At 45.6% G+C, this 481,220-nt stretch overlaps 11 protein-coding genes and 2 long non-coding RNA genes across 34 annotated transcripts; 9 read left to right on the plus strand and 4 right to left on the minus strand.

The window, feature by feature from the left end:
* Positions 1–77,990: 77,990 nt before the first annotated feature.
* GORAB (golgin, RAB6 interacting) lies at positions 77,991–87,243 on the plus strand. Its single transcript, XM_064664308.1, has 5 exons — positions 77,991–78,141; positions 78,881–79,232; positions 81,010–81,111; positions 82,832–82,972; positions 85,517–87,243. The coding sequence occupies exons 1-5, from the start codon at positions 78,078–78,080 to the stop codon at positions 85,977–85,979; spliced, it is 1,122 nt and encodes a 373-aa protein (XP_064520378.1). The 5' UTR covers positions 77,991–78,077; the 3' UTR covers positions 85,980–87,243.
* A 20,545-nt stretch (positions 87,244–107,788) lies between these two features.
* On the plus strand, positions 107,789–151,619 carry PRRX1 (paired related homeobox 1). The gene is made up of 4 exons (XM_064664314.1): positions 107,789–110,983; positions 142,321–142,496; positions 143,127–143,308; positions 147,923–151,619. The coding sequence occupies exons 1-4, from the start codon at positions 110,743–110,745 to the stop codon at positions 148,059–148,061; spliced, it is 738 nt and encodes a 245-aa protein (XP_064520384.1). The 5' UTR covers positions 107,789–110,742; the 3' UTR covers positions 148,062–151,619.
* A 25,644-nt stretch (positions 151,620–177,263) lies between these two features.
* On the plus strand, positions 177,264–184,221 carry FMO1 (flavin containing dimethylaniline monoxygenase 1). Its single transcript, XM_064664332.1, has 9 exons — positions 177,264–177,374; positions 178,747–178,917; positions 179,124–179,312; positions 179,397–179,559; positions 179,910–180,052; positions 180,372–180,571; positions 181,087–181,442; positions 182,051–182,123; positions 183,255–184,221. The coding sequence occupies exons 2-9, from the start codon at positions 178,792–178,794 to the stop codon at positions 183,595–183,597; spliced, it is 1,593 nt and encodes a 530-aa protein (XP_064520402.1). The 5' UTR covers positions 177,264–177,374; positions 178,747–178,791; the 3' UTR covers positions 183,598–184,221.
* Positions 184,222–184,688: 467 nt separating this feature from the next.
* LOC135418739 (dimethylaniline monooxygenase [N-oxide-forming] 4-like) lies at positions 184,689–191,154 on the plus strand. The gene is made up of 9 exons (XM_064664333.1): positions 184,689–184,799; positions 185,956–186,126; positions 186,435–186,623; positions 186,977–187,139; positions 187,538–187,683; positions 188,033–188,232; positions 188,407–188,759; positions 189,036–189,105; positions 190,359–191,154. Exons 2-9 carry the CDS (start codon positions 185,995–185,997, stop codon positions 190,744–190,746), a joined length of 1,641 nt encoding a protein of 546 aa, XP_064520403.1. The 5' UTR covers positions 184,689–184,799; positions 185,956–185,994; the 3' UTR covers positions 190,747–191,154.
* Positions 191,155–191,932: 778 nt separating this feature from the next.
* On the plus strand, positions 191,933–262,821 carry PRRC2C (proline rich coiled-coil 2C). Of its 15 annotated transcripts, XM_064664330.1 has the most exons (35): positions 191,933–192,058; positions 208,526–208,693; positions 209,910–210,087; positions 213,744–213,850; positions 216,872–217,009; positions 219,005–219,171; positions 219,536–219,615; positions 220,541–220,674; positions 220,756–220,843; positions 221,127–221,259; positions 221,996–222,070; positions 222,802–223,417; positions 224,223–224,392; positions 224,990–225,236; positions 226,304–226,517; positions 227,188–229,551; positions 230,173–230,381; positions 230,994–231,148; positions 231,575–231,917; positions 232,381–232,466; positions 233,371–233,559; positions 235,825–236,076; positions 241,117–241,206; positions 242,893–242,994; positions 247,022–247,235; positions 248,061–248,264; positions 248,940–249,052; positions 249,614–249,750; positions 251,632–251,866; positions 252,305–252,412; positions 253,910–254,128; positions 256,071–256,174; positions 257,387–257,513; positions 258,470–258,706; positions 260,929–262,389. In XM_064664330.1, the coding sequence occupies exons 2-35, from the start codon at positions 208,579–208,581 to the stop codon at positions 261,190–261,192; spliced, it is 8,214 nt and encodes a 2,737-aa protein (XP_064520400.1). In that variant the 5' UTR covers positions 191,933–192,058; positions 208,526–208,578; the 3' UTR covers positions 261,193–262,389. The 15 variants fall into 15 exon arrangements, with proteins under 15 accessions (XP_064520400.1, XP_064520385.1, XP_064520388.1 ...); XM_064664315.1 differs by lacking the exon at positions 258,470–258,706 and having other exon boundaries at positions 248,931–249,052; positions 252,305–252,427; positions 260,929–262,821; XM_064664318.1 differs by lacking the exon at positions 258,470–258,706 and having other exon boundaries at positions 248,931–249,052; positions 260,929–262,821.
* A 3,298-nt stretch (positions 262,822–266,119) lies between these two features.
* MYOC (myocilin) lies at positions 266,120–268,687 on the minus strand. Its single transcript, XM_064664331.1, has 3 exons — positions 267,730–268,687; positions 267,108–267,227; positions 266,120–267,019 (listed from the first exon to the last, which is right to left on the minus strand). Exons 1-3 carry the CDS (start codon positions 268,649–268,651, stop codon positions 266,235–266,237), a joined length of 1,827 nt encoding a protein of 608 aa, XP_064520401.1. The 5' UTR covers positions 268,652–268,687; the 3' UTR covers positions 266,120–266,234.
* A 103-nt stretch (positions 268,688–268,790) lies between these two features.
* On the plus strand, positions 268,791–279,771 carry VAMP4 (vesicle associated membrane protein 4). The gene is made up of 7 exons (XM_064664335.1): positions 268,791–268,990; positions 270,305–270,351; positions 270,670–270,720; positions 277,159–277,259; positions 277,771–277,850; positions 278,035–278,086; positions 279,091–279,771. Exons 1-7 carry the CDS (start codon positions 268,925–268,927, stop codon positions 279,117–279,119), a joined length of 426 nt encoding a protein of 141 aa, XP_064520405.1. The 5' UTR covers positions 268,791–268,924; the 3' UTR covers positions 279,120–279,771.
* A 2,942-nt stretch (positions 279,772–282,713) lies between these two features.
* Positions 282,714–286,872, plus strand: ITPA (inosine triphosphatase). Its single transcript, XM_064664334.1, has 8 exons — positions 282,714–282,865; positions 282,946–283,003; positions 283,087–283,151; positions 283,810–283,883; positions 284,853–284,884; positions 285,602–285,717; positions 286,229–286,305; positions 286,583–286,872. Exons 1-8 carry the CDS (start codon positions 282,803–282,805, stop codon positions 286,701–286,703), a joined length of 606 nt encoding a protein of 201 aa, XP_064520404.1. The 5' UTR covers positions 282,714–282,802; the 3' UTR covers positions 286,704–286,872.
* Positions 286,873–287,134: 262 nt separating this feature from the next.
* On the plus strand, positions 287,135–293,202 carry METTL13 (methyltransferase 13, eEF1A N-terminus and K55). 2 transcript variants are annotated; one of them, XR_010432640.1, is made up of 8 exons: positions 287,135–287,462; positions 288,273–289,020; positions 289,738–289,937; positions 290,491–290,686; positions 290,921–291,102; positions 291,250–291,462; positions 291,829–291,960; positions 292,439–292,549. XR_010432640.1 is itself a non-coding variant. In XM_064664342.1 (8 exons), the coding sequence occupies exons 1-8, from the start codon at positions 287,178–287,180 to the stop codon at positions 292,711–292,713; spliced, it is 2,193 nt and encodes a 730-aa protein (XP_064520412.1). In that variant the 5' UTR covers positions 287,136–287,177; the 3' UTR covers positions 292,714–293,202. The 2 variants fall into 2 exon arrangements, 1 of the variants encoding a protein (XP_064520412.1); XM_064664342.1 differs by having other exon boundaries at positions 287,136–287,462; positions 290,921–291,064; positions 292,439–293,202.
* A 1,711-nt stretch (positions 293,203–294,913) lies between these two features.
* On the minus strand, positions 294,914–300,774 carry LOC135418747 (uncharacterized). Its single transcript, XR_010432642.1, has 2 exons — positions 300,634–300,774; positions 294,914–295,049 (listed from the first exon to the last, which is right to left on the minus strand). It is a non-coding gene; the product is annotated as an uncharacterized LOC135418747 (long non-coding RNA).
* DNM3 (dynamin 3) lies at positions 300,557–472,877 on the plus strand. Of its 7 annotated transcripts, XR_010432638.1 has the most exons (22): positions 300,557–300,972; positions 317,403–317,476; positions 326,737–326,886; positions 328,470–328,673; positions 329,228–329,326; positions 330,184–330,344; positions 332,448–332,590; positions 334,532–334,667; positions 335,656–335,723; positions 336,554–336,692; positions 337,752–337,838; positions 339,769–339,839; positions 343,444–343,492; positions 345,132–345,161; positions 351,866–351,979; positions 405,359–405,468; positions 416,842–416,953; positions 448,021–448,185; positions 452,598–452,824; positions 453,423–453,659; positions 460,043–460,236; positions 470,920–471,295. XR_010432638.1 is itself a non-coding variant. In XM_064664341.1 (21 exons), exons 1-21 carry the CDS (start codon positions 300,572–300,574, stop codon positions 472,715–472,717), a joined length of 2,814 nt encoding a protein of 937 aa, XP_064520411.1. In that variant the 5' UTR covers positions 300,557–300,571; the 3' UTR covers positions 472,718–472,877. The 7 variants fall into 7 exon arrangements, 5 of the variants coding, with proteins under 5 accessions (XP_064520411.1, XP_064520407.1, XP_064520408.1 ...); XM_064664341.1 differs by lacking the exons at positions 460,043–460,236; positions 470,920–471,295 and adding an exon at positions 472,681–472,877; XM_064664337.1 differs by lacking the exon at positions 460,043–460,236 and having other exon boundaries at positions 466,810–471,295.
* Positions 360,274–362,556, minus strand: LOC135418742 (uncharacterized). The gene is made up of 2 exons (XR_010432636.1): positions 362,511–362,556; positions 360,274–362,210 (listed from the first exon to the last, which is right to left on the minus strand). It is a non-coding gene; the product is annotated as an uncharacterized LOC135418742 (long non-coding RNA).
* Positions 472,715–478,866, minus strand: PIGC (phosphatidylinositol glycan anchor biosynthesis class C). Its single transcript, XM_064664343.1, has one exon. It carries the CDS (start codon positions 478,780–478,782, stop codon positions 477,904–477,906), a length of 879 nt encoding a protein of 292 aa, XP_064520413.1. The 5' UTR covers positions 478,783–478,866; the 3' UTR covers positions 472,715–477,903.
* Positions 478,867–481,220: the final 2,354 nt, after the last annotated feature.

The raw sequence follows: 481,220 nt of genomic DNA on the forward strand, positions 1-481,220 counted from the left end.
TTAATTAACAGCTGTGCTAAACTGCAGAGGGTGTTAGTGCAACCAAAAGCTTCTATGATTTATACTCAAACAGCAGCTGTATAAGCCTGAATTTGAAAACACTAACGCACACCCCATCTCCTTAAGGCTCACAGAAATTATACATGAAACCTCTTGTCCTCTTCACTCAGGCACTGAAAATGCTGTAGGAGGACAGAGATTTATTTTGCAAACTAATTCAGAATTTGAAATTCCGTTTTCGTTCTGAATAGAGGCAGGAAGGGAGAATTTTGAAATTCTTTATGAAGGAAAACCACGAAACCACAGTTTTCCAAGTTGATTAATTTTTTTTATTAAGGCAAAATAAAATATTTCTTTTGAATTGAACATTTAAAATAAATTGCACTTAAAATGTTATTAAGGCTTGTTCAAAATTTTAGCAGTTAATGGTGATGTTAGAAAGAACTGTTCTGACTGTCAGAATTTTTAGCATGTCTTACTCCCCTAAAATGCAATTCTTGCAAAGCTTTTTAGACTTTATAAAGAGTTGCATAATGACAAACCTCTGTGTTCTGATGGAGAGGAGTTCTATAAAACATCCTTCACATGACTGTAGGCACAATTGGCTGTGTCAAATACTGTCAGCTGTGTTAGATTAACTAAAAAAGAAGCCTGAAGATATTGAGATCAGGGAACCTCTCAGCTGGATTTTAGTGCACATAGCCATCCTTTGATAACAAATCTCCAGTTTTGATTTTAATTGCATAACTCATCTTCTCTAGCAATATGGTTGCACATGCTGAGAATTTCCAGTTTATGGCAGAGGGCTTTCTGCCATCAAATCTTATCCTGTAACTCTGCTGTTTATGTTCCCTTGCTAATTGTAGCATTAAGGAAAACCACCCTGTGATTTGGTGAGTATTCTGGTGTGTCTTATAGCCTAGAAACCCATAACACAGATGCTTCTGGGATGTTTTGGCTAATTCTTCCATTCTGTTTAACTGGTAATGGACACAAATTTAGTATGTAACATTGTTAGAAACCTTAGGTGAACACTTGCATCCTGGAATTGTCCCCAGAACTCAGGGCTTCACATTCCCTTTGAGCCACTTACATTGCTTTCATTCTGCAATGAAGGCTGCTAAAAACTGGTGTGGACTTTGTGTGCATATGAGTACATGCAGATAGTTGAAGGAATCTTAGAATCATAGAATATCTTGAGTTGGAAGTGACCCACAAGGATCATCAAAGTCCAGCTCCTGGACACCCCAAGAATCCCACCGTGTACCTGAGAACATTGTCCAAACACTTCTTGAGCTCTGTCAGGCTTGGTCATTTGTTTTTTCAGGAAAAGGCATCAGTCCTAAAATTAGTAACACTGGTTAGCAGTAAGAGGAGAATATTTTAAAGGCCTCTACATGGATTACAAATTAATTTGTCCTTCACCCTTTTTTCTTCCAGCCAGAGACATCTGCCATGGTGCAGAATACTTGGACTGCAGGAGATCCTTGTGCAGTGTCTGTGCCAGGCATAAATTAGTGGTGCTGGTCACTGCAATGGTGAGAGAACAGCATTGTGGAAATAGGAAAGTAAAGAATTTTATACAAATCTAAACAGCTGCCACATCTCACAGGGCAGAATAAATCAGCTGGTCGTGTACACACCAGAGTGGGTGCAGCTCAGTAATGAGAGACGTGGTTCCAAGATGGATATAGAATGCAAAGTGGTTTAGGATGAAAAGCAGAATATAAATGACTGGTGTGGTTACCAGTGAAATACATTTTTCAGGGTAAAAATGTTCTTCCTATGTTTTGTGTATCTTTCCTATTTGAATTTCCAGATTGCATATACATAAACATATAATGAAAATTGGTTCCCTTAACTATGTGAGAAGAGAGAAAAGTAAAATCTTAATTTAGTAGAAAAACCCATATTTCATGGTTTCCACATTCCTGGAAATTAATGTTTCATGGCTATGTTGCTTCCACAGTAAAATAGTAAAGCTTTTCTGGTGACATAATGAACCTCAAGAGTAAAGAAACACAAGCCCTTCAGGAGCTTAAATGCATGAGATTGCTGCAGACTTAATAATATTTTGATTTCCTCTTTTTCCAAGGTATATTTTAATTCAAGAACTCCAAGTCAACTAGTTCAGGCCATCCTTAAATTTTCCTTAATTTGGGGAAGGGCCATTGTTGGCTTAAAAGTTCAGGCTCTCTGCACTTTACCATAGTATATAAAAATGATTCACAAATTTCAAAGAGAAGATCTTGCTTAGAAATCATCTATGTATCAGTTACTCTTTGATGCTCTGCCTCAACTTCCAGGTTATTTAAACCATTAATTTAAAGAACGATCATCTGATTGCAGAGGGAGTTTCAATCCCATTTGTTTGGTGCTCATTTAAGACTTGTTCCCGATCTTGATGTCACCAGAAATTTAATCCAAGATCAAGCCCCTGTCTGAGACAAGGTTCACAGAACACTGAGGGTCCTTCAAGCTCAAGTGCTCATCCATCACCGACAGGTGATGAGGGAAATGCCCAATCTCTCCTTCAATGAGACATTTCACCCAGGCAACCACTACTCAAGGAAAAGCTTGGCCAAAGCACAGTAAATCCTGATTCTGCCGTGCCACCACCACTATGCTGTCCGCAGGTCAGGTCCATTGCTCTTGCTTACCTTTGTTAATGACTACAAGCCTTCTTGCAAAAGAGATGTAGCCCCCAAATGCTACTGCAACCCAACAAAATGTAGGGGAGCAGTTGTTCCAGCTTTCTGAAGAGCCATCCCAGCCGTGCAGCTCCAGCAACCACCAGAGCTCAAGCTGTTTGTGCTCCTAAGGCAACTCAGGCATTCCAAATGGACTGAAACAAGAGCCTCCTCTCTCTCCAGTGGCTGTGCAATGACAGCCCATCCTTGTTACGACCAATTCAGCATCTTCACTGTTAAACAGGAATTCAGTGTGATCTGAGCAGATCAAAACTGGAAGAAGGCATGGACTTGGATAACCAAACACCCACTAAAAACCAAAGTCATAGTACCAGGACATTGCATTGATGGGAGCAATATATCCCTGCCTAATGCCAACTGGCAAAGGCTTTACCAGTTATTCCACTGAGTGCCTGAGTACCTTTGTGCCATCCACTCATTTTTCCCATTCTCTTAATCCAGACTCCCCAGAGCGTTTACAATGGCATATCAGCCAGTAGGGCTGTCCAGAGGAACTCAACTCTTACATGTAATTAAAACCAGTTGTGCTGCATCCCATCGTTCTTCTCTTCCTTTGATGCTTCTTCCTACTAGCCAAGAAAATCCTGCCTCCACTTGCCAAAAGTGATTTGTTCTCTGTGGACATCACCACATCTCACTGAAGTAAAGCAGAGTACCTTTGATTTTAAGAGGAGGTAATTCTGTTTATCTGAGAGCAGTAACAACATGCTGTATTTCAGACATAGTGGTTAATGCTTGTCTTTTCCAAATGATGTCAAGTAGGCACTCTCAGGCCATTGTACCAAACGAAGCTCACGTTCTCATCATCACCATAAATAACAATATTTATATGGCACTATACATCCCTAGGCCTTGAAACATGGCTTTTATTTCGTTCAGGATAAGGAAACTGAGGCACAGAAGGGTGATCTGGGCAGCATTACAGCTTTACCCAAGTGGTGGCTGTGAGTGATTAATACCTGTACAAACCAGGCCCCTAAAGGAACTACAGAATGTTTTTCAGGCAGACATAAACTGATTCTGGTTGTGCTTGGAGCAGATTAAAACAGCACAGTAATGGTTAGCCTCCTTACTAGGCCAGCCTGGAATGTTGTCCAGAGAAGGCTCAGGCTGAACATTGTGCTCATGAACATAAACAGCTTCTAGTCCTTTCAAAGCACTGGAAGAACAACCCAGTGTATGTCTGTGGAAAAAACAAAAACAAAAACAAAAACAAAAACAAAAAAAAAAAAAAAAAAAAAACCAAAAAAAAAAAAAACAAACCCCAGAAAACTGGTGAAAAGTCTCTCTTCCCTGTATCTCTCTTCCAAGAAATGTTGAGTTTGCAGGCATTTCAGGTTTTTAGAGGCATTTGAAGATGCAGAAGTCCTCTAAGTTCACTGTGGCTTAGCAGAAACCTTTTGGTGTCTTTGGATGCCTGTAAATCTCTGAAGATCTCACGTGCAGGAATCTCAGCTTCACACAAGACTACATTTTCAGAATTTTCCAGGAGACCAGATTTGAAGGCAGTTAAGTGCCTGCCAGTGGCAGTGGGCATCCAGAGGTATTTCTGAAGCATTTGGCCAATTCAATCAAAGTTTAGCACTAGAATGTCTTTGCAAACCCTTCAGGGGGATGCAGGCATCTTAGGTACAAATAATCTCACTTGATCTAGGACATGTAAATATAGATGGCTCACCTAAGGTAATTGTCTAGGCTCTCTTTGCAGTCAGTGGAGAAGAACACTCATTCATCCCATTCTAAACAGGTGTATTAAAGATCCAAGCAATAAAAAAGTCCTTCTGAAAGCTCCATTCAACTGTGCCACTTCACAGGGACTTGAACTGATTTGTGGGTACATTATGCCTGATTGTCCCCCTCTCCCTAACCTCTGACAATGCCCTGTGACCGTAAAATCCCCATTCAGAGGCTGCCACTTCCAGATCTGTAGCAGAGATTCACGGTGTCACTCATGCCACAGGTGCTGCCAAGCCTCTGCCAAGTGGTACCCAACTCTTTCTGAGCAGCCTTCCGTGTGCAGATGCAGCCTGACACTCCTGGGAGCAGCTTCAGTTCCTGCTGCCATAACTGCTGGGGCAATACTACAGAGGGGAAGTCCTCCCACACTCGTCCCATAACAGAAAAACACACAGCATCATCAAGTCAAAAATCACAGATCTTAGTCTGGAAGATTCCCCTCTGGATATACATACATGGTTAGCCATTTTACACATGGATACAGATATATGTGGAATATATGGAGTTTGTATTGGCCAAGGTGACCTGGGGGCCATGGAATATGTGTGGCTGGCCAGCTTTTCACAAGGCATCTGCTGCAGTGGAGCAGGGACAGCTGTGTAATCTGGATCCCCAGCCACACCAAGAAACTGTTTGCCAAGGGAACTGTTGCTGGATCAGCACTGGATGTCATCTGCTCAGCTGGCTCCAACCCAGGACTCCATGGCAAATCCCTTGGGTGACACCTGCCATGTCTCGCTTGTAAAACCCACTCAGATCTGTCCCAGCCTCTTTGAATTAATGCTGCTTGTATCTTAAGCCTCCAATCATGTGAGGATTTTGTAATGTGCTACACAGGATCATCTAAAATGCCCTAAGGACCTTGTGGCTGCCTTCTCTATGGCTGCACATGATCACAGGGCGCTCCAGGGGTGAGATGCTTCTCGCCTAATTTGGACATCTAAGAGATACTTGTATGAGCTTAAGGTAATTGTCAGGACTTCCCATGATTGTCAGTGGGGAGAGATCAGCTCCTCCCAGAAGGCTTCTTCCCTCCTGCAATGGTTATCCCATATACTCAACTGTAGAAGAAGCCTACAGGACTGTCTTAGGTCCAGACAAGTAATACTTGAGTGTTTAAAGGAGGTGAGATGAATTTCAGCTCCAGTGTATGGGGAATTCCTTGACCCTGCTGTGAGACCAGTCTTCAGTGCATTCTGTTCTTTCTCCCACAGATGCAGAACTCAGAACTGCAGCCCCAGCTGTAAAAATCTTACAACTCTGAAAGCCTCTTCAGAGGTCCAAAGTGATGGTTGTTGGCAGTGACTCCATCTTGGAGCCTTTAGCATTTTCCTTTCAGAAGGTACAGGGACCGAAACTCCTGAGAACTCTGTGGAGTACAAAATCACACTGATGTTTGGCTGATACCTCCCTCAGATAGACATGATGAGTTTCCCGAGGGGTGCTTTCTGCACTCTGGATTTATCAGTTTACCAATGAACCAGGGCTGACCTTCTGTTGGGTCTTATTAAATAACACTCCGGTTTTATTTATGGATCAGCATGTGAGTGCATTGCTAAATAAACAAGTGACTTCTCCTAAAATGAGGGTACCATTGACCAACTCTTAAAAATCCAACCCATAAAATAAACAGACTCCAGGAGTTACCTGTTACTCCTGGCACTGCAGTAACTTCAAGGTAACAAGAAGTCAATAAACCCCCATCAACAAAATCCCCACTGGGATCCTGGCAACTGAGACTCTGAAGCAGCAATCATCAAGAGAAACTAAGTGATTCAGTAAAACATTAAAGTTCCCAGAGGAACCATATTTGGGCTGCCTTGATTTGGTGAGAGAGGCAGCCCTGACCACTTAGCAAAGGCAAAATGAGGGCCATTGAGGAGGCTCCTGTTGGATGGTGTCTGTAGAGCCACTGATGTGGTCACAGCCTGTGATTAGGCTGTATTTCATCCCTGACTGTCTGGATGCCAAGGGAGAAGGACCCTGAGCAGAGAGTATTTTCTCACCCTAACCCAAGTCATTTCACTGCTTGGGTAGGATTCTCTATTCTCAGACTTGTAGATCCCCACTTGATGTCTGGTAGTGCCTTCAGTTTGCAGCATGCAGCAATTCTGATCTCCATAGGCAGAGAAAACCCTTGGCCCTCATGTAGACGAGACCAGGAACTAATAATCTCTTTTTTTGGGCTCTTTCAGCACAGGCAGCTTTATCCTGTCTCCATCAACAGACTGCAATCTCTACATCAGGGAGAGAAATATCGCCTGACAAAAGATGGCTGAGCACATCGTGGTGATCCAAACCAGCCATACAACAGCCAGGACAGGTGTGTGTACCAAACAGAAAGGATTTAGGAACAAGTGGACTGCTTTCCATCACTGCCTTCTCAGGTAGATATATCTGCTTACAGTCAGCCTTTTATGTCCTCCAGCATTTCAGCATCAGAGCAGGCTGTAATAATTAGTGTATACATGGATCCTTTCCACCCCACTGGCAGGTGGGGAAGGACTAGGTAGCTTCATTGCATCTATGGGAACCCCAAAAAGCAGAGTACATTCATCTTGTCTTACTTCAGCTGTTCAGTCCAGTGGGTTGTTACAGCTGCTTAATAATCAGGGAAGCAAGGCCAGTACCTCTGCAAGACACTTCCTTACATCCAATGCTATTGGACAAATCTGACATTAGGAATATCCTGTCTTCCACTTCTGATGAGTGACTTGGCCTTCAGCTGGGACCAATGTTAAATGAGTTGGATCTCATCTTGAGGGAAGAGGGGCCTTAGAGAGTTGTATGTGTTAGAGCCCAGCTCTCCTGAGCTCAGGCCACTGAGCCATTTTCTCTCTTATTTGTGTAAACCGAGGGGATTTGGGTTTCCAGCATGGTAAACAAGGATTTAACTACTTCCTCCCTCCTCCCAAATAACTTTCCCTGAAATTAACATGGCAAACAGAGCCCCTGCTCTCAAAAAAGCCTTTCTGCTGGGTGTTGGTTTTGTAACTGATCCTCTGCTGGAAAACAAACAACTCACATTTCTGCTGAAAACAACCCAAGGGAACATCTAAATAATAACATTACAAGCACTTTTATATCCTGCTCTACTGGGTCTTGTGACAAAAGAGTGGACACCCTCCCATGGATGGGTTTGTAATCCTGTGGGATAAAGAACCTGTGGGGCAGCTGGCAGCACACAGCAGCCCAGAGTGCCTTGCTCCCATCCAGCTTTGTACCCTGCCTGGCTGTCAAGAGTGGACAGAACAGCCTCTGGCTCCTGGGATCAGGAGCCAGAAAGAAGACATGGCCTCATGCTGGGCATGTGTGAAATGCAAATGTGGTGGTGTAGAAAGCAGGAGAGTTGACAGGCTGGACTATTTTCATCCTCACACACCCTATTGTAATAATGGTTTTCAAATAATGACATTTCAGGAAATAATCATCTTGTGTTTTTAGTTAACACTCTTTAAGGCTTAATTCCACTGTTTAGAGGAGGTTTAGAAAACTTTTCTTTCAAAATGAAAATTCTCACATAACTCAAGAATGCAGAAGTGGGTCTAACTGGCCTTTGCAGATTGTCCTTCCTTTCTGTCCCCTAACAAATAGTGCACACAAATAGCCTGATGTATCCATAGAAGCACAGGGGCAGAAAACAAAGATCAAGACAAAGGTGAGGAGGAGGCAGAGTCACAGACAAGAGAAAACCAGGGATTGTGCTATTCCTTTTGCCTGTAGAATAGCAAGAAGCCTGCTGCCTATCACATGGTCTAGGACTATGTCTTGGAACTGTGCCTTCTAAATGTCTTTACTTAAGGTTAGGCTTAAAAGCACAAAGTAGCTTACAGCACTTCCATTCATAGGTCTCAAAGGGTGCAGTGCAGAGAGAAGCAAAATAATCCGTCCTGAGGAAGGGAAAACAATGGTCCCAAGCATTGTATCACTGAGTAGCCAAGTTGGGAATCCCTCCTGAATCAGTCCTGCCTCTGGACAAAGCTGCTCCTTCCTTGTGTGTACAGCAGGTAAATTTTTCATAGGCTAGGGCTATGTTTTCTTTGGCATGCTGTGCACCTTTCCTTTACAAGGGAGCTGACAATGACAGCATGCAACCAGCCCTTGGGCAGGGCCTCACTGTTGCTGGAGGCAGAGCAGGGCTTGCAAGGTGAGTCTCTTGGTATGGTAGGACAGGAGTTGCAGCCAGGCCATCTGAGGTGAGTCTCTTGGTATGGTAGGACAGGAGTTGCAGCCAGGCCAGCTGAGGTGAAAATCCTGCACAAATCCGTATGAGACACCCTTGCAGCTCAAGACATCCATCAGCTAATCCTCCCTTTGGCAATCTCCCCACTTACCCCTTCCATCAAAGGAGCTTGGATTACAACGGCTGGTGTCCTAATGAGTGAGAGACTCTGAGGAGGATGGTTTCTCCAGGACAAAAATAAAGTGCTTTGCACTGTCTTGGTCACATTGCCTCTTAAGAGAACCAGGCATTAAAAAACTGTTACTGAGCCTCAGGAGGGAGGTGAGTACTCACCCAGGGTACACACACGAGTTGGGGCCGAGGGAAGCAACATGCCCTGTCTCATGCTGCAGAGCAATCCTGACCTGAACTGGGCACAGAATGTTCATGTCCCACTTTTCAGGTTTTTGAGCCGATTGTGAGAGCAAGGCCCTGGCCCTGGCCGTTCGCTGTCACTACAGACCTAGTGGTGTTCTTTGGCAGAGGGAACGTGTTAACTCACGTTTCCTGGCCACACTTCAATTTTTGCTTTCTTAAATTCCTGCCCCACCCAACCAACTAGTTGTGATGATTTCCTGATTCTCCACATTGCTCATTTCTCTTGGTTGTGGAATGGCCCCTCTTTCACCCTGGAGTTCACTGCACTGTGCTGCATAAATGGTCTCCGCTTGTAAGGTTGTCTACTTTGACATTCCCTGCTCTGGAGAAGCACATTTGCAAGATGGGTTTCACCCATTTTTTCCCAATCCTTAGAAGTGTGGCTGTCACAAGAAGGATGGTGGAGTAGGGCGGTCTCGTGTGCTGTCACAGAGCTGATGTGCTTAGAGAGGGATTTCCAGTTTCTCGGTTCTTCTCATTGCTTTTTCCCCTGTAACTATTGGAACAAACTGCCCATGCCCCTCTCATCAAAGAAACGTGAAGTTAGCAAGAGGCCCCAAATACATTTCCTGGCAACAAGACAAAAGTAGGTCTACTGAGAAGTTTATGCAAAGAGAATATTTCTGGTATATACAGTTGTGTCTTGTTCTCAGATGCCCACACCAAAGCAATTACCATATGGGAGATGCTGACTGGCTGGAAGAACCTGTTCATTCTGGGTCTGTAATGGAGTCTGTGAGGAGCTCAGCTTCCTGGTATGGAAGAAGGTAAGTGTGTGTGAGGAAGGGAGGCTGGGCTGTGTTTATTTGAGAGGGCAACCTTTCTGGGCTGGGAGCCTACTTTTTAATTTATTTGGTGGTCCAGGAAAATTCATCACATCACATTCTTCAGCTCCTATTTCCACTGAGGTGGTTACATCACCCCAGAGCCTTAGCTGACTTACAGGGATGCAGCTGTATAAAGTGCAGGCTGGCTGTCTCATGTTGGCAGAAATGTGGTTTGTCCCTAAGACAAACAGAGTTGCACAGGAGAGGTAAAAGTTTGGGTCCAGCCAGGGAAACGCAGATTCAAAGCCAACTCCAAACTTAGAGCCAGCTCACAGTTGGTTTTTCCCATGTCTGCTTTTACCCCACTCATGGGCTCCTCACAGCAGATCCAGAGACACATTGTGGCCTCTATGTCCCTGCAAGCACAATGGTGGCAGTTTTTGAGAGACGTGCTCAGAAGCAGTACCAGGGTTTTCCAATGATAACTCCAATGGTCTAAGAAACATTTTGATGGTCTGGAGCTGGAGGGAATCTTGACTGTCAACACTGTATTTCACAAAAGAAGAGTGAGAGATCAAGGCCTGCAGGAGCTGGGGCAAAAACTGAGACACAGAGTTGTGAAAAGTGCTGAGGCCTGAGGAGGGTAGAAAGGAAGAGCCTTAGAGGGGGAAATTCCATGGTAAAGAATCAGTGGCTCTCCCACTCACATACTCTCTTTTTGGTATCATCTCACATGCCAGTGTGAATACAGAACACTTGGTGTTCTTGGGTCACAAGCCCTTGCTCTGGCATGCCTGGGTTCAGACTCTCAGTGTGCAAAGGGATATTGGTGTATTTACTCCTGGAGTCTCACAGCACCTCTGAGAGGTGTCCAGGTGTTTCACCACCATTTCACTCAGGGCAGTGGAAAAGCAGTGCAGGGAATTGCCTTTCACAGCAGAGAGTGCAGCAGTGTAAAAGGAGAACACTTAGGGCTGCCTGGTGCTCATCTCACTGTGTTCTCCTCCAGATCCTGCTGCTTCCTCTGCAGAATGCTGCATCTGCTTCTGTCTCATGTTTCTAGTCCATCTTTACACCAAAATCTTAACAGCAGTGTAAACTGGCATAATTGGTTTTGATAAAATGCACCTCCAAGCTCCTGCAGGCATGGATTCTATTTCCAAGAGCTGAACTGCTCCTCCTGCCTTGCAAATCAACCATACTCTCAGAGAGTTCATAAATCCATGCGTGCTCTTTAAAAGAAGAAATCAGGAGGATTTTTTAGACATTTTTAGGCAAAAGTTCTCTATTTTTCCTTTTTTTTTCCATGCAGCCTCCTTGGTAACCAGTTAAAACAAATTCCTCCAGACTGTAAACTAGAGATAATGGAGTTCGCCTTTAATCTCAGTCCGCTGCAGATCAAGTTACCTCTTAGAAATTACTTATCCTGGCCAAGCAAATGAATTGGAATTGATGTTCTTAATTGTTTTCTAAATTGCTGTTCCCCACTCCCTTCCTCCCCTTCTCTCCACACAGCTGGTTTACATCAGAGTCTAGTCTAATGGGTACTGTCACTCACACAGGGGGTGAAGTCATGTGGTCATAAAAGAGAAAGATTGGGGGAAGAGAGGGAAATACCACCCAGTGCATTATCTGGCTGTGACACACACAAACTGAATAGAAATAATTCCTCCTAGGGGGCTAGTCCCAACAATGGACACAGTTCTGTCTTGGACTAGAAAAATGTAGAGACTCACTCTGCTCTCTGATACTTGTTTCTCTCTCACAGAGAGGGAAGATGGTTCAAGTGCTAGTTTGGGACACAGGAAACCTGAGTTGAAACTGCTGATTCTGCAGCAACCTCCTTTGTCTGGTTTTCTGCAAGTTGTTTTGTTTATGCCTCAGTGGCTGCATTTGTAATAATAATAATACAATTCCCTTCCTTTCTCCTCAGGGCACCAGTGGTGTTTCATTACAAAACAGCTTAACCTGCTCTGCATCTCCAAAAAGTGCCCCAGTACTCCCTGTGTTCACATATATTAGCCTCCAGCTCACTCAGAACTTTCATTGCAAAGTCTTTGGACTCTGGGAACATCAGACCAGGACTAACTCCAGAATCCCATCCCTCCACATCCTCTAAAGTGGGCACAGATCTCAAGTCTTAAGTAGGACCCATCCCCTGAAGAACTTTTGCTCATATAAAAATCATTCCTGCATGTGAAATGTGTGCAAACAAGCTGTTCTGCCAACTTCCTTGTCCTGCCACTGTGATCCTTTCCAGCCTATAAATGACCAATAATCCCAGTTTTGCTGCCAGCAGTTTTCCAGAACTCAGCTGTTCCCCTATAGACCTTATAATTCCATGGACTGGCAACTGTTTTTGGCTCATCAGTCCATTCAGAGTAGAACCTACAAGAGCAGAGGTTATCATCTTCTTAACCTCTCCCAGAAGGTCTTTCTTAACAAACAACAGTCTATCACTCTCATTACAATGTCGAGTCAGTTTTCTGAGAGAGACCAGGGATTCAGAGAATTTGCTGCTCACATGCAATTCTAAAGTGCATGCTGGAAGAGCAGCAGACTCTTGGATACCTGTTTGTAATATCTGAGAACACTGTGTAGAATAAGTCCAAGAAAAAATGGCAGGAAAGGAGGAGTTTCATACAGAATGAGTTAAAAAATCATGCTAACTGATGGTGATGATCAGGAAAGCTGACTGTTACAAGGGTGGGGATTTTTTTCCCTCCTTTTCAGTAAGGAAAATATAGATTGCTTGGGTTCATAGCAGCACTGCACACAACTATCAGGTACTAGACTATTGTTGACACTAGAAAAAATCACATGCCTTTATTCTGCACATGCTGGCCTGTGGGAGCTGCATGTTTAGTATTCTTCACAACTGGAAAGAGACTCTGACACTGGCTGGCCTGTCCTTACAGTCACAGCCACGCTGTTTAAGCAGCCTTGTTTCTCAGGAGGTGTAATGCAAATAGTTCTGGTGATCCATATTAGCATCACAGTGCAAATCTACCTGGGACAAACCTCAGTCACATGACCAGGAGGTGTCCTGCTGTGGTTATGGTGTTAGAATCCAGAGGGGATGGATTTTGCTTTGCTTTGCTGTCCTGTAATTAGTCATCTCTGAAACAGGCAGGGCCAAGAGCTGGTGACTGTCCTGGGAGGGAGAGAATGAAGGTGCAAGTGTTGGGTGTTGTCAGTGAGGTTTTCAAAAGTGTGAGTGTGAGTGAGGAGCACAACTTCCAAGTTGTGTGAATCAGGTGTACCTAATCAATTGTCTAAGTCTGGGATTCATTCAGCTTTCCAACAGCCTAAGTGTCCAGTTCAAAGCTGGTTTTCAGAGATGTCTCAGAGCTCAGGGTAGCGAGACATGAGGCTGATACATCCTGTCCATCGCAGGCACTACTCTGGAAGGTCATTTGCCTCTATCACCAGTCACAGGAGTTGTCCCTTATCTGGTTCTGTCAAAGTAATCCAAAAGAGCAGATGTGGTACTGGAAGTGACTGAGTATGACTGTGGCTCACAGGAGAATCACCTCTAGGAAGGGGTGGCCACAAAAAGGTGTTGGTAGGCAGTGGAGTCCTTCTTCTTCTTTCATGTGTGGGCACTATTTTGCAGTCTGGGAGGGAAAGCAGGCAAAAGGTGTTTAGAGAAATGCTCAGGAAGGAACTGACCTCATCACAGCTTCCTTTTGTCATGGGAGGATTTTTCTAGCTCTTGGACCTACAAGCTGAGAGCTCCTGTAATTTGCAGTAAGGAGCAATCTGCAACCAGCATTTTGCTGAAGAAGTGCCAGGAAGAAAGGAACCCAATGTGCTTTTTCCGTAGCAGTGTGTGCTAATAGCAGGAAGGAGAAAAAACTCATTTATGCCAATGAAGCAAACAGATGTGACCCTTAGATGGTGCTACCCTTGCTGACATGAGGTACTTGCTGACTCCTTGAATAGGCTCATTCAAATCAATGTAACTGCTCTTGGAGTGAGGCTCTGCTCAGTGTTAATGAAGATGTCAGAATCTGGCCCACAGGGAATAAATGTGTTGGGCAAGAAGGGGCTCTTTTATAACCTCCTTCCTAGAACATGTTTGGAGGCCTAAATTTGCAGCTGGTTCCTATCTCAAAACCAGGCCAAAACAAGCCCCCCCCCACACCAGAAAATGCAAGCGTGCCCAGACTTTTGGAAGTTCAGCTCCAGACCCAAAAGTAGGCCTGATCCAAGGTTGATAGACTCCCACTGACCTAAACAGACATTTGGCTTCAGTCTCCACGACTTGGGCCCATCCCGACACAAACGAATACACCACACACCAACACTACTGGCGTGTCTGGGCCCATGTCTGTATAAATATGATCCCTTTCCCCTTTTTTTCCTCTTGCTCTAACATTTTTTTTAGGGAAGGAATTGGTCTCAGGGAGGCATAAACTCCCTTCTTTTCCATCCCTGATTGAGTATCAAACTCCTCCGCTGAGATTTCTCCACGGAGACATTGGGTTTTCCTGGCAGGCAGGGTTGCAAACTACTCAGCGGAATGTCTACAGCTCTGCAGCTCAAGAGGAGCCAGGAGGCTGGGCATCCCAGCCAAGGGAAATACTGCTGTCGTCCCAAGAACACTTTCATGGAGACTGAGGTGCATACTGGATTAGAGGCGGCTAAGCTGGGTCCTTGTGTTTTTCTGTTGGTTTCCTTTTTCCCCTCGAAAATGTAAAGCACGGGGAAGAGAAATCCACAGACGAGAAATCTGGGGATCCTTGTGGATGTTGAAAAATGTGGTTTGCTAATGGTCTTTTTACTTCTGGTACTTCTGGCTTGTTCAACACATACACACACAAACACACATACAGAGAATAACTTGGCAAGCTCGTGTTTTCGTGGCACAGCACCAGGAAATGGGAGTTCCCCTCCCAACAGAGAAGATCAGGGCAATGAGGCAAAGGTGGGGAATCAGACCCAGCCTGAGTCTCAGTGGAGCGCTGGCCTGGACAACTCTTACACAAATAATCTCCAGGAGCTCTGAACCCATGTTTCATTGTGGACACAGACAGTGCTGTAGAAAAAACAGACTGAAATTGCTTCTCTTTCATGGCATCTGTAGCGTAAAGACGGTTTTCGTCCAAGACATTTGTGGTCGGAAAATCCTGACACCTCATAAATTATCTTAGAGGCGCAACAAAGCTTCAAAAAGATGAAACTCAATGCTGAGGTCAGCAGGAATTTTTTTGCATCTTTCTGCAGTGAAGGAGCGTTTTCAGTCTCAGGAAAACCACCACAAAAAGAAGCAGCGAGAAGCAAGAATATTTCTTGGCACGAGAGCCTCGGTGCTCAGGGGAGAAAGGCATCTTCTGTTATTTATTTCTGGCCACCTCTGTGTTCACACATCATCAGATCATGATCCAAGGGACCAGAGGCAGACTGATAGTGAGGTGGCTGCTGCACTTAGGTGACACTTCCAGGTCCACCCAAACACTCAGCCTAACTCCCTGTGCATAGTGCTGGGGGCTGCACGGGTTGAGCACCTTCCAGGATTGGTCTGACAGCACTTCATAGGTGAGGTGGGTGCGGGATAGGGCTGAAGTGCTGCAAAACCACAGTCGGCTTCAGCGTGAGGCTGCAGAGAGTGTGGAACCGTGTTGTGAGGAGTGGTTTATGGTCTCTAGCAGCTCATACCCACAAGAAGTCAGTTGGCATTTTTTAAAGCTGTTTTCCTATTCCTCCTGACTACAAATGCAAACCCACTGCTGGAGCTCTGGCTGCCCTGCTGTGTGAGGCTAAACAGGCTGCTTAATCTGTCACACCTCCCCAAACTATGGCTAGTCTGAATGAGGACAACTGCCTAGTAGTTCCCTTTGCTCCCTGCTTGAATATTTCTTCTTTGTTACACAGAGGAGAGTTTCCTTCTTCCAGTGGAGAAAGAGGACCCTGGGGGCAATGTCATACATGGCCTTTTTCAACACAAGAACCTCTGCAGATTTTTAGTCACCACTTGTGGTATTGGGGTGGCACCCAACTGTCCTCTGCAGCACCTTAAATCCCATGTTGCTCAAAACAGGAAAATCGAGGTGGTGTTGGAAAGGAGAACAGAAACTTGATGTCCAGGATGGCCTGTGGTTCCCCTGTTGTGGTGCCTGGCAGGAAGGATGTAGCCAAAGCCAGTTAGTTCAGGAAAGAAAGGCTTTTTTTGCAGGGTGAAAAGTGGAAAAGATGTTTCTAAGAAGGCAGAGACTCTTGTCTCTGTCAGGAAGAAATCATCTGTCCTATAGCAGTCCCTGTTGCTTCTCCTAACTGTGCCATCCACAGCTGGCCTTGCCCTTCCGTGCTCCTGGCTGGAGGTCTGGGGTGCTGCAGGGTGCTGGAGTTGTGCCTGTAGGCTCGTGAGGGCTGCCTGGGAAAGGCAATGCCCAGGATGTGACAGCCAGCCCTCCTGCAGGGCCCCAGAGCAAGGGGGGAGCTCCCAGTGTAAAGCCAGTTTTGCAGGCAGGGACAGTGCCCACTCTGGGACAGACAGTGAGTTTTTGGGTCGTTGTTTATCCCCTTTACTGACTAGTCATCAGAATGGCTCCATTTAATATGTAGAATTTTATGCATCTTATTTTGGAGAGCGAAGTTACAAGCTAAGATATGAACTGCTCTCCATTTCTGTGGGTTGACAAAACTTTCAGTTTTAAAACTTCTCTCCATATGTTGAGCTCTCCAAGTCTCTAGCAGGATCTGACCTCCCTGCCCACTTAGTAAATCAGTGTTTTCCAAGGCATGTAGAACTGATTTTATGGCAGCAAGATGCATTTCACTAGATTTATGTTATTAAACTGGAGGGGGGGAAGCCTCCTTTTATTTGGGGCAGTCCTCGAGTTTTATAGGCTTGTTTGAGTAAGTAATTATTTTGGTAATGCTGGGGCCTCCTTTATTGAATCGTAAATGCATCCTGAGGGCTCTCGGAATAACAAGCAGACCTTTCCCTGAAAGGCTATGGATTGCCCTGATTAGCAAATCTGAACATTAGTAGTTTACTTTGTGATTAGCTTTGCTGCTGGGAGCTGCCTTGGTTCAATTCTCTGGGACTACTCACAGGATTAAGCCTTGTGTGTAAATGTTTGCAGGATCAGTGTCACAAAGGGGGAAAAAAACCAACCCAAAAGCCGTTTCTTTGGAAACATCCTCTCTGACCATGTTAGGAAAAAGGATCAGATAATTGGGATCTTTATGATGCTTATTATAAAAAATGTTTTGGAACTAGTTCAAGCACCAATCAGAAACCACATTGTTCCACTAAATCACTTTCAGATGCCATTTCAGATACAGAATACAATTACTCCTAGTTTAAAAATATAAATGTTCCCTTCATAAAACACACACACACACACAACTATTTTAATTTCTTTTATTTTTATCTGTCTTGGCTGGAGTTCAGGCCTTCCACAGATGATCTATCAACAGATTTTGTGCCATTTCTTTCTGCCAGGCCTTGTGCAGAGCCCACCATATGCTACAGAAATGAACGTGGACATGAGGACTTTACATGCAAAAGAGCTCTTGCACAAGCCAGGGGGCTGGAGGCCCAGGCTTGGATGTCTATGTGCTTAAGAAATAAACTCCAGGCAAAACCTGGAACAAAGATTTTGCCTGGATGCTGCATTAAAAACCCACCCGAGATGCCTGGAGGGGTTCCTGCCCCGTCACTTTTTGTTATTGGATAGCTGTGGGGTTTTGGGAAGTAAACTCCCTTCCCTACGCCATGGCTGCCGCCCACGTGCTCTCCTTGCTGCTGGGGGAGCGTGGGGACCATCTGGGATGAGCTCAAACTGTGGGTCTGGCCCTGTTGATGGGGACCCACCCGCCCTCTGTGCCGTTGATGTGCCAGCACACACTGAGGCACCGGCACACGGGGAGGTGGGAAAAGCTGGAGAGGGAAAAGGCTGTTACACCATGGGCTGGAGGGGCCAGGCACCCTCTGATCACCTGGGGTCAGCACAGCCCCTGGATAAGACGTAACATTGGCAGACACAAGCATCTCCTTCCTTCTGAACCCACAGACAGGCACCTCCAGAGGGTTCCTCAGCCTCTCTGTAAGGTGTGACTCATTTCCTAGGAGGGAGCATTCCTGCTGAGAGGTATGGAGGGAGCCAGAATAACAAGAGCTGACCCCAGGCCTTGGGGAGGCAGAGGGTTGGAAAGGGTCCCAGTCGACCCAGCAACAGCCCTGGGGGAGGTTCCTGAGCCTTGAGCTCTGGTGGTGTAGCTGCTGGGCTGCGCCGAGGACTTTTCCACCTTGCCAGAACACCATGGGAACTCCAGGTTGGGACTGTCCGGGGCATTGCTAATGGAAATCTTTCCTTGTTGTCAGGAAGTCCTTCGTTGCTGCTGAAGTCCTCGGGAGTGGTTCTGTTTTGGTGAGTCCAGCCACGAGTCTGCGGGAGCGCAGCCTGTGCTCCTGCCAGCCGGCTGCCTGGTTTTCCAGGGCTCGGGGCCCCTGTGCCGTGTTCAGTCCTGCTGTGGGACTGGAAGCCCACAGACACTCTGAGTGTTGCCCCAGAATCCAGACAAAGCCCCCAGAGATGCCAGACCCCAACAACCTGGCAAGAAGCCCTGGGAACCTGGGATCAAAAAAGGGATAACAAGGCTTAGGGACGCTTGAGGATGCTGCCATCTTTCAAACACTCTGTGGGCCGTCCTTTTTCTTTTTCTGCGGAAAGCAAGGGGATTTCTCAGCATCAGGGCAACATGAGGATCCTGAGGGCTGCATTTTGGAAAAAATATATGGAAACATTATCATACTTTCCAAAACAAAAGATGCTGAGGGGTTTGTTACTAAGGGAAAATTCCTCCGCTGGTTTTGGAAAGGCTGAGATTTCTGGGTTTCCTTAGTGCCGCTCGTGGCTTCTTTGGGAGGGCTTTAGTCCTGACACTGAGAGGAATGGCATTTGAACTCAGTGGCAGCTCAAATCCAGTGTGTGAAATCCTGGCCCCACGGAAAGCAGTGGACTCCCAATGACTTGCACCAGCAAGTGAGATCAGGAATTCGGACATGCTGTGTTAGCTGACATTGCTGGGGCCTCATGGTGCAGCAAGGGGTCTGCTCTGAGCCAAACTCTTGGCAGGCATGACCAAAGACCACTTGGCTTCCATGTCTGCAATGGCTGGGAGGCAAAGTTTGAATGGAGAACAAAGCCATTTCTGAAGAAGGGATGTTTAGGCTGATGCACAAGTTGTGTGTGATTATGCAAAACCTCTCAGGTTTTCTATTTTTCAAGGTTATATTCCTTGCCCATCTGATTACAGAAAAGTTTCTAGCACAGTGAGTCAACCGCACCTGAAAGCTTAACAAAACCTAGAGAAACAGTAAAATTGTGTCAGGTTTCTTGTTCCTTTTTCTCTTTTCCTTTCTTTTCTTCTATTTTGTGCCTGCCTCCTGATTTCAATAGTGAGGTTTGGAGGCACAGAAAACTGCAGTGGGAAGAAAGCAAATACTGTTTGGGCAGATGGACTTAAGCTACGGTATCAAAGGTGCAGCCTTGGAACCATTTATGACCAGAATTCATTTTCCATTCACTCTGATGGTTGATCTTGAGCTCTTCTGCACAACAAAGAAAACTCAATTCACCTCTTTGGAGGTGTGGAAAACCAAGTGTCAGTAGTTATTAGCAGCAGCAGGACAAGTGCCATATTTCTAGGTGTGTGCCTCTTCTGGGGCTCACTCCTCATTCCACGGTAACATTGAAAATGCCAGAGGAAGCAGGAGCAGCAGGGGCAGAGCTAATGGGCTCCGAATGGAGCCAGAATGCCACGGGTGAGTTTCCTTGCAAGCTGCCCATGGAGAGGGCCCGTCAGCATGCACCAACAGAGCCATATTTCATCTGCACAGAAGAACCTGGGGTTGTCCTGGGAGGCTGCCTAAGAAATGAGGCTCCATGGTCGGTGCAAAACCAATAACAAATAACCACGTTCCCTCCTAGCAAGAGATCGGAGCTCGGGGGGGGGAGAGCTGGGACAGGCACAGAACAGCAAAGGATGTTTGTTAGTTCTTCATTGTGCCTCTTAACCAAGCGTAACCAACCTCACCACCATCAATAGGGACTGTGACCATGGAATGAACCCACCTCCGGGACCAACCGGGCATTTTTCGCTAGGAGATTTTTAAACAAGACATGTTATTTTTTTGTGCAAACATTCAAAAGTACCTGTTTTGAGTATTTTTTCTGGAGAAAAGAAAAGCAAAGAAAACCCAGTCTTTCCCCAAAATGAAACATTTTCATAACATGAGAAAGTCCTGTTTCCACGGTTTTCAAGTGTTCTGAAATTTTGTATTTTCCAATATATTTTTTTAATGTGCCAGAAAGTCAGTGTCAAAGTGGAACATGTGCTCATATATCTGTCAATACCGTTTGATTATGAGAAGTTTGTTTTTAAAATATTACCTTATCACCAATATGAAATGTTTTTATCCACTCTTTAAGAGCAAAGGAATTCAAAATCATAGAAAAAGCTCAGGATCTGGAGGACCAGAAAGAAGAGGAAGGCAGGTAGCAATGAAGAGAAACAGAGAAGACTTCAGGATGGAAACAGAGGATAAAAATGGAGGAAAGCAGGATGAAGCTGCTTGCAGAATAGATTCCCTGGTGTGGAGAGGTCCTGTCTAGGAGGAAGGCTCTGCATGGTTCACAGGCCTTAATCCAAGTTCAGAAGGCTGTGCAAGGATGGTGATGGCAAAGAGGACAGGGATGAGCTGGACACTGTGTTGCTTTTTTTGGATCTAAAAGTTTTACGCAACCATAAAAAGTAGCAGTGCTAAAGATTTTTTCAAAGCCTATGTGTCCTGGGCTTAGACTGTCATGTACCACTGAAGAGCTGATCCCTAACTGCTCCTACAGGGCTGCAGGAGTGGGGGATTTGTGTGCCTTCATTAGCAGCATGAGCAAGACATGGAGGCCTGGAGGTCTGGTTTCCATGGGGTGGTATCAGAGCCCCTGGGTTCAGGATGTGCAGGGAGGGCTCCCGGAGCAGGCAGCGCTGTAGGCTCAGGAAACCTAAGGATCACTGTTCCTGTGCACTGCTGGGAGCCTGGAGATCATCCAGAATAGGGGCAGAATCTATCTTGCAGCACAACGGCTTCTCCACAGCCAAATACCAGACAGAGAAGGAGGATGAAGATGACTTGCTTTACTCCCAGCACCCCTCCTACCCCATCAGGCAAACCTGTCCCCAAGGGCAAATTGTGCAGAGCCAGCTGCAGCCACCCCCTCTGCAAAACATCCACGGTGTGGGGTTTCAGGCGCTTGAAACCCACCTCTTGGGTGTGCTCCAGTCTTGAGTAAACACTTCAACAACACCGAGGAGGTCCCTGCCTCTCAGGCAGCACGAGCCAAAGTGATAAAAATTGAAATAAAACTCCCAAAACAAAGGCAGAGAAAAGAGGAGGAAAATGCTGTGATGCCCAAAGGGCTAAGGATGTGGGTACTGCTGTGCTTAGTTGTCTTCTTCCTTGCCCCGCAAGGAGGAATGTTGTTGGGACAGCATTGCTGTCTTTTGGATTGTTACTGGTTGGGTTTTTAAATAATAATACTTTTTTCTTCCCACAAAGCCAACAGGCAAGTAACATAAAGCAAGTGGAACTGCGGTTCTGAAGCCGGGAAAGTCGGAGATGATCCCTGGCTGCAAAATCCAGATCTGGGTTTTGAACTCCCAGTGTAGCACAAGGCCGTGGAGGCCTTCAGCTGGGATGGGTCTGCTGTGTGCACAGGGGGTGAGTGGCCAACTTCAGAGTCAGGTTCAGGTTTGGATTCTGAAACACACCTCCCTCACAGAAAGTTCAGGATCATTCCCAGTGGCTCAGGAGGGAAGAGCCAATTCCAGCCCTTCTCCTCTAACAATTCATCTGAGCACCTAATGAGGAAAGCCATCTTCTTTGTGATGACAGTTAAATATGGGCTCAGGCTCATTCCTCAGTCAAAGGTCTACATTATATTGGGTTTAAATTATTTTTGTACTGTGGTTGCACCCTGATTTCACAAACCTTGCAGGCTATTCTGGATTGGAACACGGGGAGAACTTCTTAAGACTTCTGAATTAAAGCAGGTAGATGTCTTCTCACAACCTGCAACCTTGTTTCCGTTTTCAGCCTTGAATCTGCACCATTGACTTGTCTACAGGGACATGAGAGGCTGGAAACATCTGGGAAGGACACATAAAACAAAAGCTTTGAGCTCCAATAATCACAGCAAATCTGTGATTTCCTTGTTTTGAAAGCTGGAATTCTCCCCAAACCCATGGGCTGAGTGGACCATCCATCAGGTTGTTGGAAAGGAAGCAGTTAGGATTTGATCAATATTTCAAGCAAATCAGGGAGGTCGATTAAAAGTGAACTCTTAGAGCGTGTTCACATCGTGGGTTCTCTGCAAAAGAGATTGCTCCAAGCTCTTGAGCCAGGAGAAAGCATTACAAGTCAGTCATTCCTTCTCATCCTCATGGCCACCATGGGCATAAATTTGAAGGGCATTTCAAGGAAATGGAGCTGGTACAGACAAAGGAACCCCAGAGTCTGTGATTGACTCAGGTCAGTGAAAGGAGTGCAGTTACTGGGTAGGAAATAGGGTCCATGAAGCATGTGGGGATTTCAGACACTGGGATTTTTTGCAACATTTATTGGAACAGACAGGCTAAGAGCACTGAGGGATAAAGGATCCCAAATCAAACAGCCTAATTGGTCTCAAATGGAGTGACTAAGGAACTCTCTCTGTTCCAAAATGGGTCAAGTTGCATTTTAGAAGGAGATCTCTGAAATTTGAGTGGGAGGCCTGGATAGGGAAACGAATGGATGAACTCATAATTGACATGGATTCCATTATGGCTAATACCTGTGTCAGAGCTGCCACCGAATACGGCCTGCAAATCCAGTCTGGGGGAATTCCCCTTAGAGATGTGACCCAGGTGAAGCAGACTATTTGCCATGAGCCTGTGAGGAACTGAGACTTTAATTGCAAACATATGGCTGGGTAACTTTACAGCAAGTGAAAACTGGGGGATAGATAGAGACCTGCTCTGAAACAGATGATCCAGGAAGGCTTTCACTGTCTCCAGTGATGGGTTTCTGTGCTCTCATATCACTTTATGCTGAACAGAAAACTGTAAAGAAAGGAAACATGATGCAAAATACAACGTTGGCACAAAGAGCCCTGTGAGTTTAGGAAGACTGACGGTGAAATTAAGTTCCCTGTGATTTTACTTTGGCACGTTTCCCTGTTTGTGTCTTTTAAAAGGCAGCAGTATGATCTCCAGCCTTCTCCTGTCCTGCAGATGTGTCATGAACAGTTGTGCTTAGGGCCAGTTCCAACCTGAGAAGGTGGCCTGAAGAACAAGATCATCACTCATTTGTGATAGGGACCAGTGTGCTTGAATTGCCTGTCCTGGTGTTGAGTAGGCAGGGGGAGTGCACTGCAGCAAGGGCGTGGACACCAGCTCCTGGATCTGATTGATTCCACGGACAACAGGGAACACCTCTCCCCCACATCCAGGATGAGGATCAGCAAGGTGGATGAGCATAGGTCATAGAGGACCAAGAGCCCAAGCTCAAAGCCAGCTCCCATGGGAAGTGGGGAAGGGCCCTGTAAAGGCTGCTCATCAGTATTTGCCATTGTTTTTTACAGCAGTGTGATCCCAGTAGCACTGTGTCAGAGCTGGCCTGTAGCACAGGCAGCCAAATCCCAAGGAAAGGGGAGAGGCTGCAGAGCTTTCAGTGCACTGAAGGCCTTGGGAATGCAGACTGAGTGTTTCATCTTGTCTGTCGCTCTCTCTCCTGACTGTCCTGAAGGTTTTCCATGCTTTGCAGAATGTCTTTAATACTAGGAAGTGCATGTGTGTTCATGCTTTCATCTGGCACCTGGAAGCTTGTCTTTATGCATAATGAGGGGTGAAGAACTATTGTCTGTGTGGCTGGGAAGGAGCTGAGGGGAACGTGGGCTGCCCTCCATCCCAAGAACAGAAGGGATGAGCTCAAGGGAGTTTTCTTCTCTGAAAGTGTTTTTGTTTGTCAGGTGACCTTGAGAGAAAAAGAACTTAGCAAGGCAAAGAGTTCCTTTGTGGCTAGAACAGGAACTAGCTGGGTCAGTGGAGTTGTGCTAGGTTGCACAGCATCTTCTGAGTCCTGGCTTGGGAGAAGCAGCCCCTTTGTGTTGCAGATGGACTGTCCATGGAGAACTTGGGCTTTTGCAGCACTGGAGGAGTTTGACTCCTGAGTTTTGGAGGCCTAAATTCTAGAGGGAATTGAGGAAGGCCTGTACTTGCAGTGGAGAAGGGATTTCTCCTTCGTTGAGCAGGCATCCAAGTAAGGTGAGCAACACCTCAAATGTCAGCTGGGAGGTTGGCTTTTGGAAGAGGACCAAAGATGAGTTTGAACAAATATGGCAACCTGGTTTTGTGTCCATAAGTGCACTTTTCCATGTGACCTAAACATTAAGGTTTGAGGAGGCAAAGATCTTAAGTAACTTACAGACTAATTGCTGCTTTGTGATGATGTTTAGCAGTTCACGTGGGCCAAAGCACCAATTTTGGTCAGGATAATTTTTTTAAAAGCAATGTCTGGACCATCTGTGGCAAAGGCTCTGGTTGTGCCGTGTAGTCCCGAGAATGAAACCAAGAAAAGTTGGGTCTGCAAAAACGGAGGCATTTCACAGTAAATATTCCCTAAACCAGTGACCACATGTCTGAAAAGGAAGATTTATGCAAAATTGGAAGGGAAGTTGCATAACAGCACTCTGTAATAAAATAAAAACAGTGATGTATGCACACATGGACACACACACTCGTTCCAGATAAGATCAAATATCCAACACTCCAAAGCTGAAACACTTCTATTTACTTTTCTCCTTATGACTATGATATATAATTTTTCTTGGACTGACAGTTCCAGGCAGAAGTGCTGTAGACAATTCTATTAGCCACTGCTGGGGGTGAGTTCTCTACTTTGCCTATACCAGTGGATGTATCCCAGGTCTTTCCTGCCTCTGACTCTTCTTGCATATCCCAGTCCTCCATTCCCTCAAGTCCTGCTCTCTTTGCTTGATGCATCCCTTTCCAGGACACTGGAATGCATCTCCACTTAAATGTTCTGTTGTCAGTGATTTTAGCAGATAACACAGAGGTAGAGATTGGAACAGAACAATGGTGGGATCTGTTGGAAGGGAGGAAATGCAGAAAGGAGAGAGAAAAGGAGACAAAAAGATAGAAGTGGAAGAGAGGAGAAGTGAAAACGGGGAGGTGAAGAAAGAAGAGAAAGGAGAGCAAGGATCCGAAAGAATGACAAATTACTCCTCTGAGCTGTGTTATATACTGCATCATTTACAGTAAATTGAAATATTGTTAATCTGTAAAGGCTGTATTGTTCTGTTTTTCTCTTGGCCAACTACTGCTGACGTAAGCAGCTCTGGGCTGAAGAAGTGGAGAGCCTTGAAGAGAGGCTGGTGCCGAGACTGGAGCTGGAAATGGGATTTGGCCTCTGCTACATAAAGACTTCGAGGACTCAGGCTTAGAGGAACCCAGGGAATGTGAGGTTGTTGGGCAAGCTTCTGGAGCTTTTAGCTAGTGCTTCTTCTACAAAAGCTAATAAAAATGCATCTTTAAATCTTGTCCAGGAAGATCTCAGAGCTCTCCTGCAGAGTTAATATGCCTAACAGAGACAGCTTAGTCATTATAGGATACGGCATAGTCGTGCCAGGAGTTCATATATCCTGCAGGCTTACTCCGTGATATGTATAAATGTATGTGTGTGGTTATATGTGTGTGTGTGAGTGTGTGACTGTGTATAAGCTTATGCAGGTATCTGTTTTCTCCCAATAATTCAGTAACTCTGCCTGCAGCTTTGCAGACTCCAGGATCCTGGCCAGCCGGAGCAGGAGAGGCTGCCAAGTCCGTCAGGTTGATGGAGCCAGCAGGCTGCTCCACCTGACTGTCTGGAAGCATTCTTTTGCTCTCTTGGGAGGTTCCCAGCACATCTCCATTTCCTCTGAAAGAAGGCTCACCCACGACTGCCAGCATCCATGTCAGGGCTTCTTTCTGTGGGTGCTGCGGCTGCAAAACCCAGAGATCTGTGCCCCTCCTTAGCACTGTTTTAGCCATCTCCCAGCTGCACAAGTCCTGAAAATCTCCAAAATGTAGCTCATGAAGCAGGTGAAAAGACACAGGCTCTTGGCTTGTTCACAGCTTCTTTATAGGGATAGAGGGGATGGTCTTATTAGGAATTCTGTATATCTCACAACCCGGTGAAGACAGTAACAAAACATATTTTTCTGTTCTTTTAAAGGAGAACTTCCTTGTCAACAACTGAGAAGATTCTGAAGAACTCAAAGGTATGTGAGGAGGTAACAAGGGGACAGCTAAAATGTGTATTATTGTTCCATTTCTGTGCTAATCTCAAGAGTGATCGTACTGAGAAGGTAAATTCTTTGCTCACAAGTCTCTGGTATTCAGGTGCCCTGCAGGAGCAATGCAAAGACACAGGAAAGATTTTCACCACTTGATCTCAGCATGTGGCTCTCATCTGGTGCTGTGCTCTGTCTGCTCCTTGCCTGGGACAATGTCAGAACAAGTGGGGTTTTCAAAAGTGATCTGTATAGGGGAGAGCAAACACATTCCCGTTTTCCTTCCTGCCCAAACTGAACAGATTTCTCCAGCTGCATCTCCCCTTCTGGGTCCTCATTCCAAGTAGAGGGGAGGGATGTTTTTTCACAAGACTTGGAAGCAGAGGCTTGCACAGCACAGGTCTGTAGCCCTGCCCTGCTGTTTCACTGCCTAATGGGTAGTGTTGTCTCTCCCTGTGTTTGAGGCTCGTTTTACACCTGGAAGTGCCATCCTAAGTGCGTGTACAGCAGTGAGGTGGAGCCCTGAAATGCGAGTGGGGGACAGCAGAGAGGTGGAAAAAAAGCACCAGCAACCAGCCCAGCATGTTCAGTGAATCCATGAGCAGGTACCCTCAGCGTGTGCTTGTGAAAAGGGCAGTGCAATAGCAGAGTAGCCTCAGTGGTTCTGGCTCACTCAGGTCTCTTCTATCTGTCTCTTCTACTTGACATTAATGTGTGAGGTGTTCACCCTGCTCGGGAAGTCCATCACTTTTTGTTCAGCTCACTGTAGCTTGTCACACAGAAAAAGATATGCAATCCATGCTCTTCTGCTCTGAGGCTCCCAAACCATGGCAAAGAACCTGACAACCTTCTTTATGCCTTTTGGAGCACTTACACTTGTATTGTTCAACTTTGAATAGAGAGTTTTTAAAAATAGTTGCTTCACCAGACCAACTACAGACTTTTATAACCTTGCCAGCCAGCCATGGATCAAGGGTGGGAAGTGCTGTTTTGACCAAAAAGGTGTCAACTTTTATTCTTTTCTCTTTGGGTTTCTTTTTTTTACTTATAACAAGAATTCAGGTAAAGAAGAGCTGCATGTAAAAAGGAGGTGAGGATCAGTGGAGAAGCAAATGGGAGATTTTTATGTGGAAAGGGAGAAAAATGAAACAGAAACATGGGAGGTCTTCAGTGTAATGAATAATAATAATTTCAAACATATTTTCTGAGACTTGAACAGTATTTATATGCAAATACTATCTCAGAAGGTAGTGGAAAAAACCCAGTTTTCCTAATATTGGCTAGGAAACAAAATTTGCAGTTCTGGAAGACTTGCCATTTCCATAGGAACCAGATGAGATGAAGTAGAAAGACTTAACAGAGGTGATTAAAAAGTATTTTATACTGAAAACAAACTTTCTAGCTGAATGACATAAATTACATTTAAGGGACCAAATGTCTTTCTAGCAAGTTTTAAAAAAACATGCCAGTATCTGCCCTGTGGTAACTGTGTGTTAGAAAGCCTTGGAGAGCAACGAGCTCAACTGCAGAGCACACCCTTGGAGGAACCCCATCTTTGGGTGGCACTCTGAGTTGATGTAAATCTAGTTTATGCTACCAGAATTCTGGGGTTCTGTAAATATTTAAATACATGCAAAAAACCCCTGCTGTGCTTCATAAATCAAGAAAAGATCTTCTCTAATTGACCCTGTTCTGAACAGAGGTTGGAGGTGAGTGATGTGGGCAGAATGCTTCATCCCACTGTTTGGTGTTTGGGAATTTTAACAAGAGAAATAATTATGGATGATATCCTACATTAAAGGCTTGCCTAATTGTGTGTTTTGTTTTAGTTATTTTAGCAGTAATAATTCTGTGGTTTCTGTACTCACCTTCCCAAAGAAGGGAGCCATCACAAACAAATGAGCTGCTTCCTCTGCAGTGCTATTTCTGTTTTGGTTTATTAGTGAGCTAAAAAACAGCTTTGATCTACCCTCCAGCTTGATGTGTTATGAGATATTTTCATCAAACTCTGCCCTCAATTGAACTCATATTAATCTCAGTAAAATTAATGCAGATATATGTTCTTAGAGGTTTCTGGACAGTCAGATGGGATCTTGCAGTCAGATCTCGCTGGTGTGAGTTCAGTGGACATCACTGCAGAGACAGAGACCTAGCTATAGAAAATCCACTGCAGAATTGGGGCATAAGAGCAAATGCATTTGGCTTGAAGCACAATTAATGCGTGGCTAAAGTCTGCCTGTATGTGTTGGTCCTTCTCCCATTGATGGCAAAACTCCCATGGAATTCAGCAAAGTGAGATGGAATCTATACAGAAATTATTTTTCCCAGAACAACTTTGCAATAACCAGTGGATTTGCAAACTCCTCACTCTGACACATTGAAATAATTTGGGACTTTCATTCCATTTTGCTTTAATTGGACTTACACTACATCTGACTCTTCCTAAGTGGGTTGCTATGCCTAAAATATGTGCAGGCATGTTTGCACTCTCCGAGGGAACATGGAGGTTAAACTGGAAGGCGAGGTTATGTTAGCAAGGATATTTTCTTTTTATACTGCTTCCAAAGGCAACCCTGTTTTGGGCTCACCACTCTGCCTTGACCGCTCTGTGCCTCTCCATACCAAATCATGCTGGGATTTGATGATAAAGCACATCCTCTTTCCAGGAGCCAAGCCAAGCCCTACATCCTAACTCACTGGTGTTCTGGTACCTTAGGCACTTTGTGGTTAGAAGGCAGACTGCAAGTGTGGGTATGTCCAAACCCTCTGGAGGAAGGGAAGAAATTTCTTACAGAGCTGCTGTTGCCCATTTGATTCCCAGTTCCTTTGTTTTAGTGTTTCTTGGGCTGTGCCAGCTGAGACAGCTCTTAGCTGGAGACCAGCACTTGCAGGGCCTGATTTGGTTCACGTCTTCTATAAAAGTTTTCCATCTCTGACCAAGGTATTTCACATCAGGGTAAAAATGTGAGTAAATCAGAGCTGGCATCTATCCCAGACATATCAATTCCCTTAATTCCCTTTTTCCTGTGGCTTTGGGACAATCAAAATAGGGAATGTTTCCATTGCTATACCTTTATGAAAGTACAATATGTGAAGGCCATATCCTGAGTGCATCCAGCCTGTTCCCTTCCCTTGGTCGTTACCAACTGCGCAGCTTTCCCTGGCAATTATGTGAAACGGAGCACTGCAGTGGAGTAAATCTTTTGGCAGGGCTTGGCTCCAGGGAAGATCAAAACCCCCAGCGTGACAGCTAATGAAACAAGGAGAAAGAAGATGGAAGCCATCAGTCCCAGGCGGCCAACACTAACACGGTCCGAAGGCAATGGGAGGTGCCAAGGTGTCTGCTTGCGAAATTTGGAGACAGCTGGGGGAGTTGGGAGAGAGGGCTGCACTGAGGCCAGTTTTCCTGGCAGGAAAAGCCGTTTACGACAACAGAGGAGCAGTGGAGACAACTCATCCTCTCTGAGAGGACACATACTGTCTTTTTTAAGATACAGGACAAACTGGCATTATTCTGCATCCCTGGGGCAGTGGTTCTTTGCCATGGAGCTGACCTGGGTGGAGTACACAGAGCATGGCCTGGATCCAGGGGTATACACTGAATGCACAAGAATTGCCAGGACAGGGTGGCATGAACGGAGCTGTGCAGAGCACCTGGTCCCCAGGGGTGGCAACTTCAGTGGGTAAAGGAGTTAAGTCAGAACTTCTGCTGCAGCTTGAGCCAGAAGGCAGAGCAGAGTCAGGGCTGCCTGTAATGAGCCTGTTTATCTCTAAAGTGTTTCTCAGACTCTGATCCACAGGCCTTTGGTGGTCAATAAAACATCCAGTGGTGGCTCATGAAACAATAGTAAACCCTCTCTCCTCCCCTCTGACAGCCACAGAAGCAAGGACGCAAACAAAATGGGAGGAAATAAGAGCTACCATAGATTAACTTTGATTCTGTGAACTTTCAAATATTAGTCTTTTGTTTATTTGATTTGATATATGAAAAATATACAAGTTGGTCTTTGGATTATTTTTTTTTTAATCTGAAAAAAAGGTTAATCCTTGGACTTGAGAAGTTTAAGAAATGTGGCTCTGAGGGTGCTATTTTTGGAGCCAATTACAACAGCATTGAAATGTTGAAAGATTCCTTTTGTTTGTTGAAAGATTAGGCTGAAGCCCTTCAGTCTATAAAAGAATAATAAACCCTAGCAGGATAAAATCCTTCATTGCAATGAGGATACAAAAGCCACCTCAGAGTGATACGTGGCCTGGGCAGAGGCACAGGGCTGAGAGGGCTGGCACTGATAATTACTAGAGCTATCAGGGCCCAGAAAGAAAGACTGAGCAGTTGCTTCATTCAGCTTATACAATCTCATCCTCCACCTCCTGCCATCATCTAGGGCTGGTTCAGTAGCGTTTGCAAAATGAGGTGCACTTACACAGTGTGCCCAGTCCCTGTTAGAATCCTGCAGTCTTGTATAATCTGCTCTGAAATGAGCTGTTAGAGTTAAAGGATTGGCAAATTCACGTTTCCTGAAATCCTGGAGTGGAAAGGAGCTCTAAGTGACCTTCTCTGCCTTGCCAGTATTGTCATCTGGGCTTTTTTGGGCTTGGGGACCAGGCAGTGTTCGTCTTGCACTGAGAGGAGTTTGCTTTTCAGATAATCCCACTATGGCAAGCATAGTTTCTGGATTATTAGTAAACCACCTTGTAAGTGTTATGTAGCTGTGCCTGCCTCTGATTTTGTGCATATCCTGCACGTGCAGGAGGGTGTGGCTGAGCCGAGGAGCTTTCCAAGGGAATGGTAGGATTGAGGAGAGGTAGGCAGTCCAAAGTGCAGAAACTAACTGGGAGAATAAAGCTGCAGGTAAAGACCAGGCATGCCTTCGTCTTGTCTGCCTGAGGCAACACAAATTCAGCAGTGGGAACGGCCAAAAGCACCTCCTGTCAAGGAGTAGGGGGTATGTGTGACACAAACAGCAGGTGACAACAGTGTCCTGGGTTATGGGCTGAGAGCCACTTGTCTCTGCAGTCACAAGGAGCAAGAACTTCTCAGCCAGTGAACCAGCCTGAGGCCTGATGGGCAGCAGTGGGTCACGTCCAACAATCTCAGTCATGCTGTTGCTTTTGGAAGTTTTGCCCAGCCCTTTCCCTCCCTAGCTGAGTACTGATCCTGTCATCCCAGCCCATTCTCCTGGGATGCTGCATTACCTGTCACACTGGAGTATGAGTGGAGCACTAACAGAGCCTGATAAAAATCACATGGTGCCTTTCACTGTTGTCTTAGCCAAGTTTCAGTGTGATTAATCACACTACTCCTGCCTAAAGTTCCCCTCATTCACCACGATTTTAACTCCTTTCATTTCTGGCTGGTGCGTTGCTGGAACAGCCCTGTTCTCATCTGTTAAATGCCTCAGTTTCGCCCCAAAAAGCGCCCCCTCTCCATAGCAAATGAGGTGATTCCCCTGTGTCTCTTATTTCTTCCCAGGACCGTGGTGAGGATTAATAAGCAGGCATTTGCAAAGCGCTCTGTGATCCTCTGAGTGAAGGGTTTATATGAGGGTGAGGAGTTGTCCTTAACAGAGCTGGGGTGTGTGACCAGGTCAGCCCACAGCTGTAGGAGCCTTTTGGGCTGTCAGCGAGCACGGCGTGTCACGGGCACAGAGAGGGGAAGCTGTCTTCATTCCCCAGCCACGGCCCGTGAATATCTCACATATCCTTGGCATCAAAGCTTGGCTTGGCATGCTGACAGGGATGAATATCCCTCAACACTCAGGCTGGGTGACGGACAGCTGGAGTCCATGGCACGTTCAGGCCTTATGAAATCAGCCTCACTGGGGTTTGTGAGGTGGAAGAAAATCCACCTGCCCTTGGGTCTGTGAATTCAGTGGCAGAGTGGAGGGGCTTTTGGACAATGGGGAAGAAAAAGAAACTCTATAAAGAAAATGATTTCTACCCCAGATAGCAATTCCAGCAGAAATGGAAAACAAGTCTAATTGGAAAGACCCCTCAAACTGAAAAACATGAAGCCATGACCAGCTCCTGCTCATGTGGTGTCTCTGCAAGGCTGTTTAGGGCAGCTGTTCCCACCTGATGTAGCCATCCTGCATCCCCTTCTCACCGCTGGGCTGGTGACAAACTCAAGCTAAGCAGGTGATGTTTGGATGGCTGCAGTTTTGTGGACAGATCCTGCTTTTATCAGGGTGTAGGGGTGGTGCTCCAGAAACACTGGAGTCACTTGTCTAACTGACCTTTCAGATTTAGAGGATCTGGGATTTCAAAGTGGTCTGATGAATCAGAGCAGACTGTAACTTCCTGCCACCTCTCCTCCTGGTGCCAGCTCAGCACATGGAATCACACACAGGAAGGCAGGGATGTAAGGCCAGGGCTGTCTGATCCACCCTCTTGAAGACAGCAAAGCACAGCCCTCCCTGGGTGACAGTCAATCACCTCAGCAAGGAGGAGCCACGGCCAGAGAGATGCGGGATGAGTCAGACACTTTGCCAGGGACTGGGAAATCAGAGCGGAAGGCAGGGGTTTCCAGGACTCAGATTAATTGCAGGGAGGGGGCTTTCATGGAAGAAGGAGAGGTCGGTTACACTGGATAATGCCTTGGCTTCAACTTCTCTAGGAAGCTGCAGCCCAGAAGATGTCTTTTCCCTGGCAAGCAAGGGCCAGTACAGTGACACCCTTCCCCCCGGCCTCCACCCTCTGTAATGCAATCATTAAAAAGGAAGATTATTTTTTCTATGCCACACATTAACACTGCAGCTGCCGGAGCGGTGTTCCCGTGCTGGATCCGTGCTGCCATGGCAGATCAGCAGTGCCATGGGGGAATGTGCCTGCAGCCTTGGCTCTGCTCCCAGCTATGGGAATGCAGGGTTGAGTGAATGGGGCAGCACCGAGTTGGACCCAAAAACTGCTGTTCTGGAGGCAGCAGCAAAGGGTGGGAGCTGCCTCTGCACAGCTCACATCCCTGTCCCCTTAGCTCATAGCTTTTGAGCTCTGCCTCTTCCACTGGGCTCTTTGCTCCCCTGTAGCCTTCCCTGTCCTTTTTATCACTGCAGTGTGTCCAGGCTACATGGATCAGACTGGGAATCTGCTCAGAGTTGACACCACCCCATGGACGCTGCCGCTCAACCCTTGGCAGAGTCAGGCTTGCAGAGCAGCGAGGTTTGAGTTTCTGTCTTATGGGGCTTCCAAAGGTGTGAACCAAGCCTAGCTACCAATAACCAGCCAAGGGAATCTTCCATCTTTTTCCTGGCAGAAGATGGAAGATTCACCCCCAAGGATTGAAGGCTGGCAGGGGACTCTTCGGAGAAGCCCACTCTCCTCCTGCCTGAGGGGAGCCAGGGGAGAAGGTACCTCTTGAAGCATCACTTGGTGACCCCATGTGTCTTGAATTTCTCCACTCTGTCCCAGCACTCTTTTTGTGGAGCCCAGAAGGGGTGTATGGCTGGGTGGATACTACTGTCCCCTAAAAGAGCAGCTGTGCATGCTGATCTCCATGTTTCATTTCAAGGCAAGCTCCTCTCCAGGGCACACGGAAATACCCTAAAACCTGTGGCTATGGCAAAGCACTACATGGCTGATGTGCAAGCCCTCCACAAAGAAATGAGATTCACCCCTGACCACTGGCCCTGCGGAGAGCTCCTGGAAACACTGCCAGCCTTGCACCAGTGCCTCTGAGGGGAAGCAGCTGCAATTGTTCACCCTGTGCCCAGAGCTCCCTGGGCAGCAGCTGCTCAGCCCAAGTGTTGCCCATTTTGTCATGTGCCATCCATCACGCTGGAGGGATGGGCAGTAATGTCATTGTGGATACCCCTGGTGTGTCACAACCACTGGGACTCCTTCCATGCGGTTTCTTGGGACTCACTGCAGGACGGGCAAGGGTGGGAGCTGACTCCACAGCTGCTTATGGCAAATGATGCCACTCTCATCATCAAAGCAGGACCACTGGCAGCGTGTGTGGGGATTAGCGACAGACCCTCTGCTTGGCCCAGCAGCTTCATGGCCTCCCACCTCCATCCCATTGCCTTCACCAGCCGTGTTTGCCTGAGCTGTGCTGCGCTTCCCCAGAATGAAGCAGGATCACTGCAGGCTTCCTGGGCACAGCCACTAGAACACACAAGGGGATGAGGACCCCGTTCCCCATCTCCAAGTGGGACAAGGCAGCGGTGCGAAAGGGTTAAGCCGTGTTGTTGATTGTCACATGGTGCTGGGAATGCAAAGGGAGCTAGAGAGGCAGCGGCACATCTTGACTGCACATGTGGCCTCTACCACAAACACTTCAAAGTGCTTCCCTCAGACTGACGGAACAGCCTGACGCCGACTGTAAATGCCCTTGACACGCAGAGTGGAAAATATCAAACGCTCCGGCGTTCCCCCCGAAACACGGCCTGTTTTCGCTGGGGAAGCCTTAATGAACCTGCGCGGGAGAGGAGGAGGGAGGACAGGAGGTGTTACGGGTGGTTCTCATTTAATCTGTGTATGGGTACATGCCAGCTCGGGCAACTGGACTTAATCTGAGGCAAATCCAAGTGCTCAAGGACATTTTAAAAGAGGCTGGGACATCAGCTTGAGGCGGCTCTATTGCAAGATCCCACCACACCTTCCCCCCGACCCTGCTGCCTGCCCCAAACTGTGCCAGGAGGAACAAAAGGGTTTCCAGGCTGGAAGTTTCTCCCTTTTCTCAAGGAATCCCCATCTCCTCCCATCCCTGTGATATGCCTCTGCTCCACCACCCCCAGTCCTGAAACGCCCACCCTGACCAAGTGCTTTTGCAGCACTGAAATCCTCCCCAACCTTGGCACAGAGCAAACATCAGAGGAAACCTCATTGCTGCCACATCCCTCTCCTGGGACTGTGAGATGGAGAAGACCTCTTTGTTCCAGCTGCTCTGAGCAGGACAGGCCTCTCCTGGGACACAGTCCTGCCCCGATGGGGAGGAAAAGCCTTGAGGATTTCAAGGGCAGATCTCAATCCCTGGTAGCATCATGGAGTCACTGGGGGCTGTCTGTTGTAACCCTGCCTGGGGCATCATCTTGTAGTCCTAGATCTAACTGGTGGCTCTGGCCACTGTGGCTGGGCAGATGACATCAGCCAGCAGTGCAAGGGAGCAAAGCCCCAGAGCTTTGAGGCCTTTTCTCCAGGATGGAGGCCAAGCAGGGACCCTGATCCAGGGAGAAATCACCAGGTTCCCCTTGCTGTATGGAAACCTGCAGGCAGAGGGCAAGGCACTGCCTGTGCTGGTAGAGATGACATGAGGGACTGAAGCATGGCCAAGATGACCAAGAGCTCTTGACCCTGAACCAGCAGCAGAAAGACCCAAACAGGCCCCTTCTGATGGCCCCTTCTGACTGTGATTCCCGCAGACTTAAGGGGAGTATGAGCACAAGTGATGGCAGTGGAGCAAATGTACTCAGACAGACAGAAAACTTCTGCCCAGCCAGATGCAGAAGAGGGGACAGAAAGACGACGGGCCTGTGTGCGGTCTCCTTGGCTCCAGCACAACACACATCACCAAGAGGCAGAGCAGGGCTCTGATGACTGTAGGCAGGGATCCATTGGTTATGACACATTTGGCATGAACGAAATTGCCTCATAAAATACTTCTCAGATCAGCAAGAACTTGAGGGATCTCAGGAGGGAGTTGAAGGAGAGGAAAGTTCAGACGATCGGAGGCAAGACCCCTCCTTGCATCTTGGAAGGAAAAGCAGACAGAGGAAGGAGACCACCAAGGGGCAAAAGGTGTAAAATGTAGGTAAAATGGAGGTGTTTCAGGTCATGGAGCATCAGGTCCGCTTCCTGAGGGACCGTGTGAGCTGGACCACCTCCATCTCTCTGGGAGAGCAACCAATTTTCTGGATAACAAACAAGGTAGAGCAGTTAAGAGGGTTTTAATGGAAAATCTTTGGGGAACAATATTAAGAGGATAAACAGAAGACGTAGGCGCCACCATAAAGTGCTGAGTCCTGGCAGCACAAATGTTAAAAAGCAAACCCAGAAGCCTGGGCAGTAAACAACAGGAGGTGGAAATCACCACCAATGGCACAACAAGTGAATGGCTTGGGATTTCTGAAACCTTCTGGGTGGGTTTACCCACCAGTAAGTTGTTGGGGTACCCTCCATTTGATAAAGATGCTATTGCCTTCTTTCATGTTGTTGGCTTTTTGGAAGGGCGGGAGGTGGAGTGCTCGCTCTCTGATGGATCACAGGAGGAGACCTTGGCTCAGCTGACTGCGGAACACGCCGGGGAGTGTGAGGGGATGGTGCCCGAGGCAGTGGGAACCTGCCCCAGGGGAGCAGGCAGCGAGGGGGATTGCGTCCGGCACTGGGGATCCTCCCGGTGCCGCCAGAGCCAGCGGGGCACGGCAGCCTGGCACAGCCGGGGTCCTCCTGGGGACGGCAGCCTGGCACAGCCGGGGTCCTCCTGGGGACGGCAGCCTGGCTCAGCCGGGGTCCTCCTGCGCCGGTCCCCGCTGACAGATAAAGACGGATTGATCGCTGAGTTGCAGATTGATGGCTGCTGTCAGCTGGTGGCCTGCCTCGCCAGCCAGGGAACGGAAGGAGACTCCATGCCCAGTCCCTTTAAAGGCTTTTTGCCTTAGGATATGATTTATTGTTAGAAAACAAAGGATGTTTAAGGGGAAAAAAAAGCCAACACAAAATAAAACATCTCAATTGATGAAAGCTGTCTTTGGTCCCCAGTGGCTCTTTCCCCTCTTGTGAGCCTGGGAGCAGAGGAGGGATTCATCCCCCTGCCAAGTAACCCCAAATCAGCTTCCTCTGCCTTTTAGGTATGCAACTTTCTGGTCTCGTGATGGGCAGGGACTCCATAACCTATTCCCAAGCTGTCCTCCTGCCAGTGAGCATGACACTATGTGCAAACACAGGAAAGCTCTGACCAGAGCTATTTATGTGATGAGGGACTGGCTTTTTAAAAGCACAGAGGTGCCCAGCTCTAGCCCCCGGTTCTGGAAAAAGAACAGCTTCCCTGGGCTGAAAATAATTAGGAGTACAATTAAGGAGTGGAAGGAATTATTTAAAGAAAATTGAACAGATGATAATCGGGGAGTGTTTGAGGCTGTTTTGTGAGATGCTGTAAAATCAGTGCTGTTCTGGAAGCCTCAATGCTGTTTTGCAGAAGCCAGCCCAGCTAAGAGGGAAGGTGGAAACAGGGGTGTTGTAGGTTTAGCATAAAATATGTACATAGATAAATAGCATTGTGGGCATAAATATGTGGCACTGATGTGCATGTTAATGTTAATGGTAAATAAAAAAGGAGGAATTCGGTAGTCGTGAGAACCTGGGAAGAGAAACTAAAGGTAGGAGTGAAAATCCTCTTGCCACTAAGGTTAATGATGATTATTTAAATGTATCAAGAAAAGCCAAATCCTATAATGACATCCCAGACAATAACGGGAAAATATTCATCCTGTGTGTAGGAGAGATGAAGTTACTTGTTCAACATTTATTTTTCTCTTTGGAAAGTAGAATGACACGTCCATACTTTATGGAGATAATGAAACGCTTTGTATTCTACCAGTGATGAAGCTGAATGTTGAACAGCAGTGATTAAAGTTAGACATTCTGCAGGATCAGATAACTTGCATCAAAGGATAAACAAATTGGCCCGAGAGCTCTATGAACCATTAGTGTCGATTTTTAAACAAATCTAGGAACTCTGGGGAAGTTCCAGAGGACTGGGGGAAAAATCTAACACCAGACTAATAAGGCAATAAATAAGATGGGCCATGAAAACAAGTGGTGTTTGGCAGGACATGGATCCAGAAAGACTGATCATAAGAAAAACCTTTATGGAGCACAGTCCATATGGACTCACAGTATGTTGCATAATTAACGTCAATCAGCTGCAGTTTGCAGAAAATAAAGACTTTTTACTGTTTGTGAGGGGGTAATAACCTCAATTGACAAGGTGGCATCATCCATGTAGGTTTTTTTGTGATGCTTGGCTTCCATCAGCATGGCATCTCAAGAAAAAAAAAAGGAAAAAAATGATCCCTGTACAAAACGAGTGCCATTGGGATTTGGTTTTATGGCTCTATAACTGAGTCAGTTGGAAATTTGGAGATAACTGCCTGGTGGGGTTGTTCCTTATGGGACCAGCCAGGGGTCTGATTAATAAGAGTGTTGCTCATTGCTGGAGGAGTGGGCAGACAGTCAGGAGAGGAGTGAAGCTCAACATGGGCAGGCAGGACCCTGAGCTCTGTCTGTGCTAACCAGTCCTTGTGTCCCGGTCCCCAGCCCCCGCAGGGGAGGGAGCTGTTGCAATGCGCCAGCATTCCCATCTGGGTTTCCTCTGTCTGCAGACTGAGGCTCTGGGGTTGCTGGTACATACCCAATCTGGAGCTGGGACACAGCCAAAGCATGCCTGTAGATCTGAGATTTGGGAAGCATTCTGGGATAACCTCATCTAGGCACAGCTTGGGTCCCTTGGCCAGGAGGACTCTCCTCAACAGGATGTGTCTTAACCCAGCTGCACTCGGGGTCTTCTGTAGCTGGAAGGTGTGACCAGCTGGAACCAACTCGGATCCTCAGAGCAGCACAGCTCCTGCAACCTCTTGTGCTCGTGAGCTACAGGATCTGTCATCCAGAGCAGAGGTGTGTGTGATAGCAAGCTCTGTCCATCCTTCCTGGAGCTGCCCTTGCAGTTCCAAACCAGCTGTTCCCAGTCATATCCTTTCAAGTTGCGATAACAATCGTCTCCCTTCCAGTGCCTGTGACAGTCTGTCTATTCCCTTCAGCCAAGTTTCCACAACAGTGGTGTTTACAATCAAGTGCTCACACCCAGAAACAGGCTAAAAGGCTGAGACAAACACTCATGGACGCTGATAGCCCAGTTATTCCAGCTCTGTTGTTTTCAACCTACTGTTTTTTGGAGTCCTGAATCTTTTTCTTGAGGGTTAAAGACCCCCTTTAGAAATTTCTAATCTGTATGTGATTGCTGAGCATATATAAACTCACATTCCTTATTCACTGTAGGAGTAGCTTGCAGTGTCTTGATTCAGTGATGGGGCACAGGTCATAGCCCCTGGTTTAAAACAGGGAACTGCTGACCCTGCAGGGCATGGAGAAGGTCAGGCTGGGAAACAGCTCAGGTTTTACCCTGAGCCTGGGAGCTTTCAGAGGTCTGATGTCGAGACAGCACTCTGTGCTCAGCTGGGGCACATCTGCCCACTCTGAGTTTCAAGTGCAAGGGGAAAGTTGGATCAGAAGGCAACTAACCCAGCACAGCATCTCCCTGGGGGTGACCTCCTTTCCCCAAGGAAGGGCCTGGCCCAGAGCAGTGTCATTTCTGGGGCTTGGTGGCAAAGACTCTGGCCCATTTGTGGGGTCAGCAGGACAGGAAAACAAATTCCATTTCCCTTGGCGAGCTGTGTGCTCCATAACTCAGGAATGTGAACCACCACATGTTTGGCTGAAAAATGATCATCTTTAGGAAGGGAACAGGTCTATCATGGTAAAGGAAGGGAACAACTCAAAGCATGACATGCAGAAATGACACCTCAGGGCTTCAGATTTGTTCCCTGTCAATGCAGAGGAAGAAAACTGACCTAGACACCGTTGAGGTTGACAGGTCTTAAATTTAATCTGCTTTAAAGGCAAGACATGACCCTGTTCTTTTGCGCTCCAAGGCTGCAGCTGTTTTACCCATTGGCTTTTCCTACTCTCTGGCCACCTCGCAGCCTCTCCATCAGAGCAGAGAAGTATTCCTGTCTGTGCACCAACAGTCAAATGTGGGCTTCAGCTGGGATCCTCTGGGCTGAAACCCAGCCCCAGGAGGGGGCTGTTGCCAGAGGATGCTGTTCCTTCCAGGACCTGGCTTCTCTCTGCTGCACAGAAGCCTGTCTCCAAGCACTGGGCTTTCCTGCCCAGCCATCACGGAGGTACAACAAGGCCCCTCCATTCACTACTGAGACCCCAAGAGGAAGTCTCGTTGAGCTGGGTTTTTTTCAGAGCCCTCCCTCACCCTTCCTCGAGGCAGGCACATTTCTTCCCGTTTCATTTTCCTAGAGCCCCAAGCTGGGGGTTTATGGGTTGGTTTGTCTGCTGTTGCTCCATTTGCCTTTTTCTCCCTGTTTGTTACACATCATGAGGCAATTCTAATTTCAGACCATGGCTCCTGCAGCCAAAGCTGTACTCTCAATCTGCTAGGAGCCATCCCAGGATTTACGACTCCCATGGTCCCGGGGGGATATTGCTGGAGGTCTGTACGATGCTTAGGGACCTGTGGGTGAAAGACCTGGATTATGGTCCCATGGGGCCCCCCAGTTACTGCAGGCATGAAGAGTACCTGGATCATACTGCAGCCACTGGAATAATGATGGGGTTTTTTAGTTTTACCGGTGGAGCCAAAGCCTTGAAGAAGAAAAGGCCCTGCCAAGCTAACAGAACACATCCATCTTCCTGGTGAAGTGAACAGAAAAGGGTTTCAGGTTAATCGATCTGCCCCAAACAAAGCATTTTGGTTTGGCCCTCCCCATCTCCTTCTCTGTTCCCCTATTGCAACTGTTTGGAGCTGGGATCTGCTGGATTCAACCCAAAGCCACAGAGGGGTCCAGTCCACTTGAATCAGTGCTTCCAAGCAGAAAAAAATCCCTATCTGAAAACTTTCGTGTGCTTTCAGGTTCAACTGCTTCCCCTATCATGAATTTCCTCCTTCGGCCTTGGTCCAAATACTTGAGCTCTGCAGGACCTTTGTTTATTTGCACAAGATGCTCTTCTCTTTCAGCGCCGATTGTTCATCAAGGCAAGGACTATATTTAATCCGTGCCCTGTGTTTACACAGTTGGCTGATGTGTTGTTGTGAAACCGTTGATTGAGGCCTGTTAGAAGACGGGGAACGCTCGGCGCAGACGGACTTTGTGCTTCATCCATCTGCCAAACACCAACCAGCCTCTGCTGTTTCAGAGACTCGTGATCCGACCGACTCCGGGTGCTGTCATGGGGATGGAGAAAGGCCCGTCTTCTCACTCAAGGGACACTTCTTGCCAAGCCTGGAGGCAGTGCTGCTTCCCAGTAAAATGGTTGTAATAATGTTTTAGCATGGGCAAAAGAAAAAATAAAGAAAGAAAAGACCTCCCTAAACCTTGTTCAAAGGGCTGGTGGAAATGGAGTCATGGAATTTTTTGACAAATACAAAACAAAACACAGCCCGAGGCAGAAACCCAGCATGGAAAATTGGAGCCCAGTTATAGTCTGGCAAAATTGTAAGTGAAGAAACTTCTATTTTCTTCTATTCTATTCCAGTCCTAAAAACCTGCCTGATGTCCCTTCTCATCTAGGAGGAGAGAGTAGGTATGTGATGGGTACTCACCTCGGAGCACAACTGAAATATGTTTGCATTCATCATGGGAATGAGGATACAAGAGCCCTGGAGAGCAGGAGAGCATGAGATGTTCTGCAGGGGTCAGAGGCCTCATGGAGGAAGCGGGAAATGAAGAAACACAAAGTCTCAGCTCTGGTTCAGCCACTGATCCCGTGGTACCAAGGGAAACATCAGAATTCCCCTTTCTGCCCTCCATCCTGACTGTCCTTTGGGCATGAACTAAGGAAAGGACCTTCCTACCTTCCTGGGCTGGTTTGCAGAGCCAGTGGGCAGGTGGGGTGAGAGGAGAGGTGGGGTGAGAGGGGGTTTCAAGCGTGGCCACAGCCCCGTGTGCCTCTGTGTCCTCATGCAAAATATGCACTCTGTCCCCCGGCACATCAGGAAGGGACGGTGGGGGCAAAATACTGTGTAAGGGTGATGCCAGAGGGGATCTGCTTAGTAAAGCCAGGAGGAAATGTGATTTATAACTATAGGGAGATTGAGGGACCAATAATTTTCCCTTCTGGGATCTCTGTCCGGGCATTGCCGTGTGCTCACGGTGAGTGGGGAGGACTGAGAGTTGTGCAGTGCTGACACTGGCAGGATCACCTACTTGCCTCAGGCCAGGCTGGCCACATCCTGCTTTCTCCATCTGGGACATCCCCAGCCAGTGACTCAGGCCCTCATGGATGCATGTCTGAGCCACTTCCCTTTGGCCATCTGGGGAGCATCCTCTCCCAACAAGTCATCCTCCTGAGGCCAAAGTATCCTGCTTCCTTTGCCATCAGTGGACCTTGGCAGCTCTGCTTCAGACACATCCAAACATGGTATCCTTGATGTCCCCATGGCTGTGTACAGAGCAGGGGGACCTCCAAAACTGCCTGGACTGGGGAAGGTGAGGCAGCAGAGAAGGCATGGCTCCTGTGGATGGATGCACAAATAGGTCAGAGGAGCTGGCCAACAGGGAAGTCTGTTGCTGCAAGGGGCCCAAGTGAACCCAGATGGGGCTCATATAAAACTTGGTGGAGGCCATTTCATACATTGCTTGGGTTTGTGTCTTGTGTTTGGATGAATCTGGACTGGAGCCAGCACACTGCCATTTGAGCTACTTCAAATGCTGCAGCACATGAAGATGAAAACGAGTTATCAGTCCCCTGGCTGTTCAGGCCCTGGGAATAGCAAGGTTTTGGAAAATAAAGGTGGGAGCCTTACTTGCAGTCTCGCCTTTTTTAGGTACCAATGTCCAGCTCCACAAACACATGTTAGAAGTCCATCTCCTGTGAGAGACTTTATGGACTCCCTTGATTCTGGAATGAGCTCTTCCTTCTTTTTTTGTTTGCTTTGGATATTTGTTCAGCATTGTCCCGTCCAGCCAGGAGGACTGGGCCATTTCTTGGTACATTCTTGACAAAACCATCATTTAGTCTCAGGTACCTCCACACCACTGGTATGAAGACAGTGGAGTCTGAGTGAAGGCATACCAGAAGTGATCTGATTCTACCTGGTCTGGATGGAAAGGGACAGACTGCCAGCTACAGGGCCTGGACAGACACACTGTGGTTAGAGTAGTCTTGATTTTTAGATGGCAACAGTACTAAATGTGTGTAAAGCAGACAGACTGGTGCTAAAGTACTTACTAGGAACATTAATACACCATGGACCACCCTTCCTCATCATATGATGTGGTTCTGTCTATAGGCAAGATATGTAAAAACAATTTAAAATTAATTTAGCTTTTAAACCTTTTAAAAACATATAAACCCCCAAAACCTTTTGATATAGGATTGGGCTGTTTTTCCAAGTGGGAAAATGTTCACATCAGGATTGATTTAATTTTTTTTTTCCCTTTTAAATCATAAACAGTCCTGGTACAAGAAACAGTAGCTGTTATTGATTAAAAGTTCATTTGCCTTGTCTTTGCTGATGATTGATATTTGGGAAGGAAGGATAGAGGAAGGGAAGGGTGTTGTACTTTGGAGAGAAAAAGAAAATGTGTCACATGTTACCTGCATCTTAGAATAATGTTAGTGTTGGAGGGCGTATTATCCTGAAGAATAATAGTTGTTTTAAGGTTCAGTAGATCCTGGTCCTTTTTACATGTGTGTGCTTTAATGTGTCGGACGCGCCCTCTTTAAATAGCAGTGGGATGCAGGAGGGGAGCGAGGCAACTGCAGTTCCAAATGGGATTTTTATGGCCCATTGAAGGAAAGCAGCTACCCACGGGATAACACCGCGCCGTTTCCAGTGGCAGATTGTAAAGGCTTCCTTTTGGGAGCACGTGTGCCGCGCTGCAGAGCAGGCGGAGAGCGCAGGAGGTGCCACAGCACCGCAGGATGCTCAGGAGCTGGGAGGGTTTGCCCAGACACCTCGGAATTTTTACTCAAACTCCCAAAACTGGTGTGACAAGCTGGGGGTGCAGGATACAGCTGGCAAGCTGCCCAGTCACAACCCGGGAAGGGATGGGGTGGGGGGATTGTGGCATTGGTTCCTTGTCCCAGGGAAGGTGGGCGTGGGCGCTCCCATTGCCCTGGATGCAGCTCTGCAGGTGATAAGTGGATATTCCACAGGTTTTATAAAATCTGTGATCTTCTGGGAATCTTTGGTTTCAGGCAATTTACATGGAAACCACACCAGGATGCTGGAGGTAGAAGACCCCTTTGCTCTGAGGCGTTCAGAGGACTTAGACTCAATGGGGCACGAAAGGCATTTCTCAGTTAAAACATTTTCCAGACAAAGGGGATTGTATTCAGAGAAGGTGAAATTCTGTGAATTCATCTCCATTCCCCAAATTGTTGAATTGGGGAAGAGGAGAAAAGGCAAATGTTTTACTGAGACGTTTTCAAAGCAGAATGTTTCTGAGGTTTTTTTGTCTTGGCCCAGTCCTTGATTCCAGGACCTCCTTCAGTTTCAGTAAAAAAATAAAATTCTTAAAAAAATATTTAAAACATCTGTCAAAACACCAACTTCTCAGTTGAACCGAAATCTGCTTTTTCCAAGACTTCATAATTTGCTGAAAATATTTGTGGCAAATTTTCTTCCCAGCTTGTTCCCAGTGCTAAATGCTTGTGAACTGGCAGGGCGTGAGCACACCGTGATTTGCAGAGCTCCTGGGCGGCTTTTCCCAGCACTTCTCTGAAGGTGCCTCAATGTGTGAAGAAACTGTGGCAAAAAAAAAAACACAACACAAACCAAAACCCAACAGACAACAAATTTTCCAGTAAAGGAGCGCTGAGGTTGCATCACATGTGCTTTCAGGCTGATCTAATGGAAATTTATTGATTACAAATAGATATGTGATATGATGGGAAAGTGGGACTTGTCTCTATCAGCTTGACTTGCTTAAACGTTACAGACTTCATGGAGATGTTGCTGTCTCAAGTGGTGGTCACATTTAAGCTGTTTGGGGTGACTTGCTGCTCTCTCCCATGGCAGCAGGGAGCAGATCCTGGATATGTGGGGAGACGGCTCTGTGATGACCCTGACATGCAATGCCCCCTCATTAGCACTGATTTACACTTCAGCACAATGCATGTTGACCCTGTTCTCATGACAAACAGTGAGTAGCCCAGAGGGAGGCTTTAACCTAAAAGGGCAGAGTTAGGGGTATTTATAGCATTAGGTCAAGGTAACTTTGACTCGAGCTGATTCATTACACCTTATGTCCATAATGCAGAGGCATCTGACTTTTTATTGCATTTTCCTACATTTTGAATTTATTTCAAATGAGAAGGGGAAGGCACTCCTCTGTCTGACATGTGTGGATGTCTTCTGGCCCTCTACCTGGTTTCTTTACATCCTTCTGATTTTACTGCTGGCTTTCCCATACACAATGGGCCCTGCTACTATTCCCTTGTCCTGGGAACCTATCCTGCTCTTCTGAAGCAGTTTACTGTGTCAAGAAGCAGAAACTCATCTGAGCCCCAGATCCAGAGCCAGGGTCCCTCCAGGGACCAGGTTTGCTTTCCCACCAGTGGCATCAGACGAGGGGGCAGATCCTCTGCTGCTAAAATTGATTATTGACAGCAACACAGCCATGCTCATTTGTGGGAGAAGGGGCTTGGCCACATCTGTTCACAGGCCTGAAACTCTCCCAGTTTATTTAGATGATGCAAAATCCCAGCCTGCAGGGGTCCAGGGTCTGGGATTTTTCAAGTAGGACAGGTTGGACCAGAAGAGCTTGGGAAGACCCCTCCCCTCCACCTCATTAATGACTTGTGTTGATTACCAATAACTCTTTGCTTGGCCTGGCATCATCCCCAGTGCCTTTCATCCCACAACACCGGGTCTGTGTTCACAGTGCAGTGTCCCTCTGCATCCTTTCCATCCACCTATCCAGCCACTCCCACAGAAACAAAGCAAAGCAAGGATGAGAGCTCCCACCTGGCAAAGCAGTCTCAGTCCTACAGGCAGGCACGGGATCTGGGCAGGAGTGACAGGGGACAAGTGACACAGGCAAGTCACCCCCTCTGCAAGGCATCACCCCATCCCTGCCCTGCACCCGAGGGGTTGGCACTAACCCTGACCTTCAGGGACATCACCCCCCAGCTCCCTCCCTCCTTCTTCTCCAAAGGAGATGGAGTTCCAGGCTCTGCAGCACACCCACTCTTGCCAAATCCCCTCGCTGATGCAGGCGTTCCTAATCATGCATAAATACGGCGGTGGATATAGCCGTCTGTGTTGCTCCAGAGAGAGCCTTTGATCCTGGATTGAGAGCTCATGTTTCAGGTGTTTGGGCAAATCAAAAGTACAAAATAGAAACTCCAAATTGCCTTGTAATTTTTAAGAGGCAGATCAGGAAGACACTGCTTGCTGGATGGGGAACAGATGTCTCCCTGACGACTTCACCGCTGTCCAGAGCTGGGAGGGAGCACAGCTCCCTTTCCATGGGTGCCTGAGAGCAGAGAGGGTGGGGGTTTGGGGAATGTGTCTCAAAGCCCAAACTCCTCTCTGGGGAGGGGGTGAGTCTGTCTCTCTCTGTTCAAACTCCAGCTTCCATCCAGTGCTAGCCCTGCCCTCCTCCTTTTCACTTATGGGATTTGGGACTGCAGCCTATCAGCAACATGGCAAGCCCCTTTCCCCAGGGGCTTCACCTGAGAATCAAGTCCCCCTAGGGAGTAAATCAACTCCCTGTGAAGCAGGTGGGGTTGGCAGCTGGATGGTCCCTGAGCCAGACAGCAGGGAGAGGCTGATGAAGCCACCTGAGGGATGCTATAAAAGGGGAGGGAAGAGGACCTGCTCTCCTTTAGCTGGAGCAGCAGTGGGAGCTGGGAGAAGGTGGGGTGAGGAGGGCTACAGCCAGCATCCCCAGGGAGGGGAGCATCACGTTTAGGGAGCTTATGGCTTATTTCCATAATGTGTCATATTGTGGGCTTTGCTGCTCTGGAAGAGGATACCATGTTTAGAGATGCTCTTGTTTGTAAGCTCCTTCCACCAGCCACAGGGGACACAGAAGGGGCACTGCCTTGAGGCTGCAGATATGTGAAGTGAGAGTGCACTAAGAAGGTAAGCTGGCTGGACTGGAGGCAGAAAGTGAATGAGGTGATGTACCTGGGCCCTATTACAGTTTGTTGACTGTCCCCCATGCCAGCAGGGGTGACACAAGCTGGTCTCTGGGCGGTGCCCAGGAGCTGAGCCTGCTGAGCCTCCTGGGGTGAGCCCAAGGCTGGCAGCCGGGCTGGATACTCCAGTGAGCATGGTGCCCAATGCCCTGTGCTTTGGTGCCTTGGCTGGATCTCCAAACCACTTGAAAGGCACCGGGGCTGGTGCTCGTTGCTGCCTGAGTCAGCGGAGCAGGCAAGCAGGAGCCTTGAGGTTGGGGCAGAGCCTGTGAGTCACAGCTGCTGGAGCCACTGGGGAAGCACCACGTGCCAAGAGGGCTTCTGACAGAAAAGAGCAAAAGCTGCATTTGACATTGAGAGTAAACCTGAGCAGGGCCAGGCCAAGAGGTTGCTTAGGAGATGGGACAGTTGTGTTCTTTCCTGAAGGCTGGTGACCAAGAGAGGTCTTGGTGCCTGGACAGTCCTGAGCTGCCTTAGTGTTGGTGTGGGGAAGGGCTTCCTCATCCTCTTCCTCCCCACTGAGTTATTGCTTTGGGCAGGTGGATGCTGCATCCATGGGCCTGGCCCTTCCCAGGCAGAGTAAACCAGTGTGTTTTGGAAAGAAATGGGATGTGGGGGAAGATTTTTCCAGCAGTAGTGGTTATTTTCCTCCCTTTGCCTGAGGCTCTTGGCTGTGCCATGAAAAGCCCAGGTAATTCCACAAGACATGAGATGCACTGAATAACCCAGCACAGAGCAATGGTGCCTGAAAGCTGGGACTGGCCCTGCTGGTGCCAGTGGGTGGCTATGAAGGTCTGTGGGGAGGCAGTTCAGGGCCAAGCAAGGGGCAAAGGTCTTCTATGCTGGGGTTGGATTGTGGACAGGAGGAAGGGGGAAACCAGGTCCTTGGATTGGTGTTGACTCTGGGAGAACTGGTGGCCATCAACACTGGGGTCCCTGGATGGCTTTTAAGGATGTGTTGGGAAGCCAGTGGTGGAGGCTGGTCCCAGAATATTCCTGATTATATCAAAAGGGTTTTGGGGGAGATTCCTAAGCCGGGCTGGAGAGGAGCACCATCAGCTGTGTCCCCAGTGTGGCACCCACTGCTTGGTGTGTTGGACAACTTGGGCCCATCTTGCCAGACCATGTCATGGTGAGGAGACCCTCTCTTCCTAGTGTCCTGCAACCCCCCAGCCAAGAGAAGTGTTGTGTTGTCTGGAACCCTTGGAGCACAGGATGGATCTGCTCATTCTTTGGCCTTCAGCATGTGTGATTTATGCGCCGGGCAGGAGGTCTGTCACCAAGAGCACAGCTTGGCCACGATCCCTGGGCTGGGAGCAGACAGAGCATCTCAGCCATGCCGAGTCTGACCTCAGGCTGATGGCTGCCAGCTCCAGCACCGTGTTTGAGACTTCAGGGCCATGTTCCCCTAAATCCTCCCAAGAGTGGGGAGGGGGGTGTGGGATGTGATGGGACAGCTGCTGTCAATTAGTCCCCTCTGCTAAATTGCCTCTGAGCCCACCCCCTCCCCGAAAGGCAAGCTGCAAACCCCTCTGAGTTTATGATCTGTGAGTTCATGCAGCCTCCATTAATTTTATGAGTAGATTTTCCTATATCTACTCTCATATATCAGCCCCAGGAGCAGGAGGTGGTGGCGGCGGGGGAGATGACGTAAGCCCACTCTGACACACAGCACTGCTGGGAGGGAGGTGTGTGAGCACCAGTCCTGCCTCTGTCAGTCTTCCCCCCTTGCCCCATGGCTGCAGGGAGGCTTTGGGTCTCCCCATGCAGAGGGGACACTTGTGAAGGCCCTGTGGAGGAAGAGCAGCTTGTTGCCTGAGGAGCACTGGGAAGGGGCGCTTGATGCTATGGGGGTGAGGGTGCTCCTCTCTGGTGTCCCCATCCTGCAGAAGGAGGAACTATGGAAAACTCTGTCCCTGTTAAAATCTGGATGAGAAATGGGAAAAGACCATAAATCACTCAGGAAAGCAATAGAATTGGGAACCCAGAAGGCACCAAGTCCCAGAGCACAGATCACTGAACTAAGCCCCCTCTGAGCAGGGCCAGATTTTGTTCAGCTAAAGGAGTGACTTGTCCACACTGCATCCATGTGGCTTTAAAAAGACTGAGGTATAGTGGGAAGCTGGGATGTTGTGTTGAGTCTGTGGTGTCTGCAGGAGGTGCAAGCTGAGGACTTGCCATGGGAGCCAGATGGGTAGCACAGGTTGATTTACCTTCCTTGGAAAACCTTGAGACCCTTCCCCAGTGGATAATGAGAAGGGGCTGGAAAATGCCCCTTTTCTGCTTTAATTTGCCTAGTCCGAGCATTGTAGGTGCCCCTGGCATGCAGGGAGTGTTAACCATGCCCAGAGCCCCCAAGGGCAATGGGCTGCCTGGGCAGAATGAAAGAGGGAGAAAACACCAAAGAGCTCCCTATAAATTTGTGGGGTAATTGGCAGCATTGCACTTGCAATGAAACCCAAGAAGGAGCTAAGCCCTCAAACAGGGGAGAGCTTTGGGAGGAGGGTGCAAGGGAGCCTGTTGGAAACCCTGGTTGTATTTCAAGCTTGAATTTTCTTTTGCTTTCCCCTGGGGACCAGCTGCTTGTGAGGCTCCAGCCCAGGTGGGATTTGTTTCCTGTCCTGGGGAGGAGCAGCTGGGGATGCAGGTGTGGGGACCCTTGATGTGGGTCCTATGCCCTGGGAACTGCCAAAAAAAGCCCTTGTCTGAAGCTTTGATTTCTCAAATCACTCCATGTCTGAGCAGGTTAATCCATTAGTGAACGCAGTTTAAAGTTTTGGGGCCGTAATTTGTGCTGGCCGAGGGACTGTCACACCCTAGGGCTGCCAGGAGCCTGGGCTGGGCAGTGGGGCATCTTATGGGGCTTTGCTCCATGGTCTTTGCCCAAGGCAGCTCCAAGGTGGTGTGGAGCTGCACACCACTGTGTGCAGCTGAAGTGAGTCTGGCTGTGTCCTGGGGCTGTCAGGCTTTTTCCAGCGGTTCTTTGTTTCCACTGATTACCAGGGTCACTTTCAGTGACATTTTTTGATGATCTGGTCATTCTCTTTGAACAAAACCTGACCATTTTTGTTCATCTCGCCAGTGCTTTGTGTCTGTTTCCCAGTTGGCAACACTTGGGAATTTTTTAGCAACTTTCTGTTGAAAGACTTCGGGGATTTTTTTTTTTTTTTCCCCAGGATCAATTTTGCAGTGGAAAAATCCCATTTTTCAGCTACCTCTGTGCATTGACTCTGACAGAGCACCCTCTCCCAAACCAACAGTAACCAGACCACAAAAATTGTTCTCAAAGAAGCAATTAAAAGGAAAGAAAAAAGGCACCGACCGGGACCTCTTTTTCTTTCTATATTCTGAGAAAGCATGTGAATTACCCTGCTTCCAATTCTTCCCAGAACATCGTAGTAATGTTACAAATTTAGCCATAAAGCTGCGGTTGAATTATAGTTATCATTGTAAAACAATAATAACTATGCAGATACTTATTATGGTGCATTAAGTTACAGTGATAGTAAATCTGTCATAATAACCATGGCAACTCTCTCAGCCGCGCAGTCGGGATCCGCGATGTGATTGATAAAATCTGCTGAACTCTGCTGTCTTACCCTCCGCAGAGCCGCTGCACCGTTTTATTGGGAACGGGGATTAAGTGATGCAAACCATATCTCCCCGGGCACTCGTTTGTTCCCTTCGTTTCCGTGAAGTCCCGGAGACGGGGCATTTAAATGCTCTGTCAGGGGGGACCGGCGATAACCGCGGGCCCCGGGTGAGACTCGCCGCTCCGGGAGAGCGGTTTGCAGGATGGGCTCAGGCTGAAAGGAATGGGACAGGGGGTGGGTTCGGTTTGCTGAGGGCTTTTTTGGGAATGGCTGGTGTTTGGCTGGGCTGCACGGGATCTCTGGTGTCTTGGCTGTTTTGGGTGCTGGCGTGGGCTCTGGGGCCGGCTGCCGGCCTAGGGGTGGCTTTGTTGGGGATCTGTACCTGAAAGCAGAGGGTGGACCCCAAACCAGCACAAGTGCAAGAGTTTTGTCTGAAAGATGGTAAGCCCTCCTTTGGGCTGGAATTGGTTAATGGCACTGGGCTGCCCAAGCCAGAGTTGGGAGTGTGCCTGAGGCAGGTCGGTGGCAATGGGCTGACTCAGGCTGTGGTCGGGCTGGAGCACCCAGCGCAGAGAACTTGCATAGTGTGGCTGCTGCTCTGACATGTTTTATGGCCCTGTGTCATCTTACTCCTGGTCCTGTCCAGCCCCATCACTGCCAGAATAGCCCACAAGAAAGGCTGTTCTCATGAATTTCCCTGACTTGTTTTGGGGCGAGGGAAGATCACACTTTGTTGGATGCCTCTGGGAGCCAAACCACAGCAGCTCCTTCCTAGTTTCCATCGACCTCATGCATGTGCAATCTTACACAAATGTATGGGGCAATGCCAGGCAGGGGCACCGGTTTGCCCAGGCAGGGATGTGTGTGCAGGCATCAACAGCTTCCAGCACATCCTGGTCCCATCTGTCCAGGCTGTGACAGCTTGGAGAGACCCACCTGCTGGCTCTCCCCCTCTGTTCCATGATAAAGTGAGGCATTTTATCCTAGAACAGACTTTGGGTTCATTAACCCGGTTCCCTAAGGACTGTGTGGACAGTTGCTCTTTGAGGCTTATTTCAGATAAGCTTGGCAGAGGCTGCAGTTGGCAGAGATGGGGGAGACAGCAAGTTTCTGGGGTGATGGGAGACTGCCTTCATGCAGGGTAAGGGGCTCCTGAGCCCAGCTCAGCTCTATCAGCCAGCAGAGAAGCCACACAACTGTGCTGGGCTCTGCTTGAGCCAGCAGTAGGCTCGGGGGAGCACTGGCATGTGCTGGTTGCTGTGGCCGTGGGTGACACAGCCTGCCTGGGGCTGAGGATCCAGGGCTGAGAGTACACTGGGGAAGAGTCACTCTGCCTGCTGGGCTGGTTCTTGCTCCCTCATCCCCTCCTCTTCCTTGCCAGTGCTGCCAAAAATGGGCATGTTTCTCCTTTTGTCATTTTTCCATTGTAAGGTTTCCTGCTGGGTTAGGAAAAAAGGCTCATAATTTGTCACTGCAGTACGGATTTTCTGGCCGAAGAAAAGCCCATTAAGGTCTTGCAGAGTATAGAAACCCAAGTTTTGTTGGGAGTGTTTATATTTTCTAATTACTCACAGATGACTCCGATTGTGCCAGTGTGCAGCTGGGTATTGGACTGTAAGTGCTGGCTGATTTCTGCCCCACTGGTTTACTGGCTACTCCATGCAAGTCTGCCATTGTCAGAGAGTCAAAAAGTTTATTTGGAAAGGGAGGAAGATGCTGCGAGGTGCCAGCCTTACCTGCACACTGATCCTGCAGGATGCTTTTGCTGTTTGCTCCTCTCCAGCCACCCTCTTTGTCCCAGGATGGGACTGCCCAGGATCTGCTGCTCTCTGAGTGCAGCTGTTGTAGGTCAGTGAAGTTGCACTGACTGATGTGAGGTAACCCCAGCTCTTGCCAGGGAGAGAGCTGGCCCTTTTGAGGAACATTTACTCTTTAAAATATAGCAATCAAAAATTCCTCAAGGAAAATGTTTTATTCATTTTTGCACCCCAAGTATTGGCCCAAACTCCCCTTAGACTTGCACATAGTGCTGGGGGGGGATTTTCCAGTGCTTCAGTGATTTTATTTAAATATCATTTTGGGAGAAATGTGTCTCAGTGTAAGACAGCCTTATCCATCCTTTTATTGAAAAATTTCCCAGCCCTATGGGAAATCCATCTGGATCCCCATATGTGTCAGCTTTCAGAATGAAGGGAATAGCTGGAATGTTCCCATCTGAGCATCACGCCTGCCTTTGCTCATGCAGGTGAGTGGATTCCAGAGGTTGGCAGAAGCCCTGTGGAGCAGAGGTAAGGGCTGGCAAAGGATGGTCCAGCAGGATGGATGTTGTTCCTGATCTGCAGCCAGTGACTAGCTTTTCTTCTGTGTCACACTGTGCTTTGCTCCCAAAGACCCTCTGCAAACATTCCTTGGGACTGCTGGGGTCTTTTCCGTTTCATGTAAGGATCCGTGGACATATTTTGTTTGCTGATTGGAAACTTATCAATATAATGACACAAACATATGTTTTATAGGTTGCATCTTAACACTGTTAAATGGAAATCTGGTATTTACTAAAGGTTATATTAACTGTTAGTGATGACTATTACAGCAAATGCTGACATAATTATTGAACAAGGGCCATTTTAAATTGCAGGCTCCCTATATATGCCACTGTGCAATACTTCTCTCTAGTACTGAACTGAGAAAAGGGACTTGAAGTATCCAGACCCCTTGATGTATTTATGTGGCCAAAGGCATGATGGATTTCATATGTTGCAAGATCTGGGCTTTCATTTAAACATAATAACTGGGCTCTCCAGGTTGCCAGCTCTGCTCAGTGCCCTCATTCCCCCTTACCTTGATCATCAGGAAACCCCCAGTAGCCAACACACCTTTCTCAGTGCCTGATCGCAACTTTTATTGAGTGATTTGGGGGGTTTTTGTTTGTTTTGCTTTGCCCAAGTGTGCAGACACTGTCACAAGGGCTTTCAGCTCTCAAGGCAGCTTTCCAGTGCAAGGGCACAGAGACATGTGCCATGGACAGGGGATATTGTCACAGAGTGGGATGGCCTCATTCTGCTGTCACCATGGGACTGTTTTAAGGTTGGGATCATCCTTGAGGTGAACTGTGTGAAAGTGGGGTTGCTGTGGCACTTCTCTGTCATGGTACCCTCAGAGCAGCCCCAGTGAGATGCTGGCTTTCCATTGGGTCTGATGGGGAGGGAGGTGAGGAAAGCTGTAAAGGTTTGGTATGTCAGGAGAGCAGACATTTGGGAGCTTGTTAAATTGGGGAAGGAGGGAAGAATATTGGTTTTATAAAAAGGAACTTTAAATGACTCAGGATGCAATAAAAGCTCCATTTCCAGCTGAGTAGATTGGGTTACACTTTGGATTGTGGAGTTGGGGGGAAAAATAATCCTATGCCTCTCCTTTGGGTGTGTGTGCTGGGATGTCTGTGCAAAGATGGGGCATGACCTCTTGGGCTCACAAGGGCTTAGGGGGAGATGAGATCTGGGGTTTGGAGCTGGTCTCGGGATCTGTCCTGCTCCATCCATGCCCAGGATGGCACAGAGCAGCCTCCGATGGCTGCTTATTAAGGAATGTGCCTTTGATGGTATAGGGCACCTGGGAGCACTAAATAATAACTTATAATGGGCCAGATAAAAGTAAAGACTCATTTTGTCCTGGCTGTGGCTCACAAATGGAAGTTATCATCTCTCCAGCTCTCCAGAGGGGCTGAGAAGCCTTTGCTGTCTTAGCAGTATGAAACCTTGGGTTGCAGGGTGGGAAATGAGGAAGGGGCTCAGGTCTTGTATGCTGGGGCTTCAAAGCCTTGAATCTCTGCTTTGAAAAACTTTCTCCCTTTGCGGCTCTCTTGGGGGAAGATGGATCTTGATGAAGATTCTGAACCCTGTGCTGAAGTTTCTCCTCAGGGACCTGTGGTGGGACAGCCATTGTGGGTACCTCAGTCAGAGCTGCAGCAGCTGTGTGGGGCTGCTCTGCTTGGGGAGATCAGGGAAAGCTGCTTATCCCCATGGTTTTTCTGGCTGTGGGATAGAGCAGACGACTGAGGCAAGCACCATCCACCCAAGCAGCCCACCATCCATTAGGACACCTTAAGGCTTTGCTGGTCTTGTGTACACACCTTCCTGTGGGGATGTCTTCTTCAGGTGGCCGTGACAACTGGCTGGGGTGTCCTTGGCCAGCCAGAGAGAAAAGGGCTGCATGGAGCAGCAGCTCAGGGTGGGGAGAGAGTAATGGAGCAGCCCTTGCCACCACAGGAAGCATTGTTGCTTCACTGGCTTGGGAAGTCCTCTCAGACCAAATGAACCATGAAGGGGAAAGGTCCAGCACAGCAGTGTCCTCACAGTGTCCTTATCCCAGCCCAGGGAAGGAGCATCCAGTTCCTGCTACCCCTAAGGTACCCTCAAGATGCATTTAAACCACAGCTCATTGTGTGCATGCCAGTGCTGTAAACTCATAACTCACTGTGCTTACTGTGCTTCCAGTCTGCTTTCCCAGGAAAATGAGTCCTGCCAACAGCCTGTTCTTCCCTTTTCCACCCCATAATTTGTTTCCAGATTTGACTCAGCTGACAGTAAGGCGACAAAGGTGACAAAAAATCATATTTGTGAGAAACAGGAGGCAGTGAGCAGGGTGGTGCTGGGGATGTCCCCACCAAGGACAGGCTGGTGTGGGAGCTTTGTGCCCATCAAATACCGAGCCCAGGAACCTGTGCCCTGTGATTTCAATCCCTGGGCGTTCTTGGGGCTGGGAAGGGATGCTGGGCTGCTCTGCTTCTGCAAAACACAGCCTGGGGCATCCACATAAGCACAGGCAGGTGCTGTTTGCTCTCAAGGTGGAAGTAATGTTAGTAAATCAAGGGGACTTTACTGCCTTTAAGTAAAGCTGCTTCCCTCCCTGCACCTTCCCCTCTGGAAAAGCATTAAGGGGTAGGGAGCAGAGCTGCAGGAGAAGAGGACCTGCTGGCTGGGCTGCAGGGTTAGGCACTGCCTGCCAGCCCTGAGGGCTTGCTGATTTAATATTTCTTGCATCTAATAGGAGCAAAGAAAGGCAAATAGTCCATGAGGAGAGTCCACAGCATAACCTATTGGAATAACAGATGGAAATATTATATTTTTTGAAACATTCTTGCTGCAGAGCCTCCTCTTTGAAGTGTGTTTGAGCAGAACACATCGTGCCAAGAACAGGGGGAAAAACTATTCATGTCAGCAGAGCTGGGAGCTCAGGTGTCCCAGATGCTGCAGAGCTCCAGCTCTCTGGACCACTCACCCATGCCAGGCAGGAGATGAGGCTCTGGCAGGACCTGTCCACTGCAGGCAAATCTGCCAGCTGTGCCCAGGTGAGATGGTGACTATGGGGTTTTCCAGAGCTGTTATTCCCCAAGAGTGGTGCTAATGCCCTGTGCTCACTTGCAGCACTGCCCAACTACATTTGCACTTACACTTTTTTCTCACGAATGATGAATGATTTTGGGGAAGGGAAGAGCATCAAAGGTTTATGGAATCTTTCTCCAAAAACATACAAGCATAGTTTTTCCTTCCACCTGATGCTCTTGTTCTTGGAATGAAAAATTTCATATTCATTCAATTTAGGGGGAGTTAAAGAGGGAGTGTGGCACCCCCAGGGCTCTCCCTGAGGATGTGACGTTAAGGCAGAGGCTGTGAGGAAGAGGTGAAGAAAATGGTGGTGGAGGAAGTTTGCAAGAATCCAGCAGCACTAAGGGAATGGGCAGAGAGCTCTTCAGCTGGGAAAGTGCCCCATTGCCTGGCTCCCACTGGGGTGGCTCTGCAGGGCTGGGGACACCCAGCACAAAGCACCCAGGCTCAGAGCAGAGGAGGCCCATCTCACTGGGCACCAAGGGCACAGCTCGGTCTCCCCAGTTAGCAGGGAGAGGTTTGGGTTGGAAGAATCTTCCCCCAAAACATGCAAGAAGGATAAAACAAGGTCAAGCAGTGTGACAAAGTTCTCAGGTCTGTTTAAGAGGTGCCCTTGGGTCAATAAGTACCATTGTGACCTGCAGAAGCTTTTTCTGAGCCCCGGCTGTGGAAGAAGGTGGTTCTTGGTGCTGGGCTGGTGGGTTTGCTCCTGAGATGCTGGTGGGGGGCTGCAGCACACCTGGGTGGCCCTGGCCTGGAAGCAGGTGTCCTGGGGGGACTGTGCTATGAACACAGCATCCTCCTGCTTACAGCTGTGTGCTTGCTGCCTGCTGTCCTGGGCATGGCTGGCAGAAGAGTGGCTGTGTCCCCTGCACCAAGTGAGTAGGAAAATGGGGGCCCTGGGTGGGAGAGGAACAGGGCAGTGCCTTTTCTTGGGCATCATGAGCGGGGAGGGTGATTGTGCTGGGTGTGGAGAAGCTGCATTGCTCTGGCTTGTCCCCAGCTCAGCCTGGCCAAGCAGGGCATTGGCACTCCCCAGGAATGTTTTTCTGCCTCTGAGCAGACAGATGTGACTGTTCTTAGAGCTGTTGTGTGCTATGGGTAAGTGGAAATGTGTAGATCCCAAAGGATGCTGTGCCTCCAAGGGATTAGCAGGAGAGGCTGGCTTTGCACTGGTGGATTTCCTGAGTTGGTCTGGCTGTACAACATCAGGATGAGCATATGTGGGTCCTCTCCGTCACGCAGCTTCAACATGTTTTCCCCTCACAGCACGGAGCAGCACTAGCTGCTGGGGGCTGTCCTGTGACAGCAGGCTGCAATGCCAGCCCGTACCTGTTTGATCTCGTAGTGCAAAGACGTGTGTGTTATGAGCTTGTGATAAAGTTCCTGTGATAAAGCAGTGAAGATGTGATAGCTCCAGACAGGCCCCCACCCCATCCGCACTCTGGGATACAGATGTTGGCTGTGCCACTCCACACGCTGCTGGTGGATGTTCTCGGCAGAGCTGCTCCAAGAAGAGCATTTAGGACTTGCAGGGGTATTTGGAAACTTGTTTCCATTCTGCTGGGAAGTGAAGTTCGGGGTGCTGTAGGGCTCTCACCGAAGGGAATCAGGGTGTGAGAGCTGCTTGCTGAGTTGTCCCAGCATGGCAGCCACACATCCTGGGTCCCCCTTGTCCTTCCAGGGGGTAGACAGGGGAGCCTGAGGAGTGTGGACAGATTTCCATTCCTGGCCTGGGCTATGGTGCTTGTGAGCAAAGGCTCTGCTACTTCAGCAAGGGAATTTGATCTGGATGAGGCTGCAGTGTGTGTGTTTACTCAGGGCTTTCCCTTCCACCTCTGACTCGCATTCTCTCTAAGGGATGGGGAAACTGAGGCACAGAGACTCACCAGTGTCCCTGCACTGCCATTGGGCATGGAGCACAGAGCCCATGGAGCAGTGTCCTGCCCTTGGTTCAGTGAAAAGAAGTGGCTGGACACAGCTCCATGAACTCTATGAGCTTCCCATGTGCTCCATGAGCTCTCGGGCAGCCGGAGCCATCTTTGCTTCTACCGGCCTGATGGCAGTTCCGCTCCTAATAAGTTAATCTGATGGGTTTTGTCATGAGCAAAACAAGAAATCACGTTTTTAATAATAAAAAAAGGGTCCTGCATCTTGTTAACATCTGGAGTTCAATCATTTCTGTGCTCAAAACTGTGGAATGCTTCAGCACAATATAAATCTTGCCACTTGCTGTACATGGGCTCCAGATGGGGAGGGAGAGTTCATGTTCACTTGTAATGCAGATGGGTGCTGGTGGCTCTGACTGGAGCTGCCACGGTGTGTGGATCTCCTGATCCTGTGCTGGGTGATGTTGGTGAACCCCCCAAATGGGATCTGACAGTGTTCAGTGCCAGGTGTTTGCATCTGGCATGGCAGGGTTGTGTTGTGGTGCTCTCGTGCCCATGGTGCCCATCTGGAGAGGGGTGAGGTCTCCCCATGACCCAAAAGCTTGTTATGCTGGAGGCTTCTCAGCACCACGGAGTGATGGAGCCACAGCCAGATGCTCCCATGGGACCAAAGCAAAGACCAGGCTGGGCATCTCCAGTGGGTGATGCACAAACTGCTCCCAGGACCCAGTGGCAAGGCAGGAGCTGTGTGTCCCCTGATGGGCCATGGCTGTGGTGATGGGACCCTGAGTCCCAGTGGGCTTGTCCTGTGCAAGCATTCCCACCTCGTGTTGCACCCAGATCACTGATAAATACATTAAATCCTGGAGCAGAGCTGTGGGATGCCTGGCTGTTAACCTAACATCAGGCTGAGAATGAAGCATTTATCCTTGCTCCACTCCTTTGCCAGGCTCTAATCCAGATCAGTTCCTTCCCTTTTGCACAGCAACTAATTTCCTTAATAATCTCTTGTTGTGGGGTTTTCTGAAAATCTGAGCATACCCATGACACCATGAACATTTTTAATGAAAGCAGAAAAATTTACTCTCTCTGGAAACTTAATTTTCACTAAAAAGAAACTTATATTGCATTTTTGTTCAAAACCAAGATTTTTGCAGCTTGAGACCAAAATTCAATGGTTTTTTTCTAGTTTTTTGATATTTCAGACAAGTCAGGCAAATTTCCACAAAAATGTTCAGGGTTTTTTGTTTTGTTTTTGTTTGTTTTTTTTAAAAAGCTGCCTTTGAAAAATGACCTGCTACAAACTGTTTAGATGGAAATTTTTCAAGCAGCCACAGTCAGGGTATTGATGTGAGAAAGGCAGTGGCAGAGCTGCAGGCAGGAATAGGAAATGTGTGCTTGGAGAGTTGGGGAAGTTCTGCTCTGCTTGTGGTTTTGTTGGTGTTATAGGTGAAGCGCAGCGGTTTGGCCTCTCCATGTTTTTAGGGGTTTTGGGGATGTCTAGAGTGGAGACATCCTGTTGTATCGCAGAGGTTGGTTTTCTGTGATAACATGAAGGTTTACAAACCCTGATACGTAACGTGTGTGTCCGAGTCTCTTCAGGAAAGCCACTGGCAATGTTTTTTTTAAGGCACGCGTGTACTTCGAGACCCTGCCCACAACAGTACATGAGCTCTTCATTTCCATTAAAAAATGTTTGCCTAAATACCTTCTGAGGGTCTGGGTTTTGCCAGCTGGTATCTAGGTCTTATCTGTTCCTTCAGGCATTTAGATATCTTTAAGCTGCCTGGCTCTCAGTTCCCAGTGGCTTCAGAGGAGAGTAGGGATGTGCCTGCTGGCTTTCCTAAATAGAGATGCTTTCCTGGACGAGGGCTAGACCAGTGTTCTTGGTGTGGCTTTGACGGATTACCTACAGCTCTGACAACCCCCTTCCCCCAATTTCCATCACTGTCTTATTTATGGGGAAATTGAGTCCAGGCATATGAAAATCATTTTTCATTTTTATCAGTTTGGCTGGAAAACTCAATCTGCTCCTATGCGAGGGCTGGTGCAAATTCAGTGCTGCTCGTAGGCAGCTCTTGGTCAAGAGGTGAAAGGAGGGGCTTGAGGCTGGATTACTGCATAGAATCTTAGAATATCTCATGTTGGAAGGGACCCACAAGGATCAACGAGCCCCACTCCCTGCTCCTCTCAGGACTAGCTAAAACTGGTGTGCTCCATCCTGCTGGACGGGACCTGCTGTGTTTTTCAGGTGGTCTGGAGAGTGTTTTGGGATCTACGTGAGCTGAGATCACCCATGGGCTTTTAAGCAATGTGTTTCCCTGTGTCAGGCTAAGTCTGCAGAGGAAGTTTTGGAGATCTGCTTTAACTAGTGTTGATTAATGCCAGGATGATGGTAAGGAGGGTATGTGTGTCCCTGCCACGTGGAGGGAGGGTGCCAGCACCTTGGTGTGGGCCTGGCAGAGGTGACTCTGGAGATGCATGAGGAGGCAGATGTTGCTTGCCAACACAACCAGACTGGTACACTGGTCAAACCTCACCCTTCAAAACTCCTTTTTCCACCCCAGAAGGCTTGACCTGTGGCAAAATGGATGCTTCCACATAAAATGCTTTTTGAAAAAAGCTCCAGTTTTAACTGAAAAACCCAAAAGAACCAAACCGGAAATGAAAATATTTGGGCTGGAAAACATTAGTTTCCCAGAAATTTAAAAAAAAAAAAAATCAGGCTGAATTGTTTTGCTTCCCAGGTTTGGTTTTTTTTTTTCCCCTGGGAAACCATCTATCCTTCATTAGACAGAGGAAGAAAGAGACAGGCAAAATAAATCCATGGCGATCTCAGCCAAGCTGATTTGGGGGGGATATTCCTTCCTGACCTTAAAATCAGACATCTGGTAGCCCCAAGTACTTACAGGATGCTCACCCAGCTACTGAGGTGGTTTTGCAGCACCCCAGGACTCCACCAAAGTCCTTTAACCACCTTAGCTGTGAGGGAGAAAGGAGAAGATGGATTGGAAGTCATCTCCTCAGGATCAAAGTCACTTCAGGCTTAAAATGCAGGGATTAAAGTTTTACCCATGGCTGTCCTGGTGTGGGTTTGTTGCTGACCACGCTGTGGCTCTTTCATGCTCTGATAACCCAGTGAGGAGGAAGGGTCCTGGTTTCTTCCTCAGCTCTTCTAGTGGAGATATAAAAGGCAACTCCCTTGGTTTGCTTCTCCCCTTGTCTATGGTTGAATAACTGTTGATGTTGTTTGCTAAACAAGAGCGCCGGTGGCAGAGGAATTAGAAGAAATCCCTTCTTAATTGGAAACAGTGAGTCTGTGTATTTTTTCAGTTGTCTATTTTGGGCCTTGTAAAATTAAAGTTATTAACTGTAATGCAGCGGTTTCCAGATTCCCACAGCCCTTTACAATAGCAGGGAAATTCATCCCAGGTCACTGGGAGCCTTTAATGAATACATTAAGGCTTATTATTAAAATAAAGTACTTGCAGCTTTATGGGAGACATCTGGCAAGGATGCTTGTCTCTCTGAAGGCTCCCTGAGTGTCCTCTCCCGGCGTGCACCACGTTTGTCCCGGCAGAGGCTTTCAGGAGCTGTTCCCCACACAAGGATTCCCACAGGAGGCTCTGGGAGACAGAGAGGGCCTTTGCTGTATGTGATGGAGGGTGGTTGGGCCAGACCTGCCCCTGTGATCGCTCCACTGATGTTTCTGGAGCCGACCAGCCCCTTGCTGGTGCTGCAGGTACCGGTGTGAGCCCCGCTGGGATGCTCCAGCTCAGCAGAGCAGATGCACCAGGGTAAAGCTGCTTCATTCACCAGGGTGATGTGCAGGCTGAGCCGAGTCTGGGCTAATCCCAGGCAGGGGACGAAGAGACTGGGCAGAACCAGCTGACCTGGCACAGGCAGGGTCAGCTTGGAGCCAGCTGCTGGCCAGCTGTGCTGGTGAAAGCACTGAGCCAGCAGGGTGCTGCAGCTGATAAGGGACTTCGTATCGCCTCCGGTGAGCTCACTGGTGTGGCTGCACCCATGCAGCGCTGTGTAGTTACATCATAAACCAACTCCTTGGTGCTGCACGGAAAGCTGGGAGCCAAATCCTTGGGGTTTAGGGCCAGGAAGCGTCCCAGGCTCCCTGGGCTGGCACCGATGGGAGCAGGTAACTTGCAGCCAGGGTGTTCGCGTGCCGATGAGAGCGAACCGCGGCCAGCGGGGCTGCGAAGGGGTCTGGAATGGCTGTGATCTTATCGCTGCTTTATCTCTATCCAGCCTTGATCTCGGCAGAAAGCGGGGCCACGTGGCAGTAATTGTGTTAGGAAAACAAACTAATCTCCAAAGGGACAGAGAGCAGCTGTTGGGCTCTTGGTGCTATCAGGGAAATGGATGTGGCCTGCCAGCTTGCAGCGCTGTTCTGCTGGAGCAGGGGCCAGGCAGGGGATGGAGGGGGCAAAAAAGGAATTAGAAGGAACTTTGGGCTGCCAGGCGAGACTGAAGGAGTGTTTGTTGTGGCGTAAGCTGCCCAGTGTTACCTGCCCTGCTTTGTCAAGAAGCCCTTTGCTTGCCAGAATGTTTGAGAGGCACGGTCTGGTGGCTCAGGTATGGGAGTAGGGAGAGCCAGGTTTAACCTTGGCAGATCCCTTATCACCGTCTGCCTGATGTCTCCTTTGTGCTCTGTGTCTAGTTGGGCAGCAGGTTTGCAGAGCTTTCTCTTAGTGTTCTCCATACAAGACTTGCCCTGTGCCCCAGGCACCCCAAACCCTGCTGCTGACTGTGGCTGAGCTGCTTGTCCTCCCTCCCTACCCCACTCCCACTTCTTCAGTCTGGTCTGGGAGTGCACAAGGTCTAGCTGGCAGGGCATCACTGCAGGCTTGAGGACCTGGAGAGATGGAAAAAACTCTTGGAGATGCCTCTGGAGATTGGGCTGCAGCAGGAGGAGCCCTCCTCTGCAGCCTTTGCCCAAATTTGCAGGGGAGAGGAAACACGCAGTGGTCAGTCTGGTTTGGAGCTGGTTATCTCCTGCAAAGCCATAGGCAAGAAATTAATTACAATGATCCTACAACTGCTGTGCTTGGCCCTCCCCACAACTCTCCTCTGTGACTGTGTCTCCAGCCCAGGAGCTCAGGCAGGAAAACACAATCTCCCCCCTAAATCCAGAGTGTGAGTATCTTTGGGGTGGTGGAAGACAGGGAGAAAAGCAAGTGGCAAAGGCAGATCAGCCCCACAGCTTACACATGACCCCCCCCCCCGCCCCCCCAAAAAAAAAGCTGAATCAAGCCCCTGGCATTGAATAACCCCAAATTTGGGGAAGGTTAAAATCCACCTCTGAAGTGTCTGGCTCCAACCCAACACAAACATTATTGTTGTTTCTGGATTATGTAGTTTAAAAGAAAAGAAAGTCCTATCATTAAGTAACACCAACAAGATACACACCTGTGTCTTGTATTTAGTCTGTCCTACATACTCTACTAAGGCTCCAATTGACTTGAAAAATCAAAAAAGCCCAGAATTACACAGCTCCCAAAAGTTTTCCTGAAAATAAATTTTTGCCATGTTCTGCCCTGCAGTTAATTAAGACTTCTATTAAATGTTGACAGGAGCTTGATAATGTAATATGTTGCAGCAGGCTCTGTTCGTGGTGTTATAATTATGGCAGTAAAACAGTTTCCATTATAGCCCTTCTTTTCATAAGCTCATAACTTTTGAAAACATTCACTTTTCAGGTTGAAATTTTTGCATGCCTGGCCCTTACCCAGTGGGGAATTTTTTTGGAAACTCTGAGGAGAAAAAAAAAAAAGCCATGTAGTCTTTTTTGAATTATGGGGGAGAAAATATGAGCTTTTTTCAGCTGGAATATAGGTGAAGGGGAAAAAGGTAATGACATATTTTTTCTAAATAGATGGATAGTAGAAGCATGTGATACCTGATGCTTGCTTTGGAAATGGATAGGCTAGGCTTTGCAGAGTGCCTGGGGCATGTCCCATCCAAAAAAAAAAATCCTATCTCTGACTTAAAAGCCTTGATGAAGCCAATGACAGAGCCTCAAGAGAATCCAGTTGTCACCCATGAGAAGTGACTCTTGGTTGCAGGTTAAAAATAGAGGTTGATAATTAATAACTCTTTCCTCCTGGCAGCATTTTTGAGGCACTGACAGTATTTCTCATCTCTCCTGGGGATGAGGAGTCAGTTCTGAAAAATTTTGTGAACTAGAAAACCAAAGGGTAAGATCTTTAAGGTCAATGAAAATATTTTTCTTTGATAATTTCAAGCTTCCTGTTTTGATAGTTTTTTTTTCCCTAGAAGCAGCTTAATTCTGAAGAGAGAAGACCTTTTCAACTAAAACCCTGGGATGTCACTGAAGGAAATGTAAAAGCCAAACATTTGGACAATTTGGAAACAGATTTGAAGGGTTTTTTCCAAGTTGAAATAACTGTCTGAACTACCCTTGCCTGCAAAACATTAAATGGGCATTTTCCCACCAGCCCCTTCCCAAGCCCACTGCACAGGGAGTTTCCCAGCTGGCCTGTGTTAGACAGTGGATAGATGCAGAGATGGGGCAGATGAGGTGGAGCCTCACTGGCAGGAGCAGCCTGAAACACTGTGAGGCTTCACTGGACTCGTGATTTTAATTCTCCCAGGGCACGAGCGCTGTTTGGCTCCAGGATTTCATCCTCCTCCTCAGCCACCACCACCATGGTCCCTCAGGAGGCGCTTCAAAGGCGTGTGGGTCCCGTGGGACATTGAAGATACAGCTGACCTTCTCTTACAGCCTTCAAAAGCATCTAGGATGATTAAGAGTCTACCTCCTGATGGGACCTTTAACCACATGGAAGGTGGGATTTCAAGCTCTTAAATTGTTTCTGTGCTTTTGAAATAGGCTTGTTGTCTTTGTTGGGGCTGGTTCTTCTTAGTTGCTGGCAGTGGTCAGGGAAGGACATGGGAGTGGGGTCAGGCAGGAGCACGGCTGGAGAGTGATGCCTTTGCAGCATCATGTCCCTTGGTGACCCTGGGCTGTTTTCAGGCAGAGCTAAGAGAAAAGGTGTCCTGGAGAAGCAGGACACCTGCTTCTGAGAGGTGGCAAATGCACTTTGGCAACACAAATGACTGATAAATCAGAAATAGACTGGCTACTCTCAACCCCCTTGTCTTCAGCAGTGGATCAAGGGATGTGTAGCACTAAACACAGTAGTTACGCTTTTTTCCTCCTCTCCAAAGCAGGGCACTGGCTGCTCAACTTGGTCCCGTGTTTATGTGTGGCTGCACATTCCCCACCCAGGGCTGCAGAGTTCCCAAAGGCCGGCTGGGTTTTCTGCAGCTCCTTTCCCAACCTGCCGCAGAAGAAACAACCGGGTAGGACTGTCTGCGTGGCACAGGGGTGGGTCTGCAGGCTGTGCTGCCCCACGTGAGAGGGGCCAATGTCCTCCCCACAGTGCTGTGCACAGCCCCTGGCCGGCCTGGCTGCTTTCTTTGGCGTGGCAGGAGCTCTGCTTGGCTCTGGCAAAAGCTGTCTTGACACTGATGTAATCGAAATCCAGATATCATTGGGGGAGGCTTATCTCCAAACATGCCCAGCCCTGGAGCCAGCACCCCCAGCACGAGCCCACTGCCCGAGGCAGCGCCAGGAGGGTTGTGTGGCTGGTGTTGAGTAAGTCAGCTCAAAATGATGGTGTGTAGGCATGCTGCCAAGACTTGGAAAGGAGATTAGGGCTGGAAAAATTTGCCTTGACTGTCAGACCCAAGGGTCTTTGCTGACCTGGAGCACTTGTCTTTAGACTTTGCTCCCTGGAGCGTTCCCAGAGGGCTTCCCTGTCAAGGTAGGGGTAGCAAGAGGGATGTGCGACCCAAGTCCTGCCCAAATACCCTCTCTGGGTTGGCTCCAGTGACTCCAAGGAGCCCCAAAGACAGAGGCAATGGAAAGCTTGTTCTAGGAAGCAGACCCAATTTGTATTCTTAATTGGAGCCAAGGGGGAATGTAGGCTTTCGAGTAGGATTGAGGCCAAATGTACATACCAGAAACAAAAGAGAAAAATTCTCCATTGATTTAAAAAAAAAAAAAACAAACCAAATAAAAACAACAAAAAACCCCTTAAATGCTCAAAACTTGCTCATATTGAGTTGGACAAAAATGGGATGAGCAAAGAGGGATCAGAAGGTAGGAAATTACACCAGTACTGCACATGTTGAGAAACAGGTTTAGTCCACAGAGTGAGATGTTTAAAAGTTTTGTGAACACTATGAACACCTTTGGTAAAAAATACTGCAGTCATGGTGTGGTAGAAAGGAGCTGCAAAAGGAAGAATGTCAGAGAGGTTACATTAGGTTCAATCTCTGGTGTCCATCCACAGGCAGCAGTGACTCCCTGGGGGTGGAGCATGTGGGATGGAGCGTGTATGCTGTGATCTTTAGAGCCAAGGGTTGCACCTGGCCTGTAGTTTCCAGATAGTTCCCAAAAGACCAGCCTTCTTTAAGCGTGAATCCGTTCCTCTTTCATCCCTCCATGCCATCCTCTGGTGTCAGATCCAGCAGGACCCTGTAGGAGGCAGTCTCTGGATTTGTGTCACTGGCAGTGGCATGGTGCTGATTTTCAGCTCCTTACCCCAAATTTCTAGCAGGAGTGGAAGAAACTTCAACCAGTGCTGTTCTCAGTGGGTCCATATCAGCAGTCTCTGCACTCCTGGGGGGTTTGTCACTGGGTGTTTCCCCTCATGGTGTCAGGCTGCTTGCAAGGAACTTGCTGGTTGAGTCTTGAGTATGTGCTGGTGCTGCACCTCGTGGTTGGGCTCAGACTTCCCTGCTCTCCCACTAACCTGCTCCCTCCCACCCCAATTGTTTTTGCAGACTGCGTCAATAATCGAATGTGCAGAGGTAGCGGGGCACGGATCTATGTCTGAGCCCTGCTCACATTCAGTACCCCGAGAGGGAAGAGAAGAAGTGGGGGGGGAAGGCTTTTATCCCCTTTTTAAAAGCAGGAACATGGGATGTGCATTAGGCTTTCTTCTTCAGAGAGTATTCCTGCCTTTCTCCTCTCGCAGCTGTCCCTGGACGCGCGCACCCCGCGCCCCTCCCCGCGCATTCCTGCACAAACCCCTTTTGTTCGCTGCCCTCAGCCAATATCCAGGCAGCAACAGCAGCCCAGATGTTCCCTATCAAACTCCGAGCCATGCCAACAAACTTTGGCACACATGAAAGTGCGCTGAGGAATGGGCCTCCGCAAATACCATTTCTTTTTTTCCCCCCACCCCTCCATTCCTGTAAGTATTTTTAAATGTTAATGGCTTCCACGCCGGGACAGCCGGCGGGGGGCTGCCAAGCCGGGCTCGGGGGCGTCTGGCAAATTAGTGGTTCAGGTATCCCCGGCGCCTCGGCGGGGCTGTGCTGACCTTGAGCCCCTGCTCTGTTTTCCCCAGTGGCTTTCCAAGGCCGGGGCTGAGCCGGTGCTGTGTTCCCGTGGGCGATGCTGTTTGGAGGCAGTGACCCGCAGCCCAGCCCGCGGTGGGGAATGCAGGCAATGCCTTGTGGGCGATTTGCTGTGAGTCTGTTTTCTCCTCGCACTGTCAGGGCTGGTTTGTGACGACCTAGAAAAGCACAGTTCAAGATGCTGCGGGGGCTGAGTGGCCCCTTTAGGCTTGGCTTTGCCACAATCCCAGTGCTTGGTGGGTGTGGAAGTGAGTTGGGTTTTTGGCTGGTGTGGGATGTAGTTTTTCCTCATCTCTTTTCCGGCATCTTCCCTGCAGGCAATTCCTGTGCTGTCATTCAGCATGTGAGCCCTGAGTCATGGTGCAGATGGGGCCACTGTGCTGACCAGGAGCACTGTGGGCACCACAAGCTGACAGAGATGACCAGGAGGAGCAGGAGCTGAAGAACAGCCTGGCCAGGACTCAGCTCCACAAACCAGAATCGAGCTGGCTTTGGCCACGGGCGGATGGGTGAGTGCACAGGTGAAAACCTTCCTCTGCCCACATGAGTAGAAAATCTACTGAGTAAAACACAACCCTGAGGCTGTGCATGGATATGCTTCAATGGAAGCACCCTAATGTTGCACCCTGATGTGTAGATGTGGTTACAAGCTGCTGCAGGTGGGAGCTGCCACCCCTTTATGCTCCTGTGCAGGCTCAGCTCTGCCCTTTGCTGCAGATGTTTCTCCTCCCATCTCAAACAGCAGAGCCATGTCCCACCTCTCCATCTCCACCACCGAATCCCAAGGGGTCAGTGCCAGATTTGGTGCCTACCACCCTAACTGTGGAGAGACAGCCTTGGAGAGGAGACAGCTGAACAAAGCAAAGGCCGTTTATGGCAGAAGATCCATTCTCATCTAATTTAAACATTTGTTTCAGCACCAAGGCTCTTCAAAGACTGCCTGAACTCCTTTTTACCCATCCACTATAATGGCAGCGATTTATTTTTTCACTCCTCTCTCACACTGAAAAGATTGAAGCATTTTTACTCAAATTAAAAACAAAAAAAGAAGAAAAAAAAAGAATTGCTATCTGGATGAAGACCAGGGCTTGCAAAGTTTCTAGGAAGAGTGGTGAACCTCTCCTCCTGGCAGTGTGCTTATCTGAGATCATCTCCTTGAGGAGTATGCCAAGATTGCCACAAGAAGGGATGGCACATTGTCTGCCTCCTCCTCTCAGCCAAATTCACTACAAGGTCCCAGGGGAGGGAGAACAGCTCAATTCCAGCCTGGAGTTGAATGGAGAGGAAGCAATGATTTTGGAGAGGTTCAGAGGAACAATTAGATGTGCACTCAATAGCCAGGAGTGCAGAAGGGAGAGGAAAGGGGTTTGCACAATCCAAGCACAGGAGACAGCTCTGGCTACAAGGACATGCTCTGAGGGGCAGCAGTGGGCTCCTGTGGAGGGGCCTGGCTGGGTGAACTGGACTGGATGAGGGCAGGAGCCATTTCCAGAGACATCCTCCCCATCCCCAGGCTTGTGCCTCTTGCACTGGTGACAGAGATCCTCAAAAGACAGTGTCAGCTGCACCCTCTGTGTCCTTGTCCTGGCCGTGGACCTCAGAAAATAAATGCAACCTTTGAGAAAGGGTTAAGATAAAGAGGTGGTGGAAGAAAAATGGTCTGAGCCGATGAAAACCCCCTCTCTGGAGGGAGAGAGAGAGAAAGAGGAAAAAGACTGTGGTTAGTTTTTTTACAAAGGATTTGCAGAGACTATTTCTAGAAAGTGGGAGAAATTGAGCTCCAGTCTCTGGTTCCCTTCATTAAGAAGGGAAGGCGGCACCACTGAATTTGCCATTAAAATAGTAGTAATAATTGTAATAAAAAACATAGCCCCTAGATTATCCTATTTTAAAATAAAATAAAATATAAAATCAAGAGGTAGCTGCCATTTCACATGTGGTCTGGTTTAAATCCTGGGAGCAACGTGGCCCCTGAGATCTAACCTGTTGGAGTAGATTCCCGCTGTGTTCAAAGGCAATGGCAAACCCTTGAATTTGCTTTCAAACTTGGGCTGGGGCTGCTAAGGTTTTTTTGAAGCCCTTAGCAAGTTGAGGAAGATCTTTTCACGATCAAGCAGTCTGTGGGAAAAATATATTGGTAGGCTTGCACGGAGGGAACAGTTTGGGATATGAGGCAAGTCTCTCTCCAGATGCTCTCTGGATTGTTTTGTGGCTTATGCAGAAAGTCTGCAATCTTTGGGGCTTCACATAAAACCTGGAGGACAAAGGTCTTTCCTGTAAGCACAGACAGAGTTAGATTCCCCAAATGAGGCCAATTTCAGCAGTTGATCTTCATTTAACACTCCCAAGCCAGATGAAAAATTGCAGACTGAATCTGACCATGTGTACTTCGGAAGGTTTTCTAGTTGCTGGTGCACAGGTGTTGCTCCAGGGAGGATGCAGATGTACCCTGACAGACACCAGCTCAATAATCCTGCTTTTCTGAGCTGGACAGTCCATATTGGATTCAAAGGCAATGCTGGCTTAGTCTCAAAACTCAGGATATCTGTTTGTCCTCCCCAGTTCATCTTCAGTTTCTCCGTTTGTGAGCGCATTGCTACACTGAGCACGTGGACAGGGATTGCAGAGCCTTTTCTCCTGCTAGGAGAGGGATCTGGAAACAATTACAAGCTGCTCATGCTTAATCACTCGGGTAAATCTTAAATGCCTGTCTTAATATTTTGCAGGACTGAAGATGGCATCTGAATTTTTGTGGTGTGCAGGTTACACAGCAGAGCGCACAGACTTTGACAGTTTTGCTCTGTGCATGTTTCAGGGGTCCTGAGGACTCCACAGCTTCTATGAAATTCAGGTACAATTTCAAAGGAAAACTAAAATACAAAGGGGGAAAAAAAGACCCCAAAGTATTTGCCTGATATTTGTACAAATTGTCAGCTCAGTCATGTTCTTATGAACCTTTGCTGAACCTGACCATTTGTATCTCAAACTGAACAAGAAGAGAGTACTAAAAGAATTTAAAATATAAAAATAAAAAATGAAATGCCCTGTGAAAATGAAGTCAACCAAAATAACTCACAAATCCAGGCTGAAGTCAGTCAGTGACAAGACAAAACAATAGAAGTCCTTCCTTCCTTCCTTAAATATTGAAATGTTTCACTTCGGCATTTTCAGGCTGAAGCAGATTACTTTATTGAACATCATTTAGTTCGAAGCTTTCTTTTTTGTTTTCATTTTCAATGGACTTAAATGTAAAAGGAAGTGAGTTGTGTGTTTTTGCTTGACTTTTAAAAAAGATTAGTCTCCAAGCAAACCAGAACATTTTGTTACTGGTCAAGCAAAATGTTTTTGGTTGACCCAAAATGAATTGAGATGTTCTCATTATATTAAGTCTTTCCTATTCAGCTCAGCTCCAAAACCAGAATTTTCCACCACCAGAAGAAACCAGTCATCCTTGTTTTCACCTTCCTGCTGCAGCAGTAAAGGTCTAATTTGGGTTGCTCCTGTTTTAATCAGAGCTTGCTTTATTAACCTCTCCATTTACTGCAGGCTGAGGTCTGTGATATCAGTGTTCGTAGCCAGGGTGTGGTACAGATCACTCTCCAGCTATCTCAGATACCTCACCAAGGAGCTGCTAAGCCTCCCTGGCCATCAGCCTGCTTAGTTACAGGCTTTATAGCTATGGTTCAAACCCTGCCAGTGACACCAACACTTGGAAATCATCATTAGTGTGTGGCCCTAGTAAGCCTGTGGGTGTCAGCTGTGTGTGCAGTCATGGTAGTATTCAAAAACTAAAGAAAACACTCTCCTCCCACAGAAACCGCTGAAAAACAACTTCTACACAAACATTGTGAAAGGCAGCAACTGACTGGTGGGGAGGACTTTCCAAAGCCATGGAAGGAAGTTACCTACTAAAGCCTCGGTAAGAGCCAAGCACTCTAACTCAGGGATCCTTTGAAAGCCTGCTCCCAGTCCAGCCTCAGCGAGGAACCCTTCACTGACATCATCCATAAACAGGTGGGGGTTTATATCTCTTTTGTGTGTGCTTGTTACAGGGAGAAAGCATGACATTTCGCGAACTTTCTTGCAGGAAAGACACAATGTTTCATCTTAAGGACTTCCAAATCGTTGCAGGCCTTGTCTGCGGGGCGGCCAGTGGCCAGGGCTGCAGGTGGGAGCAGGTCATCCCTCGGAGCTCTCTGGGTGCTCTCTGAAGCACAGGCCCTCCAGACATGGGGCACCACAGGTGCTGCTTGTTCAGGGTGACACTGGAGTGCTGTACCCAAAATTGGCCGTGCTGTCTCAGAGCTCCTGTTTATAATGTTGAGGATAACCTGGCTGAACTTGGGCTCCCTTCACCTCTCAGGCAGCTGAGGGGATGCTGAGGTCCTAACCCTGCACATCTGTCTGTTGTAGCTTAAATGTTTGCAGGATGGGAATTAAGATTATGTGTGTCCTACAGCTTGCTGGTCTCCAAATGGGTTCCTTGGTTGTTCTTTTTTATATTTCTTCTTTATATTTGTGTTACAGACACCTCCAAAGACCCTGAATGAGGAGGAGATGGCTGTGCTCTAGACAAGGCTCCATGGAGAAATATCTGATATCTTACTGCAAGGATACAGGAAAGGTGAGAGGATGGCTTGGTTTGCAAATAGGCAGGTGCTGTCACATATCCTTTTTTGGCACTGAACACGTGGCCTAACCTGGTGTCCCTTCAACCACCTGGGCTGAAAACGAGCCAAACCAGTGTGCACTGATTCCATGCTGTGCCTTCACACAAACAACAGCATTTCTGGGGTGCCCTGTGGGGATGCAGCAGGATGGGAGCAGTGTCCCACACCACTCCCTGAGGATCACCTGCATTTCACTTGCAGAAGGGAGTTGTCTCAGCCCAGTGTGCTGTGTTGCAGTAGTGCAGAGGTGGGAAAGAGGAGGGGACAACATCCTCCAGCATGTGGCTTGAGAAGCTGGAAGGAGAGACATGAACTGGCTGGGCTCAGCTGTCACATTGGTGCTGACTGGCACTTTATGGTAGGAAAGTGATTTTCACATCATGTAATGCTCTACTGCAAATACATATTACAAGCAGTGCTGGCTCTTGGGTTTGGCAACCATCTGTCCCTCTGTCTTGCCGTGAAAAGACAAAGATTTCCCACAGAGACTCTTGCAGGGGTGGCAGGACCTGCACACCTGATGGCACTGAAAGTGGTGCAGCTGGTGGTGCAGATGTGTGTGCCCAAGGGGAGGGTGATGAGGCTGTTACAGCAGCAGGAAGAAGTGGGAATGGTTTGGGAAGTACCACTGTCATGGGAACAAGGCTGGGAGAGGTGTCAGGATGTTGGTTGTCTCTAATGGGACAACATAAATGATGCAGCAGAGCAAGGTCAAAAATGTTGCTCAGCAGCCTGAACCCATGAGGGGTCTGGGAGCCTCCCTCTCTCCTCTGGAGCCTGTGTGGGGATCCACACACCCAGAATCTCCAAAACGTGCATCTTGCTGTCCCGGGGCTGCACTGACCTTTCCTCTGCCTTACCCAGCAGATGTTTGTTGTTAAAAATACCTGAATGGAGACTCTGTGGTGGTCTTGAGTCAATTCTCTCCACCTTTTGCTGCCCTGGCTCATCTCTAGCCTGAAGCTCGCTTTCTTCTTCACCTATCCACCACAGGCACTGAAAACACATTTCCCCTGTCTCTTTACAGCTGTGTTTTATATATTTAAAGGCTATTATCATGTCTTCTCCCCCACACTTCTCTCCCATCCAGACTAAACAACCTCAGCTCATTCTCTTGAGCGTGTAACAACAATAAGTTTGTTTGATGAAAACTCACTTTGTTTAGTGCAGTGGTTCTAATCACTCAAGTTATGCCAAAGATAACAAACATTTAGCAAATTTCTCTTCAAATCTTTAATTTTATCAACTGTTTTGACAGTTAGATTACAATTTTTACACAAAGAGTTAGAATGAAAGCAGTTGCTTTCTAGTTTTTCTGTACAAACATTTGAATTATGACTTTCACATTAGGCAATGCAATTAAAAGCATTATAGAACTGTCATGAAGTATTTAACTTGGGGTTATAAAAAGTATTATTTTAATGATGTTTAAAAACTATTTAGAAAGTATCTTTTTAAAGTAATTAGCTACAACAATATTTCTTTAGCTATACAAAAACATGTATCAATAATTACTCATTTCCACTTCTTTCACTGCTCAGCGCTGGTTTTCCCAGCCAAAATGGTAAATTTATAATCTTCAGGATATTTCTGGTAGTAATGAAGTTTTGGGTTTTTTTTAATTTTACCAGCTTTTTTTTTAAGGTGCTTTTAATTAGCGAGCTTTTAATCCTGTTTAAGATTTTTTTTTCATGCAAATAATTTAAGATGAGGAGTTACTACAGAATATTTTTGTCTATGTGGAAAAATGAGGTGAGAAAGACTCCAAAAATGCCAGTAGGAATGTTAATTGTTTGGGTTTTTTTTTTTTAAAGAAAACATTTATATTGCACGCTGAGCTTTCTGCCAGTTCAGATGTGATTTTCTGAAAGCCTAACCCATCTTAAGGGAAAAGCTCAAAAGCTGAAACAAGAAAACGTGAGGTGGGAACCTTAAAAGCCGAGATGTTTGTAGGCTCAGTTTCAAAGCAAACATATCACTGTACCCAGACGTGTCCTGGACAAACATGCTGCTCTCCCCACCCAGCTCTGCTGGTCACCAGCCCTGGGTGGTGTGGGGTCCCCGTGGGAACACCTCACCCCAGTTTGGCTGCTGACAGCCCCAGGTACCCTTGGGAAGGGAAAAGTGGTATCTGCAGGTCTGGATGGGGAATTTGCAGCCTGCTGGAGTCCATGGCAAAAATCAGACAATTTCTGCAGCCCTGTTCTATCTTCCTGTTCCATCCCTCTGGCTGCAGTGGGACTTCAGTCCAGCCCCACAGGTGCCATGGACAGCCCTGAGAGAGATCTGCTGGGAGCACTGCTAGGACATATCCCTACTTTCCCTGGGACCTGAGGAGCAAAATTTGGGCCTTTTAAAGTAAAACAGCTGTGAGTTCAAACCACAGCCTTAGACCAGGGGTCAGGACTTTACCCCTAAGGTCTCTGTGAAAGGTAACTCAGAGGAAGCAAAGCCACACACTTAAAGTTGCTGTGTAAGTCTGCCTCTTCACTAGAAAATGTGTACGGAGCCACAAATCAAAAGATGTTGAAAACCTTTGGTTTATATGGTTTAAAAAGCAGGTTTCTGATGTAGGTTTTTTCACTCAATACCTCTTTATGTAAGTGGATTTTTGTTTCCTTCTATGAAATTCTTACAAACCAAAAGACTGCCTTGGACCCAGAAATGACAGTGCTGACTTAATCCCACTTACCAGGCAGTGAAAGAGAACAGAAGCTGAGGAGAAGGAATAGTGCTGGGGTTTTTTTAATTCATTTTTTTCGCCTTACTCCAGAATGAAAATACTTCATTTTACAGCAGAAACGCTGCTCCCATTAGATGTACCTGCATTTCTGCATAACTCCTCAAGCCAGCCCATTGCAGTAGGGCCAGTAACTGCAGGATAACACTGGGGTTACATTCTTGAAGTGTTTCTGGGGTTTGAATCACTGGTACGGTGCTCACACAGTGCCATGGCTCATCTGGACGTGGTGGTTCTTCCCAAGCCAGCCTGTGTTATGATCTGGTAAAAGATGGGATAATATATTGGCACAAGATACAGTGGATGGATACAGTTTGGATGGATACAATGGATACAAGTTTAATAGTACAAGTTAGAAAGAGGACTAAATTGATTTAGGAATTTTTGGCTGTGTTATTTTCACAATGTTTTATCCTCATGTCTCTTCAGTTAAATATCAGAGTCCTTGGAAGCTCATGATAGGGTCTGAAACACAAGCAGAAAGGAAACTTCCCTATACTAGTCTCACATTAGGGCTCAATCCTCTCCTGGAAAAATGTTGCTTTGTGTGTTAGTGTGACGGCGTGCAGAGCAGTGCAAGAATCAAGTTAAAAATACATTATCTAAGTCGGGGAGCCCCTTGATGGAAGAGCTTATTTGGCTCTTAAAACCCTCCAAAATTTTCAGTATGAAACCGATGCAAATTGAAGTTATGTCCTGGTACAAATTGCATCTGTCCCAGGTTGAAATGTCATCTGAGGTCTGACCCTGAGGTCTGACCTGGGGAGCCCAATTTGCCAGCCTGTGATGACATTTCCACGCTGATTTGGGAACTGCAAGAGAAGAGATGTTTCTGTGATCTGTTGGTGCTCCCTGCTTCTGGAATCAGCAGACTCCAGGCCAATTAGACCATGAGAAAGTGGATGCAGCAGTCATGGAGGTCTCCAGGTCTGTTAGTGAGGGAGCAGCTCTTGTTGAAGCAGGACTCAAATCCAGATACAGGACTCAAATCTAGCCCCAGATGTAGCAGGAAAGTTTGTGTTGTTCCTGGGGATATTGGTCCAGGAGATGGGAAAGTTTTCTGTTTTCTCTTCTTGCCTTTTCAGCCTGCATTTTAGCAAAATTTGCTTGGAAAACACTTTATTCCTAGGTGGCAAATGTTCAGTGCTATGTTCTGCTCACAGGACTTTAGACAGCCAGAGAACATGGTCAGCCTGTGTTTTCTAAACCTGCTGTTGGTAAATGCTCCATGAAATGACTTCACTGGGCTGTAATTGTTCCTGGAGCAAGCTGGCCCAAAGGCCAGCAATTAAACCTTTGGCTGATGGAAGCTGTTAGCATGGATTGCTGCTTTGCCTATGGCATTCTAGTTAACAACTCTAAACTCTTTATACTTTTTCTATAAAACACGTGGGAGCTCTGTGCCTGGAATATCTGTGGCAGTAAAGTGAATATGGTGCTTCACTTCTGTTCATAGCACTAAAACTTGGAAGAGAAGAAAGAGTCAAAGTTCAAGAAGTATGTGTTTGTACTTCATGAAGCACATTCAGTTGATATCTGTGGGTTTGGTGCAGCCCCTTACTGTGATTTAGAGATCAGAACAGGTTTAGATTCATGACTCTTATAAGGGCATCTAAAAGGGAATTAGGTGCCCACACCTTGTTGTAAGTCAACCCTTGCTGGGCTGGCCAACACTGTTCCATTGTAAAATTCAAGCTGACACCTGGTTCTGCCATCTGGACTCCCTGGAGTCTGAGAGTGTTTGAGTCAAAGTTGGATCATGGCTCTCATTCAGATCTCTCCTGTGCTCAGTCAGGTTTCCCAGAGGAAACCATAATCCTGTCTGAAGGGCCATTCAGCATCCCTCTGCCCCAGGCTCATCCAGGAAGGACTTCCTGGATGAGATAACCGTGCTCTCCTCCTCTGCTGGATGCCTGCAATGCTTCTGCTCGGCATCAAGGCCTCCAGCTGAGCTGCAGGTGAACAAAGGTGGCACTTGTGTTCTCCAAAGGCACTCACTGGGCCAAATCCCATCAGAAACACTTAACCCCTGCCAGTTCAGCACCGTTTCCCCCCCTGTCCAGGGCTGGTATTTATGGGATGTGTTAGTCATGCAGGAGCTGCTGGAAGTGCTGCCGCGGTAAATTGCAGTGTCATCCATGGCCATCAAGTTATGGGCTTGCTTGGGGAGCTCCAGAGCTTGACTAATCCCTTACAGATTGGAGTCGAGGAGGGATGTGGCCAGGCACTGGAAATGTCCCTGTTTTACTGCTGATGATGTATTATTGAAGCCTGCAGGCCCCTGGGCTGCTGCAGCTAAGCTGGGGGCTCGTGCCTTTGTGCTCATGGTGGGAGGGGAGCTCATCCACAGGGCCTCTGGCAGGATTAAAGCAGCCACGGGAGTTTGGGATAGAAGGGAAAAGGCTTCTTTTCATGGATACTGAGGGATGCTGCTGTTCATTGTGGGATCTTTTCAGTTTATACCTAAGGGTGGGAGCGTGTATGTGCAACCTTGTGCATAATGGTCAGAGCAGACTTTCAGAAACATCAGCGTGGGCAAAATAATACTTTTCCCTGCTGGCCTTCCAGTACTTAAAGGCAGCTTATAAGAAAAGAGAGAGCGACTTTTTACATGGGCAGACTGTGACGGGGCAAGGGGGAATGGTTTTAAATGAAAAGAGATTTAGATTAGATATTAGGAAAAAATTCTTCCCTGTGAGGGTGGTGAGGCCCTGGCACAGGTTGCCCAGAGAAGCTGTGGATGCCCCATCCCTGGAAGTGTCCAAGGCCAGGTTGGACGGGGCTTGGAGCAACCTGGGCTAGTGGAAGGTGTCCCAGCCCATGGCAGGGGGTGGAATGAGATGAGCTTTAATTTCCCTTCCAGCCCCCAAAGCACTCTGGGATTCCATGATTTCCTCACAGTGGTGTCACTGGAACTTTAACTACACTCCCCGGACCAGGATCTCTCCTGCTCTTATTTACATTAATTACAGATTATAAGCGAGCGGGGCGGTGTGTCTGGAGACTGTAATGCTCCCTGAAGTTCGCTTTATTCGGGTGCGGCTTCCCCTCTCCATAAACCTCGTTAGCCTTGTTCGGTCACAGGTCGGATTCGATCATCTCAGAGGTCTTTTCCAACCTAGTTGATTCCGTGCTTCTTTACCGGCACTGTGTTCTCAGGAGCCCCGGGGCTGTGCCCAGGGCAGCTTTCCCCGGAGCAGGGACCATCCGCATCCCCTCGCGGACATCCCCTTCTCCTTCCCCCCCCTCACGCCGCCATCTTGCCCGCCCCGCCCCCGCGGCGAGGCCCCCGGCCGGGCTGTCCGCGGCGTTCGCCGGCGGCGGCGTCGGGGCAGCCCCGGCCCTCGCGGCGGGAGGAGGGAGCGCCATGGCCGAGGCCTGGGCCGGCTTCTCGCAGGAGGAGCTGCGGCGGCTGCGGGGGCAGCGCCCAGGTACGCACCGGGCACCGGGGGGCGGCGGCGCGGGGGAGCCCCCCGGGCCTCGGCACCCCCGCAGCTGTACCTGCCTCCCTCCGCCCCTCAGCGCCCCGTGCCCTCAGTCCCTCTATCTACACCTCCTTCCGACCCCGCAGTTCAGCCGGTCTATCCCCCCATCAAACGCCTGCGCAGCCCCCCGGCCCCTCCCGTTCAGCCCCATCTCTCACCCCTCCCCTCATCCTGCCCCTCTCTCTGGACCCCCACAACCCTTCGGTCGCGTTTCCAGACTCTCCAGGCTCTTGCCCTGCTTCCACATCCCTGCCCACTGCCCCATTCGTGTTCCCAGCCTCCTCCTTGCCTACGTGTCACCTTGTTCTTCCCCGTTCTCCGGTTTATGTCCGCGATTTGCCCACCAGGCTGCATGGGACCCTTCCTCAGCCCCAGATCTGCCTCTCCATGATTATCCCAAGAGTTGCCTCTCTCCTATCTTTCCTCCCTTAGTCCTGCAGCCCAGGCCCCTTATTCCTCCCTCTCCTCATTTAGGAATGCTCATATCCTTTAAAACTACAGATCCTTAACGCTAGCAAAACATTTCCAGCTTGCTGGGTTTTCCCCCACGTTGCCTTTCCATGGCACTCTATTCATCTCATCCTTATGTTGGTTGTGCAGCAGTTGCTTGTCCAGAAAAACTCATTCACAGATTCTCTGACAATGAGATTTGTTTTTAATCCCGTTTCTCCCTCTCCTCTGATAGAGCTGTTCGAGCCCTCGGAGCAACAGCAGCAGCAGCAGCCTCGCCCCCACACCGGGAACAAGCCTCGGAAGCAGTTGCAGCGGGAAAAAGCCCTCCAGCAGCAATGCCAGAGGCTGGGACTGCAGGGTGGGGCAGCCCCTGTCACTCCGGAGCAGTTGCTCTCTGCACCAAAGCACAAGCCCTGTCACCCTCAGCAGCCCGTGCCAACACCTCGTCCTCCTCCTGCTGGAGATCAAAGGCAAAGTGACAGCCAGGATCAGCAGGAGGAGGTGACACCTTGCAATGGCAGGGACAGTGCCCAGCCCCACCCTGCACAGCCCAGCACCCAAGTGGAGAGAAAGAAAGTGGAATTGTTAGTAAGTCAGTAAAATCTGGGGGTGGGGGCTGTTGCTCTGCGTTGATTCATTCTTTCATTGTGAAGTAAAGTGAACTTTTCTGTGTCTAATTGGAAGGTTTGAGAGATCAAATCATTCCCTCTCCTGTGAGGAAGGACTGAGAGAACTGGGATTGTTCAGCCTGGAAAAGAGAAGGCTTTGGGGTGACCTAATTGTGACCTGAAGGGAGCCCACAAGAAAGATGGAGAGACTATTTACAAGAGCATGTAGTGACAGGACAAGAGGGAAGGGCATCCCATTGACAGAGAGTAGGGGTAGATTAGATATTAGGAAAAAAATCTTCCCTATGAGGACAGTGAAGCACTGGCACAGGTTACCAGAGAAGCTGTGGATGCCCCATCCCTGGAAGTGTTCAAGGCCAGGTTGGTCGGGGCTTGGAGCAACCTGGGATAGTGGAAGGTGTCCCTGCTTGTGGCAGGGGGTGGAATGTGATGATCTTTAAGGTCCCTTCCAACCCAAACCATTCTGTGGTTCTATGACCATATTAGATTGCTCTGCATTGGAGCTTTGGTTTTAATCTCTAGTTGGGTTAAACCTGATTGAGGACCAAATTCTGCAGTGTACTCTGCAGAGATGCACTGTGCTGTTTTCAGATAATTTCTTGTGGCAGTGGCACTGCTCATCATAAAGTGCCTGAGATGTCTTAATGGTTTATGAAGGCTGGCCTCCATACTTCCATGCATCATTTGTATTCCCCAAGCAGGGATCAGCAGCTTTCTAGGTGTGGTGAGCCAGACACTGTTCAGCTCCTTTTTGGTGGGGAAAACACCTGGAGCTTTGCAGAGACGTTTTTCACGCTGTGGGAGCAAATGACATTTTGCTGCAACAGCCACCTCCTGGATCTGCTGGATTCATCTCAGCCTGGGCACTTGAATCTACATCTTACTGCAAATATTTCTCTACATGAGTTTTTAGGGGTAGGGTGATGAGAAATCTGAAGAGATGTTCTTGTGCAGAAGTGATTGTTAGTAGCTGAGTTACTTGAGTATTTTTAAGCTGAGGGTTCTTCAGAGAGGGCATGAAGAACACAATGGAATGGGAAAGCAGCAAAGCAGTTTTTTGTTTCTCCTGAATCCTCCCCAGCTGTGTTGTCCCCCCTCACCTGATCCTATCCTCTGGGGCTCCTTGTATCTCTTAGTAGACATAGCTAGGAAAGGGAATCAATATTCTTTCCCTGGTGTTAAAAGTGAATTCTTGTTCTTCCTTGTTGCTGATTTTCATTATGACTTTTATCAGCCTTTCATTTTTACCAGTTTAATTATTTGGGGGCTGTATTGTAAAGCAGGCCTGTGAAAGAATCTGTTTTATGCAAAAAAACATTTCCAAAAAAGAAGCTGTGTTGGCAGACTGAACAGATGGCAACTTGTAGCAGCCAGTAAGAAACTTGAAACTGCTTCTACCTAGCGGGGAAGCACATCCTTTAAATGAAAAATTCCATCCATTTCTGAAAAAGTGCTCCATGCTCTTTCTTCCAGCAAAGCTGAATTAACCAGCAGCTTATCTGGTTGTGCAGATTTTTGTTGTGATCAGCAGATTTCATCTGAAAATGTTTTTATTGCTCTGAACGACTTCTTGCAGGTGATGCTTCTTTCCTTAGAACCGAAACCTGTTTATTGTTCCTTTGACGTTTTTAGAGTTTACTCCAGGAAATATGATGATGAATATTTGTGTTATTTGGAGAACAGGAAGAGAAATGAACTTTCTGTTAATTTTGATCTTCTTTTCCATGAGCAGGCAGGAGAAATCCCGATGGGAAATCCTCCAGCAAGAGCAGCGGCTGATAGAGGAGAAGAATAAGCGCAAGAAGGCTCTGCTGGCCAGAGCTATTGCTGAGAGGTAACGGGCTGTGCTGCATGGGCTGAGCACGGGCAAGGGGTTACTTTTCATCTGCAGATCTTGGTTCAAATGTCACTTTTTCCTCCTCTCTGTGCTCAGTGTGTGCTGCTCCAGAAGTGAGCAGCTGTGAGCGACATCTCCCTTTGATGACAAGTGCTGGCTAAGAAGTTGTGACTAAGCTTTTCACACTTCCAAAGCTGCAGCTCTGTGTGCAGATGGAAAAGTTATTACACAGCTCGAGAATTAGCTGAAGTCCTTGAATTTGTTGGTGAGATCATGTTTGGAAGTTGGGATGCTCAGATGCGTATCCCTGTTCTGTTCCTGAATTGGTTTTGCTGGATTTAAGGAAAGTTCATTTGATTCCTAAATTATGATGAGAAACTGTTTGAGCTTTTGACTCTTATGAGCATGTGAAGAGTATTGAAAAGAGAAGATTATCAACTTTAATTTGAAGAAATTACCATTGTACCCCTGGCCGACTAGAAATTATAGCACATGGTCTCATTTGTTGGGTCTTGCTCTTCAGGGGACCAGACTTTAAGGCATTGTATAGTGATATAGTTTAAGACTACACAGAAGGCAAGGTTTGTAGGGAAGGATGTTGGAACAGCTCATGGCACTGGATCAAGGAAAGTGATGTGAAGCTTTCAGGCTTGCAGTGCTCTCCCAGACATGTTGTGTTCTGCCCATCAGAGCCCTTGGGTAGCACAAGTGAACACAGCCCATACTGTGTAGAAGGTTCTCTTTAAAGTTCTGAAAATGGTGTTTTCCTTTGCCAGGCATAAAGAAAACACGAGTGCATTTGTTCTGAGTCACTGTAGGACAGCAAACATGGGTGTGACCATCGGGCTGGGTTCTTCCTCCTGGAAACAAAGCCTGAGGAGAGAGAAGAGGACATGGAAAGTGATACCTAGGGAGTTACATCTGACATTCACAGTCCTCCCTCGGGCTTTCAGCAATACCACAGGTGTCTTTCCCCTCCATGTGCATCAGCTGGTCTAATGAGAGATGCTGTCACTGCCTGCACAACTAGTCTTGGTTTCAGATACCTACTTTGGGTGTAAAGCAGTGGCTGGGAAGTGTGAATTTGCTGGTGATGATGAGAGTCACTCAGCTTGCTTGGGAGTGAAATCCATCAAAGTTTGCTGCCCTTAGCAACGTTTAGCTTTCAGGACGAGGGAATGAATAGGCTGAGTTGAAAAAGGTTACATAAGGCTTGATTGAAACCCTTTGTGTTTGATGTAAAACTTTCCATTCACTTCACTGGGATTTGGCTGGGCCTTTTGGGAATAATTTTGCAAAATGGAAATCAAGCTTAGGTTGGTGACTTTTTGGCCCCTACTAACTGGGCTTCTTTGAAAGGGGATATTTGCAGGGCTAAATGCCCTTCCCCCTCTCACTTCCCCCCCAAGCCATTTCCTGTTTCCTTACACTGGGAACTACTTAGATACAGCAGCTTCTTGTGTGTTTCCACAGTGAAGAAACACAATCCATTTTAGGCACTTTGATTATAGTCATTACATAATTTTGCCGTAGTCCTTTAATAGCAGGCATTTTAGATCCCTGTGGATACTGAAAAAGATCAAAAGCCCTAAACCATAAAGGGGAAACCTTCTGAATAGATCCTAAAGTTGGTTGCTCTGCAAATGAAATGGGGCCTGGTGTGTCAAGAAGAGAGGCTTGAAAAGAGGGAGGAAAAAAGCATATCTTCCTTTTGCAGATCCAAAAGAACTCAAGCTGAAGCAGTGAAACTCAAAAGGATTCAGAAGGAGCTGCAAGCTCTGGATGACATGGTGTCTGCTGACATTGGCATCCTGAGGAACCGCATTGATCAGGCCAGCCTGGAATACTCCTATGCCCGGTAAGTGACAGGGAGGAGGGAACAGGGAATAGGGAATAGCTCTGTCTGAGAGCAGGGAGAAAAATGCTGTTTCCTGTCACCAAAGCAGTAATGAAGTTATGTCATTGTAATAACGTGTAGTTAAAGCAGTCACAGTCTGGGGGGCTTTCAAATCTTGAGGTAAAAGCATGCTTTTTATTTCCTAATTTTTCCCTTGGAGTCTGGAAACCGAAGCAGGTTTTCTGACTGCAGAGTGTGCTGTCACGAGACATAAGTAGTGCCTTAACTGTGCAGTTGTCCATAAGCCCTGCTTTATTGTTTCAAGGTTGTTTATTTCTTCTCAGGGGGAAAGAGGTTTTTTCTTGAAAAGTCCTAAAATGAAAGTCCTTTTCAGGCAAACTTGCTTGTTGATGACAGCTCTGGTCCTTTTGGAATCAATGGGACCAATTAAGCTTAAAACATATAATACTGCTGAAGTGCTTTTGGAACTAGGACCAAAAACTGAAGGAAAAAGCAAGCTTTCACCCTTCACAATGTGCCTTTAATCACTCTGGTTCTGATGAGTTCCTTAAATGCAAGAAATTAATTGGAACACCCCATTAGTTGTGGGTAAGCCACAACATCAGTAGATAAACATCGGGATGTTTGTGCAGCCGTTTCATAAAACAGAAATGTTTGGTTGCGGTTTCGAGTTCGCAATTCAATGTGTTAAATGTGCATTTCTCCTTTTGACTTTTGCTATACGTTGACCACAGGCCAATAAACATGATAATTAGTCTTTAAAAAATAGCAGTGGTAGCTAAAAAAAAAATGAAGATTTCTTTAGCGTAATTATAAGTTAAAATATCTAAGATTAACTGTAGTCAGAGTGGCTGATTGCATATGAATACAGAATTTAATATCCTGAAGTGGAAAAACATTTCAGTGTTTCTAAAACCATTACATGCTCCTGCAAATCTCATACCCAAGTTTTGTAATAATGTGTCTATTTGAAATGCTTACTGGCAAAAGAGCACAGAACACGAAGGGCTCTGACATTTGGAAAGCAGTTTTTGATGACAAGAACAAAAGGAGATGCTGGTAGGACAAGTGGATAAAATTTATCAAATTCTTAATGACTTTCATGACTTTAGTCTTTTTGTGAGGGAGGGACTTGGAAATGCAAGTTAGATACTTCCAGTGCTGTAGTTTTCATGTATTATAAGCCAAAGCTGATTTACTTCTAAATGGTGTCTTTTAAAGCAAATTTTTAGTTCTTGCCTTGTGTTTTAGGGCTAAAACAAAAATCGCTTCAGTGGGTCAAAAAGTGCAGTTTTAAATAGTCCTGAGCACATACAGAGTTAGGGACATTGGCCAATCGCTGTGGAATTGAATTTTCGTAAATATGATGTGAATAATATGTGTGAATTCAGCCCGAAGGTTTAACTGCGCAGATGTTTCCAGCATAGTATTATTAGTTTTTCCATTTCAGGTGCCTGACCTAAAGAAATCTTGACTTTCCTGAGAGGCAAATGTAAAAATGGGCATCTTCTGCCCACTGCAGACACAGCCTTTACATCTGAGTCAAAGTTTTGTGATGATTATATAAAAGAACATATTTGGGAATGCTTTTCTATGTCTTGTTTCCTTCTGTTTCGCTAAGCAAAGGATCCTGTCTTTCTGTTGCTTTATAAAACAGCTGGATGCTTTATTCAACCACCTTACTTACATTAGTTTTGTAAGTGCTCTGTAAGGTGCTTCATGTAGCAGTGCTGCAAAAACCTTTTCCTGATGAGCAAGATTGCACCTATCTGTCTGTTAATTAGAATGAATACACAGATTTACTGATGGAGTGGAAGAAGCATCACTAATGCAGACACCAACCATTAAAGTGCTGGATACTCTCTGTGTGTTAACCTCGATAAATATTTAGAATATTTCCTTTTTGCTATATTTGTCGTGACAGGAAGTGCAGATTGGCAGGAGGTGAGTGTCGGGGGGATGCTTGCAATAAAATTCTACATCTGTCGCCACGCAGAAATTGTGATCACTTTTGATGTCACGTGCTGTGTCAGTCTGTGCTGCTCCTGATTTTCTGAACATGTCTATGGGTGGCCAGAAGAGTACACTATCCAAATGTCCATATGTATCCATGCTGTGCTCCTTTGAGCATCTGTGTCTGTCGGGGCGTGGTTGGGTTAGAAGAACCCCAAACTGCTGTGCAGTGTTTCGGTTCACTGGGTGGGTGTTCATTACAAGTGTGAAAACTGCAATTTCTGATGGTTTCTTTCTGCTGCTAGTGATGCATCCCTTCAAACAGGCAGCAAAAATGTGTGTTTGTGATTCGGTCTATAGATTTCAGATGAGCAAGTTAACTCTTGGATTACACAGCAGCAGAGCCTGGAGTGTCCGGAGAAGTTTTGATCAATTCACACTTATTTTCTTCCCCTTTGCTAACGTAGCAGCACGTCGTGAACAGCTGGCATAACACACGTTGCATTTCAGGGATGTTTGAAGCGTCTGTCTGTGTGTCAGGTGTGGAGTGCTTTGAGAATTAACCCACTAGAAATGGTGATGATTTTGCAGGAAGCGGTACGAGAAGGCGGAGTCGGAGTACGTGGCAGCCAAGCTGGACCTCCAGCACAAGACGGAGCTTAAGGAGCACCTCACGGAGCACCTGTGCACCATCATCCAGCAGAACGAGCTCCGCAAGGCCAGGAAGCTGGAGGAGTTAATGCAGCAGCTGGATGTGGAGGCAGATGAGGAAAATCTGGAACTCGAGATCGAGGTGGAGCGGATGCTGCAGCAGCAGGAGGCAGAAGCAGGGAGACAAGGCAGCCAGTCACACAGTCACGCTGCGACAGCGAAGGAGAACCCCACTCCCAGTGGTGCAGGGCGGGAGGGCGAGCGTGCCAACCATACTGCTGCTTCTCCTGCTGTTTCTGAACAGTCTCAGAACTCCGGGACCAAATCCCTCTCCAGTACGGATAGACAAACTCAAGCAGTAGATGTGGCTTCGGAAAGCTCCCCAGCTTGTTCTGCTACATGACTGCTGGATGGAGATGAGCCAGTGGTCATGGATGATGTACTCTCTGCAGGCTTGTAGGTTATATCTGGGCTTTGGCAGTACCAGTCACATGCACTTCATTTCCCTTTTCCTTTAATATTGTTTTCAAGTTTTAAAGGTGCTTTTTTTTTTCACAAGACTCTCATTTGGGGTTCACCGTCTGTCATCGTCTTTCCTGGTTTGTGTTCATGTTCTGATGCCCAGCTCTTCACGGGCTTTTATACCTTCCTGAAACAGGACATTTGCATGTGGACACTAGGGTTTTTCCAAAGATTTTCAGCCTATTGGTGTCACAGATACCTGTTCTGAGCAGGGTGCAAGAGATAGATATTTGCAGAAGAAAACACCCCTTGATCTGCTTCAGAATGCATTCTGTCCCCTAACATCTGCAATAGGATGTTTTTCTTCCTTTGTATCCATAAGGGATTAGTTTTCAACGGTTTCTAATGCTGTGAAACCCAAGTGCTTACTTTAATTGCCTTTGTAGATGATACTCTTTCCTCATGGAAAGGAACTTTGCATACTGAGGCAAATTGCAAAGTCAGTTGTAATACCTCATATTTATCACTTTGCCTATTCCTTTCAGATAATGCTGAATCATTACCAAGCTGTACATGGATAGATCTGTTATCTATGAAATCACATCAGCTATGCTTTAACAAAAATGATGGGTACAGTTTAAGACCCTACAGAATGTAGAAGTAGAAACACACAAAAGAGAGTGTGTTACATTTAAAGCTTCCATTGCAAACATTTTCTCTGTTGTAGTTGCCTCGAAGTGCCAACAATTAGCCAGGGATCTTATAGTAAATAATCTCCACTGTATATTGGAAATGAGCCTATTTTTGTATGACATTCAATGCATTTTCTTGCCAGAAAAGCAGGTTTGTACCCCACAAGAAGTTCATCTGGTTCACTCTGTTGCTGTTGAAAGGCTTTAAAGAGCTATTCCAGGTGGAGAAAGTCTCAGGAATTAGAAGGGGACGTAGGAAAATCTCCCATAGACTGATTGCAGCTGCAAACCGTGGGGAGTTGAGCTCACAGTTATCCACTTTGTAGCATGGAAGTGTGGGAATGGTTCCTGGAATACCTGACCTGAACGTGTCGGTCAGAGTTTATGAATGAGTTGCTGAATGACGCCACCGAGTATATAAATGGGACACTGATTGTCTCTATGGCTTTAACAGTGGAAAAACATGTCACTACATTTCATTTTTATTCTATTAATAAATCAGTGCATCTCGTACGCGGTGTGTTTACTGTCGGTTGTGATATCTGAGACTAATACGTGTGTCCAAGACTGTTTTTCCACAGGAGGTGATAAATGGCAGAATCAGATACGTCCTTTGGCAACTCTCTGCTGTGTGAAAGTAAAACCTCAAAAAAGGCTGTTCCAAAACATGGAAATGCATGAAGCAAAGACATGGCAGGATACGGCTTGGCAGGAAGCTCTTCAGCTAACTGGCCCAGGGCAGCAGTGGAAAATCTCTCCTGGTGCCTCCCATACACAGGAGAAAGTGGAATAAGTATGTTTTCTAGAGAAGCCGCTCATAATTAGGGTTGATTAAAGTTAGAAAACTCCAAAGTAACATTTGAAATACGTATGAAGCATTGCTCTGTGGTTGCTGGTATACTGCATTCACTGTTATTTTGCTGGAAGACCTGAAGCAGAGGATTTGATTTTATTATGAGAAAATTGTGAGTGACTTTCTTTGCTCTGTCCGCAGTTGCAGGACAGCTTGTAGCAACCTGATGATGGTTTTCAGAACTGGATACCAGTAAGTGCAGTAATAATTTAATTGTACCATTCTCGTTTCCATCCTCTGCAGCTGTGTGCCCAGTTGTTCCTCAAGAGATTCAAAATCCTGTTCCTCATTACAGTTGTGTTAAGCTCGTTGGGGACACACAGCAGAGCTTCTGACAGAAGAGTTGAGTTGCAATGGTATTTACTGGAATCACACACACTCTGTTTTGCATATAATTTGTGGTTCTCTACTAGGCTAAAATGTGGTTAAATTAGTCCTACTCGTTGCACCTCGTTGTCACAGGTGAGATTATTGTTTGAACTCCGAAAATGGCAAAAAATTACAAGTCCAAAGATCTTTTTGACGACTGCTTAAGAATATGAGTTTCCTAGAATGGAGTAAGTTTATATCCAACAAAATTGCTTAAAAGCTGAAAAGTTCTTGTGTACCATCCTGATAGTGCTGGTGCTGTTTCTGCCTGAGAGGGAAGATGCTGTTAGAATCAGCAGGTTCTGTTCTCTGGCGAGTCCCTCGTTGAAGTTCTGGCCAGTTCTGTCTGCCCTTAACTTCTGAGCTTGCAAAATGGAGTGAACTGGCTGGGAGCCACATGAAACAGCCATGTGGGATAACAATAGCAGCCTAGCATTTGGTTGCTCTTGCTGGACAGGGAGCTCAGGAGTTAAATTGTTTGATCTAAGTTATGAAGCCTTTCTGTGACGTGTGATACAAACCACTACCGTTGGTGTCAGTTCCACTTTGGAAGTTCTCAAATGTTTTGATGGGTGCCAGTGTGCCGGTTTAACATTCCCCCTGTGCCGGAGCCAGGGAGTCCAGTCGTAATTGTAACAACATGTGTGCTGGTCAGAAATGCCAGGAGATGATTTTGGTGCAACAGAAGGGTTGGGTTTTTTAACTTGTTTTTCCTTGAAGGAAGGAGAACCGTTGGAATTGAGGCTCTCCAAGCAAAAGCCATTTCTCCCTTCGTAGTGGCTGCTGTGTCTTAAAGTGTTTGGGTTTGCTGTCCCTGGAGTGCGCTAAGGGCAGGTGTGCACTGAAGGCAGGTGTGCTCTCCACTCCACTGGTGTGTTATATCTCTTCAGAAGAACAGAAAAATAAGAAGTTTAGCACAGATCAAGAATGAATGGGCAGATCTTTCGTGAGAACCTCTTGCACAGGTAGGGGGAGAAGTCTGAGTGTGAAGCGCGCTGGGATTGAACACCCCCAGCAGGGAAAATAGAGCAGCATGTGATGTCTGACAGTAACTGCAGGGCTTGTCACAGGGGACTTGCATTCTGCTGTGGCACCGTGGCCATTTCTGTGTTGGACCAACACATTAGCATTATGGGATGAACTGGAAAACACCAACGTACACCCCTGTGAGAATGTTACAAAGCACAGTATAATTGTCCGTGTTGCATTTTGGCCAGGATGTCAGGATTAGCACTCCCTCCTCTGTCAAGGAATGTTTAAATGAGCACAGATGGTCATGACTCAGCCTGGGGTTCCCATGGATGTCTACTGCATGGTGTAAAACACTTGGACAACCCCCAATCTGATTGTATATCCAGCCAGATGAAGCTGGGCTCTCAAGAGGTTTGAGCTTGGGGTAGTTTTGTGGGGAGGGACTCAAGTTCTCCATCAGCCATTTGTCTTCCTAATACCTTTTGTGAAGCGTGGAGTCTTTCCTTTGAGCCTGGATCCCACCTGAACTGAGTGAGGAAAAACCAATAAGAAGGAAATGTAGTGACTGGTCTAGTGGTTGGGGGTACTGTGTTTCCTGACCAGCTGCATTAAGAACACGCTAGAGAGGATTGGTCATGGAGCAGTTAACCTTGGGCAAAGTTCAGGAGCCAAAGAAAGGGGCAGAGCTCCATAGAATTCCCTCCCTTGCTGGGATTCCCTCTGTTCTGTATTTTCTGCTTAGGACAGTAGGATCTATAGGCTTTCTGTTCCTAACACCCTTTTGTAAGGGTTCAAATTTGGATTAGGCCCTTGGGATATGGCTTGTCCCAGCCTGAGGACTGGAGCTTTACCCCACCTTATGTGGGATCTTTGAGCATCTGTGGGTCCTGGGCCAAGCTTGGTACTTTTGTGTGACTCTTTGTAGACACAGTGTCTTGGGTCTCTGTGCTCTGCTCTTGTACATGCCATAACTGTGTACAAGGGTTCATGCAGTTACTGAGAGATAGCTAAAATTTTTCTGCAGGCCTGATCCAACCCAGAAATCTATGCTCAACACTTTGGCATTATATCATGATCCCTTTTCTAATTCCATGGATACAAGCAGGTGTGGTGCATAAAGGGACAAAGGGTTTTGCCAGTGGCAGTGCAAACAGTGTGTAGATGTGGGCTGGTATTACAGAAACCACATGCTTGTTAAGTGCCCTATTTAGGCTTGCCTGCATGGTCCCATTAAAGCGAGTGTTGGCTCCTTTGATGGGGCACGAGACTGGTTTCCTTCATCATTTCCCCTGATTTATGTCCCAGCAGCAAACTTGGTACAGCAGTGGGGAAAGACCAAGTAACGAGAGACCTCAGCCAAACCTCACCCCCTCGGCATGATAGGACATCAGATCCTTCAAATCCTTGCCTTTGGCAGCCTGTTAGTTACAGGGTTTAAATCATGCCTTTTAAGATGCAGGTAGAGACACTAAAAAGCTTTGGCCTTTCTGAATTAGGGCCTGGATTGTGTAGTTAGAGTCATTTTCTCAATTAGCTAAACATAAATCAGTATAACGAGGCACTTGGGAGCACTGGGCAGGTTTAGTACCTTGTCTCTCCTGCCTCTGTCTGTACCACTCCCACCTGCTTGTTTGGCTGATCAGCCAGTGATTTTATTTTTCCGTGCTGCTAGAGCTGAGCAGTGGGTTTTAATGTCTGAACTGGTTTTCACACCTGGCACATGTGTGCGAGAGGGGAGAACTGGGAGGAGTTGCTCTTAGGCAGTAAGCAAAGCAGCCCTCACGTGTGGCAGAGGTTGAACAGCCTCAGCACTCCGTGGCACACCTCCAGGGGATGGGGACAGTGTCCTGTTGAATAGGCAGTGTTGGGTGGTGGCATGAGTGTGGAAAGTCCAGCAGCAGCAGGGATGCTGTTGGATGTGATATCTGGGAGTGGAAAGCACGTGTGGGGGCCAGGCACTGCGTTTGTCCTCTAGAGCTGGGTAGTGAACATGTGACTCCCTTTTCCAGGGCTCCGCCGTGTAAGGGCTGTGCTGTGTTTTGGAGACTGCTGGATAGTGAGTATGGGATAGCTTGCCCTGTACCCAGGTCAGCCCTGTGCTCTAGTGGAGCACTGGGATCCATTTCAGCAGACAGCAAGAAAAAAGCTTGGAGGTTCCTCACAGTAAAGAATGAAACCCTGAGAAATGGAAGAACTCATTTTATGCCTTGTGATGCCATTGAAGTGCATATAAATCATCCAAGGGGAAAGCTGCAGTGTTAGGGACATCCCTTCACTGTTGCATGTTTTAGAATGGGGGAGGATGTGGCAAGATGGCAGAATGAAGGAACAGTCACTGTTCCCCCAGACCATGCTCGGGCTGAAGCTGTGGCCCTCCCTAAGTCAGCTTTCAAGGCTTGGAGCTAAGTAAGACACCCAAAAACCACCCAAAACGACCTTAAATGCTCTGGGGGTGATAAAAGTGAAACATGAGCCATAAATACATCCCTGAATAATGGGCCTCTTTAACTTCCCCATGCAAGGTTTCTTGCTTTTCTTTAGCTGTTGGTAGTGCTGTCAGTGTATCTGAACACACGACTCTCTGCTGTGATCCTCTCATGTTCGTGTGATCAGGACTCCTCCACAGGTATGGAGCTCGGTATCCTGCGGATGGTGTGTCAGCAAGCCATGTTATCTTGCTTCCTTCCTTTTTCCATGTGAAAGAGACACCCTGTGCACTACCACAGCCTTAGAAGACCATGAGTCCTTGGGCCAGCAAGGATATCCCACTAGAAGTGTTTGTTGACTGCATGTGGTTTGTCTAAAGAGTCACAAACTGGCTGTTTCTCAGTTGTTGGTTTGGGCAACAAACCCCCTGGAGACCTGTGCTGTGAGCCTGTGCCAAAATCTGTACTGTGTATCCTGCCTTGGGAACATGAGCTAGGTAGAGTGAAACAGCTCTGTCTTTGCAGGCTCCAGTCACTGTCCCCATTCCAGTGCAGACAGATCCTATGTCCCAAGGAGGGGTTAATGCAATTCAAACATCATTGTCTTCAAAGTTTCTCCATTTGCATCTGGAGTAGGTTTCTGAGTATCACCCCAAACCCTCCATCATGTCTTGAATAGTTCTGTAGCTGTTTAGGTGATGACTGCTTGCTGATGGTGCATATTCCATTGTCTGTGGTGCTGATGGTCTCCCAGAGGTTGTGTCTCTGGCTTGGCTGTCGTGTGAGCTGCAGCTGGTCCCACGTTTTGGTGGTTTGCTTCATGGCAGAGAAGTTGATAGTACTTGACGTGAGGATGTGCTCATAAAGGACCAGGTCCATTCCAGCATTTTCCTAACGTGCTTCCCTGATCCTCCAAGAAGAACATCTTGCAGCTGTTGTAAAAAATCATGCCTCGTTCTCTGCAGGATTTTCTTCTTGCTTCCAGATCTTTTTTTCCCCCATCTGCTAAAATGCCAATTGTTTTCTTTTCTTTGCTCCTCAAATCAAAATATTTAGCGATGGACTTTTCTCCATGACATCCCACTGCATCCCCTAAGTACTGTGGAGTGTTCATCAGTCTCATTGACACTAAACAGTTCTGCAAACAGCACTGCCAAGCAGGCAGGCTCCTGCTCCTGGACTTGCTCAGCATATCTGCTACTGTCAGTGACAGTCCCTCTGTGAGTCTCTTGGGGATGATGCTCTTGCTGGCAGAACTTATGAAGCTATTGGAAAATACTTTCCTTGGCCTGGCAAGTTGGACTTGGGCACTCATGATGCTCTTTCTGGCCTTGACATTCGCAAAGCTCTATCTGCTTTACATAGAGGGGAGGCACGATGTGCTTTTCAAGGACTACTGAGTCTCCTCTGCCCCAGCTGCCTGCCACACTGGAGCCTTTCATTACTCAAACCCTTCCAAGCCACCAGTAAGATTTCTCCTTCTGTCCTTCAGAGAGTTTCCCTTCCTCCTTCCAACAGCTGCTGAGAAACTTCATGGACCCATCTGTCCTCCAGGCCAGGCAAATAACCAGGGCTCCCCAGAGCCACCAGCTGAGCAGAAGGTGGGTGAGCACAGGGTGGTACTGGAAGGGCTTTGATTCACAGAATTAAAACTCAGTAAGATTAAACTCACAGCCAGTTTCAGAAGCCCATTCCTTGCCATTCTACCCACCTCTCGCAGGCTCCAGGGTTATCCATGTTCACCATTCCACTTGCACTCAGAAATCTTTGCTTTCACCTACTGTGTCTGTAACCCCAGAGCGGCTGTTCTGAGTTGGTCACCTCTGGGGAGGTGACAGATGACAACCCATCTGGGCATTCCTGGACAGAGCCAGAGGGAGACTTCCTGATGGGGGCGAGGCCTGGGGAAGGCATTTGGGATGGCTGCCATCCACAAACACATCAAAGGTGCGAATGGCTTTTATCAAGAGGCAGTAAAACTTTAATCCAAAACCCACTTTAATGTATTTGCCACATATTTAAAAGGGAACTGGTTTCAGAAATGCTTTCGAGAGTTTTAAAAATTCTTCTGGACCTGTCTCTTACAACTCTTTCCACTCTGGAAACCCGATGCTTTTGTTTTTTGGGATCCCAGATGTTCGGGACTCATGAGTGAGGGAAGAATAAGAACTAAAAGTATTTCTAAGCCTCTTCTGAAACATGGGCACAAATAGGGACTTTTTTCCTAGCTCTAAACCTCTGTTAAACTCTTGAGGGTTTTTTTTTAATCCCAGGCCATGCTTACAGTAAATACCACCTCCTCAGTCAGCAAGTGAGACATCTTCCCATTCAGTTGTCAAAAATCCCTCATTTCCACCTCACTAAGCCTGCAAGACACTGGCCTTTTGACCTCCTGGGGTGCTTGCCCCTCGTCTGGAGCTTTAGGCTGGTCCTGTTTTGCTGGAAAAAGTCAACCTTTGGTGTGGAAAACAGGAGCAATTCCTTGGCAAGATCAGAGGAACTGTAGCCTTTCTCATTTCTTTCTTTTTTTTTTCTTCTGCGGGAGAGTTTAAACATCGCCGCTTTCGTTTGGAGAGGGCGAGTGACTTTCCCATGCCGTAATACCCAGCAAGTGTTGAGAGAATGTGGTTACATAAAACCATATTTTTAATACAACCGACAGACTGTCTTGAGAGCTAAGTGTTTTTTGACAGTTTTTATGCACCTGTTAATTCAAAGCTCTTAACATGTGCCAGTTAAAAAGAGCCAGGCACTAAAACATCCACTCTGTGGACGGCAGGGGCTCAGCTGCACGCCAGAGCACGGGGAATCCGTGCAAGGTAGAAACTTGGCTTCTCTTACAGGGCCCACTGGTACACAACTAATTCAACTCAGAGCTTTTTTTTTCCCAGTCCTGCTTGAAGATTCCTGCTTCTGCTTTGGACCTGAGGAACAGCTGATGTTTCTTTGTGTTTCTTCTCTTTGCTTTTCCCAGCCATAAGAAAAGAGCCTAAACTTCCTGTCAGGGCCATGTCCTTAGAAGAGACGCACTGACAATACCTCCCCAGGCTCCTCTGCTAATTTTGTGTCCTCTAGTTTTCCCAATAGTGGGCTTGCTTCTTCTAATCAGTGTTGAGGCAGGCACTGGTGTAGCCCAGATGGAAACCTGACACACAATCCTCCAGCGTGTCTGCTCGGGTATCACCTCCACCATGCTCAGGTGCTCTGTTCACACACAGCCTTGCTATCAGTAACATAAAGTAAGACTGGGAAGTTCTCCTACTCTTCCCTAAAATTTTCCTTACTCTCCACCCCTTCAGTATTACCAAACTCTCAATTTAGAGATTCTATCAGGGTCATTTGAAACCTCTCAGAAGACAGATCTTCCCTCTTCCTTCTAAGGCTTCCTCCCCACACCCTGCTCACATCACATCTCCACAGAGCTTTGTCTGGCTGTGCACACTGGGGCCCCCCTGGTGGCCTCATCCCTGTGGAGGAAAGCTTGAAAACTCAGCACCATCTAACAGAAAGGCTCAAAAAAGAAAACCCAGAAGGCAGATACAACAATAGAAGAAACCCTGAGAATTTTAAATACTTGCAGATGCCGACACAGTAGTTTCTGTGGTAGAAATGACCAGCTAACCCTAAAGTGAGCGGCCACTCCCTTTTTGTGCTAGTGCCTGTGCATTTGGGATGTGTTTCTGTGTAAGGAAGGGTCAGCATGGCACTGCCACCCTCCTGCTGTAGAAATTTAGTCAAGCTTAATCAAGCCCTCAGCTGATAATTGCACAGCCTTCAGGAGATGGGGCCGTGACAGCTCGAGACCCTTCCTCGATCTCAGGGCCAGGAGGTGTGAGGACAGTCTCTAGTGTTAAGTCCAAAGTTTTGGACTCAGAAGAATCAGGACTGTCAGAAAACACAAGAGAATGTATTTGGAGGACAGGGATGCCTTGGTACATCCTGCAGGTTGAGCCCTAGCTGAGAAGATCACTGCTAGGTGGGCGGTGGAACTGATGGGACATGGAGGGCTTGTGTGACGTCTGTAGCCGAGGGTGGGAGAAACCCTGGGCACAGGTGTGCTGGATTTGTGTGCTACATGATGTAGAGCCCCAGGTTAGTGGGGATCTGCCTCAAATTACAGCTCCACTAGCCTGGACAGTTTACTATGAGCAGGCTCTGTTGCCAAGAGCAGATCAAGGGCTGCTTCAGAGCTGATGGCTGGGACTCCTCTGCTGGGTGGTTTTTTGCAGTGGGGCTGAACACCAGCGTTCCTTCTTGCATCTCTGCTAAGAGACATAAATCCCTTTCCTTACAGGCTGTGTTTGTAGCCTTGATTGCTTGAGAGTGGGAAAACTCACCGTGAATATCCTGCCAGGATGGTGTTAGTGTCTCTGGATGCTGCACATGAGCTTGAACTGACATGAGGGTTTAAGTAGGAAACACGAGGTGAGGGCTTGTCAGGGCAATAGACGGGGCTAGGATTCCACCTCATTAACACTCAGGCTGTGTATTGCAAAATCACCTGGCAGGACAAATCTGATCCAGGTCAGGTGTGTGCACACTGTTGCTTTGTATTGAATTAGCTAGAACATGGTATATAGTGTTTATATTGGCTTCACATTTTACACTGGCTGCAGGAAGACATATGATACCCCATCTGGCATGAATTCTGTTGGACTATAACAATTGAGAGGATAAATTTGACTAGGCTGAGTGGTATACATTGCCTCAGTGTTTTGCTGCATGGGGTCACAGCAGTTTTAATTGTGTCCTGGGTACAAAACTTTCTGTCTCAGTACTGCTTAACTGTGCAGGTCTGTGTGATGTTCACCAGGGATGTTTCCCTGAAGAAATGTGACTCTGCTCCTGCTGAAAGGTTGTATTAGTGTTATTCTTTACATTGCTACACTGCTGTTCATGGACTGTAGACAATGTCCTTTTGGGGTGCACCTTCCAAGCAAGATTAAGGTACAGCTGGGATGACCTCCCATTCTGGAATGACAGAATTGGAAAGGATCTCAACATGTCCTCTGCCTCGTAGCCACAGCCAAGTCCACCCTGCGTGTCCCGACATAAAATTGTCTCGTAGTTTCTGCACCCTGCAGTGATGGAGAACCTGTCTCTCAGCAGCAGAAGTTTAGCCCAGGGTCTAACTGGAAACTCCACTGGTACAGTCAAAGCTGGGTCCTCTCGCCCCATCAACTGTGTTCCAGGAGAATGGTTTTTCCTCTTCCCAAGGCACAGCCCTTTCTCTGTGTTCCCCTTGGAAGCATTTGCACAGCAGGCTCTGCAGTGAGGCAGGGAGTGAAGAATGCGTGGTGGGAAGCATCCAAAACTTGTTCAGATCTGCGTTGAGTTTCCAGTCGAGCCATCTGTGACTCATCTTCATGCTTGTGCATCAACTCATGGAGAGATCCTCAGAGCAGGCAAAGCACTGGATCCCTGCATGCTCGCACGGACACCAGCTCCAGGTTTTGTGGTGCTTGTCCTCATGAGGGGACAGGGCTATGATGTAAGGTAATGGTGGTTGTTTACTGCTGCATTTGAGCTCTGAAACACGCTCAGTTTGCAACTGCAAGAAAATTATGAGAGTCATAATCCTTGCTGAGAGCTGAACTACTTTTCCAAACAAGTTGACTCCATTTCCATCTGATTTAAATTTGAGAGAACTGCTCATGTCCCAAAGCTGAATGATTTTATCACCTCTTCACCAGCCCCAGTACGTGATGACAGATTTTTTTGATCAAACCAGAGAATAACTTTGCTGAGAGATCTCCCAGTTTTCACTCATCTGAGATGTTTCCTTGATGTTTCCTTAGCATCCCTTCGCCCTTTCTCTGCAAAGGTGTCCTGCTCTGAGAGCAAAATCGCTCTCTAGGGCTGAAGAGCAAAGGGAGGCTGCAACACAGCCTCCAGATCAAGCTTGCAAGTTTCTTTCTTTAAGCTCAAAGAATATATGCAATTTTTATTCTTTTATTAAAGTATATGTTAACTGCATTCAGTTAGAAGAATTGTTCATGGGGTAAAACGTGCAAGCCTCATTTAGGATGCTAAAAGTTATTTTAATTATATTGCTTAGAAATGTGCAGAGTAAAATCTAAGGGGCCTTTTTTCTGGCATGCTCTTTCTTCTTTGGAGATCTTCCTGAAAAACCCTTCCTTGGGCTGGTGATGGTGCAGCCAAAAAGCACTTGGCAGAAAGGTAACGTGAATGCAACCTGAAACATCAGCGAAGCACTTGAATGCTGCTGCAGTTTTCCCAGCTGCTGCTGACAAATTAATTTCCAGGACAGATGCAATAGCTGATCTATCTTGGACAAAGGTTTTCCTTTCCACAGCCACGTGCAGTAATGGAAACAGCAATTTCCACTGGTACTTTCTGCCCAAGAATAGATCTGTTGCAGACTTCACATCCCCTCGCTTAAGGTATCTCTGAGTCCAAACGGGACAGCTCGGTTCCCTCTAAAATCAAGTGGCATGTTCTGAGTGTGGCTGCTCCTAAGGATCCTGGGCTGGAATTTCTCACTGTCAGCCATAGAGGGAGCCGTGATGAGTGAACCGGATCTGGAAGGAACTTCAGCACAATAGGAACTGCCCCGTTAAGAAGGGAATTGTGTAGCCAGAGCTGAAGGGAGAGCTGTGCTGATGTACTCCTCATGGTTTGTGGCCAGCCCTGTCCTGGGGGGAATGACTGCGACCTGGGTGGATAAAGGATGCTTTGTACTGCGGCCACATTCAGATACCTGGGGGAGGGGACCAGGGAATGAAGCAATTCTGTTTGTTTTCAACCAAAACAGTCTTAAAAAAAAAAAAAAAAAAAAAAAAGATAAAATAAACGAGAAATATTGAGTCAACTTAGGACATAGTGTTTGATCCGAAACACAATGTTCCATTTTACAGTTTAATTTCATTTTTTTTCTAAGGTCGGGTTTTTCAATAAAACCTCCAAAAGGCTCATTTCAGAAACACCTACGTGAAGTCAACCCCCTTTGCTTTGAAAACACTTTGGAATGAAATGTTTTGAAGTTTAAAAAAGAGCCTCCTGTATTAGGCTTGTTGGTTTTGTTTGGGTTTTTGGCAAAAGGTACTTGTCAAATTCAGCCCAACTTTGTGAACGGTTTATGTCCCTCTGAAATTAAACTCTGGTCAAAATTGCTGTTTGCTGCACAAATTCACCCACTGTATCTGTGGATCTGCCGAGGGCAAAACGGAGCCTGTGATTCAGCCCGGAGCTGTCCCACCTCCTTGGAACCATGTTTGCATGAAGGAAGCAATTCAGCTCTCAGTAATCAAAACCCAGGTCTTGCTTCCTTTCCAAGGGCATTTGGAGTCCCCTTGCTTCCCCTGGCCAAAATTCCCATTGTCTCCGTGAGGAGTTAAAACATACGCTGCCACCGAACGAAGAAAATAGAAGAGCACGGGAAAAAATGGCCCCAACCTATTTTATTTATCTGCTTCCAGGAGAAAAATACGAGCACAAGACATGAGGTTTCTTTTCAGGCACTTTCTAATGACTGGGATGATCCAAGGAAACAAAGGAGAGCAGCCAGGAGAGCGCTGCTCTTCGGAAGGGCAGGGAAATATTTGCCAATGCAGCAGCTCTGCAAATGTGTGAGGCTGTTAAGCTCCTAATCCCATGTCTTATTTTTATGAATTTTCACACTAGTGGGATATAATGAACGTTGAGCCCAAAGACATTAATTACTCGGGTCCTTTTTTTGAGAGGAATTTCGATGGAGTGTAACGTTTTAAATTACAAGGTGTGAAATAAACTCTACAAAACTTACAGCTTTAGTGGAGGAACTCCAAAATCAAATAAAAATGCAAAACCGCTGATGAAGTCCAATTTACTGTAAAATGCCCTGGATCATGGTGTTCCAGTAATTTTTTTTTCCCTACATACTTTGGTTAAAATAATTTATATCCGCTGCAGTGTTTATGTACCTTAAGCTTTATTTATTAAAGGATATGTATATTGCAAGCCCAGTTTTAATGAGACATGCTGAAATCTGTAAGGTACAGTGCAACTTTTGTTCTAATCAGCACTAAATCTCTTCTCTTTACTTTTTCTGTGTTGAAAACATTCACCTTGGACGGAAAGGACCGTGTGTGTATATGAATTTCAGGTACATATAAATATATATGTAAAGTAATAAGCAAAATTTATTTCTTTTTTTCTTCTATCATCAGGGCAAATACTCCATCATTGTTCAGTCTGAGCACTTAAAATCATGGATGGATTTTATCCTTATTCTTAGAATGGGACAATTACTTCTTTTTTTAGGCAAACTATGTATTTGCCAAAGACTGTGCTTTAGGTTGGCTGAAAATGTTTGTGAATTCACATCAGTTTGACGAACTGTTCTGGCAAAGGAAGAAAAAGAAATCCAAGTGTTTTGGCTTTGTTTTCTAATGAAATGTTTTGAGATTTCATTTTGAACCAACACCCTTAAAGTAAAGTTAACATCAACTAAAAAATACTTTGGAAACTTAGAAACTTCTTAAAATTATGAATTAAATGGGGCCTTAGGGATGTTTGTTGGGGGAGTTGCTTTGAAACTTTCTTCCTGTGTTCTCATTCTTGCGAGGAAACAGAAAATAGATAATAGAAAATATATGGCCATTTCTGTGTAGCATTAGGAGTAAGTTCTAAAAATTCTCTTAGGTTTTAGGAACTTAATCAAACTTAAGCTGTATTTTCAAGACATTGTAGAAAGCCTGGTTTTCACTGACACCTCAGCGCAAGATAAACGTCTTTAGCTGCTTAACCTTTACTGATAGCACTCAAAAATGGATATGATCATGCAAATGTCCCTTGTAGTCCCTAAACCACTGTTGAAAGCGGTACAGTGGTTCCTAAATTCCTTTAGATGTAGTACAGAGCATGGATATCACGGGCAGGAAAGTGACTCTCTGTCCATACAAAACAGTTTTTGATGAAAATGGAAAAGTCCACTTCTGCCAATTTTTGTTCCAAGTTAATGAAAGAAAGAAATAGAAAAATCTTTAGTTTAAAGATTCCTGCCACAAAGAGGGCAAAATCTCTTCTCTTTCTAGAGATGTGGTAAATGGAAAATTTTTGGTAAAAATCAGCTTTGCTCTGTGTTTCAGAGGCAATCTGTAAAGTAGAGAAGGTCCGGTGAACTTTATTTCCTCCTTGTGCTTTCCTCTGCATCTATTTTTCTGATGAACCTGAAGACACAGGTTCCCAGCAAAGCAAAGTGAAGTGTGGGGGCAGAAGGGGGAGACTCTGCCTGTTCCACAGAAAATGTTGGCTTTAGAAATGACTGCGTTTCTCAGAAGCGAACCCCAAAGCCCAGAAATGGCTGACCAAGGAATTTAAAGGGAGAAACACTCGGAATCAGGGAGCAGAGTAATAAAGTACAGGTTTGTTCTGTAACAAATTCCAGCACTTGCAAGAGTTTTTTAGACATATGGAAGTCCATTTAGGAGGAAAATTGGTTGCAGCCGCTGACTCAGAACCTATTGGAATCAGTGGAAACATTTCCATTGTCTTCTGTCCTGAAGAAATGCTGTTCCTGTCCTTCCTTCCATCCCTAGACTGCGCTCACTCTCTGGGCCATATGGATTTCATCTCCCTCAAAGACATGTAAGAGAAGAAGGTTTGGCTGTTCAAGGGTGTGATGTAGTTTTGTGGAGAGGAATGGCTGATTTCTACCTGATTTGCTACAAATCAGGTAACCAACACCTCGGTTTCAAGCCATTGGCTTCGGAGGAGTTACCTGGGTGCATCTGGCTCTCCTGACATGGCTTTAATCACATCATCTAATTGTGCCCCCTCAAGAAGAGCTTGGAGGAACGAGGGCCTGTGTTTCGACAGCCGTCAGATTTCTTTATTGCTGACCATAATTGCTGGGCTGTCCCTGGGAAAGAGCACTGGGTAATTGCTTATCTGGATGGTTCCCCCCTTCAGCTATTTCAGCTTGGAGACTTTTCTGGTATTAATCCCAAGGCCAGGGTGCCCCAAATGGAGGGCGTGGGCAAACCAAACCCACCAAGAATCAGTTGTAAGGGATCAACTCCTGTTTCTCTTTCTGCACGGCAGGCTCCCAAAAATGGGGGCACAGAAGGGGATGGATGCTCACAAGCACACTCTGTCCTCACAAGGTGTCTCCTCCAGATACTCTTGTGATCACTGCCATTATCTGCCTCCTGCCACTGAGGCCAGGACAAGTTCCTCACGGAAGAGGTGATGACCTGCAGAGCAAGAAATGTTGAAGTATTTCAGCCTCTAGAAGAAAACATTGATATTTTCAGACTGAAGTTGGGTTGAGGGAAAACAGATGGATCAGCTCAGTCGCCGCTGCCACCCCGGACCTGCTGTGTGGCCCAGACAAGTCCCTTCCCTTCCCTGTCCCTCATTCCCTTTCATCCAGTCTTCCTTTCCCCTCCAATGCTCCAGTAAGACCTGCCTTACACAGAGGCACCCATCTCCTCCTCCTGTTTGTGATGACAATCCCAGTGCTACCATCAGCTCCAGCCTGAGTGGCGGTGCCATTACAGAAATCTTCCCTGAAACCATTCTGGGTATCAGCTGGCTCTACACTGAACTGCAAGTGTCGTGGCAATCTTCTCTGGGTACTCTGGACAATGAATGTGTTTCTTGCCATGTAATTAAATTATCCACTTGAGAAAGAAAAAGATGTGGTTTTGTTCCCATTACAAAAACAAACAAACAAGGACTGATGTTTATTATGGGCCGAGGCTACTCAACAAGTGTTTTCTGGAACTCTAATAAATTGCTGAAGAAAGTTTACAGCTGAGCCCTAAAGATGGTTTAGTTTTCCAAGGGGCTGGGACGTATTTATTTCCCATTTTCTTAACCCGCAGTATGGTGAACAGTTTAACGTGCTCCTTCCAGGGTTCAGACGGTGTCAACCCAAACCCACGCTCCTCACCCCGAAACAGTTAACCGCTTTTTAATTAAAAACACACCAATTATTCATTTTCAAGTTTTGCATTTATTTTTCTCCCATTTGCTCAGCCTGCTGTTTGGTTTTGCTTCCGCTTCATTAAAACAGCTTCCAAAAAAAAAAAAAATCAAAAAAATCTAAAAGCAAACCTAAAATCCCCAGCCCCACACACCAAACCCAAACAACAGAAGTAGCCCAGCAAGGAGCCTTTCAACCAAGCGATGTTTTGGGTGTCAGGGGCGTATCTGTGAGGCACAGGGCTGTGCAGGCTGGTGATGGTCTTGTTCTGTGGCATCTGGAGAAAGCCTTGTCCCCTGAGGACACCAGTCTAAGGATTGCAGAAGGACAGGGAGCACCAGTGACCATCAGTGAGTGGGTCAGGGCACCCACGTGCAGCTGCTGTGGGGCCTGTGTCACAATGTGTTACCAATGCAGTGAGCATTTCAACAGCTCAGCAGCCAGACCCAGGGACTCCCATCCTGCCACAGTTTAAACACGCTCCTCACTTGAAGCACATCATTTGTGCACGAAGATGAGTGTGGACAGATGTGGGAGCAAGGCACTTAAATACGAGTTGGTTGTTAAGCTGGATTAGGAGACTGCTATTGAAGGGTTTGCTTTTAGAGAGAGACCCCAAAACATCAGAAAGTTGATTTTTTTTTTTTTTTCATGTTCATTACTGGGCCTGCCAATGACATCATTCGTTTGCAAGATGAGAAAAAGTGTTTAAACGAGATTAAAAAAAAAAAATTAAACAAGACGCGATTTTAATGGCCACTTACAAAGGAGATTTATGGACGTGCATAAAGCTGCTTTCCATGGGAGAGGGACTAAGCTTTTAACAGTTACCTTCCTTTGGATTTTTTTTTCCCTCCTGCAATATAATACCCACAAATATTTGTGAGTTGTGACTGTGCTCCGAAGGGTTAGTCCTCTTCCAGAAAGGGGGGGTGGAGGGAGCAAAGACGAAAACAGTGGTGCCAATTTGTCTGCCCAGACTCTGATTATGGGAGGTGGTGTTTTTTTTTTTCCTTTCCTGCAGGGGAGAGAAGCTGGTGGGACGCTTTTTCTCTCCGGGGTTAGGGATATCTGATACCCAGCCCAAGAGCAGTCCAGCAGACTGAACTTTCATCTCCAGCAGTGAGGGATTTAAAATAAAAAACCCGACCAAACCTTGTGGATAAACTTCTTAGTTAAATTTGCAGGAGATCTTGGAGTTTCTGCTGGGGAAATTAGGGCCACTTGAATGTCTGATTGTAAGGAGCAGAGTGTGTGCCTGGAGAAGGGGAGAGAGAGAGGAGATCACTTGGAGGAACAGAGGTGGTTTCAATACATCTATTTATTTATTTGCATGCCCTGGGCCCTGCCCTCCTCCCTCCTATCCTGCTATCCAGTGACCCTCGGTGCTGATTAAAGTTCCCGGGTGACCTCTGAGTGCTTTTGTTACCCTGCCTGGTAATAAAACCCCGGTTAAACGGCTGGCTTATCCAAACCCACGGCTCCTTACGCAGCCGGCTCTGGAGCCAGCTCAAGTCTGAGCCCTCGGGAACATGCGGCTTAGCCCTCATTTAACTCGGCCTGCCCGGGGCAGGGGGAGAGTGGGTGGAGATCCTGGTGGCCGTCTCAGTGCCACGAGGTAGCCATTGCAGGCAGCCTGACGGGGCACAGGCTGGTTTTTTACCAGGCAGGCAGCTCCCCTGAAATCCTCCCAGGTGATGGAGCAGCTCAGTGCAATGAAGACAAGCATCATCCACCTGCAGGACTGTGCCCTGTCACCCCTTTGTGCTCACGGGCTCGTGGCCACTGGCACAAAGCCATGGAAAGGAGGTGTTTTTGCTCCTTGCACCTCAGACGTGGTGCTGATCTGGGGGGCCAGAGGCAGAGCTGATGGCCATAAGGCATCCCTGGCAAGAGCAAAACCAGGGAAAGGGCTAGCTGGACTCTAGTTCAGATTCACAGACCGTCTAGGCTGAAGATTAGGATAGCCCCTTCTTCATAGCCCCTCTTCCACTTGGCAGAAAGCTCATGGAAAAAGAAAATAGGAAACTTGTTCCTGCCATTGGCAGCTGGTGAATGTGCTTGTCATCTCTGTTGGAAGCTAGGTGGCAACTGTTGAAATCTAAAAATTGGGACGTGTACAGACAAACTGATGAACAAATTTCCACTCCCCCAGCCCTCTCCCCCACTTGTGTTTTATAAATGACAAGGCAAAGGAAGGGCTCCAGCCCTGACTGGGTAGGGGTAGGTCTGGGCAAGGCAGATTGGAAAAGGTAGGAGTCCTGCTAGTGAAAACTCCAACCCAGGCACTGCACAGTAGCTGCCCCTACCCTGAAAATCAAACCTCTGAGATTTTGGGGTACTCCCAGGGTCATGCAGATGGGACTTTGCAGAAATACCACTCAGGAGGAGTTGTCCCTGGCTGCATTTGGCCCAGAACTCCTTCCCCAGCTGTTGGCTGAGCATGTCACCAAGCCTCAGCTGGTGTCAGTTCCCAGTGGATGGTTCTGTTGCTGTGGGGCAGCTTTATCCCCACCTTGAGTAGCTCATACCTTTCCATCCTTCCTCACCCACACAAGGCCAGAGGAGATGGCAAACAGAACCCCTCAGCTGGTATCCTGGGGCACCTCCCTTATTAAACCTGGTACACATCAAAAAAAAAACCAGTGCAAATGTGTGGCTTTGCCCCACCATTCACGTGGGCTGGGGCAAAGTTGGGCATGTGTGCAACCAGCCTCAGATTCTAAATCTTGTACAGTGAATTCTGCAATATTCCTAAATAAGCTCCCCAAGTCTAGTATTTATCACCTCCATGAACCAGTAACAAGCCACCTTGCTCTGGCTGGAGATGTGATAGCACTTCCAGGAATGACTGTGTGTGATGTGAACTCAGCCCCTGGTTCAAAATATTATGCAGTGGAATAATAAATCTCAGTACTAAATTGCTGCCCCATTTAAGCTTTGATTAGACTCTGATGGTCTGTTCACCCTGGAGCTGCTGGTATTAATCTGCATGCTAAACCCTAATTATAAACTGCTCGTGGCATTTCCAGATGATATCAAGATGTTTGGGACTAAAAGAAACCCTGATGTTGAGTTTACAGCTTGGAATGACTGTGGACTACCTGATCCCCCACAGATGTAATAATGCACCTCTAGTGGGGAAGAAAGAAGAGAAAGGGATTTGGGCCAAGTGTGTAGCAGGAGTTTGTGGGGGGAGGTTTGGCTCCAGACCCGAATTTGGGCACACACCCCCAAAGGCTCACCCACACGGGTAAGGTCATACACCCTCGTGCACACACATGTTCCTGCAGGTGCTCTCTGTCTCCAGCTCTGTGGAGTTCAGCCCTGGCTGGAGCAAGTGCAGAAGGGCTTGAGACCAGACATTAAAGGGAACCAGCAAGATGAAATGACTGGAGGAGAACTTTTCGGGGTAAAAGGATTCTGATTTGGATCCCCAGCACCTGGGCATCAGCAGCAGAGTCCAGCAGTGGGGATATCACTGGACAGGACAGTGTGGCATCCTAAGAGCCAGAGACAGAGAGATGCTCTGAATCGATGCCTCTCATCAGCTTTGCCCTCAGGAGCTGTGGCAGAGTTTCAGGGTGCAAAGCAGTGAAGGTCTGCATTGGAGCACTCACTCTCTAACATAGGTGCTGCTCTGGGCCTGGGAGAGGAGTAAGCATCACTTGTGCCCTCCTGCCCTCTGAGTCACCCATCTAAACTGCTCACACCTACCCAGGTCATCAAGAGAGCAGAGTTAGAGGGTGCCCAGCATGTCATAGAATAGCTGAGCACCTGGTACAGAGCAGGAATAAATGATATGTGCATTTTGGTCAGGTTTCCTAAAGGTACAAGCTTGTGCAGTGGTTCTGGCTAGCAGCTCCTGTTCCTCACTGTCCTCCTGCATTGTTTTTTTTTTTTAATTGCTAGGATGAAACAAATTTGGCAGATCAAAAAAGGGCTCTAAGACTTTACATGCTGACAAGTTTCATGAAAATAAGGTAGGGAAGAGAGAGGCCCAAAGTACTTTTCTTCACTGAGCAAAATGCTTCACCTGAGTGCCATGACACGATTAGACAGCTGAGGACCCACACCTGGGTGTCACAGGTTCTTCTGCCTGGTTTCTTTTATTTAAACTCCCGTGGAATAGAAGATATTTAGGGCAGCTGAAAGAAGAAGGTCATCTATGCTGGGAAAGGCGTGTGATGTGGTGGTCAGTGCAGGAGAGCTGAATGTAGGAGCAGAGCAGGTCAAGGCTTGGCTTATTCAGTTCTTGGTGCCTTCCTGCATCCCAGTAATGCCAACCACATGGAGTGTGAGCTGCCCTGAGGATATTACTGCTGCTCATCTGCCCCGAGTGTTTCTTGTTGGCTACAAGACTCCTGGGAAGGTTGTCAGGTCCTGTCTGTTGTATCTGAAAACTGTCACCAAGACTGTGGTACTATAAAGTTCCTGTTCAGACAGATGTGAAGATGAGGGGAATGTTTCTGAGGGCTTATGACGTACTTGGGCAGCCCATATATGGGGGGTGGGAACCACAGGAGCTGCCAGTGCTGGGTTTCTTGGGAAATTTCAAGAATAAAAAAAAAATACCCAAGTTAGGGACTTTCTCACTGACACTGCAGGCTGAGCTTGTAATTTTCCAAGCGAAAAGAAAGCAAAGCGAAATGTGCTGGTCAACTGCAGAGATGCAGATCTTTGGTTTTCCCCTTCTTGATAGGCAACTAGGGAGAGTTTGTGGTTTCTGCCTCCTCACCTTCTCTGAGGGTCAGATATGGTCAGAGCATAGGGGATGGGTTTTGAGGCAGGGCTCCAGCTGGTGAGTCTCACTGATATCCTTCAAAACATTAACCACTTCTGGGACCAGGAAGGGCCACACTGGGGTCTGGCTGCTGTCTGTGGTGTGAGGCTTGACCTTTCAGCTGTGGGTGCTTTACCTGGCAGATTTCTGGCTGTCTCAGGACATTTGGGCTTTCTCCTATTCTCCCCTGGCAGAAGAGGCTCAGAGGTTCCTGCCTTGCTGGGAGTGTGAGCAGGAGGCAACCATTTGCTGGACAGCTGGGAAGGGGAGGAATGGGGCTGTAAGCAGCTGCCAGGCAGGTGCACATTGGAGAGGAAAGGTGGGATGGGAGGATGGTGGGGAAGGGGAGCTGCCTGTTCAGCTTGACACCAGACCAGTGGTGAGGTGGGAAATGTCTAACCAACTCCTTGAGGGCCTGTGGGATGTTGAAATGGTGCCTTTGCTGTCATGGGCCATCTGTGGCATGGGAGCCCTTCCCAGCCTCAGGGTCATGAGAACTGGGGTATCCCATGACTTCTGCTTTTTTGGGTTCGATCCTGGGGACAAGTTGCCTCTGCACGAGTTTCCCCATCTGAAAAACAGAAGTGTGTTGAGATCCTTGGGTTGCAGCAGACCACGGTGTGGCTCATTCATGCTTTGTGACTGTTCATTCTGCAGGAACTCCTGGAGGCCCCGGAGTGAGCACATGGGCTGGCTGCTGTACAGGGAGAACTGCTGCATCTGAGATGGGTGACAAGTGTCCCATCCTTATCTGCCATTGCCAATGGAGGGGGAGACACTGAACACTAGAAGGCAATACCCTTGAGCATTCAGGTAAGGTGATAATATCTGCCTGTACTCCAACCTGAAGTTTTCTACAACTTTGAAGCAAGCTCGGGGAAATTGCTAATGAAGGGATCTTCCATGCTTGTCTTGTTAAGATGCCACTACTTCTGGTTTAGTGGCAGACTGAGATGTGCAGCTCTGTAGGGCCCTGGGACCCCTTGACCTCATCCCCTCTGTCTCCTCATCTTTCTGTTTATATTTTGCTTATGAACTTTGTGGACCACTTAAGTCACATGAGAAAAAAGCATTTAACCAAGTATGCACCTCCCTATACCTGTCAGAGCCCAGGAGGTTCCTGCCACACTCATTTCCACATTGCAGGTGTCCCTTGGCATTGGGCCTGTCTGGTCACAACAAGTTGAAAGATGAACAGCCCTGCAGTGTTCTGCGTGGTCTTGGAGGCCTCCCACTGTTCCCAGTCTTCTTTTTTCTGAGACAGAGATGGAAGATTTTCCCTTGAGTTCAACTTGTCCCTCCCACCCAGTCACAGAAATCCAATAGTGTTGCAGGAGGCACCCAGGAAAGGAGGTGTTTAGGTCACTCTCAGGATGTGATTCTGGCATCCCATGTTGGTGTTCGGCCTGTGGGTGCTGTGTGGGTGGGCAGCACCCAGGACTCACTTCAGGGTAAAGCCACAGCAGCTGGTCTTGGAGCTGAGCCCCTTTATTGCCCTGCAGGTGAGACTCTCCCTCTGTAGCAGATGCACACATTGATGTGGTCACCCTCAGCACCAACATGCCTCCACCCACCATCTTTCCAGGCTGTCTGCTGGTACTGGGCTGCATTCCCAAAGTCAAGGCTGGAAGGGAGGATTGTCTGAAGGATGCCCTTAGACATAAGGAGCTCTTATCAGGGATGTCAGTGAGGATAGTGGTGAAGGTGGCACAGAGACCTCTTGCTCTGGTTTCTGTGGCTCCTGCTGTCACCCCCATGGCAGAGGTTGTCTGGGGTAAGAGCAGACCCTGCTGCCTGTGGAAAGGGATGTTTGTGGCTGGGGCTCTGCAGCACCCTCTCGAAACAGCCAGGTCAGCTGTAACATCCATTTGAAGCAGATCAGGGGAAAAGAGGGTAAAAGCCAGCTGACCAAGAAGGTGGCAGCCAAGTATCTGGGTGACAGAAAAGGGCATCTCATGCTCTGGGCAGCCCACAGGGGTGTGTAGAGGTAACCACCCACCCTACCTTGCCTAAAGCTGGAGTCCCTGAGAGCCAGGGTACAAGATGCCAGCACACCAAAGCCCGCCAGATACAGCTTCACACACCCATGTGAAAACACAGCTCCTTCCCCACCCAACACGTGGACACATATCACAGGACTTCACACAAAAATGCTCCCTCAGATGCAGAAAAAGGGCCACACCAGTATGCAATAAGGCACACACAGAGCAAGTCACTGCTGCTTACATAGATGCACACACAGCATTTTGGGTCTATTTAGACCCACACAGTTCTATGCACTCACACAACCTTGCCCCAATGCTTTTTCTGGCCTTTCCACACGGTGCCCAGCAGCTTTGTTCACCCCCCAAGCTGGGGACAGCAGAGCCCTGCAGCCCTGCCACACTCATTTGGGTCTTCGAGACTGCAAAGGGTAAACTGGGACCAGAGGGGGGGGGGGCCTGAAAGCAAACTAATGATGAAAATGTCTCCTCCATGCCTGTGCCTTAATTAAATGCACGGAGAGGCTCAGGGAAGCACATCTGTTTTCAATCTGGAGCCCTTTGATGGCATCAAATGTTCTTTCCCCAGATCAGGGGGGATGGAAATTCTGGGCTGGCTGTGGCAGCTCGGAGCCCAGGCTCCAGCCACCGAGAAGCAGCGGCCTTTCCTGGCCGGCGGGACCCTGCCCCTCTGTGCCGCCAGCCCTGCTGCCCTGGGGCCCTTCTGCGGCGAGGTCCGGGGGTACCTCCCAGCACCTCTACCTGTGCGTGGCCACGGGGGCCAGCCGGGCGAGGGCAGGCTGCTGGGACCTCTTTGCTTGCTGCCCTCCGAGTGAATCCTCTTTTTCTTTCTGCTGTTTCTCTTTTTGCCCTTTTTTTTTTTTTCTTTTTACCCTTCTGCTCTCTTCATTTTGTTCTCCTTTTGGTCTGTTTCTCTTAGCTCTCTGTTGCACTTTTTCTTCCTCTTTTGCTATTTTTCCTCTTCCTTTCCTCTCCTCTCTCCTGTTCACACTTTCTCTTCCAGTTACCCTTGGTCACCTTTTCATCTGCATTTCTCATTTTCGCTATTTCCCTCCTCCCGGCTCCTCTCCCCGGTCCCGGGAGCCTCCCCAGGGGCGCGTCCACCCTCCCCTCCAGGTGCAGCTCCGGCTGACTAGGGGGAAGAACCCTCACACCCCCTTGCGCGCCCCCCTACCCGGGGGGCTCCCCCAGCCGCCCCCCACGAGGAGCTGCCGAGCGCGGCGGGGCCCGCGCTGCCACCCCCGTCCCGGTGCCACGTCCCGGCGGGGCCCCGCGGGTGCCCGGAGCGGAGCCGCCCCCGCCGTTTGAAGTGCGGGGCGGAGGGGAGGGGAGGGCAGCGCAGGGGCGGAGGGAGCGGAGCCGCCGGCAGCGGGGGCGGAGGGACGGGGCGCACCCGCCCCAGCGGCCCCACAGCCACCCTGCGCCTCCCGGCCGGCGGCAGCTCCCCGCGCCGCCGCCCCGGCGCCCCGAGCCGGCCGCCGCCTCTCCCCTCCGGCATGTTTTAAGCCCGGCCCTGCCCGCTCCCCTTCGGGCTTCCCTACCCGCCGCCGTCGGGTCCCGTCCCGTTCCCCCCGCTCCGGTCCGTGCGCATCCCCCTCGAAGGGCCGGCGGCTGGGGGGGCGCGGGGGCGGTGGGCGCCCGCGGGGGGCGAGGGCAGAAAAGCCCCGCTCGGCACGATGGCGTCCAGCTATGCCCACGCCATGGAGAGGCAGGCCCTGCTGCCCGCCCGCCTCGACGGCCCCGCCGGCCTGGACAATTTACAAGCCAAGAAGAACTTCTCCGTGAGTCACCTGCTGGACCTGGAGGAGGCGGGCGACATGGTGGCCGCCCAGGCGGAGGAGGGCGGCGGCGAGCCCGGCCGGAGCTTGTTGGAGTCCCCCGGGCTGACCAGCGGCAGCGACACCCCGCAGCAGGACAGTAAGTGCGGGGTCATCCCCCCCTTCCATCTCTCCCCGGGGCGAGGGGCCGGGGGAGCCGCGGTGGCCGGTTCCGGTCCCGGCCCCGAGGGGGCTCCCGCGGGGAGGTGGCCGGAGGAGCCCCTGGCCGGTGCCTGGTCCGGTTCCTCCCGCTCCCCGAGTCGCTTTCCCAGGCGTGCAGGGAGCCCTTGGCAGGGCCGGCACCGGTCGGCTGCAAAAACGCTTGTTTTCCCCCAGCCGCGTCCCGGGAAAGGGGCGGTCTGCCCTTCGCCGCCGCGCCGCGCTCGTCGGATCCTGTGCCGTGGCTCCCGCACCCTCGGGAGCCGGAGGAGAACATCCCGGGGAGCCGAGGCGGGCAGGATCGGGCCCGCGGGCGCAGCCCCCTCGCCCGTTCCTTGCCGGGGTGGTCTGAGAACGGGGCTTGGCTGGACGGGAGGAGGCACGGTGGGCGGCTGAGCCACCCTCCATTCATCCAGCCGTATATCCCATCCATCCGCCCGGCCCGTCCGAGCGGTGACCGCCGTCGTGGTGTGCGGGACACCGGGAGGCTGCGTGGAGATTGGCTGGAGTCCGGACGATTGTCCGACGCCCTGCCCGGAGCATCGCGGCTCGCAAACAGCCCGAGGGTGCGTGCGGGGCTCCAGAGTGGAGCCGACAATTCCCTCCCCGCCAAGCCCCGGTTCTCCCTGATCCAGGCCCGGCGGGCAGTGCAGGACAGAGTGGCCGACCTGCCTCTGAACTGCCCGTCCCGAGTCCGAGCTTGGGAACTGAAGTAGCTGTGAACTGGCAGCCCAGCGGCTGCGGGGCAGCGGGATGGGCGCCGGCATGCGCGGCGTTTTCCAAGGGCAGCGCTGTCATAAAGGGTGATGGGGTCGTGCAGGGCCAGTAACTCCCCCTTACCCTCCCTCTGCTTTCTCTTAAAAAAAAATTGCATCCCCGGGCGCGGGGACTGGCCCCGTTTTCGTTGCGGGTGCGGGCCGGCTGCGGCCGCTCCGCCGGGACTCCCGTGGGCTGCGAACACGCTCTCGCTTCCGAGGAATCCCCGTCCCGCGCCCGGGGCTGCCCCGCGGCTCCCGGAGAAAAGTGGGGAAAAGATTCCTGCAAAACGAAACGAAAATCGAACGAAAACGCCAATTGCGATTTTCGTTCGCTTTTCGTTTTCATAATTTTTTTGTTTGTTTTATTTTTTCGCTGGGAGCCGCCTCCGACCCTGTTTTCCCCTCGGATCCGCCGTGGTTTTCCCGGTATCCTGAAGGAAACCAGGCAGGGGAGGCGGAGAGCTTTCCAAAAAGGAGCCGCTCCTTGCAGCAGCGCCCATGGGATCCCCGAGCTCGTCCCGGACGGAGCCGTTCCCGGCGGGAGCATCCTCCCGGAGCGGGAGAGCGGTCGGGAAGGGAGCGAGCGGTGCGCGGCCGCTGGAGCGGCTCCTGTCTCCCCGAGAGCCGGACCGACCGCCGCTGGGGTATGGCTTAAAAAAATTTCCCTTCCAAAAACCCAGAAAAATGCAATTTCTGGCTCTAAAGGTGTATATATTAGTGGGGAAGGCAGTGATTGCGGCTCATCCCGGTTCAGCTCCCTGAACCGCAGGACAGTCCCCAAGATATTAACCAACAAGTTACGTAGGCAACTTTTTCTTTTTCTTCCATTTCCCCATCCAGTTTCGCTTATCATATTTTATTTGGATTTATTCCTGATTTACTCCGATTTAGTCCTGGTATTACCCCTTGCCTACTGCTGAGCTTTATGGAGCCAGCTCGGTCAGTGTGGAAAAGAAGGGCTGTGTTTCTCCAATACCGACCTTGCTCTTAAAGAACCAAAAAAAACCCAGCCCAAGGGCTTGTTTTCTAGCTAGCATTGCCAAGTCGGCACCAAACTGCAGCTTCAAATAATTTAGAAGTTCTCTGAGTGCTGTAAAAGTTTTAAATGCCGCTGTGGTGAATTAGAAAGTTTTGAAAGTATTCTAAAGTAAGCAACTAAATAAAAAAAAGAAAAAAAAGGAGGGGGATAAATTTGCCCAGGTTTGTTGGGCAGAGCTGTCATCTGGGCTTTCTGGCTCTCTCACTGATGTGTTTAGCACATCCCGAGAGTCTCCGTGCCTCAGTTTCCCCACCTATTGCATCTGCTCTGTGAAGTATTTTGCAATCCATGTAGGAAAAGGACTGTGCCAGAGCTAGGAAGTGCAACAGGGATACGAACTTTTCTCGATGAAAAATGAGAGCTGGTTCAGTGGAAAAGCTAACACAGGGCTCGGTTATTCTCCGTGTTTCTAAGGGAGAGAAGGTAAAAGCCGTTTGGAGAAATTGTGGAATGTCTCAAGAATATTAAAAATGTTCTTTCAGCCTGGGGGAAAATCAGCTGGTCTGCCACTGATTTCTGTCCCAAACTGAAGTGAAAAGCCAGATTATTGGCGCTGTTTTTGTAATCAGAAATTAAGGGAAGAAGTTTGAGGCAGAAATGACAGAAGGCTTTATTTGGGCATTTGAGATCGAAGGAAACATTTCGCCGCTGTTTTGTTTGAAAGAGGCTCAGGAGAAAACATTTCTCTTTTTAATAAGAGAAAAACAGCATTCGTGTGAGAACCTCTGCTTGTGACATTTACAGGGAGAACTGTCAACGTATTACGGAGCTAAGTTTTCGGTGGTGCTGTGAAGCTGTCACTCTTTCTGACTCCAGTTCAACTTGCAGCTCTGAAAACCTTGCTTTGAAAACCTCACCCTAAAAGCTGATACAATTCACGGCGAACCTCCCCGCCTCTGCTGCTTAGCTGGAAGGACTTTGCAATCTGAGTTCCAGTTTGTCACAAAACCACCTGTTAAGATACAACCAACTCTTCCTTTGGTTGCAGGGCTTTCACTAACTCCGGCTAAAACTGGGATGAAAATGCAGGTCCCAGCTCAGCTGAGGGGATTCCCAGAGCTTCCCAGCAAAGGCTGGGAGCTCTTACTGCTCCTGTGCCACCTCTGAGGGTGGCAGAAACCTGTCAGTGGCCTGTGGGTTCCCAGAGCTTGTGTCTCTGAGCGGGGTTAATTCACCAGTTGCTCTTTTTTAAAAAAGATGGGATTTTTGATCTCTGCTTTTTTTTTTTTTTTTTTTTTGGTTGGTTGGTTTGAGTCTTGCTGGTGATGGCTTGTAAAATAATGTGGAGAAAGAGTGACCATCAAAAGAAAAATTGTTATGCTGGAGTGAATAAGCCCTGCTTCGGTCCAGTATGTGCTTGAGTTCTGCATGTTGGAGTTATCACTGTCCTTTAATTTCTCTTCAGTATAAAAGCGATGGCAGTCTGGGGGCTGGCAGATCACATCAGGCTGGGTCACAACTAAAGCTGGGGCACAGGCTGCCTGAGTCCCCCCGTGACTTCTTCTGTCTCAGCAGGCATCGTGACCCCTCGGCACTGCTGCTCCTTCCCAAGGAAGCAGAATCCCTGCCGGGATTCACAGGAGGAGGTGAGTTTCTCTGCTCAGGCTGGGTCAAGCAGAGCATCTCTGTGGCTTCAGGCCCCCTCTCCTCTGGTGGCAGGTTGAGAGCACGAGGAAGGGCCTTTTCAGCCGGCGCGTTGTTTGGTGACGGGGCAGATGTTGCAGAGATCAGAACTAGACATTATTTCAAGCAAGGACGTGACAAAGTCAGGGAGGGCTGAGGATGGCTCCTCACGGCAGCGGTGCCTGGAGGCAGCGACCGGCTCGGGGAGCCGCAAGGCACAGAGACTAGAAGAAGGGATGAGCTGGGGCAGAGAACTCTCCATTGATGCCTGGGTTTATACCCTCTGACTCCACTGGTACTGGCCATCTGAAACAGGATCTGGAGCTGAAGGACCTCTGCTCCCACATGGCTATTCTTTACATGGCTATTCTTTTTGCTTTAGTTGCCTCTTTTTAATCAGAACCAAGTGAGGTTGCTGCAGGAGTAAAAGAGTGTGTGTAAATATAGAATTGTTTCTCTTTTTCTTTTTTTGTTTTCCTTTTTTTTTGCTGATCCTGAGGTCGTCTGTGCTCCTGTGCCTCCCCATCCTTCACCAAAAAATACGCCTTCGTATAAAGAGGTAGAAAAGCTCTGCCATCGCTTTGAAATGTGAAAGAAAAGTTATTCCTTGGATTGCTGAGTTCCCGAGGATGAACGTGAGAGGAAGCGCCTGGGACAACTGCGGGGTTTTCTTTGCTTTATCTCGAAGTACTAAGTGGCTCTTTTGTTAGTAAATCACAGCCCTTATTCCCAGAAGATGCTGAGGAGGGGCAAAATGTGGGGTACATGAATTCAGTCTATAGGAGCTATTTTCTTTCTCCCTTGTCCTGCAGGGCTGATGGGCAAAGGGAGAGTCTGCAGGCAGCAAGTGGCTGCTGGTGCCCACAGGTTGCACCCGGGTGAGCCGGGGAAACCAGCGGGTGCCTCGATCCCCACGGACAGAGGGGAGCATCCTCAGAGGATGCTGCCACGAAAGATTTTCCGGAATTCTCCTCTTCCAGAAACGGACGTGGGAAAAGTGAGGATCAGATCAATACTAAGACGCTTGTTTATGTTGTCTGCGTGAAAAATACAACAGCTTTTTCTTGCCAGAGTAGCCTTCGTGTGTGCCAGTTGTACTGCCCATATCCTGGGGGCTTTGTGGAGTGTTCACCTGAGTAAAGGTTGAGTAACAGGAATTAACGCCAAGCAGTCCTTAGAAGTTTGATTAACTTCTTTCCTTTCATGTTCTTTGGGCATCTCTCTCTAATTTCGGTCTCAGGATGGCTGGTGCACGGTTATTTCGTTGAGTATCAGAGCGTCAGGTATTTTCCTTGCATCCCTGAATCCCATAGTTTGAGGTGGGAAAACGTTTTGTGTTTTTCCCGTAAATTTCTGCGGCTTCTGGATGAAGACAGGAGATGGAAATGCGACTGCCACATACCTGGATTCTTAAAAAGAAGAAAAAGAAGACACTAAAAAGTGAACAAAAATGGTCAGTGTAGTGTTATTAACAAAGAAAAAGAGCCATGTCAATTTGGAGGAGGGAGCTGACTCGGTTTATGAGTGCTGGCCATGCTGCTTTCCTTTTGACGGGTGAAAAGAGACTTGTATTTGTTTGGGAATTTCGCTTTTTTTTGATCATAATCAGTTTTGCTTCCTGGTTCTCATGGTCTCATAATTTGCTGATGGTATTTGTGTTTTCAATCCATCCACACAGAGCTTCCAACTTTTTAATTTGAAAAAGATTTTGCTGAAGGTTCTTACTTTCCCTCTTTCCCCCCTTAATGTAATGAAAACATTTCCATGAAAATTAGATTTTGAAATCTCTCATAAAACTTAAAGGTTTGGTCTAAACTGCTAGAACGCTTTTAATGAACATCAGCTTTCTGTCATCTGCACCGAGTTTCCAGTGCTAGCCGGTCTATTTTCCATCTTTTTGATGATGTATAAAGCAGTGATTGCATGGGAAAATATTATCTCAAGGTTAATTTGTGCAGGCCTTACTCACACGAGTCATTGCATGCGACTCAATGGGCCGTTTATGTGTGTGCCAATTGATGAGTATTAGCGTTTAAAGACTTGACCAGCAGCCTTTGAGTCATGCAAAAAACTTAGTTTTTTTCGGCTGGTGGAATATTTTTGCGCAGGCATGAAACGGTTTTGCTGTCAGCAGTCAGGGGCACGATCCTTTTGCCCCTCGGCAGAGGCGCAGCACGCACCAAAACATGTGGTGTGAGGAAGCCTGGGAGCAAAGAGCAAGAGCACGGACAGAGTATAAAGCAGGAGAGACTGGGAGAGTTCAGTGTTTGACCAGGCAGGCACAGAATTACAGGATCGTAATTCCTTCAAGGATATATTTTATTTTTTCCCCCTGGTAACTGGGTTCACTCCCATGGTTTTTGACATCACCAGAATGACTCGATGGGATTATAGGTGTTTATTCCTGGTTGCAAGTTGTTTATGATACATTTAATCGTTTTTGAAACCCATATTAAGTAGCCCTGAGGGAGCTGTGTTCCTGCTGGGCCTCTGTTGCATAATGAAGTACATCACGAATATTTACCAAGTGTCACAGTATTCCAGACTTGGGCCTCTGTTTCTGGGGAAGATGAATCACTGCACTGCTGGTTCCCCACCCTACTCGCCTTTCCTAAAGGAGGCTTGGATTTTGGGGTGGATTATGGAGATTTGAAGTGAGAATCATTGCAGTCCGTCTGGAGGAGCTGTTGTCCAAGGCTCTGATGTGACTTTCTGTTTGAACTGTCCTTGCAGCTTTATGCACAGGGTACAGAAAGGTGTCAACTTGTACTTGGATGGCGGAGCAGGTTTTTGGTCTGGTTCCTCCAAGAAAAACCTGTTGTATGGTCACCACACATGGGAAATGTCTTCAGAACCCACTGACTGCTCTGGTGGGAGAGCAGACAGCTTGAAGTGGCGGTGAAATCCCAGCGAGTTTTGTGGCAGTTTGGTGGGGTGTGGAGAAGGATGGTAGCAGTGCCTCCTCCTGAGGGGGAGATGCGGCATAAATTCAACTTCTTCCTGGCCACTGGAGAGTCTCCACAGAGGCTGTGTTGTACACTCTGTCAGTGGCAGCTCACACATGTAGACACAGGTGCCACCAGCCCTGTGGCACAGGCACGGAGGGATTCGTCCTTTGTCATCCCATGTTGTGACTGCAGCAGTCCTACAGCCAGGGGGCAAGGGTCCCCCAGGGCAATCCTGCAGTTCTTGCTCCTACATTGCTGGCCCTGCTCACCTCTGTCATTCCTGCACTGACCTGTAAATGTGTGGTATGTACCTGACCTGTTCTTTCCTCTCCTACACTCTTTCTGCTGGACCTGGCTGGTCTCTGCTGTGTAGCCCTGGAAGATGCTGTGAGGTGGGAATGGGAGCTCAGCAGAGCTGTGCTGTGTGTCTGCTGGGACTGTGGAGGCATAACTGAACTTAAAGAGAAGTTTCTTTCAAATGAGAACATCTGGAGGACGCTGGTTGGGAAGGGAGCAAGTGGTGCCAAAGCTGAGGGCCACCTCCTGCAGTGGAAAGCCTGGCATCTGCAAAGATGAGTCTGCGAAGGCCAAGAGGGAAGAGAGGCCTGATGAGCAAGCCAGAGAGCATCTATTTCAGCTTACATTGCTTTCTGGGCTCCTCTCTCACCTCCAGAGGCTGAGAAAAGGCTGTGCCAGTGTTTAAAGCACTATACCAGACAGTCTGGATTTCATACGTGCCCATATGAAGTGAACATTTGCCTTGGGGTGGCAGCCCAGGACATCCTGGTGCCTTGTGTTCCTGGAAGGGAAGGTTAGAAGAGAGGTAAAGGGAGCCAGCTGTGCTCTTAACAATTCACTACATCCTATTGCTGCAACCAGTTCATATTCCACCCAAATTTTCCCCCATTCTGGCTAGAGAAATTTTCCTATAGGAGAAACTCAGCCAGTCAGCGAGACCGCTGGGCAGGGCAAACATCCAAAGAGACGCTCAGGATCTGGCTGGGACCCTCTCCACTTCTTGATGAGCTGCTCAGGCAGCAAAACTGCCTTTGCACTGAGGGCTGGAACTCGTCAGGAGCCTGGTGACACTGCTTCCTGCTTGGAAGCCACCAGTGGATGAACTTCTCCTGCGGCCTCCTTGACCAAAGAAAAATCAAAGTTATCTGTGGTCCTGCACGACTGGGGCAAGATGCAATTGCCAGCAGCAGCTGCTGAGGGGGCAGACTTGGAAAAGGACGATGGCATCCAGCTCTGAAGGGGTCGGCAGTTGCAGACACTGGGATCAAAGCAGGGTGCCTGGTGGTGATGGAGCAGAGTGGGTGGCTTCAGAAGGCAGCATCCAAGTAGCTTCCAGCCCTCTCTTGTAGCCAGTGTAGGTGCTGGACCAGTCAAAGTTGGGTAGGTTTTGAACCCATGGGGATCTTTAGTAGACTAAAGTTTAGTTTGCTCTTGGTTTTATTGTGCTTGTGGCTGCTGAATGAGCGGTGGGTGAGCTGGGCTGAGCTGCAGCCATGTGTCAGTGAGGCTGTGAAGATCTGCTCAGTGCTTCTGGAAATCATCCTCTCTTTTTGGAAGTGTCACTAATACGACCCACATTTGAAAGAAAAAAAAAAAGCAGCTTTCAAAGAGCCGTCACTTCTCTGTGTCAGCTCAGCAGAGTCGGGGCTCTGCGGGGATGGATTGGACTTTAAAAGGGAAAAGTGCCTGAGCCATAACAGTGAAAACAGACTGTTAATGCTCTGGCCTGGTGCTGCAAAGGGCTGCCCTTGCTGGTGGCTCTGCAGGCGGCTCCTGTCCCCATGAAGTCTGAGCTGGTTTCCCATAAAGCTTTACACTGCTTTCCCTACCTTGTGGCCTGAAATGCTGGTAGCACTTCATGCCAGTTGTCCTTCCTTGTCCTGTGCAGCATCACATTTACCCCTGGATGGAAGGTACAGAGCAGAGGTTTGGGAATCCAGCACAGGTTGGGGTGGATGACTCTCATGCTGATGGTACTTGAGAAAGCTGGTGACCAGTCTGTGTCTCTTTCCTGAGCGTGTTTGTCTCTGGATACGAGCTGGTAGCGCTGCCTGTCCCGTCTTGAGTGCTTGAGGTTGTCAGAGCAAATGTACCGGTGATCTTGCAGTGAGGGAGAGAAAAAATCTTTCAAGACCAGTCCGGGCCCAAGCCCTGCATCCTGCTGCTGTCATTCTGAATGTTGATGGCAGCCTGTCTGTTCCTCTCCAGGGATCGGGGATGGGGAGCTGAGGTGGCGGTGGAAACACAGGTCTGGATGTTATGCACACACACAAGGCAGCTGAGGAGGGTGTTTGTTCTGTGTGCTCCCCAGGCAGGGAGGGCCACTCTGCTTCAGGGGAACTGCAGGGCAGTTTGTAGGGCGCAGTGTGTGGATGCTGGGAGCACCCTGCTCAGGAAAGGCTTGCACCCAAAATCTCAATTGAGACGGTCAGGCTTTTTTTCCTCCAAACATCAGTTGAGATGGCCCAGTCTGATGACCTGGCCTGTCTTTTACTGCTCCAAAATGCCTTTGTGCCTTGGCTGCAGTCTTGAAGTCTTTTTTTCTGTATACTCACTGCCATGACTTGACCAAGTTCACCTCACCATGCCTCAGTTTTCCTGCTGGGTACGATCCTGGCCCCTAATTAGGAGCTTTGGAGTTTCCTGGGTATATGTGTTATATTAGAGCTTGGCTTAAACAGGGATTTGGAAAGATTGTCCTCCCTCTGCATCACCCCCAGTAAATTACTATTTCATCTGCTTCTGCCTCTGGAATTGACCACTTTCCATGTTAGTTAACTGGAAGAGATGCCCTTCCATGAACTGGAGCAACTTCCAGCAAGTTTGTTGCTGCAGGGAGCCCAGCTGATATTCAGATGCACCTAAGTGCACGCCATGCCCTTGGGGAGGGTTGTGTTTGCTGTGTGAACCCGTCCACGGGGTGAAACAGTTTTCAGTGGCAGATTTTTGCATGTGGACTTGAACCTCCTGAACATCTTGAGGTGCCTGGGCTCTCCACAAGCCCAAAGGATACAAAGAGCAGCACGTGCTGGTCAGCTGGAAGGTCCCTGGAGCGTTTGGCAGCAGGCAGTGAAATTCCCAATGACTGGTTGGGACAGTCACACTCTTTTTCTTGGCCAAACCTTCAATACCAGGCTATAGCCAAAAAGATTGTTACTTGCAGTTTGTTTCATTTGGAAAACTTCTGATACGTGTCATGGAAACTCAGAGAACTGCTCAGGAATAAGTGCTTGCGGCACATTGCTTGTTTGTGATTTGGTTTTCATTGTTTTTCCTTAAAAAAATTTGAAAACTCAGCTAATCAGTAAAAAGAAACAATCACCTGTGATTTAGGAGAGAGATCTCTCATTGTAAATAATAAATTAGTGTCAGGAGACCGGGCAGACAGAATGGTTGATGAATATCCTGCAGGCTGAAAGTTGTTTATCAAGCCTGTTTGAAGACTTATGACTAACAAGCTCATTTACAGAGTTTGGAGTCTGTTCATGAACCGTTCTCCAGCTGGGAGGATGTGGGAATCATCAGAAAATGCATTCACAAGTTACTCGATCATTTAAAAAAACGATCAAACAAACAAAGGCTGGTTTTTGGAAGGGAACTGTAAATTCCTCTTCCCCCCCACTGGGTTTTCTGAGGCATTCCCGTTAGGAAAATGCAGGGCCCGGAGAAGAATGAAGAACCCCACGTCGCTTGCTAATGACCTATTTTGGTGCTAACCCTTCTGCTCAATGCCCTGCCACCAGCCAAGCCCTCCAGCTGTGGCAGAGCTGGTCCCTCAGGGGACAGCACTGTGAGGATTGTGGGGGCCTGATGGGATGGATCCATCTCGTCTCCACTGGTGATTCCCAGTGGAGAAACTTGGCTTACTGGGGGAAGGGGCTGCTCTCGCTCCTCTGATGAGGTGACAGAGATTTCCCCCACGTCACGTTGCAGTGTTTTTCCACACAGTGCCCTGTAAAGGAGGGCGGCACGGGATCTGCTGCTGTCAAGTGCCAAGGGGGATGAATTCAGAGAAAGGAGTGCACTGGAGTGCTGTGGCTCCATGCCTTTTGCAAATCTGCTTGCCTGGCCTGGGATCAAGTCTCCTGCCCAATGCAAAACTGCGTCAAAGAAAGTCCAGAGAAAAAAAGCAGCAAGGAGAGCTCCAGTTCAGGAGGACAGAAGAGGTGCTAATAGGTGCTCAGGCTCAAATATGAACTGATCTCCAAGCCCACCTACTTGCTGTTGCTGCAAGGGAGATGTAAGTGAGGCAGTAGGGAAATCCTCCCAGGTCTAGAAAGCATAGGGAAACCTTGGAAGGGATTGGTGTGAGAATTTGTTGAGACCCCAAGCACAAATCTGATGAAGATAAACATGTGAAGGAATAAACAGCGCAGAGTTCATCCTGCCTTGGAAATGGTGGTCTTCCCTCAAGTTTCAGTGGTAGTGTGACTTTAGTGGGAATGTGCCTGTTTGTTTAACCCTGACTTTCATCTGTCCTGGCCAGCACAGTGGTGCTGCCTCCAATTTTCCCCCACGTTCCAGGCGAGTTGCTGTGTTTTGTTCAGACCTGTTCAGCTGAGGGAAAGCACATGGATGGGTGAGGGATGTGATTAGCAGGAAAACTGCCACAGAAAGCTGCCCTTCATCAATCTAGGCAGGTTCATGTCAGCCTGTGAAAGTGCTGTGTCTATCCCCTGGCCAGAGACAACCTGTGTCTGGAGGTTACAGCAAGGAAGTGAAGGGAATGCCTTGTTCTCAGAGGCTTGAATTCGGCTGGGTGGCAAATCCTGGTTTTCTTTCTGGCAGCGGTTGCCAGGCTCCCCATTCCCTCAGCTTCTCTTGCTACACCCATGGCACTGCTCTCCAGGAATCCTCAGGACTTTGCTCTCTGCTGTGCTCCAAGTGGGAGCACTTTTGATTTGGTGATGTATCGCTGTCCCTCTCAGGCCGTGCAATGGCGAGAGTTGTTCCAGGCACTCGTGATGATGGATTTGAATCCCTGTTTCTGTGACTCTCCAGAAAGAAATCGTTTTCTTTCCCTCCCCCCCTCCCCCTTTAATCTATCAGAGAAAAGTAAGAATGGGAGCCAGTGGCTGGGAGCAAAAGCCAGACATGCATTCAAAGGAGGTAGAAAACATGCATTTTTTAACTGTGAGATGCTGTGTAATCACTAGAAATAACTCTGAAGGAGAGTGTTGGCTTCTCCATCCGTGAATGTCTGGAAGCCCTTTTGGAAAAGCTGCTTTTGTCAGAATTAAACTGAATTATTGGTCTCCCTAGTGGGGTAACTGGGTGAAATGCTATGGCTGGGTCTCACACAGAAACCGGCAAACTGAAGGGCTCAGCTCTGGGCCTGGGACGGATGGATATGCTGCAGCATTCCTGAGCAATCCAATGTCAGGGATATTCCTACCAGGAAGTTGGATCACAGGACCAGATGGAGGACACAGATCCACTTGGTGTGAGTCTGTTTACAGGTTTAAACCAAAACATAGCAAGAAACACAAAAGGAAAGCAGTGTCCTCATCTCTGATCATAACTCAGGCCCGTATGTGAACCAGCTGCCACACATTTATAGGACAATCCCCTTTCTCAAATCCCGCTGTTAGGAATAGCAGAGACGGGGAAGCCTCCACAGAGCTGTGAAGGGCAGACATCAAACATGGAAATAACCCAGCCTTCTCTTGTGTTTCAGGACCTCTTCTGAGTTTACTGTAGCTCTGAAGGAAACAGGCTGTTATGTGAGACTTCTGATATTGCTGGCCAGGTTGAGAGTCTGTGTGAACGGTATCTCCTGTAGTCACAACCCCGTTGGCTTTGGGTAAAATGAGGAAAACAGGGAAAGCTGCAAATCTAATCAGTGGTGGGGAGGGTGGTAAACATGCTCAGCACCCTCGTGGGACAGAGCGTCTCTGAATCGGACGGGTGAGCTCCCTGGGAAGGTCAGAGGTTTGCAGGATTGGGATGATCAGAGCTGTCATTCATCTGCTTGTGTCTGCACTCCACTGCACATTCAGTTGTTGCCAGCCAGGGAAGAGCCTGCAAAACTAGCCATGTCCAAAGAGCCAGAGAAGGGCAGCTCCCCCGGGAATGTTCATAGCACGAAACCCCGGTGGCTGATCCTCTTCTCCACCACTGAGCCCGGGGGGATGGGACCCTTCCTCCACCCCACCAGGATGGTCATTTTCCAGCACCAATGCTCAGCATTCGTGGCAGTGTGATCATGGATGTTGGCCACGGAGTATGGAGTTGCGGAGGCTTCCAGATTTGCTCCTAGAAGGGACATTGAGTAAAAAAATGTGCTGAGAAATGGTTTGGCAAACAGTTTGGTTTGAAGGAATTATGCTTTCCTTCAGTATGTTTAGTAATGGGGATGTGGGGAAAAGATCAAAATAATCAAACTCCTTCTAAGACTTTGCTGGGCCGATCCACATTCAAAACTCAGTCCAGGTGTGAAAAATCAGAAGGTCTCTGAATTTGTCCCAGATTGACTCCAGGCATGATTCAAGCTTCTGAAAAAATCCTGGTGCCTCCATGAGTATGTTAAAGCTCCACCAGGCAGAGCTGTGGCCGTGGCTCTGAGGTGTTTGGTGTCACTGTGCAGTGCTCAGGTACATCTTGTTCACAGCTGAGATGGGAACTGGAGGAGTCCTGTCTCTGCTGCAGAGAACATCCCTCGAGACCACCATCATCTTTGCCAAGGTCCTTCTGAAAACGTGGCTGTCAGGAGATACCAGAGGGTGGGAATAGGGTCATTTTAAACTGGCCATGACGTGGCTGGATTTTGCTGCAGGGTGTGCACTGGCTGTTAATCCTGTTTTAGGGCAGCCTCTTCGTAAAGAGAAAAATCCTTGCACACCCAGTGTGCAAGAGAGAGGCAGGTACCTCCTGGGGGAAATGGCCACCCTGACTCGAGCTGGTCCTGTCACTTGTTTGGAGAGAGTTGAGAGGATGCTCAGCCTGCTGGGGTCACGGGTGTTGTCTTTAGTGTAGAGCAGAAGCTGCTGGGGAGGGAGCGCTGGTCTTTCCTTCAACCATGTCGATGGTCCCAACAGCCAAAGACGGGGACCTTCCTACCTAAAAAAGGTAGCCAGGCACTTCTCGAGTGAATTGCTTCTACATCAAGAAATGCAGGTTCTGTTCAAATGCAGCAGGCAGGGAACTTCTGTTGGTTCCAGCTGGACAGGGGAAACCTCCTCCAAATTAAAGCAATTATGGAGAAAGCAGATGCTTTGGGTAAATACTTTATGGTTTTTATTTAAAAGTAGCATCTATGTTGGAGGGGGGGGGAAGAAGTGATTTTATAAGCCTCAAAAAGGAAAGAAATCGCTTAATTTGACATTCCTTTTTTTTTTTTCTTCCGTGAATTTGTTTGGTAAAACTTTTAGCAGTCTCGGTAGAGGTCAGCTCCAAACAGGCGTTAAAAATAGAGGGACAAAAGCCCTCAGTTGCTGTCAGTGTCCGGTGCCCGGTCCTGTTCGGAGGGTGATACTGCGGGAAGATTTGGGGAGGTACCGAGGGGCTTTTCTGTTATTCTGGTGCCATCTACTGGTCCGAGCCCACAGGAAGGTCTGTGACAGCGGGAAACAGCAGCAGAACACGGGTGGACGGTGTGGTGTGGCCGGGGTCCCCCAGAGCGTGGGCTCTGTGCCCTCTCTGCACAGGGCACACGGATGCAGTTGGTGCTGCGCTCCCCCTTGTCTCTGTTGCTGCTTCATCCGGGTTTAGTAGTTAAAGAGACCAAAATGTGGGGCTTGGTCTGCTCAGTCGCAGTTCTGGCCTCACTGGGGAAGGTGAGGGGGTGTGATGTGAAGGTGGCAGCTGTCGGCAGTGATGCTCCTGATGCTGTGCCCCGCCAGGGATGTCTGTGGAGCAATCCAGTTTGAGCTCTGCTGGGATGTTCCTTCCAGCAATGTCCTGCTTTGGGTTCTGGGGGGTTTTGTAAAAGCTTGGTCTCGCTCAGCTGCTTGGTCTTTTGCTGCTGGCATTAGTAATCCTCTCTTCTTTTACTGAGCCATCAAATTTTCAAGAAAATTTTAAAAGCTGAACTATCTTCACAGTTCCTGTTCAAATCCTCAAAATGTGGTTGAAATTGGCCAACTACTCAAAGAGAGAGATCAGAGGCAAAGAGCATGTTGCATTGTAAGCGTTTTCTCTGGAAAGCCAGTTGAAAACAGCTGGGAAAGCTGGGCTGCCCTTCTGGAAGGCACCTGCAAGGGATTTGGTGCCCAGAGCAGCCCGTTTGAGGACACAGTCTCCTCTCCAGATGCACAGCTACTGCTGGAGGCTGATGTGAGCTCTGCCCCATGGTTCCTCCTCCTCTCTCTCCTGCCACACATTCCATGTTGGCTTTGCTCTCCCGGTGGCTGGGCCAGCCCCGTGTGGCACATCCCTGAGGAGAGGATGTCCTCTCTGTTGTGGCTGCTTCAAAGGGCCAGGGCCATCCTCGACTTGCTTCGCTCCAGTGTGGCAAGTCGTGCTTTGAGCAAGACACAGCCTGCCTTGAACTCAGCCAGCACAGGGAGCAGGGAGGAGGGAAAACCGGGAGAGGGGAAGAGATCTTTGATGGGGTTTTCCGACAACCTTTCCCACTTTTTTTATTTTACAGTTTAAAGCAAACCCTCAGCAGGAGACCTGATGGCTCAGTAGCAGGATCTGTGCCATGCAAACATATTCTCTGCTCTAGCAAACACAGGAGGTGTTACCCGTTTGCTTACTATCGGTAGTAACTTTTTCAAGAGCTTGGTTTTCAAGCCTTGACACTTCTCAGGATTATTTTCTCCAGTGATTTGAGAGAAGTCAAAGCCCTTTCTGTGTGAAAAGTAGAAGCCATGGGGAGTTTTTGGACACAGGCTGTAGGTGAAGGCAGGAGAGGCTGATGCTCAGGTACTGGGGACTGCCAGATGGGAGAGGATGACCCAGAGCTGCCTGGGCAGTTGCAGAGATTTGGTGCTGTTTTAGGGCAGCCTGGCCTGTTTCAGCCAGTGCTGGTGGAAATACAGGATAGATGTGTGTTCAGGTGGATGTGGGCACCCTTCTCTCTGGACATGGCTCTGGGTGAGTGCAGCAGCAGGTCTCCCAAGGCAGGCAGTGAGGATGGAACTCTTGAGTTTGGCCATAGGCTGGCAGGTAATCAGGAAAGGATACAATGTGTGCCCAGGACTGAGAATTTTACTATTTTATAAGCTCTGTGCCCAGGTAACAGATTCAATTAAACTGCCAAAGCAACTGCAAAACAAACATCTGAGCAACAGAAGGGGTTTATGAGAGAAACCTACGTGTTGTGTCACAGCCTGGGCTCAGCAAGCAAGAGGACTTGAAATCATCTATATGTAAGTGATAATCCTTGGGAGCACTTTTGCTCCCCTGTTCATATGAGGCAGGACCAGATTCCTGTTATCCACAATGAAATGTAATATTTGTTTTAGTAACTCGTCCATCCTTCACTGGGGATGAGTTCTCCAGCTTGAAAGGGGTTTTTCATCTCCATCTCCGGCAATCCTTCTAATGCTGGGAACTGATTTGGTCGAAATGTTGGTTGGGTTTAATTTATGTGGAGACTTGGGTTTTTCTTCCTATTGCTTTTGATTCAGGAAAGTATCTTTATTCACCAGGGGCACTTAAACTATCTGCTGAGTAAAAGCAGTGTCTAAGCTGGGAGTGGTCCCTGCATCCGCTGTGAGTTCAGCCGGCGCTGGTTCAGGAATGAGCCCATGGCAGCAGATGACATGTGGTTTGATACACTCCTTCCCGTCAGATGTTGGGAAATAAAACATGATTCCGGTACAATCATTTGACAATGTTGGCTCGGTCTCCCTATGAGCCTCTGTGTAAGGAGAGTAAATTTAAAGGGCCGTATTTTCCCTGACAGACAGCTAGGAGAGGACTCCAGGGCCTGCCTTCCAGGCTCTGCCCTATCAAACATGCTGTCTGACTGCTGGAGCGGGAAATGGCTGAAACTTTCCCCTGCAGTTGCCTCAAGTTGGGCATTTCAGCCTGTAATTAGTTATCTGACTGCAAGTGGCTTGAGCATCAAAGCACTCTGCAGGTGAGTTTAGCTGTCACTATTCAGCTTTTAAATTGGGATGACGGGCCAATTACAGACCATTACCACCAGCTTTTGCCTGGCTCCCTAACAGAGGGCCCAGAAAATGTCCCTTACTGCCTGAATGTGCCGTGCCAGTATAGCAGGACCAAAGTCCAGTTTCACTATTGCTGTGACTCATTGAAGGACTGTGGCTCTCCATTTCTTAATTTATTCTTTTTTTTTTTTCTATTTTTATTTTGGACTTCAGATTCTGGGGTTGTGTTAAAACCTGGGATTAAAAAAGACACCACGTATCTGGCAGCGCGTATAAGGCAGAAGGATGAGACCTGGCCAGCTTTGAGGTTTAAAAAGAAGCAGAGGGTGCACTGAGGGAAGGCCCAGCGTGTCTGGAGCCTGTCTCAGTGCCGTTTTCTTAAGGAGACAACTGTGTGATTCTCAGAGGATCCTGCTTATAGTCCATGAACGTTTGGGTTGGTCCCATTCTGTCTGCTCTGGCTGTGCGTGAGCAGTGCCGGGGTCACAGCCACAGCAAAGCTGTCCCACCTCCCCAGCCCAGTAAAGACTCGCAGACACACCTAATTTCAAGCCAGGTGACAATTCCTGGGCTTGCAGGAGCAGGAGTTAAAGGCTGCAGACACCGTCCAGAGGCTCTGGGTTTTACAAGTGTGTGGCTCACATGGGCAGGCTGCCGGCCGCGGGCTGAGCTGGCTGCAAAGAGTCTCCTTTTCCCCCTTTATTTTTTGTTGTTGCTGCACAGGTCCTCTGAATAGTTAAATATCCACCTAGGGAAAGGTAAACAGAGGATCTCTGCCCAGTAAACCCCTGTTTGTGTAGGTCTGCTGCAGCTGTGTGCCCCTGACTCGGGCTGGGGAAGGAAACAGTAAAGTTTCTGAGCGGAGGGACGGGAGCATTTTACAGCTCACCGAGCGGGCTCTGGGTTTGCAGCAGGAACACATAGCTCAGGCTGACCTCTCTGGAGCCACCTCCAAGAGCTGAGGTGGAGATTGTTTCTGGACTGAGAATCCCTGTCGCTTTTTCCAGGTTAACTCAAGATAGCGCTGGCCCAGCTGAGGGACAGCCTTTCCCTTCCCCACATGCATACGCTCTCTGCAGAGCACTCCTGTGTTCATCCTGAGCAAACACCAGGAGGGGGTTTTGACTCTGAGGTTTCCTTTCCTGGAGCACTCTGCAAAGCCAGAGGGGAAAAATGTTTGAGGGGAGTTTGGTGACAGAGTTCTTTCTTCCTCTGGGGAGGTGGGAATAATCCTGTTGGACAGGGACAGTGAGGCTGTCTCTTTTCCTGGCATGCAGCTGAGCTGTGCAGGATCAGGATGTGATGGAGCTCCCAAACCTCCACATTGGAAGCAGAGCCAGGTAACTCACTCTCCATGCTTGACCTTAGTCTGTCCCAGCTGACTATCCAACCTGGAGGAATGGGATGCTTTCCTCAAATTCCTCCTTAGCAGTAATGAGCTGTAGGGTTAACGAGCTCGGGGTATCTTGCTCAGGTGGAGCAATGTGCTGCTGTGTGGCCAGAAGGTTCTTTGCAGCCTGGTTAGAGCCAGCACAAGCCTGGCTCAGCAAAGCCTCTGCAGAAATCAGCTTGCTTTGTCCCAAGCCCAATGGCTGAACTTGGCAGGCACGTGAGCTGGAGAGCTGGGGAGAGGGATGTCACCAGTCCTAAAGCAAGCAGCAGCCTTCTGAGAAGGGGCAGGAAGCACTGAATTCCCAATCCCCCCGCTGAACTGGCAGCTTGTGCTGAGCATTGTAGCTGAGCGCGTTTGCAGCGTTTTATGGGGCATAATCTGTTGTCATCGAAGCCGATGGCAAATTCTGTACTTTCTGCAGCTGACGCTAAATAGGTCTTTTGAAGGTTGTAATTTCTCGCTTAACCAGTGCCAGTTGCGAATACTTTGTGCTGAGGAATAACCCCTTAGTGCCAAATAAAATACAGGGGAAGTCTGTGGCATGTTTTTCAGCGTATTGTTAGTTACAGCCCTCCTGACAGAGCACATTCTATGCTGAAGATAAATGCTTGGGAGTCTCTTGCCAATTTATGTCCGAAAGGGCTTTTCTTGGATGTCCTCCTCTCAGTGGAAAATGCTTTTCTGTTTTTCCAGCAAACATTTAATGAGCTGTGCTTTAAAGAAAAAGAGGGCCTGTTTCAGGACCAGACTGTTCTGCTTTAGTTCTCTCCAAGCTGGTTTGGGGTTCAGAGCACTGGTCTCTGTTACACCACGTTGCATGGCAGTGGTCACTGCATAGCAATTTGCATGATCCAGGACCTGCATGGAGGATGTTTCAGTTCACCCAACACCACTCTGTAGCATCCCTCACTGTGGACGTGTGTTTGCAGCTGACCCATCCCAGAAAATCCAGGCTCTGCCCAGGCTGCAGGTACAGTTTTTGTCACGTTAGGACACTGGATTCCCATGCTGGGATCTCGGTCTTCCTGTCTGAATTCAATTTTTGTGACTGCATGGGAGCCTGGAGAGCTGGTGTGAGTGGGCTGGCATGTGGGGCTGGTTGGAGGATGTGTCCACAGGGATGCAGGCTGGGGGTGGCCCGTGGCCAGGAGCTTTGTGTCTGGTTGCTCACAGCTGCTCACCAGTCCCAGTTCAGCATGTCCAGCACCTGGCTGGGACCTGGGACTGGCAGGAGAGGGGGTTCAGCCTGAGCCATGCTGTCCATCCCTGGTACCTCTTTCTGGGAGATGTATGAAAAGCTGCACGAGGAGGAAGGAAGCCACCTCTGACAGGGAGTCACCTGCACACTTACCCCTGTGACCAGAGAGATTGGCAGAGATTTCCTGGGTGAATGTGAGGGCTCTCGAGGTTTCTGTGAGCGGCCAGAAGCAGTTGAGCTTTCTTTCCTAGGGAGGAGGTGATTTCAGAAGTCCCCTTGAGGGATGCTATTGGTGAAGCAGAGAGGAAGCCCATCCCATTCCTGCTTCTTTCTAAATCAACCCAGACATTCAGGGCCTGAGATGAGAGTTCAGTCAGTGAGGTTGAGAGTGATCTGGGGCCCTGTGCTCTGTGCCCTGTTAGCCCAGGCAAGGCTAGGAAATGGGATCTGCAGTGCTCACAAATACACCAGCTACCATTTGTAACTGAAATGAAGTAGCTGCTATGTACCTTTATACCATACACTGAAAGTGTTTTAATTACTTGCTGTTAATTTATTTTCTGTGCTGTGAAAGCCAGCAGCATGAATGATGGGATTGTAATGCCAGTGCATCTCACTTGTGATTTATCCTGAAGTGATTTGCTTTTTGTCTGCCAGATGTGTTATGAACAAAGAGAGTGGCAGAGCACATCCTCCCAGAGTGGGAGTCTAAACAGATGGGTGAGGCAAAGCAAGGAAGGAAATGAAGGCACAGAGGAGCAGGCTGTCTTGCCCACAGTCTTTTAGCAAGCTGGAGCCAGGGAGTTTCCCAGGCTGCCAAATCCTACCCTGCCTGCCGTCCCCAGCTTTGATTTTTTGCTGGCTTTGTTGCCATCTCCTCAAGTAATCAAGCTGGGAAAGTGGTGAGGGCTCCAGAGATGTGAGTCTGGCAGAGAACTGACAAAGTTGTGTCGTCAGTCCACCTTTACCCCAGGGCCAGGTGGAATTTGCACATGCTGTTCAACCTACCTTAGCCCTGACACAAGTTCCTCTAGCTTGTCTTAAGGATCTCTGATGATGGGGAAATCTGTATAACACACATTAATCAGCCCTGCAATCTTGAATCTGTTGGAAGGTCATTTACTTATTTCAGGAGGTCTTTGATCTGGACTGTTTTAAATCTGCACATGCATACTGTATTGAATGTGGCCCTGAGGCTAGGCATGTTCTCTCTAAATGTTCTCAAACATTGTATTTCTAGTGAAAAGCATCACCTAACTCCTATAGGTTACCTTGAGTAGTCTTTTTATTATTTGGAGACCATTTTTTTTCTACATTTACGTTGCAATTCATATTCACATACCAGTGTTTCTTGGCTTAAAATTTTTTTGTACTTTGTACTCAACTTACTTTATTTTTACTTTAATTGTTAGTAAAAACACAGATAATGAAATAACCATCCAGTGATTTTGCCAGAGGGTTGATTAAAAAGAAAAATAAAAAATCACAAGATGTTTTCCTAGGGGAAGAAAAAATAATCTGTTTAAAAATTTCTCATTAAACATAATTGGCATTTCTGGGCATGAGTGACACTAGGAAGTTTGAAAAAATGCCCATGCTAACAGGCTGGGGGACAGGAATTTGCTGTATTTGACAGGGTGTATATGAGAAGGATGCAGCCCTGCAAACTCGGCAGCGCAGCCTTGCCAATGTGTCTAGACAGCCCATCTCTACGGGGGAGAGGGAAGCTTATTTCTTGGACCTGCTCCATCTGTGGCTGCTCCAGTGAGACCAGACCACTTACGGTCTCCTTTACCCATGGAGACTTTCCAATCCAAGGTTGCTCAGCCCTCGTTGCCTGGTGGCTGATGATCGACGTGAACCAATTCAGGTGAGACATCGAACCTTTTGCTGGTTTTGAGGTACTCCTGTGTTAGGTGAGGATGTGGCTGGTGGGGCAGTGGGTGTGATTCATTAGCTAGAGCCTTTAAAAAAGGCTTAAATTCTATTAAATTGTGCTAGAACAGCAGCATTTGTTTGCTAACCCTGCACCAGACCGAAAGCAGTGTTTTGTGGCCGAGATATCCCACATTTCTGTACAGGTCCTTTAAATTGTTTGATCCTCCAGGTTAGAGTATCTGACATTTATTTCAGACAGATTAGGGGCAGGAATAAGCAGATATTCTGTAATATATTCATCACCTGGAGGCAAAAATTCTTACTCTGTGTTAAGGATCGTCGTTTCCCACGTATCCCTTGTTTGCCTCAATTCACAAGAGCTCTGACAATTGTTATTCTGCCTCCTCTGCTGGGAGTTGTGCTTTTCAGACTGCGGTGAACCCCGTGGAAATACAGACGTTTCCATTTTTCAGCCTTTTGATTTAAAATTTCTAGATGATTGTTCGACCCTGGCAAGGAACCATTCAAAATACATTCCAAAATATTCATCATTCCTGCAGGGTAAGGAACATAAGATGTAGCAGTTTATTAGCTAATGTGAAATGCATTCGCCGTCCAGAAGAGGCGAAAGGATGGAGGTGGGTCTGAGCCTGATTTCCCTTTGCATCCCACAGAGCTGGGGTGTGGAGCAAGCTGGTCTCTCCCATCTGCCTTCCTGTTTGGCTGAATGTCCCTGTGTCCAGCAAAAATCCCCCAGAGATCTGCAGTAGGCTTGTCCCACCTCCATGTCCCCAGGCCTTAGAAGAGCAGGTTTTCTCCGTGGACCTGGGAAGGAGAAGGTTGTTTTCAAATGACCCCGCATGCTCTGATCCTTTTCCTCCCTTAAGCAATGCAGGATGTCAAGGTCCTTTATCCCCCACCTGGTCAGATGCTCGGCCCTTGGAAAAGGCAGGTGGGCTCTATGCTGAGAGCTGGGCTCAAGTTCTGTTATTTCTGGATCGTGGGTGCCGTCGTTCTTCCAGCTGTGATTAAGAGGGACCCAAAAAATGCATTAGCAGTCAAAAGCTGGATTTCTGAGCGAAGCTTTGCGGCGGCTCCAGTCCAGTTTGCTTGGTAGAGGCGATGGTGGTGGTGGTCTGATTTCACTGAAACACATTTGTTCTTGGATGCTCATGAAAGGGGAGCTCAGCCTTTGCAGAGCTGGTTTCCATGTTCTCGCCATCGTTTGCGCTTCCCCTTCTCCTGGCCCGCGGCACCCTGTGGGTCCCGGCACAGTCATTCCGTGCCATGCAGCTTTCAGTCCTGGATATTTCAACAGCAAACAGATGCAATATCCATTGAGAACAGTGTTCCTGCCTGCCGGTGATCCAGCTGGCGCTCGCATCCCGCAGGTCGTTGTCAGTCTGTTTGTGTGGGTCCCACGGACCAAAAAAACACGTCCGAGTGAATTTCCAGATCCAGTCGGGAAGGCTTTTTAATAATGGCACTTCCCAGCAGCACAGTGGGCCTCCATGGGGACCTGGGCAAGTGGAGACGTTCATGAAGCCGGTCAGCTTGAGTCAGTCTTTGCCGGGGCCGACGGGAGGTCGCTGGGGAACGTTTGCAGACTCTTGTGGTTGCCACAGTGCTTGGAAATGAGCCCACTGAAAGGCCCGAAATGCCAAGTGGTTCATCTGCAATGTATATATGGACTGAAAAAAAGTCCTTCCCAAAGCACCCCTTTTCTATCTTGGCATATCCCCCCCCCCTTTTTTTTTTTCTTGGTACTTGTCAGCTTTTTGCAAAAGTATCTAATTTTCCTTATTAGAAAGTTTGTCTAGGTGAAGTTCCTGAGGATTTTTTGCCACTTTTTCTAAGTACACAAGGAAGTTTAATAAAAGCAGTGTTGCCCAGAGTTCAGGTGGGTGTGCAGTGGGAGGGGGCGTGCCAGGTCCCCACTTCATGGCTTCTGGCTGGTGCATCGTTCTACCTGAGTGCTAACAAGGAGGTTTAACCTGCTGAATCTGTGGCCCTTGGAAGAGGATGGAAGTGGTTTCTACCTGTGTTGGTCGCAGGGAGCATTCTGTGAGCTGGATAAGACTGAAATATGCCATCCCAAAGGGCTGGAGCAACCCTAGTTGCTCCCTAGCAACATCATCTTTGCTGACTCCTAAGAACTCCTAAGGAATCCAAATCCACCCCACACCTGGTCCCTGCAGTGGGGGAGTCTCCCTAACGTGTTCTGTGCTTTGTTGTTAAAGTCTTGTCCCAGCAGCTTGTCATCAAAGGGCACATTGATCCTCAGGTCCTGGGGCATAGGTGACACCTGTTTGTGGTTCGTGTCCAGCTGTAGGTCTGGGAGTCACCTCTGCATGTAAAGACAAGGGGACATCAGGAGAATCCAATAGGGAAGCAGGTGGGAAATAATATGTGTGCCTTTTGCATAATGTGTATCCTCTGGAGCTCACTGCAGGGGGATATGATTGTGGAAAACAGACGAGTAACCTTTCTGTGCCTGACTGCAATGATGGTTTGTTGCCATTGTCTTTGGGGCAGCTGGTGGTGTGTATCCAGGTGGACGTGGATACTGGCCTTCCTGGTGCATCAGTCTGCTCCTGCATGGGAAGTTTTAATTCCAGGGTCAAGCTTAAGAGCAGTGGTGACTCTGCAGAAGAACACTGAGCTGATGTGCTGGTTTGGATATATATGTTAAATTTAAAGGGGGCAGCGTTGCACAGCTCAGCTTTTCTAAGGGGAAGGGAAGGGAAGGGAAGGGAAAGGGTGCTGGAAAGGAGAGGAGAAAGATGTTTTCTGGAATGAACTAGGGCAGGGAGAGGGCCAAGAGCACTGAGAGGCGGCTTTGGAAATGAGAAGATACCAGTGGAGCAGGGCGGAGGTTAGGAAGTTTGATCTGGGCTGCATGAATGCCATTCCTGAGATGAAACATCAGGACACATGGCACAGGAAGGGGAGCTGATGGGAAGAGGACGTGGGGGTTGGAAGTCTTGCCCCTGACCTTGCAAAGCCATGAGTTCACACGTGTTCAGCCCTGCCAAACGGACCGATCCAGGGTTTTAACCAGGAGTGAGGAAGGGGCTGTGAAGGCTGAGGGGCTCCAGCCCTCCAGGAAGGTGTGGTGGTCGTACTGGCACCATCGCAGCGAGTGGTTTGGGGTGTGATACCTTGGGGTGTGGTGCTGGGGTTTGGTGGGGTTTGGCTGTGTGATTGCATTTCTGCTCCTCTGTCACGGGTCCAGTGCTTTTGCGGCGTCGGGCTGATGTAACGAGGGGCTCGGGGGGAACAGAGCCCCCTTGGATCCTGTCCCCTCCCGAGCCTGGTAAATCCACGCCGCTGGATCACCGCCACGGTCTGGTGGTTTGCTCTCTTTGTCAGTTACAAAGTGCAGTCTCACAGAACACGATTTGCCGCTGGCGGAGTTTTAAAATATGTGTTTGCTTTTGATTATGTATCTTTTTTTTTTTTTTTTAAATTAATTTTCCGAGGATCAATGTGGTAATGCATATAAAAATTACAATATGTAAAACAAAGTATAAAAGCATACGAGGAATTCCAAACACATAACATACTGTGCCTTTGAGCTTATGAGATCCATACAGTGCTTATTGTATTATGGGAACACTCTGACCCCAAGACCCGGAGGAAAGGCTTGTTAGAAGAGCAGGACTAAACCGTGTGCCTTATGAGCTGTAGGATGCCCAGAAGGAAAACCCTAGTGAATATAAAAGTAGAGCTGTTACAGCAGAACTCAGACCGGTCTGTGGGATCTAGGGGGACTTTCAGTGGCTTGGTACCAATTTCTGGAGAAGGATGTATACTTATGCCCCCACAAATGTTGTTCTTCCAATAATTAACACTTAACATTGTGTCTTTCCAGGGAGACTCTCTGGATTTCCAGTGGATCATGATTACTTTTTTTTTATTCCCCTGGACATCATTTCTTCTGTCAGCTCCAGCAAGTGGTAACGTTGACGTGGTTAGGGAGGATGCACATCTCAGCTGCTGTAACTGCCCATGTGCTCTACAGGTTGCCACCAGATGAGGGGCAGAGCACCAGAGCTGAAACCACCCTGAAAAGGAGTTCAGGTTTACATTTGCCTTAGGATAGGGCTCTTGGCTGCTCACGCTGCCCTGTCTGGGTGTCAGGAGCAGGGCAGATGGGGGTTGCAGTGGGACCTGATCTCTGCAGACCCACAAAAGTGCAGAGCAGAGCACAGGGAAAGGTCCCTGCAGTGTCCAGTAAGTCCAGGTGAAGGCTGTTTGCATGCTGGAGACTCTCCACCAGGAAGGTGACAACCCCAGAACCTCATTCCTGGTGGGTGAGAGTCACTGGCTGGAGCTGTGCCTCGAATCCCACATGAAAATCTCCCTTTTGGTCACGGTGCAGGCGGGAGGTCCCTCTGCTCGAGCGCTTGTCCTGCTGGAGGACAGCGAGGGTAACACCGCTGGCGCTGGGGAAGCCGTGGTTGTGCAGGACCTCAGTGAGCTCCCCTGGTCTGGCAGGCAGAGCCAAGTGCAACAGGAGACCGTAGGCATGTTATCCATGCTATCCATGCAAAAGCTATTCACAGCTCTGTAATGATATGTAATTGTTTGTATGCGGTCAGCCAAAAATTACCCTGATAGGTTCCACATTGCAGACACTTCGGAGAGGAGCTGCCAGAGTCCCACGGGTAATGCTGAAAATACACACACTTTTCCATTTAATATTCAGACTCAGGTTTTGTATGAAAAATTCAGTATCCCCTTGCTGAAGCTTCATGCTCTTGCACAAAACAACTTATTATTTGTGTGACAAATTGAACCTAATTACGAGGTAATCACAAGTGAAGTCTTTTAAAAGAAATAAAACATCTGTTTCTTTATTATCTTTTTCTGTGTTCTTGGTGATGTTAACAAGACTGGAACTTTGGATACTTGAATTTTCTGTATAATTGAAATAATTTGAGCATTGAGAAAAAAACCAAACAGCAAAGGTTAGGAAAAAAGCTCAGCCGGTGTTGCACAATGAGAGGCAAATGATAGTTCAGAAATCTCTCTAGTCTGACCTGTAATCACAAATATAACCCTGCTGTTATCAGGGCTTGGTATTGCTGGTCACCAGGGCCAGCTTCAGAATGTGATTTAACAGGCATCTCCTACCTTAACACATTTAGTTTTCTTTTAAGTGTCATCTTCGTTTCGTATTTCCTGCATTTGTGATGGCTGCTGCAGGGACTTAGCAACTGGTCCGTGTAGCTTTTGTGTACCCTGCGGTTAACTCTTATTTTCATTTGAAAATACTTTTTGTGCGTGGAAATACGTATGAACTGGAGTTTGTTCTCTCCTGGGAGGCTTAAGAAAGATACTTCGGGCATGAAATATTATCCCTGTATTTCCCTGTGTCCTTCTTCTGTCCCTGCTCATGTCTGGCAAAGACAACGGACCTGTCTCAGATTGGCTGGAGCAGGGCTTTGGCATCAGGTGGATTTTGTATGTCCCCATCCCTGCTTCCCACTCCCCTGCCTAGTGCCTTGGTTTAGCTTGGATTAAACCTTTTGTGTCTGGGGGGGTTTTTTCTGATTTTTTTACGATGCAAGTTGACAAAGCTGCCCTGCACCCAAAGAGTTGCAGTGTTTTGGAGCATTGCAGTGAATCGAAAGCAAAGCAGAGTCTGCAAAGGGCTGTAACTGTTTGGAGGTCTGATGTTGGGGAGAGAAGTCTGCCCGGAGCCTGGGGTGACCCGTGGAAATACTTCCACTCAAACTTCATAAAACTTAACTTTAAACCCAATAAAAACCTCTGTTCCTTTCCTTTCTGTTATCCCATTTCCTTTCTTTCTCTACCGCTCTGAATAAAACTTCTTTGTTTTTTGGCTTGCAGTATTTTTTTTATTTTAAAAGAGGTTTTACTTGCTACCTTTATAGATTATTATTCTTTTTCGCTGTGAAATAATTTCTCTTGTTTTTTCTTAGATCTGTGCTCAAACTTTAGTGGTAACCTCTCATTTTGAAGGCTGTGATTAAAGTGTGATTCCTTATTTTCTTCCTGGAATCCTTTCTCAGTTTACAGTTTATATAACTGGTGTGACAAATCTTTCCTGCCTCACCGTATATGACACTGTGGTTAAATGTCTCCGTCCCTCACTTAATTAAATCCAATTGTTTACTTTCAATTGGGATCCAATTAATGTACTGCAATAGCTGGTTCTGGGCTTAATGGAACCGGTCAAAACTTTTCAAAACTGCCCACACAATGTAAATCTCATCTGGAAATTAGTTTTTGTTCTGACCTGGAATGAAAGCAAGTATGCACAAGCATTCCTGCAAACTGGAAATCCAAAATATGTTGTGGTTGCAAGTATTGGTGCAAAAAACACCAGTCCTGTAACTTGCACATAGGCATTTAGTTCTCAGTTCTGTTTTGTTTATAGTGCATTGTATTTTCAGTGTGGCATCCCAGGAGGAACTGTCTGATGGTGCCCCAGTGATAGTCATAGGCACTGGGACAGTAAGGAGCATAGATTGGAGTGTAGGCAAGGGGATCTGCCTCGCTGCAGGAGGAGAAAAGAACAGGATATTTCCTAATATATCTTTTAGGAGAACTTAAAAATGCTTCAGTGCACTTGTGTAGGACACCAGGATTTGCTTGTTATGGACGAATGTAGAGGTAGTGCAGGAAAACACAAATGCAGAAACAGGAAACAAAGTCCCCCAGCCCAGCATGATAGATTGGAATTTTGAAATGAAATTCCCAGATTTTCCAGCATTGGGTTCCTGATCTCTCTGGGGGACACATTTGCAAGCAGCTTTTGAGAACACTGTTTGTAATAAAATTTTTGTGATTAAAAGAATGTTGATGAAAGACTTCTGACCTATCTAAAAACCTTTAGAGCTGTTTTCCTCTCCGTTTCTGCTGACTCCAGTCACTAGCGCTGTCAACAGTGTTTAGGAATACCATTATTCAGTGTTCAGTGTTGTTTCCTGATAAAGAAATAATGTCAGGGAAAAAAAAATCCCCTGCTGACATGTTGAAGGCAGGCGGTGTGTGCTTGTGAGCAAGGTGACATTTGCAGGCATCTGGGGTTTAGGTGTCTGCAGTCCCTCGTTAGCAGTTTGTAATCAGCATATGGCATGTCTGCATGGCAAGATGCAAGGAGTGATCAGCTCAGCCATGCTTTGGGCTAATACTGTTATGTTTTTTCCCCTGCTACCCAAGTCACTGCTGTAGACATTTGGATCTAGCTGTGTTGTGCTGTTGCAGAGGAGGTGCTGTGAAAGGAGAACCCAAGAATGCCAACCCCCCTGTCACAGGTTGTGCTTCACTCTCAGTCCCCTCCATCCATCTATGTCCTGGAAAAAGGGGGTGACTCACATCCCTGCTCCGTGCCAGCCGCTGCTGGAGGTGTGTTAGTGACCCGACCGTGAGTCACTGCAGCACGGACACTGCCTTTCCTTGGACAACTTTCCACTCCTTGGCCCTGCTGTTTTCGGGCCCAGCAGTTACGAGGTGAGCTGTGAATCACCGGCGTCTCGCTTTACGCCGGGAGGAAACCAGGCAAATTGTGTTAACGTGCTTGGCAGGAGGAATTCTTGTTCTCCAGTGTTTTACAGACTTTGGCCCTTCTTCTTGCTCCCCAGAGTGATGTGCTCACCCTTCCTCATGTGTAGCTGTCACGCAGGATTGAGCAACGGCCAGACGGCCTCGGGCTCGGGTTCCCTCCAGCCGGGTGTAGTTTTCTGGGCAGAAACTGATGCTTCAGAGGCCTGGAAGGGATTCCCAAGGGGTCCCAAAGGCCTTTATTGATTTGTTCATACGGTTCTCATAGGCAGGGTTTAGATTAGAAAATAGTATTAAATGGATAACTCTGGAGGAGGCCAGACACACATGTTGACATTGGCCTCTACGGCAGCTGGTCTTGTGATGTTTGTGCCATTCTGAGGGACGTTGGTGCCCTGAGGCTTGTTCTTCGCTGTCTGGTGTGTTGGGAGGTGCAGAGCAGCACAACTATGTCAGAGCTCCCCAGCAGAACCGGGGAAATAGCTGACCCTTTTTGTGAAGGCTTTGATGGTGAGTCAAGAGAGGGACATGTGGGACTTTCTTCCTTCTTTATAAGGGACAGACCTAGTGACAGCATTGCCCCCTGAGCAGGTAGCAGTGTGTGCAGGGTGTTCTGCACAAGCAGTGGTTAAATTCCATCCCTCTGCTTCTCCACCTTGCTTCCCACCACCTAAGCAGGATAGATTCACCTGTAGCCTTGTTTTAATTCCCTGGCATTCCTACACATTTGTCTTACACATTCCTGCCTCTGCCAGTCCCCTCCCAGCTCAGCTTTAGGATTCAACGTGCCTGTTAAAAACTGGTCTCCAAACGCTTCCTCTCAGATACAAGAGAACCAAGGGCGTGTTTTTGCACCCAGGAATCCCTGGGCTGGAAAGGAGTCTGCTGGGGATTGTCAGGCTGTTGGAGGAAGACTGGGAATGGAGGCACAGAAAACCTGCAGGAATTTGAAAAACCTACTTTAATTTAAGAGGAATGTCCTTTTGTTCCCAAATGGATGGGCCTTGCTCCAGAGGCATTCAGGTGCAGTAACTGGTACCAGATGGGCTGTGAAAAGCAACACAAACAGGTGGTGAGGACAACAACCATAGACTTCAATTTCCTTGTCAGCTTCTCCCTGTACCTTACATACCCCCTGGAGAACAGGAGGATGAGGGGACCTGTCATATCTGTATATGGCAAAAGGAATGACTGTCGAGAGGATGTTCTGCCATTGAATATAGCAGGTCAAGCCCTTTGACTCTCAGTGGTGAGGCTGACTGTCATCTGGGCCAAGGTGTGTAGTAATGAACTTAAAATATAATTAACTCACATGTGTATTTTTATAGATACAGTGATCAGTGTATTTTAATGTATGCTGACAGGAATATTGCCTCAGATCCCCCAGGTGTAGCTGCTGCTCTGCCACGCAGGAGAGTGGGACCACACTCACATTGTCCCGCTGTGCTTGGGGGAATTGAAGGCTGGGGCTGCAGGAGCATGGGAAGCCTTGATGTTTCTGGAGGGATTCCACACATACTGGAGCACTTGAAGAGGGATGAGTACAAGGCAATGACATGCCAGTCCTGCAGCCTGCACGGGACTGTTTTATGGCTGCAGCAGTGGCCTCCTGCCTTCCCAGGCTGGTGCCTTGCTCTCCACTTCCTTCAGTGTGGCATCCCACAGTAACTGAAGTGTTTGCTGGGCTGTGACTGTTGTGATGAGTGAGCATACTCTGGTACAGGACATGTTGCTCTGCAGCAGCCCTGGAAAAAGGAGAGATGGTGCAGAGCAGATATTTGCTAAGAGAAGCCATTTCATAGCTATGTCAGCTCTGTTGTTGCTCCAGTGACCGTCGGCACAGACAGCAGTGATAAGTGTGACTCCAGATGTATTGATTTATTGCTGAGTAAGTGCAAACCAGGTACAGAACAATACACGCTCTTATGGGACACACAGATTGTTGCTCAACACCTTGCTGGGCTGGGCAAGGCACAGAGGATGCTGGAGAGGGCACAACTGTTCCAAACTCAGCAGTATGCAATGTGCTTATGCTCAGTCTCTCTCTTACTGGGTTTTTGCTTCCCAATTGCAATGCTATCCCTGCCTATCTGACTGTATTTCTATGTCCTTGGCTTGCCAGCATACAAGTGAAACTGGCTTTTGTCCTTGTCTCACGTTCAGGCCCGTATCAGTCACGCTTCATTTCCACTGTCTGACACCTCTTTGTTCACAGCTCCCCCGTTTCTGCCCGAAATGACGCCTCCCGCTCTGGATGTGCAGAGGATAAGAGAATTTAAACCAAACAGAGCTGCAGGGGACAGCATTACCTTGGCTATAGTCAAACCTAGAGTAAAGCCATTTCCTTGTGCTTTCCTTTTGCAGAGACAGGCTCACCTTCTGACAGTCAGTAGGAGCTGATGCAGGACTTGTGCTACCCCAGAGATCTGTATTATATCCCAGTCAGGGCAATCCTTGGAAATTTGAAGCCAAGAGAACAGGGCTTCATGATTCTTTACAGTCAGAAAAGGCTTCCAGGACTGTCAGGAATAGGGAGGTGCATTTTGGACTTCTTTTTTTCTTTATTTTGAAGATAAGGAAGCTGAGGAATGGGGTAACTTTAGAGAGCTGGTACAAATCTTAATGCAGTTGAGTTGGAAAATAAATGCTTGGGGTCAGTGGACTTTCCACCTCCTATTTAAATGGAGGCTAACACAATGTGGTTAATGTGTGGTGTTGAAATTGTGCAAGCCCCTTTCTATCTTGAAACCACTGAGATTATCCACCCCATGGCTGTGGGCTCTTGCCTTTTTAGCATTTCACATCTCCAATCATCTCTCCTAGATGATCAGCTGAACTCAGAAGAGAAGAAGAAAAGAAAGCAGAGAAGGAACAGGACTACCTTCAACAGCAGCCAGCTCCAGGCATTAGAGAGAGTCTTTGAGAGGACACACTACCCCGATGCCTTTGTACGGGAAGACCTTGCACGCAGAGTCAACCTCACTGAAGCCAGAGTTCAGGTAATCGCCTTGTATCCAGTCACACCTCACCTGGGGGATCATCATCATTATTCCAGTAAGGCAGCAAAAATCCTTGAGGCCTGTGGGGCACACAAGGGTCACCAAGCTTCTGGGTCCTGCTGTATTGCAGCCCCAAGTGCGACATGCCTTGAGGAGGACTGGGAAGCCTGCTGTGCTGCCACAAGTGCCACCTGCCCTGAGGAGGACTGGGAAGCCTGCTGTGCTGCCACAAGTGCCACCTGCCCAGTCACACGTGTTCATGTGGCTCTCTCAAGGCCAAGATGGTGAATGCTCAGGCTGCTCATGTTATTTTGAGCTGTTCAGCCCTTAGCTTGCAAGCCTGTGCCTTTGGAAGGTCAGAGCAGACCGTGGAACATGGTGTGTTGTACGGCACTCCCAGGCCTTGCTGCCATCAGCACAAGGCAGACCTGGTCCCACAGGGACCTCACTGAGCCAGTCCCTCATGTGAGGGCTTTATAAGGATTGTGTTGTCACTGGAGTTCCCAGGGACAGGCACGCCAAAGCAGCCAGCTTTTACAGAGTCCCGAGGGCACAGGTGGTGTGGGGAAGGAGTGTGTCACAGCAGAGCTGGTTGTGATGGCTGGTGGGTCTGTGTGCTTCCCGCCCCAGGTGTGGTTCCAGAACCGGAGAGCCAAGTTCCGCCGGAACGAGAGGGCGATGCTGGCCAGCAAGAATGCCTCTCTGCTCAAATCCTACTCAGGGGACGTGACCGCCGTGGAGCAGCCCATAGTACCTCGCCCAGCTCCGAGACCCACTGATTATCTCTCCTGGGGCACCGCCTCGCCTTACAGGTGAGTGAACAACCCCTCTGGGCTGGCCGGTTTTTGGCATAGTATAGAGCAGCCTGAGAGTGGCCCCCAGACAGCTCTCATGGGCTGTTTATATTCACATGGAACAACTGGAGGGTACAGCAGTTTGACCACCCCACTGGTTTTCCTTACCTGTTCCCATCCCACCCCATCTCACTGCCAGGTTTGCAAGGTGGGCTCAGCTCAGCATCATCATGGCTTTCTGGCAGCTTCTTTTTTGGTGGTCCCTTTCTCTGCAGCTCAGGAAGTTTCAAAAGAGGATCAGGTAGAGATACATAGAAACAGAAGGGGTTGTACTTGCTTCCCACGTGCATCCAGTTTAAAGCAATGAAGAAACCTTTCCATGGGGCACAGATCCAGGGGAGGTGAGGGCAGAGCACTTGGGGAGGCTCAGCCACACACAGTGGCCAGAAGAGGGAGTTCTGTGGCTGTCCCATGGCAGTCGCTGGTTGGGATGCAAGGAAGGGCTGGAAACTCCTTGCATGTTGCTCCCATTCCTTCCCTCAGTGTGAGCAGTTTCTTTCTAGTTGCCTGAGCACAAGTGTGTGTGTGAACGTTGTGCTGTGCTGTGGTTTGCCCGCAGCAAGGACCAGGTGACAAATTGGTGTTCAGTGCCCATCTCCTGTGGTCATTGCTGCTTAAGGGCTGACAGGAAAGAAGTGTAGATGTGGCAACCCCAGTCTCAAAGGATCTGGGATGTCCATGCACATCACAGGCCCCCCTGTCCTCCTTCGTGCCATTCACAGCCCAGCAGGAACTGGGTGTGGACGTAAGATCCACAGGATGTGTTGGTTTGTGGGGAGCCAGCTGGCTCATAGGCAGTTAAAAATGAGGTTGGTGGGTGTTTTTTAGCACAGTGCCTTCATTGTTGGTAAGGACCTTGAAGCATTTGGCTGGGTTTCTTCCTGTTCCTCCGGCCTGGTCACAGCCACCCTCCTGCTGGCTTCCAGGAGCCATACCATGCACTGGACCTCTCTTGCTTGGTCATCTTGACCCCCTTTTTGCTCCCAAACATTGTTTGCACAGTAAGGCCTGTGAACACGTGGCCTTCCTGATAGTTTGTTTGCTTCAGTGCCACGGGGTCATCCCCATCCCCCCTGTAGCTCCAGAAGGACAAATCAGGCACTGAAAAGGATGCATTTGACAGCATAGTTTGGTCTTAGAGATAGCCCTTATCCTTTGGATTTTATCCAAGGACTGCTGTCTGGCAAAACCCCCCTTTTGTGGTTAAGGCTTTCTGTGAAGTACTACGTAGTGTAGCACCCTAGGGAAGCATCTAGATGGTGAGATCAGGGAAGAGAAGCAAGTTCCTTCCCCACCCTGCTGAGACTGTGCTGGTCACAGTACCACATCCTGCTGAATACTCATGACTTATTTCTACGTCTCACATTTTTAAAAGTAGATCAACCCTCCCAAGATGTCTACACAGAGGGCTTCATAAGGGCTTCTAGGAGAAGACTCTAAAAAGTTAGCTTCCAGGGGTACACTGAGAAGGGCTGTCTGGGGCCACTCTGGGCAATGAGAAGCCCAAGGTGCCTGGGATATGAGAACAAGGAGAGCAAGGCAGGAGGGAAAGTCTTAGGGTTGGGTTTTTTCCCCCCCCCCGAGGTCCAGACCAGGCTATGCCTCTCCACAGTGCAGAGACACATCCTCACTGTTCTGATATCTTCCCCTTGTCTTAAGCCAGTATGTTTCAGCAGAGATATGTGCAGCTTACAGTTGTCACCACCGGTGACATGTCCAACTAGGATGGACTGTCACCCTCCCACTGCCCAGCATTGGCAGAGGACAGAGCAGCTGATTTCTGCAGTGTGGTCAGGACTCTCAGACACTCCGTGCTCCTCAGGCTTTCTGTCCCTACTCATCATCTCTTAGCAATAGCGTTCATCTTAAAGGGCACCCGGGCCGGGTTGTCACAGCCTCATTAAAGCTTTGAACTGAGTAAGGTTATTAAAATTCTGGACGCTTGGTGAAATAATATTGAAACACTCCAGCCATGTGGAGTGTTTGCATGGCCCTCTGCCCCCTCCCCATCTCCCTGGACCAGCCCCTGATTTACGGCTACTCCAGGAGGGGGTTGAGAGCAGGGCCCGGAGCTGCGCCGCCGGTGCTGGTTTTACTCTTAGATCTGGGGAGAGTTTTCAATCAGCGTGTTTATTCTCCAAATACACTCAGCCACAGGTCAACCAAAGCTATTTGCAGATCTGTGTCACACAGACAGCCAAGCAGATACTATTATTTTTTTGAAGTCGAAATGTTTTGCTTAGACATTTTTTAGCATAGGTTCCTAAGAAAACAAGACTTGCAGTCGCGCTGTCAGCCCGCACTTCCCACTCCAACAACCTTTGACTCCACGGGCCATTGAAAACCATATTTGAAAGGAGGATTTTAGGACTCAGAAACATGATGTTCCTCTGTGTTTCATGAAAACAGACAGCTGAATGGAGGAAGGAGAGTCTTCTCTCTGCCTGAATGGGGCAGAGGAAGGGGCCAACAGGGTAAATTCAGACCTTATTAGACCCTGAAGAGTCTCTGGAGCAACCCTCAAACTATTCTGATGTTTGGAGACAGCCTTCTTGGGTACTGCTCCTGGTAGAATAATTTGCTAAAAGAGGGTGTTTCTGAAGATTTTTGGTTTAGCAGAGGTTTCACTTGGCACCAGTAATTTCCCCCATACCCCTGGGGACTTGGGAGCCAGAGACTCATGGGAGTTTCAGTCCAGACTTGGGCAGCAGCCTGGTTTTGAATGGGGACACCCAAGACTGAAAATTCCGCTTTTATCTAATCTAGTATATCCTTGAGGCTCTTCTTCCAGCACAAAAACATGGGAGAGATGCACACTATGAAAACAGGTGGGAATGAGAGCTTAAGTAGCCACCAGCTTTAGGCCTTGTGAGGCTTTGCACACTTCTGCAGGCAACACTCAGCTTCTGACATGGTGCTGACTTACAGGTGAGGAGAGTGACCAGCCCAGCCATTGAGAGGGAGCTGAGGGGGTGCAGCCAGCTGGGGAGAACTCCAGGCACACCGATCCATCGCATCCTGGATCCTGCTGAAGTGCAGCTGTTGCAGCCCCAGTTGGGCAGAGTCTCTTTTATTGTCCATCCTCCGTGTTCTTCCAGTAGCTGTCAGAGACTCTGAGAGTCCTGAATGTTTGCTCTCCTGGGGAGAGTATTCAGTGCTTTTCTCTGGGTGGGTGTGCAAGCAGCTTTATATCCTATGGATCTCAGCTGCCCTTTCCATGTGTGTAAGCTGTGGTGTTTCCACCGGTCCTGATGCAAAGATGACAGTCCTTCACTGAAGAAGTTATTTTCTTTGATTTTAAAGTGAGAAATGGGAGTCATATGGCCTGGGATGGGACCTACTAGTGTTCCCTGGTTTGGATCTCCTGGAGGCTGAGGATTCAGGCAGCACTGGATGGCATTTAAACTCCTGACAGGTCAGCTCTACTCTACAAGGTCAGAGATCCGACCAGTGCTTTGGGATGAGCAGGCATTCCTCCAGCCTGGATCTGTGCAGCAAATGCCCCTGTCCCTCAAGGGAGATTTGCTGTTGCAGAGACTCCTCCAGTCATGGAGCTCAGTGCTGGGAGAAATAAAAAAAAAAAAGAATAAAGAAAAAAAGGAAAAAGCCAAGCCATCTTCTTTCTTGGGCTGTGGATGGAGGGGAGCATTTTCCAGAGCCTCAGCCATGAGCCACCTGGGCAGGCAGATGGAAAAGGTCAGCACCAGACCTGAGCTTACCTCCAGCAGAGCATTTGTGGTTTCCTCTGTGTTAAATGGGCATCTCTAGTTCATGTGGTGATGGTCAACTGGTTTTGATCTGTGGATACATGTATAGGAAATGCAGCAGGTCAGACAGTGTGCTGGTTTGGAGGAGGAGGGGGGTTGCTTTTTGCAGAAATCCCTGGGACACATGGGTTAAACAAGTTTTCAAGTAGTCTGGAAAACAGATTTGCAGTTTTTTTGGTAGGATAAGAAAAGAGTCAGAGGTTTTGGTTTAGCCTCTGCTGTCAGAAGTGATGGTTTTTATGAATAAAGTCATTATTTGAAGGGAGAAAAAGTATTTCATGGTTGGATTTTTTTTCCCTTAACCTTTAGGGCATCCTCTTTATGATCAGCTGAAGTTTTGAGGGGAAAAAAAAAAATGTGGAAATTTTCATTCCAAAAGGCTGAAACCAGAAAACATCAGAATTGTTGAAATGGGTTTTTCCCGGAGTGTTTCTTTAATGTAACATGTGTTTCAGAAGTGACGTGATTTCACAACCAATAAAACCAAAAATTGCTCTCATCAAAAAGGCACTGCTTCCAGTGGGAATACTTTTAAGGACAATGGTCTAACTGGCAGGCTGACCTCATTGTAAACCTTTTTTGTAGGGGGGTTAGAAAATAGGAAGTGGAAATTTTCCTGTTGACTTCAAGCGGCTTTGGGGCCGTCTGTCCCTGGGTTGAGCGAACTGCAGCGGAAAGATTTACAGGGGTGTTAAATAAAGAGGAGTGGTAATTCCCTGCTGGCATCAGGAATTCATCCCGCAGGTGTGGAAATCCCAGGGTTTGAGGCCACGTCTGATGTGGTGTTTCTCTTTCCATCCCACAGTGCCATGGCCACCTACTCCGCTACGTGTACCAACGCCAGCCCGGCGCAGGGCATGAACATGGCCAACAGTATTGCCAACCTGAGACTGAAGGCAAAGGAATATAGTTTACAGAGGAATCAGGTGCCCACAGTCAATTAACGACTGGAGGCAGCTGCCTTGCAGAAGGAGAAAATGCAACAGCACCCGTCCTGCTTCGCAACTTGTCTGTGCTGAACTAAAAAAAAAAAAAAAAGAAAAAGAAAAAGAAAAAAAAAAAGCATAAAAAGAAAAGAAAAGAAGAAAAAAAAAAAAAAAGAAGAAGAAGAAAAACAGCCAACCCTCGCCCAGAACTGAACGTGGGGAGCAAACTGAACCGCTCGTGAGTGACAAGGTTCCTCCTTCCTTTTGGGATAATGCCACCATTTTTTTTTTCTTGTTATTGTTGGGTTTATTGCTTCTGCTCAATATACTACGAGCTTCTTCAGTAAAGGACAGTCTCACCCTTGTTGGTTTCCATTTTTGTATGGGACTGCAAAAAGAAACCTCTGCCAGTCTCAGCCCAGGGACAAGTCCCACCACCACCGTGCTGAGATGCAAAGCTTGCTCCTCTCCCTGCTGCCCCAGCTCACCCATGGAGAAGTTGCTTGGTCACCGCTTTCCATTGCATCCACCTGGCCCTCATCCCTCCATCCCTTGTACCACAGAGGCAGCACCATTAGTGGTAGTCTGCAAGAAGCCTGTTAGTGCAGCGAGATGGATTCATCCTGTCTGGGTTGCCTGGACCACTCCAAGGTGTGAGGAAGACCTCCTTGGGCTTCAGAGCACTTCGTTGCTTTGCTGGGTATTGCCAGCACTGCTGCCTCAAAAAGCCAAAGAGAGAAAAGCCAACGTGGGTGTGTGAACAGGGGGAGGGCAGCGGAGGGATCGCTCTGTAGTGCCAAGAATAGGACTGTTAGGACACTCCTTTCTATGCCTTACAGTTTGTGCCACAGGGAAAGGCGTTGTCCGGATGCATTTGTTTTATATATACTGTATATATTTATATATATAAGATAATACATGCAAGCTTGGTTGGTGTTTTTTATTAAACGAAATAAAATCCATTGAAAATGTTTGGGATGTTTGTGCTGCATCCAGGTCCCTGGAGCCAGGCATTGAAATTCCAGCCACAGCCTCTCTCACCCTTGTCAGAGCTCTGCCCGGCAGCCTTGGGCAGCCCTGGAAGTGGCAGCTCACGTCCTCCCGTGACAGCCCCACAGAAGTGGTGCTGGAGGGAGCCACACTCCTTTGCAGATTTTCCCCACAGGCATTTGCAGCTTCCTAGAATACAACAAGGAACTCCTCTCCAATCAGACGGGTTCACGTGGTTCCTGAGAGCACAGAAGGACATCCCTATGGAAAGTCTCTGCCGGCCCCTCTGACGACAGGTGATGTCTCAGCATCCCACCAAAGACCTTATCACCCCCCACTTCCCATAACACTGCCCAGTGAGGCTTGTCCTGTAGCCTTAACCACTCTCCTTTGCTCTCCCTGCCTGCTGTCCTCCCTCTGGGCTCTGATTAGGACCTAATTTTTTTCTCTCAATGAGGAGTAGAGGAGGTGCAGGACAGAAGAGGTTTCTTCCATACAAACATCCTGAGGAAACTAGGATCTTTTATGTTGCTGGTGATGTCTGCCTCTTTGAGGGAGGCAGGGGGCTTATTTATGACCAACAGCACTTGTGTCCAAACTTTGCCATGGAATAGTCTGACTGAAAGTAGAAGAGCTACTCTGTGGTCCAGACTGGACCATAAGGGAAGGAGAAGGAAACTCAGTTATGAGAGAGAGTTCTGGTACAGGGGCTTAGGTCTCCACCCTGGTTTGCTGCAGACACGTTGGGCATATGTAGATGTCTGACAGTGGGCTTTGATAGACTAAAACATCATGTTCAGGAAATGAGAAAGAAATCTCTTCAAAGTGAAGGTGAAAATTAAACTGGCAGAAGATGAATGGAAATCCAGCCAGAGTATTTGAGCTAACACTAGGAAAAAAGCCCCAAATCCAAACTTGAGTAAGTTGTGCCTGTGATTGTATGTGTTGCTGCTGGAAATTTTTTTTCTCCCTGTATGGGTATTTTTGAGGGGGGAAAAAAAAGAAGTTAAATTGTGATCAGGACAAAAAGCTGAAAGTCACAATCAGAACATCAGCAGAGACAGAGAGGCTGGGCAAGCACTGCATTTTAAGAAATCCATCATGTTCTATTTGATCCCTTTTTTTGGTTTTCTGCAGTCTGGAGAACCTAACATCTCTAAATATTTCTATCATGAGTAGTGTGGTTCCAGCTCCTAGAGCCAAGTGATCATGTTGAAAATCTCAGCGTGCACTTAGAAACTACTCACTCCTGATTGCTGTGCCTGCACAAACAGAGGAACTATTAAAGAACATGTCCTGCATAAGCAGAAAGGACACAGTGCCTTGCAATGTTACTCAGAGGTTGACCTGGTTGTTGAGTGCCTTAAACTGGTGCTCTCCCCTCTCCTTGCCTTGCTGCCCTTCTCCACAATCCACTGACATCCCAGCAGTGACAGTGGCCTGGATGAGCTCCCCTGGCCTTCCCCGAGTGTTCACCCTGGAGCTCTTTCCTTCAGCGAGTTTCAGCTCTTTCCTTCAGTGTCTTGGTGGCCTTTTGGCTTTCCCCTTGTCTTTGCCCACCTTTTCTGCAGTAGGAAAATCACCTTGAGCAGCTTTTTTTTTGTTGCCTGTATACAGACACCTCTTTCTGAAGTTAGCAAGGAGACAGTTCAGAGAGCATGAAGCTCCTGGTACCCCATCACCCATCCATGGACCAAGACACCCATCCCCACACTGTGATGTTCACATGAAGGGGCCACATAAACATCTGTGCAAACCCACCTTCAGCCTCCTCACTATATTTGTGTGAGGAATGGAATTGTCTGGCACAAGCTGCTCCTGTGGGAAGGTTGTGCAAGCTTTTGAGTTCCAGTTTGAGTTGGGTCTTGCCTCGTTTCGGGCTGGTTGGTCAGGGATGTCCTCAGGTGACTGGGCTGTTCTCAGTTCAGATGAGACCTTTTACATCACCTTTGGGCTGGGTGATGGGTGACCCAATAATTAGGTTTTTTACATGGATTTACTAAACAGAGTCTAGCCGGATGAAGGGGGAGGTTTTGGTGTTTGTTTCTTAATTGCTGGTGATCTCAGCCAACAGGCAGCGTCTTGTTGTCTATCAAGCCAAAGCCAAATTTTATTATTCTGTATGTTTAATCTGTATTTTATTAAAACATGTAAATATATGTGCAAATCAAGGGCCTTATCCTCAAAGCATGGAGTTCTCCAGGGTTTTAGTAGACTTTTGGTTGCAGCTCTAGGAGGTTGCCGTGGTTACCACAGTTATCACTAGTTTTGGGTACCATTCGGGGAGAAAACGGTCTTGAGACACATTTCTCTCACCAGCTCTGTACAAATGCTGTTTTCTCAGGCTCCCCCTTTCTCAATAGGTGGCTGATTCTCTCTAAGTGGGATTTTTGAGCATGACAGGGATGGATGATTGATGAGGCTGTTGGAGCTTGACGTGTGAAGCCACGGGATTCCCAGATGGAAGTGTATCCTGTAAATTATCTCTTGCTTTGTGATGTAAAATGTACAGTGTTTACACTAGAATAGAAATGATCATTTTCAATAAAAGGGGGAAAAGACTCCCCAGTCCTTTCTATAAGCTGCCACATCTGTGTCCTGTGTTGCTGCCCTGAGGTGTCCTACAGTGTTCACTGGGGTTGGGAATATGCAGGAGCCTAGTGTGGGGAAACGGGGGGACTGGGGCTGCCTGCCCAGCAGGTTTGTCCTGGGGACACCGTGCAACCCATCAGGGGACCACAGTGGAGATGGGGAAGGATGGGAGGAGGGAAAGCAACAAATGAGAGGAAAAGGATTGAGTCCCTTCATCTGTGCAGGGAGCAGTCAGGGGTGGGCTCATTAGGGAAATCCCTCCACTGCAAAGCAAGAGAGGTGGTCAGAAGGAGCTCAGAGGGTAATGAGGGCTAATTAGTGCAGGCTATTAAAGTAGGGATGGGGCAGGTGCTGAAGAGGAGGGTTTTTTGCCTGAAGACACTAAGCTGGGCTGGAGCTGGTGAGCTGTGCTTCAGCACTTGGGTCTCTGCTGGGAGCTGCAGTTGGGTGGGGGAAGGATGCTGGGTGTCTGGGGCTGGTGGCCTTCTGTGACTTCCCTTCTTGGTCACTAATTGATTCATTTGAATTTCAGCCAAATGTTGGGAATCAGGAGTGTATCTAGGCTGGCCTCCTGTTTCCCTGCTGATCTGGCTTCTGACCCTCCATGGGCAGTCAAATTTCAGCAGCCCAGTCCACAGAGAGACCCCCTTAAGAGGAGATGGGTATCTCTGCAAAGCCCTCAGCAGCGAGCCAAGCTTGCATTCCTTGCAAAGCTGATCATTCACTCTGCTGAAGCTGAAATAATAATAATATCACTCACTTACTATTTCTTGGTTGCCAAAATAAGTAGGCTTGTAAACAGCATTGCTTCCAAGCTGATTTTGAGACTGGAGTGGCTTGGACTGAGTTGAAACAAGCCTTGGATGTCCATCCAGACCTCCAGCTGGCTCACCTGAGCTCCCTTTGGGTAGGTGTCCATCTCCCCACCTGGCACTGCTGGGCTGTAGCTCCTCACCTGATGGCTCCAGCTCTCAGTTTGGCTTGGATTTTCCAGCAGGACCAATAAAAACCGTGGCAGAAGCAGGGTATGGTGGGCTCCCCACACGCAGCTGCTGCAGGATCTCCTGAACACGCATTACACGTGTGTAGTATTCCCACCATGGAAGGAGATACCTAATTCACTTGGGCTTCTTCTTTATAGGAAAGTCCTATCTCCTGCTTACAGCTGAGTGTCAAGGAAAGCCCCTGGGTGGTTCTGTGCCCGAGGGTTTACCCGTGGGGGCTTTACTGTTCACCTTTCCCCACTTCTGCCCCTCCAGAGAGATCCCAGGTGAGCAGGAGCAGCTGCCCAGTGGCTTGGTTGGGTCTCTGCAGCCTCAGTTTGAGGCTTAGCACTGCTCTTGGGCTCACCACCTTCTCTCTTGTGGCTTCCCCACCAGTTCTTTTTCTGCCCTTGGCTGCCTAATACACTTTTTCCTGCCTCTCAGTGAAGTGTGGCTCAAGTCGGGTGTTTTGTGTGTTTCTGCCTGAGGAAATAACATGAAGCAGCAAAATTCAGGAGAACAGGAGTGGGGAAACCCCAGTTCCTTTCACAAGCCAGCAGCACCTGTGCTTCCTACCAGCAGGTGGTTGGCACATGCAGTGTGCGCTCAAGGGTGTTCAGAAATTGGGTCTAACCAAAAAAAAGTCTCTTTCTCTAAGGAAAGGCAGGCCAGCAGTCTCTTTTTGAGGGCTGGAGAGGACCATATGCTATGGCCAAACCTTCCTCCATACCCCTGATATCTGCTTTTGGGCAGGAGGGTGTCTCTGAGGCTGCTGGGATTGTCCCAGTTGGGGAACCCTGCCAAGGTTGTCACGTCATCCAAGAGCCAGGTGTTGGTTTTAAAATGAAGTTGAAAGGTAAGGGACTGTCCCCTCTTAAGATGGGGTTAGGAAATGGTGGGTCTGTGCCCTGTGCTCTCCTGCAGCCTCCCAGTTCACATGGTGGAGTCCTGAGGGTGATGCTGGGATAGAGCCTCAGGGTCTCCAACTCTAAAGATAAAGCTGGAATGGCTTTGGTGGGGCAGGGGGATCAACATCTCCATGTCATGGCAGGGAAAGGTGCTGTGGGAGTTAACAGTAGGCTGAAGGGTGACAAATGGCAATCAGCATCTTATAATGTCTCATCCTCTTTGTCTTTTTTAATAACTCTCAAGATTAGAGTTACTCTTTCCAGCATCTTGGCCAGATTTTGCTCTCTGTCTAGCTGGAGTCCCTCAGCAGTCTCGGACAGAGGCTGTTTTCCTTTGCTTCCTGCCTCTGCCTGTCCGAGTGATGCCAGATGTTGTCTCACAGCTGCTCTTTTCCAGCCCAGAGGTGGTTTCAGAGTGGGGCCAGGTGGAGCACTCCTTGTAAATGGGAGGGTACTAAAATTAGCCAGGCTATAAAGCCATCTTGGGACACCACAAAGCCCCCCATCTCAGTGGCCAGGTGATGAGGTCAGTCCCACTTTCCCAAAAAGCAGCCATGTGTGAAGGAGATGAGCGCTCCTCCCCCAAGGAGCAGGGGAGGCAGTGAGCTTTCCTCAAGGGAAGTGGGATGTGAGGTTACACCACTGCTCCCTCTTCCCGTCGTGGGGCTGGCACTGTGGATGCTCTCAGGAAAAACCTGTCCCCAGCTGGGAAAAGTCACACCGTGCTTCTGAGGTGGGTCCTCATAACGCTGCTGAGCTGACACAGTGGCTTTCCATCCATCCCACGGGCAGGTTTGGGACTGGCTTGGTGACACGTGTGGACTATGGGCCAATAAAAAGTGAAGGCAGGATTAAAGCAGCTCCAGAGTGTTCTTCATCCCCAACTGTGAGGGGTGTGAGACAGCTAAGGGTCTCTTCTCCTTCCTCCCCAGGACAGTCAGCTCAGGTGGGAGCTGTCCTGCCTGGGAAGCACCACTCAGCACAAACCAGAAAGGTGTGTGTTCGCCCAGGGGGGTGAGCCAGGTCCATCCCACAGTGGAATGAGGTGACTCCCACAGCTGGTGCTTTGCCTGTGGATTTGCACCCCACAAAACTGCCTGACTGTTGTAGCAGTGCTGTTAGAAATGGTTTCTAGAGGAGCTGTGATGGAGAGTCTTCAGCGGACACGTGGGTGGATGTGACTGAGCTGAGGCTGGTCCTTTTGTGGAACTGGGAACTGAGCTTCTTCCAAGTCAGCCCCACCATTTCCTCCCTTGCCTCAGCAAGGAGATGTGAGTCTTGTAGATATGGGACCCTCAGGGAACAGGGGTATCTGGAGAAAAGTTGAGCTCTTTGCTCAACTGGCTCGTGAGGGCTGGGTGGGACAGGGAGCCAGGGAGCTCTGCCACTTGCCCTCTCTTGCTGCTGCCTCCTGTCAGCAAAGCAGTGTCTTGTGGGAATCTTCAGCCCATCTCAGAGGGGTGGGACAGCAGCACCTCCCTGAACTGGCTGCAGGACAAAGACCTTCTGGACCCTGTTAAGTCCTGATCTAAAAGGCAAGTACAGCTCCCCAGGCTGGCAGAAGATTTATCGCCGTGGCTGAAGGCTGTATCTAAAGCTGGTTGAAAAATGGAGTTTCTTTTCCTGTGGCAGCTTCCAAGATTTCACATATTTGACTTCATCCCAAATCAGGCCATGGAGTGGAAATCTCTAAATATACTGCCAGGAAAATGCAAGTATGTGCAGGCATGGCAGGAGAGCTGACACGATAGATTTTCCAGCCTTACTGAAGTGGAACATGTTGAGCTTTTGGAAAACCCGCTCCAAGAAAACTGTTGCATTTTGGCAATGCCTGTCTTTGTGCCCTAAATGAAATGTCCAAGTGGGACGCTCCACATCCTGAGCTTGGCAGGACATGGGCTGTTTCCTCCAGCATCTCTGTCATGGGCCAGTTCTAGGTGTCTCCTCAGACTGCCAGTGAGCCCTGTGGTCAGCCCAGGGGGATGGATCTTGCCTGTCATGTCCACAATAAATGTGTGCACAGACAAAACTGCCTTGCAGATTCAAAGGATAATCCATGTGCCTTCTCCCTCCCCATCATCTGCTTCTTTTAAGGCCATGAGGACCCCACAGTGCCATCCAGATTGAGACCTGGGGCACGAAGGCCGGAAACCCAGGAGAATGGACTTCCCAAAATCACAGAAATCAGGGCTGGGAGTTACAGTGGTGTGGTTACTGCTTATTTTTGGCAATGCATGATACTTGATTTTTTTTTTCCCCCCTTTGCAAACCATTTGTCAAGGTGGGATTTCACTGATGGAATGCAAATGTCCAAGAAGGTTTTCAGAGGCAAATGGGGGATTCCTTTCAATACAGTGACTTACCTCTCACATGAAACCAGAGGTGAAGGTCCTAGGGGCACTGAGCACGTGCAGCAGTGATGCATCCCCTACACCGTAGGGTGACTTCTCCCTCCCCAGTCAGCATCTGCTGTGCCCAACCTTGCTGTACCAAGGAGAGCTTGCTGGCCAAAAATGGCATCTTTGAATAATAAATAATAATAATCTGTCTTTAATTCCCCCCCCCTTTTTTTCAGTGATGAATGGCTTCCATCACAGTGTGTGGAGGAGAAGCAGCTGTTGACGGGGGGCAGGGTGGCTTCTCTGGGGTTTATTGTTTTAATCATGGCCTGAGTGAAAGTGACAGCCTGAAGATTAAATGTCTGCTGAAAGGAAATCATAACTCTGGGTGACTCCACTTAGCTCCACGCCTATTAAGGATGTATTTTTGTTGGACATGGAGGAACGTGGTTTCAACCAACTATGCACTTAAACGCCACTTCTGTCTGCGTTGATGCTGTTGGGTTTGCAAAATCTCTGGTGCCCTGATTGGGAGTCCTTAGACCCACCTGGAGCCTTGTGTCAGAGTCTCTCCAGCCTCATCAGGTCTGTTTTTTCAGTGGATCTGTGCTGCACTTAGGAATGGAAGCCATGACACTGGATTGGGCTTTATAATCCCAAAGGAGACAAGGTAGGAAAGATGGTGAGCATGAGTTGTTCTCCCTGTTCGAGGGGAAGGGCCCTCCCAGTGGGGGCAGAAGGATGCCAACAAATGGGGGGATGCATTGGGTGACACCTGGGCAGCTTGCACCCACCGTGTGACCATCCTCACTGGACACCTCTTGCTCTTCCCAGGCTCTCATGTCCATCTCTGGATGTCTGCAGCACTCTGCACAAACAAACCCTGCTCTCACCCACTGCTGGCCCAGGGCTGGCACCAAAAGGTGTGTTTTGGGGCTGTGTGTCAGTGCACAGAATGCCATGTCATGTCCTGATGATGATGGCCTTGGTGCTGGGTGCTGTAAAGCTGCAGGAGGTTGTCAGCCTACAGTGAGCATGGTCATCCCACTGCCCCCCACCAGACCCCTGCACATCCTCTCTCCACAGCACAGATGGAGTTAAATGCTGCACGTTGCTGCAATGTGTTTCAACTGGCGCATCTTTTATCCAAGCACCAGAAATACGGGGGAGAACAGTTAAAAATAGCAGCTCCCATGTTCCTGCAAAAAAAAAAAAATGTTCTCGTGCTTTGCTGGCTGCAGCCGCTGTTATGAAACGAAATATTTCCCATCAACAGTCACGAGCCTTCAAGCCCAGGCTGCAATCCTGTTTATTACAATAAGAGCCCTTACCCAGAATAGAACAGGATTGGAATAGAAAAACCAGCAAAGTTATTACTTTTCTAATTAAAAAAACCCCACACCATAGGCCGCTAATGGTGCCAGAAGGTTTGCTCTCCTCCTGCTGGATGGGAGCCCTGGCAGCACCTTCACACCGTGGTCAATCTCCAGCCCCTGATGCTGCAGTGCAGGAGGCCAAGGTGGGGATGAGCAGGAATGTGTTGACCCCTGCACACAGCCCAAGGAAGCTGTTTGTGCAGGGTGAGTCCCATTGAACAGCTTTCCCTTCGAGGAGGTGGCGTTGCTGCGTGTGTGCAACCTCAGGTGAATTTTGCTGCATGTATTGGCTTTATTGAAACTAACAGGGGGGAAGGTGTTGAGCAATTGTTTAGAAAAGAAGGAAAAAAAAAAGCTTTTCCTGGCTGAAAAATACACTTAGTAAACAAATCCAAACTCTTTCAGAGAAGACTGAACATGTGACATTCCCCTCCAAAACCCTTATGTATTCAAATGTCACTTTTTCAATGGATTCTAATCCTCATGATTTCTTTGATGCTGTGTGACTCTGCCTGTGCTTGTTTTTGCTGGGATAATATTCAGGTATGGATCACGAAAAAAGCAAAGCTTGAAGACGGTGGTGTGCTGGTCAGGATGGCAGCAGGGCTGTCCATGTCTTGTTATGAGTGAGTAACAGGGATTGGTGATTAATGGCAATTCCCATGTTAACAATGAGTTGGAAGGAGCCAGGTGTCAAAACGTGGTTGTGCCACTTGTGAACCCTGCTGCCAGGGCCTGCTCAGAGCAGTTATTCCAAGAACTGAACAGCAAAGAGGGGATTTTTTGACTTTTTTATTCTCTTTCACTTCCTCTTGGTCATTTATAGGAGGTGACAGATGCTCTACTCCATCTCTCATCATCTCAGCATTGCATGTATCCATCCTGATGTTGTATGAATGTGTCCAACCATATAACAGGGGTTTCTCCTCCCAGCTGAGTGAAGGATATGTGGACAATTCTGCCACCAATAAATACTACCCTCAAAAAAAAGGGCTGTTGAATGGAGTAACCAGAGCATGTCCTGGTCTCTGGATGAGACTGAATCAGTCATGGTGCTGCTTCCTTACAGGAAAATTGGTATTATTATTTGCAGCAGTAAAGACCAAACTCATCCTGATAACTGACAGGAGTGAAACATCTAAAGCTGGCTTAATTCTCATCAAACCTGCCCTGTTTTGTTCTACCACCATGGAAGCTGGAAAGCAAAGGTGATGTAGCTCCCAGCACCGTGGTCCTTCAGGTCAGCAGCTCCAATGCTCTGCTCCCAAGCCTTGTTTCTCCCTCCACCACCTGCTTCTTGCAAAGTCAATCACTTTAATACGGTTATTTTAGTAATATGAATCTTGTCAATGATGTATGTCTAGGCTTGGACCCAGGAGGGAACAATTTCAACCCAAAGAAATTTGTCTTAGGAAGTATGTTTTCAGCTGGAACTTAAGGAAAAGCAATGCTCCAGGGCTGTCCCAGCGGAGAAAAGATCTCCTGAACTTGCTGGACATGAGGATTTGTTCCTAGCCAGCATCCCCTGGGAAAGCCCAGGCACAGAGGACCTGTCATAGCAGGACTGCTCTGAAAAGCCACCTGCAACACTGAACTCAAGATTGATTGTGATGCAGCTTGTCCCAAACTCTCACTGTTTGCACTTAAATGGCAGAGTTGCGAAATGTTTGGGGTGCGACTGGGAGACATGGTCCTTCTCCATCCTTTGGAAGTGGGTGTCCTGTATCTCCACTGCTGCCTCCTGGGTTTCATCCCTGCTCCAGGCATTGTGCTGCTGCCTCCAGGCTGGTTGGGAACCTTTGCAAGGAAGCAGCCCCCCGGAGAGTGCACGAGGTAGGTGATGGGGATGGTCTCCCTCCTGGGAGCTGGGCCATGGTGAGTCCCAGACCACCCTTCCTTGCCTGTCACAGAGCTGGAAGAAGGGAAGCACGTTACAAAACGTTTTCCATCACCAGGCAGCTGCCTTAGCCCTGGTGCTTAGTCATATTAACGAAAAATATTAGCAGGGCAATGTGTCAGCAGGTTACAACACTCCTGAACTTGGCCTCTCCAGGGCATTGTCCTTGAGCAGGAAGATGCAGTGATCTCTACGGCCCTGCTGGCACTTCCCGTAACCCTACCTCTGACAGGCCCCATAAATCCCTCTCAGATTGCTGATGGGACATAAATCTACCCAAAACCACAGTGCTTACCTAACATTATTGCATTATTGAGACATAAATCCCACATCAGCTCAGTGAAATGTCTGTGGCTATCGAGTTAAACAAGTCAAGGCAGCTACTTAACTATTCCCAAGCATCAGCTTATTAAAATGCAGGCATGGAGCATATGAGGAGCAGCAGAGATGTTTTCTGAGCAGTCGTTTATCACACTTGTACAACAAGTCCTGAACAGGTCTATGGCTCATGGCTGTGCCTTTAATTTCCAGGAATGGAAACATGGCCAGGAAGAGCAGATATGGGAGTGTCTGTTCAGGTGCAGGGTGGGGAGTTGGGGCATCAGACTAATTGCTGCAGAAAGGACCATTTTCCTGCTGCAGCCAGATGGTGCTATGGCATTTGCAGCTTCCACTTCTCATTGAAGAGAAGGGAGCTTCCCAGGAGGGGAGTAGAGATATATATACTTGGGAAGGAGGGTGGGATTGTGAGAAGCAGGCAGCTCGGAAAACCCGGTGAGGTACAAGATGAAACACCATGTACTGTTATGGTGAAGTAACAAATAATGGAGCTTTTTGACAGCTTCAGTGGGAAAAAAAGAAAAAAAAAATTCTCTCTGTGCTGTATTTTAGCATCCCTGTCTTGAGCTGGAATAGTCATGAATCTGCCCACATAGAGCCAAGAGCAAGGATTTACAGCATTTCCTTCCTGTTACTCTCTCATTCGACCCACCATTACCCGTGACAGTGTCCTGGGTGTCGGTGGTGCCTGGTGGGTGCTCACAGGCTGTGATCAGGTTTCCCAGGAGCTGTTCCTTCTGCACGCCCTGGAAGCTGAGCCAGGACTGCAGAGCCTCTTTGTGCAACCATCCGGAGAGGTCTCCGTTCAGGAAAATTAATCAAGCCCGTCGCCAACTGGGACAACCCAATTACATTGTGTTTGCTCAAGGTCAGGGGCTGGGGAGGAGAAGATTTAAAGCCCCTTCCCTCCAGGATGTGAAGCTCCATGATTTGGCTGCTCCAGCGACTGTTACACTCTGTGAATGCGTGAAATGTCAGCACGGCTGCTCCGTATGGTCCATGTGATCCAGTGACGTGGGGGCGTCCATGGGCGGGTGCCTGAGTCAGCACCCAGAGCTGGGCCCATGCCCAGCGTTTATGTAAACTCTGAACTGCCTTTGGCCGCCCAGCTGAGCTATAAATCTCCCAAGTAGCTCTTCCAAGGATGCGGATCTTTCCAGAGTAAGCTGGAGCTGGAAGCAGAGGGAGAACAAACCCGCCTGCCCATCGGTGCTGCGTGGACCTGGATGGAGCGACCTCCAGGGGGATGGACAAGGAGGTGCTGTCTTTGGAGAGTCTCCAGGGGGAGACTGGATTCAGGAGTGGTCCAAATACCTGCTTGGGATGTCTCAGGTGGAAAGCAGCATCCTATTAGGAGTCAACCCATCCCATCCCCAAAAGGCCACAATTTCAAAGTGAGCACTCGCACGTGTAAGCTGTCAAACCCAATAAATACTTCTCTTTCATCTCCAGCGATGCCATGCTCCTCTCAAAAAATATTTGCAACATTATTGGAAGATCTCAAGAGGTCAACCCACCAGTTAACCTGCTCAGTAGCATATCCAAAATATGCAGAGCCAGGTAATCAAAACGTTTTGTGACCTCAGTTGGTGCAAGCAGCCACTCTCAGCGCTTGAAAGTGAAAAAGGACTTTTCTTCCAAAGAAGAAAAAATAAACACAAGGATTGCTGCTAACTTAATGTGTTCATGGGGTCCTATCCATTGCCTTATGTTCTCCTTAAAAGGCTCTTTAAAGGTTATGGTATAAAAGTGAAACATCTTGCAAGTGCCCCAAGGGCTCTGGGACACTGTTTTCAAAAGGAAGTTTCTCTTGGGAGATAAAGTCCCTTTGAGACAACCAAAAATCAATTGCTTATGAAAGTGGAAGTTGGGCATCTGCAGAAAGCTGTCAAATAGCAGTCAGAAGACCACTCCACAAGCCTGAAAACAAGTGTTAAAAGGAGATTCATGTTCATACTCCCAGTTGCTCAGAGCAGACCCTCTCTCCCATCTCCTGGGCTGGACCATGCTGTTAATGCCCAACCTGTTTGCATTTTGTGGGCAAGAAGCTCTTGTGCCCTGTCTAGTAAAACCATCTGACAGTGCTGCAGCTGGGGGGCAAAAATCTGTGCCCAAAATATAAGCATCGCACGCAGGCATGAGCTGCCTGGGGTTGGCAGGAGAGGCACTGCTGGCCCCACTGAGCAGGGTCCAGCACTGGGTCCAGAGCTGTTATCCCAAGCAGTTTCTCCTCCAAAAAACTCTGCTGGCTTCCTCCCATCCAGCTGGGCTTTTACCCTGTGGGCTTGACCCCTTTCCTCAGGGCTGGAGTTCAAGTGACCTCTATTTAATTTCTCACCGCCTTCTGATGAGTGTTTTCATAACACTTTTCTGCTTCCCAGATTTGGGGACCTGCCAGAGGTCAGCCAGAGCTGAAATCCTCCTGGTCTTTGACATCTCATTTTGTTCTCCACAGGATATTTCCTGGAGAGCTCACAGGAGTTTTGAGAGAGACCCGCCTGACCCTGTGGCAGGAGGAATTGGTGCTGGCAGGGGTCATGGTGATGCTCTGTGATCCTGTAAATGCCTGGGAAGCACTTGGGAGGAAGCCATCAGCCCTGGGAAACAGGGACCAGGAGATGCACCTTCTGCTGTAAGCTCAGAGCAAAAGCATAGCTAACAGAGACATGCAAAAATAATGAGGGTGTATGTCTGCAAAGCTGGGGGAAAAAATGGGTAGCTCAAAAAGAGCAGCATGGGCAGAAGGCTGAGAAATACCTCCTTTCCACATGCAGTATTCCAGTCCCTGTAAAATCCAAAGGGATTTAATTGTTAGTCCAATCAATTCTCCTGTAGGTTATTCAGCATATTTTCATGGAGACCCTGATGACATTTCCAGGGACTTCAGGTCAGCCCTGTGCCCCCACCAGCAGGCAGTGCATCCCAAGTCCTTTTAGCCCAGGAGCCACCCAAGAGCTGCCAACAGTGTGAAATCTCTGTGCATCTAGGCTTGTTTGCCCCAGTCTGGATTGGTGTGCCCTTTTCTCATTTTCACCAGTTCTTGCAGTGTGTTTGGAGGCTTTGTGGATGAGACGGAGCCCCCTGAGCCTCTTGGGCTGCCAGAAGCCTGCAGCTCTGGGGATGTGAAGCAGTTTGGGTACCCCTTTGGGTTATTTAGCCCCATTGGCATTGCAGGAAGCCCACCTCTTCCAGCCTTTTCATTGCCCATCTGCTTCTTTATGTGCCAGTGAAGCTGTCGTGTGTGCTCTGGACCCAGTGCCCATGTGTTTGGAAATGCCCCTGGAGACGATCCATCCTTTGGTGCCTCTGCTCCTCAGACATCTCAGCGGTCTGTTGACACTCCTCTCGCACACAAGAGCCTGAGCTGGTGCCAGCAGCCCTGCACTCTGACATGGAAGTGGCCAAATTCCCTTTTTGGTGTCCCTGGCTCTCTTTGATGTGTTGCCTCACTGCCCCAAGCCTACACACCCCAGCCCATGCTATTCCCCAAGGTGAACCCCTCTTTCTCAACAGCCATGAGAAACATCCTCCTTGTGGTGTTTTCAGATGGAAAAATATGTCCTTGGTTGCTGTAAATAGCGCAGAGGAATGATTTCTCATGATCCTGCTCGGACCAGTGTTTCTGCTGCTTGAGCCTCATGAGCTCCCTGGGCAAATGTCAGCAGAGAGCCCTTCTCACCACGCTGTGGCCAGGCCCTTCCCATGCTGTTGACTTCACACAGGCCCTTAGGAGCCCCCGGGGAGCCAGAAACCCGACTGGCCCAGGTGCTGTGAGAAACAGCCCTTTGCTCTGGGAAGGCAAGCCCTGCAGGGAGAACATGCCTGCTCTGCACATGCCAGACTAAGCTTGGAGACCTTCACTGAACTGCCTGATAATTAAGGGTTGAACCTTCTGGACTGTATGACCATGGGATCCTTTCATATGGATAGCAGCTGACTCCTCCTGATTGTCTGTCCTGTGACAGGTGTCTCAGAAGGTGTTCAGCAACTGCTGGCACCAAGATGTGTGTGGTGGGGTGAGGTAGCCCCTGTCCTACCTAGGAACATGACAGTGCTTACGGTGTGACTGCCTCTCTCTTCAGCTCCACATGATCACAGGTTTCACACACCCAGGCATGTGTCTTGTCAGGAAAAGAGGGGAGGGAAAGCAGAGCAAACATATCTTAGCCTTTCTGGCTCTACTTCCAGCCCTGTGCAGAGCTCTACACCTGCACCCAGAGAAGGGCTCCCAGCAAGGGTCAGGGGTGCTGCTCCACTCCTGGGATTAGTTCCAGTTTCCTCCCCTTGCTGAAGGTATAGCCTGAGCTGGGAGAGGCAGAGATGGAGGGAGGCCGGGCTGCACTACTATTTGTGACAGTGGCAGCATCTTCCAGGCCACCTGTGTGGCCACTGGCAAAACAGGCCAGCCCAAATTCACACCCATGAGCTCATGCTGTGCAGAGATACAGCAGCAAATCGCCAGGGTCAGAGGTACAGCCAGCCTGGCCAAGGAAAGCACATGGACCAATGAAGCCACCACTCCCTCTGTGGGAGGAGAACATTCCCATCCAAGGGCAGTGGCAATGTGTCCCCAGAACACCCCAAGTGCAGTTCTCGTAGCTAAATAAGTCCTTTGCAGCGTTCTCTCACTTCTGAGGCTGCCCCGTGCATCACTTCCAGGCTGGCACAGATAAAAAACTGGCCAAAGGGAAAAAGGAGGCTATTTCCCATATGGAAATAGGGCCGTACAAAGGGACCTTTGCTCCCAGCTCCCATGCTGCTGTGAATCACCCTCCTCCCAGCCCCCAGGGAAAGTGCCGCCAGAGGCAGACCTGGCACATGGAAATTTCAGCCCTAAAGTCAAATATTATTTCAAAGCTAATGACAAACAAAATCTATTTTTGCAGTGGTCTTGTTTAAAATATTTCCCCTTAATCCTCTTGAAATAGCAGTAATTGAAAACGGTTCCCTGCCATGCCAGTGCATACTTCTTTAATTATATCCTGCACTGCCTGTTTCCAATGACAGGCCCTCCCTATCTGTTTGCACTTACTGGCCTTATGAAAACCAGGCTTGGGCCCAAGTCGGCAGGAACCCAAAATAAGAAACATTTCCCTTCGGAGGCATCATTTGAGCTAATTAACTTTAATCAGCCCAGAAACATCTCTTTGAGATTTCTTCCCCCACCTTGGAGCTGGGGCGCTTCCAAGAAGCTCAGAGGGTGATGCTGATGAGCCTTGACTTCCCAGAGATGGTGGGTGATGATGTCACCCAGGGGGAAATGGGATTGTCCCACAGTTTATGGGGTGATGGCTTCAGGTGTTCAGCCAGTGTGGGGGTGGGACACCCCATTCCTCCCACCCTGGCACAAGCCCAGGGATGGCAGCTCTGTGCTGGACCACAGGCAGCTCAGTAAAACCTCAGCCCCTGGAGCAAGGGGCAGGGGCTGAAGAGCAAATTGGGCTGAGTTAGGTGCCATGACATCTCCCCAGGTGGGTTGTGGGGTGTTGAGATACTGACGTGGGTCTGGTGGCACTGCTGGAGAAACTGGTACCCAGACAGTGCCTGGAGCTTGGAGCCTGCAGGTGAAGGAAGGAGGGGAATGGTGTGTGTCTGCTCCAGTGCTTTCCATCCACCCGTGTTTGGTGCCTGGGCTGTGCATGGGGTGGGATTTGGGGCAGAGCTGCCAGGTTTCCCCCCAGTCTGGACCCCACAGCTCTGGGCTCACTCAAAATCACGGCTGTGGGCACTGAGAAGCCTGGATGTGCCCTGGATCACTGTGCCCTTTGAGCCTGGAGCTGGTGGCTGCATCCATGCTGTAGTGAGTCTGGGGCTGTTCATCCTTCCTGCCATATGCATCCCTTGCTGCATCTGGGCCATTTTGGAGAGGGGATGGATTTTTTTACCAAAATATTTCTCACTTGCTCTTTAACCTGCACCAGCTTAAGGGAAGAACTGACCTCATCACTTGGAGTGATGAGACCCTGAAGGTACTGATGGGCTTTAATTGCCCCAAGCAGACTCACCTGGGACCCCCCCACCCACATCCACTGCCAAGGCCCGGGAGCCCATTTAAGCTGAGACTCAGACCTTCACTTTTTCCTTGAGCATTGTCTCAAGCCAGAATTCAATTCTGTACTTAATTTTGAGTAGAAAGGTCCACTTTGACACTCTTTCTACTGAGTTTGGTGTTTGTTTCTTCTCAGGGATGGGATGTCTCCCTAAGCCAGGGTAAGTGAGCTAGGATTTTTGAGTAAATTCCAGCTGGATGGCTCCTGCTAGAGTGGGCTGTGTGCTGCAGTGCTTTTCTGGCCAAGTCTGAATGCCTGCAGACCCGGCAGCTGTACTAACCTGGAAAGGCACCAGCAGACCTCACTGTCCTGTTACATGACCCTTGACTTACCCATGCAGAGGTGGTGTGAGAAGAGCAACCCATAAAGGACAACTTCTGCATCTCTCGTGGAGTGCTCCAGGCTCTTTCTGAGTCCAGAGGCAGACTTAAAAATTCCACAGGTGAGTTAATTGATACCTCCATGCAAATTAACTCAAACCTGGAGGCAACATCTTCCACCAACTCCTTAAAATCCCTGCAGAGGACAAACCCATCACCATGTGGGAGCAGGTAGTGGTGCTGCGCTGCCTGGTGCTGCCTGCAGGGCTGGGAGTTGCAGGCTCCGTGGGAGAGCCAAGCACTCGGAGCAAGCAGTGTGAGCAAACTCCTGTACAGCCATGATAGGCTTTAGAAGGAGGGGGTTAAATCGTGGGGGTTTTTTGGATGGCTGCTGAGTAGCCAGAGATGTAAAGGATGTGCTGGGAAGGGAGCAGCCTCAGTAGCAGACGATGCTGGAGCAGCCCCACGGGTCCCAGCACAAACTGGATCCCAGACACGGTGTTACACACACCCAGCAGCCTGGGTCTGGGTCAGGAGCATTCCACTCTGGGACTGGGGGCTTTTCTACCTTAGGTACCCAAATATTTTAGGGCTGCATCTGTCAAGGCTCCCAAAGTGTCTGGCTCTTAGCCTCCCAGGCTTGTGATCCGGGGAAATCCAACAGCAGGAGATGTTGGCTGTGAACAGAAAGGGCTGGTACAGGGAACTGGGGAAAATATTCTTGCAAGCTTGTTGGCAGGGCATTTAAAAGTAGTTACAGGAGCAGAAATGAGTGATTGCTCACTTTGCTGTCTGCTCCCTGTGCACTTGGAGAGATTTATTGACTGGGAGCAGAAAATCAGATCCCCCATTCCAGACTGTGTGTGCAACTGAGCACTAATTATTGTTAATGGTTGTACTGAAGTGGATAATTTTTTTTCTAGCATGACAGCAAGAATAATATGATTTAGCAATATCCCTACAGCAAAAAGGCCAGGAACTGTTCTGAGGTTATTTCTGCAAGCTTTGCACAACAGGCAGAGCAATGGCAAGAAGACAATGGGGAAGGGCATTGGCATGGATGGAAATCAGTCCCACTGATCTGGGGCTTGGGATGGGCTCAGCCAACAGAATTGCTCATCCATCTGGGAACAGGGTAGCTCTTGGAGCAACAAACCACAGGGGAACGGCCCCAGTGGTGGTTTGCTATGCAGAGATGTTTTTTTTCCATCTTCCTGGGTTGCAAGGGACTTCTGAGTTCATGGAGCTGAGGTCTGCTTGTGGGGAGGCACAGGGGGAGAAGTGACAGCCCCAGGTCCTCTCCAGCCAAAAGCTCCCAGCTCCTACTCATTAGATGTGCAGTGGAGGAAAAAGGGCAGATGTAGCTGTGTTTAAGTGCAGGTCCCAAAACCAAGGGGGGCTGGGTTGCACCCATTGCTGGTCAAAGGGTTGTGCTTTGTACCGTGAGGAATTCAGTGCTTTTGCTTCACAACCCATCTGATCGTTAGGACTGTCTGGGAGTGAGGAGTGGGAATTCTGGACTAGCTGTGGCTGTAGAGGTGAGTGGAATAAATAATAAAAGCCTAAAGGAACCCTGGCAGTAGGGATGTTGCTTTTGAATATGTGATATGGGGGAGTTATAAAGTACAGAAATACATAAACCAGCCCACACAGTTATGGGGTGTGTGACCAAACAGAACCTGGGGAAAGCAATCTACAGGGCACATAAATTGTAGGCTAGTGGGGGAAGCTCCTTTGGGCTGCTTTCCCTCAGGCAGCAGTGATTTAGCATCCTGAAAGGGCAGAGTCAGCTGGAATGAGAGCGTGGATATGAAAACCCGAATGCAAGGTGTACTCTTGTGTGATAAGATCTGGGCTTTGAATGGAAAAGGTGGTAGTATTTCACCTGTTGATTCAGAGTTTCTCCCAGGTTTCCTGGCACAGAAACAGGACAAACTGGATCATGTGTGTGATGCCAATGCCCGTTTAAACATCTGGATACATTTTGCTTTATATGTGTGCTAAGTAATTCTAATATATGACTGGGAGCTATAAATATTCCCATAATGACAGTAGGATACCTCTTAGCAAAGCTTTGTCCAAGCCAGGCTTAGAGCAGCCTGAATACAGGAGTCACAAGAGGGAGCTCGAGTTGAACTTTAGGATTTTCTCTAAGGTGTAAGAGGGTCGATTTTTTTCCATTTTTTTTTTTACCTTCACGATAGGCATAAAGGATAGAAACCTCCACTGCAAAGAAAGTTGATGCCCCTTTTTTAACAGCTTTTCCCCTGAAGCTGGGGCTTGAGCAGCAGGACCATCTCTCCCCAGAGCTGTTTTCCATGGTTGGAAGCTTTTTCTCCCTTCTGTTTCAAAAATCATCTGCAAACAAAGCTCTGAGTATCTGCCTGGCCAGGATTATGACTTGTGGGTTGGTTTTTAAGGGAGCCTGCTTTCCCTGGCTCCTGCTCCCAAGGAGCTCTTGTGGCCACCAAAGCCTTCTCACCAGCTTGGTCAGGAGCTCTTGGTGTGGGGAGCACCTCTCTAACCTTCCCAAAAGGGAGCAGACTGAGACTTTGGAATTTGGTCTGTCCCCAGGCTGGGGAGAACTGGGGAATGATCCCACCCACATCCTTCTGCCTTGGTGTGCCTCACAAATGACCATGTCCATGACCAATCTGTGCTCAGGGAGGAGAAATCATTACAAACACCCTGCCTGCAGCTTGGGTGGGTGCTGGGGAGTCAGGTTGCTGCACCCAGAGACCATCCACCGAGAAGGTCCTGGGGCTGGAGCAGCCTTTGAGAGAGCAGAAGGGACGTTGTCTTCTTCAGATGGGTTTCTTGTAAACTGACAATTAGCTGCCCTAAAACCATAATGAGGCAACTTGACTCTCTGCTGCTGGGGAGTGGTGGCCTGCAAAGGGAAAAGGGAGCTTGTGCTGTGCCCTGGGGAGGCCAAGCATGAGGACCTGGCTGGGACATTCTGCTCCTTCTCTGCCTTGGAGGAAGCAGCCAGGCAAGCACTGAAGATGTCCAGCTTGCAAGGGTCCATCTCCTCTGGCTCCTGAGAGTGCCCTCATCCTGCCAGCCCTCGGTAATCACGGTGTCATGTGGAGGGCTTGGAAATGTTGGGTTTGCACCAACCTGCACCCTGGGTCTCATCTGCACTGGAGGAGATGGGACAAGAGCTGCCCACATGGAAATACAGTACTGAAGGTGCTGGGCTTGATCAGCCTTCCTTCTTTTGCAGCCTTCATCCCACTGAACTTTCTGAGCCTCTGGAAAATTTGCCTTACCATAAGGCACATGAGCAAAACACAGCGGTTGAACCCATGGATGGCAACTTGGAACTCATCCGTGCCCCCAGGGCTGGAAGGCAAGAGGTGAGGATGAGTGTGTGCACCTGGAGGTTTGCTCTGGGGTTAGTCACTGCCCCCATAACTAGGGGGGTTAAACCAGATGCCTTCTGCCTCTCTCCCAAGGACAAAAGAGAAAGCACAGTTAATTAGCAGGAAATATGTAATTGTTAAATCCACAAAACCTGTTTCAGGCAGGTGTGGTCACAAAGCACCCTGGAGCAGTTTTGTGTTAAGACTTGAGCTGCTGGTGTCCTATTGCTGAACAAAGGCTGTGTTTCTTCCTTATGCAGAAAAAAAACCAGCTCAAACCTTGAAATCCCAGTCTGGGACCTCACCACGGCTTGGGGCTCCAAGGAAGGCTTGCATGTTGGTGTCAGAGGACAGCTCTTTCCCTAGGGAGGTCCCTGACAAAATACTGTCAGGGCATGGGTAGGAGAAGCAGCCCAGGGGAAGGGGTTTTCCTGAGGGAGGAGTAACCCTGGGGACAATTTCCTGCATTTGTAAACAGATCCCGTGGGTTCTCCATGTCTGTGACCCATCTGGGCCCAGAAGAGCTGCAGCAATAGCTGCAAGCACAGCAACCACCCTGTGCATGGCACGTGTATTGCTGACCAGGGCTGTGCTTCACTGGGGGTGCAGTGAAGGCATTTCACCCATGTGTCCTTGTGGTCTCTGCTCCTCCCTGCTGCGTTGTGTAAGGCTTGGAGCAGAGCAAAAGCCAGGTCAACATGGGGTGCCTTTACACCTGGTGTTTGCCCAAGGAAAGGGTGATCTTGTCCTGAAAACCAGGCACCTTGGAGCAGCTTATGCTGGAATGGGATGGCTGTGGCTTCCCATGAGGCTTTATCTGATGCTCTCAGCAGTTTCTGGGGCTCTAAGGGTCTTGCCTGCATCCAGGCAGCACCTCTAGGGAACAACATGTGGAGGAAAAAAGAGGGAGGACAGACAGAGGCTCTGCCTGAAGGAGGAATCCCAGAGAGCGCATGGAGATGGACTGGAGGTCTGCAGGACACCGAGCTCCAAGACTGGGTGGCAGTGTAGGGGGAAAGGGTGGAGAGATGCCTTTGAGATAGGTGCAGTGAGATGTGGTATCCTGTTGCAAATGCTGTGCCTAAAAAACGTTTCATGGGAAGCATGGTTGATTTGTCCTTGTCTGGGAAGATGACTTGTGAGCTGTGAAGCTGAGGGTGAGTGATGCTCTCAGAGCTCCCACTTCCACTGAGAGGCTGTGGATCAGAACAGATCCCTAGGGAATGGCAAAACCAACTTTCAGGTCTGATGGAGGGTTAAGGAGAGTGAAGAGATATTGTTACATTTGCTCCTCATCAAAAGGTGTTAACTTCCCCTTGGGGTGCTCCATTCATCAGCCCAAAACCTAATGGGGAACGGTCCTGCAGCCCTTTCCTGAAAGGATTTTGCTCACAAACAGAAATGGGGAAGAAGGGTGTGGAAAAGCAAATGAAAAATGGACCTTTAGCTGCTCCAAAAAAAACAAGGGCCGGGAAAGCTCTTCAATGCAATTAGTGCCGAGCCAATGCGAGGTGACCGTTCTTGTGCACGGCCCCGCTTTGTGCCGCTCCAGCTGCGGATTTATTGTCCCCCCGATCAGCCGTGGCTGCTGTGGCGCTGCCGGCAACTCAGGAGGGCTCTGCCCAGCCTCCACACAGGGTGTTTCTCATTTCAGACTTCAAAGATGGTTGAACAATGTAGCTGCACATCAAAGGGCTGAGCGGAGTCCGGGGGATGCGGGAGGAGAGGATGAGCGCTGGCCCCACGGGAGTCGTGGGCGTCTGTGGGGCGCGGGGCCCCACCGCTCCCTAGCTGGGCCAGCGGCGCCTCCGGCAAGTTTGGCTCATCCCTGGCTGCCAGCGGAGTCGGGAGCCCAGCTGCAGCGCTATGGTCAAGGCGCTGTGCTGAGGTTTATTCCTTTCGGGTACAGTGAGGAATCCGTCTCTTTCCAGCTGTTTCGGCTGGAACGCTTCCCTGGGGAAGCATCTGGCTTAGGCTGTGGGTGTTGTGCTGCACCCATGGTCTGGCAGAGCCTGGTCCAGCCAAAGCATGAGCAGCCTGGCACATGGGCAAGCCCCTGCCCAGCCTTCCAGACAGGTTGTGTGCCGAGCATCACTCTGGCTCCTGCCTCGGAGAGCCTGTGCAGGCAGGGAAGGGATCAAAAATGGATTTGTCACTCTCTGCTTTGCTGCTGCTGCCAGCAGGAGCTTTGACATGGCTGCACAGGGACAGGCTGTGGTGGCCAATGCCCCTATCCACCAGCTGCCCTCCGTTAAGGAATGCACACGTGCCGGCGCAGCAGCCCCGACGGCACCCAGGACACACAGAGCTGCAAAGGAGCTGTGCACGGACCTGGGGTCACGGCACACACCGAGGCAAACTGTGCCATCGACCTCTTGTGGCTCCTGTCACTGCAGGTGGTCCCCGGCAGGATCCCTGTTGTCATGCTGTGACCCTCTCTGAGCGTCTCGGGGAACCAGCCTCAGCCGTGCCACTGCTGCGAGGCAGCTTCGGGCTGGAAAAAGGCAGGATTTTGTAGGTGAGACTGCTTTTTCCCAGCTGTTCGTGCTCTTTTGGATGTTGTGCACACTCTTTTCTTGCTTTCCTGTAGCATATGATAAGAAGTCCATCAAGAGGTTGTAGATGTTGAGCATTAAAAGTGTTGAAGCTTTTGGGTTTTTTTTCCTTACAGGGATTTTTGACCACCTTAACTTTTCTCCTTTTTGCTGCCTTTCCACACCTGCAGTTCTTGTCCTTTGTTTTCCATTTTCAGAGAGGAGAGAGGAACGCCAAAAGATATGGGTTTTTTCTCTTTTGAGGAAAATGGCAGGTGGGAAATGATGAGTCAAGAAGTCCATGGTATTTTCCTCTTTCGGTTGCTTGATATCTATGTCACTCCAGGTAAATTATTAACTCTTCCTCCACCTTTATTCCCCTTCTTCTGCCCTGGGTTGACCTTTTCTATCCCCATGCCAGGGCCAGGGGCTGGTGTGCTATCATGCTGTGTATCACTCCTGGTGTTGTTTTTTGACAAATGTTTGAACTCACAGAAGTCCTCCTCCAGGCTATAAATAGGAAATACCAGTCAGAGGGGCTAATCTGCAGTGGTGTTGACATCCCCCAGGATCACCTGTGAGTGCTCAGCAGCTTCTCAGAGCAATCAGCAAACCAAGGTATGAGCCAGTCAGAGCTCCTCTGTCACACTGATCAGATCCCGTTTAAATGGAGGGAGAGGTGGTGCTGCAAAGTCTTCCTAATTATCCCCAAATGTCAGCTAACAGCTTGTCTCTGGTGTGGGGAGAAAAGAAAACTTGGTGGTCCCACCAAAAGCAAGTGTGAGGTTGTGTGGGAGGTGCTGGTGTCTCCATAACCAGAGGTTTTTAAAAGAGGAAGGAAACAAGGTTGTACAGGTCAGTTAGAGCTGCTTTTGAAGGAGAGGATGGGTCAGATGTTCCTGAGGTTCCTTCCCATCCTGCCTCCTAGGGACCAGTGAAGCCACTGGAGGTGAAAGAAGGTCTGTCAGCTGATGGGATCTAACAGACCCCCACATTGCCTGTGCTGGAAATTTGGAACCTCTGAGGGTCTGACAGTAGAGCCTTGCTTAGCATTGGGGGTTTTGTCATCTGAAAACCCCTGATTTCTGGGAATAAATGCACAAAAGTGCTCCTAGGTAGGAGGTTGAGATGGTACAGGGGCACATCTCTTCCTGAATTAGGCTTGCTACCGTGTCCCCATGCTGAGGGATGGGGGATGCCAGCCACAGTCACACATCTGCTGGAGAGGTGGCAGGAATTGGAAGCATTCAAAGTGCCTGGACTGGGAGCTCAGTCAATATTTGTGGACAGGGGTCACCTGCACTGAGTGATTTTTGAAAGCACTTGAAGGCTGATGGATGACTTCACCTGGTGGTGGTAGGAAGGTGGCTTCTGGTCGGGCTGTATATGACTTAACCATGTGCTCTCCAGACAGCTTTTCCTTAGGATTATTTTGCTTACAAGTTACCTTATCCATAAGTCCTATTTGCTCTGACAGTCTCTGCAGCAGTTATGTTTTATTACCTGTGAAATGACAGACACAGATCTCTTAACAATGAGGTTTGGCACAGATGAGCTGAGGAGGGTCTGAAGTCCTTCCTAGTGCTGCATGTTATTTGGGTGCATCTCCCATGGCACTTGGGGACCATATATGTTTATCCACTTTGAGTCCTGGCACAAGATGTGGTGACCAGTGGAGGGTGTATATGTCCATCAGGGTTGTTCTTGCGAAGGTTTTGAGCAGCTGTCTGGGGAAGCTCTTAAATCTAGGTTTTAAAACCTCCAAACCTAAGAAGTTGAAAACCACAGCTCTCTAGGGCAGCAGTCTTCTCTTGACAAATTCCAAGGTTACATTCCTAGGAAACATGGTGACTTATTAAATCAGGTTAAGCTTTGCCAAGTATGTTGGAGCAAAACACTTGCACCCTCCATGCAGAGACCTCCTTGCTTAGCAAGTAAATCCCTCTCCCATAGTCAGTGTTACAGCCCATGTCTGCTCCAACACATCCTTGGGTCTCCTTAACAATGGTGTTTCTGGGAGGTTTCAGGAGTAGTTCAAGATACTGAACATACCTAGCCCTGATTAAAACAGCAATGTAAGTGTCTGACCAGTGTTTGTCACTGGGATTATCCTCTATGTTCTGGGAACAGTAAATATGAATCAACAGCCCCTGCTGCTTTGGGTTTGTCTTTGTTTTTAAGGAGGAAATTGTCTTTTGCCTTGGAGGCGAAACAAGAGCCTTTTTACGGCCAAAATCCAGGCTCTAAGTGGGGGAAACGTTTTTTCACCAGCAGCTACTTGCAGCCCCCCCTCACCTCACGGATGGCTGTATCCCACAGCCTTGCAGGAAGCAGTGGGAGGCAGTAGCCACCTTTGGGGCAGCCTCACCTCCACCTGCAGTGAAGAAAAGTCAGTTAAAGCCTCTGGTCAGTAAGGGGAGGCAGTGATAATATTGGAGAGGGGAAGATTGAGTGTTTCACTGACGAGCCCGATGCCACATTCCCTCAGTTCTGAGTGTGTGGCAGCAGCAGCTCTCGGTGGAGAGCACCCCACTTTGCTTGGAGACTGGCTTAACAAGAAACTCCACTGTTTTTTCCTTGTTCTTTTCCCCCTTCACTATGACACATGCCAAAAGCAGCTGACACAAGCCTAGAAAAGAGCAAAGCAGGCCGTGCTAAGACTTGTTTCTACATAGTTTTGCCCTTCCTTGGCTTAAAGTGTTATTTTAAAAAGCGATTGTAAGAGTGGTGCCAGAGTTTTTCAGAGAAGGTGAGTTTTCCCATCTGATTAAGAGTTAATAGACATATTTAGTTTCTCCTTCCCTCTGCTTTAAGGATAAAAGCCTGTCATAGAGCCCAGGCTCGTGCCACAGGGCTGGGCAGCTTTGCTCCTCAAGGGGAGAAGGGGCTTCTCAGTAGACAAGTGTGAATATCCCATTCCCAGTTCTCATACTGAGCCACCACTGGATACTTACTGCTCCTAGCATTCCCTCTGATCCCCCATGATGGATACACCCCTGGAAGCTAATGGGGCTTGTGCCCCCAGCATGTGAGGATGTGGACAAACCCAGCTGTTTGGTGTCCCAGGCTGGCTTGAGGGAAGGTGGTAAAACAGTTCCTTGAATTTTGTGCCTTCACCTGGCCTCACTCCAACCCTTGGAGAAAGCCCATTTTCCTCAGCAGTTTCTCTGGGCAATGGTAGTGGCAGAGTCCCTCTTCTGTCCCCAGTGGGGTGGCAGCAGATCTCCCCTCCCATCAGAAATGGGCACAGGGATCTCTATGGCTCTGTCTGGGTATCCCAGAATACTATTCCCTGCTATACCAGCAGCAGAGGTGAGTAAAGCAACAAGAATTTTCCTATGTCTCCCTGCCAAGGGCTTTTCAGTGCCCTGGGCAAGCACGTGCATAATTACAGTAATTGCCTCCCTGCTATCGAGTGTCCATCTCCATTAATGCTTTGTTCTACACACCTGGGCCAGACCATTGCCAGAGGTATTTACAGAGGGGAACATCACAGTCCTGAAGCAGATCACTGAGGCTTTGGAGGTATTTCTACCCTTGACTCCTGGTATCACTCACTGCATCTCATCCTGCACCTCTGAACTGGATTCCTCATTAGAGCCACCCCCATTGTAAGCAGCTGCAGCAAAGCCATCTGTCCCCTTTTCTGTGCCAGTAGCTTATCTTCTCCAAAACACAACTTGTTCTTTTAGCAAACTTCCCTGAACTGCCCTCCTAAAAGCAGTAACACCGCTTCTGGGATGCTGCCACAGTGTCCTTCTAACTGCGAGTCACCTGAATGCCTCCTGGCAAACTCAGAAAAGCAGGATTATATACAGAACAAAATATCTGCCTATGTGGGTTCCCTACTCTTTTTTGCTGAGTGCTGGCAAGCATCTTTGCAGGTGCAAGGTTTTGTGCATCTGGAGAAGGGTCCAGTGTGACAGAGAGCTGAGGGACAGAACCTGTACAAATTCACAGAATATCAAAGATGTGCAAGACTTCTTGCCCATTTGCCCCAGTAACCATGTCCCATTAGCCTGGGAGAGCAAATCTGGATGTTTCTTCATGCTGCTGAGAAGGGTCTGAAAACTGAACTCCAATGAATGAGTTTGATTTCTTGGGCTCCAGCCCCTGCAAGCGCATAACTGTTGGATACCACTCTGAGCTGTGCTGGAGCGTGGCTGGCACAGCCAACCCAGAATGGGCACGTGCTCTGAACCTGATGCGCTCCCAAGGGCAAACCCTGGAGCAAGGCACTGTGTGGAAACAGAGATCCTGGGGTAGGGAAGCCTGAGAAGGCTGATGTGTCTGTGGATGCAGCAGATGGATGGCAGCCCAGGCAGCTGCACTCCTGACAGTGCCCTGACACAGGAGTGGTAAATCCTGTTCCTCCAGGAACCAAACAGTTTTTCTTCAAGTGCCTGGGTCTGCCACAGAGCTTAGCAGACTTTTCCTATGGCTAATTACCTTCCTTCTTACCAATGTGCATCTTACTTCCACTTATCATTTCAGCTCCCGGCTCTGAGCCCATCTCACATCTCTGCAGATCGAAACGTGGGGTCAGAGCAGACATCTGTGTTGGATACTTTACTTACCACCCTCTGTTCTGCAGTCCTTGGATGGGATTTCCTCCCTCCCCCTTGCAGAATCCTTGGTTATTCAAACTGCTTAAAGAGCTGATATCAAATCTGGAGCCAGAGCTCTGGGAGTGCCTTTATCAGTGACAAGGTGATGCCTTGATGGGGCTGGCAGCTTTCGCTGTCCCCCGTGCTCACCCAGTGAGCTGCCTGCTGTCACCCCCATGGCACAAACAGCATTGTCCTTTTATAATCACTGGTTTTCCTAAAGACCCACTCCTCTCTCAGCTGTCTCTCCATGGTCTCTGTGCCTAGCTGTATTCATTTGCAGAGGTTTCATACTTTCTTGCCAGTCACCCCTAAATGTACTGAGTAGCTGGGAGAACAGCCCTATTCAAAGCCATCCTTATCCCTCTCATCTGCAAGATCATTTACCCTGGGAGACACCTGGATGGGCTCTATGTCCTGCATTGATATTTAGGCCAATGTTTCCCCTTTCTTTGTGCTTAGGACCTTGGTACACTGATGTTTGTGGCCATTCCACACTCTCCCAGTTGGCGTAGGGAGTCTCTTGCAGTTGCACATCTGGCTGATGGCACGATGCAGCCTCTGTGTCCTGTGAGCAGTGACCACAAAACCAGCTCTTTGTTTTTTTAACTCGATGGTGCCCTGGGTGCAAAGTCCTGCCTAAACCCTGCTGTTTGTCAGCCTCTTCAGCTCCCTTTTGGAAGGGAGGTGGTGCGAGTGAAAACATCCCACAGCTGGAGCCGCCCCTGCACACATCCTCCTGGCACGACTGCGGGACACATCTGGACTGCTTCGCTGCCTCCCACCCACTCAATCCCCGTTAGGGCTCATCAGCTGGGCTCTCCAGCTCGCTCCACAGGGCAGCAGGAGAGTCCAGCCACTCCTCCCGCTGCAAACCCTGGTTGTGCAACTGCCGTGGGAGTGGGGTGGGCGCCTGACTTCCCTCCCCTGCCTCTGCCAAAGCGCCAAGTCCCGCCTATAAATCAGGACCAGGAGGGGCTCTCTCCCTGCGGCAGAGGTGAGACAGCAGCACAGGTGGCTGAGGCTGAGAGGTAAGTGTCCCTGGGGGGCTGAGAAGCCTTCCCTTTCCTCCTTACCCGACTTCTGAGGTTGGCTGCTATGGGCATTTGCAGGGAGAGTGTGGCAGAAACGGGCACAGGGGAGCAGAGAAGGTGTTTCCTGGGTGTTATTTCCACCTTCTGTGCAGGAAGGCAGAGAATCAAATAGGATATGTAGCTGGGAGGTATTTGTGATATAAGATAACTCCCACCGTGCAAAAAAAACCTTCCCCAAAAACAGTTAACAGCGAGCAACTCGTGCTAGTGCTTTCTTCATTTACACAGGAACAAATCCAGTTTTTATTCCAGCCTTAGAAGCACAGTATTCATTAGGTGTTGCTTTCTGACTGAAAGTTGAAATTGTTCTGGGGAATATGGTGTTTTTTAGAAAACACTGTGCCTAACCCCATTTTTTAATGATTTTTTTAAATGATTTTTTTTTTTATGAATACCCCATCCTCTGTGTCTTGTGGAAGCTGAAAGTGCTTCTCTGTGCAGAGGAGCCAATGCCATCCATAATGACATCCTGGTGTGCTGAATTAATAACTCAGTGGAGCAGGGTGCTCCCTGCCAGCACTGGGGTTAAACCAGAGGCTGCAGCAGCACCCCTGAGGCACCTGTGTGGGGGTCCCTGCTCTGGCAACATCCAGCCCAAGCCATGGAGCCTGGCCATCGTCCCTTGTCTTATTGCCTGGGACTATCAGAAGGATTTGGATCCATCGTCCCCATTGCAGTTCTAGGAGCCTTGTAGGGCTGGATGTCTATTCAGGGGCTGCTGCCTTTCAAGCCCTGGGGTGGAGCTGCTTGGAGCCCTGCAGCAGGCACAAAAGCATCCTAAATCCAAGGTGTGCTACATCTGCAGCCCGTCCATCAGCCTTGGTGGCTGTGTCAAAGTCAGCAGCATCTTCTCTGGTGATGGGGGACGGGACCCTGCCAGAGATGCAGAGACTGAATAGTCTCACTGGACTTTTTTTTTTTTTATCCTGAGAAAGGCAGGGCAGGTATCCAAAGATAAAAGTATTTGCAAGACTGATAAGGCAGGATAGTTTAAACACAGCTTGTAAAAAAAAATTGGCAGCGAATTGTGGCTTGACTACATACTTTCAAAGCCAGTTTCCAGGAAAACTGCAGGAGTTTGGAATCAGCCTCGTGAGTACACTGTAAAAGTAGATGAATTTATTAAATTAAAAAAAAAAAGGAGAAAATGACGATTTAAAGATATTTAATCTCACTTGTAAATGAAGAGCCCAGAATGCTGGTAAAGGGAATGAAGATTTGGGGGTGGCATATAGAGAAATCCCCTACAGAGGATATGCCAGGAGCTGCTCCCTGAGAGTGTGATGACTGTCTGTGGGGTTTCTTCCAGGTTAAGCCCTGTTCACAGCCTGGAATCCCGTTAGAGGCAGCAGGGATGAGAGTGGCCGTGGTGGGCGCTGGTGTCAGTGGGCTGGCAGCCACCAAATGCTGCCTGGACGAGGGGCTGGAGCCCACCTGCTTCGAGCAGAGCCAGGACATCGGGGGGCTCTGGCGCTACACGGTGAGCCATCGGTGCCTGTCCTCCTTCCCTTGGGAGCTGCAGCTTTGCAGGTGGGGAGCAGGTGGGCTCCAGTGGATGGGGAGGGGGTGTTAGAGCTTGCTGGGTGCTGGCCTCTCCTGCCTGCACTCCCTGAGACCAGAGGAAGGGCAGTGGGGGACAGTCCCCACCGCGGGCGCAGGGCTGACGCCCCCGGGGTGCCGTGCCAGGAGCACATCGAGGCCGGCCGGCCAAGCCTCTACCCGTCAGTCATCAGCAACACCTCCAAGGAGATGTCAGCATTCTCTGACTTCCCCTACCCCGAGGACTTCCCGGTGTTCCTGCCCAACGCCCGGCTCCTGGATTACCTCCGGTGCTATGCCGAGCACTTCGGCCTCCGGGAGCACATCAAATTCGGGGTGAGTGACGGGTGCCCCAGCACTGTCCCGCTCCCCACACACTCTGGGTGCAAGTGGTGACTTTGCTTCACTCCCATGTTTCAGACCACTGTTGTCAGCATCCGGAAACACCCCGACTTTGCCACCACGGGCCAGTGGAATGTTGTCACGGAGGCAGATGGGAAGCAGGCATCCCATGTCTTTGATGCTGTTATGGTTTGCAGTGGCAATTTGTCCGAGCCATCCCTCCCCCTGCACTGTTTTCCTGGTACAGTATAAGGCTGCCTGTGGTTACCTGCTTCCAGGGGCTGGGGGGACGTTTAGAGGTTCCTCGGGGAAAATACTTGCTTTCTTCCTTTACTTGATTCTGCTTTCCAAACCTCCTGGCACAAACAGCAATACATCCTTGTGCTTCAGCAGCTTTGTCTGTGAGGCCCTGTTTTGGAGAGGAAGCACCAATTCTGTGTGCGTGGGATGGAGGGCTGGACCTCCCCTAGTCCCGGGTGGCCAGTGACTGCACTTCCTTACTCCTGCCATCTGGATTGTTTCTACGCCAGTTCTCCCAAAAAAACCCACAAATGCTCAAATACTTGAGAGCTTCGTTTCTTTTTCCCCAAGGCATCGAGAAGTTTCGAGGCCAGTACTTTCACAGCCGCCAGTACAAGCATCCCGACGTGTTTCAGGGGAAGCGTGTCCTCGTGGTGGGCATGGGCAATTCCGGAGTGGACATTGCAGTGGAGGCCAGTCATGTAGCTTCCAAGGTACCACTACCCAGCCACCCCAGGAATGTGGGGAGGGAGGTGCAGGGGGCAGTAGCTCAGTGTGCTGTCACCGCAGGGACGTGGTGTATAAACAGTCCTTTTGAACCTGAAGTTCTTGTTCAAAAACCTACCCTGAAAGAAAGCTGGTTTTCCTCTTTGCTCCTGTTCTACCTCCATTATCAGCAGCCAAGAGGTCTTAAAGATGCTGTTGCTGCTTTTCCATTGTGCAGCTGTCTGAGCCACGCCCCTCTGAGTTACTTTGCAGCACGAATTTCAGCAAACTCATCAGCCAAATCATTGATTCCCTGCTCTCTCCCAGGTGACCATTAGCACCCGTCGGGGTGCCTGGCTGATCAGCCGTGTGTTTGACCATGGCTACCCATGGGATATGGTTTACAACACTCGCCTCATGAGCCTGATCAGAAACAACCTCCCTGGGCCGCTTTCATGGGGATGGGTTAATTACAGTATTAACCAGCGGTTCAACCATGAAAACTATGGCCTTCAGCCAGAGAAGAGGTACTTGGTGGTTGCCAAGCCATGCAGATGGGTGGTGTGGGCAGGGGGAGATCTCCAGAAACCCACATCAACCAGTGCCCAGACTGTGGTGATCTCCAACCAGGAGTTCACAGCCCAGCAGGAGAAGATAAGCTGTACCCCCTTAGGTGGTGAGAGATGGAGCACGCTGGAAAAGCCCAGGAAGGACCAGAGGAGTTTTCCTCATGAGGCTCCCTGATGAAAGAGGAGAAGAAAGGCTTAAAGTGTGGATCAGCTCTGAAAAGAGGTGGTTAAAGAGCAATTGAGTGGAGGAAGAAGGCAGGAAGTGTCCAGGAATCACTCACACTGTGGGACAGGGTGACACTGGTGCGGGGGTTGAACGTATCAGTGTTTGGAGAGGGGGAGGAAGGGCTGTTTGCTTAGAGCAAATGACACTGGGAGGTCGTGAGCTGGTGGGCCCAAGGGAAGGAGGAGCAAGGGCACTGGCAGGGCTTGTTCATGGTCTCCTGTTCTCAGAGCCCCTCTGCTCTCCACAGCTGCCTGGTGCGAGAGCCTTTGCTGAACGACGACCTTCCGAGCTACATCCTGACAGGGAGGGTCACCATCAAGCCGGGCGTGAAGGAGTTCAAGGCCAACTCTGTTGTTTTCCACAACTGCCCTGAAGAGGAGCCGGTTGATATCGTTGTCTTCTGCACAGGCTACAACGCCTCCTTCCCGTTCCTAGAAGAATCAGTCGTCAAGGTGGAAAACAAGCACGCATCCCTCTACAAATACGTGTTCCCAACCCAGCTGCAGAAGCACACCCTGGCTGTCATTGGGGTGATTAGGCCCTTTGGAGCCATCATGCCTGTGACAGAGATGCAAGCACGCTGGGTGACCCGTGTCTTCAAAGGTAGGAGAGCTAAAGGGAGCTCTCCTGGGTACCAAAATACAGTTCAGATTGGACGCGTCTCGTCCATCTACCAAGATGGATTTCTGTCCTTGGAGATCTCAGAGCTAAGAAGCTCATTTCAGAGTGGACAGGGGAGTATTTTCAGGGGTCAGACTTCCCAAGTTATTTCACTTCTGCTAAGCTGCAGCAACACGAGTGAGGAAAGAAACCTACTGGGGGTTTGTTTGGTTTTTTTAATAAAAATAATAACAACCACCTCCCACTGGGCTCACGGGGAGGGCTATGTCAAGGCTTCTCCACAGAGCCAGGGGAAGCTCTGTGGTTTCTCTTTGGGATGATCCTCTCTGGGGCTTGCACAGCCCATCTCACTCCATGTCACCTGCCTGTGCCCTGACAGCACAAATCTGTAAGAGCAGGAGAAAGTAAGGGTGAATTTGCACCACTGTGGAGGACTGGTCTCTGGCAGAATTGCCAATGACAACCTAAACCTGAGCAATGGGGTTTTCCTGCCCTCCAGAGGTAGGGATTCTCATGTTTTGCATCAGTGAATGAGTTCACAAGTCCCCCCAGGAGCTAAACTCTGGAGGATGTTCTCCTCTCTCTCCTAGGCTTGTGTCAGTTGCCTCCTCAGTCTGTCATGGAGAAGGAAGTAAATGAGAAGAAGAAAAACCAAGTTAAATGGTAAGTCATTCCCTGGAGCCTCAAAGGGGTTTTATTGTGGATTGAAAAATCCCTGGAGTTTTGGGGGCAGCAACACACAGGCTCACACTCTGCAGCTGCTCCCTGTGTGTACGGCAGAGGCAAGGGGGAATGTCCAGATCCAGCCTCCCCTTTGCTCACTTGAGCCAGTATAACCTTTGATTTGATGCTGGTATTTTGCCTGTTGGTGGCAGGAAGAAATGAATTTAGGGTACTTAAGCCTAAAGCTTGCTTAGGAGTTGGGGAAGTGTCCCCAGGAACGGAGAGAGAAAATGGCAGAGAAATTAATGGTAATAAATGCAAGGTAATTCAACTGGGAAGGGGAAAAAAATCCAGCCCGAGGTGTCCACACAAATTGTCTCATCTCTCAGCATGGAGACCTGCCTCACTGTGAACAGGTATCTAAACACACCAGTGTGTGGTTCCCAGGCAGGCAAAAGGCTAAGAAATATTAGGGTATGAATGAGATAAACCCAGGAAACTGGGCAGTGTATTAATCTACATCACTGCAGGAGAAAAGGGACAGAAAAGTGAATTACAGAATTGCTCCAAAGAATTGCTCTACAATACGAGGTTAAACTCACATGGCCTTTTTTCAGCCCACCAAAGGTGGGACATAAAACTCTGAATTCTACTGAGAAAATTAACTGGAAGCAATTCTCCAATTCACCATGTGTTCTTGCAGTACCTGATGGAAATGAATGTGAGGGAAACTAAAGGGCGCCGCCTTTCTCATGCTGCACATGACTTCCCTGCAGAGAGCAAAGGGAAAACTAGATTCCAAAAAAATCCCCAAACTGGTTTGACAAAGTCTTTTAACAGAGATCCACCAAGATGAAGGGGGGGAACAGGTGCAACTTGTGGCCAATGAAGTGAAAGACTGATTGATTGACATGAGCCAGCATCCCTTTACATGTGCTGTATAAGGGACAGGATTTGGGGCCAGACAGGCCAAGGTTCCCACTCTGTGTATGCCCAGTCCTTTCCTAAACAGAACCTGCTTGCATTCAAATGCAATAACAACAGGGATGCAGAGGGCTTGCACTCAAGTTCCTCTCAGCCCTGTTGACAGCAATCTTTCTCCTGCCTCTTTTTCTTCTCTGATTTATTAAGGTTTGGTCTGTCCTTTGACGAAGTCCTCAAAACCGAGTGGCTGGTCTACCTGGACACGCTCGCCTCCTTCATCGGTGCCAAGCCCAGCGTGCTGGGGCTGCTCTGCAGAGATCCCTGGCTGGCCCTCACCATTTTCTTTGGCCCCTGCTCCCCCTACCAGTACCGACTGCAGGGTCCTGGGCACTGGGAGGGGGCACGCCAGGCCATCTTCACCCAGTGGGACCGGACTCTGAAGCCCACAAGAACACGAGTCCCTGCTGGCTCCTCCAGCTCTTTCCCCTCTCTCCTGGTTGTGGTGGGGTTCCTCCTGCTCCTGGCTGCCATAATTTTTGGTTTACAATAGCTTTTAGAGCCTGTTAATTTTTTGTTCTTGTCATGGGGGATGTTATCTCAGGTCAGACATCTCCACAGTGTGCCATGGGATGGGAGGAAAAGGATTTCAGGAGATGGAACAAATTTTATGCTTCAACCTGCCGCACAAACCTTTCTCTGCCCCAGCTCGCCCCCAAGCACAGCTTTGCAGACCCCATTAGCTGGGGATGGCAGCTTTTCCCCAGTGTCTATTGCTCCTCTCCTCTCCTGCCCACTGCTGGGAGCAGAGCATGGCTTTATGGCATAACTGTGTATGGATCATGCCAGCCAGGATGCAGCAAGGATAAGACTAGCCCTGCCCCAACTCACCTGAGAACCAGGGTCTTTAGTCCAGCAAGGGGTTATCTGGGCTGGGTACGCAGGTCAGGCTGTCTCTTTTCCAAAACTTAAAACCTGTGACCTGAAAATCCCAGTTTGGGTTGAATTGGTGCATGTTTCCAATGAAAGGGCCCTGGTTGTGGTTTGTCACCACTGAAATTGGGACTGAGCACTCCCGGCTTTGTTTTCCTTCATTCCTCACCCCTGGATAATCCTAGGGCTTTTTTCACGTGTGTGGAGACTTTAAATGAATAAAACTTTATCAGCTGTGTCAGGAGCCTGCTGCAGGTGCCTCCATGTCGTCTGCCTGGGTGCAGGGAAAGAGCTGGGAGGGTCCATGTCTGAGCTGGGGCTGTGCCACCTGGTGCCATGGGCAACTCACAAGGCTGGGGCTGTGAGGGCTTTCACTGACCCCCCCAAAATTATTCTGCACTGTGCTCTGTGTCCCCCATCCATGCCGTCAGTGGCAAAGAGAGTGTGTTTTGCTGATTTCCTGGGCGTGCCAAGTGAACGCCTGCCAGGCACAGGCACTGCAGGAGGGGATGAATCAGGACAACCCCAGGCTGCTGCCCGGGCTGGGCCAGTGGCCAGCTGCGGCGTGGGAGCCCTTGCAAGCACGTTCCCTTTGGGATTATAGTCTGGATTTTCACCCAGCACCGCCGCGGGGGTGTTGAGAGCTTTCTTCCAGTGCGTTTAAGCACACGGGGTGGGGCAATGCAGGCGTAAAGGTCAGTGGTGCAAGAGCCGTGGCGACCTGCCTGGACTTCAGCCTTCCCTTCGAATCTGCGGCAGGAGAAACTTGAAGCAAAGTTCGGCCGAAGCCTGAGCAGCGAAGGCACGGCACTGTCCTGCAAGGTTTGCTCCTCACTTCTCTCCAGATGGGTGTTGCAGGCTTCCAAAAGGGGCAGACAGCTCTCCAGGGTTTTGGCATTTGCCACCGGCTTTGCCTCCCTGCTGGCGGGGGGTGAGGGGTCTTACGGGGACTCTCTGGAGTAGAACTGTCTGTATCCAGCACTGGAAAAGAAGGCTGATTTTAGCATGTCTCTACCCTTTTCCAAAACCAAAGGAGGCTCCAGAGACAGAGGGCAGGCAACTGTTGGCAAGTCCTGCCCTGTTCGTGCAGATCAGGGAGTGGCTCAGTCTGGGCTTTTGGATTCTGAGGGGGTATTTTTGCACCTCCTTCATTTTTCCCTGTCTTTCTTCAGTTTCCTCCAGTTCCTGTTTATGTTAACTTACTTTTTGGCACAAAACTGATAGTAAAAAGTTGTAAATTACTGTTTCTGCAGATTCTGCAGTGGGAGTGTTTGTTATCTAATCAAAGTTCACGTGGGTTCATTTTTCCTAGTTTCTTTGCTTTCCAGTCAAGCTCGGTGCAGCTAGTTTACACACCCCGGGGGCCTTGAGTTCCTCGCCTTTATTACCCGCGTTTCCCGGGTTTCTTACCTTTTGTGTGCTCTGTAATCCCAGCCGGCGCTTTCACGGTGCTGTCTAACTTGTGAATGGCTGTGCCGCGCTCCTGCTCAGTCAGGCATCACTTTTTTTTTTTCTTTTTTAAACCCTTTTTGTTTTCAAGAGATTGCTCTTTAATGGGAAAGTAAAAAGGAAAGCATGAAAACGAGCCATCTTAGCTGAAATTGTTTCTTGCAAACCTTTCAGGAGGATCACTTTGTGCAGGCAGAAGCTGCAAGCCCCTTCCCCTTCTTTGCATGCCCTGGTTTGGGCTTGGAAATGGAATAAAAAATGAAGCAGCAGCACAGTGAGGTTTAAAAGTGTCTCCCTTTTCCCTGCATGAAGGAGGGGAATTGCTGGACCCTCGGTGTGGGCTCAGCACAGCAGGAAGGGTAACAAGCAGCATCTGTCCATAGTGCTTGAGCCAAGAGCTGGCCATGGCTTTCTCCAAGAATAGTTTTCCTTGTGGGCACCTGCAGCCAGAGGAGACCAGGGGTATTTTTCTAGGGACGGGAAGAAGGGATTGGTGTTTCTGCTAATTCCTGGGCTGTTTGGTTTGCAGCTGCCCGCCCACGGGCCCGTTCCCTGCTGCAGGACAGCAATGGTGCGGCGCGTGGCCGTCATCGGGGCCGGGGTCGGTGGCTTGGCCTCTGTCAAGTGCTGCCTGGATGAGGGGCTGGAGCCCACCTGCTTCGAGAGGAGCGAGGACATCGGGGGGGTCTGGCGGTACACGGTCAGTGAGCTCTGCCTGCGCGGGGAGGATTGTCCCTGGGTTTGTCCCCTCCCTCCTCGGATGCGCTTTGCCTGCAGCAAAGAGAAAAGAGTGGCCATGCCCTCAGAGACTGTCCCTGTCCTAGGCACAGGTCTCCCCCTGACTCCAAGTTGGAGAAGGAAAGGGAGGGAGCAGAAACCATGGTCACCAGATGCTTGTCCTGGTTAATTCTTTATAATCAAGTACAAGGGAGGAAAAACACTCAAATGCTTTGGGGAGAGAAAGTATTTCTCTGCACACCTTCAAACAGCACCACTGGCTTCACACAGGACTCCGTGGATGGTACGAGAGTCAGTGTGTACCGCTCTGTCATTACCAACACCTCTAAGGAGATGTCCTGCTTCAGTGACTTCCCCTTCCCGGAGGATTTTCCCAATTACCTACCCCACAGCCTCCTCCTGGAGTATTTTCGGATGTACGCCCGCCACTTCGATCTCCTGAGGCATATACGCTTCAAGGTGAGCAGGGACCCCAAACACCATGGGCAGAAGACCCACCAGTAGCTGCAGATACCAGGGTATCACCCAGGTGGGACAGGACAATGCCAGGTGCCATCCCATGAGGACTACATGCCTTCTGTATCCCAAATGCAGCCTTTAGCTTCGTGTTTTAAAGGCTTCTTAAACATGGGCTGCATCTCCCCCCTCAATGCCATCACCAGGGGAAAGGTGCAGGGTGGGATTTGATGGTGTTGGGTGACATGCAGCTCCCCAGGGACCCAGCCTGCCCCCAGCAGCCCCAGCCCTTCACAGGCATATCTCCAAAACACAGCGTGCTCTCTGACTGCTGGTTTTTTTGGCTTTGGTGCAAGACAACAGCTCTCAGTGTGAGAAGGCGCCCAGACTTTGCCACCTCTGGCCAGTGGGAGGTGGTCACCGAGACCGACGGTGTCCGTGAGTCCCACGTCTTCGATGCCGTCATGGTTTGCACCGGCCATTACCAGGAGCCTTACTTACCACTGGATTCTTTCCCAGGTAAGCCCTGTCCCAGCAGTGGGGTGGGCTGCAGCTGCCCCCTGAGGTTTTCCCCAGCACCCATGGGTTCCTCGGCTGCATTTTCCTCTTAGAGCCTGTCTGCTCCACAAAGCCCTTACACTGGGAAAAGTGGGACCCTCACCCTGTTGGAATGGTGAGGGCCATTCACGGGAATGGCAAAAACACCTAGTAAAGATGCAGCCAGGCTTTTGAACGAGGATTTGCAGAGCAAGACAGAGCAGAGGAGGTGCAGGGGGGTGGCACCATCCAGGCAGCCAAGATTTCCATGGGCTTTTCAGCTGCAATCAGAGGTGGGGGGTAGCAGGTGGGGGACTCCAGAGGGTCTGGGACAGTTAAATGTATCTGACAGTAGGAGAAGCTCCCCCCTCTCTGCCTAGGCATTGGCACTCGCTTCAAAGGCCAGTACCTCCACAGCCAGGAATACAGAGATGTGGAGCCTTTCCGGGGAAAGCGGGTCCTTGTGGTCGGCATTGGCAACACTGGTGGTGACATCTCCGTGGAGCTGAGCCACGTGGCTGCCAAGGTACAACTCTGCAGCGATGCAGAGCTCAGCCAGGGACCAGGAGAGCCAGGGGCTTAGGTTACCCCAGGAAGCTTTGCTCCGGGGTTTTTAAATAAATTCCACTTTCAATTGAAGGTGACTGAAAAAGCTTTGCGATTCCTGGAGAGTTTGGGCCACCTGAGGAGTGGCCATTCAGCAGCTGTGGGAACTTTGTAGAAGCTGCCACAAGCTGTTTGGTTGATCTGGATGCCATCTCCTTCCCTCAGGATAACCCTCTCAGCTCCCAGGTGCTGAGATGAGATTTGCCATTAAGAGCAAAACGAACAACAAGATGCCTGGACAGGAGGCTGAGACCTGCCTTCTCTCCCAGGTGTTCCTCAGTGCCAGGAGCCACACGTGGGTGATGAGCCGGGTCTCAAACCATGGCTTCCCCTGTGACATGGTCGGCACCACCCGCTTCAACCACTTTCTTGATTGGCTTCTCCCATCAGCCTTCACAAGGAGGATCCGGTTTCGGAAGTTCAATTCATGGTTTAACCACACAAATTATGGGTTGGCTTCCACCAAAAGGTATTTCTTTCTGATTGTTTTGTTGGTTGGTCAGGGGGTCTTTATACCATGAAATGCTCAATTTTTAATTTTGGGGTATATTTGTGGAATAGCAAACAATTGGAGGGGAACTCTGACTACAAAAACTGTCTCAGATCCCACCCGGGTGCTAACACCTTCTTTTCCCCCTGCAAGCTCCAAATTTAAGGTGATTATCAATGAAGAGCTGCCGTTCTGCCTCCTCTCTGGGACTGTTGTGTTGAAGCCATGTGTGAAAGAGTTCACGGAAAGCTCTGCCGTTTTTGAAGATGGGACAACAGAAGAAAACATCGACGTGGTGCTCTTTGCCACGGGCTACATCTTTCCATTTCCGTTCCTTGAAGAGTCAGTTCGCAGCCTCATTGACGACAACCGTTCCCTCTACAGACGCATCTTCCCTCCCCAGCTGGAAAAGCCGACGCTGGCCATCATTGGCTTGGTCCAGCTGACCGGCTCAGTTATGGTGGGATCAGAAATGCAGGCTCGCTGGGTGACAGGGATCTTTGCAGGTAGGAAACGGGGGGGTCTGCTGGGGTGGGAGGTTTGGGGCAGCCTGACCTGCTGTCCACAGAGCCTGGGGCACATTTCAGCTCCGCGGTGGCCATGAGCATCGGTGGCATTGTAGCCTCTGTCCGCCAACTGCATCCCTGTATCCCTGCTGCTCCAGACATGCTGCTGTAACCAGCAGGCATGAGCACTCCTGGTAAGGGTGCTGGGAGCTTGGGAAGGAGGTGAACCTTTCAGCTTGAAGTGCTTCTGAAGGTCTCTGGTTTCTCTGTTCTCAGGCTGGAACAAGCTCCCTCCTGCCAGCAGGATGATGGCTGATGTTTTGAAGAAGAAGCCTCCAGTCAAAAGGTGTGTGATGCTCCTGTGCTCCAGATGTGATGGGTTCTGTGTGCAGAACCTGGGGATAACCCCAGGGAAAGGGGGGCTCTGTGGCAGTTGTGGGAGCGACCTGCCTTGGACACATCTGGAGCTCTTGCAGCTCCTTTATGGGTAATGGACCAAGACCCCATAAGCTGCTCTGGAGCAGTTTATGACAAGACCCAGGACCTGCAGGTCCCCTCTGCCAGGCCTCCAAGCCATGTCCTTATTCCTAGCATATCAAGATGGAAGTTTGGTTTCCTCCAGACTGAGGGTGCCATCTCGTGGCTCTTTCCTCCCAAATCCAAGCAGTGGAGAGCACTGGGTTCAGGCCCAAGCCCCACCCAGAAACCCCACTGAAGCCAGGCAATGTAGGTGAGGGACGGTTTGTGTCAGTTTTTAACAGGTCAAGATGAATATTACACGAGGCTGTTGTGCATGTGGGAGCTAACATCCTGCCTTGTTGGCACTGGGATTTTACAGGAGGTTGAGATGTGCCCTCAAGGATGTGGGATGGGTGGTGATGGAGGTGCTGCCTGCCTTGCAGCAGCTTTTGGGAGCAAGGAGAGTATTTCAGGGTGCAGGGTGGGTTGGGTCTGCCAGCAGGGCAGGGCCGGCTCATGGGACACTTATGGAAAGCTGGGACAAAACACAACCACAGGGATTATGACCAGGAACCCCAGTGACTGCACCACAACAATGTTACACAGAAATATGGGAGCCTGAGGTACAAGGGAGACAACCTTCAGGGTGTCCCAAATTTGCTGAAGCAGATTCAGCACGTCCTCCCTCCTGCGAGGGACGTGAGGCCTCAAGCAGAAAAATCCTGGACATCCCTTCTGGAATGGGAATCTTTGTGCATCTCCCAGATTTTCCCAGTCTCCTTGGCATTCTTATCTCTGAAAGTCTGCATTTCTGCTTCTCAAAATCAGCCAAATCCACACCTGTGAACCTTAAGGAAGAACATAGCATCACAAAGTAAAGGCAGTATTCAGCTAGAACTGGTTTTGAGGCCACAACTGAAGACAAAACAAGCTTCTGCCTATTCTCTGCCCCAGGTAACTGCTGGGACCAACTCCATGGAGGCTCTTTCAGTGCCTTTAGGTTTATTTGGGGCCGAGGGAGCTCGACCCCAGAGACTGGGGCTTGAATGCTGCCTGAGCCCAAAGCTTTTATTTTCTGTGGAGCTTGGAACTGAGGTGGGATGATGCTATTTGATTTTTGTTTTTTATGTCCCACTGAAGGAATCCATCCGAGAGGGAGAACCTGAAGATGAGTTTTATTGGCTACACGGATGAAATCGCTGCCTGTGCTGGTGTGAAGCCCAGCGTGCTGAGGCTGCTCCTGACGGACCCCAGGCTGGCCCTGGCCATCTTCTTCGGGCCCTGCACGCCCTACCAGTACCGGCTGGTGGGACGAGGGGCATGGAGTGGGGCCAGAGATGCCATCCTGACGCAGTGGCAGCGGGCACTGAAGCCCTTGAGGACTCGCGTGGTGGATGAAGATTGCGACCGCTCGTCCGGCTGGTGCTGGATGTGCCTCCTGGCCCTGCCTGTGGCTCTCACAGCGGGTTTCCTCCTTTCTAAACACCCCCAGCTGGGCTGTAGGCCCTGGGCAGGTCCCCAGCTGTAGGAGAAACCCAGTGAGCCCCAGCCCCAGGTGAGCTGGGGACAGTGCGAAGCCGTGTTGCTGCCAGGTGGTGGCCTGGCACTGATGGCAGCCTGGATGCCAGGAATGTCTGGTATCCATCTACTTCCTGCTGATGTTTCACACCCACCAAGGGCCATATGGAACATTCACCCCAAACCTGCTGTGCTCCAGCACCAGGCTGGATCTCCAGAGGGCTTTTTAAAGAGCCATTTTGGGATGAACTGGTGGGCACAGGGCCAGGCTTCCTCCCTCCCCCTGCTCACCCAGAGCTTCCTCCATAAAATTTCAGCAAGACCCACAACGCCTTGAGATTTTCTGAAACATGAACTGTAGATAGCTTTTTATTTGTCTGGTAACTTTTGGGACACAAAGAGGGGAGCCACAAACAAACCTCCCAGATTTGGGTCTTCTCTGCTGGTTTCATTAACAGTTTATTACTGGGCAGAAGGCAGAGCCTTCCCACACACCCACGAGTGCCTCCATCAGGGGATTTTGCTGCACACTTGCCCTCAGGCTGCAGCCACTGCCCTGGGGGAAAGCATGTCCCGAGCCATTTGTCCCCCATCCCACCGCAATGGAGCTCCTGTGGGGTGCTGCTGGTCCCACCTGTGGGGCCGGGGATGGGGAAAGGGATAGGGACTGGGATGGGGACCCAAAGGGGAACAGGGGTGGGGACCGGGATGGGGACTGGGATGGGAACCAAAAGGGGAAGGCGACGGGCGACCAGGATGGGGACAGGGAGGGGGTCCCAAAGGAGGACCGGGATGAGGCTGGGCATGGGAATGAGGACGGGGATGGCGATGGGGACCAGGATGAGGACTGAGCTGGGGCTGGGGACTGGGATGAGAACGGGGACGGAGACCGAAACGGAGACCAGGATGGCGAGCGGAAAGGGGACGGGACAAGGGATAGGGACGGGCATGGAGACGGGAATGGGGACCCAAAAGGGGACCGGGATGAGGACCAGGATGAGAACAGGGACGGGGACCCAAACTGGTCCCGCCGGTACCGGCAGAGCCCGGCCCCGCCCTCAGCCCCGCTCCGCCAGGGGGCGCCCCCGTCCCCGCGCTCCCGCCCGACTGCGGCACGGCGCGGCCACGTGACCCGGCGGCGCGGGGGGCGGGGCCGGGCGGTGCGCGCCGTGCGCGGTGACGTCAGACGTCGTTGGCGCCCGGCTTGGCCGCCCGCCATCTTGGCCCCTGTGTGCAAGCGGCCGAGGCGGCGGCGCCGGGAGCGGCAGCGGCCCCGCCGACACCGGCACCCGCGGGCAGCCGAGCGCCGCGCTGCGCGCCCGGTAAGCGCCCGCGCCCCTCCGCACCCCCGCCGTGGGGCCGCGGGGCCGTGGCGCGGCACGGCTCCGGCAGGAGCAGGCGGGCGGCCTGCGCCGCATGGCCCCGGGCGGGGGCGGCTTCCGCCCGGGCGGGCCCGCGGCCCGCGGGTGAGGGGCGGCCGCGGGTGAGGGGCGCCCCGGGACCGCACCGCGGGCGGGCGGAGCGGGGCGGGCGGCCGGGTCGGGGGTTGCTGGGCCGCTGGACAACCCCGCATCGGCGCCCGGGGCGGCCGCGCCCCGCCGGACACAGCCCGGGCCGCGCCCGGGAGGGGCGGCTGCGGTGGGGCCGCTGCTGCCTTCTCCCGCCTCCTGCGCCCCCCTTTTTTTAACGGCTCCGGGTCTCTCTCCCTCCCCATCTCTCTCTTCCTCTCTCTTTCTTTCTCCCCCGCTGGGCATTCCTCGAGGAAGGCGCCGGCCCCTCCGTGCGTCCGCGTTCGCTCTGTGGCCGTGATTCTTCCTGCAGGACCGCGGGGCAGAGCAGCCCTTTCTCGCAGGGCGCTGGAGGCACATGCACGGCGCGGCGCTTGGGTTTTCCCACTCGGAAATACGCATCCACGCTTCTTTCACTGCTCGCCCCCAGTAAAAGGCGGTTCCTGGGGTGTTTGATGTAGGGCTGAGCGGAGCGGCGCTCGGGGGAGGTATTGTTTGTGCTCCCAGGGGCAGGATTTGTAGGGATGGGATGGTCAGAGTCTTGCTGGTAGAGCTTAAGGGATGGTGAGAGCGGGAGGAGATGACACGGCTGAAATTCAGGCAGCTGGTCTGCAGTGGCCATAATGCAGTGGGTGGTAGGAGCCATCACCGGGGGATGCAGGGATTGAACATTTTGGGGCTAAAAATGGCCCAAATAGTTTCCAGTTCACGACCTCTTTATGGGGAAGGGGAGCGTGCATGAGAACGTGGTGCTGCGTGTTGAATGGAACAGTGTGGGTTTTCTACCCTTTTTGTGTCTCACACGTGTGTTTTGTAAATTTACTCTTCTGTGAGAGGTCTTGAACTCTGTCACCGGCGAAGGACCATTTTTCCTCGTTGATCTGCTTACTGGAGTCAGATGTGTACATTAGAGGAAATTAGCTTTATTTCCAAAGAAGGAACAGGGCTCTAATTTTTCATAGCTCTGCCTCTTCTGCAGTGAGGCACCAGGCCTTCCCAGTGTCTAGTCTTAAAAGAGCTTTGCTCAGGCAAGAAACTGCTTTTGGAGGGGGAGGAAACAGGACATGATGTCATTTGTCCATGGATGGGAAGCAAAAGGATTACCCTTAAATACTGACTGTGAGGAGCTGGATATGGCTCTCGGTTTTCTTTGAATTATGTGGTCTAGAGAATTTTTCTCCTACGTTAATTTTTGTGGTGTCCTGTTGCAACTCTGCAAGAGTCTCCTTGGGTCTGAAGAATAAGTTTTGGGAGTTGTTTTGAGTTGGTGAATGTTCAGTGGAAAGGCAGTTTGGTGGAGGTGTGTGCTTGAGAAGTGGCTGTTTGAACTGAAGTGAGAATTTGGTTCCCTCATAGGTCAGTCCCAGTGTGTGGAGACCAGGATTGTGATCTCTGTGTCTGTCACCTAAAACACTGCCTTGGTGTCTGTATATGTTTCTCCTGTGAAGTTCTTTCCTTTTGTAAATAATAGCTTATGAAATATGTGTAAATCAATATACAGTTGCCTCTGTGAGCTTTGCTAATATAAATATTCTGTGTCTTGGCCGGTTAGTAGCAATTTATAATTTCTTTACTCTCATTTAGCCTTCCCATGATGGGAACCCTGGTTTTTTGTAGAGCAGAATAGTTAGATCAGTGTCCAGTTTTAACTTGGGCTCCTTGTTCGGTGGTACAGATTTACAGGACTTGTCTTCCTTAGGCTCTGTTTCCCCACATCCTGGAGTCCACTAGGGAAAGTGAAACAGGCCACAATGAGCAAGGGAAGGATGATGCAATTCAGAAGGGAGCTCTCTTTGGTCTGTCTGAATGAATGTTGTGTGTCAGTTAAGGGAAAGAATGTGAGTCAAAGCAGCAATTACACTGGATGGAGTTGACTTCAGCCAGGTGTCCTGCCTGGCTGGAAGTGCAAGCCCTTTGTTCCAGGCTGTTTTCCAGGCTGAGTAACGGGAGCGATGTGAAAGTGGAGAGAGGGTGGAAAGTGTAGACTGAATACCATATAAGGGTGCTGTGGATAAAATGTGGAGATAAAAATCTTGCAGAAGAATTAAACCCTTGCACAGTGTGCTCTTGCAGAGGAATAAACCCTTGTGTGGTGGACTGGGGATGTGAGTGAAGGAAAAACACTCTTCTTCGTTGCGCTGGAGAAGGAGCTGGACACTTTCAGAGGTACTTTGCAGTAGTGGAGGGTTTGAGGGGAAAAAAAACTCCGCCCTGAAAATGCACCACCTTTCCACTAGTGAGGATGGATGTTGGGCTTGTGATGACGGGACTGCCAGTGGTGTTTTACTGGTAGAACCAGTTCATCTTCTCCAGGAAATTTTTTTCTTTGCTCAGCCTCATGCCCTCATTGTTTTTTTGGGTCTGGGTTTCCCAAACCTGCTGGAAGCTTATGGGTGAAAGCAGATGTAAAAATAAAGGCTGAAATTTATGTGGGGAGGTGGGAGAAAATAATGCTGTGTGAGTACTGGTGAAATGAAAATGGAGTGCACAGGAGTCTTTAAAAATGCATAAAGAACAGAGGAAGATGAAGTCCTAATAAAAATCAGATGAAGAAAGCTTTTATGTCTATGAGGAGCAGGCTAACAGAAATAGACTGTTTTTATTACAAATACCTCAGCCATTACATAACATTCTAAGTAAATGCTAACGAGCTAGTCTGTTACAGATTGCAAACACATACTGAAGGGAGAAGCTGTTTAACATTCACATTGTTCATGTTTTAAATTATCTGACACTGTCTTGATTAACAGTAAAATTATAGTGCGGATTCAACATTACATGTCTTCAATCTGAAGTGTGGTGGGGATAATTTTAACTGATGTGTACTTGAAAATAACGTGGGGGATGTTTTCAGAGGCTCAGAGCATCAGAGACAGGAATTACTGCACTTTACATTCAGGTGCATCAAGTGCACAAGTACTGCTGAAGAACTGTGGCATCACCCGGGGCTGGGTAACTGAGAGAAGAGGGGTCATTAAATATCTATTTAAATCAATGTACAGCTCATTCCTAAGTGGAATGGCAGCCTTACTCGATTTTGGGTTAGTTGGGCTGTAACTTGTATTCCAGCAATGACTGGCCTGCCTGTTTTTTGCTGCAGTGCTTGCTTAAGCTGGCGAATCAAACTTGCTCTGCTTAGAAGAGCAGCCCTTTTCAGTCTGTCCTCCTGAAAGCAACTCAACTGCTACACCTTGGTTTAAAATTAATATTTTGTAAGCATATGACCATTCCTAGGTTTTATTGTTTGTAAATTTTTACTTGCAATTTAAGTCTACAGTCGCAATTTTAAAAGAGTGTTTGCAGGAGCAAGGGTGTAAGTTATGCTTAAACTGTTTTGAATCTTCTAAGGTGGAAGTGCAGGAACATCTTCATTTTGTTTGAGAAGCCAGTGATTTTCTCCCAGTTGAAGACTTGCTATGCTTTAGGACTTAATATTTCTTCTGTTTCAAAGTAACCAGATAACCATGGAAGGACCTCATGGGCTTAATATCAGTACATTGATGCTTTCATTTTGCAAAAAAAAAAAATATTGTATTTACAGGACTTGTTTTATAGTAGTGTTTAGGGCAGTGTGTGCTTCCCACACAAGATACTAGGTCCAGGTGCACAACAGAAGTCCTCTAATGATGGAGAACAAAAAGATTTTCTCTTTGCAGTGGGTGTGAATAGTCTGTAGGAAAGATGTATCTGGTAAGAAAAATTTGCCTTTGACCTGTGCCATATCTGTGTGGTTCACTGGCTGGAGTCACTGGAGTTAGGAGATGTTCTTCATGCCACAGCTGAAGGTCTGAGCTTTGTAGTGCACATACAGCTTTGGATAAGGAGAAGTTTCTTGGTAAGTATTTTAATAATGTGTTGAGCCTGAATTATTTACTGCATCTTGAAAGCAAAGTGTCAAGGGACACGTGGGTTTTTTTTTTCCCTAAGCAGAATAAACAGAGAACCAAGAGCAAGTGAAGATGTTAAACTTCATCTGCAGCCATTTGGCAGATGCAAGTTAACTTCCATGGAAAATGGGTTCTGTAATGCTGAAAGGCAGATACTTAAAGCTGGGTGTGCTGATAAGGCTTTTCTAATTTAGCCTCTCATCTTTTTTTTCCTCTTTTTCCAACAAGACACGATTGAATCCAGTGTAAAGCAGAGGGCAGAAGTTGACCCTCAGTGTAATTAACCAGTGCTGTTCAGAACTGTTGTCTGTGTGGTGTTGGCAGCTGCATCTTTTACATACTGAGCATTCTTCATGAACAAGAAGCTGTTCCAAGACACTCATGAGTCACAGGGAAGAGCATGTAGCCAGAGATCCAGAGGATAACAGGCAGCAGGTAGAAGAGGCTGTGAGCAGCTCTGAGCTCTCCAGGCTGGACCAGACCAAGGAGCAGATTCCACCACCTCTGTGTGCTCTAGAGTGGCAGTTTTTAAGTGATGCTGTCAGTGGTTTGTTAAAAGTGGTACATTTGGCAGCCATGGATTTCACTGGCACAGTGGGAGCATCTTAAAAGCCTTAAAAATATGCTGAGAAATACAGAGGAGAAATTATGTTTATTTTTGATGTACGTGAGTCTGGTTAGGAATATGGCAGGAGTTACAGGCAGCAGAGGATTTGAGCAAAGTGGTGACAAATAGCTGAAGTTGTTACATAAATGATTAGAGTAACTATTTGGAACATTTTTTTTGTCACCTTAAGGCTGTACAGGACTTTGTATAAAACTGTTTATTCTGTAGATTCCTACTGCTGATGAATACTTCCATCAGGTTGGACCCTTCAACACCAAAAATATCTTGAAAAGATGAACAGAAAAAAAAATGGAGAAAAAAGCTAGAGAAGAGGGAATTAATTTTGGCACATCTGTCCTAAAGAGGAATGAGAATTCTTATTGATGTAGCCTTAGAGTGGTTCTTGTGCACTTCCAAAATATTCTGAAAGAGCTCATGAACAGAGCAGCTTGCCTGAACGTTATTTCAAAGCAACTTCAAACAAATTTCTGAAGTAAAAAACTTAGATGTAATTATTTATGTTATTTAAGGGCTAACGTATGAATAGGGGCTTTGGAAGAACAAGTTCTGTATAAAAGTTTTATTTATTTGCAGCTGAGGTCAGGGATACTTTAAAGGTTCAGAAAGGTATGATGTGGAGAGAAATCCACTGCTCAAAATTCATTGGGAAGAACACTGAAAAAAGGTGTCACTTCCTCTGTCAAGAAATGTTGATTATTTCAGTGGGACTTGGAAATCATGGTAAAGGAGCAGGAAATGGAAGCCTTGAAAGAGATTCCTCGAGTTGTTCACAGCAAGGAATGATTTCAGGTTTGTCTCTTTAATCTGTCCTGCCCTCCTTCACTGTCCACGTCAACATGGGGTGGGTGGGGAGGGTTGAAAATAGTCCACCAGTCCAGATGGCATTGTTTGAGTTTGTAGAGAAGTGCAAGGGCTTTCACTGTAAGAGAGCTAAAGTGAAAGGGGAAAATGGAACAGTGGAGAGATGGGCATTGGCTGTAAGTGGCTACAACTTCTGCTGCTCATCTGTCGGGAATCTGGTCTGCTTTCATTGATTTTCTTTCATCAGCTTCCTAAAAGGAAGTGTTTTGCACCGACTCAACACTGAGACCGACTTGAGGAGTCAGCTCTTGTTCACCTCAGCTGTTGTTTCTGGTAACTTATTCCAGGCAGCAGAGGAGCAGATTCCGAGCACTGCTCAGCCTGCACTGGAGTCAGATGTGTCATCAGATGTGAAGCTGCTGTGGACTTCTCTTCTGCTCCCCTGTGCTCAGCCTGACACAACAACCCCTGCTCAGGGTGCCATGAGGAGGGGACTCCCACCCCACTTGCTGTGTGTAGGGACAGTGGTTTGCTAATGCTTTTGCCTTTCCAGGCTTCTGCTGCATGGGGTGGTGCAGATGAGGGAGAAACAAAGTGGTTCTTGTCACAGCATGCTAAGTGTGTAATTTTTTTAAGGGATTGTTTGTGATCTTAATCATTAACAGATGCCTTTACAGGGAGCTGCTGAGGTCTCGATAAACTGACCTGAATTAATTATTAAGAAGCCTTGTGGATAGTTGTAATTTTTTTCAGTTAAAAAAGGACTTCTCATAGGTAAGACAGGTCACATTAGTCTTCTATATTCAGAGAAAAGTGCTGCCTGCCAACCTACTATTTGAATCCTATACTTAGATAGCAGGTACATGGCTTGTTTCTGCAAGAATTTGCCTTAATTTATTCCCTTATCTTTTGCTCAAATAGGCAGCAATTCAGTTTCGTGAGCTTTGAAGTTTTCTCATTCTTCCAAATAATGGAAGTTTCTTTAATAAATGGTTTTGCAAATCTTGAAAATAAGTCTCATTTGGCATCTGCAAGTTGAAAAGCTAATTGGATGAAAGCACTTACATTGTTCTGTTCCCAGAAGTAATGAGAATGCATATCATTAGGATGCTCTCTTTAATTTTATAGAAACTGTTCTTTTTTTTTCTTTTTTGGCCCTGGCTTCCTTCCAGAACTTCAAAACTCCTGCCTCAATTAAAAATTTACAATTTTAAAAAGTTTCTTAATCAACTGCATGAAACTGGAAAATAAAAATCTGTCTTTGAAAACATCTGCTAAATGCTTAGTGACAAAGAAGTCAAAAATTACTTGTAAAGACATTGTCAGGCTAAGAAGGAAGAAAATAGCCTCCCTTAAAAGTGACCTGCAAAGAAGTTTTGGATCTTATGTTTGCAGAAAAGGATACATTTTTCTTTGAAACACATTCAGTACTGTAGCAAAACATCTAAATAGTGATTTATGTTTGAGGATTCTCAGCACACGGCCAGAGTAGTTGTGTTGGGTTAGTGCACGAGCTTTGTGGTGTGCTGGTTCTGCCTTAGGTGTGACACACACTGCCAGTCTCTGCTGGAATATCTTGAAAAACCCTTTCTGGCAGAGAAGCTGTACTTTGATAACTTGAAAATGGGCTGGGACTTGAAGGAAAGCTCCTAGTACAGTTATTGGTGGTTATTCATATTTGTTGTTTTCACTTGAGCTGTGGTTGTGGCATTAAGTTCCTTTCCACTAGTTTGGTTCATGTAGAACAAATGAATAAATGAACTGGACACTTGCAGTACCAGGGAAGGCTGTGGTGTATTTGCCTGGTCTCTCTGCCCCACTGGTGAGATTTTAGTGTAGTGACTGTGGTGTTCTCATGTCATACAGATTGTAGTCTTTTCAGCTTCTAGAAGCTTTTTATTCATGTATCAGTGAGAAATAAGATCTGTTTTGCATTGCTGCCTTGTGGTGCCTCAGCCTGAACTGGGAATTGCTCTGGAGAGCACCGTGAGCTCACTCCACCAGCCTGTCAGTTGTTGCTCTGTGAGTTTGCAGGCAGACACATGTGGAGAAGCTTTTCTTCAAGCGTGACTCCACGTTCACTGCCATCAGCAGTGGGAAGCTATCTGGGACAAATGCAACCTTCCAAAAGCAAGGCAGAGTAAGATGCACTGAATCAGTGTTGAGGCTGCTCTGTTTGTACTGAGATCATTCTGGACCCTTCCAAGAGGGGGAAATCCTGAACCCAGGGAGCCTTTGGTTTAGTGGCACACGGTGGGTTTGTGGTTCTCATCATTTTATGGTGCCTGTGGTGCATGCAACTGGTGCAGAGCTTCAGCCTTTGAGTCCGTTCTCTTTAGTATTTGTATGCAAATCCAGCATGTTAGCCTAAGGAACTGTCCCTTGTGTTGCAAAGCAGTTTGGAAAAATGATCAATTTTCTGAAATCTGGGCACGGCAGATGTTGGATATTCAATTCAGAATTGTTATGTAAATATTCCAAGCCATTCCAAGAATGGCTTCTGGGGAACTGGTGTATTTATTTTAATCACAAGCTGTATAGTTCCTAATTTTAATTAACTGTAGTTTAGGTGTTCAGGGGGAAACTGTGTGTGGCTTTGCTTTGCACAAATGGTGGAACATGGAGGTGATGTCTCATGATATTCCAGACCAGGAACTTGTAGGCAGTAGTAGAGGAGCTTATGTTAAAACTGTCTGATGATATTTGTACTATTTTTCATTATAACCTCTGGGGATTCAAAGAATTACCAGACACAAAATACATTGAAGGGAGTTTCTTAATTTGAACTTGTTTGATACTCGACTTTGATAATTGATACTTTTAAAAATCTATTTCTATTTTAATTGTAAAGTTATCATTAAAGTACAAAGAAAAATACTGAAAGTGTAATTATAAAGCTAAAGCAGACAGAGGTATTATATCCTCTGCATGTGCAGTAGTTGAGAAGTGAATACAGTTTTTGGGGAGCTGGTTACTAATTTCAGGATTTGCTTCATAAGAATGGCTGTATTTATGCTTGAGTGCCCCTCTGCATTGTCTCTTTCTTTCCTTGTAAAAGACAAAAGTAAATCCAAGAGTTGTGTTGATGAAAAGCTTCCCTTATCCAGTAGAAAGGTGGAGACCAAAATTGGGCCACTGGTGTAAAACATGGAAGAAAATGACATACATAAACATTGAAAGCATTGAATGCCTGGGTAGTTGTATTGCTGTAGGTAATATTTAGATAGTATTTGTCAAAAAATTGGACAGCTTTATTTGATACTCTGAATATAAAAATGAAAAACAATTTTACTCAAACTAGATGAAATGAAAACTGTCCTTTTCCCCCCTTGAATTCTTGAATAGCTGCACTGGCATCATTCTGCCAGTGAGGGGGGGATCCATAATCTCTCATTTACCTGGGGTCACTTCAGAAGGAGATTATTTCATAGACAGTACAGATATCAGAAATGATCTTAGCTGAAAGGAAGCAGCTGTGTAACACATGAAAATATTTAGTCCATTTTTTGGCAGTTTTGTTACCAGTGTGAGTTTATCCTGTCTGTGGCTTTTTAATCCCTTGCTGTATGGGCACATCTGAAAAGTCACACTGATTGTGATTGGTGCTGCAGATGAAGCTGCTTTTGGCAGGGCTGTTCCACAGGAATGTGATTTCTGTGCACGTTAATGAAATATTCACACACATAGAGTTAAATATATATTAAAATCTGTGGACAGAAGCAAATTAGAAGTTTGCTGTCCTCGGGTCTGTGGGGTTTTACAATTTATTCTTTAGTTCAAGAATGCAGTGGAAAGAAACAAGTAGAACTCATAGAAACTCATTTTTTTCTACAATATGTGTCCTAAAAGTTTGTTTAAAAAGTGTTGCTACTATTAGTGCTGTGTTAGACTTCAAACACTCCTCTCAGAAATTCCTTGAGCTGTCATGGTTTGTTGCTGGTTGTCCTGCTGGAAGGCCAGATTTTAGGTGACTGGTCTTTCTCCCAAAAAGTTGGTTCAACAAGCTGCCTCCCGGTCTAAGGCAGCAGCAGATTTCCTTGCTCCATAGATGGCTCATTCAGATTAACATATGCTTTGTGGTGAAGTTAGTTTCTGTGTAGACTTTTTTGTGGGTGGCTAATTTGGGTTGGTTTTCGTTGCTTAGCTTAGTAGTTCTATTTAAGCTGTTGCTGGATGTCTGTTAGAAGTGACGCAGACCTATTTGTGGATGCTCATTTCTGGCATCCACAAACTCCATTTTAATAAGATGCATCCGTGGGATAATTCCCTAAAATGGCTCTCTTGTATCATGACCCGTTTTCCACCTGACACACTTGGTTTTGGTCGTGTTTTGGAAAGACTTTCTTAGGCTTTAAAGGGGAGTAATTTGAAGAATAATCGAACTGGCAAAGCCTTTGTCTCGCGATGGAGCGTCTTCGTTCTAAGGAGCAGAAATTAATTTTGATTTTTCCATTTGGTGGCCATTAACAGTATTCCTCTCTAGGTTGTCTAGTGCCTCAGGGAGCACCTTGTGCTGCAGTTTTCCCACTGAGGTGATGGGTGCAGGAGAGATGGTGATTTAAAGGGTTTTCTTTTCCTACTCAGCCACCTATCTTCACAGATTGTATGGAACCAATGTAATCTGTGCATTGTGTACCCTATTCCAAGCTCTGCTGAAAACCAGTCAGCCCAAAATCTAGAGGTGGAAAAGTGTGTTAGCAAGGCTTTCTAAGGAAATTAAAACTTAGTGTAGCTCTCGTTCAAGAATGAGTTGTAGTGAGATCTACCGAGAGCTTCTAGTCTTGTAGGTCATCGAGCCATGTCTGAGGTACATGAAATAAAAGCTCAGGAGTCCTCAAAGTTTTACTGCAATTTTCAACCTGCTTAGCAGCAAATCTCCTTGTCAATGAACCTTGGTGCAGATTAGTCTTGAGAGGGAGGGAAATCCTGACGTTGGAGACTTTATTAAGTACTTTGATTTGACAGAGATTTTTGCTGCTGAAGCGTTACTGGAGGTTGTTGAAGCCTGTGTTCATGTTGTATTAAGCTGACCAGTGCTGAAGTTCTAAAGAACTCTTAATAATGGGATAAATGGCCAAATTTTTTGTTTATTTGTCTTGTTGTTATGTTCCTAAATAAAAAATTGACCTGAAAATCTTGGTCCCAGAGTGATACTTTGGGCAATAGAAAGTTATGAAATCATCAATAAAAGATTGTTGTTGTGTACAGTTTATAAACATCCACATCAGAAAAGTGAAGTCAGTGTGTTTAATTGGAATTCCATTTGTTATTTGTGTGCAGCCTTCTCTGTACAAAACCACGTACAAAAAAAGTGTATTCAATAATTGCACAGTATTTTTGAGTGTTCATTTAAAATAATTGGCTCCCTTGATAATGGGTTACAAAAAGCATGAAGAAAGCTTTCTTGGTTTCCAAGTATGTTGAATCCAGTTTTCTGTTTTTCTGTGTTTTAACGTGGCACTGTGTTTTTGTAATTGATTTAAATTAGTCTGTTTTCTGAAGATCCACAGTTGGTTTTCAAAATTTAATATCTAGCTGCAGCTTATCCTTGGGTTTTGCAGTTAGGAGGCAACTTCTTCAGTTCTAGAATTTAAATAAGCCAGACTTACAGTTGAAATGAAATCTTTCAGGCTGAAATTTTTCATGCCACGTTTTTGTGTGCAATGAAGTTTTTTTGATATTACTAACTGATTTGGGAGCATCTGCCTCTAACACCAATTGAATATGTGGTAAAAAAGTTTCTTTTTTTTTTTTTTTTTAGTTGTTGTATTTAATTTCAGAATTTACCAGAACCACATTCTTCAGTGTCCCAGAAACAAAGCTATTCTTAGAAAAGTGAAGTTATGGCTGGATGCAAATAACAGATTTGTATATGATGGTTTTTGCCCCTTAGCCACTTTTACTGTGCTTAAAATAGAGTCGGTCTGGATTTGTTTCTTGGTTTCTGTTTTGAGAGAGGTGCTAATGTGTCCCAGTTATGAATAAACTTTCATGTAGTGTTTTTGATGATGTTTCCCACTTCACAGATGGGCATTTGAGGCTCTGAGAGTTGAAGGTTCTAGGAAATCTTTAGCAGGTTTGAGTCTTGAATGGTGTTCTTTGCCTTGTCATTCTGGTTCATCCTTCTCCAATTTTAGCCCAAATACAACCTTTGGAGTGGAGGTGACAGGTACTAGATGTCCTCCTGTGCTTGCATAGGGATTGTGGGAATTATTCCAGTGTTTGCTTAGTGTTTTTAAGACTAAAATTCTGGGAAGCTCATGTACAGGTTGCCTGTCCTAACTGATTGTGTCCTTGTAGGCTCAGCAGGTGTGGGATGGGGGGTTCAAGGTGATAGGACTGCATTAAAAGCCACTGTAATATTGCTGAAGAGGTGTCTTCACATGTTACACTTGTGTTAAAAATACATATTTTTTTTGGCTAGAGGCTTAAAAATGCAGTGTATAAAATATGGATTGAGAGAGTTTGTCATCTGGTTGTCTGTGCTCCCACCAGCTACGATGGGGTATCTGAAAAATGCAGAATGTAGTAATCCTTTTCCCAAAGTTGAGGAGGAATGGTGGATGCTGTGTCTCAGACATAGGCAGAAATGTATAAATTGGAAGACTGTAACAAAGAGAATATAGTTATTTCCCATGGCAATAGTGAGAGTTGATCTGTCCCTGCCAAAAAAACCCCCTGGATAAAGTAGACTTTCTACCTGAGTCTTTTCACAGCTTTCTTCCCCTTTTCATGTCTGTCTGTACTACTACACCAAGAAAAATATACTGTAGCTTACACAGAACGCTGTTCTGCTCTGCATATGTGTAAAACTGGTTTCATGTACAACTGAAAATACTGAAATGAGTGTGGTGGCAGAGAAGGACTGAAAGCAGACAAGAATTGCTGAGTGAAATTGTTAGATATTTTAAACTTCTCATCGCTCCAGTCCTCAAAAGTGACCTCAAAAACAAGTCATTTTGAGGAATTTTGAAGCGATCAGGAGAGCCAGTGGAAAAAGTCTGTTAAATGTGTGTGGGGGGGTTGTTTGATGGGGTTTTATGGTATTTTGAAAATGTGATTGTGCAATGTGAATTATACCACATTCAGTTTCCTCTGTGCCAGCTCTCAGTATCTAAGAGGGTACAAGTAAATATCCCTTAGTTGAGACCAGGATATCTAGAATTTGTGGCAGCTACTTAGTGTGCTATTTTCTGTACACAAGCTTCCAAGTTCAGTGTGGGATCTGAATAAGCCAGCCAGTTGGAGTCTGAAAAAATAGTCTGGTACAGAAATTACAGTAACAATTTTAACTTTAAAATCTTAAGGCCACAGGGAAGGTCAGTTAACTTATTTGATAACGTGGCAGAGCAGCTGAAAGGTAATCTTTGCTCTAGAATTTTGGGAGCATTGTGCCTTCTGTAATTATGCCTAATAGTAACTGTAGTCATTCAGAGTGAACAGCTGACTTGCTTGGATTTCTTAACAGTGCAGCGAGCCCTGCCAACTGCCATTATTGCTTGTGCTGCTCCCTGTCCTTCTGTTCCCTGCCGTGGGGGTTATTTAACTTTGCTAAGTAGCTCTGACATCTTTCCTGTGTCGCTGCTGTTAGAGATGTGTGCAGCTGCCTCCTGTTCTTGCTCCCAGCACAGCCAGTCCAAACCTAGTGCACAGCAGCACTTTAAGGACCGGACTGAGAGAGTCCGGACTAACAGCTGCCTCACTGATAGAGTGTGTCAGGGTTAGGGCAAATTAACAGTCACTTGGTGAGCCTGGGACTTGCCAATGTGTTCTGTGCACAGGTTAAACGTGTCCTGTGTTAAAACACCTGGTAGGTTGTTCTACAGGAGTGGTTCCAGTGCTCTGGCATGGGAATGTAGCATGTACAGCTAAAGTTTGGATGAAAAGGCGGAGCTCTTGGAGCTGGAGAGTTTCATGTGGCTCAAAACCTTGCAATTATCTCTTTATAACTGTTGTTGGATGGCACTGGGTGCTTGTTTAATGTGTGACTTGGCAGGGATGTTTGTAGAGGGACACATGGGCTCTTCAGAGGGAGGATTTGTCATCCCTGGCTTGGGTACCTGGTCTAAAGTCTAATTTTGTGAGATTATCTTCTTTGGCAACCAGTATCAGGTCTAAATTTAGTTAAATATGAATATATTGACCTGCCTAATTGAAAAGAGCACTGTGTGATGCTTGATTTATTTCTGCAAGTCATATTACTGAGGAATGTGTAATCATTATAAATGTTTTAATCATGAAATATTCAGTTTATTTTTCTCTATAGTATAAGTTTGGAAAAACTTGTCAAACAGTATGAATTTCAGTAATATCAAAGGCATAGAGCTCAGCTGTAATGAGCAGACTAATTTTTGTAAATTTAACATAAAAAGGTGTTATTGGGGAACGTGGTTACTGTCTCCTGTTCTTTAAGCTCTCAAATGTAGAAAGAGCAGTTATTACAATTAAGGTCTGCCCAACTATGAAGTGTGTCTTGCTCTGTAAAGAAGAGTTATGATTAAGATTTTCCATGTTTCGTCTCTACCAGAGGTGCAGGCTTTGGAAAATATGACAAAACATTATCTTAAACCATTCTCAGACTTCTTTCTGCTCTGTCTGCATCTTGTTAGGGCTTTGTAAATTTGAGGGGTAAGAAATTACCTGATTTGTCTTTTTATTTCCTCTTTTTTCTTTAGTTTGGTTGGTTGATTGGTTTTGTTTGCCAGCTTCCAGATTATTCACAGTTGTGAAGCTACTTCATGTGTACAAAATCCTTGACTAGGATGAGTCTTTTGCTGCAGATGAAAGCTGTGTATGAGTTGTTTGCACTTGAAAGGCTGTGTGAGCACAGTGATTATAGCATAGGACTCCATACCTTCTATGCTCACCTGGTAGCTTGTTTGCCACCCTGTGTTCCTGGTAATTATCTGCCCAATGCCTGCTCTGATGCTCCAGGATGATTGTGGTGGACTCTTTATCACAAATACAAGTCTGGGAGCAGAAGGTAACAGGAGAATTGATGGGATGAATGTGCCAGCTTCATTCACAGACCTTTTACTGAAGACCTTATGATAAACTGATTTTCCTCGTGGAAGAGTAGCCTAATGTCTGATCTAGACTCCAGCCTGATAAACTAGTCTTCCTGGATTCAGGTCTCCAGACTGTCTGAAAGCAGTTGTGTGGCCATGAATAATCCTGATGGGCAAAGCTTGACATGTTGTTGAATTGCAAATAAGTGTTGAGGCAGCCTGCAGAGTGAATGGGTGCTTGAAATATGCTGGACTGATAACTCCAAAGATAAGCTTGTCAGAATTCATGTGTCAGGCTGGGTGGGTTTTCCCTTCCCTGCACTTATAGTTTGAGTAGTGAGCTGTGGCTTCCAGTGAAACCTTGCAGTGTCAAAGTGTAGTTTTTTTGGATAGATGAGGGATGGCCTAACAGCCAAATTGAGGTCTGTGATCTGCTTGGTGGGCTGGGTTCTCCCTGCTTCCATCCTGTGTTTCATGGGTTTGGATGACGTGAGGAATGACTGGTGGTGTAACACTTGCTGTTGAAATAGCCAAATGCTGACTAATCTGGAAAAAAAATCTGGGAGTTACTGGCTTCATATTTCTTAGCCATGTATGTGGCCCCATAGAAGGCTGAAGACTGTCCCCTTGGCAACAGCCTGCATGGGTTGTAGTAGAGAAGCATCTGGCCCAAGTTATGCTGAAGCTGAACCACCCCAAGGTTATTGGCCATCTTAATTTTTTCATCTTTTCAATCATGGCTTGTAAATTGAAGTAGAAGGCAGAGGAGGATGGGAATGTTATCATTCCTATATAAAAAATTTCCACCGTCTTTTGACATTGCTTAATATTTCCATGGTCTTTTGACATTATTTAATGTCCATCATGACTAAGTAAGGGCTTTGTTCTTTAGACTGCTTGTCCTTGCAGACTCTCCTTAATCCATAAGCACCTTGAATGTGAATCAAGTTCCTCTTGAAGATTTTCTGCAGCTCTGAGTTTGACATTGGAGCTTGTTGATCACCAGAGGATTTGAGATTTGAGCAGGATGTCTTGCTTCTTGCTGCCTGCTTTAGAACAAAACACGGGGGTATTTGAGCATACATAGCTATTCTGGAATTCAGATGGAAATATATAAAAAATTGCTGTTGCAAAGAGACTAGCAGGATTTTTGGAGTGTTAAAATCAATGTTCTGGTTAAGTGAATGCTCCTTGTGTTCCTGCCTGGTGATGAACAGCAACTCTGGCAAGTTCCTTCTGAGAACTTGTAGTGAAGTATCAGTGCTAATTACTGGGTTCTTTCTCTCAAGGCCTTCTATTCCAGAGGAAGGAAGGAGGAAAGAGATGACCTGCTCTAACAGCCCTGTAATTTACTGCTGCAGGAAGAACAGTGTAACTCTTGGTTTTAGGAATTCTCACCCTCCCTGTCTGATCATACCGTGTTCCTAGTTTTGATAAACAAAAAAGTCTTACTCTGTGTATTTAGTTTCTCTGGCTGCTGTGTTTGTGATGATTTTAATTGGAAAAAAAGCAAATTCCAGAAATACTGTACTGCAGTTAATGGTGTCTCAGCACTTGGCTTCGGGAGTGGGTGAAGTCATTGAGCTTCCCCAGTGGAGAAATAGCTGCTGGTGGAAACTTTGCATGTTTGTGGGGATTGGGATTGGGTTTTAATTATTTGTTTTGTAGTGAAATCATGGATGCTATTTATCACTTCTGCAGTGTTTGATGTTAATTAAATGCTGACACTCGGGATTTTGTGATGTTCAAATTGTAGAGATGGAAATACTTCAGAATTCCTAGTGTTACGTAAGGATGGAGGTTTCTGGAGTTAATGCATTCTTTGGCATCTCCAGTATGCTGAAATGAAACAGCATTAGTGGTGTTAAATATGCTGTCCACTTCTGCCCTGTGAGCTCTGACTTAAATGCTGGCTTATATTCAGACTGTTTTACTTTTCTGTTGTTTTTCTTTACAGGCAAATTTTGAGGAGTGAACAGGAGGTACCAGACTAGATGAGTTTCCAGCGAAATGTCGGAAAAGTCAGGCCAGAGTACAAAAGCAAAGGATGGAAAAACAAAGTATGCAACACTCAGTCTGTTTAATACTTACAAGGGAAAGTCACTGGAAACTCAGAAAACCACAGGTGAGTGAACTGTCTGCAGTGGTGCATTCCTTCGGTTCCATCATCACTGCAGTGCTAATTAAGGGTGCAAAGTATATGAGCACTTAACCACAGCAAGATTTTTTTTCTTACCTGCTTGGTCCAGCAGTGAAGTGGGAGGGTTGTGGAAAGCAGCATTCATCATAGTTTTTGGTTAACTGTAAACAAGAGTGTCGGTTCAGAGGCAGCATTTGCAGTCTAGTAGGAAGTAGAATGTAGGTAAATAAAAACTGGTTTATAGCCGTGGCTCCATTTGTTATCAGCAGATGAGATGCCATTCCCCAGCTGTGCTTTTCACTGCAGGGAGGTTTGAGGTACTGCAAGTGTTTGATTAAGGAGAAGGCAATGCTTGTTTTCAGGTTGGGTGCTTTGTCTGTTTTGTGGACAAACACTGGGTGAAACTTGCACTGACACCTCAAATAAGGTGACTGTGAGCCTGCTTTTTCCTGACTGATGGGATTGAGAACCAGAGGAGAATGACATTCTGCAGGTTTTGAATTTGATTTGACATAGTAGCCTAAGCTGAGGGTGAAAGAGGGAAAGCAAATTCAAACTTGGTTAAAGTTTGCCACAATATTATTTTTAAAGGTTGAAACTGAGTTGTTTGTGATGACACAGCTTACCCAGGGCAGGAACTTGTACTTGTTCACCTGAGTTGATTACTTGGTAGGTTAAGTGTCCTGTGTGGTGCATTAGCTTTGTACTGCTTTTTTATGCTCACGGTCTGGAGTTGATGCACTTTATAGGAATGTTTTTGTGAGGGCAACATCTGCCAACTGAAATTGGCAGCAAAAAAGAACTGGGCTGGACCCATGTGGGTATTCCTGGACTCATCAATGTACACTAAGTTCCAAAAGGAGCAAGAGAATTATGCTTGATGAAGTATTGAAGGATATTAAGGCATCAACATCGTATTTTAAGGGACTTCTCTAGCTTTCTGTCACCATTGTGTGTAAAGGTGGGGCCACATATCCTTTTTAATCTGGAATAATGGCTGTTCAAAAAATACTCAGGTTCTCCCAAACCAAGTATTTCCAATTGCCTTTTAAAAAAAATTCAGTCATGAAGCATTTTGAATTTCTATTTCTTGTACTCTGAAACTTTTCTGACTTCCTGGCAGGACGTTTCTGTGTAGCTTTGCACAAGCCCTGTCTGCTGAACAGCCCCACTGACTTGCCCTCTCTGCTTTGCCCTGCAGTTGCCGCACGCCATGGATTACAGAGCCTTGGAAAAGTTGCTATTTCCAGGAGGATGCCTCCCCCAGCCAACCTGCCCAGTCTCAAAGCAGAGAACAAAGGCAATGACCCCAATGTGAACATTGTGCCTAAAGACGGCACAGGATGGGCTTCGAAACAAGAGCAGCACGAAGAGGAAAAGTAAGCGACCAATGAGCTCTGCCTTGATTTGCTGTGCCAGTTCTCTCCAGTTTCCCCAAAACTAGGGATGGGCAGGGCCTAGGGGAGGAATTGGCTAGACTTAAAATCATAGCATCAGCTGGGTTGGAAAAGAGCTCTGAGACCATCAAGTCCAACCCTTGATCCACTACCACCGTGGTTACCAGACCATGGCACCAAGTGCCACATCCAGTCTCAGCTTAAAAACCTCCAGGGATGGAGAATCCACCACTTCCCTGGGCAGCCCATTCCAATGTCTGATTACCACCTCTGTAAAGAATTTCTTCCTAATATCCAACCTAAACTTCCCCTGGTAGAACTTGAGACCGTGCCCTCTTGTCTTACTGCTGGTTACCTGGGAGAAGAGACCAACCCCCACCTGGCTACAACCTCCTTTCAGGGAGTTGTAGAGAGTGATGAGGTCTCCCCTGAGCCTCCTCTTCTCCAGGCTTAACAGCCCCAGCTCCCTCAGCCTCTCCTCACAGCACTTGTGCTCCAGTCCCTTCACCAGCCTTGTTGCTCTTCTCTGGACCTGCTCCAGCACCTCGACATCCTTCCTGAACTGAGGGGCCCAGAACTTGATAAAGTCCTCAGAGTAGCTGCCAGAGAGGAAATAGCACCACTACTAATTTTTGTGAGGAAGAATCTTGCTGTTAGGGGGATAGCTAAAAAAAAACACACAAAAAACACACATACAAAAGAACCCCTCACACTTAAAATGGAAGTGGTCTGCCTAAAAATTCCACATGAGGGAAGAGTATTTCCTTTAGTCACATGGTGGCTACCTGTGTGTAAGTTTTGATGTCTGCTTAAAGGAAATATTTTTGTAAGATCAGTGTAACCACCTTTAATAAAATTCTCTTGAAACTCTAGGAGGAGGAACCCTGAGATGCACAGCAGCTAAGCTAAATAATAATATTCAAATTCATGAAAGTATGCAAAAATCTGTTTAATTGTGATTATGCTGAGCTATGGCACAGAAAACGCAGAAACTCTTGATTTATATACATTTATTTGAATCTCTGCTTTATTTTTCTAATGGTTCTTGATATTTGCACTTCAGGATTTTTTTGCTGGAATGCCATAAATTCTACAGCCTTAAAAAATTTTCTGTCTTAAACTACACTATTGTTTCAAACTCCTCCAATATGTCATAAAACCAAAACAGAAGTGATGGCAATGTTGATGCACTTTATGCTGTGTATAATATAACTTTCCCATGCTCAATGCAGTTTCATCTGCTAAATTTGTTTCACATTTGTACAGCTGAAGAAAATAGAAACTACAACTTTTCAGTTTCTACTTGGAAAGTATTACAAAGCAGATATTTTGCCACGTAAGCTTAAAATAGGATGTGATTCTCACTACAAAACTAGAAGCAAGGTTTAAATGTTAATTCTTTATCATACAGATTGTTCTGAAAAACAGTTGAAGCTAGAGGCACTGACTGGATGTTTTTAGCACTTGTGAAAGCAAAAGATGAGGTTTAAAGCTTTTCTTCCCCATCTTGCCATCCCTTTATTTATTTGTGTACTTTTTCACATTTAAATGTCAATTTTTGCCATCTCTTTGAAAAGCTATTAGACTTCAGGAATATGGTGTTGTGTTCAGTCTTTTATTTTAAGCTTTTGAAACTGCAAATTTACAGTTTTCTGCCCCGTGTTTTGCTTGATACTTTAACAACATCTTCCTCTACTGCAAGGTCACTTGCACTTGGTCCTGTTAAATCTGCAGCTTGTTTGACTAAAACACATTTTTTTTCCTGCATCTTTGCTTTTCCATGGCCTCCTGCATGTGTTATATTCCAGTAGTTGATGTTATGTTTAAAAATAAGTGGCTGTCCTTTATCTGCAATTGGAAGTGTTTTGCCTTTGTGTTTGCATATGTATTATTCTGATAAAGGCCTTGAAGACCCCATACAAGTAAAACAAGGAGGGGGAGGGATTTGCTCCCAGGAACAGGTGTGTATGCCCAGGCCATGAGCAGATTCTCCTAATTTGGACCATCTGAAGTGTTTGCTCAAGTCTTCAGGCCATTTGTGTAACTACTCCTGTATTTCTGTGATATTTCAACATGCTTGAAGTGCTGCAGTTTACATGTGGAGTGTTTTATTATTCCTCTCACAAGCCTTGTGGGTAATGGGAACATCTTGATAAGAGTTTGCTTTAGTCTCTTGTATCACTGCATTGGAGTTCACGTGAGTGAGCTGTTCCCTGTAATTTAGGTTTTTTACTACTTTCCTGAGCTGTGGGTCACAGTCCCTTGTTCCTGGACAGTGCAGCCTGTTGTGTATTGATTTGATTAATTTAGCTGAGTTCTTTCCCTCATCCCACACCTATAGGACAGTGCTTAGATAAATAAAATTCTAAGTGGCTTGGCTTTGAAACAGGGTATGAATGCAAGGAATAGTTTCTTCAACAGTTTTGTTCCTTGTTTCCCTTGTGTGTGACAAAGTATAGCCATGGAAGTTAAAACTTCCCCAAAATCTGCTTAGAAAATGTGCAGCTGTAAGAAAGTACAAGTGGCAACAGGAAAAAAAAAGATAAATTTTTTTTTTTAATCACAGTAATCTCTGGAAACAAATGAAAATTGCATTCAGTTGTCCTTGTGAGAAGCCTGTTTCTCCCCAGTAATGATTTTTTTTAATGATGTTTACTTCTGTGTCAGTTCTCAGACTACTGTGTAGGGCGTGGGTGGATCACTGCAGAACCCAAATGGAACTGACTTCTCAGCCCTCAGAAATTTAGGATTACTGTAGGATCTGCTTAAAACACAATTGCTTCCTGTGAGTTACTTGGCTTGATACTGCACTAGTTATCTCTTTAGTGGTATGGTAAAGTGATTTTAGACTACAGGATTTGCCCCAGAGTTCCTCTTTTATCAAAAGTCACTGCTAATGAGCTGGAGGTCTTGACTTGTAGACACAAATGCTGTGGGTCTTCTGTTATCTGAATATGCAGATTTCAGAAATAGCTTTTATGGAACCAAGTTAAACAATATCACTGACTCTGCAGACTAGGAAAGTCTTATGTGTCTAGTTTTTTTACACTGGACAAAAAGAGTGCTTATGTCTCTTCATTGTTAAGGTGGTGAGACTGAGACCATTTCTTAAGCCTTCAGCTTCTCAGCTCCAGTTCCTGGTACCCATGCAGTTTTTCATGTCTTTAGCTTTCCTTATCAGTTCTTTTACTTCTAGTTTCTGATGTGTTTGCCCTCTTTCTCTCAGTTCATGGTGGTTTTGTAGTGGTTTCCTCTAGTAATTCCTGAGGCAAGGGAACATTATTCCAAATAATTTCCTTCGATGGTTGTAGATGGATGGTTTTTTGATTGTCCAATACACTACTCTAAAAGTTATAATTCAGTTCATGCCTGACTGTATTTTCTGCCCAGCCATTTTCATTCATTCCTCTCCACTTTGGGAAGTGGCCTCTTGAAAGAATTAGCTAATTAATTCAAATTTTTTTTGACTGTTACTATAACAACTTCTTTTCTGTAAGAAAATGCTTTTTCTGCAGAAAAGTAGTTATTGGTTCTTCAGCTGCACAGCTCCCTCATTTCATTCACTTGTTTGCAATCCTGAGGAGCTTATCCTGTGCTCACCCTCTTGTATTCACAAGTGCTTTTCCTCTTCATTGCAGACAGCCAGACGTGCCGCAGACACAGCCAAAACCTGCTGTTCCTGCTCCTCCAGAAGCAGCTCCTGTTGCCAAATCCTGGGCCAACACCAAGCCAGGTGGACAGGACGGTAAGTGCTGGTCAGGTGGAGGGTTCTTGCCTGGCCCAGCAGGCTGGGAATGCTGCTGGGAGAGACCTCCACACCCAGCAGTCCTTTGAGTCCTGACCTGGCCAGTTGGGACTGGGGAAAGTTGTGGAAGCACTTTTCCAGGCTGGAAGGTGAGACAGTGGCTGGTCACTGCAGCTGCAGGAGGATTTATCAGCAGGTCTGACTGCTTTGTAAAGGGTTGGGGTAGTCACCTCTTCTGAACTGATGGGGAAATGGTGGTGGCAGTGTAAAACCTCAGAAATCACTGTGGTGGGGAGAGAGAATCACAGTCAGTTCCTGCAACATCTGCAGTTCTTGGCATGAGAAGGAGAGTCATAAACACTTGGTGGTCATAATCCTGATCATAATTATGGATCATTTTGTGTGAAGTGCGTGTAGTTGTGTTTCTGTTTTAACACATGCTACAGCAATACTTTTCCCTTTATTTTATAGATTCCTTGGTTATTTTAGTATCAAAGTGATAGTGTTCAAGTAGTTTTTTTCTGGGGAAAAGTTAAAGGTTTGTCTAACATAATTGTATGAAAGGATGGAGAACTGTTTCCATTGGTGTGAATCTTGACTTAATCTTACATTATAAATTTTGAGATCAGAACTGAATCTTCAGCAGATTTTTTAAGTGCTTGTAGAGTGAGAGGTTACTTAGAATTCCTGTGTCTCCATTGTGAAAAATACCCTGCAATGTGTTTTGTTCCTTAAATTTGAGTATTGCAGACTTTCTGTGGCTGTAAAATGGAGTTTAGGCTTTCAAGTTGAAGAAGTGAATTCTCTTCTGAATAGAGATTTTAAAATAGTAAAATCTAAATTGCGTGGAGGTCACTTCTTAGACATTATATAGTTTGTTAACATCACATATCCAATGATTTGGGATTTTTTCACACTAAATATTAGAAGTGACAATCCTACATTCTCCATTTCTTGCTCTCCTCTCTGATGTTCAGTGTTTCTTTCATTGTCAAATATAGGAACTTTTCTCCTATAAGCTTTTACAAGATTTCTGTGGAATAAAAAAAAGGAATTCACACTGCTGCAAAGTGATCTGCACAGCAGCCTTTCTGCATAAGCTGATAAGATCATCTCCATGACACAGGAAATACTGATTCGGCTCAGTGGCTTCAAAATGCATTTAGCTAATTATTTCATAGTTACCATGGCAGCTTGTGTGCCAAGCCCAGATGGCACCCTCAGTTCATTCAATTAATGCAGGAGCGGGTTTGCTGTTTCCAGAAGAAATACTGGATGTGAGTTGGGATCAGCTGCTTGCTGTCCTCTGGTTTGAAACTCAGGATACACCTGTTGTGCTCATGCTTTCCTGAGCTGCAGTTGGCTCTTAGAACCTGTACTGTTTCCAGATGCCTTGTGAGTGTTCCAGCAGTCACTCAGCCACTGCCTCATGCTCTCATAAAACTTGAGTGAGGCAAGACTAAACCCTTTTCTGATCCTGTCTGTGGCCATGTAGAAAGGAAAGCCTTCTGAAATGTAACAGCAGCATGAATTTTTCAGCTCAGGCGTTGGCTGACATTTGGGGTTAAATGCTGCCAAAATATCTTTGAATTCTTTAAGTTCTGTCTGAACTACTGGCTGACATTCTGGCTATTTCAGATTAAGAGCTTAAACACAATCAGGGAGATCGCTGATGCTGTTACTTTGCCTTTAAAACATTGTTGCTGTTCACAGTGTAGACTTGAGCAGAAAACATTGTTGAAGATTCATCAAACTCATGGATGTTGCATGGCCTGGGATGGGAAGGGGCTCCCTTGCCTGGCAGGTCATCTGGTTAGTGTGAGTGGTTTTCAGTCCTGTTAAGAGCAAGTCTTTGGATGCAGCTGCATGGGAACATGAACAGTCAGTGTCCATTAACAAAAGACAAGTTAATGTGATCTGTAGTATGTGAATTCAATGAAAATGGAAAGATTTCAAGGCAATTTGTAGGCACCAGGACAAACAGTGGCATTTACTGTCATGCCTTTACAAAGTACAGAGTAAGGAGTTTATCCTGTGCTTGACTCCTTATCGTGGAAAAAACCCAACCAAAGTCCACTGAAATCCTTGCATTTTATTGTTAGGAATGATTCCTTCAGAGAGTGGAGGGAAAAAAGCTTTTCTAGTTGTTAAAAAAAGCACGGCTTGGGGAATGGGGGCTTTTGGATGGCGTGTGTTCAGATCCCTTTTTGTGAGTTTGCCCAGTAATCTCTTAGGCTAACACCATGTCTCTTTTAGCAGCCAGTAGTAAAGACAGGTATAGGAACAGGGTGTTATTCAGGCTGTTGGAACAGAAATTTCCCCTCAGCAAGATAATCAGTGATTGGGCACTACAGTGCTGCTGATATAGGTCTATCCATTATGTGAATGGGGAGGTGAAGAAATTGGTGCAAAGTAGATGCCAACAAAACCTTCTGAAGAGGAAGACAACCTGTATATTTGACTTCTATACCAGGTACAACAGAAGTCTTAAATTCCAATCTTGAGTTATAATGTCAAAGGTTTTTAGAAATCAAGAAGGCTACAATTCTGATACTTCTCTCATAAGGTAAAAGCTGTGGCCTTTTAAAGTCCTGAAGATTTATTATTAGAACAGTAATTAATCTTAAAGGCATTGCAGTAACATAGTTGCCCATTCTTGGGTGCACTATAGTTATAGAATGAAAAGGAGGAAACCTTTGCCTAGAAGGAGTGGGGGAAAGTGTTTACAGAGCTGAGGAACTTCAGGTACTCCCTGTGTTCCTTGTTCCATTGTCCATTATTCCTCTCTGGTGCTTCTGGATTTTTCTCAGCCCCAACTGTGATAATTGGTCTAATAAATTTAACAACTCTGAGAGCAAACATGAACACTTTACAAGGATTGCTCTTTACTTATGTGAATTACATTACCAGTAAATGAATGTGGCTTTAACATTCACTTTTGAAGGATGAACAGGCTTCTGTTGCTCTCTGAACTATTTTGACTACAGGAAGTTGTGACTTTGTGAATATCTTGCTGTGTAGGTCCACCTCTTCCAGTAAATAGTTATTTCCAGCAAGAATTTCCCAGTCTGCCGGCAGCTGGGGATCAGGAAAAGTCAGGTAAAGATAAAGATGCACCCGAAGAGCTCCATGGATCAGGACCCAGCCTGCGACCACAGAGTAAGTGTGTGCTGCAAATTTTTGTGTAACTGCATGGATGGGTGTGGAACAGATTAGAGGATTAATTGGGCCCTGTACAAAATTGATGAATATATTGTTTTAATCAGCACGCTCCTGCACTGAAGAAATGGATATTTCAGGCTTTACTCTGCTTTACTGTGTTCCTGAGGTGTGGAAGGTAGTGTTTGATCCTTTCACTTCCCATTTTCCCTGTCTGGTCAGTACTCCAGTTGTGCTCTGAGGAACACTTGTTAGTTGCACAATATTGGCCTTTTTCTTACTTCCAGCTGGTAGATGTCACAACAGCTAAAATATGTATTTAAAGAATTCTTGTAATATTAACTGATTATATAAGTTGTCATTAGGGTTGTCCCCAAATGGTTAGTACTCATAAGAGAGGAGCCTGAAAAATCCTGAAATGAAAGCTTAATCTGCAAGATACCCAAAGAGTGGATTGTGCTTTGAAAGGCATTGGCATCTTTGGTTCTTGACTGCAGTGCTCTGACCAGCTGGATCTGTTCAGGCTGTGGGGCATTAGATGTACTGAAAACAACCATTAAAAGTGTTGGGTTTGCAGCTCTCAGGGAAGAAGCGTGGATTGCTTCCCCAGATCCTTGTAACAGGGAGGCATTTGGGATTGTGCTTGTTACCAGTGGAAAACAAGATTCCTTTCTCCCTCAGAAGTTTGCTTTTGATGAGGTTTGATGGACTGAGGGTCCTGTCCTGCACTGTGGGCAGGACTGTCTTGTACCAGTACAAGGCACAAGGTGAACTGCTTTTACAGGGTTTGGGCTCTCAGGGAACCCTTAACTCCTTTCCATGTTACATGCCCTGGCTTTCCTTCATTTGTTTGTCAGGTCCTGTAGACTGGGGCCTTGTGCCTATTCAGGTCCTTGCTGGATTTTGGTATAAAGAATAAATTGTCAGGAAATTTGAGATCTGTCCAACACCAACTGAGGAGAACAGCTCTGCATGTCAGTCTCAGCCTCCTGCAGGCAGTTACAGTTTTGGGCAGCACTGTACATGCTATATTAAGCCCTTCTTTCGTGTCTGACAGCAGAAAGCTAAATGACTTGGCTAGTACTGCCCCTTTAGCAGCTGTGCTCCCCAGCAAAGATAAGTGCAGGAACTGTAATGGATACTTAGGAGCACAGTTTATCACTCCTTAAAGGGTTTGTTTCTCTAAAGGAATACTATTTACAGTGTGTGTCTGAATTTCTTTTGGTTCTCATGGATCTGAGAACTGCTGCTGAGTACTCTGTTTGGGTTTTTTTTTGTCCTGACCCTCTTAGTCTGTAGGCAGAAACTCCTAAAAGAATGGACTGCCTGGCACAAGTGATAGGTCATTAAAATCCCTTACTTTTCCTGGACTTTTTGCTAGACATTCACACGGAGAAGTACAGCCCTAATCACTTCTATTCCATTCTTATCAGGCAGAGATAGAAGCCAGACTCTGGATATCTGGTTTCACTTTGGCATATACTTGTGTGTTATCTTTCTTTTTGAGCTTCCCGAGAGTTTCCTGTAGGCCTTTGCTGCTTAGGAAGCTTAATCTTTCCTTTGACAGCATCTTCACACTGAGTCAACAGTGGCCCACTTAGCACAGCTAAATCTGGTTTCCCTCTTGTGCTATAATCAAATCCTTCCTAAATGGCACTGTGTTTTGGAAGGTAGAGTAGGACAACTAGAGCAGTCCATGAATTTAGAGCTGATCCTTCAGGAACACAGCTGGACATAGGGCTGAAGAGGATTAGGAGCAGCTTCTGTTTCCTCAAGTGGCCATTGCTTGTTTCAGTACCAGGTATGAAGGTGTGTCTGCACAGATCTCTGTGCCACTGAGAACTGGACGGGAACAGTGTGTTTCTCATCACCCCTGTCTGTAAATCTGTAATATGAAGTCTGCTCTGGGTTTTTCTGGTACTGATTCTGCCCATGCAGATGCTACTGCTTGGAGAGAAGGGGGTACTAAGAACAACTCTCCTGGTTCTCCAACAGATCAAGAAGCTAAGGAAGATGGCAGTGCTACACCAGCAGAACAAAACGATGGCCAGAAGGCAGGAGACAAGAGGGATGTGCGGTTGCCACAGGTCCCTCAGCCCAAGCTGAATGGGCAGCAGCAGCCACCCCTCTCATCTCAGTACAGAGCAATGATGCCACCTTATGTAAGTGATGGCTGCATGAACAGTTTTAAGCAGCAGGAATTGATTATTGGCTGGTGTGATTTCCTTATGCCCCTTTCTCTTCCCTCCTTGGAACACTCAGCAGTTCTGCTGGAAGGGTGGGATTGAAACCAGCACCTCAGAGGATGTGGCTACCTGTTGCTGCTCCTGCTATGCCAAGTTTGAACTTGTCAGGACTTGATTAACACTTGTGTCCTGATGTCACACACCTCTGATATTAAGCAAAATGTCTTTTGAGTGAAAAGTCACGCTTTACTTCCATTGTGATTCTTTTTATGCTCTCAGTATGCTTAATGCAATTACACTTTTTTTTAATGAATGACTCCTATTTTTAAAACTTTTTTAGATGTTTAATCAGTATCCTAGAATGGCATATCCTCCTTCCATGCAAGGTCCAACAAGATTCCCCAATTCTGAGCCTAGCAGGTAAGAAACCTTATAAGTGTTTGTTGTGTGGGTATGAACTCGGGGACTTAGTTTAAAAAAAAATGAAGAAATTTGCACTCTCTCGATGATGATTATACACTGCATAAGAACTGCCACTGGTTAGTCTCCCAAGTTTGGCTTGTGTGGAGCAGTGGCATGGAGTGATTTGTGTTTGACAACTCAACTGCAAAACTTAAGGAAATTCTGCACATTACAGGGTTTTTGATTTGTAAGAGCAAAAGTCACTTTGGGGATACGTTTGAAACTTCAACCAGTATTTTGCCTGTAAAAGGACTCTTCCATTGTTACAGTGAAAGGAGTTAATTCCTAGTTCTCAAATCTAATGTGCTACAAAATCAGTTTTCCTCCTTTTTGTGCATTTTTCCATAGTTGAGGAGGACTGTGCACATGCATGAGGAAATAGGGGATCTGGTGGGCAGTAGGGTACAAACTGACAGTTGATCTGTCATTGGGATCAGGAGGAGGATAGGAGGGTTGAGAGGGATGACTGGGAGAACTTGAGTATAGGAGTAGGAAGATGGTACAGAATCTTTGACAGTGGGAAAGCATGAAAAGTATAAAGAAATATCTCCAGGGTGGATAAATGGGTGTTGAGAAGGATGCCAGATCTGTGCAGTGTGTTGTGTGAAAGCTACAAGGCATGTGGTTTTCTGCTGTCAGCCCATGTCTGAGCTGTTTGTGAAGTGTGCAAGCAAGGCTGTAACATCCAGCGTTCCTCTGTCACAAAGAACCCTCTGGTGGTGTAGCAGTAGTTTGAATTGTGGTAATGACACATGTAGAGGAGAGTTCACATCTATACTGTGTTTGAGAGAACAGTATATTTCAAATAGCTGTCGTACAAGTTGACCTTTTATCTAGTCATTTGTGGATAAATAATGGCTTTTGTTTCTTTCTCCTTTTTTAGAGGCCCAAGGGGAAGAGGCCCACCTTCCTGGTGTTCAGAACCCATTGAGCGCCCATCCATTCTTAGTGCTAGTGAACTCAAAGAACTTGATAAATTTGATAATCTGGATGCTGAGGCTGATGAAGGTTGGGCAGGTAAGAACATCAGATGAATGGTCTGCTGTTTGTTCATGGAATGTTTCCGAAAGATTAATTGAGCATTTGTTTACGCATCAGGTGCTCAGAGCGAGGTGGATTACACCGAGCAGTTGAACTTCAGTGATGATGACGAGCAAGGAAGTAGTCAAAAAGAGAAGGAAAGTGGGTGAGTTGGTGTTGCCAGCTGGGTGTGAAATGTCACTTAACTAGCCTAGCTTTTGGAAAGACTGAATGAAACTAGTGCAGGTACTCATTGCAATAACATTTATTCCAGTAATTTAATACTGTATTAAATTGCATGACTGCCTGCAGACTCCAGTCAGCTGGGTGTGTAGTGGGAATTATCCTTGCTCTGGGCAACCTTTGCTAAGAACCATTGAGGCTAGAAGATAATCACTAAATACCTGTGTGGAGTACACGTTCCATTTTTGTTATTTCTTTGCACATAGTGATGAACAAACACCATCAAAAGATTCCAAGAGTCCCGATGACCAGAAGGAAGCAGAAGAACAGACAAGTGCTAAGTCTGCCCCCCAGGTTTCCACAGCAGCAGCCAAAGGGTCTTATGGCAAGCTTGATCAGGTTTGTGTGCTCTTCTCTTCAGCTCTTCTGGCAGCAGCCTCGTCAGGAGAGTCTGACTCAGGTGTCTTTCCAAACTGTCAGGTCAGTTAAGGTTATGAACATGAGTGAGGGCAACTTTGCTGTAATGTGAGCTCGCTTCTCACGTCTCAGGCCAATAGATTTTATACAGATCATGTAGAATTCATCAGCTCAGCCATTTCTGCTTTCCTCTGTTAGGGGAAGGTTGGCAACCACCTCAGTTTATGCCTGCTACAGCCCTATTTTAAATTTTTTCCCCAGGTGTCATGAAATGAGTGTTTAAAGGTCTCTCAAAACACCTTAAAACACTCATTTCACAATACCAGGAAAAGCTACTGTTGGCTTTGAAAATTTCCTAGAAATATTTCTTCTTGACGCCGGGAATAATGATGATGGAGGAACTGGGATTGGTTTTACTTGCATTTTCTCTGTATATAAAGATCACATTGTTTTTTAAGGGTTGATGCTACATTGAATCTGAGGAAAAACGGTGCACTAACATAAACTGACATTTGGATATGTGAATTCTTAAGTTGTTTAGCCCTCAGTACAAAAAGTGAAAGTGGTTTTGCCTTTGTTTTGCATGCAGATTTCTATTGAATGCAGATACCTTATTAGGTGTAGTATCTTAAAGCAGTAGAAAATAATAAATGTAAAATTTGTCAGTGTGGCTGTGGTTATGAGCTTGCTTAATCCTGGTACCTGTTTGATCCAACAGGATCGAGGTCCACCACAGCCTTCTATACATGAAAGAGGTGGCCCTGCTCTTCCTCCAAAATCTATTCTACCACCGGTAAGGAAGGTTGAAATTGTCCTTATTTCCTTGAGTTAAATTCTTTAATGCTTTCTTTAAAGCTGTGGCAGAGAGATTTAGACTAAGAAATGTAAAAATATGCCTCAAATAACAGTAAACCTTTCCTTTAACAAGTAAAATGATCATAGTGCCTGGGGACAGTAGGAGTGGTACCCTAGCACATCCATGATGCTAATTGTGTAAAACAGCCCCATCTTGTAAGTAGCATGTGAATGGACAAGAATTTCAAAAGCTTTTAATTATCCAGCCCCAGTTGGGAACTAGAGAGGACAGGAGTATGGGAACATTGCTGAGGGCTGACTGCCAAGACAGATGGGGAGATGAAGTCCCAAATGAAATGTGAACTAAAATCTCTGTTATCCTGAGCTACCTTGAAATTCTTTGGCTCCTTGGGGGATTTTTGTCTGAGATTTGCCCTGAGTCTCTGAGATTTAAAGCAGCCTGTAACCGAATCTAAAAGTTGTTTGTCATCTTTGCTGCCACTTTGCCTTGAGGATGGTGAGGAGGGGTGACATGAGCCCAGCTGAATCTTTACATCTCCTTTCTGAGCTCAGGTTGTGAGAGTCTGAACTGCATCAGGAAGATGGGGGCTTACTTTTTCTTCCAAGTCTGTGCTGTGCAGATACATGTGCTGACAGATAGTTAAATGCAATATTTCAGCTGGCTGTTGATGTAACACGTGTTCAACTTCACTGGTTTTCATATTGCAGCACCCTCCTCCCCCTGATCGCCAGATGGGAAGGCAGGGACCCTTTCCCCCTAAACCAGTCCCAGATGAAGATGAGATTTGGAAGCAGAGGAGAAGGCAGCAGTCAGAGATCTCGGCTGCGGTCGAGCGGGCCCGTAAGCGGAGAGAAGAGGAAGAAAGGAGAATGGAAGAGCAGCGGAAAGCAGCTTGTGCTGAAAAGCTGAAACGGTTAAATGAGAAATTCGGCTGCGTGACAAAACCCTCCCGGGAAGACCCTCTGAAGGAGAGAGAAAGGGAGCGCGAGAGGGAGAGGGAAAGGGAGCGGGAGAGGGAAAGAGAGAGGGAGAGGGAAAAGGAGAGGGAGCGGGAGAGAGAGCGAGAAAAAGAGAGGGAGAAGGAAAAGGAAAAAGAGAGGGAAAGGGAGAAAGAAAAAGAAGAAAAAGAGAAACTGGATAAGGCAAAAGAACAAGAAGTGGAGAAAGAGAAAGAAAAAGAGGCGGAGAAAGAAGAGAAGGAGAATGAGAAAGAGAAAGAAGAGGAGAAACCAGCACACGAGGTTCCTGAGCCTGTAGAACCGGTGGCAACACCTGTAGCAGAAAAACAAGAAAGTGAAACCAAGAATAACAAGGAAGAAAAAGGTATCCTTGCACACAAGTAGGAGTTATCCTTCTTAAAGCTGAGTCACAGAGTGTAGCTGTAGTCTAGAAGTCTAATTTGCATACCTAATTAACCTAGTGCATCTAGACCATTTATTTTCCCGACACATTACATCTGATAACTGTCCTTTGAGCTAGGCCTGTTTGCCCAGCTCATCAAAAGATTAGGGAATAAAATAGGTTCTGTGATTTGGGCTGGACTTTGAGGAGTACAGATAGAAATGTAGGCGTTCTTCTCTTCCTGAAGAAGAGTGAGCCACCCGTGTTGCTTAAAAAGCATTGCAAATTATTTCAGCTATTTTGTTCTTTCAGCAAGCTGAGAGAAGTAGACACAAAGGGCAGCTATTTAAATGTGGTACGTTTTTTGTAGTGGAACTTGAATGCCACAACAGATCCGTTAGACTGTGCTTAGTAAGGTTGTGTTATCCTTTATGTTATTCTAAACCATATTCTAATTCTAAAAAAAAGTTGATTCAAATGCACTGTGGTATCATTGATGCACCACTTCTTAAATCACATTATAGGTACAGCCTAAATGTCAGTGGTTGATTACCCAGTGTATTTGAGTTTAAAAGGGACACTGAGAGATCTGTTAACAATAGTGGTCTCTTTGAGGGCTTGTTCTTGACTTTTTTATTTTGCTTTTATTGGTTTTGGAAACTGAGCCTGTGACGTTAGAGAAGGCAGACATTTTAGGACAACATTCTTTATCTGACGTTGTGGTGAAATTGTCTAGTTTTGAGATTCACTCTTGTCTCCCTCGTGTGGGGTTTTTGTTGTTTTTCAGAAGATCAAGCAGTCTTTACTCGACAAGACAGTGGTCGGAATGAGAAAGAGGTTTCACAGGTGACTCATGAGAGTGAGCCGGATTCGGGATCTCAGCCTCGTCCTGCTGTTTCCTCAGGCTATTCTAAACAGTTCCAGAAATCACTGCCACCAAGATTTCAGAGGCAGCAGGTAATGAACCAGTTCATTAAAAGAAGGAAGCTCATTTAAAGAATGTCTTCTGCTTCATTCTGAGTAAGAACATGACCATAGGAGTTTCAAAAAGCTTAAGTTGTTGGTTTCCAGCTTCTATAACATCCATGGTATTGGCAGGAATTCCATGAAACACTTCTTGAACCTTCAAGGTACAAAAGTGAGCAGAAGGCAAGAGAGGTTTTAAAACTGGCTCACACTGGCATTGTGCTGTGGTTGCCTGTGGAACCAGGGGTCTGATGACTGATCATTGCTTCTGCAGCTTTTCCTAAAAGGGTTTGACACTCACGAATGTGAGTTGAACTTGGGTCCTGTGATCTGAAGAGCTCTTTGCATTAATGACATGTGTGAAGTATAGGTTGTTCTGTGTCTCAGCTGGACACCAGTAAAGCTGTAGCTATTTTAAATCGTCCAGTCTGGTTTACTCCTGGTTCATCCTGATGAATGTTTACAGTTAACTCAGAAATGCTTAGTGTCCTAGAGATAATTGTACTACTTGTTTACAAGGGTTATCTGAGTTCTGCTCAAGTCTTCATCTTAGCAGAAAGTCCTGTAATACTGTTTTCTGTTGTGCAGGAGCAAATGAAGCAGCAGCAGTGGCAGCAGCAGCAGCAAAGTGTCCTTCCACAGTCTGCTCCCTCCCAGCCTTCGAGTGGCCCTGTCCCACCCCCCCAGCACAGACCCCTTTACCAGCCCATGCAGCCACATCCTCAGCATTTGGCTTCCATGGGCTTTGATCCACGGTGGCTCATGATGCAATCCTACATGGACCCACGGATGATGTCAGGAAGACCTGCAATGGACATGCCTCCTATTCATCCTGGTAAATCTGGAAGCATTTCTTTGCCTGTTGAATTTACTTGGTTTTGAGATAGAAGTCTTTCCCTGGCCACACTTTGTTTGGTGAATGGGTGGGTTTCTAAGAAGAAAAGGACATTATTTTATTGTTTGAGACAAAATAGATTTTAATCATATGTGACTAAAATTATAGATGTATGAGAATGTATCCCTTTGACTATAAAGTAAAATCACAGCTATCACACTGCGACCATGTTAGTGACAGTTAAGATGATTCAGAATGTCAGCTTAAACCTCTACTTTGTTACAGATAGTACAGCTGGCATGAGTTAGGTCGAACTGAGAGAAAGAGTGTATTTACCATTTGTGTTTCATTACATGTTAGCACTTGGCAGTACATTGCTTTCTCAAAAACCCATGAAATTTTGTTACTTTTGTATGACATACTAGCAACTCCATAGTCTTAATAAATTCGTGGTTTCAGATTCCTGGCACTAAAAAGTCCTTTTTAATTTGTGGAATGGCCATCTGATTTGCAGTTAGGAAAGCTGTTTGGCATAAATAATAGAAATCTGTCATGTAATGTAACAGAGATACCTGCCCAACTAATGAGCAAGGGAATGGATATCCTCAGTGAGTGCAGGGAATGATCAGAGAAAATGGCAGGCTAAGCAAAGTCAGTCAAAACTACAGGATGTCTTTAAAATGTTACAAAAGAAAGAGAGCTGGAGTCCTTAAGGGAGTACAAAAGATCACCTCTGTGTACACTCATCTTGCCTTTTGCCATTGAGATCTTACAGCAGAAACTTCATCCATGAAGGTCTGCAGCCTGGTTCTCCCCATTATAATGAAAGCAGACAGATTTTTCCTTTTGTTGGTGCATGGGGTATGAGTGTTGAGTATGATTTAGTCATTCCGAGGTCAGCGGGCCCTGAATAGACGTTTGGTTTTGACAGTGGAGGGTCAGGAAAGGAGAGTGGAGGGGAGAGAACAGCATTGCTTTGTACCTCCTGATAGGCTTTGTTTGTATTGAGGTGGGTTTCTTTGCTGTTGTTAAACTTGTTTCAATTGTTGAACTTAACTCTGCCTCAGGAATTATGCCTCCCAAGCCACTGATGAGAAGAGACCAGATGGAGGGATCAGCAGCTGGCTCGGATTCGTTTGAACACATGGCTCGCTCGGCAAGGGAGCACACTGTGCCTCTGTCAGAGCCCCGCATGATGTGGGGGTCAGACCCCTACCCCCACACAGAGTCTCAGCAATCTACTTCTCCTCCCAAAGTGCTGGAAGAGCCTGACGACTTGAGGTAAAGCCTGAGTTCTGTGCCACTGCACGTCACCTCTCCGAGTCACACGGGCTCACACACTTGGCTGTGTAACTTGTTGCAAAACACAGTTTCAACTGACTGGGTTGTGGCTGCTCTTCACACACAGCTTGAAAGGGGAGTTGTGACGGGGGGATGCAGTGTACTTAGTACTGTTGTATGGAACAGAAGGCACCCCTGCTCTCTAGTCCAGTGTAGAAAGACAATTTACCCCTTGGTTTAGGACCCTTAGCTTAATCTGATGAATGGTGATTGCCATATTTTGAATTTTCAGTTTTGTAGAACACTCCTGCAGTGTTGTCCTTTTCTCCATCTGCTCTCAGTTCTTCCCATATTAGAGAACTTCTATCTGATGTATATTTGTTTCAAAAATAGTGTGTTAAGTACAAGTGGTATAAAGCAGGACAGTCACTTCTGACGTTTCCTGCTTGATGGATGGTCAGGAAAACTTTTCGTCTGTGTCTTAAAAGTATTCAGAAATTCTTTTTGCTCTGTTGCTGTCTGGGCAATACTTGGGGGCTTCATTTAGAATTATTGCCTGTTACTTCCTAGAACTGACACAAATCCTTAATAGAAAATTATTTGATTTGTGAGTATATGTACGAGTAAATTTTTTCCCCCACACTAACATTCTTAATTGCTTTTTGTTTAGGTCTGAAGCACACTTGGAGCAAGAACGAGTTGCTGTCCCTGCCAGTGCTTATCCTGTAGAACACAACCAGTTGGACTCTCATCCAAAGACAGAATTTTTCAGAGAATCAGGAGAGGTAGAGGTACAGAAATTCCCAAGCAGGCCTTTGGAAGATGTACAACCTCTCCAAACTGACACACCTAACACAGCAGTTAATTTTGAAGGAGTGAATGAGAAAGTTACACGTAGCTCTCCAGAAGAATTGGTGCCTGTGGGGGAAAGTCACTCTTCACTAAAGAGAAGCATTTCCCATGGTTCAAGTCACTCTCTAAAATCAGAAGACCAGAGGAATGAAACAGCAGCAAATATCCCTAAATTAAACAACAGGCCTATCGAGGCAAAGGAGACAATTGAGAGACTTGAGATCAAGCCGAAAAAAGAAATTTTGATCAATAATAGAACATCAGAAGGACCAAAACCTGAGAAAACTTTCAAACCTAAGTCTGAAACAAGATGGGGTCCTAGGCCAGGTTATGGCAGGAGAGATGAGGGCGGTGATAGACCAGTCAGAAGATCAGGTCCTATTAAAAAACCTGTGCTTAGAGATATGAAGGAAGAGCGTGAGCAGAGAGAAGAGCGTGAGCAGAGAAAAGAAAAAGAAGGAGAAAAGACAGCTAGTGAAAAAACAAGCAAACCTGAAAAAAGTGACAAAAAGGAAGCACCTCAAGTGCCACTGCCTCAGGCTGAGCCGGAGAGATCCGCCTCCAGCAGCGCTCCTCTGGCTAAGAAGATAACCCAGGATGCTGCTCCGACCCCGGCGAGCCAGGAGGGCAGCCAGCCTGAGCCTGCAGCTAAGGCTGTGGTGCAACCCCCCACACCCCCAGTCCAGCAGCAGCTCCCAGCTGCCCAGCCGGCCACTCCCCAGCTTCCCCCAGCCATCCCTGCACCACCGCCCGCTCCGCTGGCGGCGCAGCCACAGCCCCACACGCAGCCCCCCGCTCCCGCCGCGAAGGAGGAGAAGCAGCCTGAGAAGGTGGTCAGCAAGGAGGTTGTGGAGAAACCACGCTTAGAAACCAGGCCAGTAAAGAGAGAGCCTGGCTTACCACCTAGGACATACTGGAAGGAGGCCAGAGATAGAGACTGGTTCCCAGATCAGGGATACAGAGGCAGAGGTCGCGGCGAGTATTATTCCAGAGGCCGTAGCTACAGGGGTTCTTATGGAGGGCGTGGTCGGGGCAGCAGAGGCCATAATAGAGAGTACCCACACTACAGAGATCCTAAGCCTAGAACAGACCATGTGCCTTCAGGGCCTGTTAGGCAAAGAGAAGAGAGTGAAACTCGTAGTGAGAGCTCTGACTTTGAGGTAATCCCGAAGCGGCGGCGCCAGCACGGTTCAGAGACGGACTCTGACAGCGAAGTGCACGAGAGCGCAAGTGACACGCTGCTGTCAGACAAAGACAGTGTCATCAAGGGCAAGCACCCGAAAAGAGAAGAAAGAGCTGATGGCAAGAAGCCTCCAAAGCCCCTGTCATTCAAACCCGAGAACAATATCAGGGTAGACAACAGATCTCTAGAGAAAACGTACATAAGAGATGATGACAACAAACCCAAACCAGGATTTCTCCCTAAAGGAGAGCCTTCTAGACGAGGCAGAGGGGGAATGTACAGACGTGGTGGCCGGGATCCTGGTGGGCGTCCTCCACGTCCATCCACAATCAGGAGACCAGCCTACAGAGACAATCAGTGGAACCCAAGGCAAACAGAGATCATTAAACCAGAAGATGGGGAGCCTCCAAGACGGAATGAGCATTACGGTCCTATACCAGTTGATAAAAGACCTCCAAAATTTGAGAGAAAGTTTGATCCAAATAGAGAGAGGCCACGAAGACAAAGGCCTGCTCGGCCTCCAAGGCAAGATAAACCACCACGCTTCAGGCGCCTAAAGGAGAGAGAGGCCGCATCCAAGATAAGTGAGGTGGTAACCAGCTCATCAACAAGTGCCACAGTTACTAGTGCAGTTAATGAGCCCTCCAACCCTGCTCTGGATGTGTCAGGAAGTAAGACACCAGACTTGTCCAACCAGAATTCTTCGGATCAGGCAAATGAAGAGTGGGAAACAGCCTCGGAAAGCAGCGACTTCAATGAGAGGCGGGAGAGGGATGAGAAGAAAACAGCAGATGCGGCAGCACAGGTGGCTGCAAAGGCAGGAGAAAACGCCGGAGCTCCAAAAAGGGAAATAGCCAAGAGAAGCTTCTCTAGTCAGCGGCCGGGGATAGACCGTCAAAACAGACGTGGCAACAATGGGCCAGCTAAACCAGGGAGGAATTTCTCTGGGCCCAGGAGTGAAAGGCGGAGTGGTCCTCCTCCCAGAAGTGGGAAAAGAGGGTGAGTACCACCTCCTGTGAGGAACCAGATGTGGTCATGGCCTTCTGTTGACCTCTCGTGGTTTAAAAGCATAAGCAGTTAATTTAGATTTGTAGACTGATAGAAAAGAGAGTAAGACTAACACATGCACCCATGGCTCTGTACTTTCTATTTTTTCTGTTTGTATATGGACACTTGGAACCCGAAGCTAAGAGCAGAGTGTTCTTGTATGCACAGTGCTAAAAATGCCTAATTAAAAAAATGGCAGTGCTCTTTCTGACTTGAGCTATGATTCTCAAGATTTGGATGAAAGCAGAAATGTTCGTGTGAGCAGTTTTGCAGTTAATACATAAATTGCTGCATTGCACTTTAGTTCAGTCACCTAACACAGACAAGCATGTTGAGAAATGCTTGTCATTTAGATTAAACTTTATTTTCCTGTATTCTAAGTTTGCTGGGAAGTTTGACAGGGCATTTGGTATTTCCCCAAAACAGCTTTCACTGTTGAGCTTCTCATTGAGGAGCTGAAAGTAACAGTCTGGATCCTACTAAGAAGTTGCACAGTAGACTCTTACAGCCCTACAGAAGGATGATATGAATGTTCTCTGTGGCTTAATTTTTGAATTTCTTTTTCTAATACAGGCCATTTGAAGAGCAGGCAGCACCTGTGCCTGGTGTTGACCCCGCCAATGGCAGCTCTGTACATCAGGAGGACGGAGGTGCTGCTGCTGCAGGACAAAAGAGCACCAAGGATGCAAGTGGCAAAAAGAGAGAAGAACCAAAGGCTGGTCCAAAGAAGCCTAAGGAAAAAGTGGATGCCTTGTCTCAATTTGATCTTAATAATTACGCAAGTATGTATTGCTAATATGCTGATAATTTTCGGTAGTTCTGCTAGTTTTGTTGCATATAGAGCTAGAAGTTTGAAAACTTACAAAAAAGGATGATTTTTTTTAGAACACCAAAGTAATTGTACACTTGAGCATTGCTACCTTTGTCATGTCTAATTAATGTATGTGCCTCTGAAAGTTGGCAAATGTCATTGTATGTTATTATGTACAGATAAAAACAATTTTCTACAATCATCTAATCTTGACTTTGTCATTCATACCGTTCTCCACCACATTCCATGATTTAGTTAACCTTCATAGGTGAAGGCAGGGGGATGTCACTGATAAGCTTAGAGCTAAAATCCAGGAAGGTTTTTCATTATTCGTTATTATGTTTTAGTTCATATTTCCTGGGGAATCTAGTACTGGAACCTCTAGTTTTCAAGTTCTTAAATATTAACTCCTTGTCTTCAAGCTCAGCAGCAAAGGACTTGGCAAGCAGAAGTTTGCCATTGATCAGGGCTCCCATCTGTGTCTGTGGGGCAGTAGCTTCCACTCTAAAGCCAATTTTGGCTTGGTGCATTGCACCTGAAGCTGTTAAAAACAGCAGCATCTATACCTTTCCTTTTCCTATAGGTGTTGTGATCATTGATGATCACCCTGAAGTGACAGTAGTTGAAGACTCCCAATCTAACTTGAATGATGATGGTTTCACAGAAGTGGTGTCTAAGAAGCAGCAAAAACGCTTGCAAGATGAAGAGCGCAGAAAGAAGGAAGAACAAACAGTGCAGGTACAAGACCAGCATTTATAGTGGGGAAAATGCTACTTGCAGTACTGGGAATGTTGTTAAAAGTGTGCAGAATCTTCCTTCCAAAGAAGCTGTATTATAGTTACATTTAATATTAAAATTGTTCAGATTTAATAAAATTAATGTTCATTTAGCCATCTTGAGATTCTGTACTTTTTGATGGGGCACTATCGGGCAGGTGGAATTGGCAAACTGAAAACACCATTTTTCATACTGTGATAAAGATTTATCCTGTTGCTTGTATATTTCCAAAAGGAAAATGGATGAGAAATCGTTGTTACTGTGATCAAATACTCCTTAAAAAATAAACTTCTTTAAGATTGGGTTAATCAGTTTGCTTTTTGCAATGAACAGTTGGTGTCTGTACAGACTGTCAGCTGTAAGAATAAAATGGGCTTCTGCTTGCAGGTTTGGACCAAAAAAGGATCAAGCGAAAAAGGCCGAGGTCAGAATTCCAAGCTCCCACCCAGATTTGCCAAAAAGCAGCAGCAACAGGCAGCAGCTGCAGCTGCACAGCAGGCACAAGCTCAGGCTCAAGCCCAGGCACAGCCCCCGTGTCCGGCACAGTCTCCAGCTCAGCCCCAAGCTCCCGTTCCGACACAAAGCCAGGCTGCAGGAGGCACAGCCAGCACGGAATACACCGTGTCAGGCAAAGTCCTGCAGAACACCCAGGCTCACAACGGTCTGGGAGCTGAACTGTGGGACAGCAAAGTGCCTCCTACAGCAGTTCTGAATGACATCTCTAAAAAATGTAAGTGGTGTCTTCTGGATTTGGGGGTGGGGGGGGAGGGCAAACATTGTAGTTAGAGGAAGATGATTGCCAGCTGTCTCTCTGGATGTCTTTTTACCTGCAGATGTATTTTGCACAGGGAGTAGAGGGCAGCATTCTTTTCAGCTTAGTAACAGCTGAAAAGAGGTTTCTGCAGTATAATATTACTCAATATATTATATTATCATGTTCTTCATTCACAAGTAATGAGCAAACTGTCACTCCCTTCAGGAGTCTGTTTTGTCAGGCTTGGTCATGCTTCCAGACATGATGATTGCCCCACTGGAAAGCAGCTAAATTGGTAGCATATAGTTAACTACTGAATAGGTTAATTAAAGCTTATTTAATCAGGACATCTATAATTTAATTCTCAGTCAGTTGATACCTTTAGTTGCATGCATCTAGCAACACTGAGGGTTTTTTTAACTCTTTTCTTAATTGTCAGTGGGACCCATTAGCCCACCTCAACCACCTTCAGTCAGTGCCTGGAACAAACCTCTGACATCTTTTGGTTCAGCTACATCTCCAGAGGTAAGGGAAGAAGAGTAACTGTGTGTGAAGCTTACCCAAGTTAGATCTCATTGGAATTGGGTACAGATTATCAATTTATCCAGGTATGCCTAATATGTGTAAAATTCCATGCAGTCAGGAGATAGCAAAGAAACACGGGATACAGGCCTAGTGCATGGAAAAAAGTGTTCTGTTGGTAAAAATTCAGCCTTTCCCAGATTTTATTGATAACTGTTATTCAGTACCTTTTTTGAGGAAAAATATTGCGAGGTTTGCATGTGAACACTTGTGTATTCAGTAGTGTAGACAGACAGGATGTCTCCAGGGAACTAAATGGGTTTTTTGTGTTCCATAAATCGGAGATGCAAAAAGCAGTAGGTGCTTTATAACTGTATTATCTCTGCTTATCCCATGGAATTTGCATAGTCTTAAATTTTACATTTAAAGTGCTGTGGTTTTACTTTCTTGGTCTTAATTGTTTTAAACTGCAGGAATGTGAGACAACTGTCTTAGGAGACCATTTTAACTGCGTAACAGATCTGGAAATATTTTTAAAGTTATTACTGTTCCTCTGGAATTGAACATTAAGTGTTGAAGTTTCAGGAGAATGTTGTGAACCTGACTCTGGACATTTTGATACTGTATTTGTGCCTCTTGATCTTGATTGTGTTTACATATTTCTTCACTGCTTTTTTCTTGAGCTTGTATAAACAGTACAGTACTTGAGGAGGAGGAAGTGTACATTCAGACATTGTTTATTCTTGCAAATCTGTTGCAGTCACAAATAATACTTTTGCTGGCAGAAGATAAAAGTACCCATTTAGTGGTTTTCAGCTGAGCATTCTTTGTGCTCTTTTCTGAACCGTAGTCATTGTATTGATACAGAAATTTTTCATAATGAATTAAATGTTTGCCTTTTAACTAGGGGACAAAGCCTGGACAAGAAGGTGGAGTCGATCTTGGTATAGAAACTATTCAGTTTGGAGCCCCAGCTTCCAGTGGCAGTGACAATGAAATTGGCCCTGTACTTTCTGAGAAGTCCACAGACAAGTTACCAGAACCAAAAGAGCAAAGACAGAAACAGCCTCGGGCTGGACCCATCAAAGCACAAAAGGTAAAAGGTCATAATTTCAGTACAAACTTCTAAACTTAGAGAAGTTCAGCCAAAAGAAGGTTACAAAGAATAGTCATTCAGTCAGGACTAGACCCATAAAAACTGCATTCCCTTTTTATATTTCATAAAACTGAGTAATACTAATTAGGTAATCAAGCTTATCTCAGTTTAAGAAAATAATTGTTGCTTGCCTTCCATAGGTTTAGGGCCACAATAGGTTTAGGGGCTCTGTTTGATCATCACCATCTTGTATTTCTATTATTACCACTCATAAGGAGGAATACCTTCTCCTTTTGTGATTTAGATTACACTTGGGGATCTTTCACATTCATGAAACCTACATTTCTGTTATTTCCACCTCCAGTGCACAGTAATCTGTGCATCACTACCACTCAGCACCAGCTTCTACCTCCCAGAAAGAGACAGTTCCAGCAAATAAACGTGGCTGGTGACTTTTAGAATCGGCTATTTCAGTCCTCTTGATGTCTGAGATTTGGCAGCAGTCCTGGTGTAATTAAAGCCCTTTTGTCTTTCAAGAAGACTGGGTGTTTCTTTGTGTTGCTTGGTTGGCTTTTGGTGGTTGGTTATTTTTTTTCCCTCCTCCCAGAAAAAAAGAGCTGAAATCTGCAAGTGTGGTCACAGACATAAAATGAATTTAACTTCTTCTGTATGAGACCCTGAGTGGGATGTTGCAGTTAATGGCTTTTATTGCAAACTGTAAAACCTCATACAGCAGACAATCTGCAGTAGTTAAAACTGCTGGTGAATTGCAGTAACCCATATCTCAGATATACTGCAGCATGCTTAAAACTGCCCACATAAAATCACTTACAGATGCCGAACTCCAAAGTTAAATAAGGAGTCTGCATGGTGTAGAAAGTTCCTTTTTTCTGCTTGGTTATAGCTATCAAGAACCCTGCAGGCTTTATTGAAAGACATGTGTGACTAAATAATAAATTAATTGGAGGTTAACATTTTTTTTGCACTTTTGGATGAGGGGGCTGTAATCCTTTAACTGTCTTGATGGCAAAAAAAAAAATCCTAACAAACAAACATTTCCTACACACCCATCACCCCCGTGGTGATATTGTTTGCTGTGAAGCCTAAATACAAGCTTGTGTTCAGGATTTGAGGTTGGTATTGAATTAATATGGGCAACGTAAGAGGATCATACTTGAAACAAAGCAATTTGCCTTTCTAAGTGTGACCTTAAAGTCCCTGGAAGTATTTCAGCCTCTCTAAACTATTAGGGCAAAAATTATTTGGGTGAGGTGGGCCTGATGTTCCTGATTGCAGCGTTTCAGAGCTCAGGCATTGGCTCCTGCTTTGTTTCCTTCCCCCCCCCAAAAGCCAGTCTCTGCTGGCCTCCTGAGGGTACCAAATGCCTTTGGGAAACTCCACCCTTCCAAAGCCATCATATTGTAGAGGGCCTTCATCTACTGCTGAGACAGCTGGTTTGTATTTATAGGGACAATACCAGCAGCTTCTGTCTTTCCACTATCAAAGCTTAAGGAATAGGATTTTAAGGACTGCCTTTAAGGAATTCTTGTTCTGCTCAGTAGTGAAGCCAGAAAGGACATGGCTATTGAAAGAGCAGAGCATTCAGGCTCCCTAAGGCCCTTCATTCTGCTTTAGTTTAGCTGCACATAAAGGAACTATTGAATTGCAGCAGTTATTCCAACCGTGGTGTCTGCAATGGAAGGCAACACTTGTGCGTAGGTGTTTTATTTTTTCTGGATATTCCCTTAGTGATCAGTTCCCAGGGAAAAATGCTGCCAACATCCATATGTCAAGATAACTTTAAATGAAGGTAGGGTCTTCTGTTCTAGTTTCCTGGGGCCCTGTAAATTCCTGATTCTCTGAGATGAAAATAACCTGTGTGTATACGCAGTCATGTGGCTTCTGTATGTTTTTCTGCTTTTCTGTATTTTCTGCTTTTCTGTATTTTTTTCTGCTTTTCTTGTAAGGACAGTCAAGCTGACTTTCCTGTGTAGATTTTAACTAGATCTTATTTTAGTTGAACTCTACCACTTCACATTAAAAATGTATTGCTCAAAAACAATGGTTTAAATAACTAATGTTCGAAATTAATGCATTTCGTGGATGAATTGCGAACGTAGCGTAAAATGATTTTTCTGTTAGGAAATGCTTACTCTTCAGGAAAGCTTTGTTATATTTAAACAGTTACTTTAAGCATGTCAGAGTATTCTTTGTTGGATAGGACATAGCAGGGAAGACATCACTGACAAGTTAACACTAACTTAGCTTCCAGACTTGAGTCCGGTAGAAAACAAAGAGTATAAGCCTGGTCCTATTGGGAAAGAGCGTTCTTTAAAGAACAGAAAGGTGAAGGATGCCCAGCAGGGAGAGCCTGAAGGACAGGAGAAGCCATCTCCCACCTCTGTCAGAAGTCCAGAACCTGTCACTACAAAGGAAACCAAAGCAACGAGTGAACTGAGCACGGAAATAGGAACGATGATATCTGTATCTGCTCCAGAGTTTGGAACAAACACAAAGGTAAGAAAACCATTGACAAATAACTGAGCACTGTATGTAAAATATGATTGCAGTGAGGTAATTGCCACTTGGTGGTAGTTACCTGGACAGCAGAGCCTACTGAACAGCAGATATAAAACATTAGTACTGCTTGAATAACAGCTCTGCAGGAGTGGTAGGAGACATGCTGTTTGTCACACCCTGTGCAGAGACCAGCTGGCGAGATTTTAAACTGTCCTGCTGCCGTATGGATGGGAGCACTCAGTCCTGAGTGTTGCTGTGGAGAGTGGCACTGGAGCCTGGCGTAGGCAGAGCCTGTAAATTCAGATAAATGTGATGGATGCAAGATGACTTCCAGCAGAGAACTGGAGTGCAGTAGTGTGTATGATTGCTGGCTGAGTGCATGGATGACCTGTAGCTGTGAAATAAGTGCTGTTCTGTGAAAAGAGAAACCTCTAAACTAGGAATGTGCTAAGGCATTGGCTGGTTAAGGCTTGTTCTGTTTACCTAAAGGGTCTGTTCATCAGGTCCTCTGGGCTTAGACACTGTCAAGATATCCCTGGCAGAACTCCTTCAGGATACTGAGGACTCATCATAGTAGTTTGCACAGAACTATCCTGACTTCTTTATAACTGTTCAACAGTGAGATGGAGACTTTCAGTATTCATTGTTCTACAGCCCAGTTCTGAGCTGTGGTGCATTGATAGCACTGGCTGAAAAACATCCCCAGAGATGCTCTCCTTTTTGCCTAAGGGCCTGTGTGGGGAATGCAGCATTGTGTCTTGAGCAAGAGCTATGGTTGTCATCTCTCAAATGTAAAAGAGCCAGAGTTTGAGTAGCTACTAGTTAATAGTTACACCTTCTTTGGTAAGGGAAAAATGCTTCTTGTATGTTTGAGAAGCAGTTTTGTTTGTTGTGTGCTGTTTCAGTCATCCTAGTCTTAATCAGGAGTCATCTGATGCCGTTAAGGAAAACTGATTCTCTGCTAAAGTTCCATTACGAGTTGAAGAATCTGAAATGTGGACCACTCACAGTTGATCCTTGTCACCTGCAGTTGGAAAAAACCAAAGCACAGGACAGCTTTGGCAGCTTTTTGCCAAGGTGCCGTGCAAGCAGAAGATGGTGTGTTCTCTCAATGAAGTGTTGTTGTAGTGTTAGGGAGGATATTTGTGTCCAACCATGGTAGCTGTAAACTTGATTTTTGAGTGGAATGGCAAATACTTGAGAAAATTCAGTGCTGGGATTTCTCATCCTTCCTGCCTGTTTCCATCTTGTAAGTAGCAGTGAGTGGTTTATGTTCATCCCAGAAAAGGACAAAATGCCCTTCTTGTGTGAGAATCAGAGGTGTAGAGCAGTAAACACCAGCTTGCTCGGGTATTTGGTAAGAAGGCTGTTTGTCTCTCTCCTGTGCTTTCTCACTGTCTTACCAGCTCCTGTGACCAGAGCCCAACATGGGAGGAGATGCTTTTTCTAAGCCACACACAGAATAGGAAACATATCTCTGTTATGCAGGCTAACTCAGTATAATCAAGTAGCTCTACTAAAATCAGCAGAATTTACTCTCTACAAATTGTATTTTTAAAGGATGAGTTCTTCAAAAGGAGAGTCTGGATTTTGTGCCTGTCTAGTCTTAGTTAAACATGGATTGCCAGGGTTCTTTGAACTACCTCAGAATTAAAGCACCAAGATTCTGTCTTCTGGAAGGAGGACCAGAGTGGAAGGAAACTTTCCAGTTTGTGTTGCATATAATTTTTCCTCATTAAGTGTTTGCTAAAAGAAGCCTTTAATAATAGGCCTAAATAGTCCAGTCTTAACAGCACCAGGTTTGTTTGCTTTTGAATTCCTCTGTCATGAGTAGTTTCTGGAGCATCAGTAAGTTGATTTTTTTCTAGGAAAGAAGTGGGTATATTTTATATTTAATTCTCTGGAAGTTGATCCAACAACCTGCAACTTTATTGGATAAGATAACTTTGATCTAGATTATGCAGGAATAAACCTGCAATAAACCTTGCTACTTTTTTAAGTGGCTTTTAAAAGGTGTTCAAATACTGCTCTGACCTTGGAGTTCTTGTGTATTGCAGCTGCTCTTTCTTGTCTTTGTACTCTTTCTGTCTCTCATTAATGATGGAAGAAGTTTTGACATCTTAAATCTGTTGTTTTAGTGTCAGGTGTTGAAGTTTTAGCAAACCTTCTCTTTTGATGCTCTTTAACATCCTTCTCAAAGATTACTGCTCAGCTTCTAGGAAGGCACACTTGGTGTATTTGATGATTTAAATGTCTGTAAAAGCCAGCTGTCCTCCTTCAGAAGCTTTGTAAGAGTACCCCATCCATTCCAAAACAAACATCTTGATAAGAGCATGTGCATTTAATCATGCAAGACTGTTTTACCTTAGAAACTGTATAAATGTAAATCAACTCCTACTGGTGGGATGTTTATTTAGAACATGAGCGTGATGCTCCAGAGCAATTGCAACTGTTTCTCTTGGATTTTGCAGTGTTTTTGTAGTAAAGGCAATCTGATGTGTCCATTTCTGAATTGGGAAACACACCTCACCCCTTGCCTTTCCCCACCTATCCCTGTCTAAAGCTTTGAAGTTTTCAGACCACAGGAACGATCAGTACCTGGCTGTGGGCACCAACTATTTGCACAGGTAGTTGTGTCTTACAGAAATCAGGTCTAAAAGGACACAGGCTGTTTTTCAGAATATCTTGAATCAAGCTCTAGTTTGGGTGATTTATGCAAATCAGGAGCAAATCAAATAGCTAATTAATCCTGTAGAATACTCTGATCCTTTACAGCAAGGTCAGCTCTGAGGTCTACCTTGTCCTTTGTTCATCAAGTCACTTGAGGTTTTGTGATCTTCTTAAGAGAAAAGTAGGTAGTTATAAAAGGTTTGCCTGTTCTTTTCCTTCAGATATAAATAACTTGTGGATAACTCCAAAAAAAGCATGAACAGCTTTTTGCTCTAGCTGTTACTAGTTTATAATGAACTAATCAGTTGGGTTTTTCAGTCAAACAGTTGTACAAGAGAATCACTTTAATTGAATTACAAAACATTATGGTGTTAAGCCATATCTAACAGATTCCTGGACTTAATGTACCAGGAAATGAAGGATGGTTATTAACCTACAGGTTATGGAGTGGTGTTCTTACAGCTAAAGCCTTGTCTGGTCTGCATGTTCAGCACATAAAACACCCTTATAGGATGGTTCAGCATTGCACATACACTTCTGAGGGCACCAGAGCTGGTACAGTGCTTTGGTTTTAATTCTAGTAAAAAAGGGTTTCTTGTGCTGTGAGTTTGCAAAGTGAGAAAGTTGCCATTAGTCTTGATCTGATTTCTTTTGTAAGGAATTTTAGTGCTGAGCCCCTGTAAAAACTGCATCCAAACCTTGAAGGATTTTTAATAATGTTACAGTAAAAACTTCCTTTTTCTTACTGAGGAACACATCCTAAAAAAACCAAGAAGCCAGTTCATTAGAAGGCCCTTGTGATTAAAGCAGCCTTGTGTGCTTGCTTTGTTTTATCCAGTCTAAAGTTGCCTGTTGGAATTCAGTACAAATGTGCAACTTGCAGTTTGGTAGTTGGGATTGTGGGAAGCACCATATATCTTGTATTTCACCAGTTTAACAAGGAAAGGAAGTAACTAAATGGAGAAAATAGTTCTCTCTTTTCTTCAGCAATATAAAAGTAAGTTGATGTGCAAATTGTGTCCTCTCACCCCTTATGGTTTAGCTTGTCCTAGTCATTTACCAAAATGAGCTCCTCCTTTTAAGGAAGATTCTTTGTTATTTGTCAGCATCTCAGTGCTTTAATTGCTTTTTAAGAGACATTGCCGTAGGCTTGAGGAGTAAATTGAGTGTGCACTATTTTAATAACTTATTGTCATACTGGTTGGATGCAATTAAACAAGCATTTTATAGGTTTTGCCTTCAAAATCGTTATGTATTGACAAGTCCAGGCACTCAATAATAGTTCTGCTGCTAATTTGTCCTTCAGTTCCTTTGCAGTGTTTGGTTCTGAATGGACGATGGAGCCTTTCCTGAGCTTCAGACATGTAAAACTTTGGAGTTTGCAGTGCTTGCTGGAGAGTGGATCTTGGCTAGTCCAGGATCACACCATTTCTCTGGCAAAGTCTCTGGGTCAGGTTCTGCTAACACCTGTTTGCCTGTCCAGAACATGCTCAGGAGATGACAGTGGTGAGAACTGCAAACCAGCACTGAACAGGGCTCACAGAAGTACCAGTGCCACTGTAGGTCATTCTCTGAGGGCTGACAGTGTTCAAGGAGGCACTTTCCTCAGGCCTTTTATATCTTCAACTAGTCACTGCTTACAGCAAGGGTCATGGCAGTGGACCTTGTTTTTTGAGCACAGTAGGGTCCACTTCACTGTGACAGACCAGCTTCAAGGAAAACCTCCGGGTAGACTGGAAACCTCAGTGCTTTTCTTCTTTGAAGTCACTACCCAGTGCAGAAATGAGGAGGTAGCCTGCGCCATCCAGAGAATCTTGTGACTCTCTGAGACAAGACTTTCAGGAAAAAGAAAATTGTTTTGCAAATTGCAACCATCCCTTTGTGTTCTTTTTAATCTGGAGCGTTGCTTGTCATAGTAAGAAATTTCTGTATTTATTTAAAGCTACAGAAAGCTTTCAGCCAATATATTTTACTTTTAAAGTAGGCTAAAAGTGCCCACAGATGGCTGAAGCATCTTGGGTGTCAGGTGATCGTTGGTTGCACCATCACAGTTCAGTATTAAAGTGCCCAGGCAGTACATTGCTCTGAGTGTTCCTGCTTTACAGACTGTGTTTTGACTTGTCTCCAGATGTACATTGTGAGGTCATGAGGCAAACTGTAATCTCCCAAGAATTCTTCTGACCTCAGTAGCAAGTCAGCAATAAGGATTGCCAGACATGCCTTCTAAGAAAAAAAAAAAATGGTTTGAAGTTCTAATCTTCTGTTGCTTGGTGAACAGCTCCTGTAGGAAGGCTGACACCTGTCCAAGAAATTTGAATCTTAATTTAGGTAAGGGAGATATTTTAATGGAATTGTTTTTCTTCACAGGAGTCTGTAACAGACTACACTACACCTTCTTCTCATCCTAACACAGTGGCTACTAGCAGTACAAAAATGGAGGAGACTTTGGTGACGAACGTAAGTCTATTGCAGTGATCATCTTGACTTTGAAGACAGGAAAATATTTTCACACTTCTTTAAAGCACCAAAAAGTGCCTTCAGTAAACAAGTCAACAGGTTCCTTTCATGTGAACTAGCTCTGTGTTACCCAGTAATCTTACTCTGAAGGACATTTGGTTTGATTAGTACCTGCTCATGAACTCTTCGGGTATTTTCTTGTCTTTTGAACTATCACAGTGAGCTAAAGAGCACAGAAAGTGGAGATGTTCATAGGGACAATTCTAAAAAAGCAAAGACAGGCGTAATAAGGGAGTGTGTTCTTGGCAGCAGTTGGGACTTGACCCCTGGTACCAGTAGCAAAGTTCTGTACCTGAGGCTGAAAAAAGGCTTTTGCAAAGAAAGCAGTTTTGAACTGTAGCCTGAAATCACAACAACTGCATAGAATGGGAGCAGCTGAATGGTTTGTGAAAGCAGACAGGAGGCTTTCAGGTGTTCAGTTGCCGTGAGGTGAGATGTTTGCAGTCCTCAAAGCCAGTGATCCTGACTATGTGAGTGTGGCACAGTGATTGAGAGAACCAGCTGGGTTGTGACTTGAGTGTGCTGGGACATCAGGGAGCTTGGATCTTGTGATTTTTGCTGTTAGAGTAGCAGAAATAGAATTAGCTGAGAGTCACATTGATTGGGGAAAGAAGAATCATACAGTAGGATCTTAGTTTTTTATGAGGATGTCTTGTGAATTCCATCTAAAAATGCTTTTCAGCTTACTGCAGCATCATTTTGAAGCATTACTGGTTGAACTTCTTATTCTTCTGCTGGCTTTTGTGGTAGTGTTGTGGTTTATGCCTTTGGTGGTTAGTTTGGAAGACCGAATTCTTTTGTGTTAATGATATCCTATCCCTGTGGATGTGGGAGTTGAATTTCTGACACAGGAATTAGGGGCTCCTGGCCACAAAGGATCTGTGCCATCCCCTGCTTCAAAGCTTCAGTATCTGTCTTTTGGATTAGCCTTATCTCATCCAGTAGAAGTCCATTAGCTGTGCTATGAATGGAGAAAGGAATGGCTAGAAGTAAGAGACTGGCCACTGCAGTATTTTTGATGCATTTCCTTTGAACCTTCTAGGAAATGCATTGGTGTTTTCATAGGCAAAGATAGCAATAGCATTATGTCGAGTTTATTTCCCCAAGTATCACATCTTTCATCTTTTGAAAGAGAAAATAACTGAGTTCAGTTATTGGATGGCAAATCTGGTTTAGTTTGTTTCATGGTCCTATGACTTTGCAGGTCTATAAAAGCTTCCTCTTTTCACAAACTACATCTCAGAATTCAAGGTCCTGAAGCCCCACATACTGTATTGGTACAAAAAAGGACAGATTTGGCTTGGGGAGAATTTTTTGCATATCAGTAAACTGAAATGGTACTGGAAGTTAAATCCCAAAACAGACAATTGGTGATTGTTTATGCAGAGGACATGGACACCTTAGAACCTTAGTTTTCAGCCTCTTAAAAGAGATGAGAAGCATCTTGGCACCTACTGAATGGCCTTTCCCTGCCTACCAAATTTTCACCTTATTTTATCAGAATCTCCCTGCCAAATGCTCAAGCCTTGAAGAAATTGTAGCTCACTTGATAAAGCTTGAGCTTTGCTTTCTGGGGCTTTTCTAGTAGACGTAGTTAGAATGTGATGTGTGTTGCCTGCCTTTCAGGTGCCCCTGCCCCACACCCTTCCCCTCCCTAGGAGGGAGACTTTACAACAGAGCTCCAGCCTAACTCCAGTTTCTCCCGCTACCGTCGACCTCACCCTCAAGGTATGTACCACATCCCTCTAAGGGTCGTTTTCTTGCATGCAGGGGAAAAAGTTAATGGAGAACTTGCTGGTGAACCTTTTTTTAGAGCCTTCCTTTGTTTCCTCTGCTGAACTGCTTTTGCATATAAATGGATGGCTGAAACACGAGACTCTATCAAAAGATGCATTTAAATTATAAATTTCTAACCCCGTTTTGCATTAACACTTGGCATCTCAACCAGTCTTGGCTCCCACTGCCCTGAAAACCAAGATCCCAGTGTTTTAGCATTGTACCATGGTGCTCATGGCAAACCATCAGAATCCAATGAGGATTTTTGAGAGTTTAGCTTAAAATAAGTTACCTGGTTTGGTATTAAAGGCGTTAAGGAGTTGCTTGGTAAGCCGAGCTTGATTTCTTCTTAGCTGTAAGCTTTTGGAGCAGTGATAATGTGGTTTGGAGTTGGATGGCTGAAGTTCCAAATGGTGAAATGTAGGTGGTGTGTTGGTGTCTCTGAAGGGCAGTTAGATCAGCGAGTCAGAACGTGTTTGGTTGTGTTATAAATGTTCTGTTGTTTTCTGCTCTCCAGGGTAGAGCAAGTGTGTAGAATATTTTGAATGGTATTTTCCTATTTTGTTAGATTTTGGACTGCATTGTATAACTCACTAACACAGAGTTGGGCTCTAGCTTTGCTACTGTATTTTTAGAAGTTGTTGGCCTTTTTCATTTTTTTGGTGTCCTAGATCTGCTTTGTGATTGTGACTGCAGGTGACTGAACCAGTAGAAGCATTGTTGCTGCTTCTAGTATTGAGGAAGAGTGATGCTTGAACTGAGTTTCTCTAAATTTTTTGAAGAAATTAAGCTAGAGATTGGATGCAGAACTAACACTTTGGAGAAACTTGCCTGTCAATCCCAGTGAGACTTGTCTCATTGGTGTCATTTGACAGCTGCTTGCTTGTGTTCTCTACAGATGATAGATATTAATGTCCTCTTGTTGAATCTTTGCTTTTCTTTTGTTAACACTTTATTTCCTAAAAAGTATAACATCTTTCTAAAACAATAGACCAGCAGAAGTGGGGAGAGGACTGGAGAGGGACAACTAGTTTAACAAAAACCTAGTTTTCTGTTGCATTCTTGTGTAACCAGTTAGCATAATCTGACTTTCTGGCGTCTGAAAGCATTGTCTGCAATAGTGGTCTGACTGCTTAGCAGCTGGAGATCTGAATCACATGGAATACAGGTGGGAATGTTACTGCAAAGAGTGTGACAGCACAACACACCATTGTGGAGCAAACTATGGTGTTCATGTCATTCATCCTGCAGTTTCCTTTTTCTGCTGTTCTGGTTTTGGTCGTTTCTCAGTGGATGATAGATTTTGGATGTGCGGTAACAAAATATGTCAAAGATTCATGTTTTGAGGCTGCCTTGAAGAACCTTCTGACGAAAATCTGAACAGAAAAGCATTTGGAAACTGCTTCTCCCTAATTTCTTTATTCCAGCCGCTGGAGCTCTACCTTCTGTTTACAAATGCTGAAGGCAACAAGCTTGTTTGGAAGCACACATTGAAACTGTCACCTTCACAACAGGCCTTCTGGTCCAGGCAGAGCAGAGCCACTCTTTTGGCATCCTCTTCAGTATAATCCTTGCTTTTTTTGAAAGATACTTTTGGAGCAGGAGAGAGTAAAGCATTTCCTTCCTTCTCTTAAAAGAACATGATCTCCAGGTTCTGCCTCCGTAAAGGATTAGTTCCTTGCACCTCCTCTTACCTCCATCCCTTGTCACAGAGAGCTGTCTGTGAAGAGACTCAGTGGGGAACTCAGCCATAATCAGTCCCACTACTTGGCATCATTCTCCCATGGTGTAGGTGTAAGGTGCTCCTATGGGAAGGCTTGTTGAGGTCTCATTTCCTTGGAGTAACTTTGCTAAAGACACCTTCACTAAGACAGACATCCTCTTAAGGGCTTGGCTGATAGGGCTGTTGGTAGGTGAGGAACTGAACAAAAGAAAAGTCCAAAGCCCTCTTAAACTGAGCTGCCTGACCTTCCACGTTCTGAGGTTTCGTCTAAGATTCCTGTGTAAGCATCTGGTCTGGAATCTGACACATTTTGACTTTCTGATCACTTAGACTTCGGTGCACTGAAGGACATGCACACTGGGATTTATCTCCAGCGAAGGTTTTGGGTACTGGACCATTATTGCAGTGGGAAGGCACCAGTGGGTCAACAATAAATAGAAGCCTCAAGCAACCACAATCTCCTCCTTTCCCCATAACTGAGTGAGCAGTGAAATTACAGCACTAACCCCAGCCTCACTTAATTTAGAGCCTCTTACTCCTTCATGTCTGGTCTGTAGGTGGTGCTGCATAGACATTCCAAGTGTACCAGTCTCTCTTGCATCTTTCTTTTCGGCTTAAGAAGTTAGGGATTGTTCAGAAGCTCTCTGAAAGCAAAGCTGTTAGAAAACTCAGGACTCTGTTACATGCCCTGGGTATAACAAAATGCATTGTGTAGCTTTTGCTATCAGTGGTTTCTCCAGGACATCATGAAATCACTGAACATTGCAGAAGCTTCTGTACCTCTGTTCACACATTCACAGGTACTTACTTCCTCTTAATGCCAATGCAATACACTTAAGCAAAATAATTTACAGTAGGTTAGTAATAAATTTTGAAGTTTGCCCTGTCTGTAAGAATCAAAATCAGTTTGGAGGAGAATGTGTAGGAGAAACAGAGAATGATTGCTGGGGAAGATGATCTCAACAATGAAATTAGGTGACTTGCCTCTGAAGGATTCAGTGTGTAACTAAGTTTTCCTCCTCACCCTTTACTCCCTTGAGGAGTACAGAACTCCCATTTTCCACGTGGGTGTGTGTTGATACCTGTTACCCACTTCTTTTGATATTTCTCTGATACTTTGTCACTTCTGAAGCATCCAGACAAATAACCTCAGCCACGTTTGGGCTGTCTAGACTGTGCCTAACTCATGTAAAGCAGGGTGGGTTAACAGGAGGACTTTCAGAGAGTGCAGGTCCCAGTTAGGGGGGACTTTCTTGATCCAGGCAGTGAGGTCAGACATGTTGGTGAGTATTTGCCCCTTTATATACACCATTAAAGACACCACCTGGCCTTGAGAAACTTAAAGTGAGCAATTCCAGCCTGTGGCATCCAGCTCTGCTGGCACATTTTTGGTTTCAACTGGAGACAGCTGAATATTGTACAGAAATCCCTGGACCGTGTTTGAGCCTTTAAATTAGGGAGTGTAGTCTGAAACATTAATATTTCCCTTTCAGTAGTCCCTCAGAAGTGTCTTAATTTAGATTTTGTATTGTGTGTCTAATGTAGCAATAATTAGATTTTGTTGGCTGCAGTAAAACCATAGTTCTTTCCGCTTTGGTTGGAACATAATTGTGTATAGAATATTTTGAGTTTCATCTCCCTTGCTGTGCAGACATAAGCTCGTAATTATTATAGAAGTAGAGGAGCACGAAGCATTTTTAGCTTTAATATAAAGCAGCGTGCACAGGCTGTGCCAGCTCGTGATTGCTTCTTGAGCAGCAGTTGCTTTGGAAATCTAAACTTGACTACTGTCATGTTTACTGAAGTGTGCATTAGATATTTTTGGTGGTCACTCAAAAGCAATTGATTTACCCAGAAAGCAAGGGGCCGTTTCATTTAAATGGCCCAAGCAACTTGTAAGTAAAGGACTTGATGGAAATATTTGGAGTAATTTCTTACCTTTCTTTTGCTCACTGTGTCTTTGCTCTTCATGTCAAACAAAACCAAGCCAAGTTAGTGTGAGTGAACTCTCTTTTGAGCATTGAGTGTTAAGATGATGATGAACTGTGCACGTGTGCAGTTGGAACAGATGATAAGCTCCAACCTCAGGCTGAATGCTTTTTGCATGAACAGAGTTGCACGATTACGGTGCCTATTCAGAAAGAGGCTCGCATGAAGCCCAAGTTGCCTTTAGACTGACAAGAACTGTGAAGAGGAAGACTGTTTGACTAGTTGACACTTCTTAATAAATGAGGACATTTATTTTCTTTTAAACAGATGGAGTCTGCACGCAAAGCATGGGAGAATTCCCCGAACATGGGGGAGAAGAGTTCTCCGGTGACCTCGGCAGCGTCTCCTATCGCAGGTGGCAGTGGCAGCAGCAGCAGTGGCAGCAACACTGGGCCAAGCAGTGGCACCTACAGCTCCTTCTCTAGTGCATCAATGCCTCCTATTCCTGTGGCCTCAGTTACACCCACAACTTCGCTCTCAGGTACCGCCTGCCAAGGTCATAGTATCCTGTTGTATTGCTCCTTGTTCTTCAAGAGATTGGATTTCCTTTGGAGTTGTTAAATGCAAAGCTCACAAGTTTTACGTTAGTATAGAGTGTCAGATCTGAACAGCAGCTTCCCAAATACCTTTTAACTAACAGGGAAATACTGTTTCACTTCAGTCAGCTGAAAATTATACTAAGATGTCTCTCTGCCTAAGCTACTTATATGGACTTGAAAGAGGAGGTAAACTTTTCTTGGCTGCCTTATTGGTTTCATTCTGTTCGGCTGAATGAAGGAAAGAGCGAAGTAGATTTTGGGGCAGAGGATAGTTCTGATATCCAGCTAATTGCAACTTTCCTTTGTGCTCTTGCTTTTTGAGTTAAAGCCTCAAGAACTCATAATAAACCCCCTTCACGAAAGGCAGAGCAAATGTCCAGCTGCTCTTCACAAACAGTGCTGGTTGCCACCTTCATTCTTGGCACCAAACAAAAGATGCTGTAGATGGTTAAGTCTTCATGCCTTGGAATATTAGAATATATTCCCAAATCTCAGCTGAAGCCTTTGAGAAAAAGCTTTTGTAGGCTCCTGTAGCTGAGAAGGAGATGTATTATTCCTGAGAAGGGAGTGTATTGCAGTACTTCCTATAGTGAACTTAACAGAATTGTCTCGTGGTTTTGTCATGTTGATGGAAACAGCTGCATTGGGTTTCAGTGGTTTTTACCAGTTGTTGCTGTGCTTGCATAGCTATCCCAAAACTTGGACCACTGAATGATGAGGCTTTGAAGTATCTTTGATTGATGTGTCCCTTGCTTCTCCCCTCCAAGGAGCCGGAACATACACCACCTCTTCACTGAGCACGAAGACTGCGAGCACCTCTGACCCTCCTAATATCTGCAAAGTGAAGCCCCAGCAGCTGCAGACAAGCAGCCTGGCTTCTGCCAGTCACTTCTCCCAGCTGAGCTGCATGCCATCCCTCATTGCCCAGCAGCAGCAAAGTCCCCAGGTCTACGTGTCCCAGTCTGCAGCAGGTAATGGTGTTTGTGCCCGAGAAGCCACGTGTCTGCTTTTTTGGAGTTCTGAAGCTGCAGAGTTGAATTTCGTTCTGGTTTTCTCTGCAGTAAAGACAGAATGATGTAGAGCATTCTGTAGCAAATATTCACTAATTGTGTCTTGCTCTAAATCTGCAAGTTTCTGTCAGTAAGTACAAAGATAGTACTGTGTTAGTTCTTTGAGGAAAGTAAATTTGAGTCTCTTAATGCACCGTTTTTCTGTTGCAGAATTGTACATCACTATTTAAGAGCAAGAATGATTGTCTTGATTTCTTTCTTAAAATGCTACAGTTTAGAATTGTGACATATTTTCTTTAAAGAAAATCCTACATTGAGTTAACCTAAATTACATGACTCTATAACATGTTCTTCCCCTTCCTTCACCCGAGCACCTTTTTTTGGCCAGAATCTGTTGCTCATCCCACCAAAATTGTGTGGGATTTAAGATGCCTGTGTGAGATGGATAGACTCTGAGGGAGAGTTGGAAAAGATACCAAAGCTGGTTGGACACCAGCTCTCCAGTTCTGTGTCTTCTCCCAGGCTCTCTGGTAGCAGTCACGCTGGGAAGTAATGACAGTGGCTGCATGTCTAACTCTAGCAGGGAGATGTCTGGAATCAGGTACTAATTGTATTGCTCTTCCTGAGGTACTACAGCTCAAATCCCAGCATTTTATATGGATACAAGTCATCTGTTCAACACCCAACATGCGCGTTTGGCACCACCTTCTCTGGCCCAACAGCAAGGCTTTCAACCAGGGCTTTCTCAGGTACTTGGGCATTTCTTATTCTCTGTTTTCCCCTCCCTGTCCATATTACCTTTAAAGTTCTACTCATGATCCAATGGGGAGAGTGGGACTAAAGACTTGACAAAAAAACAGGTCATGCCTGCCCTTGCCGTTTCATTTTGGTACACACAGGGGGTGTTTGATCTCTGCTGTTGCTGAGAATTAAAGCATTTGTCGTGAAAGTTGAGAAAAGTTTTCATTCACAACTATATGTGAAAGCACATATTCACAGGAGGTGTTTGTGGTCATGTTAGTGCAGGCTTGCTCAGCTTTGGTAGTACAAAATTATATGCAATCTTGTGCAGTTCTTTTGTACACAAATCTAAATGATTAATCTAGTTTCGGCTGGTTATTTGCAAGGAAAAGTGCAAAATTCAACTAGAAAGTAATTTTCTTAGTGGCAGCAATACTATCTCTGCATGCAGCCTTGGGATTTGACATTCTCTGTTTACTTTTCATAATGCTACACAAACCACACATCAAACTGTAGCTTTTCTACGTGGCTTTTGTCCTTGGATATTTAATGTTTTCTTTTTTATGCAGCCCGCTTCAGTTCAGCAGATCCCCATCCCCATCTATGCACCTCTGCAAGGACAGCACCAGGCTCAGCTGAGTTTAGGAGCAGCACCAGCTGTTTCCCAAGCCCAAGAGTTGTTCAATTCCTCCTTACAACCTTATAGGTAGGTAGCATATGCAAATTTCTTTGGGTTTTGAGTGGCAGAATTTATTGAACTTGATTCCCTGCAGACTCGTGTTCTGTGCTCCACAGCTGCCTCATCTTCCTGTCTTCTCCAAAATCTCTTCTGTTTGTCTGAGAACTCTGTATGCAGATTGTGTGTCTAGTCTCCTTGTACAGATTATGCATGATAGTTGTATCTTTAGAAATCCAGGCTAAAAAGCTGAAAACATCAGTATTTCATACTAAGAGAACAGAGAAGGTCTGTCCCTTTAATTCAGCAGTTTTCTAACCAAACCAACACTGGAGTCATGAAACACTTTGAAATCCTAGTTTGAACTCCTTAGATGGTAAAAACTTAACTTCAGATGTGTGGGGGTAGCTGGCTATGTTTTAGAATGTTTTCTGTTTGCTACAAAAGATAATAGTAAGACCAATTGGCATTGGTAGCCAGACAAACTTCCACTGTAAGCCTTTCCAAAGCTTCCTTGCACTTCCTATCAAAACTGACTCACAGCGGTATAATTCTGACCAGTGCTGTTGGTTTCACTTTGAGGAAGTTTCTTTGGAAGTTTAATTGGAGGGTTTTGCCTGGGCTGTAGAAAAACCTGCTTGTTGCAATGTAGAAGACTGAAGCCACAGAAAGTTTAATTAACTACATTTGTATCCTGACTTTGTGCTTGGCTGACTTTGTGGGACCAAGTATTGCTTGTCCTGCCACAGCTGACAAAAGCTGTTGCAAACAGTTGGCTAACTGCAGAAACACAATCAGTTTGGCATGTGCTCCAGATTAAATAAATGCTTCTGGCAGAGGAGGATAAGCTTTGAGAGGTACAAGTTGCTGGTTGAAAAAAAAATGCAACCAAAAGTGAAAAATAAACAACAACAAAAAAAAAACTAGTAAAAAATTTTGTCTGCATTGAAGAAAATCCTCTGCATACAATGTGGAAAGGTTTCTCCAGTGCTCAGAGTAGGACTGTAAGAGTGTTTTGCAGTTAAGGAAAGGTACAAAACAAAGCCAGTCCAGGTGGTGTAACCCAGGTGTTGTGTCAGACCTGCACATGGCCACCACAGCAGTCAATCAATGGGTCCAGTGCTGTACTCACACATAGCCACCATATGATGAACTAAAAAATGTTTGTACATAGAAACACTCTCCTCTGAGCTCCAGAGCTTTGAGAGGGGCATTTGGTTAAAAAAATCTTAATTCTTCAGTCTCAAGGTGGCTCTTAATGGAAATGTTTGGATAGGTGTTTCAGATGGACTTAAGACAACCTGTCTGTGGTGCTTTTGCTGTACTGGCTTTGGTCTTTGTTATTTAACCAAACTGCAGCTTCCTCATGCTGATGACAAAGGCATTGGATATCTGGCTAAAATTAAAGACTGTGTGTGGTCTCTTTTGAAACTAAAACATTCATTTGGAAGCTACAATTGTCAGTATCCAGTGATTTAACCTGTAAGTATTGGAAGTTGGACTGTGGAGTCAAGAGAACAAAGCAGTTTATTTGTGACTAAGTGGAGCTATTCACATGTGCTTCCCTGCCATCCTACCTTATAGCACATGAACTAAGAACTGACAGCTTCTGTATTTTACAGTTAAGTTATCCAAGAACTGTTTTAGCTTGACATGCAAATAGATAAATGTAATTTAAGATTTTTAGTAAAAAGCCTAATCCTTTCTTTTCCTGTGGCCTTTAGTAGCATCTATTATATTGTGTACAGGGTAAATAGAAAAAAAACCCCTTCCTTTCTCACGTGAAAATGTGTTCAGTAGAGCTAAGCATTCTATTTCTATTTAAAGAATATAAACTGTGCTCCTAATTTTTGGTGGCTCGTTGTTGAGCTCTGTCAGCATTTTTATGTATGGTGCTTCAATCCCTTGCAGATCTCAGCAAGCTTTTATGCAGAGTGGTTTGTCTCAGCCGTCGCCAGTGGTTCTGTCTGGTACAGCCTTACACAACTTCCCAGCAGTCCAGCACCAGGAGCTTGCTAAGGCACAGTCCAGCCTGGCATTCCAACAGACTTCTAACACACAGCCTATCCCCATCTTATATGAGCATCAGCTTGGTCAGGCTTCAGGACTGGGAGGCTCTCAGCTCATTGATACCCACATTCTGCAGGTAGGAAATGCTCCAAATGAAAAACTTCTGCAGTGGTTTGATACAGGACATCAAATCTTGCTCAGCTCGGGATAAGCCCACCTATGTGGTAACAGTCAAGGTGACAGGAAGATTAAGACACTTGGAAGAGAATGTTCTTTTAATTTCATTAAGGTACATTAGCATAATCTCTGAATTGAGCCTTGTTCCCCAAATTACAGGGCTCCTCACACTTCTGTCGTTAATTAGAGTTTCAGGTTGAATTTCTGTTATGGTCGGTGATAAAGGGCTGTTGTACCACCTGCAAATGAGAGCTTTGTCACAAACTGAAACCCTCAGGTTGTCAGCTCCCCGTGCTGTGGTTTCTGCTGCACTGGTTGATGTCCAGAGGGATGTCCCACACTGCCTTGGAACTCTCCTGAGTGCTCTTAAGGTAATGGTGTCTCTTGCTGTCCCTAGGCCAGAGCTACGCTCACTCAGGCTTCAAATCTCTACTCTGGGCAAGTTCAACAGCCTGGCCAGAGCAATTTCTACAACACTGCACAGTCTCCCAGTGCTCTCCAGCAGGTAAACTATGGCATGGTAAATTCCCTAAATTGTATTCTTCTTAAAAGCATGTTGTGTTGATGGTGTCTGTGGGGTGGGGGTAGAGGTGGGGGCTCAGAATTTTTAATTCTTCCAAAATGCAAGAATTTCAAGTTAATAGCAAAGGAGAGCTACAGCAGCAGCCCTGAACCAGCTAATTGCTGATAAGGTATATGGCCCTGGCATCCTTCTCTTAAATAGTTCATTTTCCAGTGATGGACAAAGGTTTAATTGGCACAGTGGTGTTGCTAATTGATTGAGGCACATGCTGCTTTTATGGGGGGAATGTATCAGGGATGGTGGAAGGAAACTCCAGGTGCTTTGTGCAGCCTAATGGTTGACCACCAGATCTCACTGAGATGAAACCCAGTGATAACAAATGTGTAGAAAATAACTGAGAAGTCAGCAAATAGGTGATGATACAGGGAAACAAGACAGCCAAGGCAGTAACCAGGAATCTGTATCAGGAGGTTTGTAAAACACCTCCAGTGATTTTAAGGCTTTTTAATTCCTTTGTGAAAGAACTGTTTATTAGCTGTGTGCAAGCATTGTCATATTCACAGGATGCTGTCTAGAGGTTTCTATCTTCTGGTTCAGTTTTTTTATTTAAGTGGCCTTAAAAAAAAAACCAAACTTCTGATGGACTGATTTATTATAGTAGCCTACCTCATACACATGAAAAGTTGCCAAGACAAGAAATGTAGAAGAGTCATGAAAAAATTGGATCTCATCTATTGGAAATCTAGCATGAAGTTTTAAGGACCTTTTAGAAGGGTTAGTGATTATAATGTGTTCAGTCCTGGCTGTCTCTATACTTTTAATCTGTTATCCTGCAGAGCAGAATCCTAGTAAGCCTTTTTTCTAGCCACACTCAGAATATAATTTTGCAGGTTGTGGATCGTCAGAGTAGGACGTGCAGTGACTTCTGCCAGTCAGGTCACTGCTGTGGTATTTTCACACTTACCACTCTGTGGTGTTTTCAGCCCATAGCACTCTCTGTAAGTGCAAGCAAGGGACAGGCTGCAGTTTGTTGGGGTTGTTTTTAACTTCAGACTGCTAGTTGTTGGAACTTCTGGAAAGTTAAATCTAGTTTTCATCCCAAACAGTGTCCTTTGATGACTAAAATTGTCTAAGTAAACAACTAAGCCAATCCAGTCCCCTCCCCAACTCGCTATTTTGTTCTGCTTTTGTTTGAGTTAAATTTACTTCTTCATACAGTGAAATCATGTTGAAGGATGTTGAGGTTGGGAGATGCCATGCAACTTTGTTTCTGAAAAGCAAAGACCCAAATGCCATTAGAATTGATTATAAAGGCAGACTGAACAATAAATTAACTTGTTTGCTTGCAGCTCTCTGGGTAAATGTATGAACTCATTAAGCCATTTGCCTTGAATAAAGCTGAAGTTGTAGAACTACTAATGAAAATTAAATAATGGCCTTAGTGTCTCTGTTACTGGTGATTCTGCACTTTCTTTCCAGGTGACGGTACCTCTGCCAGGATCCCAGATTTCTTTGCCCAACTTTGGATCCACAGCACAGCCACTGATTGCCCTGCCCCAGTCTTTACAACCACCACTACAGCACACACCACCACAAGCCCAGGCTCAGAATCTGAGCAGGCCTGCACAAGTAACCCAGCCTTTCCGAGGACTGATCCCAGCAGGAACTCAGCACAGCATGATCGCTGCCACTGGAAAGGTAACAGCTCTGGTACATCTGCAGGACTGAAATTATTGGGTTATACAACCAACATGTTGACTTACACCTAAAAATCTGCCTCAGCTCTAAAAGGTAGGGAGGGGAGAACAGGAAAGGCAGTCAGTGTTAGTGCCTGAGTGCCTGGGTCTGTGTGTTTTGTGAAGGTTTAGCTAGGGGTCTGTAGCTACTGGTCCATTTGCACTGTAGGAATACCTGGTTTGATAGTGACTTTGTGGACCACTAGGGCATTTCGTGTAGAAGCCATGTAGAAAATGGTACTGAACCATTGTTAGAGCAGCTGGCAAACAACTGTCAGGGCTGGTGTCTGATTCTGGTCATGCTTGCATTTGTTGCCTTGTTTCTGGACTCACACCCAGAGCAAGTTGTGTGGGTTCAAGAGCTTCCAGTGCAACAAAGTGGAGTTTTAGGGGCTTCAATGGACTCTGATCAGCTCTGACCTTAAACTGGAATTAAACTCAGCAAGCTGCATATTAAGAATGTAGCATTTTATGCAAGACAGAACCTTTGATGTGTAATTAAAAAAGAAAGCTGATCTGGCAGCCGAGGAAAACTCCCTGAGTGACTGCTCCAGTAAGGAAATAACACTGAAATAGTGTAAGAAACTTGAATGTCTAGAGGGGAATTCTCTCCTTTATCTGAAGCTGCTAAGGTAGTTGCCAATGAGTACATGCATGAAGCTGGCTTGCAATCACAAGGTCTCTTGTCTTAGATGGAATCCCAGATTTACAGGCACCTGGGATTTTTGGATAGTGTGCAGCACAAGACATCTGGAGTAAACTTACAGGTGAGCAGTGGCTGATAACACTGGACATGAACTCAGCTAAGGTTTCTGTCAGGTACAGCAAGGTCTTTCCCCACCTCAGGGAGTAATCTGCCTCTGGAGCTGCACCTGAAATCCCTACAGCCTGTGGCCTAGATTTTAGGGTGCTTTGGAGTATAAAATGACCCCGCTGTTCCAGAGAATTACAGCTGTGATAAGAAAAATCTCTCTCGAGCGTTAATTCCATGTCTTGGGCAGTGGTGGCACCCAGAGTTCGAGACCACCCAGATGGAAGTGTTCAGCCTGTCACCCCCAGAGTGTATGTGATGATTTTGGCACTGGGCACTTTTCCAGCTTGATGAGATCTGGCCAAATCTTTCCACCTTTATAGTTGTTATGAGCCCACCTTGCAAGCAGCATGTTTCCTGCCACAGTTGTCGTTGGAAAATGATCACTCATTTCAGCAAAAAATGAGGATGCAGTGGGTTGATGTCCTTAGATGACTCTCCAACCCTGCTCTAAGGATTCCATCATGTTCCTGTTAGAGAAAGCTTAAAACAGCCTCTCATTTTTAACTGATTTATTGTTGCTGTTATGCTTCATGGGCCTGTGTGGAAATACACTGTTGCAGAGACTTAATTTATTCTGTTCAGTGTATCTGCAATATAGCATGCAAGATTCATTGCTCCAGTTAGTCTGCAGATCTTTTTTCCTTGAGTGACAGCTCCATTTTGCTGTGCTTTAAGTTTTTTTTTTTATAAAACTGGACTATTTTATGTCATTTTTCTTTTCAGCATTTTTTGGGATTATTTCTAAATATTTTCATGTGGTACCTGAGATGGGAATCTCAGATAAAGAGATTTGAACTTCAAAACATATCTTTTTTTTTTTTAGGGCCAAATAGATGAAATTACTCTCAAATCCCCTTTCCTTGTGCAGGAGGATCAAGTTAGAAAGCCACTACCAAGTGCCAGATAGTGCAGGAAAATTGTACAGAGAGGTGCTTGTGGTGCTGGGCTTATCCTAATTATAAGAGTCCATTCTCCAGTGAGGCTTTCATCTCCACTTAAATTACCTGTTTTCATTGAGGTAAGCTAACAGCTGCTTAGCAAATCTAATTTTTTTAATTAGAATTAACATGTCAGTTGCTGTGTTTTTCAGATATCAGAAATGGACCTGAAGGCCTTTGGAGGTGGCATTGATGTTAAACCTGGAACACCACCAGTTACTGGCAGAAGTACTACTCCAACCTCCAGTCCCTTCCGGTAAATCTGCCTTAAGCTCAGAATTCCTTGAAATCAGAGCTAGAAAATGTACCTAGTCATGCATGAGCAGCCAGTTCTGAAGGGTATGAGGTGAGGGGCCACTGATGTAAAATACGGTGCTTAAATCTTAGCTTACAAGCAGCATTCCAGTAGATCATCACATCTGTTGTAGTTAAACACAAGTACATAGCTCTGAAGTAAAATGTGAAAAATATTTTTTGATTACATGAAACTAAACACGTCACGTGAAATGACCTGGGATTGTACCAGTGGGGCACTGAAGTGGCAGGGAAGAGGTACTTTGGGATAAACTCTGTGACAGTTTATCTTAATTGTGGTGTTCTAAGTAAAATCACTTAAAGGCTTAGACAGCAGTTGTGGCAGCAGTTCTGTTTAAAGGGGTAGGGGTTGTTGCAAGATCCACAAGCTTCTCACCAGTGAAATTAGTAAGCTAGGCAGCCTCCTTCAAGTTCACACAATGCTGGTGTGTGTGGAGCTTAGTTGGTGGCCCTGCCACTGGTGCCCTGCTGCTGGTTTCACCTTGAGTAACTGCATCACCCACAGTCTGCATGTGAGAGCTCTCTGCCAGTCAAGCCCTGTTTCCTAAAGCAGGCTGTTTGGTCTTTATTTTCTCTGAGGGTTGTTTGCTGCCCTGCCCCCAGATAATCTTTCAAGCTTCATGTAATTCATGGTGATTCAACACCTTGAAAGTTTTAATGGAGGGTCACGTTCTTGGCTAAGTAAAACAGGGGGAGTAGTGTTTTCTGTGAATTCTTGAAATCTGTTCAAGTGCATTTTGGAAGGTTTGTCAACAGGTCAGAGTTGAAGCAGCTGCAAATGTTCACTGCCTGTTGTGACAAGCTCTGAACTTGCCACAATAGAGCAAACAGTGTGAAGGGGCAGGACTGGGCAGGGATGGGAAGGAGAACACACTTCTTACATTAGTATTTGTGTCCTGAATACTTTAAGGAAAGGTCTCTTTCACACAGACATACCCTGGAATCTTTCTATATCCTAAATATTTCTGATTATGGTTTCTCCTTGTATTCTAAAGTTCTGAGTTTGTTTGCATGTAGATGAAGCTTCACACCAGCTTCTCGAAGAGCTTTATTTTTTTTACCCCTCCAATGCTAAATTTCTAGTTGTAACTAAAGGCAGAAACATCCTCTGAATGAAAGCAGTGTGATTTTTAACTGGAGTTCTTTCCCTTAGGGCCAGTTCTACAAGTCCTAACAATCAGTCCAATAAAATGAACAGCATTGTCTACCAGAAGCAGTTCCAGTCAGCAGCTGCTGCTGTAAGAATGACACAGCCATTTCCTGCACAATTTGCACCCCAGGTAGGTGATTGGTGGCTTCCTACAAACAGATTTTTTTTCTCTGTATGACCTGGTGACTACCTTGACTGTGTCTCCTCAGGCTTTATCATGGGGAGATACAAAATGGCATCCTTAAAATGAAATGGCGTAAGAAAGCTGATTTCAAAGCAAAAAAGTACCTCTCTGATCTTGCTAACTAGTAGTGCTGATTTTGTGGTGTTGTGCACACTCAGGAATGTAATACAAGTTGTGAATGATGTAGAACAGACAGTGTTCTGGCTTCCCCAGGCAGCTGTAATGCACCTCGTCCTGCAAAAACGGGTCACTTGGTTGGGGAAGGGGAGGAGCTTTGTGTCTCAGAAGGGTCCCAGTGCATATTTTAAATGCTCAAAGACAAAGCAGATTTGCAGCTCTGAAGTACTGAAGGAGCAGTTCAGGTTGGAAAAGATCTCTGAGGTCAAATAGTCCATACAAGGCAGGGCTGATGGCAAAGGGTTTGATTTGCTTTGGCATTCCAGGGAGCACAGCTTACAAGGGTGGTGCATCCCTGTTACAGGTGTCTCTAACCAGGCTGCTAGGGAAATGTAGCCTCTCTAAAAATGTAGGATATTTCTGTCTTTTAGCATTTGGAGTGTTGGACTGCAGGACTTGTGGATTTGATTTCTGGATTGCCACTAGCAGAAACTACATCACCTTTCCAGGGCTGCCTTTCTCTAGTGGCTCCTCCACTGCCTTGCGAGGGTTTTCTCCCTTTTTACATGCTGGGTTGAAGTTGTTGGTGCTGCTTTCAGCCACAGCAGCACTGTAGGGCTGGCTTTTTCTTGGAGTTCAGGCGTGGCTTTTCCTAGCAAAAAAGCCTGTTTTCTTGACATAGCAGAGTAGCAGCTTTTCCCCCTTTAAGATAATGCCAACGTGCAATCTAGTTGGCGATTTTCTAATTGAGAACTGTCTCTTCTTGTTGTTTTTCCCCCACTTAGATCCTCTCTCAGCCTAACCTGCTCCCTCCATTGATAAGAGCCCCATTTACTAACACCTTCCCAGCGCCTGTTCAGAGGCTGCCAGTAGCACTGCATAGTCAGATGCCGTCTCAGATGACCACAGGCCTTATGAGCCACCCTCAGTTACCACGTGTGGCCAGAGGTCCTTGTGGATCAGTACCTGGAGCCAGAGGCAGTCAGGCCCAGGCTGCGCTGAAGGCTGAACGAGACATGAAGGTTAGTATGTGAACAGCAGAGCTGCTGCTGCCACCAGTTCAGTCTGACAGCTCTAGGGCAGGGATGTGTCTGCAAATCAGGGCTTCAGGAAAAGGCCTCTGGACCCAAAGCTGGTAGCTGGGTTTTTAACAGCTGAAAACAGACCTTCTCTAAGCCCTGTTGTTTTTTAACAAGAATTTTAAAATATTTGTAGGGAGCTTCCTTTCTCAGGTGGTCCCGTGGTCAGCAGCTGTAGAGCTGCCACTGCTGTCCAAGGCAATGTGACAACGAGGTGTCAAGAGCCTGGATTTTTATTGAATGAGTGATAAAGCTTCACACCTGGCTGTCACCTCTCATTTCACACCCCAGCTCTGAGCAGCACTGTGGACCCTCCTGTTCCAGCCAGCCTCGCTCCTTGGGGACTCTGAAGAGTCATTTCCCGGTGGTTTGAAATGCCTCTGGTTAATTCTCTGTGGAAGAATGCAGTACATGGTGCACTGCACAGAACAGGGGGCTGCATTTCAGTAGCAGGGGATGAAAGTCATCAAACTTGTTACAGCACTTTGGGACCCTTCAGGTCGAGGCAAACTCTTCTTCCCACGGCAGGACTGCAGTGTGGGATGTCTGTAGGGGCACCATTGGACACTCAGCCTATTTGCTACAGAGTGAGTTGCTTGAATAGATGGTACTTAGGAGTACTTAGGAGCTCCTTCATCTACTGCCATTCAATGTAACACATGCACTGTTGTATAAAAGCAAGAGAATGTGGTGGTCCTGGTTTTGCATGGCTGTAGGAGAATTAGTTACCCCTTAAATTGTAGGTAGTTGGTCCATTTAGTTTCTACCACCAATTCATGCAAAGACTTACCAGGTGATGCTTCGTGTATTGTCCTGACTCTGTATTGTGCATTGAATCTGGCCAGTCATAGCAAATACTAATACACAGTTCTGGTTTCCTGAACCTCCCTGCAAACACTGTGGAAAGGAATGAGAGTTACTCTGTCACACTTGGTTACTTGGGATCAAGTCATCCAGCCTTAACCTCAGGGGATGGCTGAAATCTGGGCTAAAGATTTCAGGTGTCCACCTGGCTCCAGTAAAATCAGGCTGTTGCTGCAGTCTTGCACACCAGAGTTCACAGGTTTGTTTTCTGTTCTGTTGCTGCTTGAGTTACTTGGAGCAACTACACAGTGTGAGAGCCAAGGCCTCTTGTTCCAGGCATTTGCTGTTTTGTCCCCCACCCCTGTTGTTGTGTCTGTGTTTCCCAGCTCCATTTTCTGAAAAAAAAACCCCACAAACAAAAAAAACAAACATAAAATACTTGGAGAGGTACATGGCTTAGTGCCTGTATTGCAGTTGGGGCTCCTTCTGTTAAGATACACCTTTTTAATTTAAAAAAAAGATTTTTGACTGCATTGGGCTTAATTGTGCAGTTTCCAAAAGATTGAACTCTGATGGAACTCCTGCTTTGCCTGAGTGTGGGCAGGAAAGCCAAGTGCTTGGTGTGAAGTGTCTGGTCTGCACAGTGGAACTGGAACATGTGGCAGGGCAGGGTTACTGGTAGGATTCAGAGGAGGGATTTGAAGGAAGCCAGGCAGTAGTTTGTGCTGCCTGAGACGAGTGCTTGCTTGGAGTGGGAAAAGATAAGGCTTCAGCTTACATATAGCACAATCTTGAATCTGGTTCACTTGCATCCCCATTGCAGGTTCTGAAGTCTGTGTTCAGAGCCACGGGGGGGGGAAATCTGTGTGCTCAGAGTAGGCTGTGGTGCTGTGAGAGCCCCTGCACTCCGAGGTGCAGCGCACACGGCAGGAGCAGGGACAGCTGGAGTGCCCTGGGTGCCCACGGGAGTGTCCTGCACACACCCTCTGGCCACGTCTGACCTGTGCTGAGGGGGGAGCTGCAGCTTGAGCCTGCTGTCAGCAGTGTTTATACTTCTAAAGCTCTGCAACAGTAGTGGCATAAAAAGATGTTAGATAGTGCTTCAGACTGTTGTCCTTGATCCTCTTTTCCTGGGGGCAGGATTAGGAAGAGGAAGGGAAGCCTAGGCATGAAGTTAAGCTACTGCTGAGGAGCCAAGCACCCATGGTGACATCTGGAAAGCAACTGGATGGACACTGCCTTTCTAGGAAAGTCTGGCCACTGCGGTCAGTCCTTTCCCCTTTGTTGAGGAAATACTTTTGTGAAGTCACTCTTATTCCAATGCCCTCTCTTCAGTAAACTTATTTTCTCCCTCTCTTAAGGCAAAGCAGAGAGCAGAGGTACTTCAGTCCACCCAGAGATTCTTTTCTGAGCAGCAGCAGCAGCAGAGCAAACCCATAGGAGGCAAAGCCCAGAAAGTGGAGGAGAATGGAAGCAAACCCCCCGAGGCAATTGCTGATTCCTCAGGAGTCTGCCAGGACAAAACGGAGGAGAAGCCCGCGCCTGCACCCGCTGCCACACCGAAACCTGTCAGAACTGGACCAATCAAACCTCAGGCAATCAAAACCGAGGAAACTAAATCTTAGAGGCTGTGTTCCCGTGGAGGGGGGCAGAGGGGAGGGTGGGCGAGGTGTCAGCAGCATGAGTTTGTGGCCTGAAGGCCGAGGCAGCAGCCTGCTCTCCCTGCAGGGCTCCGAGCAGCCTGAAGGGGCACAGGAGCCATCAGCAGTTACAGGTGCAAACTGCTGGGTGTCCAGCTGAGCTCCTGGGCTCTGGGGGTTCGTGTCTCCTCTGACAGCATGAAGGCTGCTCTCGGTGCGTGCACGTTTCACACGTGTGCACGTTTTGGCTTACACACCTTCTGCTTCCCACGGTGAGAAACATGGAGAAGTGGCCATGGCAGGGAAGAAGGTGGTGGGGAGGCATGTTCCTGGCTGACACGATGACTTCTCTTATTTTCTTCAGGCTCTGATCTTCAGCTGCTATTTATCTTTTTATAAACCCATGAGTATGACAACATGCAGTTCTGAAGATGGTGCTGGGCCAAGTAATGTGTGTTAAGTTTTTAGTGACTTAAGAAGCTTCTATCTTGTAACAAACAGAGGGATCCATAGCTGGCAAAATTGCCTTTGCCACGCGAGGTCTAACCTAACGTGACACAGTGATGCTGGTGGTGTTGGATTTCCCTCTGGAAGCAGTGCTTTGCTGGCTGCTGCTGCTTGGATGACAATACTCTGCATTTAGATCACCACATGAAAACGCTACTTGGCCACCTGTGTCCTCTCCACCCGCTGCCCCCTCAGTGGCTCTCACCCCTGGAGTTGAAAGGTTCGTTGCATCAATAGTCAGGTTTGTTCCGTTCACCCCTGTCCAGGTGTCTTTATATGATGCGAGTGGTCTCTAAACGGTTCCAGTTTCTGTCTGTGATACAGCAACGAGCACTTAAACTGTGCCACGAGAACTACAGAAACCTTACTGATTAATGAGAGTTTATCTCAAAGGTGCATTTTCATATCAGAGCTGAGTCGCACCACCTCCTTGCCCACAGTGTGCTGGAAAGTAGAATCAAGTCAAATAAATGCCTTTTTAATTGTATCCTCTAGTATTCTAGCTGTAGGACAGTACTGTATGATACTTCTGTGAATGTAAGATATCCTGTACCTGCTTATGATATGTAGTAGTGACTGTGCTATACTGGAGCTGTTTTTAATAATGTTATTCTAGAGGTTTTTTTTCCAGACAATGATTGAAAAAGCTAATAAAAAGCACCAGGTACCACATCAGTAGCAGAATTTGCTGGTTTTTTCTTGGATTTTTTTTTTCCTTTTCTTTTTTTTTTTTTTTCTTTTTTTTTTACATTTTTTGGAAGGAAGAGTTGAAAGTCTAATGTGTATAATTTTGTTCAAATGACTGCAGAAGCTGGAAAGGCTGTTGCTGCTATTGATGCCTAGTGAATCGCTATTGGTTATCTTTTTATATAAATATATATATAATTTGAATTTTTGGAAACTCTAGCTGTGATGTCAACTTTGGAAAAAAGTATCCCACTTGTAGTGTGAGTTGGCATTGTACAGAAATTAACAGCCATATTGGTCTAGAAATGTTAAACTTAATTTTTTTTCCATTTGTACAGGGGTAACGCACTGTATGAAATATGTACGGTCTTATTTACATGGGTTTGATTACAGAAACTAATAAAGTATTCTCTAAATAAAGCCCCCGGGTGCTCTGGTGATTGGTGCAGCGATGGGAGCGGTGCCAAGGGAAAGCAGGCTGCTGAGGAAAACACTGGAACAGCTCATTGCTGTACCCCCAGCACTGTCACGCTCCCTCTGCAGTGAAGGTCTCCCAGGATGTGGCTTCCATCTCTCCATGGAAGGAGCCTGATGGGTGTGGTTGCCACATGTTCCATCTCCAGCCCGTGGGAGCTGCCTGGTGCTGGTGGTTCCCCAGGGAGGAGCCGCTCAGCAGAGGAGGCTGGGATATCCCCAGCTGGTGAGTGACAACACCCTGGCAGCACCAGGGGTAAAGGCAAGAGGTTTCCTGCCAGAGAGAGCTTGGCCTGAGCCTTCCCAGCCCCCCCGGGCCCAGCCCTGGGATGTGGGGTTCAGGAGAGGCAGGACACTGTCAGCTGCCACCAGGGGAAACTTGCTTCCCAACCTTCTCATGTTTGGTCTCCGAGAAGTAATTCCTGCCTTGGGAGAAGGTGCTGGTTGGCAAAGCCAGGCAGGGATGTTGGGGGGCAGCTGGGCAGGTTGACCTTTGGTCAGGGGTGTTGCTGCCCGGCCCCGCAGTGGGTCAGGAAGCAGCAGACTGGGGCCACCAGGAGAGCTGGAGCCCTGCCCGGGTTGGTGCTGTTTGGGGGTAGAACTGCAGCAATATGGAGTAAATAAAAGATTCTGTAATCCACAAACAAGCAGTGGGCAGGGGAGTAACCTCCAAGCAGGTAACACTGCAGGTAAATCACCTTTTTCATAAGGATACCTCTGAGCACAACTGCAGTAAACACTCGGGAAAAGGAGGAGGTGGGGAACTGAGTGAATGTAGACACTGATTTGATCTATAAATGTGCTATAAAGTTAATTGAGCTCTGCTGATGTTTCCCTGGTTTGAGGTTGTCTTCTGCCTGTTTCACCCCAAAAATGGGAACTCATTCACCAGAGTATTCTATTTTTAAGGAAATGCTGTTAAAAGGATTAATGTTAAATTCTGTGGTAATAAAGGAAGTAAATTCTGTGGTAACTAGGAAGTCAGACAAATTTTCCACAGCTGGCTTTGGGAATGTACCAGGCTTTGGGCTGTTTCTTGCACAGAACTGAATGAGGGTAATATTTCTGCAGAAACTTAATTAAAAGCAAATTCTTGGGCATTTTATGCCTCCAAATAACCCAGTTTTGATGTGTGTCTCTCCAAAACCCCAAACCACCCTGGCTGCCTTTGAGGCCAGGTGGAGCTTTCAGTCACTGACCCCAGTTCATCAAATATTTTTATGACATTTAATCAGATAACTTGCCCCTGGCTATTTACGCTGGTGTAGCTCTTGCTTTTTTAATTTGTGTGGGATTTGGTGTGTAATCTCTTTTCTAGGACCCTGGTCATCAGAAAGAATTGTGCCGAACCTCCCAGAAATTAGGGAACTATTTTGTTGGGGTAATTAATTTTTTTTCCCTTTAATAATGTTCAGGCTGTGAAAAGACTGTAACTTTTCTCAAGGGCAGGAGCCAGAAGGGGGTTAAGTGTGACTGGGCCCAGACCCAGCAACCCCCCTGGGCTCAGGCTGGCTTCTTGCTGGGATGCAGGAGGGGAGGGCTTGTTTTCCCAAAGCCTGTTAAGTAAAGCTGTGTATTCAGCACTGTTCAGCTCCAGCCCAGCTTTCTGGAAATCCTGTGTACACTGGCTTGTCTTCATTTATTTTCGTAGTCAATTAAAAGATGGACTTCCCAGCCTGAAAAGGCCCCGGGGCGGGGTGGGCTGGGGCTGTCTGCCCTCGGTGTCTGGGCTCAGCGAGGTGCTGCTGCTCCCCGGGGCTTTGCACAAACCCTGCCTTTCATCCTGGGGCTCGGCTCACGCCCCCAGGGAGCTGCGGGGTGAAGGGAGGCTCCAGCCTCGCCTCCCATCCTGTTCTGGGACAGAAATGCCTTTCTCCCATCCTCACTGCCTGGCTGTCTGTGCACTGGGTGGGCAGGTCCCAGCTGGGGTGGCTCAGCACTGTGTCAGCAGGATCTGGCTGCTGCTGCCTCGCTCTTCCTGGGTCCAGAGGGTCCCTGACAGCCCCTGCCTGCTCCTGGGTGAGCCCCAGCTTTACTGCCCCAGATCTTGCCCTGCCCACCTCTGGCTCACCAAACCCCTTATGCACAGAGTGAGTCTCACTTTTTACAGCCATCACATATTTTTCCAAAATAAAGCGTGGGAATGATACAAAAGCCAAGTTCTTCATTATGTTGTATATGTAAATACACAGTGCTACACTTAAGACAACAATGTGTTAGGAGGACAGCAGTGGGGTGAAGCGCATTGCTGACAATTCCTGTAGGTGACCATCTGAAAAGTGTCCCACTGTGTTCTCTGTCCTTTCTTTTTCCAACATGTAGTGTATTTCTGTCAGAAGCTGCTTCTCAAATGTGGCATTTTCCTACCCAAGGCTTTACGGTTTCCCCCTAGGAAAAGAGGCTTGGAAAGATAAGGTGCAAGGCAGCAGTGGTGCTGGGCAGTGTTTATTGGGCCAGGACCCTACACAGCCCCTGGGGGACGTGGTTGCTGCTGCCCTGAATGCCAGGGCGGGGGGAAAGAAAAAGCCTCCTAGAAAATTTCTACAATAAATAGATAAAGCAGCATGGTTTGGACTGCTGTGGGCAGAGCTGCTGGCCCAGCACGGCCTGCAAAGCCGAAGCACGTGGCCGGGAGGGGCTGGGTGCACCAAGAGGCCACCCGGCTGCAGGATGCTCTGCCAGCACTCCTCACCCCTGCTCTCTTGGCTGCTTTCTCTTCCCCAATAAAACAAGGCTTGTGCAATGAGTGTCTGTATTCCCTGCTGCTTCTGATCCTGCTGGATGATTTTTGGAGGTGGCTGAGCTCCAGGATGCCACTGGGCACTGGTGGTGTGGGATGCAGTGGGTTTGTGGGCTCTGCACGGGAGCTCTGCAGGGCTGGAGCCTGGAGACAGGATTCCCGACCTTGCAAGAGGGGATCGCTGCTCACAACCAGGGAAAGTGTGTATTTTTAGGCTGACCCTCCTGGACAGCCCCTACCACACACCCTGCCCAGCCTTCACCCTGCCTTGTCCCTCCCTGCTCCAAATTTGGGGTGGCCAGGCTGGGTACTCCCGGAGGACGCTGGAGCAGCTCAGGGCTGGGTGCTGCAGTGACCCAACTGAAACCCACCGAGGCTGGGGGGCAGTTTCTGACTCCCCCAGGCTCTGGAGAAGCACTTCATTTCTCTCTGCTGCGCTTGAGTGCAGGGGATGTTGCTGGAGGTGCCAGCAGAGACACAGGCGGCCCCTCCCTCACTCGGGGCTGTCCAAGGCCGGTGCTCCCGGCCGTGCCGGGGGGGGAGCTGGGGAGCAAAGCAAGATGCCAAGGCACACATGGGGGGGTCACAGGGGCTGAGCCGGTGCATTCCCAGCCCCGGCTCACGCCCGGGAGAGGCGCACGGGGTAGGTGACCATGTTGAAGCTGTCCCAGGCAAAGAGCTGCCGCTCGGAGGGGTTGTAGTCCAGCATGCTGAGGTAGCGGAAGCGGTTCTCGAAGGGAATGCTCAGGGCCCGGCTGGCGCCCGTGGCCGTGTCGTAGGCGAAGTTGATGGTGGCATTGGGGGCCGAGTAGCTGCTGACGGTGTAGAGGGTGCCGCAGATGAGGAAGGAGTTGGCCACCCCTCGCTTGCGGATATTGGTCTCCCAGGTCCGGCGGATCTCCAGCGTCTCGGGGTCCAGCTTGGAGAGGACGATGGCCCCCCGGGCGCTCTCGGTGCTGTAGATCACCCAGAGCCCCGTCTCATCCACCGCCAGGTCGATGTCGGTGTAGCCGCCCCAGGCGTAGGGGTACTGCCCGTGGTAGCCGGCGCCGGGGATCTCCCTCTCGGCCGTCACGGTCTCTCCCCGCAGGTCGTAGCGGGCCACGGAGCGGGAGTGGCGGGGCTGGAAGAAGAGCCCGCCGCGGTAGACGACGGCCCCCGTGCTCTCCAGGGGCCGCGGCAGGATGTGCACCTTGGCGGGGTAGCCCCGGGCCAGCTGCTCGGCCTCCTCGTACTGGAAGAGCTGCCGCACCTCGGTGCCCACCGCGTCCACGCGCCACGTGGTGTCCCGCGTGAAGGGGGGCACGGGCTCGGGATCCTTCATCCACACGCCGTACTTCCCGGCGATGGAGTCCGCCCGGCCGAACACCACGGGCTCCCCCACCCACACGAGCTCTCCGCAGCCTGCTCAGGACAGGACGGGAGAGAGGGGGGTCACCGCGGGCCCCTCGGCGGGGCCGGGCGGTACCCGGAGCTGGGGGGTGGGGGGTACCTGAGTCCGCGCCCCCCGGGCGGCCGAGCGCCGTCTCCTCCAGCAGCCGGGACACGGGAACCTCCGTCCGCTCCGACTGCAGCTCCTGGAAGGTGAGAGGCTGCGGATCCCAGCGGGGCGCTGCAGTTTGATCAGCACAGTGTGAGCAGGGGCTGGGCCAGCCCCCGGCACTGCCCTGCCTGCCCCCGCCGCCCTCGGGGCTCCCTGCCCGACCGCTGCCTCCCGGAATGCCGGTGTCTCCTCGGTCAGGAGCCTGGTGCCCCATCCCACTGCAGCAGGGCACATCTGTTGCCCCCCCTCCCCTCCCCTCCAAGAGTATGGTTTAATTTTCCTTCGGGGAAACTCCTAAACCTCCCTAGACTAGCGCCCCGTGTCCCCGCTCTGCTCCAGGGCAGGTGATGGGATGAGGAAGTCTCTGGCTGACAGCGCTGCTTTAGTGAGGGGGTGTGGTACGGTGGCTGCGACCCCCGGTAGGGCTGAGCCCACCAGGGTCCCCAAGAGTGGAGAGCAGCAGTGGGTACCCCACATGGGGGGCTGCAAAGGGACTTGCCCAGCGTCCTGGGGAGGCCCTGGAGCAGAGCCAGTGGCACGGCCGCCCGGGGGTCCCGGCCCCGGCACTTACCCTTGCCGGGGGCGCGCAGGGTGTCACGGCCGGGCCCGTCCCTGCCGGGGGGGCAGCGGGCGGCCCTCAGCCGGGTGATCTCCTGGGCGCTGCTCTCCAGCCGCCTGCCCAGCTCCTCTTTCTCCCGCTCCAGCCGCCCCTTCTCCTCCTCCAGCCGGGCTTTGGCCCGCAGCAGCTCCCCGTACGCAGTCTCCAGCCGGGCGGCCGCGGCCACTTGCTGGGGCTCCCGAGCCCCCCCGGGCCCCGAGCCCCCCATTGCCCGCTCCCGGCTCTCCAGCCGGCTCAGGCGGGCGGCGAGCGCGACCAGCTCTGCCCGCAGCTCGGGCACGCCGCCGGCAGCCTCAGGGCAGGCGGCATCGACGGGGCTGGCCACCGTGAAGGAGTAGGTGCAGTGCCCGGCGCCGTCGGGGGCGCGGTGCAGGAACGCGGTGTCGGCGCGGCCGCGCAGGGCCAGGGACCCCCAGATCAGCATCCACAACCCCAGCATGGCCCCGCCACTCTGCGCTCGCCGGGCACCGCCGCCCGCATTTATAGGGGAGAGGGTCGGGGCGGCGGGGGGCGGGCGAGCAGGAACCTTCCAGATGCCTGCGGCGGCACCGGCACTGCCCCCGCCGCCTACCCGGGGCGGCTGGCCGGGCTCGGCGGCCGCGGGGCCGTGTGCCAGGGGTGACGGCGGGGGCGAGGCGGGCGGACCTGCCCCCGCCGCGGGCGGGGAGGATCCGCCGGGCCCGGATCCGAAGCCCGCGGGGGCCGCGCGGGGATGGGAACGGGAACGGGGCCGAAGGAGCCGGGCACGGCCCCGCCCCCTTCGATCACAGCCCCGCCTCCTCCCGGCGCGGCCCCGCCCCGTTCCAGCAAGCTCCGCCCCGGAGCGCGGGCCCGCCCCCTCTGCAGACCCCGCCTCTTCCCTCGCCCCGCCCATACATCAGTAGCTCGGCGCTCAGTGCGGCGGGTGGAGTGTCGAGCTGGTCGATGTGACAGTGGACCCTCCGCCGCACCGGCCATTTCCCGCCGGCCCGGCCCGGAGCTGAGCGCGGTCACTGCTCCGCTCCTGTCTTGTCTTGTCCTGTCCTGTCTGCTTCCCTCCTGTCCTGTCTGCTTCCCTGCTGTCCCTTCCTCTCCACCCCTCCGGGCCCGCCGGTGCGGGTGACCCGGCCGCTCCCCGCTGCCTCCTCCAAGCATCCCCAGCCCGGCCATGCCGCCCAAATTCAAGCGGCACCTGAACGACGACGAGGTGACGGGCTCGGTGAAGAGCGAGCGGGTGAGTGCCGCCCCTGCGCGGTCGCGGCGGGCGGGTGCTGCCCGCGGGGTGCCCCGGTGCGGGTCCCTGGGCCGGGGTCCCTGTGCTGCCGCAGCCCTTCGGGGCCCGGAGCCCGAACCGCTGTGACAGCGGCGTTCGGTCAGTGAGGGGCTGTGCGAGCATCACAGCCGACCTGCGGGTTGTGAAACCAGCCACTTCAGGGGGAAAGGCTGCCCTGAGAACCTGTTGTAGTTCCTTTGCTCCATGTCTGTGGCTGTGAGACCTCGCTGTGCTCCGTTCTCCTGCCGCCCTGCAGGGCTTGGCATGGGCATGTCCTGGCTCTTGTGTCTCGCAGCTGGCCAGGGAACTCGTGTGAAGTCGCCCTGTGCTTTACAGCTGAGTTCTTCCCCTGGTGCCAAGGTCCTCTGACGTTTCAGGCAGTGGATACAGGTCACAGTGGTGCAGTTGCCTGTGTTAGTCAAAGCGGGTTTAACCTGATGTGTTTGTCCTGGGGTCACACTGTGCTAAAACTCAGCTTAGACCGTGGTCTTAAGTGCTGCTGCAGCTCACAACAGCTGTCAGTGAGACGAGGATCCCGAGTTCCAAGAGCACTTTGCTCATCCTTGCGGGAAGCAATGGCTGGAACTATTGTGTGGTCTCACGGGTTGCTTAAGTTGATTGAGGAAATGTGGCAAGGATGGAAATGTAGGGGAGCTTTGAAATAAGATCATCAGGCTTGCGGGTGGGGGCCTGAATTTGTGCACAGGGGAAGCAGCAGCTGTTGGTACCTCAAGGACCACTGCTGTGTCCCTGGGCCCATGCCTTCAGTGTGTCATTTCCCCCTATCGACTATTTTTGACCCTGAGCAGATGTTTCAGGGAGCCCTGAGCTCAGTTTGTAAACCCTGTGCTGCCCTGATAGGAGAAACAAATTCTAGTAAACGTCTTTTTCCGAAACTGTCAGGCTTCTGTGGGATTGCTCTTAAAAATCAGCCTTTGGACCATCTAGTGGGATCAGCAAATCTGAGCAGAGCAGAGCTGTCAGACCACTCTGCTTCCCTGCCCGGGGAGCCCAATGTGTTTCCTTGTGCTTACACCTGCTCCTGTCAGATGGCTGGAGAAACCATGTCCTCCAAAGCCAGCGTGGATCTGACTTCCCGCATGGATGGGATGGCGCAAGGTGGCTGTGGGCGACACTGATGTGTTTGCTGGCAGGGCTGGGGACTGTCCCTTGAGCAGAGAGGGCCTTCCTGCAGGCAGAGGCTGCTGATTGCATCCTGAGAGCTGGAAATGTGTGTGACATGGTGGTTGCTTATTGTTTTTAATGTGTTTGCAGAGGAACCTGTTGGAGGAAGACTCAGATGAAGAGGAAGACTTTTTCTTGTGAGTTCCTGAACGGCTGCTGTAGGGAATGCAATGTCCTGCCTGCCTGCAGCTCTGGGACTGGGAATCAAAACCTTTGATTCCTTTGGGATGATCTCCCAGAGCCTTGGCATTGAGTATGAATTAAGTCTTAATAGGTGTGACCTTTTGTAAGGTGGGGTGTCCCACCTATCCTCAGACATGGGAGGGACTCATGGGAGCTATGAAAACAATCCTTCATCCACAAGGCGTTGATTCTCTCTTTTGTATCTTTTGAGTCTCGTTTAAAAACATGTTTTCATTGTATCCTCCATCCTGACTGATCTTTTCTGCCTGCAGGAGGGGGCCTTCTGGACCCAGGTTTGGACCCAGGAATGACAAGATCAGGCAGTAAGTTGTTGTTCCTCAGTGTCACCCAGATAGTAATTTATTTTAGTGCTGTGAGCCCCTGCTGCTGTCTTACCAAAGTATTTCTGTGTAGTTCTTAGCAGGAATGTTCCTTGCACCTGCTTTCTTCTAATTGTTATGTCCTACCCTATGTGCCCACAGCTGAAGGAAATCTGAGATTTGATGCAAGGTGTCAAGAAGTTGAGTGCTGACAGAGAAAAAGGGATAAGATTATATCACAGTAGTTTAGTGGAGTTTCTGAAGCCCTTGCTGGGTTGTGGTGGTGAGCTGTTCCATGCTTTTGTGAGGCTCTTTTTCTAGAGCCCTGAACTTTAGCCTTCACTAGCACAACATTTTATTGTTTTGTGGCTTTTTTCCTTCATCCTGTAACACACTCCTCAACATTTCAGGAAAGCAGTTGGGCAGGAACACACCAGCACTGGGTTTTTTGGGCAGCAGCTGGTCCTCTGGCCTCTTCCCCAGATAAAAACCTGATAGAGGTGACCTGGAGATGAGCAGTGACTCAGTGGAGTCAAGGCAGCTGGAAAACAGGAAACCATTACAGGAGGAGGATTAGGGCAAGAAGGAAGGAGTGAACACTCTGGATCCTCCTCCCACGGAGTCATTTCATGGATGATGCTTGTTCAGGGCTCCAGTTTTCCCTGCCCTTTCCTGTGAGGGATGTGGTGATGGTACTTAATTAAAAGTGGGAGGATTCTCTCATCCCCCTGGTTTGTGTTGCCCTGTTTCCTTTGCTGGTCTCTGTGGAGCCAGAACAGAGCTCTGTGTGGGGCCTTATGACTGGGCTGTTCAGACTGGGTCTTGTTTGCAGCCTGAGTGTGGCTCTTCGTGAGGGATGTTTTCCATGCCAGGAAGATGCCAGTGCAGCTCTGGGATGACTCACTGCCAGTGTCAGCATCAGGCAGTGCCTGTCTGTGTGCCTGCTCGCCACGTTACCTGCAGGGGCAAAGGGCACTCGAGATACATGACAGGCAGTGGGAAGGTCACTGTGCCCTGAGTTTTCAGGGCTCTGTCTTCCCTCCTGCGTGGGAGGAGACTGTTGGTAGAGGTGAAGTGATCCTTGGAATAAGCCAGAGTGCATAAAACCTGCCTTCTAGGGCACAGCCAGGCTGATTGGGAGTAAATGAAGTAGAGAGGGGATAATGTTTGCCCCTTCATCCTCCTCTGCTGGACAGGAATTGCAGTATCTTCTGCCTTCCCTGTGTGGTGGGGAAAAACAGGAGCTCTTCTCTTCCCACGATCTTGGCCTGGCAGGCAGGAGTGTGGGCTTAGGTAGAGGATGGCACTGCACCTGTGGAGGGGAAGGAAAACGAAAGAGGTGTTCAGCCAGGAACTGGTGGGTCCAGAGGTGTGATGTGACTCATGCCCAACACCCCTGAGATTTGCCCGCTGCCAGAGATTGCTTGGATAGTGGAATGAAATATGTCCCTTGGGGTAGCAAGTGGCTACATCTGTCCAGTATCTAGAACATCTGTTATAGAACAGTGTTTATTTTCTGCTCTCATCAACGCTGACTGCTTTGTTTAATAAGCACTTGTGCCATGCACTCATCACTTCTCGTCGTGGAGCTCATTATTACGTTTCTGATCTTGTGCCGATGAATCGATGCCTGGTCTCTTAGTGAGCCAGTTTTCTCTGGTTTCAACAGAGAAAGGGTTGGGCAGCTGCTGAAAAACTAAAAGCAAAAGACATTTTAAGGAGGAATTTGAGCATTCGGAGAGCTGAGGCATAGCTGGGCAAAGCTAGAGAGGCTGTAGCTGTACAGGGCTGGAGGATCAAGGTGTGAAGACAGGCATAAAAGGAAACTGGATGGAGGACTGGGGAGAGGAAGAAGTGATGGGAGCAAAGGTGTGGAACATGCTGAATGTGAGGGTCAAGGCTGGAAATTTTTTCTAGTTGGCAGTAAAGGGTCTTGAGTCAGGGTGGAGTTTGGTGGCAGAGACCCTCGAGGCTGGCTCAGCTGTGGGGAACACTGCAAACTTCGGAGGGGAAAGTGGTGAATTACAGTCGGCAACAGTGGCAGGAGGAAGTGTCAGTCCCCTCCATGCTGTGTTTCCTCCTGATGTGTCTGGAAACTGCTTGGTTAGGGTGGACTCTCCTCTGGTAACTGAGAGGCCACATGGGGTCCCTTGGGCTCCCTCTGAGACCTCCCATCCCCGGGGTGGGCCAGAACTGAAAGGCAGCTTTTAATAGGCTTTTATCCTTTTCCCCAAAGTTACCAAGAACAGGTTAGGGAAAGCTGAACTCCTTTCTTTGCCTTTCCTGAATATGTGTGTGTGAGAGCTCTTAGTGCCTTTTCAGGGGAAAGTGGGGTGTTCATCTTCCACCTGCATTTCTTTTATTTAGAACAATAGCATCTAATCACAGGCCATCTTTTCAAAAGCACCACTAAAATCACCCCCTTTTCTGCACTGCTTGACCTGTTTCATTGCTGATGTTTGTGCTCTCTGGAGACTGTGCTGTTGGATTCAGGTTCAGCACACTGCTGAGGTATCCCAGGAGCCAGGTCTTGGTCCCTGTGATTCCCTTGTTGTTCTGCTGGGGGTGACCAGCATCCCTGGCCCCAGGCCTCGGCTTTGGTGGCTCTGTCTTTCTGCAGGCCCTGAGGAAGGGGAGAGTTTGAGGAATGGTTTGAAGGCAAGAGTTGACAGCAGCTTCCCAGGGCCTGGCTGTTCATGGGAGGTGGCTGGTTGTGCAGTGGGCCCCAGCCACAGTGGAGGCTTTCATCTGGAGGTGATACCGAGACCATGTTTACGGGAATCATTGTTGGAAATAATCCTTTCCATGACTGAAAGGCTTCAGGGAAGCACAGACTGCTGTTTTCCTCACAGCTGGGACGAAGCAGCAACTTAAAGCCAGGGATTTGTGGAATAGTTGTGCTGATAGATACACTGTTGCTGAGCTGTGGCTCAGGCAGTTCTGTGCAGTGCTGGCCTCCTGCCTTTGTACCTTCCATCTGCCCTGGCTCTCCATCCTGTTCCCTCTTCCCTGGGTTACTGCCACAACGAGGGCTGTTTGGGAGTCATTTGCACCAAAACACACAGCACTGTTAATATGGCTGAGGTGGAAAACAGAAGTGTGTCATGCTGGCTGTAAACAGCCAGCCTGGAGACAAGCAGCAGCCTTGGGCAGCACATCCTGTGGCGTGTGTGCATGGCCTGTTCATGGCATCTGGAGAATGCAGTAGCACTGTTGTCAGCCCAACACCCTGACCAGCCCAGGGAGTTTTCAGTACCTAACCAGTATGGCCAAAATGGAAAGGCATATTCCTCCCACTCTGGTTCAGCAAAGCACAAGAAAAGAGGAGTCTAAACCAAGCTGAGCACTGTTGGGTCTCCTGTTGCTCTTACAGTGTCTGCCTGCTGTCCTTGTTAAAAGCATCATGTTTGCAGTTACTAGTAAGAAGGAGGGTCGTGGGAGACATTTTATGCTTTTGTCTTTCTCCCTTTCCTGGCAGGTATTTATTCTATTTTATTTCTCTTGGAAATCTGCCTGGAGTGAAGCACATGAAGTGTATGTGTCAAAAGCCAGTAGCTCCCCGACAGGAAATACGTTTTGAATTAGAGGATTCATTCCCTCTTGCCAAATAAAGCAAGAAAATATTTTCTTCTTGATTCTTCTTGAGTTTCCAGCCTCAAGCATGCCAAACTAGTGGGAATTTTTGAATTTGTTCTGATACTGCTGGGCTCGTGCATAGGCTGGGCATCTTTCAGCTCCCTCCTGTTTTTTGTTTTGTTGTTTTTTCCCAGGGTTCTCTTTTACATCAGATGCCAAAAGGTATTGATTGGGCTGCTCAAATGCATCTGTGTTCCATGGAAGGTCAAGACCTCAACATTTGTGGGAGTTTATAAGCCTTGATTTCTCTGTGCCTCCATTCTCCACTTGTGAAATGTTTTGTTGTCTTGGGGACAGTTAACAGCCAGCCTAGGGTTTGGGAAGGTAGCAAAGGCTCTTGGTGTTTTGCCAGCAGCTCAAGTGAGAAGGGAGGGGATGCTGAGGTGCAGCTTGGGCAGTAAGGGTCTGTGCTCCATAGGTCTCTCCCAAATGCTGGTATGCACCACAGCAGCTTGAAGTCAGCTTTGCCTCCAACACTTTGGGGTGTCCCAGGACTGCATCTCTCCAGGCTCTGACCTGTACTGGCAAGGATACAGGTGGTGTTGCATTGCTCTGCATGTTCCTGGATGCACCATGACCTTGTGTGCTCCCACTTGTTAGTTGTACCAGGATAACTTGGTTACAAATCCGCTGTAGGAGGAAATCTCTACTTTCAAGCCAGTAAATGATTTTAGAAACATTTACATACTGCAAATGTAGACTTCTGCCTGTGAAGCCGATGTTTAAGGCGTCAGAGGTTTTGCCAAGTTGGCTCATCTGGGGTAGCAGATGCTTCTGCTTTTCCTCTCTCACCCCAAGCTGGAGCTGCGTTGCTGGCGACTCCGAGCTGGGACTTGTGCCGAGGTAAGGAAACTCCTTTGCAGAACATGCCTCCTCCTCACCTGCTGTCCCAAGGATGGGCCAGGGGGCTTCGTGGGGTGGACCCTTTGCTCCACAGGGCACTGCCACGTGTTTCCCAGACAGCATCAGGCTGTGTCCTCAGCGCTACCTCCCGTGTTTTCCCAACGGTGGCAGCTGTGCCACTCACCTCATACCTTGTAAAACAAATCGTGGCTCAGAACAGGCTCCTGGGCAGGTTCCTCCTGAGAGGTGTTTAGGGATTATCCATGCCTTTCCCCTCCAGATAAGGAACTCCATCACTGTGGAAGGCGGGAACTGCTGCAACACGGTGTAGGTGGGTTCAAGAGAGATGCTGCTCCCACGGACTCTGTGATGCAGCACATGGAGGGCAGGTTCCTTTCTGGTGCTGTCCTAAACAAAGCAATTTTTTATGTGTGCTGCTGGAGTCCAGCATGTGCCATAATAAGCCTGTTGACTCAGAAACTGGCTTCAGAGGGGTTGCCTGGGCCGCAGTGCAGTGGTGCTACAGAGCTCGACCTGAAAGGCTAAGATGGGAAACCCCATCATATTCAAAAATCTGGAGCTCTTCCTAGAGCTTTCTGGGGAGAAAACAGCCTTTTAATGATTCTTCTTGCCTGCTTTTGGAACAGTAGATAAATGTGAGCAAGGCATGTGCTTTTCCATTGTGACCACTATTGCTTGTTGCAGCTGCTCCTCGTGGGCACAAGTGTGTGCTCAGTAAGAGGCAGGCAGCTGGGGGGGAGGCAGGAGAAATGGGTCAGTGTGAACCTATGCCTCTAATTATTTAATTAGAAGCATGGGGTCTAGGACAGAGCTCTGTTCCTGGTTCTGCAGTGCCCCATTGACTGGCCTTGAGCCAGTTGCTCCCAGTCTGTCTTGGCCGCAGTTTCCCAGGCCATGGGGGAGGATCTGCTGTTCCTGTCATTCCAAGTGCTCTGAGCTTAGGGTAAGGTGGAGAGCTGCTGAAGTGGCCCATTTGTGCTGCATATTTAGGTACTGCTGGATGCATTTCAGTATGTTTAAAGTGCTTAAATGTTTTTAATCCAGGCAACCTAAGCCATCAAACCTAAGATTGCTGCAGAGTGAGTGACCTGGAGCTATTTCTGTTTTGTTGCCCTGTGTGTAGTGTTGCCTCCAAGATCCTGCTGTTGCCATTGACTTTTTGGGAACAGTATGTCTCAAACAATGTCTTGTATCCCCAGGGCCTCAAGGAAATTCTTATTTCTATCTCCAGGAAAATAAAAGTGTATTAGCTCCAAAATACAAACCAGAATGTAGCAGTATTTTTCCACCAGGAAAATTCTTCTCTCTTGCCAGTGTGTTTTTGTTTTTTTTTTTCCTGGAGTGAATAAATACATTTTTAATAACCCTCCGGGTGTGATTTAGGCTACTGTTCACTGAAGTGACTACCCACAGAGTTGCATAACCTGTGAGAAGATGAATTATAGCTTGGTTTAGTTCATGTCAGCCATTCCTTTGCTGTCCACTTGATGCCCCTGGCAGAGTGGGTTTAATTTAGTAATTCATTTTCCAGAGAGGGGAGTGCACCTTGATTTGATTTCACCCCAAGGTATCGAGCAAAGGTGTGGTGTGAGGTTCTGTGAAATGTAGAAAGATAATGTGGGGGGTTTATACTTTTTTCCCCCTTTGTGAGCTCTTCTGCAGCAGAGGTGCCCACCAACAGCAATTAGTGCCTTTTCATACTGTGTGTTACAGAGGGTTACCCCTTCTGCTGACTTCCTAGCGTTCTCTCTGAGCCCCTTGTGTTCCCTGGCCCTTCCTGAGATTGCTGGAGACTCACCCCATGCCTCTGGCTTCCTCAGCATCCCACTGACCTCTCTCCACTGTTGTGCCCTTTGGTTTTTGTGGGTGAGCTCTGGGCAGCTCTGAGCTGTGATGCTCAGCCTGTGGTGCTCAGTTCTGCCCCTCTGTGCTCTGCCCCAGTGTCCAGAACCAGGTGGACGAGGTCATCGATGTCATGCAGGAGAACATCACAAAGGTGATCGAGAGAGGCGAGCGGCTGGATGACCTGCAGGATAAATCAGGTGCGATCCCAAATGCAGCTCTGCTGGCCTCTTCCCCACCTCTTTGCCTGGTTGCTGGGCCAGGTTACCTGGTTCAGTTCAGAAAGCACCTAATGACAGACCTGGGCTTGTATTGCTGTCCCTTTTGGGAGTGGTGTTTCCCAGCCTTGGGCTGCAGATCAGACTTTCTGCCAACATTCTTTCCACCTTCACCTTCTGCTGCCCTGTGCAGAGGTGTTAGTTTGGGGGCATCTGTGTGCTGTGATCTAGTAGGTCCTTCAAGCAAAGGCAGATTGGTCTGTCTCCTGGCACTGTCCACTGGCTTGCAGAGCAAATTCAGTATGACTTGTCTTGTGTGTGCTCTGGTGAAGGGCATCACACTGGCACCTGCTGGGGCTTTGGTGAATCACGCTGTGGTTGGGTCTCTTCCCCTAACACCGAGTTTATTACATAAAACTCAGTGGAGTTAGAAGGAGTGGGTGCTCTGACTGTGTGTGCACCACTGAATCACCTCTTTCCTTTCCTTTACTAGACAGTTTATCAGACAATGCAGCAGCTTTTAGCAAAAGAGCCAAGCACCTCCGGAGACAGATGTGGTGGCGAGACTGTAAGGTGAGCAAGAACGGGAACAGGCAGGGGTGGGCTTGTGGAAGGGTGGTTACCTGCCTGCTCCTGGGAGGGGATGGAGAAGCTCTGCTTTTCAGCTGAAAAGATGCTGGAAGGCAAAAGCACCCTTTTGGGTCAAAGCAGGTGCCCCAGGCACCCTGTGTAACATGCCTGTGTGCTCCCCTTGCAGATGAAGGCGATCATAGCGATGGTGGTGGTTATTCTCCTGCTCGTGATCATTGGTGAGTAGCTCCAGATCACCCCAGACATGTCTGAAATATTCATGGTGCTCCATGCTGGGCCACCATGGTGCTCTTGTCCCTGGGGGAGTGCACCTGAGCCACTCCATCAGGCCCCACTCACTCTGCCTTAAGCCATCCTAAGTGGTGCCTGTAGGCCACTCTGTGCCCCTTCTCTGCAAGGCTCAAACCGAGTCCTGCTGACTCTGACCAGAGAAAGCCAGCACTGCCCTGCCAACCTTGTATTGATCCAGGGTTGGCACTGACTGATGCCAAGGCTGGTGGGAGGAAATGGAAAAGTTTCAGACCAAAGCAATGTCTTCCAAAGGCATCTCCACATGTATCAGCCGTCTTGCAATGAGCCTGCTGTCTACAAACACTCTTCCCCTAAGCTGCTTAATTTTCATTAAGTAGCTGTTTTGGCTTTGCCATTGGTCCCTTCCTCTGCCCTTCCTGGAGCTCCCCAGAGCCGAGATGTCACTGGTTTTCCTACCAAACAGCTAATAATGACCAGAGTGTGTTTCTTCCAGCAGAAGTAATTCATCCCTCTGCAGAATGATGTGCTCCAGGGATCCAGGCAGCCCAGCATGGCAGCTCAGCCCTTCTGAGCCACTGGGTCTGGAGGGATTTCCTGCCACTGAAGTGGCCGGGGGCAGCTCTGCAACTGTCCATGTTCCTTCAGCAAAGCCCTCACGGCCTGTTGTCCTTCTGACACACAGCCTGCAGCAAGAGAGAGGCAGAGCTGGCAGCAGGGTGGAGAGAGAGAGAGACTGATGGAAAATCCCATCTGGTTTAATTTTGGGAAGCTGGAAGGAGATGAAGGTGGCAGGATATGTTGTCTAGTATGTGTGCAGGCAGCAGATTGCTTTAGCTTGAGGTTGGGAACACACTTCTGCTCGCAGCTGCTCAGTGTTTGTCTCTACAGAAACAGGGAGGGGGCTCCCTGGCAGGGCTGGGTGTTGCACAGGACGGTGTGTGGTGAGAGCTTGTTCCTTTGTGTTTTCCAGTACCCATAGTCCTGAAGTACCGTTCCTGACGGGGCAGCTGGAGGCTTCGCTGGAGCAGCCTCTGGGATGTCCCAACTGCCGTGTAATTTAAGTGAGATATCTGTATATAGCTTTGAAGTTGTTTTTCTCCCGGGAGCAAGGAGCAGGAGGAGGTGGCAAGAGGCCAGTTCTAAAGGAGTGTTTTAGGAACTGCCAAACAGCCCCTTTCCGGTCGAGTACCTGTTCCTCCCGTCAGACTTATTTTTTATAACAGAAGATTCGGATCCCAAATCGCCTGTTTTGGGGAACTCTGGGTCTCTGGTTTGGAGCTGGCTACTTGCCACTACAATCTATCTGTATATATGGTTGAGTTGTAATATTAATAATAATACTGTTCAAGAAGCTCCCTGCTGTGGAAGGCAGAGGGGACTCTGTCCTTTAATCAGAGAAAAAGAGGGGATAAATGTCTGAAGAGAAACATAGCAATATATTACAGGAAACTGGCTCTTCTGTGGAGAACTGCAAGGGTGTTGTTTCTCTTGTGTTAAAAAAAAAAAAAGAAAAGGAGAAAAAAAAGAAATTCTGTTTCACGATCCAGAAGACTTTCTGGTCCTGCCATGGGAATGCACAAGCTCAGTGTTTTCAGTATTGCTGCTTACAGCTGTGACTAAAGACATTCCAGTAAACCTATTTTTGACTGTACATGTGGAGTTTCTGCACGTCTGATAAAGTTTTTGGAGGACATTCAGGGCTCTCCACGGCCGGGAGTCCCTGGGAATGGGCCATTTCTGTGTTTTCTTAACCAAAAGCAAGAAGTGTGTGTAGAGCCCAGCAATAAGCACCATTATATACAGACACAGCAGGAGAAGAGCAACTCTCCTGAAACCAGTGCACAGGCAATGAGCTTACTTCATATTCAGAGCCCTTCCCTTGATGTTGTGGTCCCAGTCCCAATGCCAGCCCATTTTGCTTCCTTGTGATCCAGTGGGATTGGGGTTGTTCTCAGACATGTGCTGGGATGCTTTGGGAGCTGTAGGGGTCCCTGTGCTGGGATAAAAAGGAGCTGAACTCCTCCATCCATGGGTGGGACTGTGGGGTTTTGGCTGTCTCCAGCCTTGGTCTCAGGTGTTGGTGGCATTTCTGTCGGCCCTTTATTTTTGGGACCCTTGTTCTTTCAAGCCCTGAGCCTGTGACTGTAGCTGAGCTAAGATCAAGCTCTCCTGGTTCTCTCTTTGCTCTTTTTTGATGAAAGAAGAGTTGTCCTGCTTAGCACATGTTTGAAATCATACTGGAAAGGGGAAATGGTGCCCCAGAGAATTCCCAGTGCCGTGTCCTGGCTCCCCTTCTGAACCTGCCCCCAGGACCTTGTACACAGTTTCCACCTGAGTCGTGGTGCTGCCCCATGCAGGGAAGGGGATTAAGAGTGAGCACAGCAGGCTGGAGGGCTGGATGTGATTACAAGCTCTGTTTGCCCAGCTGGAATATAAACAGGGCTTTTCCCCTCTGTGAGCCCTGATCTCTCCAGGTGGGAACCAGAAAGCCAAGCTGGGTTTTTCCTCCTAAAGTACAGGCTGGTTTTAAGATCATGCACCCAGTGGAAGAGACAAAAATCATCCTGCCTGTGCCTTTGGCTACTCTCTGAGTGCAAGGGATCAAGAACGTGGATGAAGAAGGGACTGTGTCTGTCTGCAGGGGGCTGCAGATCTTGCTGAACTGTTGAGTACCATGTCCTGCCAACTGGGAAGCGAGTTAATTTACTCTTGCTGCTGGAGAGTCCTGCCAGTGCCTCTGCCTTTCTCTCTCGGCCTTTGCTGCTGCCACTGCCACCCATATCAGGACCTTGGTGCCTCAGGAGTGTGTGAGGACTTCAGATCCCTGCTGGCACCAGGTCTGGGCAAGAGAAAGGGTTTTGAAGTTCCTTGCTGAAGGCAAAGCATGGCTTTAATACTGGGTTGAGGGTCTTGGAAAGTGGGTGCTGATGGGATGAAGTCTGGGCCAAGCCCACTCCAGGCAGCCAAGTGCAGGCAGCAGGCTCTTGCTCAGGGAAAGATGGAATTCCTCGACTCTTTGCTAGAGAGATTTTACAGCATTCAGCATTCCCAGGAGGCTGGGGTGCAAACAGTTGTACCTGAGATGCAGGGCAGGGAACGCTGCCACAACCAAGGCCATCATTGCACCTCCTTGAGTTGCCAGAACTGTGTTTTAGTTTCAAGTCACTCCATGAGTGACTTGTCCTTAGCACAGACCTTCCCAAGGGACCAGCTCTGGCTGGGAGAGGCAGCCCCAGCAGCAAACCAATGGTCCTGGTCAGAAGCTTCACAGTAACAGAACTTACTAAACAACTTTTATAGATTTTTTTTTTTTCCCAAGGCTGGAAAGACCATTGGAAATGTCTGGTCTCGGAGTGGTACTGAGCAGTCCTCCTTGTGCTCCTCTGACACTGTGGTCTCTATATTGCAGCCTGTGCTGTCCCACGCTGGACTGGTGTCAGGGAGAACTGCAGTGAGCAGAGAGAGTTGTTGTTTCCAGCAGTGTCTGCAAGCTTGGGGGTTGGTTTTCACTTGGAAGACGTTATGAAGGAGATTCTACAACAAAAACAACTCCTTCACCCAAGCATCGGGTGTGTTTTATCCATTCCCTCATAGTGCAGAAGGCAGACTGTCAGCTGCTGTTTTCCACATGATTGCTTTTGTACAGGGAATGGCATCTTCTGGCTGTAGGTGTGCATTCCTCCTCCCGGGCTTGCAGGTGTGACCTGTGTGGTGAGACCCTGGGCTGCCCGTGCCTGAGGGCAGGGGGGCTGCAGGGATGTGACACAGGTGGGGAGAGATCTTCTGTCTCTGGCAGCTGGGCAGCCCAGGGGGAAAGAAGTCCCTCCTGTGGAGTCCCCTTGCAAAGCAGGGGCTTTTGGGGGGCTGCTGGTGAGAAGGGGCCTGGGTACCACGGTGGGAGAGCTCGCAGGACCCGGCTGCTGCTTGCCAGGGCACTGCTCCCCACCAGTGCTGGACTGCACTGACCTGTCCTCTGGGGCTCCATACCGGCCCCACGGACACCTCTTGCCTCCCCAGTCCAGGTGGCGCTGCAGTTACCAGAGATGCAGGGCAGGGAAAGCCGCCTCAGCCAAAGCCATCACTGCACTGCCATGAGGTGCCAGTGTCGGGTGTGGTTTGAGGCTCGAGTCCCTCCGTACTGAGGTTGTCCTGAGCACAGACCTTCCCAAGGGACCCGCTCTGGCTGTGAGAGGCACCACCAGCAGCAAACGCAACAGCGACGGAACTTGATCGCTCCGACACACGAAACCAGATGTCAGCGCAGAGACGCGCCAGAGGTCGTGGGGGTGAACAGCAGCAGCGCTTGGCGCACAACGCACTGCCCGATTCCTCCAACGAACATGTGGTTCTACTTTAGGGAAAACAGGCACGGGGATCCTCCGGCCGCGGCTGCCAAACGCCGGGGCTGTAAACAAGGACCGGGACCTTGAGGGGGAAGGTCGCCATGGCGACCCGCTCCGCCCTCCGCGCGCCTCTCGCGAGACCCTCCGTCCCGACCCCGTGCCCGCCTTCGGAGGGCTGGCAGTTCCCGCCTCGCACAGGTGAGCGCCGTTCCCATTGGCTGAGCGCTGCGGGGACGCGGGGCAGACGCCTTTCCCATTGGCTGGGCGCTGAGGGGCGCGGCGCGGCCGCGGGCGCTGATTGGCGGCCGGGCGCGCGCGGCGGCCGCGCGCGGGGTCAGCATGGCGGCGCCCGCCCGGCGGAGCGTCGTGTTCGTGACCGGCAACGCCAAGAAGCTGGAGGAGGTGCGGGGGCAGCGGGACTGGGGCTGCGGGCGGGTTCACCCCTCTTCTCCCTCCCTGATCCTTCTCTTCTCCCTCTGCAGGTCACTCAGATCCTCGGGGACTCCTCTCCCTACACGCTGGTGGCGAAGAAGATTGACCGTGAGTTGTTGGCGGGGCCGGGCGGGACGCGGAGGTTCGTCTCGTCCCGGCCGTCTCCTCATCACCGCTCCCTGTGTCCGCAGTGCCCGAGTACCAGGGGGAGCCAGACGAGATCTCCGTGCAGAAGTGCCGTGAAGCCGCCCGGCAGGTCGCTCCTTTGCTCTCTCCCTTTTCCCGGAGGGACCCCAGACAGGGACGCTGGGGCATCCAAACCGACCCCGAGGGAAGCCAAAGGCATATCCAGCCTCGCCTGGCCTGGCCTGACCGCACTCCCATCGCCCCGGTTTGGGCCGGGTGCTGGTGAATTCTCACTGGTGACACGGTGTTTTGGCAGCCCCACTGCAGCTCCTCTGGTCTCCTGTGTCCCTGGAGCAGCAGGAGGACATGGCAGCTCCTTCAGTCCAGCCCCTGTGGCTGCAGGACACAACATTTGCTGTCAGCTTGAGCTTCCAGAGCTGTCTCTGGGATGGGTGTCTTAAAAGAACCAAGTGAGAGCTGGGATTCCAGAGAAATGCAGGCTTTCCCTTTCCTTGTCCTGCCATTCCCATCCCTCAGGAGGGTAGGGGTTGTTCACCTCAGCTTGTTTTCCTCCATGTGAAACCTTCCCTACTGTTCCTCAGCCACTCTGGCCTGCCTGGGGAGAGCTTGGGTTGGATTATGTCTGTCTGGTGTGTGTTGCCTTTAAGGTCAAGGTTGCATTTGAGGCCAAGTGGAAATGTGAGGATAGGACAGAGCAAGGAAATAGGTTTGGAAGCAGTGACTTTCCTCTAGGGCTAATGTTTCCTCCTCTTGGGCTTTTGCTGTAGGTTCAGGGACCTGTTATAGTAGAGGACACCTGCCTGTGCTTCAATGCCCTGGGGGGCCTTCCAGGACCCTACATGTAAGTAGGAGGGAAGTTGCTTTCTCTTTTGTGTGCCAGAGTTAGGAGCACAGGCTGGCAGGGTGGGCTCAGTGGAGGATTCTCTGTGTGCCAGGAGCAGTAGGGTCATGGAGGTGATTCCTGGTCTGTGTCCTGACACAGGGGCTGGGCTTAACTCCTTGAGCCCTGCTGTAAGTCACGGAGGGGGATGAGACAGACACACATGGATTGTTGGCTCTGGCTCCCAACCTACGGTACCTACACTGGCAGTGAGCTTGGGAACCTGTCCACACAGTGGGGTCTGTGTAATGAAGGCACCAAGCCTTTCAGCAGGATTCTGGGATGAGTGTCTGTAGGTTCTCATAGGAACTGCTTAAATCCAGCAGATAAAAAAATTATTGCATTACAGTGGAACTTCTGCAATGAAATACTGCCTCATCTCCTGGAATTAACTGTTTGTGTGGTTAATTCTTCCAAACTATCTCTGCTATGCTAAGCATACATAAAAGCTTTAGGTTATAGAATAGAATCATACAATATCCTGAGTTGGAAGGACCCACAAGGATCCTCAAGTCCAACTCTGCACAGGACAACTCCAGGAATCCCACCATGTGTCTGAGAGCCTTGTTCAAATACTTCTTGAACTCTGGCAGGCTTGAGACTGTGACCAAGTCAGCACTACAGCTGGGTGTAAAATGTGAACAATTTGTGTTGAGAAATGTATTTTGGCATGGCTCAGGAGTGAGCACTGGGTTATTTACATAGACCCCAGGACTACTTCAAATTAAATACTCCACTGCTGTTTTCACTGTGTCACATTCACTTTAAGAGCTAAGTCTGCCATTACTTAGGTAAGTAGTCCTGAGGTGATCTGAGCACATTGAAGAGGGATTCAAGGGACTATGAAAATGTAGGCAAATGTCTCAAGGATACATGTATTTCTGAGAGATAATAGCAAAAATTAATCTTCCCTCTCTCCTTCTTCTTCAGAAAATGGTTCCTGGAGAAACTCAAGCCAGAAGGTACTGCTCTTGTGTTACTGCTCTGCCTGTAACTTGCTCCTTTTCCCCTGAAGTGAATCCCTGTCCATGCAGGGGTCTGCCCAGCCTGCCTGCCCACCACACTGCCTGTTTCATAGCTGGTTCCCTTTCCTGCCTGTCCAGCTCTGTCTCTTCACACATTCTCTCCTCAAGCCTGTTCTCTGCCCTCCTTCCTGGGATGCTGTTTTCCGCAGCAGCTTTATCCCTGGATTCCCAGATTCCTACCTCTGCAGGCTGGTGGCAGGGCTTGTAGGAACTTCTTGGTTGTCATCAGTGTGACCTGACAGACCTGCTGCTCCCTGTGGCCTCAGTGCAGGCCTCTCTCCACTAATGCTCCCCTCCCCTCCCCTGGTGTGCAGTGACTGCCTTGATCCCACAGTTCAGTGTTCATTAACATGAGCATTAATCACTCTAATCCAGAGTGGGCTTAGTCCTCTCTGGTGCTGCATTTTGGCTTCATCTCCCAAAATCGTAACAGGGCCCTGCGGCTCACACAGTGAGGTCTGAGGCTCTGGCTTCAGTCATAGGAGGGATCCCGCCACGAGCATCCCTGTGCCTGAGCTTCGTCACCTCTTGTAGTTCTTCCTCTCGGCGGTGGCCGGGAATGCGGCGCGGAATGCTCCCTCGATCCGTCCCTAGGGGGTGTGTTGCGCTCCGAGGGAGCGGCAGTAACGCCGGCATCCTCTCTGTCTCTCTCAGGCTTGTACAAGCTGCTGGCTGGCTTTGAAGACAAGTCTGCCTACGCCCTCTGTACCTTCGCCTTCAGCAGTGGGAACCCCGAGGAGCCCGTCAGGCTGTTCAAGGGCCAGACCCATGTAGGTGGTGTGGCTGGGAAAGGGAACATGCTGGGGGAGGAGGGCTGGGATGTGATGTGTGACAGCACTGGCTCTGCTGAGGACGATTTTAGTGGCCCCTGGGTCACTGTACAGCCTCGGAGCTTCTCAGTGTTGGGAACAGGCTGAGGGAGAGAGCGGGTGGGAGTGCTGCAGCCCTTTTCCCAGTGGTACTTGCTGAGATCTGCATGTTACCTTGGTCTCTTCAGCCCCTCATCTCCCTCTGACAGGGCTGTATTCTAGTGCAGTTGTTAGCTCTGTTATTTGGAGGGGTAAAGGCCCTGCCAACGTAGGGCAGTGTGAGTTTGGGGCTGCTGATTTTGTCGCACCCCGGGGAGGTGCTGAGAAGGAGCACAGCACTGTGCAGAGCCCGTGGGGGCTGCAGTGGGGTCTGTGGCTCTGTGCAGCCCCTCAGCCTGTGTTTGAAATGTGGCTGCAAGTGAATTGCTGTGAAACCACAGCTTAAGGGGCCTTTTTTGCTTTCTTGTGGCAGGGGCTGATCGTGGAGCCCAGAGGCACTCGGGATTTTGGCTGGGATCCCTGCTTTCAGCCAGATGGCTACAACCAGACGTAAGTGGTGTTTACCTACAGCTCTTTGTGTAGGGCAAGCCAGGGGTGAGGGTGTCAAGAGGAATTGGCTTGCAAGGAAGGGCACCAGGGAGAAAATTCCTCCTGGATCTGAACGTGGTGCGTTACAGTGAACCCCTGGATCGGGATAGGGGTTGTTGGCTCTGCCAGTGTGTCACTGCAGATGCCTGCTGAGCCAAGCAGGGGGAGCTCTTGGTGACTAGGGGGCACATCCTGAAGTGTCTCTGCTGCTGAGACTTGTGTTTTCTGTGCCCTGCAGCTACGCTGAGCTGCCCAAGGCAGTGAAGAACTCCATCTCACACCGATACAGAGCACTGAGTGAGCTCTCTGCCTTCTTTCTCCAGAGCAACTCGACAGAGCGCCACTCCGGTCCCAGCTAGTGCCCCGGGCTGCGGGCACCCCGTGTCCACAGATCACAGAATTGTTAGGGCTGGAAGGGACCTCTGGAGATCATCCCCTCCAGCCCCCCTGCATGTCCATGTCACACACAGCCCCGGGAGAGCTTTGTTCTGCTGCGGGCTGCCATTAAAGCTGCTCCTTCAGAACCCATCGGTCCTTCTTTCCGCCCCGTTTCTGTCGCTGCGGCAGCCGCGGGGCCCGGCGGGTCCGGGCTGTTGGAGCCGCACGTTTGTGCCTCGGGGGCGGCGCCGGCCCGCTCAGTCCCTGTCACCCTTTCTGCCAGGAGATTTTGAGCAGAGTGTCGCGACCGGGCCGGCCCGTGCGCCCCAGGGAACCGGGATTGGGATTGGGAACAGGAACGGGGGCGCGCCGGGGCCGCGCCGGGGCCGCGCCGGGGCCGCGCCGGGGCCGCGCCGGGGCCGCTGCGCGCTCCCGCAGCGCGCTCCCGCTGGCCAATGGGAAGCGGCCGGGGGAGAGGCAGCCAATGGGCGGCGAGTCCATCGCGCGCGCGCGCGCCGCGGACCCGGAAGCGGTCAGAGCGGGGCCACGTGGGGCCGGAGCGGGGCCGAACCCGCACCCGCTCGGCCATGGAGCTGCTGCCCCGCAGCCCCGCGGAGTTCGGCTCCGCACGGTACTGGGACCGCTTCTTCCGGCAGCGCGGGCAGCGCGCCTTCGAGTGGTACGGGGCCTTCCCGGAGCTCTGCCCCGTCCTGCACAAGTATGTGCGGCCCCGCGACAAGGTGAGCCCCCGTGTGTACCCAGCACCCTGTGCCCGGGCCGAGTCTCCCCGGGGCTCCTTCTGGGGATGTTTAGCATGGAGAAGAGGACGCTCATGGGTGACCTTATCACTCTACAGCTCCCTGAAATGAGACTGTAGCCAGATGAGGATTGGGCTCTTCTCCCAAGCAAGCAGCGACAGGATGAGAGGACGCAGTCTCAAGCTGCACCAGGGGAGGTTTAGGTTGAACATTAGGAAGAATTTCTTCACACAAAGGGTGCTTAGACATTGGAATGGACTGCCCAGAGAGGTGGTGGAGTCACTGTCCCAGGAGGTGTTTAAGGAAGGACTGGATGTGGCCATTGGTGCCATGGTTTAGTTGATATGGTGGTGTTGGGTCTCAGGTTGGAGTCGATGATCTCAGATATCTTTTCCAATGTAATTGATTCTGTGTGATTCGATGTATGAGTTCTGTGCCTCTGTGTCCCACCGTAAACTGCCATTGTGTGTTGACACAGACGATGTGAAGCCCCCAGTTTGCTACAGCAAGAGCACAGGAGAGACTCCTGGGTTGCTTTGGTCTGGGGAGCTCTGGGGGGTAAAACACACAGATTGTTCCCAGAGGAGACCCAGCAGATCCTTTGCTTCTGTGCCCATGTGACTTTTCTCTATGGAAATGTTGTCTTAGGGCCCAGAGAGTGGTTTTGCAGGTGCTGTGGGTGTGGTTTTCACAGAGGGCTCGTAGCTGCGGCTGATATTTGCTCATGAAGTGCTTTGGGGGCACGTTTCCAGGGGTTTCTCACCATCCCACTGCTCTTGTGCCTTGCCCCAGGTTCTCGTGGTGGGCTGTGGGAACTCGGAGCTGAGCGAGCAGATGTATGACACGGGAATGTGTGAGGACATCGTGAACATCGACATCAGCGACGCCGTGATCCGCCAGATGCAGGAGCGGAGCGGGAGCAGGAGGCCAAAGATGAGCTACCTGCTTATGGACATGCTTCAGATGGACTTCCCTGACGCCCACTTCCAGGTGGTCCTGGACAAAGGCACGCTGGATGCCCTCCTTACTGATGAGGAGGAGGCCACTCTGGCCAAGGTGGACCAGATGTTTGCCGAGATCAGCCGGGTCCTGCAGGTGGGAGGGCGCTACCTCTGCGTGTCCTTGGCTCAGGCCCATGTGCTGAAGAAAGCAGTGGAATACTTCTCCCGGGAAGGCTGGGTCGTGCGTGTCCATCAGGTGGCCGGCAGCGGGGACGACCAGCAGTTTGTCCTACCAGTCTTTGTCTATGTCATGACAAAATTCAGGAAGATCCCTGGCTCGGCACCACAGATCCTGGAGATCTGCCCCGAGGAGCAGGACAAGCCGATGCGGGTGGAGAGCGTGGAGCGGCTGGTGGCAGCGGTGAAGGACAGGCAGCATTACGCCCTGCTCTGCAACCAGCTGAGCAAAACCCCCTGCAGGGAACAGCTTTCCCTGGATCTGTGTGACAAGGAGAGCGGGAAGCCTCGCTACACACTGCATGTGGTTGACAGCCCCTCGGTGAAACCTTCCCGGGAAAATCGCTTTGCCATCTTCATCAGTGAGTACAGCCTGTCCTGCCTGCAACGAGATGGTGCTCTGGCCAGGAGATGCAAATGGCCAGCCCTTCAGGCCTGGTTGAGTTTGGGACTGGAGAGGGAAATAACCCACCTGTGAGGGGTTCAGTTGTTGTTTTAGTCCTCGTTTTGTGGTGGGATGTGTTTGCCTGGTGGTGCAAGCAGGGACCTGACACAGAGCTTGCTGGCTGCATCTCACAGCAGAGGGACACTGCCTGTCCTGCCTCCAAGGGGGCGATTCCTGCCTTGATGCAGGTGACAGCCACCACAGCACATTGCTGCATGAAGCCAGGGTGCAGTGATGCAGCTGGGAAGGCGCCTCTGGTCTGTGTGGGTGTCCTGACTTGCAGGGCTGGGCTGCTGGGGCTGCACTTGGCTTTTCTGCTTGCACCTCACAGAGACGTGTCAGGCTCTGCCAGTGGCGCTGTTCCCCCCCTGCACACCTGCAAAGCTGGGGCTTAGCACAGCCTGGAGACAGGTCATGAGGCTGTTGGACACCCCTTCTAATGAGACATGGCTTTTCCAGCCTCCTGCATGAGCTTGCTCAAAACAGGGGAGCTCCTGGCTCTCTTGACGGTTGTGGTGCACGGCTCTAGTCTTGCCATGATGTCTTACCATTCCCTGTGGCTCCTCCCTTGGAGGTTGGGGTGGTTGCCCCTGGGACCAGGAGCAGCCCAGGCTGATGGCATCCCCTTCTGCAGTTCCACAGGGCAGAGAAACTGAGTGGCTCTTTGGCACGGAGGAGGGACGGAGGCAGCTGGCCACCAGTGCGGGCTTTGGGCGCCTGGTCACCGTGGCCCTTCACAGGGAGCAGCACTACGAGGGCATGGCTGGCATCCAGGCAGAGCTGTCAGGGAAGGTGATGGAGCTGGCCCCACCAGGCCTCCCTGCCCGGCAGCAGGTGAGCCCCCACTGCCCAATCCCCTGGATTGGCTTCCCCAAAACCGGGAACAGGCTGGTTCTTTTCCAGCAGTGAATCTCTCTTCTCCAAGGGAGACCAAGCTGCAAAGTGTGAGCTGGCTGCCTTGGTGGGCAGGAGTCTGGCTTCAGGTGCAGCTCTTCCCAGTTTTCCTTCCAGCTGTCTACCTTTGCTTGGAGGCAGATTTAGTGTGAAATCCTTCCCCTTAAAAACCCAGCATCCCAAGAAAACCGGGCATCCCGAAACCCTGAGAGCAGCCTCTTCTTAATCCTGGCTTTAACTTCTGCTCATCCTGTCTCCTTCCTTCCCCAACTCCCCAAACCTGAGCTCTTGCAAGAAGTCATGAGGTGTTTGCTCCCTGTATCCCCAACACACGGATGGGAGTGAAGCCAGTGCAGGTCCTGTGGCATCCCACTGCTCCTGCCTTGTGTCCGCTTCATCCAATGGCTCCGTAGCCATTGTCAGGACAGCGGGAACGCCAGGCTCTGTTTTTGTAGTCTTTCCTTCCTCACACCAGTCACTGTCCTTCCTGCAGGTGCCCTTCCTGTCCGTGGGAGGGGACATTGGGGTGCGGGCGGTGCGGCACCAGGACACCAGCCCCCTGAGCGGGGAGTACGTGGTGGAGGACGTGAAGGGAGACGGCACCTGCTACTTCCGCCGCCTCATCTTCCTCCGCAACAGGAACGTGGTGCAGTCGGAGGCCCGGCTCCTGGCTCCCACACCTCTCCCAGGTACCTGGGGCAGCCAGGAAGGGGCAGGGGCCAAGGCTGATTTTTTTTTGGGGGGTGACAGAGATGAGACTTAGGAGGAAGGTAAAAGTCCTGCTGGGACCTGCCTGCCTTGTCCCAGAGCAGCTCTGGGAGCGGTTTTGCGCTGTGGGTGGGGCAGGGCTGGGGGTGGCTAGTCCCCAGAAGGCACCTCTGTCTCCCACCTTGCCTTACCAGCTGGTGTCTCCTGTCATTCAGGCCAGAAGAAACGGAGAAAAGACAAGAAGAAACCCAGCCCTGCTGAGCCACCTGCAGCCATCGACAAGAGCTACCTGTGCTGTGAGCACCACAAGGCCATGGTCGCAGGGCTCTGCCTGCTGGGGGGCCCCGACCCCCTCCCAGGTGACAAGGCCAGCAGTGAGAGGCTGTGCTGGGGGCAGGTGCGCCTGTATCCCCACACCCCAGTTCCTTGGGGAATGGCTTTTCTGGCCCCATGCACCCTTCCCAAAGTGGTCTGTGGATAGTGGGTGGGATGAGCCGTGGGAGCCAGGCATCCTGGTGGCTCACTGGGTGTTCTCCATTGGCAGGAGCCTCGCTGGCAGTGCTGGTGGTGGGGCTTGGTGGTGGCAGCCTGCCCCTCTTCATCCATGACTACTTCTCACAGGCCCATGTGGCCGTGGTGGAGATTGACCCCTCCATGCTGGAGGTGGCGACGCGCTGGTTCGGCTTCTCCCAGGGTGACCGGATGCAAGTGCACCTCTCCGATGGCCTGGACTACGTGGCCAAGCTGGCAGCTGAAGGTACCTCCTTGGGGAGCATTCTGGGTACCCCATCAAGTCTGGCGGGTGACATGTTGAGGATTGAGGTCCTGGGCTGTTTTCATTCCCTGCCCATCTCCTGCCATGTGTCACAGTCTCCAGCCTCACCAGATCTGTGCAGCTCACAGCCTGTCCTTGCCTAGTGTGCAGGGGACCTTAGATTTGCTGCCTCCCTCAGCACCAAGGGCTGCTGCTGTGGGTTTCATTTGGAAAGAGAAACCCCAGGAGAGAGAAGAGACCCATAACATGGCAGAGGAGATGTCTGGACCATCCCATTTGTTGCCTCCCAATCGTGTGTGGTTCACCTCTGTCCCATGGGATAACAACTCTCTGTGCTTCCTCCTGCAGCCCCAGCCCAGTATGATGCCATCATGTTCGACGTGGACAGCAAAGACCTCACGGTGGGGATGAGCTGCCCACCTCCAGCCTTTGTGGAAAAGCCCTTCCTGCAGAAAGTTAAAACCATCCTCAAGCCAGAAGGTAGGAGGGGAGATCTGGCTGTGTCCCTGTGGCCAGGCTGGCTGGCTCTGTGTGGAGCTGGGGCTGTGCCACCATTTCTCATCCTGGAGAATAGTGGCCACAGACAGCATTGCTGTGTGGCATCTGCTTCTCCTGGTGGGTCCTGGATCTGAGTGTTTTGCTGGGTCTTGTGCCAGCAGGGTGGAGCAGGTGACCTGCAGCACTGCTGGGTCAGGCAGGCTGAGACATCCTGGGGGGCCAGGAAGGGTTGCTGGAAGCGGAGAGTGTAGGCGGTACCTGAGAACAGATCGTGGCCACCCACGACCCATGTGGCAGCAGGGACATGGAGCTGGGCCATGGGTACCAGGGGGATGCTGGTACTCCTCGTGCTGCCGTGGGGGAGACATTTGCACTGTGGTGGCACCGATTCAGCTGTGTTCCCACAGGGAGCAGGGTGCCGTACACAGGCTGAACTCCCACCCCTCTCCTCCCGCTGCAGGAATCTTTGTGCTCAACCTGGTGTGCCGTGATGCCCGGCTGAAGGACTCTGTCCTGGCCACCCTCAGGGATGTCTTCCCGCTGCTCTACACGCGTCGCATCGAAGGGGAGGTCAACGAGATCCTGTTCTGCCAGCCCAGCCCCGAGGGCCGGCGGGACCCTGCGGAGCTGGGGGCGCGTGCCCGGGCGCTGGAGGGGGCCCTGCGGGAGCCAGGGCGCCCCTGGGACAGCTCATACGTGCTGGCAGACATGCTGCAGGCTGTCAGGATCCTCTGAGAGGGGCTCCTCAGGACAGGCTGAGACGCTGCTCAAGAGAGTGCTCCTCATGTGGGTGCCTTGGCCCCACAGCAGAGGGGTGCCCGTGGCTGGGACTGCCACCCCTGGGGGGCATGTGCTGGCCTGGGTCTGCCTGAGGGATGAACTGGCATGGGAAGGTGCTTCCTGCAGCGTGGCTCCCCAGGAAGGGGTCCGGGACTGAGGAGGGCTGTGCAGCCCAAGGGACAGCGTTGAGCTGGTGAGGGGAGGAAGGTGCTGTGGGACTGGCAGGACTGTGGGTTTGGGTCTGTCCCCATTGTTTCCCCACTGTGGGAAAAACATCCCTCCAACCACCTCTTTCCCCTCCAGCACAGTGCCTTCCCTCTGATGCTGCCTCTCTCTGCCTCTCCAGCATCCCTGGTGTCTCTGCAGAGCCCTGGTGCTGCCCCAAGCCTGGTTGTGGATATGTGTGGGTGGGCTGTGAGAATAAAGTGCTCAGGGCTGCTCTGAGGCCTGCAGTGCTTTGCTAGGGCTAATTTCTGAAGCACCCACACCCTGGAAAAGCTACAGTCACCTCTGCACCTCAAGGACATGTCCTGGGGACAGGCAGCTGCCCCTTAAGCACCGCTGCCCTCTCCAAACTGGACCCCACTGTGTTTTCACTCTTCTGCATCTCTCCAGCTATCACCACTGGACTGAGACCTGTAAAACCCTGAGCCCCCAGACCTTCTCTCCCCTGGGCCAGCAGGGACCCAGTCCTGGGCTTGGGCCCCTGGCCACTCCAAACTGCTCACCCAGCTGCTGCTGGTCAGCCTTCCTGCAAGATGAAAAGGCAGCAGGAAAATACCCATTGGGGTGTTCCCACAGCACCCCATTCCAGCCTAGACACCTCATTTTGTCTCTCCCTGAGAAGTTTAGTTGAAGACCTGACCTGGTGTATCCTGGCTGGTTACAGAGCAGGAGACCTGCTGGTGTTCATACATTCATCAGAAGCTATTTTTTGAAGGCTTGTCCCCTGCAACAGCTGGTACCAAAATGACTCTGAGACATGGTACAATGGATCAGCTTGCAGACAGCAAGTTGAAAACCTGCTCAGGCACTCTGATGCTTTGCCACTGATCCTGTACCCTCACTCCATGCTCCCTTCTGCCGCTGGCCACCTGAGCCAGGACATCTTTCTGGCAGCTGCTTCCCAAAGCAAACCTTCCACAGGCACCTTTCCACAGCCCAGGGAGATAACAACACATCAGAAGTAGGCTCCGGGAGGGATCTCACCTAGCCCTTAGTATGGAGGCAATAGCAGCCGTGTCTTGGAGCCATCTCCCAGCTTTGCAGCCCATGCACCCTGTCCCACAGGGATATGGGGTGATGTCGTGCCCCTCCTCAGCCTCTCCTTCCTCCACAGAAGGACCCAGCTCTCCTCCATCTGGGAAATCCTCCTTCACTTAGAAAGCAAAGCGAGAGGGTGCACGAGCCTGAGAGTTTGCAGTTCACCAGCTCCACGGGGCCATGGAAAGCACATCCCAAGGGCTCCCACCCTGGGGAGGACCCTAAACCAGTGGGTACCATGGCCACTCCACTGATGCAGGAGATGGGGCTGTTAGTGCCCAGGAGACCCTATGTCAACCATGCTGACAGTGAGCATGTCCCTCTGACAGGCCCCTCTGTGCCTGTATTTTAATTTTAATTTTCCAGCAGGTTCTACTTCGGGAACCACTCTTCAGATCCCTTCTCCCATGCCACCTGCTTTACTCCCCTTCACACAGAGGGACAAATCTCTGCCCTACTTTCTCCCTGGGCTGGCCTGCTTCTATGCAGAGGGAGCAGATGCTTTTCTTAATAAGTGCTTTTGATGGTTCCCAGGCACGGGAGAGCAGGGCTGGCCTGCTCCCTGCCTCAGATAAAGGCTGCCACTGTGGGTAGGTGCCCTCTGTTACTCAGCACCCTGTCACTCCTGTAGTGTGTTTTCCTCCTCCTGTAGTGTGTTTGAGGCAGCACATGGGCAATGGGAGGGACAAGGCTTGAGCTCGAGCTGGGTGGAAGTCTGCCTGCCCCCACACAGTTAAGTTTCTAAAGCTTCTCTGTGATGAGCACTGTTTTGAAAGATATCTATTATCCACCCAGCTTAGCAATGGCAAATTTCTCAACTGGATCAGCAGTGCTGCATTTAGGCTATTTTTAACTTAGTATGCAATTCTCAACATAATTCCAACGACATAGGTTTGTGTGTATGCCCTTTATTTTACCAAAACCATCTCCTTTCTTCCCCAGGAGCTCATACAAAGGCTGCCTTCATCCCTCCCTTGTCCAGTCCTGCCTTTCTGTTGTGCTTCCCAAATGCTGCGTAACGCCACATCCTGGTGGGAAAACAAAAGCCATCTATTAGAAACAATGTAAGGATGAAATCTCAGTTCGTTGCAGCTGTCCTTGCAGCTACAAGTTTGGTCTGGAAATAAATTTCAGCTGGAAAACTGGCAAATTCACGAACGCTGCAAATACACAAAATCTTCCTCTGCAGGTAAAATGCTCCAAGGCTGGAAAATTGACACGTAGTAAATATTTCTCTGCTGGCAGCCAAAATGTGCAGCTAATGTATATGTTTGGCAACTGTGTGTTCTGTGGAGTGTTTTGGCAATATACTCATGTTTACATCCCTTACTCCTCACTTACTTCCTTTGCAGCGTAGCCACGCTGTAAGTGGTGAGATAGAAACAAGCTCTGCTGTCACTTAGCAACCTCCACTGGCTCCGAGATGTTGACTTTTTCCTTTCTGGATTTCCCAGCACAAAAACAGACCGGTGCATAACTCATCCCATGGCTCAGGTGTGAGGCTGTAGCCAGCTGGGGATGATTTGGTCTGGTGTGGTCCCAATCCTTCTCAAAGCATCACATCCCAGTCCTGCTGCCACTCCAGTGAATGAGACACAGGGAGTTGATGGGTCAGCCCTGGGATTCCTGATCTCAGGTGGAGGGATGCAGCCAGCCATGCCCAGCCATGGAGGCTCTTTGGCACCGAGGTGACTGTGTGGGCAGGCAGCTGGCAGGACAGTGACACTGTGAGGCAGGCAGAGGTGGGGTGCCACATAGACACCCCAGATGGTATAACCTCCTCAGGTGTCACAACACAGGTCCCTGCTCTGCAGAAGGACTGGAGGTGGCTGGGCTCTAGGGAAGAGGTTGGAGGTGGACAGGCGACATACCGTCACCAGCTGAAAGTACATCAAGCAGCTGGGAGAGATTTTGCAGTAATAAAAGCTGCAGGGACTAAGTGCTGAGGCTGATTCCCTTCACCTGGGAAGAGCCTGGCTGCCTGGGATGCTGCTGCTGTCCAGGCATGGCAGGGTCACAGCACAGCAAGGGCTGCACCAGCCACTTCCCGGAGGGTGGAAGCATATGGGGAGTGTTTTGGACATGAAATCTTCCCTTAGGGAAGCACTTGGCTTGCCTGGCTTTGTGACCAAGGAAGCAGGCATGCTGCCAGGCTGCAGTGAGGGAGTACAGCTCTTTCCTGGGGTGCTCAGGGCAGCTGGGAAACGTCTCTGCAGGCTGCAATGCAGCACGGTGCCCTTTTTCTACCCTGGAACTGGATGCACCCGACTAAAGAATGCAGCTGGAGGTCACAGGGCAGGAGGGAGGAGAGATAGGACAGAGACTGGGTTGTCACTGTCCCACGATCAGTGAGTCAGCAGTGCCCCAGGCCGTGGGGGGAAGGCAGAAAGCACATCCTCTTTACAGGGAGAAATGCTGCAGCCACTACTTCTAATCACAGCTCTGGGGCCGCTCTGACTTTCTTTCACTGGCTTGAATTCTATCTTTTGCAGCTTCAAGGTCTGAGCTCTGCTCCTGGCAGATACACAGGCACAGTGCTGGCTGGGACCTTCGTGCAGCTCCACTGCAGAGCCAGGTGCTGCTGAGAACCTGGGAGCTCCCCCTGCACGGGCTCCTTGCCTACACCTCCCCCTGCTCTGTGCTGATCAGCTGCCTGAAAAGCTCTGCAAGACTCTGGGTTTGTATCTGAAGCAAGAAGGAGGTGAGGAAAGTCCCCGGGGAGAAGAGCAAGTGTGGAGGAACCCGCCTCTTCTTAATTCTTCCTGGGGAGAGGATGCAGCCTCCTCTGTGCTCTGCTCCCCACAGGGTCCTGCCTGCTTTGCCGGCAGGGGGATCCTGCCTGGCTCTTCACTGCAGGCATCTGCAAGTCTGCTCTGATATTTTATATACAACCCATTTTTCATGAAGGGAATTGCACTGGTGTGTGTTTATAAAGCAGCCTGAGGACCTGATCCAAATGTCCTCAGCTTTAACGTCACGCTGCCTGCTTAGGGAGAATTGTCTGTGGGTAAGTTTGTGGCCTTGAATGCTACAGCTGCACCCTGAAGCCAGGCTATTTTTGCCATATATTTTTCTGAAAGTCATGGAGGACAAACTTGCTGTCTGTAGGCTTGATCTGAAATGCACTGGAGGCTTCAACAGGGCTAGGAGCCCCTGGCCAGGCTGCTGGAGGTGGTGACATCTGACATCAGACCACGCTGATGGAGTTGGCATGTCACTCTGGGGAGCAGGGCAGCCTTCCTGCTGTGCCAGGAGAGGTGGTCAGAAAAGGTTTTCTCTGCTTGCTGAGCCTGGCACATGGCAAAATGAAATGATAAATATTGTGGGGCACAACTGGGCAGAGGGTAAAAGTAGATTGTGTTTAGCTGGTTAACCAGTGAGCAGCTCTGTGCTCCTGAGGATCACACTCAGCGCTTCCCCAGAAAACAGTTTCTTGCATGGCCTCCTGACACTGCTTTGTGTCTTATATTTCATGGTTATTCATTACATGAAGCTTTGCAATGGTCTCTCATAGCAGTACCCCTGTTTCCTTTAATTTAGCCACTATGAATCTTGGCAAATTCAGAAAGCCAGGCTGGGCTCCACACGGGGGTTTGGAACAAGCCGTCCAGAGAAGTCATTTAGAAAAAGCAGAGACCTGAAGATACACTTGGGTGCCCTTCCTCTCTCCTCCACTGCTCTCTTGGAATTGTTGGAAAAATGAGCACCCTCATGGTAATAGGGGCATGTATAAAGAAAATGTCTGTGCTTTTTCCAGAAGATGGGAAATCTATCCTTGGCTGCTTGTAGCTTTTTTTTCTGAGGGGAGTGTGGATTTTTGTAAGTGATGGAGTGGTGGGGTGAGTGTGGTGACTTGGCAGCTTTAACTCTGCTTCGCCGGACAAAAAGTTTGATTTGTGAACTTCCCAGACTTGGGGGAATAACTCAGACTTTTCCTAGTCTAAGGTGTTTTCTTAATTTATGTTATCTTAATCACGGAAGCAAACAAAGATGTAATCTAAAGACTGGAAGGGAAAGGACAGGTTATCCTTAGGTTATCAGGTGCACATAGTGTTACTCCTCAGGCATCGTGCCTTTTCCAATCTTCATTTGTCTCCTGTGGAGATCCAATTCCATTGCCAGGCTGCTCTTCTACGGATCTTAATTATTTCATGGGGGCAGCACACAGTGCTCTGATGCTCAGACGAGGCGGATTTGGCCAGAATGTGATCCTGTTCTTCCCGGCTTCCAGCCTCCGTGGAAACCCATGAACTGGAGGAAGGCCAGGCAGCTACTCTAGTGCCTCCTGGCATAGCCTGCTTTCTCAGGAGTGGGGAAAGAAATAAGCATGCTGCTAATTGGCATAATTATGTCAATAACTCCCAGGCCCCATCTAGATAGGCATGATGGCAAGGCTTTTCCCAGATGCTGTGGTCTAACTGCAGTGGCAAAGCCTGCATTATGCCGATTAAAAACTGTTCATTTGTTTCCAGAGTTATAAGTTAGTCTGTTGTAGGGAGTAATTTTTCACACTTATTGGGAGCTCTGGCCAAGAAGTTTTGATAATCCTCCAGATCATTAGTCTCCGTCAGCCTGCGGGATGTTCACAGTTCCCTTTTGTTTTGCTTTTCACGCTGAGTGAGGCCGGTGTCTGGTTTAATACAGAGGATAACTTTTATCGCTGCAGGACTCCAAAGCCTGCGTATTGGATATTTTCATGTTGTGACTGCTGCCAGTAATCACAGATAAACCTCTTAGCTCAGCCTCGGTGTGCATTTTTAAATTGAACCCACTGCAGCGACATGGCTTGGATCTTGTTGTTGCTTCCCAGCCCGTTCCTGAGCCATCCACCTGCTGCCAGCTCGGCCAGACCCACCTCCTTGGGCCTGCCCTGCCACGGCTCTGGTGAAGGTGTCTGACCTGCCAGCACTCCACCCATGGCTGAGTGTCTGTGAGGTTTGCCAGGGACACTCACGTGCTGCAGGGACGGATCGTGGTCCCTTCTGCTTCTGTTCCCATTGCAGGCAGGAGCTGGGAGGAATTCAGCCACTGGGACTGCTCCAAAATTCCCCGCTCCGCAGATCGGGAATTGCTGAAGCCAGCTGTCTGCCAGGTCCCATGCCGGCCAGCGGAACCTGGCTCCTCCATGGGCTCCCAGTTTGGCCCTCTTCCCAGTCTGGTGACAAAAGTCATTGAGGAAGAGGGCATGGAAACCTCTCCTGGGTGCTGGAGGGTGCCGCAGTCCTGTGTTCAGGGGCTCTCAAGGGACACTGCAGCCCTTTCCACCAGCAGGAGGGGGTGGCCAGCTGGGATCAGGGGGCAGCCTGATGGCCTCATGGTCAGTGTGCTGACCTGGGCAAACTGTGCATCTTGTGCCTGAGGGTCCCAGCACCAAGGCTGACTTCCTCGGGCAGGGATAGAATCACAGAATGGGTCAGGTTGGAAGGGACCACAGTGGGTCATCTGGTCCAACCTCCTTGCATACGAAGGGTCATCCTAGAGCACATGGCAGAGGACTGAGCTCAGATGGTTCTGGAATGTCTCCAGTGAGGGAGACTCCATGCCCTCTAGGCATCTCTTCCAGTGTGTGGTCACCCACACAGTAAAGAATTTCTTCCTTGTATTCAGGTGGAACTTCCTGTGCATCAGTTTCTGCCCATTGTGTCTCATCCTAGTGGTTGGCACCACAGAGAAGAGCCTGGCTCCATCTCCTTGGCACCCCCCCTTTAGATATTTATAAATATCTAAAGCTGGGTGTACTTAAAGTGCTGGTATCTAAAGCTGGGATGAGCCCACCCAGCCACTCGAGTTGTCAGTGGGGGCTTCAGAATGCCAGGAGGACCCCATGGATGCTCCCTGTGAGCGGCTCTGCTGGTGTCCCCACAGAAAGAGCAGAGAGGACCCCACCACCACCTCGGGCTCCTGTGGCTCAGCCCTTCTTGGTGGTGTTGCAAAATGTGGAACATGTAAAATTCTCTTAAGAAAAGACGTTCTTTGATGTTTAATCTCTGTTTACTTTCAAGCCTAATCAGCAAGAAAGGAGATTTAATCCGTGAAACAAATAGCAAGCTCTAAGTGATGTCCTGATGTTAGAAAGATAAATTACTTGTCAGTAGAATTGCTTTGTTAAGGTTTGGGGCTTGATATGTTTCAATGAGCTCAGACCTAAGGGGGGGTTACCGAAGCTTGGGAAGAAGGATGTACCACTGACAGTGGACATAAAGAATTCCAAATGCATGGTTTACAAGGACATTTGGCAGAACCACCAAGATAAGGAAGAAACCAATAAAGTCAACTCAGCAACTGTGCTGAAATCATCTCTGACTGGGTAACAGGCAATTCTGGCAGGGGCAGATCACAACCACCGACTCACAGACCACCAATCCAGGAAACCCACCAGCTCAGAAGAAGAGAAAGATGGAGCATGTGGACTAATTAGCATGAGAAACGAGAGAATCATTAACCCATGGAAGATAGAGTACTAATTAACAGGACAACCAGGCAACTTGCAGCCGATGAACACTAATGCCGTGGTTTGCTAAAATGTGAAAACTTTTGGTAGTCGCCGTGAATGGCAAAAGGACTTGCCACCCAGCCCCCCTTTCTGCACAGAACTGTAAATAAATCACACACCTCGACTCTGTGTGCGGACCAGCCTCGTAAACACCGGGAAAAAGCACCTATTTTGGGACAACAGCGGGACCCGCACCGGGAGAGGGCGTGTCCTCCCCGCGGAGGCCCCGCCCCCAAGCCCGAGGGAGGGGCGCATGCGCAGTGCGCCGCCCGTTACCTGTCAGCGGCGGCGGGTGGAGGAGGCGGCGGCGGGATGGAGGGGCTCATCCCGCTCGTCAACCGGCTGCAGGACGCCTTCGCGGCGCTGGGCCAGAACTGCCTGCTCGACCTGCCGCAGATCGCGGTGGTGGGCGGGCAGAGCGCCGGCAAGAGCTCCGTGCTGGAGAACTGCGTCTCCAGGTGAGTGGCGGCGGGCGCGGACATCCCCCCGCGCGCCGTACACACATACACGCGCACACGCGCGCGCACCTGACCCCGGGGCTCGCGCCCTTCCCAACGGTCGCGGCGCGCGCCCCCCCCGTCACAGCGGCGGGGTTGGGGGGGGAGCGGTCACGGGCGGGGACGGACCAGGAGGGGTTTTCTGGGGGGGTTTCGCGGGGGCCCGTTCGCGGCTTCGACACCCCCTCCCCAGGTGTGCTCGGTGCCCTCCCGGGGTGGCCGCGGGGGTGGCGAGGCGGGCCCTGGCCCGGCGGTGCCCGCTGTGCGATGTGCGCGCTGCGGGGAAGGCGCCGCGGCTCCGCTGCGAGCGCGTTCGTGTGCCCAGTGTGTGTGTGTATGTATGTTATGTATGTATGTATGTACGTATGTATGTATGTGTTGACCGCTGTCCGAGGGACACGCGGCGTTTAAAGCCCCAAACCGTAATTTCGGTGGGGTGATGGCGCTGGGCTGCTCATCCCGCCCGTCCCATCGCTTTACGATTCGCACCGTCCTGACGCGATGAATACCCTGACACCGTCCTGGGTATTCGAATCACAGGGGCGTTAAGGTTGGAAAAGACCTTCAGGATCGCCAAGTGCGACATTAGCATCGTTCCTGACAACGAAAATAGGGGAGCCTGGCGGTTCAGGTGCTGCTTTTCGACGGGCAGGCAGTGCCTCTGGAGATGGCCCGAGGTAAACACGGGCTTCACGTGCTGATAAAGTTCCTGCTGCGTTTGCCGCAAATAGCTGCGGGCTCCCGATGGGAGGGAGGGAAATGGTGCTCCCGGAGCGGAGCTGCGAGCTCAGCCCGGATTATAAGGTCAAAATACTGGTGTGTGTCGGTGCTTGAGGAACTTTCATGTGTGGAGGTCTTCACTGAAGGTAATATTAAACTCTGTGTCGCTCCACAACCTGGCCATGTGTCAGGCTGCAGCAGCTCTTGATATACAGTATAAAAATTCTATACAGTTGTTCCTCAGCTCTGCTTCAGAATTTACTGTGTTAAATGTCAGTTCTTCCTCTTCGTTCTTCTTGAAGACTGTAGTTAGCTACTGGTGTTGACAGTACTGCTAATCTCTCGAGTACTGAAAGCATAAATGGGAGCCCCAGAAAGCCCAATTGGCCGTCAAATTATTACCTTTTTCTTTAAACAAGTCCTTAAAAAGTAATTTGGTAACCCTTTCACTTTTTGATCTATGTGTCCACGAAGCTGTGCAAAGCATGCGTGCTGAGGAGAAAAGGCAACTTCATCTTTCTTGTCAGTGAGGATATTTTGGTCCCCGTGGAAAAGCCTTGTCTGGGGTGGCACGCATCTGGGAGAGGGGCTGTGCTGTGTAATGGGCTGTGCGCTGATGTCGGTCTTTGGATCCAGCTGGGCTGATCTTACTGCTCCCAGATGCTTGTTATTGCTCCGCTGCCGGAGGGATCTGCTCCATCTGATCCGCAGGTGGAGCTGTTCCTTTGAGCGCAGCGCACCCCCGCCCAGCCGCCTGGGTGCGCCTGGCTGGAGCAGAAGGTGGAAATGAGCAGTTTGTGCTGATCTGGCCCGTTTGGACAAGAGGTTGGAACCAGCTGCACAAGTGAGGCGTGGGCATTTCTGGGAAGAACTGTGAAGGAAAGCGAAAGGCAATGCCTTTTTCACTTACGTAGCCATTCCCCGTGTAGCCTGCAGACACTGCAAGGGAGTCTCTTCAGAGAAAAGCTTACAGGCTTATGCTCTGGCTGCACCAGAGTGTCTCTATCACATGGGATCTGGAATTTGGATTCTTTCAACCTGGTTTCAGAGTTCCAAGTTGTGGTAACTTTTTGAGATTTAGCATGAGCTGATATGTAGTACCTCCCTACTTGCAACCTTAGAGGCTGTTGCAAAAATGACATTAGAATGCATTGCTTCAAACCTATTCCACGTGCCTTTCCTCTAGATTGAGTGAGTACATGTGGTTGGCAGATGTGCACTTGCTAAGCTGTGAGAACTTGGTTGTGAACCCTCAGAACCAGATTAATAAATATCCATGAGATCGGAAGAGGATTTCGCTTGTCAGATCAGCAGGCAAATGATCTGTGTCTCTTTTTAGTAAGCCATAGGATCTGTTTTTATGGGATAATGCAGCTGCTTTCTGCAAACGAGTTTGTTTAATCCACATATGTCTTATAGAGGTAGTAAGTCTCCTTGTGGAGACATGCTGTGCTCGTTTCTCTTTGTTGGTGGTATGTTGTGTGCTCTGGGATTACCCACACAGGCAACTTCGACTAACAATGCCACAGCTTTGAACCTGACAGCAAAATAAAAGAGTCCTTGCATTGCTCTCAAGCATGAGCATTAATTCTCATGGGTTTTTTGGGGATTTTTGGAGTTTGTTTTCTTGGTGGTTGTGAGTTTGGTTTTTTTACCACGTGAATCATTACCGTTGGTAGATTTTGAGCTCTCAGCCTTCAGGGAGAGATTCAAGAGCTCCTCTCTTCAGGAATAGCTGTAATTGGTATGAGGAAGTCATGATATCCCCATGTGGAGGGCAAGGTCTTGCTACAAACATGCTGCTGGTTGATAACCTCAGTGTTTGTTAGTGGAGCTTTAGTGAGGCTGGTAAGGTGGTTCTGAACTCTAGGATCAGGTTGTTATTCCCTGCTGCCTGTAGCCATTAGACTGTTGGGCCTGTTTCAGTCTTCCGTAGGGACTTTGATTGTGCAAAGATTACTTTTCTCCACTTGGACAGTGGAAACCTATTTTCTAGCTTGCAGGTGGTATCAGAGTTGGAATTTCTTTATGGAGCCCAGTAAGCATGGGAGATATTGCATTACCCACCATCCAGTTTATGCACTACCATAATTTTTCAGAGGGGTTCTGAGGAATCCTGCTCTGGCACAGTTCTGTGGGCTGGCAGATGGTCTGGAAGTGGGATCGAGGTCCTGTTCTTTCTCAAGCTGCTGAGTGACATGCATCCATCACTGTCCTCAGTATAGCACCAAGGCTTGTTTAGGTGCACACAGCATCCTTAATAACTAACAACAGTTAGGGAGTATTTTGGGATTAGTTTACTTGGGATCTGTGTTGGTGTCAAATGAGGATGAATTCTGCACGTTTGCCTGCTCCAGGAATTGTGTGACACCCAGAACTACTTATGTGGTTGTAGGCTGGCTTTGAGCACAGCAGGAATGGGGCAGTGTCAAATCTCCCAATGTGTCTATTATTGTTGCTATTTGGATTAGCATCCTCTACGATATTTGGAGAGTTTCCTCTTTACTTTTTTGCTCCTCTGTAAGGAGACAGTGTCTTTTGGTAATCAAGGATTGTGTTTGAAGGTTTTCCTCTCAGAATTCTGGTTATATTTAGATGGAAACAGAGATTCCAGAGAGCGCCTGAGGACAGCAGTCATTTCCATTTATGGGTTAGACCTTCATGTGTTCATAACTGGAGCTCATGGCACTTGTTTGAGGAAATGGGATTGTGTGAAGAGCAAATGTTCTTCCTACCTGCTTCTCTTCGTAAGAGAAGTAAATGTGCCTGTAAAATGCTAGGCACCAATGTTTGAAGCAAACGATCCAGTGCAGTCTTGTGGTGGAATTTGGTGGGAGAGAGAGATTCAAAATGCAAAGGGGAGTCAAACAACAAATCCCAACAGATGCCAGTGGGAGACGGGTACTTGGCCCGGGCATACTGCTGTGCTACCGAGCAGTGCAGAGCCATGAACTTATATGTTGTTTGTGCTTTTTAAACATCTTGCTTTTGATAATAATAGGGTTACTTAAAGAAAACTAATGGCAGGAAACAATCCCTGAAAACTGCATTTGGAGAGAAAGCACTTTCTATTATTTCCTGTATCCAAAGGGGGTTTTAAGATAACTGAAGGCACAGACTGCAGGCTACCTTGTCAGGGCCTCCTTCTTCAGAAATTAGAACCTTGTTTTATTCTTAAAAATAGCGAGAAATTAATAATTAGGTTTCCAACCTGAAAGCTCTTCACTTCCTTCCCTGCTTGATATAATATGAACTGCATGTGGCCAAATAATTGTTTTATAAGAGATGTGAACTCCTGATTGTAAGCCTGTCAGTCATAATCAAACAAGCACTTTCGTTTTAAGAGCCTGAGGTCTGATTGTATAATTCAGCTTTACAGCTTTTTGATCTGAGACACTTTTGATAATCTTAGGGCCATTGCATGTCTTATAGCTATTTATTATGACATATGTACTGATTATTTCTTTTTCAAATTACGATTCCTTGTGTGCTCAGCTCGTTCTTTTCTCACTTGAGATGGCGGTTGTGAAAAGACTGCGTTGAGTCATTAGGAGAAGAGACAGGACTTTAAATCTGGCTGCTAAAGCAGAGGATTTCTCCAAAGAATGTAGGCACATACTTAGATATGTCCTGGGGGAGAGATAGTTAAAATTGGTGCAGATATTTTATTCTTTTAGCTACTAGGTATTGACAGAAAAACTTTTTTACAGAAAATTCTCCTCTTTTGTGAAACAGGCGTGAAAAGCTAAGCAGTTGGAGATACAAACTGAAGTCTGGTGCTGTGTATCCTTTTTTAATCTTAAGGATCTTCTGGAAATGAGAATCAGCCACTCCTTTTCCTGACCAATTAAGCCATTGTGCAGCTTTGAGTACAGTATTGAGTGTATTAGCCTAGTTATCAAAATACTCTGGTGCAACAAAAGCAGGAATTGTTTCTGGGTATTTCATTAATTAGAAACAGTAGCAAATGAGACAGTGGCTCATTTGGGTTTCTTCCCTGAATAAGTTGTTACATTTACATATTGCAGAACAAACTGGCTGTTTAGATGGGATACAGATGGCCTAGTTTTGTCCTTACATTGTGGACTTAAAGTTAATTTTTTTTCAAGTGTTGAGAATTGATATATACAAAGTAAAGCAAATGAGTAGTTAAAAACAGACATGCAAACAAATCTGCTGATTTCCCCCCCACACACACACACGTAAAGTAACTTTTTTTCCTCTAAAACTACTTAGAGGATCTGTTTCTCTTGTTTTTTTGCATTTAAATTTTGCCAGTTGAAATATTTCTTCTATTTTAAGAAAAGCTGTACTCTATAATGAGGCATAGTGTAGGGAGCTCTGACCTATATTCTGGCATTTAAGTTCAGTGTATCAAGCAGTTTACAGGGATTCTACATCAGTAAGTAACACTTAACTCTTGTGTAAAGTATACCTGTGAGAATACACAGTCTTACTATAAGTTCAGCACACTCTGTATGATTAGGGTATTGCAGTATTTAGTGAACATAAGCAAAGTATTTGAAGTCTGAGACCTAGACTTCAGAAAAACCTCAAAACCCTGCAAAAAGCTAAGTTCAGAAAAAGCTCAGTCTGGTCTCGACTGCCTTATGAGAAATCAGTGCTATGAATTCAGTGGCAGCTGTCACTGGGAGTTCATTCCATCAAGGTACTGAAGGTGACTGCACTCCTCTGATAGTTTTTCAAGGAGAACAGTCATCTTGTGAGAGGTTTGTGGTTTTTTTCCTTATTTTTTTTTTCCCAGACCATAGGTATCCACTTAACATTTCCTGGTTCTTTTTACAGAGACACTTCTGAAAGTTCAATAGATTGTCTAACTCCCTAGGCTCTTGCATAATGTTCTAAATCCTGATATTTGCTGCCTTCAGGAAGGAGCCCACGCTTGGGAATTTGTAGTGTTGAAATGGACAAATAACCAACACCTTTGTTGTCTTGCTGTGTCTTGATGGACATTGTTGCTGCTGCTTCAAGCTCAAGTCACTTTCCTTTGTAGATGAAAGAGCAAACAAAGCTTTACAGTTTAGATAAATAGATGTTAGCAATGTGATGGTTTGGGCATTCACCAGTAAACATGGGGAGTGATACTGCTGTGGTTGGCAGCAGAAACACACAAGTGTGTACACTGTTCTCTGCCACTCGTTTACTGTATGACCTCAGACTGGTTTTTAAACATTACCTGCCTATGTATCCACATGTGCCTTGAGTCTTCACTTGGTCTTAAGTTGCTTCTATCTGCAAAGAAGATGTTAGCATATAATCTTAAAATCAGCATGGATAACTGTGATTGTAGTCTAAAACTTGCTGTTATGCATTTCTCTGCTTTGTGTGATGGCTGATTTAGATTCCTCTATGGCACCAAAACCGAATCTTGGATTCTGCTTTGAACAGCTGAGATGTAGCAGTGTTTCCTCATCCCAAAAAGGGACCCTTGCTGGTGTTTAGTTTGTGCCTCTAACAGCTTAGTCATTGAGAGAGATCGTGTTTGTGGTTTGCCATCCATCAGTTGATCACTGAGCAAATTGATGATAGTCCTCTAAGTATTTATGGGTTTCTTAAGCAATGTCTACCTAGATTGCAAGCACAGAGGGGCAGAGGCCTTTTTTGCTTTTTCTGATTTTGTTTGTTGGGTTGCTTTTTGTTTGTTTATTGTGTGGTTGTTTTTTTTTTAAACAGTGCATTTTGTAATAAGGCCTTCCAGTAAATAGAAGCCTGTGAACTCACCTTGTTTGCTGTGCTTATGTGTAAGGGCTTACTGGGAATCCTTTTAATGCTCTGTGTCTGCAGTGCAAAGCCTGTAGTGTAAATATGCTGAGAACGGGAAATGAGCATTATTTAACTGTGACCTTGCATCTTTTTCTTCAGCAAGTTGCACCGTGATGAACAAGGCAGCATTATTGAACTAGAGAGGAGCAAAATCCCATTTAACTGCATGCTGGGCTTTGATGTACTGCCAGACACTCTTGTCTGTGATAGCCTCTGGGATGTAAAGGAGAACTGTAGTAGTAGATAAGAGAGGTTTTCAACCCAAGTGTCTAGTGATAATGTCAGCTTTTATAATTTGTGTGTGGAAGTTAAGCTTTTATTCAGTACCTAGCATGGTATTCCCGCATCACAGCTCCTGTGCAAAATCACCACGGCTTCATTCTTCGGATATGCAGGAGGTTTCCTATTTGCTGTAATACAGATAGATTTCTACCCTCATAGATGGCATCATCAAAGCCAGATTAACCTTAGGCACTCACTGCGTTGTTTACTATGTGCACTGCAGATGCCTAAAACTGCACGAATGTCCGGGGGTGCTCTGAAGCTGTCAGTGTGTGACTCACCTGCAGAGAACAGCCCGGGCTCTGCCTGGTGAGCATGGGAACAACGGAGAGACATCCCTGGGCTCTGCTGCGTGACAGTGAGGAGACGGGCTCTGATCCAGGGCTGTTCGGCAGCCAAGCTGGAAGCTGCTGGAGAAATTTTAGCCGAATCCATCAGAGGCAGTGTTGTGCCCTTGTGTGCTCACCTGTTAGTTTGTTCAGGTGCTAAACAAATGTTGACAGAAGATCCTCAGTGTCTGTCAGATCTGGGAAATAGGCTGGAAAGCCTCAGGAGTCTGGGCTGAGACTCCAGCATTATGACTTTGTTAGTGTTCTGAGAAATAGCAGCACAAACCACTGTTTTGGTCAGAATTCTAGTATAAATTTTTCTTGTGGTAATAATTCAGTTTCTGGTGAGCAGAGAGATGGGAGATCATGGCTGATATTTAATTTCACTATTGAGCTGAACAGACTTTTCACTGCCATGGACAATATATTAATTCTCATATTTTACAGGCTCAAAGCAGGATAAATGGACAGGTAAAAAAGGATAAAATAGCTAGAGAAGTTGAGAAATTTGAACCACTTGTTTTGGAAACAGCTCCTTTCCCCCCTTCCTTCTGTAGTTGTCTTCCTGTCTACATCTGGAGGGAGTGCAAGAATTGAATCCAGTTACATTCCAGCTCTGCAAAATTACCTGAAATGTCTTGTCTTGTACCAAGAAAGTTAATTGTTCAGCTTAACACTTTGTCCACCACAAAAGAGAGAAATGTGTTTTCACAGTGCTTCTGAAGGGGCAAAGTTTTTTGGCCTTTACTAGGATGTGTCACAGCTGATGTGCCACGGTTTAAATAGCCTGTGTTGATGGATGTGAGTTCAGGACAGTGGGATTTGGGAGGAAGAGCAGCAGCTTATTTTGTCAAGGTTTTTGAGGAAAGCACTGAAATTCACAACACCTAAATGATTTGTCTTGACAGTGCATCCAGAGGTGAATTATTTGCTAAATGCTATTTATATAGTAGTTAGCTTCATGTAGGTGATATACCTGCAGTGTTGGGTTATGTTGTTTTCTTTCTGATCCTTGCAGTCAGATTTTTGTTTATCTCTGATATATCTGATTGTATTATGAAGGAAAACTTTTTATTCAAATCTTTTCTAAAAAAACATTGTTAATAGTATTTGGCAGCTGGGAGTGATTTTAAAAAACCCAAACAGCCAAGGTCTATTTAGAGAACTGACAGAAATTTAAAGTGAGTAAAGAATTATTGTAGTTTGTTTCTTGTGTTGAGATACTGAGTCTTGCTGCATTAGTATTCATCCTGAGGATGGATGGGCTTTTATGCACCAACATCCTATGCAAATTAGTCCTTTCCTAAAAGCAAACATATCTGATTAGGGAGAATACAGTTGTCCTGCAAAGTCTGCTTTATTCTTTTTGACACAAAAATTCTGAGAATTGTTGGGGTCTCTTTGTATTTTGTGCTTCCTTTCTCCCCCTTCCACCCCCGCTTGGAATTGATGGAGAGCACCGTTGAGCAGGAAATAGCAGAAGCTTTTGTAAAATCTTAAAAGAGAAAGAGAGGAAAAAGGGCATTTTCACAAATGGAATTAGGATGATGCAGCAAAGTGCTGGCTGCCTGCCAGGGAGGACAGATGCACCGTGCATACAGTGCCTTGCCGACGAGGCTGCACATTGGCAGCTCCCCGCTCTGTTAGTACAGCGAGCCCACAGCCCGGCATAATCACTGCAAACAGAGCACTGTTCATCTCACCACTCCTGGGGCTTTGCCTGGCAGGTTTTCGGAGCTGGGTATGGCAGTTCTCAGTCCTGTAAGCGTTACTGAGACTTTAAAACTTTCTATCATATAAAAGACAATTTTTTAGTGCTAAGAAGTGCATTTTCTCTCCTTCAGTCAGTGAACAGACTTGCCTGTTCCTGTGCAGAACTGTGATATGGGGTGCTGTCACCGCTGTCAAAATACAGCATTAGACTTGCTCCAAGAAGGTCTGTGCCTTCTGAGACTTCTGTTCAAATGTCCCATACTTTGGAGAACCTGTTGACTCCCATCATGTTTAATGGAAGGCTTTACCATTGGGACTAGAGCAGTTTTTGGCCCTGATTTTCTCCATAGCCCTGTAATGTTTAATGGGGGAGATTTAATAATTTCTGGCTGATGCTGTTGAGCAGAAAGGCCACTGCTTCTTACAGAAAGCATCTTCCAGATCCAGTAGAAACATAATGGCAGTGATTTCTAAGCCTGCTTTCTCTCCAGTCTTCTGCATGAAGAGGAAATCTCAAGTTTTGCTTTCTCACCTTAGCCGTGCCTAAGCATTGTCACTGAACACAGGAACACATTTGTTATGGAGGTGCCCAGCTAGTGTGACTGAAATCCCTTGCCATTTTATTTGAAGTTCTTAAAGAGCCTTTCAAAAATACCTTTTTTTCTTATGTTTAGAATTAATGCTCACATATTCCCATAGTTAGGTCTGTTTGGGTAGATTTATTTTTTTTACTATTGCCCTCTGGATTTTTGTATAGTCGGTCTCAACTTCATTAAGGGGTCGGGGAAAGGAGAACCAAAGAGACATTTTAAGCTGCTAGGTTGTAGTGCTGTGTAAGACTTCAAAGATTTTATTTTTTATGTTTCTTTATTCAACTTGTGTGCTTACCTGAAAGTGATGGATAGGATAATTGGGGTGTCCTTGCTTTGCTGTTCAGATCCAGTAGTTCAGCAATGGTGATGAAGGACAGTGATGAGTTGGAAAGCGGCTTCTCAAAGACACCAAGTTTATCTATCCTGCTTGAGAGGAAAAGGTAGATAGATAACATCCCTAGAGTGTCTGGATACTCAGTTTCTCCCCTCTAAAGACATGCCCAGTGTGTAGTTACTGCCCAGTGTGTAGTTGAGGGAAGATTTACCTTGAAAGAATGGTTGCTGCAAACTGAGACCAAACGTGAACTAAGCACCAAAGTGTCACGCTGAGGATGCCAAGCATCTATGCTGTGTGGTTTCCAAAAAAACCACTGGAAAGATGGGTATAGAGCTTTGGGAGCCAGTATATCTGAGATCACTAAAAATCCACAGCCTCCTAATGCATTTAACTTGCCTAGTAGGCATAATTAAGATAGATATCATTGGTCTTCAATAAAAAGAACTACTTGACTTGTATATCTTCATGTAAGGCCCTTAATGTTAGGCTGAGGTTTTGCAGCCATTGAACAAAGCTGTGGGAGGCACTTGATGGACAGACATTGTGCCGAAACAAAAAACATTTACTCTTCTGTGACTAATTGAAAGGAGGTGAGGGATCAAGTGGTGACTGATAATAAGAGCTGGTCTCTGTACTTGGAGCTAAAGAGGAACAGCACATATAGCCAAATATCAGTGTGATGTAGAAAGGGATGTACACTACTGTACTACTGAAGAAAGAAAAGGTACATGGTTAAGAACATCAAAGCACAACAGGGATAGTGCCTGAAGGCTTTTGAGACTTCCTAAAAAATGTGTCCTGGTGTTATCTTTGTACCGTCACTTGGAGGGGGGAGGAATTGTGCTTCCAAAGCCACTAAGAATAAATACAGTGGTGTCTTGTGTCAGTGATAAATCTTCTCAGAGAAAGTACTTAATTCCTAAACAGGCCTCTGCACAAAAGGAAAATTACATTTCCCATCCCATTGATGTACCTTGCTTTGTAATGAACAAAAGGGAGTGAAGGATCTGCTCCTGAGTCCTTTGTGGGGTTGCTGAGCACAGGAACAGGTGAGATAGAATGAGCACATCTGCAAAACAGGTCTTCAGATGTATATTTTTATAATGGAGAGTCCTCCAGTTATAAATTGACTGGGTTTGGTTTATGGGTTTTAAAAAGTGAACCTGAGGAAAGAAGTTAGATATTATTCATGTCTCTCTTCCTCAGGCTTACACTGGACTGCGCTTTTTCCTGTTTTTTGGTTTGTTTTTTTTTTTTTAGCACTTTGCTTTGAGGCTAAATATGATAAGAAAAATATCATAAAAATGCAAGAAAAATGAAAGCCTTTTGAGTGGTTCTGTATGCTTTCCAGAAACTGAGAGATGCTTGGCTCTACAGGCCCATGTAAGTGTTCCTGTGAAGGTGTGTGGTCTCTTGCACAAGATAGGGCCGTTCAGCTGCCAGGCTGAGCCACAAGTGCTCCCAGTGTGCCAGGCTGGAGTTGTATGAAACAATAAACACTGTTGGAAAAAGGCCCAGGAAAACTGTTGACTTTGGGCATAATTGCTTCCTATTGCAATTAAAGCTGTGTTGCATTCCTTGGCAAATCTTGGGAATAAAAGGCTATGGGGAATGCTACCGCAGCACGGTTGTTCATATCAGTTGCTGATGGATTATGGGCTTTCTGCATTTGAGGGGTGGTTAGGGTCTTGGAATGGGCTTGGGGTTAGTGGAAAAACTTTTATAAGGAATGTTATGGATGTTGGTTGGCAAAATGAAGTAGCATTTGTGCTCTTCTATAAGAAAACTATGGCTCTTGTCCTGAGCCTGACTTGTTTCTACCCTTTGTGAAAAACGTGGAGGCTTTTTCTTTGGAGGAAGTTCTGATTTTATTTTTTTTTTTTTTACAGTTAATCTCTATCAATTTTAATTGTTCATAGCTCTTTAGTTAATGCAGTTGCTGTGTAATCATTGACATTTTCCTCCATTATTTGATTTCCTGGATGCCCCCTATGTTTTGTATGAATTACTTATATCGGTATTGATGTAAATTAGTTGGCATTTATCCTCTGTGATATGGACCATGTAACTGATCAAAGTACAGAACATTTCTCAGTCCTACACTGGCAAAGTAAAGCAAATTTAAATTATGTTTTGAAAACACAAGTAACTTTTTAGTAGTGATGCATCATCACTCTTCACACAAATTGGGGATTCTTCTGTTTTGTCCTCTTTTCTTTTTCTTTTCTTTTTTTAACATAATAAATACTGTTACTGTGCTAGAGATCTCCTACGTGGAAGCTCTTACCCTACCTGGAAATCCCTCTGGAACATATTATGTTTATTTGTTTGATCTGTGTTCTTTTCTTTGTAAGCTTAGTCCTGCATTATAATGAGACAACCTCACTGAAGGAGCCTGTGTCTAGTTTGCTTTTCAGCATTTCACTGTGCTTTTTACCCTTCCTGAAAATTGAAAGGGCATTCCCATCTCTTCCATGAGACTCTTCTTAAAGCCCAGACTGGCTTGTTATTGTAAACTGCTAAAGTGTTGCTGTGGCCATTGATAACTTGTTTCATCATCCTTTGACATCAGTTAATGAGACCTTTAGCTAGTCAAAATCAAACTATTATTTGTTACCTTTATGCATTAAACAAAGGTGTTAGTAGATGCACTTCTCCACATCTCTGATACTGGAAATGAGCTGTGGTAGAGAGCGAAGACAGCACAGTTTCCATTGTGCAGTAAGACATGAGTCATTTCATACCTTTTAGAGTAAAAATTATTTTGCCCTGAAAATACCTTGCTCTTGAAAGTATTTAATGGTATTCTAACAGATGAGTGCATTCTAAGACTGAAGAGTTATTGAGGTGATGTTCTGGCAGACCTGGCTGCCGGCTTCTTATTTGCATTTGATACCTTCAGCACTGGCCAGGCCTTGCTGAAGGTCTCCAAACTGTCCTGTCACTGTGGTGTTGCTGCTGAGCTGGTACAGCTGCTGTCAGCAGAGTGCTTTGTGCTCAGAATGCTCTGAGAATAAAGATGCAAAAGTAGTTTGATTCTTAATGCAGGATGAATGTCTTTTAAAGGTGTACAGCTTTCATTCCCAGCTTTATTCTTGCACAGTGTGTTTCTTCCTTGTTTCCTGCACCTCATCATTGTGAAGTGTTCCTGCAGTTGTGCTCACAGGTGCTCACTCCCCCCACAGCAGGCAGCCTTTTCTCTCCCTTTTCAGTGTCTTTGAACACAAATTCCCAGGCATGTACCTTTTCCTAGATGGATTTATTTGCAGCTGCTTCCACTCTGATGTGATTTTTTTCTCCCAGCTCTCACTAAGCATACCTGTACACGCTGACCAAAAGGTGTGGAAAAGCAGCTCTCTCAGACCTGTCAGAAGAATATTAAGTGTGTCACCAGAGCATGGAGGGGCATCGTCCGTTTGGTCACAAGGAACCTTTGAGACTTGGCTGAATATTTCTTCTTGTATTTCTTGCTGCCCTTACTTCTAAAAGATATGGGGGTTTATTTTCAGGACCACTAACAAACCCTGTGTACAAAGCTTTCTGTTCCAAGTGGAGCAGGAGAGGACCTGCATCCTGTCTTGTGGATGTCAGCGTAGGCATTTCTGCAGAAGCAGTTATACAGGATTTAATCTGATTCCCCTGCTGCCAGAATTGTAATGTGGTACTGTGTTGCTTTTCCTGAAGAAATACAAGTTATGTTTCAGGTTTGATTTACATTTCTGTGTATGTTTAAAGAATTACTTTTTTCTAGAGTTAGGCTTTATGTATCTCACTGGAGCTGTGCAGAGAATGCACACAGGTGCTGTTGCCTTGTGGCTGAAGCTGAAATTTCAAATGTTTAAAAAGAAGTAAAATGTCCTGTGGACAGATTTACGAATTGAGGTCGAAGTCTCTTTCATAGGGCTAAAATACCCATTAAGGGGAGGGGAAATTTTCTCCCTGCAAACCCCTTTTAACCCTCATTCTTTGACTTTTTTCCACTTCAAACTCTGCATTTGAAGCAGAAACCTTATGTCCTGCTGCTGCACACTTAGTTGGTTATGGGATCAGTACAGTTCTCCCTCTCACCAAGCAGGAACCTCTGCTCATGCTTTCTTGAAGAGGCAGTAGTTCAACTGATTAGAGAGGGTTAAAGAATGCCATCATCTTTGGACATGTTAAGAGGATGTTCTGAAGGAAAATTGTTGTCTTACCTTTCTCTGTAATTTTGCTGTTGAGGAAAGGTCAGTGTTGTATCCAGCTGGGGTTGCATTAATACAGTGTTCTTTATCGCTGAGTGTGCTTAGTCTGAAGCAGAAAATCAATAAGTCTTTTCAGCCTTTGACTCCCTGAAGGATTTTTCTGCCTCAGGTGGGGCTGTAGAGGACATTGTTTTGGGTGATCAGTTTGTCCTGAATGGCAATTAATTTTAGCTTCTTGATGGGAAAATAATTTAAAAAAAAAAAAGTAGATCAGATATGAAATGCTTGAAAATCAATGTGTGAAACTGCAGCCTCAATGAGTTTACTCCATCCTGGGCTGCTGTCACTCCAGTGCACACAGAAGTATGAGTATGTTCCTATTACTATTGTCTCTGTTTCTCCATGAGAAAATATCAGGAGATGGCACTTCACTGAGAGTCAGGTTTCTCTCCATTAGTAGGTACTGAAATTATGATAGACCTATTTGAAGGCCTCTGGCATCTCTTTAAGGTAATTCCTGTATCCTGTTGCTGTCTCAAGTGTTGTAAAGCATCGCAGCAGATTTAAATCAGTACGCCTGATGTTTTTGCAGTATCACTGTTTTAGAGATTACTTAAATTCCTAATTAATTGTACTTTTGCCTGCAGGTCTGTGTTAGAGAAGGTAATGAGCTAGCTGGTGTTTGAACAGCCTCCCCTTTCCTGGTGTGCTTTGGTTTGCAGAGCAATCCCACTGTAAGCGCACATTAACAGGTACTGAGAAAGGGAAACACTTCATTTAGCTGGAAATAACATCATTTCATTCAAACTAAGGTGGTGAGGGGCAGAGCTGACAGCCGGTCTTGCTCCTCAGAGCCTTAGAATTGCTTGCATATGTGATATTTTTTAGGTTTTTTTGATATCTTAATGTTATGTTAGGAAGGAAGTCTTCAGAGCCCATATCACAGGTAGAGTTGTCCTGTTTCTCTTCTGCAGGCTGCCAGAGCTTTTACCTTGTTGGTGCTTGTGGAAAGAAGGTTCACCGTTGTTGCATTCCCGAGCCTGTCCTGACCTGGGACTCCTCAGTCCCAATATCCTCTGATTGGCACAAATAATATCCTGAATATTTGTGTGATTTATTTTTCATAGATCTACTCTCTAGGCTGGTTTTAAACCTTGTGGGTTTGTGTGCTGTCGTTAAAGGAACTGCTAAAATCAGGCATCCATTAAGTAGCACAAGTTGTGAACAATAGTTATAGGCAGGAGGTCAGTGGCTTGAGCAGACACATCTAAGCAGTTCTGACTGAAGGGCTGACAGGGCTGTATCTTTCTTCCTTTGACTCTTGTCCTTCTCCCTACCTCTCCCAAAGCCACTGCACATTCCTGCCTCACCCTTCATCCAGGCACTTACACATATGACAGACCAGCTCTGCCATTTGACTGAAAATTCATGCCCTCCCCACTTGCTGCATTGCTTTTCACCTCAGCTGGAGAGGTGAGTTAGCAGTGCTGCCAAGGCACCAAGAGAGTAATTCATCATCCCTGGGAAGGCAGGAAGAACGAGGGGATTTTGATGAGTTTACACTGATTGTGCAACTGTCTGTTTACCCCTCAATTTTATTCCTCTGGAGATGCTATTTTGAAGGGAACACTCTTCAAAACCTCTCACTTAACCTTATCTCATCGTTTTTAAGAGTTTAACACTTATGGCAGCTGGGGAAGACCCTGAGAAAAATATCTTTTATTTTGCTTTGGATTTCTAATCATTAGTTTTGCAACTAATAATTGGTTCAAAGTTTTTCTAGGGTTTCAGTTGCATGAGGAGTCTCCCTATCTTTGGAAGCATGGAAGGATCATAGGAGGCATGATCAGACAGAGTTGTTGTCTTTGCTTCGTTGTTTGCTTTCTGGTCCAAGGACAATCCCTCCTGCTGCCCCACAGAGTTCAGCTTTCACTCAAACACTTCTGGGCAGATGTGTTGCTGGAAAGGTTATTTGGGGATTTGAACTGGCAGGAGTGAAGTGTGTGAAAGAGTAGGTCTGAAGTGCTGGCAGTTTGGTTTGGCCAGAGCTTTGGTGTGGGCTGTGTGTGTATTCATATGTGCAAATCCTCTGCAAATCAAGTGTAGATCGATGACAATTATTTTAGAGAGCCTGATAAATTTGGGCTTGGCTTTGGGTACTCTTGCTAAGCAATGTGAATTTTGAGGCATTATATATAATGGCCTTGAAGAGGCTTGGTAATGCCCTGAGACAGTAATTTAGTTTTAATTCATATTTGTCTAATGACCTACTGCTATCTCAAACCAAAATTAACAGCCCTATTTTATAGGAGTGTTTAATATAAATCTGTCCCCATGAACTTTCCATTTTCACTGCAGCTCAAGGTATAGAGGAGGTTCCAAATTAGTCCAATATCTTATGTAAGTGGCCAGTACTTTCTGGGTAGTAAGTATTTTTTTTTAATGTTTCCAGGGATTTTCTTCCACGAGGTTCTGGAATTATGACAAGACGACCATTGGTCCTGCAACTCATCACTGCCAAAACAGGTAATTTCTTTCTCTTTTTGGGTCAATGCCTGGACAAAGTGCTGCTGTATTTCAACAGGAGGAAAAACTTTTCTGGGAAGTTGTGAAGAAAGGTGCCACCAGACTGTCAGGAACAAGGGCCTGCTGCTTTAAAGCTGTATGCTCAGGACCAGCTAATTTCATTGTCCTGTCTGGGAAAACAGTAACATCTAAATCCTAGAGCACGTAGCGAATTAGTCCAAGATCACACTCAAAGCAGCAGAGAAGCATCATTACATACAGTGTGTTTTAGGAATTAGCTTTGATTTATTCATTTCTTGATGAGCTTTGCATCTGTATTAGTTAACACACCAAAATTGCTGCACTTCTGCCTTTAACTCTTGCTCCAGTGCACACAGATTTGATTCCACACAGCTTGTTTTTGTAACTTGTCTTTTTTGGTTGGGCTCACTGCACTAAATAGAGCAGAAGGTAGATTGGGGGAAAACAAGGCTTTGTGTATTTGTCTGGTCAAAAATATAAATATTTTTGTATGTACCACTAAGCTGCCTGTGAAACTTCATTCTGTCCTTATGTATGAGGTGTAATTGAGCTTCTGTGAGTGTTTTTTCCTAAAAGATCTTTGCATTGTTCATCAGGAAGGTAGACTGCTGTCTGTCTAGGCTTCAGGTTTTTTTCTGGATTATTGCTTTTAAAACACGTTCATACTTTCAATGCCTCTGTGAAATTTTCCATAGTGTTTATGCTGTGGAAGAGAAAGAAAAAACAGTTAAATTCAGTGTTTCATTATGCTCAGTTTAGAAACTTCAGGATTTCCAAGTGTGTAATATGCTTATAGTGTTCTCTATATATTAAATATGAAGTTCTAGTTGGAGATATACACACCTGCCATTTCTGCATATGTGGCATTTGATCTCTGACAGAGCATGCAGAAATAAATGCAAGAATAAGGCCCAGCTATGGAGGGTCTCAATCTAATTTTCCCAGGACCATGTAAGAGTAGAAGAAAAAAATGCACTGGGCTCTGTGCTGGTGTTCCTAACAAAATTACTGAACTCTGGGGACAGAGAGTAAAGTAAAAACTCACCCTCTGACCTCAGGTGGTTACATACTTATTCGTTGACATCCATCCTAAACTGGTCCACGTTGTCCTATTCTGTAAAGTCACCATTGTCCCTTGGTTGAGGGGACACTGAAATGGCTTCTCTCTTTATGCTATTTTCCTCATTAATATGTTCACAATGTATTACTAGCTTTAGGTAGGCCTACAGGCTTTGTTTAGGTACCTTCTCTGCTGAAAATTCATTCTTCATTATGACTTAAATAACACAACAGGAACTTTAAAAATTCTGGAGAACTGAAGTTCGGCCTAATTTTGTGTTTCCTGGATGTCAAGGCATATTTCTCCCTTTGGGAAATGCTGTGTATTTCTTGTTTGAGATTAGATGCCAGAACCTTTAAAATGCAAACTTTAATTATTTTGTTACTTTCTTTAAACTTTGATCCCTGTTGTTGTTTTGAGTGTTGAAATTCCAAATAACTTTATCTTTTAAGCCACCTTTATCTTTGTGAACTAATTTTAAGAAAAGAAAATAAAGCAAACTGCTTAGAGAAGCACAGTGTTCTTTTACAGGAAGCTGATGCTGGACTGATTTCTATCAAGGCCATAAATATCTAAAATGTTATAGAATAATTGGAGGGCTGTATCAGGTTCTTGGTGCTGTAGTAAGAACTTAGTTCTGATCCAAGGATCTTTCTAGACTCTCTTAAAAGTAGCTATTCCTAATCTTATAGTAATCCTGGGGAGAGAGGGGGGCACTTTCTATACAGACATTCAGAGATGACTACAAGATAGTTTATCAGCATTTTGGAACTGGCTGAGAATGGTTTGGAATGTGAATTTGATTGACAGAGGAGATTAAAGCTTCATTTAGCTTTGAGCCATTGCAGTAAGGGATGAAGCAGCAGAGGAATCTGTGCTCATCACAGTAAGAGGGAACTGTGACCATCCATTATGAGGGTTGGACATGTCATGGAAAGGTGCAACAGGAATTGGTTGTGAGGAATTACCAGGGGCCCCCCAACATGTGAAAGATCTGACACACCTGGGTAAAGAGCTGTTACCTCTGCAAGGGGTAACATGAAACAAATCAATACTAAGAAACTTATTTCATGAGAGGAGTGGAGTATTTTTAATTTGCTTTTTTTTAGAAATTTGTTTGCTTCCTCTTTTTTAGAAATTCTGTGCAGTTAATGCAAAGCTATTTTGCAGTGACCTTTTGACCTCTTTTAGCCACTAGCATATTTTGGTGATCCTAGTACAATTTCTAAATGGCTTTATGACATTTTCACTCCACATCCATGCAAATACTGTACTCAGCTGAAATACTGGAGGCAAATAGAAAGGTTTTAATTAAATATTGCAACTGACAAGATAGTCTTAATTAGTTTTGAGTATTTTTCTCTGAGTTTGATCATGTGAGAAATACCTAATAGCATCGAAAAAGTCAAAATATGGATGTTAAAAAATTTATAGTCCTCTGAAAGATGATGGCTTGTTCTCTGTTGTTGCCAGCCTCTGAAGGAGCTCAGGTTAGATTAATGGGTTTGAAGAAAACAGTCCCACCTGGGAAGGTGCAGTTAAGTGAGTTTTAGAAGGCACAGGTGCTCTTAGCTGGGAGCCTGTCTGCTGGCCAGCTTGAGGTTTTACAAGGTGGGCAAGACAGCTCTCATAAATTAGCCATTCAGAGGATGCACGTGAGAGGGGTTCTACCTGCCTTTTTTTTGAGTGAGAAGTTGGATGTGAGGGCAGCTTATTTTGTGAGAGTCTGATTTCTAAATTCAGGTAAAAGACACAGTGGTTCTTTCTGTATTTGAGTGCTGCAGTGTTAGATCCAGGGAGCTCCTGCTTTCTCACCAAGGCAGCATTTGTTTGAAATGTGGTGTGTTGTGGTATTTCAGCAGTTCCCAGGGAGTGCAGAGTGCTGGTCTGTCACTCTCTTACTCCTGCTTTTCAGGGGCAGGAATGCTGAATGTATGCCTGTAGTTGGGCTTTTAGGTGGATTTCTCTCCGTGTGTCTTTAAGATATAAGAGTTGGCACACAGCTGACCTGGGAGGAGAATTTTAAGGCTGTATGAGCGTTCAGTTGTCTTGGAGCAACAAACATACCATATGCCCAACCCAGTTAGTTCCATTTCAACTCCTAATCTTCTCTCTGCAAGTTTAGCCAGTGTTAGCATAACTTTTATATGGTGCTGCTGAGGAGGCTTTGAGAAGGTAATGACTTGAAATGCCTGAGAAAGGTCTTGAGCGATGTTGGCTTTTTGTTTCATGGTTTTTTTCGGTTGCCACATATTCTGTATAACCTTAAGCAATCTATTTTTCCTCTTGCTGTGCTTTCTCCTACTTCTGCAGGTGAAATAATGACTACATTTCTTGAGACTTGGTAGTATGTTTTTTAAACAGCAGAGGCAACAAAAAGTGCTCTTGGGTTTTGGGTGAAGCCTTTGTTGTAGGTCTTCTGTTTGTTAAAAGCACATTGCCTGGTATATAAACCTGTTATTTGTATGTTAAATATCTTGGCTTTGGGAGAGTTATTTTCATCATTTTGTCAACTGTTTGTGGAGGAATTTCAGATTTTCTTCTTGCTTCAGCAAATTAACAGATTTTGAAAATCATTATTGAGGTGGGCAGTTTTACGTGAATGAGTCCTACATGCAATACCCACATTTGTTTGAGTTTTGTTAATTAAATACTAAGTGGAAAGCAAACATAAGGTTTAAAAGACATCCTATTTTTTTCTGAAGTCATGCAGATGCTCTCTTCTATTGAAGTTGCTGAGCTTTAATCCAAATTTTGTTTGTTGCAAGACTATTCCTCGAGGATAGCCATCTTCTGTTGCCCTCTGGTGGCAAAAGCAATTCTCTAACAGAATATGAAAAACTTATAAAAATAATTTAGATTGGTTATTTCAGCTAACACAAATGATCTTAGAGGCTTCATCAGCAGGAAGGCATGTGGAGCTCCTAAAGGACAAAAACTAGAAAAATGGCACAGTGCCAATAGTAGGGAAGAGACTGGGCACTTTGCAAGGAGAAAAGAAAGACAGTGGCTGTGGTCTTCTGGATGCCACTCTCTGGCAGTTCCTCATTCAGGTGATGAACAAGGATGCTGTAGAGACCAAAAAAATTATTGAGGTGCGTAGCCCAAAAGCTAAAAAGTGACACCACCATGGGGAAAAGGAGGTAGGGACTGGTGACCCATTCCTGAGCCAATGCAAGGCTCATCACCCACACAGGACCGATATCCTGGAAAAGGGATAACGCTGCCGATCTGGAGCCTGAGTTTAAGCTCAGTGTGAGGTTGTAGGGACTGCAAATGTTCCTTTACACCTGCCAGTGTCCCTGGCTGTGCTGACAAGCTGAGCTGATCCACAGGGACTGCTGAGGTCTGGCAGAGTGGCTTGGAGGGCTCGGCCAGATCTCCTGTGAGCACCGTCAAAGGGGCTTCAGCTCACGTTGGACCAGATTAATTGTACCCACAAATACAATACAAGTGGTTTTGCCTGGAAGCTTTTGTTTCCTTGATCCCAGATTGATGCTCAGTGACACCAGGAAAGATGGAATCCCCTCACTGAAAGAATGGAAAATGTCTCTGTAATTGTCCATCCTCAGAAAGATATATATGTATATATAAAAAAGTGATAGAAGAATCAAAGTTTACTTTCAAGAAAAAGAAATCTGTAATTAGTTATTAACTAACAATCTGAAAGATATTTTGAGATGAACAGCAGCCAACACAAATCATCAAGGAAGATAACCCTGTCATATCAGTGCAATATACTTTTTTATTACAGGGTGTCAGGCTTGTCAATTAAGCCGTGGTGGTGTCTTATCTTGGGTACAGTAAGGGTTCTTAAATTATCTTGGTTTTTTTTTTTTAAATATAATAAGCAATCTTGGGAAACATGATTTAGAAAGGACTCCTGTAGATGGATGCACAGTTGTTTACAGAGTGGAAGGGACATCCCTCCAGGTCATGTTCAGTATTTGGTATTATTGGTAGGATGACAGAATAAAGTATGCTCATTAAGTTTGTGTTTGGGAAATACAAATGAGAATATAAAAGATACTGGAGGGCAGAATTTGAATTTAGATTGCTTGCAAAAGAAGAGAAATGCCCCCAAAGTGGGAAGGAATTCAGTTGGGATAAGACAATTTCTGTACTGAAAGGCTGGTACTTGATGTTTTCAGAGAAGGACCTGGTGCTCACAGTGAATCTTTAACAGAACGTAACTCACTGATGTGCTGTGGTAAAATACAGACATGGATACTGTACAGGATGCATCACAGAAATGCAGTCCTACAAGTACTAGTTCTGCTTTTTCTCAGTCCTGGGAAGGAGAGAGAGCTCTGGTGAGAGCTCTGCCTCCGTGACTTTAGGAAAAATTCCTGGAGGATGGCTGTGGGAGTGATCGGAAGTTTGGAAAGCATGATCAATAGGGGAAGGTTGAAAGAACAGAGATACATTTCTTCTACAAATGAAAAGTTTCAAAGATGTGGAAGATTATTGCATTCTCTGCTACGAGTATCTGCCTTTATAATTAACCATTTCATTGGTTCCTAGGAGCGTGACCTGGTATTTTATGCCAGTTATTTTCATCAGATCTACACTATTTTCAATACTTTTCTGTCTTATATTATGATATTCTTGGAATCCTCTGCATTGACAGGATTTTCTGGTTTGTCTTCTGGAAACACCAGGGTACTTCTATTTCTTGTAGCCTTTCTGCTTGAAGGTTAGCAGGGGAATACCTCAGTTTGAATATTTCATCTTCAGCTTATTAGCAAAGCTTCAGAAATGGTGAAGTGGAAGACAGATTATAGATTAAGACAACAAGGACTTTTGATACTGTGCCTCTCTTTTCAATGAAACACTATTGAATGATTTGCTGCGGTCCAGATTCACTTAACTGCATTTGCTTTGCTCAGGAAAAGCTGGTCCATCATCAAAGAAGAGGTGATGTACTTTTGCTGATGGTGTTTATTTGCCTGTTTTTAGAACACTCTCTTGAAATCACCCTTGAAAAGCGTTCTGAGGCTTTGTGAGGTGCTTTGTTGGAGTCAACAAGACTGTTGTTGCTTGGGTGACATCTCTCTAAGGGGCTGGGAGTAGAAGATGCAATAATAGCAGGTATTCCCCCTTTACTCTATGTGTTTACAATGGTTGGTAGAGGCCTACAATTTAATGAGCCACCCTTTTGGAAAACTCACAAGCTCTTTTGAGTGTTCTAGACTGGATACTATTACCAACTTGGAGCAACTCTTTGAAATCAGGTTGAGAGGAGTTGAGTCCTGGTCTCTCATCTTGGTGAATTCCTGACCTCTAGTAACAGGTTATTCTGTACAGGGTAAAGTCTTTGAGCTTTGGAAGGTCTTGGGCTCAGTCTGATGTGGATCAAGGATGTTTTCCAAAACACCTCTTGTGTATTTCTAAGGGCTGATCCATGTCTTGTCACTCAGCTCTCTTTGGCTTAGAGACAAATCTACGGAACATCTCAAGTGTGGATGTAATTTAAGTGGTTTGAGAACAGCAGTGGCTGTTTATTGGTAATAACAATATAAAATCATAAACAAGATTAAATCATAAAAGCATAGGGAGATATAACTGACTGGAAAAATTAGGAACATTTAAAAGATTTTGTCCCATAACACTTCTCTGTATTATTTCTCTAATTTAGTAAAAATTGAAGAAATAAATAATCACTTGTGGATGCACTCAAGGAACTATGCTATGGTGGCCTTTTCATTCTACATCATCCAAGGTGCTTTTAATGAATCAGGGGGGGAGGCAGGAAAGGAAGCATTTTACATGCAAAGACTGTTTTAATTTTGTATCTAATTGTTCCTTGTAATGTATCTTCCTTTCTATACAAAAAAAATACATGTTTGAAAGCTGGACATCAGGCAGGATCATTTTTTCTTGTCTGGCTTTGTGTCCATTCCCACAAAAATGTAAGTGAAATGTTTCCTTAGTATTCTTCTGTGTATGAAAGCTGGAAAGTGAAGATTGCATTAAAGCATGTGCTTCTCCAGTCTGGCTGAAGGCATCATTGCCAGGGACAGGCTGAGGGCTGAAAGGAGCCAAACAAAGCGCCACTTGTCCGTTTGAATTTTCATTCCGTGGGCTGTGTGTGGCACCACAGGTTAAGAACCTCAGTGAAATTTATTCCTGCAGCTCTGGTGGGACTGCAGATGCCACTGGGAGGGATGAGTTGTTGACAAGCATTAACACAGCTAAAAAGTAACAAACATTTTTTTTTTTTATTACCTTGAAGCCATTTCAGAGAGCAACTCTTTCTGTTCCTGAGTGTGAAGTGGAACAAAAAGAAAAGCTTCCTTGGCAATCAGCTGAATCAGCCAACTGATTCCAGCTCGGCACCAAGTATTGCTCACTGAATTTAGAAAGATTTTTCTGAGAAAATCTGATGAAAACCTAAGAAGAATACATTGTTTTATGCCAGGAGCAGTGCATGAAGAACTGGGAAAAAGTATGTCAGCTCTTTTTTTAATGAGGTAGATGTTTTCCAACTTTAAGATGACAAATTTGACAAATGTAAATTCTCAAATGTGCTAGAGCAACAGAGCTCTTTTATTTTGTGCACAATATTATTTTTCATTTTGAAATATTTGAATATTCCTTGACTTTTTAAATAAACAGTTGGCAGTGAAACAAACTCCACATTCATTGTAATTTTGCTGCTGGAGCTAAAAAAAGAATCTAAGATATTCTGGAATGTTTAAATTGTCAAAAGTGAGGCAGAGGGGTTTTGGTGGGTGGTCTCATTTTTAAAATAAGTGATGTATTTTTGTCTTAACAAAGGTGAGTTTCCCTGTTCCTCACAGTTTGAATCTGGAGGGATTATGGTATTGTAGCACAGAAAGGTTGGTATTTGTTATTTTCCCCTCCTCTATGTCTTTTTTTTTTTTTTTTTGGTCTCTCAGTTTGCTTTAACTATTGTTGTAGGGGTTTTTTTACATTTAATTTTATTTTATTTAAAAAACTCTGTTGATAATAGTAAGAAAGTGACTTTTGGGTAACAGGCTTCAGTACTGACTCATAAGGTCCTCTATTAATCCCTGTTCTCAGATTAGTTCTCCTGAGCTGCTGTTCTTTCTCTGAGTACCAAGCAAGCTCCTTCCCCTGGTGTTTGAGGGCTTGTTACCAAGAAACATTTTCTGGGGAAGAAACATCTAAACAGAACTTTGAAGTCAGGCCTTAATTGCAGGATGAAATGAAGTGGAACACACACTCCTCTTTTCAGCCCTTCTCCAGTCCTAGTGCTTAGACCCCGTGGGGACAGGATGGGAGCTGGACCTGTGATTACCACTCATGTCATTGGTTCTGATTGCAGCCTTGCTATGTGACATCAACTTCTGTGTTCTTTTTTGAGGGAAGAAAGTCCAGTTTTAAAATCCTGGAACATGGTAATGCAGGCAACCCAAAGGTTGCGGTGATTAGTATCAATATTGGGATTCAAAAGTCAAAACAGGGACCTAGTGTCAAGTTTGGGTCTAACAAATTAGGCTGTATCTACCCTGATTCCTGGTCAATGCCCTTTTAAGGTAACAGGACAAGTTGTATGATAAGGAAAACTTAGGAATTAATTGTGTTCTCCCCCTTCAGCAAAATGACAGCTATTTCTATAGACACTTAAACTTGTGTGATTTGGATTTAGACAACTGGAAGATTTAGGGAATGAGGAGTTGTGTTGAAAACATTACAGTGTTTTTAACTGATCTTATTTTCATTATGAACTTGTAAAAACTTACAGAATTCCTTTGCTAAATTTGTGCATGACATGGACTGTTAGTGTTTGAAACAAATGCTAATAATCTTTCATAATACAGAACTTGAATTACTTTTCAATTTGGTGATGTATTACAGGCAAATGTAATCAGATGAAAACTCAGAATCTGATTCACAATCTGTTCCTTATTCTATTACTGTAAATGGCATCTAATTGAATCTTTCAGGTTGTTCCAGAAGATGATGTGCTAAAGATAAGAGCAGTAAATCATTTCCAGACAACTTGACTCTTTAACTAAGCCTTTCTCGTTGCAGGCTGGTTTTCACATGTGTAATCACAATAATGCTTTCCTGATAGCCATGATGGTGTGCTTCTGTGCACACACATCTGAAGACCACTAGGGCCTTGAAAGTGGGTGTCCAAGTCGATAAGCCTGTGAAATAACAGAGTTATTATTGACATTTTTCACAGAGTATGCTGAATTTCTACACTGCAAAGGGAAGAAATTTACTGATTTTGATGAAGTTCGTCAGGAAATCGAAGCAGAAACAGATAGAGTAACAGGAATGAACAAAGGCATTTCTTCAATTCCTATTAATTTAAGAGTATATTCTCCACACGGTAGGTAAAATCATTCTCCTCTACACTTCTGTCATAAAATGTATTATGTAGCTCTGTCTGTCTATCCATTGCCCTTTTGTTTTTACTGCTCGCTCTTCTGGGATAAAAAAGCTCCTGAGGCTAAGTTGAACCAAAACTGGGTATGTGTCTGGAAGAATCCTCAAATTCTCCTGTTTTAAGAAACCACTCTACAGTGGAGAGCTGTTGGCCATGAGAGATGGGCAGAACACAGACTCTCTGCCCCATTTAATATTCTCTTTATTTAAAAATGTTCTCACTCTGCCTCAGGATGGAAGCAGTCTCTCCCCCAGTACATTCATGAGATGGTAGCTCATTAGTAAAGACAAATAATAGGAGATGAGAGACTTAATGGCAAAACTTTTTTGCACCCTCCAGAGGGATTCCCTGATCAGTGATCTAGAAAGTCACTGTGTCTCCCTGCCTTACTGGAAGTTTATTGTTCCCTGTCACTAAAAACATGTTCAGACAATAATGGTGTTTGAAGCTGCTTTCTGTTTTAGACCCCAGTATAGATCAAAGTTAGTTCCTCTGGTTACCATCTGCCCAATTTAATGAAGGCAGTCTAGGGAAAATGTTTCCCATTGAGTCTGTCTTTGATACAGGAGAAAAGTGGTATGTTTGGCTGAAGCACTTTATTTTTCTAACTGGAGAGGGGCTGAACTAAATCCACTGCCTCAAAGCTTGTTGGTCGAACATGCTGACTCCAGGAGAAAGTGAAAATTTCCTACCTATTGCTCTTACTTTGTTTTAGTAAAATCAGTCTTTAGTTCAGCAACTCCTGTCTGTATTAACTGGACTCAAAATATACTTCTGGTGTTTCCTTTCTACCAATAGCATTTTTCTCATTTGTCTAAAGGATGCCCTATTGCCCCAGTACTGGCTGAACAAGCTGGGATGCTTCTAGTTGGCACTGTGACCTGTACTGGGGAAATCATGCCAGAGCAAATCAGGTTTTCTTAGTGGATTAACTTCTTCATATTTATTACTTTTCTCTAGAAGTTGCAGAGTAAAAATTACCCCCAAACCTTCAGAACAACAATATACCCCCCCACCTCTTAACAACAATTTTGCTATATCAGTTAGGCCTGCTATTGACTTTTTTTGGAATTTCTTAATTGGAGACATTGTTCAAAGCATGGTCAGAGAAAGACTATATTTTAAAAAAAAACCCAACCACCCAAACAACTGTTTTGCATTGGTTTGAAGGATGCAATGGGAATGGTCTGTTATTTGTGCTCTTGTTGTGGGACAAAGCTCAGAAGGCCATGTTCATTTGTCTAAGAACCCTCAAGGATATTTGGTATAAGATGATACTTATACCAGTTGTAACATTTAAAATATTAAGTAACACTAATAAATTCAGAGATGAAGGACCAACAGGGAAACAAATATACCTCTGAGATTGGCAGGCATTTTGTTTGAACTGCTGACAATGTTTGTATACCTGTAAAGGTCATAAAGGGCTTTTATGTGACTAAAATTTGCCTGCAGCTATGGATGTGTAGACCTCTTCGACATGTCTGGTGTGCTAACCACTTTGTGATCCTGTGTTTTCTGTACAGTCTTAAGCCTGACTCTTATTGATTTGCCGGGAATCACTAAAGTGCCAGTAGGGGATCAGCCTCCAGATATCGAGCAACAGATCAGAGACATGATAATGCAGTTCATATCCCGGGAAAACTGTCTCATCCTGGCTGTGACTCCAGCCAACACTGATCTGGCCAACTCTGATGCCCTGAAGCTGGCCAAGGAAGTGGACCCTCAGGGTAAGCACTGATGGATTACCACTTTGTGTTCTTTATGTTCTCAGTGTAAGAACATAATTGGAAGTAATAGATCAACTCTTGTGTGAAATTTTATAATGGAAAGTATGTTAAATAGATGTGTATATACATTCTCATGCAGCCTTCAACATCAATGGTGGGTTAGCTCAGTATCATTCTGGTAATGTTGCTGTAAATGTATTTTAAAAATTTTGTCACTGTCTCTTATAAGCAAGTGCAACAGTGCCTATCTAGGAATTTTTGTAGTATCAGGCAAAATGGGCCATGGTCCTGATGGGATTTCTGGGTACTTGCATTATGAATTTTATACAATCATACTGTAGGGATGCTGAGCCGTGTTAAAGAGATTTGAGGAACATGTTTCAGCAATTCTGTTCCTTTCTTTTCCAGACATACCATAACTTGAGTTGTAGCTTGGTAGGGTGTGATACAAGCTTTGAGAAGGCTACATGTCTGTTATTATATAATTGTAATTGTTCTTCCTGAATCAAAATGATTCTTCAGTAACTTTTTCCTCCTGTCTCCACCCTGGTCAGGCCTTAGGACCATTGGTGTGATCACAAAATTGGATCTGATGGATGAAGGAACAGATGCGAGAGAAGTTCTAGAAAACAAACTACTCCCTCTTCGTAGAGGTGAGAATGTTCAGTTGCCTGTATTCTTTGCAATCCAGAAAGTGGTTTGGATAAGGGGAGTGTTTGGGAGTCCTGGAGATGAATCAAAGGTTGTGCTGGACTTGATGAGTTCTTTGCTTTTACAGATATATCTATTCACCAAACCTAAAAGATGGCTGTGCTAAAAATATCCTGCAAGTAAAATAAGGGTTTTTTCTGGACCTGGAAAACAAACTGCATATTCCAGAGGAAGCAAGAAATGTCAGCACAAGCTTTTAGCCAGTTTTTTTCTTCTCTGCCAGATTGGTGTCACTTGTAACACATGAATCTTTTTTTCTTTGCATGTGACAGCAACAAGCACCAGAGCTTTGGTAATTTCACTATAAAACAATTTATGATACCTTCCAGAAATCTTCCATGTGATTGTTCTGGCAGCTACTGCCACAGTGCTCATGCTGTTAATAATAGTAATAATTTTGATTCTAGTTATAATTTATGGATGAAACTACCATATCCTCTCATTGATCCAGCAAATGAGAAATTTTTTCTGTATTTTGTTAATATTATGTCATTTATCTGTGTGGACCTGTGTGTGTGTTTTGATTTTTGGTTTGGATTTTTTGTTGGTTTATTTTTGAAATGGTTTCTTTGGGATTTGCCAGAATTTCATATATTTCTCTTTTGCACTGGTGATTTAAAAGTAAGTGTATCTGTTATATCTAAACAGAATGAACAATTTAGACAGCATTAAGGGCACTTGAGTACTTGTAAACAGTATCTGAAATGCCTAAATTTGGAAGTTTAGTTCTAGTCAAGGTGAATTCAGCAGTTCAGGCAATAGCTGCATTGATTTACCTGTTGGTTTTGTGTTGTTTTAGGTTATATTGGTGTTGTAAACAGAAGCCAGAAAGACATTGATGGGAAGAAGGACATAAAAGCAGCTCTTCTAGCAGAAAGGAAATTCTTTCTGTCCCACCCATCCTACAGGCACATGGCAGATCGGATGGGAACACCCTATCTCCAGAAAGTTCTAAACCAGGTAAAACCTGAAGCCTTGGTGGTGAAAGGCAGCTTTATAACAGTAGGGCCAACACAAAAGCTTTATTAAAATGAATGTTGGTCACTGAACCTCAGTTATTCTTTCCTGCTTTTAATGGTTTTAATTTGCACAAGGTAAAAACAAAGCTGTATATTGTAGCATACAAAAGCTTGCTGTGAGATGTGGTTTCTGACTTTTATTGACAGTTCTGCACCTCCCTGTTCTCTTGAATACTGAATATGAACATCAAAAATAAGATTTGTCTCCCTTCCTGGGAATACACCATCCTATTCCTTTCTTATCACATTTCTCTTAACAGGATTCTTAGTACTCAAATTTAGAAATTAGGGATAAAAAAAGACATTTTTAGAAGTCATGTATCCTGAGGATGCACTGTGTGTCTGTGCTTTAACCTCAAAATGTACACTTTATTGTAGTTGTTACTATAAACATATACTGTGTACTAATGATATAAATGACAAATACAGTAATCAGAACACTTTGCCACCCTACTTTTATTTTTGCCAAAAGCTCTGGTTTAGATCTATAAGTTTGTGCCAAACTGTGTTGGATCCCAGCTTCCTTCAGCTGGAAGTAGAGCTATTTCCCAGTTACCTGGAGGAGAAAGCCATAGCTTACTGTCCTAATGAAGGCCCTGCCTACAGCAGGCTTGGAGTTCTCTTCACCATTTTGGGTCTCTGGGTATTGCTCTTTTTGTAGAGCCCTTTCTTAGCTTGACCAGCCTGTGACCCTAATGAGGATGCAATTTTGCCTGTGTTTAGAATGTTTTGCCTCTTTTTATATATTGAAAGTTTAATTCACATGTCCTAGTTTTGAGACTGAAGCACAAGCTACATATACCTTTGGACAGTCTTATCTGTCCTGATTTTCATTACTTTATATACTATTAAATTTTTTGTGAGCTGTTTTGAAAATTTACCTGCTTCAGTAGGAATTTTTGATCTTTTGTTGCTTTTGCTGTGTGTAGAATATTATATGTGGGAAGATCTGCATAAGTTTTGTCCTTAAGATACTGGGGACCTGTTAGTGTTTGTGGTTTCAGGAAATAATTGAGTTTCTCAGCATCCACAAGGTGGTGCTCCAGGGAAACTCCAGCTTTCGATTTTTGTGCCTGTCAGTCTGGTGAACGACTTTAAATTTGAGTTTATTTTGGTATATGACATTCTGAATTTATAGCTTGTTTGATTGGGGTTGGGAAAAGGGTTTGGGGTGTAGTGCAAGAAGCCCAGTTTAGTTTTAATTAAAGAATGGGTACAATGCATGAGAAATTTATGGCACAGGTAAGACATTGATAGTGCTGTCCAACAGAGTAAAACATATATACGCAAAAACAAGTGAGGTAAATTAAGCACAGATCTGTAAGTCCTTTTCTACTCTTGTTCAATTTATTTTCCAGCACATTTAGGTATATTTTCAGAAACAAAACCTGAAACTAATGAGTAGTGGTAGAACCTTTTTCAGCCAAAAATCAAGTGTTTAAAAAAAGGGGAAGTTATAAAATCATTAATATGAGGGATAGATCTCTTCCCTTAGTATGCTTTGCACAAGGGAGCAAAAATCACTTGGGAAAGTGCCAAGAAGCTACTCTGGTGTCTGTACTTTCCTCCACCTCTGGAGTAATGCCCATCAATGGGATGTGGATGCTCAGAATCTCTTTCTTGTCCCACATTGCCTTGTGGCTGCAAAGGAGTCATCGCGCTGAACAAGCACGTACGGAATTGGGAAACACCTTTAGGAAAACCAGCAAAACAGGAGTGATGGCATCAGCACTGAGTGATGAGAGGTCATCTCAAATTACACATGTAATGTGTGTAACTTTTTCATTAGTAACTAGGTAGGTATGTAGTAACAGGGCTCAGTGAGTGAGAGGACAAAGGAATTTTTGGAGCCTCTTTACAATGTGTATGCACAAAGAATATTGTATTGTTCTTTAACAGCTTCCATTACTTCAGAGATCAAAGGGAACTGCCCTGGTAAACTAGCACAGGTCATGGCTGATAAGCTTGGCAGTCAGAAGGAAATGGTTGTGCTCCTGCTTTCATCTTTATTTACAATATAAAAGGACTTTTATTTGCTTTTTAGCAACTTACCAATCATATTCGGGATACTCTGCCAGCCTTCAGAAGCAAACTCCAGAGCCAGCTGCTTTCTATAGAACATGAAGTAGAGGTATACAAAAACTTCAGACCAGAAGATCCAACCAGAAAAACAAAAGCCCTGTTGCAGTGAGTGTCTTTTGTCTGCTTTTCTGTTCTGTATAGGTTTGTTTTACTTCTTTTTTTTCTTCTTTCTAATGAGTTTAAATCTAAAGATCAGGATATGATTAAGGATTCTATATGTGAACTCCAAAGAATTCTGTGTTTGATGTTCCCAAGCACTTTATATACTCTACAATTTCAGCAGTTTTCCCTAAATTAATTTTAGTAATCCTAGGAAAGAGAGAAAGCAGAGCAAGGAAAAGGTATAAAGATGGGCATCAGAGATGATCAAAGGTAAGAAACTGCTTCTGATTGTATAGACACATTCTTCTGTCTGCCAGAAAGATGACCTCAAGCAAGGGAAGGACATTGTGTTAGAAGTCTGTAAGATGAGGAAGGTGGAAGGAGAGTAGGGAATGCTTCTTTTTCTGATATAAAAACTTGTCTTTCCAAAAGAGCTCAAAGATGGCAAGATCAGAATTAATCATAGATGGTAGTCCTTCATGTGTTGTGCACCTAAGACCTAGAGATCTTTGATAACACCATTGTAAAGGAATGGAACAGAGATAATGTTCATCTGACTTTGAATCATGTGGAATTGGAACAGAGCCCTTTCTTGATTGTGGATTTAGCACTGTGGAAAAAGGCCAATACTGATGTTTCAGGTTGAACACCACTTGGCACCTGTTGCTTTGCTTCGTGCTGCTTCCTTACCTGCTCTGTTTCCAGAGATGCCCAGTACTGGTCTGCCATTTTTGTTCTCCCATTTTTTTTTAAGATTGTAACCCTCTGCAGCCCCTCTTGTGTTCATATGCAATTCAAATGTACCTCTTAGGAGAGGAAGCATGCAAAGGGAGAAAGAGAGGTGTAAAATGTACCTAGCTCTTGTCTCTTATGTGACTGTTGTCATTCCTGCTCTGACTGATTTCAAAGGTTTTTGGCATTCTGAGTTCTCTGAGATAGATGGTAATACCACTGGATTGTGATAATGCATGAGTTTTGTGCAAGATTCATTCTGTAGTTAGAAGTCTGAAATTCAGAAGGGAAAATAATCAGCTGAACTAGAGAGACTTTCTTGAGTCAGCTGAAGACTCCAATTTACTCCTTATTTTTGTAACAACTGTGTCCAACAGAGTAGACATAAGTCAGTTCTTCATGACTTTGCTCCAGATGTTTTAGTTGCACAAACAGAGGGCCGTCACCTTTGACTTTTCCATGACTGGAAGAATTCTCCTGTGTGTTTTTCTGAATGCTCCTGCTGCAGAAGTCTAAGCACAACCAAGTGAGCTGAAGCTTGTGGTTCTGACAGCTGCCACATGGCCATGTTAGGAAGATCCAAGGGTCATTGTGGAGAAATAAACTCTGCAAATTGTACCAATTGCCATAAAATTTGGGATATTTTTTTGTGGTGGTCTGCCTTGTCTGCAGTTTCTGTAGCAGCATCTGAATATGAATGTGCTTTTCTATTCAAATACATTATGTATTATAACTTAAATGTCAGGACTCTTTATTTTCTTATCCTACTAAAAAGACTGCTATCACTTTTTCTTCATTAAAAAAATAATTAAACATCTATTTAATAAGTAATAGCATCATTTAAAATTGTGTTATCATTGATAAAAAATGAATGTAGCCTGGTACCCTGCTGTATTTTTAGCTGACTTTATAATAAAGTTTAATAAACAGTGCTTCCCCCACCCACAACATTTATGAAGAAAGAAAAAAATATACTGTGCACTGTCCTGCAAGAGAGAAGAGATGCAGGGGAATGTGTGTAGGTATGGATTTTATGAATTGACAGCTTGGCTGAATCAACTGTTGTTCAAAGATACTTTTGTCAATTCCTTAACATGTTTTCTCAGGCACTAGTGGTCAGTAGTACTGAAGTAAGAGTTAGTACTTGACATACTTAAGTGGTTGTGGTTGTTGTTTGTTTTTTTTTTTTTTCTCACCCCCTTTAAAATTTAGGATGGTACAACAGTTTTCAGTGGACTTTGAAAAAAGAATTGAAGGATCAGGAGATCAAGTTGATACACTAGAACTTTCAGGAGGTGCCAAAATCAACCGAATTTTCCATGAACGTTTTCCTTTTGAACTAGTGAAGGTATTTATCCATCTTGCTGATGTGCTTTGTGCTTTATTTATGTATTCTTATGTTCATACTGATAATAGTATAGCCAAGAAAAGGTCTGATTGGAAGAAATTACATGATGTTATACTTTAGATATTTGGTTTAATTTCTAGGATTGGATACTGAGACATGCTAAGAATTCTAAAGTATATGAATTAGAATATAATTATAGTCCCAGTTCATACTAGTTCCTGTGCTTCTCTATTGTTTTATCACAAATGGCATCTTTCTTCTGGTTAATGGGGCACGCAGACCACTCCAGTTGGTAAATTTAAGCTGTGTTCAAGGACCTAGTATCTATTAAAATTAGAGTTATGGAAAATAACCATTTTCTGTGTGTTCTACTTCCCATATTCAGTACATTTAACCAAAGCCAGCTTTCAGTCCTATGCTTTCATAGTGAGAGGTGGAGCAGGGTAGGTCCCTTGCAACCCAAATTATTCTATAATTCTATGATAGTTGGGCTGAGGTAATGACCCCTTCATTTGTGACAGCACTAACTTCTCTTCCAGCTAGCTGACTTTCAAAAGAAACGTAAAGAAAAGCTTTATAACTTCATAATTGAAACAACTCCTCTTTTAAATTTGGTTGAATAACAGTAGAGTGGGAAGGAGAGGATAAACAGACCATAATCACAGAAGATGCACCTCTTCAAGAAACCAGGTCTAAAAAAAAAAAAATAGCATCTTCTGAATCCTGTTTCTGGCTTACTCTGTCGACTCTACAAAATCATTCCAGCTGTTTGTATATCGGGGTGTGTGATTTTCAACAATCCTTACTGCTGCCTGCAGCCTTAGTGTTAAAATGTTCTAAAATACTTAATGCTTTGTTTAGTGTTATTAGAAATTACTGTTTTGACAGTTGAACTTGCCTGTCTTCTGCTCATACTGGGAGAGGTAATATTTTCTGTTTTTATTGAGAACTTGCCCTAATATGCTCTCACGTGCTTTTGTTCCTCCAGATGGAATTCAATGAGAAGGAACTGCGGAGAGAAATAAGTTATGCCATCAAGAACATACATGGTATCAGGCAAGTGCTCCCATGTTTTCAAGCCCAGTCTCGTTATACAGGTGTAATATCTTTGGAAAGCACTGCTTGCAAGCTTTGTTGTTCTTTGTGTTTTGGAAACTGTTCCTTATGTTCCTTGGTTAGTAAGTTCTCAGAAGGTTGACATTAGTAGCTGTGGTGTGGTATTTGAGCTTTCCTTGCCTAGTTGATGAGGAGGTCTTGATTTATGGTAGTGAACTGATAGTTTTGGGCATGTTTTTATGGTTTGATTTTTTTTTTCTTTAAATATAATTTATTTGCCAAGATAGACCTTGGTGAGCAGTGTTTGAAAGAGAAGTAAGGCCCATTTGTTTAGGACTGGCTCTGTGGGGTATCTGTTATATAGCTTCATATACCCTGCAGTGAACTGTGAAATTCTCCATGTTGGACCCTGAATAACAGAACGACATTTCCTGGTGTGAGTGAAAAGTGCAGATATAGGATTCTTATGGATTTGCTGTGCAGGTGATTGTGCACAGAGTGCTGCAGCTGCCATTCATCCCTCCTGGAAGGTTTGATGCAGTGCTGATGAGGCTTTACTGCATTATATCAGTACTCTTTAGAGTTCTTGCAGACATCTGGAAGTAGTTTCTACTTGTATATCTTTCAAGCATATTTCTACTTGTATATTGTTACTCAGAATGACACTTGCTTGAGAAAGAAGCAAATTTAGTTGTGTGGAAGTCTCTTTGTGTAGAGATTGTTATCACTCAGCTCTGAAAATGAAGATTTGAGCAATTCAGTAAAAAAAAAAATAATCTTCCTTGCATGATGTTTTTGTTACTGTCTTACATATTTTTTTATGTCCACAGAACAGGTTTGTTTACTCCAGATATGGCCTTTGAAGCCATTGTTAAAAAACAGATAGTTAAGCTGAAAGGACCTTGCTTAAAAAGTGTGGATCTGGTGATGCAAGAGTTAATCAACACTGTCAAGAAGTGCACTAAAAAGGTAGCTTGCACATAGATTTGGTAACGTAAGTAAAATGTAATGGTGTGGTAGATAATGTAAAGCCTGTCTTGCATTTTGTAGTATTACAAGAGATTTCTGATCCAGTCACTTGATGTACAGAGTAAGACTTTCTAAAATAATTACGTCTGCAAAGCTCTCAAAACAGTGTAATGATAGCAAAGTTCTTTTTTTTTTTTTACTCCTTTCTTTTAAATCTTATGATAGAAGGTGTTTTTGAGTCAAGTGATGCCCCCAGCTTCCTCTTCAGAACCAGGTTTACACTTCTTAGCTAACTGGCTACTTTCACTGTCTCACCTGTCCATCTGTCTGTCCCACCAGCTCAGTGCAGGGCACAGAGCAGCAAGTACAGGAGCTGTTCTGGGATGTGGGCGCAATTATGATGAAGCTGTTGAGAAGTATCCTGCCACATCCTCTGCATTTTTCTGAATAAAGCAAATTTTTTTATACTGATGAGCTGGTAAAGCAGATATTTCTTAAAACAGGAAAGGCAAAGATGATAGGAAGCAGATTCACTGCTATATTTTGAAGGGAGTTTCCAGATTTTTTTCACTTTTGTCAAAGTTTGGAAGATACATCACTTGAATTAATTGTGCAGATGCTTTTCCTGAGAGTATTGGGCAAATTTACCATTGTATTTTGCTGTTTATATTTAAGTATTGTTATGTAAAGATGTTACCACAAGGTGGAGCCTTTAAAGAACAAGAAATTTAGAAATTGTTTGAAATGCCACTTTGGAATTAGGCACAGTAGAAGAGAGAGAAACCTCACCCCAAGGCTGATAGGGTGTGTTTTCATATGTCTGAAGTGTCTTTTCATTTATGTCCCATGGAACAAAAGCATAGAAACAAGCTAAGGGTTTGGGCCTCTCCAGTTTCTCTGAAGAAAAGCAAATAAGGCTTGCTTTGCAGCATGGGTAACTTTGAGCCCAAGAATTCATAGTATTTGCTTTCTTCCAAAGGGGAAAACTGGAGGCTCCCCAGTTTGTATTCCACTGGAGCCACACTGCAGGGCTAAATGTCTGTTAACTCTGTGTTTCAGTTGGCAACATATCCAAGGTTGTGTGAGGAAACAGAAAGAATTGTTGCGGGTTACATTCGTGAAAGAGAAGAGAAGACCAAGGATCAGGTGAGAATAAACAGGAGATCTGACAGTTTGGAGAACTGTGTAAGGGAGGAAAGTTCTTACATACAAAGTGCAGTAAGACAATGAAAGTTTTTTTGGTTTTTTGGTTTTTTTTAATAGGCTTCACGTTTTAGAGAGGGAGAAAAATTGCTTCTTTACCATTGAGCTTTGACAGAGGAGACTAAAATTGTTACAGAAAGGTTAAGTAGTGGCTTAAAGTAGGGTTGGCTTGTTCCTGTGCCAGTGTGCCCATTAGTGATTAAACAACTGCACACAGAAATAGCCAGCCTTTTTTCCACTTTGTTTCCAGGTGTTATTAATGTACCCATCCCAACCTCTAATTACAGCAGTGCTCACAACTAATGGTAGTGATACTCTTGCAGGAGTGACAAGCTTCCCTTCAAGGTCAAAAAATGTAAAAAACCCCCAAAAATTCAGAGAAACTTGTTTAGAGCATTCATCACCCAGCTAAGCACTCCAAATCCAGGAAACTGCAAAGCTTAGATTACATGTTAGAAAATCCACTGGAAGTGGGAACAGGAATTATTGTCTGGAGAGTGCAGTGTGACAACAGAAATATTTGGGGAAGAAGAGCTAGGCAGACCTCCTAAGTTGTTCTGGACTCCTGGCTCTGTAATCCAGTCCCTGTACAAACTAGAGAGCTGTGCAGCACATCCTGCTTATTTTCCCTTATTCTGTGCTGCAAATATAGTTCTTAAAAATGATTAAATTTATTTGCCGGGCTTGTACTTGCAGGAGTTCTAGTTAGAACACTCAGTTATCTCAAAATTTGGGAGAAGATACAAGTTACTTTGAATAATTAAGTCTTGTTTTCCCATTCTTCGTTGTGTGCACATGCCTGACTATTTCCCAGAACCAAGCACAAAGTACCAGCTTTCTGTAAATACCAAAAACTGGCCAAATGGGTTATTGTCACTTATTTATAACATTATTTATGCTGTTATCAGTTATCATTAATAAAACAATTCTGAGGATATTTTCAGAGGTAAGAGATAGATCCAAATCCTCGTTATTTTTTGCTCCAAGTGAGGCACCCTAATGTCTTCTGGAAATTGTAAAGCATTTGGGAGTGATCCTCTATCTGAGGAGTACAAAAATAATTCTATACACTTTGAAGAGATTAAGTGCTACCATTTGGTAGCAATAGGTTCCTTCCTTTCTCCCTGCTGATACATGGAAGTCTGAAAAGACAGGGGGGAGGTGCAGTCTTTTGTTTCAGGAGCTGTTGAAGGGTGGCAGTGAGCTTTTATTAATATTTTAGCAAGTTTTTTTCTTGAGTTAGATTATAAAGTTTGAATCAAATTCTGTCTCTGGGCTGTTGAAGGACTGGCAAGTGATAAGTACACAAACCATTCTGTTGTTTCTTTGATATCCCATCCCTCAATCCAGATGTGCACACCAGAATTGCTGTCTAGTACCTGGGCTGTACATTTTCTGGGCCAGGGCTTAGCTTACCCATCACTTTTTTGTGTGGCACATAAAGAAAATGGAGGTACCTGGATTTTAGGTTTAAAGTTCAGGTTCTTTGCTGGCTTGGCTGGGATGCTACAGATAGACAGAGTTTTGCTTGACTTACAAAACGTAGAGCTAGAATCTGTTATATAATTAATAAACTGTCTCTGCCTGTGTATGATTGATCTTAATGGAGTGGGCAAGGGCCAAAAGAGTGAAAAATGAGGTCTGTCAGGAAAAAAAATAGGAAGACGGAATAGCTCTTCTGTAGTCTAACTTATTAAACAAACACAGAAACAGAAGCAGTGGAATTTAGAAAATATTACTTTTGGCTTGAACAATTGTTAAAGCAATATTAAATAATGCAGAAAACACTAAAGTTCTGTTTTTTATTCCCTTGCTTTTCTTCAGTCTTTCTCTTCCACTTTACCCATAATTTTTTCTCTCCTGTCTCTAACAGATGCTGCTGCTGATTGATATCCAGGTTTCTTACATCAACACCAACCATGAAGATTTTATAGGCTTTGCAAAGTAAGTGTATAGAGACTTTGTTGTAAAGACACTGTAAGGTTTTTTTGTTTGTTTGCCTTTTTTTTTTTTTTTTTAATTAAATTCAGAACACAAGTCCTGAAGTGTGGCAGTGAAGATGCAAGCTGCAGAGTCCCAGACATGCCAGGAGCACGTTCTTTCTCAATACACAGAGTGTTGAACTCCGTCCCACTTGCAAGGGAGTCTTTACCCAGTTCACGAGCCTGGTTTCACTGAAGCTGAAGCTTATGTCTGGGTCTGGAATTACACATATCTCTGGAAGCAGCTTTGGCACATCCATTTCAGGACCACAGAAATGCATAATATTGGTGGTCTTTCCACGTTGTTGCTAATGCATATTTTGGGAGCTGTGATTCCGTGTGAAACAGTTTTGCTCAGAATAATGGATGTCACTGAATTTTAAGTGTGCCTGCTGTTTGGCTGTAGAGAATAATAGTAGCAGAATGCCCTGCAGGGCCTGGTTTGACGTTCTCCTCGCTTAATTGAAAAGGCTGTGAGAATATTCTCCAGAATGTTCTCCCTCAGTTTCCAGCAATTTGTGCCTCAGGGACTTCATACCAGCGTTTTGACATTAGTAAAAACATTAAAGATGTCTTCACTCTTTGAAGAATAAATATTCCTTCAGTCACATTCGTTTTATGAATTGTGTTATTTGCCATAACAGCATTTGGAATCACAACAGGTTTCAGCCATGTGGGATCCTGGCAACAGTTTGGCACCAGCGTATGTATTTTACTCTGGCCTATTCTAGTTAGCACTGTGAAGGAAGATCCACATATTTGGCCATATGCCTTGAGGGTTTAAAACGTGGAGTTCAGTAAGCTGGGAAGGGAGAAGGCAAAACCAGGCACTATTTATGTGTTCGATTTGAGCAACTTTCTCTAGAGTTGTTTGCAGGTCCTAGATATCTTTATCAGTTCTCTTGACAAATGACAGGATGTTGTAGGAATGGTAGGTGGCCTTCTAGAGGTCAAGATAACAACCTGCCTGCTATTTACTTCTCTTCATCCTTTTCTGACAGGAAAAAGCCTGCTAAAAACACTCCATATGTATTCATGGTGTGTGCTGTGACCTTGAGAAGTCACATAGTCCAACCTCCTGCTCAGAGGAGGGTCGATGTTGAGTTCAGATCAGGTTACTCAGGGTTTTGTCGAATCAGATCTGGAAAAATCACAAAATGGGAGATCCTCTAGCCTATCTCTGTAGCCTGTTCCAGTGCTTGCCTCTTCTCACTGTGAAAAGACTTTTCCTTGTGTTAAGTTGGAACTTTCCATATTTTATAGTATGGGATTCTGGAGTGCCAGGTGTATCTGAAGCTATTTCAGCATGTTTTTCCCCTGGAAAAATTCCCCTCCTGGGTGCTGCTGCTGTGGCCCGTAGTTCAGTCCATGGTCCTCACTGCTATGTCTTTTCCAAGGTGTTGCAGTGCCCGAGTTCAGTTTTTTGGGAAAATTGCTTCCTCTTTTGCCAGCTGAGACCTAGAAATCCCCAGCCACTGTGCACGGGGTATAAGCAGTTAACAAGTGACTCTTCACTGAAGTTCACTTGTGAGTTTAAGCAAGGTTGCTCTAGGTTGGAACAGGTGGAAAGCAAAGTATCCTTGTTGACTTCTGCTCAGCTGAAAGAAAAAATTTGGATAGCGAAGAACAATTTAAAATATATTCACTTATGAGCTAAACAGAAGAAAATAATAGTTTGAAACTATAAGCATGTTATTGTTATCTCAGTTATTTTAGAACTTGAAAATGAATGATTTTTGGGTAGCATGTGGTCTTCTCCAGCATCTGAACATCCTGGACTATAGACTCACCAGATTCCCTGGTCTTTTCTTTCCTTTGCTGAGGCTTCTAGGCCCTCGTCTCTTGTGCCTGCAGTGTTTTAATAGTGTGAGTCCTGTGAACCTTGATCATAAAAATGAAAGCACAAGACATCTCAAACTACCTTGCAGCATTGCAGAGCCCGAGGCAGGTACAGTGTGATGTGAACTGTCTTCAGAGGGATTTAAGAATGCCAGTATTTAGGACAAATTTGTATATTCATGCAATTATGAAATCTTGGAATATTAATGTTTGTCTCATTTAGCAGTATAAGTGGTAAAATTTTGGGTTTGGATTTGTTTCCAGTCAGTGTAACTCAGGCATAGCTGTGTGCTTCAATTTACAAAAAGAGTAATTTGTATTTAGAACAGTAAATAGAGGACCAATTGGTGGGCTATTTCTAAAAGGCATGAGTTTCTTAGTATGGTGTTCAAGGTTTAATTAGCTTTCCTAAGATGACAGAATTTTTAAAAAAAATCAAACCAAAAGAATAGCAATTAAGTTTCCTAAAGCCATCTCAGGTGTGATTCAGAATTGTTGATGGGTTAGTGCTGTGTTTTCTGTGTGCACATTATTTAATCATAATTTATGCCCCAAAGCTTGTGCAACTCAGACGATGCACCAGGGACGTGCAGTGTCACTTGGGCAAAAGGATCAGGATGATGGGGAGTTAAATGCAGAGTAGGCATATAGAATAAATATCCTTTTGGATCTTCTCACAAACAGCATGTGGACTGCTGGTTTAATAGAGTGTGGCCCAAGGGGCAAGGTCAGAATTTGGATGGGGTTGAGTTTGGTGCTTCAGCAGTTGTTTGGAGCGGTAGATGTGCACAAAACAGTGGCAGGATTGGCCTGTAGGCTCTGATCCAAGCACATCTTTCTGCCTTTCTTTTTCAGAGCAGCATTTGTAGCTGATCTAATATATGGATGGTTTTTTCTTCAGTTAATCAATGCCTGGTGAAATGGTATAATCTAATCCAAACGAAACTTCCTGTTGCCAGTGCCCGCTCTGGTGGTTGAGCAGCCAAAGCTTTCTCTCTGGATGCTTTTCTGCCTCTTTCCAGAAATACTTTAACGTTGTGGCCTAACACAAACCAACACATAATGCAAATGCTTTTAGAATTAATGGCAACTTGTTTGGTTTTGAGACAGGAGTGTGTTTTGTTTCAGGAACTGGGATTACCAAAGTTGGAGAATTGAGCAAAATAAATATGCTTTAATTTCAAGTGTGCTCTATTCTTATACGATTTCAGCTTTGAACCAGCTTTGGGACGGCTTCATCCATTGGTTATATTTACACCCTCAAAGTGCATATAAATATTAGAATAATATCCAAAACAAACTGTCAAGACAAAGCTATTAAGAAGCCTCCAGCAGGGGAGGATTTTGTTGTACTGTGCTAAATAACAGAAATGGCTCTTTGTCTCCTCTGAATATTTATAGAGGCCAATGTTTCCAAAGTTACCCACATGAGCCATAATTTCTCTGTGCTTTTTAGTAACCTTTACCAATCCAAGTTGGATGTTGTTGCAAAGGATATGATTAGTAGGAACTGCCTCCTGTGCAGTTCTAAGCAGACAAATATAAGCAGGTAGAAAAGCAGTTGAAATATGCACATGTATGCAATGATTTTGCTGTGTTTCTTTTGCTGTGTTAATCTAGCTTTCTCTGCTGGAATCCAAAGTAACTATTGCTGCTAAAATCTATTCCTCAGGAACTGACTTAGTTCAAGTTTCTTCAGTGTAACTTTTTTCCTCTGCTTCCCTCAGTGCCCAACAAAGAAGCAGTCAGGTTAACAAAAGTGCAGTGGGAAATCAGGTAGGCACCTAACAGAGAATGGATAATGGCGTGTGCAAGTTAACCCAAGCTGTTTGGTTTTCTTGGCTGTATTTTCCTGTTGTGTGTCATTTACCATTTCTGCTTCAAACATACATAAAACTCGTCATCATCGCCTTGTTTTGCTGAACTTTTCAGAGCCACCTGACTCCCATTGTTACCATCATTTAATGTTTAGAATTTCTGCTCCTGCTTGCACTGCTGGTCAGTGCCTCCCCTCCCATGGCATTCATGAATCTCTCATGTTGCACGTCAATGTGTTTTGTTATTAACTGCAAACTTGTGACTTTCAGAATCCAAAATGCTGGTGAGTACTTGCTTGTGTGTGCTTTGTCATAGTGTTTTTCTACTTCTCATGTGTTCTCTGCTTAACAGCAGTGAAGGGCAATTCAGCAAGCAAAAGTGGATTTGCCTTTCCCTCTGCTGAAACCTTCACAAAGGTGTTGACTATGTACCATAGGCCTTTCTCGAAGTAAACAAAGAATAACTGGTTGATGGCCTCAGATTAATTAGCATTTTCACTGAGATTCATTAGTTGTTTGTTTCTTTTTGTCACATAAGAATATGAGATTGATTCTGCAAGATTCTTGGGGCTCCTGAGCTTTGTTTCTTTCTTTGCTTTTATGTGGGCCAGGAACTCTCAGAACTTCGCAGGATCAGTCCTCTTCTTAATATGAGATAAAAATAATAAAAATACTACAACCTTGGAGAGTTTATGCTCACTTTGAGGGTTTTGCAAAGTCTTAAACAGAGAAAAAAAAGCATTATGGAACTAGTACATACTTTAGAAGGAAATAAAAAATTCTAGTAAAAATAAGACAATGAAATTTTCTATAAATAATTACCAGTACTGAACATCTTCCTGATGTTTTCGCACGCAGTTTGATCAAACAGTACTCAGGAGGAGAAAGGTCAACATTTTCAAATGTGACCACTGAGTTTAGATCCCTCAGGTCATAAACCCGAGGTTTCGGAAAATCTCCTGTTCTGCTGCTCTCATAGGACAAGAGTTGTTGGCATTTTCTGAAAACTCAGTTATCTTTTTGGGGATAGAAATTCAATCTCTTCCTCCCACCAAGAAATTGCTAGTTATTTTTGAGACATTACTTAAAATAATCCAGTAACTTCTTGGATGGAATGGTCCCCTACAGCCTGACCAGCATGAGTGGCATTTTTGATGTAATATATGGTTTGGATTAAAATGAAAAAGAACCCTGGAAGGTCTAAACACTGAAATGGCTTCAAAGACGAGTCTCTCCCCTCCGAGGAGAGATTTCCTCCTTATCTAGCTGTGCCGGAACATGTGTCAAACACAACAACTGTCATCACTTTGGAGTGTCCCATAAAAGGAAAATTGACCAATTATCTGACTCTTCAAAAATACACAAATAAAATGAATGATTTTTTAATTAAGTGAATGTTTTCTCTCTAAAGAAGTGGAGGAAAAGCTTGGCGTTTTAAATTTGATGTTGAGACTTGATTAATTCTGGTATAAAGGACTTTGCTGAACCTTTTATTTTAGAGATAATAAACAGATGTTTGTAAGTTAATTGTTTGGAGTTGAAAAGAATGAGAAAATGTTTCTGAAATAAAACTTCATTTTTGCAATTTGCTATTTCAGGGAACCAATCTACCGCCTTCAAGGCAAATTGTACGAGCTAAGTTCTGTAAGCTTTATTGTTGCTTTTTCATTTAGCTTCTCAGAGGGCAAAGTTTGTCTCTAACTCATTGGTTTGTTGAATACTTGCTACTAAACTATTTAATGTTAAGCTGTCTTGTCTGTAACACTTTCTCAACAAAGTATAATTGCAGTTCATCACTTAACTGCTTCTAACCTGCTGGTACAAGTCTAAACTAGTATAACTTAAAATGTTGTAGAAAACTTTGCATAGAATTAATATTTTTATAATTTACTGAGTTCCTCAAACTAAAATGACTAATTTGTGTTATATTTTATTATGTAACTGGAAAGCAGTTTTTATCTGATATAAGTGCCTCTATTCATAGTGGACCTCTTTTTGAATGGTGGGCAAATAAGTTTCTGGTAACCAAAAGGAAACATTAGCTCCTGTGTAAATGAACATGCTGTTTATGGGTACAGGTACTGTTCTTGTGTTTTGTTTATGCCAAGGAATTACTTCTGATAGAAAAAGTGAGTTCTATGAAAGAAAATATTTAAAGCTGTTTTAGCCTTCTTTTCAGAGCACCAGGAGGATCAATATATCATGGACAAATTCTTTTCTAACCCTTCCACCTCATGAGTAAATAAATACTTGAATGTCTTTAATATTACTAATTAGAATTAATTGTCTAAACTGCAGTTAATTTTATAACAAGTTACTCCTGGTTCAGTGATAGGTGCAAGAAATAAATCTCTGTATCGTGTGCAGTCTTTGGCAATATCTGTGATGAAAACATACACTTTTCCAGTTTTGTTACCACATCAACAAATTATATTAGTTATAATTTTAAACTAAACATGGAAAAAGTACTAGGCAGCACTGATTCTAACAGCAGTTGAATTGAATCCCTTGGGAGATTAAGATCACTACGTTTTCCCAAAATAGTGGGATGCTCATTTGCAATCTGTTGCTTTTCTTTTTAGTAGCTGCTTTGAACTGGAATGATGCAGATAACTATTAACTGTTTCTGTGTATCTTGGAAATAAGATGAGGACAACAATACCTCATTTTTGGACGATAATGCCAATTCCTCTTAACATGTTTTTGCTCCTCTTTCCTCTGCTACTAATTTATCCTCTCACACTTAATCTTTGGCCTTTTTCTGTTTGTTTTTTCTTTGCTACCGCCTGAGGCTTTGACCTGACTCCACAAAGTTTCTTTTTAAGCCACAGGTTAGTCTGTCTTCTAATTTGCTTGAAGTAATCAGTGTAATGCTTGGTTTTACACAGCACACTAGCAAGGTCCGGCTCCTGAAAGCTGACCCACTCCTAACTGTGTATGTTGTGTGCTGAGATTTGTTTTGGTGACTAAAATTTAATGTTTAAATCTCCCCTTCATGATAAAGTTTTGAAGATGAAGGTGTCATTACTCCATGTGCTGAATTGATACTCTGTGTGTGACAATGCAAGACACTCCAATTATAGAGTATTATATGTAATTTATATGAAATTCTGTTTTGAGATTTACTTCAGTGGCAAAACCTGCTGCTGTGCTTGAAGTAGCCCCTGTAATTGGAGAAGAGGCTTAATGTGAACTGTTTCAAGTCACTGTCCAAGTGATTTGGAGATTTGGGTCTGAAGGCTTTGTTTGACCTGCCTCTTCTGCAGTGTTACACCAGCAACCTGGTTCACTTGTTCTGGACACAGGTAGCATTCAGACCCCGTTGGTTGGCCTGAACTATAGTGCTAATAAGTAACTTTTCCCCTAGTAACCCCTTTTTTATGTTTTTTTTTCTTTTAATCCTGCTTTGTAGCATACTTTGCTGCTTCTTCTCTTCAGATATACTTAAATCCTGTTATCTTGCATGATCCAGGAAAAAAATGTTTATGGAATTTTTTTAAGCAACCAGATGGAAATGGAACCCTGTGCCATGGTCAGTGGAGGTGGTCATGAAAAATCATGACAAGGCTGTTGTCTTAAGAAATGTCAGTATTTCTGTAAAAGAAGTGGTGCCTATAGGCTAACACATTCAAGAATGTTTCAAAATTTAGCATCATGAATCATGCTGCTTTTGAATTTTCATTTATCAACACTAGAGGAGTGTTGCCATTCTACATGACTACTTATTTTTTGGGTTAAGATTCCTTCATGTTTGACTTATTCATCTCAATCTTTGTTTAACTCTATTTGGAAGCATGTTTAAATTTTTCACCACTGAGTGCTTTGCTTCACTAAGGACTAAATTTTACTTTAAAGCAGACCTCTTTTTAGGACTTTAGCCACTGTCATTATTTTTAAGTTATGTAATGTACTGTGCAGTGTTTTGTAGGGAAGCAATGTCACAAGCTCTTGGTTGTGTTCAGTATCAGAACAGGTCTGAGTTTATGCTCTGACATTTGGCAAATTACAGTGAAATACTGTATTAGGTTTCCCCTCTAATATGTGAAGTGAGATAATCTTCATAATTGAACTCAAAGAACCAATAGCTTATAAGGGTGCTTCACAGAGTAGTTTTTCCAATTTTTATTCTCTCAATGTACTTACTATTTGCTAACATGTGTTGTTATGACAGTGATTGGAAGACAGAGTAGTACTGGGAGTTGTGTTCTGTGTTCAGAATTATTTCAATGGAGTTAAGCAATACAACTTTAATAGAGTTATATTAACAAGTGCTGCTGCTGGAATGTTGTGGGAGAAGCCAGTCTCATGATTTTCACACTTGTATTTCTGTCTGCCCAGACAATTTCACTTATCTCACTTATCTTGCAATCATTCCTCAAATACTTCTTTAGAGAATCAGAAAGTGTTCCATTCCTTTAAATATATTTCTTTTACAAATACCTCATTTGATTCAATGCAACGAAGAAGTCATGCAGCAATTCATAAAATGTGCTTATTGTGTCAAATCTTGCTTTCCTGTTTATCTGTGAAGTCCTGGAGAGTAAAAACAACAAATATGATTTGGGTTTTGTGCAGCTGAACTACGAGAAAACGATTTCCTTCTGACTTGTTCATATAAATTGGTAGCCTCTAAGTTTCGTTTTTCAGACACCCAAATTAGGTATCAGGATCCTGAAGGAAGGAACTGTCATCTCTTGTTCATCCTGTGCATGGAGTCCAACTACCGGTCAGAATATTGTCTTCATGAGCTTCTGGCAATGCCCATATTTTTCACCTTCCTGAACTCATGTCACTAATATCCGGTTTGCACGGAGTGACATTTAGAAATACGATAGAAAATATTGAAATGTCTCTCTTAGATACAAACCAACCAGCAAAAGAACTTGTGAAAATAATGAAACACACTGCTTTTTTCATTTTTTAAGCTGAATACTATAAAACATTCCTAACGCTACAGTTTTAAAAAACCCCAAAACAATACCAGAGAGGTTTTTTAAAATTCAAAAGTATCTTTGAAAAGCATATCTGCTTATTGCCCATGGAAGAACACTTATTTCTAAAATATAGGTTATTTTTTTGAGGAATTGGCTGGAGTCTAAGGTTTGATTCAGCTTCTCTGGAAAGTAAAACTGTGTTGCTCAGTCTCACTTTGTCTTGAATTTATTCCTTGATCCAACATCTCCCTCCCCTTTATCTCTGACACTGGTGCTGAGTGTTTTGTAAGTGTAGCTCTTTGTAGGTAACAGAATGTACCTGGGAAACAGGAGGAATTCTGTGAAAAGAACATGAGGATTAGCATACTAAGCTCATCTTCTCCCTCTTGGTGTCCCCTGGAACAGGTTCTTAGTGGTTTAGATAGTTGTTGGCTGTCATAGTGCCCAGGATATTTTAGAGAACACAGGATCCTGTGTTTTCCCAGAGAAGTATAGATAAACAGGTCTAGAAGTTTGCACGTATGAAAAACACATACCCAAGATATTGCTGTAGGTTGGTGTCCTGCTCTTTGTGCAGTGTTGTGTGGGAATGACAGCTGGATCTAATCCTCAGCACACAGGATTTTTGAGGAAACAACTGGCAAATTCCTTCCTTTACGAGACAGTGACCAATGTTTGTATTAGCAAGTCAGCTTGTTTCTGTCCACAAAGAGTGATGGTTCTGCATCTATGGGGAGATGTGTTGGACTGGAGTGTGACAGTCTTCTGGAGCTGTGCAACCTAATGTAGTTCCTACATTAGAAGTATTAAAAATTTCATTATACTTCTTAAGTGGCTTGCATAGTTCAGATTTAAAAACCTTGACTTAGTTTGTTCCGAGACCTCTACCACAAATGTGTTCTTGTCAAATGGAGAAAATTTGACTCTTATTAACATGTTTAGGGTCTTATTAACATTACAGACGCTCCGGTCACGGTGATGGAAAGGCCTGGATGGAATAAGCAGAGAATGTTACTTCCCTTTCCTTTGAAGTGCTCATCATGGATAAGGTTTTTGAACCAGCTACTCAGGTGTGTCTTACTGGTTTGCTTCTAGAAACCACCTCTTTATCCCCACTGACATCTCTCTTCAAATCTTTTACCCTCTCTGAGATGTGTCTCTAAACTAGTTTTCAGTGGTGTGCTGCCCCAGCTGTCTGTGTTCCTGTGTGTGGATATGAGCTTTACATGGAGCAACACTGCATTTTCAGTTGCAGACAATGTGGTTCAACAGCTTCCTCTCTCTTAGCCTCTGATTTCAGTTTCTTTCTAGTCTGGGAATACCCACCTTTGCACGTGTGCTGTGAAGTATTTAGTCTGCTGTACAAATACAGCTCACCTTGCTGCAGAGCTAAGTTCAAGTGAATGGGAAGCCTTAATTTCCTTCCTTTTCCTGCAAATCCCTTTGCATTTGTGTGATTCAGTGCAGAAAAAGAAAATAGAATTAGTTTTGTTCCACAACTTGTTCTGTGGCAGCTGCCTGAAGGCCAGTACACTGGTTATATATACATGTTGCTGTTTCCTGTTCAAAGTTTACTTCAATAAACATCGTAAAATAAAATGAGGATTTGATGGGTAATCAAGTTCTTATCAGTATGTTTCCCTTAACTTGCACTCAGACAAGCATTCCATCTTTTTGTACTCACTAATGCCCCTCTCCACATAGTGGGGTTTTTTTTCCCCAATGAACATGAATATTAAAAATACCAACCAATTTTTGTAGAAACCTTTGCAGAACAGGCTGTTCCATCCAATCTGCTTGTGCTGTACCCTTGAGTCTCTTTACAGGAGTTATGTCCAGTTCTCTTATCGCTTACTGAGGCTTCAGAACCAAATCAGTGCTTTCTTAGGTATTTTCTTACAGGCTGAAAACCTGTTAACTGTTTTTGGATCGTCAGGGCTTTTCTTACACTGCTGGCCTGGTTGGTAGTAAGTGGGAAAACTCGATCATCCTATTTGAAATTAAATGGATACTCTTGGATTATGTGCATTTCCAATACAAGTTCCTGCTTTTCAGGAACTTCTGATCTCTTCTTTGGTTTAGTTATCAGATTTAACTTAGTCCCTTGCTCTGTGCAAAACCAAAGCTGTTTTTTTTCAGGGAGCTTACATGAACATACATGGTGAGTGGGAGTGAATTCTGATTCAGAAACTTTCAGAGATGACAAGGAATAGATGGTGATGAGCCATGTTCTGTGGTGAGTTGTTGATAGTGGAGTTACTGGTCTTGTAAAGCCCTGTGAGAGGAATGTCAGTCTCGAATATTTCTTTAAATACAACAGGAAACTCATTTTTGACCAGGCAAGTTGGTGCCTGTGGGACTTGTTGAGGGGATTCTGAAGGGCTTCTCTGGGCACTTTTTTCTCTCTCAGTACTTCATAGGCAAGTGAAGGGTGTTGCTGTGCAGAGAAACAGAATGGCTGAGGTCTCCTGCATCTGTGTGACTGGGGAGTTCTGTTGTCTTGTTCAGAGTATTATAGGAAGGAATGTTTACTTTCTCATATTTACATTGGAAAACAAATGTTCCAATAAAATGGAAAGTTTCTATCTAATCTGTTAATGAGTTTTCAGGATTATTCTCTTTTCTTCACCTCTGGACTTCTCATTCCTCTTAGGTTTTCTTTTGTTCCTTTTTCTCTGTCTGTGATTTAGCCTCCTGCCCTTAGTATTTATAGGTATGTTGTTCCCATCTTGTATTTCATCTTTGGCTTGTATCTATTTTATAAAGTTCTGCTTTACCCATCTTCTCCCACGATTTTTATTGCTGCCTCAGGCTTTTTCTTCCTCTTTTTTTTTTCTCTTCTACCTTAGGAGAAGAAAACATCTCTCACGTGCCTCTCCTTACCCCTTCCTACCTTAATTTTAAATTAACTGTAGAAGAACTCTCCACTTTGTCACTCGATACAACTCATTTTGCAAATTCCCAGTGTGTGGCAGAAGCCACTCACTTTGCCATTGTCTAGGTGCTTTTCCTTGTATCCAACTTTACAAATGACCTTAGCAATTAGACTAGGACAGGATGGTCAGATATAAAGTTGTATGGACTTTTACAATGTGTCGTTGTACAGCAAATAAATACCTTCAAGTTTACATGATCCTTAACATGCTCATACTTGCTTTAAGTACAACATTCTGATAGTTAGGCTTCTCCCTTTCTCCAGCCTTTTGACTGAAAACATACTCATTTTATTACTTTCTTTTCGAATGATAGGAACGTGTAAAAACCCTTGAGTTTGCCAGAGACTGAAAAAATGTTTATGTTTTATTTAGCAAGTCTTTATTTAAAAGAATAAATGCAGCAACAGAGTTATGTCAAGTGAGTAATGATCTAAACTTGTGCCTGACTGCACCTTTGCATAGGTCATTCGGAAAGGCTGGCTGACCATCAACAATATTGGCATCATGAAGGGAGGATCCAAGGAATACTGGTTCGTTCTGACCGCGGAGAGCTTGTCCTGGTACAAAGACGATGAGGTAAGGAACGAAGAACTTTATACTACTGGGGAAAAGAAAAGTACTAATTCAGTCTTCTGATACCAGCTTGAAATATTAAATCAGCTTGTACAGCCTTGAACTGAAAGATTGTTTTAAGGTTTTAGCTGTGGTCTTTGAATTTCTATTTTGATTCATGAAGAATGCTGAGTGTCTAAGACTTCTGTTGAAATGCTGATAACAAGGAAAGGGTGTTGTGGGGGGTGTTTTTGTTTGTTTGTTGTTTTCCTTTTTTCCTCTCTTCCTGTGATTTCCACACATTGCTCTAAAAAAGAAAAAAAGGGAAAAAACCCAGGCTGTTCTGAAATGTTGTGGATATTTTCCTATGACTGTTTGGGCTGCTCTTACACATCTACTGTAAGTTGATCATAAATCGTCTGGGTAAAGTTACTTTTAAAAGTAACTACAGCAGTTGGTTTAATGATAACAATTCTTCGTCCTCATATTCTGAGATGGTGAAAAGCCTGTCTACAGAGTTCTGTAGCTGTTGGTATGGATTTTCAGATTTGACAAAAAGTGTGCTTTTGTGGATGATCAGTAAATCTGAGGTGAGTAATATGGGAACTGGAAAAAGCATTTCTCTGGTGAAAAGGATATCAAGGTTGCTCACTATATTGAATATACCAGTAGGAAGCTTTTTAGTTCTGTTTCATTACTTTTTCAACAATGTTTGTAATGATGTGCTTTATCCAAAACTCCAGCAGTATTTTGAAGATTAAAATAGGATTATTATGTGCACTGTCAGATTTATGGTAAGGCCTTTGTGGGTTATTTTAAGGTTTGTGTTGGTGTTTGTAGAAAAATTGGGTTCTGAATTTTTTTGAAGTTAAGTATTTCCAGCAAAAATTTAGTGATTTTTAGGGTGAACCAGTCCATTGGATGGAAAAGGCACAGGTAAAGAGAAAGTTTGAAATGAGCTGTAAAACATCACTCAATCTTTCCATCTTAATTTAGATAATAATCACAACACTGGCTGATCCCAGCAAAACAGGGAGCTGGTTGATGGGGACTGCAGACAATTCATATTCTCTTTAAACTAGTGTAGTGTTTTACTGCAGTAGATTTTCTGGAAGCAGTGGGGAGGCAGTGCATGTGCATAGAGTCAGAGCTTTCCTGAGTCCTGCAAAATCAGGATGTGGGACTTGCCATAGGGAGTTCCCTCAGTAATGCTGCTGATGGTGGAAACTGTGCTGGTCAGTAGGGTTGGTTTGTTTGGATTTTTTCCTTGGATCAGTGGCTATTTTGGGACAGACCTTAAGACTGAGGGACAAATTAGGTTAATTTTTAAGATTTTGCCCCTTGCTCTTTTATTTAAGCTTTAAAGGGATTCAAATGTATTTACTGTAACAGGAAAACAAGTGTGTGTCAGGCAGAGGGGAGGAGCCACAGGATAAATGTTAGGAGGGGAAGTTTTATTCTCAAATTGCTGAAATATACTTTGAAAGAAATGCAAAAGTCACTTCATGAATTTGAAAATTTGAAGTTGCTGGTTTTTGTGATCTGCCTTAAGGTTACTAGAACTTGCTTTCTTAGGTTCAGTACAGGTAACTGGAACTAAAACAAGCCATGGGGGGAATTAACACCCCTTGCTGTGTTCTGTCTCAGGCAGTTGGAGGTGCATCCAAGATGTGCTATGGCAAATTTTAATGTAGTTTTTTTAGACTTTTTTGAGTCTGGTCTTTGTTTAATGCGGAATATAAAAATTCCTAAAAATGCTAATGGTATGTCTTGTGCGATGCAACTTTAAAAAATAAATAATTAGTTTTGATAGTCTGCTGGAGGGAGTCACCTGGGAAACTCAGAATAGAACGTGGAAAGAAATAGCCACTGGGTGATTTCTAAATACATATTTTAAAGTAATGTCTCTTAATTGCCAAACAGTTATGTTTTGAAAGTCATGAAAATGCCAGTAGTTCATTCAGGCCAATATGGGAGCTCACTGAGGAAATATCATAGAGTGGCAAGAGAATATAATAGGATAGTACTATTCTGTGCTTTGCTGGTGGAAAAAGTTCCTCCTTAAGTACAGATTTGCTGTATAATTTGATTATGTTTTCCTGGTAAAGAGTATACAAAGTTATGATTTTTAAATTTTTTTTTTGTACTGAACCTTTCTTAGTAGGACTGAAAAAAAATTAGTAAGGTCTGTTCTAGCTCCTTTTTGAAGAAGGTCAAAGCCACAGCTTGGCTGTTAGTCAAACGACAAGTGACTTGTTTCAGAAACAGACACTATGGGCTTTGAAAATAAAGAAATAAATATATGATCTCCTGGCTGAATTGCAATTTTTATAATTGCGTTTTGCCTCCTTAAAACGTTCTCCTCATTTTCAGCGTGATTTGGTAGTTGTCACATCCTGTTCTCAGCTGCTGACTGAACCGGCTTTGTGCGGGTGTGTTTCCCCCCTGGTGAGATTCGCAGTCTCGGGGATGTGAGAAGTGATAACCGTGTTTGTGTCTCTGGCCGTGCCCTTCGGGGTCGCGGGGAGTTCGGAGCCCCGTCCTCCCTCTCAGGCTGGTCCCTGCTGCAGTCCCCTCCCAGCAGCACCGACCCCTCCATCGCAGCTGGGGACGATGCAGAGTCAGGTCTCACCTTTGTCCTTTTGCCACTGTGATGGTTTGTTCCCCTGTGCCTGTACCCCTGAGCTAGGAATGTGGTAGCAGCTTCGTACCAGAGAGCTCTGACAATGTACTTTCCAAAACTCCAGTGCCTGCTGGGGCCTCCAGGGCTGTGTACCCCCTCTAGTGTAAGCTGAGACCATTTTCTAGTCTGGAATTTACTCTGACATCAAAATCACTCTGAGTGCTAGTGGTTGCTTGCTAGTGCCATGAGAAGGATGTAAATGGCTTCCTTTATTTGCGAGGTGCAGCTTTGATAAGTGATGAATCCACGGTGGAATGCGTTTTGAAGCAAGTTGCTTTGGCAAAAGACTTCAGATTTTGCTGTATGATATCAGTGTTACAAAAGAAAGAATTGGTTTCTTGACATGGTTTCGTTGTTGTCAAACATACAACAGGATTTTACTCCTGGTGAGAGGGACTCTATGCCTGAGAATGCTTCTTAGGCTTGTTATTATGGAAATATCCAGTTGATGTTCAAACAGTGTCCTTAAAGCAGTTACAGTATTAGTTCTGTGAGTACTGATCTGGGTTAGTTTCTGATCCTGCACACAGTTGCTTGTGTTCGTAACTTTGCTGTGTGACCAGGACCATGACTTTGTGCTTTTCCACTTAAAAATGAAACAAGGAAAATGCTGTGCACCTCTTTGAGGCTGCTGTAAATAAGTGCAAGATTAGAACGTTCAGTGACCCTACAAATACAGCTTTATTTCGTAGAGTATTCCATGTAATCCCAGCTGGAGCGTTTTAAGGCACAGCTACACACACATGATTAAATCTGAGCATTTTAGCTTTCAGTTGTTACTGTCTTGTTAAGTAGCATTAACGGAGGTTCATTGAGAGTCAACCTGCAAATACAAAGTTTGTGAATTAGCCACTTCTGTGTCAGGATGAAAGGGACTTTGGGAACGTGGAATGCTTGTGAATCCAAAAGCTCTCAATGTAAACAAATGGCTGTCATTTGTAAAGTCGTGTAGCATTTTTACAGGGCATGGTCAGAGACTGTGATTTTATTATTCTTTCTAAAGCATCTAGAGATTTTGCTGGCATTATTGGTGTGCAAAGGAATCCAAGCTGCACTCTAGGATTAGAACTTCTAAAAATGTGAAATGTACATGTATTGGGAAAATCCCCTTTGGTCTTATTTTCAAAGAAAATATTTCCATTCTGTTTCAATAGGAAATGATAGTATTGTCAACATCTGGTCATAGACGTAGTTTGTATTATAATTTCACAGTTTATTCCCAATTGTAAAAAAAAAAATTGTTATGTGAGATTTGGGAGCAAGATACAAAAGTAAGTGAGGAGGTGAGAAAGTGGCAAGGGGACAAGTTACTCTAAGGTCTGACACTGTATGTGTTTACAGAATTAACTTGCCCCACAACAGACTGCTCTTGGCTTCTGTGGCAAGCAGGAATGTCAGTGAGTTTGATACAGCAATAATCTAATAATGCAAGTTGCTCAAGTTATGCCTAGGAATTAAATGGAAGGACAAAACATATGGAGGTGCCGCAGAGCTGCGTATAAATAAAACTTACTGTTAGTGAGTTAATGAGAACAACTAGGAAAAGAGTACTATAGGAAGCACAGTAAAAATTTCAGCAGTGGGTTTTATTGTAGTTTATAGGCAGTGTTTGACTCTGGGTGGGTTGCAGCACGCAGCTTGGTACTGACCGGCCGTCTGGGATCCAGTGACTCGTGGCTGGAGCTGGTGGTGCAGGTGCTCTGGGGTGTCAGAGCCGTTTCCCACTGGCGGCTGTTCCCTCAGGCTGGGTTGTCATGCGACTGCCTGTCTGTGCCTGCTGTACAGGTGAGAGGATGTTCTGCACAGCAAGTGTAGACAGGCAGACACATGACAACTCCGTCCAGCCAGTCCCTTGGAGCCATCACCGCTGGTGTGCAACACTTTGTACCAATCCAGTTTGGGGGGGCTTTGTTGGGGGGGAACACACATAACAGAATTAAACTTTAAAGCATTAGGAGCTGCAGAACAAGAACAGAACTTGATTTTATTCAGAAAAGCAGCATTTCGGTACATGAGTTATCGTTGTGCTGACATGTATCGGGGGTGCAATTTCAACAGACTGGTCACACTGAACATTTGGAAAAGCGAAAAGAACTGAAGCCAGCGTTTATTTTATATGCAATTCATACAGGGTTTTGCCTGCAGATTGTACTTGCACATAGTAATTTAACCAGATGTTTTTACTCTTCATGGAAGCACAGAAATACTGAAGTTCAAGATAAAAGATATGTTTATACAGTGCATATTTTCTAAGAGCAGATAAGTACAATAATCTGGCATGTTAAAAATAAAAATCTTTCTGTATAAATGGAGGCAGCCACTTGCACATTAACCCCATTATAGGGAACATACTGGAAAGAAAACTGGTTGCATTTTATATCAGTTTTGCTAATATGCAAGAGCTACACGTGTGATATTTCTTTTAGTATTTTGATTTGCATATTTCATTTTAGCTTTCTCTCAAAATACGTACTTTGTATGACCTTGTAAAATTTCAGTAATTTTTTTTCCCCTTAAATATAGACTGTACTGTAGATCAAAAGTCTGCAAATAGCATCATTTCACATCACAAGATGTGCTACTTGGCTGAATTTTTCTGTATGCAGAATACACACAGTGACTGTAATCCAGCTTTGCAGTGACATTTGCCACATCACTGGGGTGTTGTTTCAAAAGGCATAAAACACTCTGGAACGTTAAGAGGGGAAAAGGATAGTTGTATCAATTGTCTGTACAGATTAAACGTTTCTGGTTTATAATGGTGTTCTTGAATCTCTGTTGCTCGCTAGTGCCACCATAGGTAACAACAAACCAGTGCTTTCAAACCCTTCTCAAACATATTCCATACAGAACAGCAGCCAAACAGTTTTTAAGTTCCAGCCTGAAAACTGATTATAAAAGGGATGCATTTACCAACAAGCTAAAGGTGGGGGTAGTGTTGAGGTTTTAAACTGGACTGATAATAAATGAATATGTGATTATTCAGGTGTTCTGGCTCTAATAATTACTTTACCATGAAGAAAAATATACATTTTAGGTAATATGCAAGCTGAGTGTACAAGTTAAGATTATCAGTTATATGAATAAAATTTTCCTTGAACCTAATGAGGTGGAATAAGATCTTAAATAAATGAATAAAGCACAAAACATGGCTAGCTAATTCAGACATGAAAAATTAATTCCAATACATTAAATAATTTGTCTTTATAATACACCTACTTCAATTTTTGTAGCTCTAAGTAAAATTTTAAGAGTATGCTTTAAGTTGATGTCTTCCTACCCACTTGACCATTTTGAAGAAAAACAAAAGTGGCAAATTAGAAGTACTTTTAAAATAAGTATAATACAATGATTGTTTCATAGATTTCGTCACATTTAACTGCTTCATTTAGTTGAAAGAAAATTAGGTCTCGCTTTCTGTGTTATGCATCCTTCTTGAATTAGCAAAGAATTGTACAGTAAAATTCATTGGCAACCTATAGTAAAAAAGATTGGAAGAATAAAAGTATAATTTTATATAATAGGTTTTCTATTAACAACTACCAGGGACATTGTGCTGGAAGGAAAGTCTTAAGTGGAAAGTTTGTGCGGTCTTTCTAATAACTGTACACAAGGAGAATTCATCAAAGAATCAGCAAAGAGCTTTACATCTCAAACACAGGCAAATTTATTTTCCCTCCAGTTAATGCCTTGGGTGCTGCTAATGACTAGATAGTTATCTCCTCTTGATTCTTATTTAAAAACTGAAATTCCTTGCAATTGTAGTAAACTTGCTAAAAGGGCTTTTTGCAAGCACATTTTTGTGTGCTGTGTCTGGATGGCTCACTGAGTCACTAAAGGGCTTGAGAATATTTTAGAATACTTGTAACAAAAAAAAATAAATCTCGTGATTGTCAATATTATATTTACAGAAAACCTGTGTTAAGGATTTGACTTTAAATATTGATACCTTGGAAACTGAGTTGAGTACTGTATTCTCTCCAGCGGTGATCAGGACTTTTTATTTAAGGGAAGGTTGTTATTTTTAGATACTGCTTTGCAATGCTGCATAAAATACAGTACAGAAGTACAGTAGCATTATTCAGGAAAGTTTCATTCTTAACTCTGGCATTTCCTGTCTTTTTGTAGGTTTAAACCTGACCCTTAATAGTATTTCAGTTAAGATTTTTTTTTCCTAAATAAAGTACAGTTCAGGAAGCAAAGCCTTTTACAAGTAAAAGTAAAGTTGTAGTATTGATTAAAATCTATTATTTAAAAGAAAACCCAACACAGTAAGGTTTAGGGTTTTTCATTTTCCGATCTGCTTAGCAGATTTCAATTGAAAGATTATAATAATTTAACATTCTATGCAGAAGCCTAGAATTTTTATGCAGGTATTTTACTATTTTAGTGATAATATTTTCCATATAGTAATGATACTTGGGTGGTCTGGGTGCACGGTGATAGTGCAGGAAGGGGGGCAAGGAGCATGGAGAGGGTGGCAGTGCTTTAGTCCTCTGAAAATACAGATGCACTAAATAGCACTGGGAATAGTAATACAGAAGACAACATGCAAGTTAATGACAGGGCAGAAAAATGTCAAATGACATGGCTTTTTTTAAAGTAACTAGTTTTTTTCACGTTTGGATGCTTGTTTGATCTATATTTATTTCTGTAAAGTAGACTGATTTGCCCCCACCCTTCTTTCTTTTTTTTTTTTTTAACATTAAAGGAATAGCTACAAAAGGGTTGAAATATTTTCTTCCTCTCTCCTATTTAATTTTGTTGAGTGCACCAAAAAAAAAATTACACTCCTTAAAGATTAAATAAAGTCCATTATATTGAAACACCTATTTAAATGATCATATTGGCTTTAAATTGCTTTTCCTGGCTTTGGACCTTTTATGGTAATAATGTATATAATTTAGTTCATAGAACCGGCTTAAGCATTGGTATCGTCCTGGATTTAGAGAACTCTCACTATGATTTAGTATGCATTGGGTCCTGCTAATTTTTCTAGTCCTTGCAAAAAGTAATGTTTGCTGGTGTTTTGGTTTCTGCTTTTTTTTTTTTCTCTTGAAATATTTATATGCAGCTATCTTGTGTTTGTTGACATGCATATTTAAAACCTCTTGTTTTAGAACTATGGAAAATCTCTCCTCTGTGATTATGATCAACTAGAAATTGTTTCAACTAAAACAGCACTGCTTTAAGAACCACAGAATCACTTAATTTACTTTGAAAATGTTTTGGTTACTGAGCCAAAGTCGATATACTTCCTTATTCATTCCTAACAATACAGGCTTTCTTTCCATATCTGTTGCTTTGCACACTGCATTTCCCCCCCCTCCTTTTCAAGCCCCATGCCAAGGGGGCCTCCTCGATCTCAGCCTTACGGTCTAAAAATGTAACTTTGAGGAGTCATGGGTGTATGGGAGGGGAATCACTTCCTAAATCCAGAAAGGTCATTTAAAATAAAGATTAATGCAAATAGTGGACTAGAGATAAGAGAAATACTAGTTCTGTATGTTTTCATTGCCCTTGCTTATTTAGCAAAAGTTAACACAGGCTATCTGAAGCACTATTTTCACGGAGAGCCTATTATTCCCTGGATAATAGTATTTCCTTTCTTAATTTCTAGATCAGAATTATTAAAAAAAAAAAACAATAGCTTTGCAAGTAAGCATTAGAGAGAAAAAAATATTTGCTAACGATCGCATTCCCCTTGAAAGCAAAACTGAGTTTCTTAACAAGATTTGGAAACATTTTTCTACCGCTTAAGCAAAGTCTAAGGCATAAAACTTTTCAGATTTGCTATGCCTTAAACAGCACTCAGAGACTGAGAAATATTAATGCAAGTTTGAATCTGGTTCCGTTCCTTTAATTTCTTCCTGTCGCTTCAGATTTTCTCTTAATAACCACATTTAACTGTGTGTTGTAACTCCACTTTAAAGCAGGATGAGAATAAAAATTCCATCTACTCGTACTATGAGGGATTAAACCCCACTGATTTAATCCTAAAAATAATCTTCTGCAAAATAAAGGGAGAGAGGGCGAATAACTTCTAAGTGTACATTAAAACACATTAAAAAAGAGGTATTTTAGTCAAAAGGCATAAGCTTTGCTGAGGGGCAAAGGGAAATGACCGTGCTAGTTCTGGCTTTGTAGGCTTTAAGGCAGCCAGAACAGGCACTGCCACGGTAACGCTCCGCGAGCAGCTCTCCCCAAGAGCACTTCTATTGATTATCGAAGGAGCAATGGGAAAGGTGATCAGAATATACATATTTAAAAAAAGAATAAAGTACAGCATCAAGGCTGCCTAAAAACACAACATGCATTCTGCAAAACTGGCTGGTTATAATGCTAATGGCTGCATATTTATGCTGATCTTTTTATAGTATAGCTATTCCAAGCCTTCCTGGCAATAATGAGCACCATATAGATGGGTTTTTTTCCGGTTGCAGTAGTTTGTTACTAGTGTTAACTTTAGGGGAGCTGACTCTGGAGTTCGGCCGGTATCAAATTGCAGCCCAGACTTTTTGTATTATTTTGTCCGTGGGGATTTCATTCAGCCTGAGGGTTTTTTTCCCCTACCAGGACAGCTGGAAATTCACCAAAGCAAACTTCTGCATTCGTTTACAAATTCCATGTTTATCAGTGGGATTCAGGACAAAGTAACTTATCATTTTGAATGTTAGAATTATCAGCGATTCAAAGTACACATGAGAGCGGCAACAATCAATTGGTGCTGATCAGTCATATGCAATGGCCAGCCAGGTATCGGGATGGAAAGCTGGTTTTTCCCTTTTATTTATTTATTGATTTTTTTTTTTCCCCCCATCACATCCTGAACTTTAAGAGGTAATTTTTCCTGACAGTCAAAGGTTTTGTATTCTACATGGCAGCAGCCAACCATGGAGTAGTCGGTTTTCCTATGGTTTCCCTCCCAGTTTTCATTAGCACACATAACATAAGTTACTTGCAAAGAAGTTTCAACTGCATATGAAAATCTAAGTACAGTTTTCCCAAAGGTGATATAATATATTTTATAATAATTTAAAATATTATTCATGCATTCTCTTCTATTATTTTATTACTTTAAAAGGAAATAATTTTTTTAAATCGATCTTCAGATCATAGTTCACAACAGGAGCTAGTCAGAATACATACTTCTAGCAAGTCTAGAAAAATAAATTAAATACTCCTTAAATATTTATACTGACTGCTACAAGTAAAAAAAAAAATTAAATTTACCTTTTTAGTTTGTGGGGGAAAAAATGCTTTATTTTAAATTAAAATAAAAAAAAAGAAATGACCGACTTTAACTCTACTCTTGTACACTTCTCTAGGTAATATACCTCTAGGCAATATACCTCTCTCATTTCTTGCATAGGTTTTAGTGCACCATCAGAGCTCCATCTTTCTTGCAGTGATGACTGGAGGAAGGGGGGAGGGGAGTCACCTAGGTTCGCCAGGTCATAGGCCAGGTGTTCTTCCAAAGTAGGCCTTACCAGAATGTCTTCCCCGCTTTATTCTGAAGTCCTCCTTTTTCACAGTGTCCCTTAGCGTTTCTTATTCCCTAGTGTGCAAAACCTGTGAAGAAAAATACTGTATATGAGATCTGAAAGGAGCAATAAGTGTCTTCTCCTTGGCAATAGCAACTTGCGTCCCCAATAGTCCATGCCGCTGCTTTCCCTTGCCCAGTCTAACCAATGTGCAGACTACTGTACAACAGCATTGTCCTGAACAGGTAGTCTGAACACTGGGGCGACGGAGCAGGATCTCCGGACGCGTCTATTTATTTATTTTAAATCCTCTTTTAGTCTCGGGGAAAAACTGCCTTCCTGCATCACGGGTTGTGCTCGGCTCTCCCTCACACTCTGCAGCACTCACTGAAACACACTGAAGTGCTGTGATTTCCAGTCTTGACGTGGCACATTTGCAGCAGACTGGGGATCTGGCAATGAATTTAGGACCAGGAAAAGGGGGAGGGCTGGGCCTGAGAGTCCATATATGGGATGATGTCACCCTGGGGAGGTTTGGGTATGCACTGTGCCGCTGGTGAGACCGCTAGAATTGCCTGCTCTCAGACATGGGTCTGTGTATAAAATGGTACCAGATGTTTTAGTGTAATGTTAAGCAGTCATTTCATCTTCAGGCCAGATTTTTTTCTTCAACTGGGCAGGAAGTGGGCCCCAGTATGGAAAAGCTGTAAAAAGTCAAGATGTACAGTTTCACTGCAGCCAACAGAGAGCGAGTTAATGTAGACGCAGAATTTGCTCTTTTGTGAAGGCTGAAAAACCGAATTTATAAAAAGGATTCTGCTCGGGAAGCTAATGTAATAAGCCAGTGCTTATTTTCTTTCTTTTTAATGACTCTAGTTGTGCTTTTCTATTTTGGCATTTCAGACCAAGAAAAGGGCAAATAGGTTCATTTTTTCTTGGAACTGTCAGCGGCATGCAGGCTGCCGAGACTTGAACAGTAATTAGAGTTACTTCCTGAAAGTGAAGCCCCCATGAAAAGTCTGGAGAAATGTTCTTTGTCATAGCCTCTACATGAGTAATTAGTTCCACATGTGGCCTTCCTATTTCCCTTCAGCTATTTTGGCTGGCTGGTTGAATACTTTGCTATAGCTCAAGACTTAAAGAAGCTTTAAAGTTTTCATTTCAAGCATCCACTGTGAAAATAGCTATTTCTGGTGTCATAATAAATTGCTTCTGGTAGATCAGTGCTATTAGGCCTGGCATTGTTTTTCACTGGTAACCCTGCTGGTCCCATTTTTCTTTTAATGGTGCTTGGTGGAATTATTCTGCTGAATTTTATCTTTGATGTTTACCAGATCTATTGAATTTTGCCAAGTATGACTTTACCGTAGATTTTAAGATATTCTCCCCACAGGCACCCGGCCTTGTTCTCCTGTAAACTTTTTTCTTTGTTGAGAAACAACATTTTGTTGAATCTAAGTGTTGTACTTGGTTTTGTTGTGTGCTTTTTTAAATTTTTGTTTTGGTTTGGTTTGGTTTTTAATCTGCCTTAGCCCATGGTCTAAAACAACAGCTAGCAGATCGAGTTAGCTCTGCTGAAGTCAAACCTGGAGGAGATCGTGTGTAGGTCTGTGTATGCACCGTATGGAACTGTTGCCAGTAGGTTTTTTTCTGCTTAGAGTTCTAAAGCAAATGTCAGTATCTGGAACATATTCTGAAAGGTAGATCTCCACCAACTTCCTCGACAGCAGTGTATGTAAATCTAAATGTGTGCTGTGAGCTCTGGTGTCCTAAATACCTTCTGCAGGATTTGGTTCTTCCTAACTGACGGCACATTCTGAGAGAGCCGTGTCTCCTAGAGGCGTGTGCAGGGCAGGTTGCAGAAGTCAAACTTCAGGGAGAAGGAATGCAATAAACTTGGACACTGGGGAAATTGGAATTGGAGTCTCAGTCCAATGAAAAGTGACCTTCAGGCTGCTTTGTGGGGGTGGCAGGCCAGGCATGTCTGCTTCAGATTGCGCATCCTTCGGTTCTCCCGTTTGGATCACGGTGGGCTCGTGTGTGTCCAGGCAGTGGTGAGGTTTCTTATTTAATTAGCAAAGGTGAAAGTTTGAAGAAGCTATGGAAAGAGGTTTAACGTGAACTGTGCTTTTGGCTTTCTTAAAAACAGCAACACCACATCAGTGTGTTGGGGAAAGTGAGTTGGTGGGCAAGAAAAAGCTGTTATAATGGAGAAAGTAGAGCACACCATGGATAAACCGGGAGGGCTCCTCGTCTGTGTATCACTGCTTGTGTAGGAGCTGGCTTTTTTATTATATTCCCACTTGGCACTTGCCTTGTGGAAGAAGAATACAATTTTGGAAAGATTGAGTAGTGATTTTGGTGAGTGGGACCCTCAGTATAGCGTGTCAGATTTTCCCCAGTGAGGAGCTGTCAGAGATTAATTACTGCATGTGTCATCAGAGCAAGAAATTATGTTGTCAAGAAAAGACAGTATTCCGGGGATCTTCTTTCCATACTGGCAGAAGGGGACATAGGCTGAATAAAACAGGAGGCAAAGCATTAATGACCCAAGCAGGCTCAGGGGCTGAGGGAAGTGGAGTTTGGAGTCTCGCTGCCAAGTGCAGCAGCATTAATCTGTGAATTTTTCCTGAGATGCTTACATAGAACTAGAATAGCTGACCATATTGTGGCCTGGAAATTTGTTCCCTTTAAGTTCTGTGTCCTGGCAAAAGCAGAGCTTCAGAGGAACGGAGGACAAGAACGGGGGGTTTGGGTTATTCCGGGTGCCCAGAAAGATGCTAAAACATTGTCAGGGAGAACCTCTATAGAGTGCAAAGCCATTCAGACCTCCAGTGCACTTTTTCTGTCCTTCCTAAGGGCAGTTCAGCTACTTACACGCATCTGGGTTAGATGTTCAGACTCAATCCCTCCTTTTCCACTTGATCTGTATTTGGAAAGGAACAAACCCAAAAGGCCACTGACATTTCCATTCCTTCTGATACCAGGTTCAGACTAGACAGGAAAGATTTGAAATCATCCACTAAATAGCTCCCCATCTATAGTGTGGGATTTAAACTGCTTCCGGTCAACATGCAGCATGGCAGACTGCTCTCATGGTTGCAGTAATCTCCACTCACAGAGTCAGTATCAATAATAAATTGTTACCCATAGTTTATTGTAAGTGCCTTCCAAAGATAGTGATGAACTTCATTTTTCATGAGAATATCATCATGCTGACGTTTTCTGCCGTGTCTACAAACTCAGCCTGATGATTAAATTATTTTGCACAAGCCTAGAACATTCTATGGTTTTTAGCTTGGAGGAAAGTAAGGATTTTGAAAAGTCCAGCTTCTTCATTAATGCTTATTTGGAGGACTACTATGAAAAAGAAAATAGCTATATTTCTGCTGGATTGTTTTCTTTTCCTGGCAGACAGCAGTGTAGTGCCAGGCCATTCTTTGTTCTGAATGGGATGGGCATCTTTGAAATGGTCATGAAGTGTGTGGTGAGCATGGGAGCTGTGTGCTTCTTGTAGTTTGTAAAACATCCCAGACTACATTTACACAGTGAAGCAGCTGAACTGCCACCAACCTGTGTTTTTACATTAAAAAGTTACCAGAGAAAGTGTCTGGACAATTGTAAATTTTGTATCTCTGCTTTTCAAAGCTCTAGATACAATCCAGGGAATTACAGAAGAGTAAGTGGGATGTCTTGAGTTGGAATAATAGCAGTTGTTTTTGAAATTCTGCAAGAAAAAGTTCTCTGCTATAATTTGCTCTAGATTTTTTGCACATCCAGCAGTAAAGGTTAACCCTTTTTGGCACTGAGTAAGCTAAACCATGATTTGAAAGAATTAGAAACAGGTAGGTATAGGATACAGGGATCAGTACAGATGGACTGTCATTGCCATCATAGCAAAAATCCCTGCAAAACTGCCTTCAGGGTCTATTTTGTAGCTGAGTGAACAAAGTGAGTAGAGAATGAAATGCCAGTGAGAGTGAACAAATGCAAGTGAACAGTCTCAATTTTGTCCACTTTTATCCAGAATGCTTGGGATATGGGTGCAAGGAAGAAGATAAGGATAATGCAGGGAGAGAAGAGGTGATAGTGGAGGAAGCATCGGCTCGTGAGGGAAGAGTATCTGATCCTTGCTTTTGTAGAGTTTGTCACCGTTCTCTTAACTGAGGAATATCGTTTATGGTTGAACAACACCTAATGCAGTCTTGCAATTCTGTTGTTTCTTGATATTCCACTGCAACCTGACTCATTTTTTTTTAATTTTAAATTAAAAAAAAAAGAAATTTTACCCCTTAGCTATTTTGTTAATTCTGGCCAGTGCACATAGGAACGATTTGTGCTTTTAAGTAGCTGTGCCCGTTGTTATGAGAACATGCTGTGAAGTGTGGTGCTCCTTTTGAGGTTGTACCATCATCCTCATCTGTTGATTTAAGTATTAATCCACGATGTCTGGAAAAACTGTGAGGCTGGCAGCAGTTTATCAGAGCTAAAGAAGCCCCCTTTTTGTAGGGCCCGCTGTATGAGGGCTGTATGACTGCTGAGAGCCACATCCGTGTGCTGCACAGTTTCCCAAGCAGTCTGGCCTCAGTATTGCAGTGAGTGACTTGATCTTTTATAAATGACCTTAGTATAGCCCAATGCCCCTCTGTTATGTAGTTCCTATAATGCATAATGGACTGGTGAAAACTGTAGCCTCTAAACACTGTATTCCTTGTTCCCAGTCCTGTTCCTTCCCCTGTTCCTTACTACTTGTCCCCTCTGTCTTTTCCCTCCTCATCAGACATGTAGCTTGGATGCTTTGGTATATTTACCCTTTCACCTTCCTCTACCCAATCCCCCTTTCCTGCTCTGCATATGTGCCTTCCCTCAAACTTTATTTGAGATTGTGGGAGAGATATGAATGGGGAGAAACTGGAGCTGGAAAGGGTTAGTTCAGCTATTCTGGGCATCTAACAGAGTTGAAATTCCTAACAACCAAGTTCAGGAGCCTGTGTTTCCCTTGTTTTTGGTGGGCAGGGGATAAGTCAGCACCTCTGAGGTGGACACCTGTAGTGAGCCACTGCTGATTTCTGTCCTTGTAGGTGTGAGGAACTGAACAGGAGGTTCAGTACTGATGCCACTTTTTCCTGCCTCATTAGCAGTCTGGTTATGTTCCTCCTGGTTGCAGTGTGTGCATCACTTTGTAGTCTGTATTGCTCAGTAGTATTTTTTTGTTTGCCTGTCTAGCCAGTGGTTGAAGTTTATCAGTGAATAATCTGAAATGCTGGAAAATAACCAGGGTACCACAGAGCAGATATTTTCATATGCAGGTGTCTTTGTGGTCACTCTGCATTTTTCAGCTTAAACTTTGTGTATGTTCTCATGCCATATTTGAATATCTGAACTGATTTTTGGATTAAATTGTTTTTGGGGGAGCCAGATATACTCAGCACAGTGGTAGCAAATGATTATAATGACTGGCAATGTTCAGATTGCATAAAATTCATTCTTACTGAAAAAAAATAGCTACCTTTTTGAATTGTTGTGGCCTTAATGGGAGGTATCCTCTCTGGCTGTCATGTTTTTCTTCAGGAAAAGAACAGGATATGGAATAGCTTTGACATTTCCTTAGTCATTGCTTACTCATACACAACACACAATTAGTGGGGATGCAAAATTAGATGAGCTAAGTTAATTTTCATAATGGTGGGGAAGAGCATGATATGCCCTGGATTAACACTGTCCTCTTTCTTGACTGCTGTGATCTCCTCAACTGTGTTTTAGCCCTGAAGCACGTTAGTGTTAAGCTTTTGGACCCTTTATAAAACCCAGATGTGCAGCTGAATCAAGTGTCCTTTTTCCCCACTTGGACTGAAGTAATTCAGTCAGGTTACAACATCACTGGGAGATCGTTGCACCTCCCACAGAAGATGTCACTTCTACTACAAAATGATTGTAGTGTTCAGTAAAGCAAAATGACTGCACAGGAAAGGGGGACAACACATTTCAGTGAGTTTAGGGGCTTGTTGTTTACTGCTTCAGGAAAGCAAAGATACACAATGGATAAACTCACGGTGGTTTTCCATTCTTTTCTAGAAAGAAATCTCTTTGAAAAGAGAACTGCCTGGATGACCGAAGAAAGTGTACACTTATAGAAGTTTCTAGTTTAAAATCCTGTGTCTCGTTGGTTTGAAACTGCTGGTTTTGTCTAATTAGAATTTGGGGTTTGATTTACCCCTCAGAAATATTTTTATGAACATTCTTTCTTCTGCCCAACTGAGAGACAGTTTGTTGTTACTCTTGTGGGTTTTTTCTGGCAAAATTTTGTGTTGCAGCTATTTCTATGTTTCAGTAACATAATACACTCTGGGGGCAGATCTTGGAGATCTTTGACTCTAATGAATACCAGTCACGTGAGAGCAAATACATGATTTATTACATGAGTATATTTTCGATAGTAATGCCTGGAGATTTTTTTAGTGGGGGAAGGGAGATCAAGAAAGAGAAGGATGCAGTTGAAAGAAATTAGTGGGAAAATGATGTTAAGTCTCACCTTAGTTCAAGCCTCTGGTTTGCAAGTCCAGCATCGTGAATGATCCCAAAACAAAAACATCCATCCTTTCCACATTTAAGAATAATCTCAAGGGAACTGTGTTGTAGAAGCATATCTTAAAATGAGCACCAGCAATATTGCTCAGGGCCTCTAAAACCGAAAGCCATTTCTTCTAGTATTTATTGTCTTTGGCAGAACTATTATCCTCTCTTTATATTAACTGCTGCGTGAAGTGTCGTCTTTGTCTTGCCAAAACTTCTGTTCATAACATAATTTATTCAGAGGTTTCTTGCTTTTGATAAAGGCTTAACAATAACGAGCCAGGTTCTTGAATGTGAAATGGTGAGTTCCCTTCCTGAGGCTGAATGCAGTGATCTGTCATTTGTGCTGTGCAGAGGTGAAGGCTCTGAGGAGAGGGAACTGTCAAAGCTGTATTGCTCCAGCTCCGAGAAATGCTTGGAGTGTACCCCCATGGTTCATTCTCTTTTATGACTGAGTTCTAAATCATGTTCCCAAAGATTAATCAGTGATATGCAAGGAGTAGTGATGTCTGGCTTTTTCTGTAGGTTATGGAGATTTAATCACCTGAGGTTACTATCCTTGAGTATGTAGGTGTAAACATTTTAATTAGAATTAAGGGCCAACTTAAAAGCCTTTTGATTGCTCAGAGATGTCAAGGTGTCCTGTGAGATCTGATTTCTGCAAAATTTTCACGTGAACTGGTAAATGATGATGCTCTCGGGCATAACTTATATATTTAATTTTTTAGAGAGGTTGTTTCTTGAAAACGTGTGAAGCAGAAGAGTTAACAGATCAACAGAATGTTCTCATTTTTGTTCCACTGTCTCTCATATTTATAATTTTTTTATTAGTATCTCCAAGGAAGAGAGGTTTTAAAATTGCTCATTATCACTTCATGTATCCTCCAATTAAAAGGAACAAGAAATTTTTATTTGCCACTTGAACTTCTCTAGTCAAAGGAGAGGTTGTGTACTGCCTTCATGGCAGTATGTGTTGTAAGTTGTTGTAAGTTAGTTGACCAAGGTAGGATTTATCACTTTAAAATCTTGATAAAACTGAGGTGCTGACAGATTTTCTCTGTTATTTAGTTCACCTGACTGCTTTACAAATAAAATTTTAGTGCTTTGCCTTTGCTGTTGCTTTACATGTAGTACAGGAAGATATGTGTTTATTGTGGCTTTACTAATGTCCTCTTAGCAGTTGAGACAAGATGTGTTCTAGAAACCTGTGACCCATCTGACTGGTCAGGTAGATATTTCTCAGTGTTTGACAACATCCAACCACCTAAACTAACTGCACACTAACCAGTAGTTTAGTAAAACATAGGTTCAGGCTTGTTATGTTTGTGATAGAGTTTCCTTTTCTCCAATTACTAAGCATTTTCAAATGTTTATGTAAGTTCCAGAGAAATGAAGCAAGTTACTGAGATAGTGTGAGAGAGCCTGTGAGGAGCTTTTTAACAGTTGATTTGGGTCTCTTTCCTTATGAATCATCTTAGTCACAGGGGATACTTTAAAACTGTTTCTCATGACGAACACCTCAATAGATGCCTCTTGGTTTACAGTCTTCCGAGGTCAGAAAGTTCTTCCCCCTCCCTGTTATTGTCTGAAATCATAGCAATAACCTCACGTTTGCAGCATGGAACCCAAAAAGGAATAGTGTTCCTTCTTTGAAGTCCCTGTTACTGCTTCAGCATCTTTTTCTGTGGGATATTTCATGACTCTTCTCTCCTTTCATGTTCTTGCCATGCTGATCTGTGCTCTGTCATCTCTCACTGACAGCAGCCTTCTCTGTGTATTGATCTGCTCCTTTCATGGCAGTCTCCACAGCTTCATTCCAGGCCTTCCTTTTGTTGATGGAAAGACTTTCCCTTGAATGTACAGAATTACCCCCTCTGCTGTCCAGTTGAGTACTTCATCCTAAAATAGCAAATACTTTATCTAAGTCTTTTATGTATGGCACTTAACCTCTTGAGGATCTGATCTTGACTGAACAGCAAAACTCCCAACCCTACCAACAACCCACCCACCCACCCATGGTCCTCTCTGGGTTCTTCCACAGGTGACACCCAAGATCAGCTTGCCCATATCATTGCTCACATTACACATCTCTGCCCTGGTTTCCTTTTGCATTTGGTATGTGAATCTTAGTATATTCAGGAGATTGCCTAAAGTTTAGGGATGAAGTAGACAACTATACTCTTAATTCCCTAATGGATCTTCTGTCATCTTTTACTCCAGCTTCAAGGTGTGTTTATTAAGTATTTTTTCCCTAAAGCCTTAAAAAAGCATTTTTGGTTGAACAGTGGACAAAAATATTGCCTTGTGTTGGGAATCCTGTTGAAAATACAGAAGAAGCAGCAATTTTATGGATTTTAATGCTGCTTACAATATCATTCACAAACTTTATCCACGTAGAGTGAGACCTGAAAATGCATTTAAAAGGGTAAATTCAAGAGTGACCCAGGAAAATGATGAGTACAGATGCCTGAGATGCCAAAATATACCTTTGAAAATCTCTGCAACCAAGCAGGTTTAACAGGCCTGATGGAGCTGAGCATCTTTACAGGTGAAAAAGTTCACATACCTGGTGTATGTATTTAAAAAACCCCAAAGACTTTGTAGTATAACATTATTTTTTGTTACTTTTCTACCGACTGCTTCTTTCCCTGGGTAGCATTTTTCATCTTCCTATGCTCAAATATAAGGAGACATAGAATCATCAAAGCTTCCTTTTCTTCTTTTAACACGTCAGAGAATTCTCAGCCCACAAGTGTCCGTGATAAATAGACCTGTAAAACAGGTAACCTTGGTTTTTCTGAACAGGCCTATCAATGCACAGGTGCTGAGCACCTTTTAAAGCAGGGGCTGTGTCTGTCAGGCGAGATGTGTTCATCCCATGCTTGTGAACATTCCCTCAGAGACAAGATATTGCCATATATAGTTTTGCTAAACTTGGTCTTTGCTTCCACCTTGCAACTCTGCAAAACTTTGGTGTGTTGTGTTTGCAGAGATCAGTCTGTGTCACTCATGTACTAACCAAGCAGCGCCTTACGGAAACATTTTTCTCCACACACGTCCCCTCCTACTTGGACTTTTTACCTTGAGGAGGCAAAAGGGAAGGTGTTCCAAATTGACTCCTGTTTCATTTTTGCCCCCCTGGAAGCCAATCTCTAAAGGGGCAGAAATCCAAACAATTGTTAACTCATGGAAACAACAAACGCGTATGACAAACAACAGCTCATCAGTCATTCTCAGCCAGTGACATGTAAATCCCCAGAGAGTGTCCAGGGAAAGAAGGAGCTTGCTGCTTTGTAAACCTCCCTTGGTGTCTGATAGTAACATGGCATGCTTGCTTTGCTGTTTGGATGTCACCAGGAACTGCTGAGAATGCAAGAGGAAAAAAAAAAAGAGTACAGGCTCTGAGAAATAGGAGGAAAAGATGAGTTTTATGTAAACAAAGTTAGAAAACCCTTGGAAATAATTGTTTAAATCAGCTAGGAAAGCTGATGGAATGACATAGTTATGGAGGCTTTTTGGCAGAAATAGTATTTATTGGCTGGGTTTAGTTTAGCACGGAGAATGTCAACTAAGTTGTTAGCGCTGGAAAACTCTGTATGTTAGGAACAGACATAAAATGCAGCAGGCTGTGTGGTGTGAACCAAAGCTGGAATGCCTAAAACAGCAAACCCTATGGCAGGTTCACACAGACACAGCCAACGTCACTTGAGTGTGCATATTTTATAAATACTGATTTATTATCTAGATCCAATGGTACTTTCTAGGAATGATTTACCCCAACAAGACAGAGCACAGACGTATTGCAGCATTTTCGTGCACACAGAGTTGTCTCCTAACTCCTGTGCTGACAAGATTCTGAAAGTGGACTTCGGATCCGGATTTGTGGGAGGGATTTCTTCGTTGACTGTCTATGAAACATTGCATGAAGGAAAATGGAAACCATATGCAATTCACTACACAGATCTGTTTTTCATTTAAATCTTTTCCTGTATTATATTTTCTGCTAGTAGAAGAGAGAGAAACAAACTGCTAGATGAATAGTATGGAGCTTAAAATAAAAGGCAGTGTGGTTTCCTTCTTTTTTTTTAAAGCAAAGAAAAAACCGGGATTTGATCAGCAGTATAATTTCGTGTAGAATTCTGTGTAGAAAGAAGATAATTTGTTTATAATATGTTGGAACATCTGTTGTTTTAAGTCTTAGTGGATTGAATTGATATGATATCAACAGATCTGCAAGGCTGCTGAGTTGATAGAGCTGTACCACTGGAGCAGCACACGAGGAGCGTAGGCACCACAATGTGAGGGTTTTGATGAACTCTGCATACAGAACTAAAATATGCAGTGGTTTCTAATGCCGTTCAAAAAATCCTTGACCTGCTGTGGAGTTGTGGAAAATTTCACCATCTCTGAAAACAGTCCAGTAGATTTACTCAGAGTCTCGGGGTTTGGATTTTTTTTCCCTAGTTTTGAACAGAAGTTCAGTTTTTAACAGTTCACTGAGACTCTTTAGCGCCGAGGTAGTGCCTTGTTTTTTGCACAGCCTGGGAAAAGAAGCACCACAGGACAGATAAAATAGAACACAGTACTTTAAAAAAAATCTGAGCTTTTTCCATGTGTTGGATATGTTATACTTTATAAATTCAGTCTGTGAATATAGGACTTAACTGGCTTGAAAGGGAAGTCATGGAGATCTTCTGCCTCTTGGACTTTTTGGAAGCTGTACAAAATGGAGATCTTTGGTGATAATTACAAGGTGCTCAGCAGTATGTGTGGGCACATGGTAAACACCTACATTTGTCCAGTGATTTTAAGCCGTGTAATCCAGCAGTGTAAGCAGCATGGTAAGGAATCTTTCATTTGGTCAGGGTAGTAGTGAAAATTTAACAAAGGAGATGAATCCCTAGATCCAGCTTTCTTAGATTCCCAAGGATAACATTGTCTGAATCCGCTTGAAAAGTAACACTATGATAAAGGAGCATTGCAGGCATTCAGGAGTGTTCCTGCACCTCCTGTCAGCTGCGCAGATTAAGGAAGGTTGAAGAACCAGTTTCAGTTGTTAGATCTCTTTGAAAAGGCTTATTTTAATATAACTGTTACAAGAATGTTAAAGTAGTTTTTGAGCAGTAGAAATGCACAGATCAAATGATAGTACACACTTTAAACAGTAAAGAGCTGCATGAAGAGAGGCACTAAACTCACAAAAGTAATTGGAGGGACTTTGAGAAAGCCTCAGCAGATCTCGTGCTGATGACGATGCTGTCATGCAGTTGGTTGAAATCTGGCTTGATTTAATTAACACCCAAGACCTGAAGACACATAAAGGCATAACTGAAAAGCAAGTCAGAGAAGCCAGTGAATGTTTCTGCTGTTTTGTCAGTGTTGCACAGATCAGATGTTCTCTCAGAGTATTCAAATTCTAAGCAGGAAAAGAAATTGAAATGTGATTCAATGGAATGTAACTCTGAATTCCTGCCTTTTAAACATTAAATACAGGACGGATTGGCTTCTGCTTGATTCTTTTCAGAAGGTGTTAATTAGATATACCTAATTCCTGTGTTGGCTAATTTTTAAAAATGCATTGAGATTCCTGTCCGATGAGAGTAGCTACAGAGTAATTTGGAGTTGGTGTAGTCAAAGCTTCATAGAAAACCATGGATTGAGACAGGGGAAAAAAGGATACTTTTATTTATGTGGTAGTAAAGTGTCGAGTGGACAGGGAATGTAATTATTGTATCCTTGTGTCTCATTGACAAGGCATGTAAGATCTTATTTTGATTACTACAGAATAATTTGTAAACATATTTCACTCATCAAAAATCCCAAATTAAACAAAGAATTCTAACAAAACTATGTTAATCCTTATAAAATATGTTTGCCTGGTATGGCTCATTCCCATTCCATGTTTTCTGCTTGTATCTTTAAACTGTAAGCACTTTAAAATATTGATTGCCTCTGTGTGCATCCACATCTCCATGTAAAAGATGTGAGTCCAAGTTTATGGCATTTAGATCCTGCTATAACAAAAATATTTACCACTAATATTTGGCTTGTGCTTTGTTTCACAAAATCTTGTTTGGCTTTTAGAAGTTTTCTGTTGGGTCCCCTAATTTTGAAGGGATGGGAAATATTTTGGTTTTCAGGTTGGATAAATGAAAATGCTGTCTTTGGTCTGAAGTTTTCCAGTTAGCTGGAGAGAAACATGTTCTGTGGAAAAATTAGCTGTTTGAATGTATTTGAATTATCTGAAATTTTATTTATATACTTTCCACCTGCTGAGAAATATTTGTGGTGTTCTTTTAGCTTTCATTCATAATTCAAGCCCCTGTTTTGAAACTTCATGTTTGGCATACTCTGAAGTATTGACAGACTGTTGCCTTGACTAGGATAAACAATCATGGGCATTAAAAAAACCCATTCTTAGTGGTGTCCTTCCCTTCTTTACTATGAAGATTCACCAGGCATTTAATTGTGTAAAGTCAATATGCTGCTATTTTGGAGTCTCAGTTATGTTTAAATATACTGTGCATTCAATTCCAGGGCTTTTAGTGTTTCATTCTTTCATAGAAGGGCTGATAGAAAATTTCCTGTACAAGAGGGCAAGCTTGTATAAATCTCCATGTAATGTGACTATTTCTTTTCATGACCACAGTTTATTGTCTGTTTATTACACCATTAGCTTTCTTTTTCTAAAAACTGCACATCTCTCTACTACTCAGTTGTAGTAGAATCATAACATGGAAGTTGAAACAAATATTTGAGTTGATTAGTGACAGGAGAGGGATAGTAACGTATAAAGGCAATATTTAATGACTTTAAAAGGGATGACCATAACAGGACCCAACCTGCTCAGGAACTACAATGCCACTCTCTCCCAGCAACCACAACAGTCCCTTCAAATCAACTTGTTTTTAAAGCAAGCTGGAAAAATCACTGAAGAAATCATCTCTGATTGCAGGTGATACTCCAAAGAGAGGCCTTGGCTCTGTGTGAGGTCTGAGTAAACCTCTGCTCTTGAGGCTGAGACTAAACATATATGTATAGGTACAGTGCTTTGGATAATTAAGGAATCAGCAGGGGTTTGTACTGGGTTTTTTTGTTGTTTTTTTTTTCTTCACAAGTTGTTCATTTTCATTATAGACTTGGGGATTTAAAGACACGATGATAATGATTCTGTCCACAGGAGGAGATGCTGAAAAAGCATTTGCTCATGAAAGGAGGGAAGGAAGCTTCATAATTCACCAGTGTTGGAAACAATCTGAGGAATTAAATGTATTTATTCATGATAACATGTTGAGAATAAGCTTCTGGATCCTTAACACCTGTAAAATTTGTCTAAGACTACTTTGGACTTCAACGCATTGGATTCAGTTTGGAACTTGAGTGGAGTGTCCTTTGCCATGTGGCCTAAAGGCCATATTTTTCCATCTGTTATTTTCAAAAATGTATCACCTGTGACATCTTAGTCTCTTGAACTGATAATATCACCATATATCAATCTCTTCTTACTTCAGGGACCTTCAATTCCTTCCCTAAGTGACATTATCTCTTCCCTGTATCTGCAAGCTGTACTCTCCTAATAGCTACCATCTAGAAGATGTAATAGTGCAATTCTTTCTGCACCCAGTCCCTTCACTCCCAAAAACCAGCCTGGTCCCACTTAAACATTTAACCATTAATATGTGAGTATTCTGCTGGAAAACTGGTTTTTATTTTTCCTTTTATTCTCCTGTTGTTTTGTTGCTTTACCCTCAACTGGTCATATAGAAGAAAAACTGTTAATTTGTGGCCAATCTGTCATAATCGGAGACCTTGCTATACCACATGGAGTTGAGTTTGGAAAGAACATCCTCTAGGAGAGGAACCTGTGGAAACCGTGCCTGGGTTATGCACCTAATTACAGCTGCAGTCTAATCTCCCACAGAATTTTACATATAGGTTACATTTATCTTCACTACCTATCATAATTTCAATATTTGAAAATAATTATCAAAGATGTCTCCTAAAGGCCAAAAACCTAATGTTAAATTCCTTTTACATGGGGTATGTGCATGTAATTAAAGAAAAACATTCTCTAGAGCCAGGAAGTCAGAAATGAGGCCTTTCTTTATAGTATCAGAAGGTAACATCAGGGAGAGCTATTAAATGCATGCCCAATTTATAGTCTTCTGTGTGGAATCTTTTACACCGTGTTCCACTCCTTATATTTTATGAAGGTTTGGGCGATTCATTCTTTTAATGTAGCTTTGCTACTGTCAGTGAATATTGTTGTCACTTATTGTACATCCTAATGTGCTTATCTGACCTAATCCATATTAAATATCTTTGGTGAGATTAATCTTAACTCTTTTGCATAGGTAAATCATAGCTGTGTTTCATTTGTGTGCCCCAAATTATCTTCCCTGAGATAATTTGTGACTTGGTATGCAGTGATAGTGATATATCCAATTTGAGGCAAGTAAAATTGTTCAGTATGTCTTATGAGAGTGTATTATTGAAGTAGCCTCATCTTTCTAAGACTTGCTAAAGCTCCAGGTTCTTATTTCTGTGGACCACAAGCTTGGGAAGGGAGAGTTGGAGAGGGAGCAGGCTCTGTAGTAGAGCCTGTCTCACATGGGACAGGTGGCACGACAAGTCTTAGCATATGTTGTTAGAAGACCATAAGGAGCCTCAATGGCATTGGCAGCCTCCCAGAAATCATCATGGGATGGTTGTAAGTTTAATGATAAGAATTAAACTTAGCAATAGCAGCTAAGTACTCCAGGGGTTTGTGGTGCAAATGCAGGTGTTGGATGCTGAAAGAGCATCCAAAGGTTGGAGTAGGTGTGCTTGAAGACTTTGTTAGCTGATTAAGGAATGAAGGTGTTGGTATTTAGTTAACCCCTCAGTCTTAACTAAGTGGCTGCTTAGTAGAGAGTTCTGGTTCTGTCTTCTGTTGTGTGGAAAGACAGATCACCAAAATTGGCACTCTGTGTCTGTTGTACCTGAATATGTTTACCTTGGGTGGTTTGAGCAGGTGAAGGACATTGTCTGAACACTCTTACCAGGCAATTAAAGCTTAGTCTTAAGAAGCTGTCTCTATGTATTCACTTGTTGCTGTTCCAACCAGTTTGCTAATACTGTTCTGAACAATATTTTGAATCAAAGATGTTGCTCTAGTGTGAATGTGGGGAAAAATCCTGCTTTGCTGTCTTATAATTATCTCTTATAACTTCTGAAAATGAATGAGCCTGTTTGTACCTTTGAGCATAGAGGTTATGTATTGAGGCCACTGACAGTGTGTGGTTATGTGCAGTAACAGAAACCTCTACTTGCTTCTATACTGCTTTTGTAGTAAAGTCACATTTAACTGGAAAATGCTGCATTCTGGTTTCCATCTCCATTAAGACCCACTGTAAGCCACGTTATGAACATTCCTGAATAAATTCCAATGTTGGAGACCTGCTTACCTGTTTCCAATAGAAATGACAAACCCAATTTACCTGATATGTTTAGTCTGTCCAGTGAAAATCTTGTATTTGCCAAGGAAACCTCCTTCAGAACTTTCTACCAGCTTCTTCCCAATGTCAGAGAAAAAGTTTTAGGATTCCTACAAACGCTGGACAGCATGGGAAGCAACCAGAGGAGGAGATAGATATTCAGAGAGATATCACACCTCTACTTGTAATCTTCCTAGTGATGACCAATTTATTTGGGAGTTAGATTTCAGTTTTACTGCTTTCTAATGCTCACTGCCCTACTGCTCACACAGCTATGAGAGAGTAAAGCACAGACAGTGGTTTGCAAAGTTCTGTTTGCTTCCACTCAGTAGAAAATGCTCTAGTGGTTAAAGGAGGTAGGGAAGCCAGGTTTAGCTGAGTACCTGAAGCTGCAGGGTGTGCATGACTTTTGGAGATGTGGCAGAGATCCCTGGCTGAGTCGGCGTGGAGTTCCCTCCATGAGCTCTCAAAGTAGTGCTGATGAGACCTGATAGCATGGGACCCTTCAGTACTATTTTTGTGGTGGTTTTTGTTTTTCAGAGCGGAACCACAGTTCACCAACAGTGCTTCCAGCTCCTAAAACATCTGCTTGGGGGCTATGGAGTAAAAGTCTCCTATCTCTATTTATCCAGTGCCACCTGCTGAGCCAGCAGCTACAGTGTGCACGGTGTCTCTTGCAGTTGTGGTGTTGCATTGAACCAGATGATGCTCTTATAGCCTAACTTAGGTATAAAGGTTGCTACTGCCTTTGAAGATGTGTTTCTGGAAATTTGTATAAGGTACTTTCTGGTTTTCTTTCAAGTTATGCTGGGTAAGATTTGTGCCCTCTCCTGCAGCTCAGAACTTCTCTTTTACTGCAACAGCTCCATGGTCTCCAGTAGCTTTAAAGGGAAAATGGGGCTTGTTTTATATGCTACTATTTTCCTTGTATTTTTTGTAAAAGCGCAATTAAAATGCTATTTACTATAGGTTGCCCTCCAACCCCCACCCTTCTTAATTGTTTACTTGGAGCTCAGAGAGCACAGTTCATTGTTAGGAAGAAAGAGAATAATTCAGACAACTTGGTCAATCAGTCTGCAGCTTGTTTTAATTTTTACACTGCCTCTATTGTGTGGAAAATATGACTTTTATAAGCATGATAGTGCAACCATGAAATGAGAGTTTTTGAAAATGTTACATCCATAGAATGAGAGGGTTTCAGAAATGGATTATGTACTCTTAGATGGTACTGCCATTTAAGTGGTTGCAATGTTTTTAGGTGTGTGCCGTGCAAGTATTACAACCAGAAATCTACATGAAAGGAACAGTGTTTCCAAAGTCAAGTAGTCAGAAGCTAGGAAATAGTGGATTTATGGTTGTTTGTACAAATGTAATTCTCTCCTCTTGTATGTGCTTTCTGCACAGTGAATGAGGCAGGAGTCCCAGGGAAAAACAGTGCACAATCACGTAATCAGATACTTAATCACAATGCACACACATACGGAGCGGAATGGGGGTTGTATGTGCAGCCGTAAATCTGGCATTCCCTGACTGTCAGGTCCTTGATGTTGGAAGAATTTCAATTAAGATGTAACTTTGGTTGGTTTTAGGTACAATTTCCTAACTTTGAAAAGGAAGCAAGGCTAAAAGACTCTGTTGCAACTGTTAAGGTTGGATGCAACTCCGTGGATGGAAGTTCAGGGTGAGGGGCTGAACTTCACAGCTGGTCCGATTCTCAAGTAACACAGTGTGAGCTACTTCAGATGGGAGCACTGCAGTGCTGGCCCCAGTAATAAACTTACTGTAACCACTCTGCCTTTTAGACCTTCACCCTTCAGCATTGCCATAGAAATCATTCACAGAGGAGTTGTAGGGATTAGCAGTGGTGGCTGGCAGGACAAGAAAATTGTCTCATGCTGCAGTGGCAATTAATTGCCAGATTCAGGTACTGTGGGCATAAGGAATGCCAAACTCAATCTGTTTTCCTTCTGAGTGAAAAAAAGTGAAGCAGAATTTCATTTGTTGGGGAAAAAATATGAAATCTCCTGGCTTGTAAGGTTGCTTTGGTTTTTTGGTTTTTGGTTGGTTTTTTTTTTCCTGCTGTGTCTTATCAAGAGCCTACAGATTTGACAGATCTTCATAGATTAATTCACAAGATGGATTAACAATGGGAATGTAAGGGAGTGAAAAAATTTTAGATTACTGTCATCTGGTGAATTTGAAATGGTAGTGTACCCAGATTGACTATCTCACAGTGCATCAAGATTTTTGGAAAAAACTAGGTGGTTGTAAGAAGATTCAATTTATCTTCTGTTAATATCCCATTAAGTCTGATGAGTAATTGTTCAAAAAAGTAACAGCTATCTTGCAAAAAGCAAGCCAACCCAAAACAACCTATAGCTGTCCAACTATTCCTGTCAGCAGCAAACTGCTTTTTGGAAAGCTTCCTGAACTGGGCAGAGCTTGTCTCCCTTGTTACCCTGCCTTGCTTCTACATCACAACCTAGAACTGCCTGTGTTGTTGGAGCACGAGTGGGATTTGTGCATCCTGCACTGTATTTGGGTCAGAAAGCTTGCAGTCAAGGGAGTGGGTCCCTGGCCTTCGACCCCTTGCTTTTTAATCCCTCACCTCAGTTGTGCAGCTCTCATGTGGAGCTGCACTGACCAGAAGTGTAATGTGAAACTGATTTTGCAAAACAATAAATTGCAGAGAGCTTGAGGAAACAGGTGGTTTTGGTTAGTAAATTGCACATAAAATACAAAACATCAGTAAATGGAAGCCTTGGCCCCAGGAGAGGAGAAGCAACATTTAGCTTTCCCTGTGCTGGTGATTGGTTTAAGCTCACTTGCCTTTGGCCCCAAAGGGGGCTGTTCCAGCAGCCTGGAATAGCCAGAGCGTTGCAGAAGCCCAGTCACAACCTTCGTGTCTGCCTTTGCTGGGGATTGTAAATAGCAAGTTACAGCAGCAAGGAATCTGAGCTTCACAGGGGAATACCTCGATACAGGGATTTCCCACATTGCTGGATTTGCCAACTCTGTAGACCCTGAGCATAGCTAGAGTGGCATAATTCATTAGATTATCTGGACCCCAGGTTCTACGATGCTTCTGTTCTTGTAATGGCGTAGGATTCTCAAAGGCAAATGAAATCACACCAAGAAAAACTAAAACTGGAAAAAAAAAAAAAAGAAATCGAAACCGAAAAACCAACCAACCAAATCTTAAAAAAGAAAAAATCCTTCCTTTGCAATTTACACTGAATAACTTCTCATGAGGTTCACACTAATTGCAGTAATAAAATGTAGTTGATATTGAATTAATCTTACCAATTTGATGCATGTGGTAAGGATGATGGTTGCTTCAATCCTTACTGTACCAAAGTTGTATAAATGTAAACTGTGTTTTCTGAACTGGAGCTCTCTTTAATGTTGACTTCTAGCTGTGCTGCAGCTAAACCCATGCCCAGATCCAAGACTGCAGACGCTCACACACAATTAATCTCACAAATTTATGAATGCCAGAGCATGGACCAAAATGAAAACAACTGGAGGAATGTATAAGGGGAATAATTGGACTGTATCCAGATGTGCATGTGTAAAACATCACTGATTGACTCCTCCCCCATATCCTGCCTGAAGAAAGGAATTTTTTCAAAAATAAACTGGGGTTATTTGAAAGAAGTTGTGCTGTCTGAATGAAATCTAATAGGCAGGATTAGTGGTAATTAGGTACATTCTTTGCTCCTTGGTTTTTTTGATTTTGTTTTGTTTTCAATTCTTTCAATATCACCGAATTTAGCAGTTTCTTTGCAGTTTCAGTGTTACAGCTGGAGCTTTTGCTACACCAATTTGAGCTGCAGGATAGTAGAGGAGAATCACAAGGATTGTCTGTGTGTGTGTTGTGCACTGAAAATTTGGAGTAGCATCAGGTGTTTATAAATTGTGTATCAGGATATTTTTGTGGCGAAGTCTGGTTAAGAGGCAGAGGGACACTTGAAAGGTTTTATAGAGAGAGAATTTACTAAACTGGAAGACAAAACTCAAAAGAAATGGCCCTTCGTTGTGTCGTATTTGCAGGTTGGAATAGAAATGAAGGTAACAAACAAGCTGTTACCCAGAATTAGTTTCATGTCTGGCTTTCAGTGCAAGAGGACTGTCCCAGCGTGTGCAGAGCCTCTGCTCAGCCACCGCTGTTTGCTCTCTGACAGATCTGCGATTACAACAGGGATGGGAAGAGAAGAAAAGGGAAAGGAAGGAAAGAAGTCTAGACTGGAGAAAAGTCAACTTTTGCTTTACTGCTTTGTTGATTTAAAAAAAAAATAAATAGATAAATCTGTCATTTTCCTAATTATTTCAAAGCTCTTTTTATATTCTTCCTCTTTAATAAGTTGCATTGCCCACCTTTAAACACTTGTGTGCTTTCTCAGCACAAACTTTTCCTAGACATTTTGTAACACTTATTTTTCTCCCTAAATTAAAATAGCAGAAACTTTGGCTGAGTTTCACAAAACACCCTCACAGGCTTACTCTACTGTCTTATGTTTACTTTGGTTCTATACCCAAATAGGCTGAGAAAAAAGAAAGAAATAGCACTGAATCTTCTTAAAAACTGCAATTGATACTTACTGCGGGGAAGGCTCGTAATGTTCTGATTCTTTTTCTAGTCCTTGCTCCCACAGCAGTGTCCCTGAAGCCAAGGACATGAAAATAAAAAAAATTCTTTGGGGTTTGGACCACGAGACTGTAGCCACCTCCCTCCACTAAAGCCTTTATCACAGAAGCACTCAGTGCCGATTTCTTTTCACAAAATCTTGTTTTGGGTTTTGACCTTTATTTTAGCTCTGCTTAAAATGGGGTCGAAGGAATATTACAGTTTGGCTCCTGTCAAAGGGATGGGTTAGAACTTAGGCTTTCTGTGCTTCACAAAGTCAGACTTCCCCCCCTCCTCTTCTAATGGAAAAGGACATGCTAAACTGTCCAGGCAGGCTCATATTGTTGCCAGGGATGTAAAATTCTTGTGCTTAAAGTGAATGAGCACAGAGGTACGATACTGTTTTTACACCAGGTATAAAATTGCCAGACACAAATCTGATTTAACAGAATATGTGAATATGTTTTTTGAATTTAGTGTCACAGTGCTTCCACTAGAATGCAGTGAACAATCTTTTTGAAAAGTAGCGATAGTCCTTGGATAAAGAGCTCCAGAGGTTCATCTGAAAATGCTTTATAGTTGGAAAGAGTCTTTAAAAAAAAAATTAGAATTGCCACAGCTCGTCATGTTGCTTCGCCGAGACTGCAGCAGCTGTTGAGGTGAGATGGAGTTGCCTTGGCAACAGCACATATTGTATAACAGTACCACACCACCATCAAACCAGTGAGGTGAGAAGTAGTTTAAAAGCATTACTAAATTTTTATGATACGTCTGCTGCATTTTCAACCTTGTGGTTGGCTGAGTTTACCCAGTGTAGCCTTCCTGGAGCCCAGAAAGCTCAGCTGCTGAATGCTCTTTGGTGAAGAAAAGGGAGGGGGAGTCACTAATTTGTGTTGTTTTTTTTTGTTTAAATGCTGAAGTTAAGCTGTCTCTATATAACTGTTCTTGTTAATTAAGCTTATGCTCACAATGCTGTTATTGCTTTATATAAATTCATTGTTCTTTCCTTTTTATGCCTTCTATTCCAAGCAAGCGTGACTTTTTTTTCACTGTTTTGGGTAATGAAAGCAGGAGATATATAGAAAAATCTATTAAAACTTGGCAGAGAAGGCCCCCAAATATGAAATCAGATGGATTTTATGGTTGCATTACAAATTTGGGCATTCAGATGGTAAGGTTTCTGTCTCTTGTGATGACACACAGGTACTGTGGTTTTGTTCCAGTTTGCTTGTTTTCCAATCCTTTGTGCTTCCCACAGCTGTTTAATTTAATAAAATATATAATCACTTCCCATCACACTGTTCACAAGGGATATCTGTTTGCTTGCCCCTCCCTGTATATCATGGATTCAACTGGAGAACTGCAAATCTATTATTTATGAGACTAGTAGCCTCCAAAAGGTCTTTAAGGCCTTATTTTAGGCTTTAAGGCCTTAAGGCTTTAAGGCTTTAAGGAATTTATTTACTAACAAAGTCTATGTCTTGGTGGAGAGATTGGTCATGTAAATTTTTCACCTACCTTCACCATTATGCACTTCTGTTTGGTTCATTTTGACAAAGATTCAGATCACCTTGAACCTTTTTTGAGTGATGATTTTTAATGGCGTTAATTAGGCAAAAATAGGAGGTAGGTTATTTCATACCTTTAAACTTAAATCTGAAAACAAAACAAAACACCCATGAACAAAAACATGGTATGAACCTTAAGCTGAGGGGGGAAAAAGCAGCAAGAGGAGCAAGTGTAGTGAAAACCCTGCAAATCACAACCACCTGGTTAGAGTAGTGAGTCCCGTGTAACTTAAAGAAGAACTGACTTCAGTTGCACTGTTCAAAAAAACAAACCTGCAAGATGCTGCCCAAAGCACTAGTTAATAATTATTGCAAGCAGCTTGGAGCCAGCCCAGATTGTACAGGGCTGTTGGATCCTCTCATGGGTTTGTGCATACCACAGCGATTATTGAATGCTTTTCCAAGGTCCATTGTATGTTCTGGCTCCTGGGATTTGGTGCCTTTAGTGCTGAGCTGTGAAACTGTAACAAAGTTGTGTCCCAGCAGGTATGGTCTCGTTTCTGCTCTGTCTGAACTGGTTTGAAGTGACCTGTACAGACCTGAGTGAAATGGTTTCTTATGCTGATTGGGCTGTGGGATATACTGTATTATTACTGTTATTCATAGCATACTAAAGTGTTGGGGAGTTGCTGCTGCTGTTCTTCAGAATCAGAGGATGTTCCAAAGCATCTCTCCTGCTCAGCTGTATTTCAGGCACCTGTGCTGATAAACTTACTAAAATTCAGGACTCACTACCATGCTTGTAGCCCCTTGGAAACCAGTCTTCATTCAGTTCAGAGTTGCCATGCAGAATGATACCCTGCTGACAAAAAGCACTTTAGCAGGACTTCCTGCATTCTGTTCTCTTGTGTCCTTAACACAGGTGATGCTGTATTCACTCTTCCACCACTGATCAGTCCAGCAAAGGATATTTGATGTCTGTGGATTTTGAAGACAAGGATATTTGATGTCTGTGGATTTTGAAGACAAGGAAGAAGAACTTGAAGTAATAGTGATGAGGAAGGGATGTTTCCTTTCAATAGGCTTTTAAGCCTGTTAAACTATCTAGTCCAAGCACTGCTTTGTTCCTAGCAGATGCAGTTTGTTGTGTGGTTGCTTGACACTTCATACTTATTTTCAGTTAGGCTGCATGGAAGCAAGTCTTAAAAACCAGTTATCAGTTTGTAAATAAACCTCATTTTCCTAACATGACGTGGTTCTGCAGCCTTTGAAATAGGGTCTAGCTACAACATCAGAGGAACATGCATGTTACTGGAAGGCTGCCAGATGACCTCCAGGCTTTTAGTCATGGTGAGGAAGATTGTTAGCCCTTGGGGCAAGAAATGTTACAAGTATTTAATTTACAGTGCCAGTTTGGAATATTCCCTAGATACTCCTACAGTGCAAGTGAGAGTAACAGTCCTGTTACTACTCTTGAGTTCAGCAGTAGGTTGGCAGTATTTGCATTTCTCAAACCTGCCCAGGTTCTGCTCTCATTTCATGACAGACCCGCACATTTGAATGTATATTTTTACCAGTAATCAGAATATGGCTGAGTTCTACTGAGCCATCTTTCTTGATTAATTACAAATAACAGACTTAACAACTGTAGCGTGTTTTTGGCTCAAACATTTTGTTAATTGCTTGTTTTAGTTGCTTGGTTGAGTGAGCTAGCCTATTAAATCTTCCAGTAGTTTTAAATAATAACTTCATTTTTGAAAGGTATTTTCTGTTAGCTGAGGCAACCAAATAATTTTCTTGGCAGTCAGAATACAACATACGTACCAAAGCAAAAACTATTAGGAAGGGGATCAGAAAACTGGTTGGTGTGTCAGGCACAGTGTTCTGCTCAGAAGTTTTTCCTCCCTTACATCTTCGAAGGCAGTTTTATCCTGGTCTGCAGAGAAAAGGCATCACTAACTTTGATTTGTTGATTACCTGCCATTGGGGAATTGTATGGTAGATGTGCTCCTTTGTTCCTCTTTTCCATTTGTTTGAGGGTTCTCTTACTCATAGATCAGATCCTTAAGAAAATGGTATTTGAATTCATTCTGTCTCTCTTTATAATGGTAAATGGGAGAGGCTGATATTTGAACACACTTGTTTTGGAAGAATTACCATAATGCTTTGTTTTACCATAATGTCCTTTCTCTGCTGGTACTGAGGGGACAGACCAGCATCTGCCCATGCTGTAGACAGAGTTGTTGGATCATGTACTGAGTTGTTGCTTGTATTTTGAGTCTTGCTGTCTGTCTGCCCCCTTGGTTGCCATCACCACTGGAGGTAACATCCCCCTTTCATGGAAGTGAATATTGCACTCCACAGCTCAGTGGATTTTGTCGTGGTGACCACCTTGGTATATCTGACTGAAGGGGAATGAGAATATCCCTGAAATCTCATGTCTCTGAAACTTAATGCCATTTTCAGCAGGAATAGCAGTTACACTCTGAATTCCCTCACTGGAGCTCCCATAGATCCGAGCAGGAAAAGTCAGGCAAGAAGTGAATGCACACCCCACAACTCTGATAACACTGGCCTGATACCTGCCTCAGAACACTGTGTGTGCCCTGTGGATGGAGACTGCAGATGTGCATGCAGTCTGTCTGCAAGAGCTTTGACTTGGCTACCTGGCTTCTGGGAATCCTGAATAAGTGACCAGGGCCCCTTCTTTTCTAGTTAGGAAAGGTCTCCATGGGGTAAACAAGTATTTCCAGGGAGTGTTGTCATATGGTGTCTTAGCTGGCACACATCTATTTTACTGACTGCTAGAACATTGGGCCTCAACAAGATTAACACACTGAAACAGGCATAGAAAGAAATCATTTCAGCATGAATTGATGTACCCTTGTGTTCTGGTAAAATGAAATTTGTTGGTTTTCCCATTCGTGGAGACACTTAATAAGTGGGAGAGACTGGAGATGGCATGAGGATGGTAAAAAGCATCAGTGTAAGAGATGACAATGACTCTAGTCCAGAAATAAGGGTTGTATAAATAGGAATATTCTAGTCTAATTAAAATGGGATCAATCACTGCTACACGGCTGGGTGCAGTATCTCTTCTGTCATTTGTTTTTATATAACTTCTAGTCAATCCTTGGGTCCTTGGCTATTGATAAAGGTCATGCAAACAGACTGTAACTTTAATTGCTGTGAGTGGCTTTTATGTGATACATCATCTCTTAGAAGATACATATTTCTAAGCATATCTAATGTGCTATCTGTTTATCTAAAATTTTTCCTTTTAATTTCCCATTTTTGCAATGCCCTTTTAATTTTATTGCCTGGCTAACAAGTGAGAAGTAAACTCAGGGTAGTGGTTTAAATATTTTGCAAGAAAGAATACTCTTGTAACTAAAACACGAGATGAAAAGTTAAAAGCTTTGATTTGGTTTCTGATTTTACTGTTTATCTTGTTGTTAAACTCACTATAAAGAGACACTGTCAACATAAAATCAGACTTCAGTCTGCAATTTTGTTATCTGTTAAATGCAAACAAATCTTTACCATAATGAAAATGCTAAGGAAAAAATATGATGGGTTTTGACATTGTGTATATGACAGCATTTTGAAAAGTAGCAATTCCTGTCCTGAATCAGATCAGTATGTTTGTCAAAGCAGCAAATGCCAGATGCTCAAGAGGAACTAAATCTAATAGACTGCTGCAGCCCCCACAGCAGACGGCTGGGCAGCATTTGGATCACTCCCTGGCTTTATGAAACTTTATTTTCCTTGCATGGGTTCCTTTTCCTTTTCTGATGCAGCTGGGGACATCCATAGGAAAGGATTCCTGGAATCACACTGAATTCTTCGTCTGGAGGATGCTTGGCATCAGTGGAGGTCATAGCTTAAGTATGTGCTTTGTTTAAAGAAACTTCTGTTTATCAGCTTTCACAGAGGAAATGCAACAGTCAGTGACTTGTTAGATTTCATCTTCTGTTTATGTTGGAGAAAACAATATTCACAAACATAGGAAATTAATGTTAAAGCTGCAGAGTGGTGGTTGGGTGCTTAGAGGAACAGGTAGAACCTTACACTACTGAATAGGGTATTGGTTTGTTTGTTTTAGATTAAAACATCAAATTAATGTCTCTGCTTGCAGACTCTCTCACCCATAAAATACTGTGCATCTTCCCTTTAAGATTTCAATTTAATAGTTAATGTTTATAGAGAGTGCAGAGATCCATTATGAAATGCATAAAGGAAAAACATCAATATTGCCTAAGCATTTAAATGTCCATGCTCCACAAGGGGTTAAAAATACTGCACATTTTTGGTAATGTTAGAAGCCCTGATGGGTGGAGTAGGCAATGGGCGTTTCAGTGTAGATGGTTTGCTAACCCTTTGCTGTGCAGCTGAAATACAGACTGAGACAGTGGCCAGCAAGAAAGTGGATTCTCGGGAAGCTGTGTTTCATTAAGCCTATTTTTAAAACCCTTTTCTGCAAGAGAAGTTTAGTGTTTGCTGCTGCAGGAGGAGCAAGGATTTTAACTATTTTTTAATCACTAGCTTTTTCTGGTAAATACTGTAGAGAAAGCATAGCAAGAACAGCTTTAAAGAGTTATGAAAGCTCATTAGCAACCAGTTGCCAAAATATCTGTTTCTACGTACTCTACCCAACTTAAAATAATCAAATTAAATGAAAGGTGGTTTCTGCATCTGGTTTTGAATCTGGAAATAAGTTGATACAGACAGAGATTCACTGGACAGTTTAATTACTGTAATAAATTTGCAGTAAACCCCATGAAAATAATATTTTCTTTTTTTCCTGTGAAGATGGATACATCCTTACATAAAGAGAAGCTTGCTTCCTCCTTTGTCTCATTGTTGACAACTATAAATTTTCAGTTAGATCTTTGTAATGGCTAACTACACATCAGAAATCCCATATGTATGAAATACTATGCAAAGTGTGAGCATCCACAGAGGTTGTCATAAGGTATGCTGCTAACAGCAGAAAGTCTAGGCAGAAATGTCTTTTTATTATGCTTTTCAAAAATAGCCTCTGAAGATTCCACACGGGTGCTTTGTGGGAGGGCATTCCACACTGCGGGAGCAGAACGAGTGCCTTTAGGCATCTGAGGTCAAAATGTGGGCAAGGACTTTAGACATTTGTAGTTGTATTTCTCCCTGCTTACAAAAAAAATTACTCAACAGTTTAGGGATAGTTTATATAGCAAGCTTAATTTGGGGATAGCCAACACTTTATTGGAACAAGTTACAAGAAGCTTAGACTGCTAAGTTTTTCATTATTTCCAGAATGACCTTCTTTGCTGTGTACAATGCACAAGTTGCTGTAACCTTTGTGTGAGACAAGTGAAGTGATGCTTTTCTGCAAATGATTTGCCACTGAGATGATGGACCAACACCCAACTCTGCCAAATGGAAAGCTGAGTAGCTACTCCTGGGCTAGGCTGGTACCCAGCCAGGAGGGCATAAAGTAAGGCATGGTGCTTGATTTCCCAGAGTCTTGAGCCCTTTGTTTTTGGAGCAGACCCAGGTGTTGACCTCTTCAGTGGAAGGTAAAGATGCCTCTGTGGATGGAGTCTCCTGCTCAGCTGGACTTGCTTCTGTTCTCTGGGTTTGGTTTGTACTTGCAGCTCACTCCGTAGAGTAGCAGTTCTCATGCTGGGTAAGCACAAGATGCTGTTGCCTTTCAGCCCCACACGGATAAGAAGTTGCCACTGATTCCTAGTAAATTGAGTTGTTTAGTTCTATGCTTAGAGCCCTTGTCTCGTGTCCCCATCCCAAGCACCTCTGCCAAGCTGTGTCTAACACACCACCCCGAGCACCTCCCCGAGGAACATGGCGTGGCAGCTGGGACTTTGCAAAAGCAGTTCTGGAGAGAAGGAGCTGGTGGATGCAGGCCGAGAGCATGCAAAATTCTCTGCACTGGGGTAAAGCAGAGGGGAAAAGAGAATATGCTTAAAATACAAAAGCATTTGAGAATCTCAGGCTGTGTTTTCAGTGAAGATTGCGTGTCTTCTCATACAGCAAAGATAAGAGTTGCAGTGTAAATAGCAGAGAGGGGCTTAGTTCCAAGGAGCTCTTGTGCTTTTCAAGTCGAGTTTGCTGTTTTGTTCTTTCTATGTAATTTAGATAAGAGGCTTACACACATCAGTTGCATAATTTTTACTCTTATGCCTTTAAGATGTTGATTCAAAACTGAGGCACTTGAGAGAGCTGAGAGAATGGGGTGGGGGCTTAGCCAAACTTTGCAGTTTATACTAATGCTTAATTTTTTTTTAACTGAATTTTATTTTCCTAATATCTAACCTTAATTATTTTTACTGCTTCTTAGACATTCTAGTGAAGAGTAATGTAAAAGAAGAATTGAACACTGGAGCTTTCTCAACACTGCCTATTGATGTGTTTCCCCCTCAACCAAGCAGTGGGGCGGTTTTTTCCATAGTGTCTCTTTTAGTTAAAACATCTCATTATCATGAAGTCCTATACCATGAATCTCTATAGAGATCAATGAAGGTCCTGGTGGTGGTGATGTACATGTTCTTTGTTCCTCATTTGCCTTTGGGAACATTCTGTTGGCCTGTGTTCTGTGAACGTCTGTGTTGTGCCAACCCCACACCAGTACATGTGCTTTTGATATGAAAGATGACGCTTCTCCAATTATTTTCTGTCTGACTTCCTAAACAAGAATATAAAGATATGTCAGCTTTCCAGATGGATTATTCCATCAGATCTCTGTTAGATCAATTAAGTAATAATTTTGATTCTGATTTAAAAATTTCTAGTTTTTCCTGCTTATTTTGTGTGCTATTAGCAAGTAAGTCCACAGATACTTTAGATATCTGTGCAGCAGTTTCTTCCATAACCTTTTCCTAACTTTATTCCCGCCTCTTCTCCAGGTCACCATGTGTTGCTCTTATCAGTAAGTCTTTTTACTTTCTCATTTTCATCTTTAAAATACTCTGCACTACTTTAAAATTGTCCTCGGTAGATTCTTCTCCACTCCAGCCCCACTTGCCCTTTAGGACATGGATGGACAGGGAACAAGTGTTGTGATTCTGTAGTTAACAGCTCTTTTTGAGCGAGTCCAGAGGATGCCATGAAGATGCTCAGAGGGTTGGAGCACCTCTCCTGTGAGAACAGGCTGAGAGAGTTGAGGTTGTTCAAACTGGAGAAAAGAAGGCCCCAGGGAGACCTTAGAGCCCATTCCAGTACCTAAAAAGGGCTGCAGAGGTACTTTTTACAAGGGCATGGAGTGACAGGATGAGGGGGAGAGGTTTCAGACTGAAAGGGGGTAGGTTTAGATTGGATGTTAGGAAGAAATTCTTTGCTCTGAGGGTGGTGAGGCCCTGGTACAGGTTGCCCAGGGAAGCTCTGGATGCCCCATCCCTGGAAGTGTCCAAGGCCAGGTTGGATGGGGCTTGGAGCAACCTGGTCTAGAGGAAGGTGTCCCTGCCCATGGAAGGGGGGTTGGAACTGATGAGCTTTAAACTCCTTTCCAACCCAAACTGTTCTATGATAGACTTTTTTCTTTTGAAGAAGTGCTGTTTCGGGGAGTGGGGGCAGGAGTGTGTGTGAAGGCAGTGAGGATTTTCTTAAACTGCAGAGTAAGTTGAGCACTTGCAGCCTAATTTAAATTAATTAGAAATGTGTTCTTGTGAAACTCAGCACCTGACATGAGTCAATTTTTGTGCTGAATGATCCAAATAATGAAATAATGAAGGTCTTTCTGGTAGTATTGTTCAAGCTGAGAGAATTTAGAATCCAATGGTAATTACAGTATAATTATTTTAGATTAAGGGGCATATTCCTGTTATTGTATATAAAATTTTCCTCCTTATCAGTGAGGAGAGAAAAATTCTATGATATGCTTCTCTTAAAGATGATTTTGTGTCCTAATGTTCTGAAAGGATCTGGGATTTTGTTTATGCCTGCAGAAAATATCAGAGGTCACTGCATTCCCATCTTCTCTTACCTTTAAGGAGGAGGCAGTGCCAGTTCTGTAAGAGTGCAACATATGGTGTCAGTCTCTTTACAAACAGTGACCTTCTCTGCAAAAGCACCTAGAAGTAGTTAGTGCTCTTTGTCCACAAACAAGCTGTGGCCAAAGTTGGCTTTCCATTCCTGTGGTTCCAAACTTGAAAAACGCTTCTTGTCCCAAACGTCTTTAGCAGGAGATGTGGGAGGTGAAGGGGCAAAGGGAAGTGAGTGCAAGAAAAACAAGGGCACTCTGGGTTCACCTGTAAATGCTCTGTGCAGCTGCCAAATGAATTTGATTTTAAACTCTAGTTTTGTGTTCTTAGACTAAACTGTATTTTTCCCCTGTCTGAAGTAGTTTCTCCCCCTTCCCATTTCTGAAGTGCAGTTTCAGGGCAGATTGAAATGTATTTGAGGTATTCTGTTTCCTTTAGGGAATGTGAATTTCTTTTAACTGTAAATTTTAGTGCTGTAATGTATTTTATTTAAATATACATATGTTTAGCCTTGTCTATTGCCATGTAGTTTTTTCTGGGAATTACTGGTAATTATATAGTTTGGTAATGTATTAGTATAAAGCCTCATTATTTCAAGCTATGTCAGTATAATGTATTATTAGACATTTAAAACAAATCCACACTGGTAGACAATCTAGTTTTTGTAACCTTGGGAGTGTCCTCAAAGGAGCATAGAATGTTACTTCAGCAAAACAAATTAACTGAAACAATAATTAAAATATACATTTAACTTGAGTAATGTGAATGCAAAAAATGGATTACAGAAAATCAAACTGCTGAATACGATGTTTCAATAGTTCTTGGGCAGACTCAGTATATTTTTAATGAATGTTTTATTTCATTATTTTATTTCAATACATTCAAGGCTTTTGGAGGGCAGAGGGGAACCAGCTGAAATGTTTTCTTTCTTTTATATTGTATTTTTTAAATTGTGATGCATGAACAACTTTGCAATAAGCTGTTCTCTCTGCTTTGATCTTTTGTCCTGAGAATGAGTGGAAAAAATGTTTGTTTAAATGTGCTTTATTACTTTAGAACACGTTAAAAGATGATCTCTAATAATAGAATTAACTGTGTATGAAATGAGCTCATTGAGAGCTCATAAGATGGTTTACACCAGTAAGGCTTAGTTGTCTGAATTCAGTTTTCAGACTCAATCCTGGAATGACTTTATTTGTGAAAAATGATGCAGCTGGGGGTTTGATAGTTTGTTTCACTGTTATGGATTCCTTACTGAAATTCGAGTTTGTATGTATATTTGTGAGTTAGTTATCCTCTTTTTACTTGGATTTTTGTCGTCACCGTGCCGCTTTTACATTGGAACAATCTCAGTATGTCAGTGTTCGAAAGCAGTTGTAACACATTTTTTCAGCAGCAGTTCCTTGTTGGTTGCAGTATCTGTAAAAGCTAATGACATTAAGGAGGAATTGGAGTATATCTTTCAAAGCACAAGTAACGAGTAATAGGAGTGTTTTGACATAGTGTTTAAAGAAAAAAAAAAATGGAATTTGGTTTCCTGCCCAGAACTTTGACTGACTGTCTGGGAATTCAGTGCTGTATGTCAATGTTATGTAGAATTAGAGTAAGTACTTTGGAGTGACTCTTTACAAATATAATAGTGTCCTGCAAGTTTAGGGCCAATGAATTCATAGCCTCCAATATTTTGAGCCAGCATTGACCAAGACTTACATTGTTGAGGAAGTGCTGTGTTTCCTAGTAAATATTTCACTTTCTTCCAGAGAAGCAGTGGTTTTTATCTTTCCTGTCTGCAGTACAACTGTATACTATAAAAATTCAACATTTTTGCAGGCGTTTCAACTTTCAGAGTTCAATACACCTTTTTTGTTGTCTTCTGTGTTTGCAATAATGTTGTTACCTCTTGCATTACCATTGTTTGTTTAGAGTTTTTAAACTCCTGGAGGCTTTCTAAACCATTGTCCATTTTGTAGGTTCTTTGAAATAGCTGAGGTTAAGCATATGTAGACAGTGCTGCTGGAGCAAAAATTTGCACCTTGGTTATTGAATCTTTAAAAATCTTATTTTCATAATATCATTTCACCAACAATAGCTATCCAAGCTGCACGTTGCAGATTTTTAGAGCATGATGAAGATGGTTCTTACAGCTATTTTGATCATTGGTTGGAGGTTTTTTTCCTTAGGAAAGAGCTCCTTCCCTAATTGTGCTCTTGGGGAGTCCAACTGACAGTATCTTAACAAAGATGATTAAGTAAATGCAGGTGTTTGTCATCTTAACACAACTCCTAGTCTACACAATGGTGTATTCAATCTGTATTTTCCTCCCTAAGCAAACAGCATGAAATAAAAGAGGGTGTTAGGTATGAATCAGAGTAATACTTGATTGCAGGAATCCAGACATGGGAGAACTGGAATTCTTTAAAGATGATGTTATTTTATACAGAGGAGAAATGACATATTTTTAAATGTCATTGCAAGAAAAGACAAGGTTTGGCATTAGTCTGGATTGGAAGAGATATGAAGAAAAGTAGGAAAACAATTAAAAAATGTCTTTGAATTATTAGTAAGGTTGTTATTTTGTGATAGTCAGAGAATATATCTGCAAGATTCTTTATCTGGCAGTTCCTGAAGACCTCATCCACCATGCAGAAGCAAGGAAAATGCCTCCTCCTCCCAGGTGCTGATACTCTTGAGAGATGAGATGTGCTTGTTGCTCACAGTGATGGTGATAGAGTCTCTGGTTGACTGGGAGTTTGTTGCTGCTTTGCTGGAAATTAATCTGGCAGCCAGAAGCATGACAGATGTTGTCTTCTGATTTGAGCACCCCACTCCCCCTAGTGCCCCTCACAGTGGCAGTCCAGCTTTGTTCCCAGCTCTGGGTTGTGACAGTGCATGATCTGCCTCTTAGCAGAAGCCTCTGGCTGTCTCCTCCAATGTGGGGAAACTGATACTACATGACTGAAGATGTGCTGGAAGTTGGTGCTTGCCAAGTGTTTAATTTGCCTGTTTCTTAGCCATGTGCTCTTCTCTAGCTGGCTGCAAACATAGCTTTGGACGATCTGTTATGATGTGGGCATGGTCTGCTCTGAGCCTGTGGGAGACGTGCCAGCGATGTCAAGGATGGACAGTCTCTGAGGCTTTGGTGTTATGTGTTATCCTGTCCCTGAGGTTGAGCAAGGGCACAAAGGTGAGCTTGTATGGAGCTCACAAAGGTGATCTGTCATTAAATCAAGTTCTGCCACCATGCAAAAGGGCAGTGATAACACTTGAACAGTCCGTGGTTATTTCCATTCGAGGATGTCTCTGTCCTTCCAGAGGTGCTGCTGTAAGCTTCCCCAAACTGTGGTGCCTCCTGCTGACATCTGCCTGACTTCACCACCTGCTGTGGTGTTTAGAGGGAGCATGTGGCCAAGGCAGTAGAGTTTGTCCCTCTGTTTCAGGTGTGTGCTGTTAAGGCATGCTGTGGGTGATGCTGGAACAGGACCTGTTTTTTCTGTATTCTGCTGCAAGTGAACAGCTGAGCAGCACAATCAGAATGATTAGCAATGTGTCTGGGATCCTTCATGGTACACAAAACAATGTGCTGTTATCAGGAAAGAGCTGCTTGGGAGCAAGCAACTCTTGGTCATTTGAATTTAATATGCAGCACCTGCAGGTTGAGAACTACCATAATTGACATACTCCCAATGGTAGGAGTCAGTAGTAGACTGGCACTGCCTGGCACCTTGCAGGCACTTTTTTTAATGACAATACCTTTGCTGGAGCAAGTCCAGAGAAGGGCAACAAAGCTGAAGAAAGGTCTGGAGCACAAGTCTGATGAGGGGTGGCTGAGGGAGCTGGTGGGGCTCAGCCTGGGGAAAAGGAGGCTCAGGGGAGACCTTATCACTCTCTATAACTCCCTGACAGGAGATTGTAGCCAGGTGGGGATGGTCTCTTTTCCCAGGTAACAAGCAACAGGACAAGAGTAAATGGCCTCAAGTTGCACCAGGGGAGGTTTAGGTTGGATCTTAGGGAAAATGTCTTTTTTTCTTGGATGTTCTACTAACCTTTTTTAACACGTTCCCATGCCCACGTTGGTCAGGTTCCTTTTTCTGAGTTATTGTTCAGGGTTTGCTTTGATGAAATCTGCAATCCCCATTCACGTTCCTGTGCCTACTGAGGCAGGTGATGTACATTCAGAAGCAGCTTCTGTCTTTAGTTAACAGAATAGAGACAATTTAAGGTCAGTTTGCTGAACAGCTTTGGCTATGAGCTTCAGGAGCATTTCAGTCTGGGACAGCTTCATGGAAACAGTCTTCCTGGTGAATATTTCTAGGGAGATTTCAATCTAATAGCTATTAATTTCCAAGGACAGAGGGTTGCAGGTTTTCCTACACATCACTGTAATTATTTTAGGATATCTTCTTAACATTTAGGATATCTTCTTAATATATCTTCTTAACATTTTGAGACATCTCAAAACCTTCCCTTGAAGATTTGATGGCATTAGGTCACTTAACATTTGAAGGTAATGCTCTTGATATAAAGTAGAAATAGTATTTTGTGATTATGGTGTATTCAGGTTTTTTTGTGGATTTAATATAGGAACATCCCCAGGGCTACTTATTTTATTAAAAACCCAGATATGTTGTTATGATAGAGTAAGCAGGTGGTTTTTTTACTCTTTTCTTATAATTCAACAGTTTTCCTTTAAAGAAGTTAAGAAACTGGACATATTATGTACAGCAAGGAAGGAGATAGTTTCAGACAGTTGTTTCAGAAATTAATGTTTTCCATTATCCAACTATCTTGGCTTGATTTAAAAAAATAAAAAATAAAAAAGCATAAAAAAAAATCTGAAGTCTACCTTTCAAAAAATGCTTCTATAAAAAAAGATAAAAAGGAGGGGTGGTAGGGGAGAAGTCTTGACACCAGAAGCTCTGTCACAGCAGAGTTTCTCTCGGATGTCTGGAAAAAGTCTTATACTTCTGGGATGCTTTCCAAAATATTTTCAGTGACCATTGCCACAGGCGTGAACTTCTTAATGCATTTTGCAGTAATCTGCACCACAGTAAAATTGATTACTGTCTGAAAGCTTTTCATGATAACAAGCAAGTAGGGCAGTATAAATGCCATGAATTAATTTGCCTGTGTGCATTATGTTGCATCTTCAGGAGTCTTGCAGAGACAGATGTGTCACCTCAGGAAAATCCTACTTAATGTTTTTTTTACATAATTATGTAATTGCATATTTTCTTATTTGAATTTTAGTAAAAAGGATTCTGCTTCCTCACGAGGATGTGGTGTCTCTCCAGATACTTCAGTTGGTGCCCAAGGAAAGATATCTGGTGGCTTCCTGAGTTTGAGCTTTTCTAGGATTCACTGTATAGAAATTGAAATGCATACAAAAACCAGAAGACTTTTAAGAAATGCCTTTCCAGCAGAAAACAAGGGTGCCGTACCAAAGGTGCATCTTCTCCATGTACCTCACAAGGAATTTCAGGAAGCTTATAAATGAGAGGTTCCCTTTCTATGTACAACTTAAGGGAATCCAGGAAGCTGAAAATACAGTTCAACTTACTGTTTTTTTCCATATTATCTTAGTATTCCTAATGCAAGAGATCACTAGAACTGGAGAAGTTCATCCACCCAGACCATCACCTTCTCAAGATTGAAATCTGAGCTACACTACCTTTCAAAGAGAATAGGTTTTAAGAACTATGTTTTTTTCTGTAAATAAAAAAAATCCCACCACTAAAACATATGTGTGTGTGCATATACATAAATATTTTAATACACACACATATATGTGTAATAAGCAAAATTGCAAACTGCATGAATGAAAAGCTGTACACAACTGAAAAAAGCCGGATCTTGCACACACTGGGGTGTCCTTGTCCCTCTGTGCCCTCTGCCAGCACAGACATCCTGCACCAAAGCCCTTCATCTTCCACTATCGCTCCCACAAACCTTTGTGGGTTTGTGGATGATCTGCAGTAGGTGAAGAGGAAAAAAAATAAAAACTTGAGCACCAGTAGAGAAAAACAAGCTGTCCTAAGCAGGCTTCATTGCAAGGGATAAAAAGGTCAAAGGATACTTTTTTCCCCCCTCTCTACCTTCGGATCAACCACTAGACTCATCCAGCAGAATTTTTCCAGACTGTCACTGGTTCATCAGTCGGGGCTTTCTCTCAGTTTTAAATGCCAGCACCACTTCAGTTCAGAGGAATTGCTGGCTTCTTTCCCAGACAAGATTTCCCAAATTCAAAATGACCTTTCAAGATCCTAACTAATAGGAGCTAAACAGAGATTTCCTCTTCATCAGGCTCTTTCTCAGATTGATCCTTTTACTGACAGCACAGACCGGTGAAAGACCAGCCCTTCACTTGTGATAATAAACACCTCTTTTGGGGAGGGGCAATCTCAGATCACACTGATTTTGTTATATATTTCAGAAACTATTACTCTTCTGTTTGATGCACTGATTATGTAAAGGCACAGGGAGTACCAGTGAAATTACTGGATTTCTTTTTTATTATTATTTATGTATTTAATCCTGCCATTCAGGCTCTGCATGAATGCAATGGAATGCCTACTCAGCCACCCCAATTATTGAGGGAGATGAGAGATGGACAGTGGAAAAGATGTTTATTTGGGTACCATGACATGGGCACTGCTGTGCAGACACATCCCCATGGAGTTAGCTTGGTGCAGCAGGTTTGTTAGCTTCCACTCAGGGGCAAGCTTGCTGAGCACTCTGCAAGGATTCTGTGCCCTCCAAGCAAGGAGAAGGAGGAATTTGGGGCTGTCCAGCTCTGAGCAGGTGGGCTGTGTGGTTTTGCTCTGATGGGTGCTCCAGAAATGCAAGCAGCAACTTCATCTCCCTAGAAACCCTCAATTAGAGTTGGAAACCTGTGTGCAAAATAGTGATGTACAGATAGCCTTTATTGATGTCCTTCTGCAAAGTCTTCAAATGTAGCAGGATAGTAAACTCCTTTCAAGAAAGACACCAGTGATCATTTCTTGAAAGGATGAAGTATTTCAAATATGGAGTTGTGAACTCTTGTGGTTCTGTTCCTGAAGAAGTTTGGGCAGGAGGAAATTGCAGAAGCAAATATAATACTGGTTCTTATGAAAGAAAAACATGGTGGGAAATGAATGATAAGACCAGACTAAGGACTGATTTAACATTAGCATCAGGTTTAGTCCCATAGCTGAATTCAGAAGAAACAGCAGAGATATAACAAGCCTCTTGAGTTTTTTTAATAATATGTTGTGGGAAAAGATACTAAAAGATTGGGAAAAAATTGCAAGTGTCAGAAGTATGCATCATTACCTAGAAAAGATAGTACAAATGCAAAATATAGAAAGATAATAACTAAAACCTGAAATAGCTTGATTCTATCATTAGATCTTTTTTTTTTTAGCTACAGTTTCAGCTTTGATTTGTATCAGAAACTCATTATTTCAACCATGGCCAAAGATAGAGACTTTTAACACTGAAAGAATGTAAGGTTTGATATTTGTGCTCTGTGCTCTGTTCTTCTGACAGTCTGGCTTATCACCCTGAGCCGCTGTCACATTTTTGTCTTGAGGTTTTCAATTTGGAGTTGACTGTGGAAGACTAAAGGGAGAGGTGCATAGATGGAAGAAACATGTTCTTCTCATCTGCAACTTATTAAGTATTCTTTTGCTGTGCTTTTCATAAAAACATTAGAATATTTATGTATTCATTGTTTTGCTGTTAAAGCAGCTCCTTCTTCATTTTATAGACACGTTAAGAGTTATGTTTTCTACAGGAGCACGTTCAGGCCTCAATCCCACACTAAGTTGTCTCTAATAAAATAACTTTCTTTGTTTTTCTTCAAAATTTTGCAGTAATGTATGAGAATATCATGCTTCATTTTTCAGAGTATGCTTTAAAGCCAAATGTGGGGAAGCAAGAGACCATTGTGAAGATGCTGCGTGGCTTTCTCAACTGAGAGAGAAATAGAAATGCAGTCTAATTCTCTTGAGTATATTTAAGGTTATATGGTTAACTCTTGGATATTGATTTAAAGGTATTGATATAAAGGTTTCTATGAGGCATCTTAAGAGTTTGCACTTTTCATCAGAGTAGGCTACTTGCACTGCCAGTGAGAGCTCCTGGGTGTAAACAAGTCTGAGCCTTTCCTTTTCAGGAGTAAACAGGCACAGACCACTGGTATTTCCTTATACTTCCTATTATTTTTCTTCTTTCTTTAATGTAGATCACTCTGGCTCAGCAGGTTCACAAGACACCGCTTCTTGTGTCTCTGTAAAATGCAGGTACCGATCTGGCCATATAATATAGTACAGTACTATAGAACATCTTTCTTTTGGGGATTATTTTCTGCCTCTGCTGCCTTAAGTGCTTTACCAAATAGTTGCTTGGCTTTGGTGTTCCACCTACACATTTTAGAGCCCTGGTTGCAGAATACCTTAACAATGCCCTGCCTTCAGTAGCTGCTGGCAGAAACAAGGTCGAGCCAGCAGCTACTGATGGCAGGGCATCGTTAAGGTGTCCTGCAATCAGGGCACTAAAATGCATTGTCAGGTAAGTATTAGCCCCAATCTATTAATGTGCAAACAAATAGAGAGAGTAGTACAGTGCTGGTCTGGAAATCTAGTTCAGAGGCAGAAATGCCAGCCTTTTTCTCTGCTGTTCCCAAGCTTTATTTGAAAGCTGTCCTTCTTCAGTTTATGATTTTCAAGCAGTTTGCTCTTTTGGCTCATCAATGCCTCATACTAATGGCAGAGGCCTTTTGTGGATACCTACATTTGCTGTCAGTGCATGGTAAATACTCTTGGCGTTTGTACTTTCAGTACAAATGATGCAAAGAATGAATCCTGCTGTGCCAACTATTACAGTTTTTATTTGTGCCAACTATTCCAGTATGGCTTCCTCTTTCAGTTGGGAGCTTGATTTTTTGGAACTTGTGGTCCCCACAGTCCCCATAGACAGGTTTTGGTTGGTGTCATGACCCTCCATGTGGAAGCTGGTGTTCTAAAAAGTTAGGAAGTGGTGAGCAAACCAGCCCAATTCTCCTTGATGTAACTGAAAGTGTTATTAGGCCAACACAGGCTCAGACCTGCCTTTCAGAATCTGAATATCGTGTGTTTGAATTGTCCTGCACGAACTTTCCTGCTGTTTTCTTGGGGAGTAGAGTCTGTCCTCTGGCTGGTGCTGCACTGTAACCATCCTGAAGTGACAAATAAAAATGACAATCACCTTTGATAACTGGAAGAAGTTGAAGTAATTTAACAATCTCTTTTCTTTGAAGCAAAGTTAGCTGACATTGTGTCCAAGGTTTTTTTTCTGCTGTTCTGACTGAGCCTGAAAGTTCCAAAAGCAGAGAATAATTTTTGAAGCGGTTTCTGCCCCTGGCTGAAAATGCAATGGAGTTCATTAGCCTGGAAGTGCTGGCTGAGTCCCTGCTGGGGGAAGGGGAGCTGCTCTTGTATTTTTTGTATCCCATGTGCCATTTTGGACTTCAGGAGTATTTATTTTTAGTACATTTAAACACTGCAGAAGGAAGGGGCAGTTGTAATATGGCATATTTACATCATGCTGTCAGTTCCTGGCAGCTTACTTGCCTGTCGGAGAACAGAACTAGTCCATTAAGGATGTGAGTGCTACTTAGGCCCAGGGGTGGTGAAAACATCGTCTCCAGGGTGGGAAGGCTCCCCAGGCCAGCAGGTTAGTTTGTTTTTCTAAGGTGGAGTACGGGGAATTTTTTTTTCATGTCACAGGAACAGGAATGGGCCATGCTGCCTCCCACTTTTTCCTTCTTCTCCTCTACTCTGGAAAAAGAGAGGCAAAGTCTCTACGTGGGATCAGCATGTGCTGGTTTTTCCCCTCATGTCACGCTTAAGTTCTCTGCCCCATTATAAAAATAAAAATCTATAAATAAAAAAGAACAAATGCTGAGTGGGACAAACTGGACCCACAGTTATGTGCATGTAGTCACTCATAGAAGTGTGCCTAGCCCCATTCCTTCCAGGCTTCATGCATTCCCTGTTTCTTACCCTGTCAGCCTCTTAGGAGGGGAAACATGCACAGATAGTCCTGGCTGAAGCTTTTTTTGCCCTACCACAACATAATATTAATTGAACTTAGGCTGAAATGTTGTTGGGCTCATCTGCTGTTGAATTAGCTTGTTCTCCATTTACGTATATTTTCCCCCATTTGGGGTGAGGGGAGAGGCGCAAAAAAATTGCACTGAGTTTTGCTGCCACACTTTAATGTCACAGTAATACCTTTCTCCTGGAATTAGGCAGTATTTAGCTCTGATCTCTCATATGTGACATGCTGTCTCTGTTTGCCTCCAGCACAGGCACCCTATGATTTCCTTTTCTTGGAAACTGCCCTGTCTCAGCATGTGGGTAGGAGGCCATGTAAATAAATACCAACCACTTCTTAGCCTTCAGTAGGCATTTCCTTTTTCCTGGTGGCTGCAGAAGAAACACTTTCTCACAGTTTGGCATCAAACATTTATATAACTTTCTTGCTTGTGGAACTTTTGTTTAGACAATCAGATTCTTGGTATAGTTTTTTCATCAGTTTCTATTTTTATTCATCTGTGATTGCTTGGTTTGCCAGTAAATAACGTCTGTCAGAACAAACACTTCATCAGAAACTTCTTGAATTTTTTGTAATTGAATAGTAAATCAATTTTTTTTCTTAATTATGATGGAATAAATCAGCCCAAATGAAATATTTCTGGCGAAAAAGTACTTTTTGTATATAACTTCTCTTAAATTTTTGAAATAGAATACAAAGTAACTTACATTTCCATGCAGTCCAGCTTTCAACTGAAAAAACATATTTGCTTATAATACAAAGTTTAATATATGAATTTATATACTAGAATATTTTTCAAGTGTTTGTCACTTTGTCAAGGCAGCAAAGCTAAAATGCTGTCAACACTATTTAGGACATAAGTTAATAACAGCAAAATCATGTCAATAAAAATCAGTATTAGAAGGCAGTGTACTTCTAATTTTCATACATAAATATCTGATCTGCAAGTTCTTTATTTAGTGTCTTTTGCTATTATTTATTTTTTATTGGTAAGTTATGAGTTTACTTTGCTTAGTTTTATTTATCTCAGTGGTAATACTCACTGAATGGATGACAGTGCAGTGTCCTTTCAGGGACAGCCCCCAAGCTTCAGAGACCATATATTCCCTGGAAGTAGAATATAGATATGAACTCTGATGAGCAGCTGTAGAGTGGCACAGAACTAGACTCCTTCATGGCAGTTGTTGTTAGATGAGAGGGTGAGGAATATACGTATGTGTGAGCTTTTGTGAGCAGTAATTTCTAGGACGGCTAAGCCAGAGGTAGTTCGAGAATCCATCAGATACTTTTTGTGTTATATACTGAATTTGATAACTTTTGGATTCAGAAAACAAGACAGTAGAAGCCATGCTTTTCCAGAAGGCTTTTGAAATATGCTTTTTCCTCTACTGAGGCCTGGTATGAGGCTGTCTAGGAAAGTGAGCTGTTATTGGACATGTCACTGTATTTTTATAGTTTCACTCTTAAGGCCTTTCTCATCCAGTTTAGTTTTGCAATCTGCTGAAGCTTAGCCAAGTTGAATTGCATCTGCCCTCCCAGAACACACAGCCTAGTGAGGCCTCCTTCCAGTTCTGTGCACTGGAAGTGACTCCAGTGTATTTCTTCTGGGAAACATGTATTGAGACGAACAAATCCTAGTTTGGATTGTCCCTTTGTCCTGTTTTGTGGCAGACAATAAACCGTAATCCCATGCATAGTTCTTACTTGAGCCAAGCCCCAAAAGGGATATCCCAGTCCAGAGTACTCCAGCAAGGGCAGTGGTGCTGGACTTTACAGCTGGCTCTGCTGGTGGCTGGGAGGGACGAGTCAGCATTGCTGATAAGGGACTGTAAAGGAATCCAAACGTCTCCAGCTTTGGTGAGTTACTGAAATTCTGTAGAGCCATTGGGTAGCCAAATTCACAGGAACTCCATTTAGTATCCACAGCACAAATTCCAGGGCACAAAGCCTCTCCCCACTCCATGGCTGCCATGGTAATGGCACCAGCCTTAACAGTACTTGAGTGGCTTTTAAAAGCTGTTAAACTGTACCCTTCTCTGCAATGTTACTGTGATGTGCAAGACCAGAATGAGGGTAGTGAGGGTGCAAATGTCACCCCTCTTGTCTTTGGATCACTTCTATTTAGCATCAGGTGCCTTGGCAAAGCAAAATGGAGGAGTTTGCTTCGGTTTATCCATCAGTGCAAGGACTTCAAGGAAGTTTACCATAATGGAAACAGCTAATAATCTGAGGGCTTTTTTGTTCTTACATGATTCATTAGCTCAGGAGTGTTACTAGTCCTTAATTGGGAGTGACAGGAAGGAAGGAACTTAGAAAAGGTGAAATTACAGTGATTGTGCTGTAAATGAGAGTTGTGATGAAACTGCCCAAGGAGTTGGCTACAGCAAGAGTTAGTTAGATCATTCCTATTTGGAGAAATAAGATGGTTAGATTAGGGTCTGATCGTGTTTTTAGATGATATACATAAAACCTTACATATAAAATCATACATATAATAGTATGATTTTGATTGATTTGTATGGGGTTTTTATTTTTCAGTGAAGGAATGAAAATTTACTGCTTGGCTCATCAAATGCCACCCTAAATAATTAATAAGAGTAATTCAAGGTAGAGATTGATTTTATGTTACTGGTAACTCCAGTTGCTATGCAGGCATGGTAGAAGAGTTTTTTATTGATCAGACACATTTTAGTAAAGTCTGACCCTTTCCTTTTTAGAATTCAGAGGAATGAAGAATAATAAATGTAGATGCTTATGTGTTTGATGTGGAATTTTTGTAATAAGAAATGTTTTAAAAGGGCCAGTGAAAAAACAGAACTGAAATTAAGGTTTCATTTCTCTTGCAGGTATGTCTATGAAAGATAAGCAGACATTTAAATTTTGGGTATTTCCTTATAATAGCAAATGTACCAAGGTCATTACCAATTAAACAGAGCTTGCTGAGATCAGGCTTTTTTGAGACTTCTCACATATTGTTGTTTTAATCTATTCTTTTCTAGGAGAAAGAAAAGAAATATATGCTTCCTTTGGACAACTTGAAAGTGCGAGATGTTGAAAAGAGCTTCATGTCGAGCAAACATATCTTTGCATTGTTTAACACGGAGCAGAGGTGAGAGAATGTGCTATTCTGGAGATACTTCTATAAAATTATTATCTAGCTGAGCATTTTAATAACTATAAGAGCAGTTCTGGTATTTCCACCATGTTGAATACACAAGCATCTCGATATTCCTGATTTATCTGCTTCTTTGCTGTTGCATAACCATGGGATGAAAGGTTAGTGTCCTCCCAGCCACTCGTGGGGGGAAACAAGTCCATGATGAGTCATGTCGTTCTTCCGTATGGCTGAATAATCATCTCCTGATCCTATTTTTGTTTTCTTTGGCAATCACCTAGGCTTACCAAAACATTCATGACTTCTGTACCTTGTGACCAGATTCAGCTGGAGTAAATCACAAAAGCATCATTGCTTTTCACTTTCTCCAGTGGAAAATCTTGCCTGTCTTTAATCTTGGGAGTCACTTGATTGTTTGTTTGGGTTTAAACACTGCTGAATGGAGAGTGAACCAGATTCCTCCACTTCTCCAATTAATAGAATCTTTGGTTTTGTAGTTTTTGCCCTGCACTTTTCCTTTCAGACTTCATCCTCTGATTTAAGTAGTGTGGGTGCCCTATGGGAGCCTGCTCCTCATGCACAGCCAATTCAGGTTGCTGTGCACAAATAAGGCAAGGAAACGTGACAAAAGATGTGCAAGTGACCTGTAAATTTTTTTGTTTTACTGAGGAGGAGAGTTGCATGTGTAGCTGTCTCAGTGGAATTGCATTTTTGCAGATAAGGGACATTTTCGCTAAGTTCTTTTGCAGGAAAATAGGTAAAGTGAAATGTAGGGGTAGCGTGGATAGATGTCTTTGTTTTCCTCTTCTCTTCTGCTATGTCCCTTCACACCTGCTTCTCCCTCACATTGCTAAAGCTTGGCAATACCTTCAGGTGCTCAAGATGATGAGGGCTGGATGTCCCTGCAGAGCCAGCTGTTGTTGCTCCTGAACTGGCTAGAAATAGTGGCCAGAACTTTCAGAAGCAAGAAATGCCCCTCCCTCCTGCAAAGCAAAAGCAAAGCACGGGGTTTCTGGGCTGTTAGGTTTCTGCTGGCCCCAGAAACGTGAGGGTGCAATGTGAGTCTGGCTTTGAACTACCCATGGAGGCGCTGCCTGTGCCTGCTGACACCTCAGCCAGCCTGGATGGGGACATGGTCTGCAGGGAGATGCCCTTTGAAAGAATGTCACACACATACTAGCTGGGAATAAGATTTCAAACACTTGACCACTTGCATTTCTGAAGCACAGAAAAAAGCTCTGAAAAACTTGTTATGTTTTTAAAAAACATACATGATTTTCAGATGCTAGAAGTGCGTGTGATTCTGATTCTGCTGTAGATACATGTGAATCATCCTGGTGTTGCACACACTCCAGTCAAGAAAGGTAACTGCCCTGGTGGCCTGATATCAGTTGTACATATTAAGTTCCTTCCATGAGAAATTTGTTAATTTTAGCTCATTGTTTCTCCTTTGATTTGGCCAATGGCTTTGAATATTGTCGTTGTCTTAAATATTAATCATTGAACTGCTGTGAAAATCCAAGAGAAGCATGCATTTCCATTGGCAAGTTTGGGATTTATTTGGGTGTTATATAGCTGGACATTCACATTTTCACTTGATCTTTATACACACTGGACAGCAAGGATTTCAAAATCAGATGTCTAAAATGTTTGCCATGTCTGCAATAACCCTGCCCCTTTGGGCTTGGAGTAGCAGCCTCTGCAAGCTGCTCTAAAAACATCCTTACATCTTCATGGGCATGTTAAGACATGACAGCACAGCAGTATGATGACAAAATACCTTTGCCTTAGGAGAGGCAGTTCATGGAGACAGTCTTCCAGCTTGAAAGGAGGCAGAAGTTGTTTTTGAAGAAATATTTATTGAATTCCAGTTACAACAACAATTTCGCTGTTACTGTAAACCAGCTGATTTTTGATATTTCTAAAACTCTGCCTGCTGGCTCACATTGGTCAAAACAAGATTAGTATTACTTTCCACTGTCTCCTCAATTCATAGATGTGTCAGTAGAAGCAGGAATATTGGTTCTCGAGTAGAGACTCTCTCCCCTATCCCTGATTCTTAGGGAAACTGAAACAGGGAATTGATAAAGATATGTTGAAATAAGGAGTCTTGTTGTTTTATTTTATGGTGACTTGTTGATTCCTGGTTTCTGATGGGGGTGTGTGTGTGAATTTGGTTTGCCTTTCAAAATTCATGTAAAAAAGTAATGTATTTTCTGGTTGGGTTTTTTTTTGTTGGGGGGTGGTGGAGTGGTTGTTTTTTTAATTAAAAAAACCTTAGCAACTGAGAAAGAAATCAGCTTTCAGAGTTTGCCCACTGAGAGTTCTGGTTATGGAGCCATTTTGCTATTAAAGATGTAGATTGTTAAAGAACAAAGGCAAAATCATCTGTTCCAGCTTCCATGATGGCATGGAGATTATTCTGTATCTCTCCCCCCCCCCATAATTTGCAGCATTTTTTTTCCTTGACTGTGCAAACTTTCTTAATGTTCAATTAAGTTATTTTAATTTCCAAGTAAAATCCCTTTAGGAGAAGAATTTTAATAAGCTTGTTCTCTTTTTCATTCCCAGCCCCTCACTGCATAGGTATTTGCCATATGTTTCTGATACTGTACATTTCAATAGTTTCCTGGATTATGCACTGCATTTTTTCCATTTATGAAAACCTTTCCAGCTCTAAAATATAGTTACCAGGAAAATACTCCTTTCACTGCATAGAAGGAAAAACCATCTTGAGTTAGCTGAGACCTGGGGATAGATGCAGAAGGAAACTTAACAGTATCTGTCATTTTGATTTACTGCAGAAGTCAACAGTTCTCTGACAGGAATCAAATGTGACTGGGTAATGTAGAGTAAATGGAGACTGTGACGATTGATTTCACAGTGAAGATAAATTCTCATGAAATGAACATAATTGTGTGTTTATGAAAAGGCTGTGTTGTGAAATAATTAAATTATTTTCCTGTTACTTTCTAATTAAACCTAAAAAAAAAAAAAAGTGAGAGGGAAAAGGAAAGCTCTTGGCCTGAAACAGATACAGCATTGGTTAAAGAACAGGAGATTAGGTTTGTTTTTCAGCAAAAATAATTAATATGTTTAAAGTTTTTGAGTAGCCCATCTACTTGATTTATAGACACTATGGAAGACCTTTGCAGATAGATTCCTCTAGTGTACTTACCTTAGAAGTGCTAGATACAAAAACAAAGTAAAGTAGAGTGAGTGCCCTGTGATTCCTGGGTAATTTTTGGCCATTCTCTCTACATGAGTCTGCCTTTAAGCAGCTGAAGTTGAGCGGTGGGTTCAAGCAGTGTGTGTCTAAACTTAAAGCTGTCAAGAGAGTGCTATTTTGTGTTAACCATCTTTTCTCCTACACAATAAACTGCTGGCAAGTGTTTTTTTTTTAGGCTGGAAAAGAGATCAAACACATTAAAAGTATTTGAAAATAATTAAACTATAGGAAAAAAAAGAAAGTTTGCATTACTGCTGTAGAACATAATGTGAAGCCTTGTAGGTGTAGCCACTGATGGACTTCGTTAGGCAGAGCTAAAAATGGAGGAGGGAGGATTTTCTCAGTGTTTCTACTCACAGTCAGCACATTAACCTGTGATGTCCTCATTGATGAGTGTATAAGACTCTTGTGCAGAGTTCAAGAAAGAACAAAACAAATTCTGCCCATTCCAGAAAGTTTACTTTCCTTATAGGATTTCATTCCAAATGCTTTGTCTATTTCCCATGTATTTCCTGTAAAAATTATTCAGCGATTGCTGCTTTTTCTGTTACCTGAGTACTGTAACCCAGGGCAGGAACTGTGGTCTTAAATGTGCCTCCCTTTAAGATCTGTGCAACAGTTCCATCTCTCCCTAATTAAGAAGGGCAAGCAGTCATTTATTCTCATGGTCTTGCCCTGCTTGACTACAGGATCCACATGGCACTGTTTTTCTAGATTCTCGGTTTCCCTAAAGTAATCTCTTGTTGGTGCAGTAGAGTAGTTGCACTTTTATGCTGATTTATTTGTTAATAAATTGTATTACTGTATTACAACCCCATCTAAATACTACTTCCCTTTTCAGTAAAGCAAAGATGATGAGTAAAAAAGAGCAAAACTGTCTTCATTTGCTGCAAGCAGAGAAAAAGCTTCCTTTCCACCTCTTCTCCAGCTCTGGAGAGATGAATTCTTTCTCTTTTATGGGAGAAGATATTCTACTAGGTAAAGATTTTTATGGTTATAAATGGTAGTTGGCTGAAGAGTTTGTCGAGTTGGTGAATTTTCAAGCCTTTCCTACCAATACTGAGAGTAGCAACCCTACAATGAGGAAGAGTCACCTGGTGGAGAGTCCCTGATTTTTCTCTGTTCCTCTTCAGACTCATTCCTTCCCTTGGAGCCAAAGAAGTGAAACTGGTGTGTGAAATTCACCCTTCCTTGCAGAGGAAGATCCCCCCAGCTCTCCCTATTTTTCACTTTCCCACCCAGCCAGGACTCAGATGAAATGGAGTAACGGTGTTGCTTTCTTTTACCTCTGTGGTAGGAGGGTGTGAGGAGCAGATGCAAAGCATGGAGCTGTTCCTTTCTGCCCTCTCAAGAGTAGGTTCCTGAGAGTTAAATGCCCCTCACTAATCATAAAGCAGTGGGAAAAAACCTACCACCCCTGCTCGAGAGCTGAGTGTCTGGGACAGACTCTGTGTAGAAACAGATCCTTAATGTGACAAACAGATGAATGTCCAGAGGAGAGTGATCAAAAGGCAGTTCTGAGGGCACACAATAGGACTGAAAATAGAACTGCCAGATGATGAGTTTTAGCTACTAACTCCTGAGTACACTCTGTCAGGAATCATATTGCACAAGAAACTGTATCATCTAACAGGACCCAGGAAAGTACATTGTGTTTGCTAAGAGAAAGGGAGGACTATATTTTGGGTGCATGTTGTTGGCTGAGTGTTGTTCTAGAAGGGGATGGAGCAGAAATTGGAACTCCAAATGCACTAAAGCTTTAAATCCTGGATTTCTTGTTATGGACAGCAACTGGTTAACTGCTATCCATATATAAGGGAAATTGGGCAAGAGCCAAAATAAAGGCAACTAGTGAAAGGAGACCGGGTCAGAGGAGGTGTTGGATAGAAGCCAGGCTAAAGGATAAAGCCTAAAATGAGATGTATGTTTAGTTACTGTTTTTGAATTACTCAGAAAGCTAAGCCCCAGGAAGAGCTGGACTGTAAGCTATTCAGAGCCCTCTCTGTTCGAAATGGAAGAAAGAGAATCTGTTTAATTAAAAAGCCCCACAAACTTAATCCAGCAAAAAAGCTGCTAACATTTCTAAACAAAGTTCTAAGATGCTGGAGAGTACAATATTTAAGAACAGGAAAAATATACAAACCCAGGGAATAGCTAGCCTTTATCCCCTCAAGTCCATTCCATTAAAAAAAGAAAAAAAAAAAGAAAAAAAAAAGAAGAAGGTTGGATCTTTTTTTTTCTGGAATATTTCTTTTTGCCATTATTGACAAGTGTTCTTTGCATGACAAATAAAGGATTGTGTGGTGGATAGGTGGTGCAGGTATTGAGCTTTAAAACTGGTATTACTGAGCAAAAAGGGGTTCTTGGAGAAAGGAAGATGCAGTGCCAAACCCATACCTTAAATATAGAAGTTACACTGTACTTGAAGAAAATTCCCTAAGTGATTGTGTGGGATCTGAAACGGAAGTGGTGCCTTCCAGACACGAGGGTGTTGGAAGCGTGGGCTAAGCCGTGGATGGTGAATCTGACCCAGCACAGCTTCACCTTCCCTGCTGACAGTAACTCAGCGAGGTCTGGGTCCCACTGCCCCATCCAGCAAAGGGCAGCACTGGAGCAGGAGCTGAGCTCCCTCCATGTGTGAGGAGGGACTGACAGCTGTGGGCAGCTTTTGTGTCTGTGTGGCCCCAAGGCAGCTTCCCAAACAGGCTTCCATTCCTCGCCACGAAAGGCATCAAACCTTCTTCTCCAGGGAGTTATGGAATATTTTAGTGTCAGTCACTGTTACTACTGCGGATTTTGGCCTATGTGATGTTAGTTTTGGCTGCATTTCTGTTCTGGGTTACATATAGGACTTGAGATACTTCATTGCCAAGGCTTGTCTATATACTGATCAGCATATCTTCTGTTCATTTTCACCTTAAAATCGTGTGGGTTTGTGTGTGTTTTGGGTGCATGAACTTGTAAAGATCCTTATACTTTGGGGAGAGCACTCACATGAGTTAGGTGGCAAACTCCTTAAATGTTAATTTCGTGGCATTGTCTCAGAGATTGTCTCATTGGCTTTTCAGGATATTATGAAAAAAAGATCTTCAGAGACACATGTAATTAATTTTAATTAGCATTCACACTGGAGTGATCTGAAATGGTACGCCTTGATAGAAAATGTTAGTCACTGCTGTTAACTCAGAGCAGATGGCCATTTTTGTTTCTTCAAAGTATATGATTTACAGAGCTTCTAGTAGATCTTTTCTATTTGAAAAATAGTGCATATATTCAAACCAGCCATTGTGAAATTATAGGTGTCTAAAATGGTAGACTAAGGTTGAATAAGCAGAGTGTGCAAAGTGGAGTTGCAGATTGAATAAGTAGAGAACATACAGTTTCATCTAAGGTTATCTTTGCTGATAGTTGGAGTATCTAGATTCTGTTATTTTCTCCTTTTTTCATTTGAGGTGACTATTTATGAAACCCATATTCTGTATTATTTCAATTTCAATCAAATAAGAAATACCTAAGAATTGATTTTTTTTGTGTTTTTCATGGAATAAAATTGGGCCAATTTGCATTTGATTCTAGATTTCTAATGTTGATTTCAAATCTGCTTCCATCCTAATAAAAAGATCAGATGCTCCCAAATAAATCATTTGAGATAAGCACAGCTTTTTGTAATCCCTGTAAAAGAATATATTCCTTTATCTTTTAGTCTGCGAGTAGCTTCACTTGTGTCAGTGCAACTGCTGAAGTTAAATGTAGGTTTGTGTTCTTTGGAGGATTAAAGTAGTTTATAGGCTCAATTCTGAAAAAAATCACCAGTATCTTTGCTGTGTAATGGCTATTCTGTCTCCTCCCATATTGGCAAGAATAAATACCTTTTTCAATTAATCTTGGTTTGTATTTTCTCTCTATAAAAGGAAATTTAATGCACACACACTACATCTCTATTGAAATGTTGCAGATCCAATGCAATCTAAAAGCTGTCTATGCATATGGTTAATATGTGGATATGAATTAATATATGTGCACACGTGTCAACTGGGTTTGTAATGTGCCTGCAGTGGTTGCCCTTAAAATCTTTGCAGGTTTGTTGGAGATAACTGTTTAACCTTATCTTAGTAGTAAGAAATTACAAGAGATACAATCCATCTTGATGTCCAGCAGTGGTGTGTGCTCAGAGAGCAGCAGTTCTGATGTGCAACCACTGTAGAGGGAAACCCACTGGAATTGCCTCCACTGTGGCAACTAGAAAGTTCTCTCTTTGTGATTTTCAGTTGTGTGTCATTCACTTATTGGTCCTGGATTGTATAGGTCTGCTGGTTTATAGGCAATCAAGTCTTTTCTGTGCAGTGCTGACAGCCCAGGCTTCAGGACTGGTGGGACAGTCACTTGCAGCTGGGCTCAGTCTTCAAACTTATCTTATATTTCTCTGTTTCCTCTTGTGCACTTTCAAATACCTTATTCCTGTCCTGTTAGGATTCTTTTGTGATAGGAGGAGTTAAGAAATACAATGTAAAGGACAATGTAAAGGTCCTTTCTCCAAGGCCATGAAACATGTGGGGGAAAGGAATTCAGTCTACTGGAAACCAAGGTGTTAATAAAGTGAAGAAGTTGTAGGGTAAGCAAAGTTACAGCTGGGGGTCTGCTGGACTTTGAAGTAATGGGCTTGGCCAAGAGAAGGCATTTACTGACTGTGGAACCGCTCTGGAATTGGAATTGATGCTTTTAGCCCAACTGTCTGTTCATCTCCATAAGCAATTGTGTTGTATTTTTTCTGGAATGCAGTGCCAAGTTGAGGTTTATTTATCTAGACTATAATAAAATCTGCAGATAACAAATGGTAACCTTTTGTATTTTTCGCTCTGGAAAAATGCAATATTATGTTGGTTTCCAGTAGTGCCACTATAGATATATTTTCATGTATTATGCATGATATAAAATTACAATGGTGAGACTCTACAGGAGGAAGTGGTAGGTCGATGTGGTACATGCATATAACTTTGCACAGTTTTCCCATTTCTGTGTTCACATTTGAAAAATGTTAAATATTCAAGGGAAATATTACACAGAAATAATACTTCTAGGCATGTTCCCATTTATTGTATCTGTTTTGTTTCTGAAGTCCCTTAGGTTATAACTATCAATAAGATTTGTATTGTTGAGAGCTCATCCTTTTGGTTTCTGGTATCCTGTGTTCTATCATTCTCTTTGATGTATAACATCCCATTTAGCTGCTATAGAGATGACAATGAGAACATGACTTCACAGTATTCCATATGGAGTAGGTAGGTGAGGACTGAGTAGTAACTGTTTCTGTGCTGATATCTTCAGCAATTTTAAGAAGTGGGAGAGAGAAGAAAACAGAAAATCTGAATTGTTTTCAAGAACGTTTTTACAGCTTTCCATGAGATGCCAGTGGATTCCTAATGAGTAAAACATGTTAATATGTTTTTGTAAGATTCCACTGGTAACAGAAAAAGGACACACTTTTTTCAGAAGTTACTTTGGCTTTTTTTTTTTTTTTTCATTTGAAAAGTTCCTGTGCCTATCAGCCTTTCTGGAAGAAAGAATGGCAGAGGAAGTCTAGTAGCAAGGAAGCTACTAAGAGAGGCAAGCATCCCTTACTGTAAGATTCCTATGAGTTCTGGCTCAGGGCGTGCACCCCTCGGTTCCTCTCATGTGCTGAAAGTCGTGTCTGTGGCAGTGGAGTAGAATTAGCTCCACTAAAGTTGTGGAGCTCTCAGATACTACAGGGAGAAGGGCCTTAGACAGCTGGAGGCATCAGCTGCTTGGCCATGAGGTGTCTCTAGACCTAGGAAAAGTCTTGATACAGAGGCAGGAATGCAGGACTGTCAGCTCCTCCTGTACCAAGCGGTTGCCTAAAATCCCTGCTCGTACAGCTGCGCTTGTTGTAGCAAGTCACCAAATGCCAAAAAGTATAACATATGACATGACAGTCCTGAAACAATGTTTTTACAAGCTGGTGTCATGTTGTTTTGCTCTTGCAGATAAGTGTTTTTGGAACTTCCCTATCACTATGTTTTACAGCCTTTATTTGCTCTATTGTTATTTTTAGTCATCTTTTCTGAGAGTACCATTTCACCATTTCAGCTTCCTATTTTTTCAAAGTTATAGCTGCTTCGTTAACTTAGCCAAAAAGCTTATCTCAGTACAAGCTTCTCCTAACAATAAATTAATGCATTTTCTTTTCTGGCAATTTCATTATGCTTCTCTCTCTTTTTTTTTTTTTTTTTTTAATTGAGTTCTTTGTATTGTTCAGCAAATGTTGACTCAGAGTTTCACAATATTGCAAATTGAATAAAATTTGGGTGTTTTGTCATCAGTTTAAGGTAATGACATCTGAGGAGGTCATCCAGGCTATTATTTGCATTAAGGCAGGATTAGTACTTTTGGAGTCAGGGAATTATTCTTAATCAATAAAAAATCAGGATTATTCTTAATCAATAAAAAATTATTCTTAATCAATAAAAAAAAATCCATAGAGCTTTCAGTCGTTCATACAGTCAGTGGTTTTGCCTAAACTGTGGGATCTGACCCTTTAATGTCTCTCTGTGACCTTGTGGGCTGTTTTCTCTGGGAAGGAAGTGTGGGTGTGCTCCTCTGACCAGCACTGAAACCGGCTCCGGTGACACCTCCAGTCCGGATTCTTGAAGGGAGTAGTGCGAGCCTGGTGCTGACTGCTCAGAGTTAGCCATTGAAATTGGTGAGAATTACATCACCAACATATGGAAATCTGAGTATGTCCTTTATTGTTTTGCAGTTTTGAATGCAATTTATAAGCCTGCTAAAAATACCTGATGTCTCTCTCTTCAGAGGTGGGTGTGCTCTGGCTGCCGTACTGTGGTTTCGTGGCTGATAATTTAATGATTAGGTGTCATGGCTGGTTCGTGCTCAGATTCAATTACACTTTTTTTACCTGTTTCCTGAAACTCTCTCTAAAAAGCAAGGCTACGAGCTGCCTGGTGACATTGTTGGTAAGGGAGAAGCACTTCTGTGAGTGGGAATTACATCAACTCGGTTGTGTTCCAGCAGTGTGACAGTGAAATCCCACCAGTCCCCAAATGCTAAAGAAATTTGTCTAGGCAGTGACAATAATAGCTTTATTTTCTGGTTCGATGCTTATTCAGTTTCTTTGCCCCTCAAAATATGTGGCAAAAATGACCTCTGTAGTTGCATCCCCTTGTCATTGCTGTCTTTGAGAGTGAAGTGATCTCCATCAACCCCCTCCTCCAACTGGGAAGAAAACAGTCTGGTTTTAATGGAAGGTTGACTCTTGTGCAACTTTTAAGATCCAGCAAAATGTGGTTTCCTAACCTTTGTCAGCTAAGCTTGTAGCCTTTCCTAAAAAGACTGTTGGCTGACAAATTTACGGTGATCAGGTCTGTGTATAGAATTTGAATTCAGAAACTAATGGCTAAACCGTAAGGGGAAAATCTGTTCTGTTTATTGGAGAATTTTCAAGTACCACCTTGCTATGTACGTATTTTTCCTCTTTTCTCTTTTCTTCCATTAAGTGATTCCTTGTATTTATCTCATTATCTGAACTACCTGCAAGAGGTATTATTTAAATGTGTCCCAATTTTCTTACTATGATGACGGACATCAGAGGTTTGTTTTGTTTGTTTAAAATATCTGATTATCATTACTTTTTTTTTCCTCTCTTTTACTAATGATGTCCAAAAGCAAAAAAGGGCACATAATGCACTCAAAGGACTTAACGTGGGAACAAGTAGTATCAGTAATTATTTTGGTATTTATTGGTTACAGCAACAATCTGTCACAAGCTGTGCAGTTATTTTGGCATGTCTAATGTGTTTGTCCTTTGCATCACAACAGCCTTTTTTCCCTAAAAATGCTCTGCTTTGGCAAAAGCAGGAAAATTGATTTTAAGTAGTTTCATGGTGCTTTTAGATGATTATTATTTCCAGAGCTGTGCTGTAGTGTTCTAAGATATTTTTAAGTACTCCATGTAATTATTAAACAAGCACCTGTCTCATAAACTCTGCTGTCCAAAACAATTACCAAGTAATTTCTGATCCCGAAGGATTTTTAATTTAAAATGCTGTGTGCATGATACAGAGTAGTAAAATGCTAGTTTTACAATGTGGTGCTCTTTGTTCTAGGAATGTTTACAAGGATTACCGTTTCCTTGAGCTAGCCTGTGACTCCCAAGAGGAGGTGGATAGCTGGAAGGCATCTCTGCTACGAGCCGGTGTCTATCCTGATAAATCCTCAGTAAGTTAAACAGCTCACTAGTTTGCCAGTAGCTGCTCTGTTTGAGTCAGAAAACACAATTGTATCATTTGGGAAAACACCATGTCTGCAGATATCTCAAGAAAGGGCAGCCTTTTCATTGCACTGGTCTGGGGCAGTTGCGAAATATTCGTAATGAAATATTTTAAGATCAATTTGTGCGTCAAACCTCAGTGCAGGAAAAAAAAAGCAACCACAAACCAAACCTTCCAACATGTTTTTCATTGGATCTGTGTAGTAAAAGCGTTGAGCAATTTGGGGTTTCCTGAGCTTCATTGTTTCTATTAATGTTTTCTAGAGGTAAAGATGTGCTTTGAAGAGTTTATTCCCCCAAGCTCTGTATTACAGAACTGACAGAAGCATTCCAGGCAATCATGTATATTTATTTTACTGATTCGCTGCATGCTTTTTGTGTATGAAACACATGCTAAACCTTTCCAAGGGCTGTTTTACTCAGCTAATCATCATGTGAAGCAAATTGAACAGGATACAGTAAAAAAGCCTCTATTAATTCACCAGAAATGACAGAAAGTTGGGAAATGGAACATGTCCAGCTACCATTTCATATTTTTTGGACCTAGATTTCTTGATGCTTTACATCAAGTGAAGGTTTGAGGAGATATATCCAGAGGGAAGGCTGACTAACAGGAAAACCCTGTCATTGGAGCTTTTGGAGTTTCTCTATTGCACAGTTCACCTTTCTGCTGTCAGGCTGCTGCTCTGCTGGATTCCTTCAGTGGAAGATTTCGGAGAAACGATGCTTTGATTCTGATGGAATTTGTCCTTCTTCCTGGTTGTTTTCCATGGTCCCTTGTGTTCAGGGTCTTCTGCTGTCTTCTCTGTTCATCTTTCTCTTCCTCATATTTCCTTTATACTTGTGATGCCTGCATGGCTTCCAGTACAATTCTGTCTGCATCTCCTCCTGCTGCTGTTTAAGCAAACAAGCCTCAGCTTCCTCTCTTCATACCAGGTTTCATGGGTACCATCAGAAGATAAATAAGAAATCCTTGAACTGCTGGATTTTCCAATTATTATAGAAATAAACAGTGATTATGATGATGATGATAGGTTTTTTTTTTAAGGAGTAGTGAAAATACTCATTTAGCAGGAGACCTACCAGGTATCTGAGACCTTTAAAAAATTTTTCAAAATTGCTGACTTTTCAGTATGTTGCCTGTTCCAGTAGATTGGTTCCTACCTAAGACTATCAGGAGTAATTTTTCAAGGATTGGTTGTGAGAAGTTACCTAATTAATTACTAGGAACAAAATATTGTATTGGTTTGGTTTTTTCTTACTCAAGTTTTAATGATGACGTCAAAAAGCCTGTTACTGCCTCTGGTTTAATCTTGTATTCTGTGATGGTTGTATCATAATTCATATATTTGTTACTTTATCCTTAAATAAGACAGACTAGTTGGATTTCTAAACTTCTCTTCTGTCTTCCTGTCTCTCCCTTTCCCCTAAAAATACTTGGTATTCAAAATATGTTTACAAAGAATTCTTGGTTTTGTTTAAAGTTGGTCTGTCAAAGGAGTCTTAGATGCAAGATGAGAGACTTCCTTGAAAGACAGAAGTAGAAAGAAGTCAAAATAAAGTTCTCCTTTGAGCTGGAATTATCTCTACATTTTAAAAAGAGTGAATATTATTGTTCCAAACCCCTGTAGTTTGAAATTCACTCAGTAGTCTATCAAGCTGTTCAGGAGAGATGCTCAGTGCTACTCTAGTCTTCCAGAGCTTTATTCCTACAGGACTAGAGGTCCAAATGTGGACTTGGCTGTTATGTGCTGTTAGGGTGTGTGAGTCTGCTGTTAGGGTTTTGAATTTTGCAAAGCAGAATCTAAAAGGCCCCAGGTACCCTAGAAGCTCCAGTGGAACCGAAATAAAAATGAGCAGTGTTTCATTCAAGTCCTATGTGTGCTTCTCAGTCTCACACCTTCCTCTGACAATACAAAAAAGGCTTAAAGACAACCCTCAGTCTTTTATTCGCCTTCGAAGATTGAGAGGCTGTGTTTTTAAGTATGAGAGACTGCCAGGAAATGGCAGCAACTTTTTACTCCAGTGCTTCCCCACAGCTTTGTGATCCTGGAGGTAAAAAGGCATAGAGGTGCCCAAGCCCCTTCCCAGACTGACCTTCTCGCTCGCTCTCGTGTGCGAGGCACAGCTGGGAACTTCTGAGTATCCGAGGCTTTGGCACCAGCAGTAGAAAAATTGCTGCTTAGAAATGAAAAATAGATGGGTATTGCTGTGGAGCTGGAGCACTGCAGCGTGGGCTGGCCTGCTCCCTGGAGCTGCCAGAGCGTGTGCGCAGCCGGGAACGGGAAAGTGGAGCTGGATGCTTTCATTGGCAGCTCTGCTGCTCATCCGCAAGGACCTGGTGTAAAACCCACAGCCATTGCCCCTAGCTGGGTTCCTTCTGCAGTGGCAAGAAAAGTAGGAACTTGTCACTGAATTAGAGAGATTTGTTCTAAATTCTCACCAAGGGCAAATCTCTCAACTAAGAATATTCATTTTTCTACTGTTTTTTGTTGGGTTTTTTTTTAGTAGTGCTGCATTGATTGCAGTAGTAATGGGGCTCAGTACTTGCTGCCACTAATACGATGTCTCAGCTGCTAGTTTAATCCTGTAAGCTAAGTCCAGGCTTGTAGATGTATAATTTTTATTTTTGCCTAAACAAATCTCATTAATATGTTAAAGGACATATATCACCCCTTTGCTCCTTTTCGTTGCTTAATTTTGCCTGCCTTCCCTGGCCTGTGCACATGGTGATGCACACTTATGTTCATATATTCACTCTCTTGCTGACTATCTCTGATCACCCCTTAGTGTTGCTCCATGAGCCCCTGAATTCTTTTGCAGTTTGCCAAGTCACCTCTCCTTGCCACAGTCGATTTACTTTTGTCAGGACGTGGGTTTTGACAGCCACCCGGATAGCAATGAATCAGTGTTTTTATTTTTCCAACCCATATGCAAGTCAGCTTTCTTGATATAAATCACACTGTGGCCAATTCACTTTGAAACAGGATATCCATTTACCAGCTGACTTTACTGCAGGCTTTCTGGACTGATGCATCCAAAACCCTCCTTTTTTTTTTCTTTTTTTTTTTTTTTTTAAACGACTACAACTTTGTGACTAACCTTTCCAGACTCTATTTCTCAACTGTAGGCTGGTGTTTATTTTGGCTGGCTTCCCACTGTAAAATATACACTGTTCATGCCAGCTCATGGCAAAACTCACAATTAAACTAAAATAATAGCACAGATGTTTGTCGTAACTTGCTCTGCACGCTCTACCTTGCTAGCACTGTCCATTCCTCCTTCCCCCCTCCCATAATGCCATCTCCTCCTTATTTTTATTACTAATCTAAAAATTCAATATTTGCATTTTAAAAAAGCTTTGGATCATGAAACTTTCCATTCATTGGCAAGTTGTAGGGAGTGGCTGTCATGCAGGGCTCAGCAGACATGTTTAGTGGGTTGCTTTGCGTACTGGAAGCTCAGTATTACCAACACACGAAAATCCCTCTGGCTTCCATCCCATCCCTAGATCACTTCAGGCCTCGTTTTCTTCTTTCTCATATTAGTGTCTACTGACTTCCCAGGCGCTGTTCTGACTGACACTGAAGGAAGCAAAAGTGGGATCAGAATGTTTGTGTGGAGAGGAAAACATTTTGAATGTTTTGAATCCCTTGCAAATGTCCTGTGTTCCCCTGGAAGCTCTCTAACTACGGGATTCAGTGAATGTTCCCTGAGTCAGTTCCTCATTTGGTTTGAGCCATTTCCAGAACTGTACAAGTTAGGCTGAATGCATGTAAAATAAATGTATCTAATATTTCTTTTTCCCCCCCCTCTTTCCTCCTTGCTGCATCCTGCAAAGGGGAGCAACAAAGTAAGTTGGTTGTCCTTTTACAAACTACTTCTCTATCCTGTCACAAGGGTTTTGGCATGAAAATTGGTTTGTCTTGTGGTTCACACAGCTATTACCTGCATGCTCTTAACAGCAAACTGCTATGAAAAATGGGAGTGCAAAAGTGTCTTCTACAAAAACTATTATGTGCCCTTTGTTTTAATTTTGGGGAAGGAAAAGTATTAAGTGTTGCTGAGTGTTGCTTTTTAAGGGGGTTCAGTAAGAATGATACTATAAAAGTGTTGGGCCCAAAGATTATGAAGGTATAGTAATAAAGACCTTCTGAGGAAAGGTTACTACAGTCTGGTGAAACTCATTACAGCTGGGTTTTTTGACCATACATCAAAGCTTGTATTAATGGGCAGTTATAAAAACCCAGCACTAAAGTCTTAAATAACAGATTTGCTGGTGTTGTTGGCTAAGCTGAACTAGATCAGTGTACTGGCTTTGAAGGTGCCTTAAAATGGATGGAGGAGGGTGGGGTCAACATTTGACTTGGCTTCTAGACCCTTGATGTGTTCCAGCTGGACAGCAGCAGAAGGGTGTGGGGTGTGGAGAGGGAGAACTGAAATATGCATGGTAGGGTTTTTTTGAAAGTAAGCAGCACATAAAAAGACAGTTTTGCTGATGTTGATCTGATAAACGAATAATACTGCAGTTCCCAGGATTTTTTACGCCATTTTTACTGAGCTTAAGAATGGAAATTGCACATCTCACACTTTGGAATAAGATGCAGAGAGAGTTTGTCATACCTCGGAAAGGAGTTATACAGCTTTTGTGCCTTTTTCCCCCCCCCTTTCCTCTTTTGGTATATTAACCCATGGGAAGATGAATCTGGAGCATCAAAAGATGCTTCACAGCAAATGTTGAAAGTAACCTTTGAAATATTATCTATAGCATCTCATTGTGAGCTCTTGGGGTATTTGGGAAAGACCCAGGTGGGTTTTAAATGTTCTAAAGGTTGGTAATTTCTGTCTGCTTTTAATTTTTGCATTTTTAACCAGTTTTTGACCATGTCTGTCTCCACAGTGGCTGGGCTCAGAAGCACCAAAAATCTTCTGTTTTGTTGGCCTGCCTGGGAAAAGGGGCTCTTGGTGTTGGATGGGGAGGGGTTAAGAGAATTGGTGTATTGATGGCATGGATAGAGGGACTTCACATAGGAGGCGGTGTGAAATGTAAATGTTAGCTGTGTACACTAAAATGTCAAGGAAGTGTTTATAATGTTTCTTTATGACATGCTGACTTAAGGCTTTGCTGCTGCAGTGGATGCTGGTCTGATCTCAGAGGAGGGAGGTTGGACTGTAGATGCTCTGTCCAGGGAAATGGGGATGGATGGGACGCTGGAGAGCTCTTGGGACTGGCAGACACCGAGTCTGGAGGTCAGGAGTTGTTCGGACTAGCTCTGTTCTCCAGAGCCCTGAGCTATGGGGCACCCCTGGCAGGTCAGGACCTGTTGCATCTGACAGAATTAGCTGCTGGCATAAGACAGGATACCTGTAAGCAGGTATAGGGCAAACCTGTGAGATGTGAGGATTGGAGAGCTCTTGGCTCTTCTTTCACTCTGAGGAAGGGCATTTCTTGCTGTAGGTTCAGAGAGATTCTCCCTCTGGCTCAGGCTGTCAGCCAGAAGGTAACTCCAAAAGAAATCTCCAGGAAACCATCCTGATCCTTCTCTTTGACCCAGTTCCTTCCTTGTAAGGATTCTTGTATCTTCATCTGTGCACCTCCCCACCCTCCCCTTCTCTTTCACAGAGGCCATTCATGCTGGAGTCTGGAGGTTACATATCCCAGTTAGACAGATTGAACTAACCTGCAGCTGCCTGTGGAGGCTCAAACCCCACAGTCTTCTTCTGCACTGGTGGCATGGAAAATGACCTGGGTAAACCTGAGAGGTGGCCAGACAGTTTTTGAGAATGGGTCAGGAGAAGAGAGGAATGGCTGACTGAGTGAGGTTGATGATGGTTTCTCACAGCTTCTTATGCAACTTTATGCTACAAAGCTGCATAATCCTTCCAGACTGTCCTGGTACAGATTTCCTGGGTTGCTACCAGAGCTCTAACCCTCCTCCTAGTGCTGCCCAGTGGGGCATTCATACTGTGCATCCTGTCCTATGTGCAGTTGTCAAGATCCTGTACTCACCCATCCATTCAGACTGTGGCTGCTTTTATACTTCTGCCTTTAGCTTTGCACTCTTGGATTTACAAAAGTAAAAATAAACATTGGAGTAATGAATCCCTAAGAAAAAGGGGAGGAAGGGAAGTGAAGAGGGTTTATAATCATCAGCAGACTAATAATAATTTTTATTTTTACATTTTATTGTTGCACAATCATTACTGTGAGATTTCTCACATGGTTAAAGATAAATATATCTTCAAAAGCTTTGTTGGATAAAATCTGCAAAGGGTCATGTCGAATGAGGTAATGGAGACCTACCTCATTCAGCAAGCACATGTTGGCAAGCCACATCTCACTAATATTAACACTGAACTCCACAGCCTTGTGCAGGGGAAGAGGGCAGAATTGCCCAGAGTTATGCAGGGCATTGCAGCTTCAGTCCAGGTACTGGAGACAGAGGAGCTGAGAGCTTCTGACTGTCTTAAGACACCATTGTGGATTTGCTGCTTCCCCTGTGCATCTTCTTCACCCTCATTTATCACAAAAAATTCATGAATCCCCTCAAAACAGCCCTCCAGATACTGCTGTTTGAAAACAACATCTCGACCTGTACCATTCTCACGAAGTCTATCTTCAGTGAGCTTCTATCCTTGTTAGGTTAAAGATTAGGTGGATGCTGTGTCCTTAGGAAATTTTGATTCCAAATCTCTTGGTACTCAAGCAATAAAACAGCAGCAATAACAACAACAACAAAAAAATCAAAATCCCAAAATGCCACTTCTTACAATAAAAGGTTACCTTTCCTTTGGCATCATTAAGTCCTGAGTTAGTGAATCATTTCTGCTTGATTTGAAGGATGAAACACTTAAATGCTGAGCTCAGACTTGAGGAACTTCAACTTGGAAAATGAAAATCTCTTTAAATTACTTTTTACGGATAAAGTAACTATGAATTTCTTGCCTTCTGATTATTTTGCATTGCTGTGCTTGCTGCTACCCTTTGCAGAATGTGTAGAACTGAAGTGCATAAGTCCTATATTCACATCTCAGAGTTGTCACAGTGCAGACAATGTGCATTAAAATGTTCACTGAATATAAAGTCAGTGTAATTTAGTCTGAATTTCCTCTTAGGAAAAACAGAGTCCCCTTTGGAAAGAGAAGGAAAATACTCTTCCTGTCAGGTCAGTTTGCCTGTTATTCCTTAAAATACATCTTGGTGATGTATTAATTGGTTAGATTGAAGCCGTTCTTTTTCTCTTTTTTTTTTTCTTTAAGGAGAGTTAGTTTTACTAAATCCAGATTCCAGATCAACTACTTCATTAAGGAGTCCAGATGTCCTACTGTCTCTTGAGACAGTCCTGAAAAATGGGAACGTGGTGAAGTCAGGATACTCCTGTTCTACCTACATATATGACAACATTGCTCTCAGTTCATGTATATCATGCTTGGCTATTACCATGTCAATGCAGGTGTAGTGCCAGAAGCCATCAGTATTGGAATAAAGCTCTGATGCTTTCTTTTCCAAATTCAGCCATGTTTCTGAAGGGGCTTCAATTATCTCCCAGACATAAACTCTGACTCAGCCAGTTACTGGCTGTGATGATGCTCTGCCAGTGCCCCAGCCAGACTCAAACTGGAAGTGAGTGGTTCTGCTCTGAGATTGCTCAAGTCTGTGTTCGGGAGAAGTTCTTAAACTAGAAAAAATGAAGACTTGTTTGGGTTTGTTGAAAAGCAAACTGCTGATATGTCAGAGGGCAAAGCAGTGTAGACAGAAGTGTAAACTCTGCATTTACTGGGTTTACTTTTTTTAACTAGTGTATTTTAGAAAAGGAAGGCATTGAAGTCTAGGAAAAGAAGAATCCACTTCAGTTATGACTAAACTTGGTTTCAGGCCAACTAGGTTTAAAAATAACTTTTAAATGAAGTGTTAATTTTTTTTTTTCAAGTGGGAAAAATGCCATAATTTTATAGACAGTGTTTCAGTCATTGCTTCGAACAGATGAGTTGGATTTTACAAGGCAGTCACGGTGTAAAGGAGCAGCCCAAGGGGCTGAGCGTGCATGCGCACACACGCTGGGTCAACAGCAGTCCAAAACACAGGGAGGAAAGGAAATGGCAGGCTGTTTTTCAGTCCCTTCCTCGCTGCCTCACTATTTCAAGGATGTAAAAACATGTTTCACATAAAAACTATCTTCTTGTTCTCCTAAATATTTACTAGTTCAAACAAAAACTAGATGAAAACCTTGTTCCCCAAATGCTCCTCAAGAAACAGAGCAGCTCTGGTTCACGTTCTTGTGAGAGTAAAATAACTGCTGGCACGAGAGAGTTAAAAATGTATAGGGAAAAAGAGGATTCATAGGATTGCATCAGTTGCCCTGACTGTAACAAGATGCAGGCTGACAGATGGAATGATTTCAAAACCAGTCCTGGTGAAGGTGGTAACTGCTGATCGGGGTTGGGGGTTCAAGAGCTGTCACAGGGTTTTACGTTTCTGCTCTTAAATGGGGCTGCTGACATTAAGCAAACTCCAGGAAATTTAGAAATGAGCAAACATTTTTTTATTTCTGTTATGTATTCACGGTGGGCTCTTTACTGTGCTTTTGGCAAGGCATCTGCATATTGAAAATATTTTTAAATTCTTCATTCTTTATGGTGCAGCTACTTTTTGTACTACTTCCACTCTGATGAGGGATTCTGTTGAAGCTCTGCAGGAATGTGAAAGCTCTCTGGTTGTGAAGTTTCAGATCATGGAGTGTGAGTATCAGCCTCATTCTGGACATTGTGAGATTTGCCCTGGGGAAGGTGCAGTGAAGGTGTCCAACCTGTAAGGATGCTTTCCCAGCCCCAGTCAATGAGCACTGAGAATTGGCTGGCGGAGAGGAAGGTGCTTCTGGGCTGTGCTGTACAAATCTCTGCCAGAAAGGTCCTTTGGACTCCAAAGAGCTGGAGTCCCTGTGTCTCCAGGTCTTGGAATAGTTGCAGTTGGAAAGGTCTGGTTGTCCCTTTAGCATAACAGAATAGGGTCACCCACGAGAGAGACTGAACAGTAGGGGAAACACACAAGTATCACAAGCCTTTGGGACAATCCTAAAATATCTTCCTTGTCTTCCAAGTCAGTAATTGCACAAAAGCCTACTGCTGAATAGTAATTAGGAGTAAATAAATATTCAAAACATATTTTTGCTGCCAAAAATGTCACCAGGCTCACCATTCCATAGCATTTACAGTGTAACAGGAAATGTAGTCATTGGACATGAGGGTGGAGAGCAGCTGGTGAACAGCCAGATACTCCTTTTTCTCATTTAGAAGAGAAAACAAGATGATGGGGAGAAACTGAGAGTTGTTTTTCCTGACTCCATTTTGGACTAAAATGAAGATATGCGATGTCTAGTCTGACACATAACTCATCTTGGATTTCTTTAACTTTTCCTACCTTTCTTGTTTTGTGGAGATAGGTTTACAACTACTTTCCATGTGCCAAGTCAGAATCAAGTCCCATGTTACGTGTGTAAAACCCTCCATTCTGGAGCTGCAGTCTCCACTTACGTAACTCTCCTTCCATGATGTCACGTGTTCCTGTTCTGCAGTCACTCCTCAGCTCCTGTCCCACCTGTTTCCCAGCCCCACTGTGGCCTTTGGTTGCCTTCCCTGTCCTCTGTTTGCTGTATGACACTTGATATATCAAGTGTGTGCCAGTTTTGCAGAACAGTGATTGCCCAGTGGGAAGAGCTGGCTACAGACATGTGGTGGTGTCTGATCAGTGCAATTCTTTGGTGACTTTCATACTCTTGTTCCTAAAACCCCCGTTCCTGCCGTTGAGAAACGAGTAGTCTTACTCTGTTTCCTTTCTTTGAAACTCAACCTCTGCTGTTCCTCTTTTATAATCAAGTTATTTGTAATTCAGAGAATTCTGTGTCATTGTATGTGCTACTAAGTTCAAATAACATGTCAAATTATTTGGGTAGGTATAAGCTCAACAGTGGGTAGGTACAAAATTACTGTGACCTGAAACATGAGGTGTCAGGCCCCTATCAGACCCTTTACTTGCAGATGTTCAAACTTTCTGGTCACATTTGTTGCACGGTATTATCTTGACCTGTTCAACAATTGGGGTGGCAGCATACCTAGATGTATTTAGAGAAATCAACTAAAGAAACTAACCCAGAGCCTGGAAGATAAAAGTCCATGAAAAAAATTAGTCTTATGCAATGTAATTTGGTGTTAAGTTTTAGTTTGGTTTAATACTGCTTGATTTGCAGATCTAGATATTATTCCAGTGGAAGCAGGAGCCTTCATGTAGTATTGAATAGAAGCCTTTCCAGTCACAGGCCAGTTGTCTCTAGCTGTGTGTTGCTGGCACTCTGTAGAAGTATGTAGTTGTTCACAACCACGGCCTGAAAACAACTGCTGTACTATAATTCTAATTCTAACTATTAAAGGTTATCTGGCTGACTCAGATAGCAAATTCTCAGAAGTACCATGAGCAAGATTGTCTTTAGCTCTGCTGTGAGGACAGTGACAGTATGGCAGAGGCCACCTTTTATCCACTTTTGCAGCTGCAAACAGGCAGGCATCCTCAAAAAGCTCAACCTCTCTTTCTCATCACCTGTGGCCTGAGATGTGGCTGCAAAAACTCAAGAGGTAAGTGTTCACACCAGCTCTGTGCACCAAGGAGCTCTATGGGCAGAGTTCCTTGCTGTTCCTCAGCTGAGGGCTTTGATGTACCAAACACTCTGACTGAACAAGGACACCAGCAGGCAGCCTCAAACATGTTGGTGCCTAGAGCTGTGGGATTGTACATGAATCAAAGCTGGTGTATTTGTATGTGGGCCAATGTATGTACACACAAGTAACCACTGTCTTACATAAAGGTAAATTCTTACCCTCATTTGTAAGACTTTACTTGTAGAGCAGTGGCTTCTGGTTATGGGCTCACTAATGATTTATATGTTAAAGCTCAGGCTAACAGTGAGAACAAAATGCAGCATTGTCTGCAGTCCTTAACGCCATCTTGGTGTGATAAAAATCAAGGCTCTTGCTTTAGGAAGCTCAACCTTTGGTTGTCTTTAAGTTTGAAAACATTAACTCTCTCTCTGTGCTCTTTGTTATAAACTGCTCTGCAGGAAATACCTCTTTACCTGATGGGTGAATGCACGTGTTCAGAAATGGTTTAACTGCAGCCAGCCTAGGTCATGGAAAGACTGGAAGATAGACATGGGGAAATCAATGGTATCAGCTTCTAGAAGAGCGAGACATTCACCTGTTGTGACTGGGTGTGTTGTCATTAGCATTGTGCATTTATAGGGGACTGTTGGGTTTTTTCTGTGCTTTCTGTACTCTGATTAGTGTTCTGCTGAAACAAAGTTCCCCTTTTCTAGAAGCAGTCCTGGCATTGTCTGACTGGGGCTGTGATTTCTGCCCATGTCCTCTTTCTTTTATTTGGTTCCATCGTCTGTGTACAGTGTCTTTTGTAAGCCACAGCATGATGCCATTCCAGCAGCTGGTTTTAATATTGTGAACAGATACTATTTGTCTAGAAGCTACAGTTGAGGACCAGGATCCCATTTTATAAACCAAGAGTAAGAACATCATTCCTTGCAGTCAAAGAACAACATGAGAGAATCAGTGGATAATTACAGGACAGTGTCCTGAGTTTTTTGTGAAAGATTTGTCAGTAGCCATTGAATGCTTCTGGAAACAGAGGGGTTTGGGGCAAACTACCTGTTTGTCACTAGTCTGACCAGCAAAGGACATTTGTTCTTTAAAAATACCTCACTCTAACATCTTTTAAGTATCTACATGTCTTTTAGGGACAAGGGTGATTAATTCTCCTGTTTTGATTATTTCCCAGACTCTCTTGAATTCCTCTCTAAAATTTGACATTATTTCATTTGTGTCTGTCCTTACCTAGTGGAACAACTTCAGCTTAGAGTATGATTGAAAATTGCTCAGATGGGTGTGTTGGGTCAGTTGTTCAAGTGATTTAAATCAGTAATCCTTGTGAACTATCCTAGGTATAAGCACGCATATGAAGTTCTCCATCCTTTTATTTCAAAGGACTGTACCCAAGGCTGAATGAATGTGTGTTTTCAAAGAACCCTGGTTGGTGTCTTTGCTCAGGGATCCTGGATGGGTTTCCTTTAGTGTACATAACTATCAACATTTTCTCATCAGAATTTAGATCTTTTCTGATGCGTTTCCCACTGGGGAATTGCATTTTTAGGAGTCTGTGTCTAGAATAATCCGTGATTATTCCTTCCAAGTCTGGATCTCTTGGCTGTTAGACTGCTTCACTCTCCCTTCATCGACAGTGTGTCCCTGGAAGTGCCAGATTCTCAGGCAATTGTCTTTGGGCAACATAGCAGTAAAGCAAGGAAACTCAAATTTACAATGAAGTGTTTAAATACACATCTTTTCTCTGGTGAGGCTTTCCGTGTGACTTGTTTATCTTTTGTGCATTTTTGGATTTTCAGGCAAAGTCTTCCTGCCTACGCTCTTTCTAGTTGAATCTGGTTGAATTCCAACATTTCAGATGTTGGAATGGTTTACTTGACCTAAAAAATGCTCCTTTTTAAAAGCAGTTACTTATACCTTATTTGCAGCTGCAATTTTCTCTGAGAAGCTCATGCTTCTTCAGTATCAGTGGCCTTTAGACTGATGTTTCATAGCTCTTTGTAAAACATGTTTCATTATCTGTAGAAGAGCATTAAGCTATAGTCACAAATACCTGAGAGGTTGTGACAAACACACCATTCCTTCCAAATTCAACGCCCAACTGACAATGGAAAATTACAGTTCAAATATTGGTGATGCTACTGCTTTTGTTGCTGAGCATTTTGGTAAAAACACTGCTTTACTATGGTAACTTCACAGTCCCTTGGGAATGACTATTCAATGCTTTCAACCTTCTATTTTTTTTCTTGGCAAATTTCTGGCTATATCCTGGAAAGTTTCTGGAGTCTGCTATGGTTCTACAGCAGCTGAGAATATGGGGAGCAGCATAAGCTAAAACATTATCTGTTCAGTATGCAAAGGAATAACTTTGGGATGGGGAATTTTCCAGTGCAAATTAACCTGTGTTCACCTTCACACTTAACAAGCTAAAAACTCATCAGAGAGCGAGGTAAAATTGCTAAGAAGTTGCTCCCAAGTTTCCACTCTATCCTCCTGGACATCTGCATAAACTAAGAGGTTTTGCTACAGAACGTAAGCTCGACTTGACACAGAATGTTTTTGTTAATATTCCTACATGGAATCTCCAACAGCAGAGTTTTTTAGTCAGTCTAAGTTCAGCCGTCACAATGTTCGGATCTGGTCATTTGTTGGAAAACCTCTGTGACTTCTCATACTTTTATGAACTTACTGTACTGAGTTTAAAGTCTCTTGCTGGAAGATATGCCTAAAAACACATAACATGCTTCCAAAATGTTGTGCTAATTAAAAAAAAAAAAAAAAGAAGGAAGAAAAATAAAAGAAAAAAACTCCTCATAGACTTGGACAGAGTACTGCCCAGCCTGCTGTGTGTCTGATAACATATTCCTGAGAGGCTGTGCATGCTGCGAGCTTTTCATTCAGTGTCTTTGGGTGTAGTATGGCAGAATATTTGAGTCCTTAACATTTAGTTTTAAACAGTGCAGAATGCATTGAAATCCAGGCATTTATCTGTCTTCAGAGTGCACCTACATGTAGTCAACAAAGGAACACTTTCTAGTGCTGTAACAAAAACCATTACTTTCCCACTTCTCCCCAGTTAGCATTAGACATATCATATAAGAGCTGGAGTACAAGGCAGACTTTGCAAGCAGCCACAGCAGTTCTTACTGGTTTTTGGGTTTCCCAAAAAGATCTGTGCTCAGTGCGTTGTTCTGCTGCCAGAGGCTTTATCATGTGGACTGAGTATTGTAACAGAACAGGCAACACCATCTTCATATGTTTTTAGACATGTTATTTACTGGGGTTTCCCTGAAGAAAGCTCAGGGATTCTTTCCTTATGAGTCACTAACGAAGTGATCGTTTTTATATAAACTTTCCTTCAGCTGGTTAGAGTTGGAACACAGTGTCTTGTGCTCCTTCTGGGGTCTGACTTTTCTCTTAATTTCTTTTAATAGTTGTTCCTGCAGCCAGCAGGATGGTTTGAACCTCGTGGCCTCCCCCACACACTCTCACTGAGTTCTGTAGTCTTGAAAATCACAGGTCTGGCCAGCAGAAGTGCTGGTGGCAATCACTGCTCAGCTTTCTACCTTGTGGTGCTTTATCGACTCTGCACCTTACTTGCGGCTTAGGGAGGCTGTGCTCTTGACATCAGGCAAACTGGATTTGCATTTATGCGCTGAAACTGTAATTTTAAAAAAGGTTGATAGTTGACTTCAGTGGCATAAAGGTTAAAAGCCGTGAAGTTCTGTGTTTCCATAATGGAAATCACTAAAGCTGGAGAGATGTATCCTGCTCTTACGTACCTCTGAATCCTTTCCCACCCTCTTTGGTGGCTGCAGCAGAGTGGTGCAGAGTCCCTTTTAATTACCTCCTTCCATGGCTTTTGATTTCAAGCCCAACTTGATGGCGCCAGGGGCTGAACCACAGGGAGATCTCCAGGCAAGTCCTGCCTGTGTCAGCTGCCTCGCCAGGCAGATGCTGCACTTCCTTGTGGGGTTTTTTTATTACATTTCAAATTTTTGAGCTGGAGTCAGGAGCTATGTTAAAATCCAGTAACTCTGTAATGCACTTGTATGTGAGAAGTTCTGGGCTGTGGACACCAACCTCTGTTCTGCTCCCTGACCTCACTTAGGGGTATTTATAGTCTGCGTGTACATGTATGTAGTTATCTGTATATTTGACTTCACAGGTAATATATTCTGTATTTACAGATTTGTTAAGATGCCTAGCATTATTTTAAGCCAATAAGTATGCAGAGTTCTTTGAGTCTTTTTCATAACCCAAGATTGTATTTCTTTATTTTTACAGGAACAGGAATGGTTTAGCTGGAATGAAAATGTTCATTCCACTGCATCATTAGCTACAGGCAATTTTCAGTTGAAGCCTAGCCCATTTTTCATGCTAAAGTTCTAGTAGTTTGACCATTAATCAACATGTAGGATGAATTTCTGGGGCTGAGAGAGTTTGCCTGTAATTTAAGATGAACTCTTTTTTGTTTTTGTCTTATGAAAGGAAGGTAGTTGGAAAATAAATTACATTTTAAAGAGTTCACCTCTCTCTCACCCCTTTCTACCATTCCCCTTCTGATAAACACCCCAAAAGTTTTCATTAGATGGATATGGAGTTTTAGCTGGAATAGCAGATCCTCAAGTGTGTCATTTGATCCTCCAATAATTCTAAAGCAACATTCTGTTGGATGAAACTTGTCTCTGACATGGTGACTGTCTCAAGTGTCTTTTGTACTGATAGTCCAGTTCAACTTGCTTTTATCACTTTAAATATTAATTTTAAGGTCTCGGATGAAGTTTTTCCTCCCCTTCTCCATTACCTGGAAGCTGTAACCAGCAGCCCATGGGACCATCAAGATCTGTAGTCAGCTATTACCTGCCTTTTCAACTGCCTGCTCTTCTCACATAAGGTGAAAATTCAGAGCACTGATCCTCCAGTTTGGAGACAGTGATGGGAAAATCATGCTTGGAAAGGCAGGAGCTGTTTCCTTACGCTTCTTCTCTCCTCTAGCCTGATGAGGCTCCCTAAATCGCTCTGCACAGACCTGTGGAACATGCAGTGCTTCTCCAGGCTCATGAAGAAAGTGGTCCAACAAGAGTCTCCAAGCCCAGTGGCTTAAGAGAAGTCTTCTCCTAAGGCCATATTCCTCTTTTCCCAGGCCTACTAAGCAGCAGAAGCAGCTTTGAGTTAATCTTAATGTGAGAGCTGATGCAGAGCCCTTTCCAGCTCGGAGACAGGGGAGTATGGTTTGGAATATGGACAAGGATCTTGTGGGGGAGGAAGGAAGAGAGCCATGTAGTTCATATAAGATGCAGAGTTATTTCAATTTAACTGTCGAGAGCTCTCAAAGGCTGCACTGATCTACCCTGTGGAGGTTGAGAAGCAGTTTCATTGCAATGATGATAAAATCTTCTTGTTCTCGACATACAGTTTCATTTGACTCTTAAGGAAATAGTGCAGCAGCCCTGGAAACAAGGGGAGTGTCAAGTGCTGTCTCTCACTGGAAGGCCTGTGGTCTCCTCCATCAGTGACTCAGACAAGATCACACCAGTACTGTACAAAAAGGTGTTCCCTCTTGGATCTGCACTGCTCCTAACAGAGACTGCCAACACATGTGCTCTTTTCATGGCCACATCATACCAGTGTCTCAGAATTATCTGATGTCTAGTTAGATGTCTTTGGGCTTTCTTTTCCCTTGTTATTGCTAACTGATGAGCTCCCAGTCCAGTGAAGCAGCTGTCATTAGTCTGTCAGCATATAGCTATTATTTTTCTGGTTTTCCAATCCTTGAAGTTATCTGTGTCTTCCAGGACAATGTTCAATCTTCCGTTGTGTTGACACTACCTCAAAATTTTGTCTTATGGGCAGAATCAAATTTAACTGGCAAGAGTTTGATATTTTATTTCAGTAAGACTGATCCCTTTGACACTTTGATGAAATCCTTCAAGGCTGCTAGTTCTTCTTCCTAGATTATAATTTATTTATCTGTTAGAGAGTTGTTTTACTGCATCTTTCATTAATATTCATCTTTATAAACTTACTTGCCAGTCTCCTAAGGGTGTCACTTTGCTGAACCAAATGCCTGTCAAGTTTCCCTTAGTCAGAAAAATCAGTTTGGCATGCTCTGCCATCTTTTTCTTTTCTTTTTTTTTTTTTTTTTAAATTTTATTTGAAGTCTTTCTTTAGAACTATGTTCAAAAGCCTTGCATTCAGTCATGGTTTGACTAACAAGCCTGTACTTGCATCTATTTTCTTGCCATTTTATTGAGTGTGGGCACTGCACTCGCTGTTCCACAGAAGGTATCATGCTGGTGCCTTCATGCTGTGTTTCCACACCCACTCCATGGAGTGGAGCTGCTGACTGAATATGGGTGTATATCCATGATACTTTTAGGAGATTCCACACAGTGGTTTGTTTTTTTTTTTTTGAGGGTAGCAATTTATTCCCTCAATGCCTCCCTTCACATCTCCTGCCCTGGTTAGGAAAGAGTGATGATGATGCAGTAAGGTTTGTTGCACCTGAGGGCAGTTGGTGCAAGAACTTTTGTCTGTGAAAGCTTGGTGGCCAAAATACTTTGCTCTGAGAAAACCAATGGAAACCATCGTGTCAAATAGCAAGCTTCAGGGCTGATGACTCAGGTTTTCCTCTGCTCTGTTCTGGAGGATGAGAAGCTGCCCATGACAGCCATGAGGAGCTGGAAGCAGTAATGCATGCTCCTGTGACCCAGCACTTTCTCCTTTGATGTTATCAGTGAACTGCACCCTGAAATACAACCTGCGATTTCAGACCAGGGTCCTTCCTCTGTGCCTCCTTTACTGCTTCCCTGGCCACTGACTGGTTTTTGCTTTCAGGTCTTTTTGTTTTTGTACTGGTTCAACTCCTATTCCTATTGAATAGGTTCAACTCCTATTCCTCTTCCAGCTCTCCTAAACATGCAGGCATGTTCCCTCGGGTGAGTTGATTTGTTCGTTCACATCTCACATAAACCTTCACTTTCTTCAGCAGTGGTTGATGTGGTTCATGTGAACTTTGGATCACATGAATCCTTGTAGATTTTCTTGCCACTAACCCATGACCCTGCACTCACACGTGGTATCTGTATGTGAGTGTAAAGGAGTACATGCAGTTATAGGCATCTGAATTTAAATTGTGCCAGTTTATGCTGAGGTATATGTCTAATTCTAGACAGCATTGGGCACAAATAAGAATTGTTTAATGTGGAATACATAATTATCAATTGAGAAATCTGCACCCTCTCAGATGCCTTGTCAACACTTCATGTCTCAAAATGTGCAGTATCCAGCAAGCTGCGGTGTTAACCTTTGCTGGGCCATGCTGAACATGTGAAAAACCAGTGCTTTTTTGTGTTTGCACAGGATCTTTGTTTGCAGTGATTAATGGTCCACTAACAGTGTCCAGTGCAAGTTCAGTGCAATGTACAAAGTGTCTTTGATGCCAGACATTCTACAGTGCTGTGCAGAAACTAAAGCTAATAGTCATAAGCCTGAGAGGACTGGAATGTTTTCAATTTACTTTTAAACAAATGACTTTATTGTGCCATTCTCACATGGGAGTAAATTCCACAGCCTCAGTGCCACATTAGACAAAACTTTTTTACCTGCTGGTTTCTGTTTATACTTGGAGAAAAGAAATTAACCTCAGTTAGGAGTTGGGGGGAATAAGACAGCACTATTAAACTTGGTGGGAATTTTGGCAGGGGCTTTGCTGGGAGCAGAGTGGGATACAGGAGTACAGGATGTAGCTGAAGGATGATTCGTGGTGCAGAGTGAAGTTCAGGAGTTCTTTGTGGCTGAAAATCAAACTCGTGAAGGGCACCTGTAGGACAAGCATTAAAACTGATTTTGCCACTTCTGAAGCGTAAGGAAGTGGTTGTTGTAGTCTGAGTAAATGACAGTGGATACTGGGAAGAAGGTTTCTAGTGATTGTGGCTGGAGATGGACTGGGCCCAGTTCCTGAAAGGAGCAATTCTCAAGTAAGTAATGGGTGCCTGTATCCATACAGGAATGACAGCTCTTGACCTCAAGGAGAGAAGGCGTCCCTGAACTCACCACATTGCTCTTACAATGGTAAAGATTTTCAGACTAAGACAGGGAAGTTTTGAGAGAATGAGCCTATGTGGTTTAATACCATGGATTTGTAAAAATTTAAAATATGTGCAAAATGCCTAAGTAGGAACATGGATTCATTCAGCATTGCTGCAAGTGGGAGACCCTCTCATGCTAATAAGTGCATTGTGATCTTCTGGTAGATATAATGCACAACCCATTCCAGGGACTCCTTTTGACTGAAACATGAGTGTGCATTAATTACTAACAGAACCAAGAACACTTGATTTTTTTTTTTTAACTGCTCACTTAGCCTTTTTTTATACTAAACCTTTTTTTTACAAGGCTTTTGTTTTGTACTTATTACATGGTTTTATGGCTTTATAAATCCATAAGCAGTCAAGGAAAGGATTTGAGTTTTGTTTTGACTAGTTTTTGGTTTTACCTTGGCCATCTACAGTTTATTAGTATTTTACATTACATGTCACTGCATGGAAATCCAAATGGAAAAAAATTATTACAAGTTTAAGTGATGCTCAGGTAAATGCATTTGCAAATATTGGAAAAAGAAATCCCCTCACTTGAAAATAGCTCTAAAGCCTTTTGTTTTCCTTGATATTTCTAACTCCTGTCTGGTCTTTTCCAGTATAGCGGCTCGTCTCTGCGCAGTGGCTTCCCATAAAACCTTACATCAGTTACAAAATTAACAATGTAAATGGTGTAAATAATTTTGCAGGTCCTCAGAGCCCTAAAGCCTTTGCTGCCACTGGTTTGGCCTCTAGAGAAAGATGTACCTAAAGGTAATGTACACTGTAAAGAACAACAGGGAAAAGGGTCTATTTCCACTCTGACTTGTAAAGCAGGGAAATTCTGTCTGCTTGGTTTCTTCTCAATTCGTAACTTTTTTCCTATTTGAAATAAAAAGGTATATGTTGATCATGGCTGAAAAGAAACCAGTATGTGTACAGCAGGTGACAGATTTTTAACACAACCAGATGCTGCCATGAGTCAAGCCTGAGATCAGGAGTGGTACTCAGCAGTGCTGGGAAGCTTGTGGGGGCAAAGGCAGGGCCAGTCTTTCCCAGGTGATGCCTGTACATGGTTTATTTCCATGAGCAGAACAATGATTTTGTGACAAATCTGGGTTTTCTAAATAGTTGAAGGTGTGTTTCAGGAGTTGTTGTGGAGCTTCTCTCCCTGTGGTGGGGAACAAACTGTGTAGGAGAGGACAGGGTCACTTTTGTTTAAACCAGGCCGAATGTTCCTCTCCATCCTGTCCCAGCAGCAGGTGCCCAGCTGCCCTCTTCAGATGGAAACACAACTGTGGTGAGGGAATATCACCAGGACCTGAGGCTGGATTAGCTTTCCAGACTGGGCAGGGTAAGGAGCAATAAGGTGCTTTTGCCTAAGAGTCCTCAAACTCTCTGTAACGCACTCACTTCCTGCCCATCTGGAAAGGCCTCTCACTTGCAAAATGCCTTGGGAAAAGAGAGGAGGAGGGAACACGCTGAGAATGAAGCATCTCATCCCCTTTGTCTCCCAAATGCCTGTCTGCAGCAGGCATATAACCTGTGCTTAAAGGTGGCTCCCTGGGGGGCCTGAGTTTGGCAGGCAGACTGGTAGGAAACACGTGCTCTGAAGCCAGAAGGTGTCTCAAATTAAGTACTTGAATCTTGCCACGCAGGTCATAATAATCCATGAATGGATTAATACTAATATGGTCATAAGGCTATAAATTCAGGGATTTTGACCTCAGAGTCTTTGAGTGTGTTTAAAAATAGCTCACCCATCCTCATTTTATCACTTCATATACTCTGACACAATTTTGGAAGCTGCTCCATCCCATCTAGCAGGGGAACACTATAATTAAGAATCAGTTTTGAAAGGCTGTTCTCTCTTGGCTTAAGGCAGAATAAGGCTTTATGTATTTTGCAGGACATTATAAACAATTCATCGGCTAAAATTAGCAGTAAAAAGGGAGCCCCAGCTCTTTCCTGCCCTGTGGTTTGTACCACAAAGACTTAGTGTTTTTAAATCATGACAGAGCTCTCTAAAAACCTTGAAAGCATATTATGTATGTGTCACTTTGGCTCAGTTAGGAATAGTCTCACCTCCGAGCCAGAAGGCCATGGGTTCAAATTCCATGCCCGCCCTTGGATTTAGCTGTCTCACAGTAATTTTATTGCAGAAAACATTTTTGAATAGAACCATAGGGGAAGAAGAGGAAAACTCTTGTGTCTGTAACTGCACTGTGAGACATTCAGTCATTGGGACGGTAGGTTAAGCCACGGCTCCTCCTGCCCAGCTTTGCTCAGCAGGCATACACCCTGGAATGGGAGACAGGGGAGCCCTAATGGTGTGGCAGTTTTTTGTCTTCTTGACAAAAGCAGTTCCAGTCCTTGGGAGTGTGTGTGAGAGCTACTGCTCCCTGCCTAAAAGACCTTTGTGTTGTCCTCGTGCTGCCACGAGGACGGGGATTCCTTGGCTGTACATTATTACACAAGAGCTGCAAAATCAGAGACGTCAGATGAGTCTTGACTTCACCTTTTGCTGCTTGTCAGTAACAGAAGGAGGGAAAAAATCAATCCTTTTGAACTGAAAATGCCATAGGTCGTTTAAAAAGTTAAATTGCAGAAATAACCAACTGAAGGGCGAGGTTAGGGTTGTTTCTGGCAACAGTAAAGCCAGGTGATCTTAACTGCAGAGGTAAACTCCATGTGGTGTCTGCTTGGACCTCAGGTGAGAGTCCTAATCACTAATGTCCTTTTTACCTTGCTCAAAGAGAGGAGGTTGGAGCGACTTAAACTTTATAGTTTCATTGTGGTTCGTGCCAACAAGAATGTGGTCTTATAACATGAAGTGTTTATGTTTGTTGCTTACAGATGTGTATTAACTTACCAGAATCTCATTGTCTCTTAAAATTTATTTTAGGGAGGGAAAAAAAAAATCTTTCATTTTCTACTGGTTTTATAGAATAAGTAGAAGGGATTTGGCATATTTATACAAAATGGAAGCCACGTCATAAATGCTGTGTGCAGCACAGTTGCTCACAACTCATTTCTTACCCTGAAAATAATTTACCCAATAATTTTCAATTTCTGTTCTTGCGGCATGAATCCAAAATGCTTCTGGATGGATGATTTTCTTTTGTTTAGATATATTTGTTACACTATGATTTTCTTTTGTTTAGATATATTTGTTACACTTCAGTAAAGTGCTTGGTGTTTTCAAACTCCTCCTCTGATCGGTTTTGAGGCTTTTTTGCTACAGAAATGTTGCAGATCACTTCTTGCTTGCAAAGTTAAAGGGGACCTTAGATGGGGAGTATGGAAGTGGTGATCATTGATCAGTGGGGTAGGAGTTCCTGCCAGAATTTGTAGACCACTGTGACTCTGCCTGAAGAAGGGCTTATGGAAAATCCATTAATGTGTATGAGAGCTTTGAATCTTAGGACCTGAGTTATCAAATGAATGTTTTGATGAGAACTCTGGCTGAGATATGTTTTGCATATGACTAACATCTGGGAAAGGCAGATTTAACAACATAAGATACTGGTGGTTCTTGTATGTCCACTTGCTAAATTAAATTACATATGTTCCTGTTACGAATTTTTTTTCAGATAAGCAATTACTGTGGGTGCCACAGAAAGTATGAGAATTGGGGCAAGAGATGGGGGATAATCCCTCTTGTCCTGGCAGGACTGTTGGCTCATTTAGTCACATCTGCGATGTGGGGTAGGGTGGTCCCTGCAAGGCTTGAGTTAGTAATAGTCTGTCAAAATTTGGGGTAAAAGGCGGGCTAGGGAGGTGTCCACAAGACAGATTTCTGTGCTAGGATGGGGTCCATGCTGGGAGAAAAAGATTGAGAATCCTTCCCATGGAGCCTGGGTGAGCAGTGCTGGCTGAATGGGAGGCAAAGGAACGGAAATGGTGCCGCTCTGGAGCACAGCGATCCGATTGTGTGAAATCAGTGTGGGTGCTATTAAAATGCCATCTTCCTCTCCCTTCCCCTTTCCTTCCTCCCTCCCTCCCCCTCTGCTGTCAGCCTGGCCGAGGAAAAGTCAAATAACGTAGGACTGTGTTCCTTGGCATCACAACTGCAATTTGCCTTTAGGGGCTTCAAACTTGAGAATGGAAGGTTTTAAATCTTGCTGATTCGTGCTATTCCAGCAAGCACATGTGTGAGGAGAAAGAACAATGCCAGTTCGAAAGAGAAATCACAAGTGAGAAATCATTGCTGCTAAATCAGGTGTTGCAGAGGCCAGTGGAAAAATCAGACACTAAGAAGAGTAGGAAATTACTTTGTTTAGAGCTGGGAAGGTTAACGAGGATGAAGTAGAAAGTGTTCTCTGTGTATTCCACCCCTAAGGATTTGAGCAAAGTTAGAGGGATTTATTTACTGATTATCCAGACTATACAACTGGCAATAAGATTAAGTGAGGAATTTTGGAACATGCTGACATTTCTTATTTGCATCATTTACTATGGAGATCATTTGTCGGTCCTGCACTGAGTTTGTGGTGAACCAGGGCTTAGTCTGGCCCAGCAGAGACAGATCTGGTACTTCTCATGGCTTGAGGGATGTGGGGGTGAAAACAGTTTAATGTCCTCTTTTGCATCTCAGAGAGGAAACATCACGTTTGTCTAGGTGCTTATCAAAGGAGAATTTCAGAATATTTTCCTAGACACCATTAATTACGGAAAAGAGTGGAGTTAGAGGAGACACATTGCATTAGATCAAGTAAAAATAAAAGACAAGGCTGTAATTTATAGAACCCGTGCCCTGGATGCTGTACAGAGCTCCCCCAGTGCAAGGCCCCTCCGAGCCCGTCCCTCCTGGCGTGCACAGGGATCTGCACACTGCCCTCCTCCTCTTCCTCTGGTCACAGTTATTGCAACCAGGCTGGTGGGTGCTGAGAAGTTACCATCTCAGCTGGAGGAAGTGAAGGGGGACCATGGAATAGGAGTTCAGTACAGGATCTAGGAAAAACAGAATTGTGAGTTTTATTTGTTATTCTGGGTGCCTACTTCTAAAGTGATCACATTTGATGAGAAACATGCAATTCTTATGTCATGCACACAGACACATTAAGTCATAAACTAGACTTACTTAAACTATACTAACATGTAATCTTGGGAAATGTATTTCACCCAACCACTGTCCATGCACTGAGCACTAAGTTGCCCCACTTTTGTAAAATAAGACAATTCCTTGTTCCTAAAGGAATCCTTAAGCTGAGTCTTGTGTGCTGTTTCTGGAATAAGGAAAATTTTTTAGCTACCCTCTCTTGCATAGTTGCTGCCAAGTAAAAATCCTCAGTAGTGATCAGTATGACTCGCAATCCTTCTAAGAATGGTTTTGGTAAGGAGGTAAATAACAGAGATAAAAGGCAAGGTGTTATTTTAGTCTTTGTGATGACTCTAAATATTTCTCCGATCAGCATCATGAATGACTAATTTTCTTGCTTTGTGTTTTCAGCTACTTTTGTAGAAGCTCCCAGATTTGTATTTTTTTTTGTTCTTAGTGGACTGCATACCACAGCCAGTAGCTTTAATCCTGTAATCCTCAGATGTCCGGCTGATGCCTCCACCCATTGATTACTTCCCTTCACAGCAAATGATCCTATTCCCCTCACAGTTAATGTCCACTGCTGGATCAGGCTGCTGTCTCTGGAAATGTGTAACAAATACACAATAAATGTCAGCCTGAACATCATCGGGGCTAATCATTGCACTTCAAGTCTTCATCATCATGACTTGAATTCCAGGGTAACTCACTGCTGTTTGTGACTTCCCAATATCCACTGACCTCCTTCTACACTGAAATAAGAGCAAATATCGTGCCAGTAGTATCTCACATCCTAGATTTTTTTTTTCTAATGTGCTTTTATAAATATGGGGCACTTCATGTGTTGTTATGACAAGGAAATTCTTTGAAAAGTTTGCAAATTCCAAAGTAGTATTTGTTTTATAAACAAAGGTGCTGTTTTCCTTATGCCAGCCTCTTTCTGCTTTTGCTTGTCCAGCAGTCTGTTCTGAAAGGCATGAAGCAGCTGTTGGCCCCAAATCAAAACTTGCAGCGCAGGGAGGGTTATGTAAAAGTCCTTTGTGTGAGAGATGAACATGGCAGCAAATGGTGAAACTGGAATGCAGATTCTTTCAGGGAAGAGGGCTATTGACAGTAAGGTTTTATTTTTTTTACTTGATTTTTGCATAGAATAAAAAATACAGGACATAGTAATTTTTTTTTTCATTTTCAGAAATCCCTTTTCCTGTGCAACAGTGTTATGGGCTCATAATTTCACGCTGCTTTGCACCCAGTATCACCCACTGGATGGATGGGCTGTAAGAGGCTGCCTAGTTCTTTCCCTCAAGGCAGGACCTCTGTACCTAGGCCATTTCTGAGGGATATCAGTCTAATCTTTGGGGGAGATTTGCAACTTTCTAGTCCATCCATTTCTGTGCTTCACTGTTCTTACCATATAACACTTTCCAAATATTTATTTGGCATCTTTTTGTATCTGCAAAGACACTCATCTCTACCCTTCCACAAGTGATTTCTTTTGAACTCATCAGTCCTAATTATCTTAACTTTTCCTTTCAGGTAAAATTTTACAGAACCCTGAATGTAATTTTCAATGGTTTCCTCTGAACGCTCTCAAAACGTGCCATAAATTTCTGGTAGTGTGATAACCAGCACTGGATGCACAATTCTTGTACTGATTTCATAATAGCAAGACATTGTTGACTAATATTCTGTTTATATTGCACAGTGGATACAGTTCCTTTTCTGCTGAACTGCTCCTCAAGTGCCTGTATGTTTGTAACTGATTTATTCCTGCCCAAGTCAAATATTTTCTGTTCATAATGAATTCATCTAGATTTTTAAGCTGTTTCTCTAGGTCATTGTGAACTCTGGTCCTGTCATGTAACTTGTTCCCATTCTCTTCCAGTTTCTTCTTATCTGTGAGTAAAATAAGCACAGGCTATAACCCACCATCCTGAGCTTTAAGGCTTTAATAAGCACATTATAAAACACAGCCCATATGAAAGTCTCCTTTCATAGAGTTTTCCAACTTGACAGCTTTTCTATGGAAATGAGTATCTAACCAGTAACTGCAGGGAGAGCACACTTCCATTAATGAAAATGTCACATGAGACTGCGTCAGAAAGCTTTACTGAGGTCTGAAATATGGGATATCTCAAGTTAATACCTTACCCGTGAGATCTGAACCCCTGCTCTAAAATGAGATTGGTTTGATTTGACATGATTAGTTGTCAACCTGTTAAAAACTGTAAGATGAAAGTAACTCCAGATTGTTCGAGTTCTGGTAATACATCATTCCTTTCAGTCTCATAGTTTCAAATCAGCTTCTTGATTGAAGAAGGCAGGAAGAGAGCCTGACATAGATTCTCAATGTTTGGGATGGCTAAAGCCATGTAAGTACTTGGGGAGCAGTATGGGGATTCAGCAGGAGGATTTAGCTAATGGTCTGTACTATGCAATGTCTGTAACCACAGAGAAGAATCTGAGTAGATGATTGTTTAAGCTAATCCAGAGAGTTAAATACTTGGGAATCAAATTGAGCCTAGGGTGTATCACTCTTCTCAGGGGTTATGAAGTGAGAGAGATCGTGTGTGTGAGGGAAAGCTGGATCATAACCTCTGCTTAGAGGAGTTCAAGGCTGCTAATGAAAGCCTAACAGCTGAAAGGGGCTGCCTGTGGGTGGCTCAGTAAAGGGAACAGCAATACAAAGTCAGAAGATGCTGAAAGCATGGAAGAGAGTGGCAAAGTCACCCTCTGTGAGGGAAAAGGACAACTTCCAAGCTACCCGGGAAGTGTTCTTTCTCTGCTGCTTGCTTTGTTGTAAATACACAAAAGTAATGTATTGTCATTTACTTGTGGTTCCTTCCAATAAGAAAACCTCACTGTGTGAAGCCATCATGTGGTTTCAGCAGTCCTCTGGCAAAAGGCACGCTATGTACAGCTGAGAGGATCTTAGCTAAATTATATATACAGCAGCATCAAACTGCAGTGGAGAGAGAGTCAATGTAAAGATTTAGGAAAAAGCAGGGGGGTTTAAGACAACTGTAGTGTGCTGAGTGTTCGTGCATTAAAGAAAATATTTCTTGGACAGGAATAGATGAAATAGATTCTATATTTGGCAGCTGTGAATTAAAGCATAAATAAAATCTGGAGGGAATAATAAATTTTCAGGTGGTGGTGGTTGTTATGAACTTGCATCTGTAAATGAAAGATCCGAAAGCAGCTCTTAAATGAGCAATTTCTTACTGAAGCCATGGACGTATTCCTTAGTGTACAGAGAATTGTTTTGCTGCTGCTCTGGTTTTTACCCTGGAGTCACTCACCTTCCAGTCTGCTTCCTCTTGGTCATTCCTAGTAGAATGCCTTTTTGATTACAGAAAATTGCTTGATACACTTCTCTAATGAAAACGCTAGACAAATGCTCCTTCTTGGAACTGACATTAGGAATGTTATACAAGACATTCTTAAATATGCTGGCAGCTGCCCTGAATGTAATGAAATCATGGAAATTAGAAGTATTGCGCTCTCTGTGTGGCCAGCTCAGGACTGTTTTCACTATGTTACCCAGTTTTGCTGTGAATTTTAAAAGGAATCACTTTTCATTACGTTTTCTTGGGACGTTCTTCAACACGCTTATAATTTCTACAGTCAGGAAAATTATCCTGATATTCTAAGATGCTCCTCCTTTGTTTTGAAATGCACACAATTCCTCCTGCCCACATCCCTTTGCACCGCACTAAATCATTCCTGTTGCAGCAGAGAGTTTACAGTCTTCAGAAGATCGAAAACTTTTCCAGTAGAAATGCATGTGTAGGGTGAAATCCTATTTCCACTGCAGCCAGCAGTAAAATTCCCACAAACTGAAGTGGTTTGGATTTCACATGCAGTTTTTAGTCTGCTCTTGTATGACACGTTAGTTAATCCTTAACACGTTCTCAGTGCAGAAGGTGTGTAAATGGGGGAAAGCAGCAGAGTAGCAGTGGTGTGTACTTTGGGTTTCAATCCTTTCCATGCAGGGAGCACAGAGCAGATCTGAAAGACAGGTGAGACCCACAGCAGTGTGCAAGGAATGGATATTATTTTCAGTCTTCTGAAGTGCAGAGAGCAGAAGGGAAGGACCTTCTCTCTGGGGGGGTGTGTACATAAATGGAAGCACCGTCCTGGGCCCCGGGTTACCTTCCCTTGTCTGTGGTGTTTTCACCTGTTGCTTCTCTGTAGGTTTGGTGTGTTTTCTGAACTTGGGTTTTCCAAGATGAATTAATTTTATTTACATGTTTTTTAGTGCTCCAGCTTCTTCTGTAGTTTCTTTGTTGGAGGCTTACAAAGGTCCCTAAAGTAATTGCAGTTGTGTTCGTTTGAAGTGATAATATTCCATTCCTGTCAACAATTAATAGCAGTGTTAAGCAAGAGTCAACTGACTGAAAACTTAGCCCAGATTCATATGCTGTCACTTAACACTTGCTGTTGGAATTAGCAAGTTCTGGCTCGAGGATGAGGAACACTGAAAGGACTGGGGCTGCCCTGGCTGTTGGGAAAGGAGGCACAGAAACCTGTTTCCACTTCTTCATTCTCCTTTCCTGCTCAGCTTGGCCGTTCTGTTCAGCTGCAGGCAGAGAGATGTGGGACGTTGCTGATGGGTTCTGGTGTGGGTTTATCCCTTGCAGCAGAGTCACAGGAGCCTTTCCAGAATGCAGAGGGGGACAGGGTCTTGGGCTGAGGGGTGGCTTGCACTGAACCTGGAATCACTGTGGTGCTTGGTGAGAAAACAGCTGTTGTCAAAGAATGGCCTGGAGATGGAATAGGGTGTCTCTATCCCTTGTGATATCCAGCTTTACTAAGCAACCTCATTTATGGATGCTGCCGTTGGCACAACGCAGAGGCAGCTGACCAAAGAAAGCCTGTAGGTGTACTGCAGGGCACAGAAATCTGTTGGAAGCAGATTTCCATCTGCTTGATGTGATGCAAACAAGATGGTTTCTGGCATGAAAAGCCTTCAGTTGAGACATCAATTCATTAGGAATACTGTGGCCAGAAACTTTCATAATAAATTACTGTAAACTCATGGAAGATTGATCTTTTTTGATTTCAGAGAAAATAAATCAACAATATGAAGTCAGTTCTGTTACAGTTTCAAACAAGAGGCTATTACCCTTTGCCTTAAAGATCAGAGAAAAATTACTATTTTTACTTTACATTCTCTTGATGAGGATAATGATAAACATCTGTCACTTTGCTGCTTAGCCAGCTACAAATCTTACTGCAATCTGTAATTTAAACAGTGAAAAAAAAACAAAAGAAAAAAAATACATGAACAAACTGCACTTTATATAGTGAAGAAGAAAGAGAATAGAAGTCAAATTCAGGGGAACTGGGAAGGGGCCATTTTTGGTTTGCTTGGCTAAAATCTTCAGATATATGACAGATGTATGATTTTCCATTTATTTGATATGTCACAAGGAAACTTAACATTAGTTCCTCTTCAGACATAGAGACTGAGGAAGATACTCAATCTGCACTTTGTGACTTTTTGGCATATGCAGTTTATTAACAAAATTATTAAGGTTTATTAGGTATGTATCTACTGGTGTTACAGCATAGAAAACCCTATTTTCATCAAGAGTTCTTTCAGTGTCCTCCACAGTCCCAAGATTTTTAGGAAGCATTGCTAATTATTTTTAAAGATTAGCTGTTCTTTCAGTAGTTCACCCGTACTTTTGAAACTTCTTTTGCCATCACTTGGTTTTGTTTCTAAATGGTACAAAACTATAACTTAACAAAGCACAAACACCTCATTTCATTTAGACTGGACTGACCAAGATGTAGTTTAAAAGGAGTAGATACGAAGTGCTAAATGAGCAGAAACTGGCCCTGCATTAGGAAATTAAACCAGAAATCCCTTTTTGGCCTAGTAAGAGGGCATTTCATGCAAGGAGAAGCCTCTTTGGTGATGTTTGCATATCTAGCTCTAGTGGCCTTTCACTGATGGGTGAGATGCTCATTTCAGCTGCTCCAAGATTCTCTAAAGCACCAGAGATATGCAGATTTTAGCTAAACACTCCACTGTAAATGGAGCTGTGCTGGTAGGGCTCTGGCTGATACATAACTAGTTCTCCTTATTGGGTTATTCAGTTTTGCAAGTACTTTCTCTTTCTTCATGTTCAAAGCCGGGTTGGGTGGGGCACTGAGCAACCTGGGCTAGTGCAAGGGGGTGCCTGCAGGAATCTGTCCCTGGCAGGAACGAGGTGAGCTTTAAGATCCCTTCCAACCCAAACCATTCTGGGATTCTGAGATTTTTATGCTTCCAGGTATCCACCGAACAGATTTAGATTTTATAGTTCAAGGTACCAAGGCTCTGGTGGTCGTTTTCACGGAGAAGTATTATATGTCAGGGTTTGGGGAGCATTGTTCTTTGTACTTTCTGGGTAAAAATTCCTTTCTTTTGGCATCTTTGAACCTCAGAAAGCAGTTTGCTTTTCACCAAAAGGCTACTATTCTTTTTTTAGGTTTTCTTATATTTATACAGGCCAGACTGGAGCAAAGTACAGGCTTTTTAGCTTCTAGTTAAAGTTCCTGGTATTTTCTTTAATTAGCTCAGCTGTTTACATACAAAGAAGTGTTTTTCTGTCCAATGAAAAAGAGACCTCTAATATATAATCCAGCAAATGTTATGCTGAGCCTTGAGCACTGGAACCACTGATGATTTTGCTGTTATCCTTCATAAATCCTTTGTTTATATAGGTGCTATTCTCACCCAACAGGTTTGAGGCTGAACTATGGAATTTGTCACAAACAAGTCAGCCTTAAGTAACACGGGTGGATTTTACCCATAGGAGGGTACAATTCAAAATCCAGACTTAGGGTGATGCTTTCTTGCATGGGTCAAGCTGACTGAATCTGAATGGTAAAAGATTTGTTAGAAAGTTTTGCAGTATGTGATCTGAGGTGATAATTTTTTGGTGTGTCATTTACCACCACAAGTCTTTGTCTGAACGTTTTCTTTAATATTTGTTTGAAAATATATAATGTACTTTGTGCAAAAGGTCTCATATGGCATTAACTTTAAAGGTCCTAATTTCATAATGCCGAACATTAATGTCAAAGTCCAGTACTTTATATTTTAACCTCTGGTAGTCTTTGTATGAGTTACTTTGGTGGATTACTGCAGTTTAAGTCCAGGGTTTTTTTCCCCCAGTATATTTCCAGTTTACTGCAATCTGAAAGACTTGACTTTTCTTTTTCTTTTTCTTTTGTGTAGACTGAAAATGAGGAGAATGGCCAAGCAGACAATTTTTCAATGGACCCCCAGCTGGAGAGACAGGTGGAGACAATTCGAAACCTTGTGGACTCCTACATGTCTATTATTAACAAATGTATCCGAGATTTGATACCGAAAACAATCATGCATCTTATGATCAATAACGTAAGTAGCAGCCAGGGTTCTAAATTATTTCAACATGTCTGTCAAATCTCTTACTCTCAAACACACCTCTTGGATGCAGCAGCAGCAACAGCGTGTTTTAAGAGAACACACTCCCATAAATGTCACACTCTTAGACAAAATATTCCAATATTCCATAGTACTAGGAAGTTCTGCAGCCTTCTCAAAGGCTGGCACACTGCCTTTAGTGCTTACCCCAAAATGCTGAAGACTGAATTAATGTACATCTCAGTCAGAATGTAAGTTATTATTTAAAGGTACATCACACTTGGTTTGGGGTTGGCTTGTTTGTTGTTTTGGGGCAGGGGGTTTGCCCCAAAAAAAGGGGAGAACACACAGGAAAACTGGGAGCTCCATCTAGGCAGTCTGTGAGAGCAGCAAAGCAGAGTTGTGCTTCCTTGATTTTCAATCTACAGCCTTTTGTCATGGGTTTGTAAAGTAGTTCTTATTTTATTTGGGTTTCTCTATATTTTCAGGTTACCATTTTAAAGGAATAAATCTAGAAACCTTGGACAGTGTTGTTTAGATAAGCAGATGTGGTTGGTTGATTTATTGTGTGTGTCTTTCTTAGATTCGAAGATTCTTTGCTTAAAGAAATGGCTTTCAGATACTGTTGTTATTCCACTGCAGTAGGATCTCAGCCTTTGCTGCCTGGCAGAGTTCTGAATGGACCTTGTTGAAAACTAAGCTTAATATTAGTGCCACTGCTGCCATATAAATTACTGATGGGGAGCACAGCTCCTGCTAGTTATGAGTAGCACTGTTTCGGTGAGGTCATCAAACCAATCAGTCTTTAGGAATACAATATGCTGTGAGGCAAATCTGGTTAGAAGGTAGCATTTACTTTTGACTCAGAGCCACCTCTAGCCTTCATCTGATGGATTTCATTAGCCCTGTGGACTTTGTGTTGCATTTAAGAGTTAGGTGGTTGGACAGAAAATTTCAGTGGGATTTTCTGGTACATATAATACAAGTAGAATTTTTGCATGAGGGCAAGTGATATTTCATTAACTTCTTTAGTTTCAGAGGAGTCAGGCTGCAAGTCTAACCATGGGTGAGTTTTTACAAAAAACATGGGAATAATGGAACTGCCTTTTTTTCCCAGAAATCAGCCACACTCTTGACTTTTTAAGGTGAGTGTGTTCTCACCGCTCTTTCCAGATCACCCCTAGCAACCTGCTGCTTTGACTTTAGCCCATCTCCAGTGCCTTTTGAAAGGGCTGGGCTTTAGCTCCCATTTCATCAACGGCAGAGCTCGGTGAGCAGTTCCTTTTGAAACCTTACATTAAATTTTCTGCCACTCACCTCCTCATATGGAATCGTTTAAGGGTCTCTGAAGTGTGTGTGTTACTCAGAAGTAGATTACTGTAAGATTTTATACTTTCAGTCTCATCAGTTGTTAGTGACATTGATAGAGCCTGCCATGCTGGCTGGCCATGGCACGCAGAAAAAACATGCTTAAAACATCAGCTACCTTTCAGTTGGCCTCATTTGGGCCTATCCCTCCATCCTGCAGTTTAAATTGGTGGCAAGGAATCAAAGCATTTTAAAGGACTGTGAAGAGTGGGGCTAGAAGCACTAATGAACTTGTTTCTGTACAGCATAGGCAATAAAATACTATATTAAAAATAGCTAAAATGTCAATTTAAAAAAATCAGGGCTATTAAAAAGAGAAAGAAATGGTTGAATTAAGACTGCTGAGCCATGCCAAAAGGTTGTGCAGAGACCTGGAAAGCTGTGGAGCTGTGATGGAAGATGGGTCCTTTTAAGCTGTGTGTGTGTTCCTTGGTGTCTTCAGAAGTCCAATACATCCACAAGGAGTTAAGTGAAGACACCCTCCTTCCCCCTAATGATCATACTCTGTATTTTCTGCTGCCCCATCATGTTGCCTCCAAAACTCTGGAAACAAATCGATCCCAAGGAGTTTGTTTCCATGACAATTGTAACCTCCCAGGTTTTCCTAGAACTTCCTTTCCACTTTGTGGGCCCATAAACAAGCACTTAAAATTCAAGGAAAGTATCGGATTCAAACTCAGTGTACAGAAAATAATCAGATGTTGTCCCTGAGCATATTTTGAGGCCTAAACCTAGACTATTGTATTCCAAATGCATTGCTTATTGTTCCCTTAGGGTGGATGTTGATTACCTTAAAAGAAAATACTTTTACCACACAGAACTGCATTGAGTTACCATTAGCAATTCAAACATGCCCAAACAAAACACACATTTCCAGTTTGTATTTCATGGTGCCCAGGTATCCTTGGTATCCTCTCTGAGGGGTGGTCTCAGAGTACTCAGTGTATGCTCCATGAGCAGTGCTGGTAGTGATCTCAGCTGAGTAGAAAAACTCCAAAGTACTCGTTACTACCAAACCGAAGGGTGAGGAATGGGTTGTGTTTGCATTTGAGGCAGTGATGTGTGTTGTAGTCTTCCCACTGATGAAGTTACAAGCCTACCTTACCCCACTTCAGAGTGACAGGGCAAGTTTTAGGGCACTGGCCTTTTGGATGCTTCCTATGGTTCAACTTTGACTGCAGCTCTCATGTCTGTGAAGGAAAACGTTTTAAACCATTCCTGTGAGTCTGTTTTCCAGAAAGGATCAAAGGTGTGAGTAAGCATCACTTTCCCTTCCATTTCCAAGCTGGAGAAAGTGGCTACTGTGGAAGATCTTCCTCTGTCTAGTACAGCACATCCGATTGCAGAGGGCAGGAGGCTGATCCAAGAACCATCCTTAACACAGCAGTCTTCCCTTTCCAGAGGGGTTCAGGCAGTTACTTGAGTCCCCTGCTAGTAACAGACAGGGACCTCTCATGATAATTGTCACAGGCTGATTTTTTTCAAACAGATATTTGTGGTTTAACAATGCTTTTACAATCAGCTCTGGCCTTAATCTAATTTTAGGACTTCTTCTTCTTCTTTTTTTGAAGTGATGCCATTAAAATGCTCATTTCATCGAGCAGAATGTGATGCAGTTTAACTATGATATCTGTTTTTAATGTGGAGTTTTTGGCAATCATGAGGAAAGTAGTGTACTCTGGCTCTTGATCAGTACCATCTACTGGAAAACAGCATGAAACTCATGGAAAATTTTTGCAGGCTTTGCTAATAATTTGTGCATCTCCTGTCATACGTGAATGGGGAATGACAGCCAAGCCCAGGCAATATGGTTTTGTTTCCCTGTGAGGTCTGTCCTGGCCACCTTCTCATTGCTGGGTGACCAGAAAGGGTCCCTTGCCTGAACAGCCTGACTGCTCTCACTGACCTCTCCTGAACACAAACAGTGCCTTAGTCTCGCTGTCAGGATTTAAATCAGCATTGCTAAACTAGCACAAACGGAGCTCAGGTTTATGTAATCAGAATCCTGGGAATGTATTATTGTCAGTATCTCCAGCTCAAAAAAGTTTTATAGAGCAAAGCACCAGATGAGAAATAGATTAGAACAGCAACCAAAGTCTCAAATGCAAGGATTTAGTAGGTCAGCAGTTGGTCTATTTACCACAGTCTTATTTAATCAGAGTACCTCTAGCTTTTTATGTCTCTTAATGTGGCCCAGGTTTCCATAACCAGGGCAGGCATAGCAGGAAATCAGTATAGTAAATTAGATTACTTGGAGACTTCTCCCTTCAGTTGGAGTGTGTGTGGATGAGATATTCAGAATCTGACAGAGTTGTTGGAAATGAAAGACAGTGTCTACAGTAGGGTAAATTGTTGCTAAGAAAATAAGTGACACAGATGTTATAAAGCCTGAAAATTCTAATTCCATGGGGAATCTATATCTGATGGTACTGTCATTTACCTCTCAGTCAGCCATTTAGAATTGGACCAAAATGCCAGCTGACTCCTGGGAGCTGTTGGGAAGCCTGTTTGAAATGAAATGTAAACATAGGTGTCACCTTAGAGATGTAGAACAGTGTTAGCTCCAACCATGTCTAGTGTTTCATAGACAGACCCAAAAAAGGCCCCAGTGCACTGTGGGGCGACTGCACAAAACCATCTTATTGTCAGATGTGAATTGCTGCCTCAGAATGTGGCTCTGTAATTGCCATAAGCCCATCTGTGTCCAGGCAGCTGCTAAAAGGTCCAGTCCATCCTTTTCCAGCTGCGGGGCCCAGCTGCATGTGCCAGCCTTTCCTTGGGACACAGCTAGACTTCAGGCTGCTGCACCATCAGCTCAGTCTGAGCTCCGCATCTTTCAGTCCCTGATGTGACCTAACAAAAACTGCATGACCAGTAGAATTGGTGAAAACTAGTAGGAGAAACTGGTTAAATTGAGGTGTGTCTGTCTCCACCGTATTTGCTCAGTGTTGTGTTTCCCGCAGAGATTTTGTTTGTTTATTTCTTTGGTGGTTTGGGGTTTTTTTGTTTTGTTTTGTTTTGTTTTTCTGATGAAATAGGTAAAAGAATTTATCAACGCAGAGCTCCTGGCTCACTTGTATTCTTCTGAGGACCAAAACACTCTGATGGAGGAGTCGGCTGAGCAGGCGCAGCGCCGGGATGAGACGCTCCGCATGTACCAGGCACTGAAGGAAGCCCTGGCAATCATTGGGGACATCAGCACTAGCACCGTCTCAACCCCTGCTCCCCCTCCTGTGGATGACTCGTGGCTTCAGCAGGCCCGCAGGTGAGGAGCCTCCAATCTGTATCGCCGTGAAATTCAGGACAGGCAGACGGAGTCAGCATCAGTAGCTCCCTCCCTGCCTCTCTTTTTGAGAAGATGCTCCTCCAGGTCTTTAATGACATCTGTGAGGGAAATCAAAACATTTTCCCACATATACATCTTCTGTGGATATGTATGTGACACCAGACAGGAAGATCTGCCTTGTAGGAGACCATCCAGTGGATTTGTAGCTTTTCTGATGCTTCAAATAGCAGCTGCTTCTGTCACCCCAGTTGTACATCCACAAGGCCTCTTTCTTGCAAGCTGTTACAATAATTCAGCATCTCAGGCTCTATGTCCTAGAAAACCCACTTAACAACACATTCTTAGAACTTGAATAATAACATCTATTACGTTTACCTCTTTGCTTGTATGTTGTCAATGGAAAAAGCGTGGGACTTAATTATATGTGATCCTCTGACATTGGCAGCAAAGGAAAATGCCAAGAAAAAACAGTTGCCATAGGCATAAAAAAGGTTTTAACTTCTGTTTAAAGTAAAATAAAATACAACAAACAACCCCCCACCTTAATGAACTTTTAAAATCTCTGTTATTTCACTAGATCACCTCCTCCAAGTCCCTCAACTCCAAGGAGACCGACATTAAACAATCCCCCAACCAGACCTTTATCTGGCCGAGGACCAGCTCCTGCAATCCCATCTCCAGGCCCTCAGTCGGGGGCTCCCCCGGTCCCGTTCCGCCCAGGACCACTGCCTCCGTTCCCAAGTGCTGGAGAAGCCCATGGAGGACCTCCTCAGGTTCCTTCGCGGCCCACCCGGGCTCCTCCCAGTGTCCCAAGGTAAGATGTGTGATCTTCCTGGTGGTGGCATGGTTCTCTCCCTCTGGCATAACAGACAGACCCTGCGCTGTGTTGGAAAGCTGAGTGCCATTGTTGAGGGAATTCTGTAGCAAAGCAAAACCGGGCATTCCCTACAGAGAGTCAAAGCTGTTTTGAGGAACCAATTTTTAGCACAAATATGACTTTTTGAAAAGATAGCAAGATTTTTTTAATTTAAAAAAAAATTCCCGTCAGTCAGTTGGAAGCCACTGATTTCCTTACATTAAGACCCCCAGTTCTGGTTGTGTTGTACCCACAGAGGGGTTCAGAGAGAGAGAGAGAGAGAGGTCACCTACCCCTCCACCAGAAGTGGTGCCAGGGTGCAGGTCCTCACCTCTGCCATTCTGAATCCTCACCAGAGGAAGTAATGACTCTTCTGGGGTAGAACAGGAGCAATCCTTGCAGAACCAGTGGAACAAACTGGTAGGAGTCTGATTCTTGTCCCACAGGGCCAGTAATTTACAGCCAGTTGAAAACAGTCCATAGTGTAGATCATATGGTACAAAACAATTAGTTAAGGAACAGGATTTTCTTCAGCATAGTTTCCTTTTCTTCCCAGGGCTTTGCATTTATCAGGACTTTTTAAAGTAGCATTGCATATTTTATAATTTTCTGTGGCATTAACTGTTTTTTTATATAGGTTATATGGATAAAATGTCCTTAATGTTTATTTTCACAATGATGTAATACACATAATCACTCATATATACATATATATATATATGAAAACCTCTGATTCCGAGGGCTTCATTAACTTCTTAAATTATGAGGGGCTGGGCAGATTAGGCAATGTTGGAACAAAGGGGTTTCTCCATTTTTGATAAATTAACTGTTACTTTGAAAGTAGTCATGGTTTGGAAAAAAAACAAACCCGCCAGTTAAATAGAAACAAAAATAAAATGTGCACATTTTCAATTTTAAAAATGGTAATTGAGAGGAGAACCTTTGGAGAAAAACTTTATTTTAAATAGATGAGATCTGTTGTAGTTGTCAGTAACTTAAACTTGAGGCTTAGTGTTTCAAATATAATTACCCCTTATAATAGGAAGAATAAATAAATGAGGTATATCAAAGGAATGGAGTATTTTTATGTATTTGCTATGAAAAGGGTGTTGTTGCATCAATGCCCAACCACAAAACACACTCTTTCATCTTAGTGGATATCCTGTAGCTTGCAGTAGGGGCCATTTGGAGAAACCTGGAATTGCCTTTCTGAGCTTTGCGCTGGAAGGGAAGAAGCCCAAGGATCATCCCCTCGTGGGAGAGCCTGGGGCTGGGCCAGAGGGCTCTGGCTCTGCTGTTTTCTCTGTGCCATCGGAGGGTAAATCACAGCTTAGAGACAGAGATGGGGTCCAGTGTTGTGCCAGTTGTGCTGCCAGAGAGAACCATGGCTCCTCTCCCCTCGCCTTGCCAGCCAGCACGTCTCCTTCCTCCTGCCCGGCCGGGGTTTTGCATGGACACTGCTTTCCTGAGGTGGCTTGCCAAGAGCATGTCTGATGATCATCTCTTTCATGCCAAAGTGATAGGTGGGATGGAGACCAGAAAGGAATTTTCTAGCGCACAAAAGACACGTGGGTAAGCAGCCTGTGAATGACTCAGTTCGGGACTGCCACTGGTGGCATGAAAAGCACTGGTGGATAAAGGAGGTCAGTGATTTTTAAATGCTGTAGCTAGATACATAATTGAATGTGTGACTGCCTGACATTTTTGTGGAAAAAATATCTGCAATATGCATCTTCTGGGCTGGATCCTAGTTCTCTTTTTTGGAGCTATGTAAGCCTAGGACAAAAAAAAAAATCTCAGCTGCTGAAGAATGAAGGAAGGGTTTGCTGGTCTGCCCAAACTTCAGGTTTCTCCTGCTGACTAAACTGTGAGGGAGGAAATCCCAGGGAAGGGGCTGCAGGGGAAATCACCTGAGGGGGACAGTGTGGCCAGCTCCTGTGCCTATTAAATGTTTCTTTTAAGCCCTGGAATTTCAGCTACGCTTGGTCTGGTTTTAATAACAGCCTTTGCAGGATCATAGGAAATTGACTCAGAAAATGGGTCTGAGATATTAAAAGGGGGAAAAAAGTGTTTTGAGGAAGAGTTCTTGTAGAAACTTGTGCTTTTTTGTGACTTACTTTTGAACTGGGGCTTTGTGCTTGAACTGCTCCACCACCATTTTCTGCAGTGATTCCTTGAAGTGTCGGGATCTCTCCTATCTAGGGAAATAGTTTAGCTTCCTGAGAAGAAAGTAGTATTTTAAAGTTTATCTCTCTCTCCAGAGGAGCTTTTTCTTGCAGGCCCTGTCATGTGGAGCTGAAAATCCTGACATACTGAAGAAATATAAGGTTTCCATTTTCTCCTGTTCTGCCTTAAGATAAAAGATCATTTTCAGGGGGTAAAACTTGGGACTGTCCTTTTCCAATGAGCAGCTTAGCACACGTTTGGTGTGGAAAATTTGGCACCTTTTAGTGAGATACAGCGCCTGTCTTTAAAAACATAACTTTTTTCTTCAATTTTATTAGTTGAATAATAATATTCAACTTAAAATCAAAGGAATCGTGCAGAAATAGCGAGCTCTCGCTGTTTTCTCACAGTTCCTCCCTTAATGCACAGGGAAAGGGAAAGACTTAGGGGAGCAGGAAATAATTTTCTTCCTTGCTTCGCTCTGATTCTAAAGCTGGTTTGGGTTATGTGCTCTGAATATTTCTGTAAGGAAACAGAAACTATTTGCATGATACATGCCTCTTTTAATTAATCCCACTTGAGGTGGGTGGATCTCTCCCAGCAAAGCCTGTGAGTAAAGGCCTCTGGCTTTAAGGGCTTGATGCCAAAGCATATATGATTTGTGAAATATTCTCCACTGCCAGAATTTAGATTATTCCCCCTCTCTCTTAAAAGGCTACAGTAGTATTTTGAAAGAAAATGCAGCTGTGTGCTTGCTTTGGTAAGATGGCTTTAAGCAGGCACTAGAGCTTACCATGATGGGTGTTTGCCTGCCAGTGTGGAAAGGCTGATCTTGACCAATTGAAGTTCTGCTGTGGATGCTTTGATTTATAACTTTTAAATGCCCTGAATGTGAATCTCAGCTTTGCCACGAGGAAGACAATTGAATTGGAAATGTTTTTTTCTCCTGGCAGTAGAGCCCATGGTGTTTGTGGGGGTGGGAGGGTGCTCCCCTTTTCTCCCTGTGTCCTGCTCTGCAGTGCTACTGGGGATTCATAGAGGCTTTCCCAACAAAGCCCTGAAGATCATTACTCACTTTGTCATCAAAACATAAATGACCCCACTCTGTGAAACCCCGGGATGGGTGCTCTGAGCACATGTCACCCTCAGGCATGTGGTGCTGGTCCCCAAGGGCTGGGGGTGGTCTTTACATGTGAGGCAAGTGGTGGAGAGGGAATTCATGTTGTGCTGTTCGTGATCAGCCACATGCTGTCCCTACAATCTCCTCCAACCCACAGCCAGCCAGCGTGAAAGGGCTGATGGGGGCTCTGCACTACCTTTTATTAAGCCATCCAGGCTAATTACATGACCTGCTGTGTTGGTAGCTAATCTACACTGTAAGCCATCATTACATATTTCTGCCAACCAGAACAAAGAAGTACTTTTACCTCACAGTATTACAGTTAGAAATTTCCAGACGAAGTCAGGAGTGCTGCAGAAAGCATTACTGCCTGGCTGCCACCTGATTGCCAAATATCAGCCATTCAGTATGTTTTCTGTGATGGATTTTTATGGATTAGAGTTCTTTGGAAAGATTTAATGTAATGTCTAACCCTTCAATGCATTGAATGATAAGGGGATCCCTTGCAAAAATTGCACATGATCCTCTGAATAAAATCTGTCCTAGTGCATAGGCATATAAGACCAGAAGAGTTATCCTGCCTTAGCCTGGGAATCTTCTTTCTCCTCAGAGTTTGACCTTGCAGCCCTAAAAGCTTACTGCTGTATTTTTTTAATGGAATATAAATAGTAATCCAATAGCCATTGCACCAAACTCTTCTGGCAGGATCAGTAAGTGCCCACCTTAGAGCATTTGCATGCTGACTTAGATGATCTCAATCTGAACACCCAAATAGAAGAGCACAGCTCTGTCCAGAATCCATGTGTCCTCTTTGAATGATCTTCAGTGAAGGTTATATTCAAAAAGTATAATCACCAATTAGGAGTGTTTTCGTGCAAGCAAAGAGACAGGAGTGTTATATGGAGGGATTCCAAAATCCTGCTGAATTTCAGGAGACAATAAAGCCAAAGAATAATTTAATTTAATTCTGTATTTCATGTCTGTGATCAAAAGAATATACAGCTACATGGGTGAGGCAAAGCCAGAGCCCCTCAAGGAGGGGATACTGATCTTCTGTAGTCCATATGTTTCCAACTCTGCCTGTCCAAAGACCCCAAAATCACAAGACTTATGAGAATATCAGTTATTCTTTCTGTGATTTCTGCCCAGGGGGAAGACAACCCTCTGTAATTTGTTACCCGTCTAATGTACATTTCTTGTTGAAATGCACACCCAGTAATATGTTACTTTGCTGCTGGCTGCTTCAAGCAGCAGCCTCCATTTATTTTCCCTTATCTCTTAGAAAGGAGCTCTGCATTTTCCCCTCCTCCACTGGCTCCTTTTTCACTATTTTCTTTTCCCTTTTTTTCTGCCATTCCCTCGCTGTCCCTTTCTTGACCATACTGTTTGCTTCCTCTTTCACCTTTTTCCTTCACTTGGTTTCCTGCCTGGTCCATTTGTCTGCCTTCCCCATGTATTCCCTCCTTTCCTTCTCACCATCTTGTCTTGGTTTCTTTCCAGCTTACCCCTTCCCTTCCCTGCCACCTTTGTAAATCTGTCTTCCTTGCATTTCAGTCTTCTTTTAAAGTTTTCAAGCCATAAAATGCAATATTTGGCAATCTTTCTTAACTGCCTGGCGGCAGTAGCTGTAACACCCATCAGAAACACGAGCTACACGACTTGGGGCCATGTTTTGCCATGTGCAAAACCAGTTGAGGAATACCAGTCATCTTATGTGGGGTCATCTTGGAGCTTGAATCGTGGAATGGAATCATAGAACAGAATTATAGAATAGTTTGGTTCGAAAGGGACCTTTAAAGGTCATCTAGTCCAACCTCCCTGCAATGAGCAGGGACAACAGAAGCAATGAAAGAAGTAGCATTCTGAACAAGGATAAATATTGGAGGGAGGTCACAGCAGGTTGTAAGAACATGTAAAAAGTAACAATACAGCAACTCTTGTGGTTTCATTGTAATTCTGCAATATGGAATTTATGAGAAATTTGGAATGGCATTTGCACTGAAGGACTGATTCTTCAGCTGCCTGAACTGTAATGCTGTGAGAGATACAGGAGGGTCTCCATTTCTGCTCCAGGAGCTTCACTGACTGCTGCCCCTAAAAAAATGACTTTCTTTTAGACTAGCAATAGGATTTTGTTACTGCCTTCCTTTATATACCTCTCCTCCAGATGACCGTCCTGAAGATGGAGTAAAACAAAGTTCATGGGATGCCACACACTGCATGTGCCACACATGTCTGCTGCCACTGACTCTAACTCCCATCAGCATCTTCTTTCATCAGCCAGAGGCAGGCTCTCCATATCTTCAGTGGTCTAGGAATTTTCTGATGGGCAGTACACTGTGGCAGTTGAACAAAATTACCTGAAGAATCACTTATTGTATGTGGAGTTTAGGTTTGATCTTATTTATCACGCCTCAGGTAGTTGTGATTATCCTTAGTATTGATCCTAAGCTACTTGCTCCTGCAACAAAAAAAAGTTTTTTAAAACAGGGTGAACTGGGAGAGATCCATTTGATTGGGACTGTTGCAAGTTACTTTCAAAATTCAGCAAAGATCAAGTTGCATCTTAGTGTAGACCAGTCCTATGTGATGGGGAAGGGTGAGTAAAATGATGCAAGAGAGGGGAAGGCAGAAAAAGAGGAACCTGAAAAAAGTCACAAGAAGTATCCTCAATCACAGTGGAAGCCTGCTTTGGAAGCATCAGCTTTTGTCTTCAAGATACTGTAGTAGAAGGAAGTGGTTTTTATTTGTAGCATCTCTCAAGCTGAAAAAGGAAAGTAGAGTCAAACAATAGCAAATGTTTGACAGAAATACAGAAACCTGAACATGTGTTTTGTCCCCAGTAATTATTTAATCTCATAATGGAGTAGTTTAATAACAGTTACCATGAAGGCTGTGCAGGATTAGAGCGAGAGTGTTGAGCAGGAAATTTCTACCTTGTCTGAAAGAGTGGGCGAATAGCAGTGCATTTCTAGCCTTCCTTATGCTAGAAGAGAAAACATCTGACAGTAAATGGAGAGAAAGCATTGATGATTTGAACTTCTTGAACCTGCAGGCATCTTGAAAGGCTGTCCTTGAAACCCTCCTGTCCCCTGCAAGCTGTATTGGATCATTATTGAATGAGGGCACTCCAGGGTTACATTAACAACAGTGACACTGATAATCACGTTAGTTGTTGTCATGGACAAGAAGAGGTGCAACTCCAGCTGGAGGTGACAACCACGACATTTGCTCCCTTCTTGCACCAAGGTAAGTAAAGAGGAGAGAGGCAAAAAGGCAGAGGAAGGCGAAATCTGAGTAGGAATAGCAGCATGGGCAGCAGCAGATGTGGTGTTCTGGGATACAGTACATGATTCAGTCTGATGCCAAACAGAGCAGCTACACACAGACCAGTGCACAGGACTTGAGCTACTGTGAAAAGATCAGATGTTCTTCCTGCTGATTTTGTGGCCCTTCTGTTGTTATCTTCTGTGGACAGAAGAAAGTAGAACAGCATTCTGAACGTATCACTCACCACTCCTAACTTTCTCTTCCTCCACGGGCAGTTTTGATCCTCTTGACCATCCTGACCTCGGGTTTCTGAAAGGTCAAGCCAGTCTTCCATGAACGTGTTGCACACTTGCTTATTTGACATGTTCCCTGCTGAAGGGCAAACAAGAACACACAGTTTCTTAAGAATAATAGTCTCTCTTGGTCGCTCTGTTGAATTAATTTTTTTTTGTTTACTCAAACTGAGTTTTCCAAATGACACGTTAATTCCCTGAAATGACTAATGAAAATGCAGCGCTCACATAAACATACAAATATATTTGTATGTGTGTGTGATGGACATTAATTTATGATGGTCATATAGAAAATGTAGCTTGAGTTGTAAATAATAAATTATTCTGGTGAAGCATCATATTTTGGACCACTGCCTCTTAAAGGAGTATCTATATTAAGTTAAATCACGCACAGTGGAACCTCATTAACCCAAATGCTTTCAAACAGTATAAGCATTTGAATTAATGGAGATTTATATTGCTGCAGTGTAGTGGTGGCTAGTGGAAGGACACATTCTTCCCATTCACTCTTATTTTTTGTTTCTTTCACTTGAAAGAAATAGGTATCTGATAAAACAGCATAATCTAATAACTTTAACTTGCTTACACTTAGCACAAAAATTCTTCCACTGACAGAGCATTGTGCAGCTGGGTCATTTGAAGTAGTGTGAAATAGTGAGGTTCAGCTGTGTGTACAACCGAGCCAGTACAGGCTCAGCACGCCCTCTGTGCATTTGTAGAGCCTGACACGTGTGTTCAGCTGGAGAACTACTTCAGGACTATCATGCCCCCTCAAGAGCTGTGTGGCTCAGGGCTTCCATTCCTGACTTGCCCACCGACAGTAGTCCTGTGGGACTTACTAGAGACATTTAATGTTTAAGAAAATGACATTTTTCAGTAGAGAAACAAATCTGAGAAATTTCCACTCTCTTGGACCATTACATTGGGGTAAGGGACCATCTCAGACAGATATTCTCCACCTACTTTTTCCTTTCATCACCACTGAGTGCTGTTTCTTATTTCTCCTGCAATCATCATCTCCTCCTGATTCTTGTCCATAATTCCTGCTTTACTCCTCCTAATGTCATCATCCTTTTTCTGCTTTTCCTGCTTTGTTATGACCTGTGACACTAGTATCAAGTGCCTTTCCTCCTTTTGGTTTTCCCACTCAAGATTCTAGCTCCTGAGTTAATGGGAGGCTCCACAGTAGCCATTCTGCATCTGCTGTAGGACAAAAAGAGTTTTATGCATGCACAGACTAAAGACTAAGTAGATCTACAAACCATGTCTTGCCTCTCTTCAACCATGATGGCTAGAGTTGTTTCACTTCTGGTTTGGATTTTCTTCCAAATCCAGAGGCTGATGGAGGTTGAGAGGTACAGTATAAAAGTTAGGTTGATGTAACAACCAGGAAAAGCAGGGGGTGTGGGTCTCTCAGGATCTTACTGAAACAGAGAAAACCTGAGAAACAGTATAAAAATAAAATCAGTCAAGGCATTATAACTATCCCAAGACCAAGCTACTTAGTCTCTCTAAATAATCACCCAAACAGGAAACTGGATTTATTCCTCACCTAAAGTAAGTCACTCTTTTATCCTCTTTATGTATGCCTCACATCTAGATTTGTACTGTCACCTAAAATAAAATTTGCCTGCAGTCAGTCTTAAAGCCGCTTAGAAATTTTGTGTAAGTATTTTCTTCTTAAATTCTGCGAAGACAGTGTAACGTGTCAGGGTGCTCCGAGAGGGCTGTGTTATAGGGAAACCAGGACCATGGAAAAGGGAGAGAATAATGGACTTCTGTTCACAATTGCAGATCTATAGGATGTATCGTAAAATATAGTTATGTGCATGCCTTCCACAAGTGTTCTCTGGTGGTCACAAGCAAACAAGAATGTAGAATGTAAGTGGAAATGAAAGCCTTTTATTTAGCAGTGCGCTGGCTGTGCTGTGAGAAGCCATCTTCTCTGAGCGGGTAATTACAGCCATGCTTTACTCAAAGCATATTTTGTGGACTCTGTGTGGGGAGCGATAGCACTTCTCAAAAAGCAAATGCTTGAAGAACTCCCATATGTTTCTGATCGAATTTTAAGTCTAGACTTGCTTTATTTAGTTTCTTTTGCTCTGTGTTAGCCTAGCTAAAGCTTTTAGGAGTTTCTTTTAAAACTGGAAACACTGGATGTGCTGCTTAGGTTAAAAATAAACGTAAAACTTTTCCTTTTTTAAAAAAGTTTTTGCATGGGGGTGAGAGCTACCCTCCATTCAAAACCCCACTGAGCTCTTCAAAGGAGGAGTCTCTGCAGCAACATCAGGGAGTTATTAAATACATACTTAGTCCACAATTTTCATTGGTAAATTCTTTACGTCTGCTTAATGTGTGCTAGTTAGAAGTACTGATTCTTTTTGCAGATTCGTTCACTCAACCCCGGGGGGACCTATGATCCCCTGCCCCTTTAGCACTAACTTTTACAAACGCTGTTTCCCTTTTTTTTTCTCCCCGCCCCCCCCCCCCCAAAAGCAAACCAAAACACCAACAACCTCAATTCCCCCCAAGACAAGAAGGCTGAGTTAAAACTCGAAAACCCCGCTGAAATGCTGTAGTCAATAACCAAATCGGAATTCCCGCAGCAGGGACGTTTTTATGATGAACTTTCTATGAAGCGGGAGCCGCCTTTCGGGGCCTGGGAACGAACAGCTCCGCACCGCGAGCGCTTCCCGGGCCGTCGGAGTCGCTCCGATAACACGGAGGAACCGCGGCCCGGGCCGTCTGCGCCGCTATCGTGTGCTGGCCTCAGACTAAACATTGAACTGGGCTTAGTCACATATTTACTCACTGGGATGGCAGCTAGCGCGGAGCAGGGATCCGGGGGCGGTTGTTTTTCCCCGGTTTTCCCTCGCTCGCTCCCCGGGCAGGCTGGAGCTCCCCCTGCCGCTCTGTAGTTCCCGTTCTCCGCGCTGGGAGGCTCTGGCAGCGCTCCTTTGGTACCCTTTGCTCGGGAAGCGATGGTGCCGAAACCACTCAGAGCTTCCCTCAGAGCTGCACTTTCTGTACGTGCCCAAAGCTGGTTGCTGGCTCTGTTATCTCAAGGTGGCCCAATCCTGCCTCTCTGCATCCCGTGGAGTACGTCCACTCCCAGCCACTGCTCAGGGTGTAAAAGAGTGGGGCAGAGGCAAGAGATGTGCAGGTTGGCATCTCCTCCTGTCTTGGGGATTGAGATTCCTATTAGGGGCAAAAAAAAAAGGTGTGAATCCTACTCCCAGTGTAGAAACGGTCACGGAATGACTTGACACATTGACGGGGAAATCTAGTGACAGGCCATTCACTTAAGAGTTGGGCTCAGTGATCCTTGTGGGTCCCTTCCCACTCAGAATATTCTGTAACTTCTGGGCTTGTTCTTTCCTTCACTTGGACTTGAGCTTCAGCTCATGCCAGTTGATCCTGTGTGCCAGTAGCTAGGGAAGGTGAGATGATGCAAGAGAGCTCCACTCTGTGTTCTGCCCAGGGACTCGGAAGCACGGTCCCCTTACTGCAGTACCAGCACAGGGAACTGCACATAGCCCAGGAGACTGTCAGCAGCAGGGCTGGAGGGAACGGTGCTTTTGCAGGTCTTCTCCCAAGTGCTGCCTTTCCCAAACATCTGCCACTCCTCTGAAAGGCACCTGTGATCTCCAGGTGGAGGTCCCACTCCCCTAGTCACAGTGTGGTGGGTTAAGGAGCTGGGAGGCAGGCAGCACCTTGAGGGGCAGGAGCTAAGGAGAGGTCTGCCCATTCCCCATGGACATCCATCCCAGTGGGAAGACACATGCAAGTGTGTGTATGCAGAGCATCCCAGATACATGTGTGTCTCCACTGGGAGGTATCCACAGTGTGAAGTGTTGGGAGAGAGCGTGGCCAGCTCTGAAGGGTCCCCTGGCTGAGCAGACCTGCCTGTCGGGCAGTGCTGTGGGGAGAACAGGGCTGGTGTGGCTGGGCAGCAGCTCCTCTTCAGAGGGTCCCCATGGGGATGTCATCTTCTTGTAGTGGGTGGTACTCTGGAGTGGGAAGGAGAGCTGATGGGAGATTTTTCTGTTTAGGTCTGTACTGGGCTTGAATGAAAGTTCAAAACAGTGGTCAGAGTGCAATACCAACTCTAGTTCAGGGAGGAAATGGGGCTCAGACCTGATTTTGGTTCAGGTTTGGTTTGACTGATTATGTCCAGGAAATCCTCCCACTGTGCTCTCCAGTTTCTGATCCTGCTGTGTTAAATAGTAATTTGGCTAAATTACATTATTTGAACCCAGTGTGCTGCATTCAACCTGGTATTAAAACGCATGTTTGGGCTTGCATCTTTTAAATTTGATATGAAGACAGCTGTATGCATTTTCCCTTGTTTGTAAATTGTATACACATGATACGATGTTTTCAGTAAGCTCTAAACAATGCAATGTGAGGCATTTCAACAAAGGAATAATTTAATGCAACCCAGCAGAAATGCAGAGCCTTAGAAGTGGTTCTTTATGAAACTACAAATTTTGGAAATGGGTCCAGAAGACCTACACTGGAGCAACACAAGAAACAATGGTTAACACAGTAACATTTTTTCTGTAAGAAAAATACACCATGAAGAAATTATATTTTGCCTTTTTTTTTAGCTTGTTGATTTACTTGAATGCTTCAGTTGGCATATTTTGTATTTGTTTCATGTTAGGGATTAAAATTCTCATTTCTTCACCAAAAGAGAATATTGTCGCTCAAGACACACTTTGAGCCGAGTGAGACTTTTTTTGTCAGGTATAAGTTTGTCTCCTGTATTTTGTTCCAGTCCAAAGAAGATTAACACGTTACATTCTTTTAATCTTCAGTTTAGCTTTTAACAGAATGAGACATGTTTCCTTTGTAATATTCCTCAGAGCCAGACCTGCCCCTGCTTTCACAGGTGGAGGACAGGTTAGAAGGGGCTGCACAGTTTGTGTGGGCCATTAATGAGCTCTGCTGAAGCTGATGGGAACTGAAGAGCCATGGGCTCCCGACCTTGTTCAGAGCCTGGGTTCAGCTGTGAGCTCTCGTGGTGACTTGGGCTGGGGTTAAGAATGAAGTTGGTACTTCCCACTAAAGAAAATGGGGAGCAAAAGCACTGTAAGAGATGGATTGGGATAACTGCAGCAACAGAACACTGCTGGATAGCTGGCTAAGGAACAGTCTCTTTGGGCAATTTATACATACAAATTGCAGTGCCAGCAGAACTGTGTGAGTGGTGCAGGTGCTGAAGGCCAAACAGGTATTGTCAGCTCAGACTCTGCACAGGCCTTGCTCAGTGGTGGGGTGTTTTATCCCAGGTGGAATGGAGCATTAACAAAATACTCTTTGTGACTATGCTGATGGAGTTGCCTCCACACAGCACTGATATGAGCAGTGTACCTGCACACAAAAAGGTAAAGTGTTGAGTAGCTACTGGAGAGACTCTGTCTGCCACTGGAGCAGAGTTGGTGTGTCATCCTTGGATAAGGGAGGGAGGGAAGGAGGGATAGGTCTCAGCCTGGACTCCAGGTGGGATGTGCTTGGAGATCATACTACTGCCAACTCTTGCACTGTGGACTCTTACCAAATGATGACACAGTCTGAATTAAAATGTGTTTGCACTACACAGGAAAATGGAAAAAAGACACATAAGCCTTCCCAAAAAATCTGTGACTCCTTAGCACTGAAGCTGATAGAGGAATGCATTAGTGGTAAATGAATGAGTCCAGCAGCCCCAGCCAAAACTGGCATTTTCATAACTGGCCATTGATATACAGCTTCAAATTTGTGCCTCAAATTCAGGCACATTGACGTGACTCCAGTTGGCCCAACTGTGCAAGAAGCTGCAGGTTTTCCTGCTTCTGCAAACAGCAGCTGAAGTCACTGCAGGCTGTTTTCCTCAGTCCTGTTTTCTGCTCTGAAACGTTCCTGTAAGTCTGCTGTGTGGCTGTCCAGGCTGGGACTGACTCCTAAGAAAATGGGAATAGTGATCCTCCCCGGATGGTTTCCGTGGCACAAGAAGGTAACTATGTTTGGAGAACACCCAGGCTGTGGATCAGCAAGAAGAGCTGTCTGGTGGGTGAGGGGGGTAAGGCATGGTAGGCACCTGGCAAACCCGTTGCCTCCTTCCTTATTGTGGATGCTTGTGGATATTGTGCTTCAGTGTACGTGGCAATAAGATGGTCGTGTGTACGAGCATGTGCATGTTCCTGTAACAACAGCGAAAGGTGCCAGCTTTGTTCTCAGTGTTTGTGCTTATTGTTTCTTCTCTCTTTCTCTCCAGTCGAAGACCACCCCCTTCACCTACTCGGCCCACTGTAATTCGTCCGTTAGACTCATCCCTGTTAGACTAAAAGGAGTTTCTGGCATGTCATTCATTGTTAACCAAATATGTGGAACAAATTGCTTGATAACTGTCGCAATAACCACTGTATAGTCGCATGTATGGACATCTATAGGCAAGTAACCAATATACTCTCTGTCCATTCTGCATTGTTTATGAGGTCTTAAATGTTTTGGGAAGGTCTGTGCTGCCTTGACTTTTCCTTTTGCAATAACTGGTGTTAGCTAACTTACTGACACATATCTTCACCCAGGCAACTGTGCTCACTGTCCTCTACAGCAAATGGAGGGCTTGACTTTGTGTATGTTTGTGCATGTGTTGATTTGATCTCCTGCTTTTTTTCCTCTTATCTGAAAGGAATATTGCTTTTATTTGTACCTTCCAAGTTATCTATCATTTAGAATTACAGAGTTATGCCTATTTTCTCTTGTAATGGATAAACTGGGCAAAGAAAAGCCATGTGATTTCTTACCAAGCTCTTCTGAAGGCCCCACACTTCCATGTCTCCCTTGAAAGAAGCTTGCTTCTCCTATAAATTCTCCTTATCCAAAGTCTAGTGTTAAGGGATGTTGTTAAACAAGAAGGGTGTGTGTGGGACAGCACGTTTCACTTTATTTCCACACTGGCAGCTGACGTGCCAGGTTGGTTGGGTTGGTAAGGACCAGGCTGCTGCCCCAGCTCACGGGGCTTGGTGTGGAGCTGCCTCACCCTGCAGCAAGGATGGGAAAGGGTGGTTTTAAGAGCCAGTACATGACAGAGCAGCGTGTCCTAGCTTGCTTTGTCCTCTGCTAGTGCTTGCTCACACTTACGCTCCCACTCAAGGGAAGCCCTGGACGTATGTGAGTGTGTATAAATGTGCTGTGTGGCAGGATCCCGGGAACCGAGCGCTGCTTTTGGCCACTTTATGGAACAGAAGGGGATATAGATACAGATATATAGATATGTGCACAGCTGGACATGGGCTACCGCTCCTCTGCCCACTGTGTGAGCCAATTCACAGAGCTCCGGCCTAGACTGGCAGCTGAGCTTCCCAAGGGTCTGCTTTGGATTTGAGGTATTTGCGATATTTTCTCGTGCCAGTTGATAAAGTTCCCCTGTGCCCCCTGTATGAAGATTTTCTTTTTGGATCACTTGGTCCTGCACACCTTGGTTTAGGGTCACTTTATCCATCTAGGTTCTTGGAAGTGCTCAGCTGTGCATCCTGGCAATGGATTATTTTAGCAGCTGCTCACTTGCAGAGGTCCTCTCTGCCTCTTGTTTTGCACATTATATATTAATGTGTTATAAAAACCTTTTGTCTTAACTGCATTACTTCACTTTAAACACTTAGGGTCAGTGTCACCCTTAAAGCTTAAAATTTACTGAGTTAAGAGAATTAAACTGGAGAGGAATTTGGCCTTGTTCCTTCAGAAAATGTGAATTGCTGCTATTGCAATTATGGTTACAGATCCCTAGGCAAAGCAATTGGTGGTTTCAAAGGCCCTCAGTATAATCAGTCTAATAAATATATTTACTGAAACTGCATGTAGGGCTCTAGTATGCTGTAGCCCCTTGGTTAGGAAGAATCCAATCAAAGAGCCACAACAAATGGGGATTTAGCCTATTAGGTATTCCCAGGCTGCTGATTAGCTGTGCTCACCACTGCAGCAAATTGTGTTTCAGCTTGCATAAGAGAGACAAGCTTGGGAAAGCATGATGATTTGTATGTTAGCTTAACTTTAATTTCCTGTCAACCTCATACTTGTGAGACATGCCTGGGGAGTGTAGAGGTCACATCTGATGCACAGTGAAGATGGAGTTTGTCAGAGCACCAGCATCTTGGTGATCTCAGAAACTGCTTAAGTGGCTGGTGTTTGTTTGGGGAACAGGCTCAGATCTCCAACACCAAGTGCACAGAATCAGCTTTCAAGGAAGAAGAAGGTTAAAAACACAACTACAGTCATAGTGATTTTTACTACAAAAAAGAAAACATATATTTTTATGATTTTTCTTGTGTTCTACAGTTTTCCAGTGCTTAGTGTTCTCTGCTGTAACCTGTAATGCATCTGTTGGATATATTTTTATAAATAGCCATAGCAGTCCATGCTGCTGCCTTGCAAGCAAACCTGTATGTAGTTTATCAGATCTCTGTTACTGACTGGCAGCTGCCTGCTGATGGAAAGCCAAGCATAGTGCCTCAGCCACAGAAAGTGACTTTAATCCCAAATTTTTATATTCATTCAGTGATAGAAATGTTCATGGCCAGGCTGGATGGGGCTCTGAGTGACCTGGTCTAGTGGAAGGTGTTCCCCCATGGCAGGGGGGTTGGAACAAGATGAACTTTAAGGTCTCTTCCAGCTCAATCCTTGCTGTGGATGCAAGACCATGGTCTGGGTTTATCCCACCATACCCCATACGCTCAGCTTTGTTGTCCAAGGTCCCCTTTGGTCAGTGGGAAGAGACATCACCTCCAGGAGGTGATTCAGACCAGTGTGGCTGCACAGGAGTCGAGGGTGGTAATGCCTCAATTAGATGACAGAGATCCTGGCCTAAAAACATGTTTTTAAATTCTCTGTACTTGAGACTCCTTAATTTACTTTAATGACTGTTTCTGCCAAGCATAAGGAAGTAGGTAGCACAATTCAGCACTGTCCTTAACTCTGCCCCCCAAGAAACTGTATTTCTCAGCAGAATTGTAAATGAAGCTCTCGAGGGTGGATTTACCCGAAAGAGGAGGAGGAGGCAGTGAGGCGCCAGCACCATCTGCTTCTGTGCTCGATGCCGAGGTCGTGGGACACAGCTGCACAGCCCTCCTTCCTCTGCATCCTCATCCAGATCACATCTAAATCTGGCCCTGGGCCCTAAATGCAACACTTTTAGTGTGCAGGTTAATAAATAACTGTGAGCACAGATCCAGAGTTCGATAATTTCACCTCTTCTTGCGTATATGCTTTTCAGAATAAACTATGTAGAATTGTTTCTAGGAAAAACACTAAGAGCTTCTCAAGAAATTGCCACATCCAGTTGAGTAAGTACTGTCCTCCAACCTTGGCCCGCTTCCTCCTGCTCTGCAGTGCCTGGAATGGGTTTGTTTGTCCCACTCACTCCTGAAGCTGATGAGTCGTGCCAGTCTTGTCCCTTGTTCTCAGAGGAGAAGCCTTGGCAGCAACTCGCTCCCTGCCCAAAGGACAGCAGGATGAGCACCTCGTGGATCTGCTAGAGGGACTGGCTTCTCACACTGGCCATTGCCCCCTCTGCAGACCCACTTACACAGGATGAGCCAGGTCTGAACTCTCTATCAGAGAAGGGGCAGGTTGCTCTCCCTTCCTTTGATTCCCTCTGGCAAAGCTCAGAAGACTGCCAGGGAGGAGTGGAGCACTAATTAAGCAACAGCGGTGTTTCTGATCTTATGTGAGGTACATAATAATGATCTGGGTGACGTAGTTGCTAAGTTTCAGGAGGGTGCTCCTCTAATGTTGCAATGAGGCTCAGCCTGGGTCTGTGCATAGGGAACATGTTCCACCTCACCTTGCCATGGCTGACCAACAGCTGAGAAGCTTGTGAATGCCATAAATAGCTCTCGGCCTTGGATCTCAAGGGATCTCATGTTAAGGTTAAAAAGATTGTATGTTCCACAAAAAGGCTTATGTACATAGTTAATGTGTGTTTATTTTATTGCTGATCTTGTTGCACTTTCTGAGTAAGCCTCGTAAAAGTAGATTATTTATTATATTAAAAGAGATACATTATAGATTATGGCATTTCATTTTAAAGCATAACATAGAAAATATTATCCTCTCTGTTGCAGACAGCTACACTAACCATGATGCACATAGCATATGGAGATTACTGGCTAGTTCTGTCTTTCTGTCTTAAAATAGTCCAAACCTCCTGAATTGAGGGCAGACCTACTTTGCTCCTGTGCCACCAGAAGGCATCCAGCCTGCTGGTGCCCCCGCAGCACAGCTCCTCCCACTGTGGCACTGAACATCCTCCTGGGGCTCCAGCACAACAGCTCCCTTGTGTAAATGAATGTTACTCTGCCTGTCTTTCCTCTTGCTTTGTCTGCAGGCGAGCTGATACCGATGGCTCCTCCCGTCCAGACAGTCCTCCACTCTTGCTTGATCTATGATTTGTCCCGTCTTGCCGGCCGTTTGCTTTACTGCTGTCTCTTTGCTTTTCCAGGACGGGGTAAACGATGACTTCTTTTTGTAAGAAGCAAACGCTTAATTTCTTTCTGGTTTTTTTTGCTCTGTGTGTTAATGCCCTACTTCATATGAGACAAAACATCTGCCTTTGGTTTCATAATCTGTAAATGGTTCCTGGTGTTGACCTTTGAGCACAGCCAGTCGATTCCCGAAACCATGGTCATTACTGAGCATCACATGCACCTGCTGTAAAAATGTTCTGCTGCATTTCTGAACCTGAAATAAACTGTAATTCTTGATGGGCTTTTATTATTACTTTCTGGATGTGCATGAGTGGTCTTCTGTCTCTCGCACCATTATCTCAGCATTCCACACTCTGCCTGGGTGGGGACTGCAGGGAGGATTTATCAGAGATGTGTGTTGCATCTGGATCACTGGAGATGTCATTAAAGGGGAGACAGGGAAAATGTAACCCTTTGGCAAACATTCAGCCTGTTCCCTTGCAAGGGGCTTGGAGTGCTGCAGAGATGTTTTGCTGGGAAATGGATGAATGTTTTTCAAGCAGTACCTGGGATTCACTTCATTGCTGGGGAAACCATGTTTTGGGGCGATTCAGAGCTAAGCAGAAGGCTAGACTGAGTCCTCCAGAGCAGGAGCTGGAGTTAAAATGTGCCTGTGTATGTGTTGTGTCTGGAAGGGATTTCCCCCTAAAGTGGCTGTGTATGAATGTGCAGATGTCTTGATTACTCAGTTCCTCCTTCAGATCAGTATGAGCCAAGGAGCTGCAGTCGGTGCTTGGAGATGGTCTCTATGGCACAACAGCTTCCTGTGGGAGCACCGCAGTCTCTGAGTTGGTCCTTAGGTTTTGGGAAAGTAGGGAACAAAAGGTGGGATGAGCAAAGCAGGAACACCCCCGTTGTATTCCCTTGGTTGCTGTAATGTTTGGAGGTGTGTCCTCAGTGGCTGTTCCTGAGGGCAGTGTGTGCACTCCCCTTCAGTGAATAGCAGTGTCACACGTGTCCCCTCTGGCTGGAGTACCTTACGTACCCCGCAGGAGTTTGGTTACAGGCATTTGGAGTTTGGTTCAGCTTTGGTCAGAGCTGAGTCCTCTGGGTAACAGGAGGAGCATCTGCTCCTCTCCAACCACTTCACTGGGCCATCGCTGCCACGGGTCTCCTGCTACACTTGGCAGGTGCCATCACCCACGTTTTTAACCTTTCCCAGCAACGTCCCCTCCAGATACCCCAGTGCACCCCCCAGGCCATCTTGTTTGATCATTCCCCATTTCATCAGAATCTCTACTCCAAGAACAGTGTTTGAAGCAGATAGTGGTGAGAATTTTAAAGCTGGCTGGGGAAAAGCTCTTCCAGAGGATATTACTGGCTGAAAGAAAATTAGAAAGCCTGTGACCAGCGACCTCCACACCTGTGATGTGATTGTCCCAGTTCTCTGGCGCCAGCAAGTCAGATGGGAAGTGGTGAGGATGAAAGCTGAGGCTGTGCTGGTGGCCAGCTGATTCTAATCTCACTCTTGCTCTTTTCCTTAATATACATGTTCTGTGCCTTTTTCTCTTAACCCATTTAATTAAGATAATTTTCTGAATGAGTATTTTTATTATATCTTGACCTTTTGTTTTAAATCTCCCCCTCTGTGAATTTTGGGTTATTTTTTGTTTTTTTCCTAGGCGACCTCCACGAGCTGTTCCAGGAAGATCATCCTAACACACACATTTCTTTTGTGTTACATGCAAGGTCTTTTTTTTTTTTTGGTCCAAAATTACCTTTAATTTGCACTAGCCTACTTGTAAATGAAAGATTTTATTTTCAGATGTCAATGATAAGCCTGGATGTAAAGCAAATAAAATTCTGACTACAAAAGGAATGTGTGGTGGTTTTACACTGAAGGGTCTACCCACTCTTTCTCAAATGGAGCCATTCACACCTTGTGGAAGAAATTGCCTGGGCTCTGTAGAGGCTCCAACCCTCCAAGGTGGTGGACGGAGGGACAGACATTCTGCTGGGATTCCAGCACTGCTTCTGAATTCATTAACCACCAGGATTGCTTCATATAAATGGCTTTGGCTTAGCATTAGCAGGAAGAATAGCCAACAGGGTCCTAAAACATGTCTAACGCACCAGCAGCAGCACCTGGCTGAGCAGAAACTCAAAGGAGGAGATTGCAACAGTCTCTAGACGGATGAATCTCCACAGTTATAAATAAAGTGCAGCTGCTCTGAGCATTTTTTTCAAGCTAAACCTCTGAATTCCTTGCAAGCTGCCCTCACTGGAGCATCTGAGCTCAAACAGCTGTAAGTAGCTACCTCTGGGGTTCCAAATGTGTCTGTCCCTATGGGAAAGATAAAATCAGGGATTTAACATTTAGGAGATGTGCTTGTTTAGGGTTCCAGAGAAATATATGGGAGAGTAAGGCTGGAAAGAAAAGGGAAAACTGATGGGTTTTACTGACTTTTTTTCTCATAGGAAAAGAAACAAGGGATATTTCAGAAACCACAGAGGTAAATCAGGAGGCACTGCACAGGTAGGGACTGGAGGCACCTCTGGGCATCAGAGTCCAGCCTTTGTTTCAGGAGCACAAAAAAGATGTTTCTGGGTAGTGGGGAGTTGGTGGTGAGAGGGAGCTGCAGCCAGACTGCTCAGGGGATGGGGGCAGGGGAGTGGGGGAGATCAGCCTGTGTGTGTAGAAGGGGCCTGGCAACACACAGGCTCGTTTTCAAGCTGGGTCTGACACAGCTTTGCTGAATTTAGCAATTCCTCTTGTTCCAGCTGATTTAGGTCTCTGCTGACTTCTCAAATATCCAGGGAGCTGCTAAACCACCTGCATGAGCTGGTAAATGCCAGACACTGAGTTTGCTCAAATTAGAAGGGAGTGCAAGCCCGGAGAGTTGTAGACTTTCACTGATTATTCTTTCTTCTTACTTAGACTTGTCTTTTGGTAGAGCAGAAGAGAGGAAACAGCAATGGTATTAACAAAAAGGGGAAAAAAAAACCCCACCCCAAAAAACCCCAAATCCATGTACAGCAGTTGTTAGGAGGGGGAGATAAATAATCATTTTTGCCAGACCTTTGAACTGCATGTGCTAAACTAGGAATTGCAGGAGCTGGAGAGAGTACAGTGATTGGCAGGGTGCACCCTGGGAAAGGCAGAAATGGAGGCTCCTACAATCCCAGGAACACAACTGTTCCAGGATGGAGTTGCTCAGGTTGGCTGTATCTCTCATCTGTGGAACTCGTCACCATCAGGTACTGAGGCAAAAAGCACCTCAGCAGAGTTCAGGAATTGTGTACTTTGGGGAACTACTACAGAAGCAACAGTGTTTGTACTCAGCAAGCTCCTGAGGAGGTTCTGCCCATTCTTCACCTTTCAGGTAAGAGGGAATGGGAACAGGCTGAACTTCACAAGCTGCTTTTTTTCCAGGTTGTTTAAAAGTCTGTTCTGTACTGGGGGAAGTTCTCACTGTATTCCTTCTGGGGTATGACATGGTACCAACAGATGAACCAACAATAAATAAAAGGTAGATGATATTTTAGCTGAATGGCCTTGCCTACAGCACCCGGCTGCCAGAGGGCCTCCAGGCCATTAGGCTGGAAAGCACAAACTTGTTTCTCAGGACATTTTATGGTGGTAAACCCTTGACAGAGATCTTTACCTTCTTAGGAAATATTTGATTAAAAATATTGTTGAAAATAGGACTCCAAACTTCATGGGTTGCTGGTGGCCATTTCTAAAATATCCTAAGTAGAAAGACATGGGTACTGGTGTACTGGGAAACCCTGGAGTGTTCTTCAGCATCAGCTCATGGAGTGACTTTTTGAAGAAGCTGTTTAACCTTGTCTGTGCTGTTTCCAGCCCTCACTGGTGTTTGATCTGTGGCCAGGTAGAGGAGGATAAAGGTGCTGCACCAGCTGGTGCCATTATGTGTCCAAGGCTGCTTTTCAGTGAGTGGGTTAGGACCAAAATCCTGTTTTGGTTTCCTGATGATTCATGTTGTTGCTGTTGCCTCTCACATCACAAAGTTGAAAACAACTGAGTGATTGCTGTGGGAATTGAAGAGATACAAGGATCTTACCTTCAAAGACTAAAGTTTTGCTCTTTCCAGGCTTCTCAGATCCAGTCTCCCACATGGGGAGGGACATGGCCCCCTGACAGCACGGTGTGGGTGGCTGACACTTGTCTTTCCCTGCAGCAGAGGCTGTAGATGAGGATTCCAGACTGCACGTGTCAGTGGCTCCCCCAGGAGCGAGGTTTATCCCCAGCCACTTCAGTTACACACATTTGGCCAGCTTCAAATCAAATGCAGTGTCCCACTGAAGGACTGATCTCAGTGGACTCAGAAACTTAAGGGAAAGAAACTTCCTCGTAATGCAAAACAACATTTAACTCTTTACCATGCATTGGTTGCATCATGAACTGAGGACCTATGTTTTTGGTCTCAGCATGGGCTTTGTCAGAGAATGCTTTGCTCAGGTAGCAAATGCCCAAAGGGCATCCAGCCTTACTGGATGGGCGTAGACTTATGGCAAAATTTTGTTGTGTAGAGAATACTCTGACCTCAGGCATGTAGACAAACCCATAATGGCCATTTATGCAGCAGCTTAAATAACTTAAGCAGCACTGCAGAGCATGTGTCCTCAGGAGAAGGTCAGGGAAGTCCCAGGGAAACCCTGCCTGGCCTCTGTGTCTCCTCCTCTCCTCTCCCTGGCTCTCTCGCATTTTTTCCTCTTTCAGTGTCCCTCTGTGCATCCAGGCCATGGACTGGATTTATATTTTCATCCCCCAGCTTAGGCAGAGCAGGATATCTGTGTGGGCAAGCAAGGGGGAGGGCTAAGCCTTTCCCTGCCGATCTCTGGGCAAGCACTGAGGCTCTGCTAGTCTAATCCGAGAATTCTGTGACTGATTGTAGGAAGGAGATGAAGGGAAGGAGCTGGGCAGAGCAGAGAGGCCTGTGGCTGTGGGCAGGGATGAATCTGTTTGTGGTGAGCTGGGCTGGATGGGACACAGCCTGCATCCACCTAGAGCTGGGTGGATGGGGCCTGCTGCATCAGTCAAAGCCCAGGGATTTGCACAGGTGATCCACTGGGTTCGTGCTCTGGCTGAGGTGATGGCAGCCTGTGCCCATCTCCACCTGGAACGTCTGGGTGGTCAAGATTTGCTTTTCCTAACCCGGAGCTGGTTTTAGAATGTGAATTTGGGAAAAGTATTTTTGAGGAAATATTTTTTCTTAGGGGAATGGGTGCAGCAGAAACTCTGCTTTCTTGTAGCCTCTGCAGTGATAGACAGGGGCCGGGCAGGTGAGATTTGAGTTTTGATTTACACTCGAGCTGTGTCCTATCAGTGGGCTCTGTGAATCAGCTTTGGATGGCAGCATTACACTGGCATTAGCCCGGGGTCAAATGGGGCATCCTGGTCACTGAGCAGCAATCTGGGAAACCTCCCTGTGAAAAAAAAACAGTCTCCTTTCCAAAGACCTAAAAAATGTCATCTTGACTCTGACATCTGGCTACTCTGTGTTCCCTGTGAGACCGCAGCACGGGCTCCAAACTGCTGCAGGTTTTAATTAAAACTAAAATGAGATGTAGTTGTCACCATGACGACCACAGCAACATTTAACACTTGGCAGGAGCTGTAACAAAGCACTGGAGGTGTTGGGGACTCCACCGGGGGTTGCTCATTTCCGAGAAAACTCGAGGAACACGGCAAGCGCCTGCTCCATAGGATGAGACCCTGGTGCTCGCGGGGCTGGGGTAAATCGAGCAGAAAGTTGCACTTCTGCAGTGCTGGGTTTCCAAAAGAGAAGATTTCGTAAAAACCCGGGTGATACCAAACGTATCCCTGTGCAACGAGGCTGGGGCAGAGTATGGGCATCCCTTCCCTCTGGCAGTGCTGGCTCAGGAGGGTTTTGCTCCCCTGGGTGGCCGGAGCAGGGCTGGGGCTGCCGAGGGAAGGTGCCGGATGGGAGCAGGGAAAGCGAAAGTGCCAGGGAGGCCCTTCCGGCACGGGGTCCGGCTGTCCTGGCCTGGCCTCCAGTGAGACTTGTTTGCCAGGAGCGCCCTCTGTTGCGGTGTGAGCGGTGACGGACAGACGGACACCTGACAGACGGTGCCAGATGAGATCCTGATAGACCTCCCCCGCTGTCCCAGCAGCGTGGCATCTCACCAGCTGGGGCTGCACCCATGGGGTCTGTGCTGAGCTCCATCCCTCTGGATCAGGGTTTGGCCCTGCAGCGAGGCCTCATTAGCCTCTGAAAAAAGAGAAGAGAGGAAGGCATCATGCCCTCTCATCCCCTCCTCTCCCAAAGGATTTAGGATAGTGTGGTATCTGGCAGTGTCATGAGGCTATTCTGGCAGCAGTGACTGTCGGGGTGCAGGTGAGCAGGGCTGTGCACCACACCCACCCCAGGTGCCCTTGTGCTCAGGTCCCTCAGCACCCACCACCCTGCCCCTCCACCCTGCCCGCAGTGACCCTCACCAGCCCCTTCCCCTCCAGCCCCCCGGGGAAGTGCTGTCAGTCTGCAGTGCACACACTGAGGGCCCGTGGGGCACATCTGGGCCATACGTGTGTTTCCAAGTGGTGTTTCTGCTCAGGGGATGCACATCCCTCTGTTTCCCCCCCCCCCAAATTCAGGTACGGGTCTGCATGACCAGAGCAGACACCACCCTGCTCGTCTGCACCCCGAACTGCTGCAGGGACCAGCTGCTCTGCGGGGCTCAGCTCCTTTCCTCACCAAACCCAAGCAAGTCAGGTTTGGAAACAGATGCTGAAGGGAACATAAACATGGTCCTTGCTGCTGTGTGAGAGGCTTTATTGGGTCAGATGTTCTCCTGCCCATGGCTGTCCCCCAGCAAGGACCTTTGTGCTGCTCACAGCAGAGGGTCCCTCCAGGCCAGGCCTACATGAGGAACCTGGAGAGGTCCTCCTTGATTTCAGCCTCATCCCATGGCCCGTGGATGTTGTCCTTGAGCAGCTGGAGGCGGATGAGGCAGTAGGGGCAGAGGCAGGAGATGGTGAGCAGCAGTGAGGCAAAGAGCACGGCACCCACGCTGGAGATGGTGGCCAGTCCTGCCAGCGCCGCCAGCGCGAACAGCACCGTCACCCCCACGTAGCACTGGGGCGTCCGGGCCTTCAGCTTCTTCTGCAGCATGGGCCAGAGGGCAAAGATCTGCATGGCAAAGGTGACCATGACGAAGGCGTGGAGGGCGCGGGGAAGGCGCGAGGCCAGGCACACCGAGGCGAAGATGGCCATGTTGAGGGACAGCGTGCTGGACACGATGGCAGCGTTGGCGCCATAGTCGAAGAAGATGAGGTGGCCCAGGAGCATGAGGGCCGACATGGCGTAGATGGTGTCCGTGCTGATGGACTCGGTCAGTGTCTTCAGCACGGGCGAGAAGCCGTAGGTGAAGGCGGTGAACACCAGCGTGCTCTTGAGGTCAGCCCAGCGCGTCCGCCCGCTCTCCCACCGCCCAGCCCCGCCGTCCACGGCGTCGAACAGGACGTAGCCGAGCAGCGAGGACACCAGGGCCGCCCCAAAGAGCCCCTGCGGGCTCAGCATCCCGGCGTCCATGTACCACCATGTGAGCACGAAGACGCAGACGCTGCACAGCTGCTGCACCACCGCTCCCGACTGGAAGACGACGGCCCAGTAGCGGTACTGCCGGGCGTGCACGTTCTTCCGCAGCTCCTCCAGGAACCGCTGGTCCACGTAGTTATCGGGGAAGGGCTGTCGCTCGTACAACACCTTCTGCCACCGCCGCGCGGGGACCGGCTCCATGGCCCCGGGACGGGCGGGGGGCCCCGCGGACACGGCCCCGCTCGGGCCCCGCTCGGGCCGCGCCGCCCCCGCCGCTGCCGCCGCCGCGCAGGGGCCGCCGGGCGCGCGGGGCCGCCCCCTGCCGGCCGGAGCCGCGGGACGTGGGACGGGCCGGGCGGGCCCGGGGTCCGGCAGCGCCGGGCACCGTCACACCCCGCCGGGAACCCCCGCCCCGGGCTGCGCTCCCCGCTCCCAGCGAGCTGCTGCTCCCCGCAGCCGGCTGCGGGTGGGATCACGGGTCACCCCAGCTCCGTGCTGGGAGCTGCCCATCCCGAGTGCCACGGCCCGTGTCCCACACGCAGGCTGCTGCCGGGGGGTGCTGGGCGCTGCCTCGCTCCTGCCCCCACCCCCCCAAACGGCCCGGCGGGAAGGAGGGATGCTCCTGCCGTGGTCCCACACCATGGCGAAGGGCTCTCCTCCTGCAGCCCCAACGTGCTGTTCTTAAGCGGCCACGGAGAAGGGCACAGCCGGTCGGTGGGATTTGGCCGGGTCCTCTGTGTGCTTGGACATGCCCCTGCCTGTCCAGCCTTGCTGCTGGATACGTGACCCCAGCCTGTGCTGCAAGCCCCGCTCCCCGTTCCAGCCAAGCGAGGCACCTGCTTTTCTGGCCAAACCAGACTCCACAGCAGCCAGGTCGGGAGTCTGGGTGTGATGGTATGAGCACACGGTGCCCTTCCCTGAAGCTGCTGACTGCTCACAGCTCAGTCTTGTCCTGCTCCCGGAGCCTGCCGGCACCCTCGAGAGTGGAGCAGGACGTGGGAAGGGAGAAGTCGTGGCTGAGCAGGGCTGGAGAGATGCAGCTCTACAAGGACATCCATCTCCTGCACTGCCCATTCCCGAGCCAAAGGGGTTGAGCTAGTGTGTAGCAAGGGGACAGGGGCATAATAAGGGATGCAGGGAGGTTTCACAGAGGCCAGAAGTGTTTTCCCTAACTCTGTGTTTGTTTGTGCTCAGGTCAGAGCCTTCCCAGCCCCGGAGAGGTGCTTGCTGCCGAGGAGCTGCTTACTTTGGCCTCAACTGAGAGGCCTCAGCCCAGGGTAAAGCAGCCCCAAACACTGCCCTGTTTGTGCTTTGGGAAGGGGCGTTTGTGGCTGTCCTGTCACGGTGGGAGCAGGCGAAAGAGCTGAAGGTTGTTTTCACCCCAGTGCCTGCCACAGGGGATTCTCCAAACAGGATCCCACCTCGTCCAGATACGTGCAGAGCAGCAGGTAACCCCCACACTCCTGGTGTGCCTTTCGGGAGGGCCTCAGACTGAGCCACAGCACAGTGACATCTAAAATGTGCCACCTCCCAGCCCCATATCCCTGTACTTCCTCCGCAGGGTAGGAGCAGCTGCTCACCCTGTGCAGGTACTCCATGCTGAGGGTGATGCCAGCAGCTTCCAGGAGAGGATGGAGCTGGACTAAGTTTTAGCTGCCCTACCTAAAAGCCCTTAGCCCCATCCTTTGCACAGAGCTGTGTGTGCCTCCATATGCACAAGTGGGTGCCCACAGGGACAGGGAGTTCTGCCAGCTCCTGTGATTGCTGGCATTGCCTTGATGCCCAGGGCCTGGGAACTTGAGATTTTAACAAAATGTCCTTCTCCTAAAGTCATGGAGTAAAGCTAGGACACATGAGGAAATCTGGGAGGGCAGTATGCCACTCCTGGTCCCCTGAGAAGTGCCACAGCCACTACGGAGGAGGGACACCCATGGCCACTGGCAGGGCAGTGCTGTGCTCTCGCTGGGAGTGGTGACAGCAGGTTTGGTGTGATTTGGCCCTGGGGTCTTGTGCATATCTGTTATGCTCTGGGGACCAGGAAGAGCAGGCTGGGCTGGGGCACAAGGCTGCTTCCATGTGGTCAGGTCCATCTGGAAGCCCCAGTGGAAGGGGGAGAAAGAATATAGGTGAGGGGTACTCCTTGTGTCCCTTGAAGTCTCTGCTGTGGGCCACCAAAGTCCCCCTTGGAATCAGGGAGGGGTGGGAACCTGCTCTGGTTGGTGACTGGCAGCACCCTGAGCCATGCTGGGCAATGCCAGCCATGGTGGCAGCAAAGCAAAACCCTCCAGGAGCTGCCACAGCAGCAGCTGTAGTTCCCCATGGGATGCTCAGCCACTGGATAAGGGGATCACCCTGGCACTGGCTCTGCACCCTTGGCAGTGCCAACCCAGTGCCAAGACCCACAGGGCCCAGAGCCCATTTGGTGCCTGGGGGACCCAAATGTGCTCTGAGGAGGAGCAGCTGCCACTGCTGTGCTGGCCCTGTGTCCCCTGGGAAGGGACAGTGTGTGCTCAGCCACGTGTGAACGCACCGCCCACAGTCCAAAGGGCAGCTGAGCCCTGCCCAGGTGGCCCAGACTTTGCCTGCAGATGAATGACTCCTCTGCCTGCAAAACAGGCAGGACCCACCACGGGACCTGC

Source organism: Pseudopipra pipra, chromosome 9 (assembly GCF_036250125.1).
Source record: "Pseudopipra pipra isolate bDixPip1 chromosome 9, bDixPip1.hap1, whole genome shotgun sequence".
NCBI classification, from domain to species: domain Eukaryota; kingdom Metazoa; phylum Chordata; class Aves; order Passeriformes; family Pipridae; genus Pseudopipra; species Pseudopipra pipra.

Coding starts and splice junctions, on each gene's coding strand:
- GORAB (XM_064664308.1), top strand. CDS start 78,078: ATGGCCGAGGCCTGGGCCGGCTTCTCGCAGGAGGAGCTGCGGCGGCTG. Junction 78,142..78,880: donor GCTGCGGGGGCAGCGCCCAG/GTACGCACCGGG, acceptor CTCCTCTGATAG/AGCTGTTCGAGCCCTCGGAG. Junction 79,233..81,009: donor GAGAGAAAGAAAGTGGAATT/GTTAGTAAGTCA, acceptor TTCCATGAGCAG/GCAGGAGAAATCCCGATGGG.
- PRRX1 (XM_064664314.1), top strand. CDS start 110,743: ATGGCGTCCAGCTATGCCCACGCCATGGAGAGGCAGGCCCTGCTGCCC. Junction 142,497..143,126: donor TCACTGAAGCCAGAGTTCAG/GTAATCGCCTTG, acceptor TTCCCGCCCCAG/GTGTGGTTCCAGAACCGGAG. Junction 143,309..147,922: donor GGCACCGCCTCGCCTTACAG/GTGAGTGAACAA, acceptor TCCATCCCACAG/TGCCATGGCCACCTACTCCG.
- FMO1 (XM_064664332.1), top strand. CDS start 178,792: ATGAGAGTGGCCGTGGTGGGCGCTGGTGTCAGTGGGCTGGCAGCCACC. Junction 178,918..179,123: donor GGGGGCTCTGGCGCTACACG/GTGAGCCATCGG, acceptor GTGCCGTGCCAG/GAGCACATCGAGGCCGGCCG. Junction 179,560..179,909: donor CCCCCTGCACTGTTTTCCTG/GTACAGTATAAG, acceptor TTTTTCCCCAAG/GCATCGAGAAGTTTCGAGGC.
- LOC135418739 (XM_064664333.1), top strand. CDS start 185,995: ATGGTGCGGCGCGTGGCCGTCATCGGGGCCGGGGTCGGTGGCTTGGCC. Junction 187,140..187,537: donor ACCACTGGATTCTTTCCCAG/GTAAGCCCTGTC, acceptor CTCTCTGCCTAG/GCATTGGCACTCGCTTCAAA. Junction 188,233..188,406: donor GGGTTGGCTTCCACCAAAAG/GTATTTCTTTCT, acceptor TCCCCCTGCAAG/CTCCAAATTTAAGGTGATTA.
- PRRC2C (XM_064664330.1), top strand. CDS start 208,579: ATGTCGGAAAAGTCAGGCCAGAGTACAAAAGCAAAGGATGGAAAAACA. Junction 231,918..232,380: donor GAATGACATCTCTAAAAAAT/GTAAGTGGTGTC, acceptor CTTAATTGTCAG/TGGGACCCATTAGCCCACCT. Junction 252,413..253,909: donor CTCCCAGTGCTCTCCAGCAG/GTAAACTATGGC, acceptor CTTTCTTTCCAG/GTGACGGTACCTCTGCCAGG.
- MYOC (XM_064664331.1), bottom strand. CDS start 268,651: ATGGGCGGGGCGAGGGAAGAGGCGGGGTCTGCAGAGGGGGCGGGCCCG. Junction 267,228..267,729: donor CCTGCGCGCCCCCGGCAAGG/GTAAGTGCCGGG, acceptor ATCAAACTGCAG/CGCCCCGCTGGGATCCGCAG. Junction 267,020..267,107: donor CCCGGGGGGCGCGGACTCAG/GTACCCCCCACC, acceptor TGTCCTGAGCAG/GCTGCGGAGAGCTCGTGTGG.
- VAMP4 (XM_064664335.1), top strand. CDS start 268,925: ATGCCGCCCAAATTCAAGCGGCACCTGAACGACGACGAGGTGACGGGC. Junction 277,260..277,770: donor TGACCTGCAGGATAAATCAG/GTGCGATCCCAA, acceptor TTCCTTTACTAG/ACAGTTTATCAGACAATGCA. Junction 278,087..279,090: donor TCTCCTGCTCGTGATCATTG/GTGAGTAGCTCC, acceptor TGTGTTTTCCAG/TACCCATAGTCCTGAAGTAC.
- ITPA (XM_064664334.1), top strand. CDS start 282,803: ATGGCGGCGCCCGCCCGGCGGAGCGTCGTGTTCGTGACCGGCAACGCC. Junction 283,884..284,852: donor GGCCTTCCAGGACCCTACAT/GTAAGTAGGAGG, acceptor CTTCTTCTTCAG/AAAATGGTTCCTGGAGAAAC. Junction 284,885..285,601: donor GGAGAAACTCAAGCCAGAAG/GTACTGCTCTTG, acceptor TGTCTCTCTCAG/GCTTGTACAAGCTGCTGGCT.
- METTL13 (XM_064664342.1), top strand. CDS start 287,178: ATGGGAAGCGGCCGGGGGAGAGGCAGCCAATGGGCGGCGAGTCCATCG. Junction 289,938..290,490: donor GCCTCCCTGCCCGGCAGCAG/GTGAGCCCCCAC, acceptor TCCTTCCTGCAG/GTGCCCTTCCTGTCCGTGGG. Junction 291,065..291,249: donor GGGCCCCGACCCCCTCCCAG/GTGACAAGGCCA, acceptor CTCCATTGGCAG/GAGCCTCGCTGGCAGTGCTG.
- DNM3 (XM_064664337.1), top strand. CDS start 300,572: ATGGCAAAAGGACTTGCCACCCAGCCCCCCTTTCTGCACAGAACTGTA. Junction 300,973..317,402: donor CTGGAGAACTGCGTCTCCAG/GTGAGTGGCGGC, acceptor TAATGTTTCCAG/GGATTTTCTTCCACGAGGTT. Junction 328,674..329,227: donor CAAGGAAGTGGACCCTCAGG/GTAAGCACTGAT, acceptor CACCCTGGTCAG/GCCTTAGGACCATTGGTGTG.
- PIGC (XM_064664343.1), bottom strand. CDS start 478,782: ATGGAGCCGGTCCCCGCGCGGCGGTGGCAGAAGGTGTTGTACGAGCGA.